The sequence below is a fragment of the Ranitomeya variabilis genome, chromosome 6, assembly GCF_051348905.1.
Source record: "Ranitomeya variabilis isolate aRanVar5 chromosome 6, aRanVar5.hap1, whole genome shotgun sequence".
Lineage (NCBI taxonomy): Eukaryota > Metazoa > Chordata > Amphibia > Anura > Dendrobatidae > Ranitomeya > Ranitomeya variabilis.
In genome coordinates, this window is record NC_135237.1 from 41,205,505 (window position 1) to 41,699,973 (window position 494,469).

General features: G+C 44.2%; 3 protein-coding genes across 14 annotated transcripts; 2 read left to right on the forward strand and 1 right to left on the reverse strand.

Moving 5' to 3' along the window:
- Window positions 1-5,786: 5,786 nt before the first annotated feature.
- CACNB2 (calcium voltage-gated channel auxiliary subunit beta 2) lies at window positions 5,787-340,062 on the forward strand. Of its 8 annotated transcripts, none has more exons than XM_077268315.1 (14): window positions 5,787-6,095; window positions 26,561-26,653; window positions 224,490-224,609; window positions 284,588-284,710; window positions 286,070-286,206; window positions 288,363-288,439; window positions 291,598-291,617; window positions 300,692-300,772; window positions 302,135-302,193; window positions 324,847-324,956; window positions 328,815-328,966; window positions 329,141-329,236; window positions 333,591-333,776; window positions 338,911-340,049. In XM_077268315.1, exons 1-14 carry the CDS (start codon window positions 6,015-6,017, stop codon window positions 339,403-339,405), a joined length of 1,830 nt encoding a protein of 609 aa, XP_077124430.1. In that variant the 5' UTR covers window positions 5,787-6,014; the 3' UTR covers window positions 339,406-340,049. The 8 variants fall into 8 exon arrangements, with proteins under 8 accessions (XP_077124430.1, XP_077124426.1, XP_077124433.1 ...); XM_077268311.1 differs by lacking the exon at window positions 291,598-291,617 and adding an exon at window positions 291,319-291,452 and having other exon boundaries at window positions 5,803-6,095; window positions 338,911-340,048; XM_077268318.1 differs by lacking the exons at window positions 5,787-6,095; window positions 26,561-26,653 and adding an exon at window positions 97,722-97,909 and having other exon boundaries at window positions 338,911-340,062.
- A 10,069-nt stretch (window positions 340,063-350,131) lies between these two features.
- NSUN6 (NOP2/Sun RNA methyltransferase 6) lies at window positions 350,132-382,256 on the reverse strand. Of its 5 annotated transcripts, XM_077268320.1 has the most exons (13): window positions 382,053-382,162; window positions 381,794-381,967; window positions 379,841-379,951; window positions 378,610-378,765; window positions 378,002-378,081; window positions 374,702-374,811; window positions 374,065-374,218; window positions 361,614-361,695; window positions 359,952-360,071; window positions 353,521-353,665; window positions 352,322-352,473; window positions 350,954-351,079; window positions 350,132-350,673 (listed from the first exon to the last, which is right to left on the reverse strand). In XM_077268320.1, exons 3-13 carry the CDS (start codon window positions 379,913-379,915, stop codon window positions 350,476-350,478), a joined length of 1,398 nt encoding a protein of 465 aa, XP_077124435.1. In that variant the 5' UTR covers window positions 379,916-379,951; window positions 381,794-381,967; window positions 382,053-382,162; the 3' UTR covers window positions 350,132-350,475. The 5 variants fall into 5 exon arrangements, with proteins under 5 accessions (XP_077124435.1, XP_077124434.1, XP_077124436.1 ...); XM_077268319.1 differs by having other exon boundaries at window positions 379,841-379,940; window positions 381,794-382,256; XM_077268321.1 differs by having other exon boundaries at window positions 379,841-380,910; window positions 381,303-382,152.
- Window positions 382,257-382,332: 76 nt separating this feature from the next.
- Window positions 382,333-399,691, forward strand: ARL5B (ARF like GTPase 5B). Its single transcript, XM_077268325.1, has 6 exons — window positions 382,333-382,624; window positions 387,853-387,913; window positions 389,142-389,289; window positions 391,766-391,849; window positions 394,332-394,483; window positions 395,694-399,691. Exons 1-6 carry the CDS (start codon window positions 382,579-382,581, stop codon window positions 395,740-395,742), a joined length of 540 nt encoding a protein of 179 aa, XP_077124440.1. The 5' UTR covers window positions 382,333-382,578; the 3' UTR covers window positions 395,743-399,691.
- The last annotated feature ends 94,778 nt before the right edge of the window (window positions 399,692-494,469 follow it).

Below are 494,469 nucleotides of genomic sequence, written 5' to 3' on the forward strand. Positions count from 1 at the left end.
ATATCCAGTATGAGCCCTCACATAGCCTCCCTATATCCAGTATGAGCCCTCACATAGCCTCCCTATATCCAGTATGAGCCCTCACATAGCCTCCTCATATCCAGTATGAGCCCTCACATAGCCTCCCTATATCCAGTATGAGCCCTCACATAGCCTCCCTATATCCAGTATGTCCTCCATAGCCTCCCTATATCCAGTATGAGTCCTCCATAGCCTCCCTATATCCAGTATGAGCCCTCACATAGCCTCCCTATATCCAGTATGAGCCCTCACATAGCCTCCTCATATCCAGTATGAGCCCTCACATAGCCTCCTCATATCCAGTATGAGCCCTCACATAGCCTCCCTATATCCAGTATGAGCCCTCACATAGCCTCCCTATATCCAGTATGTCCTCCATAGCCTCCCTATATCCAGTATGAGTCCTCCATAGCCTCCCTATATCCAGTATGAGCCCTCACATAGCCTCCCTATATCCAGTATGAGCCCTCACATAGCCTTCCTATATCCAGTATGAACCCTCACATAGCTCCCTATATCCAGTATGAGCCCCCACATAGCTTCCTATATCCAGTATGAGCCCTCACATAGCTCCCTATATCCAGTATGAGCCCCCACATAGCTCCCTATATCCAGTATGAGCCCCCACATAGCTTCCTATATCCAGTATGAGCCCTCACATAGCTCCCTATATCCAGTATGAGCCCCCACATAGCTCCCTATATCCAGTATGAGCCCCCACATAGCTCCCTATATCCAGTATGAGCCCCCACATAGCTTCCTATATCCAGTATGAGCCCTCACATAGCCTCCCTATATCCAGTATGAGCCCTCACATAGCCTTCCTATATCCAGTATGAACCCTCACATAGCTCCCTATATCCAGTATGAGCCCCCACATAGCTTCCTATATCCAGTATGAGCCCTCACATAGCTCCCTATATCCAGTATGAGCCCCCACATAGCTCCCTATATCCAGTATGAGCCCCCACATAGCTTCCTATATCCAGTATGAGCCCTCACATAGCTCCCTATATCCAGTATGAGCCCCCACATAGCTCCCTATATCCAGTATGAGCCCCCACATAGCTCCCTATATCCAGTATGAGCCCCCACATAGCTCCCTATATCCAGTATGAGCCCCCACATAGCTCCCTATATCCAGTATGAGCCCCCACATAGCTTCCTATATCCAGTATGAGCCCTCACATAGCTCCCTATATCCAGTATGAGCCCCCACATAGCTCCCTATATCCAGTATGAGCCCCCCCATAGCCTCCCTATATCCAGTATGAGCCCCCACCTGTATTCAGGCACACATCCCAGTCACATATTGAATAAAAATACCTCCTTACCTCATGTATATTCCCCCCGGAGCTCTGCTCCAGTCTTTGCTGTTTGCACCGAGGCTTCGCACAGCAGATATCATGTAGTGACATCATCACATCTACTGTCTCAGTTGCACAAGCTGTTAGGTGGAAGAAAGAGCCGGCGGACCCCTCCTCTACCATTTTATTCCCCCGCTGTCTACATCCTGAGGATGCTGATAGAGGTGAAATTGGGACGCAAAGGGGAGCGACTAAATGGTGCAGTCAGTGGGCGATTGTTTTCAGCCTTTGAGACCCCCACTGGAACAGTCCGAGCACCATATGTGGTCCACAGGTCGCACTTTGCCCAGGTTTGGAATATCGGCTTGTTCACATGTCTGTGGCATTTTTTAGGCCGAGTGGTCTGCACCAAAACATGGAGACATGTCTGATTCTGATCATGGATCAAAACTCGCCAACACAGTGTATTGTTCAGTGAAAAAAAATTGGACAGCATCCGTGTGCTGTCCAAATGTCTCTCAGTGCATGATAGGAAAAGCCTCAGAGACCTTCCTAAGTGAGAAGAGCTGATGAAACTCCGGTAAGGCTGTGTTCACACGGCCGTATCTTTGGTCTGAGTGCTGTGTGGGGAAAAAACTGACATCACACAGACAGCACTAGGACCAACGTTAGTGAAAGCTATCCTATGGCGTTGGTGTCAGGTGCCTGCGATGGTCACCCCAGAAACTTTACTGTAAACTATCCATCACTCTGGGGCTACTATGGCACACAAACATATATTTGTAGAGGTCAGACTATCATACTAAGCATACATTTAGCATGTGTATCTTTCAAGTAGCATAGTCTACTAAGTTGTTCCATCATTTCTTTTATGATAATGTGGAGGCCAAAAGAATACCTTTATATTTTTTCTTTACGAATTCTGGACAGCTCCTTTAAGGTCGTCCTTGCAGCAAAGAAATGCCACCACTAAATATTTTTTGCCATTGCCCATGAGTTAAATAAATTAACTTATTGATTAATTACTGATCTATTTTTTATGCTATATTTGTAAAATGTAAAAAAATAAATACATTTATTATCAAGGTAATATTATTAACCCGGGCGATTTTTAGTATGTAATTTATAAATCACAGGAAACACTGAAAAAATGAAATCTCTTGGAATGAGGCAGAAAAAAAAATGTGTTAATTAATTAATTATTCCTGCTGGTACAAGTTATCATCTATGCACAAGATAGGTTAAACGACTAGATCGATAGGGGGCCGACTGCTGAGAGTCCCAAACATTGCTGGGACACAAGTTCCCTGGTTGAAGGGAACATCGATCTTGACCTCTCTTCCAAGCAAGTGTCCCCCCGTTCTGGTGGTCATGGGGGTCTCAGCAGTTGCACACTCACAGTAGTAGTTATCACCAATTGTGGGTTGGTGATCACCTTAAGTAACTCAAATATCCCTTTTCGAGAAGACAGATCACCGGCTGAAGTGTCCAGTTTTTGCTCTAAGTTTATTCCTGCTGCTTTCCTGATTAATCTCCTTTTTTGCTTCTTTTCTCTGAAATCCAACATGGCCCTTTTCCAAGGGGGTGTGTTCACTGGATCCTCTGGGGCGTGTCTTTAGGCTACTTTGCAGAATTCCAACTTGTAAAGACCATAAAAGAAAGCACAAAAAAGCCCATATCTGTGGACCTGTATGGCACATTAAAAAAACTAGAATAATCAGGGGAACAGCATGTATAAAATAAAAGCACATAATGGGCACTTTTGACCTGGTGATTGGTCCTCTTTAAAGCTGGAGTTATTTAGGCAGCGCATTCATCCACTACCAGATCCTTTTCTATTTTATGGTACTGAAACTAATGCTAAAGTGGATTAGGATATGTGATATAAAGTTTTTTGAGGAGTATTTTAGAGCAGATCTGTATCACAAAATGCCTGAAAAATTGAAAGACTTTTCCTATTCATTTCCATTATAAAACTTGTTTCATGTTCATACGTTGAGTCTTGTGTTTTTTTTCCCATTTCAGGCTTTCAAAACCGCTTGGTGGGAGAAAAGAAAGTGAATGTCATTTCTTTAAAGCAACTCTTGATGGAAAATGCTCCAAATTAGGCACTGTCCAATGAAAAGGTTGCAAAAATAAAATGCTGCAGGAAAAACACTCTTCCAAAATGCTTCAAACCATTTTCAAAACTATTTCAGAAAATGAAAAATTCATCCAAAAACTCCCTGAAGGAAGCGTCTCCTGAAGCTTTCACTAGAAAACTCGTGGTTTTTGACCACTTTAAAAAATCTCTTTGTGCACATAACCTTAGTTAGCTCAATTATCATTAAAGGGAATCTATCGGTAGTATTAACCCTCCTAAGCTGTCTATATGGGACTGTAGGTCATAGAAAGCTGAATAAAATGATATCTTGATATCTGCGATCTGATGTCTTATTCCTGAGAAACACACATTTTTCTTAATATGTAAATGAGCTGTTCAGTTCAGATCTATGGGGCGGACATAGATCTCCCTGAGAATCTGCCTCCAGAGCTTATTGTAAATTAAAGGGGGCATTACCAGTGTGAGACATGTAATGACTGACAGTCTGCTCTCCTGTTCTACATGTGTCACACTGATAACACTCCATTCATTTAAAACAAACTCTGGAGGCAGATTCTAGGGGAGATCTATGTCCGGCCATGAGATCTTAACAGCTCGTTTACATATTAAAGGGGTCATTTGGGATTTTAACATTGATGGCCTATCCTATCCAATGGATAAATGTAGAATTCCTGGAATAAGACATTGGATCGCAGATACCAATGTGTCACTTTATTCAGCTTCCTATGACCTGTATGCCCATACAGAAGACTTAGGAGGGCTGATCCTACTGACAGAAGCCCTTTAAAGGGACTCTGTCAGCTAACTAAGTACAGTCACTCAGTGCGGGGTCAATCATTTATATACACCTTCCCACCTGCTTGTTTTCCCTCCATCTCCGTCTCCCCCCTTATTTGATTGACAGCTCTGGCTGGCCCCGCCTTGATGCACTTGGTGTGAACAGTCATTCTGTGCTGACAGTGTCCCTTTAAGGTCGATGACCGCTGGTGGAAATTACTCATTTGCAGAATACAAAAAAAAAAAGTAGTTTTTTTCCTGCAACTGTAAATCTACAGCAGTAAAAACTTTATGTAAATCATGGTGTATGAGACGAGGTACCACACATGCAGAACTGGCTCCTGGGCGCACTTTGCAGAGCTCGTGGTGCAGCCGCCTGACACCTCTGACAGCTCAGCCCTCTGGAGATCACTTCTGAGAACTTAGAACACAGTCAGTTCTAAAAAGTTCTTTGTTTATTTAACAAAAACACAAAACTTGCAACATCTCCCAGCATTCCACTTCTCCGCATGATTTAATCTCTGACCTCCAGCACTTTAAACACATAAATCTATGGCTGCTGGTGTCTAATGTGAAAACCTCCTGCGGTTTAATGACACCCTGATGGGTTTTGGCCTCCTCTGTGATGGATCACTCCATGCAGTCATGGTCATTGTCTTGGATAATGCTTCTCTTCTCACTGATGAAGTACAGTGGCTGCTGAAATCTTATTTTATTACATTGTATTTCTGCTATGTATCAGGGCACATCATGCGTCATGGATACATTGTTGCAGAGTGGGGGCGAGGATACATTATTGCAGTGTGGATCATGGATACATTGTCGTAGTGTGGGTCATGGATACATTGTTGCAGAGTTGGTCATGGGTACATTGTTGCAGTGTGGGCCATGGATACATTGTTGCAGGGGGTCATGGATACATTTGTTGCAGTGTGGGCCATGGATACATTGTTGCAGTGTGGGTCGTGGATACATTGTTGCAGAGGGTCATGGATACATTGTTGCAGTGTGGGTTGCGGATACATTGTTGCAGAGTGGGTCGTGGATACATTGTTGCAGTGTGGGCCGTGGATACATTGTTGCAGAGTGGGTCATGGATACATTGATGTGAGTGGGTCATGGACACATTGTTGCAGTGTGGGTCATGGATACATTGTTGCAGAGTGGGCCATGGATACGTTGTTGCAGCGTAGGTCATGGATACGTTGTTGCAGTGTGGGTCCTGTATACATTGTTGCAGTGTGAGTCATGGATACATTGTTGCAGAGTGGGTCATGGATACATTGTTGCAGTGTGGGCCATGGATACATTGTTGCAGCGTGGGTCATGCATACCTTGTTGCAGAATGGGTCGTGGATACATTGTTGCAGAGTGGTGAGCCAGGATAGTGGTGGCAGAATGCAGGGCTATAGGATAGGGATAGAGTTTGGATGAGGGCATGGGGGGTCCCCATCTTGGAGCATGTCTCAGCTCATTGCTGTGTATAAGGCTCAGGCAGGGTAAGCACTCCTCCTCCTCCTCCTCCTCTTCTATGTCTCCAGCCTGCCTGGGAGGTGGCTCAGCTCTGAGATTTTCTTGCTACACATACAAGTCACAGAGAGTGAAGTGCATCTGGAGAGAAAAGCAAGCAGCAGCCATCCTGGGACTGATCCTGCCTCTACCATGATACCATATCAGGCAATAGAACAAGACCAGGCTGCTTGGATGTAGAAGAAGCTTGTGTCTGCTGCAGAATTCAACCTCTATTTTTTTTTCTTTTTTTTTTTTGTTTACTGTTTACTTTATTTTTCTTCCTTTTTTTCCCAATGGTCCAAAACAACATGTCCAAGACCCCCTCAGCCTCACAGGAGATCCACTTGGATGTACTGGAGAACCCCACCATACAGGTATGAATGCCCTTTATTTCTTTATTTACGTATTGTGGTAATGTTTAGTAAATATGACGTTCTTATGTTTTGTCCTTTTTTTTCATGTGATGTTTGAATCGTTTTTGCTTTATTTGATTCATCGCGATCAACCATAAATCTCAGACAAGGTCGTCCAGGGACTTGTAATCTGGCAACTATTGGAAAGTTTCAAAAGTTTTAGATTTGGCTTTAGTGTATTGCTGATTTTTTTTTCTATTGTTTGCAACATTTTTATATAAAGTTGGAACTTGCAGTCTGATCGCCACCTGTTGTCCAAGCCTGTGTACAGAGAGGGGTGCATTGGTCATACGTTTCCTAAAGTGGCCAGATCCATTACATTGGAATATCAGAGGCTTTTTCTTTAGTGGTTACATTGCGGAGGCCGGTGATTGTTCTAGATACATTTATCATATATGGCTCTATTCAGAGACTAAACAACTCCACGATCAGGTTTGTCTAAATATAGTTTTAGCCAAGCAGGAAAAATATCAGTTATAGTCGTAAAAAATGGAAAAGGAAAAATAACTTACCGTAATATGTTTTCTAGGCACATATACAACTGTAGCTTTATCCATCATAGAACTTTCTATTATTTTCTTTTGTTTATTGTATTGTTATTTCTCTAGAATGGGAAAATTGTTACGTATTAATTAACTGATATCAATTAATGGATCCTATTCTTCATCCTTGGACTCAAATGTATCAGTCTTCATCAGTTATTTCATAATCCATTTAGTTCTTTTGGATTCGGCATCAACAGGTGACATTTTATGTAAAGCTGTATTCACATCTATGTTGGATTCCCATTGCAGATTTAGAGACAGTTGATGGAAAAAAAAATTAGCACAGTAGGCAAAACTATTTTTTTGGACAAACCCCCGTTGTAGGTCAGTAGGATCAGTTGAGTGCTGCCGGTGTCCGTCATGTGACGGTCCATTCTCGGCTTTAATTTTGTTTTTCTGATCCAAAGGAATCGTTCAGACGAGCATATTTTATGTTCATGTGCTTCAAGTGGATCAATGCAAGTCAAGGGGATAGTTCACGTGAACGGATCGATGGTCCAAGTGTAAAAAATAAACAGGATGCTCTGACCTCATCTGATTTTTGTATCAGACTCTACCATGAATGCATAAAAAAATGGGTGCCATATGGACACCATCCAGTTTTTATATATCCATTGCAAATATTAGCATCGAAAACCGTATTTGGCCTTTTATTACTTTTTAAATTGTTGGTGTATAAAGCGGATGTCATACAGCTATAAGAAACATATACACGGATGACATATCGAGGACCTTACAGATGGAAAAGTCTCTTTTTTCTTAATGAAATGTACGCTCATCTGAACCCGACCTTACACGAAGGAGGAGAACAAAGTTTATAAGTCATATTTAACTCCGGACCAAAATTATCCATAAAAGGATCCATTGAAATAACAGACAGCACACGGATGGTGTCAGCGTACAATCCGTGTGCAGTCCGTTGTTAACATTGCAATGGATACGAGAAGCTTTGTCATTTATTTGTTTTTTTCATACGTGAAAATCATTGATGAAACACTGATGGTAAAAACTGATGAATATTTTAAATCGTTTTTTTGCCAACGTGAAAAAATTACGGGCGTCTGAATGAAGCCTTAATTATAGTCAGATTGTATAATGCTATAAAGCAGAATTTAGGAATTGGATCTGAGACCTGAAGGCACCTGCTCCCTTTGCAAGAGAATACACACTCAAAGTCCTCTCTGCTGTCTGAAGGCTGAGATTCAGTCGAATCTATACCGTACTGGAAATTTTTTGTGGCGCTAGTCTATTTCATAAATTTTAGACCAGTTGGGTTCCAAACTGGATTGCTCCTTATGTGCCACCGTGCCTCCCATGCATGGTTTCTTAGAGATACCATTATGTTTTTTTGATTATTGAGCCAATGGAACACTCAGTAGACCACTGTGGCTCCTATTAATCCAACGTTTCTGTAACTTCCTGTTGACTTCTCCTAATATGGTGGAAAGAATCCTTGAAGAGGTCTGTCTTGGAAATGTGGTTCTTGAGGGTTTATCTCAGTGATTGCTGCTGCGATTTGGGATAAATTACAGTCATTCTTAACATGGTAGTGTCCATAGACAGTGTACAAAGACCTATTGAATACATAGAGAACATTTAACAACTCTATCTTGTTCAGTGCTTTGGTATTGATCTTTAATATTTCTGGGGAATCTTCCTAGAGGGAAATTGTCACCAGATTTCCCAATATAATGTTTGGTGAGCACCTTTAAGTCCTTACAGCATTCTGGTATGCTGTATGTCCCCAAACCATATGCAAGGCATAGACCCCTTATTATACTCACAGACGGCGTAGTCCGGTCTGATTGGTGTCTCCGGTCTTGATCTGGTACGTTCTCTCTTCCTACGATCACTATCCTCCTTCCCTGCTTCATGCAGATAATGGGTCCTATGTCATCCACCCAATGTTCCTCATTTGTGCCCATGCTCAGGTGCACTTCTCTCATGGCAAAGCAAAGTTCTGTAATGTTCGTACGCCAAGAAAAGGCCAAAAAGCATTGACTACCCTACGGTAAAGGCGCAATACAGCACTTTGCTCTGCCCTCGGCAAGGCAGAGAGAAATACACCTGTTCCCGAGAGCAATTGGGGAACACTGCGTGAAGCATGGAAGGAGGACAGTGATCAAAGGAAGACATGGTCCATCCCTTTCTTCCCCAACATCATCTATCAGTCTAGAGTTGGGAAGCCCCATACCTAGTAAATGCTCAATCTCTCCTGCCAAAAGCTCTTAGATTTCTGAGACTCTATGAACATGCTATTCCACATCTTTTCCGGTTCCTTCATATGAATTTCCTTACTGACATTAAGGATCATTTTAATCCCGTATTTTTAGAATTAGGATTATTGTGTATCAGTTGGATTTTAGGCCCATGAAATTCAGGAAGAAAGTTTTTGGTACTTTTTTATTTGTCAATCATAGATAACAAATAACAATTTTCTGTCTCCAAGAAGCTATTTTCTATAGGATTTGCGAACCTTTAAATACATGACTACAACATGTTATAGCTATTATTGAGATGGGGGGAGTCTGTGATGAAATTGGAAGAAATTGGTTGCATTCTTTCCAATTCAGTGAAATCTGCCCGAGGGAAACCAAAATGGGAAATCCAATCTACAGTCAATCTAGGACTATTAGCTTTGCTTAGCAATAAGCTAAATCATTTTTAATGTGATCGGGGCTCAGATGTGACTGCAACCTCTCCACCCCCTATGGATACAGCCTTGACCTTGATGAACACTGCGACCTGTTCCACACCATAAGATACATTTAGGTAAGTAGAAATGACTTTGCTAGAACAGATCTACCAGCAGATAGAGTGGAAGATATTTGCTCATAAGTTGGCACAGCCGGAGTGAATCGTTCTAAGATGTAGGCAGCCAAAGTACTCGGAAACAGGCTGGTGACACTTAACTTTTTAGAACATTTTCCTTCAACATTTGAGACATCTGTGATATCAGGATACATATATCATCGTCAATCATCTGACAGTTCAAAACATAACATTGGTTGGTGTCCATGGGCTGAGATCACTAAAATATGTGCAAGATTTACCTCACTTATCTCCGTCATCCATGCCTCCATTGGAAGAGATTGAATGCCGACCACATGGAGATGTGTATGTAGACAACCCTTAGTAAGCCATCCCTACACATAAGACTAATGTCCCCTGAATTATTGGGCTTGTCCAACAGTCAAATTTGTATGCGGTCCATGCACAGATGATGTCAGGGGAGATAAGTATCCGGCATGTCCAATTTCGAACTGACGATCCTTTTTTTTTTTTATCTCGAAGAGCTAATCCACAGAGATGTCTGACAGTGGCTCTCTCGTAGTACCAATCCCTGCTGCTAACCCTTAAATATAATGACATTTAAGGTGTGTGATTGCAATGTTGCTCTGTTTCTCCATTTGGTCACAGCACCGCTGCACCATGTGATTGGCTGCAGCGGTATTCTGCTAGTAGAGTGCATCATCGGAGAAACATCCGAGCTTCCGGCACTAAGTTCATGGGAATGGTGGAAGATGAGTATACCAACGTTAATTATTTTTAATCAATCCACCCAAAATTTTCAACGCACACTCTTGATCTCGGGGTAGTCATCAACATATTTTAAGGCTGTATTCACACTTCAGTAAGGGACTGGGTTTGGGTTCTCCGTCAGCAATCCTGCAAGACTTCATGGAAAAAACAGTGTTGCCAAAACGTATAAGCCACAGGGGTTGCCAAAAATTATAGACGGTCCTGAAAAATATGGCATGTTAGTTCTAGAGTCCTTTAAAGGGTTGACCAGTTTTGGGATTCAAGTCTGCCGTCAGTCTGTGTGCTGGAGTCGGGAGCGGCGTATGATCGCAAGTTTGTCATTTGTATACACGCAGTCACCTGCTAACTAGACTGTATGGCCTCATTCAATACAAGTGAATTGAGCAAGGCCGAACACGTCTAGTGAGAATGTGACCGGAAATTTACAAATCATATAACCGCTCGCAGGAGAACCCTGACAGTGCACAACCTTTAATATATGTGCGGCACAAAACAGGACAAGATAAATACAGAACTCACTTTTCTCTAACATTTGTAATACCCGGCGCTAACGTGTGTGACCTAGTAAATATTGTTGCCCTTTTTTGCTGTGTGAATTAGAGAACTGAGCTACTTTGTACCCATCAGACAAGGATCAGATACCATCCATGCCTGATAATGAGATCATCTCGGTGACATCTCCTTGCATGGAGTTAGAGGCATTTTGGAGACACGGATAAAGAAAACTAATATATCCAGGGAGCAGTGAATTGTTCAGACGCTCTACTGATGCGTGCACGCAAGTTACAGTATGTTCTATGAGAATTCTATGAAATTATTTGTCTTCAGTGCCAGCACAAATTGAATTGTCGGCATGGCAACTATCACATGATATTTTATCTGTAGGCTGCGGAACAGGTTAAGTAAACACCATGATGTATGGAGTAATGTATGTGCAGAAAAGGACCGGCCTACACTTGTCTACGCGATATCGGATATATAAAATATATATTATTATCTGTCTATGCATTCTTTTTGATAATTTTCCCTTTATCTCATTTACCATATATTGTGGATTGTAAGATATACCAGATTATAAGATGCACCCCAAATTTTGAGGAAAAAAATAGCACTGAGATCTCATCTCCCAAGATCTTGATGTCGAGATCTCCGTGTGCACATGCGCCGCCCCTGGCAGCCATTTTCCCGAAGTCCACCGCATAGTAAACCATGTAAGTGCGGAGACTCTGGGCTTTCAGAAAAGCAGGAGAAGGCTATAAGAAGATAGCAAAGTGTTTTCAAGTTACACTTTCCTCAGTTCGAACTGGAATTTAAAAAAATGGCAGTTAACTGGAAGAGTGGAGGTTAATATAAGGTCTGGAAGACAAAGCACAATTTCAGCAAGAGCTGTTCGTAGGATTGCTAGAGAGGCAAATCAGAACCCCAAAAGACCTTCAAAAAGATGTAGCAAACTCTGGAGTTGTGGCATATTATTCTACTGTTCAGAGACACCTGCACTAATATTGCCTTCCTGGAAGAGTCATCAGAAGAAAACCTCTACTGTGTCCTCACCATAAAATTCAGCGTCAAATTTTACAAAAAGACATCTAAACAAGCCTGAAGCTTTTTGGAAACAAGTCCTGTGGACAAATGATATTAAATTAAAACTCCTTGGCCACAATGATCAAATGTATGTGTGGAGAAAAAAAGGCATGGAAGTTGAGGAAAAGAGCATTTCTCCAATGATTAAGCATGAGGGTGGGTTAATCATGCTTAGGGGTTGTGCAGCTGAAGTTGGAAAGAGGATGGCTTCTACAAATGGATAATGATCCTAAACACACATCCAAATTCACAATAGACAACCTCAAAAGGTGAAATCTGAAGGTTTTACAATGGCCCTCACAGTCCCCTGATCTGAACATCATTGAAAATCTGTGGCTAGACCTCAAAATGGCAGTGCATGCAAAACGACCTAGGAATCTCACAAAACTGGGAGAAATTTCCAAGGAAGAATAGATGAAAATCCCCCAAACAATAATTGAAAGACTCTTGGCTGGCTACAAAAAGCATTTACAAGCTGTGATACTTTCAAAAAGGGTGTTACTAGGTACTAACTACATCTATCTATATAATTGTCTAAGGTCCACATCCGTCTGTTTGTCTGTTTTCCACTTCCGTCTGTTTGTCTGTAACGGAAATCCTGCGTCGCTGATTGGTCGCTGCCGGCTGGGCGCGACCAATCAGCGACAGGCACAGTCCACCCGCGAATTGGCCCCTCCCAGTCAGTGCCCCCTCCATACTCCCGTCCAGTCAGTGCCCTGTCCATACTCCCCTCCAGTCAGCGCCCACATAGCGTTTCAGAAGTCCGTTAAATGGACTGCGTTACACCGCGGCATAACATGGTGTAACGCAATACGGTTAACGGTGCCATTAACCCTGTGTGACCAACGTTTTACTATTGATGCTGCCTATGCAGCATCAAAAGTAAAAACATATAATGTTAAAAATAATAAAAAAAACTAAAAATCATTATATTCTCACCTTCCGTCGTCCGCGCCAGCCTTTCCCGCTCCCCGCGACGCTCCGGTCCCGAGAATGCATTGCGGCAACGACCCGTGATGACGTAGCGGTCTCGCGAGACCGCTATATCATCACGTGTTATTGCCGCAAGGCATTACTGGGAACAGAGCGCCGCGACAAGCATCACTGAAGGCCTGGGCTGGATCCGGGGGCCGCTGGAAGGTGAGTATATACCTAATTTTTAATTTAATTATTTTTTTAACAGGGATATGGTGCCCACATTGCTATATACTACGTGGCCTGTGTTATATACTACGTGGGCTGTGTTATATACTGCATGGGCTGTGTTACATACTGCATGGGCTGTGTTATATACTGGGTGGGCTGTGTTATATACTACCTCGCTGTGCTATATACTACGTGGGCTGTGCTATATCCTACGTGGCTGTGCAGTATACTACGTGACTATGTTATATACTACGTGGCTGTGTTATACACTACGTGGGCTGTGGTATACACTACGTGGGCTGTGTTATATACTGCGTGGGCTGTGTTATATACTGCGTGGGCTGTGCTATATACTACGTGGGCTGTGTTATATACTACGTGGGCTGTGTTATATACTGCATGGCCTGTGTTATATACTGCGTGGCCTGTGCTATATACTACATGGCTCTGCAATATACTACATAGCTGTGCAATATACTATGTGGGCTGTGCTATATACTACGTGACTGTGCTATATACAACGTGGCCTGTGTTATATACTGCGTGGTCTGTGCTATATACTACGTGGGCTGTGCTCTATACTACGTGGGCTGTGTAATATACTGCGTGGGCTGTGTAATATACTGCATGGGCTGTGCTATATACTATGTGGGCTGTGCTATATACTACGTGGCTGTGCTATATACTATGTAGCTGTGCTATATACTACGTGGCCGGCCGCGAACAATCAGCGAATCTTCATAAATAAACTACATATATATTCTAGAATACTCGCGTTAGAATCGGGCCACCATCTAGTATATATATATATATATATATATATATATATATATATATATATTATTTTTTTATTTTTTATTTTTTATTTTTTTTTCCTAAATGACAAAAGACATGTGTCATCTTTTAGGGATCATTTCATAAACAACTTGCTTGACTGTTTACAATAACAGTAACTTTTTCATGCCACTGTATCTATCTATGTATGTATCTCATATCTATCTTCACAGTGCTGTGGTTTACAGAGATTGCCGGGATGGGTGATTTCTCCCATTCATGGGGCCAAATGGTTACAACAGAGGACAGCAGCACTATACAGTATGTTGGCAATGCAGAGACATATCCGGATAAATGCATAGTAATGCAGTCGCGCTACTCTCATCTATCTCACTATAAATACTTTCGGACCTGTCACATAGAAACCTAGGGAATTCATATGCAGCGCGTAACAAGTGAGCTACAATTAATGATAGTTTGTGCTGTAATATCTTGAATCTAAGAAACGTAATTGAGAAAAAGGTGATAATGCATTTAATAGGGTCACATCCATCAGATATTTCAGACGAATTAGTCCTGTAGAAGCCTGAGGCTATGTGCCCACGTTCAGGATTGTTTGTAGAATTTTCATCAGGGCAGACAATGTACGCCTGCGTCGGAGCAGCGGCAGGAAGACAAGAAGAGGACGTCATTGTATGAAGATAGGAGGAGCCGCACCCGGACTGCGACATCCATCGGACCCGAAACGAACCCGGACCACCCCTGGGTGAGTATAATATAACCTGTTTTTCTTACCTTTCAGGTTACATCGGGGGCTTATCTACAGTATTACAGAATGCTGTAGATAAGCCCCTGATGCCGGTGGCCTTAGCTCCTATACGATTTTTGGGGTGACAGATTCCCTTTAATGTACACTCTGCACCCCATCTTGACTGAAAAAAACAGAAATGTAGAAATTTGTGCAAATTTCATAAAAAAGAAAAACTGAAATATCACATGGTCATAAGTATTCAGACCCTTTGCTCAGTATTGAGTAGAAGCCCCTCTTGAGCTAGTACAGCCATGAGTCTTCTTGGAAATGATGCAACAAGTTTTTCACACCTGGATTTGGGGATCCTCTGCCATTCTTCCTTGCAGATCCTCTCCAGTTCTGTCAGGTTGGATGGTGAACGTTGGTGGACGCCATTTTCAGGTCTCTCCAGAGATGCTCTATTGGGTTTAGGTCAGTGCTCTGGCTGGGCCAGTCAAGAATGGTCACAGAGTTGTTCTGGAGCCACTCCTTTGTTATTTTAGCTGTGTGCTTAGGGTCATTGTCTTGTTGGAAGGTGAAACTTCAGCCAAGTCTGAGGTCCAGAGCACTCTGGAAGAGGTTTTCATCCAGGATATCTCTGTACTTTGCCACTTTCATGTTTTCTTCAATGACAACCAGTCCTCCTGTCCCTGCAGCTGAAAAACACCCCCATAGCATGATGCTGCCACCACCATGTTTCACTGTTGGGATTGTATTGGGCACGTGATGAGAAGTGCCTAGTTTTCTGCACACATACCACTTAGAATTATCACCAAAAAGGTCTATCTTTGTCTCATCAGACCAGAGAATCTTATTTCTCATAGTCTGGGAGTCCTTCATGTGTTTTTTAGCAAACTCTATGCTGGCTTTCATATGTCTTGCACTGAGGAGAGGCTTCCGTCTGGCCACTCTGCCATAAAGGCCCGACTGGTGGAGGGCTGCAGTGATAGTTTACTTTGTGGAACTTTCTCCCATCTCCCTACTGCATCTCTGGAGCTTAGCCACAGTGATCTTGGGGTTCTTCTTTACCTCTCTCACCAAGGCTCTTCTCCCACGATTCCTCAGTTTGGCTTGATGGCCAGGTCTAGGAAGACTTCTGTTGGTTCCAAACTTCTTCCATTTAAGGATTATGGAGGCTGCTGTGCTCTTAGGAACCTTGAGTACTGCAGAAATTCTGTTGTAACCATGGCCAGATCTGTGCCTTGCCACAATTCTGTCTCTGAGCTCCTTGGCCAGTTCTTTTGACCTCATGATCGTCATCTGGTCTGACATGCACTGTGAGCTGTGAGGTCTTATATAGACAGGTGTGCGCCTTTCCAAATCAAGTCCTATCAGTTTAATTAAACACAGCTGGACTCCAGTGAAGGAGTAGAACCATCTCAAGGAGGATCACAAGTAAAATATAGAGAAAAAACCTGACCAGCACCTCCTAGGTTGTGTTTTCTTTTTCTATATTATGCAGCTATCGCAGCTGGCACCTATTCACACCTAGGAGGTGCTGGTCAGGCTTTTTCTCTATATTTTTCTATTGGAGATGTGACTGCCTCCAGTCTGACTCTGCACTCCTCCCATTGACCAGGAGGTGATGTTCATCAGTTCTACATACCCATTAGAATTGTAGGCTCATGGCCCGGGAGAGCATTTCACATCATTTTACAGCATTACTTTGTGATATGTCATAAATGTAGAATATGGTATGCCCACTTAGCCTGCCACCAACTAATGACTGAGAGGCCGTCACAACTCATTTTATGACCTCTACCTTCCCCAGCAGTCAGAAGTACATGGTTTTGAGTAAATATTCCTAGTAGTAACCATTGGGCACGTTTTTTAATTGTTTATCTTTCCATAACATCCCCTTTTTCTTTGATTTATAAAGAGTAGCTCTCCCTTTTAGTAGATCTTGCACCTTCCTCTACTTACATGGTCATCACTTCACGTGAATGGCCAGCATGTAATACTACATTTGTCCTGTCGTGGCCGCTGTAGGAGACATGTATGACATCTGAAATTCTGGTCGATTGTCAAGACGATCACCAGATCGGCTTCAGTATATCTTGATGAGACATCCTGTTTATTAATAAGTTTGGTCTACGTAGTTTAGTTTTTTTTCTCGTTAGTGGTTTTTGCACCTGATAATTCTTCACGGTTCAGCAGATTCCTAGGCGATCACATCTGTCGTCAGTAAACTGGAAGTGACGGGTTATGTTTTGAGGCATCTGAGCGATCTGCAGTGTGTTACAGTCTCTCTGATCGCTGCCGAGCAAAGTTCCTGCGTAACAAATGCACCAGTTGCCAAAGCAAACAAGGAATTTTGAAGGCTCTGAACTATTTCACCTCCTCTACATTTTCTGTGATCCAGTAGCTGAAGCAGACCAAACCCAAGCTCAAGGAAACGTTCCACAAATTAATATTTTAGATAGAGAGCAAAAAACATGCGTAATATATATTACGAGTCGCTGATGTCCTATCATATTGATGCTGTTAATGTTAATCCTTCATGTAGCTGAGTGATCTGCAAAAAGATGACTCATCTGTCAGAGGTCCTGATCTTGGTGCTGATGGCTATCTTCTCTCCCTCTCCCTTCTCTTAGTGTTAGAAATAGCAGCAGGGAGAAGGAACGGGTTGTACCCAGATATCCACATCATGGAAATGGGGAAAAAGCATTGTAAGGGCAGATAAAACCATCTACAGAAAAGTAGGAAAGCACATGAATAGGAAAATAAGTTCAGGATAGAAGCTGTACTGACATATTATTACCTTTTGAAAACATCAGCACCCTTGATACACACAAAACTCACGTTCAGCCTATATTACTGGGAGAGAAACTCCCACTAGAGAACAATGTGACTCTTGGATCAGGAGCGAACTGTATATCAGGAAGTGGGAAAGGGGGTTCTGAAAATGAGAGAAGTAATGAAAATTAAAAACCTTTTTTCCATATGAAAGATGTCCATACCCTTTAATACCAGCAGATCTGTTGTTTGAAAGTAATTATGCAATAAAACCATCAATACTGGTTAATTAGTATGTTAAATTGATTACAATTAGTATCCCTTGATATCTATGGTAGCAAAGGCATTATTACTTCTATCCTTAGTGATCCAAGAAATCAGCGCAGTGATATTCTTATCATATCATGTTATGGGATTATGTCTAGAACATGCGATAAAATTCTGATTGCTGTGAAATGCACCTCTCCTTGATCAGGAGAACAAGGAACAGTCAGGAGGTCGCAAGAAATACCGTCCTGTATGGTTCTGTATTATTGCATACTGCAGTGTAGGTTTCTAAATGCAAGGTGTTCCAAATGCTAAGTGTCCCTCCTACTGACAACATTTTATTGTTTGTCACCACCCACCTCCTAATGGTCACTGATGGCTGCCATGCAACTTGTAAAAGGCAGGTGCTGACAACTGTATGTTCTCCATCCAAGAAAATTGGTCAGATTGTGCTAATCAATCTCTGATTAGACTCTGATCACAGTTTGATCAGAGTGTGATCAGAGTGTGATCCGAGTTTCTTGGAGTTGGCCAGAAAAAAAAATGTTTCTCCATCTTCTCCACTCAGTCTGTTCATGAAAATTGGACCACAATCAGATGTCAGAGTGCTGGCCAATGTTATCTATGAACACATGGTCATGAATTGGCAAGTATCAACCGATTATTGGAGGCAAATCATGCATGCTGCAATTTTTTTCCTTGGACCATTACGTTTGAGAAAACAAATCGGACAATGATCCGTCATTGGTCCAAGTGACAGATCGTACTTGAACAGAAACTATGGTCATCATCTGCACTTGCCCTAAGAGTCAACGATGGCTGCCACTCATCTCCTAAGGGCTCATTTCCACATGCGAGGCACACGTCCGTATCTCGCATGTGGAAACCAAGCTCTGGCGCCGGCACTTTGGAGCGGAGCTGTGCAGCTCCATGTGTTCCTATGCGGCCGCACGCTCCTCTCTGGAGTGCCGGCTCCACAGCTTGGTTTCCACATGCGAGATACGGACGTGTGCCTCACATGTGGAAATGAGCCTTTAGAGTTACTAATGGCTACCAACCACCTCCTAAAAGTCACTGATGGCTGCCACTCCCTTCTAAGAGTAACTGATGGCAACCACCTAGCTCTTTAAGAGTCAATAATGGTTGCCTCCCACCTCCTAAAAGTCACTGATGGCTCACATCCAACTCCTAAAAGTCACCAATAGATGCCACCTACCAAATATGAGTCAATGATGGCTGCTACCCACCTTTTAATAGACAAGCAATAATTTACAAGTATTAAGATTATTTTATCCTCCAACAACCTCCCTCACATGCCCATCAAATGTAAATTGTTGGGTGCAAGAAGGAGCACGGCAAATGTGGACAAAGGTCCAGGAAGCCTTGGGAATTTGACCTTATGGGGCTCCGATATTTTTAATGGTGGTCTTCTTTACAGGTCTGGTGGATATGTCATTGAATAACTGGGAATCTTTGCCATCAGCAGAGTTTAGTGAGTTTCGGTGGCAACTCCAGTACAAGTTGTAATGGTGGCCATATTGGTTTTCACCAAACAGGTATCAGTTGTTGGGCACTTTGTATGTTACAGCACCGTATCGTATTGATATTCTTCCCTAGAACCAGAGTTAAGAAATTTTCCTTTTATGTGATTTTCAGTTTAGATTGTTATTGTATCGGTAATAGATCCATACCTGTCCCTGTCTTTACTAAGCCTTAGTATTTTATTTGCTGTGCCAACATTAAAGCATTACTAATAAATAATCTGTGTTTCCCTGTGTTATGTCCCAGATCTTTCATCCGTTTCGTTAATCTGCTGGCCCATCTGTGAACTGTTTTCAGAATGTTCTCTTGGCGTACATGGCAGTGCCCAAAACATATTTCCATGTTCAAGGTTACACTTTACCAATGTCGCTTTCTTGACCATTTTTTTCACCTCCGGAATGTGCACCTGGACGTCTTGACTATGATCTCTGATGATTTTGTGACCGTGAAAAAGAAACCTCTTTCTGGGATGTCTACAGAGGCTTCTTCATAGGCCTCTTCTACTTCAATCCAAATTTGTCAACTCTTTTGGGGGTGCAGGAGGTCTTCACTTTGCCAGAAGACTCTGAGAGAGTTGGCAAATATGAGATTAGGGTAGACTTTTTTAAAGATGGGGGCAGTCTATCCTTTAACTCAATCTCTGCAAAAAATGACTGTTCAAACCAAGTTGCTTGATGCAGCCAAACAGTTCAGTGCACCTACCTCTTTACTTGTTTTCTATTTGCGCCCCTATAGGAAGCCGGGGCCAGGGCTGCAGTCATGGCTGACAACAACCCCTGTATTGCTCCCTGGCCCTCTCTCAGCACAAGATCATGTTTTCTTCTCTGAGCACCTTGGTGCTGCTTCTCTGCGTCATCTGGGATCTTCCGGTACGAGAGTATATTTTCTACAGACGGCCCCGCAATTAAAGCGTCACAGTCCGGCTTCATTTTAACTTCAACTTCTTTACTTAACACAGAATTATCCAGGGCATAATCAATCACAGCAATTGGCAACGCTTTCCCTTGCCTCTTCTCTCTGCCACTAAGCCTGTCCCTGGGACGGTTCGTTTCCTCTGGTCCCATAGTGTCCTCAATGGCCAGAATTCCTGCTTCTCGTGGGGGTATTCTCTTCCGTTTCGCACCGGTCCTTAGAATAATGGCCCACGCAAAAATCTGCCACATGTTGGATACCTTGCTCCCATTCTTCTTAGCATTCTTCTTCTAGCAACTGCAGTCCCACTTATACTGCACCGCTATCACTGATGTCGCTGTGATTCGTTCTGTACTCTGGCCCCCTGGATACTAACTGCTGGGCCCAATCTTCTGACAAACGTTGTGGGGCACGGTGCTGCCCTGGGCTAGCCAGCCCTAGTGACCTACATGGGCGCCTGGCCCCAACTGACTACACCAGGAAGCCCTCTTTATCTTAATCCCACTGTGCCCCTCCTATATTAACTATTTACACCCTGTTCCCTTATGACTAAGTGTGGGACTCTAATCCCCGTGCCCCCATCTACTGGCCAATTTCAGGTAATAAATTGTCCATATATAACACATACAAATACAATAAATGGTAATACATATAAAATATAGCAATACCAATAAAGAGTGTGATAATACACCAAATCAGTGTAGCAATATCACGTTACATATGCAAATATTTATACAAAAGGCAGAAAGGAATAAAGCAATGTATCATGCCCACTACACCCCTCCGTTTCTTGATTGGCTGCTTTGGCTTTACACAAGCTGAAGAAGGCAGTGAGAGACCGACACAAGAAGGCAGAAAGCTGCGCTGGACTGTTTGGTCACACCAAGGGTGCACCAAGCACCTGTCATTGATTTGAACAGTCAGTTTGTGCTTCAGGCTCCTTTAAATTTAGTAGACAGGGGATATACAAATCAGTGACTGAATGTTTTTTATCTGACATCTACATTTACATGCATTCACCTCAGCATCTTTTTGGAATGTTCATAGTTGTATGTTTTCTGGCATAATGCTGGTGACTGCATCGAGAGCGTGACAGAACTATTGCTAATTGCCCACCAAAATAGACAAGTTTATCTTAAAGGGAACCCGTCAGTCGTTTTATAATGCCTAAACCACAGCAGACAGGATTCTTCAATACTTTGCAACATGTCAGAGAAAGTATAGCTTTATAATCGAACCTGGCAGGCCAGAAAGAGGCCGACCATCTGATGTGTATTGGAGCCTCCCAGCTTGACCGTGGAGGAGGAGAGAAGTATCAGAGAGTATGAGAGAGATGAAACTTCAATGGATGATCATTTTTTTTCTTTTCAGGGACAATAAGCCTCTGCCAGAGAAGTCTGTCAGCATTTGTCTTCTCAATTCCTATTGAAAACACATGAACGCTTGGCTGAGACGAGCGCTCAAATTTATGGGGGAAGTCGGGAGAGTTAATTGTCTGCCAAACTAATGAACTTTCTGCCGACAGTAATTTCATGTGTACGGCTAGCTTTAGATAGAGCCACAGAGGAGGATGCTAAAAGCTTCAGCATAAGCTTGGGTGGAGGAAATCAGCCCACCTGAGCTTTCATAAGAAAAGGAATGTCTGCCACAAAGGAGAACATAAAGGCTAATTTCTGACTGTGAAGAGTGAATCTGATATCAAGTATGAAAAGATTGCCACCTATGGTGAGTGTGGAGTCGCCACACTGGAGGAATCAGGATGCTTATGCTTGTGTGTGAAGAGGAGTATCAAGCCAGAAAAGACTAGAAAACTGACTGTGAGAATGAAAAGAGTAGGCTGCAAGTGAGTGCAAAGTACTGCCAATAAAAGGTGACAATGACAGGGGGGGTGTTGTGATCAGTACTGAGATGCTATGTGCTGCTGAGTATAGTTACCGTATATAGACATTGGTGCTGAGTGACAAAGGTGCTGCTGAATAGAAGTGCCAGCAGACAGTCACAACCTAGACCACAGTAAAGTGATGGAGGTGCTGCTGAGAAAAGTGCCAGCAGATTGTAATAACAGAGACCTCTGTAGAATATAGTGATGGAGGTGCTGCTGAGGAAAGTGCCAGCAGATTGTAATAACAGAGACCTCTGTAGAATATAGTGATGAAGGTGCTGCTGAGGAAAGTGCCAGCAGATTGTAATAACAGAGACCACTGTAGAATACAGTGATGGAGGTGCTGCTGAGGAAAGTGCCAGCAGATTGTAATAACAGAGACCTCTGTAGAATACAGTGATGAAGGTGCTGCTGAGAAAAGTGCCAGCAGACTGTTATGAAACCTCAAACTGTCACATGTACAAGTATTGAAAATGTCAAATATAGACCTCTATTCATATAAATCAGTTACCTTGTATTAGGCTGTTAAAACCATCAACCTAGTTGTCTTCTTGTATGTATAGTTCTTCTATGTCCTAGGTGCACTTGAGTCGCATGCCAGGGCTGTGGGGTACTCGGTACTGGGTTCGGTACTCACAGGGGGATGTCATGGTGGCGGCGACCTGGTCCATGGCCCTGGGTGCCCATGTTAAAGGGAAAGTCTTTAAAGGGGTTTTGAATAAAGTTTGTTCATTATGCCACCTGTGGTATTCGGTCAGTAAAGACCGACGCTGCTTAAGGGGGTCCTCTGGGGTGATGGTATGGCAGCTAGATGGTTTAACTTCCCAGAGGTGAAGTAGGTCCCCAGGGCTCCCGTGTGTAGATGGAGATGGTGAATGGTGCAGTAAAAAACGAGGACACAGTTTTGCAGTCTCTTTACCTGGTTTACTGTAGGCTTCAGGCAACCGCAGTCCAGGGCACCAGATCACAGGTACAGGCAGGGTCCTGCCGGCTTGCAAGCGAATCCAGAGTCCCCTTTACCAGGTGGAGATGAAAGCCTTCCTCAAAGCGCGGTGGTGTTGTAGTCCCTTACTGCCTATGGCTTCTGATAAGGTCCTCACAGTTTCTCTCTGTCCTCCATATAGGTTAGGACACAAACCCGTATGACAGGTGACTCGAGTCTTTTTATAGGGTCTCTATCACGACCTGGGCTCTATGTGCCACTGTGCCTCCTGGGTAATAGTGGACAGGTGATTTATAATCCAGCTGTCCTGCCAGTTTCTGCTGTGCCTCCTAGAGTCCGACACAACCTCGGTCTTCCGGGTACCGATATCTGTGCTCTCCAGGGAGGTAGCCAAATCACTGATCTGCTCCCCAGGTGTCACTCTCCTGTGCCTTTTTTCTCCTGCACAATTTCCACAAGCTGTCCTTTCCTTCTTAATTCTCTTTCTCTGGGAGCTGTAGCAACTCTGGCTACAGGGCCCCTTCAGTCCTTCCAACACTCAATGTTTGACTGCTCTCTTCTCTGTCCTCTGACAGACTGACTCAAAAAACTCTCTTTCCTTCAGACCAGAATGCATTTATAGGGGAGTTAACCCTTAATCCGGGTTCAGAGCTCCCCCAACCAGGACCCTGGGGCGTCACACACTCCATGCTCAATATGTTTCCATTAAGGGGTTAATCTGACATGAACACTAAAACAAAGAGATGTACACACTGGTCACATGGTTACATGTAGTGCATCATGCCAACCATGTTACCTTACAGTCTGCAAGAAAAAAACCCAGAAAATAGCTTATGCAATAGAATTAAAAAACTGCAATCTGAAATTAAAAACAGATTTGAAATGTAAAAAAATGTTTCAATATCTGGTTGGCAGTAATTAAAAATGACTCAGTTATAAAACTTTAAGCCTGAAATAACTAAACAGGTTGATTTGTCATTCAGGAGCTGAAATCATGACCCCTTGTAACCCCTTGTGTGTGCTGTAATAGCAGCCATATTTATTGGTTGTCTCGGAAACTGAATTGAATTTTCACTTGACTGGTGAGAATACAGCGCATCAGTGCTTTAGTATTGATTGCTGATTTTTTTTTTTACATTTTCTAGGCGATTTCAGGGAAATGCTTTTCATTTTTGCTGCTTTTTGGAAGGATAATGTATTTTACTTTTATAATGTACGTACTTAACGGTATATATAGTTCATCATCCAGTGCAATAGATTTTGATAGATTGGAGTCCAATAGTCCTTAGAGCCTAAGTCTGTTATATTATATGAAAACTGAGCATGAATCCCCCTGGTGCCAGGATTTGACACAAATGACTAGACATTTCTGGACTAATAAGGGTACATACACTTGGGGCATATCTTCCTGGACCTCCGACGATGAAATCCAGAGCAGAGTTAATTCAGAAAACAGCAGGATTAACAGGAGAATATTAAGGTCGGAGACTCAGGACTCTCTACCTTCAAGAGTACCCCTGGGACAGGGATACTTAGGGTCCCAGTTCCAGGAACAGTTTGAGGCCCCTCTTCCTTATGGAAGACTGTCACAGTGTGACACATGGGTCATGTCTTTATGGACTTCCCACTATGAAATCCAGTGTGGAGTTCATTGAGAAAACAGCAGGGTTAACAGGAGCATAGTAAGGTCGGAGACTCAGGCCTCTCTACCTTCAAGAGTACCCCCAGTACAGGGATACTTAGGGTCCCAGTTCCAGGGACAGTTTGAGGCCTCTCTTCCTTATGGAAGACTGTCACAGTGTGGCACATGGATCATGTTTTTGTGGCCCTCCCACTATGAAATCCAGAGTGGAGCTCATTGAGAATGCGGCAGGGTTAAAGGGTGAACGCTACGATGACATCGGCAACATAAATTTACATGCAAAAAATTTCAAATTGTCAGCCGCAGTCAGTGAAGTCTACAGATATTCTTTGCAGTGTATACATGAGATTTGTAAAAATCTTATGCACAGCGCTGCTACTGAACTATACTGAAGAAATGCGCTGAAAGTACCCATAGTGTATGTTCACATACTGTATATTTGCAGAAAATATTCCATAAGCAAAACTGAAAAGAAATTAACTGGAGTATAAGTTGGCATATGTACAATATGTAGGAGCATGTTCACACTGGCTATTAAATGGACAAAACCTAAGAAAGAAGCAAAGTCAATATACACTCACTGGCCACTTTATTAGGTACACCATGCTAGTAACGGGTTGGACCCCTTTTGCCTTCAGAACTGCCTCAATTCTTCGTGGCATAGATTCAACAAGGTGCTGGAAGCATTCCTCAGAGATTTTGGTCCATATTGACATGATGGCATCACACAGTTGCCGCAGATTTGTCGGCTGCACATCCCTGATGCGAATCTCCCGTTCCACCACATCCCAAAGATTTCATGTTGTTTACGCCAAATTCTGACCCTACCATCCGAATGTCGCAGCAGAAATCGAGACTCATCAGACCAAGCAACGTTTTTCCAATCTTCTACTGTCCAATTTCGATGAGCTTGTGCAAATTGTAGCCTCAGTTTCCTGTTCTTAGCTGAAAGGAGTGGTACCCGGTGTGGTCTTCTGCTGCTGTAGCCCATCTGCCTCAAAGTTCGACGCACTGTGCGTTCAGAGATGCTCTTAGGCCTACCTTGGTTGTAACGGGTGGCGATTTGAGTCACTGTTGCCTTTCTATCAGCTCAAACCAGTCTGCCCATTCTCCTCTGACCTCTGGCATCAACAAGGCATTTCCGCCCACAGAACTGCCGCTCACTGGATTTTTTTTCTTTTTCGGACCATTCTCTGTAAACCCTAGAGATGGTTGTGCGTGAAAATCCCAGTAGATCAGCAGTTTCTGAAATACTCAGACCAGCCCTTCTGGCACCAACAACCATGCCACGTTCAAAGGCACTCAAATCACCTTTCTTCCCCATACTGATGCTCGGTTTGAACTGCAGGAGATTGTCTTGACCATGTGATTGGCTGATTAGAAATTAAGTGTTAACAAGAAGTTGGACAGGTGTACCTAATAAAGTGGCCATTGAGTGTATACCCTGCTGTAAGTAAGCAAAAAGCAATAGTGTATATAAATAACATAGGGTAGATAGTAGACACTGATTTTGATAAAAAAAAAGTGTAAAAGCCATCTCACCGTGAGAAAGTGTACCCAATTGGGATGATACGAACCTCTAGTATTATAACCTTACCATGTGTCAAAAATTACCTCAATGTGAATAACGGCCAAGCAGGAACGGGGCCCAACTATAAACACCCAGCAATATGTTCATATCTGTTCTATCTTAGGTTTTATCTGTTTACTGGCCAGTGTGAACATGCTCTTATACGCTGCATGTACAGTAGTTTATAGTCCAGTTTATTTATTTTGGTTTTGCTTTAGGTTTTTGCACTCAGTGCACATAAGGGAATGGCCTCCTTTTCTTTAAACTAGCCAGCAATGGGAACGCAGGGAAGGTGAGTACTCTCCGAGTTTGTTATTTTACATGGGTGCTTTCCCTTGGGTGCCATTTTTTAAAAAAGTATCTCTGTAATGTTTTCTGCCATTATAGATATTTTTAGATACTGGATTATAATAACAAAGCTGCTTTTCTTTTACCTAATATTTATACCACATTTTCCAATAAATTATTCCATTATACTATATTTTTTTCATTAAAATTGCAATATATAAAAGGAAATGTATATAGAACTAATCAACGTATGTGTATTTTTCAGACTTATGGGAAAGGAGCACGACGGAAAAATCGGTTCAAAGGCTCGGATGGCAGCACGTCTTCTGATACTACTTCAAATAGCTTCGTCCGACAGGTACTATGATATTACTGTAATCAGACATGTATCAATGGGGTTTCCCCCAAAGGATTTTAACAAACCAGTTTTATAGTTTAAGATGTTTCTTATTGGAAGGGGTCTCCTATTATAAGATGATCTGTGGAGTAAATCATCAAATACCGTAGGTTACATTTTTCATCAATTCCACCAATGGAGAAAAGAAGCATTACGTGTTACACGAGACAGAGATGCTGTTTGCAGTTGCTTTTAGCTAAATTAACTTTATTTAATTAATTTTTCCCTTTACATAAACATTTTTTTTTTTGGGGGGGGGGGGTTTGAAAGTTTTGTTTTCCACCTTTGTTAAAAAGTAAAGTTCAACATTTGTTTCATACCGGATCTGCACGAATATTTGCAACTACGGTAATTTATTTTTTATTATGTGACTTTCTTCTTACTTTTTATATATCTATCTGTCGATCTATGTATCCATCTATTATTATGTGTCTCATATCTATGTATATATGATCTATCTATCTATTAACAATCTACTATCGATCTCATATCTATCTATTACCTAATATTATCTATCTATCTATCTATCTATCTATCTATCTATCTATCTATCTATCTATCTTACTGTTTTTGCTTCCAGTGTAACTTTTAGACAGTTTTGTCTTTGCCGGGTCCCTTTAGTGTAGTTGTATGATAAAGCATAGAGATCTACTACATAATTTGTCATTCCCATCTTGTGCAGTTTGTCGTAATGTAACTAAATTGAGAACCGGGGGAACGTCGGACAGGCAGGAATGCTATTTTGGGAGTTAGTTATTTAATGTATTTTTTTTCTTAATTAAAAATCCTTCTATTTCCCATGTACCCTGTGGTTATTGTAGGCCTGTAAAACAGCTCCAGGGCAGATCACAATTGACGTAGATTGATAATCACAACGGAGGATGAAAAAAGCAAAAAAAAAAATAAAAAAAATCAAGTTTGCTAAATACTGTAAATGTAGTGTTTAGTTCAGGGATATATCCACAGTATCTGTCAGTTAAAGGGAACCTGTTGTGTGCACGAAATGCAATTTGCCTGCAGATATAGGGTCAATCTGTTGTCTGTACAAGTCCCCTCTATAATTTGTAAAGCGCTGCGGAATATGTTGGCGCTATATAAATAAAAAATATTGTTATTATTATTATTATTATTATTATTAATCTGTAGGTAAATAGCGTTGAAATGCAACCTGCCAGGAGAAAATTAACGTACTATATATCCTCTGTGTAGCCGCTCAGTTTCCATCATCGGGGCAGAACATGAAGCGGGTATAGTCAGCACTCGCTATATCGTGGGCGGGAGCTGTAATCACTTCCTGGGACTTTGATTGACAGTTCGTTCTTCACACGCGCTGCACAAACACGATTGCAGAGCAAACCATCAAACAAAGCTTTAGACCCCCACCAATGTAATATTGTCAGTCATCAGGGAACTTTTCCGCACTTTCTATTTAGAAGCAGTTGTCTAGCTGTCTAAGCGCTTTTCCCCCAATAAGAATTATACTTTTTTTGTAGAGATCTGATGCGCCAGTCATGAGAAATGTAGCATAGAAGGCATTTGCAGCAAGGCTGGAAGTGCACAGTGAGGATGTCAGTGCACTGGGACTGCTTCTCCTAAGTGCACTGACAACCCCAAAGCACTTCCATCCTGATCTAGTACCCTTATGCTAACATTTTTATGACTATAAGAAAAGGTATTATTTATACTGGGGGACAAGCGCCTATACAGTGATACTCCCCTCCCATATGTAAACTGTGACAACAGGTTCTATTAAAATCCCCTGCTTTTCTAGAATTTTAGCATACTTGCCCATTTATGCCAAATGTGTAAAAAATCATGGTATCCATAACGAGCTAAAACTTCTTTGGTGCTCTTTAACTTGGCATTCACTCTTTTTTAATGGGTGTTCAACTTTATCATCCTTCTGCTAGCACTATAGGTGCTGAAGCTTTCTTTCCCTTACCAGTAAATATTGTTTGTGCCATTGTTCAGTAGTTTACATGTCCTGAACTACTAGTCCGTCTATCTGTTATGCTTCAATTCATTACAGCAGACAGGAGAGCAGGAGTAGCTAGACTAAGACTCGCTCCCACTTCCTGCAGAAAAGCTAAGACTCGCCCCCACTTCTTGTAGAGAGGCTAAGACTCGCCCCCACTTCCTGAAGAGAGGCTAAGACTCGCCCCCACTTCCTGAAGAGAGGCTAAGACTCGCCCCCACTTCCTGAAGAGAGGCTAAGACTCGCCCCAACTTCCTGTAGAAAGACAAACAACCACCTCCAATTTCTGTGATCTGTTTTTTAGGCTCTGCTGCTATGGATGGATTACACTTGACAACAGGCGGTAAACAGGAGATAAGACAGTGACTGGCACGTTAGAGTGATATATATTGGGGTGATTTACTGATTGTCTGTTTATCACATATTGAGCCTGAAAGTACAAGGACTATTTAAGAGTCCAGTGAGCAGTCTCTATCAATAATTGCAGTTTATTTTACTTTGTACAAACCGGGGTTGTGGCTCCCCCTCTTTTGAGTTAGGCATTTCATTATATATAGCTTCCCATGGACAGGTGTCTGAACAATTGGGCCCTGGTCCTGCTGATGGTGAGGTTTTAATATTAGAGGATAGGTCTGTCCCGATTTGGGTACACCCTGTCGCGATGGGATGGCTTTTATGCTCAAAAACAGTGTTTGCTAAGTACCCTATGTTACTTACGTGTACTACTACTATTTATTTACTTACTTTCAGCAGAGTATATGCTCATTATATTTCTATCTTAGGTTTTGTCTGCTAAATCGCTACAGTATGAACATGTTTCTATATGCTGCATATATGCCAACTTATACGCCAGCTCATATTTTTTGGGTTTCCTCTCAATAATTGACAGCATTTTCTTGTATGAGTGCGTATACAAACAAGGCTGTCAATCACGGATTAGGTGTACACAACACATGTGTCGGACTGCTCTAGGGGACGAGATGCATCTTTGGACTATGAAGCATAATTTACATATGCCAAGCACGGCAATAAAAATTGATTTTTGAGGTGACACAAACTGTTGTCTGGTCTCACTGGGCCATTATTGTGATATAGGATTAAAAATCTTAATGATATTGATGGTGATTTGTGAGGATTGGTGGAGACTTAAAAAGTTCCTTTTGAAGGGAATCCGTGAGCAGTTTTTTTGTTATGTAATCTAACAGCAGCAAGATGTAGGGACAGAGACTTTGATTCCAGCGATGTATCACTTAGTTACTGGGTGCAGTAGTTGGGAAAGAATCATTGTTTTCTCTGCCTCAGATCTAGCGGAGCTCGAAATGCTGATTCCTGTAAAGCCCCGCCCACACCACTGATTGGCTGCTTTCTGTGTACACTCTGAATTGATAAAAAGCTACTAAATAATCAGTGGTTGGGGCGTGGTTGGTCTAGGAGGCATGAGATACCTAGTCTTGTAGTGATAATCTCCTGCTGATAAAACACTGATTTTATTGAAACTAAAACACAGCCTAGTAAGTGACACATCGCTGGAATCAGGGTAGCTGTCTCTAAATCATGGTGCGCTTAGATTACATAGCAAAAACGGCTGACAGATTCCCTTTAACTTGGAGGAGTAAAAAAGTAAATAAACGTGTGAGGGGTTGATTTCTGATACAGATGGACTGACAGGAGCAGTAGGCAGAAAATGCAAAATGTTTCCAATCCTTGTGATTATTGCTACGAGAAGAACAAGGGAACAGACAATATCCTACATTCACATAAGTGTCTAATGTCTCTTATTTCCTGAAATTTACCCAAAACAGAGGAGTGTAATGTTTAGTGCCGGCCGCATAATATCCAAGAGATGGAGATTTGCCGGCAATTACATTCCATTACCAATCATAGATCCCATTTAATGGGCATCTGGCCGCGATGTGAGTAATCGCTCTGGGCTCACAATGTGTCTAGGGAAATGTTAAGTCGCCATTTTCTGTTTTAAAGCAAAATGTGCTCGTTAAAAACATTAAAGTGACCTGTGATTTACCGATGTCACTTGGAGTGATTTCATTGTCATGAATAAATTATTTGGCTTCCACCACTTGGTCGCACTAGGAGGACTCCATTTATATAGCCGCTAAGGAGGAAAAGTGTCATCATTGTGCTATTGTTTTTGTTTTAAAAGAGACCTGTTACTTGTCATAAATATATATACTTTTTGGCTTGTGTTATTGCGCCTCTTCTTTCAAGTCTGGCATTATTTTCCTTTTGTTCCTGTGTATCTCCATTCCTGAGATTGGACCCCCTATTCCCTATTTATAATCTGGTGGTCATTTTATCCCATTGGCTTTGATCCTCAAGACGACATCGATAGCAAAGCATTGAGGACCGCGCCCACTCGACTACACAGATGACTAGATTTACAGTGTTTTAATTTTTTTTTTACTATCAGGATGCTCATATTTCCAGGATCGATCAAAAGTGGTCAGTTTTTGCTCCTATTTTATTCTCGTTGCTCATCTGTTTTTTTTTTTTTTTAATTAAAAGCCGCCATACAGTTCTAGAGACATGGGCTTTTTTATTTAGTATTACTTGTTATAGTCTTCACTAAGGGGGTGTGTCTGAAAGGATCCTCGGGGGCGTGTCTTTAGGCTGCTCTGCAGTATTACCCTTTGAGCATTTTCCCTTAGGTAAATTCCAAGTAAAAAGACCCATATCTTTGGAACTATGTGGCAAATTGTAAAGAATGGAAAACTCAGAGGAGTAGTGGGAATTAAATTATAGCAAAAAAAACTGCCTAGTTCTGACCTGGTGACAGGTCCTTTATCAAAGATTATTGCCAGCAATTAAAATTATCATCAAACCTAAAGATAGGTGAGAACTTGCGAAATTGGAGAGGGTCCCACTGCTGGGGGGGCCTCGTCGATGCCAAAAATAAGGCTCTGATATGCCCTATCAGAATGGAGCAGCTGCTATGCATGAACGCCTCCACGCCATTCATTCTGTATGGGACTGATGAATATACTTAAGCTTTGTACTGGGCCACCTTGGGATCAATGTGGGTCAATGGCAGTCAGACCTCCCTTGATCTGCAAGTTTTCTCCTATCCTTTGGATGGCTAATATCTTTTAATGTTGGGAATAACCCAATAATCAGTGATACTAGAAATTTGCCACACTTGTAAATCTGGTTACAATAATATTCATCAACTGGCAAGAAAACTGGCGGATTGGTTAAATCATGGATAAAGTGATTATAAAGGAGTCCAGGACTAATTATATTTTATACTATGCGCCTAAAAACTAACTACCTGCCTGTTGTGCCCAGCACCGATCTCTGTCGTCACAGACCACTCATGCTGGATATTTAGCGACTTCCGCTGGCATCACATCTACAGAGCAGCAGCATTTCTTCCACTCTTCTCTGTTGATGGGGCGTGACTGCTGACGTCATGCTGATTGCCATAACTGCCTAACTATGAGGAGACTGCTGTCAATCAGCATGACATCAGTAGTCACACCTAGAGCCTCCTGGAAGAAGAGCTGCTCTGTTGACATGGAGCAGATGAATTGCCATCAGGAGCGGTACCAGCAGGTAGAACGGATTTCATTTTTTGGGAGCCTTTATTTGTTGCTGTGCAGATCGTTACTTGCATTGTGCAGATGTGACTTGAATGCAGAAGTTCCTATTTCTTGGAGTCGTTCACATTTTGTCTGTATTACAGATGTCGGCTAGACATCGATGAGCTGCTGCGAGTTTTTCCGCTGTGTATGCGCTTCCACTAATGTTCTCTGCATTGGCAAATCTAAAAAGTTTCCTCTCTTATGTCATTGTTTTTTTAGTCGTCCTGTTCTAATCTGTATAGGCTGCCATAACAAGCCATTAAAATGATAACTATCTTTATTGAGTGGTTCGGATATGTTCTACCTTGACAAGTTAAATGGACTCTGAATTTTAGTGAAATCAGAGTGTGTAATATGTTCTAAGCAAAATGTTTCTGCCTTTTTAGGACGGGTGCGAAGCGCCCACAAGGTATTGCGAAACTAGTTGGAGACAGCGAGCAATGGTGGATGACTTGCCTGATAGTTTGATGTTACTTTTTACATTGGTCAGTGAGAAAATACACATGACAAAAAATATTCTCAAACCAATGCTTCCTCTAACACAACATTGACTAACATATAGTACACCTGTAAGGAACAGTGACCCTAAGTGGTCTTAAAGTGTTATTCCCTTCTTGCATCTTCTGGTATGCACCAATCCCCTGCCTCCCGACTTCCTGTCTGCTGGTGGTGGCGGTGCGCTCTTTATGATTGGCAATTTGGACCACGACATGGCTGTGCTGCTTGTCCTAACTGTGCTCTCATAAATGCTGCTTGCAGAGGTAACGTTCCCTCTGTAGCATTGGAGGAGGGCAGAGGCACTGACACTGAACAGATCCAGCAATCTGCATAGATCTCTTATATTTCAAAGAAAATGTTGATGAAGATGTTCAAAAATGTTGAATGTGTGACTAATCCTTTGTCCTCCTCGGAGATGAACTGCCTCTAGAGGTGTCTGGCAGTGACTTATTCTCCTCTCCCCATTAGGACCACATCTGCACTCATCCAAGATCAGCTGAAGTTGGGAAGAAAAGGTTTTGTACGATAGATATAGTTATAATGTACATCTCAGCCTTGAAGGCCTCATAAGTTACCTACCTCTGTTCTGTGGGTAATAATGGGGTTCCTGATCAGGGGAGCTCCCGCAAGGTTACAATTTTTATTGTCAGTGGGCATCCTTAGCCTCTTGGCTCCTCAGTAGCTCCAGTTGATGCTTTGGCTATAATGGTGCCCATTCCAGCTCAGAGCTTTGCCAGATCGTGGTTCCTTAGCCCATCAGATCAGATGATTCTGATGCCAATTCCTCCATCTGAACAAACCATGTGTATATTAAAAGGGTTGTCTCAAGTTCGTATGTGGTTAAAATTTTAAAGTGCTTCTCCATTTTTCAGAGTGAGCTCTGATAGCAAAACCTCAGGAGAGCACAGTTTGGATCCAGCAACATTACCATGCCGCTGGTCCGACATGTCAATCTTCAGAAGCACAACGCCCCCTGCAAAGCAGGAAGTCGGGGCCAGGAGCGGTGTACTCCTGACAAAGAAGTTCTTACAACCCCTTTAACTTTTTTAAATTATAAACTTTTTTTTTACACAACATAGGACATTTAACTAATAAGACCTAACAGCATAAAGCTAATAATATTTTGGATATGGAGTTTTTTCTAGAAACGCTTAAATTGCTGCAGAACATTATGATATGAGTAAGCTGGCCAAAAATATGTATATATTTGTAATGAAATGCATGTGATTCTAGGTGGATTGATATAATTAGAGCTTTCGCACTTTTCAGTAATGATGATTCATTCTAGTTATCGGGAATGTGCAGAGAACCTCGGACGCCACGTCCATTGGCTGGAGTGCTAATATAAAAGCCGCACATCTATTATATCCAGCCGAGCTTAGCTTGACATTGACTTCAGTCTACTGGAGAATTGGGGCTGTAGTATTCATTGTAAAGACTTGGTTTAAAGAGAAACCGTCATTTTAATTTTTGTTTCAGCGATTAATAGTACACATGAAAATAAGCAACTTTGTAATGTATCTCATCAGAGATATTTCTTTCGGTCTCCTCCTGGACTGAGCATTCACTCTCAATTCACGAGTAAAATCTGTATTCAGTGAAGACAGATTTTGCCATTACTGAGATGACCGTTCGAATTTTATAAGCACTGACTGCCATCTCTTATCTCAGCAATGGGAAAATCTGTATTCACAGAAGAATTTAGAATCTTAAGAATGAAAGATCAGTCCAGGAGCAGAAGCAGATTTCTCTAATAAGATATACAGTGGGGAAAATCAGTATTTCATGCACTGCTGATTTTACAAGTTTTGCCATCTACAAAGAATAGAGAGGTCTGTAAATTGTATCGCAGGTACACTTCAACTGTGAGAGACAGAATCTTAAAGAAAAATCCAGAAAATCTCATTGTATGATTTTTACATAATAGAAAAACAGAACTTAATATTTGGTACAGAAACCTTTGTTTGCAAGTACAGAGGTCAGACGTTTCCTGTAGTCCTTGACCAGGTTTGCCCACACTGCAGCAGGGATTTTGGCCCACTCCTCTATACAGATCTTCCCCAGATCTTTCAGGTTTTGGGGCTGTCACTGGGCAACATTGAGTTTCAGCTCCCTCCAAAGATTTTCTATTGGGTCCAGGTCTGGACACTGTCTCGGTGACTCCAGGACCTTGAAATGCTTGTTACGGAGCCAATCCTTAGTTGCACTGGCTGTGTGTTTTGGGTCATTGTCAGACTGGAAGACCCAGCCACGGCCCATCTTCAATGCTCTTATTTCGGTAAGAAGTTTGTTGGCCAAAATCTCGCAATAAATTACCCCATCCATCCTCCCTTCAATGCGGTGCTCTCATCCTGTCCCCTATGCAGAAAAGTACCCCTAAAGTATGATATTTCACCACCATGCATCATGGTTGGGATGGTGTTCTGGGATTGTACTCATCCTTCTTCTTCCTCCAGTGGAGTTGATACCAAAAAGTTATATTTTGTCTCCACGTTTGTAGAGATTTCCTCCGGGTTCTCTTGTTTCCTCCCATGCTCCAAAGACATAGTGATAGGGAATCTAGATTGTGGGCCTCAATGGGGACAGTGATGACAATATCTGTAAAAGGCTGTGGAAAATAATAAAGTAAAGTAAATAAAGTAGTGTCCGGGAAAACCTTTAGTCCCTACCTATGGCTTGGCAGAGGCCTGAAGTTTAACCCATTTAGCAGATTTTTCAGAGTGGCCTGTTGGTTACGTTTTTCTTTGATCCATTTATGAGATAAGCCACTCCCTTCCGTGTATATAAATTTTGCTTTGTTAGCCAAGTGGGTGTCGACCTCTATTATCAGTGGGCATCTTCTCATAACCACGTTCCCTGGGATAACAAGACAAGATTTATATACAAGAATAAAAGCACAATATCTCAGAACAGTGAGTCGGAGGATAAAAAAATACAATAAAAAAAATTAATTTACGGCACTAGACCGCTCCACAGCCCACTTTAAGACTAAGTGAAACCAGCCCACAGACTGACATCTCTGTAATCTAACTATAAAGAACCTTCATTTTAAGACATTTATCAAATGCATCTACACACTATGAACAAGACTATGCACAATGCGGTTATTGGCCATGTTCGACTGCCCCCATTGGATCAGCTGCCAGGAGCCTGATCAGTGACCCCCACTCATTCTTAAAAGGAGGTGAAGTGGGGGGTAAATTACGCACCATCTTAAGCCCAGACAAATTATATTTTGGGTCACTAGTTGAAAGTAGAACAGAATAGTAGTTGGGACATATTCTTTAGACTTACGTTTAGGACATACTCTTTCTTCTCGGAGAAACCACCATGCTGGTGTAGAGAGACCAACCTACTGGTTAGCCAGTGCACCCCGGGAAAAAGGTATGTACAATTAGCTCCCTTCAAAGAAGAAGAAAGTTAGGCCAGTAGTACATATTATTGGAGGTAGCCACCCTATAAAGCTAGCCATACCCTTGTGTATACTAAACATTCTTACAGCAGATAACTATTACTCCTGACTCCCACATACACATGAGTGTTTGGCGCGGCCAAGCTTCCATGTATTTTCAGTGGATACAGAGGAGAAAGCTGCTGTCAGATTACTCTGGCAGTGGCTTATCTTCCTCGAAAAAAATAATGACCTATTTTTTCTCTCCTCTGTCATCTGTCAGGGATAAGTTAGGAGACCCCCATGCACAACAGATGGTCATCCAAAGTTGTCGGGATCTGAAGACTTTTATCTAATGTACACAGCAATTTTAAGCCAGTGCCAAAGGGCATCAAGTTTGAAACATAAGTTTGCACATCTAAGCTGTCATGCAGCACCTGGGGACGTAGGGGAGTTTGGCATTTTATATATGCTGACTTGGGAAACCACAGTAATGTAATATCAACCTGATCTATGCATACATACCTATGTCATAGTTGTGTTTGGCGTATTTATAATGGTGAAAGTTTGTTGGGAAATACATCATATTATTCAGCTATGAGATTCCTGAAGGAAAATATGATGCAATGAATGAGGAACATGGTGGTTCAAAATCCGTGCTGCCCAAGGTTCCAAAAATAACAAATGGAGGTGAAAACATGAATGCGGTATCTTGGTCAACGCGTTTCAAACTTCCCAAACTGTACCCATTTTTACCCTTTTTTCATATATAAAAACTAAGATTTAATAAGTTTGTTCCTTGCTGCTTTAAATGTACCCACTACCTCGAAGATGGAAAATATTTCCTAGTTGTTATAGCTGTGTATGTCAGAGTGCAAGAAGTGTGCCTGTCACTTGCTTGGGAAAGAGAAGTGTGCATGTATAGTAGTGATGTTACCCAAGGCAGGTGTCTTGCTGGCCTAACAAAATGGCGAGTATTGACAGCAAGAAGTGTAATGTGGATGTGTGACCCGGCTGGGAAGTGCACTTAGCTTAGTGTCAGCCTATTGCTATAGGTGAATGGACGAGTGAGGGCGAGAAGCGGAGACCTCCTTCGTGGGCGTTCTTCGCGAGATATAGTGACAGCACTTTGGAGACCAAACTGCACCCAGCTCTTATTATTTATACCAATCTACATACCCAAGTGCTTTCAGGAATTGCAAAGAGGTAAGTGGGTCATGTGCCAGTGTAAATAACAAGAGACAGCTCACACTTAGAACAGAAGCCCAGCGCTCCGGACAGGATTCCAGTGCCGAGAATACATGTAAATGTAAACACGTTAGAGCTTCATGCTGGAGCGGATGTGCTAACTGCTTGGAGACAGGTCAAGACTTTAAGCAATTGTTTCTTTTCAGCTCCAAAGTAAATGACATTGTATAAGACACCGATGAATGTTGGACGTTCTCCGCAGCGGCTCCGAGACCCGCGAGTTTATTTCGGGTGTAAATTGTTTACTTTTGCGGTTGAATAGAATTGGAGAAAGCTGCAACTGGGAAAAGAGAAGGATGCAAGCAGAAAGTTACTGTTACATTGCTGCCATCTTCCATGCAGACTCAGTGGCTTCTTCATACCTTCATTGAGAGAAGAGCAGCGTAATTGGGGACCATTGAGTCTTGCAAAAAAAAAAAAGTCGCCCCTGTATAAATATTAGGCTGGTGGCTAAGCACAACTCAAATAAACCTTAAAATAACATTTTGTAGCAATGTTATAACGGTGCTCTTTTATAGAAACATACAGTGAGGGTCCGAGCCGCCTTCTGCTTGCAGTCCGTAGGAGTGTGGAAGGTTACTAGAGTAGTCAATTTAAAGGGGTTTTCTAGGATTAAATGAGAGCCACTCATTCTGCATCACTTTAATACTATTACATGGACCGGAGTGACAAATGAAAATGGGTTGTCCAGGATTTTAACATTGATCGTCTATCCTTGGGATAGGTCATCAATGTCTGATGGGTGGGGGTGATTTGAATAGGGTGGTGGATGTGCAGTCCACTATACAGTCAACGGAGTTGTGCTAGTCAGCTCCAAAGCTGAGTAGTTACGGCTGCTAATGACATCGGACACAACTGATCAGCTTCCTGCCTGAGCTACCGATTGATTGACAGTCTGGAGCAGCAGTATTGCCCGAACTGTGCACTCTTCCTTGTTGCAAGCAGAGGCAGCTTTGCATTGGCACTGAAGCTGGTTGAATCCAGTGATCTGGAAAGCTTAAGACTAGAGTTTACTAAATTTTTCAAAATTTGGTTCCACTTACCATCGTTGGTGATTAGAGTTTTTGTAATATTCGCCGAACGTAGCCCAACATAATTGGAGTCAATGGGAGTATAAATGAAGGAATATGTTCAGGAATCGATCGTCAAACATAAAGTCGGCACGAATAGGGTACCAATATTGCACAAATATGGCAAATTCAGATTCGGCAACCGATTCCTAACTCTACTCTACTTAAGACCAGCATCAGTTCATTTGAGAGAGTTTGTAAGCATTGCGCTCCTTGCCTAGGAAAACAGAGACTTTTTCTGTCTGTCAGTGATGGCAATAACATTAAAAAAAATCCCCTCGTTCTTCAGAATGGAGATGATTTTTCATAAAAAGTTAAATTGCAAAATTGCTTCTTTTTACAAACACTTTGCAATTTTAGCTACTAAAGAACTAGAACAAAACGCTTTAAAACAGAAGTTGAAACAAAACATTTTGGCTGCAAATGTATTTTTCATCACTGAGAAAATCAATTTTGCGGCCTCTTGGGAATAAGGCTGCAAGTGCAATGAGGGTTGGATAATTCCCAGCTAGTGCATCAGTCTTCTCCATTATTCCCCAAATACCTACACCCCAATGGATCATGAGAGAGATACCAGTGAAATGAGAATATCCAACTATTTAGAATCACTTATGCACAAATTATATAAAAAGGAGAACCAAGAGTTTACTAAATATACCATTTATTACATCCAAAAGATTTATACATAGTAAAAATGGATATTGTATATCGAGTACATATTAAGTGAACTACCCAGGTGAGTAAAATTGACCAAAGGTCCACAGAGGATAACCAAATATAATAAAACAGGCTATTGCAATGCACAAATGAAGGGTAGCGACTAGCGACTCAATGTGATATCTATCATAGAAGACTATCATGTTACAGCTCAGTGCTCGTTCAGTGGGCCGCCCACCATACTACTCTGCTTATATTAAATACACCAGCCTGTTTTCATGTCAAAAATTAGTGGTAATAGTTACCCATTATTGGTTTCCAACTCCTGTAAGGACCCCGATCACCCCAACGCGCGTTTCGCGTGCTTATGACAGCCTCGCTTCCTCAGGGGGCGTGCTACACCCCAATGGGTTGGCGCCAATTAAGCACATAGTGGTAGCACAAGGCAGGCAATAATGCAGGGGACTGATGCACTAGCTTAGTGCTGATCCATTATCTCTGCAATTGCAGCATCAATTAAATAAGGATTCAAAGTTAATTTTCTCACAGTTAAAATGTTAATTTCATGGCAGGAAGGTCTCTTTAAACTTATTTTATTTTTCTACCTATCCAGCAATGAGTTTGGAGAGTCTGAGAGTATGGTAAAATGATGCGATCGTGCTGAGTTTTTCATCATTATTGTACAAAATCACCATAAAAACTTTTTGTTTTTGGTACAGAAAAGATATATATCTTTGTACCGTGTTAGCCAGTTGATAAAAAAATATTTAGAATTGAGAGTCCTCACTGAGGACTCTCAATTCTAAATATTTGTTTTTGGTAACATTTAAAAATAAATTGCAGTAAAAACAAACCACAACACGTTCGCATCTAAAGATCCTGACGGGAAGCCTTTAAAAAGGTTTTTCATAAAGCCAATCCATATATGTACATATGGAACGCCCGCCAGGGCCGTGGGGTACTCGATCCGCTCAAAGGGGGATGTCACGTGGCAGCAACCCAGTCCGTGGCCCTGGGCGCCCATGTTAATGGGACGGTCTTTAAAGAGGTTTGTAATAAAGTTTGTGTTCGTGACGCCACCTGTGGTATTTGGTCAGTAGGGACCGACGCTGCTTAAAGGGGTCCTCTGGGGTGACGTTATGGCAGCTAGATGGTATAACTTCCACCAGGTGAAGTAGGTCCCCAGGGTTCCCGGTGTGTAGGTGAAGATGGTGAGTGGTGCAGTAAGAAACTGAGGACACAGGTTTGCAGTCTCTTTACCTTGTTTACTGAAGGTCTCAGGCAGCCACAGTCCAGGGCACCAGATCACAGGTACAGGCAGGGTCCAGCTGGCTTGGAAGCAAGTTGGGAGTCCCCTTTACCAGGTGGAGTTAGAAGCCTTCCTATTAGCATGGTGGTGTTGTAGTCCCTTACTGCCTATGGCTTCTGGCAAGATCCTCGCAGTTTCTCTCTGTCCTCCATGAAGGTTAGGACACAAATCCGCATGACAGGTGGCTCGAGCCTTTTTATAGGGTCTCTATCACGACCCGGGCTCTATGTGCCACTGTGCCTCCTGGGTATTAAGGCGGACAGGTGATTTGTAATCCAACTGTCCTGTCGGTTTCTACTATGCATTAGAGTCCGACACAGCCTTGGTCTTCCGGCCACCGGAATCTGCACTCGGCCAGGGAGGTAGCCAAATCGCTGCTATGCTCCCCTGGTATCACTCTCCTGCGCTTCCTTCTATTTCACGCTCACTAAACAATATTCTTACTTTTGTATCCTCTCTCTTTCTCCAGGAGCTGCAGCAACTCTGGCTGCACGGCCCCTTCAGTCCTTCCGACACTCAATGTCTGACTGCTCTCTTCTCTGTCCTCTGACAGACTGACTTCCTTTCCCTCCAGACCAGAAAATAGGGAAGTTCCCCTTAATCCGGGTTCAGAGCTCCCCCTTATGGCCTGGAGTGTGAACATGTTGTGTGCATTGTGTTTACCTGGTGAAAAAGATCTTTCGCTTCCAAGCGTGACATCACTCTCCCTGTGAGGAAAGCAATGCCACTGTAACAACCAGGACCCTGATGTATTACACATATACCCCAATAGGGCCTATAGTCATCATAGATGCTCCAGACACCCTTTTAATAGCCAATATTGAAAGTTACTCTGCACAAAATTGCACCTGGTTCAGTTGACTTCAACCATCCATGCATTACCAGAAAAAACATGGGTTGTCTGGCCTTAGGCTACAAGTCTGCGATCACTGCAGATGTGAATCGTTACTACGCATGCACTGTGCGCATTGTCACAGCGGGTGGGTGACCGCAAGTATGCAATTTCCATCCCTGGCCCTGCTCGTCCTCACTGACATTGCAGGAGCCTATGAGACGCTCTCTCATCCCTCTCTCCTCCCTCTCTCCTGTCTGCAGCGCCCACTTGCTGCACACATGATCATACAGAAGCTGCTATTCCTTTTAAGATAGCAAAATCAGATGCTTGCCAGTGAGTGCAAGCATAACAATCCGGGAAAGAAAACCTGTCAACATGTTTTTTGCATGTGGAAATAATGGCATGGCTGCATGGGCGCTTAACCCTTTTCTCGAGACATTATAGATCCAATTTGCCAGTCATGAGAAATCTAGCATAAAAAAACACATGCAAACCTAGCTGAAAGTGCACTGTGGGCGGGTCGGTGCACTTAGAAAAAGCAGGGCAAGTGCATTACTATCCACCTGTGCACTTTCTGCCTTTGTGGTAGCCCCGTGGATCCAACTATGGCACCCACTTTGCTTTCAGACTCAGGGACAATAGACACAGATGGAAGAGGAACTGTGATCAGTCCTTTGCTGTCACTCAGTATCGGTATATGCAGGCGACATGCAGTCCTCGTTATTCCTGCACTGGTAGGACAAAACATCGCTCTGCTCCAGAGTTTCTCACATCTACAAAGGCTTTTGTTAGTTTTGAGACCTGCAAACAGATTTTCAGCCTAAATTTGCACGGCAGCGATAAGCTGCACCCAGCATGAATTAAAGACTGTTAATCAGAATAAAAAGCAATTATTTCCCTTTCATCCTGAAATGGTTTTGGTCCTTCCTGTGTTTTTGTCGTTATTACCAGCCTGCCTTCATTAGGACAGAGATTATAGAAAACCGCTTGGGAGATTTTGTTTTTCTCTTCTTCGTTCTTATGCCATTTATGTACATGATGCGGGGAGTCCGTCAGTCTTCCCAGAAGTGTGTCCTTATCTTATGGGGAAATGTTTCTGTGACCAAGTGAATTATGATTTGTGAAAAATGGCCTCAAAGTTCCACTTAGGAGCCACATTAAAGGGGTGGTTACAGATGGGAAAATGATGGCTTCTTTCTTCCAGGAATAGCGCCACACCTGTCCATGGGTTCTGGCTAATATTGTATCTCAGCACCAAAGCAGTAAATGAGACTGAGCTGTAATACTACACACATCCTGTAGACAGGAGGGGCGCTGTGTTTGGAAGAAAGCATCAATGATTTTCGAATCCTGGACACCAATTTAAAATATCCTTTATTGAAATGATTAGCTTTTTACAAGTCAGAGTGATTTAAGGAGTGAAGAGCACCGGCCCACCAGACACCGGAGATTCCTCAGTGGGGCCATGTGTAGTAATAACTTCCAAAGATCCAGCAGAAGACAACCTAATTTGGTCCACTAGAGTTAATTTCTCATGTGTTGGACTGAAGAAGTAGGCACTCAAGTCAATGAGATGGTATTCATTAGCAGTCTATAAACTTCTGACAACATGTCTCCGAAGTGCCCAGCAATACATTTTGTATTTTTTTTCCAAAAAGGAGAAATGGTCAAAATAAAAAAAATAAAAAAACACCCAGTGCTTTCAGAACTCAAATAATGCAAAAAATACAAGTTCATAATCATTTAGAAACAACAATACTAATGTTTTATCTCAGGAAGAGTTCAGAAATCAATATTTTGTGGAATAACCATGATTGTTAATCACAGCTTTCATGCATCTTGGCATGCTTTCCACCAGTCTTTCACACTGCTTCTGGCACAAAAATGTAAGCAGTTCTTCTTTGTTTGATGGCTTGTGACTATCCATCATCCTCTTGATTACATTCCAGAGGTTTTAAATGGGGTTCAGATCTGGAGATTGGGCTGCCCATGACAGGGTTTTGATGTGGTGGTCTCTTAATGTTTGCCAGAGCTGTATATACTGTATATTATACACATGCATGCTGGATTGCAATTTTAAGCACCACCTCAATTTAACTACAAGGTGCCTAGTTCTTCAGATCTACTATAAGGAGTAAGTATGGCCATCAAGGGTGGCAGCACAGTGGCTCAGTGGGTATCTCTGTTGCCTTGATGCACTTGGGGCTCATTGCCTAAGAGTAAGGGCTCATTTCCAAGGAAAACGGATGAGTGCAATCCGATAAAAAATCGGATTGCACTCGGACCAATGTTATTCAATAGGTGTCTTTTCATTTGCGATTTTTTTTCTCAGCCAAAATCGGACTGAGAAAAAAATCGCAGCATGCTGCGTAATGCTGCGATTCTCGGACGAGACTCGCCAATGCAAGTCAATGGGTGCGAGAAAAAAAACACATGGAATACGGACCATCCATATTCCATCCGTTTTTTACGGATACCTTACCATTCTGTGGCAAATAGTTGCAGAGAAAAAAAACAGATTGCATACGGATGTAAAACGGTGCGATTAAAAAATCGCATTGCACTCGCATAACACTCGCATGACAATCGTATATGTTACATCCGTTTTTTCGGTCCAGATTACAGACCGTTTTTTCTCTCGCAAGTGGAAATGAGTCCTAAAGAGAAAACTAGAGTAAGAGCTGGTGCTTAAGGGAGTGAGCAGAGGACTGGTGGATCTGCAGTGGCACGGACAGGTGAAGACCAAGGTAAGTACGTTTTTCAAGTAGTATATTCACAACAAGTGGCTCCTGGGAGGATATCATTTCTTTTTCTCCCAGTAGCTGCGCTTGCGGTAAGGCAGCTGGGTTGTATTTTAATGCTAATTACCTACAGATTAGCCTTATATCTGCAGGTCATTTTTTTTTTCTTTGCAGATGACAGGTTCCCTATAAGGAAAGAACATCTTCATTGACTCTGCATTCCTTCACAGGCAGACACAGGCACAGCTAAAGTAGCTCAACAAACAGCGGCCCATATCTCTGCTTCCTGGACTCCTGTAGAGGGACACGTAGAAGTGGGATATTGCCTTTGGTGTTTTAGGCTATGTGCACATGTTGCGGATTTTGCTGCGGATCCGTGCGTTTACAGTACAATGTAAACCTATGGAAAGCGCAATCCGCAGTGCCCATGATGTGGAAAAAAAGTGCGGAAACGCTGCGGGTTACATTCCGCAGCATGTCAATTCTTTGTGCGGATTCCGCAGCAGTTTTACACCTGCTCCATAATAGGAGTCCGCAGGTGTAAAACCGCAGGTGGAATCCGCACTAAATCCGCGGTAATTCCGCAGGTAAAACGCAGTGCCTTTTACCTGCAGATTTCTAAAGCAGAGCTCCAAAATACGTGTGCACATACCCTTATACCGAGCAGACCTGTTGAGCGGCAGCACGCCCGCTTTTCTTACCACCCTCACATTTCTATACAGCCTTTATACACTTTGTCATATGATATTGTTTAACTGCATTTTTTTCCCAAGATCATAGTTATTACCATTGTTTTTTTTCTCCATTTCCGCCCGCTAGTCACTTATTACCTTTCAGCGAGCAAAACTCCATAACTGTGTCTGACAATGCACCGTGCTTTGCAGCTTTGAATGCCTAAAAGCACTTTTCTGTGGGCATAAAACTGAAATTTTTGCTAAGACGCCTCCACTAGACTACCAGATTAATGAGGAAAAGGAGCCGTTCAGCAATGAGTCAAGAGTTATACGGCTGACAGCATTTCTAGAGCTTCCAAGGATCGTCCACTTATTTAAGGGATCTATGAGAGGATGAAGCTTTTCTTCCAAAACCACACCTTTTCTTACTCTGATCTCTCGAAATCAACTTTGCAAGGTGCCCTGTAAACTTCAGATCCTGACAGTCCCAGGCAATGATAAGTATTGCTATATGGTACTGCCTGCGCAGTTCTCAGAATGACGCCCCATGCTCTGACATCACTTCCTGCTCTGCAGCCATTGGCTGAGGCTGCTCCTCACTGACTTCCTGTTCTGGTTCTGTTATGCTGATACTAATGTATTTTAGCACAATAATTTGGACAGTAACACAATCATATGGTAATATTTTGTTTTGGACATCAAAACATTTTTTCTTCTTTTTATTGCTATCTTTTATATCCAGTGAAGTTTATACTCTTTCCCTTCAAATCGTCACTTTAAGACCACTTGATCTCATTTCACAAGATAGATAATATAATAAATGGACAATCTGCAATTCTTTTAATGATGTTGTCCTCCCGAAAAAAAATAAATCCAAAGTGACAACCACTCTATTTCTTAGTTTGACTGCAATTTTTTTCCACTGCCTGTTGTTAAGTGTAATCCATCTGTAGCAGCAGAGATGCTGAGATGGATTATGGGGAGCAGGGACAGAACTTGGTCTCTTTGTAGGAAATGGGGGGGGGGGGGGGTTTTGTTTCGCTATAAGAAGTGGAAAAAAGTATTTATTTCTCTACATCAAGTCAAGGTGCCATTACTGGTGAATGGGGCCCGGTGAGCAGAAACAAAGAGGGGGGGCCCGGACTGGGTGAGATATGCTGCACAGCCTGCGCTGAGGCAGCACAGTGGTTCCACTGTATAAACGGCCTTGCAGACTGAGGGGCACACTGGGGTCCGAGCTAATTTCTTTACTTTGCTATATTAAGCCCCGGAACCCAGTCACTCACAAATGCAGCTACTAACATTGTATGGCCGCAGCAGAGGGGGCCGGCTGCGTCTGACATCAGTAATGTCAGATGCTGTCCACCCACCCTCTGTTACTAAACTGGCAGCAGGCCCTAGATCCTTACAGCACATTATATGTAGAAGTTTAGGGTCTGATCGTAATGAAGTGTGTGCACCCGCCCAACCACTCGCCCATCCAAAGTCCCATTTTAACTCCCATTCGCCCACCCGCTAGCCAAATAAATGAGAAAAATCTTGAAGGTAAATGTGAAATGGTAAATCAAAATAAGGATAAAAATAAAATGTATTTAAAAAAGCAAGGCGTTTCAGTTGGAAACAGCCTTCCTCAGGTTTCTCCCGGTAACACCTGAGGAAGGCTGTTTGCAGCCGAAACACGTTGTGAACTTGTGATTATAAATAAATGTTATTTTGTGTTTTATATCCATATTTTGATTTTTCTCATTTATTTGGGAATGCCTAGCACCTCTATCTCTTAGCCCAGTGTTCCCCAAGTTCGGTCCTCAAGTGCCACCAACGGGTCATGTTTTCAGGATTTCCTTAGTAATGCCCAGGTGAGAACTCCATAATCTAGACAGCAATTCCATCACCTGGGCCATACTAAGGAAATCCTAAAAACACGACCTGTTGGTGGCTCTTGAGGACTGGAGTTGGGGAACACTGTCTTAGCCCTTAAAAGCATGAGAAACAGGATAGTTCCTGGACATATTAGGCTGGTATGTGCACCAAAAGGAGTTTTAACTTGTCGTGATTGATGTCTTCAACAAAACCATGCTTTTGTACATAATTTGTAAAAAAAAAAAAAAGTGCTTAAAGGATTTGTTCATCTAGGATGACTATTGATTACGCATCCTCTTTATGAAATGGAAAAGCTGCAGAGTAAGGCTATGTGCACACGTTGCAGATCATTTGCATTTTTTTAGTGTTTTTGCGCTATAAAAACGCTATAAAACCGCAAATAATCTGCATACATTAAGCATCCTATCATTTTTAATGAAATCCGCAATTTCTGTGCACATGATGTGCGTTTTTCCGCATGAAAAACGCATTGCGGAAAAATAATGAACATGCTCATTAATTTTGTGTTTTTTTCGCGGTTTTCCCACTGTCTAATGCATTGGGAAATGTCCGGGAAAAACCGCGTCAAAACCGTGCAAAAAACGCACAAAAAACGCGCTAAAAAACGCATGCGGATTTCATGCGGAAATCCGGCAGAAATGTCCAGATTTTCACAGGAATTTTCTGCATGAATTCCTGAACGTGTGCACATAGCCTAAATGTTGCATCTATTGGAATCACTGGGAAGGAGTGAGGGCTCATTTCCACATGCGAGGCACACGTCCGTATCTCGCATGTGGAAACCAAGCTGTGGAGCCGGCACTGAGGAGCGGAGCGTGCGGCCGCATAGGAACACATGGAGCTGCACAGCTCCGCTCCAAAGTGCCGGCACCAGGGCTTGGTTCCCACATGCGAGACACGGACGTGTGACTCGCATGTGGAAACAAGCCCTAAGGGGCTATCTCCCTGTAAAATGGCTTCTACACAAGTGTTGTCATGAGTTAACACCCCCTTTAGGGTATGTGGACACGTCCGGAATGCATGCAGAGTTTTCCTGAGATAAACCTGAGGTATTCTGCAGGAATTCTGCATGCGTTTTTTTTTTCCGCGTTTTTAGTGCGGATTATGCTCGGTTTTTTTGCGGATTTTATGCGGATTTTTTGCATTTTTTTCCAGACACTTCAAAACAATGGGAAATCTGCAAAAAATCAGCAAAAATAATGAACATGATGCTTCTTTTCCCGCAATGCATTTTTTTTTGCGGAAAAAAACGCATCATGTGCCCACAAAATATGAAATGCATTCTAAATGATAGGATGCATATCTATGTGTTTTTTATGTGTTTTTATAGCGTTTTTATCACGAAAAAACACTCAAAAAACGCGAAAATTCCTGAACATGTGCACATACCCTTAATCTCCAGTTGGATGTGCTATTACCTATGTCACCAAGTCAAAACTAATCTTCTTGTCCTGAAAGTCCCCCTCCGATTGGCAGTTACAAAGTTGAGCGTTCGCTCACGTCATTTCTTGAAAGTCCAGAGATGACTCACGACATTTCATGTTTTCAAATCCTTTTACTTTTCCGTAATGGGATGTTATTTAACTTGTAGGAGAAATGTCATAGGTCAGGCAAGGTTTACCAGTGCCTTCTAGATTTAAGCCTAACGCGGCCAAGTTCTCATGGGTATTATGTCAGCTGGTAGAATAACATTTCTGAGGGTTTTTTATTTTTCTATTTTTTTTTTTTAGTTTTCATTCTGATGAGAGTTATAATTATCTCAGAAATAAACACCTTACCGCAACATTTGCAGATGTCGGCGTCGGATTTATATGGCGGTTAAAGAGAATCATCATGTTTATCATAGCATCATCATAAATATTATTATGTAGGCTTTAACCCCTTCATGACCAGGGTTAGTTTAGTTTTTTACGTTTTCGTTTTTTGCTCCCCTTTTTCCCAGAGCCATAATTTTTTTTTTTTCCCTGCCAAAATGGCCATGTGAGGTCTTGTTTTTTTTGCAGGACGAGTTGTACCTTTGAACCACACCATCGGTTTTAACATATCGTGTACTGGAAAACGGGAAGAAAAATTCCAAGTGCAGTGAAATTGCAATAAAAGGGCAATTCCACAGTTCTTTTTTTTTTTTTTTTTTTACTATGTTCATTAAATGCTAAAACTGACCTGCCATTATGATTCTCCGGGTCATTTCGAGTTCATAGACGCTAAACATGTCTAGGTTCTTTTTTATTTAAGTGGTGAAAAAAAATTCCAAATTTTGGTAAAAAAAAAAAAATGGCGCCATTTTCCGAAACCCGTAGCATCTCCATTTTTCGTGATCAGGGGCTGGGTGAAGGCTGACCTTTTGTGTGCCGAGCTGAGATTTTAATTGATACCATTTTGCTGTAGATACGATCTTTTGATCGTCCATTATTGCATTTTATTGCGATATAGCAGCGACCGAAAAAACGTAATTCTGTCGTTTGAAATTTTTTTCTCTTATGCCATTTACCGATCAGGTTAATTCCTTTTTTATATTGATAGATCAGGCGATTCTGAACGCGGCGATACCAAATATGTACTTTTACATGTTTGATTTTTTTTTTTTTTATTTTTTTATTTTCAATGGAACCCCAGAGTCCAGTGTAAAAATTTTCTAACTTTTTAATACAGATAGCAGTCATATGAAAAATAAATTACCAAAATTTTGAAAAAAATAAATCAAATATATTTAACATAAAAAGCCAGATGTAAACTCTACAATCATTTTCTGGTGACCTGTTCCCTTTAATGAATTTATACCATGTTTTTGTAAAAACAAAAAAAAAAAAAAACATTTTTAGCTTCTTCAGTGATTTTTTTGTTTTATATTTTGTATATTTTGTTGTAGGAAACAGAACCTGCAAGCAGCTGATTGTTGAGAATGTTGTTTGTTCCCCACTGATCTGATATTGATCACCTATCTTTAGAATCAGCCATCATTATCTACGTCCTAGAACACCTTTTTTCATGTTATGTAGACTTTTACAACCATTTTATTTTTCCTGTTTAACAAAAATGAAAAAAATCCAACCAGCTTCTTCCAGACGCCCCCAGAAGAAGCTGTATGAAACGTACGTCGGGGTGAGGAGGGATACAGGTCTTCCTACGGCTGTGCTCTATTTAACTACTCTGGTAATATGTTTCATTTACAATCTCTCATCCTACTGTAGCCATTGTCTTGCTGAGCAGTCTATACATACTGTGCACTGTTTTTTTTTAGGAGGTCACTGACCTGGATATTAGCAATTATGTTATCCTACTACTTTAGTGCAACTTTTTCTTTAAGGCCGGAGACACACTGGTGCGAGAGACGGCCGAGTCTCGCTGGTTAAAAGCAAGCTGTGGCACCTGCATTCCGGAGCTGAGCGTGCAGCTCCATGTATTGCTATGGAGCCGCACGCTCCGCTCCGGAATGCAGGTGCCACAGCTTGCTTTTAACCAGCGAGACTCGGCCGTCTCTCGCACCAGTGTGTCTCCGGCCTTAATATTATTTATAGCACAGTGTCCCCCCCTTGTTAGGACGCTCTGTTTTTGTTATACTATTATCTCGTATTCCTTTATGTTTTACTATGGATTAATAAAAAATAATTACGGTATTTTTAGCCTATTATTCTGCTTCTCTTCATTCAGCTTCCTACTATGTCAATCTGTATCTGTGTTTATCTATTTTGAAGTGCCAAACACCTTTGGATATATCAATTTTAAGCAGGGTTTAGGCTACTTACAAAAAGCTTAGTTTTTGCTCAATTTTCTGCTGCATTTTTGCTTCGTTTTTTACTGCGTTTTTGGTAGGGTAAATTTGTCTCTTGTGCATGCTGATGAAGTTTAGTGCTTAAAAAAATATCTGATTCAACTTCATCGGGTTTTGGCACCAAAAATGCAGCAAAATCTGATACCTGCGTTTTTTGCACTACACACTGCTTTCAATAGGTGAAAAATACTTGGAAAAAGCTGAATTACCCTGAAAGAAGTGACATGCTTCATTTTGTAAAAATGCAGCTCTTTGACAAAACAGGGAAAAAAACAAGGTGTGTGCTTGAGATTTCAGAAATTTCATAGACCTTGCGGCTACTGTGAAATGCAGCTGAAAATTTGCATAAAAAAAGGTATCAAGAAAACGCTGTAAAAATGCAAAGTGTGAACATAGCCTAATAGTGCAAACCAACCAAGCCAAACTCTACTACTTCTTTATCAGATACTTGCTTTTTACTTCCCGCAGTTTGACAATTAGTTTCATGGACACTAAATAAACAATGTGATTCTTTGCACTAATGCAGCACGATATCTCCGAATGTAAAGTGTCAGAGTGGTAAATTAATCAAGCCAAATTTGCAATCTACCCCCTTTAATATATACGCCATCTGCTGTGCCTCCCAGTAAATAATTCATGTCACTCTCTTAACGCATGTGATACCACTATCTGTGCCGATGTAGATAGGGAGAACACGATAAGAAAACTTGTCAAGTCAGGCAGAGATAACTTATTCTAGAATTTTAACTTACATAAGCAAAAGTATGGAAATACAGGAGCATGAGAAACTGACCAAGAGGTTGTGTGAGAATATAAATAGGGGCAGATTTCCTAAGAGCGACTGTAACGACTTGGCTGTTGGGTGACCTGGGACCACGGGCTCCTTCCCTGTCCCTAACACTAGGGGGCATCCTAGCTCGCCCTATTCCTCAGGATACATCTGAAGGTGAAGATGCCGGGGCCTCTGCCTTTGCCTAATCTCCTGAGTTAGCCCTCCGTCTGTTCTCTTCCCCCACCCAGGGAAGAGGGGTGCTACTGTGCACTACAGTACAACATCCCGAAGAACAAGGCAATACAAACAAGGGTAAACTGAAAACACAAAATATTCACTCACATATACCAAGGGAATGTATCGTGGACTGGAGGATGGGGAAAGAACTAAAGTAGAGGAGGGAAGGAAATTACCACACTTACAAACCATGCAACAGTCACAGATAACTCCTCCAAAGCTCCTTCTCATATGAACACCTCTCCTCCTAAGCCATGCAGCAAATGCTAGATCTGACAGGAGTTTGACTCAGGACCCAAATTATGAAGAGGATGGGAGTGGCTAACTGAGCTCAGCTGAGAGCTCAGAGTTTACAACATGGCTGATTAACCCCTGTTCTGCCAAAAGAAATAAACACCATTAAAAAAAGAGAAGTACTTCTTCTCTGCGCAGGAGTAGGAGTAGTCAGACGCTGCGGTCTTCTGGCTCCTCTCTGTTGCGGTAAACCTGTGACAGTGTGACTCTTACCCTTGGCCGAGTATGGTAGTGCAGATTGAACCTGGTTACTTGTGTACACTAAATGCATGGTTCCTGGGGACCAGAATCCAAAATTATTATAACCCCACTTTAACCCCTCTGTGACCTTAGACGTACTATCCCGTCGAGGTGACCTGGGCCTATCTGACCCTCGACGGGATAGTACGTCATAGCCGATCGGCCGCGCTCACGGGGGGAGCGCGGCCGATCGCGGCCGGGTGTCAGCTGCATATCGCAGCTGACATCCGGCACTATGTGCCAGGAGCGGTCACGGACCGCCCCCGGCACATTAACCCCCGGCACACCGCGATCAAACATGATCGCAGTGTACCGGCGGTATAGGGAAGCATCGCGCAGGGAGGGGGCTCCCTGCGGGCTTCCCTGAGACCCCCGGAGCAACGCGATGTGATCGCGTTGCTCTGAGGGTCTCCTACCTCCCTCCTCGCCGCAGGTCCTGGATCCAAGATGGCCGCGGCATCCGGGTCCTGCAGGGAGGGAGGTGGCTTACCGAGTGCCTGCTCAGAGCAGGCGCTGGTAAGCCTGCAGCCCTGCACAGCAGATCGCAGATCTGGCAGAGTGCTGTGCACACTGCCAGATCAATGATCTGTAATGTCCCCCCCTGGGACAAAGTAAAAAAGTAAAAAAAAAATTCCCCACATGTGTGTAAAAAAAAAAAAAAAAAAAAATATCCTAAATAAAGAAAAAAAAAAAAAATTATTCCCATAAATACATTTCTTTAAAACAATAAAAGTACACATATTTAGTATCGCCGCTTCCGTAACGACCCAACCTATAAAACTGCCCCACTAGTTAACCCCTTCAGTAAACACCGTAAGAAAAAAAAAAAAACGAGGCAAAAAACAACGCTTTATTATCATACCGCCGAACAAAAAGTGGAATAACACGCGATCATAAAGACTGATATAAATAACCATGGTACCGCTGAAAATGTCATCTTGTCCCGCAAAAAATGAGCCACCATACAGCATCATCAGCAAAAAAATAAAAAAGTTATAGTCCTGAGAATAAAGCGATACCAAAATAATTATTTTTTCTATAAAATAGTTTTTATCGTATAAAAGCGCCAAAACATAAAAAAATGACATAAATGAGATATCGCTGTAATCGTACTGACCCGACGAATAAAACTGCTTTATCAATTTTACCAAACGCGGAACGGTATAAACGCCTCCCCCAAAAGAAATTCATGAATAGCTGGTTTTTGATCACTCTGCCTCACAAAAATCGGAATAAAAAGCGATCAAAAAATGTCACGTGTCCGAAAATGTTACCAATAAATACATCAACGCGTCCCGCAAAAAACAAGATCTCACATAACTCTGTGGACTCAAATATGGAAAAATTACAGCTCTCAAAATGTGGTAACGCAAAAAATATTTTTTGCAATGAAAAGCGTTTTTCAGTGTGTGACGGCTGCCAATCATAAAAATCCGCTAAATAACCCGCTATAACAGTAAATCAAACCCCCCTTCATCACCCCCTTAGTTAGGGAAAAATAAAAAAATTAAAAAATGTATTTATTTCCATTTTCCCATTAGGGTTAGGGTTAGGGCTAGAGTTAGGACTAGAGTTAGGGCTAGGGTTAGGGTTAGGGCAAGGGTTAGGGCTAGGGTTAGGGTTAGGGTTAGGGCAAGGGTTAGGACTAGGGTTAGGGCTAGGGTTGGGGCTAGGGTTAGGGCTAGGGTTAGGGCTAGGGTTGGGGATAGGGTTAGGGCTAGGGTTAGGGCTAGGGCTAGTGTTACGGCTAGTGTTAGGGCTAGTGATAGGGCTAGGGTTATTGCTAGGGTTAGGGCTAGGGTTAGGGTTGGGGCTAGGGTTGGAGCTACAGTTAGGGTTGGGGCTAAAGATAGGGTTAGGGTTTGGATTACATTTACGGTTGGGAATAGGGTTGGGTGTGTCTGGGTTAGAGGAGTGGTTAGGGTTACCGTTGGGATTAGGGTTAGGGATGTGTTTGGATTAGGGTTTCAGTTATAATTGGGGGGTTTCCACTGTTTAGGCACATCAGGGGCTCTCCAAACGGGACATGGCATCCGATCTGAATTCCAGCCAATTCTGCGTTGAAAAAGGAAAACAGTGCTCCTTCCCTTCAGAGCTCTCCCGTGTGCCCAAACAGGGGTTTACCCCAACATATGGGGTATCAGCGTACTCAGGACAAATTGGACATCATCTTTTGGGGTCCAATTTCTCCTGCTACCCTTGGGAAAATACAAAACTGGGGGCCAAAAAATAAGTTTTGTGGGAAAAAAAAGATTTTTTATTTTCACGGCTCTGCGTTGTAAACTGTAGTGAAACACTTGGGGGTTCAAAGTTCTCACAACACATCTAGATAAGTTCCTTGGGGGGTCTAGTTTCTGATATGGGGTCACTTGTGGGGGGTTTGTACTGTTTGGGTACATCAGGGGCTCTGCAAATGCAACGTGACGCCTGCAGACCAATCCATTTAAGTCTGCATTCCAAATGGCGCTCCTTCCCTTCCGAGCTCTGTCATGCGCCCAAACAGTGGTTCCCCCCCACATATGGGGTATCAGCGTACTCAGGACAAATTGATCAACAACTTTTGGGGTCCAATTTATCCTGATACCCTTGTGAAAATACAAAACTGGGGGCTAAAAAATCATTTTTGTGAAAAAAAAAAAAGAATTTTTATTTTCACGGCTCTGCGTTATAAACTGTAGTGAAACACTTGGGGGTTCAAAGTTCTCACAACACATCTAGATAAGTTCCTTGGGGGGTCTAGTTTCCAATATGGGGTCACTTGTGGGGGGTTTGTACTGTTTGGGTACATCAGGGGCTCTGCAAATGCAACGTGACGCCTGCAGACCAATCCATTTAAGTCTGCATTCCAAATGACGCTCCTTCCCTTCCGAGCTCTGTCATGCACCCAAACAGTGGTTCCCCCCCACATATGGGGTATCAACGTACTCAGGACAAATTGGAAAACAACTTTTGGAGCCCAATTTATCCTGATACCCTTGTGAAAATACAAAACTGGGGGCTAAAAAATCATTTTTGTGAAAAAAAAAGGAATTTTTATTTTCACGGCTCTGCGTTATAAACTGTAGTGAAACACTTGGGGGTTCAAAGTTCTCACAACACATCTAGATAAGTTCCTTAAGGGGTCTACTTTCCAAAATGGTGTCACTTGTGGGGGGTTTCAATGTTTAGGCACATCAGGGGCTCTCCAAACGCAACATGGCGTCCCATCTCAATTCCAGTCAATTTTGCATTGAAAAGTCAAATGGCGCTCCTTCCCTTCCGAGCTCTGCCCTGCGCCCAAACAATGGTTTACACCCACATATGGGGTATCAGCGTACTCAGGACAAATTGCACAACAATTTTTGGGGTCCAATTTCTTCTCTTACACTTGGGAAAATAAAAAATTGGGGGCGAAAAGATCATTTTTGTGAAAAAATATGATTTTTTATTTTTACGGCTCTGCATTATAAACTTCTGTGAAGCACTTGTTGGGTCAAAGTGCTCACCACACATCTAGATAAGTTCCTTAGGGGGTCTACTTTCCAAAATGGTGTCACTTGTGGGGGTTTTTAATGTTTAGGCACATCAGGGGCTCTCCAAACGCAACATGGCATCCCATCTTAATTCCAGTCAATTTTGCATTGAAAAGTAAAATAGCGCTCCTTCCCTTCCGAGCTCTGCTATGCGCCCAAACAGTGGTTTATCCCCACATATGGGGTATCGTCGTACTCAGGACAAATTGCACAACAACTTTTGTGGTCTAATTTCTTCTCTTACCCTTGGGGAAATAAAAAAAATGGGGGCGAAAAGATCATTTTTGTGAAAAAATATGATTTTTATTTTTACGGCTCTGCATTATAAACTTCTGTGAAGCACTTGTTGGGTCAAAGTGCTCAACACACATCTAGATAAGATCCTTAGGGGGTCTACTTTCCAAAATGGTGTCACTTGTGGGGGGTTTCAATGTTTACGCACATCAGGGGCTCTCCAAATGCAACATGGCGTCCCATCTCAATTCCAGTCAATTTTGCATTGAAAAGTCAAATGGCGCTCCTTTCCTTCCGAGCTCTGCCCTGCGCCCAAACAATGGTTTACACCCACATATGGGGTATCAGCGTACTCAGGACGAATTGTACAACAAATTTTGGGGTCTATTTTCTCCTGTTACCCTTGGTAAAATAAAACAAATTGGAGCTGAAACAAATTTTGAGTGAAAAAAAGTTAAATGTTTATTTTTATTTAAACATTCCAAAAATTCCTGTGAAACACCTGAAGGGTTAATAAACTTCTTGAAAGTGGTTTTGAGTACCTTGAGGGGTGCAGTTTTTAGAATGGTGTCACACTTGGGTATTTTCTATCATATAGACCCCTCAAAATGACTTCAAATGAGATGTGGTCCCTAAAAAAAGATGGTGTTGTAAAAATGAGAAATTGCTGGTCAACTTTTAACCCTTATAACTCCGTCACCCAAAAAAATTTTGGTTCCAAAATTGTGCTGATGTAAAGTAGACATGTGGGAAATGTTACTTATTAAGTATTTTGCGTGACATATGTCTGTGATTTAAGGGCATAAAAATTCAAAGTTGGAAAATTGCAAAATTTTCAAAATTTTCGCCAAATATTCGTTTTTTTCACAAATAAACGCAAGTTATATCGAAGAAATTTTACCACTGTCATGAAGTACAATATGTCACGAGAAAATAATGTCAGAATCGCCAAGATCCGTTGAAGCGTTCCAGAGTTATAACCTCATAAAGGGACAGTGGTCAGAATTGTAAAAATTGGCCCGGTCATTAACCTGCAAACCACCCTTGGGGGTGAAGGGGTTAAGCCATTTCCTATAAATAAGTATTTGTTGAATATCTTGGTTTCTTGGTGACAGTCAGTATTAGATCTCCTTTAAAGACAACTTGTCACTTGATCAAAAAAATTGGGTTAAACCCCTTGTACAAATCCCTGAATTCCCCAGTCTCTAAAACTCCTTTCCTTTCTGCGCTGTGTCACTCCTTTGCAAAGATATTGTTTCTTCTGGAGCGCAGTATATGAAATCTCTGCTCGTTTTTCAACTGGACGTTTCTTCACAGGCTTCTCGGGGGATGTGCACTTTCACCCATCCCTCCCAGATGCTGGTAATCACAGCTCAGTAGCTAAGTGAGACTGCTAGATTAGCTGCTGATCTGTAGTTGGCAGCATCTGGGAAATAGGGGTGAAAAAATGCACAGTTGAACAACAAGCCAAGATTTCACATACTGCCCTCCAGAAATACAAATGTGAATATCTCTGCAATGGAGCGATGCAGCGCCAAATGGAAAATAATGTTAGAGTTGTGGAGCTCAGAGATTTTTGCAAGGTATTTAACCCCTTCCCGACCTCCGCCGTACTATTACAGCCGAGGTTGGGTCCCCTGCTTTGATGTGGGCTCCGGCGCTGACATGTCAGCTGTTTTGAACCCTCCTACAACAAGTCCCTTCCCAGTTGCTCGCCCTAAAACACCATCATAAGGCAGACCCGCCATTTGTCATAATATGCATTATTTTTAGCTGATGTAATTGCCACTGTTCTTCTGAATCCGGCGTTGTTTTTCTTTTGTTTCTGTGCCTCTCTGGTCTTAAGATCTGACCCCTTCTTCCCTGTATAAAAATATTTTCATTTTACCAAGAAGGCGTGAAAATCCTCTTGATGACCACGCCCAGTTGGCTAACGACTAGATTTCTATATAGGTAAAAGAGGGCGATATCTCAGGAACAGAGAAGTGCAGAAAAAAATGTAAAAGCACTCCGGATTCGGGAGAAGAGTGCCAATTACATCAGCTGAAAAAAAGCACAATATAATTATAGAATTATAATTAAAGACGTCTTTCCAGGTTTGGAATAGCACAATATTAATATTAGTGTTTGAGCCCTGTAAATTGCCCTTCTACATCACCTGGCTAACAGAGGGCCATAGGTAGATTATTATGACCTATGCCTAAGTGGTTTCTCACTGTTACATCTCGTGGGGGTGAAGCCGACACTGTGCATAGCAATGAGGGTTTCACCTTATCATGCTGGGGCAGATCACTTACATCAGACTCCTATTCCTCTACGAGGCATTTATATGATCGCACTCCATCCGAGCAGCGTCATATGTGGCACTAAAGTGCAGATATCGAACTATGACACAAAAAGCAAAGGTATGTACTGTATCCACATTTCTATCATTTCATTTACTAGAGTGTATGGTGGGTAAGCTGGGGCATTTTAGCAGTTGGGGAACTATAATACCCAGCAGTTATGTACTGTCGTTAATGAACTGCTATATGTAAGTCAAGGATAGGTTAGTCGCCAAACTGGCTAGACTGTGTGTATCTTTATTTTTACATCATGGGACCCTTCCTCGAATAATATCCTTCATCATGGGATCCTTCCTGTAATAATGTCCTCCATCCTGTGTCCCTTCCTGTAATAATGTCCCCCTTCCTGGGACCCTTCCTGTAATAATATCCCTTATCATGAAACCCTTCCTGTAATAATATCCCTCATGATGAGACCCTTCCTGTAATAATATTCCTCATCATGGGACCCTTTCTGTAATAATGTCCTCCATCCTGTGCTCCTTCCTGTAATTGTGTCCCCCAGCCTGTGCCCCTTCCTGTAATCATGTCCCCCTTCCTGGGACCCTTCCTGTAATAATATCCCTCATTATAAGATCCTTCCTGTAATCATGCCCCCCTTCCTGGGACCCTTCCTGTAATAATATCCCTCATCATGGGACCCTTCCTGTAATAATATCCCTCATCATGGGACCCTTCCTGTAATAATATCCCTCATCATGGGACCCTTCCTGTAATAATATGCCACATCATGGGACCCTTCCTGTAATCATGTCCCCCTTCCTGGACTACTTCCTGTAATAATGTCCCCATCTTGAGGTCCCTTCCAGTAATAGTGGACTTTCTTTTTTGCAGTTGGGTCACATTGAAAAATGTGCCCATTTTTGCTTCTCTATTCCTCTTCACGTTCAACTCTGATGTTGTCTGTAGTCGTAAATTTGCTGAGAGAAGTTCAGAAAAAGACATAAAAGAGGTACAAACTCTCAGATCGTCATAGCGAGCTCACTGATGGGCACTCAGTTAACTCAGGCAACACACAGTGCAGCACAAGGGTTATAGAAGGAAAACGGTGCAACATTTTTAATGAAATCTAATTGCAAAAAATATTTTTAACTCTCAAATGCATGCATTAGATTAAGAAAAAATATTGCCACCTTTGTCAATCACTTTAATTCTATGTTTTCACAATGAGTATTTGGTGCATTTTTTTTTCTGCTGTGTTTTTTTCATGTACAAAAAATGTATTTGTGAAATTTTGAAGGTTTTTAGTATTTTTTTTTTTTTTTTGCTTTTATTACATGCATACTTTACATTTTTTTGACACGCATTTTGTTGTGGCTTTTATGGATGTGTTCGGTTGCGCATTTATTGGTGGGATTTTCTGAATTTCCAATAAAAGTGCAACGATTTTACTATGAGTTGAGAAAATGACGACAAAGGAACTCAGCAATATTGCTTCGCGTGAACATTCCCTATTTCTACACATATTTCACACATCCTTTTCTTTTTACGGCTGACATGGAAAAATACCTCAAAAACTAAGACAAACAAGGAATGTGTTTTGAAGAAAAAAAAAAGTTTAAATATTGATGTGGTTTGTTGTGCAATTCATGATTCCTTGCAGGTAACATGCGGCCGTGCAAAAAAATGCAAGAAAAAAGTGCAAAAATAAGTGTCATTTTTCATAAAGAAACCCTAATAAGCCAATAATAATAATAACAATGTTAATAATAATAATAACTTAATAAATAATAATAATAATAATAATAATAATAGTAAATAATAATAAAGTAATAATAGTAGTAATAAGTCAAAAAATAAACTGCCACAAAGTTTGCAACAAAACCTCAATATGAGCAAACACAATAATCAAAAGACACGTTCTTATATCAACGGCTGAGAGCATAATTCAATAATTTAGCTCCCCCATTAAATCAATAATGTACTTTGATAGGTGCACTACTCCAACCAGAGCATATTGAAAACCAACAAAAAGGAGCAATAATTACACCAAGAGGTAGATAAAACATAAACTTTATTAAATCATTACAAAAACAATCAAAATCACATGTAATACAAATAAAAAATTCAAAATAGAAAAGAAAAAGAGGAGACAAAAACTGGTACACTAGGACACAAGTCCACTGTATGACCAGGGTGAGCAGATTAGAGTGCTTAGATGTAAATAATCATGCCCAGGTGCTAAACGTCTTTTGCACAGTATCACCCTATGGTATCACCTAATATAAAGCACCTAGTAGCCAATGCAACACATGTTGATAAGGCAAAGTAAATGCTTATCCATAGTTAGTCCGGACTGAAGAGTGACCTTCCCACGGACCCTGGCGCGCGTTTCGCGTGATCGCTTATCTTTGAGTCCTAAGAGGGGCTATCTGGGGCTGTTGAGAGAAGGAAATTTTTTGCTTGTCCTCACTGAGTCCTGTGCAAGGTTGTAACCCCTAAGATGCTGCTGTCAATTGTTAAAACGGCATTCAATCAGTTGGAAATGAGATACTAATGGCGTTTTTTACAGCAGCCCCCCATGTCTGCCAGTATTGCAGCGCATCGGAAAAGCAATCACAGGTTCAGGTCTCCTAGGAGCAGGAATAAATAAAATGTAAAAAACAATGAAACACAATTTTTTTTGGCCATTACTGTACTTCTTTAGTTTGTTGATATCAATTCTGTCAATTTGTAGATTCTTTTTTTATTTTGACTTGTTCTGGGAAAAGTAGGGTTATTTCAATATATACATATTATGTACGAATAGAGCGGTCCATTAGGTCGGAACTTCAGCACCAGATAAAGAGAAAATCAAGATATAACTTTTACTGTGAATTATAAAATCATGATGGAAAAGTACAAATAAAAGGTAAGCAGGACACACTTTCGCGATTCGGCTTAATCAATGGCAGCTATGATTAGCCCTGCTGTTCTGCTCGGATTGGCTATACACTTCGGGTCAATACGACCTGTTAACGTCTATTAATTTTGACATTTAGCTACTCTAAGCGTATTATTTGAATAACACTTGCATTATTTAACTGTGAAAAACAAATGAATAATAAGTTCAGGGATAGTTGTGATTGTAGGGTGAGAGTGTTTGTGGAGGGCTATGTATGCAGTTTTACTAATCAGAGCCCTGAAGCTGAGCCATCATACTAACAGGCCTTCTAAGGGCTAATATTTTGGTTTGCTGTTTGTACCTGGTATGTCCTGCATGTACTGTAGCCTTGGGACAGTTGTATGGAGAGTGATAGAATAAAGGCTCTAGGTAGGGCTGAGGGCTTCACAGTCAGTTGCTAAAGATATATAGCCGCTACACTTGCCACATTCATTTTTTTTTTTTTTTTTTTTGGGGGGGGGGGGGGGGGGGTGAAAAAATTGACCAAATTGTCATCCATATAGTTTAAGGTACCTTTTGTTACATTGTGATGGTTTATAAAACTCAAAAAAAGGTACAAATTTTTTTCTGGATTAAATTAGTCATCCATAGAGTTTAACACGGCTACTGTTACACTACGGTGGTATACCAAAATAAAAAAAAGTTCCAACATTTTTGCAGGATTCAATTAGTCATCCATACAGTTTATCCTGGTTATTGTTACATTACGATGGTATATAAAACTAAAAAAATTTTTCACAATTTCTTTCTCTATTCAATTAGTCATCCATAGAGTTTAGCGTGCTCTATGTAAAATTACTGTGGTTTAACATCTTTAAAAACCACTTGGCCTGCTACAATTTACCAAATATTTTTGTTCATTAAACTTTTTTTGATTCAATTTATAAAGGAAACTTGGTTTCCAGAGACCTAGCAATTAGATAATGAGTAAGGCGTGTGGTAAGGGATGGGGAAGTGGAAGCGCAGATGCCGAGGACATGCTGCTGGAGCACAATAAACACGCCCATCCACAACACATAACTTCTTGTCCCACGTTGCAGGGAGGCACTTGACACCACTTCTAAAGCCACACTAGTGCGATCAGGTGGTCATTGGATAGCAGATGCTTCCAGCAGGCTTGCCAGCACCAGGTAGTCTTTCACACAGTCCAGTCTAACTAGCCAACAGTCAGGATCACTTAATCCTCATCTTGATGCTCCTTCCTCCTACCATGTTAAGTCCCAGGAGACCTGTGATCCCACATTAGGACACTTCGAAAAGCTCTTTATTGGGAGGGTGTTATGAAATTGGCCCAGGCCTTTGACAGCGTACCCCTGCCTCTGCTGTACCTTGTGTGTGTCTCTCTCGCCTCTCCTCCTTGGTTGGGCAACAACATTCAACTATTGGGTTTCAAATCTTGACACTTGGCATGAGCTGTCCCTCTATGCCTTTAAGGTGTTGTGCTGCCCTGCCTCTAGCATCTTGTCTGAATGGATTTTTATTGCCGTCAGGGTGGTCATGAAAGACAGGCGCTTTAGGCTGCCAACAGAAAATGCTGACAAGCTCACTCTGATAAATTTGAACAAAGCCTGGACTATCCCAGACTTTTCCACACCTCCAGATGACAGCAGCACATACAGTGTTTTTAATCTTCAATATTTGAATAAGGCCCTTCAGTTGTTGCATTCAAGGGCCTATGGATGACTGGAAGACCCTACTTATATTTTTTTCCTGGCTTTGCTGTGTGTGCAAAGCCTTTTTGAGTGTAGAAGTGCCACAACTACACTATGTTAATTTTTTCATGGGACCCGCCAGTTATTGCCTTCAAGTGTCTATGGCTGACTGGATGACCCTCCTTATAATTTTTTTCCTGACTTTTCACTGTGTGCAAAGCCTTTGTGAGCATGGGAGTACCACAACTACACTTTGTTCACAATATTTAAATGAGATACTAAAGTCGCTGCCTTAAAGGGTGTATAGATGACCCTGCTTGTAATTTTTTGCAGGTTTTGAACTTAGTGCAGACCTTTTTTGAGTGTAGGAGTACAACAACTACACTTTGTTCACAATATTTGAATGAGCTACTACAGTTGGTGCTTTAAAGGGTATATGGATGACCCTGCTTGTTGTTTTAATGAATTTAGGAGTACCACTACAAGACAGTTTGAACAGCATGTTTATGATGCCTTCTTTTATGTCCAATACAGGGTGTATCTGAGTCCCTTATCCAGGGCCAGACTGGGACTAAAATTCAGCCCTGGCATTTGAAGTTACACAGGCCCACTTGTCACATGGTGACTGTATAATACCTTTGTACACTTGTAGGCAGGGCCGGTTTTAGGCAAAGTGGGGCCCTAGGCAAAGTTTAAAATGGGTCCCCAAATGCTAACATATTGCACATCACACAGAAGCCTTTCTGTTGTATTTACGTGCGCTGAGTTCAGGCTGCTAAACAAGTTTGATCGACAATACTGAAGTTGTTCAACGCTTGTTTCCCGGCCTCTTTCCACCAGCTGAGGAATAATGATGAGACAGAACGATCACTAATAGATCACTAACAGATCACCATACAGTATCATGTTTTCAGCAGCACATCTACAGTTTACACTGGCAATGTGCTGCTGACAACAAGGCTTTTAGTTCCAGCAAAAACAATCCGAATATGCAGCATTTTACTTGTTTAGTAAAATACACCCCATAGTCCTCCATATATTATAATGTGCTCCATAGTCCTCCATATAGTATAATACACTCCCTATAGTCCTCCATATATTAAAATACACTGCTCAGTCCTCCACATAGTATAATACACTCCTCATAGTCCTCCATATAGCATAATACAATCCTCATAGTCCTCCATATAGCATAATACAATCCTCATAGTGCTCCATATAGTATAATGCACCGCCACAGTCATCCATGTAGTACAATTCACTTCCCATAGTATAATGCACCCCATAGTTCTTCATATAGTATAACGTATTCCCCATAGTCCTCGATACAGTATAATGGAGCCCACATATAGTATAATGCAGCCACCCCAGAGTATAATGCAGCCACCCCAGAGTATAATGCAGCCACCCCAGAGTATAATGCAGCCACCCCACAGAGTATAATGCAGCCACCCCAGAGTATGTAACCCCCATAGAATATAATACAGCCCACCTCCCCATAATATATAATGTAGCCCCCCATAGAATATAATGCAGCCCCCCATAGTATATAACGCAGCCTCCCCCATAGAATATAATATACCCCCACAATAGTATATAACACAGCCACATAGTACATAACATGGCCTCCCCCATAGAATATAATATACTCCCCATAGTATATAGCAAAGCCCGCATATTATATAGCACAAACCGCATAGTATACAGCACAGCCTGCATACTATAGCACAGCTCGCGTAGTAGATCACACAGCAGTATTCAGCACAGACCACACAGTAGTATACAGCACAGACCACACAGTAGTATACAGCACAGCCCACGTAGAAGTATACAGCACAGTCCACACAGTAGTATACAGCACAGCCCACAGAGTAATATATACAGCACAGCCCACAAAGTAATATATACAGCACAGCCCACAAAGTAATATATACAGCACAGCCCACAGAGAACTATATACAGCACAGCCCACAGAGAACTATATACAGCACAGCCCACAGAGAACTATATAAAGCACAGCCCAGAGTACTATATACAGCACAGCCCAGAGTACTATATAAAGCACAGCCCAGAGAGTACTATATACAGCACAGCCCAGAGAGTACTATATACAGCACAGCCCAGAGAGTACTATATACAGCACAGCCCAGAGTACTATACACAGCACAGCCCACAGAGTACTATATACAGCACAGCCCACAGAGTACTATATACAGCACAGCCCACAGAGTACTATATACAGCACAGCCCACAGAGTACTATATACAGCACAGCCCACAGAGTACTATATACAGCACAGCCCACAGAGTACTATATACAGCACAGCCCACAGAGTACTATATACAGCACAGCCCACAGAGTACTATATACAGCACAGCCCACAGAGAACTATATACAGTACACAGTAGTATACAGCACAGAGCACAGCCCACAGAGAACTATATACAGCCCACAGTAGTATACAGCACAGAGCACAGCCCACAGAGAACTATATACAGCCCACAGTAGTATACAGCACAGAGCACAGCCCACAGAGAACTATATACAGCACAGAGCACAGCCCACAGAGAACTATATACAGCCCACAGTAGCATACAGCACAGAGCACAGCCCACAGATAACTATATACAGCCCACAGTAGTATACAGCACAGAGCACAGCCCACAGAGTACTATATACAGCCCACAGTAGTATACAGCACAGAGCACAGCCCATAGAGTACTATATACAGCCCACAGTAGTATACAGCAAAGAGCACAGCCCAGAGAACTATATATAGCACACAGTAGTATACAGCACAGAGCACAGCCCACAGAGTACTATATATAGCACAGAGCACACAGTAGTATACAGCACAGAGCACAGCCCACAGAGAGCTATATACAGCCCACAGTAGTATACAGCACAGAGCACAGCCCACAGAGAGCTATATACAGCCCACAGCAGTATACAGCACAGAGCACAGCGCACAGAGTACTATATACAGCCCACAGTAGTATACAGCACAGAGCACAGCCCACAGAGTACTATATACAGCCCACAGTAGTATACAGCACAGAGCACAGCCCACAGAGTACTATATACAGCCCACAGTAGTATACAGCACAGAGCACAGCCCAGAGAACTATATATAGCACACAGTAGTATACAGCACAGAGCACAGCCCACAGAATACTATATATAGCACAGAGCACACAGCAGTATACAGCACAGAGCACAGCCCACAGAGAGCTATATACAGCCCACAGTAGTATACAGCACAGAGCACAGCCCACAGAGAGCTATATACAGCCCACAGTAGTATACAGCACAGAGCACAGCCCAGAGAACTATATATAGCACACAGTAGTATACAGCACAGAGCACAGCCCACAGAGTACTATATACAGCCCACAGCAGTATACAGCACAGAGCACAGCCCACAGAGTACTATATACAGCCCACAGCAGTATACAGCACAGAGCACAGCCCACAGAGTACTATATACAGCCCACAGCAGTATACAGCACAGAGCACAGCCCACAGAGTACTATATACAGCCCACAGTAGTATACAGCACAGAGCACAGCCCAGAGAACTATATATAGCACACAGTAGTATACAGCACAGAGCACAGCCCACAGAGAACTATATACAGCCCACAGTAGTATACAGCACAGAGCACAGCCCACAGAGAGCTATATACAGCCCACAGCAGTATACAGCACAGAGCACAGCCCACAGAGAACTATATACAGCCCACAGCAGTATACAGCACAGAGCACAGCCCACAGAGTACTATATACAGCCCACAGCAGTATACAGCACAGAGCACAGCCCACAGAGAACTATATACAGCCCACAGCAGTATACAGCACAGAGCACAGCCCACAGATAACTATATACAGCCCACAGCAGTATACAGCACAGAGCACAGCCCACAGAGTACTATATACAGCCCACAGTAGTATACAGCACAGAGCACAGCCCACAGAGAACTATATACAGCCCACAGTGGTATACAGCACAGAGCACAGCCCAGAGAACTATATACAGCCCACAGTAGTATACAGCACAGAGCACAGCCCACAGAGAACTATATACAGCCCACAGTAGTATACAGCACAGAGCACAGCCCACAGAGAACTATATACAGCCCACATCTCTTCTCTTCCTCCCCTCCCTCCTCCGAGAATGGCCCCACAGTCCAGAAAAAAAAAAAACTCTCCTCACCTCTCCTCGTGCCCAGCGTTGCTTCCTGGTTCCTGCTCCTGTCTCAGCAGCTGCAGTCTGCCCGGGACACAGCAGGTGCGCGATGATATGACGTCATCGCGCACCCGCAGTGTCAGAGGCAGAGCGGGGAATGATGGGAGAGGAGCGTCTGTAGACGCTCTCTCCTCCATCATTGCATTCAACTGTACCGGCGTCTATACGCCGGTATAGTTCAATGCGATGGCGGGGGGCGGCGGATTGAGCGGCCCACCACTGGCACCGGCCCTTCTGGCATTTGCCAGAAGTGCCCTATGGCCAGTCCGGCCCTGCCCTTATCCATCAAATTTTTGGCAGTTCTTGCTTCCTTCATAAATTACACTGATATTTTACATTTTTTAATAAAGATGTCAATTTTGGTTTACTTAAATTATTTATTTTGTTAATACTTTTTAAATTTCATTAAACAGGAAAAAATGTTTCTTAACATTTTTTTTCCTGTAAACTACAATTTGTCAGTCCTTAAAGTGGAGTAAAAGTGTGAAGCCATTGTTCTCAGTAGCGATCTGGGAGTCAGATGCTTCCAGGGGTCTTCCCATGCTGTTCTTCTTCCATTCAGCACTTTTTCCATCCATTTAAACATTTTCATTGCCCTCAAGGCCTCCTTCTAGGGTCTGCCGGAAAAATGCTTGGATTTCCCATTGACCCGAATTATACTCGTTACTCCAAACAAGCTTTCAAGTATTAGGAATTGCTCAGTTCGAGCAACGAGCACCCAAGCATTTTAGTGCTCGCACATCCCTACTTTTTAGTCTTTTTCTGGTGCTGTTGGAGACTGTGTGTTCGTGTTGTTGAGCATGATTCTTGATAAAGTTTACTATGGCTGCAGCTCCTTCACTTCAGGGTTGGAAAAGTATTTTCCTCCTAAAATAGATGGCATAACAAGTGACTTGAATTCTTCAGACAGTCTTCATTTATGCAGTTTACTGAGGTTTATTTCACACCAAAAAACAAATGCATTGTTAGCAAATACATCAACAATGTTATAAAATAAAGCCATTGGCCACCGATTGGTTTTGTGTCTGCTTGTCTACGTAGCTTTAAGTTGATCTATTAAATCAACTGCCCATTTGGTGGAATTATAATCTAATATCATCTTCAGCTTTTTGTCATTTTGACTACTTTCTGCATTGTCTTGGTGCATCGTGCTCATTGGAATGCTTTTCTGGGAATGTAGTAAACCATTGTCATATCTCCAGTAAAGTAAAACATTGAACTATGAACACGTATTTTACCAAGGATACATTGCGGCAGTTTTGGCACCTTGGTAGCCACTTTGGCCACTCGGTAGCCACTTTGGCACATTCGGCACCTTTGTAGCCACTTTGTCCACTAGGTAGCCATTTTGGCCACTTGGTAGCCACTTTGGCACATTTGGCACCTCGGTAGCCACTTTGGCCACTTGGTAGCCACTTTGGCACATTCGGCACCTCGGTAGCCACTTTGGCACCTCGGTAGCCACTTTGGCCACTTGGTAGCCACTTTGGCACATTCGGCACCTCGGTAGCCACTTTGGCCACTTGGTAGCCACTTTGGTATTACATGCAGACCAGAGATTGTCTTTTTCTGGGGCTTGTTATGTGGAATGGATCTCCTTTTGTAACGAATACTATCGGAGGGTATACACTGTACAGATACACATTATATAATGTATATGTGTATAGATACACTCACCGGCCACTTTATTAGGTACACCATGCTAGTAACGGGTTGGACCCCCTTTTGCCTTCAGAACTGCCTCAATTCTTCGTGGCATAGATTCAACAAGGTGCTGGAAGCATTCCTCAGAGATTTTGGTCCATATTGACATGATGGCATCACACAGTTGCCGCAGATTTGTCGGCTGCACATCCCAAAGATGCTCCATACAAGGCAGGATGGATCCATGCTTTCATGTTGTTTATGCCAAATTCTGACCCTACCATCCGAATGTCGCAGCAGAAATCGAGACTCATCAGACCAAGCAACGTTTTTCCAATCTTCTACTGTCCAATTTCGATGAGCTTGTACAAATTGTAGCCTCGGTTTCCAGTTCTTAGCTGAAAGGAGTGGTACCCGGTGTGGTCTTCTGCTGCTGTAGCCCATCTGCCTCAAAGTTCGACGCACTGTGCGTTCAGAGATGCTCTTAGGCCTACCTTGGTTGTAACGGGTGGCGATTTGAGTCACTGTTGCCTTTCTATCAGCTCGAACCAGTCTGCCCATTCTCCTCTGACCTCTGGCATCAACAAGGCATTTCCGCCCACAGAACTGCCGCTCACTGGATTTTTTTTCTTTTTCGGACCATTCTCTGTAAACCCTAGAGATGGTTGTGCGTGAAAATCCCAGTAGATCAGCAGTTTCTGAAATACTCAGACCAGCCCTTCTGGCACCAACAACCATGCCACGTTCAAAGGCACTCAAATCACCTTTCTTCCCCATACTGATGCTCGGTTTGAACTGCAGGAGATTGTCTTGACCATGTCTACATGCCTAAATGCACTGAGTTGCCGCCATGTGATTGGCTGATTAGAAATTAAGTGTTAACAAGAAGTTGGACAGGTGTACCTAATAAAGTGGCCGGTGAGTGTATATACATATATATATTGTGGTAGATTGGCTCACTCGGCTACTCATAGAGGTAGATGCAGTAACGCTGTCTCTTTAAATTTTTCACTAGTTTATTTGGGTACAGCATAAACCAGGGCATGGTTTGCAAGGTAAAACAAAGCAAAAACAAATGGCACAGTCCGTGTTGCTGCAGGGATCTGCTCGCATAGGAAGAAAAAAAAAGTCCAAATTTCCTTTATCTTCATACACAGCTCTGGAGTTCACATCTCCAGGCACACACAACAATGAATGACTCAGAAGGCTGACTCTAGTAAATAGCTATTTACCTCCTAAACCACACCCTGGGGTGGAGATATGGTGAACAGCCTCCCACCCACTCTACAGCTGTTCACTAAATCTAGCCCTTAACACGGCCCATTAAGCCCTATCAGCACTTGTGCTGGAGCATTTTTCTAGGTTCATATCACTGAAGAGAATAACCTCAGTGATAGATATTTCCCTTCCAGTACTTTACCAGTGACTCTGTCAAAATATATACACACACTGTGTATATTGTGTATATATAAATTATGTATTTTTCTCAGAAAATTATTTCAATTACATGTTTTGTTATATTCATGTTTATTTCCTTTGTTGCAAAAAGGCAAATTGGACATTGTTTCACACAAAACCCCCAAAAATGGGCTGGAAAAAATCATTGGCAACTTTCCAGAATCGTGGGTAAACAAGCATGTGATGCTTGTTCAAACTCACCTGTGGCAAGTAACAAGTGCGGGCAGTATGAAAATCACACCTGAAACCACATAAAAATGAGAGAAGTTGACTTAATCTTTGCATTTTGTGTTTGTGTGTGCCACACTAAGCTTGGGGAACAGAAAGAGGAGAAGAGAACTTTCTGGGGACTTGAGAACCAAAATTGTTGAAAAATAACAATAATCTCAACAATTTCAATGGCCATGACTGTATATGTACAGTGCCTACAAGTAGTATTCAACCCCCTGCAGATTTAGCAGGTTTAATAAGATGCAAATAAGTTAGAGCCTTCAAACTTCAAACAAGAGCAGGATTTATTAACAGATGCATAAATCTTACAAACCAAAAAGTTTTGTTGCTCAGTTAAATTTTTATAAATTTTAAACATAAAAGTGTGGGTCAATTATTCTTCAACCCCTAGGTTTAATATTTTGTGGAATAACCTTTGTTTGCAATTACAGCTAATAATCGTCTTTTATAAGACCTGATCAGGCCGGCACAGGTCTCTGGAGTTATCTTGGCCCACTCCTCCATGCAGATCTTCTCCAAGTTATCTAGGTTCTTTGGGTGTCTCATGTGGACTTTAATCTTGAGCTCCTTCCACAAGTTTTCAATTGGGTTAAGGTCAGGAGACTGACTAGGCCACTGCAACACCTTGATTTTTTGCCTCTTGAACCAGGCCTTAGTTTTCTTGGCTGTGTGCTTTGGGTTGTTGTCTTGTTGTAAGATGAAATGACGACCCATCTTAAGATCCTGGATGGAGGAGCGGAGGTTCTTGGCCAAAATCTCCAGGTAGGCCGTGCTATCCATCTTCCCATGGATGCGGACGAGATGGCCAGGCCCCTTGGCTGAGAAACAGCCCCACAGCATGATGCTGCCACCACCATGCTTGACTGTAGGGATGGTATTCTTGGGGTTGTATGCAGTGCCATCCAGTCTCCAAACGTCACGTGTGTGGTTGGCACCAAAGATCTCGATCTTGGTCTCATCAGACCAGAGAACCTTGAACCAGTCAGTCTCAGAGTCCTCCAAGTGATCATGAGCAAACTGTAGACGAGCCTTGACATGACGCTTTGAAAGTAAAGGTACCTTACGGGCTCGTCTGGAACGGAGACCATTGCGGTGGAGTATGTTACTTATGGTATTGACTGAAACCAATGTCCCCACTGCCATGAGATCTTCCCGGAGCTCCTTCCTTGTTGTCCTTGGGTTAGCCTTGACTCTTCGGACAAGCCTGGCCTCGGCACGGGAGGAAACTTTCAAAGGCTGTCCAGGCCATGGAAGGCTAACAGTAGTTCCATAAGCCTTCCACTTCCGGATGATGCTCCCAACAGTGGAGACAGGTAGGCCCAACTCCTTGGAAAGGGTTTTGTACCCCTTGCCAGCCTTGTGACCCTCCACGATCTTGTCTCTGATGGCCTTGGAATGCTCCTTTGTCTTTCCCATGTTGACCATGTATGAGTGCTGTTCACAAGTTTGGGGAGGGTCTTAAATAGTCAGAAAAGGCTGGAAAAAGAGATAATTAATCCAAACATGTGAAGCTCGTTGTTCTTTGTGCCTGAACTACTTCTTAATACTTTAGGGGAACCAAACAGAATTCTGGTGGGTTGAGGGGTTGAATAATAAATGACCCTCTGAAAAGACTTTTCACAATTTAAAAAAAAAAATAAACAAAGAAATAACATTCTTTTTTGCTGCAGTGCATTTCACACTTCCAGGCTGATCTACAGTCCAAATGTCACAATGCCAAGTTAATTCCAAATGTGTAAACCTTCTAAATCTGCAGGGGGTTGAATACTACTTGTAGGCACTGTATGTGTGTATGTATATATACACACACACAATATACACAATAAACATATGTACAGCATATACAGTATGTTCAAATTACCCTGCTTTTCCCTGAGCACAACCTAAGAAGATGAAAAAAATTACAAAATTGGTATCAACAAACTAAGAAAATACATTCAACACCAAAAAAAAACCAAAATGGCGGAGTTAATGTTTTACGGTTGCTTCACCTCCCAAAAACATAGAATAAAAAGAGACCAGAAAATAGTATGGCCCCCATTATGGTACCACAGAGCTAAAAAAAAAAAGAGGAAAAGTCAAAAGTAAAGAGACTCAAGGGCCTGCATATACCTAGAGCCGACCCTGCCCTAGTCGCCTTAAATTGTATCACTTCCATAGTAATAATTGTGATTATAGAACCATGTTAGACCTTCTTCTGTTGGATTCTATAAAATTAGCGGCATAGGACAACACAGAAGTATTGTTCTTCGATGCATATATCTGCACTAGATGGTGGCCCGATTCTAACGCATCGGGTATTCTAGAATATGCATGTCCACATAGTATACTGCCCAGCCCACATAGTATATTGCCCAGCCACATAGTATATTGCCCAGCCACGTAGTATATTGCCCAGTCACGTAGTATATTGCCCAGTTACGTAGTATATTGCCCAGTGATGTAGTATATTGCCCAGCCACGTAGTATATTGCCCAGCCACGTAGTATATTGCCCAGTTACGTAGTATATTACCCAGTTATGTAGTATATTGCCCAGCCACGTAGTATATTGCCCAGTGACGTAGTATACTGCCCAGCCCACGTAGTATATTGCCCAGCCACATAGTATATTGCCCAGTCACGTAGTATATTGCCCAGCCACATAGTATATTGCCCAGCCACGTAGTATATTGCCCAGTCACGTAGTATATTGCCCAGTGACGTAATATATTGCCCAGTGACGTAGTATATTACCCAGCCACGTAGTATATTGCCCAGTGACGTAGTATATTGCCCAGCCACGTAGTATATTGCCCAGTTACGTAGTATATTGCCCAGTTATGTAGTATATTGCCCAGTTACGTAGTATACAGCACAGAGCCACGTAGTATATTGCCCAGTGACGTAGTATATTGCCCAGCCACGTAGTATATTGCCCAGTGATGTAGTGTATTGCCCAGTGACGTAGTATATTGCCCAGTGACGTAGTATACAGCACAGAGCCACGTAGTATATTGCCCAGCCATATAGTATATTGGCCAGTCTTGTAGTATATTGCCCAGCTACGTAGTATATTGCCCAGCCACGTATGTCACAGTTTAAAAAATAAAAAATAAACATATACTCACCTTCCAAGGGCGCCTTGTAGTAGTTCTGTCGCCTGTGTGCGGTGCAGGCGGCAGCTTCCGGTCCCAGGGTGTGATGACGTCGCGGTCACATGACCGTTACGTCATGGCAGGTCCTTCTCGCGCAGGCACGCAGGACTTGAGATGACGTCGAGGTCACATGACCGTGACGTCATGGCAGGTCCTTCTCGCATACCATCCTTGCCAGCGTAATCTACCGCTTGCATGGAGCGGTCACCGGAGCATCGCGAGGAGCGGGAAAGGCGGCGGATGGTGAATATATAATGATTTTTTATTTTTTTAATTATTTTTAACATTAGATGTTTTTACTATTGACACTGCATAGGCAGCATCAATAGTAAAAACGTGGTCCCACAAGGTTAATAGCGGCGGTAACGGAGTGAGTTACCCGCGGCATTACGCGGTCCGTTACATCTGGCATTAACCCTGTGTGAGCGGAGAACGGAGGGGAGTATGGAGCGGGCGCCGGGGACTGACTGCAGGGGAGTAGGGAGGGACAAATCGGACTGTGGCCGTCGCTGATTGGTCGCGGCAGCCATGACAGGCAGCTGGCGAGACCAATCAGTGACTTGGATTCCATGACAGACAGAGGCCGCGACCAATGAATATCTGTGACAGACAGACAGACAGACAGAAGGACAGACAGAAAGACGGAAGTACCCCTTAGACAATTATATAGTAGATTATGACGGTATACAGTACGGGGCACCATATGGCGGCACATGAGGTGCCTTTGAATCCATGACACGAGCCGTATAGACATATTCTGAGCTAAAGATTGAGAAGGGGTTAACGAGCATCTTGCGCTAGTAGTAAAAATAGTTTATTCTAATGATAAAGATTTATCTCTGGCGGAGAGGGCAGAGCCGGCCCGTCCTCTGATTCCTCTCGTCTTTGTAATCTCGGTGCTTCCAGTGTATTTAGTTTGGGCCAAAGAAGTGCACGATTGGTTCTGCGCCAAGTCAAACGAAATATACAATTTTCAGAGTCTGCGTCGTTCGTCAATTTACACAAACGCCATCAGGGAATTCCGCCTGAGATTTTATTTTTTCTCTTTTCCGGACCTCAGTGTTTCAATGAGAAAATATGTTTCTGGCAGAAACTCGCAACGTCCCAATGAAAAGAAACCGTCATTAATTATAAGGACTATTTGGCATTTCTAATTGGGGAGGTCACCGGGTCATGTCTGATATGTTGTCTGTTTGCTGCCTGCAGGAAATAAGGAGCAATGTGTTCTTATGCTGATGGATTTATTATGTTCCCTACTGTTTTATGGACGCCTTAAATGATCCCGATGTTCACATACAACTTAGAGATGAGCAAATCTCCCGAAATTTATTTTAGGAAAATTCACTAAAATCAGATGGTAGATTCGATTCAGCCTGAATTGAAAGTGCCCAGATTGGAGAAAAGTGGTTAAAAAATAATACCCAACAATATACTGTACTCACTATGTGTGGGGACATGGGGGTCAGTTAGAGTTCTCATGTCCTCTGGCCTGGCTGTCTTTAGAAAGTGGGGCTCATCCCACTGAACCACACTCCGGTAAGACTTTATTGGGTCAGCAGGTCAGCATATAGTAGATTCCCAACAAGGACACAAGATGATGCAAGTGACAGAGTTTCACCCTTGTGCAGGCTCACCAGGAATTAGAACCTCCGCGAACATCCAGGGCCAACTACCCCAACCAGCAGCACCCATCTTTTGGTGGGCATCCAATGAAGGGAGGTAACTGATTAAAAACAGCAAGGTAAGTGGACAGGTGTTCTGTTGTCCCAACCTGGGTTATTCAAACAAATTTGTGGGCTCAGTGTTGGGCAGTGGAGCAGTTCTGTAATCCATCAGCTGGAACCATGGTCCCTAGGCTGAAGTCCCTTAGAATCACACTGTTGACAGGAACAGGCCCTTTTTTATATCCCTCAGCTCCCATTTCAGGGCATTATCCCACAAGATTGGGGTTGAGATAATCATGGTTGTTCCCTCACTTTTTGCTAGATCAAATAAACTGCATAATTGTTCTCCAAGTGATGCAGACTAGTATGCCACAAGGGACTGATGCAATCCATAATCATCAGGCATTGCACAAATTAGCACACAAGGAGCACAGGATAGTCTCACATGAAACAATGGCTCATGTCCCTTGACTTACTGAACAAGGGGACAGATTTTCCTCATTGATGCTGAGTCATCACACCTTGTCCTAGACCCTTACCTGACCCCTAACTTGCAGCTCTTCAGTCCTCTACATAGGTGTTCCATCACTGAATGCCAAGAGGTCACATGTGGGGCAACACACGACATTGATGTCAATGATTAGCATCACACCTCCATGCGATCACGCAAGGATTGAAGATGCATGCAGCGGACCAGGGAGATGCTACAATGGTGGAGGTCTAGGACAAGTGAGTAAAATATTTGTTTTGTTTTTTTATTTTTTATTTACGGTACTTTTTTCCACCTCGTAAAAGTTCTGAATCAAATCCTGAAAATCCCAAATTTTCAAGAAATTTATAACAAATTCGCTACAGATCAATTTCCTCACATCTTCTTGTGACTTTTTGCAAATTAAACATTTTTTTGTACTATCTCAGTGTGGAAAGGCTTAGTGTAAAACTCCACCATTGGCTATCTAGTCCGTAAATGTGAAATCTAACATTTGTGTAATACCCGGTATGCTCCTTAAAGGGAATCTGTCTGCAGGATTTTGCTATGTAACCTGACGGCATCATACTGTAGGGACTGAGACCCTGATTCCAGCGATGTGTCACTTAGTTTACTGGGTGAAGTTGTGATAGAATCATGCGATGCCCCCTAGGGCCGTGAAGTACTCGAAACCGGGTTGGGCAGTTCTTCAGGGAGTTGTCACGGCAGCAATGACCCAGTCCGTGGCCCTGGGCGCACAATAAAAATGATGAAGGACGGTTTGTAGGGGATTTAACGTGATGTCACCTGTGGTGTTCAGCAATGAGTGGCTGATGCTGCGTAAGGAGACCGCTGGGGCCTGCTCAGATGGTTCTGCTCCCCACAGGTGGAGTGGGACACCAGGGCTACCGGTATAGTTTTGTCAGGGATCGTGGACGTTGGGGTGCGGTTCCTCTCCTGTGTATTGCTCCTAACCTGTATGGCAGACAGCGTTGTCACGCACCCCACACGGTACTTACAGACTAGCCCGGTGCGAGTGCCCTGAATAGGAGTGCCAGAGTCCGGAGATAATTTAGGATCCCAGAGATGTGGAGCGGCAGGCATGCAGGACCTGAAGCACGTGACCACTGGGGGGAGTGGCCGGGGGCAGAGACCACAACCGGAGCCCCGGAGAGCTAATGCTCCGTTGGGGAAAGAGAGAGAGCTGTCAAACAGGCGAAGGTCACAACCAGAGAACTGCGCAGGTACCAGAGGGGACAGACTAAGCAAATAGTCAGAAAGCCAGGCAGGAGTCAAATACCAAACAAGCAAGCAAACAGTACCAAGACAGAATACAAAATCACAATCTAGGGACAAACCGGGTCAAAACCAAAAGATCAAGCATAAGAGCAGGCACAAGGCACAAGGCACACAAGGGTCAACAAACTAAGCCGAGGGCATAAGTATAACTGACAAGGAGCCTAAGCCTGGTGTGGATATATATATCCCTCCCAGTTCCAAAAGGAGGCCAAAGACAATTAACCACGTGAGGACCAGGAGAGAACCCAGACCACAACCATGGCAAGCGTGAGCCTATCAAGAGCACTGCCTTTTCACTCTCAGCCCCGGGCTTCTGGTCTGCTGCGGTGCCTCTGGGTGTTTGGTGTGGCCAGGGAGCTTGCAGTTCCCTGCCCTCCAGATTTTGCTGTGGGGGCATACAGCACCCACACAGCCAAGGACTCTGGCATCCTTTCTGTCAGTGCTCCATTCTGGGATGAGCCTGGCTACAGCTCCACTTCCCAGATTCTCCTCGACTGCTCTCCTCTCTCTCAGACTAGACTACTAAACCAGCCTCCAGGCCAGAACTTGTAGGGAAGCTCCCCTGAAAACGGGTGTTAGAGCTCCCCCTTCTGGTCTGAGAGTCAGGAAAGGCGTTGGATGCTTGTGTTACCTGCTAAGGGGATCCCTTCTTGCTTCCAGGCATTACCCCCTGTGAGGGAGGCAATGCCACTGTGGCAACTGGGGTGCCACAATCACAGTTCACTCTCCTGCAGATGTAGCAGGGTTCAGTTGTTGAGCTGTGTATAACTTCACCCACACCATAACTTTCTGTGTATATTATCCAGTGACAGAAAGCTGCTAATCAGTGGTGAGGGAGGGGTTGGACTAGTAGGCATGAGGTACCTAGTCCTGTAGTGGTAATCTTCTGATAATAAAACATTGATTTCACGGCGCTGTAATTGCTGTTGCTGCGGCACGTGCACAGATTTGCTTTTCCGGAAGGTCTTCAATATTATGGGACTGGGGATGACTGAGATTTCAGCTCAGTGACCGCTCTAAAAGACATCATCGAGTCGAAACCTGAATCTGCGCGTGTGTAAACCCCCAACGCCATTTTCTTGAAAACAAGCCAGGAAATCAATCTGCGCATGCGCAGCCGACGACAATGACGGCGCATGCAATTATATGGGTATGAAAAAATTGGACAGTTCTCGATTGCCATCTATGCATGGTCCATTTTTCATGGACTGTTTATTATGAGAAGCTCTAGAAACCTTCATCAGGTTTTTTTTACCTATGAGAAAAACTGATGATCCTCTGACCAAGCTCTTATGGTAAAAACTGACACTGACCAAACTGATAAAAAACGCTGATGAAACACACACAGTATTTTTGAGACAGATAAATCCCATAGAATGTAAGTCCGCAAGGACAGGGTCCTCTCCCCTCTGTACCAGTCTATCACTGTAAACCTGTTTACTGTAAACGATATCTATAACCCGGTATGTAACCCCTTTCTCATGTACAGCACCATGGAATTAATGGTGCTATATAAATAATAATAATAATAATAATAATAATAATAATAATAATAACTAAATTTGTTTTCAAGAGGAATCCAGTTCTGGAGTTGATAGATTTTTTAAGCAGTTTTTTTTTTTTTACTTTTGGAGCAGATTTTACAAGGTTTTCACCTCAATGACAGGTGAGTTCCTTTGTTAGCCATAAAGTTTTAAAAAACTTCATGGTAAAAAAAAAATGTCAAAAAATCATCACATTAACATAAAAGTCGATTTTTCTATTGAAAATAATATTACAGAGAATTGAAAGCGTATTTGAAGTATTTTTTTTTAATGTGGATTTTGAGCAGATCTGGAAAAATCTCTCCTCAAAAAACTCAGTGTGAACATATCCTTGGGTTGAGGTAGTGAATATGGTGCTGGTTTTCTTCCATGGGGAAAAAGAAGCAACATGAACTTGTAACATTTATGCCGGTTTCTGCTTCGACCACTAGGCGGCGCTGCGCCTTTGTTTCTGGTGATGATTGACAACATCAGTCCTGTTTTAGTTCTGGGACTTTGTCCGAAGCAGCCTTTTTTTCAACCTGTTGCTTTCTGCCTGGAAAAACTGCTTCAAATTTAACCCTTGAATCAAAAGAAGCTGTGAAAAAAGCCCCCTCCCTCCCCAAAAAATAAAAAAAAAATGCTCGGGGAAAGGGTGGGTGACAATAGATGGCATTGGCCTTCTGTGATCTGCTCTTGGACATTAAATTTCGAATGCAGCAAATGGGAGACCGAGTGCTCAAAGATGAAGAATCCCTTTAAAATGACATTAGGAAAAATATATTGACTGATGCTGCCATCTAGTGGCACTATTAAAGAACACACACATTGCATCTTTTGTGAATCTGCCTCTGTGTATAAAGCGCACAATTTACGGTATAAATGGTTAATATTTTATCAAAACCGTATACACAAAAAAAACAGAATGAGCATAAAACCTGTAGAAAGTCAGTAGTAGCACTTTTAAGACAGGGTGTTTTTTTTCTTGGGTTTTGCGTTCTTATAATGCAGTCGAACAGATGAATAGAAAGATGGCCTGTATTGTAGGAGTGGTACCTTTTTATTGTTATTAATCAGAAAAATTATATTTGCAAACTTCAAGGAACACATGTGGCATCACCGCGCGTACAAAAGCCGGTAGTGCTTGGACGGAGCTGCATCCAAAGCGCTGCCAATCCGGACCGTGGAAACATAGCCTTCTAATTGTAGGTAAAATGTTACAGATATTATGTTGACCACTAGATGGCAGCACAGCCAGATAACATTGCCTGGATTTACTTTTGTACTTTACTCAGACAATGAATTCATCCTATTTATTCCGATAATTAATAATTAATAATAAATAATTATCTGATGTGAAGATAAAGTAACCACACAATAAGAAAGCTACACAATAGATTTTTTTTTTTTAAATCAGGTTTTTATGTTTAATACATTTTTATTTTTTATCCTTTTTTTTATTTTTTCATATCGCTATATTAAAAAAAAAATCTGTATTAACAAATGGCCATCTTCACACTGGACACTATGTTTAGTTTAAAGGGGTTGTTCAGGTTTTTCACATCGGTCTGCAGTCACTCTATGTGAATTGCGCGAGGCCGCACAAGTCTAGTCGGAATGTGGCTGAGAGTAGGCAGATCGCATACTTGAGGTCATGTGACCGCTTGGTCTCGCCGCTGGCACCAGAGAATCCTGACAGCGCAGTCCGGATTCACAAGTCTGCAGTCACATAGAGTAACTGCAGACTTTTGTGATAAATGTGGACAACCCCTTTAAGGCTACGATTCCTTGTACACATGGACTCAAATCTGAGCATGCTTCAATCGGGACAATGGTCCTTACCGCATGGGTTGACCCTCTAATGACATGATATGGTGGCCATGCTTATCGTCAACTTTCCCTGAGAGTCCTATAAGGCCCCAACAACAAAAAAAGAAAAAATACGACAATCCTTACACAATACATCTACTAGGGAATGAAATATTGTCATATTTTCCAATCATTCTGACTGTATAGCGTCTCATACAGCTGTTCTGGATTGTAACTATATCCTTAGTTTGCTATAAAAAAAAAAACAAAGGTAAGAACTGGGATATAAACTGGTGTACATGCAGCGTGTAAGCGCACGTTCACATCTGGCCACTAAACAGAAAAAAACAAAGACAGAAACATAATGATTGAATACCCTGCAGTACATAAATAAATAGCATAGCGCATGACAATAATATAGTGTACTTAGTGGGCCCAGGGCCGGACTGGCCATAGGGCACTTCTGGCAAATGCCAGAAGGGCCGGTGCCAGTGGTGGGCCGCTCAATCCGCCGCCCCCGCCGTCGCATTCAACTATACCGGCGTATAGACGCCGGTACAGTTGAATGCAATGATGGAGGAGAGCGTCTACAGACGCTCCTCTCCCATCATTCCCCGCTCTGCCTCTGACACTGCGGGTGCGCGATGACGTCATATCATCGCGCACCTGCTGTGTCCCGGGCAGACTGCAGCTGCTGAGACAGGAGCAGGAACCAGGAAGCAACGCTGGGCACGAGGAGAGGTGAGGAGAGTTTTTTTTTTTTTCTGGACTGTGGGGCCATTCTCGGAGGAGGTGAGGGGAGGAAGAGAAGAGATGTGGGCTGTATATAGTTCTCTGTGGGCTGTGCTCTGTGCTGTATACTGCTGTGGGCTGTATATAGTTCTCTGTGGGCTGTGCTCTGTGCTGTATACTGCTGTGGGCTGTATATAGTTCTCTGTGGGCTGTGCTCTGTGCTGTATACTGCTGTGGGCTGTATATAGTACTCTGTGGGCTGTGCTCTGTGCTGTATACTGCTGTGGGCTGTATATAGTTCTCTGTGGGCTGTGCTCTGTGCTGTATACTACTGTGGGCTGTATATAGCTCTCTGTGGGCTGTGCTCTGTGCTGTATACTGCTGTGGGCTGTATATAGCTCTCTGTGGGCTGTGCTCTGTGCTGTATACTGCTGTGGGCTGTATATAGTTCTCTGTGGGCTGTGCTCTGTGCTGTATACTACTGTGGGCTGTATATAGTTATCTGTGGGCTGTGCTCTGTGCTGTATACTGCTGTGTGCTCTGTGCTATATATAGTTATCTGTGGGCTGTGCTCTGTGCTGTATACTACTGTGGGCTGTATATAGTTATCTGTGGGCTGTGCTCTGTGCTGTATGCTACTGTGGGCTGTATATAGTTCTCTGTGGGCTGTGCTCTGTGCTGTATATAGTTCTCTGTGGGCTGTATATAGTTCTCTGTGGGCTGTGCTCTGTGCTGTATACTGCTGTGGGCTGTATATAGTTCTCTGTGGGCTGTGCTCTGTGCTGTATACTGCTGTGGGCTGTATATAGTTCTCTGTGGGCTGTGCTCTGTGCTGTATACTACTGTGGGCTGTATATAGTTCTCTGTGGGCTGTGCTCTGTGCTGTATACTACTGTGTGCTGTATATAGTTCTCTGTGGGCTGTGCTGTATATAGTACTCTGTGGGCTGTGCTGTATATAGTACTCTCTGGGCTGTGCTGTATATAGTACTCTGTGGGCTGTGCTGTATATAGTACTCTGTGGGCTGTGCTCTGTGCTGTATACTGCTGTGGGCTGTATATAGTTCTCTGTGGGCTGTGCTCTGTGCTGTATACTGCTGTGTGCTCTGTGCTATATATAGTTATCTGTGGGCTGTGCTCTGTGCTGTATACTACTGTGGGCTGTATATAGTTCTCTGTGGGCTGTGCTCTGTGCTGTATACTGCTGTGGGCTGTATATAGTTCTCTGTGGGCTGTGCTCTGTGCTGTATACTGCTGTGGGCTGTATATAGTTCTCTGTGGGCTGTGCTCTGTGCTGTATACTGCTGTGGGCTGTATATAGTGCTCTGTGGGCTGTGCTCTGTGCTGTATACTACTGTGGGCTGTATATAGTTATCTGTGGGCTGTGCTCTGTGCTGTATGCTACTGTGGGCTGTATATAGTTCTCTGTGGGCTGTGCTCTGTGCTGTATATAGTTCTCTGTGGGCTGTATATAGTTCTCTGTGGGCTGTGCTCTGTGCTGTATACTGCTGTGGGCTGTATATAGTTCTCTGTGGGCTGTGCTCTGTGCTGTATACTGCTGTGGGCTGTATATAGTTCTCTGTGGGCTGTGCTCTGTGCTGTATACTACTGTGGGCTGTATATAGTTCTCTGTGGGCTGTGCTCTGTGCTGTATACTACTGTGTGCTGTATATAGTTCTCTGTGGGCTGTGCTGTATATAGTACTCTGTGGGCTGTGCTGTATATAGTACTCTCTGGGCTGTGCTGTATATAGTACTCTGTGGGCTGTGCTGTATATAGTACTCTGTGGGCTGTGCTGTATATAGTACTCTGTGGGCTGTGCTGTATATAGTACTCTGTGGGCTGTGCTGTATATAGTACTCTGGGCTGTGCTATATATATTACTCTGTGGGCTGTGCTGTATATAGTGCTCTGTGGGCTGTGCTGTATATAGTACTCTGGGCTGTGCTGTATATATTACTCTGGGCTGTGCTGTGTATAGTACTCTGTGGGCTGTGCTGTATATAGTACTCTGTGGGCTGTGCTGTATATAGTACTCTCTGGGCTGTGCTGTATATAGTACTCTCTGGGCTGTGCTGTATATAGTACTCTCTGGGCTGTGCTTTATATAGTACTCTGGGCTGTGCTGTATATAGTACTCTGGGCTGTGCTTTATATAGTTCTCTGTGGGCTGTGCTGTATATATTACTTTGTGGGCTGTGCTGTATATATTACTTTGTGGGCTGTGCTGTATATATTACTCTGTGGGCTGTGCTGTATACTACTGTGTGGACTGTGCTGTATACTTCTACGTGGGCTGTGCTGTATACTACTGTGTGGTCAGTGCTGAATACTGCTGTGTGGGCTGTGTTATCTACTACGCGAGCTGTGCTATAGTATGCAGGCTGTGCTGTATACTATGCGGTTTGTGCTATATAATATGCAGGCTTTGCTATATACTATGGGGAGTATATTATATTCTATGGGGGAGGCCATGTTATGTACTATGTGGCTGTGTTATATACTATTGTGGGGGTATATTATATTCTATGGGGGAGGCTGCGTTATATACTATGGGGGGCTGCATTATATTCTATGGGGGGCTACATTATATATTATGGGGAGGTGGGCTGTATTATATTCTATGGGGGTTACATACTCTGGGGTGGCTGCATTATACTCTGTGGGGTGGCTGCATTATACTCTGGGGTGGCTGCATTATACTCTGGGGTGGCTGCATTATACTCTGGGGTGGCTGCATTATACTATATGTGGGCTGCATTATACTGTATCGAGGACTATGGGGAATACGTTATACTATATGAAGAACTATGGGGTGCATTATACTATGGGAAGTGAATTGTACTACATGGATGACTGTGGCGGTGCATTATACTATATGGAGCACTATGAGGATTGTATTATGCTATATGGAGGACTATGAGGATTGTATTATGCTATATGGAGGACTATGAGGAGTGTATTATACTATGTGGAGGACTGAGCAGTGTATTTTAATATATGGAGGACTATAGGGAGTGTATTATACTATATGGAGGACTATGGAGCACATTATAATATATGGAGGACTATGGGGTGTATTTTACTAAACAAGTAAAATGCTGCATATTCGGATTGTTTTTGCTGGAACAAAAAGCCTTGTTGTCAGCAGCACATTGCCAGTGTAAACTGTAGATGTGCTGCTGAAAACATGATACTGTATGGTGATCTGTTAGTGATCTATTAGTGATCGTTCTGTCTCATCATTATTCCTCAGCTGGTGGAAAGAGGCCGGGAAACAAGCGTTGAACAACTTCAGTATTGTCGATCAAACTCGTTTAGCGGCCTGAACTCAGCGCACGTAAATACAACAGAAAGGCTTCTGTGTGATGTGCAATATGTTAGCATTTGGGGACCCATTTTAAACTTTGCCTAGGGCCCCACTTTGCCTAAAACCGGCCCTGCCTACAAGTGTACAAAGATATTATACAGTCACCATGTGACAAGTGGGCCTGTGTAACTTCAAATGCCAGGGCTGAATTTTAGTCCCAGTCCGGCCCTGAGTGGGCCCCATCCTGGTATATGAGTCTCTTAGAGAAAAATAAACCATTATACTCACCTTCCCTCCACTCCCCCGCCGTCCTCTTCTGAAGCCAGCAGCTGACTTTAGTGTGCAAGCGAAGGGAGCGCATGATGTCATTGCCATGTGCCCCCAGTCACGTGCACGATGGCGTGAGCTGCTAGCCTCTGATTGACCAGCAGCACGTACCACGCACAGACCTAACGGGTCCCTGCGCCGCAATACACTTCAACTGGATGTGCATTCAAGGATGCACATTCAGTTGAAGTTTGCACTGGCGTCGGTGACCTCTGCGACCTCTGTGACAGCGGTCGTTATGCTCCTGACTATAGTTCTATGTGGTAAAGACAACTATACCGCTGGGTGGCATATCGCTCTTTTTCTTGCCAACTTGCACCAATTGGTGACAGATTAGTATCGACTGTACATTTTGGGGAGATTTTTTTAATACAGGTATAATAAAGGTTAGGTTAAAAAATAGTTTTTCTACAGTTTTTTTTAAGTCGTTTTGCTCTCCCGGACCTTTTTCTTTATCGTTTAGAGAAGCATTTTCTGTTGTCAGAAGACTGTAAGCCCAACATGTAATGTCCTGGGGAGACTTTTGTGTACTTGATCTGTATTGCAGGCTGTTATGGCTGGACCTGGTGGTTAGGTGCACCGGGAATGACCTGATAGTCAAAACTGCAAAATAGAGCGAGCTCTGGGAAGTGGGAGCTCTGCTGACCGCAGCCCTAATCTATTATCACACACACTAGAATTAGCCGTGGATCGTACTTGACTCTGCCTAGACGACTCTTCACAGCCTGAGAGGTAACTACTTCTAAAGAGAAATATAGCCTCACCTTGCCTCAGAGAAATTCCCCAAAGGAAAAGAGCAGCCCCCCACATATATTGACTGTGAGTTAAGAGGAAGGCACAAACACAGGAATGAGACAGGTTTCAGCAAAGGAGGCCCGACTTACTAAATAGACAGAAGATAGATAAAGGGATCTTTGCGGTCAGCACAAAAAACTACAAAAAGCCACGCAGAGTGAGCAAGAAACCCCCCGCGCCGACTCACGGCGCGGTAGGTGCCACTCTGCAACCCAGAGCTTCCAGCTAGCGAGACAATATCATGATAGCCAGCTGGACAAAACTTAGCAGGTACTCAGAAATATATTCAGCACACAAATGAACAACAAATGAGCTTAACAGGGACTTAGCTTCTGCTGAAGTAGACAGGTCATCAGGAGATCCAAGTGAGATCTGAACAAGTACAGATACATTGACAACTGGCATCAGGTAGCGATCTGAGCAGAGTTAAATAGAAGAACCAGCCCAGTCTTAAACGATGCAGCTGAGGAAGCCACCTCCAGACCAGCAGCTCCACTTTCAGCCACCAGAGGGAACCCACGGACAGAACTCACAGAAATACCATTCTTGACCACAGGAGGGAACTCGAGAACAGAGTTCACAACAGTACCCCCCCCCCTTGAGGAGGGGTCAACGAACCCTCACCAGAACCCCCCGGCCGATTAGGACGAGCCAAATGAAAGGCACGAACCAAATCGGCAGCATGGACATCGGAGGCAAGAACCCAGGAATTATCTTCCTGACCATAGCCCTTCCATTTGACCAGATACTGAAGTTTCCGTCTCGAGATACGAGAATCTAAAATCTTCTCCACCACATACTCCAATTCTCCCTCGACCAACACCGGAGCAGGAGGGTCAACGGAAGGAACCATAGGCGCCACATATCTCTGCAACAACGACCTATGGAACACATTATGGATGGCAAAAGAAGCTGGAAGGTCCAAACGAAATGACACAGGATTGAGGATTTCAGAAATCTTATAAGGCCCAATAAAACTTAGGAGAAGAAACCTTCATAGGAACATAACGAGATGACAGCCAAACCAGATCCCCAACACGAAGTCGAGGACCAACACGGCGACGGCGGTTAGCGAAACGTTGAGCCTTCTCCTGTGACAATGTCAAATTGTCCACTACATGAGTCCCAATTTGCTGCAACCTGTCCACCACAGAATCCACACCAGAACAGTCCGAAGGCTCAACCTGCCCTGAAGAGAAACGAGGATGGAAACCAGAATTACAATAAAAAGGTGAAACCAAAGTAGCCGAACTGGCCCGATTATTAAGGGCGAACTCAGCCAATGGCAAGAAGGTCACCCAATCATCCTGATCAGCAGAAACAAAGCATCTCAGATAGGTCTCCAAAGTCTGATTGGTTCGCTCAGTTTGGCCATTTGTCTGAGGATGGAAAGCAGAAGAAAAAGACAAATCAATGCCCATCTTAGCACAAAAGGACCGCCAAAACCTCGAAACAAACTGGGAACCTCTGTCCGACACAATGTTCTCCGGAATGCCATGCAAACGAACCACATGCTGGAAAAACAACGGAACCAAATCAGAGGATGAAGGCAACTTAGGCAAGGGTACCAAATGGACCATCTTAGAGAAGCGATCACAAACCACCCAGATGACCGACATCCTTTGAGAGACAGGGAGATCTGAAATAAAATCCATGGAAACATGCGTCCAGGGCCTTTTCGGGACCGGCAAGGGTAAAAGTAACCCACTGGCACGAGAACAGCAGGGCTTCGCCCGAGCACAAGTCCCACAGGACTGCACAAAAGCACGCACATCCCGGGACAAGGAAGGCCACCAAAAGGACCTAGCCACCAAATTTCTGGTACCAAAAATTCCAGGATGACCAGCCAACACCGAACAATGAACCTCCGAGATAACCCTACTAGTCCATCTATCAGGGACAAACAGTCTCTCTGCAGGACAGCGGTCAGGTCTATCCGCCTGAAACTCCTGCAGAACCCGCCGCAAATCAGGGGAGATGGCAGACAAAATCACCCCCTCTTTGAGAATACCAGCCGGCTCAGAAACTCCCAGAGAATCAGGCACAAAACTCCTTGAAAGGGCATCAGCCTTCACATTCTTAGAACCCGGAAGGTATGAAACCACGAAATCGAAACGGGAGAAAAACAGCGACCATCGAGCCTGTCTAGGGTTCAACCGCTTGGCAGACTCGAGATAAGTCAAATTCTTGTGATCCGTCAAGACCACCACGCGATGCTTGGCGCCCTCAAGCCAATGTCGCCACTCCTCGAATGCCCACTTCATGGACAACAACTCCCGATTGCCAACATCATAATTACGCTCAGCAGGCGAAAACTTTCTAGAAAAGAAAGCACATGGCTTCATCACAGAGCCATCAGAACTTCTCTGAGACAAAACAGCCCCTGCTCCAATCTCAGAAGCATCAACCTCGACCTGAAAAGGGAGCGAAACATCTGGCTGACACAACACAGGAGCCGAAGAAAAACGACGTTTCAGCTCCTGAAACGCCTCAACGGCCGCAGAGGACCAATTCACCACATCCGCACCTTTCTTGGTCAAATCAGTCAGTGGTTTGACAACACTAGAAAAATTAGCGATAAAGCGACGGTAAAAATTCGCAAAGCCCAGGAATTTCTGAAGGCTCTTTACAGATGTAGGCTGAGTCCAATCATAAATGGCCTGGACTTTAACTGGATCCATCTCGATAGTAGAAGGGGAAAAAATGAAGCCCAAAAAGGAAACCTTCTGAACTCCGAAGAGACACTTAGACCCCTTCACAAACAAGGAATTAGCACGAAGGACTTGGAACACCATTCTGACCTGCTTCACATGAGACTCCCAATCATCCGAAAAGACCAAAATATCATCCAAATATACTATCCTGAATCTATCCAGATACTTTCGGAAGATGTCATGCATAAAGGACTGGAATACAGATGGCGCATTAGAAAGCCCGAATGGCATCACCAGATACTCAAAATGGCCCTCGGGCGTATTAAATGTGGTTTTCCATTCATCGCCCCGCTTAATACGCACAAGATTATACGCTCCTCGAAGATCTATCTTGGTAAACCAACTAGCCCCCTTAATCCGAGCAAACAAATCAGACAATAGAGGCAAAGGGTACTGAAATTTGACCGTGATTTTATTAAGAAGGTGGTAATCTATACAAGGTCTCAGAGAACCATCCTTCTTGGCCACAAAAAAGAACCCTGCTCCCAACGGTGACGACGACGGGCGAATATGCCCTTTCTCCAAGGACTCCTTTATATAGCTCCGCATAGCGGCGTGTTCTGGCACAGATAAATTGAAAAGTCGGCCTTTAGGAAACTTACTACCAGGAATCAAATTAATAGCACAATCACAATCCCTATGAGGAGGCAGGGCACTGGACTTGGGCTCATCAAATACATCCTGGTAATCTGACAAAAACTCAGGTACTTCAGAAGGAGTGGAAGAAGAAATTGACAACGCTGGAACATCACCATGGGCCCCTTGACAACCCCAACTGGACACAGACATAGATTTCCAGTCCAATACTGGATTATGGACCTGTAGCCATGGCAAACCCAACACGACCGCATCATGCAAATTACGCAACACCAAAAAGCGAATATCTTCCCGATGTGCAGGAGCCATGCGCATGGTGAACTGGGTCCAGTACTGAGGCTTATTCTTGGCCAAAGGTGTAGCATCAATTCCCCTTAATGGAATAGGATGCTGCAAGGGCTCCAAGAAAAAACCACAGCGCCTGGCATACTCTAAGTCCATCAAATTCAGGGCTGCGCCTGAATCCACAAATGCCATAACAGAGTAGGATGACAAAGAGCAAATCAAAGTAACGGACAAAAGAAATTTAGGCTGTATAGTACCAATGGTGACAGACCTAGTGGACCGCTTAGTGCGCTTAGGACAATCAGAGATAGCATGAGTGGAGTCACCACAGTAAAAACACAGCCCATTCAGACGTCTGTGCTCTTGCCGTTCAGTTCTGGTCAAAGTCCTATCACATTGCATAGGCTCAGGCCTCTGCTCAGAGGACACCGCCATATGGTGCACAACTTTCCGCTCCCACAAACGCCGATCGATCTGAATAGCCAAGGACATTGATTCATTCAGACCAGCAGGCGTGGGGAACCCCACCATAACATCCTTAAGGCCCTCAGAAAGACCCTTTCTGAAAATCACTGCCAGAGCACACTCAATCCATTGAGTAAGCACAGAGCACTTTCTAAACTTCTGACAATACATTTCAGCATCATCCTGACCCTGACATAGAGCCAGCAAGAGTTTCTCTGCCTGATCCACAGAATTTGGTTCGTCATAGAGCAATCCAAGCGCCAGAAAAAACGCATCTACGTTAAGCAATGCAGGATCTCCTGGCGCAAGGGAGAATGCCCAGCCTTGAGGGTCACCACGCAACAAGGAAATAATGATTTTTACTTGCTGACTAGGGTCACCAGAGGAGCGAGGTTTCAGGGCAAGAAATAGTTTACAATTATTCTTGAAATTCAGAAACTTTGATCTATCCCCAGAAAACAAATCAGGAATTGGGATTCTAGGCTCTAACATAGGATTCTGAACTATATAATCCTGAATGCCTTGTACCCTTGCAGTGAGATTATCCACACAAGAGGACAGACCTTGAATGTCCATATCTACACCTGAGTCCTGAACCACCCAGAGGTTTAGGGGAAAAAAAAGACTAAACACACTGCAGAGAAAAAAAAATGGTCTCAGAACTTCTCTTATCCCTCTATTGAGATGCATTAACACTTTTGGCCCGTTGTACTGTTATGGCTGGACCTGGTGGTTAGGTGCACCGGGAATGACCTGATAGTCAAAACTGAAAAATAGAGTGAGCTCTGGGAAGTGGGAGCTCTGCTGACCGCAGCCCTAATCCTATTATCACACACACTAGAATTAGCCGTGGATCGTACCTGACTCTTCACAGCCTGAGAGGTAACTACTCCTAAAGAGAAATATAGCCTCACCTTGCCTCAGAGAAATTCCCCAAAGGAAAAGAGCAGCCCCCCACATATATTGACTGTGAGTTAAGAGGAAGACACAAATACAGGAATGAGACAGGTTTCAGCAAAGGAGGCCCGACTTATTAAATAGACAGAAGATAGATAAAGGGATCTTTGCGGTCAGCACAAAAACTACAAAAAGCCACGCAGAGTGAGCAAGAAACCCCCCGCGCCGACTCACGGCACGGTAGGTGCCACTCTGCAACCCAGAGCTTCCAGCTAGCGAGACAATATCATGATAGCCAGCTGGACAAAACTTAGCAGGTACCCAGAAATATATTCAGCACACAAATGAACAACAAATGAGCTTAACAGGGACTTAGCTTCTGCTGAAGTAGACAGGTCATCAGGAGATCCAAGTGAGATCTGAACCAGTACAGATACATTGACAACTGGCATCAGGTAACAATCTGAGCAGAGTTAAATAGAAGAACCAGCCCAGTCTTAAACGATGCAGCTGAGGAAGCCACCTCCAGACCAGCAGCTCCACTTTCAGCCACCAGAGGGAACCCACGGACAGAACTCACAGAAATACCATTCCTGACCACACGAGGGAGCTCGAGAACAGAGTTCACAACAGCAGGCTCTGACTACAGGCAGATTATACACTATGTTCCAAATTATTATGCAAATGACATTTTTATCAGATTTTCCTAAATGGTCGGTGCAAATGACAGTCAGTCTAATAAAAGTCATCACCTGTTAGATTATACATCGAATTATATTGAAGAAACTTCCCAATAATAACAGTATAATCTCCAAAATGAATAAAAACCCAAAATGCACTGTTCCAAATTATTATGCACAGTAGAATTTGTATACATTTGATATGTTTTAAAGAACTGAAAATGCTCATTTGTGGAATTTGCAGCATTAGGAGGTCACATTCACTGAACAAAAGTGAATTTGATGTCACCTTCACAATTCTTGCATCCATTGAACTTGTGAGTTTTCGGAGAGTTTCTGCTTGTATTTCTTTGCATGAAGTTGGAATAGCCTCCCAGAGCTGCTGTTTTGATGTGAACTGCCTCCCATCCTCATAGATCTTTTGCTTGATGATCCTCTAAAGGTTCTCTATAGGGTTGAGGTCGGGGAAGATGGTGGCCACACCATGAGTTTATCTCCTTTTATGCCCATAGCAGCCAATGACTCAGAGGTTTTCTTTGCAGCATGAGATGGGGCATTGTCACCATGAAGATGATTTTGCTCCTGAAGGCACGTTTCTGCTTTTTAGACCATAGAAGAAAGTTGTCAGTCAGAAACTCTATATACTTTGCAGAGGTCATTTTCACACCTTCAGGAACCTTAAAGGGCCCTACCAGCTGTTTCCCCATGATTCCGGCCCAAAACATGACTCCTCCACCTCGTTGCTGACGTCGCAGCCTTGTTGGAACATGGTGGCCATCCACCAACCATCCACTACTCCATCCATCTGGACCATCCAGGGTTGCTCAACACTTATCAGTAAACAAGACTGTTTGGAAATTAGTCTTCATGTATGTGTGGGCCCAATACAACCATTTCTGCTTGTGAACACTGCTTAGGAGTGGCCGAATAGTAGGTTTATGCACCACCGCAAGCCTTTGAAGGAGCCTACACCTTGAGGTTCGAGGGACTCCAGAGGCACCAGCAGCTTCAAATATCTGTTTGCTGCTTTGTAATGGCTTTTTAGCAGCTGCTCTCTTAATCCGATGAACTTGCCTGGCAGAAATCTTCCTCATTATGCCTTTATCAGCACAAACACATTTGTGCTCAGATACAGCCACAAATCTCTTAACAGTACGATGATCACGCTTATGTTTTTGGAAAATTTCTAATGTTTTCATCCCTTCACCAAGGCATTGCACTATTTGATGCTTTTCAGCAGCAGAGAGATCCTTTTTCTTTCCCATGTTACTTGAAAACTGTGACCTGCTTAATAATGTGGAACATCATTTTTAAGTAGTTTTCCTTTAATTAGAATCACCTGGAAAACCAATTATCACATGTGTTTAAGATTGATTTCAGTGATCCATTGAGCCCTGAGACACAATACCATCCACGAGTTTATTTGAAAAACAAAACAATTAAATCTTTATGACACTTAAATCCAATTTGCATAATAATTTGGAACACAGTGTACTGATAGCAGGGTATTTCTATGTACAATGTATGTATTTGTATTCTAGAGGGAAAATAAGAGTTTTTTTATTTCTATAAAATTGCTAAAAAATATTAATGAAAAATACTTGATAATGAAAAAAAGTTTTTTTTGTTTTTTTTTAAATAATAATTGTCGTAAATCAGCAAATAACACAGTTATATTTGATGTCCTTGTAATCGTAACAATCCGCACAACACAGCGTTTGGAGTATTTATGGGGATAGGCAAATGGCGTAAAAATGGCATTAATATTTTTTCTCTATCAAACCTATAAAAAATGTAATCAAACTGTAATGCTGAGGCCGTGTTCACACGTAGAGTAAATGCTGCGTTCTTTCTGCTGCTTTTTTTCTGCAGGTGTCCACACCAGATGCAATAACAATCTTCTCTGATTATTATGCGTTTGCTGCGTTTCTTTTATGCATTTTGCTGCTTATTTAATGCGATTTTGGCGCAGCTATGAAGCAGTGTTTTTAACGCTTTTTTTTAATAATACAAAAAAAGCTTTGTTTCTGCTCTTAAAAATATAAAAGCATTTTTTTTTTCAGAAGAAAACTGTAGAGAAAAAAAGCACCAAAACCGTAGAGTTCAGCAAAGTTTTCAGATCACAGAGAGCGGAGATTTCATGGAATCACGTCCTCTTTGCTTGGACCTTTAGGATATGTGCCCACGTTGCGTATTCGTGAGCGTTTTACCTGCGGATTAACCGCTGATTTCCTGCATTTTTTGTGCGGATTCCACCTGCGGTTTTACACCTGCGGATTCCTATTGAGGAGCAGGTGTAAACCGCTGCGGAATCCACACAAAGAATTGACATGCTGCGGAAAATAAACCGCAGCATTTCCACTTGGTATTTTCCGCAGCATGGGCACTGCGGATTTGGTTTTCCATAGGTTTACATGGTACTGTACACTGCATGGAAAACTGCTGCGAATCTGCAGCAGCCAATCCGCAATGCGTGCACATATAGGTGGCGCAGTGGTTAGCACAGCAGCCTTGCAGCGCTGGAGTCCTGGGTTCAAGCCCCACTAAGGACAACATCTGCAAAGAGTTTGTATGTTCTCTCTATGTTTGCGTGGGTTTCCTCCAGGCACTCCGGTTTCCTCCCACATTCCAAAGACATACTGATAGGGAATTTAGATTGTGAGCCCCAACGGGGACAGCGACGATAATGTGTGCAACCTGTAAAGCGCTGTGGAATATGTTAGCGCTATATAAAAATAAAGATTATTATTATATACCCTTAGACCGTGTTCACACGTAGCGTAAATGCTGCGTATTTTCTGCTGCTTTTCTTTTTTTTGCACATAAATTCTGCTGCGTTTACCTGTCCAAGCAAAGTGGATGTGATTTAATGAAAATTGCGCCCGCTATGGTCTAAGACGTTGCTGAGCTGTGTGCTTATAATGCTTTTTTTCTCATGTCTTCTTTTTAAAGATGAGCAGGATGCACAGATGACATCCCAAAGCCGCGCCGGAGACGCCATAAGGTTAAAGATTCGCGGTCTTCTGTCCAGCTGCCAGGTAGCACTGGTCTGGACACCAGAACAGAGACCCCGTCCGCTCATCTCTAGTCCCAGATACAGCGGACAGTCCTGGATTTGGGTCTACACTAGTGATGAGCGAGTGTACTCGTTGCTCGGGTGGTCTCTGAGTATTTGTTAGTGCTCGGAGATTTAGTTTTCATCACCTCAGCTGAATGATTTACAGCTACTAGACAGCTTGAATACATGTGCGGATTCTCTAGCAACCAGGCAACCCCCACATGTACTCAGGCTGGCTAGTAGCTGTAAACCATTCAGCTGAGGTGATGAAAACTAAATCTCCGAGCACTTACAAATACTTGGAGACCACCCGAGCGTGCTGGGGAAAACCCGGGGAATGAGTACACTCGCTTATCAGTAGTCTACACCCTTCAGTCTCAGACGTCTGCTGAATGTCCCTCACTATCACCGCCCTTCTGACTTCTCCTCCTGCCGGGGGAGAAGGAAATGGTAAATGGGCGTGGCCATCATCTGTCCCTCTTTCTGATCTTCAAAAGTTGTGAGGTATGGCAGTGCCTTCCCTTCCTTGCCCCATAAGTTATGACAATGTCTGTCCTTTTTTGCCTTGTGGAGTCGGAGCAGTTCCTTCGGTGGTTACCCCCTACCCGTTCTATCACTGCTGAGTGACACAGTTCTGGTGTGGCAGTAGATCTGTTGCAGTGTGCAAAATTCCTTTTGGCCCTGTGAGTTACAGATGTATAATAATACATGGTATGTGCGTACACCCATGACTCATAAATGTGCTCTGTGCTTTGCTGCCATCTAGTATTCTGTCTTCTTACCACAAGCTGCCATAGAAATGGCTGGGAGAAGCCTCTGTGTGCAGGTACAAACCTGCCTAGTACTGAGAGAGGAAGGAAGCACTACTACTCCCAGGATCCGTCCACGCTGAGGGGACGTCTTTCCTTATATTGTCACCTCCACAAGAAGTGAAGCTTCGTACAGTCAGGAGGGATTAAGCTGGACAACTGCTCTCCCGCACACTGGTATTTCTATGCGCTTCTAGCCGGAATCGGTGCAACATGACTTCCACACCACAATTTTTTCCTCCTCCCTGTAATAGGGATCAGTAGGGACAAAACCGTGAGTAACTCCATACTACTAGTGTGTCACCGTGGGGAGCCGATCTCCGTCAGTACAGCATTACCAGGACTGTGGTTTCCTGTAACATTTCCCCCAATGTTAAGTGAGGTGAACCCTGCTCTAGTCGCCCTGATGAGCCTGAAACCTGCTGCCTCACCAGGAGGCCAAACCGCCTCTCATACGCCATATACTGAGTGTATCCCAAGCTGTAAAGTACAGACACTGCGCCTTTAAGAGAGACTGCAACCTGTTATTTCCTTTGGTCAAGAGGTGCTATGTTTGCAAGGTCACAGGTGTGTCTGGCTGCTTCTGACTGCACTAACATCATGAGTGCTCCAACACCTGCAGCGCCCGCCAGGGCCTAGGGGTTACTCGGTACCGGGTCCGGTCTTCATTAAGGGGGAGGTCACGGTGGCAGCAACCCGGTCTGTGGCCCTGGGCGTCCAATTTAAAGGAAAGGTCTTCAAAAAGGTTTTTAGAAATAAGAATGTTCGTGACGCCAACCGTGGTATTCGGTCAGAGGTTACCGACGCTGCTAAAAGGGGTCCTGTGGAGAGTGATGGCACTGCAGCAATGATGGTATTTCTTCCCACAGGTGAAGCTGGGGTCCCCAGGGCTCCAGGTGTATTTGTCAAAGATATTGTGGTGCCAGAAATAATCAGATGACACAAGGTTGCAGTCTCTTTACCTGATTATTGGTGATTCATGGCCACAGTCCAGGGTACCGGTAACAGGTGTTGATGAGGTCCGGTCGGCCTGGAAGCGATTATGGATCCCCTTTTCCAGGTGAGGTTATAAGCCTTCCTTCTAGCACTGTAAGGCGAGTCCCTTGCTGCCTATGGCTTCTTACAAGGTTCTCTCTTTCCCTGTCCTAAGACAGTACCCACATGGTAGGGAACGCAAGCCTTTTTACAGGTGTCTCTCAGATGACTGCGGGCTCTGTATGTTGCTGTACCTTCGGGTGTGGGTGCGGATAGACGACCTAGAATCTTCTGCCTTCTGGTTCTGCTATGGCACAATACAGTTCCACACTGCCTCGGGCTCCCGGTGCCCGGTTCCTGCGCTTTAGCATAGAAGGAGCTCAGACACAGCTCCCTTCCAGCTCCTTGATTCTCCTTATTCCCTCTGGTACGTTACAAGTGCAACTCTTCTTCTTCTATCTGTCTTGGAGCTGCAGCAACACGTGGCTGCACGGCCCCAGCTCCTCTCTCTTCCACCGTCTGCTTCAGACTCCTTCCTCAGACCCAACTCACTGTCTGTCTGACACCAACTCCAGATTCAACTAACTAACTCCTCCTCCAAGCCAGAATATATATATATATATATCCAGGGAAGCTCCCCCTTCTGGCCTGGAGTCAGAACATGTTGCATGTATGTGTACCACCTGTTAAAGGGATCTTCCTCGCTTCCAGGCATGAAAGGAAAGCGACACCACTGTAACAGCCGGTTTCCTGGGGTGTTACACACCTCTATAGGAGTGCCCCCAGGAGGGTCCTATACTATCTCCATAAGTGCCACCTCCCCCTATTGACAATTGTTGTGGACTCGAGGGATGTGTTTAGGGGTCCAACAGCCAACATCAGGTATTGTGACTTTTCCATCTGCTGTCTACATATCCCAACTGGCGCCTCTGCAACACCTCGTGACTTCCCTCACAACAGTTCCTTGTGCCAGAAGGTCTAGCGACACCTTCTTCCCAGTAGTCACAGTAGGACATTCCCTTCCTTTTGCTCCAAAAAATCATGGACTGTGAAATATGCCGTCTGAACTTGACCTAAGACTGAATACAGTGGCTCAGTGGTTAGCATTGTATAGTGGCTTAGTGGCTAGCACTGTAAGGTGGCTCAGTGATTAGCACTGGATGGTGGCTCAGTGGTTAGCACTGTTGCTTTGCAGTGTTGCGCTCCTTTCTTCAAATCCCACCAAGGATAACATCTGCAAGGATTTGTATGTTCTCCCCGTGTTTGTGTGGGTTTCCTCTGGGTTCTCCGGCTTCCTCCCACACTCGAAAGACATACTGATAGGGAATCTAGATTGTGAGCCCCAATGGGGACAGCGACGATAATGTCTGTAAAGCGCTGCGGAATATGATAGCGCTATATAAGCGAGCATTGTAAAGGAGGAGTTGCAGCATATGATCAACTGTAGGGTTCGGGAACTTCTCCTGCAGGTGCCTACAGGGCAGATGCCATCACATCCTTCATACTCTGACAACCTCCATGCAATCATCTGATCACTGCAGGTCATGTATAGAGCAGGCCACGTATCTCCCTCTCGGCCATTAGAGGGTTAATGCTGGCACGCAGTCGCTAAGCTGACAACGTATAGCTGCAACAGCAGCAGAGTTAGAGTAATAACCAGGCCGCCAAGCAATGCTGCCTGCAGTCTCATGTGAGGCACGTAGCCGGTATGGAGGGTGCTCGTATAGTCCAATGGATGCAGCGAGCGTAAGGCTGTATGCCGAGCCTCAGAAGAAATGGTCAGTGATTGGGCTCCGTCTGTGCCCAGGGATGGGGGTGACAGCCTGTGTGTGCTTGTGAATCTATACATGCAGCCTCAGCAGCAGACTGTGATCTCCCACGTCCACAATCCCGGGGACAATATTGGTGACATTGCTGATAATAAAGATTGGGAGTAATGCACTGCAGCGATCAGCCGGCACGGTGACAATACACTGCACCGATGATCAGGACACCATGCTCCTCGTAAACACGTCTGTGGCATCCGACGATCCGTCCTATGTGGGAGACACATTCGGGCTACATTGCAGACGCAGCCTCTTGGCTTTTTAATATATGGCTCAGTGGAGAGTTTGGTGACTTGCTGTCGGGTGAAGCCGTGCATCCGAGTCATGGAGGAGCGTGTCTCCGGGGGGAAAGTGATCCAGACAGGAGTCCGGTGCTGATGGCATCCCTCTGTCCTCCTCTTCATGCAGTGCTGTGGATTGGGACATCGCCGGAGAGTACAGGTTTCCTATGTAAGTTTAATGGTTACCCCTATGGGTGGTCATCCCAGAACCGTTCCTTTGTCATTAGTGATGGAGGGGGTGGAATTTTTGTTGACGGCCAATTCAATGCAAACATTTCCTATACAGGTATTCATAGAGATGGCGTTCTGAAGAGACATATTACATCTATCTATCCCATATCCATCCATCCATCATGGTTCATTTCAAATTGTTCATGATACTCATGAAAACTTACACCAGGTGTCATCAGACTCCATGGCATTAATAGAACACTACGAAACAAATGGTTGTCTATCTAATTATCTATCCATCAATCATCTATCTGGTTAATGATCCATCTAATTTGTATCAATATTAGATCTATCCATCTAATTATCCACCTAATATCTATCAATCAATATCAATCTCTTATTTATCCATCTAAAATAATATCAATCTATTTATTATCTATTGATCGATCATCTCTCTATTCATCAAGCATTTATCTCATATTTATCTGTTTCATCTATCTAATTTCTACCAATATATCCCATATCTATCTATCTATCTATCTATCTATCTATCTATCTATTATACAGGTCCTTCTCAAAAAATTAGCATATAGTGTTAAATTTCATTATTTACCATAATGTAATGATTACAATTAAACTTTCATATATTATAGATTCATTATCCACCAACTGAAATTTGTCAGGTCTTTTATTGTTTTAATACTGATGATTTTGGCCTACAACTCCTGATAACCCAAAAAACCTGTCTCAATAAATTAGCATATCAAGAAAAGGTTCTCTAAACGACCTATTACACTAATCTTCTGAATCAACTAATTAACTCTAAACACATGCAAAAGATACCTGAGGCTTTTAAAAACTCCCTGCCTGGTTCATTACTCAAAACCCCCATCATGGGTAAGACTAGCGACCTGACAGATGTCAAGAAGGCCATCATTGACACCCTCAAGCAAGAGGGTAAGATCCAGAAAGAAATTTCTCAACAAATAGGCTGTTCCCAGAGTGCTGTATCAAGGCACCTCAATGGTAAGTCTGTTGGAAGGAAACAATGTGGCAGAAAACGCTGTACAACGAGAAGAGGTGACCGGACCCTGAGGAAGATTGTGGAGAAGGACCGATTCCAGACCTTGGGGAACCTGAGGAAGCAGTGGACTGAGTCTGGTGTGGAAACATCCAGAGCCACCGTGCACAGGCGTGTGCAGGAAATGGGCTACAGGTGCCGCATTCCCCAGGTAAAGCCACTTTTGAACCATAAACAGCGGCAGAAGCGCCTGACCTGGGCTACAGAGAAGCAGCACTGGACTGTTGCTAAGTGGTCCCAAGTACTTTTTTCTGATGAAAGCAAATTTTGCATGTCATTCGGAAATCAAGGTGCCAGAGTCTGGAGGAAGACTGGGGAGAAGGAAATGCCAAAATGCCTGAAGTCCAGTGTCAAGTACCCACAGTCAGTGGTGTGGGGTGCCATGTCAGCTGCTGGTGTTGGTCCACTGTGTTTCATCAAGGGCAGGGTCAATGCAGCTAGCTATCAGGAGATTTTGGAGCACTTCATGCTTCCTGGCACCTGCTCACAGTGCCAAAACCACTGCTAAATGGTTTACTGACCATGGTATTACTGTGCTCAATTGGCCTGCCAACTCTCCTGACCTGAACCCCATAGAGAATCTGTGGGATATTGTGAAGAGAAAGTTGAGAGACGCAAGACCCAACACTCTGGATGAGCTTAAGGCCGCTATTGAAGCATCCTGGGCCTCCATAACATCTCAGCAGTGTCACAGGCTGATTGCCTCCATGCCACGCCGCATTGAAGCATTCATTTCTGCCAAAGGATTCCCGACCAAGTATTGAGTGCATAACTGAACATTATTATTTGATGGTTTTTTTGTTTGTTATTAAAAAACACTTTTATTTGATTGGACGGTTGAAATATGCTAATTTATTGAGACAGGTTTTTTTGGTTTTCAGGAGTTGTATGCCAAAATCATCAGTATTAAAACAATAAAAGACCTGACAAATTTCAGTTGGTGGATAATGAATCTATAATATATGAAAGTTTAATTGTAATCATTACATTATGGTAAATAATGAAATTTAACACTATATGCTAATTTTTTGAGAAGGACCTGTATATCTATCTATCTATCTATCTATCATATATCTATTATTTATCTATCTATTATCTATCTATTATCTATCTATTATTTATCTATTATCTATCTATATAGCTATCTATCTATTATCTATCTATTATTTATCTATTATCTATCTATTATCTATCTATCTATTATCTATCTATTATGTATCTATCTATCTCATATCTTACCTACATCTCTCTATGTATCTATAGATAAAGACAGATTGATCTTGGATACCCCCCTATATCCCTACCTGACATTTCCAGCTCTGGGAAGCATTTCTATGACATTTCTATGACACGTATGCTCCATTATGATGCTGTGTATTAGCTCACTGCATGAAACGTACGATTTCTTGGATGTATCCTGCATATAATATGTATCCAGTGGGGTGTGATATCTTACTAACCTGTGGATTTCATAGATAGAAACAAGAAGGAAGGAATGTCAAGTTCTCATTACTGCGTGGTGCATCCTCGCCGGACTCTGCAGATGCTGATGCCTCATAGCAACAGCGCTGTCACGTTGTTTTTTTTCGCCATCTATGATATTGTCACACATGTGTCTGCCCTGCTCGGAGGCTGAGAAATAAATGTGCACGCTCCAGACTGGCTCCCCGCAGAGTCTGTGTGCACGTATGTCATAGATAATGTTTAATACTATATGGCAATGTGGTTGTATCGGTGGAGCGTCTGATAGGAATACATCAGTGCATCAGCTTATTGTATAGGATTAGTTGTGCAGAGGTCAGATCGTGTTGGGAGGTATAATGTTCTATGTCTGTGTGATACATGATAGGATTGTATTATTGTCATACCGCCATTTGGCCAGCAGGAGTCGCCCTAGAAGAGCTGGCGCTCTGAAAATTAAGGAAGGTTTCCCCTCCAATGCGGCTGGGGAGTGAGGCTCAAAAAAAACTTCAGGTTAATATATGAGCAAAATGTTTGATTAATTTTCAGTAATATTATACCATTGCTCTGGATCATGATATTTTTGTAATCTGTGTTCCTTTGTAACAATCTTTATAAATGCAAAGTTAGTAGATAATGCGAATTGGCGGACACAGAGAGAAGAGGCCCCAATGCAAGAACAGTATATGGGTCCTTTGCCGTCCAATAGTTCATCATAACGCGCAATTCTAATTTTGGAGGTAGAAATGGGCCCCTTTTCCTCTAGGACACCTTGGTGGCTGCACCAATGTGATGTCCACCTGTGATATTTCATGAAAATCTTACAAATTGTGGTTTAAACAAAGCTTTAGTCATTGGAAGAACGTTTGACATGTGTTTCTGGCCATCTTGTATCTTGTATTTTCCCCTCCTATAGACTATCATTTTTATCTGTCTCTGAGCTAGTGGGGAGAGACCAGCTGCTATGATCACTCTTATATCTGTAAGAGTGTGCCAGAGTCGGGTCAAATGTATTATTTTATGATTATTAACTAGCATGTCTGTTTTATAACGCTGTACAGCAGAGGTGTCAAACTGCATTCCTCGAGGGCCGCCAACAGGTCATGTTTTCAGGATTTCCTTAGCATTCCACAAGGTGCTGGAATCATTCTGTGCAGGTGATTAAATTATCACCTGTGCAATACAAGGAAATCCTGAAAACATGACCTGTTGGCGGCCCTCGAGGAATGCAGTTTGACACCTCTGCAGTGTACAGTGTTGAAAGGGACAGCGTAGGGTTAGAAATAGTAGTTAGGAATGGGAAGCACAGTTTAGTAGAAGTAATGGAGGTGGCACTATAGTGCAGTATTATTAGAAGTTATGCTCACATCACAGGGGACTTTCCAGGTTGGTTGGAGCTACAATGGGGCTTCCTGTACTTGAGTATACGAACTTCCTGATAAAGATCAGTGTGATGGTAAGAGGAGACAGATAAGCCAAGGGGCTGGAGAGGATTAAGTACATAAGGGACCTCAAGAAGAACTAGCGTGCGGGCGGTCATTTTACAGTTTAGTGGTCATTCTGGGATTATCCGGGGCCTACGGCCGGGACAAGGCAGAATTATGGATGCCTTTTGCTTCTTCCAAGGGAAGCCGGATAGAAGATCAACCGAAGCTAGGGGACCTAAGGGCACGGGATCTGCAGGGGTGAAAGGAATGTCTTCAGGACTAGGACTATCAGAAAGTACAGGGAAAAGTCAGAAACGGCAAAAGAAAATGGACTGTACCGTATTTGTACCGGAACTCCTGTGTGTGAGTAAAGTTGATTTGTTGGAAATGAATCCTAAGTCTGGAATCGTTTTTGTGGACTCTGGAACGGGAACCAGGGTAACAGGACCGGAGGAGATCCCAGAGATTAAAGTGAGGGTTCTGTCCCTCATGCAACACTCACCACAGACAGAACATTACAATTTGTTTGCGGGGTGCCAGGGTGCAGGAACACAACAGCCCCTCTCCATGACTACCACCCTGGCCACCTCACATATTCAGCACACATAGACATGAGAGATTCCTGCTCTCCTATCTCTTAAGTAGCACATGTTCGAGAGCAGTAACCAACATGGAGAGCTGTAATAGTGGCTCTGTCTGTGGTCACCAGCTCTGTCTGCTTGTACCAGCTACTCTAACTATCAGGCCACAGGGAAGCCCTGGCCATCATCCTTTAACCCCTGTAGAGGGGTGTTTACTTTGATAAGGGTCTTGGGTTGAGTCCTCAGAGTAGTCGCTGGCTAGTGGAGCTGCCTGGCACAAATTATAAGGCCGGCAGGTCATAACCAGTAGGGCAGTCATGGGAAAAATCGTGAGTCAGAAGAATCATCAGTAAACGGACCAAGATCAAAACGAGGATTAAACAGGCAAAGCAGGAACAGAACCGTAAGAGTAAACCAGACTTAGACTGAACTATAACTGGCAACTCGCGGCAGTAAGCTAAGAGATTATTAGAGTGCAATACTGTCTGTCCAGATGGCCAAAGCAGGGAGCTGTTTACCCCAGCTGGACACCACACACACCCATGATGCCAGCCTGAAAGGCACTACAGGTCACCACCACCCTAGTCTCTGTGGCTGGACAGAGCCTGCACCACTCAGAGCTTCTGATTCTGATCTCTGCTCTATAATTAGTGTCACTTACGGCATAAATACGGCGCCAAAACTATGACGTTACAGGAGCAGTTCCAAAACGAGATGTGACAAGGAGATTATACAGCAGTACTGAGCAGTGTGCCTGTGAATCCAGCTCTGGGGTGAGATGAACACAGCGTACATTTATTGGAAGAATGTAACAAACTAAAGGGAAACAATGTAACCGTTATCCTACTGTACTTGATATTTTAAAGAGAACCTGTCACCATTTTTAATCGTCAAGAAAATTCTCCCACTGTGATATAGGAAAGAGCAAAATCGGGGGATCAGAGGGGTGCCTTATTGGCCATATTACACATGTGCACAACATGCATTTGCTACACAGTCATGGACAGAGTAAAAGGCGAATGTGATTGCAGACGTTTCCTGCAGCATACCCAACGGTTTCTCATTACTCACTTTATAGAACATGTGCCGATCGTGGAGATGATGGCTTTGAAGTTAATTACAGGAAGAAATCTTTCACTTCCCTCATTAGTTTTACGTTCTGCATGAAATGATTATGCTCATGAGTCAGGTGGTTACTGCAAAAAACAAAGCAGTCATTTGTCTTAGGCATGTGATCCAAGTATTATCTTAAAGAGAACCTGTCATTTCAGAATATTCTGTCACATGTGAGTACATGAGGAATAATATGACAAGTGCCGTATTCTGCATTTATCAGAAGTTTTCACTGCACAAACTTTTTATATTTCTCTGAACTCAGCTGCAGAGTCTAAGGCTCTATGGATGGGCACAAGGACTAGGGGCGTTGGTGCAGGATGGCAGGTGGGAAGCAAGGACTTGGCATACTCCGGAATCTCAGGAGCAACATGACAAATGAAGTGGAACCCAGGAAGGATGGAAGAAAGTTGAAGCATAGTATGCACAGAAAGTGAAGCAAACCAAACAGAAGCCTCACTCCTAAGACACAGGTGTGTGTCCTAATGGGTCTTAAATAGGATTAGGATGATGACGTTACTGAGCTGAAACGGTGCTCGGGGCGATAACCGTAGGTAAGAGTCATGAGTCTGACACCCCAGCACGTTCTTACTAAAAAGACGGGAGTTCTGGGTCTGTGTGTATGTTGGCATTGTTGGTATTGGTGCCTTCACCTTCATGTCGGTCCCATTGCACTCCTCATCAGGTCCATTGGACTTCAAGACAAGGACACTGGGCGCGTTCATAAAAACAAGGCACTCTTTACTTGGCAACACTCTGAAGCACACAAGGCAGCAGGCAGTACACTCTACAACTTCTTCTGTCTTATACAGAGGAACGTTCTTATCGGTCTCTGGCAACGGCACTTTACATGAGGACAATAAACAAGCAGTGCAAATGAGAAAAACCTCCATCTTCCCGATGCAGGGACATACGGGTCAATATATGATTATGTGAACCCTGCACCCAAACAGCAGCCTGTGATCCCTTACAAGAGCCGCTCTTAGAGCCGTTTTCCTCTTCTGTGTTCTCAGCTGGCAGCACCCTTCCTTCACAGGGCCCCCCATATGTGGTCAACACTGGACTCACTTCTTCCTTTACTTCTCCCACTAATGAGTTTCACCCACTTGCCTGCTGAACTGGATCTCAGTTGCTTACAAAGTTCTGTAGTGGTTTTGTTGTCTTGTGCCTCTCATCTCCACACTAGCTCTGTTCCTCTCTAGACTCTCTTCTTAACATTAACTGACTAACTCAACTTCCTGAAAAGTTTCTAACTACTCAGAGATCCCCAATGCTCCCACCCACTGTGGGTTGTCCTAAAGTTGACCCTGACATAACTGTCTCTGTTCCACTGTTGCTGGGCAAAACCCAGTCTACCCAGTTCTGCACAAGAATCAAAAAGGAAGACAGTGACATTTTGTGGTCGTTGGTTAGTACTGCAGCCCACAGGGAAATTAACACTTGTTAGCACGAGAAAACATATTTCACAAAACAATAACCATTAGCATCTTGCCTCAATGTCTTCGGTGGGGGGGACAGAACTCATTGTTCACCCTCTGACAGAGACACACTGAGTAATCTGCAAAACCCGATGTGGAGCACAACAGAGAACGGCGGACTGAGGTGAAGGAAGCCGAGTCTGGAATGCCCGGACAGGTGTGTGAAACAGTGGGTAGAGACTAGTGTGGGTCATTGGGTGCTCTAGTCCGATGGCCCGGATGCCTTTAGAAGGACCTGGACTCATCCCACCGAATGCCCGTACCCTTTTCCCATAGGCATGATACTATTCAATCAACACAGCTCCAGCTGGGGCCATGGTCCACTAAGCTGGCATCCTGTAGAGTGTCTCAAATCTGTATTCCTCTGGTTGCAGCCATGATGCGTTGGCTACTCTCATGTAGAGTCTCTCTGGGAACTGACAGATCTCCCCTTTTATAGTTCACAACTGTCCTTCAGGCCATCATCCACAGGTCAGTGGGAAGGTGGGAAGAGGTAATTTCTCATTGTTCGAGTATTCAATCAATTTGCATAGTTTATCCTTCAATGTTTGCAGATCAACAAGCTGTATATACTGATACAATGAATAATCAACATATTAGAAAAACATCGATTGTTCAATGAACCCGCATCCCTGTTTTCCAAGGATGGCACCCAATAATCAATTCAAGAGTCAACGTTCAGGCACATATGAACAATGGCATATGTCTCTTGACCCTTCAAAGAAAAACACGTCTGACCTAATTAAAAATAAATGCTGTGTCCTCACAACTACATTCTATTATGTCTCTGATATAAAACACACAAAGACAAGAGGAGATCTTGCTTCCCTGCAAGAATCTCACATACACAGATGCAATAGCATCAGAATTACCATGCAGTGTAGTTGTGAATCCAGCACTGGGTTGAGACAGTAAAACACTTATTAGAATCAGCAGCAGGTCTGTGTGACTGGCTCTTTCTCCCCAGCTTCGCATTACTCCATCTTACCCTCTCCATCACCTCTTATAAGGGAAGAAACTGTACCTGATCTCTCAGTGAAACTGAAAATATGAATCTGTCAGGACATTTTTATACATGGAAATAGTGGTGTAGCTCAGGGGCGAACATATCATTGATGTAACCTGTGCCGCCGCACAGGGGCCCAAGAGGTTAGGGGGCCCATTTCTACTTCCAAAGCAGGTGCAATTTTGCATTTTTAGGAGCTCTGGAGCTGCAAAGGGCCCATATATTGTTTTTGCACAAGGGTCCTTTTCTGTCTGTGTCCGCCAGTGGTATGCCTGAATTAGTACTGATTCTCCAGTAAAAATAATACCTTTTCTGTCAAGATCTAACGTGTCAGTCATGAAAAATCTAGTGTAGAAGCCATATGTAAATCAGGCAGGAAGTGTCCTGGGGGCGTGTCAGAGCACTTGGCCTATTTCTTTCAGCTATACCACTATTTCTCTATAAGGCTGCATTCCAACAATGACATTTTGGTGCGTTTTCCCCTCCGATTTTTGCTGCTTCAAAAACGCAGCTTCTTACAGCTCCAAAAAAGAGGATGGGATTTATAGACATTTGCTGCCCACTGTGCTTTTTTTTTTACTCACCGGAAACTGACCTATGGTGCGTATTTCATATCTGTTAACATGTCAATTTCTCTTGCTGGCACGCTGAGTTTTCTGTGCGTATTTTTGCCGTAGACTTGCATTAGATGCGGAAAATCCATAGGTAATAAACACACACGCGTTTCTAGTTCGTTTCTTTGACGGAGAAACATTAAAAAAAGCAGGAAAGCAGCACCTAAGTTGTCAATAAAGTTTTGTCAAAGCAAAAAAACGGGACATATTAAAAGCAAAGCAGCTTTATTTAAAGCATGACACACTAACAAGAAACAAAACACGCAGTGTCAAAAATGCCATAAATGTGTGTGTTAAAAAAAATGCAGGTATCCTAATTTAAATAGTAGGTGCAGAAATTCTGCAGCGTCAAAATCTCACCAAAAGTTCATCATGGGAACGTAGCCTAAATATGGCGCACCAAGGCCACTGTTTGGATGCAGCAGTCACTGCCAGGAGCTTGTAAGCAAAGACTGAGAAGATCACAGGATCATCAGCACTGGATCGCTCTGGGGAACAAAAGTTAAATTTTTTTTTGTTTTTTTTAAATTCCATATGCTGCTATTTTTTTTTTTTATCTCCAGAAATTAGACAACACATTCTATAAAATCCCCCAAGCTGAGAAGTCATTCAGATAAGACACCTGTAGTTCGCCCTCTAGTGGCCAAATCTGGATATATAAAATGCAAGCAGAGAAAAAAAGGGGGACAGAGCTGCAAAAAAAAAACCCCAAACAGATGAGTGTACATAGGAAAAATACAGTACGGTATGTACAGAAGTCTCTGCAGCGCTACGCTAAAGCGTAAATGACTACAGTGGATGGCAGGCCGCATTGCCAGCTGACCGGTCGGCCACAACAGCTGTCCTAGATTAACTCTGCGACTCATCTAGGGTTGAGCTTTGACTAAAATAATCCCTAATGTAGAAGGGCCTGTGCAAATCAAGAGAGAAATGAGGTGATGAAAAACCCAACAATCATGGGCAGTAAAAAAAAAAAAAATAAATAAATAAATATAAATATATATATATATATACGTGTATATATATATATATATATATATATATATATATATATATATATATGACACAACTCACGGGCAAAAATAAAATACATATATATATATATACATCTTTTATATACTACCTTTTTGCCCATGAGTTATAAGATATATATATATATATATATATATATATATATATATATATATAAATAAACACCTAGAAGGAAAAGTCATGGAATTATGGAAATCACATGATGGAAACGAATTTTCAAAATATCTTGATTTATTCTGTATGGAGTGTGAGCGCCACATGCAGGTATCCCGGCACTTGTAGCCTCGGCTGCTATCAGTGAAGTTATTAATGGTCGTCTGAGGAAGGTTCTGCCACTGAATGCACTTGAGCACAATAATATCCCATCCACCGGCATAACCACTGCAACCAATTACTGTCCTCGGTGGTCTATGGCAGAGGTGTCAAACTGCATTCCTCGAGGGCCGCCAACAGGTCATGTTTTCAGGATTTCCTTGTATTGCACAGGTGATAACTTAATCACCTGCACAGAATGATTCCAGCACCTTGTGGAATGCTAAGGAAATCCTGAAAACATGACCTGTTGGCGGCCCTCGAGGAATGCAGTTTGACACCTCTGGTCTATGGCACAAGAATAGCGATTAGCTGCAGCGGTCACATGTGTAGACTGATATAATCACTGTAACCAGGTAGACGGTGGGGAGCAATGGAGCTTTGTGGTATTTAAAATGGCTTATTCTGTTATGATCCCAATGGTAGAGGATCTCAGGGTTTTCAGCAAAGTCTGCAAACATAAAAAACCAGCTCATAGGGAGGTGGTAACTGAGCTGACCGCATACCTGATCCTAGCCCACAACTAATAGCAGCCGGGGAACGTACCTACGTTGGTTCTAGACGTCTCGCGCCAGCCGGAGAACTAACTAACCCTTTCAGAGAAAATCAGACCTCACTTGCCTCAAGAGAAAGGTACCCCAAAGTAGATACAGGCCCCCAACAAATAATAACGGTGAGGTAAGAAGAAAGGACAAACGTAAGTATGAACTAGATTCAGCAAAGAGAGGCCCACTATATAATAGCAGAAATATAGAAAGCGGACTTATGCGGTCAGCGAAAAACCCTACAAAAATATCCACGCTGAATATCCAAGAACCCCCGCACCGACTAACGGTGTGGGGGGAGAATATCAGCCCCCTAAGAGCTTCCAGCAAAAACAGGAATCACATTATGAACAAGCTGGACAAAAAACTGAACAATACAAATGAACAAAAATAAGAAAGCAGGACTTAGCTTATCTTGCAAAAATCAGGACCAGTAGACAGGAGCAACCAGACAAGGACTGATTACATTGATGCCAGGCACTGGACTAAGAATCCAGGAAGTTTAAATAGGAACACCCAGGGTCTAACGAACCAGGTGACTACAAACCTGGGGAAAGAATATCCAAGTGCCATACCGCTAGTGACCACAAGAGGGAGCCAAAAAGTATAGTTCACAACATTATTCCCTTTTAGAAAATCTTCATACTTGGGAGAAAATGTTTTCTTTCCTCACATCCCCATGTCCCTGGGTCGGGGATTGAGCCTCTGGCGCTACGGCCGGTATTTGGCATTGGCTGCTTTGCTAACTTCCCATCGCGGCAGCCAATCAGTGAGCTCAGCGGCTCTGCCCGTGTTGATAGAATGACGCCTTCTGAGCTCACTGATTGGCTCCCGCACAGTTGACACGCCCTCAGTGCCTCAGCCAATCCCGGACACGGAGACCTAGCGCAGAAGAGTAAGTGAAGAGCAGTTTGGGGTTTATTTTATAGCAAACTGCAGCCGGGGAAAACGATTTTCTGAAAGGTGAGTTATTAATGCTCCTTTTATTTTGTTTCATTTATGCCCTTTTTTCTTGATCGGGGATGATTGTCACCATTGAATTGCATTTATGTTTGCAGCCCTGTTTATTCAAAATGTCAATATTTGTTTTTTTTAGTTACTTTTTTTTTCTCGTTTGTAAACTTCTCTGCATTCCTAATCGGCACACAGGCCTCGGCGAGTGAGATGTATGATCCGATTTCAATCAACGCACACTAATCACTTCTGATAGTTGCAAAATTTAGCCTGGATCTTCTGCGCTAATCTAGATTGGCAGCCAGCGCAGCAAAAGTAAAGGGTGGACGGTGGAGAGGTGGGGGGATAAACAGGCGCACACAAGGCAGATCAGTGATTCCAGCTTTCCCTTTATGCCGGGCTACAACTTGTTTTTCTTCCCCAACCTTATTGGTTGTCAGGTTACTGGAATCCCATTGTGGCGTTACATCACCAACAGGTGCTCGCCGAGCCTCCGGTAGTGACATTCTGCAAGGGTGCCTGCCTGGTAATCTCTACCTGGTTGCATCTATTATTTATTTCAGGCTGAACGACGTATTCTTTTTTTTTTTTTTTTTTCCTACTATATCTAGTCCTGGGGAGGGGGTTACACAAAAAAAAAGAAAAAAAAATGAGAAAAACCTCCAAAGGCAAGCACAGATGCCTGCGGGATGATACGATCACCATGCAACTTTCAAGGTCTCCTGAATGGTAGCAGCATCTAGTATTTATGTCTTAATTCTCTCACATAAGCTTCAGCCTCAGAAGCCTTTATTAAAGCTTTGTGAGTAATCAGCACGGCTGTTGCACAGCAGACGGGCGGCTGCATTTGTCATATTAGACTTTTTTTTTTATTAGTGAAATTCCCGTTTTATATCTTTTTTTTATTTTATTTTGATGGAATTTTATTTTTTAAACACAAAAAATGAACGTCTCAGGGGCTGAGTTTACGTGAATCGAAAAGAAGCAACGAATCTCGACTTTTTCATGCGCGGATTATCGAGAAGATCGATGGCTTTGCTTTATCTTTGTTGTGATTACCGTTTAATATGCCGGTATTGACGAGACGGGAAGAGTTTATATTTCTGGACTACAGAGGAATTTGGATTTCCCATGCTGGTGGGTCTGTTAGTAATCTTTTTATCACTGCATGCTGCCATGCTAAAGGCTCCCAAGGGTAAAAATGTGTCCTGGGTAAGTAATATTCAAATCACTTTAACTTAGCTTAATAATAGTAATCTTAATAGTTGGATTATTATTATAAATTCAGAATCGCATTAATTTTACCTGTATATTTATTTTTATTTTTAATTGTATTTTTGCTCAACTTCCCTTTTTTCATAGACCTTTATACATGATATGAGTAAGATAAGTTAAAAAAAAGTTTTAAATCTATTTTTTATTTTTTTATTTTTTTAAATATTCCCAGAATTATTTCAAAAACATTTTAGGTTATATCACGCTGCTAGCTAAGGAATGCTTTATTCTGTGTATATACAGGACCAGTATAGGCGTCTTGTTTAGATTGTTTATTGCCATTCGGTTTAATTCCAAGGTTCAGTTTCCTTACTTTAGCCCTGTGGTCAAATCATTATTATGTGTGGTTTAAAACCTCATCTATATTTAGAAAGCCTAAAGCTTAAAATCTCAACACTTAACCCAATTGCATTTCAGCAAGCCACCCAGGTCAGTGATAGCTAGCAGAGAAAGGAGGGAGCGTGAGAGATGCATTGTGCTTCAAACGACTAAATATGTATCTATTATCTATCTACTGTATTAGCTATCCATGAAATCACCTGCTGTATTTAATAATCTGTTCGTCCATTTATCATCTATGCATCAAAATGTTTTCCCTTTGTAGACAGCACTTTACCTAATAAGGGAGGGCACTATGTCATAATGGATGAGGCTGTACATCTGTACATAAGGCCGGGGTCACACTAGACCGTAATACGGACGAGTGCTATGCGATAAAAAATCGCATAGCACTCGGCCCAATGTTAACCTATGGTGCAGCTCCCATCATCCGATATTTTCTCCACCGTATTCAGGATCCGAGTGAAATCACAGCATGCTGCGATTGTCAGCGTATCTCGGCCGAGACTCGCCAATGAAAGTCTATGGGGGCGAGAATAAATCGGATTCCACACGGACCAGCAGTGTGCATTGCGAGAAATACGCAGCGGTGTTCTATTGTGGTCACAGGTGGTATTGTGTGACTTTTGTTTTGGGCTCCCCCTGGTGGCTTTGTTTGTTATCCTGCGGGTCTGTGGCTGGATCAGCTGCCTCGTTATTCACTTGGGAGTTTCCTATTTAGCTCAGTTTCACTTCTACTTGTTGCCGGCTGTCAATGTATTCAGTGCTATTCTGATTACTTCTGATTATCTTCGGTTTCAGTCTCTTCAGGAGAAGCTAAGTTCTGTTTAATTATTTTTTGCTCATCAGTCTGCAATATGATTTCTGTGTATGATGAGTTTAGTCCAGCTTGCTAATATGTGATTTCTTGCTGCTGGTAAGCTCTGGGGTACAGAGTTGCTTCCCCCGCACCGTTAGTTGGTGCGGGGGCTCGAGCAATCTCTGCGTGGATATTTTGAATAGGGTTTTTAATTGACCGCACAGTTCCCTTTCTATTTTCTGCTATCTAGTGTTAGCGGGCCTCATTTGCTAAATCTAATTTCATCTCTGTGTTTGTGCTTTCCCCTTAACTCACCGTTAATATTTGTGGGGGGCTATTCTATATCTTTGGGGTCATTTCAGTGAGGCAAGGGAGGACTTTCGTTCCCTCTAGGAATAGTCAGTTTCTCAGGCCGTGAAGAGACGTCTAGGATTTTCAGGTAACGTTCCACGGCTACCTATAGTTGTGTGCGGATAGGATCAGGTTGTGGTCAATTCAGTTACCACTTCCCCAGAGTTTGTAGTCTGTTTAGTTACTTAGCTAGTCCTACTTGCGATCCTTGCCACTAGGATCATAACAGAGAAGACTGTAATAATGGATAGCGCTATACATAATTAGCGAGCATACTGTAGGAATGGATGACGCTATACGTAATAAGGGATAACACTGTAGTAATGGAGGATGTTATACATAATAAGGGAGAATACTGTGTAATATTGGAGGATGCTATACATAATAAGGGAGAACACTGTGTAGTCATGGAGGATGCTATACATAATATGGGATAATACTGTGTAGTAATGGAAGATGCTATACATAATATGGGATAATACTGTGTAGTAATGGAAGATGCTATACATAACAAGGGAGAACACTGTGTAGTAATGGAAGATGCTATACATAATAAGGGAGAACACTGTGTAGTAATGGAGGATGCTATACATAATAAGGGAGAACACTGTGTAGTAATGGAAGATGCTATACATAATAAGGGATAACGCTGTGTAATAATGGAGGATGCAGTACATAAGGGAGAACACTGTAGTAATGAAGGATGCTATACATAATAAGGGATAATACTGTGAAATAATGGAGGATGCTATACATAATAAGGCAGAACACTAGCAATGAAGAATGCTATATACAGTGGGGCAAAAAAGTATTTAGTCAGTCAGCAATAGTGCAAGTTCCACCACTTAAAAAGATGAGAGGCGTCTGTAATTTACATCATAGGTAGACCTCAACTATGGGAGACAAACTGAGAAAAAAAAATCCAGAAAATCACATTGTCTGTTTTTTTATCATTTTATTTGCATTTTATGGTGGAAAATAAGTATTTGGTCAGAAACAAACAATCAAGATTTCTGGCTCTCACAGACCTGTAACTTCTTCTTTAAGAGTCTCCTCTTTCCTCCACTCATTACCTGTAGTAATGGCACCTGTTTAAGCTTGTTATCAGTATAAAAAGACACCTGTGCACACCCTCAAACAGTCTGACTCCAAACTCCACTTTTTGGAAGTGCATCTGAACAGCAAGGTGGATTGCTGTTGAGGGGAGATAGAGAGAAAAAAAAAATCTATAAATCTTCAGCACAGCGAGTGCGAACGAGCTGAGTGTGACCTGAGCGTAAGTGTGAACGGCAGTAAGTGTGTGACTTGTGATTCAGTGACTTTGGAATCAGGGAGTTTCCAAGGGAGGAATTGCTTCTGTTTTTTTTTTTTTGGTTTAATTAATACTTTGTATTTATTTTTAATTAACGTTTCTGTGTGGTGCAATCCCCATTAGGAAATGTGCTCCACAATTGTTAATGCCATCCAGTGCACATCTTGCCACATGTATGCAGTCCTTGACCAGCCGGTCGAGGGTGCATACTGCTGTGCGAGATGTGAGCACATTGTGCATTTGGAAACCCAGATACTGGATCTAAATGTGCAGCTGGCAACACTGAGATCCATAGACAATATGGAGAGGAGTCTTCTGCTCACAGAGCAGACGCTCAATGGGATAGATGAGGAGGGGGATGGTAGGATGGAGCTGCAGGACAGTGAGGCAGTTAGCTGGGTGACAGATAGAAGGCGGGGTAGAGGGAAGAGTGCCAGGGAGGCTAATCCTGATCTGGCACACCCCAATAAGTTTGCTAAGTTGGCAGATGAGGGGTGTGCCAGTACAGGGGTAGCACTGCTGCAGCCAGGCATGATCTCTGAAAGCCGGAGGAGTGACTGCTCCAGTAAGGAGGGAAATAGGAGAGCAGGGCAGGCCAGACAGGTGTTGGTAGTGGGGGACTCAATTATTAGGGGAACAGATAGGGCAATCTGTCACAAAGACAGGGATCGTCGAACGGTGTGCTGCCTACCTGGCGCTCGAGTCCGACACATCGCTGATCGGGTGGACAGATTACTGGGAGGGGCTGGTGAGGACCCAGCGGTCATGGTGCACATTGGCACAAATGACAAAGTTAGAGGTAGGTGGAAGGTCCGTAAAGATGATTTCAGGGAATTAGGCTGCAAGCTGAAAGCAAGAACCTCCAACGTGGTATTTTCCGAAATACTGCCTGTACCACGTGCCACGCCAGAGAGGCAACGGGAGATTAGGGAGGTTAATAAGTGGCTCAAGAATTGGTGTAGGAAGGAGGGGTTTGGGTTCCTGCAGAACTGGGCCGACTTCTCAGTGGGCTACAGGCTCTACGCTAGGGACGGGCTGCACCTCAATGGGGAAGGTGCAGCTGTGCTGGGGAAAAAATGGCTAGAAGGTTGGAGGAGTGTTTAAACTAGGGATTGGGGGGGAGGGTATTCATTTTATAGGAGGGGAAGATAGTGCAGATAGAGACCTGGGCACAAATAAGGAAGTTGGGGGTGGCGGTGGCATGGGGGGTGAAGTTAGAACAGTTAATAATTTAAGAAAGAATAGAGGTACAGAGAGTAACATCAAGTGCATGTATACTAATGCCAGAAGCCTGGCCAACAAAATGGACGAATTAGAACTAATGTTGTTGGAACATAATTATGACATGGTGGGGATATCTGAGACGTGGCTGGATGAGAGCCATGACTGGGCTGTTAACTTGCAGGGCTATAGCCTGTTCAGAAATGACCGTACAGATAAGCGAGGGGGAGAGGTGTGTCTATATGTAAAATCTTCCTTAAAACCCATCCTGCGTGATAATATAGGTGAATTTAATGAAAATGTAGAGTCCCTGTGGGTGGAGATAAGGGGAGGGGGAAAAAATAATAAATTACTGATAGGGGTTTGTTATAAATCTCCAAAACTAATGGAAGCAATGAAGAATATCCTCGTAAAGCAAATAGATGAAGCTGCGACTCAAGGGAAGTCATTATTATGGGGGACTTCAACTACCCTGAAATAGATTGGGGAACAGAAACCTGCAGTTCCAGCAAAGGTAATCGGTTTTTGACAACTATGAGAGACAATTACCTTTCACAACTGGTTCAGGACCCAACAAGGAGGGGGGCACTGCTAGACCTAATATTAACCAACAGGCCAGACCGCATATCAAATATAAGGGTTGGGGGTCACTTGGGGAATAGTGATCACAAAATAATAAGTTTTCATGTAACCTTTAATAAGATGGGTAGTAGGGGGGTGACAAGGACACTAAACTTCAGGAGGGCAAATTTCCAAAGGATGAGAGAGGATCTTGGTGCAATTAACTGGGACGATATCCTGAGAAATAAAAATACACAAAGAAAATGGGAGACGTTCATTAGCATCCTGGATAGGACCTGTGCACAGTATATACCGTATGGGAATAAACATACTAGAAATAGGAGGAAACCAATATGGCTAAATAGAGCTGTAAGGGGCGCAATAAGGGACAAAAAGAAAGCATTTAGAGAATTAAAGGAAGTAGGTAGTGAGGAGGCATTAAATAAATACAGAAAATTAAATAAATTCTGTAAAAAGCAAATCAAGGCAGCAAAGATTGAGACAGAGAGACTCATTGCCAGAGAGAGTAAAAATAATCCCAAAATATTCTTTAACTATATAAATAGTAAGAAACTAAAAAATGACAGTGTTGGCCCCCTTAAAAATAGTCTGGGTGAAATGGTGGATGAGGATGAGGAAAAAGCCAATATGCTAAATGACTTTTTTTCATCAGTATTTACAAAAGAAAATCCCATGGCAGACAAAATGACTAGTGATAAAAATTCCCCATTAAATGTCACCTGCTTAACCCAGCAGGAAGTACAGCGGCGTCTAAAAATCACTAAAATTGACAAATCTCCGGGCCCGGATGAGATACACCCCCGAGTACTGCAGGAACTAAGTACAGTCATTGATAGACCATTATTTTTAATCTTTAAAGACTCCATAATAACAGGGTCTGTACCACAGGACTGGCGTATAGCAAATGTGGTGCCAATATTCAAAAAAGGGGCAAAACTGAACTCGGTAATTATAGGCCAGTAAGCTTAACCTCTACTGTGGGTAAAATCCTGGAGGGTTTTCTAAGGGATGCTATGCTGGAGTATCTGAAGAGGAATAACCTCATGACCCAGTATCAGCACGGGTTTACTAGGGACCGTTCATGTCAGACTAATTTATTAGCTTCTATGAAGAGGTAAGTTCCGGACTGGACCAAGGGAATCCAGTGGATGTAGTGTATATGGACTTTTCAAAAGCTTTTGATACGGTGCCACACAAAAGGTTGTTACATAAAATGAGAATAATGGGGATAGGGGAAAATATGTGTAAGTGGATTGAGAGCTGGCTCAGGGATAGGAAACAAAGGGTGGTTATTAATGGAGCACACTCGGACTGGGTCACGGTTAGCAGTGGGGTACCACAGGGGTCAGTATTGGGCCCTCTTCTTTTTAACCCCTTAATCCCATATGACGTACTATACCGTCGAGGTGGGGTGGGCCTTAATTCCCGGTGACGGTATAGTACGTCATACGCGATCGGCCGCGCTCACGGGGGGAGCGCGGCCGATCGCGGCCGGGTGTCGGCTGCATATCGCAGCTGACATCCGGCACTATGTGCCAGGAGCGGTCACGGACCGCCCCCGGCACATTAACCCCCGGCACACCGCGATCAAACATGATCGCGGTGTACCGGCGGTACAGGGAAGCATCGCGCAGGGAGGGGGCTCCCTGCGTGCTTCCCTGAGACGATCGGTACAAGGTGATGTACTCACCTCGTACCGAACGTCTTCTCCCTGCAGGCCCCGGATCCAAAATGGCCGAGGGGCTGTATCCGGGTCCTGCAGGGAGCACTTCCGGGTCGGAGCAGGCTGCAGATGAAAGCTGCAGCCTGCTCCGATGAAAGTATGATCACGGATCTGATAGAGTGCTGTGCACACTATCAGATCTGCGATCTGTGATGTCCCCCCCTGGGACAAAGTAAAAAAGTAAAAAAAAAAATTTCCACATGTGTAAAAAAAAAAAATAATAATTCCTAAATAAATAATAATAAAAAAAAAAATATTATTCCCATAAATACATTTCTTTATCTAAAAAAAACAAACAAAAACAATAAAAGTACACATATTTAGTATCGCCGCGTCCGTAACGACCCAACCTATAAAACTGGCCCACTAGTTAACCCCTTCAGTAAACACCGTAAGAAAAAAAAAAAAAAAACGAGGCAAAAAACAACGCTTTATTACCATACCGCCGAACAAAAAGTGGAATAACACGCGATCAAAAAGACGGATATAAATAACCATGATACCGCTGAAAACATCATCTTGTCCCGCAAAAAACGAGCCGCCATGCAGCATCATCAGCAAAAAAATAAAAAAGTTATAGTCCTCAGAATAAAGCGATGCCAAAATAATTATTTTTTCTATAAAATAGTTTTTATCGTATAAAAGCGTCAAAACATAAAAAAATGATATAAATGAGGTATCGCTGTAATCGTACTGACCCGACGAATAAAACTGCTTTATCAATTTTACCAAACGCAGAACGGTATAAACGCCTCTCCCAAAAGAAATTCATGAATAGCTGGTTTTTGGTTATTCTGCCTCACAAAAATCGGAATAAAAAGTGATAAAAAATGGTCACGTGTCCGAAAATGTTACCAATAAAAACGTCAACTCGTCCCGCAAAAAACAAGACCTCACATGACTCTGTGGACCAAAATGTGGAAAAATTATAGGTCTCAAAATGTGGAGACGCAAAAACTTTTTTGCTATAAAAAGCGTCTTTTAGTCTGGTTTCACACTTGCGTTTTTATCTGCATGCGTTTTTTAAAAAAACCGCATGTGTGAAAAAATGCATGTAAACGCGGTAAAATGCATGCGTTTTTATAGAAAAACACAAGAAAACAAGGAAAAAACAAAAAACCCTAACCCTACCCCTAACCCTACCCCTAACCTGAAATACGTGGCACTGAAATACCTGGCACTGAAATATACGTTTATATACGTATATACGTATATAAGTGCCACGATATTTCAGTGGCCACGTATATAAGTGCCACGTATTTAAGTGCCACGTATTTAAGTGCCACGTATTTAAGTGCCACGTATTTAAGTGCCACGTATTTCAGTGCCACGTATTTACGTGCCACGTATTTTTCAGTGCCTGAAATACGTGGCACTGAAATACGTGGCACTGAAATATCGTGGCACTGAAATATCGTGGCACTGAAATATCGTGGCACTGAAGTATTTACGTGCCACGTATTTTTCAGTGCCTGAAATACGTGGCACTGAAATACGTGGCACTGAAATACGTGGCACTGAAATACGTGGCACTGAAATACGTGGCACTGAAATATACGTTTATATACGTATATAAGTGCCACGATATTTCAGTGGCCACGTATTTAAGTGCCACGTATTTAAGTGCCACGTATTTAAGTGCCACGTATTTAAGTGCCATGTATTTACGTGCCACGTATTTATGTGCCACGTATTTTTCAGTGCCTGAAATACGTGGCACTGAAATACGTGGCACTGAAATATCGTGGCACTGAAATATCGTGGCACTGAAATATTTACGTGCCACGTATTTTTCAGTGCCTGAAATACGTGGCACTGAAATACGTGGCACTGAAATACGTGGCACTGAAATATTGTGGCACTGAAATATCGTGGCATTTAAATACGTGGCACTTAAATACGTGGCACTTAAATACTTGGCACTTATATACGTGGCACTTATATACGTGGCACTTATATACGTGGCACTTATATACGTGGCACTTATGACTGTCAGAAAATGTTCAGTAAACGGTTAGGGGTAGGGTTTCAGGTAGAATTGGGGAGTTTCCACTGTTCAGGCACATCAGGGGCTCTCCAAACGCGACATGGCGTCCAATCTCAATTCCAGCCAATTCTGCGTTGAAAAAGTAAAACAGTGCTCCTTCCCTTCCGAGCTCTCCCGTGCGTCCAAAAAGGGGTTTACCCCAACATATGGGGTATCAGCGTACTAGGGACAAATTGAACAACAACTTCTGGGATCCAAGTTCTCTTGTTATCCTTGGGAAAATAAAAATTTGGGGGGCTAAAAATCATTTTTGTGGGAAAAAAAATGTTTTATTTTCACGGCTCTGCGTTGTAAACTGTAGTGAAACACTTGGGGGTTCAAAGTTCTCACAACACATCTAGATAAGTTCCTTGGGAGGTCTAGTTTCCAATATGGGGTCACTTGTGGGGGGTTTGTACTGTTTGGGTACATCAGGGGCTCTGCAAATGCAACGTGACGCCTGCAGACCAATCCATTTAAGTCTGCATTCCAAATGGCGCTCCTTCCCTTCCGAGCTCTGTCATGCGCCCAAACAGTGGTTCCCCCCACATAGGGGGTATCAGCGTACTCAGGACAAATTGGACAACAACTTTTAGGGTCCAATTTATCCTGATACCCTTGTGAAAATACAAAACTGGGGGCTAAAAAATCATTTTTGTGAAAAAGAAAAATAATTTTTATTTTCACGGCTCTGCGTTATAAACTGTAGTGAAACACTTGGGGGTTCAAAGTTCTCACAACACATCTAGATAAGTTCCTTGGGGGGTCTAGTTTCCAATATGGGGTCACTTGTGGGGGGTTTGTACTGTTTGGGTACATCAGGGGCTCTGCAAATGCAACGTGACACCTGCAGACCAATCCATTTAAGTCTGAATTCCAAATGGCGCTCCTTCCCTTCCGAGCTCTGTCATGCGCCCAAACAGTGGTTCCCCCCCACATAGGGGGTATCAGCGTACTCAGGACAAATTGGACAACAACTTTTAGGGTCCAATTTATCCTGATACCCTTGTGAAAATACAAAACTGGGGGCTAAATTTCATTTTTGTGAAAAAAAAAAAAAATTATTTTCACGGCTCTGCGTTATAAACTGTAGTGAAACACTTGGGGGTTCAAAGTTCTCACAACACATCTAGATAAGTTCCTTGGGGGGTCTAGTTTCCAATATGGGGTCACTTGTGGGGGGTTTGTACTGTTTGGGTACATCAGGGGCTCTGCAAATGCAACGTGACGCCTGCAGACCAATCCATTTAAGTCTGCATTCCAAATGGCGCTCCTTCCCTTCCGAGCTCTGTCTTGCGCCCAAACAGTGGTCCCTCCCCACAAATGGGGTATCAGCATACTCCAGACAAATTGGACAACAACTTTTGGGGTCTAATTTATCCTGATACCCTTGTGAAAATACAAAACTGGGGGCTAAAAAATCATTTTTGTGAAAAAAAAAAATAATTTTTATTTTCACGGCTCTGCGTTATAAACTGTAGTGAAACACTTGGGGGTTCAAAGCTCTCAAAACACACCTAGATAAGTTCCTTAGGGGGTCTACTTTCCAAAATGGTGTCACTTGTGGGGAGGTTTAATGTTTAGGCACATCAGGGGCTCTCCAAACGCAACATGGCATCCCATCTTAATTCCAGTCAATTTTGCATTGAAAAGTAAAATAGCGCTTCTTCCCTTCTGAGCTCTGCTATGCGCCCAAACAATGGTTTACACCCACATATGGGGTATCGTCGTACTCAGGACAAATTGCACAACAACTTTTGTGGTCTAATTTCTTCTCTTACCCTTGGGGAAATAAAAAAATGGGGGTGAAAAGATCATTTTTGTGAAAAAATATGATTTTTTATTTTTACGGCTCTGCATTATAAACTTCTGTGAAGCACTTGTTGGGTCAAAGTGCTCAACACACATCTAGATAAGTTCCTTAAGGGGTCTACTTTCCAAAATGGTGTCACTCGTGGGGGGTTTCAATGTTTAGGCACATTAGGGGCTCTCCAAACGCAACATGGCGTCCCATCTCAATTCCAGTCAATTTTGCATTGAAAAGTCAAATGGCGCTCCTTCCCTTCTGAGCTCTGCCCTGCGCCCAAACAATGGTTTACACCCACATATGGGGTATCAGTGTACTCAGGACAAATTGCACAACAATTTTTGGGGTCCAATTTCTTCTCTTACCCTTGGGAAAATAAAAAATTGGGGGTGAAAAGATCATTTTTGTGAAAAAATATGATTTTTTATTTTTACGGCTCTGCATTATAAACTTCTGTAAAGCACTTGTTGGGTCAAAGTGCTCACCACACATCTAGATAAGTTCCTTAGGGGGTCTACTTTCCAAAATGGTGTCACTTGTTAGGGGTTTCAATGTTTAGGCACATCAAGGGCTCTCTAAATGCAACATGGCGTCCCATCTCAATTCCAGTCAATTTTGCATTGAAAAGTCAAATGGCGCTCCTTCCCTTCCGAGCTCTGCCCTGGGCCCAAACAATGGTTTACACCCACATATGGGGTATCAGCGTACTCAGGACAAATTGCACAACAATTTTTGGGGTCCAATTTCTTCTCTCACCCTTGGGAAAATAAAAAATTGGGGGTGAAAAGATAATTTTTGTGAAAAAATATGATTTTTTATTTTTACGGCTCTGCATTATAAACTTCTGTAAAGCACTTGTTGGGTCAAAGTGCTCACCACACATCTAGATAAGTTCCTTAGGGGGTCTACTTTCCAAAATGGTGTCACTTGTGGGGGGTTTCAATGTTTAGGCACATCAGGGGCTCTCCAAATGCAACATGGCGTCCCATCTCAATTCCAGTCAATTTTGCATTGAAAAGTCAAATGGCGCTCCTTTGCTTCCAAGCTCTGCCATGCGCCCAAACTGTGGTTTACCCCCACATATGGGGTATCAGCGTACTCAGGACAAATTGTACAACAACTTTTGGGGTCTATTTTCTCCTGTTACCCTTGGTAAAATAAAACAAATTGGAGCTGAAATAAATTTTGTGTGAAAAAAAGTTAAATGTTCATTTTTATTTAAACATTCCAAAAATTCCTGTGAAACACCTGAAGGGTTAATAAACTTCTTGAAAGTGGTTTTGAGTACCTTGAGGGGTGCAGTTTTTAGAATGGTGTCACACTTGGGTATTTTCTATCATATAGACCCGTCAAAATGACTTCAAATGAGATGTGGTCCCTAAAAAAAAATGGTGTTGTAAAAATGAGAAATTGCTGGTCAACTTTTAACCCTTATAACTCCGTCACAAAAAAAAATTTTGGTTCCAAAATTGTGCTGATGTAAAGTAGACATGTGGGAAATGTTATTTATTAAGTATTTTGTGTGACATATGTCTGTGATTTAAGGGCATAAAAATTCAAAGTTGGAAAATTGCGAAATTTTCAAAATTTTCGCCAAATATTCGTTTTTTTCACAAATAAACGCAAGTTATATCGAAGAAATTTTACCACTAACATGAAGTACAATATGTCACGAGAAAACAATGTCAGAATCGCCAAGATCCGTTGAAGCGTTCCAGAGTTATAACCTCATAAAGGGACAGTGGTCAGAATTGTAAAAATTGGCCCGGTCATTAACGTGCAAACCACCCTCGGGGCTTAAGGGGTTAACATATTTATTAATGACCTTGTAGGGGGCATTCAGAGTAGAATTTCAATATTTGCAGATGACACTAAACTCTGCAGGGTAATCAATACAGGGGAGGACAATTTTATATTACAGGATGATTTATGTAAACTAGAAGCTTGGGCTGAAATGGCAAATGAGCTTTAATGGGGATAAATGTAAGGTCATGCACTTGGGTAGAAGTAATAAGATGTATAACTATGTGCTTAATTCTAAAACTCTGGGCAAAACCGTCAATGAAAAAGACCTGGGTGTATGGGTGGATGACAAACTCATATTCAGTGGCCAGTGTCAGGCAGCTGCTACAAAGGCAAATAAAATAATGGGATGTATTAAAAGAGGCATAGATGCTCATGAGGAGAACATAATTTTACCTCTATACAAGTCACTAGTTCGACCACACTTAGAATACTGTGCACAGTTCTGGTCTCCGGTGTATAAGAAAGACATAGCTGAACTGGAGCGGGTGCAGAGAAGAGCGACCAAGGTTATTAGAGGACTGGGGGGTCTGCAATTCCAAGATAGGTTATTACACTTGGGGCTATTTAGTTTGGAAAAACGAAGACTAAGGGGTGATCTTATTTTAATGTATAAATATATGAGGGGACAGTACAAAGACCTTTCTAATGATCTTTTTAATCATAGACCTGAGACAGGGACAAGGGGGCATCCTCTACGTCTGGAGGAAAGAAGGTTTAAGCATAATAACAGACGCGGATTCTTTACTGTAAGAGCAGTGAGACTATGGAACTCTCTGCCGTATGATGTTGTAATGAGTGATTCATTAATTAAATTTAAGAGGGTACTGGATACCTTTCTGGAAAAGTATAATGTTACAGGGTATATACACTAGATTCCTTGATAAGGCGTTGATCCAGGGAACTAGTCTGATTGCCGTATGTGGAGTCGGGAAGGAATTTTTTTCCCCATGGTGGAGTTACTCTTTGCCACATGGGTTTTTTTTGCCTTCCTCTGGATCAACATGTTAGGTTAGGCTATGGGTTGAACTAGATGGACTTACAGTCTTCCTTCAACCTTAATAACTATGTAACTTGTTATGACCCCAATGGCGAGGGTCTCAGAGGAACGTGGAAGTCTGCAGAATACAAAAATCCAGCTCATAGGGCAGTGGTAGCTGGGTTGACCATATATCTACTCCTAACGCCAACACTAGAAGTAGCCGGGGATCATTCCTACGTTGATTCTAGATGACACGCTCCAGCCGGAGAATCTAGCTACCCCTAGTAGAGGAAAACAAAAGACCTTTCTTGCCTCCAGAGAAGGGGACCCCAAAGCTGGATAGAAGCCCCCCACAAATAATAACGGTGAGGTAAGAGGAAATGACAAACACAGAAATGAACCAGGTTTAGCACAGAGAGGCCCGCTTACTGATAGCAGAATAAAGAAAGGTAACTTATATGGTCAACAAAAACCCTATCAAAATCCACACTGGAAATTCAAGAACCCCCGAACCGTCTAACGGTCCGGGGGGAGAACACCAGCCCCCTAGAGCTTCCAGCAAAGGTCAGGATATATATTTGGAACAAGCTGGACAAAAATACAAAACCAAAACAAAATAGCAAAAAGCAAAAAGCGGACTTAGCTGATATAACTGGAACCAGGATCAGTAGACAAGAGCACAGCAGACTAGCTCTGATAACTACGTAGCCAGGCATTGAACTGAAGGTCCAGGGAGCTTAAATAGCAACACCCTTAACTAACGACCCAGGTGCGGATAAAAGGAATGACAGAAAAACCAGAGTCAAAAAACTAGTAACCACTAGAGGGAGCAAAAAGTAAATTCACAACAGTACCCCCCCCTTAGTGAGGGGTCACCGAACCCTCACCACGACCACCAGGGCGATCAGGATGAGCGGCATGAAAGGCACGAACTAAATCGGCCGCATGAACATCAGAGGCGACCACCCAGGAATTATCCTCCTGACCATAGCCCTTCCACTTGACCAGGTACTGAAGCCTCCGCCTGGAGAGGCGAGAATCCAAGATCTTCTCCACCACGTACTCCAACTCGCCCTCAACCAACACCGGAGCAGGAGGCTCAGCAGAAGGAACTATAGGCACAATGTACCGCCGCAACAAGGACCTATGAAATACATTGTGAATAGCAAACGACACAGGAAGATCCAGACGAAAAGATACAGGATTAAGGATTTCCAATATCTTGTAAGGCCCAATAAAACGAGGTTTAAATTTGGGAGAGGAGACCTTCATAGGAACAAAGCGGGAAGAAAGCCATACCAAATCCCCAACGCGTAGTCGGGGACCCACACCGCGGCGGCGGTTGGCAAAGCGCTGAGCCCTCTCCTGTGACAACTTCAAGTTGTCCACCACATGATTCCAGATCCGCTGCAACCTATCCACCACAGAATCCACCCCAGGACAGTCAGAAGGCTCCACATGACCCGAAGAAAAGCGAGGATGGAAACCAGAGTTGCAGAAAAAAGGCGAAACCAAGGTGGCGGAACTAGCCCGATTATTAAGGGCAAACTCAGCCAACGGCAAGAATGTCACCCAATCGTCCTGATCAGCAGAGACAAAACACCTCAAATAAGCCTCCAAAGTCTGATTGGTTCGCTCCGTCTGTCCATTAGTCTGAGGATGGAAAGCAGACGAAAACGACAAATCAATGCCCATCCTACTACAAAAGGATCGCCAGAATCTGGAAACGAACTGGGATCCTCTGTCTGACACAATATTCTCAGGGATGCCGTGCAAACGAACCACGTTCTGGAAAAACACAGGAACCAGATCGGAAGAGGAAGGCAGCTTAGGCAAAGGAACCAAATTGACCATCTTTGAGAAGCGATCACATATCACCCAGATAACGGACATGCCCTGGGATAGCGGAAGATCAGAAATGAAATCCATGGAGATATGTGTCCAAGGTCTCTTCGGGACAGGCAAGGGCAAGAGCAAACCGCTGGCACGAGAACAGCAAGGCTTAGCTCGAGCACAAGTCCCACAGGACTGCACAAATGACCGCACATCCCTTGACAAGGAAGGCCACCAAAAGGACCTGGCCACCAGATCTCTGGTGCCAAAAATTCCCGGGTGACCTGCCAACACCGAGGAATGAACCTCGGAAATGACTCTGCTGGTCCACTTATCCGGGACAAACAGTCTGTCAGGTGGACAAGACTCAGGCCTATCAGCCTGAAATCTCTGCAACACACGTCGCAGATCCGGAGAAATAGCTGACAAGATAACTCCATCTTTAAGAATACCAACAGGATCGGCGACTCCAGGAGCATCAGGCACAAAGCTCCTAGAAAGAGCATCGGCCTTCACATTCTTTGAACCTGGTAAATACGAGACAACAAAATCAAAGCGGGAGAAAAACAATGACCAGCGGGCCTGTCTCGGATTAAGGCGTTTAGCAGACTCGAGATACATCAGATTTTTGTGATCAGTCAAGACCACCACACGATGCTTAGCACCCTCGAGCCAATGACGCCACTCCTCAAATGCCCATTTCATGGCCAACAACTCCCGATTGCCCATATCATAATTTCGCTCGGCAGGCGAAAACTTCCTAGAGAAAAAGGCACAAGGTTTCATAACAGAGCAACCAGGGCCTCTCTGCGACAAAACGGCCCCTGCTCCAATCTCTGAAGCATCCACCTCAACCTGAAAGGGAAGTGAGACATCGGGCTGGCACAAAACAGGCGCCGAAGTAAACCGGCGTTTCAACTCCTGGAAAGCCTCCACGGCAGCAGGAGCCCAGTTAGCTACATCGGAGCCCTTCTTGGTCATATCCGTCAAAGGTTTCACAATGCTAGAAAAATTAGCGATAAAACGACGGTAGAAGTTAGCGAAACCCAAGAACTTCTGTAGACTCTTAACTGACGAGGGCTGAGTCCAATCAAGAATAGCTCGGACCTTGACTGGGTCCATCTCCACAGCAGAAGGGGAAAAAATGAACCCCAAAAAGGGAACCTTCTGTACACCAAAGAGACACTTTGAGCCCTTGACAAACAAAGAATTTTCACGCAAAATTTTAAAGACCAACCTGACCTGCTCCACATGCGAATCCCAATTATCAGAAAAAACCAAAATATCATCCAGATAAACAATCAAAAATTTATCCAGATACTTCCGGAAAATGTCATGCATAAAGGACTGAAAAACTGAAGGCGCATTGGAGAGCCCAAAAGGCATCACCAAGTACTCAAAATGACCTTCGGGCGTATTGAATGCGGTTTTCCATTCATCCCCTTGCTTAATGCGCACAAGGTTGTACGCACCACGAAGGTCTATCTTGGTGAACCACTTGGCACCTTTAATCCGGGCAAACAAGTCAGACAACAGCGGTAAAGGATACTGAAATTTGACAGTGATCTTATTTAAAAGCCGATAATCAATACAAGGTCTCAAAGATCCGTCCTTTTTTGCCACAAAAAAGAATCCCGCACCAAGAGGGGAAGAAGACGGACGAATATGTCCTTTCTCCAGAGACTCCTTGATATATGAACGCATAGCGGTATGTTCAGGTACCGACAGATTAAACAGTCTTCCCTTAGGAAACTTACTGCCTGGGATCAAATCTATAGCACAGTCACATTCCCTATGAGGAGGCAGTGCACTGGACTCAGACTCACTGAAGACATCCTGATAATCAGACAAATACTCCGGAACTTCCGAAGGCGTAGAAGAAGCAATAGACACAGGCAGGGAATCCCCATGAATACCACGACAGCCCCAACTTGAGACTGACATAGCCTTCCAGTCCAGGACTGGATTATGGGTCTGTAACCATGGCAGCCCTAAAACAACCAAATCATGCATTTTATGTAAAACCAGGAAACGTATCACCTCGCGGTGTTCAGGAGTCATGCACATGGTAACCATGGTAATCCAATACTGCGGTTTATTTGCTGCCAATGGCGTAGCATCAATACCCCTAAGAGGAATAGGATTTTCTAATGGTTCAAGAGTAAAACCACAGTGCTTAGCAAATGACAGATCCATAAGACTCAGGGCAGCACCTGAATCTACAAACGCCATGACAGGAAAAGACGACAGTGAGCAAATCAAAGTTACAGACAGAATAAATTTAGGTTGCAAATTACCAACGGTGACAGGACTAACAACCTTAGCTATACGTTTAGAGCATGCTGAGATAATATGTGTAGAATCACCACAGTAGTAGCACAAGCCATTCCGGCGTCTATGAATTTTCCGCTCATTTCTAGTCAGGATTCTATCACATTGCATTAAATCAGGTGTCTGTTCAGACAACACCATGAGGGAATTTGCGATTTTTCTATCACATTGCACCGAATTAGGTGTCTGTTCAGACAACACCATGAGGGAATTTGCGGTTTTGCGCTCCCGCAACCGCCGGTCAATTTGAATAGCCAGTGCCATAGTATCATTCAGACCTGTGGGAATGGGAAAACCCACCATAACATTCTTAATGGCTTCAGAAAGGCCATTTCTAAAATTAGCGGCCAGTGCACACTCGTTCCAATGTGTCAGCACGGACCATTTCCGAAATTTTTGGCAATACACTTCAGCCTCGTCCTGCCCCTGAGACATAGCCAGCAAGGCCTTTTCTGCCTGAATCTCAAGATTGGGTTCCTCATAAAGTAAACCGAGCGCCAGAAAAAACGCATTAATATCAGCCAATGCCGGATCTCCTGGCGCCAGCGAAAAAGCCCAATCCTGAGGGTCGCCCCGTAAGAACGAAATAACAATTTTTACTTGCTGAGCAGAGTCTCCAGATGAACAGGGTCTCAGGGACAAAAACAATTTACAATTATTCACAAAATTCCTAAACTTAAACCTGTCTCCGGAAAACAGTTCAGGAATCGGTATTTTAGGTTCTGACCTAGGATTACTGATAACATAGTCTTGTATGCCCTGCACACGAGTAGCCAGCTGGTCCACACTTGTAATCAAGGTCTGGACATTCATGTCTGCAGCAAGCATAGCCACTCTGAGGTAAAGGGGAAGAAGAAAAAAAAAAAAAAAAACTCAGAATCTTCTTTCTTATAATCCCTCTTCTGCAATGCATTAAACATTTAATACTGGCCTGGCAAACTGTTATGACCCCAATGGCGAGGGTCTCAGAGGAACGTGGAAGTCTGCAGAATACAAAAATCCAGCTCATAGGGCAGTGGTAGCTGGGTTGACCATATATCTACTCCTAACGCCAACACTAGAAGTAGCCGGGGATCATTCCTACGTTGATTCTAGATGACACGCTCCAGCCGGAGAATCTAGCTACCCCTAGTAGAGGAAAACAAAAGACCTTTCTTGCCTCCAGAGAAGGGGACCCCAAAGCTGGATAGAAGCCCCCCACAAATAATAACGGTGAGGTAAGAGGAAATGACAAACACAGAAATGAACCAGGTTTAGCACAGAGAGGCCCGCTTACTGATAGCAGAATAAAGAAAGGTAACTTATATGGTCAACAAAAACCCTATCAAAATCCACACTGGAAATTCAAGAACCCCCGAACCGTCTAACGGTCCGGGGGGAGAACACCAGCCCCCTAGAGCTTCCAGCAAAGGTCAGGATATATATTTGGAACAAGCTGGACAAAAATACAAAACCAAAACAAAATAGCAAAAAGCAAAAAGCGGACTTAGCTGATATAACTGGAACCAGGATCAGTAGACAAGAGCACAGCAGACTAGCTCTGATAACTACGTAGCCAGGCATTGAACTGAAGGTCCAGGGAGCTTAAATAGCAACACCCTTAACTAACGACCCAGGTGCGGATAAAAGGAATGACAGAAAAACCAGAGTCAAAAAACTAGTAACCACTAGAGGGAGCAAAAAGTAAATTCACAACAGTAACTATGGTGAAGACCAAAGAGCTGTCAAAGGACACCAGAAACAAAATTGTAGCCCTGCACCAGGCTGGGAAGACTGAATCTGCAATAGCCAACCAGCTTGGAGTGAAGAAATCAACAGTGGGAGCAATAATTAGAAAATGGAAGACATACAAGACCACTGATAATCTCCCTCGATCTGGGGCTCCACGCAAAATCCCACCCCGTGGGGTCAGAATGATCACAAGAACGGTGAGCAAAAATCCCAGAACCACGCGGGGGGACCTAGTGAATGAACTGCAGAGAGCTGGGACCAATGTAACAAGGCCTACCATAAGTAACACACTACGCCACCATGGACTCAGATCCTGCAGTGCCAGACGTGTCCCACTGCTTAAGTCAGTACATGTCCGGGCCCGTCTGAAGTTTGCTAGAGAGCATTTGGATGATCCAGAGGAGTTTTGGGAGAATGTCCTATGGTCTGATGAAACCAAACTGGAACTGTTTGGTAGAAACACAACTTGTCGTGTTTGGAGGAAAAAGAATACTGTGTTGCATCCATCAAACACCATACCTACTGTAAAGCATGGTGGTGGAAACATCATGCTTTGGGGCTGTTTCTCTGCAAAGGGGCCAGGACGACTGATCCGGGTACATGAAAGAATGAATGGGGCCATGTATCGTGAGATTTTGAGTGCAAACCTCCTTCCATCAGCAAGGGCATTGAAGTTGAAACGTGGCTGGGTCTTTCAACATGACAATGATCCAAAGCACACCGCCAGGGCAACGAAGGAGTGGCTTCGTAAGAAGCATTTCAAGGTCCTGGAGTGGCCTAGCCATTCTCCAGATCTCAACCCTATAGAAAACCTTTGGAGGGAGTTGAAAGTCAGTGTTGCCAAGCGAAAAGCCAAAAACATCACTGCTCTAGAGGAGATCTGCATGGAGGAATGGGCCAAAATACCAACAACAGTGTGTGGCAACCTTGTGAAGACTTACAGAAAACGTTTGACCTCTGTCATTGCCAACAAAGGATATATTACAAAGTATTGAGATGAAATTTTGTTTCTGACCAAATACTTATTTTCCACCCTAAAATGCAAATAAAATGATAAAAAAAACAGACAATGTGATTTTCTGGATTTTTTTTTCTCAGTTTGTCTCCCATAGTTGAGGTCTACCTATGATGTAAATTACAGACGCCTCTCATCTTTTTAAGTGGTGGAACTTGCACTATTGCTGACTGACTAAATACTTTTTTGCCCCACTGTATAATAAAGGAGAACACTGTGTAGTAATGGAGGATGCAACACATAATAAGGGATAATGCTGTGTAAGAATGGAGGATGCAATACATAATAAGGGAGAACACTGTGTAATAATGGAGGATGCAATACATAATAAGGGAGAACACTGTGTAGTAATGGAGGATGCAACACATAATAACGGATAATGCTGTGTAATAATGGAGGATGCAATACATAATAAGGGAGAACACTGTAATAATGGAGGATGCAATACATAATAAGGGAGAACACTGTGTAGTAATGGAGGATGCAATACATAATAAGGGATAATGCTGTGTAATAATGGAGGATGCTATACATAATAAGGGATAATGCTGTGTAATAATGGAGGATGCAATACATAATAAGGGATAATGCTGTGTAATAATGGAGGATGCAATACATAATAAGGGAGAACACTGTGTAGTAATGGAGGATGCTATACTTAATAAGGGACAATGCTGTGTAATAATGGAGGATGCAATATATAATAAGGGAGAACACTGTGTAGTAATGGAGGATGCAATACATAATAAGGGATAATGCTGTGTAATAATGGAGGATGCAATACATAATAAGGGAGAACACTGTGTAGTAATGGAGGATGCTATCTACTATATAATTGTCTAAGGGGTACTTCCGTCTTTCTGTCTGTCTGTCCTTCTGTCTGTCACGGATATTCATTGGTCGCGGCCTCTGTCTGTCATGGAATCCAAGTCACTGCCTGTCATGGCTGCCGCGACCAATCAGCGATGGCCACAGTCCGATTAGTCCCTCCCTACTCCCCTGCAGTCAGTGCCCGGCGCCCGCTCCATACTCCCCGCAGTCACCGCTCACACAGGGTTAATGCCAGCGGTAACGGACCGCGTTATGCCGTGGGTAACTCACTCCGTTACCGCCACAATTAACCCTGTGTGACCAAGTTTTTACTATTGATGCTGCCTATGCAGCGTCAATAGTAAAAACATCTAATGTTAAAAATAATTAAAAAATAAAAAATCATTACATACTCACCTACGCCGCCTTTCCCGCTACTCGCGACGCTCCCGTGACCGCTCCATGCAAGCGGCAGGTTTCGGTGGCAAGGATCTTCCATGACGAGAAGGACCTTCCATGACGTCACGTTCATGTGACCGCGACATCATCACAGGTCCTGCGCGCCTGCGCGAGAAGGACCTGCCATGACGTCACGGTCATGTGACCGCGACATCATCACACCCTGGGACCGGAAGCTGCCGCCTGCACCGCACACAGGCGACAGAACTACAAGGGTACCCTCGGAAGGTGAGTATATGTTTATTTTTTATTTTTTAACCTGTGACATATGTGGCAGGGCAATATACTACGTAGCTGGGCAATATACTACGTGACTGGCCAATATAGTACGTGGCTGGGCAATATACTATGTGGCTCTGTGCTGTATACTACGTCGCTGTGCAATATACTACGTGGCTCTGTGCTGTTTACTACGTCACTGGTTAATACACTACGTAACTGGGCAATATACTACGTCACTGGGCAATATACTACGTGCGTGACTGGGCAATATACTACGTCACTGGGCAATATACTACGTAACTGGGCAATATACTACGTGTTTGGGTAATATACTACGTGGCAGGGCAATATACTACGTGGCTGGGCAATATACTACGTCACTGGGCAATAAACTACGTGCGTGACTGGGCAATATACTACGTCACTGGGCAATATACTACGTAACTGGGCAATATACTACGTGTTTGGGTAATATACTACGTGGCAGGGCAATATACTACGTGGCTGGGCAATATACTACGTCACTGGGCAATATACTACATGGCTGGGCAATATACTACGTCACTGGGCAATATACTACGTTGCTGGGCAATATACTATGTGGCAGGGCAATATACTACGTGGCTGGGCAATATACTACGTCACTGGGCAATATACTACGTAACTGGGCAATATACTACGTCACTGGGCAATATACTACATGGCTGGGCAATATACTACGTCACTGGGCAATATACTACGTGGCTCAGCAATATACTACGTCACTAGGCAATATACTACGTAACTGGGCAATATACTACATAACTGGGCAATATACTACGTGGTTGGGCAATATACTACGTGGGCTGTGCAGTGTACTACGTGGACATGCATATTCTAGAATACCCGATGCGTTAGAATCAGGCCACCATCTAGTAAATAATAAGCGAGGACTCCTCTCCTGTGTTCTCCCCTCATTGTGCTCCACTCCCCTACTTCTCCAGCTACCCACCTGGTCCTCTTTTCACTTTTGAACTTTTATGATGTCCAATAGAACATAGTCATGAGTTCCTTTGAAGATGGCAGAGGAAAAACGTGTGACAATAGGATTAGAAACATGACTGTCGCCTTTTCAGAGATTATCAGGTTGGTGATCCACAAAACAGTCACCCAGAATAAAGGAAATATTTTTCCTGCCTCCACATAAGTTTTATTTACTGATCACATCTATACTTGGAGTAATGTGAGAGCTAATCTTCTCAGTTTTGGATAGAAAGTGTAAATCAAAGCTATAGATGCAGCTAAATATTATTTTGCAGAGCACTTGAGGACTTCTATCTACTGTGCGGTGGGAATGGACTTAAAGGAAATTTATTCTTTTTTTTTTCTTATATATTTTTGTCATTTTTGGAGCCATTTATTATTTGCACTTTCACGCTGTTTCGTCTTTCGTTGCATCCCTTGTCTCATCACTAATTAACTAATTAAGTGATAATGTTGTCTAGAACGTTCACTAATTAACTGACATCCTACTGCCTGTAGCCTAGTATGAGCCCAGAGTCATGAGAAAATGGAGTGACAAGTTATGCCACAAACGCCTTGCCAATTTGATGACACATTTTAAAGATAATCCTTGTAATTATACAGTGCGGAAAATAAGTATTTGATACACTGCCAATTTTGCAAGTTTTCCCACCTACAAAGAATGGCGAGGTCTGTAATTTTTATCGTAGGTATGCTATTATGAGAGACAGAATCTTAAAAATAAAAAAACAGAAAATCACATTGTTTTAAATAATTAAGTTGCATTTTATTGCATGAAATAAGTATTTGATCACCTACCAATCAGCAAGAATTCTGGCTCTCACAGACTTGTTAGTTTTTCTCTAAGAAGCCTCCTACTCTGCACTCATTACCTGTATTAATTGTACTTGTTTGAACTCGTTACCTGTATAAAAGACACCTGTCCACACACTCCATCAATCACACTCCAATCTGTCCACCATGGCCAAGACTAAAGAGCAGTATAAGGACACCAGGGACAAAATTGTAGACCTGCACAAGGCTGGGATTGGCTACAGGACAATAGGCAAGGAGTTTGATGAGAAGGCAACAACTGTTGGCACAATTATTAGAAAATTGAAGAAACACAAGATGACTGTCAATCTTCCTCGATCTGAGGCTCCATGCAAGATCGCACCTTGTGGGGTAAGGATGATTGTGAGAAAGGTTTCAAACACTAACGTTAGTTACACACTCCGCCGTCATGGATTAAAATCCTGTAGGGCACACAAGGTCCCCCTGTTCATGCCATCACATGGCCATTCTCCTTTGAAGTTTGTCAAAGACCATCTGGATGATCCAGAGGAGGCATAAGAGAAGGTTATGTGGTCAGATGAAACTAAAATAGAACTTTCTGGTATCAACTCCACTCACCGTGTTTGGAGGAAGAAGGATGAGTACAACCCCAAGAACACTGACCCAACTGTGAAGCATGGTGGGGGAAACATCATACTTTGTGGATGCTTTTCTGCAAAGGGGTCAGGATGACTATACCGTATTGAAGGAAGGAAGGATGGGGCCAACAACCTCCTTCCCTCAGTAAGAGGATTGAAGATGGGTTTTGGTTGGGTCTTCCAGCATGACAATGATCCGAAACACACAGCCAGGGCAACTAAGGAGTGGCTCTGTAAGTAGCATTTCAAGGTCCTAGCCTGTCTCCAGACCTGAACCCAATTGAAAATCTTTGGAGAGAGCTGAAACTCAATGTTACTCAGCGACAGCCCCGAAACCTGAAAGATCTGGAGAAGAACTGTAGGGAGGAGCGGGCCAAAATCCCTGCTGCAGTGTCTGCAAACCTGGTCTAGAACTACAGGAAACGCCTGACCTCTGTAATTGCAAACAAAGGTTTCTGTACCAAATATTAAGTTCTGTTTTTCTGTTGTATCAAATACTTATTTCATGCAATAAAATGCAAATTAATGATTTAAAAATCATACAATGTGATTTTCTGTTTTTTTATTTTTAAGATTCTGTCTCTCAGAGTTGAAGTGTACCTGCAATAAAAATTACAGACTTTTCCATTCTTTGTAGGTGGGAAAACTTTCAAAATCGGCAATGTGTTACCGTAAATACTTTGTTTCTCTACTCTTCGTATAGCTAATAAAAATTAAAATAATTAATTTTCCTTCGGAACGTGGAGAAGATGAGAAGGTGGCCTTAGATGACATTTGGCCAAATCACCAGGAATATCTTAGCTATGCAATAAAATAAAATTATACGGTAATTCAAATTTATAATTTTTCCCAAAAGTCACTTGCTGAAACACTGAATTTTTCATGTTAATTATTTAATTCCCTTTACTAGGTTAAAGGAATTAATCTATTGAGAACTGGAAATGTTGAGTTCCTTTCTGATATTGAAAATGAAGATCATCTAAGGCAATCCCCAGTATGATGGAAAATGTTATCGTTATCCAGACTTATCCCTTTTCTTTTAGAAAAGGAAGGCATGGATGGATCCCAATCTATAACACCTGAGTCGAAGGGCTGCCATGCCCATTAGAAAGCTGTCGACTGACAGCTCCTCCATGCACAGAGAGTTGGTGCCAGATTCCTATGAGAGGGCCGGTGCTAGACTTCCATGAAAAAGCCAGTGCCAGATTCCTCTGGCAGTGGCTTATCTCCCAGTGAACAAAAGGATCACAAGTTGTAATCTGTCAGGGTAGAGTCGGGAGACTCTCATACACAGACTGTCGGCCAATATCGTCAGATTCAGATGACTGTAGTCTAATGCGTATGGAGGCCTTGAGGACATTATAAAGAGGGATTTAATAGTGACTCAAAATGCATTACAATAAATAATTCTGTCTTAAATGCCCAATCACGCTACAATTTGTTTACCCACAATTCAACAGCAGCATACATAAAAGTAAGAGGGCGACAAACCAAAGATCAAAACAGGCTCCCTCTTATGGAGCAGGTTTTTTTCCACCAAGGATCTAGGAATCCAGGGCTTTTTGATGATCCTCATGCCAATTGAATGAGTTTTCCAGTTTTTCCATTTTTTTTAGTCATAGGTTGTCATATAAAAAACAAATGTAAATTCTTTTATGCCCAACGATAACAAAAGCATTCTCGGAGTGATACCTCTATTGGCTAACCAGAAAACAATATATGTTTGCAGCTTTCAGAGCACAGCGGCTCCTTCTTCAGGCAGACTTTTGTCTTATTCATTTGTAATCCTGCCTGAAGAAAGCACCTCCGTGCTCTGAAAGCTAGGAAACATATATTTTTTTCTGGTTAGCCAATAAAGGTATCAGTCCGAGAATACTTTTGTTATCGTTGGGCATACAAGTATTTACATCGATTTTTCTGGCTCACACAGTACCACAGTATAATTTGTTATTGTATATCATATAAAATAAACAAAAACGGAAGCATACTCCATTCTTGATATGACCGCTCATATCACCGCTGCAGCCAATCACTGAATTCAGCAGCTCTGCCAATGTAGGTAGCACTAGCTGCTGATCTCAGTGATTGGCTGCAGTGGTGACGTGCTCTGTTAACGTGACAACACCTCCTCAGCCAAAACACCGAGAAAGAAACAACGTCGGAAATCCGGTGCTGAACCAGGGGGAGGATGAGGACTATTCAAATTTGTTATCATATCATTTGGGAACCATTTTGTTTTAAAGTAGAAAATCCCTTTAATTTGAGAGAGAAATCATATACAGTCCTACATTCCTAATCGCAAGGATGTCTCCATGAATAGGAAGAGGAGTAGAACTCTAGTGCCACCTATTGGAAGTAGCAATCTTAAAAGTCAATATCGACCTTCTAATGACTTAGGGTAAAAGCCAAGACCAAAATCTCAATTTGCAAACACGGTTTCAGGGTGTTGCCCCTCATCAGTGCAATGTGTGTAGGTGGCACTAGAGTTCTAGTCCTCTTCTGCTATGAAGAGACTATTTGCATATATTTGAGAGCATTGCAAGGCTTCAAAGTCTCCTCACCTTGGCATGTCAAGCATGACATGTCAGTCATCCTTCGATATAGATTAGAAGACACGTAGAACCTTGGAGATTTGTAAAGTGTACATTTAGGTCATGTGGTAGTGCGACACATCCAGTATAAGGGGGTAAAGCATCTTCGGCTCAGAAATCGTTCTGTGTTTCATCCAAACATTATTGCTTCAGGGAGTGAGCCGATCGCCTTCTCTTCAATTTGCAGTTCTGGCAAGAAATGTCAAGAGATATTTGCTGGTAGAAAGTATTCCGTTCTTGGCTTCCTCTCACCTCGTTATCACACCTATCACCGATCCCCGGCACTAACACAAATAATCAATATCCCATTTGGAGAATTTTCGTCTCAAATCGCTCCATCAACGCGCGGCTTTATTTTACTGTAAATGGAGTTTCCACAGGAAAGTTCTTCTGTGTCTCAATGATCATTAGTGGATGCCACCAGAACTCATCAGCTGGTGTTTTTCACTTCCTATTATCTCAGTTTTGTGATATGTCTTTTTTTTATGCCATTAGGACTTCCCATAATTTCAGCCAAAAAAAGTACACTACTAGTATATGCCTAATTGTATTGCATGGGCTGCGTTTAAAACATTTGCACATCGTTTTTAAAAAATGAAAAACTCCTTTTAATATGAGAGAAATTAACATAGCTAATAAAGGACAGGGGGAAACTTCAGGGAGGTTTTTTTTTTTTTTTACTTAAGCGTATGCATTTGTGGCTAAAAATAATTTTTGCCGTTGGGGTTCATTAAAAAAAAATTTGCACCGTTTGCCTTCAAGAGCCTCTGAGATGCACTGTCTTTTGCTGGCTGCAGAATGAGTTAATTATTGAGGATCAGTTATGGAGCTCTTACTGATGGGAGAGTTTATAACTGCTTAGTTCTTCTGAGTTTCTCAGCACGAGTATGTGGTCATAAATCAGTTGAGAGGACATCAGAAGGAAGATGGATGTTACAGGCTGCATTGGCATGTTGCATCCGTCAAAAGTTTTTCTGGCTCGATCATAGCAAGACCACATAATTTTTGCCACAATTTTCATAGATTGCATTGAAACAGTGCGTTTTACCACATTTGCTAAAAACAACCCACATACATGGTGAATGCAACATGTGAACACAGACCTAAACTTTCTTCTCACAACGAGCTTATTTGTGGATACTCAGTTAACTCATGTGAGCAGCCTGCATGGCTTAAACATGCTACCATGGCTTGCAGCGCCTCTGTCCTTGTCTCCCAACTGGGATCTCTCAATTGCTCAGGGAGCTGCCAGCAGCGGATCTTGATGATTTGCGTGGGCCCTAAGCACATTAATAGCCTCACTGATAGCAGGCAAGGCAGTAAGTGCGGGGATTTCTGCACGTCGCTGTTTCTCGACACTGAAGAAATCGAGATGATTTTACTTTTTTTTTTCTTTTGCTCACCATTTGCAGATCAGTAACAAGTCTATCCATCCTGTCATTGCTGTAACTCCACAGCTTTTCCATCTTGGTGCTGTAATTTCAATGTTGGTATGTTTATGTATGGTGTACTACCTAATTTCTCCTGTGGTGGAGCTGCTTAGGAATTGAACACTTGTTCAATCTAACCTATCTAATCAATGTGATAATAATGTATGATTGCATGTAAAAAAAAAAATGAAGGTTACCAGTCATATATTTGATACTTTACTTATTGCAGCCAACAGTCCCATGTCGGATTTATAATGTTGAGGATTAAATTAATTGGGCTTTTTATTTTCAATTGCATTGCATCCCCTGGTGCATAACTAAAGCATGTAGGTCTATAAGGGCCTGGAAGGAAGGTGCCAGAAAAGTCACTTTGCTTTAGCCAAAATATTTAGATTCAAGGCTAGGGCTACTGCCCTGAGATCCACCTACCCAAAAAATGGACCCACATCTCCTTTCCCTCTTGTGCCCGGAGGACTAAGTTCAAGTTCACACTTTTTCTATGTATGTTTTTTGTTTTGCAACTTATCCAGGTGACAAATCTCATGAATATTACTGTGTCTTTAAACCTTTAAGGATGCAGCCAATCTTCATTTTTCAATTTTTCTTTCAAGAACCATAACATTGTACCTTTTCTGTTGAAATATCCTTCCGTTGCATTGGCAACCTATCATCACTCTATTATGTAGCGGATAGAGGAGGGTGATGGGTATCTGAAGATGATGATGTGACAGTGATTGACAGCTGCATTTAAGTGTTTGCACAGCAGCGATCGGAGCTACCTCTAGTCGCTGCTGTTAGAGGCGGGATCCGTCTGTACAACACCACTAGCTCCTGCCCTATGTGAAGCAGGCTCAGCTCCTATACTCCCACATCTGCTTCCTGAGGACTATATAGATCACAGATGACCTAGTTTGCATCTGGCAATTGTATAAATGGGGTGGAAGCAGAGGGTGTTATGGAATATACGATGGATCACTTGGTCACAGCTGGGTGATGTTACCTCTGACAGCGACACTGTCAGTTTAAGGGTGCAGACAGACGGCTGTATAATATGTACGACAATTACATTGCAATGCTCAGACATGACAGGTCACTGATCCAGGGAACTAGTCTGATTGCCATATGTGGAATCGGGAAGGAATTTTTTCCCCCAATGTGGAGCTTACTGTTTGCCTTCCTCTGGATCAACATGTTAGGGCATGTTAGGTTAGGCTATGGGTTGAACTAGATGGACTTAGAGTCTTCCTTCAACCTTTAATACTATGTAACTATGTCGGCGACTCTCCTGACCCCAGCTTGACAGCTGCATAGAAATACATGCTGTCACGCTTGGGTCAGGAGAGCATCAATCAGTCCGAGCATTGCGATGAGATCTCGTCTGTATTATACGACCGTCTGAATGCGCCCTATGGCAGTGTTCTGCACAGGATGGTGTGCCTGATCGCAAATAGCTAAGGGGGATAATTTTTGGACTTTAAAAAAAAAAAAGACATGAGAAGTATGTCAGTTCATTGTTATTAAATGGGTTTTTGGTGACTATCAGGTTATCACCCATTTTTATAATGAGGTCAGTTTTACATTACTAAGGCTGTGTTTGTGTTAAAGACCTTGAAAAGGGTTGGCTACAATACTAAGAGACCTCAGGGTATGTGCACATGTCAGGATTTCTTGCAGAAATTTTCCTGACAAAATCCGGAAATTTCTGCCAGAAATCTGCATGCTTTTTTTTTTGCATTTTTTGCACGTTTTTTATGCGTTTTTTTTTTTTTTGCGGGATTTTTGCGGATTTTTTTGCGGAATTTTTGCGTTTTTCTCCTGACACTCCAAAATCATGGGAAATCCGCAAAAAAATCCACAAAAATAATGAACATGTTGCTTCTTTTTCCGGATTGCATTTTTTTGGCTGAAAAAAACGCTACATTTGCACAAAAAATGCGGAATGCATTCTAAATGATAGGATGCATAATGAATGTATGCATTTTTTGTGCAGAATTATAGCGTTTTTATCGGGGAAATCCGCAAAAAAAAGCTAAAATTCCTGAAGAAATCCTGACGTGTGCACATACCCTCAGAGTGTTACACACATCATTTCAGGGCAGTTGGAGGCTTTTCATTATTGCGATTCTCGGCGAATTTATATTAGTTGCAAATTGAATTCTTAGGAAAAATTTTTGGAGGCAGGTGAATTCAAATTTTAAAAGATTCGATCCTAAGATTCTATCAGTAACGCACCTACATCCATTATATCCTGGCTTTCGCTTCCCTGCTTGTGTCTCGGCACACTATCACCCATCTGAAAGCAGCCGGTGAAACCTAATCTGTTCACTTGGTGTTATTTACAAAGAAGAGGAAGAAAAAAAAAAAGAGGGAAAAAAAAGTGCATTGAAAGCCGATCCCGGAAATTCAGGATGTTTATTTATTTTTTTGTTAATTGATGACTAGTAGACTATATTGCCGCGGGTGTCACGTTACACGTCCGTCCGGTGCATGCACACAACCTCTTTGTCTTGTTTTCTTTTGTTTTTTTTTCCTGTCCGTGCGTTCGGGAGGTTATACTGTTACTGTTACCAGGCAACGCTCGGCGGCTGTGTGTGTAAGTTATAAAGCCGGGAGGATAGGCAAACAAAAGCCATTGATATTTTACATCAAGGTCAGTGTCGATTTCAGGTTACCGCCAGCAAATATTGCTTCTAAGTATATTAGTGGCTGGAAAACAAACTAGTTATTAGCATAAAGAACACTTATGAGCCGAGTTTTTGATATCGGTGTGTATATAGCCAGCAAGGCGGTTTTACAGAGCGAAGGTCTGTGAAGTATGATGATATATTGAAGAGTGAGGATTTGTTGTAGAATTGTAAGCCGAGAGGACAATCAAACTGAAAAATGAAGAAAAAAGACAAACATAGAAACCAGAGACACCGGCAGAAAACAAAAAACACAGTATTTATGTAATGTGTGAACAGTGCCTTACGGACTCAATAAAAAATATATAGTGAAGCTATATAAAAATGAGAACGTTCTGGTCGCTACAACTGTGAATGAATCCACTCATGTCTAGCCCCAACTGTCCTGGATACAGCGGACAGTCCCGGATTTAGGTCTACCCCTGCAGTCCTGGGCGTTTGCTGATTGTCCTTTACTGCCACTAACATCTCTACTACATGACTTTCCCGCTTTCTGTTTTTCTGGGAGATATGATCTCATGATGATCTCCCTTATCTACAGTATATATGTCCTATAGAAGTAGCTTTCCCCTCTGAGTCAGAATGAAGAATCAGTCTATAAGAGTGCCCCACCGTTCTTCTAGACCCAAACCATTATAGAATGTCTGTTATACCGGTACACCGCCATGCGTCCTTTTATGCAGGAACTTGAGTGCTTCTGGAGGGTCTTTTGACCGATTACTTAGGTTTCGGAATCCCAATCCCCATAATCTACAGCACAACAAAAAATAAAAATCAGCATCTTTTCAAGGTTTGCCGTGCATGAACTGCGCATGTTGGGTATGGGTGTATGGAGCGGGCTCAGGAGATGAGCCTGCTTCATACACAGTGGATGTTCCACATGTGCCTCTAGCAAGAGCGATCAGAGTTATCTCTGATTGCTGCTGTTTAAATACCGCTGTCAGTCTCTGGCACCAGCATTTCAGTGGTGTGATCAGGGTGACACAATGATTCTGGGTCCCAGTGTTTTGAAGAGAAGGAATATAAACCAGCTAAAGCGTGATGCATAAGCTGAATTTCGGGAGCACGGACCCGCTGTGCCCAGGCGTGTAGAATCCAAAAGAAGAAAATGTCCAGCTTCACCGAATCCGTGAAAAAAAGTTTTCTTTATTCCCAAACTTAAACATGGAGGATACAAACTTCAGCACGAACCATATGGGTACGAATCTCAACGTGTTTCTGGAGACTAAGCTCCCTTAATTCATGATTAAGTCAGGGCACTACTGAACGCCTCCGTCTACCACGTAATTGTACTTTGTAGGAGATCATACATTTCTTTACATACTGGAATATTGAGGTATTTCACTAAATTGACTTAGCAATAAAACAATCACAGATTAAAGTTTTCTAGGGGGACAAAATAAGGTTTAAAAAATATTAAGAAATAAAAAAAAAGCCCATGTTTACAGATTGCTTAGCAATGCTTATTTTTGCTACATTTTCTGAAAATGCGTTTTTCGGAAAATCACAGCATTAAAAGCTTCAGGAATGGAACATGTGAATATGGCCTAAGGGTTTTCGCAATACAAAAATAAAGAAAATAAACGCATTGAGTATTGCCACATCAGCAAAAGTACAACTTGTAAAATGATAAAATTATTTAATCCATATAAATAACATAAAGAAATTAAAAAAAAAAGAAGAAAGAAATGTACAGAATTTCTGTTTGTTTTTTTTTTCATCTCTGCATTGCCTTAAAAAATGGAATGAAAAACCATCAATACATTATTCGTAGCCCAAAATGATCCCAACGAAAATGACAGTGCGGCACTGTAAAATAGCCTTCCACTACTTCATTGCCGGAAAAACTAAAAAGTTATAGGTGTTAAAGAAAAGACAACACAAGCCAATTTCTCTTTTTTGACACAGTTCCAAATATTTTTTTTTTTAATAAAATCTTTAAAAAAAACAAAACAAAAAAAAAAACTACAATTTTGCGTTCGCCGTAATTATAGTGACCTGGAGAATCATATTGTCAGGAAACTTTTACAGAAACGTAAAACCAAAATGAAAAACCAATGGTGGATTTGATTCCCTCATTTTTTTTTTCTCCCCACTTTTATCAATTCATCACATGGTAAAATGAATGGTGTTATTCGAAATTAAAAGTCGTCTCCACAAAAAAAAAAAATAGCCCTCGTGCGACTATGTCGATGGAGGAATACAAAAACTATTGCTCTTGAAAAAAGGAGAGAGAAAAATGATGCACTTGTTTCTTTTTTATGTTCTCCATTGTGGGCCTGGTTTGGAGTTCCCAGATGTTTTTTTTACTTTTTATTGTCTCAAAATCTTTGTGCAAATTTTTCCTCCAGTCCCCGCTGGCGTGATTATAATGTACGCCTGAAATTTTTGCACAAATGTTGCCACACTTTTACAGGAACATGCAACTTTTTTTGCTCCAAAAAAAACGTAAAAGACAAATATATAAATTCCAAAAATGATACTCGACTCATCATTTGCGTTTTCTTAAGTGTTTGTTCGATCCTGGGATATTGATGTTTTCTGTGCCAAATTCATACTTGATTCATGAATTTTGCCCAAACTCATAAATGCTCCTTTTTTTTTTACTTTTTAGGGGGTTTTTTTGCAAAAAAAACCATAAACCATATGTTTGATAAAACGTTGCAGTGTGTGGTACATATTTAGGTGTACATAAAATCACACTACAAAGGGGAACTGGAGAACATTTGCTGAACTTTTTAAAAAGTTCTAATTTATGGATCAGCTCTAAAACATCCCTAAAACCCCCAAATCCAGCCCCACAGTGACAAATGTAAAAAAAAAAAAAAAAAAAAAAAAAAGTGAACAGGTATGAAATAGACTTTTTAAAAAGTGGGGGGAAAAAACAAAAACTATACAAAAAGACTTTTTAAAAAGTGGGGAAAAAACACCAAAAACTATACAAAAAGACTTTTTAAAAAGTGGGAAAAAAACACCAAAAACTGTACAATAATGGTACAAATACAATAATGAATGGAGCCCTTAGTTCATGTAAATGACTAGGAAAGTGCGAGGAGACATTAAGATATAAAGATGCAGTGCGGAGAATGTGTCTGCGGGAAGAGATTGATGTCTTTGTCTTTTTCCATTTCACTTGCTGCCTGGTCTCATCATTTCAGACATAAATGACCTTGATGTTGCATAAGAGAAATAAAAAGCCGTAATGATTTCTGACGGTGTTTATGGCTGATTTCACTGAAGTGCTGTCAGAACGCGATGGAAATGTATGCAAGAAACGCTGCAAAACACCAACTAGGTGTAGCGTAATGGACCGTGGGGCTTTTACTACAGCAGCACCAGCAGTGCAGCAGTTTTACGCATATTTCACCGATTTCTAACATTTTATCCATCCAGCAACAGAAAACCCATCTGTCTCCCTAATGTCGATATGCCCTCACTATACAAGCTATGTTCATGATTAAATTATATCACAGACCTGATGAGGCTGGTGTACTTACTGTGAAAATCCGTATCCAGTCTTTATTAACATTTTCCCCACCTAATACGAAGATGAGCACTTTATTAAGATGAGCCAGGGCTGGATTCACGTAAGGAGTATGCAATCATTCAGACATGAGTTTTTAAAGTTAGTACCCAAGTCTCATCAGGTCCGAGAGATCTCTTTATTAATGTGTTCAGCTTGTTCTGTAAAATTTGGTGGCAAAGGGGTTTGGGTTTTTTTGAGGGGGGACTTTAATATTTATCACTAATCCTAAGGATAGGTCAATCAATTTTTAGTTAGTGGCCAAGCCCATCAAAGTCTTAGAAAACCCCTCATGGTGTGAATTTTTTTTTCTAATTTTATTTAATTGGAGGATTGTTTTTGTGCCTGGGAGGTTTGCCACTCTTAATTTCTGCTATAGACCATGATTAAGACATAAGTTGCCGAAATGCGTCGGTCCGTCTTGGGCTAGTTGGTGGTATGCCGGTGTATATCTTTTTATGACTATTTAAAATAAAACTCAAGTTTTACTCAAGATTTCCATGCTGGCCATTCTAACACCTGGAGACGTTTATTTGTGAACCATTCCATTGTAAATTTTGCTTTATGTTTGGGATCATTGTCTTGTTGGAAGACTAATCTCCATCCCAGTCTCAGGTCTTTTGCAGACTCCAACAGGTTTTCTTCAAGAATGGTCCTGTATTTGGCTCCATCCATCTTCCCATCAATTTTAACCATCTTCCCAGTCCCTGCTGAAGAAAAGCAGGCCCAAACCATGATGCTGCCACCACCATGTTTGACAGTGGGGATGGTGTGTTCAGGGTGATGAGCTGTGTTGCCTTTACGCCAAACATATCATTTGGCATTGTTGCCAAAAAGTTAGATTTTGGTTTCATCTGACCAGAGCACCATCTTCCACATGTTTGGTGTCTCCCAGGTGGCTTGTTGCAAACTTTAAACAACACTTTTTATGGATATCTCTGAGAAATGGCTTTCTTCTTGCCACTCTTCCATAAAGGCCAGATTTGTGCAGTGTACGACTGATTGTTGTCCTATGGACAGACTGTCCCACCTCAGCTGTAGATCTCTGCAGTTCATCCAGAGTGATCATGGGCCTCTCGGCTGCATCTCTGATCAGTCTTTTCCTTGTTTGAGATGAAAGTTTAGAGGGACTGCTGGGTCTTGGTAGATTTGCAGTGGTATGATACTCCTTCCATTTCAATATGATCACTTGCACAGTGCTCCTTGGGATGTTTAAAGTTTTGGAAATCATTTTGTATCCAAATCCGGCTTTAAACGTCTCCACAACAGTATCACGGACCTGCCTGTTGTGTTCCTTGGTCTTCATGATGGTCTCTGTGCTTCAAACAGAACCCTGAGACTATCACAGAGCAGGAGCAGTTATACGGAGACTTGATTACACACAGGTGGATTATATTTACCATCATTAGGCATTTAGGACAACATTGGATCATTCAGAGATCCACAATGAACTTCTGGAGTGAGTTTGCTGCACTGAAAGTAAAGGGGCCGAATAATATTGCACGCCCACTTTTCAGTTTTTGAATTTCCACAAAAATGTAAAATAACCAATAAATTTCATTCAACTTCACAATTGTGTTCCACTTGTTGATTCTTCACCAAAAAATTACATTTGTTATCTTTATGTTTGAAGCATGATATGTGGGAAAAGGTTGAAAAGTTCTAGGGGGCTGAATACTTTCGCAAGGCACTGTAGATTAGTATGCATATAATCTGACCGTGGTTCCTCTCCTTCAGCTTTTATTGCATATCTGCTGCTCACATCGTGATTTGTTTATTTATATTTTTATACACTGATGTGACCATATCTCACTTGTAATTAGAAAAAAAAATATGAACATGATCTGATGATCTCTGTAGTTTTTTGTTTACCACAGTGTCACCAGGTTTTTGACACCTAATCTAAGAGCAGCGTAATATAGGGGCAGAAACCCTTATTCTAGTGATATATCACTTACTAAGCTAGTTGCATTAGTTATGATAAAATCACTGTTTTATCCAAAAGAGATTATCACTAGAGAACTAGTAAACCTGCTGGCAGGTAGTCCTCCATATTCATGGGCTATGCACAACCCCGCCACCACAAATGATTGGTGCCTTTCTGCCTATGCATAGTATTCACAGAGAGCTGTCCAATCAGTGGTGTGGGTGGGGTTATACAGGCTAACATTTGTAGATCTGCAGCAGATAAAACGGTGACTTTATCGAAAGTGCAGAAAGCCGCCCAGTAAGAGATACATTGCTGGAATCAAGGTCTCTGCCCCTACATCATGCTGCTGTCAGATGGAGCAGCAAAAACCTGGTGATATCTGTACAGAAACATAGTGGTTTACGCAACAGCATTAAAACCTGATAATATTTCAGGTCTGAAATTCCCAGACTTCTGAGTCTGGTGACTGAGGACAAGGAACTAGCAGCTGTTTTTCAATATTAAGATGGAATGGTATTTGTGTCTCTTGTTAAATCCATGATTGACGTAATCTGCCTAAATCTCCTTACAACAAAACAATCATTTTGAAGCGCAGAGAGCAGCGGCTAGGAGTCGTCACAGTGCGACAGTAATGCAATGGACATAGGCTGGAGGACTACATGATATAATACAGCCATCAGCCAGAACATTAAAACCACCGACAGGGAATCACATCGGTTATCTCATTACAGTGTGGGATGAGTGAGGCAACAGGTGAAAAATGAGCAAGGGATCTGAGCGGCTGTGACAAAGACCAAATGATGATGTTTACACTCTAGATGACTGGGTGAGAACATCTCCAAAATGGCAGGGCTTGTGGGGTGTACATAAGGGGCAATCATAAATCATGCTGAGATCGGATTGCAGTGTGTGGACTGGCCGGCGGCTCTCCCCACCCGAGCGTGGAGGCTTCATGTATTTCTATGCAGCTGTCACGCTCCGGTAGGGAGAGCTGCCGGCCAGTCCGTCCATCTTGGTCTGATTTCTATGGCCGTCTGACTCGTGCCATATTGTGTAATGGTTATCACCTATTCAAAGTAGTCCAAGGAAGGACGACCAGTGATATGAAGGCTGAGCGATGACTAATCCATATATACCCAATATATATATATATATACAATAACTTTGACATCATAAGACGTCTGTGCAAGAACACCTCAAGAGTAGAGGAAACCTAGATTTTCCCATATTTTCTAGGTTAATCCCGATCTGAATTTCTTCCTTGATGACATGTGATATTTGTGATCGCGTCCCTGGTGTTGTATGTAACGTACAGACATTCTATCTGAGATCCATGAAACTTGTGGCTCTACGGTCACAGAATGACGTTTATTTACAGATCCCGCTCCTTGAGAAACTTTCTCTCGGACTCGGTTGCCGTAATAGTCGCAGATTCATTTGGGTTCTAAGATTATTAGAGCACATTCCGGAGCGAGCCGGGAGCGCTGCCAACATTCCTCTGTGTGCCGCACGCGCAACATTACATTATACCTTGCTCTTGTATAATATACGCCTAATTAGGTTTCTTTCTCTTCCACTCGCACAGAACATTCTTAGCATTCATATTCCCGACCTTATGTTCCAAATCTTGGTCTCTGACCCTCTGTAATTGGAAGAGGTTAGATCGGAGAACATTAAATAAAAGGTCCGCTCCGATTACATAGCGTAGAGTATTATAGTATTCTTGGTTATTGCGCTGGAGAAAACGCCCAGTGTGGACACATCGGGGCCATTAACTAAAAATGTGGAAAAATTAGACATCAACTCTCATTTTTCTCAGTCAATGACAATCTGGACAACTCCTTCGCTTTTCCTTCCACCGGTTTCGATAATTCTGCTTTTTTCCTATCATTCATCAGATTCTTTTACACGAAGAGATGTCCAAATTTGAGATTCTTCCCCCAACCTCACCTCCGCACTGGGGAACGGTGGTCTTCTTCTCCAGGACGATCTTTTAGCATGCGAGCAATATTTTCTTTCAGCTCTTGAAGTGAAGACACCATATCAAGTGATGATCTGTGGTGTTCATGGATTTCCGATAAGTTGCCCAGAAAAAAAGAAATGATCAGGTTATCTCACCTGGTCTGGGTGGAGAAACAAGAGTCTACCTGTTAGCAGGTGCTGTGTTTGGTATTTCGGCTCAAGTCTATTTTTTTTTTTACATTGGAGATAATCTGCAATACCAGATATAAACTAGAGGCGAGAGAGGCGCTGTTTCTGTAAAATCTCATGCACATGACAGCGTGGCAAACACTGGATGTTCGGGCCCCCCATTCAACTGTTCGGCCGGACCTGAAAATCTAGGTGTCCACCCATCTCTATTCATCTTTAACTTTAGGCCTTTTAGAGATCATTTAATCTTCATCTTGCTTAACTGTTCACAATAACAGTAATTTTGCCCAAACTTTTACATGTCACTTTATGTATCATGAAAAAAGAGCTACATAAATGTTTAAAAAAAAAAAGCGAATTATGCGATTGCAGACTTGTGAATCCTCACTGCGCAAACACTGCTTGCTGTCAGGATTCTTTAGCGATGGGAGCAGCCGGTCATATGACCACAAGTATGTGATTTGCATACTTCCAGCCACATTCCGACTAGATGTGTCTGACCTCGCTCAATTCACTTGTATTGGGCGAAGCCGCACACGTCTAGTTGGCACGTGACCACATTTATACAAATCACATGGTAACGCGCCTACCTGCTCCTGGGGTCGGCATTGGAGAATCCTTACAGCGTGCACTGTGCACACTGTGAAGATTTGCAAGTCTGCAGTCACATTGAGTGCCTGCAGACTTGAGCACCAAGCCAGAAGAACCACTTGACTGCCGTGAACCACAACCTTTTACTCCCATCAAGTGACGCTACAACACATTCGTGAAAACATAACTGTTTTATTGAGGAAAGATTTTAACAAGAATTTTCATCTTTTTACTTGGCTTAAAATTATGGTCGCAGCTTAACACAGGCAATATTTGCCAACAAATCAGGTGTAGAGAGATTATCTGCCTTCCGGTCTCCCGGTGCAGGTTTCTTCACCACCAAAATCTCCACCCATTCCGCCACGGAGAAGCGCGGGCAACAAGCTACGCCCCCCCCAAAGAATGGAGCGCCTGAACCACCCTTTCTCTAAGACCATTCAGAAAAATATCCAAACCAGCATCATTGAGATGGACCCCATCTGGAAGAAGAAAACCCGCATTGTCCCCCTCGAGACGATGATGCCTTACCACTACACCATTTTTTAATCTGATAAAACGAGATATTCGCTGATTCAACGTGCACCTAGATCTTTCCATGGTGTTTAGCTCTCTGGCGCCCCGCCATACCAACCTTGGAATTACTTCTGACCAAACTATCCGCATTACAGAAAAGAAACTCGGAAATTTATCCATGTCCGATCTCATGAGAGTCAATAGCTCGGCAGGAGGAGATGAAGCCAAGTCGTTTCCTCCAGCATGTATGACCACCACTGTAGGGGATAACTCCACTCGCGCGATGCGAACTACCTCTGGAAGCAGCTGTGACCAGGTAAAACCCCCTCGTGCTGCGCCAATTAACATCCAAATCCGTGAACCCCAATGACCATCCTCCTGGACACAGTTCAGCTCGCCGAGCTGCCCAGTATATGTAAGAATGTCCCACGAACCGCACGCTGGGTCGCATACCATCTGAAACAAATCAAAATCGTTACTTAACCAACTTGGAGTATAAGGTGAAAAAACCAATAACACAAACTCGTATAAAGACATAATCCAGGATGGCCCTGTAACTTGATCGGTATAAAACACCCTTTCCCCCTCTTTTTTTTTTATATAGAGTACCTACAAAACTAATTCAGGCCTAATATACCTGGTGAAACAACGAGATTTCCATCTGCCAACTCTTTGAATATCTGACTCAAATAAACCCGCCCTGGAGGCTTTTGTTGCAGCCCCTATTCTAAAGGAATGAGTGCCAAATTCAGTTGCAGGTAGGCCTAAAAAAGACAAAATATGCCTTAGAACTGCCAGGAACTGCCTAGATACTAGAGAGGAACCATTCTCATGAATAAAAAATTGAACCCCGGTACTCCTGACATACATATAATTGCTAACCAGTGCCAGTGGGCAAATCTCCCCTTTGATGGCAAATAATGGAAACCACGTACCCCTGCCTTCCTGATCCGTCTTGGATCTACGCCCTCTGATCTTCAAACCATCGTCGCAAATTAATACGTCTTCATGCTGCAAGCCACCTGCTTTGTTAGGAGCAGGCGGGAGGATCTCACTCTTATCGCCCCGAAAAAAGCCATGCCAAAAGCCGCTGATATTAACGTGGCCTCATAATCTGAGTCGCAAAGGGATCTTGTGGCCTTAATTAGACTAACTAAAAGCTGAAAAGAAATGGGCCGCCTATTGTCGCTACGGATATCTTCCCGTCGCCATCCCTTCAATAATTGACCGATCAAAAAATGTTTTGTGTAATCCGCCCAGCCCCGCAATTTGAAATGAAATGCCAAACCCGATATGCGGTTTCGAGCCACCGCCCCCGACACCCCGTTGGCGTGCATCTGGGCTAGGAAAGCCATGGTAACCTGTACTCTCGAGGAATCCGAAGAACCTACCGGTTTACCTGCTGCTAAACAACACCACTCATCCCACGCCTTACCATAGGCACTCCAAGTGGACGGAGCTATTGACGAACGTATCAGGGGAATTAATTCTCCAGGACATGCCAAATTGAAGGCGGACATTCCAGAATTTCCAGTTGCTCCTGTAACTCCAAACCAGGCTGCTCCTGTGAATCAGACCAATGTATGACATCTATTAAATTGTCGTTGTTCCTCATAACAACACTTGCTTTAACCCACACATTAAGCTCCAGACTTTTTAAAACAATGAATCTGATCAGTTTTATAACCAACGGAGAGGAAGATGATAGGTAATTTACGGCGTGTGCAGCGCTGTCAGCTTTCAGCTTTGACACCAAATTTCCATGGCCACCGCTATGGGAAATAACTCAAGGAGAGTTAAATCCCCGACCCATGCCCTGCTGAACAAAGATTCAGGCCATTTTTCGGCACATCTTTGATTACCAAAACGAACGCTAAAACCAGCAGGGCCCGCCACTTCAAACATCAGATTCATACTACCACTCTCACACTCCTCTTCTTGAAAACAGGTTCTCCCGTTGTAATTTCTTAAGAAGCGCTTCCATATTGTCAAACCACTTCGCATCTGGGCAGTGATCCTGATCCTGTGGTGAGGTTGCTTTACGCCTCTTGTAGCGAGTGTTAACCTACGAGAAAAAATCCTACCCATTGGCATAATCCTACATGCAAAATTTAAGGAGCCAAGTAATGATTGCATTTGGACTAAGGACACCTTCCCGACCGACAGGCAGCCATCGATTTGCTCTATCAACGTAGCAATCTTCTCTCGCGGCAACCTGAATTCCATGGCTACTGAATCAATTTCAATACCGAGGAAAGTAATTACCAGGATAGGACCAACCGTCTTCTCAGGAGACAATGGAACTCCGAAATGCGCCATGATCGCTTTGAACTGTTCAAGAGCCCGGAAACATAATTCCGAATTTCCTGGTCCTACCAACAAGAAGTCATCAAGGTAATGTGTGATGGATGATAACTGCGAGATCTTACACACGACCCATTCTAAAAATGTGCTAAAATTTCGAAATAGAAACATGAAATTGAGCATCCCATCGGGAGGCAAGTGTCATAGTAATACCAACAATCAAACATGGCACCTAGTAAATGGTAACAATCCAGGTGCACCGGTAATAGACGAAAGGCGGACTCTATGTCCGACTTGGCCATAAGGGCCCCGGGTCTGGCTTTTCTGACCATCTCGACGGCCTTGTCGAAGGATATATACGTTACCGCAGTATCATCACTCAGAATGCCATCATTCACTGATTGACCTCAAGGACAAATGGTGGATCAGTCGGTATTTCCCTTGCTCTCTTTTGGGAACTATACCCAAAGGAGAAACCCGTAGGTTAAAAAACGGACGGACATTGAAGGGACCTTGGAAACGCCCCAATTTAATTTCCTTGTGTATTTTTTCGTATAGAATGTCAGGAAAATCTTTTGCTGATTTTAAATTGGGGGCTGACTGTGGTTCGTGTGAGAAAACGAAAGGGATGAAAAACTCAAAAGAAAAACCGAAACGAAGTTGAGCCGCGGCAGATTTATTGGGGTATTTGTCCAGCCACGGCCCAATTTTTTCCACATTCACCGGCGTCAGGTGGCTCACTCGTGACGGTTGTCTTAGTGCTATTTGTTTTCTGGGAGGTTCGTGTGCATCTAGCTGCGGGGTGAGACCCTCTGCAAATAGAGCACTCGTGTTTGTACTTACACAGGCCATAAAATTTGCAATGACCTTCGTTGAAAAGCCAACATGAGCCTGGTCTGGCCTGGTCTCTGAACGACCGCCGAACCTGCGTTGTTAACAGATCCAGCGGCTGTGCCGAAAAAGGACTGTGTATTTTTCTGTGCCATCATCAGACGTAACCACGAGTCAGTGGAATTCACCCCCCATCCCAACTGCGGGTTAACGGCCAGTCGTATTTCTACCATGCCGATCCCCCATTGGCCTTGTATGAGCTGTAGATACTATCTACGTAAATGAATAACTCAGAACAGATTTCTGGGTGTTTTTCGCCCATGACACAACCTAAAACTGCGAAAGCTTGTAGCCAATTGTTGATAGTCTTGGTGACTTTGGGCTTTCTCTCATAAGCTTTGTCACCAACTCGCCATTCTCTGTCCACTGAATGCTGCTCAGTAGAAACCAGGGACCATATATCGATAAACTCATTGGACCAAATTTGCTCCTTGATATTGGTATCTAAATGTGACCCTAAAGGGGGGACCCCGCAAAAAAGGCCATCTTTGTATATGTCCGGGCGAGGGGGGGAGGGGGCCTGGATGAACCTGAAGGTTGTAGCAATTTCGGATTCACAAAAATCTTATTACTGCCCATATTCAAACTGTTCACTGTATCAGGCAAGTTAGCAGCAATCCTGTTGCCGCCCCAAGCCCCAACATAGGGGTACTCACCGGTTTGCGTATTCGGCTCCGTACGACTCTGCTCTTGTAGCGCATGGTTCGTTGTACTTTGTTGTTCCTCGCGGCGCGCAGACCTGTGATGCGAAGATTCCTGCCTACGTGACTTGCCGGATGAACTATCCGATGAGGATGGAGAGCGCCATCGTGACGCCCTAGACTGCCAACTATGACATGTGGATCTGTGAGAACGTCGCTTACTATTGTAACACTCTCATCGCCTAATCCGATGTCTACGGTAACCTTCTGAAGATGATGAGGAAAAACTGCGCGCGGAGCGGTTACCCGCACTCTGTCTGCTGGCAAGAGTCGGGGTCCCAGCACCCTGTGGGTGGGGACCAACACTGGTTGCCAACAACGATAACACCGCTGGGGCGTTCTGATGATCTTCTGTTATTATTTCCGATGAAGCTGCCTGACCCCCAGGTATTTGTGTATGAGGTGTATTAAATATAATCGGATATAAGGGAAAAGGTGATTCCCCCCTAACTCCTAACTGGCTAGTGACATTCTGTTGCCCAGGTCCTGTAGACCGTTTAGCTGATAGTAGAAGCTGTTGACCCGTTGCTAACACCTCCCCCCTTCTTTCTGTATTATTGTTGACATCACCAGCTTGTTGTGGGATTGAGGGGTTCACACCTTGTGAAGCCACTAATACTATATCTGACGCCCCTGCCTCCTGAGAAGAGGAAGATGAGCCTTGAGCCCCCCATACTAGCAGCCAATAACTGCTCTGACCTTGCTATATGCTGGGTTATGTGCTGCTGTCTACTCCCTCCGCTGGGGGGCAACTTCACCCGTGCATCTGCCCGTCCCCCGTGGCCAAACTAATATGGTTGGCGCCTGCATGTGAGGAAGCGCGCGCACTTGAACTGCGCACGCTCCTCTTTAAAAGTATTGGCGGGCTCAGCCGCACCGGCGGCCGGGTTGCTCTGCAAGGTTGCCGGCCGTCCAGCAGCATTGCCTGTGCCATGGCAGGGAAGGAGTCGCTCCCGGCTAACAAAGCCAATAGCCAAGCGCTGCCTTCCCTGCTAATCCTATCCCACACCGCATCCTGAAGCGGGTCCATGTTGACAGGTCCGGGTACTGAGGAGACAGGATGTTACACCGTCACCTAAAGATCCACCTTCTGGGAAAGAAACGCCCCCTCAGGGGCGTGGCCAACCAATTCCTAGCAGCGTCACTGCAATGGGAGACGGATGCCAGCCCAGGGAGAGGGCCCAGCAGTCAGGGGACAGCTGCATGACCGCCGTCTCCCTCAAAACATTAGAAAATACCCTCATCTTGAACTAAAGTTGCCATATTTCCTGTACTCCTTTAATTTTTTTTATCCAGTCCTTCAGTAACTAAGGAAGTTTTTGTTATAATTTCCTAGAACAAATTCATTGTATATTAAACATTCTATTACATGTAAGGATTCGGTAGTAGATCTTTGTATGAAACCAGCAGGTATTAATGCGTCTGATCAAAAATCCATTATGAGGTTCAGTATAAGCTCGGCTGGTTTCATTTTACTATTCTCTGAAAAGTGAAAAGGTCTTTATGTCTTATAGGAGACCTCAGAGGCCATTCTTTATGGACCTCATGTGTTCATTTACTTTATGCTTTGAAGCTCTGAGAATGTCTCAAAAAAAAAAAAGAGCTCCCCAGACACCCAGTAGAGCTTACAACTTTCCTGGTCACTGCAAAAGCCTCCTAGAACCTCCCAGGGCATCTCTCCCTGCCTTAAAGTGAATCTTTCATCAGGATTTTGCTATGAATTTGAGAGCAGCGTGATGTAGGGGCAGAGACCCTTATTCCAGCGATGTATCACTTACTGGGCTGCTTCTAGGATAGAATCCCTGCTTTGTCTGCTGTAGATGTATCAGTGCTCATAATGCTAAGCTGTGTATAACCCCGCCCAGACCCCTGATTGGCTGCTTCCTGTATACACTGTACATTATGTGGTGTGGGTGGAGTTATAAAGATTAGCTGGACTTTATTAATCTCCTGCTCATAAAACACTGATTTTATTGAAACCTCAGCAAGCTGCTGATCAAGTGACACGTCCCTGGAATCAGGTTCTCTGCCCCTATATCATGCTGCTCTCAGAATGCATAGCAAAAACCTGTTGACCAGATTCCCTTAAACCCTTTGCGATAATGGGTGTAAATTTATGCCGACGTCGGACTCCCTTCCTTTGATGTGGGCTACGGTGGTGAGCCCACATCTTTCCTGGCACATGTCAGCTGTTTTGAACAGTAGACATGTGCCTGGAACTGCTGCGGGTGGAATTGTGATCCACCCGCGGCTATTAACCGGTTAAGTCCCGCTGTCAAACTGACAGCAGCAATTAACATGCACTTCTGGCAATCGTGCCAGAAATCCGCCCATCGGTGACCCCCGTCACGTGATAGCAGGTCCCTGATGGGTCAACATGACAACCAGAGATCTCCTGGAGACCTCTATGGTTGTCACTGCCAGATGAGCTATGAGCGCCGCCTAGTGGTCAGCACTTATAGCAAGTGAGTAATTCTGCTACATACAGGTGATCTGAGCATCGCCATCATGTAGCAGAGCCGATCGGGTTATGGCAGCTTCTAGTCTCCCATGAAGGTTATTGAAGCATGGCAAAAAGTAAAAAAAAAAAAAAGTTTTGAAAAATATAAAAAAATATAAAAGTTCAAATCACCCCCCTTTCGCCCCATTCAAAATTAAACAATAAAAAAAAAAATCAAACATACACCTATTCAGAATCACCCAATCTATCAATAAAAAAAGGATTAACCTGATCGCTAAAGGGCGTAGCGAGAAAAAAAAGTCAAAACCCCAGAATTATGGTTTTTTTTGCTCTCCACGACATTGCATTAAAATGCAATAATGGGCGATCAAAAGAACGTATCTGCACCAAAATGGTATAATTAAAAACGTAACCTCAGCGCGCAAAAAATAAGCCCTCCCCAACCCGAATTCAAGAAAAATGGAGACACTATGGGTATCAGAAAACTGTGTAATATATATATGTATATGTATATATATATATATATATATATATATATATATATATATATATATATATATATATATATATATATATATATATTTATTTTTTTTAACAAAGATTGGCATTTTTTTTAACCACTTAGATGAAAAATAGCCTGTACATGTTTGGTGTCTATGAACTCGTAATGACCTGGGGAATCATGATGGCAGGTCAGTTTTAGCATTTAGTGAGCCTAGTAAAAAAACAAAACCAAAAACAAGTGTGAGATTGCATTTTGTTTTGCAATTTCACCACACTTGGAATTTTTTCCCGTTTTCCAGTACATGATATGTAAAAACCAATGATGACGTTCAAAAGTACAACTCGTCCTGCAAAAAAACAAGCCCTCACATGGCCATATTGACGAAAAAGTAAAAAAGTTATGGCTCTGGGAAGAAGGGGAGCAAAAATGAAAATGCAAAACCAAAAATACCTCTGGTTGTTAAGGGGCTATTCTCAACATTTAAAGTTATGACTTAGCCATATGGCAACTGCTCTATGATTAAAAATGTTCAAATAAAAATTATCTATTTATTAAAAAAAGCAAAAATTACCGCAACAACCTGTGACATACTGTACATTTCCATCACAGTTCATCTGCAGGGTATATAGAGCAGGTTCAGGAGAGGAGCCCTGTCGATACCAGGGTGTTTCGCAGCCCACTCCTGTCTATAATAGCAGCAACCAGAGCTAGATCCAGTAGCTGCTGATTAACTATTTAATTGCGCCTGTCAGTCACTGTGCACTGGCTCCCATCGCCCCCCTGCAATACAATCATGGAGAGCCGACGAGTTATAAAGGCAGCTGAGAGCCTGCTGATGGCCCCCGTGCCTGTCATCTTAGTGCAACAGCTCATTATTATTTCTCTAGTTATAATATAGATATTTTGCAATTTATTGCGACTCGTCTTCCAAATTTATTTTCTGAGATACACTTGGAATGCTTCATCAAGATGTCAGTTTTACCAAAAGTAAATCTCGCAGTAAATAGTGCAAATTTGCATCCTTTCACAAGCGCTTTGTAATTTTACCCATTTATGACGAAGAGACTACCCCTGTAAACGACAAAAAAAAAAAAAAAATGTTCTCGCCATTTGACGAGTAGATGCTGGATGTTAAGTCTTGGAACGATTACATATAAGTTCATTGTCTGAACCCTTTAGTCTGTAACTGGATCAAAGACAATAAAAATAGTATAGTATACAATTTTTTTTTTGCTTTGTTTTCTACTCCTTTAAATTCTATTATTCTGGGTGTGACACACATGCCAGAATGTAGGAATTTGGGCTTTGCATTGACTTGTGTGTTTGTGCATTCTTGTAATATTCATTTTCTCAGACAAATGTGCCGTGGCCTCCTGGTCCACCGTACGTCACAGCAGGTCACGTGTCTCTGCTCAGTAATTGATGCTGATGGAGCTCTCTGCTGATCTTAAAGTTGGAGCTTGAGCAGCTCAAAAGCTAAACTACATCAACAAACAGCTTAAATGGTGAATTGCTGGTACCAGAAACCTACATACATCTGGAGAAAGGAGGAAACTACAGGAACAAGAACCAGTGGAACAGCTCATTAATGTGTTTCTATTCCCAAGATGGCTGATTCCCAATTTATTACTTTGAATCCAAAATGTGTTTCTGCAGATGTCATTTCTTCTAAAATTAAATCACTTATTACTATGGTCAGCCTCATCTCGTTATCTGTCTGTCTATATGTCTCTTGTGTCACTTTCTTTCTTGCATGAAAAGTCAGAAAACCTGGGGCACTCAGCACGGTCCATTATTGTATTGCTGGACAGAAGATGGCGAAAGAGAAAGTGTCTGCCATTTCACGATCTTCCGCATCAGACAGCCTTCCTTCCCTCCTTCCCTTCCTTCCCTCCTTCCCCTTCCATCCACATCTCTTCCCTTTCCCTTTCTCCTTCCCTCCTTCCCTGTCCCTTCTTCCCCTTCCTTCCCCTTCCTTCCCCCTTCTCTTCCCTTTCCCTCTCTCCTTCCCTCCTTCACCTTCCCTCCATCCCCTTCCCTCCTTCTCTTTCCCTCCTTCTCTTTCCCTCCTTCCACTTCCCTCCTTCCCCATCCTTCCTTCACCTTCCTTCCATCCCCTTCCCTCTTTCTCTTTCCCTCCTTCTCTCTCCCTCCTTCCACTTCCCTCCTTTCCCTTCCCTTTCTTGCGCTTCTCTTCCTTCCCCTTCTCCTTCCCTTTCCTTCCCTTCCAAGGTTATAACTGTATGTAAAGACCCCACCGCCACCACGTACATTACCAATATTATAAACGGCACATAGCCCTTTTATAGCTTTTGCATCGGGTCCCAATAATTTTAAATTACATCTTGGATTTTGCACAGGCCATTGGTTAGCCAAATGAACATTCATAAAACATGCCCAGGACAAGTTGACAAATAAGCCAATGCTCATCTGTTGACCTATGGCACCTCGCAGTCCTATCAATCATTTTTGGTTGCCAGCACATTCCTGGTGTATACAGACTATGTGCTGCTGACATAAGCAGGGTATTGTATACTCCTTCCTTTTCCGATACCATTAACCCTTGAAGTACAATAACAACACAGCAGCCATTTATTAACAGGCAAAAGTCTCCATATCAAGACCTTAGGTTTACATGGTTGTTATAATTTTCTAAGTAGCATCAGCCCAGCTTATGGAGTAGTCTTAGGAGCCCTCAAAATCTGGCACTATTCTGCCCCACACTTGTCTCCTTTAATCTCTATCTGCTCAAAGGCAAAACAAAACACCACAGGCCCAAGTCCAAAATTAACCCACAGACAAGTGTAACGCCCGCCAGGGCTGTAGGGTACTCGGTACCGGGTCCCGTACTTAAAGGGATGTGTGTTGTGAACTCTGTTTCCGGGCTCCCTCCTGTGGTCATGAGTGGTACTGTGTGAGTTCTCTCTTTGGGCTCCTCCTGGTGGCTCTTTTTGTTATTTTGCAGGTTTCTGGCAGGATCAGCTGTCTCGTCATCTGCTAGTTAGGTTTCCTATTTAATCCACCTGGTCCTTCATTCCTTGCCTGTTGCCGTTGTATTCAGTGCTATTCTGATTGCTCCTGTCTACATCCGTTATCAGTCTCTCCAAGAGAAGCTAAGTTCTGTTTGCTTATTTTTGCTCATCTGTGTTCAAGATGTTTCCTAGTATATGATGAGTTTTTGTCCAGCTTGCTAATATGTGATTTCCCTGCTTGCTGGTGCTCTGGGGTGCTGAGTTGCTCCCCCCACATCGTTAGTTGGTGTGGGGGTTCTTGCATTCTCTGTGTGGATATTTTTGCATAGGGTTTTTTACTGACCGCACAGATCCCTTGCTATTTTCTGCTATCTAGCGTTAGCGGGCCTCATTTGCTTAACCTGTTTCATCTCTGCGTTTGTCTTTTCCTCTTAACTCACCGTTATTATTTGTGGGGGGCTTCTATATCTCTGGGGGATTTCTCTGAGGCAAGTGAGGTCTTTACTTTCTCTTTAGGGGTAGTCAGTTTCTCAGGCCGTGAAGAGACGTCTAGGATTTCAGGAAACGTTCCACGGCTGCCTATAGTGTGTGCGGTTAGGATCAGGTTTGCGGTTAGTCCAGTTACCACATCCCCAGAGCTCGTCCTATTATTTTCTACTTAGCTGGTTAGATTTGTGATCCTAAGCCACTAGGATCATAACAGTGCAACAGGCCAAAAGTGTTAAATGCATCGCAAAAGTGGGATAAGAGAAATCCTGAGTTAAATTTTTTTTTTCTGCTCTCCAGTCTGTCCTGCTTCTCTCCTCCCCTTAATCTCTGGGTTGCTTTGAGTTCTGCTGCAGACATGGATATTCAGAGTCTGACTTCTAGTGTGGATCATCTTGCTGCAAGGGTGCAAAGCATTCAGGATTTTGTTGTTCACAGTCCTATGTCTGAGCCAAAAGTACCTATTCCTGAGTTTTTTTCTGGAGATCTAGGTTTCTGAATTTTAAGAATAATTGTAAATTATTTCTTTCTTTGAGACCTCGTTCCTCTGGTGATTCCGCTCAGCAAGTTAGAATTGTTATCTCTCTGTTACGCGGCGACCCTCAAGATTGGGCCTTCTCCCTGGCGCCAGGAGATCCTGCATTGCTGAATATGGATGCATTTTTTTCTGGCGCTTGGATTGCTTTATGAGGAACCTAATCTGGAGAACCAGGCAGAAAAGGCCTTGCTGGCTCTCTCTCAGGGTCAGGATGAAGCTGAGGTGTATTGTCAAAAATTTCGGAAATGGTCGGTGCTTACTCAATGGAATGAGTGTGCCCTGGCTGCAAATTTCAGAGAAGGTCTTTCTGAAGCCATTAAGAATGTTATGGTGGGGTTCCCCACGCCTGCGAGTCTGAATGAGTCAATGGCTTTGGCCATTCAGATTGATCGGCGTTTGCGGGAGCGCAAACCTGCGCACCATCTGGCGGTGTTTTCTGAACAGAAACCTGAGTCTATGCAATGTGATAGGATTCTGACCAGAATTGAATGGCAAAATCATAGACGTCAGAATGGGTTGTGCTTTTACTGTGGTGATTCAGCTCATGTTATCTCAGCATGCTCTAAGCGCACAAAAAACTTTGCTAGATCTGTCACCATTGGTACTGTACAGCCTAAATTCATTTTGTCTGTTACTTTGATTTGCTCTCTGTCATCCTACTCAGTTATGGCTTTTGTAGATTCAGGTGCCGCCCTGAATCTGATGGATTTGTCATTTGCCAAGCGCTGTGGTTTTATCCTTGAGCCATTACAGTTCCCTATTCCATTGAAGGGAATTGATGCTACACCATTGGCCAAGAATAAACCTCAATACTGGACTCAAGTGACCATGTGTATGACTCCTGCACATCAGGAGGTGATTCGCTTTCTTGTGTTATATAATTTGCATGACGTTGTCGTGTTGGGTCTGCCATGGTTGCAGGCTCATAATCCAGTCCTGGATTGGAAAGCTATGTCTGTGTTGAGTTGGGGTTGCCAGGGAATTCATGGCGATGCTCCCTTGGTATCAATTGCTTCCTCTACTCCTTCTGAAGTCCCTGAGTTTTTGTCGGACTAGCAGGATGTATTTGATGAGCCCAAATCCAGTGCCCTACCTCCTCATAGGGATTGTGATTGAGCTATAAATTTGATTCCTGGTAGTAAGTTCCCTAAGGGACGACTGTTTAATTTGTCTGTACCAGAGCATGCCGCTATGCGGAGATATGTAAAGGAGTCTTTGGAGAAGGGACATATTCGCCCCTCCTCGTCCCCTCTTGGTGCGGGATTCTTTTTTGTGGCCAAGAAGGATGGTTCGTTGAGACCCTGTATAGATTATCGCCTTCTAAATAAAATCACGGTCAAATTCCAGTATCCCTTGCCATTGTTGTCTGATCTGTTTGCTCGGATTAGGGGGTCTAGTTGGTTCACCAAGATAGATCTTCGCGGTGCGTATAATCTTTTGCGTATAAAACAGGGCGATGAATGGAAAACAGCATTTAATACGCCCGAAGGCCATTATGAGTACTTGGTGATGCCTTTTGGACTTTCTAATGCCCCTTCTGTGTTTCAGTCCTTCATGCACGATATCTTCCGAGAATATCTGGATAAATTTATGATTGTGTATCTGGATGATATTTTGGTATTTTCAGATGATTGGGAATCCCATGTGAAGCAGGTCAGGATGGTATTTCAGGTCCTGCGTGCCAATGCCTTGTTTGTGAAGGGTTCCAAATGTCTCTTCGGAGTCCAGAAGGTTTCCTTTTTGGGCTTTATTTTTTCTCCTTCTTCTATTGAGATGGACCCAGTCAAGGTCCAGGCTATTCATGATTGGACTCAACCTACATCGGTTAAGAGTCTTCAGAAGTTCTTGGGTTTTGCTAATTTTTACCGTCGCTTCATTGCTAATTTGTCTGGTGTGGTTAAACCTTTGACGGATTTGACCAAGAAGGGTTCTGATGTGACTAACTGGTCTCCTGCGGCCGTTGAGGCCTTTCAGGAGCTGAAGCCCGGTTTTCTTTGGCTCCAGTTTTATGTCAGCCAGATGTCTCTCTTCCCTTCCAGGTCGAGGTTGATGCTTCTGAAATTGGAGCAGGGGCTGTTTTGTCACAGAGAAGCTCTGATTGCTCTGTGATGAAGCCATGTGCCTTCTTTTCAAGAAAATTTTCGTCGGCTGAACGAAATTATGATGTTGGTAATCGGGAGTTGTTGGCAATGAAGTGGGCATTTGAGGAGTGGCGACACTGGCTAGAGGGAGCTAAGCATCGTGTGGTGGTCTTGACTGATCATAAAAATTTGATTTATCTTGAGTCGGCCAAGCGGTTGAATCCTAGACAGGCTCGTTGGTCGTTGTTTTTCTCACGTTTCGATTTCGTGGTCTCGTACCTTCCTGGTTCGAAGAACGTGAAGGCTGATGCTCTTTCTAGGAGTTTTGTGCCTGACTCCCCTGGAGTTTCTGAGCCGGTTGGTATCCTCAAAGAGGGGGTAATTTTGTCTGCCATTTCCCCAGATTTGCGACGGGTGTTACAGGAATTTCAGGCGGATAGACCTGACCGTTGTCCATCAGAGAGACTGTTTGTCCCAGATAGATGGACCAGCAGAGTTATTTCCGAGGTCCATTCTTCAGTGTTGGCGGGTCATCCTGGGATTTTTGGTACCAGAGATTTGGTGGCTAGATCCTTCTGGTGGCCTTCCTTGTCGCGGGATGTGCGTTCCTTTGTGCAGTCCTGTGGGATTTGTGCTCGGGCTAAGCCTTGCTGTTCTCGTGCCAGTGGTTTGCTTTTGCCTTTGCCGGTTCCTAAGAGGCCTTGGACGCATATTTCCATGGATTTTATTTCGGATCTTCCGGTCTCTCAGAGAATGACTGTCATCTGGGTGGTTTGTGATCGTTTTTCTAAAATGGTCCATTTGGTGCCCTTGCCTAAGTTGCCTTCTTCCTCCGATTTGGTTCCATTATTTTTTCAGAATGTGGTTCGTCTGCACGGCATCCCTGAAAACATTGTGTCTGACAGAGGATCCCAGTTTGTGTCCAGATTTTGGCGGTCCTTTTGTGCTAAGATGGGCATTGATTTGTCTTTTTCGTCGGCCTTCCATCCTCAGACGAATGGCCAAACCGAGCGAACTAACCAGACCTTGGAAACTTATTTGAGATGTTTTGTTTCTGCTGACCAGGATGATTGGGTGACTTTTTTGCCATTGGCCGAGTTTGCCCTTAATAATCGGGCTAGTTCGGCTACTTTGGTTTCGCCTTTTTTTTGTAATTCTGGTTTTCATCCTCGTTTTTCCTCGGGTCAGGTTGAGACTTCTGACTGTCCTGGGGTGGATTCTGTGGTGGATAGGTTGCAGCAGATTTGGAACCATGTGGTGGACAATTTGATGTTGTCACAAGAGAAGGCTCAGCGCTTTGCTAACCGTCGTCGCTGTGTGGGTCCCCGACTTCGTGTGGGGGATTTGGTGTGGTTGTCTTCTCGTTATGTTCCTATGAAGGTTTCTTCTCCTAAGTTTAAACCTCGTTTTATCGGTCCTTATAAAATTTTGTAAATCCTCAACCCTGTGTCATTTCGCTTGGACCTCCCGGCATCGTTTACCATCCATAATGTGTTCCATAGGTCTTTGTTGCGGAGGTATGTGGTGCCTGTGGTTCCTTCTGTTGAGCTTCCTGCTCCGGTGCTGGTTGAGGGAGAATTGGAATACGTGGTGGAGAAGATCTTGGATTCTCGTATTTCAAGACGGAGGCTTCAGTATTTGGTTAAGTGGAAGGGCTATGGTCAGGAGGATAATTCCTGGGTTGTCGCCTCTGATGTTCATGCGGCCGATTTGGTTCGTGCCTTCCATGTGGCTCACCCTGATCGCCCTGGGGGTTCTGCTGAGGGTTCGGTGACCCCTCCTCAAGGGGGGGGTACTGTTGTGAACTCTGTTTCCGGGCTCCCTCCTGTGGTCATGAGTGGTACTGTGTGAGTTCTCTCTTTGGGCTCCTCCTGGTGGCTCTTTTTGTTATTTTGCAGGTTTCTGGCAGGATCAGCTGTCTCGTCATCTGCTAGTTAGGTTTCCTATTTAATCCACCTGGTCCTTCATTCCTTGCCTGTTGCCGTTGTATTCAGTGCTATTCTGATTGCTCCTGTCTACATCCGTTATCAGTCTCTCCAAGAGAAGCTAAGTTCTGTTTGCTTATTTTTGCTCATCTGTGTTCAAGATGTTTCCTAGTATATGATGAGTTTTTGTCCAGCTTGCTAATATGTGATTTCCCTGCTTGCTGGTGCTCTGGGGTGCTGAGTTGCTCCCCCCACATCGTTAGTTGGTGTGGGGGTTCTCGCATTCTCTGCGTGGATATTTTTGCATAGGGTTTTTTACTGACCGCACAGATCCCTTGCTATTTTCTGCTATCTAGCGTTAGCGGGCCTCATTTGCTTAACCTGTTTCATCTCTGCGTTTGTCTTTTCCTCTTAACTCACCGTTATTATTTGTGGGGGGCTTCTATATCTCTGGGGGATTTCTCTGAGGCAAGTGAGGTCTTTACTTTCTCTTTAGGGGTAGTCAGTTTCTCAGGCCGTGAAGAGACGTCTAGGATTTCAGGAAACGTTCCACGGCTGCCTATAGTGTGTGCGGTTAGGATCAGGTTTGCGGTTAGTCCAGTTACCACATCCCCAGAGCTCGTCCTATTATTTTCTACTTAGCTGGTTAGATTTGTGATCCTAAGCCACTAGGATCATAACAGATGTGTCACGGCGACGGCAACCCGGTCCGTGGCCCTGGGCGCCCATGTAAAAGAGGATTAGAAATGGGAAATAAAGTTTGTTCCCGAAGAAACCTGTGTTATTCGGTCAGGGATGACCGACGCTGCTTAATGGGGTCCTCTAGGGTGATGTTGTGGCAGCAGGATTGGTATAGCTTCCCACAGGTGAAGCTGGGTCCCCAGGGCTCTCGGTGTGGTGGATAGGGATGGTGCAGAAAGAAACGGAACACAGGGTTGCAGTCCATTTACCTTTTTACTGTAGTGTTCAGGCAGCCGCTGTCCAGGGTACCAGATCACGGGTGCAGATGTGCCGGCTTAGAAGCGTGTTGGGAATCCCCCTTACCAGGTGGGTTTGGAAGCCTTCCTTCTAGTGCGGTGTTGTAGTCATTTGCTGCCTTAGGCCTCTAACAAGGTCCTCACGTTATCTCTCTGTCCCCCTTTGGTAGGACACTAACCCATATGACAGGTTTCTCGAGCCTTTTTAAAGGATCTTTATCACGACCCGGGCTCTCTGTGCCACTGTGTCTTCAGGTGTCTATGATAGACAGGTGACTTGCAATCGGCTGTCCCACCGGTTTCTATCGTAGGGCATAGAGTTACCCCACAACCTCGGTCTTCCGGCTACCGGTTTCTGCGCTTCAGCGTGGAGGTAGCCCAGTCTCAGCTAACCCCCAGCTCCTCACTCTCCTTTGCTCCTTTTCCTCCTTCATGCTCTCTACAATCTGTTCTGCTTTCCTTTCTCTCTCTTTTCCAGGAGCTGCTGCACTTCACGTGGCTGCACGGCCCCTCACTTTCCTCACAGGAGCTGCAGAGCTTCTCATCTGCAAGGCCCCTTTCCTCTGTCTCTCTCACAGACTTACTGACTCACTTTCCCTCCAGCCAGAATATATATAGGGGAGCCACCCACAAGCTGGATCAGAGCTTCCACTTCTGGCCTAGAGTAAGAACATGTTGTATGCTTGTGATTAACTGTTAAAAGAGATCCTTCCTCGCTTCCAAGCGTGACATCACTCTCCCCGTAAGGTAAGCAGTGCCATTGCAACAACAAGGAACGTGGGGTGTTACACAAGTACCACTCCACACGACCTGGGAAGTCCAGAGCCTTCCTGGCCTCCTGACCACCTCCCACAAAATGCCCAGAACCATCCTTATACCAACTCACACACACACACGCTGCCTGTCCACATTTTCTTTTTGCTCTTACACCACCTTCTGTTCTGCCTATCTACCCTAACATCCCCACCAGACTAAAATAAAAACCCTCCTTTCCATGACACAAACATCAGGGGCATATATAGAAAAAAAGATCTCACCTATAACCAAATTGGATGGCTGGGGCTTCTTCTTCAACAGCTAAAGAAAAGGGCTGCTTGCGTGCCCCTTTCTCACCTTTTAGTGCTCTCACACTCCGAGCCTGAGACTTTCCTAAATATCCCATCATAGAAGACAAGCAGCTATCAGCACTCTCCTTCGGAAGGACGGAAAGTCCAGAAGACCAAGGAAGACACTTTGGAAATGATACAGGTATAAGTACAGCAGTCAACGTCCAAAAAATTGGTAATAGCTGATCAAGGCATAAAATATTCTGCCATGCACAGAAGATAAAGTTTTGCCCTTTGAGAGATCTTTCTCCTTGTACTTGATAAAGACCTAAGAAAGGTCGCAACGTTGTCTTCTGTGCATGGCAGAATAATGTATGCCTTGATCAGCTATTACCAATTTTTTTTACGCTGACTGCTGTACGTGTACCTGTGTCATTTCCAAGTGTGCTCCTTGGTCTTCTGGACTTTGCGTCCTTGAGGGGTCTTTCTCCTTGTACTTGATAAAGACCTAAAAAAGGTCGAAACATTGTCTTCTGTCTGTGTATGATGGACTAACTTATACCTTGATCAGCTATCACCCGTTTTTTTGCACGTGGTTTGCTTTCCTAAATCTCTCATCATGTCCAATTACCAAACACCACCTATCATTTCTTTGTTCCGCCCTACTAGCACCAAACTCCAGTCATGCCACCTTCCCCTCAGACTTTTCTTGCCTCCAGCCTGGACTTTACTGTAATAAAAGTGGGAGACACAAATGATTGAATGAACGACCCAACAAGATAATTGTTCAATAAAATTCAAAGAAAGTGAGGTCAGATCAACCAGCTACTATAGAGCCTCAATTAGCACTTTTTATAGCAAGCAAATCTGCCCAAGTGCAAGTATGCTCTTTGAGCTATCACACTTCACAAATGAATGCTATGACACATAGACGTCTTTTACATCTGTGTATATGTGATTTTTAATTCTTAAAGGGGGTGTCAAACAGTAAAATAATTATTCAGCTCCAGAAGAAGTGCCTGCCCGGTTAGAAAGTCACAGCACCGCTGCAGCTTGTAATTGGCTGCAGTGGTCAATTGACCAGAAGAGCGAGTCATCAGATGTTTCTCAGCTGTAACTGGCTGTAGTGGTGCAATGATGGTTTTGATATTGAATAGAAGGGTGTTTGCAGAATCAGGACTTATCACCTATCCACAAGAAAAGTGATTAATTTCAGTGTGGGACCCCTCCATGGTTATGCAAATGGAGATCTCTTGCCCCTCTTTTGTCTGTGGTCGTGCATGCACGGCTCTGCTCCGTGTATTCTATTATCTAGTGGAAAGTTATACAGGTTGTCGATCCTGCAGAGACTGGCAGGTTTGGTTGACTTTTATTCAATGTGAATGGGGGCCTTAATCTAAGTGTTGACTTACGGACTCCAATGACTCATAGTTTGGACCGTCAGGTTTCCATTTGTGTTACTGTCCTTTCGATGGCAAAACCAGTCCATCCATAGGCCAGTGTAGAAATGTGTGATCACTGGATGGAAGACCTGCGAATCGCTTCTTACCTCCTGGCATTCCGTGGATCTCCTTTTGATTAGTCGGGTTGGTGTGATGTCATGTGTACTTCACGCCACGATGATGTCATCACATCAGTCCAGCTAATCAAAAGAAGAGGTGGGAACGTAGAAGGTAAGGAAATTTGTTGGCCTCCCATCTAGCGGCCACAGATTAGTGACCTAGCCAATGGCCTGGACTCCGGCAAATAAATTCTTCCTTCTCTACTTACTATGTTAACAATTTACAGATTACCTTTACATATTTACCTTATTTTAGAGTCAGTGCTCCAGTGAATGGTATATCAAACAACTAAACAGAAGCCTACCTTGCGCTGATGAAGTAAAAAAGACAGAAACACAGTTGCCACCAGATTGGTATCTATTATTCTCTATTAAAGATGAGTGAATCGATAAGAAAATCGAGTATGAGTAAAATTTAAAAAATACATATTCTAATTCACCACAATCCGATTTTTATTTATTTTTATTTTTTTTTGTGATTCGCCTCTTTTGATTCCAAACCAGAAGCCATTTTGCTGAATTCATTTAGGGTCGTCAAGGGTTAAAAAGTAAAATAAATATAATACTCCTCTCTCTCCAGCTGTTGCTTGTCCCGTCGATCCAGCTTCAGTTACTTTTCAGTGCTGTTTGGCTCTGACTCGTTTTGGCACCAAAGAGCCCTGAAGAGTTACCGAGCTGGAGGGAGCTGTGCGGCGGGGATAGGTGAAGGCTGAGGAGAGGTGATTATTACTAGATTTCATTTTTTTAACCGTATATTTATTATGCTCTAGAATCCAGAAAAATTTCCTGGACAATTAAGAGTGAATCTGCTAAATTCGAATTTTGGTAGATTCGCTCATCTATAGTATGATTTACAGACATTGTCTTGCAGGGAAGTTATGTAAATTGCATTTTCCATGAATTGTCTAATTTAGTTTTGCAACAGCTATATGTGGATGTGGTTAGACCTTTTCTCTGGGTATTTATTTACTGTTATCTTCTAGCTTCTGTCTTTTTAGGGAAACGGGTGTTTTCATTTACTCATTTGTCTGCCCTATCACCTTTTGGATGCAGCTTTATGTAAATTCCCCCTGCTGGTATTTACTGCTGTTGATAGTCTATTTTGTATGTCCAGTCATACTGCTGTAGTTTGAGCCAGTCAGTGAAAGACCAGCTAGGGTTTATCTCTCTGCTGTTTATGTCCTTTATCCTGCACCTATGTTCGGTTTCTTTTAGGAAGTAGATGGAATGTTCTCTAACAGTACATACTTAATCCTTTATTTTGTATTTTGTGGTTTGTTTACTCACTTTGGGAACTTTTCCTAATTCAGCACACTTTCCCTTCTGTGGGTAATTTACACTCTGCTCTGCTCTCCGGTTCTTTAGGAGAAACGTGAAGCACTTGATGGCCTTTCAGGTAGCATAGGTCTGAGTTGTCATCGTCTAATCTGTGGTCAGGGCCATCTCTGCTCCTGCAGGAACCACTAGGGACTGCGGGGCCAGGATCTCTAGCCTGTACAGGAATCGGTGGGGTCAGTTGCAGTTTTTAGTCTTTTACTCATTTTCCCGCGTGAGTTGCTACATGCTCATAACAGTAAGATGTGACAGTGACCGTCTTCTGTAGATTATTGCTTGCAGTGTAGATAAGTATGTAAAACCTATTTTGAGAACTCTTTACTCTGGCATGGATCGTGTCTGCTAGGAATTATATACATGTTATAATATGGCAAGCAATGTAACACAGACTGAACAAAATGCTTTGTTTAGAAATTCAGAAGAGGACAGAGGTGGCTTCTGCTTCATCTCTTGTTTCTAAAAACTTCAAGGACCTGAGCAGTCTCTGCAATGTATAGAGGCGTTGCTTAAAAATTCTGGACTTGGGGCAAAATATTAAAACGGGGCCCCACTTAAAGAGGAGTTATCAGATCAACTGAGAGGTCTGATTAAATAACTACTTGTAATCTGTTACAGGGGTTTTCTCAGGGGCAGATAAGGGTAAAATTGGAAAGTGCATCGTAATTTCTCAAGAACAGAGATTTTGAATTGTATAGTTTACTCATCGTTGCCTAGGTTACCGGCCACTGCTGCAGTGTATCAGAAGTAATTGGTTTCCTAGGCACGGAACATGCACTTGCAAGCTTTTTGCTATAGATTTTGCCGGATTGCTGGTACCGGTCAACGTCAGCTCCTCCAATGATGCAGAGGCAAAGCTGCCTCTACTACCAGCACTGGAGAGCACATAGTTTGGACAGCAGCATGACCACACCACTGGTCCGAACTGAAAATATTCGGGAGCACACAGTTTTCCTGCCTCCTGGCTTCCTGCTTGTGAGGGGCAACATGCTCCAGAAGATTTAGTTTGGACCATTGGCATGTCCTGGAGATCGGAAAGGAAAATAACCATGTAAATAACTTCTTAAAAGTATTTTTCCATTGATTTGGTCCTCAGTTATTCATACTGGTAATCTATAAATGAATTAACTACTGGGTGTTGTCTAGAGTATTTTTGCCAACAGTCCCTAATTTTACCGAGGTGGTCCTAAGAAACGGATGTCAAAAGGAGTGGGGTTTGTACTTTGTAGGGCACTTACTTTGCTATTATCTGCATATGGGGCCCACGTGTGCCACTAGTACTTACTTTACAAGAAAGTTTGTCAAGTTTTCCCAAAAAAGGGGAGACCTTCTGTTGCCAAATTTTGGATTTGTAGGCAGGTAATAAGGCATGAGAAGGAAGATATTGGATATCGGTAAATATTTCCTGCATAAAACATGACGGCAGCATATGCCTCCCATAGAGCCAGCTGTCAAAGTTGGCAAGCATGCACCAATAATTGGGTTACTCTGATGACAGCCTTTGATGAAGACTCTGTGGACATGTGCCATGTGGGCAGGGTTTTCATAAAGAAAAAAAAATGGGTCACATATCAGATCTCCCTGAAAATAATTCTGAAAAGGAAGAAAATAATGGTTCAACATTTTCCAGTGTCATCGAGTTTGAAGTTAAAGTCTCAATCCATCATTGCTCTGGGATTTAAAGGCCATGGGCACCTTTTCACATGGAAAGAATGATTTTCACTGATGTTTGTGGTTACCTTAAGTGAATAAAATTGCACTAAATTGCAGTCTGCTATCTTCTTTTCTTTATTCATGATTTGCAGTTTGACGTCTTCTTCAGGTTTCAGATTTTTCTTTTTTTGGAGTGTCTCTCCCTGTAATGTAGGCTGGATGTGAGCTCTGTGTTATCCAGGATGTTTTTATTAGCTCACATACTGGATCAGCTCAACTTCTATCCTGCATTTGTTTCCTCTTCATGTGCCTTGTATAAAATATTTTATCTGCCCTTCCTGAGACTGTAGATACTTTCTACTCACTCTAGCACCGAGGGAAGGGAAGGGATGGAGGAATTGGAGCATAAGCAGGAGCAGGATCATTTCTGCAAACTACTTCACTAGATAAAAGACTAACAGACACTCTGCTTCGGCAAAATGGGAGAAAATTGCTTAATGAAGTCTATTTAGAAAGTTACTTAATTTTGCACGTAAGAACAAAAAGAAAAAAAATAGGAAAAAAATTCTGTCTAAAGGTGTAACTAACCAATAAGATGTCAATTGTTTATTCACTAAAAATGTCTGTGTTTCATTTCAATGGGAGCATAGGTGTTAGTATCTGGCTGTGATGCAAGGTGTGATGTAAGGGTCACTGCTACTTGTTTGCTTCTTTGGAGTAATCATCCATATAAAATATCAAACTGTATTAAATAAACAAAACCACATTGGCAAATATATTTATGATACATAATTCAACATGGTCAGTAGCTCAGATCAGGTGTTAAAAGGTATGATGTCCATTATTTATTTTTTACGGGATGGGAAGCATTAATGTCAGTTTGTATAACACTCATGGTGCTAGTGCCCAAAGTATTTACTCATAGTGACTGCTGTGTCCACAACCCATAAATTCCATATAATCAAGCAGTGTCACCACCCATTAACTCAGAATAGATATCTTGGGCTATACCAGTCACCTGAACAAAACACAGGCTCTTTCCCATGAATCACCCATGTGGGATGTCACCGCAACAGCCCCAACGCGCGTTTCACATTGGCTTCCTCGAGGGGCTGTGTGTCAAGCTTGGTATAAGTAGGACACACCCAGGTGTACTTCATTATCATGGCACTGTTATCCAGACCGTGCGTGGTGTTACCTACCCCGAAAATGGGGTTGATTCCGACATGATGTGGCGGGTAGAGGAAACCCCCTGTGACGTCAACTAGACCCGCCAAGTCATATGATCCGCGCCGTCGGCAATGCCTCTAATAAAGCTGCACACCAGGCATGCTCACTCACCAGGAACCATATCTATTATGGGCAAGTATATGAACCCAATGTGTTGAGGACTGGAGCAAAGGACAAAAAGTCACCAACAGTCTGCAGACTCACAACTGCAGGGTCCAGACCTCCTCTGGTATTAACATGAGCACAAAACTATGCCCCTCTGGGAGCTTCATAGACGAGCAGCTGCATGCAGCCGTACATCACCAAGCACAATACCAAGCATCGGATAGAGTGGTGTAAAGCTGTCACCACTGGACTCTGGAGCAGTGAAAATGTGTTCTGTTCAGTGGCGGATCAAGCTTTTCAATCTGCTGTCTAATGAACAACTCTGGCTTTGGTGAATGTCAGGAGGACGTTACCTGCCTGACTGTATTGTGCCAGTTAAAAACTTTGGTGAAGAGATATAAAACTAATGGCTTGTTTTTCAGGGATTTTGCCAAGCCCCTTAGTTTTAGTGAAGGGAAATCTTATTGTTTCGACATTTTAGGCAATTGTAGCTTTCAACTTTATTGGAACCATTTGAGCAAAGCCTTTTTTTGTTCCCAAAATTGTGTACCAGTGCACAAGGTCCATAGAGAAATGGATGGGGGAGTTTGGAGTTGAAGAACATGATCAGCCACACAGAGCCCGGACCTCAACCCCACAGTCACACTCCAAAATCTTTTAGAAAGCTTTCCCAGAAGAGTAGATAGTGTTATAGCTGTAAGGGGGATGGATTTAGAATAAGATATCATTATATTGCATATACAACAATTAAGCTCTAGGTTCTGGCACCATATAGGATCTTGGTGGGAGATGTTTTCTGAACTTCTTATTAATTATTTGCCTTTTTGGACTTCCATAAGTACAAGAATAACTAGAGAGTTTCATGAAGGATGAATATTCAGTACTTGCGCAATTTGGCAGAAGATAGAAAATCAGCTTAGAAAAAGTCAGTCCTCCGACCACTGTGTTTACCATAAATTCTGTAAAGGAAAAGAGGTAATTGAGTAACCATTAGCTACTTAGCTTGTTTTAGTGTAATTAACTTTCTACATCCAAACACAAGGACAAGGAAGATCAGCATTAAAGGTCAAAGGTGAGAAACTTTAACAGCTTGGGGATACAGAATGGTATAAAGGCATTGGGTAGTGTCACCAGAGATTTTTGTCCATTGTAAAAAGAATAGCAGGGGTCCTGAAGCCGGCAGACAGGTAGAAGGGCTTCTGGAGACCGCAAACAGATAGCAGAGATCCTGAAGACCACAGACAGGTAGCAGGGGTCCTGGAGATTGCAAATTGGTAGGAGTCCAGGAACAGGTACTGAGCATGCAGTGATGTACAGTCAAATTAAGAGTTTTAATACCAAGACACGTGTGTATCTTGGTAGGCCTTATATAGGCCTAGGTAGATGATCATATGGGAACATGCCTGGCTACTTGCAAAGCCCGACGTGGAGAGCAGAGCTCTGGGACAGGTGTGTAACACATTGTGACGACATAGCATTTCTGTCACAATCCATTTTTGGATGCGTGGCAGCTCTGGTTCCACTATGATTTAAATTTAGCTTTTTTTCTTTTCAGGCCAACAGGGGTTAATGACAATTTCCCTTGCTGGCAGTGAACTGCAATTGCAGAGTTGCTAGGTCAGCTGATGTGGGTAGTGACCACTCCCACCATCCTTTAAATAGTCACCCGATGCATCAGCTGACTGTCGGTGATAGGACAGTCTATGTTGACCATGCCTGGAGTAAGGAGCTCTCTGAATGCAGTGTTGAATCTGCTGGTTTCGTGGAGTTCGTGGTCTGGGTGCCTTTCTTCTGCTGTTTGGTGCTTTGCAGCAGAGAAGGCTATTAAGCTAAGTTTGGTGTTCTTACCTTGTCTGTCTTGTGTTTGTCACTGTCCCCTGTGTTGTATCATCTGCAGTGGTGAGGCCAGCACCCTTGCCAGCCAGTGCACTAGCCAGGGCAGTGCTAGATGACAGCGAGGGACGAGGTACCTGACGGCGGTGGGGGGGAAAGACCCACTTAGGGCATTAGGGGAGTGCAGGGACAGTTTCAGGTTGGAGCTCAGGAGGTGTCCATCCCTCATTCCCTATTGGTAGGGCCTTCCTCTCCCCAATTCCATCCCATTGTGTGTGTGTGTGTGTGTGTCGAGCCGTCCGCTGACAGACCCCCTGTTGGGTCACTACATTTCGTGACAATTTCATCTTAAATAACCAGACATCTATTTTAATTAAGCCAGGAGTCATTCACTGTTACCTATATGTTGACTTTTCAATTTATGTGTTTCTTTCTTGTTAGTCAAAAGTCTGAAATGTTAACTCTTCTTGTACGTTATAATGATGTTTCTAAATGGATGAATGGCTAATGTTTTGCATCTTATATCAGCTCCTACAACTTTTTGATACAGGGTCATTGAACAATGATGTTTTTTGATATGCTGAGTACACATTGTCCAGGCCAGCTAGTTTGTTGACTTGCAAAACAGTGGAAAAACTATGCCAATATGATTACATAGTCAAACATTGTTAGTTGGTTTCATCACCATTCTTCCCCTTTACCTGTGAATACTGGCTTGAAGGACATTTGTTAATTATAAAAAGCATAGATGCCTTCATAGACAGAGATTCAGCCAAGACATTCAAAGAACCAGAAACTCTACAGAACAGCAGCCAAGACCTCATGGCTTTACCACGAGGGACACAGATTTGTCATTCTACAGGACGTCAGCTTAGGAATCCACAGCCCCTCCTGGAAGAATACAGATCTGCTCCATTGACCATCGTTGAACCATGGATACATTTGGGGTAGTTGGGATTTGGACCCACCGGTCACCTGAGACCCATGGATGTGTTTGCGAAAGCCAGGAATGGAACCAATCGATCACCTGGCTCCATGGAGATGTTTGGAGAAGCCAGGTTGTGATCCTCCGGTCAACTAGCCTTGCTCCTCAATGGACTGTTATCTTTCTAAGCTTGCCGTTACCTTCTCTCTGTGCATGCCAGAGGCAGGGTAGTCGGCCATGGAAACTGAAGCCAGACTGTGACCCTCCAGTCAACTGGCCTTGTACCTAAATGGTCTTTCATCTTCATAAGTTTGTCATTATCTCCTCTCTGTGCATGCCACAGGAGGGGTATTCGGCCCTGGAAGCTCTGAAGTCACAGCCACTCTTATCTTGGTGAGTCAGCTGAAGGGTGAGACTCTATAATTGTGCACCATCTTGGGTATTTTGCTGGGACTGTTCTATATGTTATCTGCCTGTTTTGTGGTTCAATAAAGTATTGCCACACTATTTACCCTCCCCTTGTGTTGTTTTAGTAGTGTTACGCCCATGGAGAAAGGAGAAGATCCCTCGTCCATGCGGTTTCATCTAGCGGACTAAGGCGTCCGCTGACCCCTGTGTCTCCACACACATACACTTAGAATATAGGCTGTGTGTTTTCTCAAAAATATCACAGTTATACATAGTATAGTACTGTAAAGGGAAGTCGGCTTTTCTAGCTTGAAACAATTGTTGGCATTCACATGTCTGAGAGATCAGTGGCAGCAGAAATGTCCATCAGCAGCTCATCACTTATATCAATATTATATTAAAAATGTAAACTTGTGTGATCTGAGCTTGTTGGTTTATGGTGGAAGTCAGAGGTGCATGCTGGCATAAGACAAAGACTTAATCCCTACATTAAAACCTCTTATAGAGCTGCCACTCAGAATTCCACACATTAACAGCAGATTGCTTCCTCATGAGGGCTTTTTTCATCTCTAGAATCTATAAATTCCATACATTTTCTTACATAAGGATGAAAGTATAGAACATGTGTAATGCAATGTATGAAATGTAGTTAGCTGGCCCTAAATTCAGCTGCACTCAGCAGTCGCTAGTTTTATTGATGATAAGTAGGACAGTTGTGTGGATGTGTGACATCCCCTATATTCAAAAGACAGCATTTTGGACCTCCTTTATGGAGGTTCCATCACTGGAGCTTCCAGAGATTACAGATTTATCATATATTCTGCGTTCCACTATGGTTTATATGGAAGTCCTTGACTCTCACTGGATAATCTATAATCCAGCTTTTATGTATTTCTCATTATACCTCCCATGGGGCCTCTTGGGCCAAGTGGAAAATTGAACTGAATGATATGCTTAAAAATTTAATTTTGTAATGTTCTTCTGTACAGTTGTGAAAAGCAAAATGGTCAAGTTCTGGTTTTCTCGATGTATAGAAATTCCGGTGGAAAATTATGTGCTGTTTCATAAAATCTTAACCAACCCCCATAACATAAAGCAGTATGGAAGAGAACGGGGTTGTCTAGTGCCACATATTGGAGGTAGCAATCCTAGAAGTCAATATTGACTCTTTTATTACCTTCCAAAAATGTCACGTCCATGTACATTACACGTCAAGTGTGGGTGTATGGAGGATGCTCAGGGGCTGAGCCCACTTCACACAGGGCAGATGCCAGCTGTATTATACAGATAACAATGCATTAACAGCTGAGACTGGAGCCAGTTCTGACCCTGATATGTAACCATTTTAACTTCAATATCAATCTTTGACAGCGTCATTTAAATGCCACATTTCCATAGTGCAATCTTTCCAGCGTCTTCATGGCGACCATCTTGGTGTTCCCATGAAGTCAAACCTGTGGTTAAACTTCATAAAGGATCTTTTATTTCCCTATATGCAGAGGCAAATCTAGGTTTTCCTGCACTTAGGACAAAAATTAAGTTTGGTGCCCCTCCTATACCTAGCTTAAGTGGTTTGAGTAGTAGTCATGTGACCTCTCTTATGCGATTTACATACTTACAGTCACCTGCTGATGAGCTGCTCTTCCTAATTCTCTCAATGCTTAGTGAAACTCACTGAGATAAGTAAGTTGGCAAATGAACATAAGTTTGAATATTATATATGAGTGGTTATGTGATGACTCCTGGAACTGGCAAGCAGAGCTGAATCCTGACAGTATATTACACGCTGTTAAGATTTAGAATGTTACAGTGCATTATTTTATTAACATAGCCATGTATCACATTATCTAACAAGTTAAGGATTGCTACATGTGTACAGGATCAAGACCATAGCAGTCCATGAATACATCACTGGAACCTCCAACAGTACATGACTACATGTCCAGAACCACCATCAGTACAAAGTACATCTCCAAAATCGCCAACAGTGTAGCATCACAACCACCTTCAGTACAGGAACACATCCCCAGACTCTCCATCAATACATCACCAAAACCACCATCAGTACATGAATATGTCACCATAATACAATCCGTACATGAATACATGACCTGAACATTCATTAGTACAGGAATGCATCACTGAAGCTATCATTTGTACATGAATAAAACACCAAGATTAGTACAGTGCTCAGTTGTAATGTCAGGTCAGCCCCATATGCAATTGTATCTCATGAACCTACAACTCCCAGTATGTCTTCTCACACTTTTTAACCCCATACTGTCCCCCGTACTGGCTTATTATATAGAGCCAAGCCAAAACCTTGGCTTCATACACCAAGTCATGTGGAAGGCTCTAGTCTTTACCTCATCAGAATTGACTTCTAGAATTGCTATCTCCAATCAATGTCACTAGCTGCTCCGTTCTTAGCATACAGTGGATTGTTACATAAGTACCTTTTTTTCCAGAGAGGATTTCATGACCCATATAAGGCTATAAGTAGGGAGGAGTTCAATCATGATGATTTTTCAATTAAAGACCAATTGAAAAATCATCATGATTGAACTCCTCCCTAGGAGGATATATGCACACAGTGTCTTTTTCAGGTGGATTTTGCCTTGAACCTGCCTGAAAAATGGTGGTGAAACAACTGCAAAACATGAACATAACGACATTGCTGTGCACATGTTCAGTCTTCTGTCACTTCTTTTAATAATTGGTTCATGCTTTTTCATGAAGCAGCTTTGCATAGGAAGACCTCAGCATGTCCCCCGGAGGCTTAAACGGCCATGTGCTCATACCCTAATGATAATACTGAGTTTATCCAGGAGTTTTTGGAATAGAAACTGAGCTAAAAGTCTCTAAATCCCTAACCAAATTTCAAAACACCTTAAGGCTATGTTCACACTTTGCGGTTTTTGCTGCGGATCCGCAGCGGATTTGCAGCTGCGGATCCGCAGCAGTTTTCCATGCAGGGTACAGTACAATGTTACCCTATGGAAAACAAAAACCGCTGTGCCCACTTTGCGTTTTTCCGCTGGAAAATCCGCGCGGATTTTCTGCGGAAAAAAAGAAGTAGCATGTCAATTCTTTCTGCGGATTCCGCAGCGGTTTTCCACCTGCACCAATAGGAAAGTGCAGTTGGAAAACCGTAGTGGAATCCGCAGTAGAAACCGCACAAAAAACCACAGTGAAAACCACCGCGGTTTTGCACTGCGGTTTTTCCAAATCCGCTGCGGAAAAATCCGCAGCAAAATCTGCAAAGTGTGAACAAGCCCTAAAACTTAGGATTTTCGATCAGTCAGAACTAATCAAAAAGCATCTGTATGCACATAGCCTTATTGGAGACATTTTTAGTTTTTTGAAGTTTTCTTTGAGAGTTTTTTTTCCAGAAGTGTTTTTAGCCGTCTTCTGATGGGACACCTCATAATTTGGATGGATTACATCAATATTCATGGCAAATAAATGATATGCATTTCCTTTTTTCCAGGCATTTTAATAGCCTGAAGAGAAAAAAAACGCTCAAAAACTCCTTATATGAGCAACAGAGAATTAACATTGAAATAGATAGCTAGAGTCTACGAAGTGTTTCTTTATCAGCAATTTTTGTGTCATTTTTTGGAGAGAAGCCGTTAAAAAAACAAACAAAACAAAATAACCTTCTTATAAAACTCCGTTTACGAATAGTCTAAAGGATCACCTTTGGGGACAACGGAACGCTATGTCCCCCCCCCCCAATACTCACCTCTCCCCATTCCCAGCAGCTCCAGTGTCTTCAGCGCCTTCTGACCCTCTGTGGCGTCTCACGGCAGAGGGCGCGATGACGTCACTACAGCTAGCCCTCTGTGCTCTGTGGTATTTGATTATTATTTTTTTTTAAATGTGTGCAGTACTATATGGGGCCATTATACTTTATGGAACATTATATGGGCCATTATACTGTATAGAGGACTATATGGGGCCACTATACTGTATGGAGCAATATTTTGGGCCATTGTGCTGTATGTAGCAATATATGGGGCCCATCATACTGCATGGATTGATATGGGGCCATTATATACTGTATTGAGCAATATTTGGAGCCATTATACTGCATCGAGAAATATATGGGGCTCATTATACTGTATTGAGCAATATATGGGGCCATTATACTGTATGGAGCAATATATGGGGCCCATTATACTGCATGGAGCAATATATGGGGCCATTATAAACTGTATTGAGCAATACTTGGAGCCATTACAAACTGTATGAAGCAATGTATTAGCCAAAGCAGAGCACCCCTTTAAACCATAGCTTCAGTTTAGAGAAAGAAAGTTCTAAGAAGAGCAATTTGCTCAAAAAGGGGAAGTTTTATGCCGTTTTGTGTGTTCCTTTAAGGAACGTGTCTGACTTAAAATATCCTGTGATTGGGATTTAAAAGGGTATCCTGATGCTGCTCACTTCCGCCATGGATGTGTATGAGTTATTCATGATGTTACGACTAGTGATGAGCGAACGTGCTCGGATGAGGTGTTATCTGAGTATGCTCGGGTGCTGAGTGTCTTTGGCATGCTCAAAAAATATGTTTGAGTCCCTTGCGGGATATGCAGCCGTGGGGACAAGAACATATTATTCGAGCAGCTTGCGAAGATACTCGGTTAGTACACAAGCATGGTTGGCTTGTAAGGGCATGGGCACCGCTTACCTCCAATAGCACCGGAATACCCCTATGGTTGTTGTAGGAATCTGAACATACTTATTAGTATAATAGGGATGTAGTATATTAGGCAACCAGTATACAGCCATGCCTCTGCTACAAGCTAAGTGTCAGCGCCTCCCTGGCAGCCTGTGGATGGCGTACTGGGATACTTATTTTCTTCGCAGTTTCCTAATATTGTCTGGTAAACCCCAGATGCTTCATGTGAATGCGTCTTTACTGTGTCCGTATAGTTCTCAGTGAGTAGCTGGAGTCTATCATCACCCTGGAAAAAAAAAAAGGAAAAGTTCTAAGACGTCTGTGAAAGTTCCAAGAGTCCACAGGCAGCCAATGAACTCATCCCCCCTGCGCCATGTGACCGCCTTCATTTACCAGATCCCTACATTATTTTCCTAAGTAAATCCTCCCATCCCTCAGTAACGGATATGGTCTTCCCAGGCAATGCTGCCCTGAGCCCCCCACAGCCTGCTGCACTTTGCTGACTGCAGCCTGACATTGCCATACATACATACATACATACATACATACATACATATATATATATAGTATTTATTTGGAGAGCGGTCTGAGCGTGGGAACGAGACGTCTCCAGCTGTGCCACAACAAGAACTCTTTGTGCGTCTCCTGATGGAAGTGCAGGCTTCCTAGTTTCTTCGCTGGGGGACTACAGCAATGTACCTCTATGGCAGCGAGGAATCTGATGAGGTAAGACCACTTAGTGAGCGCCGCGTAGAAATTGTTTTTCTCTATTTTATTTCTTAATTTGCATGCAGGATTTGGCTTGCTGATGATGATTTTCTTTAAAAAATTTTCTTTAAGTTTTTCTTTCGCTATTTTTTTGTTTGTTTGCTTTCTTCACATTACTTTTGTGATTATGGGGATTGACGAATATAATTCAAGTATAGTAGTAAAGACCGACACAGGCAGAAAGACAAGAGGGATGTAAATATGTAATAATAATATATACATACATACATACGTGGTATTATATGTCATTCAAACTGGGTGACTAGGAATAACCCAAATTCATTGCAACTTATTAATACGATCCTGCTGCTAAAATAAATCAGGTTACATTATATTCAGAGTTATTTAATTATTTTATTTATTTTCTTTTAGAAAAACACTGCTGTTGCAAAAGGTGAAAACGTTACAAAATTGCTCCTCCTGGTCGCCCACTGATTATACCTGTCAGCCGACCAAAATAGGAAGTTCAGACTCTAACGGTGGATTCATACATGTGTTTTTATGGCAAAAACACATGTGCGAACAAACCCGTCATGTGAAACATATCTTATCTCCTTAAGGACGCAGACCATTTTTCTTTTTGACATTTCGTTTTTTTCTTCCCCGTCTTCCAACATCTATTTTTTTAGTAGATATCGCCATATGAGGGCTTGGTTTTGGGTTTTTTTTGTCACTGGACTATTTGTAGTTTTGTCTGACACCATTCATTTTACTGTGTAATGTACTGAAAAAAAAAGGAAAAAAAAATTCCAAGCGCCGTGAAATGTTGAAAAAAAATTGCAAATTCGCACATTGTTTTTCTGGTTTTCGTTTTTACGCCATTGACCTTTAGCAATTACTTGGAATGCAGGATTCTCCAGATCGGTATAATTACGGCGATGTTACACTTGTTTAATCTTTTTATTCTTTTGAGTGACTTCTTGGTGCTCTCATGACATCTTGGTGCTGTCATGGGTTCCGTAAAAACACATTACCGGTAAGTAATATATGTGTTTTCCTATCACCCATGACAGCACCACAGATATAAGGGTGCTGTCATGGGTTCCGTAAAAACACATTACCGGTAAGGCTACTTTCACACTAGCGTCGGACAACGCACAACGAATTGCGTCGTTGCGACGTACCGACGCTAGCAGTGAATGCGCCGCACAACGGGGGCAGCGGATGCTGTTTTTCAACGCATCCGCTGCCCCATTGTGAGGTGCGGGGAGGTGGGGGCGGAGTTCCGGCCGCGCATGCACGGTCGGAAAAGACGGGAACGACGCACCAAAAAACGTTACAAGCAACGTTTTTTGGTGGCGACGGTCCGACGCAACATGACGCAACCATCGCACGACGGTTGCGACGTGTGGCAATGCGTCGCACTGCGTCGCTAATGCAAGTCAATGGAGAAAAAACACATCCTGCAAAAGTGCAGTGCACGACACTAGTGTGAAAGTAGCCTAAGTAATGTACGTGTTTTCCTATCACCCATGACAGCACCACCGATATAAGGATGCTGTCATGGGTTCCGTAAAAACACATTACCGGTAAGTAATATACGTGTTTCCTTTTAGTTTACAGCGTTTAGCTTATTTACATTTTCATCTGACTTTTATGGATGTGACTATGCCGAATATGTTTTTGCATGTTTTTTTTTTATTTTTTTTTTAATTTCTGTATTTTTTACAGAAGTAAAGAGATTTTTCAAATTCTTATTTTTTAGTTTTAAAATATTTTAAACTTTTTTTTCCACTTTACACTGTACTGTTTTTGTCCCCACATGGGATTTAAACCTTCGCTTATTTGATCATTTGTAATATATACAAGAGATGAACTAATAAGTTCTCAGGACTTCTCCATCGACCTGGTCAGTATCCTGAGAGCCCTGAGAAGTACCTCCTACTTGACGACATATTCGGCTCCTCTTTTGATTTTCCGGTCTGACACTGCTTTATATGTGTGTCATGCGGCAACTGTAATTTTGCGCCAGGCCGGTGGAGCGCCCCCACACCGCCGCAGGGCCGAGGGGTACCCGGAGCCGGGCCTCTAGGTCTCAGTCCTGGGGTTGTCACGGTGGCTAGACCCGGTCCGTGGCCCTGTCTGTCAATGGGGGACGTCCGGTGCAATAAGTGGCGTGGTAACGGTGCAGGTCGCGGTAAATAACGAGGACACCAGTTTGCAGTCTCTTTACCTCTTTACTGAAGATGTTGGAGACCTCAGTCCAGAGCGCTGTTAACTGGGTTTTCAGAGACCGGCCGGTCCAACGACACATCGGGAGTTCTCCTCACAGGTGGGAATCAGTATCTACCTTCTAGCGCTGTGTGTTGTAGTTCTTCCCTGCTGAGCTCCCGGGATAGTCCTCACAACTGTTTCTTTCTGTCTCTACTGTTCGTTCTCCGTCCTCCAGGTGATATGGTAGGACGCACCCGTATGACGGGGTAGGCCTGGAGTTCTTCCGGGACTCTAGAGTCGCCCCTCTCCCACAGCTGCCTCCGTTGTCTGCTTAGGTGTTAAGTGAGACAGCCAACCTGTAATTAGCTGTCCTGCCGTGGTTTGCAATGTACTTAAAGTCTCTTACTTGCTCGGCGTTCCGGCCACCGATTGTTTGCGCCTCAGCAAGGTGCTGCCTCTTTCAACAAAACCCCTGCTGGTATTCTCCTTTTCTGTATTCCCGTTGTTTGCTGGTTAGTTCTGCTCTGAGGAGTCTGCCAGGATCCCATCCCTGACAGGTCCTCTCACTAGCTCTTCCCAGCTACTTCTCCCTGTCTTCCTGTCCAACCCCCAGTTTTACCAGAGTTGTGAGGAGTGGCCTACTAGATAGGACCACCCCCCCTGGTGGCCGGAGTGTGAAGTGTGGTGAGAATGTACCTGGTCAGAGAAACTCCTTAGTGCAATCAGACGTACCATAGCTCCCCATAGTGGCGGAGCCACAGTACTGCAACAACCAGGACTCTGGGGTGCTGCACTCCCCCCCGGTTAAATCCAGTACTCCGGGACTGGGAAAACAAGAACAATAATACATGTTAACAGGAAACACACAAAATTTTGAAATAGCATAACAATTGAACATAACAATGCTTCCCTTTACGGGAGGTGAGGATTCTTGAACGTTGCAAAAGTTAGGTCATGCACAGTTTATGACTCTCAGTTCAGTGGTTGAAACAGCGGGGACCCCGGGTAAACAAAGGGGTCCCCCTTATGAAAGTTTTTGAGCAATTCACTGTCCATTACTCTATTGTCCATTTTAACAACCTGTAACAAAAAGATATGCATACAAACATTTTTAATGAAATAGCAGCCCTTATCAATACCTCCACATTTTGTAGCGGAGGGGAGTTTGGTTCTGTGTGCTGCGTGTGGACCTTCGCAGCGCAGGGGTTGCTATCGGCCTAACAGGGCCCGCTATGCTTGCTACCGCTGGTGTAGTGCGCTGTCTTCTAACTACACTTCTAGTGAGTCTGGGTAGCACTGGCAGGTTGGGGCTCTCAGAGCTGCTGCTATCAACAGTGGGTACGGCAGGCTCACTGATAGCAGAGGGAGGATTTGCCGGTTCAACGGTTGGCATGGCTTCTTCAGGCAAGGCTTGTTGAGGTTGCGGGGCCGGATGATCTGGTTCCACCATTGTTTCTGGCGGGTCCGGCTGTTCAAACATTACAACAGGTACCGCAACGGCTTGGTTTATCAGAGTCCAGGACTGGGGAAAGTCACCAAGGACCGTATGGAACATTTTCTCCTTTTCCACCGGCGGGGAGATTTCTGGGGCCGTGCCCCTCTCTTTCAATTTATCGGGGCAGACCTTAAGGTGATCCCTGGATACCGCTGTCGAGGTCTCCCCTTTGTCCTTGCTGATGAGACAGACCTTAGTGTTGTCGAAGTCGGATGGCAAGATGGTATACGGTTCCGCTTCCCATTGGTCATCGAGCTTGTGTAACCTCCTCTTTCGTTTAAGCACTTGCTCACCAGGTGACAGGGGAATCGCAGGAGCGTGTTGGTTGTAGTCCCTTTCTTGCCTCTGCCTAGCCTGGGCGAGACTTCTCTCCACACACTCTTGCACTTCGCGGTACCTTCGCTGCCTTTCTGCATCCCAATCCGCATCCGGCGAGGTATCTTCGGGTACTAGGACCCCCATGTCCAGATCAACGGGTAACCGACTAGACCTTCCTCGCATCAGGTACGCTGGAGTACAGTTGGTGGAACTTACTGGGATGTGGTTGTACATATCCACCAAGTCAGGCAACTTTGTCGGCCACAGATTCCGTTCCTCCACAGGCAAGGTCTTCAATAAATCGATTACTACCTGGTTCATCTTCTCGCACATCCCGTTGGTTTGAGGGTGGTACGGTGTAGTTCTGATCTTCTTACACCCGTACAACTGGCAGAATTCTTGGAATACTTCTGCTTCAAAGGCAGGTCCCTGGTCGGTCAGTACCTTCTCTGGGTAGCCATGGGGCCTACAAAAGTGCTGCTGGAAGGCCCTGGCGGCAGTCCTGGCCGTTAGATCTTTAACAGGCACAACCACCAGAAACCTGGAGTAGTGGTCCACGATGGTAAGGGCGTAGATATAGCCCGACCGGCTAGGTGTCAGCTTCACATGATCCAGCGCGACCAGTTCAAGCGGCCGTTTGGTGATGATAGGCCGCAGGGGGGCCCGTTGGCTGTCACGGTCCTTTCTGCGCAGACTACATGGACCACACTCCCGACACCACTTCTCAATGGTTCTCTTCATGCCAATCCAATAGAACCTCCCTCGGAGTAGCTTCTCCAGCTTCTTCCATCCGAAGTGTCCGGCTCCATCATGGTAGGCTCCCAGAACCATGGGCGCATCTCGCCTTGGCACCACTATCTGCCACACCAATTCATGAGTACGTGGGTCGATGCTCCTCCTGCACAGCTTGCCATCATGGATAAACAGCTTGCTCCTTCCCTTCCACAGCTGTTGGGTTTCTTGTGGATCATCTGGGCCAGGGTGCAACCCAGCCTGCGTCAAGAGCTCCTTCACCTGACGGACCGCGGGGTCACTATCCTGGGTTTCTGCCCATCCGTGGTGGGGCAGGGGATTCAGCGTGGCATCCGGTTGGTTCTTGTGCCTGTTCTTCACATGGTGAGAGCTCTGAGTGGCTTTGGGGCGATGGAAGGCAGGCAGCTCCACCTCTTCAAGTGCCTCCGGATCTTCTCCCACTTCTGGTAAATTGGGCATTCGGGACAAAGCATCGGCATTGGCATTCTGGTGCCCTGCCCGATATTTGATGGTGAAATCATAGTTGGACAGCCGGGCCATCCACCGCTGTTCCAAGGCCCCGAGTTTGGCGGTATCCAGATGCGTTAGCGGATTGTTGTCCGTGAAGACGGTGAATTTCGCGGAAGCCAGGTAGTGCTTAAACCTCTCCGTCACTGCCCAGACAAGGGCAAGGAATTCCAGTTTGAAGGAACTGTAGTTGTCAGGGTTCCTTTCCATGGGACGGAGTTTCCTGCTGGCGTAAGCGATCACTCTTTCCCTGCCGTTCTGGACCTGAGACAGCACGGCTCCTAGTCCCACATTACTGGCATCTGTGTACAGCACAAACGGTTGGTCGTATTCGGGGTAAGCCAGTACCTCTTCCCCCGTCAGCGCCGACTTCAAGCAGGTGAAGGATTCCTCCAGCTCTTCGTTCCAATCAAAGGGGGTTTTCCTCCCCTTGGTCTTCTTTGGTTGGCCCACCAGCAGATTTTGCAAGGGTGCGGCCTTCTTGGTGAAATCCTTAATGAATCTCCGGTAGTAACCTACCAACCCGAGGAACTGCCGGACTTCGTGGAGGTCACTAGGCTTTGGCCAGTCCTGGATCACTGTGACCTTGTCGGGGTCTGGGGCCACTCCTTCAGCGCTCACCACATGGCCCAGGTACTGCACTTTAGGTTTCAGCAGATGACACTTGGACGGTTTCACTTTTAGGCCGAATTTGGACAAGGCTTCAAACACCTCGGCCAGGTGCTTCAGATGGTCTTCGTAGGTTTTAGAGAAGACTATGACGTCATCCAGATATAGCAGCACGGTTTCAAAGTTCAGGTGTCCCAGGCAGCTCTCCATCATCCTCTGGAACGTTCCGGGAGCATTGCACAATCCGAAGGGCATGTAGTTGAACTCACAGAGGCCCATTGGCGTCGTGAAGGCCGTCTTTTCCTTGTCCGCCTCCGCCACAGGAACCTGCCAGTACCCACTGGTGAGATCTAAGGTAGAGAAATAGTTAGCAGATTTTAAAGCAGCCAGAGACTCCTCTATCCTGGGCAGTGGGTATGCGTCCTTATGTGTAATGCGATTCAACTGTCTGTAATCAACACACATCCTCATTGTACCATCTTTCTTTTTAACAAGGACTAACGGAGCCGCCCAGGGGCTACAGCTGTCTCTCACCACCCCAGCCTCCTTCATTTCCCGCAACATGTCCTTGGCACACTGGTAATGAGCTGGGGGTACAGGGCGATATCTCTCTTTTATGGGTCGATGATCTCCCGTGGGGATGTGATGTTGGATCCCTTTCACCTGCCCAAAATCTGAGGGGTGTTTGCTGAATACCTGTTCGTACTCGTGTACCACCCTGTAAGCCCCCTGTATTTGATGAGATGGGGTAGAGTCAGTGCCCACATGCAATTCCCGACACCAATCTTTCGAGTGCTCTGCAGAACCTTTGTTCTCCGCCACGTTTGACGGGCCCAAGGGTTCAGGTGTCTGTATTACACTATTATTGACAGTGAACAGTTTGGCGAGCGTAGTATACTTGGTTAGGTGGACCTCTTCCTCCCCACAATTGAGGACACGTACAGGCACTCTCCCCTGTCGGACGTCTACCACCCCCCGGGCTGTCAGAACAGTAGGCCTATTGTCTGAATATACAGGTTCTACCAAGGCCTGGTAGTCCTTACCCCTGAGGCCTATGGCTGCTCGACACCATATTAACATTTCACTCTTGGGAGGTATCGCGATGGGGTTTGAATCACTTACAGTGACACGACCAATCTCACCACCAGTCAGCTCTACCTGCTGTCTCTGCATCAGAGCTCTGATTTCCTTCTGCAGGGCACGTTGCTCACTGTGGCCAGCGTTTTCTGCCACCTGTTGCAACAAAACAATCACTTCTGCAAGACAATTTTCTATAACATTAGTACCAAGAGTCATCATGGGATTACATTCTCGACGATCAATATCTACAATCACAATCCCTTGGGCTTTCAATTCCACCCGCCCCACTTTGATGGTGACCTCCTTATACCCCACTTGTGGCAATGGCTGACCATTACTGGCGATTATGGTGAAATCATCATCAGGGCCACGAGTAATATCAGCGTCCTCCCAATACCGTTTGTAGAGCACGTAAGGTATAGTCGTCACCTGAGAACCGGTGTCCAGCAAAGCATTCAAGGGGATTCCATCAATCACTACAGGGAGAACTGGTCGTCCTCCAATATACTTGGTTCTCCAATGCTGCGGGCCTGACCGTCCTACTCCTGGGGGTTGGCCCTTTGCCCCAGGGGTTGCTCGTTTAAAGGACAGTACCTTGCAAGATGGCCCACCTGGTGACAGCGGCGGCAGATGGGTCGTCCATCCTGGTGGAAGCGATCGTCGGGCCGGCTCCTGGTCGGCGGAGTCCTCCTCTGTCGCATCCAAGGGACATCCTCCGGGCTGGAAGCCAACTGGATCTTCTCTTTGGGGGCCTCCTGTAGGGACTGCACCGTCCGGGCCAGGGCAGCAACGCTCTTGGTTAGCTCTTGCATCTGGAGACGAAGTCCTGCAGGGGAGTCGTCCTCGAAGCTCTGGGCGTCGGCCTCCGCGGCAACTGGGGTATCCGATGCCACCTCCTGGTGGTATGTGAGAGCGGGGCGCCTGGGTGGTACTGCGCGGCTGGGCTGTCGCTCCTGCAATGCCTGGATAGCTTTATCTTTAAACTGCGCAAAAGTCAAGTCTGGATTTTGCATGGCCAGAAAGTGCAATTGGCCCCGCTGGTGACTGCACAGGAGCCCCTCAATGAACCGCTCCTTCAGGATTTTATCTTCATCCTGCATGCTGCCGGGGTCACTCTGCTTAATGGCCCGCATCGCTTCCTGGAGATTAAGGGCATAGTCCCGCAAGCTATCCTGTGACTTTTGTTTGCATCCATAAAAAGTCAGTTTAATCTCTGTAGCAGTGCGAGTGTCAAAGGTGGCTTTAAGCTTGGCAAAAATCTGTTGTGCAGTTCCTTTATCCTCAGCGGGCCAGGATTTCAATTCCCTCAGAGCCGCCCCAAAGAGCTGGCCGGTTATCATATGGACCTTCTGGGGCTCGGTTAGGGGATAGAACTCGAGCAGGCTGCAGAGCCCTTCTTTAAAGTCAGTGAACGTATGCGCCTCCCCAGAGTATCGTGGGAGCCAGGCCGCTCCGGGCAGGTAGGGCATGGAGAAGGGCATTATGGCTTTTGCATTAGCGGCAGTGTCCGACTGGCTGATGGGGGCAGCGGGTTCTGCGGCAGTCAGTGGTGGTATTAGGGCCGCGGCTTCGCCCGCTGTGGGGACCGGAGCTGCCCCTGCGTCCGCGGCTGCGACCGCCACCTCCTCTCCTCCCGACTCGGACATGGCCGTCCCTTCCTCCCACTAACCTGCTGGAGGTTGGAGTTCCTCTTCCGGGATTGGCGCCTCACCGCGCTTTCCGTTCCGCGCTTCTTTTGGCTGATCCCGCCCACGTAGCTAAGGCTCCTCCCTCCGCGCGCGGCAATGGCGAATTTTGGCGGCAAATGGCACAGCACAGTCTTTTCAATAAAGTACAGTCCAAGCACAATAACTCACAGTTCCAAGGCACACATGACCTGATTCTTCAGGCTTAAGTAAATCCTGTTCGTGACGCCAAGTTGGAGCGCCCCCACACCGCCGCAGGGCCGAGGGGTACCCGGAGCCGGGCCTCTAGGTCTCAGTCCTGGGGTTGTCACGGTGGCTAGACCCGGTCCGTGGCCCTGTCTGTCAATGGGGGACGTCCGGTGCAATAAGTGGCGTGGTAACGGTGCAGGTCGCGGTAAATAACGAGGACACCAGTTTGCAGTCTCTTTACCTCTTTACTGAAGATGTTGGAGACCTCAGTCCAGAGCGCTGTTAACTGGGTTTTCAGAGACCGGCCGGTCCAACGACACATCGGGAGTTCTCCTCACAGGTGGGAATCAGTATCTACCTTCTAGCGCTGTGTGTTGTAGTTCTTCCCTGCTGAGCTCCCGGGATAGTCCTCACAACTGTTTCTTTCTGTCTCTACTGTTCGTTCTCCGTCCTCCAGGTGATATGGTAGGACGCACCCGTATGACGGGGTAGGCCTGGAGTTCTTCCGGGACTCTAGAGTCGCCCCTCTCCCACAGCTGCCTCCGTTGTCTGCTTAGGTGTTAAGTGAGACAGCCAACCTGTAATTAGCTGTCCTGCCGTGGTTTGCAATGTACTTAAAGTCTCTTACTTGCTCGGCGTTCCGGCCACCGATTGTTTGCGCCTCAGCAAGGTGCTGCCTCTTTCAACAAAACCCCTGCTGGTATTCTCCTTTTCTGTATTCCCGTTGTTTGCTGGTTAGTTCTGCTCTGAGGAGTCTGCCAGGATCCCATCCCTGACAGGTCCTCTCACTAGCTCTTCCCAGCTACTTCTCCCTGTCTTCCTGTCCAACCCCCAGTTTTACCAGAGTTGTGAGGAGTGGCCTACTAGATAGGACCACCCCCCCTGGTGGCCGGAGTGTGAAGTGTGGTGAGAATGTACCTGGTCAGAGAAACTCCTTAGTGCAATCAGACGTACCATAGCTCCCCATAGTGGCGGAGCCACAGTACTGCAACAACCAGGACTCTGGGGTGCTGCACCGGCTAATCAAAAGAGGAGGTGTGGATGTCATCAGGTAGAAAGAAGTTGGTTTGCAGGCCACCGTCCACGAGCCACGGAATACTGACCTGGCTGCTGGAGGTAATGGATTTGGTCATCTCTACGATATGCAGCAATATCTTTAATCAAGCCCATTCGGAGGCTGGGATTGCCAGCAGTACCAAGATGGTGGTGCCAAGCCTTCAGCCGGCCTCTGGCTGTCTTGGCAAATCATCGGCACCCCACGATCACAATGCAAGGACCTGAGCATGCTTAGGAGCCAACCGAGTGTCTTCGACGTGCTCGAATATTATGTTCGAGTCCCCACGGCTGCATGTCTCACGACTGTTCGACAGCCAGAACACATGCAGGGATCCCGTTTGTTAGGCAGTCCCTGCATGTGTTGCGGCTGGTGAGATATTCAGCCGCGGGGACTCAAACATATTATTCGAGCACACCGAAGACACTCAGTTAGCTCCTGAGCATGCTCAGATAACACCTAATCCCAGCACGTTCACTCATCACTAACGGGTACCCAAATAGATGCAGCACCAGGATCGTATGTCTGACTTTGGTGGATGCTGGCTGTATGACACAGCCGGACCTGTCCTGTGTGACGCAGGCTCGGCTCCTGAGCCTGCTTCATCCATTCACACCCACTCCAGACATAACAATTCTTCATGGTATGGCAAGAGGTTAATATATGAAGATATTTTCAGGAAATTCCTTTTAAAATATGCTGGCTATAAAAACTGGGACTCCGTCTGTATTTCTCATTATTCTCAAGTATTAAGAAATAGTTCCCCACGCCTGATTCACAGTGCCCCATGTTTTGTCTCTGCCTTCAAAGGTGACCACGCGGTGTTAGTACCATGCCGTATGTGGTCAGCGTCCATGTTGCGGAATGTGAACCTTCTCATTACTTCCAGAATATCGAATCATTCATTTTAATACCTGCCAAGATTACTACAACTCATCTGGCCGCAGACATGTTTTTTTTATGTTCCTCGATGCTACTGACACTACTAATATCTATTTATGGGTTCCTATCTCAAAATTACAGACACTAGGTCATTTCCTACTAATATTTTTTAGACTATTTTTCTTGAATTATCACATGAATTTCAGAATTTCGCTGCATCTAGAGGGCCAGGAAGTTATAAATGAGATGCGTCATGCTGACATATCAAACAATATAGGAAAAATCGTAAACCAGCCTTCGTAATTTTTTGTCGGTATTTCAACAGGATCCATTTACGATTAAAGGGGTATTCCCATCATCAAGATCCTAGCCCCAATATGTAGTAGGTGTAATCCGAATAATATTAGCAAATACCTCCAATTAGAAATGCAGTATAGTTCTTCTGATAAGCTATGTCATGTGCAGGAGTAAGCAAGACTACTAATCAGAAGAAATATGCTACGGTTCTAATTGGAGGTATTTGCTAATATTATTATTTTTATACCTACTACATATTGGGATAGGACCTTGGAGATGGGAATACCCCCTTTAAGGGTTTTTAAAGGGAACAGAAGTGAACAAGGATTGGATTTCAGCTTCATATTATTTTCCTCATAAGCAGCGCCTGAATGTTTAGCAACTGCTGATCTCCATTCATTTATAGAAATAGATGGGAAAGATTTTTGAAATCTACATGAAAAGCTGTCTTTATTGCTTATAGCAACCAATCGGTTTTATTTTTCAAGCGCAGAGTATGAAATGGAAGCAGCCGTATTTGGTTGCTAGGGGCAAAAGAGAGTTGATTTTCTCTTAGCTCATAGCAACCAATCACAGCACAGCTTTCATTCTTCAAAAGCAGAAAATGTAATGAAAGCTGCTGTGTGATTGGTTGATATAAGCAACAGAGACAGTTTGCCTTTTAGACCATGTTTGTTGCCATGTTAACGAGGAAGCCGGCCAAATTACAGCTATCCTTATATTTATGGCCAGTTTATGGGCTAATACATGTGACCAAATTATGGCTTTGTACAAGTTGCCAATACAGTTCTTTTGAGAATATTCACCTTGTCATAAAGGCATAACTTGATGTTGGCAATTTTGTGATATTTGCTTTCAGTTCCGTTGCAGACCACCCCGATCCTATCACGCACCCCCCATTTATGGGTGATTTAGGTTACGGTAAATCCCACCCTCTGTCCAGAGTTTGTCAGGAGTCGGACTGTTTCCAGGAAAATTGCTATAGTACAGGCAAATCCAGGCCTGCATGCAAGCAGATTTTACATCGAGACCCACAGTAGGACCCCTAAAGGGTTGTTCTGCCCCTTTTTTAACTTTACATATGGTTTCAGTATAGTATTAATATATAGCATATAGTCGCTTTCCATTTCACACCGACACTCAGTCCCACTAGTTGCGTCCTCCGAGTTGGCCTCATGCCGCTCATGTCCCAAGGGACCCAAAGGTGATTATATGCTACTTCTTTTTTTATTATTCCCACGCTGAGGTGATATGTAAATTTAAATAAAGGGTTGGAAATTCCCATTTAAGGGTCCAAAATCTGCATAATTGCCAAGAGTCTTGGATTTATCAGGACCGAGACGATCACACGTTTTCCAAAACAGTCCTGGCAAACTGGGGGATGCCCCAGCCAAAAAGGGCAGGGTTTACACAAAACCAACCCATAAATGGGAGGTCCTTGGTGAAATTGGCACAATCTCTGAATGGATGGGGGATATGGCCAAAACCTTAAAAAATTGACAAAATGAATACAGAGCCAAGATAGGGTGCCGTATGGAGGCAACATAGAGTGCCATACGGAGGTAACATACGGTCCATACGGAGGCAACATAGGGTGCCATACGGAGGTAACATACGGAGCCATACGAAGTCAACATAGGGTGCCAATGTGGAGGTAACATAGGTTGCCATATGAAGGCAGCATAGGGTGCCATACGGAGGTAACATACGGTGCCATACGGAGGCAACATAGGGTGCCAATGTGGAGGTTACATAGGGTGCCAATGTGGAGGTAACATAGGGTGCCAATGTGGAGGTAACATAGGTTGCCATATGGAGGCAGCATAGGGTGTCATACGGAGGTAACATACGGTGCCATACGGAGGCAACATAGGGTGCCATGTGGAGGTAACATAGGGTGCCAATGTGGAGGTAACAAAGGGTGCCAATGTGGAGATAACATAGGGTGCCAATGTGGAGGTAACATAGGGTGCCAAATGGAGACAGCATAGGGTGCCATACGGAGGTAACATACGGTGCCATACGGAGGCAACATACGGTGCCATACGGAGGCAACATAGGGTGCCAGCAACATAGGGTGCCATGTGGAGGTAACATAGGGTGCCAATGTGGAGGTAACATAGGGTGCCAATGTGGAGGTAACATAGGGTGCCAAATGGAGGCAGCATAGGGTGCCAATGTGGAGGTAACATAGGGTGCCAATGTGGAGGTAACATAGGGTGCCAATGTGGAAGTAACATAGGCTGCCAAATGAAGACAGCATAGGGTGCCAATGTTGAGGTAACATAGGGTGTCAATGTGGAGGTAACATAGGGTGCCAATGTGGAGGTAACATAGGTACATAGGTTGCCATATGGAGGCAGCATAGGGGGCCAATGTGGAGGTAACATAGGGTGCCAATGTGGAAGTAACATAGGGTGCCAATGTGGAGGTAACATAGGGTGCCAATGTGGAGGTAACATAGGTTGCCATATGGAGGCAACATAGGGTGCCATATGGAGGCAACATAGGGTGCCAATGTGGAGGTAACAAAGGGTGCCAATGTGGAGGTAACATAGGGTGCCAATGTGGAGGTAACATAGGTTGCCATATGGAGGCAGCATAGGGGGCCAATGTGGAGGTAACATAGGGTGCCAATGTGGAAGTAACATAGGGTGCCAATGTGGAGGTAACATAGGGTGCCAATGTGGAGGTAACATAGGTTGCCATATGGAGGCAGCATAGGGTGCCATACGGAGGTAACATACGGTGCCATTTGGAGGCAACATAGGGTGCCAATGTGGAGGTAACAAAGGGTGCCAATGTGGAGGTAACATAGGGTGCCAATGTGGAGGTAACATAGGGTGCCAAATGGAGACAGCATAGGGTGCCATACGGAGGTAACATACGGTGCCATACGGAAGCAACATAGGGTGCCATGTGGAGGTAACATAGGGTGCCAATGTGGAGGTAACAAAGGGTGCCAATGTGGAGGTAACTTAGGGTGCCAATGTGAAAGTAACATAGGGTGCCAATGTGGAGGTAACATAGGGTGCCAATGTGGAGGTAACATAGGGTGCCAATGTGGAGGTAACATAGGTTGCCATATGGAGGCAGCATAGGGGGCCAATGTGGAGGTAACATAGGGTGCCAATGTGGAGGTAACATAGAGTACCAATGTGGAGGTAACATACAGTGCCAATGTGGAGGTAACATACAGTGCCAATGTGGAGGTAACATAGGGTGCCAATGTGGAGGTAATATACGGTGACATACGGAGGCAAGATAGGGTGCCATGTAAATCAAACTGAAGGGTGCTATGCAAAATGTCTTGGGCTCTGCAGAGACTCCATGAACACGGCTCTCTTGTGTGTATGAGGCCCAAAGCTGGGTTGACAACCTTCATGTGACAGATAGGAAGCTGATTTAAGAAATTAATAGCATTTTTACCAACTTGACACAAGACGACAACAAAAGGAAACGTTGTCTTAAGATATTCTAAAACCTTCTCTTGTTCCAGATAATTTAGGAGAGTGTTGATGTCGACCCCCATGTTGTCAGTCAGGCAGTGATTACAGTGCTGATAAGTTTTGTTACTAGGGAGGAAGGAGATCAATAAGATTTGTTTTCCTGTAAGTGATCTTGAAGACGTCCTTGTTTAACCAGACATACATTAGACCTCAAACCCATATCCTGTACCACTGTCTAGTTCAATAAAAACGAAGACAATAATGTGTGAGAATTAACACTATTAACACTAGTCATCATTTGTGGCGTTTTTTAAGTAATTTTTTTTGTCCCGTTTTATTTTCACGCTGGTAGATTTTATATCAAATACATAAAAATGTTTCACACAATGTTTAATGAAGTAGCAGAACTGTAAATACTCTTTTTTTGTTGCTCCTTTTTAGAAGAAAAAGTCGCATTAGAATCTCATACATTTGTCTTCTACTGTGTAAAGGAAACATTAGACATACTGTATATTTGGGTTGCACTAGGATAGTGGAGTACAGGGGAGGCTGCCAGTACAGCTAAGTACTGCTGCTTATCCGTTCACCAGTGTGCTCAAGTCTGCAAGATTCTCTATGTCTTGTTAAAATCAATAACCCTGACTTGATTGTCACAAGAGGTTTGGTCTTGGTGTCTATATCTATATTATTCTATACAGTTTCTAGGGCCTCATAGGGTATCAAGAACAGCCGCCGAGGAGCAGAGGCACCATTATCGACCTTATCTAGAGTGCCAACCTACGCAGCTAGGCAGTATCAGATTTTAGGACATTAGTGTTACGGTTAATCAGTGCCCCCTTTTTGTTACTTGGCTTTTTTCTTAGGGCAATATCAGTTCAGCACCCAATTTCCACGCACCCTTAATTCTGGGTTTTGCTTTTATATGTGTGCTACATTCATGTGTGTTAAGGTACCTTCACACTAAGCAACTTTACAACGATAACGATAGCGATCCGTGACGTTGCAGCGTCCTGGCTAGCGATATCGTTGTGTTTGACACGCAGCAGCGATCAGGATCCTGCTGTGATATCGCTGGTCGTTGCTGAAAGTTCAGAACTTTATTTGGTCGTCAGATCGGCGTGTATCGTTGTGTTTGACAGCAAAAGCAACGATGCCAGCGATGTTTTACAATGGTAACCAGGGTAAATATCGGGTTACTAAGCGCAGGGCCGCGCTTAGTAACCCGATATTTACCCTGGTTACCATTGTAAAAGTAAATGTCACGTCCCCTGGCATCCGCGCTGCTGCTCAGAGCTTCCTGCACTGACTGTGTCAGTGCCGGCCGGAAAGCAAAGCACAGCGGTGACGTCACCGCTCTGCTGTTAGGGCCGGCGCTCACACAGTGCAGGGAAGCGGACGCCGGGGGATGCGAATGTAAGTATGTAGTGTTTGTTTTTTTACATTTACACTGGTAACCAGGGTAAACATCGGGTTACTAAGCGTGGCCCTGCGCTTAGCAACCCGATGTTTACCCTGGTTACCCGGGGAGTTTGGCATCGTTGGTCGCTGGAGAGCGGTCTGTGTGACAGCTCTCCAGCGACCAAACAGCGACGCTGCAGCGATCGGCATCGTTGTCGATATCGCTGCAGCACGCTTAGTGTGAAGGTACCTTTAGTCTAGTGTAGACTATCTCAAATACAGAGAGGGACAAAATAAAAAACATGAACAGTCGTGGGTATTAACAGCCCTCCACACAGTATAATGGGTCCAACATAGTCTTTATTCTTTCTTTATTTTTTTTTATATAGCGCTAACATATTACGCAGCGCTTTACAGTTTGCACACATTATCATCGCTGTCCCCGATGGGGCTCACAATCTAAATTCCCTATCAGTATGTCTTTGGAATGTGGGAGGAAACCGGAGTGCCCGGAGGAAACCCACGCAAACACGGAGAGAACATACAAACTCTTTGCAGATGTTGTCCAAGGTGGGATTAGAACCCAGGACTCCAGCGCTGCAAGGCTGCTGTGCTAACCACTGCGCCACCGTGCTGCCCATAGTCCTCCATACAGAATAACAGGCCCCACATAGTCCTCCATACAGTACAATGGGCCCCACATAGTCCTCCACACAGTATAATGGGCCCCAAATAGTCTTCCATACAGTGCAATGGGCCAAACATTTTCCTCCAAATAGTACAATGGGCCCCACATAGTCCACCATACAGAATAACAGGCCCCACATGGTCTTCCATACAGTACAATAGGGCCCATATTGTCCTCCACACAGTATAATGGGTCCAACATAGTCCTCCATAAAGAATAAAATGCCCCACATAGTCTTTTGTACAGTGCAACGGGCCCCACATTGTCCTCCATACAGAATAACAGGCCCCTCATAGTCTTCCATACTGTGCAATGGGCCCCACATAGTCCTCCATACAGTACAATGGGCCCCACATAGTCTTCCAACAGTATAATGGCCCCACATAGTCCTCCTTACAGTATAATGGGCCCCACATAGTCCTCCATATAGTATAATGGGGGGACGGTGTCAGTGTCACGGGCCAAATATAATCACCCATCGGTCCAGATTTGGTCAGCCGGCCAGAGTTTAACATGTGTGGTCTAGGACTTTTAATAGATATCTAATAAACTTGTTTTTAAGAGTTTTTTTTATGTTGTTACTGGAATACAGGTGTGCAAAAATGATGAATGAGGCTAAAATATTGGTATATCCAAATCCATATCTGGTAGTTTTTATTCCTGTCTTGATACAGGGTGCAGTGGAGTAAAATGTGCCAAATCGAATCATTCAGCTGCCGTGGACCAGAAAAGATTTCGATTTTACGCAACTTTTACCTTGTAAATTATGATGCATTTGTTGGCCTGTGCTTGGCCATGTTCACTCCCAATGAACTGTGTCTGCTTAAAAAAAAAATTGTCATAGTTGCAGTAAAAATGTCAAAAATGGCAAACATTGTACCAATAAGAATAAAAAAAATTGCAAAGAATAATAGTTCCCTATCGGTGTCAAACGTTTGGATTAGGTTCCATTTATTTACTTTGTATATTTCTGCTATAAGCAGGGGTTCAATGCGTGTATTAAATCTGGACTTCTACAGGATAAATACTGTCCTCGCATCATATCTGCTTGTTAACGTGATGCTCCACTTTGTATATACATTGACTCAGTCGTTTTGGTATTTGCAATATAAAGTTCTGCATGGAAACTGTCAGCAAGTTGTTGTTGTGTATCTGCATTCTTATCACTAAAATAAGGATAAATATGGACCAGACTAGAGCATGCTGCAATACTTTCACACAGTCCTTGTGAAAAAATAAGTACATAGGGTAATATTGGGTTCTCCACACGGACCAAAAATACGTTCATCGGATTTTTTACAGCTGCGATAAAATCTATAAAATATGTCACGTGTGAATCTACCTTACAGGTGTACACTCACTGGCCACTTTATTAGGTACACCTGTCCAACTTCTTGTTAACACTTAATTTCTAATCAGCCAATCACATGGCGGCAACTCAGTGCATTTAGGCATGTAGACATGGTCAAGACAATCTCCTGCAGTTCAAACCGAGCATCAGTATGGGGAAGAAAGGTGATTTGAGTGCCTTTGAACGTGGCATGGTTGTTGGTGCCAGAAGGGCTGGTCTGAGTATTTCAGAAACTGCTGATCTACTGGGATTTTCACGCACAACCATCTCTAGGTTTTACAGAGAATGGTCCGAAAAAGAAAAAAAATCCAGTGAGCGGCAGTTCTGTGGGCGGAAATGCCTTGTTGATGCCAGAGGTCAGAGGAGAATGGGCAGACTGGTTCGAGCTGATAGAAAGGCAACAGTGACTCAAATCGCCACCCGTTACAACCAAGGTAGGCCTAAGAGCATCTCTGAACGCACAGTGCGTCGAACTTTGAGGCAGATGGGCTACAGCAGCAGAAGACCACACCGGGTACCACTCCTTTCAGCTAAGAACAGGAAACTGAGGCTACAATTTGTACAAGCTCATCGAAATTGGACAGTAGAAGATTGGAAAAACGTTGCTTGGTCTGATGAGTCTCGATTTCTGCTGCGACATTCGGATGGTAGGGTCAGAATTTGGCGTAAACAACATGAAAGCATGGATCCATCCTGCCTTGTATGGAGCATCTTTGGGATGTGCAGCCGACAAATGTGCGGCAACTGTGTGATGCCATCATGTCAATATGGACCAAAATCTCTGAGGAATGCTTCCAGCACCTTGTTGAATCTATGCCACGAAGAATTGAGGCAGTTCTGAAGGCAAAAGGGGTCCAACCCGTTACTAGCATGGTGTACCTAATAAAGTGGCCGGTGAGTGCATGTGTTAATGAGCAGAGCCGCAGAGTATAATACGGAACACAAGTCATAAATATATGTAACAATAGAGTTCCATAAGTGATACAAATAAGCTCCATTCCCTGACAGCAAGCGGCTTGGATGGTAAACATATCATTCATTCCCTGAACTGAACTATCCTGCATGTCTATTGCTCCATTCCCTGACAGCAAGCGGCTTGGATGGTATCTGATTCATTCTATCTTCGGCATTGAATCCTGCATATAGCTATATATGTTAGTCATCTTATTGTGCATTTGTTTGTGTTTATAGATATTTAACTCACTTTTGCTTGTCCCTATGTAGAGAGATCACATAACTTTTTCAAAGGGGTTTATGATCCATGCAGACCTGGACATTTGTTTATCTGATCACTACATTTATTGTGTCCTGCTGTCGCAACTGAGTTAGATTGATTGGTAACAAGAGGGGGAGAAACACCCTTTTCCAAAAAAAAAAAAAAAGTGAGATCTAAGAGCTAGCCTTCTATAAATGTAGACATAGCTTGGGAAGCATTCATGCAGGGGTGTATTTTTTTCTAAGTATGACGCAGTTATAACATGGCAGATAGAAAGGGCAGGAGACAGGTAAGACAATCTAAACCTACTCCCTATTCACTTGAAACAGAACAAATACTCACCATATGTATCTGTATAATCTATATCCTGGCTGCTGCATTCACTCACCGCCCATGCATAAACTCTTTAAACTCCATCCATATCGGGCCCTCTGTCCTCTCCTCTCCTATGTATAGCACTCATGTTCTGTTCACATTGCTTAACAGCGCAGATCCATTCAGTCCCACCATCCAACACAAAAGACGCTCTCACAAATCACTTAACCATCTGCTCACTCTTTCTATCCTCCTTCTCCTAGTCGCTGGAGACATCTCTCCAAACCCCGGCCCCCCATGTTATAGCCAGTCAAACCTCCCAACTGCTACACCCAGAAACCCCTCTAACCTTATAAATATTCCATGCATGCCTTCTGTCTCTTTCCATTGTGCTCTTTGGAATTCTTGCTCTGTGTGTAATAAACTCTCCTTCACCCATGATTACTTCCTTTCTAAGGCTCTTAATCTCCTGGCTCTTACTGAAACCTGGATCCAGCAGTCAGACACAACCGCTGCTGCTGCTCTCTCCTATGGTGGACTACACTTTTCTCATACCCCAAGATCAGACAACAGAGCAGGTGGAGGCGTTGGGCTGCTCCTTTCACCCAAATGTACCTTCCAAGTTATCCCCCAAGTACCCTCACTTGTATTCCCTTCCTTTGAGGTCCATGCTGTCAGACTCTACGTCCCCTTCTCCATGCGAGTGGCAGTGGTGTATCGTCCTCCTGGCCCCTCTCATCAGTTCCTGGATCACTTTGTCACCTGGCTTCCACACTTTCTCTCCTGTGACACCCCCACCCTTATCATGGGTGATTTCAACATCCCCATTGCTTCTCCCCTTTCCCCGTCTGCTTCTCACCTTTTATCTCTAACCTCCTCTTTCGGCCTCTCGCAGCATACTAACTCTCCAATGCATGAAGATGGAAACTCCCTTGACTTGGTCTTCTCCCGACTTTGCTCAGTGGATGATTTCACAAACACCCCTCTCCCGCTCTCTGACCACAACCTTCTTTCATTCTCTATCAAGAACTGCCATCCCGCTCAGGTCACCCCCACTTTCCACACTTATAGAAACATACAGGCCATTAACACCCAGAAACTTATGAAGAACTTGCAGTCCTCATTGGCCCCAATCTCCTCCATCTCATGTCCTGATTCTGCTCTGAACCATTACAATGAAACCCTGCAAAGTGCCCTGGATGAAGCTGCACCTCCTATACATTGAACAACTCGGCACAGACGGCGACAACCGTGGCACACGCTGCAAACACGTTTCCTGCAGCGATGCTCCAGGTGCGGCGAACGTCTGTGGAGAAAATCTAATCTACCCGAAGATTTCATCCATTATAAGTTCATGCTAAAAACATACAACTCTGCCCTTCACCTCTCAAAACAAACCTATTTCAACACCCTCATCACCTCACTGTCCAATGACCCTAAACGTCTCTTCGACACTTTCCAGTCCCTACTCAACCCAAGACAGCAGGCCCCAACCACAGATCTCCGCGCTGACGATCTGGCCAATTACTTCAAAGAAAAAATTGACCACATTCGACAGGAAATCATCTCCCAATCTCTTCATACCAGGCACTGTCCTCCCTCCCCCACTGCATCTAGTTCACTCTCTGACTTTGAACCAGTTACTGAAGAAGAAGTAAGCAGGCTCCTTGCATCTTCTCGCCCGACCACTTGCACCAGTGACCCCATTCCGTCACATCTCCTCCAGTCCCTTTCCCCGGCTGTCACCTCTCACATAACAAAAATATTAAACCTTTCCCTCACTTCCGGTATTTTTCCCTCCTCATTTAAGCATGCCATCATACATCCATTACTTAAAAAACCCTCCCTCGACCAAAACTGTGCCGCTAATTATAGACCTGTCTCTAATCTTCCCTTCATCTCTAAACTCCTCGAACGCCTGGTCCACTCCCGTCTTACCCGCTATCTCTCAGATAACTCTCTTCTCGACCCTCTTCAATCTGGCTTCTGCTCTTTACACTCTACTGAAACTGCCCTCACTAAAGTCTCTAATGACCTACTAACAGCTTAATCTAATGGTCACTACTCCATGCTAATTCTATTGGATCTTTCCGCAGCATTCGATACTGTGGATCATCAGCTCCTCCTCACTATGCTCCGCTCCATCGGCATCAAGGACACCGTTCTCTCTTGGTTCTCCTCCTATCTCTCTTCCTTCACTGTATGTTTTGCTGGTTCCTCCTCCTCTCACCTTCCCCTTACTGTTGGGGTTCCTCAAGGATCAGTCCTAGGCCCCCTCCTCTTCTCTTTGTATACTGCCCCTATTGGACAAACAATCAGTAGATTTGGGTTCCAGTACCATCTCTATGCTGATGACACCCAATTATACACCTCTTCTCCTGCTTTCACTCCGACCTTCTTAGAAAACACCAGTGATTGTCTTACCGCTGTCTCTAACATCATGTCCTCCCTCTATCTGAAACTGAACCTGTCAAAAACTGAACTCCTCGTGTTCTCTCCCTCTACTAACCTACCTTTGCCTGACATTGCCATCTCTGTGTGCGGTTCAATCATTACTCCAAAGCAACATGCCCGCTGCCTTGGGGTCATCCTTGATTCTGAGCTTTCATTCACCCCCCACATCCGATCACTGTGGCTCGCTCTTGTTATCTGCATCTCAAAAACATTTCTAGAATTCGCCCTTTTCTTACTTTCGACTCTGCAAAAACTCTTACTGTTTCTCTTATTCATTCCCGTCTGGACTATTGTAACTCTCTACTAATCGGCCTCCCTCTTACCAAACTCTCCCCGCTCCAATCTGTCCTGAATGCTGCTGCCAGGATCATATTCCTCACCAACCGTTACACCGATGCCTCTACCTTGTGCCAGTCATTACACTGGCTACCCATCCACTCCAGATTCCAGTACAAAACTACTACCCTCATCCACAAAGCACTCCATGGCTCAGCACCACCCTACATCTCCTCTCTGGTCTCAGTCTACCACCCTACCCGTGCCCTCCGCTCCGCTAATGACCTCAGGTTAGCATCCTCAATAATCAGAACCTCCCACTCCCGTCTCCAAGACTTTACACGTGCTGCGCCGATTCTTTGGAATGCACTACCTAGGTTAATACGATTAATCCTCAATCCCCACAGTTTTAAGCATGCCCTAAAAACGCATTTGTTCAGACTGGCCTACCGCCTAACCTAACTATCCCTGTGTGGCCTATTAAAAATAGAAAAAAAAAAAAACCACATAATCAGGTTCCTTGCATCGTGTTCTCATACACTTTATGCAGTTAATAGCACTCTGTGTCTGTACTGCTGCATACTTAGGCTGTTAACTGGTTCATGCAGCTTTACATGAACACCCGAGCCTTACACTATGGCTGGTCCAAATAACTAAAGCAATTGTTACCATCCACCTCTCGTGTCTCCCCTTTTCCTCATAGTTTGTAAGCTTGCGAGCAGGGCCCTCATTCCTCCTGGTATCTGTTTTGAACTGTGATTTCTGTTATGCTGTAATGTCTATTGTCTGTACAAGTCCCCTCTATAAAGGCCCCGTCTCACATAGCGAGATCGCTAGCGAGATCGCTGCTGAGTCACAAGTTTTGTGACGCAACAGCGACCTCCATAGCGATCTCGCTATGTGTGACACGTACCAGCGATCAGGCCCCTGCTGCGAGATCGCTGGTCGTGTCGGAATGGCCTGGACCTTTTTTTGGTCGTTGAGGCCCCGCTGACATTGCTGAATCGGTGTGTGTGACACCGATCCAGCGATGTCTTCACTGGTAACCAGGGTAAACATCGGGTTACTAAGCGCAGGGCCGCGCTTAGTAACCCGATGTTTACCCTGGTTACCAGCGTAAATGTAAAAAAAAAAAAACAGTACATACTCGCCTTCTGATGTCCGTCAGGTCCCTTGCCGTCTGCTTCCTGCTCTCACTGACTGCCGGCCGTACAGTGAGAAGTGAGAGCACAGCAGTGACGTCACCGCTGCGCTCTGCTCTCACTGTACGGCCGGATCTCAGTCAGAGCAGGAAGCAGACGGCAAGGGACCTGGACACCGAAAGGCGAGTATGTACTGTTTGTTTTTTTTGGTAACCAGGGTAAACATCGGGTTACTAAGCGCGGCCCTGCACTTAGTAACCCGATGTTTACCCTGGTTACCCGGGTGCTGCAGGGGGACTTCGGCATCGTTGAAGACAGTTTCAACGATGCCGAACTCGTTCCCCTGATCGTTGGTCGCTGGGGAGAGCGGTCTGTGTGACAGCTCCCCAGCGACCACACAGCGACTTACCAACGATCACGGCCAGGTCATATCGCTGGTCGTGATCGTTGGTAAATCGCTAAGTGAGACGGGGCCTTAAGTTGTAAAGCGCTGCGGAATATGTTGGCGCTATATAAATAAAAATTATTATTATTATTATTATTATAAGGATAAACAATAGGAACAAAAGAGTAAACAATAGAAGAGAAACATGATCACTAGAGTTGGGTACAAAGATTCTCAGGCAGGGGCATAACTCCAATAAGTGCAGAGATTGTCTATTAAAGACTTGCAATAATTGGGGGCCCCATTGGAGTTTTTGCGTTGGGGCCCATGAGCTTCACGTTACACCCCTATAAGCCTTCTCATAGCTTCTGGCATCTCTAGGAACTAGAAGAGGTGGTGAGGATTCCATGCAAGTCATGGGAGGTTAACAAGGCTCTGATGAGCGTCTATGGAATACCGGCATGGCTGCTGGACTGGGATCCTGGGAAACTTCTTTATCATATCATCCCTAATTACATCAGCAGCATCTTGTTGATGGTTTCTGGGAAGCAAGAGAATTTTGTTTGTATGTTGCCCAGGGAAAAAAACACTAAAAATTAATAGGGTTATCCAGGCTTGGATTGTAAAGTCTGCAGTCACTATAAGTGATGGCAAACTTCTGAATCCTAGTGCAGCGCCCCAGAGTTCTGGTCGTTGCAGTACTGTGGCTCTGCCACTAAGGGGAGCCATGGTACGTTCGATGGCACTGAAGGAGTTCCTCCAATCAGGTATCACAGACACCAATATGTTTCACAGCAGGGCCTCCGGGGGGAGCTAAGGGTGCTATTCATTAGGCCACTCCCCACCATAGTGGGTAAACTGGGGGTCAGGCAGGAAGTTAGAAGAGAACGCTGACGGGATTGAACGGAGCAACACCCTGTGGCAGGGGGTGTTGTGAAGGGAGAGACTGTAGGGTCTCTGCCAGGGGTGGGATCCTGGCAGAGGCTTGGCATTGAAAGAACGTAACGGGTCCGCGCAGGCTCCTGGAAGCGGCGGGACTCAAGAAAGGACTAGAAGCGAGATAGATTGTGCTGAGTGAGAAACGAGATCAAGCAGAAGGAGAATACCAGCAGGGGTTTTGTTGAAAGAGGCAGCACCCTGCTGAGGCGCAATACCGGTGGCCGGAACGCCGAGGGAGTGGATTAGAATACAGCTTCAAGCCATACTCCAAACAGCGGCAGGACAGTCGGTCTCAGGCGGGCTGTCTACCACATATCACCTATGAAGTCTTGGGGGGCAATTGCGGGAGAGGGGCGACTCTAGGGTCCCGGAAGAACTCCAGGCCTACCTGACAAACGGGTGCCATTCCAACCTGAATACAGGGAAGGGGTGGATTACAGAGGAACATCAAATCGAGTTGTGAGGGAACTTAAGAAACAGACACAACCGTTGTGGGGTTACTTTCCGTGAGCACAGCAGGGAAGGACTACAACACATAGCGCTAGAAGGAAGGCACAGATTTCCACCTGAGAGGAGAACTCTGGAGGTGCCATTGGACCGGCCGAACTTGCGTAGCCTGGTGAACCGTGTTCTGGACTGAGGACTCAGAGATCTCCAGTAAAGAGGTAAAGAGACTGCAACCTGGTGTCCACGTTATTTACCGCGACCTGCACCCCACAACTGCACCGCTCCATCGCTACCATTACTACCACCTATTACACCGGACGTCCCCCACTGACGGACAGGGCCACGGACCGGGTCTAGCCACCGTGACAACCCCGAGACTGAGAACTAGAGGCCCGGCTCCGGGTACCCCTCGGCCCTGCGGCGGTGCGGGGGCGCCGCAGACTTGGCGTCACGAACAGGATCTACTTAAGCCTGAAGAATCAGGTCATGTGTGCCTAGAGACTGTGATTTGTTGTGCTTGGACTGTACTTTATTACAAAGACTGTGCTGCGCCAGTTGCCGCCAAAATCCGCCGCCATTGCAGCGCTGAGGAAAGCGCAGGAAGAGAAGAGGGGCGTGGAGTGGGCGTAGACGAGCTGGAGAGCGCGAAGAATAATGGCCGCCCAGTCTAAATATTTCTGTGCAGTGAGGACGTGTCCGTCAGCAGCAGAGATCCGCCTCCTAATCCTTAATGGGGGGCGGAGGCAGAGAAAACGAAACTGCTCACGCAGGAGAGAGCGGGAAAAAGACCAGGAAGCGACCCACGTGGAGGACGCTATGGCCAGCAGCTCCGAACCCGACAGCGGGGTTGAAGTGGAAGTCTCCCCTGACTACCCGGATGAGCCCAGCAGCCTGTCCTCCGTGGATAACACCAAATTCCTGAGAGCCGAGATGGAGGATTTATATAACCAGCTCCTCCAACTGCATGTAAGAGTCCAGGCCCCGCATCAGGTGGGACCGGCAGTGGACTCCCGGACATCGGAAGAACCAGCGGGACCTGTTGCGGAAAGTGGAATCGTACCAGTGGGTGAGTCCGCCGATCCTGCCCCACCAGCAGAGGGTGTGTTAGTGGGTCCCGTAGCAGCACCACCTCTCCCGGGGACCCATAGACTTCAGCGCCTGTTACCATGGGAGGAAGCCACGGGCATGGAACACCGTATGCGAGCCCCAATCACCCCTACTCCCTTGCCGTGTGAGGTCAGCGCGGAGCGCACGGTGTGCCGCTGGGTGAACCCTGGATCCAATCTCATGGGGTTCCCCGGGGTGGAGACCCAGAAGGGAGAAATGGTACAGGCCCTAAGCTGGGAAGAATACCAGATCCAGCTAGAACAGCGGTGGCGAGAGGAAGAGGAAACACATCAGGCTAAACGGGAGGCCTACCATCAAAAAGATTTGGCGGTCAAGGACCGGGCCCGTAAGGACCCCACCACTCACCAGGCCCCGCGCAGGCAGGGCATCATCACCGTCTTTAAACTCCAAAGAGGCTGGGGCTTCATTAAAGAACCGGGGCTATACGCGGAGGTCTTTGTTAACCGACGGGATGTCGAGTCACACCTTAGAGAGGGTCACCCCGATCGAGACCTCTATCCGGGAGACAGTGTTACCTACACCCGGCATCTTGGGGAAAAGGGGTGGTTCGCTCTGAACGTCTACAAGAAAGAGAAACCAGCCCCTGTGGCCAAGGTGCCGCCGTGTGACCGATCTGTAACCACCCTGGTCGGCCCCACCTGCCTGACCACAGAACTTGCGATCTGCCACCCGATCGCCGCCACCACCGTCGTGCCTAAGGAGGTGCCCCTTCGAGTGACCGATGTTCCGGATGTACCAGCACAGAGAGAAGTGGGGACACAGACCTTGATCGCTGCGCACGACCTGGTCGTGCAACAGACCCGAACCCATGGGGTGTATCTGGCAGCGGGAGTGGACCTGAAACCTGAATTGCAGGGGTCCGCCCGCCAGGTGGCGCCTCATGGAAACTTCTGAAAGAAGAGTAAGATTTCGCTTTGTGAAAATGTAAATAGTTACTGTTTGTTCTTTTGAGTTGCTGCTAAACCTGTCCAGGGTTAAAGGTGACCCCTTTTGTTGACCCGGGGTCACTGTTGTTTTCCTGAAGTTTATACAAGTTTTTAAAGTTACACAAACTGCAGAAATCATGGACTGTGCATGATTCGAACTTTCTTTTGTAAATAGTTTGCACCTTCTTAAAGGTGCTCCCTACTGGTTTTAGCCAAAGACACTTTGCGAAGATATTTGCCCTATTGGTTTGAGCCAAAAACACTTTGTGAAGATACCTTTCCTACCGGTTCTAGTTAAAGACACTTTGCGAAGATACCATACCGGGACCTTTGCGTGGGCTGGTAGGCTGAGAAAACGAGCTACCTCGGAAAGACTTGGTCCCCTCTTAAAGGGGATGCGAAGAATTGAACTTGAGAAAGATACTGTTGCAGAACAGTAATGCCATGATGATGCTTTGAAAAGAAATGTAACTGTTTTACATGAAAAGTTATATGTGTTTAAATTGTTTGAATTGTGAAATCTGAAAATAATGTTTTGCAGAAAGAAAAGATGCAGAGAGCCCGTAGGGGTAGAGATAGAGATCTGCATAGCTGAAAGTAAGGAAGTGATGATGAAGGTGAGGATAGAAGGTCAACCCTGCGTCCCCATAGAAAGTTACTTTGTTACTAAGGACAGAAGGCGAACCCGTAGGGGTTAGAGAGTGAGTCCTTAAAGGAGCCGAGTAGAGCTGGCTCAGAGTTCTTTAAACGAAAGGAATGTTATGTCTATACTATGTATAGTAGCGAAAGGCAGTAGGCCCTGGCTGAACGGGGCGGTCCTGTAAAAGAAAGGAGAGGCAGTAGGTCTGGTGCCATAGGGACAGGCGGTCCTGCAGGTTCAAAGTAGGAGAATGTGAAGTTACCTTACCCTGTAATGTGATTATAGGAAGGCCTTTGGTAAACTAAGAGTGTATGTTTCTTAAAGGCAATGTTAATTTATTGTTCCAGAATTTGCACTAAGTAGAATACCCGGTTGGGTAACAGGAGTTATGCATAGCCTGTAATTTATAATGTTGACCATGTTTGTAACGTTAAAAGTGTCCTCACCTCCCATAAAGGGAAGCTTGTTCAAGTATACTTATTGTTTTGCACTCAACAAAATTGTATGTCTGTTTACTAATCTGTATTGTTGTTTTTCTTCCCAGTCCCGGAGTACTGTGTTTAACCAGGGGGGAGTGCAGCGCCCCAGAGTTCTGGTCGTTGCAGTACTGTGGCTCTGCCACTAAGGGGAGCCATGGTACGTTCGATGGCACTGAAGGAGTTCCTCCAATCAGGTATCACAGACACCAATATGTTTCACAGCAGGGCCTCCGGGGGGAGCTAAGGGTGCTATTCATTAGGCCACTCCCCACCATAGTGGGTAAACTGGGGGTCAGGCAGAAAGTTAGAAGAGAACGCTGACGGGATTGAACGGAGCAACACCCTGTGGCAGGGGGTGTTGTGAAGGGAGAAACTGTAGGGTCTCTGCCAGGGGTGGGATCCTGGCAGAGGCTTGGCATTGAAAGAACGTAACGGGTCCGCGCAGGCTCCTGGAAGCGGCGGGACTCAAGAAAGGACTAGAAGCGAGATAGATTGTGCTGAGTGAGAAACGAGATCAAGCAGAAGGAGAATACCAGCAGGGGTTTTGTTGAAAGAGGCAGCACCCTGCTGAGGCGCAATACCGGTGGCCGGAACGCCGAGGGAGTGGATTAGAATACAGCTTCAAGCCATACTCCAAACAGCGGCAGGACAGTCGGTCTCAGGCGGGCTGTCTACCACATATCACCTATGAAGTCTTGGGGGGCAATTGCGGGAGAGGGGCGACTCTAGGGTCCCGGAAGAACTCCAGGCCTACCTGACAAACGGGTGCCATTCCAACCTGAATACAGGGAAGGGGTGGATTACAGAGGAACATCAAATCGAGTTGTGAGGGAACTTAAGAAACAGACACAACCGTTGTGGGGTTACTTTCCGTGAGCACAGCAGGGAAGGACTACAACACATAGCGCTAGAAGGAAGGCACAGATTTCCACCTGAGAGGAGAACTCTGGAGGTGCCATTGGACCGGCCGGACTTGCGTAGCCTGGTGAACCGTGTTCTGGACTGAGGACTCAGAGATCTCCAGTAAAGAGGTAAAGAGACTGCAACCTGGTGTCCTCGTTATTTACCGCGACCTGCACCCCACAACTGCACCGCTCCATCGCTACCATTACTACCACCTATTACACCGGACGTCCCCCACTTACGGACAGGGCCACGGACCGGGTCTAGCCACCGTGACAACCCCGAGACTGAGAACTAGAGGCCCGGCTCCGGGTACCCCTCGGCCCTGCGGCGGTGCGGGGGCGCCGCACTGACAGCATCAGAATCAGGGGCGGACATATCATTGGTGGGACCTGTGCAGCTTCACAGGGGCCCAAGAGGTAAGGGACCCCATTTCCACCTAAAAAAAATAGGTGAAATTATTCATTATGATGAGCTCTTGGACTGTAAAGGGCCCATATACTGTTTTTGCATATTTGCCCTTTTTGGTCTGTGTCCACTAGTGGTCAGGATTAGTGATGAGCGAGTGTGCTCGGATTTTCCGATCATGCTCTGGAGTTCTCCGCGTATTTTGGGCGTGCTCAGAGATTATGTTTGAGTTGCCGCAGCTGCATGATTTGCAGCTGCTAGACAGCCTGAATAACTGTCTGGATTCCCTAACAAACAGGCAACGCCCACATGTATTTAGGCTGTCTAGCAGCTGCAAATCATGCAGCTGCGGCGATTCAAACATAATCTCTGAACATGCCCAAAATACTCGGAGACCACCCGAGTATGCTCGGAAAACCCTAGTACCGAGTACACTCACTCATCATTAGTCAGGATCCTTTGTTACTGTGAACGGTCATATGTATTCAATTTGCATACTTCCTATTACATTTCGAATAGACTTGCACATCTTCTGCACCCCTATGGAGGATAGACATGTCTAGTCGACATGTGACCTCAAAGTTTGCCTACTTCCTCTTACATCCCGACTAGACTTGCACATCTCATCTTCTGCAACCCTATGGAGAATAAACACGTCTAGTCGACATGTGACCTCAAAGTTTGCCTACTTCCTCTTACATCCCGACTAGACTTGCACATCTTCTGAACTCCTATGGAGGATAAACACGTTGAGTCGACATGTGCCTCAAACTTTGCATACTTCCTCTTACATCCCGACTAGACTTGCACATCTTCTGCACCCCTATGGAGGATAAACATGTCTAGTCGACATGTGACCTCAAAGTTTGCCTACTTCCTCTTACATCCTGACTAGACTTGCACATCTTCTGCACCCCTATGGAGGATTGACACGTCTAGTCGACATGTGACCTCAAGTATGTGAAATGCTTGCACACTGTCCGGATTTAGAGGTCTGCAAGCCTGGAAAACCCCTTTATGTAAAAGTTGAAAGCTGATGCAATACCTGATGCAAGATTTTACGTTTGTTGGCTCTTTAGCTAATCACAGATAAAGGTGAAGTTTCACTTTAAATACTTTCCCAGTTAAACCAGCACTAGTTCTGCACTTGTTTTATTCCTTTCTGCTCTCAATGCTCGGAGTAAATCCCTGACATCTGAGCACTTACAGGCCCATTGGTAAAGGAATTTAAGCTGGAGTCCAGATAACTTAGGCTACGTTCACATTTGCGTTGTGCGCCGCAGCGTCGGCGCCGCAGCGCACAACGCAAACGAAAACGCGGCAAAACGCACGCTAAAACGCTGCGTTTTGCGCCGCATGCGTCGTTTTTGGCCGCAAGTTGGACGCAAAAAAAATGCAACTTGATGCGTTTCTTGCGTCCAACGCTTGCGGCCATGCGGCGCTAAACGCAGCACAACGCATGTCCATGCGCCCCCATGTTAAATATAGGGGCGCATGACGCATGCGGCGCCGCTGCGGCGCCCGACGCTGCGGCGCTGACCGCAAATGTGAACGTAGCCTTACTGGGATTCTATATGTTGACGTCTGAGTAGGAAGCGTCAGACATTAAAATAAAAAATCAGTGCACATTAAACCAAAACCGGAGCAGCGCTCTCGTGTCGTCAGGCCGTGTTTCATTAGTTGAATATATCCAAAAATATTCTGCCGGGTAGACATATGTTTTCAATTGAAGACTAGGACTCGTGCTAGCAGTCCACATAAACAGTTCTGTATGATTCATGACTTGGGAAGCTACGAGGGATCCTCAGAAAGGGCAGGACTGTAAAATGTTGTAGTTTGTTTTAGCTGAAGAGTCTCGTTAATTTCTGGATGTCTAAAAAAATAATAAATAAGAGTTGATGTGTTTCAGAAGTTCACAAACTTTTTTATATATATAGAACTCAAGTGTTACTAATGACCGTGTTACATGTATACCGTAACATTATTACATATACCGCGTAAAATTATTCCAAATGCGTCTGATGTTCATTTTTAGAATTTTTTACATTTTCTTTATTCATATACAGTATATGTTTTCTTCTATGAGGAATAGTTTATGGACAAGTCGGGTGGGAGAAGCAAGGCTCCCGGATGCAAATTATCACCCATTTGCAGAATTAATGATATACAGTGGTGTAACTTGAAGCTCATGGGCCCCAAAGCAAAAGCTCCAATGGGCCCCCCAATTATTGCAAGTCTTTAATAGTATTGGTCTTTTCATATAGGCCATAGGTACTTTTGGGGCCCCTTAGGCTCTAGGACCCAGGTGCGATGTCAACCTCTCCACCTATTGTAGTTACGCCCCTGGTGACATCTTGCTGTTCACTTGGAGACTCCCTTTTGGCTCCCCCATTGTTGGTGAGACCAAGGCTTTCTTTGAAAGGGGTGTTGGTCTCTTATGAGCACCACTGATCTATTCATACCCTGGCAAGACACCTCGCGATACCTACTGGAGTCTGGGAGGTTAGTTAACCACCAGATAGTAACTCGTATTTTACCCTAGCCCACCAGGGAACAAGCTATGAAAACCCTCCAGACCACCAGGAACACACCTCAGGAACTGACCTCCCATTTCATTTTAGAACACAAGGGAAAAATATATAAACGCCCTCCTAAATAGTAAAACTAGATAACCAGGTATCAACCTTCAATTTTATAGGCAATAAAATGACTCAAGACCACCAGGGAACAAGATATGAACACCCTGTAATACAGTACTGGACAAAAATGTATCCTAGACTAGCAGGAAATAAAATAAGAACCCTCTGTTTTACTCCAGACCACCATGGAACAAGATATGTACACCGTCTTATACAGTATACTACTAGACCACCAGGTATTAAAGATGTCCTGTCACTTGCTCAAAAAAATTATGGAAAATACCTTGCAAAAATCCCTTTGCTCCACTGATTCTGCCACTTTGTGCTGTTTTGCGCTGCGTTGCGTCACTTTATTGCAGAGATATTCACATTTATCGCTATTGGCGTGCAATATGTGAAATCTCTGCTTGTAGTACAACTGGACATTTCTGGGATTTTCTCTGGTGCAGGGCACTTTCACCCCTCCCAAGCACCAGCAATCATAGCTCGGTAGTTGATTTATCAGTCTTGCAGTCTCAGACACTGCCGAGTTGTGATTATCAGCGTCTTGGAGGGAGGGGTGAAAGCACACTCTCCTAGAGAAAACTATGAGATTGGTTTAAAGAGGTTGTCCTGCCTTGGGGTACAAGTCTGCAATTACTCTATATGACTGCAGATTTGTAAATACTCACAGCGCTCAGTGTGTGCGATGTCAGGATTCTCCGGGGCCATAGCTGCTGGGTGTGTGACATGTCACATGCCGACTAGACGTCCGCAGCTTCACTCAGTAGAAGTGAATTGAGAGAGGCCACATATGTCTAGTCGGAATGTGGCCAGAAGTACTGTATGTAAATCGCTGGAGAATCCTGACAGCTCACACTATGCGCACTGTGAGGATTTACAAGTCTGCAGTCATGTAGAGTATTTAAAGGGATTGTCCAGCCTGGGGGGGGGGGATACAAGAGTGGCTGCAGAGTAGATCTGGACAACCCCTTTAACTCAATTTGTTTGAGCAAGTAACAGATCTTCTTTACCCGCCAAGACTTTCAGAAAATAAAGCATGAACCCACTATTTCACCCTAGCCCACCAGGGAAGAAGATATAAAGGAAAGAATACCCTCACTTACATTAGACCACCATAACATAGCAGAGATGTACAGCGGATTTTACCCAATAATAAATGTATATTTCTATCCAATAAAATCATGGTATGAATGCCTTCCATAGTATAGGATTTACGAATGAATTTGCGCAGCGTCAGTTTTGATTTCACAGCCGCTCTGGCACTAATTAAACCCGAGGTTGCTGTGACGATAGGTGGACATGTATTGTGTATCCCGTCAAGCTGTATCCTACAATATCTTCCACAGTGCATCCATATACAGGCTCGGCGCCTGTGCTGTAAACCTTTAGAAATATAAAATAATACAATTATACTTTTTATAATGCTTTTCATTAAAATTCTATTAATTCAGCCTCAATAAGACTAGAGAGGTGCCAGATTATCAGACCATTCTGAATTATTGGGCGTTCATAGAAAAGTATAAGATATTTGTAAAAAGACAGAACCACATACTCAAGATCGTACTGCCGACCAGTGGCGTAACTTGCAGCCCATGGGCCCCAATGCAAAATGCCCAACAGGACCCAGAATTATTGCAGTTCATTAATATTAATAGTTTTTTCATATGGAACAAAGGGATGTTTTGGGCCCCCTAGATTCCGGGGCTGCAATATAATTGCATCTCCTGCACATATTATAGTTACACTCCTGCTGCCAACAATAGATGATGAAGACATCTTTGTTGCTCCTCCTCCCTCTCTCTGCTGCTCCTCCTTCCTCTCTATGCTGCTCCGCCTCCCTCTCTCTGTTGCTCCTCCTGCCTCTCTGCTGCTCCTCCTCCCTTTCTCTGCTGCTCCTCCTCCCTTTCTCTGCTGATCCTCCTCCCTTTCTATGCTGCTCCGCCTCTCTCTCACTGCTGTTCTTCCTCCCTCTCTGCTGCTCCTTCTCCCTCTCTGCTGCTCCTTCTCCCTCTCTGCTGCTCCTCCATCTCTCTGCTGCTGCTTCTCCCTTTCTTTGCTGCTCCTCCTCCCTCTCTGTTGTTCCTTCTGCCTCTCTGCTCCTCATCCTCCCTTTCTCTGCTGCTCCTCCTTCCTCTCTGTGCTGCTTTTCCTCACTCTCTGCTGCTCCTCCCTTTCTCTGCTGTTCCTTCTCTCTCTGCTGCTCCTCCTCCCTCTATTGCTCCTCCTCCCTTTCTCTGCTCCTTCTCCCTCTCTCTGCTGCTCCTTCTTTCACTCTCTGCTGCTCTTTCTCCTACTCTCTGTGCTGCTCCTCCCCCTCTCTGCTGCTCTTCCTCCCTCTCTGCTACTCCTTCTCCCTCTCTACTGCTCCTCCCTCTCTCTGCTGCTCCTCCTCCTTCTCTGCAGCTCCTCCTCTCTCTGCAGCTCCTCCTCTCTCTGCTGCTCCTCTCTGCTGCTCCTCCCTCTCTCTGCTGCTCCTCCTCTCTCTGCTGCTTCATCTCCCACTCTCTGCTGCTCCTCCTCCCTCTCTGCTGCTCTTCCACTCTCTCTGCTGCTTCATCTCCCTCTCTCTGCTGCTCCATGTCCCTCTCTTTCCTGCTCCTCCTCCCTATCTGTTGCTCCTCCTCTTTCCTCTCTGCTGCTCCTCCTCCTTCCTCTGCTGATCCTCCTCCCTTTATCTGTTGTTGCCGAGCATACTCACCATGTGTCCCCATAGAAATCAATAGGTCACTTTTCCCAAGTTTTTCCATACCAGGTGCCTGCTGTAAGGCAATATGTATTTTTTATTATTTAAAAAACAGAAAGGTGCTCTATGGCGTTCACACTATTGATGTTGTATCTTTTTATTACCCATTGCATCGGTATCAAACACCAGTGGGTATGATAACATCGTTATTTGTTAGTTTACTTTGGGGAACTCCTAGTATTTTATTTATCCAACGTGAACCGAATGTGTCATGTCTGAATACGTCTCCAAGGTAATAAATATGTCTCCAGTTATTTCATCATCGCAAACACTAAAGGGTTTTAAGGGTATTAAAGTCATGTCCAGAATAATGAAAATATTGCACAAATTAAACTATTGTGCATTTAGGAGTCCAGATCTGTCAACAACGGACAGAAAAATGTACCGAGGCCGAAGAAATTAGGAAAAGAAAAATAATTGGCAGAAGTAACGCCTGAAGTTGCCAAGAGTTATATTTAATCGAGATTTTGGTGCAGCTGGAGATGACAGAAAATGTGGACCTGTTTTTTTTCTGGAGGGATAATTTAAGGGGCGAAATTCACCCCCAAAATGCTAACTAGGCCTCCTTGACACGTCCGTGTTGCATGTACTTGTGTTATCAATCTTTTTAGCAAATACAACACGAGCACATTATAATCTATGATGCTATTCACATGTCCATGTTTTTCTGTGCAAAACTCATGCAGACATGTCTAATATTCACTGGTATCAACGATGAAACTGGCCAATACAGGTCCATGGGTCCGTGAAAAACACGTACAGCACACGGATGGCATCAGTGTACAATCAGGGCGTTGTCCAAGGTCAATATTTAAAAGTATAAAATAAGCTTTGTAATTCATTTATTTATCCATACGTGAAAAATACTGATGGTAAAAATGGACACGTGGACAAAAAACTGACGGTAAAAACGGACACATGGACCATACACTGATCCAAAACACTGATGACGCTGTTATAGGGGATGTAGCCCCTGTAGAAATCATACCAGGTATATACAGATTAACTCAACGTTTGCTGAAAAACCTGCTTGTATGTAATATTCAGATGAGGGTGCAGCGGTGCACCGTGACGTGGCCTATGTCTCGGTGCACCATTACGCCCTCCTAGTTGCATAGTAAAGCTTTGTTGCATGTATGGATGCGACATGGGTGCATCACTCCCATAGATTGCAGTTTTATTTCTTAATATTTGATTTTTTTGCAGCGAGAACATATTAGCCATCATCTATGCAGCAGAGACCAGTGAGTGCTGAGCATTTAATGTCAAGGGAGTTCACAGGGTTTTTAGAGGTCATTTTATTGATTTCACATCTATGGCCATATTCCAGAATGAGGTGACTAGAAATAAAGTAAAATGGACGATAAATGCACGGCCTTGTCTGGAGACAATATTGTGTTGTGTTATTAAAGGAGGTGCCGATAGATAATATTATGGGGGCTTCCTCCATCTGACAGGCGCAGCGGATATATTCACCGCAGGTTTAAAAGAGTAGATGCTTGGTTTTCTCGGCTGAGATGCACTTATTATTGGTACTCATCAAATGCATGGGAATTCTGTATTATTTATGTCTGTGATGGAGGGACACATTTTATGCATTTTATCTGTAACCCTGGCCAAAGATAGATAGATATAAGATAGATATTAGATAAATAGATACAGTGGCATGCAAATGTTTGGGCACCCTGCATGGTTAGTACCTAGTAGCACCTCCTTTTCCAAGTATCAGCTTGTAAATGCTATTTGTAGCGAGCCAAGAGTCTTTCAATTCTTGTTTGAGGGATTTTCATCCATTCTTCCTTGGAGAATTCTTCTAGTTCTGTGAGATTCCTGGGTCATCTTGTATCCTCTGCTATTTTGAGGTCTAGGCACAGATTTTCAATTATGTTCAGATCAGGGGACTGTGAGGGCCATTGTAAAACCTTCAGTTGCTCCTTTTGAGGAAGTCTATTGTGGTTTATGACTTGTATTAGCATCATTATTCATTTGTAGAAGCCATCCTCTTTTCAACTTCAGCTTTTTTACAGATGGTGTTTTGTTTGTGTCAAGAATTTGTTGACATTGCAGTGAATCCATTCTTCCCTCTACCCGTGAAATGTTCCCCGTGCCATTGGCTGCAACACAACCCCAAACCATGATTGCTCCACCCCCATGCTTAATGGTTGGTGAGATGTTCTTTTCCTGAAATTCAGTGCCATTTTTCTCCATACATATCTTTGATCATTGTGGCCAAAGACTTCTATTTTAACCTCATCGGTCCACAGAATTTGTTTCCAAAATGCATCAGGCTTGTTGAGATGTTCTTTTGCATACTTCTGACTAAATTTTATGGTGAAGATGCAGGGGAGATTTTCTTCTGATGACCCTTCCAGGAAGGTCATATTTGCGCAGGTGTCTCTGAACAGTAAAACAATGTACCACAAATCTATAATCTGCTTAATCTTTCTGAAGATCTTTTGCAGTCAAAGAGAGGTTCTGATTTGCCTCTCTAGCAATCCTACATCAGCTCTCACTGAAATTTTGCTTGGTCTTCCAGAACTTATCTTCACCTCCACTGTCCCTGGTAACTGGTATTTCTTAAAGGGAATCTGTCACCCCCCACCTGGCGTTCTTAACTAAAAGAGTCACCTTGTGCAGCACTAATGCTGCATTCTGTGAAGGTGGCTCTTCTTTTTGTGGTCCCTTCCAATGCTGCAATAATACTTTTTAGAATTTGCGCGCCATACCTTTAGTCTGTCCAGGGGGGCACTTCTTTTTCCCCGGCCATAACCGTCTCCCAGCCATCACTCAGCCCCTCCGTGCGCAGCTTCCTCTGCCTTCAGTAACGTACCCGGCGCCTGCGCTGTGCTTTCCTTTTTCGGGCATGCGACGTTTGCCCGAAAAAGGAAAGCACAGCGCAGGCGCCAGGTACGTTACTGAAGGCAGAGGAGGCGGCGCATGGATGGGCTGAGTGATGGCTGTGAGGCGATGGTGTCTGGGGGGAAAAGATGTGCCCCCTGGACAGACTAAAGGTATGGCGCCAAATTATAAAAAGTATTATTGCAGCGTTGGAAGGGACCACAAAAAGAAGAGCCACCTTCACAGAATGCAGCATTAGTGCTGCATAAGGTGGCTCTTTTAGTTAAAAACGGCAGGGGGGGTGACAGGTTCCCTTTAATTATATTCCGAACTGAGGAAAGGGCAACTTGAAAACACTTTGCTATCTTATTTTAGCCTTCGCCTGCTATGTGGGCCTCCACCATTTTCAATTTCAGAGTCCTAGGCAGCTTCTTAGAAGAATCAATGGCTGCTGTTTTTTGGCACAAGGTTAGAGGAGGCGGGTTTTTTATAAAGCTGGGAAATTTGTATCACCTGGCTTTTCCTAACGATGATGGTGAACAAACCATAACCCTAAACAAGGCTAATTAAGGTCTGAAATCTTGGTCACAGTTATCTGAGCACACAAATGGGCACCCTTATCATTTTCTTGTTTTAAATACTCCTACCTACTTTTTACTGACTTACTAAAGCACTTTTTTTGGTTTTGTAACCTCATTGAGCTTTGAACTTCATAGCCAGGTGTATGCAATCATGAGAAAAGCTACTTAAAGTGGCCACTTGCAAGTTGTTCTCCTGTTTGAATCTCCTCTGAAGAGTGGCATCATGGGCTCCTCAAAACAACTGTCAAATTATCTGAAAACAAAGATTATTCAACATAGTTGTTCAGGGGAAGGATACAAAAAGCTGTCTCAGAGATTTAACCTGTCTATTTCCACTGTGAGGAACTTAGTAAGGAAATGGAAGAACACAGGTACAGTTCTTGTTAAGGCCAGAAGTGGCAGGCCAAGAAAAACATCAGAAAGGCAGAGAAGAATGGTGAGATCAGTCAAGGACAATCCTCAGACCACCTCCAGAGAGCTGCAGCATCAACTTGCTGCAGATGGGGTCACTGTACATCGGTCAACTATACAACGCACTTTGCACAAGGAGAAGCTGTATGGGAGAGTGATGCGAAAGAAGCCGTTTCTGCAAGCACGCCACAAACAGAGTCGGCTGAGGTATGCAAAAGCACATTTGGAGAAGCCAATTTCTTTTTGGAAGAAGGTCCTGTGGACTGATGAAACCAAGATTGAGTTGTTTGGTCATACAAAAAAGCGTTATGCATGGCGGCAAAAAAACACAGCATTCCAAGAAAAACACTTGCTACCCACAGTAAAATTTGGTGGAGGTTCCATCATGCTTTGGGGCTGTGTGGCCAATGCAGGCACCGGGAATCTTGTTAAAGTTGAGGGACGCATGGATTCCTCTCAGTATCAGCAGATTCTTGACAATAATGTTCATGAATCAGTGGCAAAGTTGAAGTTATGCAGGGCATGGATCTTTCAGCAAGACAATTATTCAAAACACCGCTCCAAATCTACTCAGGCATTCATGCAGAGGAACAATTACACTGTTCTGGAATGGCCATCCCAGTCCCCAGACCTGAATATCATTGAACATCTGTGGGATCATTTGAAGAGGGCTGTCCATGCTCGGCGACCATCAAACTTAACTCAACTGGAATTGTTTTGTAAAGAGGAATGGTCAAAAATACCTTCATCCAGGATCCAGGAACTCATTAAAAGCTACAGGAAGCGACTAGAGGCTGTTATTTTTGCAAAAGGAGGATCTACTAAATATTAATGTCACTTTTCTGGTGAGGTGCCCATACTTATGCACCTGTCAAATTTTGTTTGAATGCAGATTGCACATTTTCTGTTAGTACAATAAACCTCATTTCAAGGCAGAAACATTACTGTGTCCAACAGTTATTAGATATATGAAACCGAAATAGCTGTTGCAAAAAAAATCTTTTTATAAAACATTAAGCTTAAGATTAATAGGGGTGCCCAAACTTTTTCATATAACTGTAGATAAATGCTAGATACCAATTTTTATAGATAGGATAAAAGAAAATTAAATTAACACATTTATACATTTTCTAATAATAAATATTCTACAGTCAATTCTCTGCATTTTCAGTCTTAGATATCTATCTATCTATTTGACTATCTATCTATCTATCTATCTATCTATCTATCTATCTATCTATCTATCTATCTATCATCTATCTCCTATAAATCCAGGTCTGTTACATGTGATGCAGGTTGTGCTCCATCCCGCCTGCATCTTGCTATTTTCGAGCTGTGTACCCTTGAGATGCAGGAAAGCAATCTGACAAAGGCAGCAGCACTGTGTGATGTGAGCAACTGCGTAAGGACAGATACAGAGCATGCTCAGTGATGCCAGCCTCCGTCCCCCAACCAGATCCCTAAAGAGATTGATTGAACTTTGCACTTGCAAATGTCACTGAATGCATTTTGCCTGTGATTTTCTTTCTACGAGGCTTCCATCCTCCAGGAGCCATGTAGACTCCCTTCTCTGTGCAAAGCAGTCACCGTGCACCAGCTGCAGAGATGCCTTGTGCTCAGCATCTCCTCGACCATGATGAGGACAAGGAGACATATTTGCACTTCTTCTTCATCATCTTCTTCTTCTAAATGACGTTTATGTTCCTTCATAAATGGACACTTGTGATTGGAATTAGACGGAAACACAACCTCTCGCCCTTTACTTCTGTTGAAGTTGCCCTGTGTGGTCAGTCCTGGAGCTTACGAGAAAAGATGGATAGGGAAGGCGATGCTGTTCTTCAGGATAATCTGTGCACTTGTTTGGGAAGGATCCGCACAGGGGGCCTCCGCCAGGCACAATAATTAACCCGTCTGGCTAATGAAGGCCTCTTGGATTAGACTCTTAAAAAGAACCAAAGGAGGACGACTGAAGACTTCTGATGTTTGTGTAAGCTCCGTCTATTTATCTACCTGGAGGAGAAGTGGTGATAGGGCTATTACGAGACTCTTCTATATATAGTACCGTAATGTATGAGAGAGCCACCGATGTCTTGTGTTCAGTAATATTGTATGTAAACATCTGCAGGTTGTTCTTGATAAGGATTTTAGGAAATTGACGTACACGACACCAGGGACTTCTGAAGTCAGATGCTGATTACTGGCAGTATACCAAATAATTAATAATCTATAGGAAGAGATCAAACTTTAGACATCTTTTTTGGTTCTTGAAGGGGTCTACCTATGAGTGTACGCTCCTGTGCATGCAGTTTAACACTTCTATTTTCTTGATATTATGTTTCTATGTGACTATAACATTTGCAAGATTGTAAGCTCTTCTGTCCAGGATATGTCTTCTACAGTATCTGACAATACTACTTGTATTTATGTCTTTGGCATATCATGCTGCTACATATATTAATGGAAAATGAGTATGTATTAATGAGGCTATGCAAATACTTTTTATTTAAAGGGGCTGTATAATTTTGTAGTGCTTTTGTTCATTTACGTATCCAAGGGATATGACATAGGGTGCCACCTTTTGGACCTTCAGCTTTCTCAAGAATGGTTCCATGTTTCGAGGCCATTTCTCCATTCCATTCATGTGGTAGGAGAAGGGTCTCTGTTTCAAAATAGATGCATGTTCCGTGGATACCAGAGGCCACTTGTCTTTTCTCTGTGCTGTGAGAAGGCTAGTCCTTCTCATGACAGATGTGTCCTGTGGAAACCCGAGACCACCTTTCCATTCCCTGTGAAGGGTGCTGTTCTTGAGATAGATCTGTCCTTTGGGTACCCGAGGCCACCTCTCCATTCCTTGTGGTGGAAGATTGTTCCCCATTCTCAAGATAGATCTGACATGAGGCCACCTCTCCATTCCTTGTGTTGAGAAATGTGTCTCCATTATCAAGATAGATGGGTCTTGTTGATACCTGAGGCCTCCTCTTCATTTCCTATGGTCAGAGATGGGTCCCTGTTCTCAAGATAGATGCAGGTCTTGCGTATTTCTGAGGCCACCTATCCATGTTCTGAGTTGAGAGATGGATCTCCGCTCTCAAGATAGATGGGTCCTCTGGGTACCTGAGCATACTTCTCCATTCCTTGTGGTGGGAGATGGGTCCCGAAGCTCAACATAGATGGGGCCATAATTGTCCAAGATAAAAAAGCATTTTTACAGGGGGTGTCTATTATCTAAAATAATTGCTCTGCTCTGGTCCGCAGTCAAGTCCAATACTTTGTGGCAACCAGAATAGGTCAGTTTTTAATTCTGCACCCAGTATCCATGGCACTATTGGCATTTACTAGGCCTTGCGACGTCCTGATGCACCTCATAACGTCTCATCAGACTTTGTGAAAAGGCCTGACTCTACACCATGATATTGTAGGGCAAAATAGACGCCAGCGAATCCTAGGATCTTGGGCAAAGCATGCTGGTCATAAAATTGAAGACTGGTCTGGTCACGGAGGACGAGATTCGATGCCAGACCTGAGCTTCACAGATCTAACTTCATTTTTATTTTCTCTAATTTTGCATAATGATTTGGGGAGAGAGTATTGGTTCTCATTGAGAAGGCCCAGCTGGGGTAGAAAGACTTATTTACAGGAAATGCTTCTTGAGAAATAGTATAGAAATTAGCTTGTTTCTAGAGTAAAGAATACTATATTATATCAGTAAAACACCTCCAAATGATCGAATACAAAAGGTCCTGTGCCAAGAACCCCCTTTATTAGCTTTTAACAAGAGTCATGTTAGTACTGAACTGAAGCACCAATATAAAGTCAATGAATGACCATTGATCATAGTGGGTGCCCAATGGTATTTGTTTTCACAGAGAAATTAGATTCTTAAGTTTCAAAATCCCTAGGAGTCACATTCAAGAAGGAAATCTCCGAAATAGAAAACCACTTTAAGTATAGTAAATATTCTTAATAGAGTGCTGAAATGAGCGGAGGGGCAGAGAATCTGATCTGAAGCCTCGGGTGGCAATGACAGGGAACGGTACTGTGATTGGCATAGACGAGCCGCTCAGCCAACACAGCACATTTGTTTTATGTTTGCCTTTAACTGTTTGTTTAATAGCATGTGTTACATGGTCTGTTTTGATCCGGAATCAGATTAGAGATGCACAAATGAGCACGAAGACAGGGAGAATAGAGATCTCTCTTCAGCGAGATTTCACGCCTCGTGATTATTAGTCAAAACAGCTCGTATAATGTAAGAAGTCGCCGAGCTGCTCCAGTCCATGTATATTCTGTATTGTTACACTGCATGCACAGCCATTATAATATTCTGCTCTTCCTCTCCCCAGGGTTCGGCGGACTCCTATACCAGCCGTCCATCTGATTCTGATGTCTCTTTGGAGGAAGACAGGGAGGCCGTGCGGAGAGAGGCAGAGCGTCAGGCCCAGGCACAGCTGGAGAAAGCCAAGGTACAGCATCTGACATATTGTTATCAGCATGTCTGCCGGTGCCTTACACAACGGCAATGGAACATAATAGCTGGAGAGCAGGATGTCGGAAAATGGTGCAGGAAGCGAAAGGCAGGATGTCGGAAAATGGTGCAGGAAGCGAAGGGGTATCTTTGTAACTTTTACCTGTTGGAAATCATAGTTCATGGGGTGTTCTGATAAGACTCGGAGTGGCTTCTTGTGATAAAATTTAACAATGTTTTAAAAACTTGTACTTTCTTTTTTGGGTCTTTGTTCACTTGACGTTGCCATGTTTCTGTGATGCTTCTGATGGTTGCAGGCGACTACCATACATATGGGAAAGAGGCAGAAAAGCCTACACCCAATGCTTGTTGACAGCTATTCCTTCCGACCCCCTAATGTTCTGGTAGGAGGCTTACCTCCCGTTATAACAAAGGAATAGGCATGCTGACATTTTGAACCTTTTTTTTTCCCATAATTTGCCTTTATTGGGAATGCAAGAGGCCCCAATACTTATTGGATGGTTGACAGGTCCCTTTTGAAGGTTCATCCAACTTTCCCCTAATGTGCGTTAGCATCTCAAAGGGGGTTGTTCACTGCTTTTATATTGATGATTTATCCATTGGATAGGTTATAAACATCAGATCTGCGTAGGTTTGATACCCAGCAGTCCCACTTATCGGCTTTAGCCGGATGTAAACCGTGCACTGAGCCGGAATACTGTTTGGTGGTCACTAAAGATGAGCGACTGTACTCGTTGATCGGGTGATCTCCGAGTATTTGATAGTGTTCAGAGATTAAGTTTTCATGGCCGCAGCTGAATGATTTACAGCTATTAGCCAGGCTGAGTACATGTGGGGGTTGCCTGGTTGCTAGGGAATCCCTACATGTAATCAAGCAGGCTAATAGCTGTAAACTTAATCTCCGAACACTAACAAATACTTGGAGGTCACCTGAACGTGCTAGGGAAAACCCGAGCAACGAGTATATTCATTCATCACTAGTGGTCACTGCTAGGCCTGCAGATCAATGCCTACTAAGAAAAATAGCAGCTGATCTGCAGTGCCCAGCAGCGACCACCACATACTGTAGGCAATTGCAGTGTTTCTTGTCCTATACTGTAAACATTTGTCCCTCACCGAAAGGGATAATATATAATCAGTGAGAGTGCCAGGTGTCTGACCCCCACCGATCTAATATTGATGACTTATCCTAATTACGGGTGATCAGTATATAATTAGACGACTACCCCTTTATAGCAATTGTCCCTCTGCATACCTTTGACATATCCACAGAATACGCTAAATATGTCTGATAGATCCAGGTTCCTCCACTGGGAGCGACATCTATCTCAAGAACAGAGACCTGTCATTGACACCAGTAATGGAGAGGTGGCCGTGCATGTGAACCTTTTGGATGTACGAGATGGGACAACTCCTTTGTTGGTGAAATGTTTTTCCTATACGTGATGTATATTATTGTGATTATGTGGATGTAATGCCCACCTATAGATTGAAGCATTGGCAAGATCTGTTGTGCAGCAGATCTGTGTGGAGTACAATTTACCATTTCGTTATAGGCAATATATTCTTTACGGGTGACACCCCCATAAAGTCTTAAGAAGTCCTAGTAGTGTAAATATAATTGGTGCAGGGACTGCAGTAGCAACCAGTCCCAAGAGACTTCCGGGATTAAAAAGGTTCCTTTGTCCTAGGCCAATACTGCTAAAAACCTGTGATAGTTGGTGCCAAAGGGCGCTCCGGAAGAAGGTAAGGGCGAAACGTACGTCGGGTTAGGGGGAACGCCCATTCCATCCATATACTCTTTGGCACCACGTCTTCAATAAGGTATGCTAATTTTGGATTTATTCCTTTATTCTTTGCACTTATGCATGACACTGACGGATTTACCCAATATTAGTTGGCTGGGCATTACCCTCAATATTGAGGTATGATATCTTACCTGTGCCCTCTTTATTTAGTTTGCAGCCTCTGGGCTGTAAATCCTGGAACATTTTAGTGTAGATCAGTGTACTTGATTATCACAACAGACTAATTTGCAACCTATGGTCATCTTTTAAGCAGCATTTCAAAATATTTAATTTATTTTTTTAATTGGATTGCGGTTCCCCTACTGGGCACCATGTATTTAATTATATATATATAATATATATATATATATATATATATATATATATATATATATATATGTATATGTATATATATATATATATATATATATGCAGCGCCCCAGAGTCCTGGTCGTTGCAGTGATGTCGCTCTTCCACCAGGGGGAGTGATATTACGTCTGATGGTACTAAAGGAGTTCACCTTACCAGGTATCACAAGTCACACACTACACTTCACACTCCAGTCCACCAGGGGGAGGCTTGCTTCTATCTATTAGGGCACACCTCACACTCGGTAAAACTGGGGGATGGATAGGAAGTTAGGGAGAAGCTGCCTGGGTTTGACCCAGAGAGGACCTGTCAGGCAGACAGGGGGAAAGGAGGAACATCTGAGCTGCAGACAGAGGTCCCTGTCAGGGGTGGGATCCTGACAGAGGCCAAGCACGAAATAGAAAGTTACGGAGCTGCGCCTGCACCCATTGCGGCAGCATCCTAAGAAAGGACACGAAGCGAAGTGTATTGTGGAGAGTGAGAAAAGAAGTCACAGCACAAGGAGATAATACCGGGAGGAGTTCTGCCCTAAGATCGGCAGCCTCCTTCTGAGGCGCGTAGCCGGTGGCCGGAACACCGAGGGAGTAATTGACTCTACGTATTACTTCAGAGACCGGCAGGACAGTCAATTCCAAGTTGGCTGCCCGACCTTAATACCTAAGAAGACACGGAGGCAAATTGTGGGAGAGGGGCGTCTCTAGGGTCCCTATAAAATAGCTCCAGGCCTACCCCGTCATACGGGTTGTCCTATCCATACCATCTGGGGGACAGAGAGAGAGAAGATCAGAAACATCCACGAAAGTTGTGAGGACTATCCCGTGGTGCTCAGCAGGGAAGTACTACAACACACAGGCGCTAGTAGGAAGGTTACTGATTTCCAGCTGATTAAGGGAACTCTGGATGTGCCTTCGGACCGGCCGGATTCTGCCTGCCCTGTGATCGGTACTCTGGACTGTGGACGCCGAAGTCTTCAGTAAAAGGTAAAGAGACTGCAACCTTGTGTCCTCGTTATTCACTGCGCCTTACATCATCAACCATCACCATCTACACTTCTGGGAAGCCCTGGGGACATACTTCACCTGTGGGAAGGTATACCATCTAGCTGCAATGTATATGCAAAGAGAAAAAAATTGCGGCAGCACTCACCAGGTGGCGTGGTTCATTCCTTTATTGAAGATACGAATTCCATTAGAGTAAATGCACGGCTCGGGGGAGTGCGGACATGGTGGAAGTGAGCAGGGAAGGACTTGGTCCCTTTTTTTCCTTATGCGAGCACCTCCAGTTACTGAGTTTCAGGCACCCACAATTGACTGCATACTAGCAGTGCTCGTTGCAGAGGCTGTGCAGCGCCATGTTTTTTTCTTATGCTCAGATACCATCTAGCTGCCATTCCATCACCCCAGCGGACCCCTAAGCAGCGTCGGTCACCCTGACCGAGTACCACAGGTGGTCGTCACTAACACCAAACAAACTACACCTTTAATTGGGCGCCCCTCAAAGGGCCACGGACTGGGTCGGGCCACCGTGACATCCCCAGAATCGAGAGAGAGATTGACCCGGTACCGAGTACCCCATTGCCCTTAACGTGGGGGCGCTACACATATATATATATATATATATATATATCTGTGTGTGTGTGTGTGTGTGATATTTAACTTACAGTATCTTAAATAAAATAAAACATTTTAACTATGTGTGGATCTCCTATATTTACCTATTTTGCCGATAGAAGTCTGAATTGGGTTATAAATGTAAGAACTTGGTAAACATCTCCCTAAATTAAATGTCAGCTTCCTGGACCCATGTGAGTGGAAGAAACAGGTTGCTGGAGGTTTGAATAAAGTTTGTTTTAAGGCAACTCCTTAAAAAACTGACATTAATGGTACAACGCTGAGATTTTGATATGTTGTTCCAATCATATGGGCTTTGAATAAACCCAATCGTGGTCAAAAGGAGGACAAACTGGAAAACCAGCGACTTTGTCTCAAGTTAGACTTTTGTGCTTTAGGACATTTTCTGTGAGAACAATTTTGTGCAAAAGGTTGGTATTTCAAAATGCCATTAAGTCACCAAATTCAAGACCACAGTGTTTTTGAGCTACCTTTTATATTTCACTTGGATGGAGCCTTTTGAGGGACACCTTAGGACGGGTCATCTTCATTAATGTGGTGGAAGGGAAGTCACAACCATTTTACAAAGTGGAACTGTGACCTCTCCTCACTGTTTGGTGCTTTTGGCCTTTACTCAGAAGAAAATGTAAGTTTGTTATTATTATGCATGCAGTAGGAGAGCTATAAAAGTAGAGACAGGTAGGAAAGACAGTTTTTTCCATCGATTTTCACAGTCATTTTTTGTTAGAAGAGTTCCACAAAAATAAGCTAATTTCACTGCCTTGATCCACAGGGACCTTATATAATCTGCAGACGAACATGGCAAACAGTTGTCAATTTCCAAAATGAACTCAAGGAGGTCACTGTGGGTCATTAGGGTGTGTGGGGAGATATTTGGGGTATTAAACTGTGTGGAGAGACATTGTGAAGGCCATAAAAGGGGTATTAAACTGTGAGGGCATAATAAGTGATGTCCATGGGAACATTGTTTCTGTGTGGGCAAATAAAAAGAACGCGGCAGAGTTAGGGGTGTGATTACGGTACAAAAGAAATGTAACGCTGTGCACGCAAGTGACGCAACCATATGTGTAATTCTTTCTTGTCCCTCAGAGTTGGGAGTTATGGGTTTGGATGCTCATTTCAGACAAATGACATGTTGAGGTCGACCACGTCCCTTTTGGCAAGTTTGCCTAGGATAGTTTTGTTGGCAGGCTAACGATTGTTTCAGAGATGTCACTGGGAGTCTGCGCAGGACGCGGCCTAGATCAGTTGTCACCCTATTCCGTAGTGATGGCTAGTTAAAGATGGGCCAATCCGTGGTTCCTGGATGTATGAGGATCTGGAAATAAGAAGACATGGCAGTCACACAGTATATTTATTCCTATACAAGTAAATCTAGTGCAGGGTTGCTATGGGAATGGAGCTCCGAGATGCGGCGGTACTGGGACAGACTCCATACAATATTTATTACCTCTGGTGTATCTGTCACAGCAGAAGCTGAAGAAATCACATCAAAGCCATGGCCTTTTTTTATTTTTCATGTCTGCGCCTGAAATGTTTTCACTTTAGGTAGCAGAGGCGTTCTGTAAAGCTAACACGGATGCTGACTGGGAGACAACTGGTGCACAGCGGGGCCGAGAGCCTCCAGTCATGAGGTGGCATGTACCGCCATCCGTACCTGTACATCGTCTGTTGCCATAGCGATCATTAATATAACCCCATAACATTAGTTATTCCATATTGTGACTATACAGAAAGATGGTTGATTTAAAAAGATTGTCTAAATGTCCCCATACATATTAGATAGCAGTCAGCTGAATGATAGTTTGGCCAACAGATATATCTCCCGACTCCCTCACATACAGGTACTCCCTCACATACAGGCTTGGCTGAGTGTTCATGTGTGCCCTATAAGAGAGATGCTGCAAGACTTCTCGGTGTCCTCCAAACTCCTCGGTGTCCACCAGACTCCTTGGTGTCCTCTAGACTCCTCGGTGTCTTCCAGACTCCTCTGCCCTCCTCTTTTGACATTGGGTTATCAGAAATCCAACAGGCCAGATCCTTCTCTCCGTCAGCATTATCTGAGTCAGGAGACTTCTGTGAGAATAAGGGTGGCATTCACCATCCCATTTAAAAGTACCTTTTATTAATTCAATTTAAAATGTGGGAGCTGGAAGATCTCCTGTGGAACATGTCGGTCAACGGCCGTTTCGTGCTAAGTGTGCTTCAACAGGTCATAGGTCATGCATATTAGACTGATGGCTGATCCCACCAATATTGACTGGTTTAGCCAACTTTAGTCTAATGCTTGTAGGTGATCTAAAATTTGGACGAACAACACCCCCCGAAAATCATAACTAAAATTGAGCCTCTCAAGCCTGACGTTCTGTTTAGGGATCTTGCTTATCTCTTAAGATGCCTGCACATTACATTCAGGCACTCGTTCAGTGGCTCACATCTTGTCCGAATCCCATTGTGCAAGGGTTCAGATGCATGCGCCTGTGGGGCCATAGACTATAATTGTGCTGGCAGCGCAAACGTGCGCTCTGCCATGCATGATTTTTGGCGTGTGCGACTACTGGAGGCAAACACTGATGCAGTAGACTGTGTCTGAGTGTCCACCACCAGTAGGCGTACATGCCCAAAAATGATGCACGGTAGAGCACACGTTCACTTTGCTGGCACCATTATAGTCTATGGCCTTGTCGGCGCATATGACCAAACCACCGACGGGGCCACTGAACGGGTGCCTAAATGCAACGTGAAAGTACCTTTGGGCTATGTACACATCACATTTTAGACGCACACTTCAAGAGCAACTGTTGTTTTGTGGCACCCCAGGAATCCGGATGCCACAGCGGTATTGCCTGCCTCCCGGGGAGGGTGATGCCATGCCCGGAAGCGAGAAGGAATCCCCTTAGCAGGTAACACTTACATACAACACTTTCCTGACTCCAGGCCAGAAGGGGGAGCTCTAGACCAGGTTTCAGGGTAGCTTCCCTATAAGTTCTGGTCTGGAGGAGGAGTTAGAGAGCGGTCTGTGTGAGACAGTGAAGGGAGAGGAAGCACAGGAGGAGAGAGAAACTGGAGTGGAGCTGTGATTGGGCTCACTCCAGGTTTGAGCGCAAGAAGCTGGACATCGGGGTCCGAGTTTGTGTGGGAACTGTATGCCCGACTGCAGAAACCGGAGGGCAGGAGATTGCAGGTCTCCTAGCCACCACTGACACCCAAAGGCACAGCAGTAGATTAGAGCCCGGAGTCACCACGAGAGAGGGACACCTGTAAAAAGGTTCGAGCTGCCTGCAATGAGAATAGTGTCCACCTAAAAGGACAGATTGAGAGAGGGACTTGAGGAAAGCTAATGCATCAAGAACCCATAATTCAGTGCAGAAAGGAAGGCTTCCAACCCCTCCTGTCTAGGGGAATTCCGAACCGCTTCCAGGCTGCCCAGATTTCAAAGATCACCTGTAACCTGTGCCCTGGACTGCAATATCACCATTAAAAGGTAAAGGGACTGCAAATCCTGTCTCCTCCAATTATTTCCTGCACTCCACTATCTATCATCCCTTACCAAGTGCACCAGGAGCCTTGGGGACTAAGCTCTACCTGTGGGGAGCTATACCAACTCTGTTGCAATACCATCAGCCCCAGTGGACCCCTTTAATCAGCGTCGGCCATCCCTGGCCGAATACCACAGGTGGTGTCACGGACACTTATCCCATAAACTCTATTCCCCTTTTTCATATCTTGTTGGACCCCCAGGGCCACGGAGCAGGTCACCGCTGCCGTGACTTCCCCTTTAAGAACCGTGCGTACCCGGTACCGAGTATCCCACGGTCCTAGCGGGCGCTTCAGTTTCAATGTTGATTTCGCAAATCATTATTCCAAATGAAATGAGAAACTGTGTAATACATCTTATCAGAAAAATCTCACTCTTTCTCCTCCTGGACTGATCATTCATTCTCCAAATTCTCAATTCTTGGATAAAATCTGTTTTCAGTGAAGACAGATTTTTACATAACTAAGGCCGGTTTCACACGTCAGTGGCTCCGGTACGTGAGGTGACAGTTTCCTCCCGTACCGGAGACACTGACACACGTAGACCCATAAAAATCAATGCATCTGTTCAGATGTCATTGATTTTTTGCGGACCGTGTCTCCGTGTGCCAAACACGGAGACATGTCAGTGTTCGTGGGAGCGCACGTTTTACACGGACCCAATAGAGTCAATGGGTCCGCGTAAAACACGGACCTCACACGGACATTCTCCGTCTGGGGTCCGTGTGCGTGCAGGAGACAGCGCTACAGTAAGCGCTGTCCCCCCCACATGGTGCTGAAGCCGGTATTCATATCTTCCCTGTAGCAGCGTTTGCTATAGAGAAAATATGAAGAATAGTGTTAAAAATAAAGATCCATGTGTCCGCCGCCCCCCCACCCCCTGTGCGCCCCCCCGCTGGTCAGAAAATACTTACCCGCTCCCTCGCTCCTTCCTGGTCTGGCCGCGCCTCCTACTGTATGCGGTCACGTGGGGCCGATCATTTACAATCTTGAATAGTCGGCTCCGCCCCTATGGGAGGTGGAGCCACATATTCATGACTGTAAATGATCGGGCCCACGTGACCGCATGCAGGAGAAGCCGCGGCCAGACCAGGAAGGAGCGACAGCCAACGGGGGACCCGGGTAAGTATTTTCTGACCAGCGGGGGGGCGCACAGGGGGTGGGAGGGCGGCGGACACCTAAATCTTTATTTTTAACACTATTCTTCATATTTTCTCTGCAGCAAACGCTACTGCAGAGAGGATATGAATCGCAGCTTCAGCACCATGCAGAGTGGGTACCACACGCTCCGTGTGGTACCCACTCGCCATACGGGCGGCACACGTGTGCCTCACGTATGGCCTCCGTGAGTTCCCAGGCACACGGACACGGATAACTCCGGTACCGATTTATTCCGGTACCAGAATTATCTGGACGTGTGGGACAGCCCTAAGACAGTAGATTGCAGTTACTGCTGGTAAGATTCTATGGAGAGTCGAGGAGGAGGGATGAGCCAGAGGCTGAGCTTCTGAGTTTTCAGAGCAGATACTAGATATGTCTTACTGCTGAGTTTTCAGAGCAGAAACTGAGCAGAACCTCCAAGCTGAAGAGTTGTGTGCTTTTGTGGACAAATTGTAGAGCTTCCACTCTGTTTCTGCTCCAAAAACTCCATGAAAATCTTGGTGTGCACATAGTCTTAAGACATGTTTCCATATTTTTAGTGCAGATTCTGCTTCAAAATTCACATAAAAATACTCCAAATTTGCTTTCAACAGGTCTCCTGTTCATTTGGATGGGAAACTGTACCTATAATGCACAGGTTGCAGTTTTTTTCGCCATGTATTATTATTTATCATTATTTATTTTTTATTATGCTTACTTATATACGTGTTTTACAAGTGATAGAAAAAGTGTCATGTTAATTCTGCGATACATTTTCCACACATCTCTAAGGTTTTTTTTACAGAGTTGTTTTGTTAAAGATTTTTGCTTTGTAAATTTAAAAAAAAAAAACATTCCCTATTGCTGCACCTCATACCATAATTAAAGTCAATCTGACAGCTGATACACTGGTAGCATGTATTAGGCACTGTCTGTATGTTTTCACCCAGCTGCGTTTGACTCTGAAATGCTGCGACATTTCAGAGAAAAACTTTAAAGCGAATCTGTCATCAGGTTTGACCGATACTTTCAGGCCTGGTATACAGTATTCTATAATGCTGTATATCTGCCTCCAACCTGACGTCCAAGAGAAGAAAAAGATCTTTAATTATATTTTCCTGTGGGGCGGTCCGGTCCGAGGGGTGTTGATGGTCTTGGTCTGGCGCCTCCCTTCTTCTTGTGATGCCGTCCTCTTTCTTGGTTCGTGTGGATGATGCGTCCTTGCATCATCCACAGAAGTCTCACCGCCAACATGCTCGTGCACAGGTGTACTTCTCTGTCCTGTTGAGGGCAGAGCAAAGTACTGCAGTGCGCAGGCACTGGGGCTCTTTGACCTTTCCCGGCACATGTGCACTACAGTACCTTGCTCTACCCTAATCAGTTCAGAGAAGAACGCATGCGCAGGAGTGCGATACCGTATAGACTATGTGGATGATGTAGGGACGCGTCATCCAAACGAAGCAAGAAGGATGTTACCGCAAGAAGAAGGGAGGCACAAGACCAGGGACATCCCTCGGACCGGACCGTCCCACAGGTGACTATAATAAAAGGTCGTTTTCTTGTGTGGCAGGTCGGGTTGGGGGCAGATATACAGCATTATGTAATACTGTATACCAGGCCTGAAAGGTGATGGTTGTATCTCATATCAGTCAAACCTGGTGACAAGTTTTCTTTAAAATAAGTTTTCCTCTGAAACGCTGCAGCGTCAGTGTCCCTAACAAGAGTGGAGACCAAGTCAGAAGATAGCGTGATCTGAGTAGCGAGAGAGAGAGATAGATGTGACTGAAGGACAGAGTGATCAACTGGAGACAGGTCCTGGGACAGGACGGCGCCCAGTTTATAACTCGGAGAGGTAACGGGCCAGGAAGGAACAGAGAGTACCGGACATATTGGCAAACTAGTTCCCTTGAGAGGGAAGAGGATGCAGCACCGTGGGTTGAGAATTGGACTTTTACTAACTGGGCTGTAGTACTGAGCTGTTTTGTGATGAAGGCAGGTGAACTATTGGAGACAGAGACCAAGCAAGTTAAGGGAAAGGCACTAAGACTGTGTGTGAAAATGCTCCGTACTGTGAAGGAAATGTTCATCTAGCTGTGTACCTGCTATCTTTTGTACAGAATCCCAACCAAGTTGTCGTTCAGTGAAAAGTTGTTTTCTTTTAATGGTGGGCTCCTTCATTCAAGTTTTCAGCATTTGTTCCTGGCCAACCAAAGTCATTGGTAACCTTTGCCTGCAAGGCCGTAGCGACCCCATAGATGAAGTCCACACTCCACCAGAACCCCCCTTTCACGTAACGTGCCATGGTGTAAGACGAGTACCTCACCCACAACTGCCGCCCCAAACCACATTACACAGTCGTGTCAGCTCTTCAACTTCCGGGGCTCACATGACATTGTTTTGCACATGAGCTCTGCAGCCAACCACCGGCTACTAAAGGGTTGCAGGTCTCAAACTTCTCCTGGATGTACGAGTTTCGTTCGAGGACAAAGTGAGCTAAGCTGCCTATTAGTGGCCAATGATTGGCTGCAGCGCTTACATGGCATAACAATGTCATGCGTAGATCCTGGTGCATGTGTATTACCCTTGGGAACCCTGTATTTAAGAAGAGGCTGTCCAAGTAGAGGACTACCCTTTTAATTGTAATATGGGGTGTGTATTTGTTGTAAAAGGAAAAGTGTCAAAAATGCATAAAAAAACTACAAAAGTGCACAGTTTGTCACGATTAATACCCCAAAGAATTTCCATGACACATTTTGTAACGTGCGTGATGACTACACACATCGTGCCATTTAAGGTGCTAGAAAGGTTGGGTGACATCTCCTTCTGGAAGCCGAATGGGCGATCATCTGCTCTTACGTAAAATAATGGAATTTGTTATCACGTTCTTCTTGGTCTGATGTGACTAAGAGTCATTACTCAGTGTCACGCCGTATACTGTATCCGCAGGTATAATATGGACGGCGAGCTGCAAACAGCCCGATGTAACACGTTGCGTGGTTAAGATTGGCTTCTTTGTGTTAAGCAGCGACGCGCTCCTTGTTTCTATGGGAATTTGGCACCGCATTTAGATTTTAGTTGCACGGATATATTGCAAAAGCCGAATCTGCGACTGGTGGTTTGTTCTATTTATGGAAGAAATATGACAATTTCTAGAAAGCCGCATTTACTAACTACTCAGTAATTTCAGGCGAAGGTGGTGATTGTCACAGAACGTTTCCGTTCCCCGTCGGGCAGCTGCGAGAGCTTGGCACAGAGATGTCTCACTCCATCTCTGCGGATGGCAGAGGATGGAAGGAGAGGGCACTTTCCCGGGAATCTGCTGCTGCTCCTAGATTGCAGATGTAGTACTCGCCATGTTAATAGTCAGTGGAAAAGAAGTTATTTTTGCAAACCACTTATTTCTATCAGGATTACTGTATTTTACTGTCAGAGGGGAAAGGATGGTAATTTCTCAAACACTATACTATTAATATCCCCAGAGAAATCATTAATATCCTCTACTAGAAATCAGACTGTAAGTGCAGATGTAAGATTTCAGAGGAATGTTCTTCTGTGTTGTACGGTTAAACGTTTTTGAAAGATTTGGAAATTTAGATAATATATATTAGTTTTTAAAACTTTTTTTTTTAATTTTCCATATGGTCACTGGGCTAATATTAGGGTCATGCTTCCAGTTCTTTTCAGATGACTTGTCAGTAGTCCCATTAACATCACAGACAGGATTATATGGACAGATATCATGTGTACACAGTAACTAACACAAGATCGGTCATTCATAATAGGCAACGTCACAGCTCACCTCCTCCTCCAGTACAATGACTGATAACAACTCTATATACAGTAGATAACACAGGATCCACCATTCACAATAGGAGATGTCACAGCTCACCTCCTCCTCCTGTACAATGACTGATAACACCTCTATATACAGTAGATAACACAGGATCCACCATTCACAATAGGAGATGTCACAGCTCACCTCCTCCTCCTGTACAATGACTGATAACACCTCTATATACAGTAGATAACACAGGATCCACCATTCACAATAGGTGATGTCACAGCTCACCACCTCCTCCTGTACAATGACTGATAACACCTCTATATACAGTAGATAACACAGGATCCACCATTCACAATAGGTGATGTCACAGCTCACCACCTCCTCCTGTACAATGACTGATGACACCTCTATATACAGTAGATAACACAGGATCCACCATTCACAATAGGTGATGTCACAGCTCACCTCCTCCTCCTGTACAATGACTGATAACACCTCTGTATACATACAACAGCAGCATGGGCACAACAATGCGGAATTCCATTAAAAATAATGTGATGTGTTTTGTAAGCATTTTTTAAGCGTTTCTGCAGCAGAAAAACGCCAAAAAATGCTTAAAAACCGCAGTGTGGGCACATAGATAAAAGTTTACATACACCAGCAGAATTGGCCTTTTTTCAGAGAATATGAATGATAACACCAAAACTTTTTCTCCACTCATGGTTAGTGGTTGGGTGAAGCCATTTATTGTCAAACTACTGTGTTTTCTCTTTTTAAATTATAATGACAACCCAAAACATCAAAATGACTCTGATCAAAAGTTTACATGGAGCGCCCCCACACCGCCGCAGGGCCGAGGGGTACCCGGAGCCGGGCCTCTGGGATCTCAGTCCTGGGGTTGTCACGGTGGCTAGACCCGGTCCGTGGCCCTGTCTGTCAGTGGGGGACGTCCGTAGCCAAATAGGTGCTGTTAACGGTGGTGTAGCGGTGCAGTTGTGGGGTGCAGGTCGCGGTAAATAACGAGGACACCAGGTTGCAGTCTCTTTACCTCTTTACTGGAGATCTCTCGGTCCTCAGTCCAGAATCCGGTCCACCAGGCTGCGCAAGTCCGGCCGGTCCAATGGCACTTCCAGAGTTCTCCTCACAGGTGGAAATCAGTGCCTTCCTTCTTAGCGCTTTGTGTTGTAGTCCTTCCCTGCTGTGCTTACGGAAAGTACCCCACAACTGTTGTGTCTGTTTCTTAAGTTCCCTCACAACTCGATTAACTGATCTTCTGCTAATCTTCCGTCCCTTCCTGATGTTACAGTAAGAACGGCACCCGTTTGTCAGGTAGGCCTGGAGTTCTTCCGGGACCCTAGAGACGCCCCTCTCCCGCAATTGCCCCCCAAGACTTCATAGGTGATATGTGGTAGACAGCCCGCCTGAGACTGACTGTCCTGCCGCTGTTTGGAGTATGGCTTAAAGCTGTATATTATTCCACTCCCTCGGCGTTCCGGCCACCGGTAATGCGCCTCAGCAAGGTGCTGCCTCTTTCAACAAAACCCCTGCTGGTATTCTCCTTCTGCTTGATTTCGTTTCTCACTCAGCACAATCTATCTCGCTTCTAATCCTTTCTTAGGGCACCGCCGCTATTCTGAGCAGGCACGGTCCCGTTACGTTCTTTCAATGCCAAGCCTCTGCCAGGATCCCACCCCTGGCAGAGACCCTACTGTCTCTTCCTCCACAACACCCTCTCTCACTAGGTGTTGCTTCGTTCGATCCAGTCAGCTTTCTCCACTAACTTCCTGCCTGACCCCCAGTTTACCCACTATGGTGGGGAGTGGCCTAATGAATAGCACCCTTAGCTCCCCCCGGAGGCCCAGCTGTGAAACATATTGGTGTCTGTGATACCTGATTGGAGGAACTCCTTCAGTGCCATCGAACGCACCATGGCTCCCCTTAGTGGCGGAGCCACAGTACTGCAACGACCAGGACTCTGGGGCGCTGCACTCCCCCCTGGTTAAACACAGTACTCCGGGACTGGGAAGAAAACAACAATACAGGTTAGCAAAAAGACATACAAATTTGTTGAGTGCAAAACAATAAGCATACTTGAACAGGCTTCCCTTTATGGGAGGTGAGGACACTTTAACGTTACAAAACATAATCAAATATCATAGCAACAGGCTACAATTAACTCTCATTACCCAACCGGGTATTCTACTAAGTGCAAATGCTGGAACAATAAATTAACATTGCCTTTAAGAAACATACACTCTTAGTTTATCAAAGGCCTTCCTATAATCACATTACAGGGCAAGGTAACTTCACATTCTCCTACTTTGAACCTGCAGGACCGCCTGTCCCTATGGCACCAGACCTACTGCCTCTCCTTTCTTTTACAGGACCGCCCCGTTCAGCCAGGGCCTACTGCCTTTCTCTACTATACATAGTATAGACATAACATTCCTTTCAATTTGAGAGCATGGAGCACACTCTGCTTGGCTCCTATAAGGACTCACTCACTAACCCCTACGGGTCTACTTTCTGTCCTTAGTAACGAACTAACTTTCTATGGGGACGCAGGGTTTACCTTCTATCCTCACCTTCGTTATTACTTCTTTACTTTCAGTTAAACGGAACTCTACATCTACCCCTACGGGCTTTCTGCATCTTTCTCTTCAAAGAACATTATCTAGGTTTCACATTTTAAACAAATTAAACACACATAACTTTTCCATGAAAAACAGTTACATTTCCTTCAAAGCATTATCTCGACATTACTGTTCTAAAACAGTATCACTTTCAAGTTCAATTCTAACCTCCCCTTTAAGAGGAGATCAAGTCTTTCTGAGGTAGCTCTTCTTCTCAGCCTACCAGTCCATGCAAAGGCTCCGGAATGGTATCTTCGCAAAATGTCTTTAAACAAAACCAGTAGGAAGCACCTTTAAGAAGGTGCAAACTATTTACAAGAAAGTTCAAATCATGCACAGTCCATGATTTCGCAGTTTGTGTAACTTTGTGCAAAACTTCAAGAAAACAACAATAGTGACCCCGGGTCAACAAAGGGGTCACCTTTTTAAAGTTTACCCTGGACGGGTTTAGCAGCAACTTAAAGAACAAACAATAACTATTTACATTTTCAGGTTTCCGAGGTTTACTCTTGCTCAGGTGGCTTGGGCTCCTGCCCCCCGGCCACTGTGGTGCCAGTGTCCGCGGTTCGAACGTGCAGATGAACTCGACTGGCCAACTCGGTGGCCGCTACCAGGCGCACTGTCGCGATGGTGACAAGGTCGGGTGCTCCTGGGACCAGGTCCGAGGTGGTAAGGGTCGCGGCTCCAAACATACACCGCCGAACATTCCGTGCATACCACCCGAGCGGGTTCTGGTGGCGGCTGTAGGTCACCTGATCCCCCTTTTGCAATGGTTCTCCACTTCGGCCACAGCAGGGAGCCCTCACGTTACAGTGCGCAACAAAAACGTCAGTATCCAATCCCGGCTCGTGTATGAGGCCCCACCCCCTTCTTGCATGGTAGGCCAACACAGTGCCCCGCCTTATCACGTCTCTGTCATCCCATGCCGGAGGGGATTGTTGTATTTTCGATGGACCCATCGGCTCGGCCTCTTTCCGGCCTTTCCACTGTAGAATCAAGCACTGTCTATATTGTTCCCACGTAAGCACCGCAAGAGTGGACCCGTTCTCCTGGGATCCATCTGTCCCAACCCAGGGGCTGTCCCACCGAAGAACTACTCCATCTAGACTCACATCCACGGGCTCTCCCACTCTAGTCGACAGCGGTGGCACCATCCTCCCCAGGTCACCAGGGGATAACACCATTAACCCTGCCGAGAAGGGTCGACCTTTACTGAGATGGAGGTGGGTCGTGGAAGCGGACTCGTGAGGGGGAGCAGGGGCGTCTTCCGTACCTACGCCTGATGTGGTTCCACCGATGTCGATCCGGTCCGCTGACAAGAACGCTGGAGTCGGCTGCTGCTCGGACCGCGGCTCTTCCGATGCGGCCCCCGAACGCTGCTCCGCTCGCTGTGGTTCCTCCTCCACGGACTCCAAGGTCAGGGTTGGTGGACTCAGCTCTGCTATCTGTTCCAGGAGTTTCAGGTCCTCCGGCTGCAGGGGACATAAGTCCGTCTCCGGTGAAGAGGGGCAAGCCGGAGTCGCATCTTCCTCGCTCAGGCACTTGCTGTTCATCATCGCTGCCTGATAGTCGGTGGCAGTGCATGCACCTGACTTCGCCATTTCTCCGAGGTCGGGCTTCTCCATCTCCTGCTTCCCGCCGTTGCAAATCAGGAGGTTGTCTTCTGCTTTGGGGCAGGTCATCTCCTTGCAGCCCGAAGCGCAGAGGGCGGTATCCATTTCTCGCGCCATTCTGGTAGTCTCCTCCCATAGCACGCCCTCCTTCTTCTCCAAAGTAGCAATGGCGGCGGCTTTTGGCGGGAACTTCTATTGGTCAGTGGTAGCACACAGTCTCTCAATAAAGCTACAGTTCATGCACAACAAATCACAGTCTCTAGGCACACATGACCTGATTCTTCAGGCTTAAGTAGATCCTGTTCGTGACGCCAAGATTTGGAGCGCCCCCACACCGCCGCAGGGCCGAGGGGTACCCGGAGCCGGGCCTCTGGGATCTCAGTCCTGGGGTTGTCACGGTGGCTAGACCCGGTCCGTGGCCCTGTCTGTCAGTGGGGGACGTCCGTAGCCAAATAGGTGCTGTTAACGGTGGTGTAGCGGTGCAGTTGTGGGGTGCAGGTCGCGGTAAATAACGAGGACACCAGGTTGCAGTCTCTTTACCTCTTTACTGGAGATCTCTCGGTCCTCAGTCCAGAATCCGGTCCACCAGGCTGCGCAAGTCCGGCCGGTCCAATGGCACTTCCAGAGTTCTCCTCACAGGTGGAAATCAGTGCCTTCCTTCTTAGCGCTTTGTGTTGTAGTCCTTCCCTGCTGTGCTTACGGAAAGTACCCCACAACTGTTGTGTCTGTTTCTTAAGTTCCCTCACAACTCGATTAACTGATCTTCTGCTAATCTTCCGTCCCTTCCTGATGTTACAGTAAGAACGGCACCCGTTTGTCAGGTAGGCCTGGAGTTCTTCCGGGACCCTAGAGACGCCCCTCTCCCGCAATTGCCCCCCAAGACTTCATAGGTGATATGTGGTAGACAGCCCGCCTGAGACTGACTGTCCTGCCGCTGTTTGGAGTATGGCTTAAAGCTGTATATTATTCCACTCCCTCGGCGTTCCGGCCACCGGTAATGCGCCTCAGCAAGGTGCTGCCTCTTTCAACAAAACCCCTGCTGGTATTCTCCTTCTGCTTGATTTCGTTTCTCACTCAGCACAATCTATCTCGCTTCTAATCCTTTCTTAGGGCACCGCCGCTATTCTGAGCAGGCACGGTCCCGTTACGTTCTTTCAATGCCAAGCCTCTGCCAGGATCCCACCCCTGGCAGAGACCCTACTGTCTCTTCCTCCACAACACCCTCTCTCACTAGGTGTTGCTTCGTTCGATCCAGTCAGCTTTCTCCACTAACTTCCTGCCTGACCCCCAGTTTACCCACTATGGTGGGGAGTGGCCTAATGAATAGCACCCTTAGCTCCCCCCGGAGGCCCAGCTGTGAAACATATTGGTGTCTGTGATACCTGATTGGAGGAACTCCTTCAGTGCCATCGAACGCACCATGGCTCCCCTTAGTGGCGGAGCCACAGTACTGCAACGACCAGGACTCTGGGGCGCTGCATACATACCCTGGTGATTTTGGCCTGATAACATGCAAAGAAGTTGACACAAATGGGTATGAATGGCTACTAAAGGTAACATCCTCACCTGTGACCTGTTTGTTGTAATCAGTGTGTATGCATTAGTGAGTTTCTGGAATCCAGACAGACTCTTGCATCTTTCATCCAGCCACTGATGTTTCTGGATTGTGAGTCATGGAGAAAGCAAAAGAATTGTCATCGGATCTACGGGAAAAGGTAGTTGAACTGTAGAAAACAGGAAAGGGATACAAAAAGATATCCAAGGAATCGATAATGCCAGTCAGCAGCATTCAAACTGTGACTAACAGATGGAAAATCAGAAGCTCTGTAAAAACAAAACCACAGTCAGGTAGACCAACAAAAAATTTGTCCACAACTACCAGGAAAATTGTTTGGAATGCAAAGAAAAACCCACAAATAACATCAGCTGAAATACAGGACTCTCTGAAAACTAGTGGTGTGGCTGTTTCAAGATGCACAATAAGGAGGCAATTGAAGAAAAATAGGCTGCATGGTCAAGTCGCCAGAAGAAAGCCATTACTGTGAAAATGCCACAAAGTATCTCACCTACAATACGAAAAACAGCCCAGAGACAAGCCTCAAAACTTCTGGAACAAGATTGAAGGAAAGATGAATGCAGCATGTTTTCAGCAAATACTGGAGGCAAGTTTATACTGATCAGCCCAGAAGGTCTCCTGACCTCAATATCATTGAGCCACTCAAGCGCGCAGTTCATGCTGGACAGCCCGGGAATTTACAGGAACTGGAGGCTTTTTGCCAAGAAGAGTGGGCATCTTTACCATCTGAGAAAATAAAGAACCTCATCCACAACTACCACAAAAGGCTTCAAGCTGTCATTGATGTTAGAGGGGGCAGTACAGGGTATTAAGAAATGGAGTATGTGAACTTTTGATCAGGGTCATTTGGATGTTTTGGGTTGTCACTATGATTTAAAAATAGAAAACACAGTAGTTTGACAATAAATGGCTTCACCCAACCACTAACCATGAGTGGAGAAAAAGTTTTGGTGTTATCATTCATATTCTCTGAAAAAAGGCCAAGAAAGCAAAAATTCTGCCGGGGTATGTAAACTTTTGAGCACAACTGTATACTGTCGGCCTAGGGGAGTGAGGAGAAGCTTCTGACGGACTGGCATTGTCCTCAGAACCAACCCAGATGCATTTTCTGTTTTCATAAGGTATTTTGCCTCTGAAACTCCTCTGTCCTTCTGTACTCTACAGTAAAACATGCAATAACACAGCCATTGTCCAATTCATGCTGCCGAGGTTCAATCTCGTCACCTTCCCTTTAAATGGATGTCTGAACATTAGCAATAGTAACCCATGGTCTCCTGAGTTACTAAAAAAATATATATAATATTTTATTACTTTATGCCTCTTTACGGAATTAAAGGGCTTTTCGGCAATGTACTGTATATTTTGACGTAGGTAGCAAATATAACCCGTCACTATTCCTATTAACTATTAAAGTTATGCACCCACTGGAAATAACGTCCTCCGGGTATTTTAGTAACTGGTTCCTGTATATACAGCGTTATGTTGTGTTCTTGTGTTAGCATTCATTATTCTTTCGGAATATGACATTTTGGCAGTTGTAGACAATAACACTCCACGCAGATCGCAATGTACTAGAGAAACGTGAAGGTAGACGGCAAAGAACAGAGGCTCCTGATCTCCAGTAATTGGGTCATATATCATTACTGAGTCAATGCCTCACTGTGCACCTCATGCTTAAACTGAGAAGCCCTGAACTTCTGAACTTTGGGAGGGCATGTCTCCATAAGAAAGGTGTGGTTAGATCAGTATAAGTCAAGCTGAACAATGTCATGGTTTAGGGCAAAACTTAGGAGAGGCCTATACATTCAGGCCCTTGACTTATAGAGAGGTTGAGTCACCCTACTGCCTCATCAGCAATAGTAGGAATGAATTTTCATTGGGGTGTTCTGGTGCAGGTCTCACACCAATGACCATGAGGAAGACGTTACGCTTTTTGGGTTTGACGCTTCCTTATTTTACCTATTTCGGCCTGTACTACTGGGTAGACTGTTCCCAAATATTGAAAACATGAGACATGACAATTTGTTAATTTTAGCAATGGGTGGATGGATTGGCCGGACTCCGATTCATTGGCCAGGTCAGTAGTCTCGAGTGTCTGGACTGGAGGCTCATGAATCACTTCTTTTCCGGAATCCTCGACATGGCTGTTGACCAGGTCGGCTTGCGCAATGTCATCTGTGCACCAAACTGGAATGATGATGTTGCACCATCCAAGTAAATTCAAAACCGCTCCAAGGTTCCCAAAAGGTATGAGATCCTGGAGCCTTTGGTACAGCGACCATAGACTATTGACCTGGCCGATGGAGCGGACTCCTGCCAATTGAACCATTCATCTCCAGTTAATATCAGGCTATGTTTCCATCAAGATTTTGGAGGCATTCAAAAACCACAAGTTTTTTCAAGTGGAAACTTCTTCAGGAGACTCTTCTTTTTTTGAGTTTTTCTTTTCCTGAAGCTGTGTTTGAAGAGCTTGGGAACAGTTTTTTTTTCTTCTGAAGGACTCATTGCAGCCACTTTATTGGACAGCACCTATTTTGGAGATGTTTCCTCCAAAGATGTGCACTTTCTTTTTTTACACAAGACGTTTTTCAAAGCTACTTCAGGACCCCCCCCCCCCCCCCCCCTTCATATGAACAGCAAAATGGATTTCGTAAAAAGAATAAGAGTTTTTCTAACCAATATTGTTCAGGATTTTGGATTAAATCTGCTCTAAAAAGAGTCCTCAAAAACTCTGTGTCATTACACTTAGCATTCATCATAGAACCGGATAATATTCATTTCTTGCTTTGGTGGCCTAGATTGGATTTGCTTTTCGTACCTATCTCTCCAGATATTTAATGTGATGAAGGGGTTAATACTGATATGCACTATTTGTTGTGGTCTTAGTTAGCTTCACTTTTTTGCCCTCTAACAATTGCCGATTGCCCATCCTTATACTGCATCATGTTCTCGGCAGCACGTATCCTGTCTACATAGAATGATGTGCTGCCGATGATGATTGTTATGCCATTATTAATACGTTAATCACCCGAAAAACCAGGAATTTGCTTGCTTATCAGGTGATCACCGGCAAGTTTCCATAGGTAAACTAATGGATTGGATATTCTTGGCAGTCTTAGGTGATTTAGTGGTTAATTTAGGCCTCATTCGATATCAGTGATTTTTCTGGAACACAAAAAAAAAGATCCGCGTTCCATCAGTGTTTGATCAGTGTGTCTTTTTTTACTATCAGTGTTTAATCAGAAATTTTCTTCGTTGAAAACATAAAAAAAATTACAAAGCTTTTAATATTCACTGCAATATTAATCATAGACAGCACACATACAGCACACTGCCACCACCCTTGTGCTGTCTTGGGATTTTCATGGACCCATTGACTTGTATGGGCAATCTGAGGATGCATCGTTTTTTTAAAATTTTTAGTTTATATCCACATTCAAAAATCCATAATTCCTATATTATTTAGCATCGTAGTTGTATGATTGTTTATTTGTGCGATAAGGTGTTTCACCATTGATTTTTGGAATTTATTTTTAGAGTTTACTATGCAGCAAATATAACGTGTTACATGTATTCTATTGGTCGTTACCACATTTATATGGTGTTTGTGATGTGTTACTGCTAGTGATGAGCGAACGTGGTGGGATAAGGTGTTATCTGAGCATGCTCTGGTACTGACCGAGTGTCTTCGACGTGCTCGAAAAAATTGTTGGAGTCCCCGCAGTGCAAGTCTCATGGCAAGTCATTCAGCCGCAGGGACTCGAATGTATTTTTCGAGCTCGCCGAAGACACTCGGTTAGCACACGAGCATGCTCAGATAACACCTTATCCCAGCACATTCGCTCATCACTAGTTACTACGTAGGAACACGACATGACAAATTTCTTCCAGATGTAATTGGAGACATACGCAGGTGCAGTAGGGGCCTGATGTAGAAACTACAGTTTTAGGCCATGTTCACACTTTCAGTATTTGGTCAGTATTTTACATCAGTATTTGTAAGCCAAAACCAGGAGTGGGTGATAAATACAGAAGTGATTACTCCTGATTTTGGTTTACAAATACTGATGTAGAATACAGACCAAATACTGAAGGTGTGAACATAGCCATTGGCTAGAAAGACAGTTGCGGTTTTTTTATATGATTTTTTTTTGTAGACAGATCGAGTAATGAATTCAAAAGGAATTGGAAATATACAGAAAGGACGTATAATTCTCTTTTCTGCTGAATCCACTTCTAGGTTTAGCTGAAAAAAAAAAACTGAATAAAAAAAACTGCATATATGTTTCCAAGTCGCTGTGAGCAATGTGCTTGTTCACAGAAACTAGTGTTCTTTATGAATCTTTCATTGGCCTGGTGCAGTGTTACTTACAGGGGATCTCAAACACTTTTTTTTCCCAGTTAGACTGGTGAAATGGCTAAGGCTATTATTAATTAATGGGGTTGTAAATAGAGATGAGCAAATTTCTAAAAAATTACTTTCTGGCAAATTCTCCTAAATTTTTTTCTGCAGATCTGAATTTGAGTCTAAATTGAAAATGCCCCGATTGCCTTAAAAGGATGTTTATTATGCTCCGAGGTCTCTCTAGACACCAATACATAATAAACCAAGGACAGGAAAGGGGCAAAAAACCAAAAAATACATTATGTTCTCCCATCCTAGACCGTCTCCTTTTCTTATGCTGCCACCACTGCAGCTCCTCGGGGCCTACGTCCCGGAATCTAGGTTATTCTGAGGCTCTCTTTCAGAAGCTCAGTTTTGTGGGGGATGCAACACACATGGATGGCTCTCTACTGTAATGCTAGATTCTTGCACAATCCCAGAAACTAAAAATTTTGGAAAGTTCATAAAACAATTTGATGCGTTACAGATCGATTCACTCTTGCCTAATTGTAAAGGAAGTGATGAAATGCAGTCCTGTGATACACTGGGGTCTTATTAACCAACAAGGGAAAAATGAACTTTATTGTGTAACCTACGCCACTTGAAATTTCTACATTCTCCTGTCAATCATCACTAGATTGTGGTCCAGGGGGACAAGCTGCCAAAAGTCACGTTGAAAAATGAGTGCTCAAATTGGTTGTAACAGTGAGGTGTTACCGACAAACTCCATGCTGTGTGGGTAGTCATGGTTTTTGGAGATGCGTGGCAGTACACCGTGGTGCTATGCCTTACAGCCATGTTCACACATTCATGATTCCATTTTTTGCACAGATTTTAAACCAAAATCCTGACAGTGTCGACTGATCTTCTGCTCACAATTCATGTGGATGGGGCATTTTATTTTATATTCTAAAGCATTATTATTATTGCTATTGTAAGATAGCACTTACTGCATGTGTTGGGGGACACTCGCTTAGCAACGGGACTCAGTCACACAGGCACTTTTTTTATCACAAAAACAGTCCAATCTATTATGGCATCATAAACCGGGTCATGCACAGTCCATTACACTTCATGGAACACAATAGGCATCAACAGATGACATTAAGTTTCAGCTTTCACTTAGATATTTCATATACGGCTTTTAACTCACAGTTCAGCCCTCCTTGACTAGTTCCCGGGGGTGTCCGTATGCCATATCAATGTCTCTAGTCATAAAGCACACACAACATTGGTTCGCCGTCTCTAAACACACTGGACCTCACTTTGTCCAGTTACCGTGGGAGACCACACAGTTCATTACTGACCCCCCTGTCAGTGCACACAGTTCCCCATACTCTGGGTTACCTTCCAGGAGCTCCTGCTCCACACGCTGACTCATGTCAGTCCTCTCTCTCAGGAAAGCTGCCGACCTGGGATCACCATCCCCGACAATGCCTTGCTCACTAGGCCACCTGACAGTCCAGATCCTCAGACAGGCTATAGCTCCCCCAGTGCAGTGCCGTTGCAGACTCTGCATCCACTCCTTCCCATGTGCTCTTCAGGAGTCCTACTCTCAGGACTTCCAACACAGGTTGTGCTATTCAGGAAGGTCCTACTCCCAGGACTTCCAACACAGGCCACTGTGTGTGCTGTTCAGGATGTCCGTCCCCACCTGGGACCGTTCAACACATAAGTTTCTCAGTGCGCTTAACAGGGATCCGATCCTACTCCCAGGATCTCCCAACACACAGGTCTTCAGATCCATTACAGAGACCACTACCGACCACCATGTGACCACACCATGGTCACATTATGTAACTGTAACCACTCCCATAGATGGGAGGTGTGTGTGGCTAGTTTGACACACCCAGCTCTTGAACTAGCCCAGGTAGCCTCCCTTCATAACTATACAAACACTTGTGGGACTACAGGTCCCAGAACAACAACATTACTTCAGACTTACAGCGCAGACTCCCTCTGCGACACATATTGGCCATTTACAATCTTGCCGGTCAGTGTTTCACCATCATAACCACAGATACGCCTCCATGCGCATCCCAAGGAGCACACACAGTGCCCCCTAGCGGCAGCAGGGGTCAGTGCATCACACTATACTTTTCACATGGCAAAGTTGGTAGTAATTAATACCATTAATAACTTTTTTTCACCTTTTACGATATTGATTACCTATACTAAAACAATTAGTAATGAGTGAGTATACTCGTTGCTCAGGTTGACTGGTTGCTAGGGAATCCCCACATGTATTCAGGCTGTCTAGTAGCTGTAAATCATTCAGCTGCCGTGATGAAAACTAAATCTCCGAGCAGTCATAAATACTCGGAGGTCACTCGAGCGTGCTCGGGAAAACCCGAGCAACGAGTATACTCGCTCATCACTAAAAACAATTGATTGGTGGGAGTGCCTGGTGTCGGACCCCCTTCTGTTTAATATTGATGACCTATTCAATATGATATTCATAAGGCCAAACAATCCCTTTAAATTACAATGGGATTAATCCCCATGCAGATTCACTAATCAATTTTTGCCATAAATTTTCTGCCGCACATTTTTTTAAAACAATCCATGGCAGTGGAATACTTGTAGATTTTTATGGGATTCTCCTGTAAAAACAGTTTATCTCCTATTTGCGGTGTAGGCAATAACTTACTCATTTCGGTGGGTCTAGAACTGACCATTGTTATCTGCACCGATCAGCAGAACGGGGCACTTCTATCCGCCTCTCTATTCTTTCTCTACGGGACTGCCAGAAAAAGCTGAATGCAGAGCTCAGCAGTCCCATAGAGAACAAATGTCGAAACCGTTAAGCATGTGCACTTCTGCTCCATTGTAACCGGGATAAATATTCCCTGTTTTGCTGATCGGTGCTAGTCCCTGTGTTTGGCCCACCACCGATCAATAAGTTATCGCCTATCCATGGGAAAGGAGATGAGTTGTTTCCCTAGAGAGCCCATTTAAGGATAGACAGGACTTTGTTCACACATTATTGGTGGGAGAAGCAGGATTTGCTGTGATTATCTGCTGAGGTAGAGTCAGAGAGAGCTGCTTTCTTCAGCATTTGGAAACCACTTGATCATTACCTGCTGCAGACTTCTTACAGTCTCAGACATTGGTTACTAAAAAAATCAAAACCTGATGATTGTTCGGAGAGCTGTTCCCATACCCGTTATATGTTCATATTTTTTGGAAAGTATCTCATCTATTTCATTCGAAAGGTGTTGGATGGGGTTCTGGTCTGGGCTCTTGTCATGTTCTTCCCCACCAAACTCCCTCAGCTGTGCCTTTATGGACATTACAATAATGCTGTTACAGAAAATAGACTTCCCCAAGCTGTTCCAACAAAGTTAGAAGTAAACAAAATGCCTTAATTCCAGTAAAGGTGAATCTTAATGCTTTAGTATACTAATTGGCAGAGGCCAACCCCTGAAAAACATCCCCATGTCGTTATTCCTCCTCCACCAAACTTTACAGTTGGCAAAATGCAGTCAGGTGGGTAACATTCTCCTGGCATTCACCAAACCCAGACTCATCCACCAGATGCTAGATAGAGAAGTGTAACCCATCACTGCACAGAACACGTTTCCACTGCTCCAGAGTCTAGTGTTTTCGACTTTACACCACTTCATCTGACACTGTGCTTGGTGACGTAAGGCTGCATGTGAGTCGCCCGCCAGGGCCGTGGGGTACTCGGTAGCGGGTACGGTACTCACAGGGGGATGTCACAGTGGTGGCGACCCGGTCCGTGGCCCTGGGCGCCCACATTAAAGGGACGGTCTTTAAAGGGGTTTTGAGTATAAAGTTTGTTCATGACGCCACCTGTGGTATTCGGTCAGTAGAGACCGACACTGCTTAAAGGGGTCCGCTGGGGTGATGTTATGACAGCTAGATGGTGTTACTTCCCACAGGTGAAGTAGGTCCCCAGGGCTCCCGGTGTGTAGATGGAAGATGGTGAATGATGCAGTAAAGAACGAGGACACAGGTTTGCAGTCTCTTTACCTGGTTTACTGTAGGCTTCAGACAACCGCAGTCCAGGTGTCATGTCGGACGCTGTTCAGACCAGGTCGTTCGACAGACAGCGGTAATTCCGCTTTTGACCACTATTTGCTCATTGGCGTCGGCTAGATTTTATCTAGCTGTTCCGGGGTTAATTTACTTGATCCTCGGATTGGAAGCTGGGCCATGCCCATTGCCTTTAAATAGTTCTCCTGATCATTGGGCATCGCCGATTATAGCTTCTGTCTTGTGCGTTGTTATCTCGGTCTGGAGTGGAGAGCTGGTTGTTGGAGATTTGTTGCTGGTGGTGTATTTTCCTTAGTCTTATTTACTCCTTCCTATATTTGTATTTAATTTGCCGTGCACATTTATAGTGTATTCCTGAGTGACTGCGGCGTGGTGTATATTTTCCTTTATCCTTGTCTGTGCTAACTGTGGGTATTGGTGTATTACCTCTTCACTGGGTGGTGGGCGGAGGTTACAGCCTAGGGTTGAAACAGGAGACAGGGTGAGGTTCGAGGCCTGGACATGCACACCATCAGTGTAAACTCCAGGTAGAGGGTCAGTCAGGATTTCCCTAGTCTGAGGGAATTGCAGGGGCCCGGGTTATTAGCTCTCGCTCACCTAGTCTCCCCGTGAGGTTATAATCGGCCCAACAACAAAAAAGAAAAAAAAAAAAAAAAGGGGTTTCTTTTTTTCTTTTGTCATGGATCCCATGACTTCCATAACCCGCCAGTTGGAGGCGCTGTCCCTACAGGTCACTGAGTTGAGGGAGCAGTTCAGCAACAGGGACTAGCAGTATCTAATGTGCAAGCTGGAGCGACAGGAAGAGTTGCTGAGCCTAAATTCCCTTTGCCTGAAAAATTTGCTAGGGAACGCAGTAAATTTGTTTCTTTTCATGAAGCTTGCAAACTATATTTCCGTATGCGCCCGATCTCCTCGGGTAATGAGGCTCAGCGTGTGGGCCTGGTGTTTTCAATGTCACGGGGAGACTAGGTGAGCGAGAGCTAATAACCCAGGCCCCTGCAATTTCCCTCAGACTAGGGAAATCCTGACTGACCCTCTACCTGGAGTTTACACTGATGGTGTGCATGTCCAGGCCTCGAACCTCACCCTGTCTCCTGTTTCAACCCTAGGCTGAAACCTCCGCACACCACCCAGTGAAGAGGTAATACACCAATACCCACAGTTAGCACAGACAAGGATAAAGGAAAATATACACCACGCCGCAGTCACTCAGGAATACACTATAAATGTGCACGGCAAAATAAATACAAATATAGGAAGGAGTAAATAAGACTAAGGAAAATACACCACCAGCAACGATTCTTCACCAACCAGCTCTCCACTCCAGACCGAGATAACAACGCACAAGACAGAAGCTATAATCGGCGACGCCCAATGATCAGGAGAACTATTTAAAGGCAATGGGCATGGCCCAGCTTCCAATCCGAGGATCAGGTAAATTAACCCCGGAACAGCTAGATAAAATCTAGCCGACGCCAATGAGCAAATAGTGGTCAAAAGCGGAATTACCGCTGTCTGTCGAACGACCTGGTCTGAACAGCGTCCGACATGACACCAGGGCACCAGATGACAGGTACAGGCAGGGTCCGGCCGGCTTGGAAGCGAATCCAGAGTCCCCTTTATCAGGTGGAGGTGAAAGCCTTCCTCAAAGCGTGGTGGTGTTGTAGTTCCTTACTGACTATGGCTTCTGATAAGGTCCCCACAGTTCTCCTCTGTCCCCCATATAGGTTAGGACACAAACCCGTATGACAGGTGGCTCGAGCCTTTTTATAGGGTCTCTATCACGACCCGGGCTCTATGTGCCACTGTGCCTCCTGGGTATTAAGGCGGACAGGTGATTTATAATCCAGCTGTACTGCCGGTTTCTGCTGTGCCTCCTAAAGTTCGACACAACCTCGGTCTTCCCGCCACCGGTATCTGCGCTCTCCAGGGAGGTAGCCCAGTCTCTCTCCTGTGCTTTGCTCTCCTGTACACTTTCTACAAACTATCCTTTCCTTCTTAGTTCTCTTCCTCCAGGAGCTGCAGCAGCTCTGGCTACATGGCCCCTTCAGTCTTTCTGACACTCAAGGTCTGACTGCTCTCTTCTCTGTCCTCTGACAGACTGACCCACTTCCTTTCCCTCCAGACCAGAATATAGGGAAGTTCACCATAATCCGGGTTCAGAGCTCCCCCTTCTGGCCTGGAGTATGAACATGTTGTGTGTATGTGATTACCTGATAAAAGGAATCCTTCATCGCTTCCAAGCGTGACATCACTCTCCCCGTGAGGAAAGCAATGCCACTGTGACAACCAGGACCCTGGGGCGTCACACATACAGCTGCTCGGCCTGCAGGGGCACAGTGTTTGTACTCATTTTGATACCAGAGGACATTTGGACCCTGCAGTTATGGAGTCAGAAGAGCGTTGGTGACTTTTCTGCCCCCACCGGATGTAATACACTGGGGGCGAGGGGCCGGTTGTTATACACCGGGGGCAATAGGGCCAGATGAAAACCTGGAATTCAACAGTTGTACATTTATTAAATGTAAACTCTATAAGTAGTAGAACTATCGTACATGTGGCAACATAAATAAAAGAGGCTGTAACATCCGTTTCGGTGAGAGTTCTGATCAGTGAAGACTCGGACGAGGTGCATGCACCTTTTCTGTCTTCCTATAGGACTGTTCCTCAAGTTTACGATGTTTTCCATGTGTTTTTAATGTGACACGTTTTATTCTGTTTCGTTGCTTTCAAGTAAAAAGAAGCTGATGAATATTAACGTATAATAGCAGACCCGGATAAAAGGAAAGGCCTGTTTTTAAGTCAACGCTGCTTGTGCGTCACCGTGGCTATTTCTGGCTCTGCCGTCTACCGTCTCTTGATCTGAATCTGGACTGACATTGGCAGCTCAGTGTTGAGATGCTTCTATGAATAAGTAAATGTGCACTTGTGATTGGTGCCGTTCCCAAACCAGTCATGTCAAGGTGTTATTTCACTCTTGACTACAACTTCTAGAATATTAAAAAAAAAAAAAAAAAAAAGGACTTACGTGAATAATTCAGGTTCATTTAACCCACGGGCCGGAAACCACAAAGCATATCTGCAAAGAGCAGAGTGAAGTAATTGTGTTCTGTAACTTTATTATTATTATTTAGAGGAAGTTAAATGGAAAAATTAAATTAAATAACTGGGAGTAAAAAAAATGTAGTGATAATATAGTCATATGCTGTGCAGCTCTTTCTTTAGCTGCAGCAATATTTGAGCAATGCAATTGATTCCAGTTGAACCTATTTGACATGTTACACTGGATCAAGAGTATAAAAAAGTATATACTGTATATAAATTTGTTTTTGCTCACACTTTGACCACTATAGCATCATCAGTCAATGGCTAAAGAGCTTCAAGTGCAAAAATCTTTAGAAGTTCTGGCTTGTAGGGTTTGCAGTATTTGGTCAGTATTTTACATCAGTATTTGTAAGTCAAAACCAGGAGTGGGTGATAAATACAGAAGTGGTGCATATGTTTCTATTATACTTTTCCTCTAATTGTTCCACTCCTGGTTTTGGCTTACAAATACTGTTGTAAAATACTGACCAAATACTGCTAGTGTGAAGGCAGCCTTAGGGTATGTGGCCACGTTCAGGATTGCATCAGGATTTGGTTAGGATTTTACATCAGTATTTGTAAGTCAAAACCAGGAGTGGGTGATAAATACAGAAGTGGTGCATATGTTTCTATTATACTTTTCCTCTGATTGTTCCACTCCTGGTTTTGGCTTACAAATACTGATGTAAAATACTGACCAAATACTGCTAGTGTGACGGCAGCCTCATTCTTACTGCTCTTTCAGGAAATTCATTTGGACATTTGCAGAAATAAAGTGAGTCAAACCCTATATGCTGTGTCAAAGCATCCAATGGGCGTGTTCAAAGTTCATTGGGAAGGTAGGGAGAAGAGGTGAGCTGTGACATCACCTACCGTTATTGGTGGATCCTGTGTTATCTACGGCATATAGAGATGTTATTTGTCACTGTTGAAAAGTTTCTTTCTGCATAAAAAAAAATGTACAGTGCTCAGAAAATAAAGGAAACATTAAAATACCACATCATAGATATCACTTAATGAAATATTCCATTTGCAAATCTTTATTCATTATACAGTGGAATCCATTGAGGAGAATAAAACCTAAACATTATCAATGTAAATCAAAATAATGTCCCATGGAGGTCTGGATTTGGAATAGTGCTCAAAATCAAAGTGGAAAATTAGATTACAGGCTGATCCAACTTCAGTGGAAATGCAAAACGATGCTCAGTTGTGTGTGTGGCCTCCATGTGCCTATATGACCTCCCTATAATGCCTGGGCATGCTCCTGATGAGGCGGCGGATGTTATCCTGAGTGATCTCCTCCCAGACCTGGAATAAAGCATCAATCAACTCCAGGACAGTATGTGGTGCAATGTAGCATTGGTGGATGGAATGAGAAATGATGTCCCAGATGTGGTCGATTGGATCAGGTCTGGGTAACAGGCGGGCCAGTCCATAGCATCAATGTCTTCATCATGTAGGAACTGCTAACGCACTTCAGCCACATGAGGCCTAGCATTGTCATGAACCAGATGGAACCCAGAGCCAACCGCACCAGCATATGGTCTCACAAGGGGTCTGAGGATTCCATCTCAGTACCTAATGGCAGTCAAGGCACCTCTGGCGAGCACATGGAGTACTGTGTGGCACCCCAAAGACATGCCACCCCACACCATTACTAATCCACTGCCAAACCGGTCATGCTGGAAGATGTTGCAGGCAGCAGAATGTTCTCCACAACGTCTCCTGACTCTGTCACGTCTGTTACAAGTGCTCACTGTGAGCCCGCCCTCATCCGTTAAGAGCACAGGAAGCCAATGTCGAATCTGCCAATCTTGGTGTTCTCTGCAAATGCCACTCAGCCTACATGGTGTGGGGCTGTAAGCACAGTACTCACTTGTGGACGTTGGGCCCTCATACCACCCTCATTGAGTCTGTTTCTGACAGTTTGAGCAGACACATGGATGTTACTGGCTTGCTGGAGGTCATTTTTCAGGGCTTTGGCACTGCTCCTCCTGTTCCTTCTTGCATAAAGGAGTTTGCATAAACAGACACAGCTACCTGTCTTGCCACTGTTCGCATAGATGTGCCATCTTGGATGAGCTGCACTACCTGAGCAATTACTGTGGGTAGTAGACACTGCCTCTTGCTACTGTACAGTATCTCTGGGGGTGAGAGCAATGACAAAATGCAAAAGTGACCAAAGCAGTGAAAAAGGTTGAGAACAGAGAAATGGTCTGTGATCACCCCCTGCAGAACCACTTCTATATAGGGGTTCTCTTGCTAATTGCTCCTCACTTATGCTCAGTTTGTCCACCACTAAGGATCTTTTCCACTCTAATACTACAGACCACACCTGACCCAATCCAGCTACCTTATATCGGACCTGCAAGCTGAAATGAAATGTATGGGAGCGACCTTTCCCACTCAGCTATTTCGGTTGCTCCTAAATCTTGGACCCCAAATCTATTCCACTAAAATTCTTCCCAGTAACTTATCACCGAGGCCTGCCACCTCAGTGACACATACCTTCCATCTGGGACCTTACCTCCTGCATGTCTACAAGTTATATAGATAAATAGATTTTTTTTTTGTAATTTTTTTTAATACATAACACAAAAATTGATTGAAACAAAAAGTTATTTTATGATGACACATTCCCTTTAAAACTGGTCTTCATTCATTGCGTCTACACATAGGTTCTGATACTATATTATCTACAATGTTTTTTCTGGAGTTTCCATGTCTCAAGAAATGAAATAAAAAACTTGATGGATCCTGTTGCAAATAACATTCTTCGTAGTTTCTTTGTCTGCTGCTTCGGGCTGCAGTTAGGGGAGTGATGTTGGTAAGTGCCATCATCATCAGAATCCAAAGTGAATAAGCAAGGAACATATACGGTAAATAAAAGGAATGTGATGAATATTTTACGGTATTATCCCTTGGCAGCGTTGGCGTGTTTTTGTACAATTGTTGTAGTGAATAAGTATAACATAATGTATATCACAAGGTCACAGACTGTTGTTTACTATATAATAACGTCAGTGCGCAATAGTAAATCTGCCCTGCTATACATTACTGAACCACTGCTGATGTCATCGTCACTTACATGTCTGCGGAGGAATATTAGTCTAGTCGGTAACAGGGATACATAGGACATCTGTTCCATGGCTTCAAAATAAATACAGAACTTGATGACTTCATATAGTTACACTTACGTGAGCGTAAAATATTTGTGTAGATAGATTGATCTGTCTTTGCTTTCAGGTCTCAGTTAGAACTAGGTGAGAATAAACAAGATTCTTGTACCCTCATATAGTGATAACCCTAAACATTATGTAGTGAAATGTTTCATCTTTTATTATTCTTACAGTTTCTAGGAATGAATTTATCGATTTCAGTAAGGTATAACCAAACTGTTTTATACCTTCATATTATTTCTGCAAAAGGTCAATATACTCCCCGTAATATTTGAGTCTCAATTTGAGCCCTAACTCTATTCTACCCAGAACAGCCCCAAGTAAATAACTACCGTATATTTATGCAACATACCAATAGCAAACAATTCAATGTTTGCCCCATCCCCCAGTGTCATGCAATTCCCAAATTATGACCCTCCTTTGTATGTATGCACAAATATATAAAATGCACACATACACTTGCACATACAGTACAGAGCAAATGTTTGGACACACCTTCTCATTTAAAGATTTTTCTGTATTTTCATGACTATGAAAATTGTAATTTCACACTGAAGGCATCAAAACTATGAATTAACACATGGAATTATATACTTAACAAAAAAGTGTGAAACAACTAAAATTATGTCTTATATTCTAGGTTCTTCAAAGTAGCCACCTTTTGCTTTGATGACTGTGTAGCGCCCCCACTGCCGCAGGGCCGAGGGGTACCCGGTACCGGGCCTCTGAGTCTCTGTTCTGGGGTTGTCATGGTGGCTAGGCCCGGTCCGTGACCCTGCTGAGGGGCGCCCAATAATAGGTGTGGATGGTGGTGGTAGTGCGGTGAAGTGCTGGTCGCGGTAAATAACAAGGACACCAGGTTGCAGTCTCTTTACCTCTTTACTGAAGGCTTCAGGATCCTCAGTCCGGAATACGATTAACCGGGCTGCACAAGTCCGGCCGGTCCGATGGCACTACAGAGTTCCCTTTGCAGGTGGAAATCTGTGCCTACCTTCTAGCGCTTGTGTGTTGTGGTCCTCCCCTGCTGTGCTTACGGGATAGTACCCCACAACTGTTGTCTGTTTCTCGTGTTCCCTCACAACTGTATTCTGATGTTCTTCTTCGTCCCCCAGATGCTATGGTTAGGACGCACCTGTATGACGGGGAGGCTCAGAGCTCTCCTGGGACTCTAGCGTCGCCCCTCTCCTGTTGTTGCCCTCCCTGTGTCTTCCTAGGTGATTTGAGTGAGACAGCCCGCCTATAACTGACTGTCCTGCCGTAGGTTTGAAGTTTGGCCTGGAGCTCTATACTTCCTCGGCGTTCCGGCCACCGGTTGCGCGCCTCAGTGGGATGTTGCCTCGTCTTACGGCACGACTCCTACTGGTATTCTCCTTGTTGCGTTGATCTCGTTTCTCACTCAGCACAATAAACCTCGCGTCTTGTCCTTTCTTAGGGTACCGCCGCGATCAGGTGCAGGCGCGGTCCCATAACGTTCTCTCTGTTCGCTAGGCCTCTGTCAGGATCCCACCCCTGACAGGGGCCCCCCTGAGTCTCTCCCTGCAACACCCTCTGCCACTGGATGTTGCCTGTTTGATTCCCAGTCAGCTTTCTCTCTAACTTCCTATCCAACCCCCAGTTTTACCAGACTGTGAGGAGTGGACTAGTACATAGTGCCCTTAGCTCCCCCTGGAGGCCAGACTGTGAAGTGTATTGGTGTCTGTGATACCTGGTCAGGTGAACTCCTTCAGTGCCATCAGACGTACCATAGCCCCCCTTAGCGGCGGAGCATCAGTACTGCAACGACCAGGACTCTGGGGCGCTGCACTCCCCCCCGGTTAAATCCAGTACTCCTGGACTGGGAAGAAAACAACAATTCATGTCAGCAAAAAGACATACAATTTTGAAATGCAATAAACAAGTAAACTTTTAACAGAGCTTCCCTTTATGGGAGGTGAGGACACTTGAACGTTACAAACATGGTTAACATACTGTAAATAACTTTTCTTACCCAACCGGGTATTCTACTTAGTGCAAATTTCTGAACAATAATTTAACATTGCCTTTAAGGACATACACGCTGAATCCACTAAAGACCTTCTTATAAAACATTATAAGGCTAATCAACTTTTCTTCATTTTCCATCTTTACATCTGCAGGACCGCCCGTCTACTCGCCCAGGCCTACTGCCTCTCGTTCTGTTACAGGACCGCCCCTTTCTGCCCAGGCCTACTGCCTTTCTGCTGCTATACACAGTATAGAACTTATCATCCATCTCACAATTTAGAACCGTGGAGCCATCTCTGTATGGCTCCTAGGAGGACTATTATCTTATGCAGGACCGCCTGTCTGTCTGCCCAGGCCTATTGCCTTTCTTCTCATGCGAAAGTAATTCTTCTCTCATTTTCTAACACATTATTGAACATTTCAATTAACTTGCTTTCTACATATAACTTTACATGTAAGCATTATCACTATTCCTCTTAAGGCATCATTATACTTTAAGTGCTATGGGTGAACGTTCCCTTTAAGAGGGACCAAGTCTCTATGAGGTAGTGCAACTTCTCAAGCTGCAAGTCCGTACGCAGCAAGGACTCCAGTACTGCTTCCAGGAACAGTTTCTTCGCAAAGAGTCCTTTCTTTTATAAACCAGTAGAGGGCACCTTTAAGAAGGTGCAAACTATTTACAAGGAGTTTGTAATCATGCAGTGTTCATGATCCAGCAGTTCTTTCAACAATGATAAAACAGGAAACAAAAACAAAAAGCAGAAGAAGGGATCCCGGGTAAACAAAGGGATCCCTTTAAGAGTTAACCCTAATCGGGTTATAGCAGCAGAAAAAACACAAAAAGGACAGTTAACTATTTACATATCCATGGCATCGAGGTTTACTCTCGTTCTGGCGGCCGTAGCTCCGCATAGACCTCGCTCGGCAAGGTGATCGGCGAGATCGGGGCCTTCAAGAAGTGCTCCATACCCGTGGCCCGATCCCAGGGTGTAAGGCGCTGGAGTTTATAGGTCCCAGGGAGAGGGGTTGCCGCGACGGGGCCTATCAGCAGGTCCTCTGCTGGCGGGGCAGGGTCGTTCTTCATACCTGCTTCAGATGCGGTCCCTCCGGTGCCGATTTGCTCCGTCTCCGCTGGGATCTGGAACGCTGGTTGCAGGGCCTTGTGCTGCGGCGTTGTCATCTCCATTTGCAGCATCTCGCTTTCCGGCAGGGCCTTGCCTTCTGGATTCGGAGCGCTGGAACTTCTCTCTTGCTCCGGACCAGACGAGGTTGCCGACAGACGTCTGGTGAGGCTCCCGATGAAGGTCTTCTTCCACCCGGCCTCACTGCTCAGCTGCGTCCGCCGGAGTTGGTCGCCGAGCTCATCCACTCCGGCCTGCAGGAAGTCAATATCAGCGGTGGAGGCCTGTTTGCGGTGCCCCTCCGGGTAGCTGGGGGAGTCCTCTGCTCCTACCCCACGCTCCGGCTCCGGGTGGCTCGCCATGGCGTCCTCCATGTCGCTCACTTCTTCTTCCTGGTCCTTTTCCCGCTCTCTCCTTCGGGGGCGGTTTCGCTTTCTTTGCCTCCGCCCTCCATTAAGGATTAGGAGGCGGATCTCGGCTGCTGACGGACACATCCTCAAGGGACAGAAATACTTAGACTGGGCGGCCATTGTCTTTCGCGCTCTTCAGCTTGTTTACGCCCACTTCACGCCCTTCTTCTTCTCCTGCGCTCTCCTTAGCGCTGTAATGGCGGCGGTTTTGGCGGGAACTTTTGGCGGCAAGTGGCAGTCCACAGTCTTTGCAATAAATCACAGTCCAAGCACAATAAATCACAGTTCCAAGGCACACATGACCTGATTCTTCAGGCTTAAGTAGATCCTGTTCGTGACGCCAAGTTTGTAGCGCCCCCACTGCCGCAGGGCCGAGGGGTACCCGGTACCGGGCCTCTGAGTCTCTGTTCTGGGGTTGTCACGGTGGCTAGACCCGGTCCATGACCCTGCTGAGGGGCGCCCAATAATAGGTGTGGATGGTGGTGGTAGTGCGGTGAAGTGCTGGTCGCAGTAAATAACGAGGACACCAGGTTGCAGTCTCTTTACCTCTTTACTGAAGGCTTCAGGATCCTCAGTCCGGAATACGGTTAACCGGGCTGCACAAGTCCGGCCGGTCCGATGGCACCTCCAGAGTTCCCTTTGCAGGTGGAAATCTGTGCCTACCTTCTAGCGCTTGTGTGTTGTGGTCCTCCCCTGCTGTGCTTACGGGATAGTACCCCACAACTGTTGTGTCTGTTTCTCGTGTTCCCTCACAACTGTATTCTGATGTTCTTCTTCGTCCCCCAGATGCTATGGTTAGGACGCACCCGTATGACGGGGAGGCTCGGAGCGCTCCTGGGACTCTAGCGTCGCCCCTCTCCTGTTGTTGCCCTCCCTGTGTCTTCCTAGGTGATTTGAGTGAGACAGCCCGCCTATAACTGACTGTCCTGCCGTAGGTTTGAAGTTTGGCCTGGAGCTCTATACTTCCTCGGCGTTCCGGCCACCGGTTGCGCGCCTCAGTGGGATGTTGCCTCGTCTTACGGCACGACTCCTACTGGTATTCTCCTTGTTGCGTTGATCTCGTTTCTCACTCAGCACAATAAACCTCGCTTCTTGTTCTTTCTTAGGGTACCGCCGTGATCAGGTGCAGGCACGGTCCCGTAACGTTCTCTCTGTTCGCTAGGCCTCTGTCAGGATCCCATCCCTGACAGGGGCCCCCCTGAGTCTCTCCCTGCAACACCCTCTGCCACTGGATGTTGCCTGTTCGATTCCCAGTCAGCTTTCTCTCTAACTTCCTATCCAACCCCCAGTTTTACCAGACTGTGAGGAGTGGCCTAGTACATAGTGCCCTTAGCTCCCCCTGGAGGCCAGACTGTGAAGTGTATTGGTGTCTGTGATACCTGGTCAGGTGAACTCCTTCAGTGGCATCAGACGTACCATAGCCCCCCTTAGCGGCGGACCATCAGTACTGCAACGACCAGGACTCTGGGGCGCTGCAACTGTTTTGCACACTCTTGGCATTCTCTTGATGAGCTTCAAGTGGTAGTCACCGGGAATGGTTTTCACTTCACAGGTGTGCCCTGTCAGGTTTAATAAGTGGGATGTCTTGCCGTATAAATGGGGTTGGGACCATCAGTTGTGTTGTGCATTAGTCTGGTGGATACACAGCTGATAGTCCTACTGAATAGACTGTTAGAATTTGTATTATGGCAAGAAAAAAGCAGCTACGTAAAGAAAAACGAGTAGCCATCATTACTTTAAGAAATGAAGGTCAGTCAGCCCGAAAAATTGGGAAAACTTTGAAAGTGTCCTCAAGTGCAGTGGCAAATACCATCAAGCGCCACAAAGAAACTGGCTCACATGAGGACCGCCCCAGAAAAGGAAGACCAAGAGTCACCTCTGCTTCTGAGGATAAGTTTATCCAAGTCACCAGCCTCAAAAATCACAGGTTAACAGCAGCTCAGATTAGAGACCAGGTCAATGCCACACAGAGTTCTAGCAGCAGACACATCTCTACAACAACTGTTAAGAGGAGACTTTGTGCAGTGTTGTGAATTCTGTTCTCGGACTCCCTCCTGTGGTCATGAATGGTACTTTGGTTAATTCTGCTCTTGGACTCCCTCTGGTGGCTTTGAGCGGAACTGCTGGTCACTAAGGTTGAATTTATCAGCTGACCTCGTTTATTGCTATGCTGGCTTCCTATTTAACTCCACTCAGATCGTTACTTCATGCCAGCTGTCAATGTCTTAGTATTGGTTCAGATCTCTCTTGGACTTCTCTGAGGACCTGTCTATTCCAGCAGAAGCTAAGTCCTTGCTAGTTCATTTTGTTGTTACTGCTTCCTGAATATATTTCTTAGTACTGCTAATTTCTAGTCCAGCTTGCTATCATGATATTCCCTTGCTAGCTGGTAGCTCTGGGGGTGCAGAGTTGCACCTCCACACCGTGAGTCGGTGTGGGGGCCTTTTTGCATACTCTGCGTGGTTTTTGTAGTTTTTTGTGCTGACCGCATAGCTCCCTGTTCTATCCTCTGACTATTTAGTGAAGTCTGGCCTCCTTTGCTGAAACCTGTTTCATTCCTGTGTCTGTGACTTTCCTCTTAATTCACAGTCAATATATGTGGGGGGCTGCCTTTACCTTTGGGGAATTTCTCTGAGGCAAGGTAAGGCTGCTATTTCTATCTTTAGGGGTAGTTAGCTCTTAGGCTGTGAAGAGGCGTCTAGGGAGAGTTAGGTACGCTCCATGGCTATTTCTAGTGTGTGTGATAGGATTAGGGTTTGCGGTCAGCAGAGTTCCCACTCCCCAGAGCTTGTCCCGATTACTAGTTTGCTCATCAGGTCATTCCGGGTGCTCCTAACCACCAGGTCCATAACAGTACAGCTGGCCCACAAAGTGTTAATGCCTCTCAAAAGAGGGATAAGAGAAGTTCTGAACCCATTTTTTTTTTCTTTGCAGTGTGTTTTGTCTCTCTTTTCCCCTTAACCTCTGGGTGGTTCAGGACTCAGGTGTAGATATGGATATTCAAGGTCTGTCCTCTTGTGTGGATCAGCTCGCTACAAGGGTTCAGAGCATTCAAGATTATGTAGTTCAGAATCCGATGTTAGAGCCTAGAATTCCAATTCCTGATTTGTTTTCTGGGGATTGATCTAAGTTTCTGAATTTCAAAAATAATGTAGATGCGTTTTTTCTGGCGCTTGGATTGCTTTATGACGAACCGAATTCAGTGGATTAGGCAGAGAAAATCTTGCTGGCTTTGTGTCAGGGTCAGGATGAAGCGGAGGTATATTGTCAGAAGTTCAGAAAATGGTCTGTGCTTACTCAATGGAATGAGTGTGCCCTGGCAGCAATGTTTAGAAAGGGTCTTTCTGAAGCCGTTAAGGATGTTATGGTGGGGTTCCCCACGCCTGCTGGTCTGAATTAATCAATGTCCTTGGCTATTCAAATTGATCGGCGTTTGCGCGAGCGCAAGGTTGTGCACCATTTGGCGGTGCCCTCTGAGCAGAGGCCTGAGCTTATGCAATGTGATAGAACTTTGACCAGAACTGAACGGCAAGTACACAGACCTCAGAATGGGCTGTGTTTTTACTGTGGTGACTCTACTCATGCTATCTCTGAGTGTCCTAAGCGCACTAAGCGGTTCGCTAGGTCTGTCACCATTGGTACTGTACAGCCTAAATTTCTTCTGTCTGTTACTCTGATTTGCTCTTTGTCGTCCTACCCGGTTATGGCATTTGTGGATTCAGGCGCTGCCCTGAATTTGATGGACTTGGAGTTTGCCAGGCGCTGTGGTTTTTTCTTGGAGCCTTTGCAGTATCCTATTCCATTAAGGGGAATTGATGCCACGCCGTTGGCCAAGAATAAACCTCAGTACTGGACTCAGTTGACCATGTGCATGGCTCCTGCACATCAGGAAGATATTCGCTTTTTGGTGTTGCATAATTTGCATGATGTGGTCGTGTTGGGTTTGCCATGGCTACAGGTTCATAATCCAGTATTGGATTGGAAAACAATGTCTGTGTCTAGTTGGGGTTGACAAGGGGTACATGGCGATGTTCCGTTGGTGTCAATTTCTTCTTCCACTCCTTCTGAAGTCCCTGAGTTTCTGTCTGATTACCAGGATGTATTTGATGAGCCCAAATCCAGTGTCCTACCCCCTCATAGGGATTGTGATTGTGCTATAAATTTGATTCCTGGTAGTAAGTTTCCTAAGGGCCGACTTTTCAATTTATCTGTGCCAGAGCACGCCGCTATGCGGAGTTATATAAAGGAGTCCTTGGAGAAAGGGCATATTCGCCCGTCTTCATCACCGTTGGGAGCAGGGTTCTTTTTTGTGGCCAAGAAGGATGGTTCTCTGAGACCCTGTATAGATTACCGCCTTCTCAATAAAATCACGGTCAAATTTCAGTACCCTCTGCCTCTGCTGTCTGATCTGTTTGCTCGGATTAAGGGGGCTAGTTGGTTCACCAAGATAGATCTTCGAGGGGCGTATAACCTGGTGCGTATTAAACAGGGCGATGAATGGAAAACAGCATTTAATATGCCCGAGGGCCATTTTGAGTACCTGGTAATGCAATTCGGACTTTCTAATGTTCCATCTGTTTTTCAGTCCTTTATGCATGACATCTTCCGAAAGTATCTGGATAAATTCATGATTGTATATTTGGATGATATTTTGGTCTTTTCTGATGATTGGGAGTCTCATGTAAAGCAGGTCAGAATGGTATTCCAGGTCCTTCGTGCTAATTCCTTGTTTGTGAAGGGGTCTAAATGTCTCTTCGGAGTTCAGAAGGTTTCCTTTTTGGGCTTCATTTTTTCCCCTTCTACTATCAAGATGGATCCTGTTAAAGTTCAGGCCATTTATGATTGGACTCAACCTACATCTGTGAAGAGCCTTCAGAAATTCCTGGGCTTTGCTAATTTTTACCGTCGCTTCATCGCTAATTTTTCTAGTGTGGTTAAACCTTTGACTGATTTGACAAAGAAAGGTGCTGATGTGGTGAATTGGTCCTCTGCGGCCGTTGAGGCTTTTCAGGAGCTGAAACGTCGTTTTTCTTCGGCCCCTGTGTTTCGTCAGCCAGATGTTTCGCTCCCTTTTCAGGTCGAGGTTGATGCTTCTGAGATTGGAGCAGGGGCTGTTTTGTCTCAAAGAAGTTCTGACGGCTCTGTGATGAAGCCATGTGCCTTCTTTTCTAGAAAGTTTTCGCCTGCTGAGCGTAATTATGATGTCGGCAATCGGGAGCTGCTAGCTATGAAGTGGGCATTCGAGGAGTGGCGACATTGGCTTGAGGGAGCCAAGCACTGCGTAGTGGTCTTGACAGATCATAAAAATCTGACTTATCTCGAGTTTGCCAAGCGGTTGAATCCTAGAAAGGCTCGATGGTCGCTGTTTTTCTCCCGTTTCGATTTTGTGGTCTGCATTACTGCACTAAAAATATGAAAAATGAGAGCATTTAGCGCATAAAAAGGCCAATTTTATGTGTACCTGGTAGCCACTTTACGGCATCTCTCTTATACCAGGTCCTGCGCTATCCTTCCTCTCTGAGAATAAACGTCTCCATGTGAATGGGCACCTATGAAAACCTCTCATGAGACTAACATTCTCCTTCTCTGTGGAGGGGTACTGGACCTACTGCAATTAAGACACTTGTGACTAGGAGGCGGAGTGCTCGGTCAGAAGGCTAGACAATACATTTGAAAAAACTGACCGTCATATCCAAACATAGATCAAGTGTGAACAGGTGCTGAACCTTAGAGTCACCAACTCCTATACAGTCAAGCAAAAAAGGCAGCACACTGCAGCGCTAACACATGAAAAAATGAAACACAGAATTTGAACTGCATTACTGCACTAAAAATATGAAAAATGAGAGCGTTTAGCGCATAAAAAAGGCCAATTGTATGTGTACCTGGTAGCCACTTTACGGCATCTCTCTTATACCAGGTCCTGCGCTATCCTTCCTCGCTGAGAATAAACGTCTCCATGTGAATGGGCACCTATGAAAACCTCTCATGAGACTAACATTCTCCTTCTCTGTGGAGGGGTTGCTTTTGCCCTTGCCAGTCCCGAAAAGGCCTTGGACGCATGTTTCCATGGATTTTATTTCAGATCTTCCTGTCTCTCCGAGGATGTCTGTCATCTGGGTGGTTTGTGATCGCTTTTCTAAGATGGTCCATTTGGTACCTTTGCCTAAATTACCTTCCTCCTCTGATTTGGTGCCATTATTTTTTCAACATGTGGTTCGTTTGCATGGCATTCCGGAGAACATTGTGTCGGACAGAGGTTCCCAGTTTGTCTCTAGGTTTTGGCGGTCCTTTTGTGCTAAGATGGGCATTGAATTGTCTTTTTCTTCGGCTTTCCATCCTCAGACAAATGGCCAAACCGAACGAACCAACCAGACTTTGGAAACCTATCTGAGATGCTTTGTTTCTGCTGATCAGGATGATTGGGTGACCTTCTTGCCATTGGCTGAGTTCGCCCTTAATAATCGGGCTAGTTCGGCTACTTTGGTTTCGCCTTTTTTTTGCAATTCTGGTTTTCATCCTCGTTTTTCTTCGGGGCAGGTTGAACCTTCTGACTGTCCTGGTGTGGATTCTGTGGTGGACAGGTTGCAGCAAATTTGGACTCACGTAGTGGACAATCTGACGTTGGCCCAGGAGAAGGCTCAATGTTTTGCTAATCGCTGTCGTTGTGTTGGTCCCCGACTTCGTGTTGGGGATTTGGTTTGGTTGTCTCCTCGTTATGTTCCTATGAAGGTTTCTTCTCCTAAGTTTAAGCCTCGTTTCATTGGTCCTTATAAGATTTCTGAAATTCTCAACCCTGTGTCATTTCGTTTGGTCCTTCCAGCTTCTTTTGCCATCCATGTGTTCTATAGGTCGTTGTTGCGGAGGTACGTGGCGCCTATGGTTCCCTCCGTTGATCCTCCTGCTCCGGTGTTGGTTGAGGGGGAGTTGGAGTATGTGGTGGAAAAAATTTTGGATTCTCGTATTTCAAGACGGAAGCTTCAGTACCTGGTTAATTGGAAGGGCTATGGTCAGGAGGATAATTCCTGGGTTGTTGCCTCCGATGTCCATGCTGCCGATTTAGTTCATGCCTTTCATTCGGCTCATCCTGATTGGCCTGGGGGCCCTGGTGAGGGTTCGGTGACCCCTCCTCAAGGGGGGGTACTGTTGTGAATTTTGTTCTCGGACTCCCTCCTGTGGTCATGAATGGTACTTTGGTTAATTCTGCTCTTGGACTCCCTCTGGTGGCTTCGAGCGGAACTGCTGGTCACTAAGGTTGGATTTATCAGCTGACCTCATTTATTGCTATGCTGGCTTCCTATTTAACTCCACTCAGATCGTTACTTCATGCCAGCTGTCAATGTCTTAGTATTGGTTCAGATCTCTCTTGGACTTCTCTGAGGACCTGTCTACTCCAGCAGAAGCTAAGTCCTTGCTAGTTCATTTTGTTGTTACTGCTTCCTGAATATATTTCTTAGTACTGCTAATTTCTAGTCCAGCTTGCTATCATGATATTCCCTTGCTAGCTGGTAGCTCTGGGGGTGCAGAGTTGCACCTCCACACCGTGAGTCGGTGTGGGGGCCTTTTTGCATACTCTGCGTGGTTTTTGTAGTTTTTTGTGCTGACCGCATAGCTCCCTGTTCTATCCTCTTACTATTTAGTGAAGTCTGGCCTCCTTTGCTGAAACCTGTTTCATTCCTGTGTTTGTGACTTTCCTCTAAATTCACAGTCAATATATGTGGGGGGCTGCCTTTACCTTTGGGGAATTTCTCTGAGGCAAGGTAAGGCTGCTATTTCTATCTTTAGGGGTAGTTAGCTCTTAGGCTGTGAAGAGGCGTCTAGGGAGAGTTAGGTACGCTCCATGGCTATTTCTAGTGTGTGTGATAGGATTAGGGTTTGCGGTCAGCAGAGTTCCCACTCCCCAGAGCTTGTCCCGATTACTAGTTTGCTCATCAGGTCATTCCGGGTGCTCCTAACCACCAGGTCCATAACAGTGCAGCAGGCCTTCATGGTAAAATAGCTGCTAGGAAACCACTGCTAAGGACAGGCAACAAGCAGAAGAGACTTGTTTGGGCTAAAGAACACAAGGAATGGACATTAGACCAGTGGAAATCTATGCTTTGGTCTGATGAGTCCAAATTTGAGATCTTTGGTTCCAACCACCGTGTGCGACGCAGAAAAGGTGAACGGATGGACTCTACATGCCTGGCTCCCACCGTGAAGCATGGAGGAGAAGGTGTGATGGTGTGGGGGTGCTTTGCTGGTGACACTGTTGGGGATTTATTCAAAATTGAAGGCATACTGAACCAGCATGGCTACCACAGCATCTTGCAGCGGCATGCTATTCCATCCTGTTTGCGTTTAGTTGGACCATCATTTATTTTTCAACAGGACAATGACCCCAAACACACCTCCAGGCTGTGTAAGGGCTATTTGACCAAGAAGGAGAGTGATGGGGTGCTACACCAGATGACCTGGCCTCCACAGTCACCAGACCTGAACCCAATCGAGATGGTTTGGGGTGAGCTGGACCGCAGAGTGAAGGCAAAAGGGCCAACAAGTGCTAAACATCTCTGGGAACTCCTTCAAGATTGTTGGAGGACAATTCCCGGTGACTACCTCATGAAGCTCATCAAGAGAATGCCAAGAGTGTGCAAAGCAGTCATCAAAGCAAATGGTGGCTACTTTGAAGAACCTAGAATATAAGACATAATTTCAGTTGTTTCACACTTTTTTGTTAAGTATATAATTCCACATGTGTTAATTCATAGTTTTGATGCCTTTAGTGTGAATGTACAATTTTCATAGTCATGAAAATATAGAAAAATCTTTAAATGAGAAGGTGTGCCCAAACTTTTGGTCTGTACTGTATATGTATGTATTATGAGGATTCGCATTCCTTGGCATTCGGTAGCATTCACACAGACTCAACTCAATGTATCTTTGTCCAAACAAGCAGGTTTATTAAAGTTTGTATAAGTCTTCACCATAACTAATGTACAGCCTTCCAGCATAAAGCTGAGATAGAACAAAAATAGTCATAACGGCAATAAGGCTCAGCCATTCAGATATCACAGGGCTTAATCTGACTCTGATCAGGACCGACCAACAAAGCAAGTCTTTCCACCTATCCACATAGGCCCTGAATGATTCATCTGCACTATCTTTTATAGCCTGTTCCAAGGAACTAGAGGGGTAAGGGAACAGTCAGCCCACCCAGCTCTTTGGCCGTTCCTAAAGCCTGGACCCAAAATCTAGGCACATTAGAAAAACACCATTCAGCACTAATCATGATGGAGGCTGCTTCACTGGTCCAACATCACCGAGGCTTGCCACCGCGGTGACACATATCTCCTGTCCAAGAACTGTCCAGCTGTGTACTGTAAACCCCATTGGAATGTAAGTGAAGGGTTGTTGATTGACCGCAGGGATTGTTATGTCGCGCACCCCAAAGAGTATTGGACAACTCCTATACTCCTTTTCCAGAAGAAAATTTTGATGATGCACTTATTCAGATGACCAGAATTGTTTTTTCTTTTTTTGCTTTTACATTTCCAGATTCATAGCAACAAGAGCCATAATGCGTTTTTTTTTTATTATTTTATGTCGCTGGCTCAATATATAAGGTGTTATTTTTTGGTGAGACGTGCTGTTTTTTTAAGATGTCGTTATATTAGACATTTTTATAAATTTTTATTATTAGTTAAATGCAGGAAAAAAATTGACATATTTTTTCCTGTTATTTACTAATCACCATAAATGACGTGTTCCTTATATGGTACTGGTTGTATTAACTACATTAATTACCAAATGAAAAGTAAGTGAAGAGCGACTCCACCAAACTGAGTGCACAAAACAAAAAAGTAGAGCGTTGTCAAAACTATTTCAATAAAAATACTTTTATTTTAATGTAATTGAAAATATACTCAAATATGTATCAGCAGAAAAAAAAACGGAGGGCAAATATTTAAGGTACGAAAAAGGAAAAGGTAGCTAGAAGAAATTGTGGGAAGTTTACATATGGCAAGGCTACAAAAAGGAAATGCATACGATATAAGCATCGTATATCATATCATAATGTATGGAATAGCCTTACGAATATGTGTTTGCTTGACTCCCGCCTACTGCTGACTGCAATGTGCATTTCTCGTATTGTTATTGTAGCTTCATTATTACGCCCCCTGAAGAAGCTATAATGACAATAGGCGAAACATTTTGATGATTCTTTATTTTTTATTTTCTGTATTTATGGTACATCCCCAGGTATAACCCACGTATCTGAAATGAAGTTAATTCTTATATTTTATAGTAATATCTACTGCACAACTCCTATGTAGGTATAGAGACAAATGATGGAAGGGTGCTGCTTCGTTCGCAGAATTCACACCCTGCGTGTGAAGGAGAGAATCAAGATGCCGGAGGAAAATTGTGGTGGCAGTGGTGTCCAAGCACTGCCAGGAATGAGTGGTGGAACAAGTGTAGAGGATAGGATTTATTTTAAAAAGCTTTAAAACAACGATTTAATACAACGATGTAATACAACCTTATTATCACCTGACGAAGGAGTTCGTCCAACTCCGAAACGTGTTGTGCTTTTTAAAATAAATCTGATCCTCTACACTTGGTCCACCGCTCCACCTCTCAGTGCCCGGACACCATCACCGCAATTTTCCTCCTGCATTTTAACAGATATCCATGGTATACCCCGTGAGTATACATTAAAGAGCGCAGATGCGAATAACCCTTTAAAGGGAATCTGTCACTAGGTTTTTGCAACCTATTTTTAAAGCAGCATAACATAAGGGCAGAATCCCTGATTCCAGCATTGTGTCACTTAGTTCTCTGCTCAATGTAGTTTTCATAAAATCACTGGTTTCTCAGCATGAGATTACTACTGGATGACTAGTAAACCTGCTACCATGAGCTTTGCATAATCCCGCCCCCATCACTCATTGGCAGCTTTCTGCCTATGCACAGTGTACACAGAAAGCTTCCAATCAGTGGCGTGGGCGGAGTTATACAGAGGTCAGCATTCAGGGAACTGTTAGATCTGCAGCAGAGAAAACTGTGATTTTTTTCCAAACTGCAGCAAGTATACCAGTAAGTGATGCATCACTGGAATCAGGGATTTTGCCCCTACGTCATGCTGCTTTCAGATTAAATAGCAAAAACCCGGTGACCAATTCCTTTTAAGTTATTGTTTCCATTCTTCGTATTGTAAGCTATTTCTATGTGTATAGTGTCAATGAGATGCATCAATGGTGCAGTACCAGACACAACCAACTCATAGGAGTGGCACTCTTTCAGGAAAAATGCAGGCTTATTTTTGCTTTATCTGATACAACCCCTTTTATCAAAAGATGAAAATTTAAGACTGGTGTTACGGTTTTGCTGCAGAATTCTCTTTATCGTACAGCCGTTCCCTCTATCAGTTTATGAAATGTCATTTTTGCCTAAATTCTTTCATGACCTTCTTGATACCGTATTACCAGGAAACTTACTTTTATTTACAGTATAACATTATGAGCCGCCTGGAAACGACTTTGTAGGTGTCAGTTTAGTAGCACAGAAATAATAACCCATTTTTCTATATACGAGCGATGCATCATCAATGCCCCAGAGAGATTTTTTGCTAGGTCTGTTTTCGCTTTGGAGGAGTTTTTTTTTTTATGACTTGTATTACGGAGAAGTTTTTGAACTGTTGGTTTAATAAGAGCCAGAAAAAAAAAGAAGCAGCAAGCTGTGAGCGCTCTCACAAGTCTGAGTCCAAAGGTTTCTTCCTTTGAAATATGGGAGATGAATAATCTTTCCACGGTCGATGACGTAGATGCTATTTTCAGAGCTGGAGCTTACTATATACCTTGAAAACAAAGGATTAAGATCTCGCCAAAAAGGGCAACTTATTCAGACTTTTTTGACTTCATATTACAATGGCTGCGTTCTTACATAATGTTTAATGCAATTTTCAGCAGTTAATTAGAAAGCAATCCTCTGAAAGCTCACTTTATGTTTATATTCTACATCTGTCAGTAGGATCAAACCTCCTAAGCCGTCTATATGAGCACGCAGGTCTTAGAAAGTGGAATAAAATGATACCTTGATATCTGCGATCCGATGTCTTATTCCTGAGAAATCCAGATTTTTGTTAATATGTAAACTTGCTGTTAAGATCTATGGGCTGGACATAGATCTCCCCGAGAATCTGCCTCCAGAGCTTATTTTAAATGAAAGGGGACATTACCAGTGTGTGACATGTAATGACTGACAGTCTGTTCTCCTGATTTACATGTCTCACACTGGTAATGTCGCTTTGTATTTCTAATAAGCTCTGGAGGCAGATTCTCAGGAAGATCTATGTTCTTCCCATAGATCTTAACAGCAAGTTTACATATTAAGAAAAATGTGAATTGCTCTGGAATAAAACATTGGATCACAAATATCAAGGTATCATTATATTCAGCTTTGTATGACCTACATGCCCATATAGACGGCTTAGAAGGTTTGATCCTACCCACAGATTCCCTTTAAATAAGTTCTCCAAAAATAAAATAAACTTTCCTTCCTTCTCCCCCACTAATCATGACAATGCATATCATGACCCATTGCTTTGGATACAGATCCCTCCAAAACAACTGATTTTTACCTAGATAACTTTCCGCCAGCTACACACTTTCCCTATAGTGCCCACTAAAGGGGAAATGTAGTACTACATGTGGCAATCAATTGTATGGCAGTCCATACCATACTTGGGGAAGAATAGAGCGCTACACTCCATATTAGGTGCCCCAGTAGGATCCTATCCCTTTAAATATGTAAACTTGGCACTCGGATGTGAAAACGGTAGATATTTAGTTGTGCAGGCAATTATTATTATTATTATTCATTTTTATAGCGCAATTTATTCCATGGCGTTTTACATGTCAAATACGGGGCAAATATAGACAAATACATTAAACATGAGCAGAAACAAGGCACACGGGTACATAAGGAGGGAGGACCCTGCCCGCGAGGGCTCACAGTCTACAAGGGATGGGTGAGGATACAGTAGGAGAGGGTAGAGCTGGTTGTGCGGCGGTTCAGTAGGTTCAGGATCACTGCAGGCTGTAGGCTTGTCGGAAGAGGTGGGTCTTCAGGTTCTTTTTGAAAGTTTCTATGGTAGGCGAGAGTCTGATGTGCTGGGGTAGAGAGTTCCAGAGTAGGGGGGATGCACGGGAGAAATCTTGGATGCGGTTGTGGGAAGAGGAGATAAGAGGGGAGTAGAGAAGGAGATCTTGTGAGGATCGGAGGTTGCGAAACATCAGACGTTCAGTTCCTAACAATTGACTTTCTTCAGTAACACTGATTGCACAGGTAAAAGGAAATAACAGCATATTAGGCAGCAGCAGCTGTAGTTGTGGCGCCGTTACTAATATAACCAATGCAAATCAACACAACTAATCTAACAAGTAACTTCTCCAAATTCAGCACAAAATGTACCTTTATATCGTTTACTGCAGTCTCAGAATTATTCACTCCTTCATAACAAGCGTCATTAGTACTTAACAGAGCTCCTCTGGCTGTTATAACCTGCTACAAATATGATGCTTAGCCAGACAGCAGGTTCTAGCAGCATTACTAAGGAATCTTGGACTATATCTCATGGCCAATGGTTTCCAGATCAGTTGTGTGTGTGCTGCAATGGCATTTTTCAAAACCCACCAAATATTTTTTTAAAGGGTTCAAGTCAAGGAACTATGATAGCCATGTAAGAATCTTCCAGAATTCCTTCTCAAACCTTTCCTTGGTGGCCTGTGAGGTATGCTTGGGATCATTGTTCTGGTGGAAAATCCAATGATGCTCAAGCTTCAGCTTCCCCAATGATGCTCAAGCTTCAGCTTCCTTGTAGAAACCATGACATTTTTTGATGGCTGCTAGGTACGTGGATGAAGTTCTCAGGACGTTACCTGGCCAGATATGATCAGAGTGTATACCGTAGGTATTTCCCGGATGACACATGCATTGATGCCATTGACTAGACTTTATGTTCCCCAGACCCAAATCCTATTGAGAACCTCTTGGTCATTATGTATCAGTGCAGCCAAGTAGCACCACAGGCTGTCCGGCACTTGATCTGGAACATCACATACAGCACAAACCAGTATAAATCTCAGTATTTTACCACTGGTTTAGTATCGGAGCTCATTTTTATTCATAACAATGGAATATGAAATCACTGCCAGGAACGTCTGAATCTACGACCCGGTATGACGCGCGCTGTCTGCCGGCCATAATGAGCGTCCAATGATAATAAGTAATAAGTGTTACTGGAGGGAAGAGCAGTCGGGACTGTTGAGAACTCGGCCAGACAATGAATCAATGAGTATTTGATTTGCTGAGTGTATTAGATGATTGTTTTCTCTTGTGTTGTTCTTTGGTATTTGTGGTATTTGTAAATTATTCTGAATGGTCGGAACTAAATTGTCCTTTAGTAGCTCCAGACAGAATTATAGAACAATGTTGCATTACATATAGATAGGTAGAACGGGCAAGATGACCCAGGTTTCCAACCTTCAAAAATTCCTGGACAGTCTGTAAAAACAGGACACTTTTTTACCCTATCTGTAAAAAAAAAATGAAGTGTCCATGATTTTTTTTTTAAGCTGTAGAAAATTGTGTACAGTAACCTACAGACAGTGTCAGGTTGGCACTGTTATACTGATCCCAATGATAACTGGTGATGGAATCCGTCTTGTGGTTGTTGTTTAATCTTTATTTTCAGTTTTGAGTTAATGATATGCTCGTGCCCCGGGGCGGCCTGTGGGGGGTCTTCATGTGGTGCTCTGATTAACTATTCATAATGCAGACTGCTGACCAATTACTGATCCCTCACTGACCCTCCCCCTAGTCTGTAGGTTACTGAGCACAATCCTGCTGACAGGTTCCCTTTAAAGTACTTCATTTAAAGGGAAGCTCCATTGAAAACAATAGTTTGCCTTCAATATGTCATTGAATTAAATATGATTGATCAAATAGAAAGGTAGAGTGCAACGATATTCCTAACTTTCAGGGTATTTGCTACCTTTTTTTATCTCTTTTCTGCCTTTCTTCTAGGTAACCTTTTATATATAGTAACATAGTAACATAGTAACATAGTTAGTAAGGCCGAAAAAAGACATTTGTCCATCCAGTTCAGCCTATATTCCTATATTCCATCATAATAAATCCCCAGATCTACGTCCTTCTACAGAACCTAATAATTGTATGATACAATATTGTTCTGCTCCAGGAAGACATCCAGGCCTCTCTTGAACCCCTCGACTGAGTTCGCCATCACCACCTCCTCAGGCAAGCAATTCCACATTCTCACTGCCCTAACAGTAAAGAATCCTCTTCTATTTTGGTGGAAAAACCTTCTCTCCTCCAGACGCAAAGAATGCCCCCTTGTGACCGTCACCTTCCTTGGTATAAACAGATCCTCAGCAAGATATTTATATTGTCCCCTTATATACTTATACATGGTTATTAGATCGCCCCTCAGTCGTCTTTTTTCTAGACTAAATAATCCTAATTTCGCTAATCTATCTGGGTATTGTAGTTCTCCCATCCCCTTTATTAACTTTGTTGCCCTCCTTTGTACTCTCTCTAGTTCCATTATATCCTTCCTGAGCACCGGTGCCCAAAACTGGACACAGTACTCCATGTGCGGTCTAACTAGGGATTTGTACAGAGGCAGTATAATGCTCTCATCATGTGTATCCAGACCTCTTTTAATGCACCCCATGATCCTGTTTGCCTTGGCAGCTGCTGCTATATATATGGATTTCCATGTGTCTTTACATTTGTTTAGTGTTATTTTTTCTGTATGTTGCATAAAAAAAATAATAAAAAAAATCTGCCATCTTGGCCCGGTGGGTTGGAATTTGGATACTGCCATTGGCATGCAAGCTGCTGCATACAGCTCAGTCTGCAGCCTCTCCGGGGCCTTTAACAATCACCTGCATCCTGCACACAATTTTGAACCATCACAGTTGAAGGACACTGTTACGTATTTGCCAACGACCTGCCCTTGCCATAGAACATACAATCCACCCCTTTACAGCCCCAAATTTTGTCTGGACTGTACTGTATGTGAAAATTCATGAGAGTCCAAGCAAATTTGGGGCTGTTGACAAATGTGCAGTTATAATCTGTGTTTTTTAGATGTAATACCAGACTACGAAGGATCTGTAGTCTGTACCCATAGAAACCTAAAGGACTGCATAGGAGTTGTATACATAAAACGGTAGAAGATTTATAATTCTATACAGCATTCTATAATGCTGTATATAAGCCCCAGATCTGACCTGCAAAAGAAGAAAAATAACTTTTATTATACTCACCTGGGGGTGGACCGGTCTGACGGGTGTCACAGGTCCTGGTCCGGCGCCTCCTATCTTCTTGCGATGCCGCCCTCCTGCTTGCTTCACAGGCTCCCTGGCATCGTGCTCCTGCGCAGGCATACTTATATGCCCTGTTGACGGCAGAGCAAATTCCTGCAGTGCGCAGGCGCTGGGTCTCTCTGACCTTTCCAAGCACCTGCGCACTGCAGTACTTTCAGGGCAGATAAGTACGCCTGTGCAGGACCGCAATGCCAGGGAACCTGTGTGGATGACACAGGGACGCATCATCCACATGACGCAAGAAGAAGGACGGGGATCGTAAGAAGATGGGAGGTGCCGGACCAGGACCTGCGACACCCATCGGACCACACCGCCCCCAGGTGAGTATAATAAAAATTATTTTTCTTCTTTTGCAGGTCGAATCGGGGGCAGATATACAGCATTATAGAATGTGGTAGATAAGTGTTATGACCCCAATGGCAGAGGGTCTCAGGAATAATGCTAAGTCAGTAAATACAGAAAACCAGCTCATAGGGCAGTGGTAACTGGGCTGACCATATAACTAATCCTAGCACCACAAATACCAGCAGCCGGGGAACGTTCCTACGTTGATCCTAGACGAAAAAGCATCAGCTTTCACATTCTTTGAACCTGGTAAATACGAGACCACAAAGTCAAAACGGGAGAAAAACAATGACCAGCGGGCCTGTCTAGGATTCAAGCGTTTAGCAGACTCGAGATACATCAAATTTTTGTGATCAGTCAAGACCACCGCACGATGCTTAGCACCCTCGAGCCAATGACGCCACTCCTCAAATGCCCACTTCATGGCTAGTAATTCCCGATTGCCCACATCATAATTCTGCTCAGCAGGCGAAAACTTCCTAGAGAAGAAAGCACATGGTCTCATTACCGAGCAACCAGGGCCTCTCTGTGACAAAACGGCCCCTGCCCCAATCTCAGAAGCATCCACCTCGACCTGAAAGGGAAGTGAGACATCAGGCTGGCACAAAACAGGCGCCGAAGTAAACCGGCGCTTCAACTCCTGGAACGCCTCCACGGCTGCAGGAGCCCAGTTAGCAACATCAGAACCTTTCTTGGTCATATCCGTCAAAGGTTTAACAACGCTAGAAAAATTAGCGATAAAACGACGGTAGAAGTTAGCAAAACCCAAGAACTTCTGAAGACTCTTAACTGACGTGGGTTGAGTCCACTCATGAATAGCTCGGACCTTGACTGGGTCCATCTCCACAGCAGAAGGGGAAAAAATAAACCCCAAAAAGGGAACTTTCTGTACTCCAAAGAGACACTTTGAGCCTTTAACAAACAAGGCATTCTCACGCAAAACCTGAAACACCATCCTGACCTGCTCCACATGTGAGTCCCAATCTTCAGAGAAAACCAGAATATCGTCCAGATAAACAATCATAAATTTATCCAGATACTTCCGGAAAATATCATGCATAAAGGACTGAAACACTGAGGGAGCATTAGAGAGCCCAAAAGGCATCACCAAGTACTCAAAATGACCTTCGGGCGTATTAAATGCAGTCTTCCATTCATCACCTTGCTTAATGCGCACAAGGTTGTATGCACCACGAAGATCTATCTTGGTGAACCACTTGGCACCCTTAATCCGGGCAAACAAGTCCGACAAGAGAGGCAAAGGATACTGAAATTTTACAGTGATTTTATTCAGTAGCCAATAGTCAATACAAGGTCTCAAAGATCCGTCCTTCTTAGCCACAAAAAAGAATCCCGCACCAAGAGGGGAAGAGGATGGACGGATATGCCCCTTCTCCAGAGACTCCTTGATATATGAACGCATTGCGGCATGCTCAGGTACTGACAGATTAAATAATCTTCCCTTAGGAAATTTACTACCTGGAATCAAATCTATGGTGCAGTCACAGTCCCTATGAGGAGGAAGAGCACTGGATCTGGACTCACTGAATACATCCTGATAATCAGACAAATACTCAGGAACTTCCGAAGGAGTAGAGGAAGCAATAGACACCGGCGGGGAATCAGCATGAATTCCCTGACAGCCCCAACTTGACACAGACATTGCCTTCCAATCCAGGACTGGATTGTGGGTCTGTAACCATGGCAGACCCAAAACGACCAAATCATGCATTTTATGCAGAACAAGAAAACGAATCACCTCCCGATGTTCAGGAGTCATGCACATGGTCACCTGCGTCCAAAACTGCGGTTTATTTTCCGCCAATGGCGTAGCATCAATACCTCTAAGATGAATAGGATATACTAACGGTTCAAGAACAAAACCACAGCGCTTGGCAAATGACAGATCCATAAGACTCAGGGCAGCACCTGAATCCACAAACGCCATAACAGGGTAAGAAGACAAAGAGCAAATTAAAGTCACAGACAAAATAAATTTAGGTTGCAAATTACCAATGGCGACAGGACTAACAACCCTTGTTAGGCGTTTAGAGCATGCTGATATAACATGTGTAGAATCACCACAGTAAAAACATAACCCATTCTGACGTCTATGATTTTTCCGTTCATTTCTAGTCTGAATTCTATCACATTGCATTAAATCAGGTGTTTGTTCAGACAACACCACCAGAGGATTAGCGGTTTTGCGCTCCCGCAAACGCCGGTCAATTTGAATAGCAAGCGCCATAGAATCATTCAGACTTGTAGGAATGGGGAAACCCACCATCACATTCTTAATGGCTTCAGAAAGGCCATTTCTGAAATTTGAGGCCTGAGCACACTCATTCCACTGAGTAAGCACGGACCATTTCTGAAATTTTTGGCAATACACTTCAGCTTCATCCTGACCCTGAGAAATAGCCAGCAAGGCTTTTTCTGCCTGAATTTCAAGATTGGGTTCCTCGTATAGCAATCCGAGCGCCAGAAAAAACGCATCAATATTCGCCAATGCCGGATCTCCTGGCGCTAGCGAGAAAGCCCAATCCTGAGGGTCGCCCTGCAAAAAAGAAATAACAATTTTAACTTGCTGAGCAGAATCTCCAGATGAACGGGGTCTCAGAGAAAGAAACAATTTACAATTATTCTTGAAATTCCTAAACCTAAATCGATCTCCAGAAAACAATTCCGGAATAGGTATTTTAGGTTCAGACATGGAACTACTGGTAACAAAATCTTGTATACCCTGCACACGAGCTGCCAGCTGGTTTACACTTGTAATCAAGGTCTGCACATTCATGTCTGCAGCAAGCACACGCCACTCAAAGGTAAAGGGGAGGAAGAGAAGGAAGGAAAAAAAAAAACCTCAGAATTTCCTTTCTTATTATCCCACTTCTGCAATGCTTTAAACATTCAATATTGGCCTGGCATACTGTTATGACCCCAATGGCAGAGGGTCTCAGGAATAATGCTAAGTCAGTAAATACAGAAAACCAGCTCATAGGGCAGTGGTAACTGGGCTGACCATATAACTAATCCTAGCACCACAAATACCAGCAGCCGGGGAACGTTCCTACGTTGATCCTAGACGTCTCGCGCCAGCCGGAGAGCTAACTACCCCTAGAAGGGAAAAGAAAGACCTTTCTTGCCTCCAGAGGAAATACCCCAAAAAGTTGGATAGAAGCCCCCCACAAATAATAACGGTGAGGTAAGAGGAAAAGACAAACATAAGAATGAGCTAGGAATTTAGCAAAGAGAGGCCCACTAGCTAATAGCAGAATATAGAAAGATAACTTATATGGTCAGCAAAAAATCCTATCAAAAATATCCACACTGGAAATTCAAGAACCCCCGAACCGTCTAACGGCCCGGGGGGAGAACACCAGCCCCCTAGAGCTTCCAGCAAGGTCAGGAATCACATTTAGTACAAGCTGGACAAAAATGATAGCAAACAAATAACCCAAAAAACAAAGAAGCAAGACTTAGCTTAATTTAGCACGAACCAGGACCAGCAAACAGGAGCAAACAGAATGTGTCTGATAACACCGATGCCAGGCACTGGACTAAGGTTCCAGGAGGTTAATATAGCAACACCCCTGAAGTAACGACCCAGCTGGGTGCAAACAGAGGGAAGGAAATCCCAGAGTCATATCACTAGTAACCACTAGAGGGAGCCAAAAAAGTCTAATTCACAACAGATAAGCCCTGAAAGGTGGTGGCCGTAACTCGTATCGGCCAAACTTGGTGAGAGGTTCCCTTTAAAATAAACTCTGGAGGCAGATTCTCTGGAATATCTAGGTCCTTCCCATTGATCTTAACAGCTCATTTACATATTAAGAAAAATGTGGATTTCTCTGGAATAAAACATCGGATCGCAGATATCAAGGTATCATTTTATTCAGCTTCCTAGGACCTTCATTGCGATAGAGACGGCTTAGGTGGGTTGATCCTATTGACGGATTCCCTTTAAAAATGGTGCATAGCTCTTTTGCAAACAGAAAACTTCTACTTGTATTTCTATGGCATCTACGGTAAGCATGTCTATCGAGCCTAGGAAGGTATATATTCTGTATACGAGATATGTGTATGCAGCATAGTCATGAAAAATAAGTTTTCCTAGTCTCATTGGCATTAGTAATCTCTCTGGTCTGTGCATGTTTCTGTTCCGTTTTATTGTATCCCCCTGCTGCTTGCGTGTCATGTACTTTTCTATTGCAGATTCCTCTCTTCTCGCCACTAGCTGAGAGTTAGCATTTCCTAATTTGGTAGGGCTGATCGTGTATTTAAGCCGCATGTAAGGAACAGTCTTCTATTCAGATGCATCTCGTCTGTGCACCTTTTCTCTTTTCAGTTCTGTGACATATCCACGAGAATCGGAAATCCTAAAGGAAATGTTTATATTACATTTATAATTATTGGATACGTTATTGACGAACAGATTCCAATTTTTGCTTTTTAGAATGCAAATGTGCTTTGCAAATCTTTAGTTCCCTGTCTTCTCTCATAAACCTCCACTCTAAATTTAGAAAAGTTTTGTTTCTATTTTTGCCATTTTGTTTGCCAGAAAGTTTTACGCAAACATAGAACGGCTGGACTTTCACAGACTGAAGACTTTTATGTCTTTTCGGGGAAGTGTTTATTGAAAAACCTTCCCTGATACTTAAAAAAAGTTAAAGGAAATAAATTATATGGATATGTAATGAATTACGATGATGTGTCATGGACTGGATGTAGATGCGAAGATCAGTTAAGATGATTTAGGATCTGATTGTAAAAACTTCACGTTAGATCGGTTTATGTTCCTTTTTTACAATCACCAGTCTATGCACTGATATAATCTATATACAAGTTGAGTAACTTTATAAACCTGCACCATGAGGACAAAACATTACACCTAAAGGAGCTTTTATGACACCCACTCTAAATCCATAGACTTTAATATGGAGTCGGCCCCTTTACAGCTGTAACAGCGTCCGTTCTTCTAGGAAGAATTTCTACAAGATTTTGGAGGGGTCTTTGAGAATTTTTGCCCCTTGATCCAGAGGAGCAATTGTGAGGGCAAGCACTGATGTTGGGGTTAGGCCGGACTCACAATCTCCGATCTAATACATCCCAAAGGTGTTGAATCAGGCTGAGGTCCGAGATCTGTGCAGCCGGTCATATTCTTCCACCCAAAACTTGTCCCCTCCATGGCTTTATGGACCTCGCTTTGTGCATTGGGCACAGTGATGGGGAACAGAAAAGGGAGAGTCATGTGGTGGCTGCCTTACACTACTCCATCCCACGCTCAGCATTGTGCTTGGTAATGTACCAGCCATAAAGCTCACGGTTGGGGTGCAGTGTTTGTGCTGATGTTAATGACAGAGGAGGTGTAGCAGTTATGGAGTAAGCAGAGCATTGGTGACTTGTCTGCCTCTTTTAGCTTACCCTGTCAGATGGATGGTGTAAAGCGACAGCTCTGTGCAGACATTAAAGGGGTTGTCTGGTCTAAAGTCTGCAGTTAGTCTTTGTGACTGCAGGTGTTTTAGTCCACTGTGAGCTGCGAGGATTCGCCGGTTTCTGACCGGCAAACGTTGGTGATGTGATGTATGCGATATGCAGAAACCATTTAGCGGGCGTGGCGTCCGGTGGCGTGAATTGATTCGAACATCTCCGTCCATCGGCCACGACAGTGGTCTGTGGCCGCTGAGCGGAATCAGGCGAACCGCCTAATACCTGACGGCATATTGTGCTCGTCTTATGATTAATGGCCTGGAACGACGTGCAGTGGACCAGGAACAGTTTTGGTATTAGAGACTTAAAAGATTGTCAACAGTTGGATTCCATAAATGTCTCCACTATAAACATTACATAATATTTTATGGCATTTACGAGCAAATTACTAACATTTCAAACTCTGGTATATTTCAGTATCTTCCATTTTTTCCATAATGTGTAAGGAAAGCGCATGAGTTTATCAATTGCGTTGCGTCTACTCTACTTTCTAGGCTTCTTCTCTACTGTCCTCATTGCCAATACAGGCAGGTAAATAATGAAGCGTAGATGAAACCTGTTATTATTTCAAAACTCCAGTTATGGTCTAAGACATGGACTTATTAAACATTATACAAGATTTTCAGTGTAAAATTTCACAAGAAAAATAATTACTTTAAGGGATTAAACCTATTTTACAAATCATTGCAAATGGCCCAGTGTAGGGTAATAATTAGTGATGAGCGAATATACTCGTTGCTCGGGTTTTCCGCTCAGGTGATCTCCGAGTATTTGTTAGTGTTCGGAGATTTCGTTTTCATCACCACAGTTGAATGATTTACAGCTATTAGCCAGCCTGAGTACATGTAGGGGTTGCCTGGTTGCTAGGAAATCCCCACATGTAATCAAGCTGTCTAATAGCTGTAAATCATTTAGCTGCGGCGATGAAAACTAAATCTCCGAGCACTAACAAATACTCGGAGACCACCCGAGCAACGAGTACACTCGCTCATCACTAGTAATAATAATAAGAAATAATCTATACTGACTTGGCACCACTCCGCTGCACTTGCTTCCATGCTTTCCGCAGGTCTCAGAGCATCAATATCCAGCAGGAGGCGACACATGGCAGCTGCAGGTTGAACATTCAGTCCAATTGGAAAAACCCGCACATTAGCGGGCACTTATTGGCTGCAGCGGGCACATGACGTGCTTCTCAGGATGTTGATGCCCCAAGACGGGCATGGGATACAGAAGAGAGTGCAAAGGAATGGTGCCGGTCCCGCCAATGAGTATAGAATTTTTTTTATTAATCCAACCTTGGCCCATCGACTCTGGATTTTACTGTAATGGAACATCCCTTAAGGTGTGTAAAATACAGCACAAGACGTTTCTTACGTTCCTTAGTTCGGTCTTGATATGACTAATGCGTTGTACAGGAGGCATTAATTGTATTAAATGTCTCTGCATCTTTTTTTTCTTTTTTCTAGACCAAGCCGGTTGCATTTGCCGTACGGACGAATGTTGGGTACAGCGCAGCTCATGATGACGAGGTTCCAGTTCCAGGAATGGCTGTTTCATTTGAGGCTAAAGATTTTTTGCACGTCAAGGAGGTGAGATCATTATGGAATACTAATATCTGCTGATGTCTGAAGTTATGGAATATTCTCTTACGTGGAGGAAATATCAAATCATTTATTTTTATTTACTCTTTATCTATAACGATAACCTATTTTCCATGAGCCGGATTGGACCCGCTGTATTATGTATTTAGTTTCATCAGCTAAAATTCATGGAATTTTAATGCCTGGAATCAGATGTTCAAATTAAAAGGTTATCCCATCAAGAACATTTACAAAATATATGATCACATGGGAGTCTGACTGCTGGAACCTGTTCAATGACAAAAAAGGATGAAGCGGTAGAATGGATAAGTAACTACCGGTCCATTGACTGCCATGGTCATGCATGCACACTACTGTTGCTAGTCCCCTGTTGGCGTGATAGTTGATTCTCCCCGGGGTCAGATCATCAGCAATCCTCTGGATAGATACATTTTTTGGGGAGTAACCCCTTTTTAAGCTCCTGGGTTCCAATTCGATATGTGTAGCAGCGCCACCACCTGCCACATATAATACAGGCATCGTGTGTGGTAGAGGGGCCTAGAAGCACAGCGGGTACCAGACACAGTAGCTGCCTCCTCATCCCCTATAGCTAAGCTAATTTCTGGAATTTATGAGTGTAGCAAGTCACTTGGGAAAATAGGTAGCACACTAAAAACTGCAACTGACCCTGTCGGTTCCTGTACAGACTAGAAATCCTGACCCCGCAGTCCCTAGTGGTTCCTTCATGAGTTGAGATATCCCCAACCACAGACTAAATAATGGCAACTTGGACCTATCCTGCCTGAAAGGCCGTAAAGCACTTAATGTTCCTCCTAAAGAATCAGAGGGCAGAGCAGAGTGTAAATTACCTACAGAAGGGAAAGTGTGCTGAAAAAGAAAGAGATCCCAGAGTGAGTAAAACAAACCATGAAATACAAAATAAAGGATTAAGTAAGTACTGTTAGAGAATATGTTGCCTAGTTCCTAAAAAGAAACAGTAGATAGGTGTAGGCTAAAGAACATTAAACAGCAGAGAGATAAACCCTAGCTGGTCTTTCACTGACTGACTTAAACTACAGCAGTATAGCTGAACATCCAAATGAGACTATCAGCAGCAGGAAATACCAGCAGGGGGAAAGTATATAAAGCCGCACCCGAAAGGTGATAGGGAAGACAAATGAGTAAATGAAAACACCTGTTACCCTAACCAAAACTAAACACCCGGAGTAAAGGTGTATATGCTGTGGCTCAGTGTACAGAGAAGCCGACCACGAAGCACAGGCCCATTGGATACAGGTGAATATGCGCTTCTCATGCAAAGTAGTTCATGTCTTATAGTTTTGAAACATTTTTTTTTTTTTTTTTCAGAAATTTAACAATGACTGGTGGATAGGTCGGCTGGTAAAAGAAGGCTGTGAAATAGGATTTATCCCTAGTCCAGTAAAGCTGGAAAACATGAGGCTTCAGCATGAACAAAAGGCAAAACAGGGAAAATTCTACACAAGGTATCAAAATGGTCTCTATGGACAGTTTATATCCTTTATAGCTAGTGGAACTACTCCCCTAACCCTTCCACCATGGAGGACCACAAGCATACACTGATGTGTACGGTATCATGTCATTCTTCAAATGATAGCTACTGATTGGACTCAGATGATAGCTGCTTAGAATCACATGATAGCTGCTGATTGGAATCAGATGATAGCTGCTGATTTGACTCAGATGATAGCTGCTGATTGGAAATGGATGATAGCTGCTGATTGGACTCAGATGATAGCTGCTGATTGGACTCAGATGATAGCTGCTGATTAAAAATGGATGATAGCTGCTGATTGGACTCAGATGATAGCTGCTGATTGGACTCAGATGATAGCTGCTGATTGGACTCATATGATAGCTGCTGATTGGACTCAGATGATAGCTGCTTAGAATCAGATGATGGCTGCTGATTGGAATCAGATGATAGCTGCTGATTGGACTCAGATGATTTCTTCTGATGGGAATCAGATGATAGCTGCTGATTGGACTCAGATGATAGCTGCTTAGAATCAGATGATGGCTGCTGATTGGAATCAGATGATAGCTGCTGATTGGACTCAGATGATAGCTCCTGATTGGAATTGGATGATAGCTGCTGATTGGAATTGGATGATAGCTGCTGATTGGAATAGGATGATAGCTGCTGATTGGAATTGGATGATAGCTGCTGATTGGACTCAGATGATAGCTGCTGCTTAGAATCAGATGATGGCTGCTGATTGGAATCAGATGATAGCTGCTGATTGGACTCAGATGATTTCTTCTGATGGGAATCAGATGATAGCTGCTGATTGGACTCAGATGATAGCTGCTGCTTAGAATCAGATGATGGCTGCTGATTGGAATCAGATGATAGCTGCTGATTGGACTCAGATGATTTCTTCTGATGGGAATCAGATGATAGCTGCTGATTGGACTCAGATGATAGCTGCTGATTGGAATTGGATGATAGCTGCTGATTGGAATAGGATGATAGCTGCTGATTGGAATTGGATGATAGCTGCTGATTGGACTCAGATGATAGCTGCTGCTTAGAATCAGATGATGGCTGCTGATTGGAATCAGATGATAGCTGCTGATTGGACTCAGATGATTTCTTCTGATGGGAATCAGATGATAGCTGCTGATTGGACTCAGATGATAGCTGCTGATTGGAATTGGATGATAGCTGCTGATTGGAATTGGATGATAGCTGCTGATTGGAATTGGGTGATAGCTGCTGATTGGACTCATGATAGCTATTGATTGGACTCTGATGATAGCTGCTGATTGGAATTGGATGATAGCTACTGATTGGAATCGGATGATAGCTGCTGATTGGAATCAGATGATAGATGCTGATTGCAAGATTCCCAGCAATGGCGCAGGCTCTTATAGTTGTACAGCCTTGAATTTCCTTGGCCCTCCACCCAAAGACTAATGACCTTATGGCTACTGTATTAAATGATTTTATGTGACCATGGTGGGCACGGTGTGGTTTTCAGGGATGGAAGATTCACAAGGTTATCTTTCCTTTAGAAACATAAATGTGTTATATCATGCTGGTTGATTGTTAGATCATCAGCACAACCTGTTACCTTTAGTTGTATACCTTTTGGGGACTTTTTTTCGATTAGACACTATACATAGCTGCCATGTCATATAGCCATGTATTATATTTGTTATAGTTGCTTTTCTTGGGCCTATGTATATTTTTCTTGGCGTAGCGGACATTTCTTACTCTTATAGGCAGCCTGTACATTTTGATTTGCTAAGTAAATAATATTTTTTTATGAAATTATTTTTTTTTTCCCATAAATAAATGTCTTCATGTTGTAGGAAAGTTCAGAGACCCCTGTTAGGATCAGATTATTTTTGGATGCTTTGATATTTGGGCTTTGGCAGGGGCAGATAGTTTCATTCATATACGAGAGACCACAAAGCTTTATGTGATCTTGCAGGAACTAATCTCTGCTCTGTGGGGGCACAATATAAAAACTCCAAGAATGTTGTGTACTTCATGTGTTATAAGGGGGGGGGTGACAAATATTTAATTTTACCATTTCATTAGTGCCTAGATTATATATGTACAAATGTAGATTACGAGAAATGACCTAATTCTATCTGTGTTTCTGTGTAATAGTAAAACCGGGGCAAATTCTTCTTCCAGTTTGGGTGATGTGGTACCTAGCTCTAGAAGATCGACTCCACCATCATCTGGTAAGCTGGTCTCATTAACGATGCCCCAATTTGTCTAACCTGGATTTTTTTTTTTTTTTTAAAGTTCCTAATTCCTAATTTAGTTGGTTGTCCTGGGGATATAAAATATTTCTAAGTGTTGTCAGAGAAGAATAAAAAAGAAGTAATACTCACCCTCACTGATACCCAGCAGCTCTCGGTCCCTGGGGGTCCTTGGTCTCATCTTGACACACTAGAAGTGGATAGAAGTGCCCACTCTGCCAATCACTGCCCACGAAACTGCCAAAAAATACAATTTGCCAAATTTTCTCAAGTTTGGCTAGAAAATTTGACTTGTATCCAGTTTATTCAATGCCTCATTTGCAGTATAAAAAAGGTGCATTGAGGGAATCATCGACGAAGAGGAGACCGGAGCGGTTTCCTTAGGAAGCCAGAGGAGGACTGGTGGGGAGATTGGGCGACAGGAAGAGGTGCGGGAAGAGATCCCATAAAAATCCATTTAGCTGGATTCGAATAAATCGAACACCCAAAAATTGAGATTTTCTAGAATCTTTAAATTTTGGAAAATTCTAAATTAATTTGATTAGTTTAGAATTGATTCGTTCATCCCCTAACAACCAGGAATTGGCTGTCAAGTGTTTTTGGTGGGTTGACCAGAATCGAGAAGCAGATCAGGGACTGGGAGCTTCTGGTTATTGGTAAAGGGCTGTACTATTTTTTTTTTTCCTCAATCTGAGCTTCTTCTTTTTTAAGTAATTTTTATCCCCCGGACAACCTTTTTAATGACAATACCCTAAATTTTTGGTCCTTGCTTAATGCTATTTATTTGGGTATTTGATTTTTGGCATTTTTGAACTTTTTGTTGGTTAATTTTTGGTATTTACTTCTGCTTTTCTAGGATTTATTATATTGACCTTTTAATGACACTTTTTTATTTTGTTTAATTGTGAAGCCCGATGTATTTGTATGTAGATTTTTGACCATTAATTATTTATGGGCATCTAAACCCGGGAAATTTCTTTGGGCATTGTAATATGCATTACGTATTTGATTACATTAATAGTAATAATATTAGTAGCACCTGGCAGACACAGAAAAGAACAATATATGGGCCCTAAGCAGCCCAAAAGCTGCTAAAAATGCTAAATTGCATTAGTGATATATAGTAATAACCCAAAAATAATAATGTTGAACTTTATCAAAATCTCACAGTCTACAATTGTAATACCTAAAGTTGATGTATTTTACCCCATACACTATGCATGGCTCCAGACATGCACTCTCCTGTTTTTTCCTTTTGAACCCTCTACTACTCTATACAGAGGGAAGACAAGAGCCTGGGGCCACAAAATGGGCACCCGAGAGTCTGACATTTTCTAAAATCCATCTATTTTTAATCAAGTAGTGTTATTTTCTCCCTATAAGCTTGGCATTGATCTCAGTGTTAGCTGAGTTAAAGCCCACACCCTCCTCAGACCACGCCCCCGCACACCACACCCCCATAGACCACACCCCTGAGGACCATTTCTTCTCAGCCATAGTCTGTAGATTGTAAAACTGAGTTTTCATTCGTTTAGTTTGAGATTTACATTCATTACCAGCAATTAGCACAGTGAAATACGGTAGTTTTTCAACTTGAAGATGTAAACGACTGAAAAAAAAGTAGTTTGACTTGATAGATTCATGTCCTATTATTATTTTATCGATCTAATTTAATTAATATTCCAGTTTTGGCATATAGTTTAAACAAAACATTCATTAGATGTTTCTAGACTCTGTAAATATAAATATGTATGTTCTGGTCGTTGACATTGCCCATAAAGTCTGGCATAAAGGTGCATATGTGCATGAAAATCACTGTACAGATTGTGTCTATATGGAAGCTTATACATGTAAATGAAAAGTGTCAACAAGAAAAATCCTTTAATTGGGATTTGCAGGAGTCAGACATTGATTATCTCTCCTTAAAGGGAAATTCTCAGCAGGTTTTTGCTATGTAATCTGGGAGCAGGATAATGTAGGGGCAGAGAGCCGGATTCCAGCAATGTGTCACTTACTGGACTGCTTGGTACAGTTTATCCTTTTTATCTGCAGTGCTTAGAATGCTGAGCTGTGTATAGCCCCGCCCACACCACTGATTGGCTGCTTACTGTGAACACTGTCAGCAAACTGCCAATCATTGGTTGGGGCGGGGTTACAGTAAAGCTGGACTGCCTGGCACGTGACATCTAGTCCTGCGGTGGTAATCTGCTGATAAAATACTGATTGAATTGTAACTACAGCAAGCTACTGAACAAGTGGCACATCCCTAGAATCAGCATCTCTGTCCCTGCAAAAATCTGCTTACAGATTTGATTTAAATCTTTATTGACCACACTGAGAGTTATGAGCTATACATAAGATAGATTATAACTCGCTGATTAGTTGGGGGTCCGCTGTCTGGTACCCCACTCATACCAAGACTTAGAATGGAGTGCACATTTCCGCTTTGTTTATTTTCTATGAATCTGTGGAGGAGGCCACTTTATGGCATTTCAGAATCATATCCTCATGGGAACATGGGGTGCCAACACCCGGACCTCGACGATCGGTAGAATGACCACAAGAACAGCGCCATACATAAGAGTGTGGCCGTCCTGGGTACTACAGTCCAAAAAACATATGTGTCTGTGCTGTAGTCCCCCAACCCCACCTTTCTGCTGTTCAGTGTTGGTCCTAAGGATTGGACTACCCCCGATTCGGTTAAGAAAATCAAAGTTTGGCTCCAACAAATCCCCCGTAGTAACCTTATTGTCTTTTGCTCGTGTGCCTTGATTTGAGCCTTCCTTCCCAGATGATATTATGTGTGACTGCATTTTTCTTCTCCATCTGATAACCATACGTAATTTGTCTGTATGTAGCTATAGACTTAGATGCCAGTGGCTTAGAGGCAGAAGAGATTGAAATTCCAGCAAATCATCGCTCCCCTAAACCCAGTGTAAACAGTTTAACATCACCCCACATGAAAGAGAAAAGAATGCCTTTTTTTAAGAAGGTAACCGCCAGCTCGGGCCGGACGCGCACCATCTGTACGGCTGCCACGCGCCACATTTCAAGTCTTGTTTAACGTCTTTGTCTCTCGAGATGTCAGTAACACGCATGCCTTGTTGTTCTCTGTTTCCTTTTCATGCTGCTTGTAGCTAAACAGAAGCAAAAATCGGTAAGTTTACATAGACATAGAGTTTACGAAGCAGAAGGATCCATACCTGCACCCCGACAGTGCCAAAAGATCGAAAGAGTAGCCGTTAGTCTAGGGTGGATTGGGTTAGTATCAAATATTCTTGATGGTCTAGGTTGGCCACTTTTGGGGACAATTTTATTTAATGTATTTTTTTTTTAACTTTAATTCATGTATTTGGGGCTAAAAATCATTTTTGCAATTAGGTTTCATTAGAAAATGTGCTTTTATTTTAGCTTTTATATGAACTTTGATGTGACCGGAGCTCAAAAAAAGACAAAACCTCTACAATCTCTCCTATAAAATTGTCAGAATGAGCTCACTGATGGATCCTTAGTTAACTCATTCTGCAGCCACAAAGGTTATAGAAGACGAACATTGCACATTTGTTTATGAAATACGATTCTAAAACACAAATGTGCACTGTGTTTGCCTTCTAGAACCTTTGTGTTGATCTGGCTGCAGAATGAGATAACTAAGGATCCGTCAGTGAACTCGTTCTGACAGTGGAGGTTTTTGTCTTTTTTTTCAGCTCTGGTCACGTCAAAATTCAATGTGCAGGGCAAACAAAGAGCCTGTAAAATTAAAAAAACAAAAACACATTTTTTCAAATAAAATATACAGTAATTGAAAAAATGACTTTTAGCTTCAAATATATATTTTAAATAAAATGAAAAGCCCTCAAAGGTGGACAAATCTGATATAATAGTCTTGTTGGATTAGGGTGGTGAAGGGGTTAATGACGGTGGTCTGGTTTATAAAAACATACCTAAAATTTAATTTCATTATTAATTAGTTAGGTCCAGAATTCTTAATTTGATTTGTACTAAGATTGTGAGTTATCATTTATCGGTAACTTTTTTGACGGCTTGGACCCCCAAATAATGGGATATGTGATTGCTGGGCCTCTGACGGCTTGGACCTTTACTTATTGCGAGCACAGGGCCCAAAAGTCTTCTGTGTTAATGGATCGGTAGTGAGCATGTGCGACCGCGGCTCCATTAACTGGCTAAAGGAGTGATGGTCGCCCATGCTCACTGCTGCTACATTCACATAGGTGAGTTTAGGCCTCCTTTCCCTGTTCTTGGGTTCAGTGGGGTCTCGACAGCATGATCCCCCCCCAGCCTTCATATATTTATCATTTATCTTGTGGTGGAAACCAGTATGGAGCAACAGTTGATAGAGTTCTGCCCACCGCTGTTAAGACTAGAGGGGACTATCCTAAACATATTAATGACCTAGCTATAGGATAGATCGCTGAGGGTCCAAAATACAGCAACCCAACAATCAGCTCTTTGCTGTTTCCGAGGCTGGATTCACACTACTCAATAACACCTGAGTTTTAGTACTCAAGAATGGAGCTGTGCTCTTCTTATTGATAAGGCATTAATAAGTCCAGGACAACCCCTTTAAAATGCTGAATCAGTAGACAGTCAGCTCCTCCTAATAGTAGAAAAATTATATATACGTTGTTAATATCAAATTATTAAATAGATTAATTAGTTTGACGGCATGAAAATAAACAAGTTTGCAATTGACTTGCCTTTTCTATTTGCTGTCATTCTCCTGAAATGAGAGCTTTTATCTTTCATAGTTTACAGCTTGTTTCCATGGAGCTTGATGGCCGCTAGTAACAGCCCATACCCTGGCTCAGAGTAGGCAGTAGTTACATGCCAGGAGAGGGGTTAACTCCTAACATACCAGTCAGCTCTCTCCAGCCCATTGATTTCTATACATAATTTAGATACTCACCTCCCTCTAAGCTCCTGACAAGCTGCTGTTATAAATCTTGCAAAATCATCAGTCCCCACCGTTGTCTGTTTTCAGATCAGGTCTTCTAATCATGGCTCTCACTTTCCTGAGCCGTGTGTTTGTTCAAATCCCCTATTATCTCTCTATGTAAATTAGTTATAAAAGTGTAGAATACTGACCACTGATAACTGAATGTATTGCAGCAGAACTTTATAGTGCTGAGCTTTATAGTACTACTGTTCATCAGGGTGGTCTCTCAAGGAGGAGAAACCGTCCTACCAGAAGCCGGGAAGTGAGAAGACTGTAAGGGGACGGCCCAGCTCTGAGCTGCTTAAAAGACACCTTGAGAGTATAAAACCTCTCCAAATACATCTGCATATACAGTAGTAGATTAATCATCCATTCTATATACACATACAACCCCCCCCCCCCCAATAATTAAAACAATAGAAAGTGAGGTGAGGTCTTTTAGAATGATTTTCAGTCTTTACAGTTGGCTTTTGTTGCTTTATGTGCTTTCTATACATTTTCTGCTGATGTCTCCTGTCTGTCTCACGTTCATTGTTGTATAATGTAACAATACTAAAAGTGTGAAAAATATCAATGAAAATGTGAAAAATGACTTGTGCAAAGTTTCTAACACTTTTCAATCATTCTAACACTGCGTTTTCTGTATTAACTATCGGATTGTAATATCTTGTGGATGCTTTATTGAAGTAGAATACACGCAGTGTACTGTTATAAATGATTTCTACTGGATATGTCTATAAATAATGCACATAAAAAGTTGTCCGACTTTGTAAATACATCACATTACTTGTCTAGCACTACTCTGTATTATACTCCGGAGCTGGATTCAAAATTCTACAGGTTATCACAGAAATAGTCAAAAACGATTGCCCAACAGTAGATGTTGTAGGAAAGCAATGGCAGTCTTGCTGGAATTTAAAATGTCTGATCCCTTGTTTCTCACAGAAATAAGTCTCCACTAGAGTGTCTGAACGTGGTTTACCCCCCTCTCCCCATATATTATCCATTAAAGCCATATAGAGGTGTTATTATGACTGATAACACCTCTATACACAGCTGTTAACACAGGATTCACTAATCACAATAGGTGATGTCACAGCTCACCTCCTCCTCCTGTACAATGACTGATAACACCTCTATATACAGTAGATAACACAGGATCCATCATTCACAATAGGTGATGTCACAGCTCACCTCCTCTTCCTCCTGTACAATGACTGATAACCCCTCTATATACAGTAGATAACACAGGATCCACCATTCACAATAGGTGATGTCACAGCTCACCTCCTCCTCCTGTACAATGACTGATAACACCTCTATATACAGTAGATGACACAGGATCCACCATTCACAATAGGTGATATCACAGCTCACCTCCTCCTCCTGTACAATGACTGATAACACCTCTATATACAGTAGATAACACAGTATCCGCCATTCACAATAGGTGATGTCACAGCTCACCTCCTCCTCCTGTACAATGACTGATAACACCTCTATATACAGTAGATAACACAGGATCCACCATTCACAATAGGTAATATCACAGCTCACCTCCTCCTCCTGTACAATGACTGATAACACCTCTATATACAGTAGATGACACAGGATCCACCATTCACAATAGGTGATATCACAGCTCACCTCCTCCTCCTGTACAATGACTGATAACACCTCTATATACAGTAGATAACACAGTATCCGCCATTCACAATAGGTGATGTCACAGCTCACCTCCTCCTCCTCCTGTACAATGACTGATAACACCTCTATATACAGTAGATAACACAGGATCCACCATTCACAATAGGTGATATCACAGCTCACCTCCTCCTCCTGTACAATGACTGATAACACCTCTATATACAGTAGATAACACAGGATCCACCATTCACAATAGGTGATATCACAGCTCACCTCCTCCTCCTGTACAATGACTGATAACACCTCTATATACAGTAGATAACACAGGATCCGCCATTCACAATAGGTGATGTCACAGCTCACCTCCTCCTCCTGTACAATGATTGATGACACCTCTATATACAGTAGATAACACAGGATCCACCATTCACAATAGGTGATGTCACAGCTCACCTCCTCCTGTACAATGACTGATAACACCTCTATATACAGCTGTTAACACAGGATTCACTAATCACAATAGGCGATGTCACAGCTCACCTTCTCCCTCTCCCTTCATAATCACCCTTGCACACGCTCATTAGATGTTTCAATACAAACGATAGAGTTAGAGTCTGTTCCTTGTGGCTAATGCATACGTATTGTTTCCTGAACTAACAGAAAGTTAGAGTCTAAAAAAAGACCCAGAATAAAAATGTCTTTTTATATTAATACAGATTGTTATATGGAAAAAAAATTGGAATAATAATAAATGTAACATAAGAACCTGAATTAAACAATAGCTCCCTTTAAATCCCTTTACATCAACATCTTTTCTAAAATCTTAATCAACAGTTTATAATTACTGTAGATATTAGTTCATTCATTAATCAAAGTGTTTGTACCAAAGTATTAACTGATCCCTTATCGATATAATAAGCGATAATTCATTCATCGCTGGACGTCCGACACTGGGTCTCTCACAGATCCCGAAAACCAAGGCTCTGAAGAACCTCATCTGAAAGGAGTGGAAATCCACTAGGCACAACTCCACATCATTCATTCTCTATTGGACTGGTAGAGATAGTAGCTAGAGATAGATGAATGAGTGTGCTCAGATAAGGTGTTTTCTGAGCATGCTCGGATGATAAGCGATTGTCTTCAGTATGCGCAAAAAATTTCTTTAAGTCCTGCATGTCTTGTGGCTGTTTGACAGCTGCAACACTTGCAGGGATTGACTGTTTATTCAGTAATCCCTGCATTTGTTGCGACTGTCTAACAGCCACGAAACCTGCAGCCGCAGAGATTCGAACATATTTTTCAAGCACGCCAAAGATACTCAGTTAGCACGTGAGCATGCTCCAATAACACCTTATCCCAGCACGTTCGCTCATCGCTAATTGCTAAGTACTATATTTGCCATTTCCAGAAGTCCAATAGAGAATGAATGGAGCGTAGATATGCTTAATCGATTCACCATTTCATTCACAGGTGACTCCATAAAGCGCCATTCTCAGGATCAGCAGGGTTACCAGTGGTCGGACCACCATTTGGTCCATAAGTTATTCATTTAGGACAAAGCTTGAAATTAATTGATTTATAGCGCGTTCTTAGAGGGGTTGTTCAGATTCTTTAAAGAAAGGCAGGGTTTGAAACGGATTTTAGTCTGGACATTTCCCATATCTCTTTCTGCACCATGTGCATGACTCCAGTTAGATGAATGGGACAGATGCATGCAGACATTTCTGCAACAAAATCTTACACTCTTAGGCCGGAGTCACACCTAACGTATAAAAATACGGTCCGTTTTTTTAAGGCAGAGATACGCAGAAAAGTTCATGAACAGTGATCCGTATGTCATCCGTATTTTCTCCAAAAAATATCCGTGTAACATCCGAGATTTCCTCGCCGGCACAGAGCCAGTACAGACCAAAAGTTTGGACACACCTTCTTATTAAAAGATTTTTCTGTATTCTCTTGACTGAAAATTGTACATTCACACTGAAGGCATCAAAACTATGAATTAACACATGTGGAATTATATACTTAACAAAAAAGTGTGAAACAACTGAAATGATGTCTTATATTCTAGGTTCTTCAAAGTAGCCACCTTTTGCTTTGATGACTGCTTTGCACACTCTTGGCATTCTCTTGATGAGCTTCAAGAGGTAGTCACCGGGAATGGTCTTCCAACAATCTTGAAGGAATTCCCAGAGATGCTTAGCACTTGTTGGCCCTTTTGCCTTCACTCTGCGGTCCAGCTCACCCCAACCATCTCGATTGGGTTCAGGTCTGGTGACTGTGGAGGCCAGGTCATCTGGCGTAGCACCCCACCACTCTCCTTCTTGGTCAAATAGCCCTTACACAGCCTGGAGGTGTGTTTGGGGTCATTGTCCTGTTAAAAAATAAATGATGGTCCAACTAAACGCAAACCGGATGGAATAGCATGCCGCTGCAAGATGCTGTGGTAGCCATGCTGGTTCAGTATGCCTTCAATTTTGAATTAATCCCCAACAGTGTCACCAGCAAAGCACTCCCACACCATCACACCTCCTCCTCCATGCTTCACGATGGGAACCAGGCATGTAGAGTCCATCCGTTCACCTTTTCTGCGTCGCACAAAGACACAGTGGTTGTAACCAAAGATCTCAAATTTGGACTCGTCAGACCAAAGCACAGATTTCCACTGGTCTAATGTCCATTCCTTGTGTTCTTTAGCCCAAACAAGTCTCTTCTGCTTGTTGCCTGTCCTTAGCAGTGGTTTCCTAGCAGCTATTTTACCATGAAGGCCTGCTGCACAAAGTCTCCTCTTAACAGTTGTAGAGATGTGTCTGCTGCTATAACTCTGTGTGGCATTGACCTGGTCTCTAATCTGAGCTGCTGTTAACCTGCGATTTCTGAGGCTGGTGACTAGGATAAGCTTATCCTCAGAAGCAGAGGTGACTCTTGATCTTCCTTTCCTGGGGCGGTCCTCATGTGAGCCAGTTTCTTTGTATCGCTTGATGGTTTTTGCCACTGCACTTGGGGACACTTTCAAAGTTTTCCCAATTTTTCAGACTGACTGACCTTCATTTCTTAAAGTAATGATGGCCACTCGTTTTTCTTTACTTACGGTAACGGCTTTTTTCTTGCCATAATACAAATTCTAACAGTCTATTCAGTAGGACTATCAGCTGTGTATCCACCAGACTTCTGCACAACACAACTGATGGTCCCAACCCCATTTATAAGGCAAGAAATCACACTTATTAAACCTGACAGGGCACACCTGTGAAGTGAAAACCATTCTCGGGGATTACCTCTTGAACCTCATCAAGAGAATGTCAAGAGTGTGCAAAGCAGTCATCAAAGCAAAAGGTGGCTACTTTGAAGAACCTAGAATATAAGACATAATTTCAGTTGTTTCACACTTTTTTGTTAAGTATATAATTCCACATGTGTTAATTCATAGTTTTGATGCCTTTGGTGTGAATTTACAATTTTCATAGTCATGAAAATACAGAAAAATCTTTAAATGAGAAGGTGTGTCCAAACTTTTGGTCTGTACTGTATATATATCTGTCAGTGAGACACATATATATTTATATATTTATATTTAATACAGAGCTAGATAGCAGAAAAGCCGGTAATTCAATTCTTGGATTTTGTTAAATCACTACCGAACCCGACAGGATATGAGACATGGTTTACACACAGGAAACCATTTCATATCCCTTATATTTTTATATGTCCTTCACTAATAATGTTAGTAGAGTGTGTGTGTAAAATTTGGGAGCTGTAGGTGGTATAATAAAGGGTTAATTCACGGACAAAACTGGCAGGGGTTTCCGTGCAATTTTCTCCGCCAGAGTGGGAAAGCCAGTGACTGTGGGCAGATATTAATAGCCTAGAGAGGGACAATGGTTATTGGCCATGCCGGCTAAAAACATCTGCCCCCAGCCACCCCAGAAAAGGCACATCTGTAAGATGCGCCAATTCTGGCACTTAGCCTCTCTCTTCCCACTGCCCTGTGGCATTGGCGTATGGGGTAATGAAGGGTTAATGTGACCTTGCTATTGTAAGGTGACATTAAGCCTGGTTAATAATGGAGAGGTGTCAATAAGACACCTATCCATTATTAATCCAATAGTCTGAAAGAGTTAAATAAACACACATTAAGAAGAAGAACGAGGGCTTCACTTTGGATTGAGCATATAATAAAGATATTAAAACCCTGCGTGTTTCTTTCTTTCATTAAAATACTTTATTCTTAATGTGTGTGTGTTTATTTAACCCTTTCAGACTATTGGATTAATAATGGATAAGTGTCTTATTGACACCTCTCCATTATTAACCAGGCTTAATGTCACCTTACAATAGCAAGGTGACATTAACGCCTTATTACCCCATATGAGAAATGCCACAGGGCAGTGGGAAGAGAGAGGCTAAGGGCCAGAATAGGTGCATCTTACAGATATGCCTTTTCTGGGGTGGCTGGGGGCAGATGTTTTTAGCCAGGGGGGGCCAATAACCATGGTCCCTGTCTAGGCTATTAATATCTGCCCTCAGTCACCAGCTTTCCCTCTCTGGCGGAGAAAATTGCGCGGGAGCCCACGCCATTTTTTTCCGTAAATTAACCCTTTATTATAACAGCTAGAGCCCCCAAATTTTGCACACACACTCTACTAACATTATTAGTGAAGGACATATAAAAATCTAACGGATATGAAATGGTTTCCTGTGTGTAAACCATGTCTCATATCCTGTCGGGTTCGGTAGTGAGTTAGCAAAAGCCGGCAATTGAATTACCGGCTTTTCTGCTATCTATCGCTGTATGAAATATAAACATATATATATGTGTCTCACTGACATATATATATATATATACCTATACTATGTGTAGACATTTATTTGATCTATTCTATTCTAACCTGTCAGTGTGAATTGCCGGCTTTTCTATAGGACACCGCTGCGTATTTCTCGCAAGTCACATGTGTGGTCTGTGTGTAATCTGTATTTTTCTCGCCCCCTTAAACTTGCATTGGTGGATTTTTCTCAGAATACGCTGACAATCACAGCATGCTGCGATTTTCTCAGCCCGTAAAATACGGCTGAGAAATATACGGCTGATGGGAGCTGCCCCATAGAGAAACATTGGTCCGAGTGTAATGCGTTGTTTTTGCGCCTCTCACTCTTCCATATTTCTCTCTAGTGTGACGCCGGCCAAAGACTACATTCCCGATGAGTTTTTTCGATGAGTTTTGGATATTGCACCATTTCTGCGTCCGTTAAGAATAATCGGTTACTTGCATTTTTTCGATCATAATCAGCATCAAAAACTCATCGTGAGAACTTAACCCTACGGTCAGGAATGAAGAAAACAAATTGGATTTTCTACCTTTTATTTCAAGCCTTCAGGATTATCAGATGATGGTAGAAAATTATATACATGTAGGTGGAACTAAGATAAATCAACATAAAATAAGATAAGACATAACATAAACATCAGAGGAGTCTGGTAATTGGTTATATCATCTCATTGTTTTTTATTTTGCTTATCTGGATGCTTGGAAACATTTGAACAGATTAGACGCCAGATTACTGGAATTAATATTCTCCTCTTATTTTAAACTTGTGTTCTTGTTGCCCTTATTTCCGTTTTTGCACAGACAGAGCACATTCCTCCTTATGATGTAGTGCCTTCTATGAGACCCGTAGTCCTAGTGGGGCCTTCTTTAAAAGGATACGAGGTAAGAAAGGAAAAATAGATCAAAGTAGAAAATAGCATGATGTGAGATACTACTTTTTAAAAATGTGTCGGTACCCCTGAAACTCTTCCAGAAAATGGAGTATTTCTCCCAGAAAATTATCACAATTACACGTTTATTTCCTTTGTGTGTATTGGAACAACAGAAAAAAAGAGAAAAAAGGCAAATTGGACATAATTTCTCACAAAACCCCAAAAATGGGTCGGACAAAATTGTTGGCACCCTCAACTTAATATTTGGTTGCACACCCTTTGGAATAAATAACTGCAATCAATCGACTCTTATAACCATCAACAAGCTTCTTACACCTCTCAACTGGAATTTTGGACCAATCTTCTTTTGCAAACTGCTCCAGGTCTCTCATATTTGAAGGCGCCTTCTCCCAAGAACAATTTTAGGCTCTTTCCACTTTTCATCAATGGTATTTAGATCTTCTGCTCATTGCTGCCACTTCAAAACTCTCCAGCGCTTTGTTTCCATCCATTTTTGGGTGCTCGTTAAAGTATGTTTAGGGTCATTGTCCTGATGGAAGACTCATGACCTAGGATGCCAACCCAGCTTTCTGACGCGGGGCACTACATTGCGATCCTGATGCATCAAAACAACCCCAAAACCTCTTTGAACCTCCACCATATTTGACTGTAGGTACTGTGTTCTCTTCTTTGTATGCCTCATTCTGTTTTCAGTAAACAGTAGAATGATGTGCTTTACCAAAAAGCTCTATCTTGTTGTCATCTGTTCAAACAACGCTTCTTTGGCTTACTCATGTACATTTTGACAAACTGCAGCTAAGCTTTTTTTGTCTCCTGCCAGAGTTTCATTTCATTCATATATTGACGGATAGTTCACACTGACACTGATGCACCCTGAGCCTGCAGGACAGCTTGAATTTCTTTGGAACTTGATTGGGGCTGCTTATCCACCACCTGGACTATCCTACGTTGCAACCTTTCATCAGTTTTTCTTTGCCGTCCACATTCAGGGAGATTATCTACAGTGCCATGGGTTGTAAACCTCTTGATTATTTTGCGCTCCATGGTCAAAGGAACATAAAGATCTCTTTTTGGTGTTGTTCTACACACAAAGGAAATAAACATGTGTATAACAAAACGTGTAATTGCAATAATTTTCTGGAAGAAGTACGGTACTTCATTTTCTGGAACAATTTCAAGGGGGCCATCACTTTCAGCCATGACTGTATGTACCAACAGTGAATAAACAAAATGCAGAAATGTATACCAGTGATTGGGCCCATTCATTTTGTAAAATGGTTGGCCTCTATTCTAGCTGTACTACCCTGACTGTGTCCCTGGGTGTACTAACATATATTTTTTTAACTTCTAGGTGACAGATATGATGCAGAAAGCATTATTTGACTTTCTAAAACACAGATTTGAAGGAAGGTAAGTTGTAGAATGCCGGGTGGTACTGCAGATTAGATCTATTCAAGTGAATAAAGCTGAGCTGCAGTACCAGACAGAGACTATAAACAATGGTGGCGCTGTTCCTGGATAAAAGACATATGTTACTATGTTAATGCTTTATATATACTCTGTGGAAACTATGCAAAAGGAATGATGTATAAACCTTATATGTCACCCCCTCCAACAGCAAATAAGAGGTCTATGTCATGTATTGCTTCACTTAAGAGTTTCATAAGTCCATTATGAGATCTGGGTTCATCTGTCCACACAGAAAAATATAGGTTGGTCACAATAACTGTTATAATTTGTCAGATTTTTTCCGCTGGATAATTACATTCCCCTAGGATTTGGAATAGCAGCCATGCTTTCAGCCACTGCTGTATGGATCTGGACAATATCAAGTAGAAAATACTTGTCGGGCAGCCAGAAAGGAAAGCCTTCATCCGTAAAATGTATATTCATCTTTAAAAGGGTTCTCCGGACACCTAATTTAAAAAAAAAAAAAATCACTCGGAATTATGTAAAATACTAAAAGAAATAATTATCTTCTTTCACTTGCTGCAGCAGTGACCAAAAGATCACAGCTACAGATTATTATTATTATTATTATTATTATTTATTGTTATAGCGCCATTTATTCCATGGCGCTTTACATGTGAGGGGGGGTATACATAATAAAAACAAGTACAATAATCTTGAACAATACAAGTCATAAATGGTACAGTAGGAGAGAGGACCCTGCCCGCGAAGGCTCACAATCTACAAGGGATGGGTGAGAATACAGTAGGTGAGGATAGAGCTGGTCATGCAGCGGTTTGGTTGATCGGTGGATACTGCAGGTTGTAGGCTTGTCGGAAGAGGTGGGTCTTCAGATTCTTTTTGAAGGTTTCGATGGTGGGCGAGAGTCTGATGTGTTGTGGTAGAGGGTTCCAGAGTAGGGGTGATACGCGAGAGAAATCTTGTATACGATTGTGGGAAGAGGAGATAAGAGGGGAGTAGAGAAGGAGATCTTGTGAGGATCGGAGGTTGCGTGTAGGAAAGTACCGGGAGATGAGGTCACAGATGTAAGGAGGAGACAGGTTGTGGATGGCTTTGTACGTCATGGTTAGGGTTTTGTACTGGAGTCTCTGGGTAATGGGGAGCCAGTGAAGGGATTGACAGAGGGGAGAGGCCGGAGAATAGCGCGGGGACAGGTGGATTAGTCGGGCAGCAGAGTTTAGAATAGATTGGAGGGGTGCGAGAGTGTTTGAGGGGAGGCCACAGAGCAGGAGGTTGCAGTAGTCAAGGCGAGAGATGATGAGGGCATGGACTAGGGTTTTTGCAGATTCTTGGTTGAGGAATGAACGGATTCGTGCAATATTTTTGAGTTGAAGTCGGCAGGAAGTGGAAAGGGCTTGGATATGTGGTTTGAAGGAGAGATCAGCGTCAAGGATAACCCCGAGGCAGCGAGCTTGTGGGACTGGGGAGATTGGGCAGCCATTTACTGTAATGGATAGGTTCGTTGGGGGGGTCACGTGAGATGGGGGAAAGATGATGAATTCTGTTTTGTCCATGTTAAGTTTCAGAAATCTAGCGGAGAAGAAGGATGAAATAGTGGACAGACATTGAGGGATTCTGGTTAGTAGGGAGGTGATATCTGGTCCAGAGATGTAGATCTGTGTGTCATCAGCATAGAGGTGATACTGAAAGCCATGAGATTCTATGAGCTGTCCCAGGCCAAAGGTGTAAATGGAGAAGAGCAGGGGCCCAAGGACTGAACCTTGTGGGACTCCGACAGATAGGGGGCGAGGTGAGGAGGTGGTGTGTGAGTGGGAGACGCTGAATGTCCGGTCTGTTAGGTATGATGAGATCCAGGATAGGGCCAAGTCTGTGATGCCAAGGGATGAGAGGGTCTGTAATAATAGGGAATGGTCCACTGTGTCAAAGGCAGCCGACAGGTCGAGGAGGAGGAGAACAGAGTAGTGTCGCTTGCTCTTGGCGGTTAAGAGGTCATTGGTGACCTTAGTTAGGGCAGTTTCAGTGGAATGGTGTGACCGGAAGCCAGATTGTAAGCGGTCAAAGAGGGAGCAAGAAGAGAGATGGGAGGACAGTTCAAGGTAGACGTGTTGTTCCAGTAGTTTGGAGGCATAGGGGAGAAGTGATATAGGGCGATAGCTAGATACAGAGGATGGGTCAAGAGAGGGCTTTTTGAGGATAGGTGTGATGGAGGCATGTTTAAAGCTTGAGGGGAAAACACCAGTTGTTAGTGATAAGTTGAAGAGATGGGTTAGGGTTGGGATGAAGATTGTGGTGAGGTTTGGGATGAGGTGGGATGGGAGCGGGTCAAGTGCACAGGTGGTGAGATGCGATCTTGAGAGTAGAGTGGCGAGTTGATCTTTTGTAATGGTGGAGTAGTTGGTTTTGGAGGTGGAGGGTAGGGAAGTTGGGAGGAAGGGCTCTGGGGCTTGTTGACCAAAACTGTCTCTGATGTTATCAATCTTCTGCTTGAAGAATGAGGCAAAGTCTTCAGCAGAGATAAGTGGGGAGGGAGGAGGTGCTGGGGGACGGAGGAGAGAATTGAAGGTGTTGAATAACTGTTTAGGGTTGTGAGACAGGGAGGATATGAGAGATGAGAAGTAGGTTTGTTTTGCTATGGCGAGTGCAGTCTTGAAAGTAGTGAGGGACTGTTTGAATGCGATTAAGTGGTCGTTGGAGTGGGATCTTTTCCATCTGCGCTCAGCAGCCCTGGAAGCTCGCCTCAGTTCTTTGGTCAGGCTGGTGTGCCAGGGCTGTCTGTTGATTTTGCGAGCTTTGGTATGTGTAAGTGGGGCAGCAGATTCCAAAGCTACAGCTATTGTGGTGTTATATAGAGCAGCAGCATCATCCGCATTGTGTAGGGAACTTATGTCTGTGAGAGGGAGGAGGGATTCAGAGAATGAATGTAGGTCAAGGTGTTTAAGATTTCTGCGAGGGTGTGAAAGTTTATGGGGTGGGGACTCTAGACATGGAGTGGAGAGAGATGAGAATGTGAGAAGGTTGTGGTCAGAGAGAGGAAGAGGTGAGTTATAGAGGTTAGATAGGGAGCAGAGGCGGGTGAAGATGAGGTCCAGTGTGTGACCATCTTTGTGAGTGGCTGCAGAAGACCATTGAGTGAGGCCGAAGGAGGAAGAGAGAGATAGAAGTTTAGTGGCAGCTGAGAGGGAAGTGTCAATGGGGATGTTGAAATCGCCCATGATGATAGTGGGGATGTCTGCAGAAAGGAAATGAAGTAGCCAGGTGGTGAAGTGGTCAAAGAAGATGGAGGCTGGCCCTGGGGGGCGGTAAATGACAGCCAGTTGGAGGTTGGAGGGGGAGTAGATGCGCACAGAGTGCACCTCAAAGGAAGGGAGGGTAACAGAGGGTGGCAGTGGGATTGGGGTGAAGGAGCAGTTATCTGACAGGAGAAAACCAACTCCTCCACCATGCTTGCTGCTGGGGCGGGGTGTGTGAGAAAGGTGGAAGCCACCGTAAGAGAGTGCAGCAGGAGAGGTTGTGTCAGAAGGGGTGAGCCAGGTTTCGGTGATGGCGAGGAAGGAAAGTTTGGTAGTAACAAAAAGATCATGGATGTAGGAAAGCTTGTTACAGACAGAGCGAGCATTCCACAGAGCTCCTGTTAGTGGGACTGGGGAAGCGGGGGCTGGGCGAATGGGTATAAGGTTAGAGAGGTTACGGAAGTTTGTGATGGAGCGTGGATGGGAGATAGAAATGACTGTGGGAATGTGGTGAGGAGGACCAGGATTTGGAGAGATATCACCAGCAGTGAGAAGGAGCAGAGATAGTGTTAGCAGGTGGGAGCAGGAGAGGGCATGAGGGGGCTGCCTGTGTTTTGAGACAGAGGATTGTATGTTAAGGAACAGTTCTGAGGAGGAGGTGAGATGGATGGGGAGGATTGAAGAGGAGATGAACAGTTCCTTACTTGGTGTGGGGATTGGGGGAGGTAGCAGAAAGTGAAAGATTATAGGGGTGAAAGTGAAAACAAACAGAAACATTGTTTATAGTCACTGGCCAGTTACCTTTAGTTCCCTTCAGGTTCAATTCAGGTTTTAATTCTAATGTAATCCACACTTTTAGAACACACTTCTAGAAAGCACACTGCAGACTGAAGTCTAGCAGACTTGTGCTATGCAATATATGGAAAACTAAGTGCGTTCAGTAGGGTTGAGCGAAACGGGTCGATCATTTTCAAAAGTCGCCGACTTTTGGCTAAGTCGGCGTCTCATGAAACCCGATCCGACCCCTGTGCTTGTCGGCCATGCGGTACGCGACTTTCGCGCCAAAGTCGCGTTTCAATGACGCGAAAAGCGCCATTTCTCAGCCAATGAAGGTGAACGCAGAGTGTGGGCAGCGTGATGACATAGATCCTGGTCCCCACCATCTTAGAGAAGGGCATTGCAGTGATTGGCTTGCTGTCTGCGGCGTCACAGGGGCTATAAAGGGGCGTTCCCGCCGACCGCCATCTTACTGCTGCTGATCTGAGCTTAGGGAGAGGTTGCTGCCGCTTCGTCAGAAGCAGGGAGAGCGTTAGGCAGGGTCCACTAACCACCAAACCGCTTGTGCTGTAGCGATTTCCACTGTCCAACACCACCTTCGGTGTGCAGGGACAGTGGAAGCTATTTTTTTTTTTTTTTCCTCAGCGCTGTAGCTCATTGGGCTGCCCTAGAAGGCTCCGTGATAGCTGTATTGCTGTGTGTACGCCACTGTGGAAACCAACTGCTTTTTTCAAAGCACATATCCTCTTGTTCCTTTCTGCACAGCTATCTTTTTTGTTTGTCCACACTTTTTATTTAATTTGTGCATCAGTCCACTCCTATTGCTGCCTGCCATACCTGGCTTAGATTACTGCAGGGAGATAGTAATTGTAGGACAGTCCCTGTTTTTTTTTTTTTTTTTTTTGTGGGAGATTAAGATTGGCATTTCTGCTACAGTGCCATCCCTGTGTGTGCCATCTCTCACTGAGTGGGCCATAGAAAGCCTATTTATTTTTTCCGTGATTTGTGTTCTAAATTCTACCTCAACACAAAAACACTACATCAATCAGTGGTAGAAAAATATTGGCCTCAGTCAGGGCTTGTGTGCCACTGCTGTGTGTGCTATCTCTCATTCAGTGGGCTATAGAAAGCCTATTTATTTATTTTTTTTTTTTTCTTATTATTTGGTTTCTAAAGTCTCCCTGAAAAAAAAAATAAAAATAAAAAAACAGTGGGAGAGTAATATTGCCCTTTCAGCTTGTGTGCCAGTCTTGACTCCTGGGTGTGCCACCTCTCTCTCATTCAGTGGGCCATAGAAAGGCTATTTATTTTTTTGGTTTTTTTAATATTATTTGGTTTCTAAAGTCTCCCTGAAAATAAAAGAAAAAAAACTTAAAAAAACAGTGGGAGAGTAATATTGCCCTTTCAGCTTGTGCGCCAGTCTTGACTCCTGGGTGTGCCACCTCTCTCTCTCTAATTGTGGGCCATAGAAAGCCTTTTTTTTTTTGTTTTTTTTTAATATTATTTGGTTTCTAAATTCTCCCTGAAAAAAAAAAAACATAAAAAAACAGTGGGAGAGTAATATTGCCCTTTCAGCTTGTGTGCCAGTCTTGACTCCTGGGTGTGCCACCTCTCTCTCTCATTCAGTGGGCCATAGAAAGCCTATTTTTTTGGGGGGGTTTTTTAATATTATTTGGTTTCTAAAGTCTCCCTGAAAAAAAAAAAAACATAAAAAAACAGTGGGAGAGTAATATTGCCCTTTCAGCTTGTGCGCCAGTCTTGACTCCTGGGTGTGCCACCTCTCTCTCTCTAATTGTGGGCCATAGAAAGCCTTTTTTTTTTTGGTTTTTTTAATATTATTTGGTTTCTAAAGTCTCCCTGAAAAAAAAAAAAACATAAAAAAACAGTGGGAGAGTAATATTGCCCTTTCAGCTTGTGTGCCAGTCTTGACTCCTGGGTGTGCCACCTCTCTCTCTCATTCAGTGGGCCATAGAAAGCCTATTTATTTTTTTGGGTTTTTTAATATTATTTGGTTTCTAAAGTCTCCCTGAAAAAAAAAAAACATAAAAAAACAGTGGGAGAGTAATATTGCCCTTTCAGCTTGTGTGCCAGTCTTGACTCCTGGGTGTGCCACCTCTCTCATTCAGTGGGCCATAGAAAGCCTATTTATTTTTTTTTTTAAATATTATTTGGTTTCTAAAGTCTCCCTGAAAAAAAAAAAAACATAAAAAAACAGTGGGAGAGTAATATTGCCCTTTCAGCTTGTGTGCCAGTCTTGACTCCTGGGTGTGCCACCTCTCTCTCTCATTCAGTGGGCCATAGAAAGCCTATTTTTTTTTTTTTTTTAAATATTATTTGGTTTCTAAAGTCTCCCTGAAAAAAAAAAAAAATAAATTAGGTGGGAGATTAATATTGACATTAGTGCTTGAGTGACAGTCCTGCGTGTGTGTCATCTCTGTGATTTTGTGCCACAGAAAACAGAGTGTGTAACATTGTGCCTGATTTTCCTTGTGGTCTCACCAACCTGTTAAGGGATATTGAAATCATACTGAAGTTATAGCTCACCGTGTAAGTTGTTTGACAGCAACAAATAAAGTTACTTTGGTTAAGATTTTAAAACAATGAGGAAGTCTGGTGCAAGAGGTCGTCGTGGGCGTTCATTGTCAGCTGGTAATGATGGTAGTGGTAGTGGAGCATCAGGTGGTCGTGGGGATAAAAATATTCCACCTAAGTCTGGAGCTGTGGAGCCAGTTTCGTCGTCAGGCTACACAAGGCCTCGAACGCTCTCTTTTCTGGGAGTAGGAAAACCGCTTTTAAAGGCGGAGCAGCAACAGCAAGTTTTGGCTTACATTGCAGACTCAGCCTCTAGCTCTTTTGCCTCCTCTTCCGAAACTGGTAAATGTAAAAGCAGCGCGTCGCTTGTGGATGTTCACGGTCAGGGACAAGTCGCTTCCTTGTCCTCCTCAGCAAAAACTACAACAAGAGAGAAGGATGCAGCAGGCGACACAACGGGTCACTCCATGGAGCTCTTTACACATACCGTCCCTGGCTTAGAAAGTGAAACATTTAACAGGCCATGCCCATTACAAGTAGATTCTGACATGGAGTGCACTGATGCACAGCCACAGCCAGAGTACTATGCTGCTCCTTTGACTCAGACCACCACATTGCCCTCTCAGGGTACAGATCCACAATCAGACCCTGATGAGACTATGTTGCCCCGCCACGAACGCTATACCACCGACCGACACAGTGACACAGACGAAGTTGCACACGAGCTCGAAGAGGAGGTAATAGATGACCCAGTTATTGACCCCGATTGGCAGCCATTGGGGGAACAGGGTGCAGGCGGCAGTAGTTCAGAAGCGGAGGTGGAGGAGGGGGCCGCAGCAGGCATCAACATCGCAACAGGTTCCATCTGCCGGGCCCGTATCTGGCCCAAAACGCGTGTCAAAGCCAAAACCTGTTGGAGGACAGCGTGGCCATCCGGTTAAAGCTCAGTCTGCAATCCCTGAAAAGGGATCCGAGTCTAGGAAGAGTGCAGTCTGGCATTTTTTTAAACAACATCCAACTGATCAGCGCAAAGTCATCTGTCAAAAATGTTCAACTAGCTTAAGCAGAGGTCAGAATCTGAAAAGTCTAAATACTAGTTGCATGCATAGACACTTAACCACCATGCATTTTCAAGCCTGGACTAACTACCAAACGTCCCTTAAGGTTGTAGCACCCTCGGCCAATGAAGCTAGTCAGCAACGCAACATCCCTTCCGTCACTGTAAGGCCACCATTTTCCGCACCACCGGCAGTATCTGTGCAGGTTTCTTTGCCAGCCAAAAGCAGTCAGGGTCAGGGAACCACCAGTTTTGTAGGAGGAAATATTGCATCTAGGGCACCGGCGGAAACAATACCGTCTCCAACCGTCTCTCAGTCTGCCATGTACACCGGCACACCCGAAAGTTCCACGATCTCCAGCTCTCCAGTCCAGCTCACCCTACATGAGACTATGGTTAGAAAAAGGAAGTACTTATCCTCGCATCCGCGTACACAGGGTTTTAACGCCCACATAGCTAGACTAATCTCGTTAGAGATGATGCCCTACCGGTTAGTTGAAAGCGAAGCTTTCAAAGCCCTGATGGAGTACGCTGAACCACGATACGAGCTACCCAGTCGACACTTTTTTTCCAGAAAAGCCATCCCAGCCCTGCACCAGCATGTTAAACAGCGCATCGTCCATGCACTCAGGCAATCTGTGAGTACAAAGGTGCACCTGACTACAGATGCATGGACCAGTAGGCATGGCCAGGGACGTTATGTGTCCATCACGGCACACTGGGTGAATGTGGTGGATGCAGGTTCCACAGGCGACATCAATTTAGGGACAGTTGTGCCTAGCCCACGGTCTAGGAAACAGTTGGCTGTAGGCGTTCGCACCCCCTCCTCCTCCTCCTCCTCGTCCTCCTGCAGAAGCTACAGCTCTTCCACAGAACGCAGTCTGCCAACCACTCCATCGGCAGATGACACTGTTGCACACCAGTTGTCCCATTATGGGCCAGCTACTGCCAAGCGTCAGCAGGCTGTATTGGCTATGAAGTGTTTGGGCGACAACAGACACACCGCGGAAGTTCTGTCCGAGTTCTTGCAACAAGAAACGCAGTCGTGGCTGGGCACAGTAGATCTTGAGGCAGGCAAGGTAGTGAGTGATAACGGAAGGAATTTCATGGCTGCCATCTCCCTTTCCCAACTGAAACACATTCCTTGCCTGGCTCACACCTTAAACCTGGTGGTGCAGTGCTTATTGAAAACTTATCCTGGGTTCTCCGACCTGCTCCTCAAAGTGCGTGCACTTTGCTCACATATCCGACGTTCGCCTGTACACGCCAGCCGTATGCAGACCTATCAGCGGTCTTTGAACCTTCCCCAGCATCGCCTAATCATAGACGTTGCAACAAGGTGGAACTCAACACTGCACATGCTTCAGAGACTGTGTGAACAGAGGCGTGCTGTTATTTATTTGTGGGAGGATACACGGGCAGGCAGTAGGATGGCAGACATGGAGTTGTCAGGTGTGCAGTGGTCTAAGATACAAGACATGTGTCAAGTCCTTCAGTGTTTTGAGGAATGCACACGGCTGGTTAGTGCAGACAACGCCGTAATAAGCATGAGCATCCCCCTAATGCGTCTGCTGATGCAAAGTTTGACGCACATAAAGGAGCAGGCGTCTGCACCAGAGGAAGAGGAAAGCCTTGATGACAGTCAGCCATTGTCTGGTCAGGGCAGTGTACAGGACGAGGTAGCGGGCGAAGAGGAGGTGGAGGACGAGGAGGATGATGGGGATGAGTATATTTTTAATGCCGAACCTTTCCCGGGGGCACAGGAAATTGGTTGCGTGTCACGGCCGGGTTCTGGTTTTTTGAGGGACACAAGTGACGTAGATTTGCCTGCAACTGCCCCTCAACCAATCACAACCGGAGATTTGACAACTGGAACTTTGGCCCACATGGCGGATTATGCCTTACGTATCCTAAAAAGGGACACACGCATTACGAAAATGATGAACGATGACGATTACTGGTTGGCCTGCCTCCTTGATCCACGCTATAAAGGCAAATTGCAAAATATTATGCCACATGAGAACTTGGAACTAATATTAGCAACCAAACAATCAACTCTTGTTGACCGTTTGCTTCAGGCATTCCCAGCACACAGCGCACGTGATCGTTCTCACACGAGCTCCAGGGGGCAGCAGTCTAGGAGTGTTAGGGGTGCACACATCAGAAGTGGCGTTGGACAGAGGGGTTTTCTGACCAGGTTGTGGAGTGATTTTGCTATGACCGCAGACAGGACAGGTACTGCTGCATCAATTGAAAGTGACAGGAGACAACATTTGTCCAGTATGGTTACTAACTATTTTTCATCCCTTATCGATGTTCTCCCTCAACCGTCATTCCCATTTGATTACTGGGCCTCCAAATTAGACACCTGGACAGAATTGGCAGAATATGCATTGCAGGAGCTTGCTTGCCCGGCAGCAAGTGTCCTATCAGAAAGAGTATTCAGTGCTGCAGGTTCAATATTAACCGAAAAAAGGACTCGTCTGGCTACCCAAAATGTTGACGATCTAACATTCATTAAAATGAACCACAACTGGATTTCGAAATCTTTTGCCCCACCTTGCCCGGCCGACACCTAGCTTTCCTATGAAAAGCTCTTGCCTGTGAATTACTTTTCTAATGTCTAATTTGCTGCAGCTGATTGTACAGCATACGACATGTTTACACCTCCCTAAATGGCAAAACTCCTCACACGGGTCCGTGGTATCGCGACTTGGCGCAAGCACCCGTGAGACTGCTGTTTGTCTGAAGAGGTGGGTGTGCTCGCTTTTGGTTGACAGCATTGCTACTGGGTCCCTCATAGTACAATGTAGTGTCTCTGGCGGTGGTGGTGCGCACCCAACGTCAGACACACCGTTGTAACATGAGGGGCCCTGGGGCGGTCCCGCCGGCCTCAAGAGAGTTCCCCCCTACCCCAGCTCAAAATGTGCTCTACCACGTGCAAAATTATGTCGCACAGCTCCACCAATCTTTAGTCTATTCGCTGACATCATTCAATGTCTGGCACTGACAATACAAATTTGTAGACATCTATGATGCAACTTAAAGTAGTCTGTGTCTGTGTCCTATATTGGCACCATTAAATAGTTACTGCCAAATTACTATGTCAGAAACTCAGTAGATGAGCCCACCCCTGTACCTAAGTATGCCACCTTTTTTTTTGTTTTGGTTGTTTTGCGAGACATTAACATCTATTTATATTTTGGGAGTACTGGGACAGACACTCCTTGCACTACTCCTCCACTCACCACCAAGCTGCCTGTGTATCCATGTAACCGCTGTAAAGCTGCCATGAGCCTATTGTTTGTTATTTTAGGCCTTTGATAGCCTGTCTGCGGTCCCTACTTTAAATACTCCTCCACTCACCACCAAGCTGCCCGTGTATCCATGTAACCGCTGTAAAGCTGCCATGAGCCTATTGTTTGTTATTTTAGGCCCTTGATAGCCTGTCTGCGGTCCCTACTTTAAATACTCCTCCACTGACCACCAAGCTGCCTGCCCGTGTATCCATGTAACCGATGTAAAACAGCCATGAGCCTATTGTTTGTTATTTTAGGCCTTTGATAGCCTGTCTGCGGTCCCTACTTTAAATACTCCTCCACTGACCACCAAGCTGCCTGTGTATCCATGTAACCGATGTAAAACTGCCATGAGCCTATTGTTTGTTATTTTAGGCCCTTGATAGCCTGTCTGCGGTCCCTACTTTAAATACTCCTCCACTCACCACCAAGCTGCCTGCCCGTGTATCCATGTAACCGATGTAAAACTGCCATGAGCCTATTGTTTGTTATTTTAGGCCTTTGATAGCCTGTCTGCGGTCCCTACTTTAAATACTCCTCCACTGACCACCAAGCTGCCTGTGTATCCATGTAACCGATGTAAAACTGCCATGAGCCTATTGTTTGTTATTTTAGGCCCTTGATAGCCTGTCTGCGGTCCCTACTTTAAATACTCCTCCACTGACCACCAAGCTGCCTGTGTATCCATGTAACCGATGTAAAACTGCCATGAGCCTATTGTTTGTTATTTTAGGCCCTTGATAGCCTGTCTGCGGTCCCTACTTTAAATACTCCTCCACTCACCACCAAGCTGCCTGCCCGTGTATCCATGTAACCGATGTAAAACAGCCATGAGCCTATTGTTTGTTATTTTAGGCCTTTGATAGCCTGTCTGCGGTCCCTACTTTAAATACTCCTCCACTCACCACCAAGCTGCCTGCCCGTGTATCCATGTAACCGATGTAAAACTGCCATGAGCCTATTGTTTGTTATTTTAGGCCCTTGATAGCCTGTCTGCGGTCCCTACTTTAAATACTCCTCCACTGACCACCAAGCTGCCTGCCCGTGTATCCATGTAACCGATGTAAAACTGCAGTATTTTGCTTATAAAAAAGAAAATACTGGAGAGATATCAAATGCAGACATTTTAACATTAAAAACAAAAACACATACAACAAAAAACTGGTACAGTACAAAAATTGGCCACCAGCTACAAAAACTTTCTCCTGCAAGTAGTTAACTGAAAGCTTTTTTTCCATTGAAAACACAGATATGGCATCCACCGAGTGTTGTCCTGTCGCGTCTTCTTTATATTATTGCCAAGAAGCTGCAACTGAATAAAGCTGAGCTTCTACCTTCTGCCTCTTATTAACTGCTTTTTTTAAAAAAAATTGTCCACCAGGTACAAAATCTTTCTCCTGCAAGTAGTTAACTGAAAGGTTTTTTTCCATTGAAAACACAGATATGGCATCCACCGAGTGTTGTCCTGTCGCGTCTTCTTTATATTATTGCCAAGAAGCTGCAACTGAATAAAGCTGTGCTTCAACCTTCTGTTCCAAATTACCATTTTTAAAAATGCCATTGGCTGTTCCGGCCTACTAAAGGTGTCTGTCTGCCCCTGCCAGGTGTTGTCCTCAACTGAATAAAGCTGAGCTTCTACCTTCTGTTCCAAATTACCATTTTTAAAAATGCCATTGGCTGTTCCGGCCTACTAAAGGTGTCTGTCTGCCCCTGCCTGGTGTTGTCCTCAACTGAATAAAGCTGAGCTTCAACCTTCAGTTCCAAATTACCATTTTTAAAAATGCAATTGGCTGTTCCGGCCTACTAAAGGTGTCTGTCTGCCCCTGCCTGGTGTTGTCCTCAACTGAATAAAGCTGAGCTTCTACCTTCTGCCTCTTACTAACTGCTGTTTTTTAAAAAAATTGGCTGTTCCGGCCTACTAAAGGTGTCTGTCTGCCCCTGCCTGGTGTTGTCCTCAACTGAGTAAAGCTGAGCTTCTACCTTCTGTTCCAAATTACCATTTTTAAAAATGCAATTGGCTGTTCCGGCCTACTAAAGGTGTCTGTCTGCCCCTGCCTGGTGTTGTCCTCAACTGAGTAAAGCTGAGCTTCTACCTTCTGTTCCAAATTACCATTTTTAAAAATGCAATTGGCTGTTCCGGCCTACTAAAGGTGTCTGTCTGCCCCTGCCTGGTGTTGTCCTCAACTGAATAAAGCTGAGCTTCAACCTTCAGTTCCAAATTACCATTTTTAAAAATGCAATTGGCTGTTCCGGCCTACTAAAGGTGTCTGTCTGCCCCTGCCAGGTGTTGTCCTCAACTGAATAAAGCTGAGCTTCTACCTTCTGTTCCAAATTACCATTTTTAAAAATGCCATTGGCTGTTCCGGCCTACTAAAGGTGTCTGTCTGCCCCTGCCTGGTGTTGTCCTCAACTGAATAAAGCTGAGCTTCTACCTTCTGTTCCAAATTACCATTTTTAAAAATGCAATTGGCTGTTCCGGCCTACTAAAGGGGTCTGCCCCTGCCTGGTGTTGTCCTCAACTGAATAAAGCTGAGCTTCTACCTTCTGCCTCTTACTAACTGCTGTTTTTTAAAAAAATTGGCTGTTCCGGCCTACTAAAGGTGTCTGTCTGCCCCTGCCTGGTGTTGTCCTCAACTGAGTAAAGCTGAGCTTCTACCTTCTGTTCCAAATTACCATTTTTAAAAATGCCATTGGCTGTTCCGGCCTACTAAAGGTGTCTGTCTGCCCCTGCCAGGTGTTGTCCTCAACTGAATAAAGCTGAGCTTCTACCTTCTGTTCCAAATTACCATTTTTAAAAATGCCATTGGCTGTTCCGGCCTACTAAAGGTGTCTGTCTGCCCCTGCCAGGTGTTGTCCTCAACTGAATAAAGCTGAGCTTCTACCTTCTGTTCCAAATTACCATTTTTAAAAATGCCATTGGCTGTTCCGGCCTACTAAAGGTGTCTGTCTGCCCCTGCCAGGTGTTGTCCTCAACTGAATAAAGCTGAGCTTCTACCTTCTGTTCCAAATTACCATTTTTAAAAATGCCATTGGCTGTTCCGGCCTACTAAAGGTGTCTGTCTGCCCCTGCCTGGTGTTGTCCTCAACTGAATAAAGCTGAGCTTCAACCTTCAGTTCCAAATTACCATTTTTAAAAATGCAATTGGCTGTTCCGGCCTACTAAAGGTGTCTGTCTGCCCCTGCCTGGTGTTGTCCTCAACTGAATAAAGCTGAGCTTCTACCTTCTGCCTCTTACTAACTGCTGTTTTTTAAAAAAATTGGCTGTTCCGGCCTACTAAAGGTGTCTGTCTGCCCCTGCCTGGTGTTGTCCTCAACTGAGTAAAGCTGAGCTTCTACCTTCTGTTCCAAATTACCATTTTTAAAAATGCAATTGGCTGTTCCGGCCTACTAAAGGTGTCTGTCTGCCCCTGCCTGGTGTTGTCCTCAACTGAGTAAAGCTGAGCTTCTACCTTCTGTTCCAAATTACCATTTTTAAAAATGCAATTGGCTGTTCCGGCCTACTAAAGGTGTCTGTCTGCCCCTGCCTGGTGTTGTCCTCAACTGAATAAAGCTGAGCTTCAACCTTCAGTTCCAAATTACCATTTTTAAAAATGCAATTGGCTGTTCCGGCCTACTAAAGGTGTCTGTCTGCCCCTGCCAGGTGTTGTCCTCAACTGAATAAAGCTGAGCTTCTACCTTCTGTTCCAAATTACCATTTTTAAAAATGCCATTGTCTGTTCCGGCCTACTAAAGGTGTCTGTCTGCCCCTGCCTGGTGTTGTCCTCAACTGAGTAAAGCTGAGCTTCTACCTTCTGTTCCAAATTACCATTTTTAAAAATGCAATTGGCTGTTCCGGCCTACTAAAGGTGTCTGTCTGCCCCTGCCTGGTGTTGTCCTCAACTGAATAAAGCTGAGCTTCTACCTTCTGTTCCAAATTACCATTTTTAAAAATGCAATTGGCTGTTCCGGCCTACTAAAGGGGTCTCCCCCTGCCTGGTGTTGTCCTCAACTGAATAAAGCTGAGCTTCTACCTTCTGCCTCTTACTAACTGCTGTTTTTTAAAAAAATTGGCTGTTCCGGCCTACTAAAGGTGTCTGTCTGCCCCTGCCTGGTGTTGTCCTCAACTGAGTAAAGCTGAGCTTCTACCTTCTGTTCCAAATTACCATTTTTAAAAATGCCATTGGCTGTTCCGGCCTACTAAAGGTGTCTGTCTGCCCCTGCCAGGTGTTGTCCTCAACTGAATAAAGCTGAGCTTCTACCTTCTGTTCCAAATTACCATTTTTAAAAATGCCATTGGCTGTTCCGGCCTACTAAAGGTGTCTGTCTGCCCCTGCCAGGTGTTGTCCTCAACTGAATAAAGCTGAGCTTCTACCTTCTGTTCCAAATTACCATTTTTAAAAATGCCATTGGCTGTTCCGGCCTACTAAAGGTGTCTGTCTGCCCCTGCCAGGTGTTGTCCTCAACTAAATAAAGCTGAGCTTCTACCTTCTGTTCCAAATTACCATTTTTAAAAATGCCATTGGCTGTTCCAGCCTACTAAAGGTGTCTGTCTGCCCCTGCCTGGTGTTGTCCTCAACTGAGTAAAGCTGAGCTTCTACCTTCTGTTCCAAATTACCATTTTTAAAAATGCAATTGGCTGTTCCGGCCTACTAAAGGTGTCTGTCTGCCCCTGCCTGGTGTTGTCCTCAACTGAATAAAGCTGAGCTTCTACCTTCTGTTCCAAATTACCATTTTTAAAAATGCAATTGGCTGTTCCGGCCTACTAAAGGGGTCTGCCCCTGCCTGGTGTTGTCCTCAACTGAATAAAGCTGAGCTTCTACCTTCTGCCTCTTACTAACTGCTGTTTTTTTAAAAAATTGGCTGTTCCGGCCTACTAAAGGTGTCTGTCTGCCCCTGCCTGGTGTTGTCCTCAACTGAGTAAAGCTGAGCTTCTACCTTCTGTTCCAAATTACCATTTTTAAAAATGCCATTGGCTGTTCCGGCCTACTAAAGGTGTCTGTCTGCCCCTGCCTGGTGTTGTCCTCAACTGAATAAAGCTGAGCTTCAACCTTCAGTTCCAAATTACCATTTTTAAAAATGCAATTGGCTGTTCCGGCCTACTAAAGGTGTCTGTCTGCCCCTGCCTGGTGTTGTCCTCAACTGAATAAAGCTGAGCTTCTACCTTCTGCCTCTTACTAACTGCTGTTTTTTAAAAAAATTGGCTGTTCCGGCCTACTAAAGGTGTCTGTCTGCCCCTGCCTGGTGTTGTCCTCAACTGAGTAAAGCTGAGCTTCTACCTTCTGTTCCAAATTACCATTTTTAAAAATGCAATTGGCTGTTCCGGCCTACTAAAGGTGTCTGTCTGCCCCTGCCTGGTGTTGTCCTCAACTGAGTAAAGCTGAGCTTCTACCTTCTGTTCCAAATTACCATTTTTAAAAATGCAATTGGCTGTTCCGGCCTACTAAAGGTGTCTGTCTGCCCCTGCCTGGTGTTGTCCTCAACTGAGTAAAGCTGAGCTTCTACCTTCTGTTCCAAATTACCATTTTTAAAAATGCAATTGGCTGTTCCGGCCTACTAAAGGTGTCTGTCTGCCCCTGCCTGGTGTTGTCCTCAACTGAATAAAGCTGAGCTTCAACCTTCAGTTCCAAATTACCATTTTTAAAAAGGCAATTGGCTGTTCCGGCCTACTAAAGGTGTCTGTCTGCCCCTGCCAAGTGTTGTCCTCAACTGAATAAAGCTGAGCTTCTACCTTCAGTTCCAAATTACCATTTTTAAAAATGCCATTGGCTGTTCCGGCCTACTAAAGGTGTCTGTCTGCCCCTGCCAGGTGTTGTCCTCAACTGAATAAAGCTGAGCTTCAACCTTCAGTTCCAAATTACCATTTTTAAAAATGCAATTGGCTGTTCCGGCCTACTAAAGGTGTCTGTCTGCCCCTGCCAGGTGTTGTCCTCAACTGAATAAAGCTGAGCTTCAACCTTCAGTTCCAAATTACCATTTTTAAAAATGCAATTGGCTGTTCCGGCCTACTAAAGGTGTCTGTCTGCCCCTGCCAGGTGTTGTCCTCAACTGAATAAAGCTGAGCTTCTACCTTCTGTTCCAAATTACCATTTTTAAAAATGCCATTGGCTGTTCCGGCCTACTAAAGGTGTCTGTCTGCCCCTGCCTGGTGTTGTCCTCAACTGAATAAAGCTGAGCTTCAACCTTCAGTTCCAAATTACCATTTTTAAAAATGCAATTGGCTGTTCCGGCCTACTAAAGGTGTCTGTCTGCCCCTGCCTGGTGTTGTCCTCAACTGAATAAAGCTGAGCTTCTACCTTCTGCCTCTTACTAACTGCTGTTTTTTAAAAAAATTGGCTGTTCCGGCCTACTAAAGGTGTCTGTCTGCCCCTGCCTGGTGTTGTCCTCAACTGAACAAAGCTGAGCTTCTACCTTCTGCCTCTTACTAACTGCTGTTTTTTAAAAAAATTGGCTGTTCCGGCCTACTAAAGGTGAATGTCTGCCCCTGCCTGGTGTTGTCCTCAACTGAATAAAGCTGAGCTTCTACCTTCTGTTCCAAATTACCATTTTTAAAAATGCAATTGGCTGTTCCGGCCTACTAAAGGTGTGTGTCTGCCCCTGCCTGGTGTTGTCCTCAACTGAATAAAGCTGAGCTTCTACCTTCTGCCTCTTACTAACTGCTGTTTTTTTAAAAAATTGGCTGTTCCGGCCTACTAAAGGTGTCTGTCTGCCCCTGCCTGGTGTTGTCCTCAACTGAGTAAAGCTGAGCTTCTACCTTCTGTTCCAAATTACCATTTTTAAAAATGCAATTGGCTGTTCCGGCCTACTAAAGGTGTCTGTCTGCCCCTGCCTGGTGTTGTCCTCAACTGAATAAAGCTGAGCTTCTACCTTCTGTTCCAAATTACCATTTTTAAAAATGCAATTGGCTGTTCCGGCCTACTAAAGGGGTCTGCCCCTGCCTGGTGTTGTCCTCAACTGAATAAAGCTGAGCTTCTACCTTCTGCCTCTTACTAACTGCTGTTTTTTTAAAAAATTGGCTGTTCCGGCCTACTAAAGGTGAATGTCTGCCCCTGCCTGGTGTTGTCCTCAACTGAATAAAGCTGAGCTTCTACCTTCTGTTCCAAATTACCATTTTTAAAAATGCAATTGGCTGTTCCGGCCTACTAAAGGGGTCTGCCCCTGCCTGGTGTTGTCCTCAACTGAATAAAGCTGAGCTTCTACCTTCTGCCTCTTACTAACTGCTGTTTTTTAAAAAAATTGGCTGTTCCGGCCTACTAAAGGTGTCTGTCTGCCCCTGCCTGGTGTTGTCCTCAACTGAACAAAGCTGAGCTTCCACATTCTGGCTTTCGCCCTATACTATCAGATATTAAACTGCATTTGGCCTACTAGTGTGGTTAGGCCCTTGAAACAGTGTCTGCTGCTCTTGGGTTTGCTATTCCACTGAACAAAGCAATGCCGCCTGTTTAGTCCTGTTACCAATTTTGAACTGCATTTAGCCTACTTTATTCTTTGGCCCTATATTTGTTTCCTCCTCATCCTGCCCATTGCCCAGCCACTGCTAGATGAGTCTGCTGGTACATTGACCTAGACCACTACATTCCCCTTATACTCTACACAGGCAGAATCTGACCCTGCTGAAAGTAAGGTTCCCCTTCCCGCATGTTATACCACCTTACACAGGGACAGAGAGGAAGGTGCAGATGAAAGTGCAGGTTCCTTCAACAGGTGGGGGGGCATACTCGTTGGCGACGTCACTGGCACAGGGCCCCTCAGAGTACGCAAAAGTGTCGCTGCTGGTGGGAGGCGCCCCCGCCATGCAAACACACCGCTGTACTTTGAGGGGCCCTGTGCCAGTGCCAATGCGAACGAGTGGGCCCCCCCTGCTTGCTCAGGATCACAGCACTTGCAACGTTGAAATACTTACCTTTCCCTGCAACACCGCCGTGATGTAGTCCGCATTTCCTGGGCCCACGAAAAACTTGAGCCAGCCCTACTCCCCCCACAACTTTTGCCAAATGACCCCCAATTCCCTATGCCCAACTATTATTATAAAGTTAATTAAGATTGACAAGCTTCAGAAACAAGAATGGATGTTTTTGGCATTAAAATGGGCACTGTAGGTGTTTTCCTGGCCTCCACTCACTGCCGACTATGCTTCCCCATTGACTTGCATTGGGTTTCGTGTTTCGGTCGATCCCCGACTTTTAGCGATAATCGGCCGACTGCACTCGACTCGACTCTGGACAAAATCGGGTTTCACAAAACCCGAATCGATCTTTAAAAAATGAAAGTCGCTCAACTCTAGCGTTCAGGTGTGGAGCAGAGAGGAGTGGTCTCTGCTCATCTTGGTCAGAGAATTAAGGGTGGACCAGATGCACAGATAGTGATTGGCAGCAGTGGTCACATACCCATGTAGACAAAGCAGGAAGCACAGAAGGTGGCTTTGTAGTTCTTGTCCCGCCTCAGTGGACATGTGACTGCTGCAGCCAATATTCTTGGCCTATTGTTCGACTGCAGTGGTCACATATCCATCAAGAGACAAAGCAGGAAGCACAGAGACTGGCTCTGTAGTTCTTGAGGACTTGCTTTTTATGGTTGATATACTGATATGAAGACTATTACAATCAATGGGATAACAGAGGGAGCCCCCTGGTTCTGTCAAACTACTTAGTTGCTATTGACTGTGCAGCTGATGGGTTAAAGAGTAACTGTAATTTTTTTTCTAATTATCCTCCAGGCATTGCAAAATTATGAATTTTCTAATAAACTTCATCCCCCATGTCTCCCAAACACTACACTGCAGTACTGTGTCAGTGTCCAGTTTATGCTTCTTTATAAGCTGCTTTCAACTGCTACTCGGCAACATCTGTACATTATATTCATACAGTCTGTGTATGGAACTTTTCCTGTTTGAGGTTTTGTGCTCCCCATCCCCATTCTTGGATAGGAAAAGTCCTGTACACAGACTGTTTGAATGCATTGTACAGATGTTGGATGAGCAGCAGTTAAAAGGAACTTCTAAAGGAGCACAACCAGAGCGTATTTGGAAGAGAAAGAAGGAAAATAAAGTAATAAAGTATATTACAAAAATGAATAACTTTCTAATGACTAAAGGATAATTAAATAAAAAAATGTGCTTCTTCAAAACGTACAACTAAGGGCAGAATGTCCTCAAAGGTTTGTCCATGATTAGAAAAACATAGCAGCTTTAGCGAGACTGACTGACTGGACTAGTGATAAAGTGAAAATAGTAATGAGAATGTAAGAAAAAAAATCTACTATACATACAGTATGTGTAAAGCATGGGTGACTGCGAAAGTACTTCCTGCACCCAATTACCAGAGGACACACGAGATCAGGAGGGCAGTATGATGGCATAGGGAGAAACAAGAAGTGCACAGCGATAAAACAAGGGCCGCTCCGAGTTCTGTTTTAATAAAATGTTATTATCGAAATCACTTCCATTATCAGCGGGGGGGGGGGGGGGGGTCTGAAAATAGGAGGCGGCAGTCTGTGTATTCCACAGTTGTCGGCAGTCTGCAGCCTGTATACGACCATCTATAGCTAAGGGAAACTGTGGTGGATATATAAGCACCTCTCTCCATTTTTGGATTTTTCCTGCTGATCTGAAGAACAATTCTGATAATTACAATATATTGAGATATTGTGATTTATGCAATTTCCAAAATATTTCTTCTAACTTCAAAAATAGGATGTCATTATAGATCTTGCTTTGGTTTGTGGGCATAGTTAGACTTTTTTCATGTTAGAGGAATTGTCCCAAAAATAACATAGATCACCTAACCAGGGCGGGCAATATACTGGTTAGGTGACAATATTTATTTTTAGTAATATATATATATACACAGTATATATACACTACCAATCCAAAGTTTAGGGTCACTTAGAAATGTCCTTATTTTTGAAAGAAAAGCACAGTTTTTCCAATGAAGCTAACATTAAATGATTCAGAAATACACTCTATACATTGTTAATGTGGTAAATGACTATTCTAGCTGCAAATGTCTGGTTTGTAATGCAATATCGTCATAGGTGTATAGAGGCCCGTTTCCAGTGTTCTTATGGTACTTTGTGTTTGCTAACTGTGTAAGAAGGCTAATGGATGGTTAGAATACCCTTGAAACCCCTTGTGCAAGTATGTTAGCACAGCTGAGAACAGTTTGGCTGATTAGAGAACCTATAAACCTGACCTTCCTTTGAGCTAGATGAGAATCTGGAGCATTACATTTGTTGGTTCCATTAAACTCTCAAAATGTCCAGAAAAAAAGAACTTTCATGTGAAACTCGACAGTGTATTGTTGTTCTTAGAAATGAAGGCTATTACATGCGAGAAATTGCCAAGAAACTGAAGATTCCCTACAACGGTGTGTACTACTCCCTTCAGAGGAGAGCACAAACAGGCTCTAACCAGAGTAGAAAGAGAAGTGGGAGGCCCGCTGCACAACTGAGCAACAAGACAAGTACATTCGAGTCTGTAGTTTAAGAAATCGATGCCTCACATGTCCTCAACTGGCAGCTTCATTAAATAGTACACGCAAAACCCCAGTGTCAACGTCTACAGTGAAGAGGCGACTCCGGGATGCTGGCCTTCAGGGCAGAGTGGCAAAGATAAAGCCATATCTGAGACTGGCTAATAAAAGGAGAAGATTAATATGGGCAAAAGAACACAGACATTGGACAGAGGAAGATTGAAAAAATTGTTATAGACTGACGAATCCAAGTTTGAGGTGTTTGGATCACACAGAAGACCATTTATAAGATGCAGAACAACTGAAAAGATGCTGGAAGAGTGTGACGCCATCTGTCAAGCATGGTGGAGGTAATGTGATGGTCTGGGGTTGCTTTGGTGCTTGTAAAGTGGGAGATTTGTACAAGGTAAAAGGGATTTTGAATAAGGAAGGCTATCACTCCATTTTGCAGCACCATGCCATACCCTGTGGACAGCGCTTGACTGGAGCCAATTTCATCCTACAACAGGACAATGACCCAAAGCACACCTCCAAATTATGCAAGAACTATTTATGGAAGAAGCAGGCAGCTGGTATCTATCTGTAATGGAGTGGCCAGCACAGTCACCAGATCTCAACCCCATTGAGCTGTTGTGGGAGCAGCTTGACCGTATGGTGCAAAAAGTGCCCATCAAGCCAAACCAACTTGTGGAGGGGCTTCTGGAAGCATGGGGTGAAATTTCTCCAGATGACCTCCGCTAATTAACTGCTAGAATGCCAATGGTCTGCAATGCTGGAATTGCTGGAAAGGAAGCATTCTGTGACGAAAGCAAAGTTTGAAGGAGAAAATTATTTTTTCACATAAAAATCTTTTTTTCGAACCTTGTCAATGTCTGGACTAGATTTTACATTCATTTGGCAACTCATTTGATTAATAAAAGTATGAGTTTTCATGGAAAACACCAAATTGTCTGGGTGACCCTAAACTTTGGAACCGTATTGTATATAATATATATTATATTATATTACTGTATGCTGATTGACTTTATAACATATCTTTACAGTGCCTGGGTCTCCTTCATTCTTCATATAATACTTTGCTACTTGTACCATTAAAATACACACTTCCGTCTACCTGTCGCCACCACTAGGGGGAGCTTAGGAGCTTTCTGCATACATTATACAATAGGCCCCTATGCTCCCCCTTGTGGTGGTTGCAGGCATTTTCAATTTTGTATTTTGTATTTTTTTTTTGTGTAACCAATAATAATCATACTGTAGTCACTGATTTGTGTTACCTTATTTTTTTCCAGAATATCCATTACTCGGGTCACTGCTGACATCTCACTTGCCAAACGTTCAGTATTAAATAATCCAAGTAAACATGCAATTATAGAAAGGTCCAATACACGGTCAAGTTTAGGTAAGTTCTGTTCAGTTTCTTCTCGTTTATTTTTTTTTCAATAATACTTAATTATTGTATTATTTTTCACAGGATAGTCTGCTTTATTTCTATAGGTATTACAAGGGTGAAACCAAGTAGCCCCTAAAGGGAATCTGTCAATAGGTTTTTGCTATGTAATCTGAGTGCAGCATGAGTTGGAGGCAGAGACCCTGATTCCAGTAATGTGTCACTTATTGGGCTGTTTGCTGCTGTTTTGATTAAAATCACTGTTTTCTCTGCTGCAGATCTATCATCTCTCTGAATGCTGAGCCCTGTATAACCACGCCCCTACCACTGATTGGCTAGTTTCCGTGAACATTATGCAAAGGCCGAAAGTTGCCAATCATTGGTGGGGGCGTGGGTTATACAGAGCTCATGAATATGGAGGACTACATGGAGGTTTACTAGTCCTCTAGTGATAATCACCTGCAGTGATTTTATCAAAACTACAGTAAGCAGACCAGTAACTGACACATCGCTGGAATCAGGGTCTCTGTCTCTACATTATACTGTTCTTACATTTTAATGATACAATTCTGATTAGCTATGGGGATCCATCGGCATATAAATGTATACAGCTTCCATGTAACTCATTGGGTGCTGTATAAATCTGTATGCACTGAGCTCCCCCTAGTGGCAGCTGCTGGTAGCGAGAAATGTATAATTTTCCTGGTCACGCTAAGATGAACACCGGCAGCAGCTAAGTGTTTCTTGGGTATTCCATGTTTTGGCAACTGTACTCCTAACAGTGTCGGTAATGTGAGATGTTTGCAGTCATGTGTCTATTTAGTTGCCCCCCTATTTTCATGTTGGCACCCCATTTCATACACACACCAGTGATATCTCCCCCAATCTGCATGTGTTCCTCATAATGGTTTTAGTTTATGTCATTGTTCTCTCCATTAATGCCCTCCCACCTCAGATGGTTTTGGTATGTACTTGATACACTGTATTGTGCTTGCAGTGTATTGATTTCTGTGTGTGGAGTGATACCTATATAGACCCATTGTCCTCCCTCCGAACGCTGCAGGCATGAGTATAATGTAGAGCATAGTGCCGGCCGAACGGCGATTGTAGAAGACTGTCTACATTATAACTGTGGCGCATTTCCTTTCAATAGGACTTGTCAGCAGGTCAAAATTGTCCAGTTTTTGCTCATATTTTATTCCAGCCTCTCTCTTGAGTATTCCGCCGTTTTCTTTTTTCAAATCCGCCATACAGTCCCAAAGATATAGAACGTTTTATTTTGTGCTACTTTTTATGAGCATTCCTAAGGGGCGTGGCTAACAGTGTCAATATGCAGAGTAGCCTAAAGACACGCCCCAGAGGATCCTGTGAGCCACACTCCTGAAATAACACGAACCATATCTTTGAAACCGTAAGGCAGATTTAAAAAAAAAAAAAGAAAAGACTATTAAGAAGAGCAATGGGAATAAAGTAGGAGTGAGAACTGGTAACTTTAGATCTTATGACAGGTCCTGTTTAGGTGTTACATTGTGCGTGTGTCATGTGTTTACTATGAGAACCCTTACAGTATAGGTATATCAGATTGCTCAAGACTTCAGACCGTTGGTTTCAGCTACCATTGAATTATTCTAGCTGTGCAACTACAATCCTCAGCATGTTTTTGTCTAAGAACAGTTGAAGTAAATCGAGCAAAAGTAATAAAAAATACACATGGTAATATAATAAAAGAAACAGCAGGTCACTGAAAAGCTCAATACTATACAAAACAGATAAAAACCGCTTTCTCGGCTGAGGAGAAGATAAAAAAAGCTCTCTATCTTCTCTATTGTGTCAGTCTGTGAAAATCGGACTGCACTCAGATGTCATCAGAGTGCAGTCCGATGTTTTGCATAGACTCATTGACTTGCACAGCTGGGTGCGATCCGTATATCGGACCAAATCCGTGCATGCTGTGATTTTTTTTTTTTCATCAGACCGGCTCTGCCCGAGGAAACAATCAGACATGTGCACAGCCTCTTAGACTAACATTGGTCCAAGTGCGATCTGATATTTTGTCGGATAGCACTCATACCAAAAATATGGTCATGTGCAGTTCATTTCACTGGGACATAATGGTGGGAATGGAAATGGATTTTGACATGATGTCTGCTCCGAAAACATTTTGACAAATGTATTAATTTTGCCTGTCCATCAAAACATTGAGTGGGAGTAATAAACGGCATTGGCACGTTTTGTGGATTTCATTACGGTATTATGTGGCACTATATGACAGTATCATTTAAAAACTGTAAGGGGGAGGAATAGGTGGCATCAAAATTTGTTTTACATGTAGAGCCACATACTTTACTACAGTCCTACCTGCCGGCAATGGGTTTGTGCACACATTTTTTTGCAGAGAAATTCCACCTGGAACCCACCTGAAAAAGCACTACAAAAGCATGAAAGAGAATAAACATATACGCAGGAATTGCAAAACTACTTGCTGTGCAGAGGTTCCATCTTTTGTCACTTCTTTTAACCGCATCAGGCTTCGAAAGCCATTAAGTGGCCAAAAGCAGTGACCGGACCATTATTACGGCAAGGCTCTGCTTGGAAGCTGACACTATTTTATATATAGCATGTAAAAAAAAGATGCTGGCAGCAAAAGACAGGGCCGTTGTTTGCCTAGAGTGTCTTTTGCTTAAAAAAAATGCAGGCATGCCGGGTCTTAAAAAACATTGTGTGCACATACCTTAAGGAAAAGTTTACTCAAGTTCTGAACTTTGTGGACTAGTCCTGTTTGAAAATTGTGTCCATATGCAGTCTGTGACAGAGAAGGGCAGTGCACCGACCAAAAATATGCAAGTTTGAACTTAGCCTTATAGCAATAACATGGTTGGTGTCATTGATGGCTTTTGCTCCTCATTTATGGGAAACCAGTTAGCATTTTTTTAACTTATAGAAGTAATAATATATCTGTCTGTATTGAAACTTGCTCCCCGATAAATATGATACCTTTTTTGTAGAGATCTGATGTACCAGTCATGAGAAATCTCCTGTAGAAGCCTGGAAGTGCACTGGGGGCGTGTCAATTCATGTAGGCTGCATCTTCACAGGGCAGTGACACGCCCCCATGTGCTAACGGTCTAATTTGCATATGACTTCTACACTAGATTTCTCATGACTGGCACATCAGATCTCTAGGAAAAAGGTATCGCTGTTATTGGGGGACAAGCCCTTAACCAGCTATACCACTACTTTCATATGTAAAAATGTGCTGACAGGTTCCCTTTAAGGATATCGTTAGGAATACCTTATAACTTTTTATAGGACGCTCTTAAAATTTGCTGTTTAAACTTCTACAGTGTTATTGTTGCATGTGTTTGAGGGCCTGTGGTGGTCGTGTTACAAATGACTTTATTATATACATGGAGAATAGATAATTGGTTGAAGGCCGGACTCCTCTTGTGTCTGATTATCTCGCCAAGAACAAAAGGATCCAAAATCGACACTGTCGGCTGAGCCTGCCAATATTGTCAGCTACCAGAGAGGGAAGAAGATCTATTCTGTCCAATGAGTGCCCCAGCGGCATGGATCAGTAACAGCAGTAGGATGCATAAGAAAAAGCAGAAAGTTATTAAAAAGTATTTTTATTTGTTAAAAAAAGGTCTAAATTATTTTAAAACCGCTTTTAACAGCCTTACAGGAAGTTTGATATGAAAATGATTGGATCTTTTGAACGTGCCGTAGACATTAGATATCGATCCGCAGCAAAAACAATCGGAAAACACAAGTGGATAAACGCGTCACCGAACTGTACTCAGATGTAACCGGTTGTGTTGATTGCACACAAGTAATTTTGGTTTTCTTTCATTCTTTTTTTATTGGCAGCGGAAGTTCAGAGTGAAATTGAGCGAATCTTTGAACTAGCCAGGACGTTGCAGCTCGTAGTCCTAGATGCCGACACCATAAACCATCCAACGCAACTTAGCAAAACCTCCCTAGCCCCCATTATAGTTTATGTCAAGATTTCTTCTCCGAAGGTAAGCCCCATGGCTTTATTACAAAGATCATAAACTGGAACGCAGAAATCATAGGGCCAGACCGCAAAACTCGGCATTCCCCTACACCATCAATGAAGACTACAAACTTTGTATTAACCTAGTTTTATATCTTATCTATTTAGTTGATGTTTTTTTTTCTTTCTTATTTTCCAGGTTTTACAAAGGTTGATAAAATCCAGAGGAAAATCTCAGGCTAAACATCTAAATGTCCAAATGGTGGCGGCTGACAAACTAGCGCAGTGTCCTCCGGTAAGTTTTCCATATTATGTCATCTGCCCCTTCCTTTCCTTCACTTTTGCATTTTTTTAGATCGTCGGAGATGTGAACGAAAATAGGGAGAAAATCAGGAGATGAAGAACTAGAATTTTACCGCAAGATTTTCACTAAACTATTAGTGTCAGAAGTTCTTTTTAGAAAAATATTTAGAATTGAGAGTCCTCAGTGGTTGATACCTTTTAATGGCTAACTGAAGTTCTTTTTGTGTTTTTATTTCTATCATGTTCTAGGTTTCTTTTATTCTATTGCTTCACACGACTTAGATTGAACCGTCGTACGGTCACTTTATAACAGGGCACCTTATGGGGTTGTTTGATAATTGCAGTGCAGGAGCACGCCGCTCCCCTGCCTCCCGCCTTCCTGCTTCTTGGGAGCTGTGTGCTCCTGATTGATTGACAGTTTGGCCCAGCAGCGTCAGAGCACCGCCGGCCTGAACTTTGTGCTACTTGGCCTCTGTAGGAGCCCGCTTATATTTGGTAACACCCAGCTGTCAATTTATTTTTACATTTCTAGGAGGAATAACAGAGGAACGGCACATTGGATAGTTATAGAATTGCTATTTTTACATGTTGAGATTTTTTTTTAATATGAACACTCTAGACCTGAAAATTTTTTTTAACTAAATTGCAGAAAATCTCATCAAAAGAAAAACCACAACATGTGAACACAGCCTAAAAGCTGTAGGGTCTTTACTGATCAAAACAACCTATTTGAGTGTCTTCAAGTTCTGGCACGTGGGGGTTATTTTTTAGTCAGTAATGGACAGGAATGGATCCACCCTTTTAGGCTCTACTGGAAAAAAAAAAGTTCTGAACATAGTCTTCGCGATCTTCCAGGACTTTACATTGATGGCATACCCTCAGTGGTCATCAGAATGAAGGACGCCCATGGCCTGCAACTTCCATATCTAAGTGGCAGAGCCTGGTACGGCAGACCAGCAGCCCAGTAGACCTCGGGGGCCGGTCGTACGGTCGGTGTCTGTAAGGCATCAGTCCATGTGTGGACAGCTTTAATAACACGTAAATGTTTTTTCCATGGCAAACAAAATAAATTACGATTGAAAATGAATGGGGTGAAGGGGTTAACTAGCATTGGGTATCCAACCACCATGCAAATGGGGTCTTCGAGTTCCCTGCTCTGAGATCCGTCAACAAAAAGCAATTTAAAGAGCAGATTAATTTAGCAATGGGGATTTTACCTTGTAATTGTCCTTATGTCTGGGCCTCGTCTCCTGTGGGTTGAGGTCTGGGTTCAGTCTCATGAATATCTGAGCTGGTAACAAGTTGTGTGTAGGCGGCAGCTTCTCTATGAGCCGCCAGTATGATACAGGATTATATAGTAAACCAATATGAATCATTTACACCGGAGGTCAACTGGTACAAAGGCAATTTGTACCAGTACAGTCATGGCCAAAAGTATTGGCACTCGACATTTTTCCAGAAAATGAAGTATTATTCCTGGAAAATGATTGCAATTACTCAATTCCTGCATGTGTTGTGACTGTCGAACAGCCGTGAGACAGGCAGGCGCGGGGACTCGAACATATTATTCAAGCACGCCGAAGTCACTCGGTTAGCACCTGAGCATGATCGGATAACACCTTATCCCAGCACTTTTGCTCATGATTAATGTTTTGCTATACACATGTTTATTTCCTTTGTGTGTTTTGGAACAATGCAAAAAAAAAAAAAAACAGAGAAAAAGTCAAATTGGATATCATTTCACAGAATCCCCTGAAAATGTGCCGGACAAAATTGTTGGCAACTCTTCAAAAATGTGGGTAAGCAACTTTGTTACAAGCATTTGATGCTCATTCAAACTCACCTGTGGCAAGTAACAGGTGTGGGCAATGTGAAAATCACATCTGAAGTCAGATAAAAAAAATGGAGAACTTGACTCAGTCTTAGCATTGTGTGTCTGTGTGTGCACCACACTAAACATGGAGAACAGAAAGAGGGGTAGAGAACAGTCTGAAGACTTGAGAACCAAAATTGTTGAAAAATATCAACAATCTCAAAGTTACATGTCTATCTCCGGAGATTTTGAAGTTCCTTTGTCCATTGTGCACAACAAAACCAAGAACTTTACAACCTTTGGCGCTGTAGCTAATCTCCCTAGGCATGGACAGCAAAGAAAATTTTTTTGAAAGGTTGCAATGCAGTATCAATAGTCCGGATGGATAAGCAACCTCAATCAAGTTCCAAAGAAATTCAAGCTGTTCTGCAGGTTCAGGGTGCATCAGCGTCAGCGCAAATTATCTGTCAACATTTGAATGAATTTGAATAAAATAAAATGCTATGGCAGGAGACCCAGGAGGACCACACTGCTGACACAGAAACATAAAAAAGCCAGACGGCAGTTTGCCACAATGTACGTAAGACAAAATGCTTCTGGGAAAGTCTTATGGACAGATGAGACCAAGATAGAGCTTTCTAGTAAAGCACATCATTCTATTGTTTACCAAAAATGGAATGAGGCATACAAAGAAAAAAACACAGTACCTATAGTCAAATATGGTGGAGGTTCACAAGGTGTTTTGATGCCTTTTGCACTGGGTGACTTGACTGTGTGCAAGGTATCATGAAAACTGAAAAATACCTATGGATTGTGGCCCAGTGTCAGAAAGCTGGGTTTGCATCCTAGGTCAGGGGTCTTCCAGCAGGACAATTACCCCAAACATACTTCAAGAAGCACCCAGAAATTAGTGGAAACAAAGTCTTGGAGAGTTCTGAAGTGGCAGCAATGAGTCTGGATCTAAATCCCATTGAACACCTGTAGAGAGATCTTAAAATTGCTGTAGGGAGAAGACGCCTTAACATAGGAGAGACCTGGAGCAGTGTGCAGAAGAAGAGTGGTCAAAAATACCAGCTGAGAGGTGTAAGAAGCTTGTTGATGGTTATAGGAAGCGATTGATTTCAGTTATTTATTCCAAAGGGTGTGCAACCAAATATTAAGTTGAGGTTGCCAACAATTTTGCTCGGCCCATTTTGGGAATTTTGTGTGAAATTGTCCAATTTGCCCTTTTTCTGCTTTTTTTTTTTTTTTTGTGTAGTTCCAATACACACAAAGGAAATAAACATGTAAATAACAAAAGATGTGTAATTGTAGTAATTTTCTGGGAGAAATACTTCATTTTCTGGAAAAATGTCAAGGGTGCCAACATTTTTGACTGTGACTGTGTATATGTATATATGTGTGTTATATATATATAATTGGTCAATGGAGGGGAAGCACTAAGTTTTTGTGCCTTTATTTTTCATATTTTTTGCCTGTTTTTGATTTTCGCCAAACTTTTCTTTAAATTTGCCCTTTTAAAAATACTGTTTCTTTTTTTTTTTTTATGATCTCTATTGTCATTGTCTTTTTCTTTTTCCAGATGTTTGCAGAAGCTTTATCAATGGCGATTTTTTATTTTTTTTTTTTTAAAGTTGCAAAATTTGTGCACAAACATACTCCAACCTCTGGAGTGTTTTTCTGAGCAAGTTTTGCAAACTTTTATCTGAACTTTCGACATGTTAGAAAAAGGCTCAAACCAGGTTAGAGACAAAAAATGAAGAGCATGTTAGATTTCGTGCAAAATGTATGAGCCTTGGGAGCCATTTTGAAGAATTTGGCACAAAAATAAACATTTATGATTACCACAAGAGAAAAAAAATAAGTGATATAAAAGGGATACAGAATAAAATTAGAATAACTTTATTACAGCCCCCTTTGACGGAGCAGGCATTGGGCCATACCACAACAAGACGATGGTCATGTTAAATGGGTCTATCTACCTTTGGTACGAATCAATGAAATGAATAACTAAAAGGGGTTGTACGGTTATAACTTACTGATCAGTGGGGGTCTGACCGCCAGGAACCGCATTGAATGACGAAGCCGGAAATTCTTATTTGCGATGGAGCACTTTTATCCCCACTGCAAAATGGATCAGAGGGTCGGATGCCCAAGCGTCGCTCCATTCATTCTGCATGAGGTTGCCTGAAAAAACTGTGTGCTCAGCAGACCCATAGCGAATGAATGGTTCCTCATTCTGCCGATCAGTGCTGGTCCTAGTGGCCGGACACCCTCCAATCGATAAGGTAGCACCTATCCTCCGGACAACTTGTATACACCAGACAACCCCTTTCATGATGCTCAGTAGGACCTAATTTGGGATGTAATTAGGAATGGACATGCACACGTTCTGTGTGGCCTAACCATAGACCCTTGGAGTAATTTCCTCTGGTGGGCACATACATGCCAGTGCAACATATGACCGCGGTGGAGTTCAGATTCTAAATGTAATTTATACTGTTTCCTAATGTCGCCTCTGTTTATTCTTTAGGAAATGTTTGATGTCATTTTGGATGAAAACCAACTTGAAGATGCTTGTGAACATCTAGCAGACTATCTAGAGGCTTACTGGAAAGCTACCCACCCCCCTAGCAGCAATCCACCAAATGCTCTCATATCTCGGACATTAACTACAGCAACGCTTCCTGCAACACCCTCCTCGGCCACAAAGGCACAGGTAATCTGAGAAAGGTGTGACGTGAATGGGTGCAGCCTAAGACTTCATCTAACGTGTATGGTCATCATATTCTAAAGGTTGGCCAAAGCCTTCAAGTTGGGCAGAACTAACCATTTAAGGTGTGTGTGGGTGCCATGCCATCAAGTCATGGCATATGTCAGGGAAAAGAAGGATACGGAATATTGAGTTTCTACACTCCTGATCCTTTTAGTTATCAGGGTTGCTACTTAAGGGGGGAGGGGACACTTGCTCTCATTGAAGATACAAAACTTAACATGGAGACGTTTTTCAAGGCAGTGCTCCACAAATTAAAATATGAAAAATAGCTCATGAAAGCCAAACCAGAGAGCCATCTGTAGACAGCAGTGTTTCTGGATTTTTGCCCTTCATCAGTCATAGCAGGATAATGTGTGGAGCAGTGTTTCTGGATTTTTGCCCTTCAATAGGATAATGTGCGGCTGAATCGGATGTATTAGAAGGAATTATGAGGGATATTTGCTTTCGTTGAAGAGAGCAAATTCAGAATGGAAACTTCTGGCGGCCTCTCCTGTATGCTTCATCGATGTAAACATACATGTATTTCAAGGACTTTGGGAGCCAGAGCTATCAGTCAACAGCTCATGTTAAGGCCGGTTTCATACTTCCATTTTTCACGGTCCGAGTATGCACTCAGAATGCTGAGCTGTGTATAACCCCGCCCACACCACTGATTGGAAGCTTTCTGCTTATGAACAGTGTACACAAAAAGCAGCCAATCAGTGGTGAGGGCGGAGTTACACAGAACAGCAGGACAAGAAGGCACAAGACACCTAGTCCTGTAGTGATAATCTCCTGCTAATAAAACAATCATTTTATTGAAACCGTAAAACACAGCCTAGTAAGTGAGACATCGCTTGAATCAGAGTCTCTTCACCTATATCATGCTGCTCAGAATACATAGCAAAAACATGGTGAGATTCCCTTTAAGAAGGATTGCATTAAAAAAAAATTCCGTCTTTCATTTTTTTATGCTGTTTACTGTACAGTAGAAATAACATCCTAACTTCATTCTACAAGTTGATATGAATGCTGCGATATCGAATATGTACAGATTTTTTATGTTTTATTATTATTATTATTATTTATTGTTATAGCGCCATTTATTCCTTGGCGCTTTACATGTGAGGAGGGGTATACATAATAAAAACAAGTACAATAATCTTAAACAATACAAGTCATAACTGGTACAGGAGTGAGGACCCTGCCCGCGAGGGCTCACAATCTACAAGGGATGGGTGAGAATACAGTAGGTGAGGATAGAGCTGGTCATGCAGCAGTTTGGTTGATCGGTGGTTAATGCAGGTTGTAGGCTTGTCGGAAGAGGTGGGTCTTCAGGTTCTTTTTGAAGATTTCGATGGTAGGCGAGAGTCTGATGTGTTGTGGTAGAGGGTTCCAGAGTAGGGGTGATACGCGAGAGAAATCTTGTATGCGATTGTGGGAAGAGGAGATAAGAGGGGAGAAGAGAAGGAGATCTTGTGAGGATCGGAGGTTGCGTGTAGGTAAGTACCGGGAGACGAGGTCACAGATGTATTGAGGACACAGGATGTGGATGGCTTTGTACGTCATGGTTAGGGTTTTGTACTGGAGTCTCTGGGTAATGGGGAGCCAGTGAAGGGATTGACAAAGGGGAGAGGCCCGGGAATAGCGGGGGGACAGGTGGATTAGTCGGGCAGCAGAGTTTAGAATAGATTGGAGGGGTGCGAGAGTGTACGAGGGGAGGCCACAGAGCAGGAGGTTGCAGTAGTCAAGGCGAGAGATGATGAGGGCATGGACTAGGGTTTTTGCAGATTCTTGGTTGAGGAATGAACGCATTCGTGAAATATTTTTGAGTTGAAGTCAGCAGGAAGTGGAAAGGGCTTGGATATGTGGTTTGAAGGAGACATCAGCGTCAAGGATTACCCCGAGGCAGCGAGCTTGTGGGACTGGGGAGAGTGGGCAGCCATTTACTGTAATGGTTAGGTTCGTTGGGGGGGTCGCGTGAGATGTGGGAAAGATGATGAATTCTGTTTTGTCTATGTTAAGTTTCAGAAATCTAGCGGAGAAGAAGGATGAAATAGTGGACAGACATTGAGGGATTCTGGTTAGTAGGGAGGTGATATCTGGTCCAGAGATGTAGATCTGTGTGTCATCAGCATAGAGGTGATACTGAAAGCCATGAGATTCTATGAGCTGTCCCAGGCCAAAGGTGTAAATGGAGAAGAGCAGGGGCCCAAGGACTGAACCTTGTGGGACTCCGACAGATAGGGGCGTTGAGGAGGAGAACAGAGTAGTGTCGCTTGCTCTTGGCAGTTAAGAGGTCGTTGGTGACCTTAGTTAGGGCAGTTTCAGTGGAATGGTGTGACCGGAAGCCAGATTGTAAGCGGTCAAAGAGGGAGCAAGAAGAGAGATGGGAGGACAGTTCAAGGTAGACGTGTTGTTCCAGTAGTTTGGAGGCATAAGGGAGAAGTGATATAGGGCAATAACTAGATACAGAGGATGGGTCAAGAGAGGGCTTTTTGAGGATAGGTGTGATGGAGGCATGTTTAAAGCTTGAGGGGAAAACACCAGTTGTTAGTGATAGGTTGAAGAGATGGGTTAGGGTTGGGATGAAGACTGTGGTGAGGTTTGGGATGAGATGGGATGGGAGCGGGTCAAGTGCACAGGTGGTGAGATGCGATCTTGAGAGTAGAGTGGAGAGTTGATCTTCTGTAATGGTGGAGAAGTTGGTTTTGGAGGTGGAGGGCAGGGAAGTCGGGAGGAAGGGCTCTGGGGCTTGTTGACCAAAACTGTCTCTGATGCTATCAATCTTCTGCTTGAAGAATGAGGCAATGTCTTCAGCAGAGATAAGTGGGGAGGGAGGAGGTGCTGGGGGACAGAGGAGAGAATTGAAGGTGTTGAATAACTGTTTAGGGTTGTGAGACAGGGAGGATATGAGAGATGAGAAGTAGGTTTGTTTAGCTGTGGCGAGTGTGGTCTTGAAAGTAGTGAGGGACTGTTTGAATGCGATGAAGTGGTCGTTGGAGTGGGATCTTTTCCATCTGCGCTCTGCAGCCCTGGAAGCTCGCCTCAGTTCTTTGGTCAGGCTGTCTGTTGATTTTGCGAGCTTCGGTATGTGTAAGTGGGGCAGCAGATTCCAAAGCTACAGCTATTGTGGTGTTATATAGAGCGGCACCGTCATCCGCATTGTGTATGGAACTTATGTCTGTGAGAGGGAGGAGGGATTCAGAGAATGAATGTAGGTCAAGATGTTTAAGATTTCTGCAAGGGTGTGAAAGTTTGCGGGGTGGGGATTGTAGACATGGAGTGGAGAGAGATGAGAATGTGAGAAGGTTGTGGTCAGAGAGAGGAAGAGGTGAGTTAGAGAGGTTAGATAGGGAGCAGAGGCGAGTGAAGATGAGGTCCAGTGTGTGACCATCTTTGTGAGTGGCTGCAGAAGACCATTGAGTGAGGCCAAAGGAGGAAGTGAGAGATAGAAGTTTAGTGGCAGCTGAGAGGGAAGTGTCAATGGGGATGTTGAAATTGCCCATGATGATAGTGGGGATGTCCGCAGAAAGGAAATGAAGTAGCCAGGTGGTGAAGTGGTCAAAGAAGGTGGTGGCTGGCCCTGGGGGGCGGTAAATGGCAGCCAGTTGGAGGTTGGAGGGGGAGTAGATGCGCACAGAGTGCACCTCAAAGGAAGGGAGGGTAACCGAGGGTGGCAGTGGGATTGGGGTGAAGGAGCAGTTATCTGACAGGAGAAAACCAACTCCTCCGCCATGCTTGCTGCTGGGGTGTAATGTGTGAGAAAGGTGGAAGCCACCGTAAGAGAGTGCAGCAGGGGAGGCTGTGTCAGAAGGGGTGAGCCAGGTTTCGGTGATGGCGAGGAAGGAAAGTTTGGTAGTAACAAAAAGATCATGGATGTAGGGAAGCTTGTTACAGACAGAGCGAGCATTCCACAGAGCTCCTGTTAGTGGGACTGAGGAAGCGGGGGCTGGGCGAATGGGTATAAGGTTAGAGAGGTTACGGAAGTTTGTGATGGAGCGTGGATGGGAGGTAGAAATGACTGTGGGAATGTGGTGAGGAGGACCAGGATTTGGAGAGATATCACCAGCAGTGAGAAGGAGCAGAGATAGTGTTAGCAGGTGGGAGCAGGAGAGGGCATGAGGGGGCTGCCTGTGCTTTGAGACAGAGGATTGTATGTTAAGGAACAGTTCTGAAGAGGAGGTGAGATGGATGGGGAGGATTGAAGAGGAGATGAACAGTTCCTTACTTGGTGTGGGGATTGGGGGAGGTAGCAGAAAGTGAAAGATTATAGGGGTAAAAGTGAAAACAAACTGAAACATTGTTTGCAGTGACTGGCCAGTTCCCTTCAGGTTCAATTCAGGTTTTAATTCTAATGTAATCCACACTTTTAGAACACACTTCTAGGGATCACACTACAGACTAAATTCATGCAGACTTGTGCTATGCAATATATATATATTTATTAGTACTTTTTAACTAATTTTTAATGTACTCTTACAGCATTTTTTATCACTATTGTTTTTTTTTACAGAGATGAGTTATAGTTTTATATGTACCATTTTGTGGTACATATAATTTACTGGCTAAATTTAAAAAAATAATAATTCTGCAACCTATTAACTATGTCTCTAAATTGGCTGACCTGGTCAAACTTGTTAGGTAACTTTGGCAGCTGTAGGCCCATCGGCACATTTCATAGGTGGTTGATATTCTTCTGACAGGTGGAGCTTTCTCCATCTGTCAAACTGCTTTAGATGCATAAGTCTCAATTGACTATAGCATCTAAGGGGTTAAACTGACAGTATGGGAGTTATCACATCCCAGTTATTGTGGCTGGAGCCTGACATTAAAGGGATAATATAAAAGGGATAATACTTTTTGTAATAGAGTTAATAAATATGGATATATAAAGAGGCATGTTATGGACCAATGGAATTCTGTAGGTTCCACATTAGGAAATTTGTACAACGCGGAGCCATGATATAGCCATATGTTAGGGCTTATGTATCTAGGTCTCTTGTATCCTAGTTAAAGGTTTAGAGATATGGACTGGAAATACTTCCAATATTCAGGATGTTTCTAAGGTACATTGTATTTTTGATTCTTTTTTTAGGGCTCTCAGGCAGAACAGAAGAATGATCCTCCAGCGCCTGAAAGAACCGGATCCGTGGAAGAGGAAGCTCCTCCCGAAGAGAAAGTGACGAGAAAGTCTCAGCATCGATCTTCCTCCTCGGCGCAGCACCACAATCATCGAAGTGGAGTAAGCAGAGGCCTATCCAGACAGGACACGTTCGACAACGAGACACAGGACACCAGAGACTCCGTTTACTTAGAGCCAAAGGATGATTTCTCTTCCGAGCATGCCGATCCTCAGGAATCCCACCGGGATCACAATCACAGAGACGAATCTCACGGAGGCGGTAGCGAACATAGACACAAAGAGTCTCGACATCGGACAAACGAGCAGGACAGGGAGCAGGACCACAACGAATGCAACAAACCCCGCAGTCGCCACAAATCGAGAGAACGGCACGGCGAAAGGGGCGGAGAGGTTTCCAGGAAACGCAACGACAACGAGTGGAACCGGGAGGTTTACATCCGTCAGTAACTTTCGACTCCTTTCTAATGTGTTGACTGTTTTTTTTTTTTTCTTCTTTCCAATCTTGTACAAATTGTTTTGAACCCAATGTTGTAAAACATCTAGCGCCCCTTCTGTGTTTTCTATATTTTTCTTCTTTTTTTCTACTCTTTTTGTCTTTTTTCTTTTTGGCTTTAGCCTAGGATAATTCTTTTCACTTTGACTTGCCATGGTTCCTCGACAACTTTGTTACCAAACCATGTGTTTAGCCGTTTTCTGTGACAACCACTTGAATGCTGTACGTTGCCATCAAGATATTGTTGCTGTTCTAAAGCAAGTGATGATGTTTTGTAACCTCCTATTTTTAGAAGAAACCTATAAAAAAAAATGGTGATTTCACGTTATTTTTTTTTTTTCCTCCTTCCATACGTGTTCCACTTTTGCACTGTTAGATCTCTATATTAATAATCTGTCGTGGCTGCAGAAGTGATATCAGACTTGTGAAGAGACTACTAAAACTTTGCATTTATTTTTGTATTTTTGGAATGCACCCACCTACTTTGAATGTTGATTTCCAAGCCACTATTTATTTTATTTTGTATGTAATTTTATTTTTTTTTTCGGCCTCCCGTCGTCTTTGTTTCAGAGCAGAGTTAAATATTGCCTTATACTCACGATGTTTCAGATGAATTTTCTATGTAATGTTTCTCTATGTTGGGTATGTTTTTTGTTGCTTTCTTAGCCCTGCATGGTTAATCGTTCGACTGTACGGCGTTGTACGTTTTTACATCATGCTTTAATAGTCAGTGACTGGAATTAGCATGGAGAAATAATGGTTAGGACTCTTTCAATTGATCGATAGGTAGAAAAAAAACAAACTATATGACTCGGCTACTTTACTGGAGATCAACGGAAACAGAAAAGTGGTTGATTCATCTATAGTTAGGTCATCATTTTATTATTATCTGTATTAATTTATTTTCTTGCAGAACCACTGATATAAAGAGGAAATTCTAAAGGGAATCTGTCAGTAAGATCAACTCTTCCAAATCACACATATGGGCCTCGGGTATTTAAGATGTAAATCCTTTGACACCTTTTACATTGTCTAACTGTTGCTGCATTCTTAAGAAATTTTATTTTAATTCATATAAATCAGGCATTAAGTGCTCTGGGCGTGACAAGAGCACTTCCCAAGCCTCGAGGATGTTTTCCCACCCAGCACCAGCCTCTTTAGTGTGATTGACAGTCTGATTTCACTGCCTGGCACCTAACGTCACACATCACGATAAAGAGGATGGTGCTGGCTGGGTAAACATTCTCTGGAGGAAGAAACTCTGGAAGTGCTATGTCACGCCCAGAGCACCTAGCATTTTAATTCATATACATTGATATAGCACTACCCAAGACTATGTCACTTGAATTTATTCCTACACACAGTCCCTTTATTTTGATTGAAACTCATTTTAGGTGCCAGGTAAGGAAACAACCTTGGTAAGCAAAGGCTCAGGAAGTGCTTTGTCACTCCCAGAGCACTTAACATTTCATTTATATGAACTCAAACGATAATTACTCATGAATGCAGCAATGTATATAAAAAAAAAATGCCTATATATGAGGCTTGAGGGGCAAGATTGATCTTACTGACAGGTTCCCTATAATGCAGGCATAAAAATGGTCTGATCCCGGAGACTTTTCCATATTCTTCTCTCTATGTGACTAAATACAAAATGCTTAAGGGGTAGTCCAGATAAAAAAATATAAGTCTAAGTTTTAATCTAGAAACAGCGCCACTTTTTCCATAGGCCGTGTCTGGTATTACAGACAAATAAATAAATAAGACCTGAAAAAACAAACACTGCCCATAAAAAAAAGTGCCGATTTGGGCCAAAAAGCCAGACCTTCTTTTTATTTATTTATTTTACTCACTTATATGGCGCCATTAATTCCACAGCGTTTTACAGACTTTATTTTTATTTTTTTATTATTATTTAGGACGCCTATTCTAATATTTTTGCAGGTGTAACTGAAATACATAATTTTTGCTGCCTGTAAAGTCCAATTCACACTTGACGTAAAATTCCCCGATGACTAGTCTGTAAATAACGCACACAGATCACCAGATTATTGGGGTCAAACTTGAATTTCCTCACCTTTTTGTAAGTGATGGGAAATGTGGAGTATGAAAAATATCTATGAGGTGAATATCCACTTTAATAAGATGTGGAAAAAGCGAGGTAGAAATGTTTTTTGTGAGCAACTGGTTGTTCTTTTCTTATCAAAAGTAGCTCCTGGCATACAATGGAGGCAGTCAGGTTGTCAGCAGCGGGGGTGTAACCATTTGAGGTTCAGAAGTAGCAGTTACATCCAGGGCCCAACAGCAACTTGGCCACATCAGTGAAAACCAGTGCTACAAGCGATATGGGATAATTTTTGGACCCTGGAATAGTTTTCATGAAGGGCTGGAGAGAACAAGGATGCCAACAGGCTAGATCAAAGTTACGCCCCTGAGCCACAAGGATAATCATCAGGACTGCAATCCTCTGCCATAAAAGTAGCTAAAATAATAGGGGACTGCATTATAAGAAGTTATGTAATGTGGTAAAGCAGTTTCCTGAGCTCCAACAAGCTCCAACATACTCCCAATAGCTACCACCATCAGGATATGACTTGTAGTAGGTTTTTCGCCATTGCCTAATTTGCTTTCTATTGGTGCCCATTTGTGATGAGCGAACGTGCTCAGATAAGGTGTTATCTGAGCACGCTCGGGTGCTAACCAGGTGTCTTCAGCGTGCTTGAATAATATGTTCGAGTCCCCACGGCTGCATGTCTCGCAGCTGTTAGACAGCCACAACTCATACAGGGATTGCCTAACACACAGACAATCCCTGCATGTGTTGTGGTTGTGTAACAGCCACGAGACGACCTGCCGCGGGGACTTGGACATATTATTCGAGCACGCCAAATAATTTGGTGTCATATTAAAGAGAAATCCACATTTTTCTTAATATGTAAATGACTTGTTAAGATCCATGGGCGGGACATAGATCTCCCTGAGGATCTGCCTCCAGAGCTTACTTTAAGGGTGTGTTACCAGTTCAAGACATGTAGATAAGGAGAGCAGATTGTCAGTCATAACATGTCTCGCACTGGTAATGCCTCCTTTCATTTAAAATAAGCTCTGGAGGCAGATTTTCCAGGAGATCTATGTCCGGCCCATAGATCTTAACAGCTCATTTACATATTAATTACAATAATTTATTTCTCTGGAATAAGACATCGGATTGCAGATATCAAGGCATCATTTTATTCAGCTTCCTGTGACCTTCAAACTCATACAGACGACTTAGAAGGGTTGATCCTACTGAGAGATGCCCTTTAAGAATTTCTTACAATTTGGACATGGCCACCTTGACTGTTCCACTGCGCCGCTTCTTTGACACCAGTAAGGCAAGTTTGACAATAATATGGCACTGTGCCCATCTGTCTAGAGGTGACTGTGCATAATAAGAACAGAGCATTGAATTCAGGGGGCACCATGTAATGCTTCATATCCCCTGCGGGGGCACTGTAGGAAATTCAAATACATTTGCTGTTAGGTTGTCTTACAGATTACAGTGCTTTGCTCAAACCGCTCAGTAGCAGATCACATTGTGATTAGCAAATTTGCAAGTTAACCCCTATAATAATATAATAATAATTCAAGACATATATACAAATGGGAAGTCATAGGGAATGCAATACGCTCATTACTTCCATGTAAACCATCTGTATCTAATTTGCAGATTATAGCTGGGTACTGCTAATAGTGGGTCGTTATATGCAACCAAAGATGCTTCACATGCTGAAACCTTAACTCTCTGGACGTCTTGTGGCAGGCATGCAGGGAGTTGTAGTTTAACCCCAGCTGTAGATCTATAGATTACCTTGGTTAGCGTATTTGAAATTAGAGCTAAAAAAACAACTTAAAGGGATTTTATCAGGTTTTTGCTATGTAATCTGAGAGCAGCATGATGTAGGGGCCGATACTCCGATTCCAACGATGTGTCACTTTCTGGGCTGTGTGTTGCAGTTTCAATAAAATCAGCGTTTTATCAACAAGAGATTATCACTGCAAGACTAGTGGTTTCATGCCATGTAGTCCTCATGCTCTGTATAACCCCGCCCCCACCAATGAATGACAGCTCTCTACCAATCAGTGTTGTGGGCGGGATTATACAAAGCTCAGCATTTAGAGAACTGCTACATCTGCAGCAGAGAAAATAGTGATTTTTTTTCACAACTACAGCAAGCGGCCCAATAAGTGATACATCGCTGGAATCAAGGTCCCATGCCCTAAATAATGCTGCTCTTAGATTACATAGCAAAAACCTGGTGATGGATTCCCTTTAAATATATATTTATCACGGACATTCCTAGCAAGAGGCTGAATTTCGGTGCCACAATATATAAAAAAATGCTTCTAAATCAGTTCCCCCAACACTTTAGTTAAAATATCTGGGAATTGGATCCACATCTCCCAGATCTCTTTATTGATTTGATGCCCAAACTTGGAATCCCCCCCAACAAATAAAACTAACACTACAACATGGCTTTCTCCATTGTGTATCAGCAGTAAAGTTCCCCCGTAAACCCCCAAATCTTTAATAAACTGATCAGACGTCATCCACGTACCTGTACATATATACAGAAAATATCTATATTTATATTTGTGATATTTAAGAGAAAATAATAGACTGAAATATACACTTGCACCGGTGAGTATTATCATTGCCAAGCAACATTTTCATTGTAACCACTAAATTATAAAGTTCTGAAATTCCATTTTTGGGTTGACGATATCACACTTGTAAAATGTTTTGTGTTTTTTTTTTTTTCAATGAAAAAAAAAAAAGATTGAAATATAAGCTTTGTTGAATACTGTATATGCATAATTGTGGGAAGTATCTTTATTTTCAAGAATCCTATTTGTAAGCATTTGTATATACTTCAAAAAAACGGCCTTTGTAGATATTGGACTGTAGGTTTCCGTAGACATGTCGGACTGTTAATTGGATTTATTTATTATGCTATATTACAAATGGTGGCTGTGAAGAAAAAACCCAAAACATGTTATTATTAACATGTACAAATCTACAACAAACAAGAGAATGATGTTACAATAAATCGAGTGTTTTTATTCTATTCTTCACGTCAAAAGCACATGTCAAATCAAATTCTTTTAATTTGGCATCTGACTAATTTGTTTTTTATAGCACAGAACTGTAACAATGTGGACTATCACTGAACTTTCTATGGCTGGATGAAGAATGAGTTAACTGAGAAACCGCCAGTAAGCTCATCGTGATATTCTTCCTAGGAGAATAAATCTAAGCAGGGAGAATTTACTCTTAATTTATAATGGCAGATTTTGCTTTAATATTTTATACATTTTTACATATTTTTCTTATAATAATCTAAAAATTTGAATACGGTACCAATGATGCCAGATTAAAGAATACTTACTGAATATAAATGTTTATACAAACAGTATATAGATACAGTTGTGCTCAAAAGTTTACATACCCCGGCAGAATTTTTGCTTTCTTGGCCTTTTTTCAGAGAATATGAATAACAACACCAAAACTTTTTCTCCACTCATGGTTAGTGGTTGGGTGAAGCCATTTATTGTCAAATTACTGTGTTTTTTCTTTTTAAATCAGAATGACAACACAAAACATCCAGATGACCCTGATCAAAAGTTCACATACTCCATTTCTCAATACTGTGTATTGCCCCCTCTAACATCAGTGATAGCTTGAAGTCTTTTGTGGTAGTTGTGGATGAGGTTCTTTATTTTCTCAGATGGTAAAGCTGCCCACTCTTCTTGGCAAAAAGCCTCCAGTTCCTGTAAATTCCTGGGCTGTCTAGCATGAACTGCGTGCTTGAGATCTCCCCAGAGTGGCTCAATGATATTGAGGTCAGGAGACTGAGATGGCCACTCCAGAACCTTCACTTTGTTCTGCTGTAGCCAATGACAGGTCGACTTGGCCTTGTGTTTTGGATCATTGTCATGTTGGAACGACCAAGTACATCCCATGCGCAGCTTATGGGCTTATGAGTGCAAATTTACCTCCAGTATTTGCTGATAACATGCTGCATTCATCTTTCCTTCAACTTTGACCAAGTTTCCTGTACCTTTGTAGCTCATACATCCCCAAAACACCAGTGATCCACCTCCATGCTTTACAGTAGGAATAGTGTTCCTTTCATCATAGGCCTTGCTGAGCTCTCTACAAATGTAACATTTATGGTTGTGGCCAAAAACTTCAATTTTGGTCTCATCACTCCAAATTACCTTGTTCCATAAGTGTTGAGGCTTGTCTCTGTGCTGTTTTGCGTATTGTAGGAGAGATACTTTGTGGCATTTGCCCAGTAATGGCTTTCTTCTGGCGACTCGACCATGCAGCCCATTTTTCTTCAAGTGCCTCCTTATTGTGCATCTTGAAACAGCCACACCGCTAGTTTACAGAGAGTTCTGTACTTCAGCTGATGTTATTTGGGGTTTTTTCTTTGCATCCTGAACACTTTTCCTGGCAGTTGTGGACGACATTTTTGTTGGTCTACCTGACCGTGGTTTTGTTTTCACAGAGCCCCTGATTTTCCATTTGTTAATCACAGTTTGAACGCTGCTGATTGGCATTATCAGTTCCTTGGTTATCTTTTTGTATCCCTTTCCTGTTTTGTACAGTTCAACTACCTTTTCCTGTAGATGCGTAGACAATTGACTCAGAATCCAGAAACATCAGTGGCTGGATGAAAGATGCAAGAGTCTGTCTGGATCCCAGAAACTCACTCATCTTTTAAGCACACACACTGATTACAAGCAAACAGGTCACAGGTGAGGATGTTACCTTTAGTAGCCATTCAAACCCGTTTGTGTCAACTTCTGTGCATGTTATCAGGCCAAAATCACCAGGGTACGTGAACTTTTGGTCATTTGGATGTTTTGGGTTGTGATTATGATTTAAAAAGAGAAAACACAGTAGTTTGACAATAAATGGCTTCACCCAAACACTAACCATGAGTGGAGAAAAAAATTTTGGTGTTATCATTCATATTCTATGAAAAAAGGCCAAGAAAGCAAAAATTCTGCCAGGGTATGTAAACTTTTGAGCACAACTGTATGTACCTGCAGAACAAGACCTTCCCACTTTAGTGTAATCGATGCACCCCCCCTATAACAGTAGTCTGGAGCCCCCTATAACAGCAGTTTGGCTGTGTAGTTTTGAGCATACACTCATTTGGTCAATCGGAGGACGACGATGGTGTTGGTGCCAGTTATAAGGTTACCCGCCCCGGTGAGACTTTTTCCTCTTGTGGTTTCCACATGGTGATTTCACTTTTTTTTTTCATCACCAATTGGATTTTACCAGAAAATCATACACAATTTTCTGGTAGATCCGTCTCCGTAAAAGGAGAATAAAAAATTATGTCCCCGATTGCTGTTTTTCGTCTTGTTTTCTTAGTTTTTTTCTTTGTTTGCACCCAGTTTATTATTTGTGACTAGTTTATATGTGATTGCCTGTTTGTTTATTTTTAGTGATTCGAAAGGTTTTCGCCCGATTCATTTATTGCGTCTTTTTAAAGGGAATTTTCACCAGGTTTTTGATACCTCATTTGAGAGTCCTTTACCGCGACCGATTCCCTTTAAAACACCGCATAACTTGACCCAATTCTACTCCAGACGTGCCCTATGTCGTTTAATGTGGTTTTTTTAAAAGTTGCAAAAAATGGTTAAAGACAAACAAAAACAGACTATTTTTGTTTCTGTGCCAAATTCACAAGCCGCATGTGACATTGATTAATTTGGAGCAATAAGTGTCAGCAAATACCTGAAAACAAGAAAGAAATAAGTTTCTCCATCTTCTCCATTCTAAGGCTACGTTCACACGATCCTTTTTTCCGTCCTTTTTTTTCAGGTCCTGTTTTGAAAAACCGCAGCTAAAATCCGCACTGATTTTTCGCTGCGGTTTTTGATCCTTTTTCTTCTGCGGATTCCACTGCGGGTTTCCAACTGCAGTTTCCTATTGGGGCTGCTGGAAACCCGCAGCAGAATCCGCAGAAAGAATTGACAGGTACTTCTTTTTTCTGCAGGCAAAACCGCTGCGGATTTGCCTGGGGAAAAAAGGATCGTCGGCACAGCGGGTTTTGTTTTCCATTGGGTTACATTGTACTGTAACCTACATGGAAAAAAGCTGCGGATCCGCAGTGCCAAATCCGCTGCGGATCCGCAGCAAAAACCGCAGCGTGTGAACATACCCTAAGAGTAAGTTCACACTGGGCATTTTTGTAGTTTTTTTAATGCTAATTTTTAGCTGCTTTTTACAGTACCAGCATAGACTACAAGATTTCACAAATCTCATGCACACACATTGTTTTTTTGTCCTCAGGATTTTGTGCCTTGCATGGTTTTTGGACATAGGGCGCGTCACTTCTTTTTAGAGTTTTTTCAGCATTTTTTCATCCATTGAAATGAAACGCAGGTATCAGGTTTTGCTGCGTTTTTTTGTGCCAAAACCTGATGCTATAGAATAGGACTTTTTTTTCCAACATTAAACTTTATCAGCATACACAAGAGACAAATCTAGCATGCCAAAACCGCAGCAAAAAACTCACCAAAAAAACGCAAGAAAAACCTGTTTTTTTCCCTGCATCTTCTTTCCTGCCAAAAGATCAGGTTTTGCTGCGGAAAAAAAAAAAATTAAAAAAATGCCTAGTGTGAACGTAACCTTACAGTCCTTGAAAATCCGATGCCATCCAAGCGTTTAAATGTTTTTTTTTTTCACGGATTTTTCCACGGACCCATAGACTTGCATTGCCGATTTTGATCCGACACTCGACTCAAAATCAGACATGACTCCCGAGATTTTCTGTAGATCAATCGATCCGGGAAAAAATAAATCAGACTTGTGCACAACCCCATAGGATATCATAGGTACAAGTGCTATCTGTGAAAACCACTCGTACGAGAAAATCAGACCTTGAAAAGATGCCCCACAAGTGTTATTTCAAGGGGAAGACGAATACTTCCATCATAGACATAAGAGGAGGGCGGCCACGTCTTACAAGGGTGGCAGGACGATGTCCCGTTGTGCTGATGATATATGTTCCATCATTACAATATGACACAATACACATATAAATAATATAACGCAGGAGATCTCCGTTAGCCAAAAGGCTCAATAAACAGACGCCAGCCCTCCCTTGTCAAGTGCCCTGGAGCACGCCGTAATCTTATTCCACTAATGCAATGTCTGTCATTTGTTTTATCCTTCATATCTAGAATCAATTAACTTCCCAAGGACTTCATCACCTTGTGTAGTTTCTCTGATGGCGATTCTGCCCTTCATACACTAATTTCCATCTACGAAGAAAAATATAAAATTATGTCATCGGTAGATTTCCTGTGCGGCAGTATTCCCCACATTCATCTGGATGTAACATACTAATTAATAGGACAAGATGAGCGGTATTTATTGGCAGACATTGCGACAAAAAGTCCTCGCTATTCTGCGCCAATTTATTTTACTGTAAGGAGGTTTTTTCTGTTAGATTCCATAAAAAAATATATATATTTTTTGCTTCATTGCACAGTGGACGTCCCAAGGTGCTAAAAAGTATTGCCCCTTATGGAGGTGTCTCCATGCATGGAGATCTAGGTGCATGGAGATGGAGGTGTCTCCATGCATGGAGATCGAGGTGCATGGAGATGGAGGTGTCTCCATGCATGGAGATCATCTCCACAAGGGGTAATACTTTTAGAACAGAGTGCCATGGGATGTCCACTGAGCAATCCAAAACTAAGAAGTTATCCAAGCTCTGGCCATGAATCCTTCCTTTGTTCCGTCCCTCTTGTTATTTGACCTGGACATGTATGAATACCGTTATATATATGGCCAAATTAGTAGCTTCCTGTTAATGGGACTGGGTGTTTGACTCCTGGAAATGGCTATGTGTTCAGGCTAGTGATTATTCCCCCCGCCCCCCGATCATAAAGCGAGGATGAACCTTCGCGTTTCAACATCGTTTCCTTTTTAGATCCGAATTCTACGATTACATATAAAGGTCATTAGTTTCTTCCGGTTTGTAAACACCTGAGGAAGCAGCTGGTTCGGCTCTGTAATGCGTAGTCCCATTAAAGATTTTTTTAATTTCATCTATTAGGAATTTCCCTGTGGCTTCACAGGCGCACCACGATGGCAGTGACCGGGGTATTCAGCAGGCCGCCCACCAGCCGTGGCAGACCATCGGGACCCCATGATAACAGGGAGCTAGGTAAAGCCGATGGGTGCCCTAATGGATGCTAGACCAGGATTGCCCTGGTAGTCTTTACCTAGCTCTCCGTGATCATGGGGTCCCGATGGGCTGCCACGGCTGGTGGGAGGCCTGCTGAATACCCCGGTCACTGCCATCGTGGTGCGCCTGTGAAGCCCAGCCGCAGCTGTGGCATTCAGGTGGTTAACCAGCAGTGACTGGAGCTGGGTCTGGTCACTGCTGGTCACATATCACTCCGGTCTCCTACTCTGTGAGGTGCGGGCTCAGCTCCTGAGGCGCGGGCTCAGCTCCTGAGCTGCCGGTAAATACCTGAGGGAAGGGGGTTAGAATCAGCACAAAATGTGGTCCCTAGTAACATTATGTGAAACCAGAAAACTCCTTGTAAGAGTGCGGAGGGTCCGGGGGGCAACCATCACAGCTGTAAAGTATGAGACAACTGTATAGAAAAAGCCGTTTATTGCTTTTGCAGGCGGCACAAGGTACGAGAACAGGATTTTGGCTGGCAATGTACACAGTGTGTATATAACACATGAATTAAGCTTTGCCCTTGATAAATCCCCCGGACGCCCTTTATTAATGTACAGCGGCCCCATAAAGCCCTCAGTAATTCCTTCAACCTGCGGACGCTGTAGTGGCGGATTGCAAAATGAACAGCTGGCAGACTGTCTGCTTCTATGGCAACAGGGATATTCATTTGTTGTCGTGGTAACGCTGATCCACCGCCTGAAGAGCGCGCCTGCATCCTCCACGCTGAACGGGCGCAGCACAAAAAAAAACAAATAATCAGCTGTTTTTGACAAATTTTGCAATAAAGAAACCGATTGTGTCCGTGTTCACTAGAAGAGTCCAATCTTTATCTTCACAGGTCCCATCGCGGAGGTCCGACAGGACGGCGAGGGATGGATCGAACCTCTGCAGGAGCTTCAGCTGATCGGGGGGCAATCCGGCGCCCGCCATACCCGCTCCTCCGATATGTGGGTCCTGTGGGAAGATCATAGAGCCCGTGACTAGACCAACCTGCCTTGTGATAAGCAGCGCCAGATCTACCTGGCAGCCGCTCATCTCCACAGGCTCTCAATGCTAAATTTGCTTTTTTTTTTTTCTGTTAGGTTCAAACAAAATGGAGAAATAAGGACATTAAATATAAAGGTGGAAAAAGAGCTGACCGACGAGGTTACAAGTCTGGAGCTTTTCCTGCATTTCCTGTAAACATTTTGGAATAAATCGGGTTTTCTTCTCCATGCAATGAAGGTTCTGTTACCTGCGCCTGAAGCTGGAGGCAGGGAAAGGTCTTTAGAGCCCAGGCCACCTGTTCCTCATTTTCGGATAACGTTATGGTACATGTGCTGTACACCAGTGTGCCCCCCGGCTTTAATAATGACACCGCCTGGAAAACAGCCAATGAACTAAAGTGAAGCCGTGAAATTAATCACCAAGATATAATAATTTCCTCAAATTATATTATTGTACATTAAAAATTCTTTGATGGTCCATTGGGACGCCCCCTATATGAGCCGATGGGAAGTGCTGCTCACAAGCATCAGGATCTGACCAGAATAGAACACTACATTTCAGTCCAGCTGCATCATTCACTTCGAGGGGGGTGGGCGGCATTTTCCCTCTGGTGCCATCTTCCCTCCGGCGCCAGGGGGTGGGAGGCATCTTCCCTCCGGTGCCAGGGGGTGGGCGGCGTCTTCCGTCCGGTGCCAGGGGGTGGGCGGCATCTTCCCTCCGGCGCCAGGGGGTGGGCGGCATCTTCCCTCCGGCGCCAGGGGGTGGGCGGCATCTTCCCTCCGGCGCCAGGGGGTGGGCGGCATCTTCCCTCCGGCGCCAGGGGGTGGGCGGCATCTTCCCTCCGCCGCCAGGGGGTGGGCAGCATCTTCCCTCCGGCGCCAGGGGGTGGGCGGCATCTTCCCTCCGGCGCCAGGGGGTGGGCGGCATCTTCCCTCCGGCGCCAGGGGGTGGGCGGCATCTTCCCTCCGGCGCCAGGGGGTGGGCGGCATCTTCCCTCCGGCGCCAGGGGGTGGGCGGCATCTTCCCTCCGGCGCCAGGGGGTGGGCGGCATCTTTCCTCCGGCGCCAGGGGGTGGGCGGCATCTTCCCTCCGGCGCCAGGGGGTGGGCGGCATCTTCCCTCCGGCGCCAGTGGGTGGGCGGCATCTTCCCTCCGGCGCCAGGGGGTGGGCGGCATCTTCCCTCCGGCGCCAGGGGGTGGGCGGCATCTTCCCTCCGGCGCCAGGGGGTGGGCGGCATCTTCCCTCCGGCGCCAGGGGGTGGGCGGCATCTTCCCTCCGGCGCCAGGGGGTGACTAGTCATAGGTCATATAGTCATAGGTCAAGGGGGAAAAAAAAAAAAAAATCAGCAAATTTTAGATCAACATTCTCAAGGCCCCCGACTGATGATTTTGGGGAAAGAAGAATTAGAAAAGCCCGATCCTTTGGATGCTCCAGGAGATCCTAAAAGCTCTTCATAGAAAACATGGGCATGTAATATGTATGTATGGGGGAGACGGGAGAGATAGTGGTCATCTGAGGCATATGGGCACCACAGATGATCGGTACATGAGACCGGCCACTGGAGACGTGCGCAGCAGACACCATTGTCATAGAGAGGATATTTATGGGGACTCACCGCACTGAACAGTTTACGTTGTAGAGGCTGGTAAGACGTCAATTCCTTCAGTGATAAAGTACCGGCCATATTAGGTCTTTGTCCCATTCCACTACATGGGGCGTCTAAGAGTACACGATCAAAGGACTCGGGAGGAAATGGAGGACCTGCACCTGGAAGAACACAAATACAACAGGAGTAATGGATTGGGGTGGATTTTTTAACACTCGTTTAGGATCTCTGGGGGTCTTAAGCTATTGGCCCATGTACGACCCCAGGACTAAGCTTGGGGTACTGAATTCTGCTTCCATGTCTGACGATGCGTTAGCAGAGCTGTGCTTCAAACACGTAACTTCAAAGTGCTCTAGGTCAGGAAACCCACTTTCATCCATCCTACTAGAGGATTCTGAGGAGGGAGTCCCATGTTCGGGACCCTAGACTATTAGTCAGTACAAAGAATGGCTACCAAGAGCGTCTTTCCATCTGGAGACCCCGGTACGTCTGTGCATTACATGGACCGTCAAATGACTTCAATAGAAACGGTGCAATGCACAATTTACCCTTGGAGGAGCACTGGGGAAATTAAAGAGGTTGTCCACAACTGGAGGAGATCTCCAGCTTAGTCACTTCATGACCTCTTCTAAAATAGACACCTTGGATACTCGCCTCCCGCAGCGGCGCCGATCAAACGATGTTGGTGCCGGTGTTCCTGGAGAGTGACTTTGTGTCACGCTCCGGTTGCAGCCAACAAACGGCCGCTGATTGGCTGCAGCTCAACAATATTCCACCAGGAGAGACGTCCGCTCTGACAAAATAGTAAAGTCCGTGCCTAAGTAGTGCTCATCGGCAGCAGGCGACCCAAGAAGTCATGTCAGCCCTCGGAAACAGCGCCACCGATATTGCTGAAACGGCACAAGGCGAGTAGACGCTGGTTTAGTCCTGAATTGATTATTCTGGGGATGTCCAGTAGAGGATAACCTGCTGAACAACTTACTAACAGTTTCCCTCACATATTACTGCTCATTCCTAGGTTTCCCAACAGAACAAGACCACGCTGTCAGCTTATCACTAAGGACCTGACGAAAACAGACAACCAGAGAAGATGAAGGACCTACATGATGAGGAGAACGCGAGCACACAAACCTAAAATCACAGCTAGGAGGTGAAGAAGGCGGCCATATTGGCAAGAAGACCTAATATTTACACCAATCGCGGCTTACCTTCAGCATGGTCACTTGTGCCCTGTGTCACGGCCTTGGTGCTATTGAAACAATATGTCCGGATGCTGTGGAGCTTTAGGACAGATGCATTTTGCTTTATTTTCTCCACTTTCTTGGCTATTTTCTCTATTGCAATAACTTCTCCCTAACAAATAAACAGTCATCTTTACATTTCCTTAAAGCTTTGGATTTTTTTTTTATGCTTTTTTTTTTTATGTTCGGCTTCGGAAAAACACAGGTAGAATTTTTATGTCCAGTATATACTCGAGTATAAGCCGAGATTGTCAGCCCATTTTTTTAGGCTGAAAGTGCCCCTCTCGGCTTATACTCGAGTCATTGTCCCAGGGGGAAGTCGGCGGCTGTCACATCATACTCACCCCCTCCTGGCGCGGTCTCTGCACGTCCCTGCTTCTCAGATGGTCTCCGGCGCCGGCAGCTCTTCCTGTGTTCAGCGGTCACGTGGTACCGCTCATTAAAGTAATGAATATGCACGCGACTCTACTCCCATAGGCGTGAAGCGCATATTAATTACTTTAACCCCTTAGAGACCCTGCCTTTTCGTTTTTTGCTTCCCCTTCTTCCCAGAGCCATAACTTTTTTTATTTTTCCATCACTATGGTCATGTGAGGGCTTATTTTTTTGCGGGAGGAGTTGTACTTTTGAACAACACCATTGGTTTTACCATGTCGTGTACTAGAAAATGGGTAAAAAATTCCAAATGTGTTGGAATTGCAAAAAAAGTGCAATCCTACAACTGTATTTTGTTTGCCTTTTTTGCTAGGTTCACTAAATGCTAAAACTGACCTGACATTATGATTCTCCAGGTCATTACGAGTTCATAGACACCAAACATGTCTAGGTTATTTTTTATCTAAGCGGTGAAAAAAAATTCCAAACTTTGCTAAAAAAAAAAAAAAAAAAAAAAAAAATTGCGCAATTTTCCGATACCCGTAGCGTCTCCATTTTTCGTGATCTCGGGTCGGGTGAGGGCTTATTTTTTGTGTGCTGAGCTGACGTTTTTAATGATACCATTTTGGTGCAGATATGATCTTTTGATCACCCGTTATTACACTTTAATGCAATGTCGTGGCGACCAAAAAAACGTAATTCTGGAGTTTTTAATTTTTTTCTCGCTACGCTGTTTAGTGATCAGGTTAATCCTTTTTTTTTTTTATTGATAGATCGGGCGATTATGAACCCGGTGATACCAGATAGGTGTAGGCTTAATTTTTTATTGTTTTATTTCGAATGAGGTGAAAGGAGGGTGATTTAAACCTTATTTATTTATTTATTTTTTTTAACATTTTTTTTTTTTTTTTACTTTTGCCATGCTGCAATGACCTCCATGGGAGGCTAGAAGCTGGCATAGCTTGATCGGCTCTGCTACATAGGAGCGATGCTTAGATCGCCCCTATGTAGTAGAATTGCAGCATTGCTTTGAGCACCGACCACAGGGTGGCGCTCACAGCAATCCGGCATCAACAAACATAGAGGTCTTTAGGAGACCTCTGGTTGTTATGCCAATGCACCGATGACCCCCCGATCACGTGACGGGGGGCAGCGGTGCGCGTACCTCTGGCCGCACGGCCGGAAGTGCTTGTTAAATGCCGCTGTCAGCGTTTGACAGCGGCATTTAACTAGTTTATAGCAGCGGGTGGATCGCGATTCCACCCGCCGCTATTGTAGGCACATGTCAGCTGTACAAAACAGCTGACATGTCCAGGCTTGGATGTGGGCTCACCGCCGGAGCCCTGCATCAAAGGAAGAGATGCGTCCTCCGCTGTACTAATACGGTGGAGGTCACGAAGGGGCTAACGAGCGGTACCATGTGACCGCTCAGCACCGGAAGGAGCTGCTGCCCCGAGACAACGGAGAAGGAAATGCAGAGACCACGCCAGGAGGGAGAGTATGACGGGGGAGGGTGAGCCATGCGATATTCACCTGTCCCAGCTCCACCGCCGGGCTGTGCCTTCCGCGTCCTCTGGCTGTGATGTTCAGGTAAGAAGGCGCGATGACGTGTTTAGTGCACGCCCTCTGCCTCAACAGTCACTGCAGAGAGACGAAAGACGCAGCCGCGTGGCACAGACGTATATCGCAAGTGCCGGGGGTCTGAGCCAGTGGCGACACCGGCACCTGGCCCCCATAGCGCGCCGGTGTCCCCGCCTGCTTAGGACACCAGCACCTGGCCCCCAGCAACGAAAGGTGAGTATGTCATCATATGGGGCATATTATTCTATTGTGCCTCTTATGGGGCCATCATTAACCTTTGTGCAGCATTATATGGGGCATATTATTTTGTATGGAGCATCATGAACTGTATGGAGCATTATATGGGGCTCCTGATTCAATATGGATATTCAAAAACACTTAACCTACTGATGTCTCAATCAATTTTACTTTTATTGGTATCTATTTTTATTTTTGAAATTTCCCAGTAGCTGCTGCATTTCCCACCCTAGGCTTATACTCGAGTCATTAAGTTTTCCCAGTATTTTGGGGCAAAATTAGGGGGGGGGGGGGGGGGGTCGGCTTATACTTGGGTTGGCTTATACTCGAGTACTCGAGCTTTTTTTCATGCCTTTTTTTTTTTTTTTTTTTTTTAATAATTTCGCTGCCCTTGGTATATTTTGGCCCCCACACTTTTCAGTCCATTATATGGTAAAATAAATGGTGTCTTTCAAAACTACAACTCGCTCTGGAAAAAAATAAAAAATTATTTTCTTGGAAAAAGGGAGGGAAAAAAAAACCAAACAAAAAAACCCCTGCAAAAGTGAAAACTGTAAGCGTACTTACGGGGCTAAGTTTCAAAGCGAGTCTTAGGCTATGTTCACACGTTGCGTTTTTACAGCAGCAACACTCACACACAAACACACAAACACAAAATCACCAGGCTATTTAATGCCAAGAATGCAGGTTTTTCCCGCCAAGAAAAAAAAAACCAAAAAAAACCAAACACACAACATAGCCTTAGAGGTTAGAAAAAAGTGAACCCATAAACCAGTTCCTGACTGCAAATGGTTAACTGTCTCACCCCAGACGGCGAATACCGTACATTTACCTCATTACCGGCCCAGCCGAGGAGACGCGCCGTGGATGAAATGAATACGGCAGAACAATGCCGCCACGCTGTGCTATCCAGGAAAATGTTAATTGCTGTTTTTCATAAGGATTTAATCATCACAAATAAACTCCGCTAATTAGTTAGTGAGCAGCTTTTCCAAACCGCAGGGATCGCGGGGAGAAACGGAGGTATATTTAGACAAATTACTCCATTAGTCTGGGAACATTCTCCTGGATTTATTCTGTGAGTGTAAAACCGAGAATACATTATATATCCCGTACTATATGGGCCAGTAAAAGCCAGCAGAATATTGGGTTCTGATAGGGGAGCCGAGGAGGGGGGGGGGGAAAAAAAAAAAAAAGTGAAATGGCGGCATATCTGCGCTGTGAGGACACGGCTCTACTGGTGGCACTGGGAGAGCAGGTGACATTATAGGAGTCACTCCCAGAGGACCAATAGGGTTACAGTATATTAGGGAATGGCCGGAGGCAACCAGTGACACCTCCTGTTTATTTGCCCTATCTGAAAAGCAAACATCCTGCAGGGAACAAAGGGGTTAACCTCAGACTGATCAGTTCAATTTTTGTATGAGAAACTGTTGGAGGTGGGGCTTAGCCAAGGGGAGGGGCCTAATGGAGAAGAAAGGGGAGAGGATCCTTCTGCAGCCAGATGTCTTACAAACACATGCAGGACAGCGAGAACGAGGGTGGATGGATTTCCTGGGATACATAAGATTTTTTTTAAAAAATTTATTTCACCAGTAATTGAAATGAAAGATGGGCTTTAAGGAAAGCATGGAACTAAAGGGAGGAAGAGCCGGGGTGTTTTTAGATTTTATTTTTTTTGGTGTATTTCCTTTATTTATTATAGTTTTAACCTATTCCCAACACAAGATAAATTGACATTTCCAGTGTATTGCGTCGGCTCAGGCGCTGAGCCCGTTCCTTACATGGTGGGTCCCAGCTGTGCTGTACAGTAAGCACCTGCGTCTAAGCAGCAGATGGGCTGGGGATAATCACCGCTGTTTAACTACTTAAATGCTGACATTATCGATTGACAACAGAATTTAGGAGGCACAAAATGATCAAAAGATTGCATGGTCAAGTCATATAAAAGGACAAAAGAAAGGAAAAAAGTTTAAAAGAAAAATTTGAGTAAAAATTTGCCCTTCTTTCCATTGATAAAAAAAAATGAAATATTAAAACGCTTAAAAATAAGCATATTTGGTATCCCGGAGTCTGTAAGATTCTGCTCTATGAAAATATACAATTAATTCAATGTTCAAAACAGGGAAAAAAAAAAAAAAAAAAAAAAGGCAAAGCACCAGAATTGCCGTATTTTGGGGTTTTTTCACCTTTCTCCAAACAAACGCAATAAAAAATAAAAACAAACAAAATGCAAAAATGTAACCCCCCTCCAACCATGTTTGTCATAGAATGCCATAAAAATGAAATCCAAACACCAATTGCAGAATTGTGGTTTTTTTCACTGCGTCACTAGATTTGGAGTGGTTTCCCCTGTTTTCAGTACATGATATAATGCAAAACGGCAACTTGTCCAAAAAAACAAAAAACAAAAAACAAACAATCAATCATACGACAATACTGACAAAAATAATAAATATTTATAAAAAGAAGTCTGGGCTCTTGGAAAAAAGGTTGGAAGTACAAAAGTTAAAAAAAAAAATCAAAAAAGAAAATTTTCCCAACGAGAAGGGATTAAAGAGCATCTGTCTGGTATACTGATGTTTGTTTTAGTAATAACTTGTGTTCCTTATAAAAAAGAAAATTCTGGATAATCTTTTTATGAGTTGTGTCATTTCAGTTGCTCCTCTTGGGTGTTACCTGCTGGTGGGTGTGTCCCTACACAGTGTGACACTGTCCAATCAGTGTGGCCAATAACAGCCTATGTGGGGACACGCCCCTTTAGTATAGAGTCAGGTAACAGTCCGCTGTTAATTTTCATAAACAGGTCTATAAGGAATAAATAAGGATCTGCAGAATGCGGAGTTCTGGGAAGAGATGATCCACAATGACTATATTAGGGGGAATAGAAGTATTTGCTATAGCAGACATGTCAGGAGCCACGGCGAGTCCTGCAGGGATTAACCCCTTTCTGCCAGCTGACGGAATAGTACGTCAGCTGGCAGATCCCCTGCTTTGAGGTGGGCTCCGGCGGTGAGCCCACCTCAAAGCTGCGACATGTCAGCTGTTTTGTACAGCTGACATGTGCGCGCAATGAGCGCGAGCGGAATCGCGATCCGCCAGCGCCCATTAACTAGTTAAATGCCGCCGTCAAAGGCTGACAGCGGCCGGAAGTGCTTGCACCGCTGACCCCTGTCACATGATCGGGGGTCATCGGTGCATTGCCATAACAACCAGAGGTCTCCTTGAGACCTCTATGTTGTTGATGGCCGATTGCTTTGAGCGCCACCCTGTGGTCGGCGTTCAAAGTACACCTGCATTTCTGCTACATAGAGGTGATCTGTACTTCACCTCTATGTAGCAGAGGCGATCGAGTTGTGCATGCTTCTAGCCTCCTATGGAGGCTATTGAAGCATGCCAAAATTAAAAAAAAAAGTATTTAAAAATATTTAAAAAAAAATTAAAAAAATATATAAAAGTTCAAATCACCCCCCTTTCGCCCCAATCAAAATAAAACAATAATAAAAAAAAAAAAAATCAAACATACACATATTTGGTATCGCCGAGTTCAGAATCGCCCGATCTATCAATAAAAATAAAGGATTAACCTGACCGCTAAATGGCGTAGCGACATTGCATTAAAATGCAATAACGGGCGATCAAAAGAACGTAACTACACCAAAATGGTATCATTAAAAACGCCAGCTTGGCATGCAAAAAATAAGCCCTCGCCTGACCCAAGATCACGAAAATTGGAGACGCTACGGGTATCGGAAAATCGCACATTTTTTTTTAGCAAACTTTGGAATTTTTTTTCACCACTTAGATAAAAAATAACCTAGACATGTTAGGTGTCTATGAACTCGTAATGACCTGGAGAATCATAATGGCAGGTCAGTTTTAGCATTTGGTGAACCTAGCAAAAAAGCCAAACAAAAAACAAGTGTGAGATTGCACTTTTTTTGCAATTTCATCACACTTGGAATTTTTTTCCCATTTTCTGTTACAGGACATGGTAAAACCAATGGTATCGTTCAAAAGTACATCTCGTCCCGCAAAAAATAAGCCCTCACATGGCCATATTGACGGAAAAATAAAAAAGTTATGGCTCTGGGAGGGGAGCAAAAAACGAAAACTAAAAAACGGAAAAAGCTCCGGGGGTGAAGGGGTTAATATCCTCCCCTTACATAGGTTACAATAATAACCCTATCATACGTCCGGATTACCTGGTCATTCATGAGGGTGGCGATGTGAGTGGTCTTTCCTCCAGGAGCGGCGCACATATCCAACACCCGTTCGCCAGGTTGGGGATCTAAAACATGGCTGACCACAGCAGACGGTAAATTCTATGAAAACAAATAAATATTAATAAAATTACCCAAATTAGTCGCTGTTCTTTACTTCATTACCCATTAGTACATGTGATTATATACCCTTACTAATTAGATAAGCAAACATTCCCCGCCGACACTCGGCACTCTCCGCCCACAGGCTTCTGGTAAATGCAGAGTATCCTCTCTAGCTATCTAAAAGTAATCTAGTATATGGTAGAGGGGGAGGAGGGAGATGCTGCTGCAATTTCACTCTCTTGCAATGGGAGGGGCCACAGAAGTAGGGAAACGTCTGATTGGCTGGACTGTATAACACAGCACTAGGATGATCCATGAGGGTCCTTACATGGAGGGGAGATTCTGGTGCAGGCTGCATACACGAATGGAGAGTTATTTTCGGTACACGTCCTTGCATTGCTCATGTTGGGTCCCCTGACCTACCACCTTAAAGGGGCAGCATGAATCACAGAGACCAGTTCCTTTATTGTAACCATTTATGGTGTACGTACATGGCTATATCATGCATTTAAAAGCCATCCATGGATGATGGCATACAGATGACTAGTCCAAGAGGCAGGTCCGTGGTGGCTGGTTCCCTCCCCCACTTCCCGAGATGGACAGGTCTCTCCCAATACACACAGAGATAGGAAGAGACCTGCCAGTCTAAGTGAGCACGGCAGGTAAAAAGCTGCAGTCAATCTGTGTCTTGGATTGGTCATCCAAGACATTTCCTGGCCAGTTTTTAAAGGATTCTTTTTTTCTTTTTTAATTATAAGATGTTGCAGAATATCTGGCTGCAATAAGGGAGCCGGTCCCAAATTCCTGCTGCCCTTGGTTTGGGAATCATGAGTTAGAATGTAGCTAAAAATTTGCCTTAAAATGGTATTTCACATCTGGTGCGTTTTTTTTTTTTTTTTTTTTTTTTAAATCTTTACATAAATGAATATGTTTGAGGCTAAAAGATTATTTTTTTTTTTAAGTAAAAATGTTGCATATCTTGGGTTTTACAGGCTTTTTGTTTTCCTGCACAATCAACGTTCATTTGTTCTGTGGTCATAAGTCGGCTAAGAGAAGCTCAGAAATAGATGAACAAGAGATACAAACGTTCTTATTCGTTCATTGAAACAAGCTCACTGACAGATTCTCAGTTCTCTCATTCTGTAGCCGAGTATACATAGTGCAACACGGAGACTGCAGGAGGCAAACGGTGCAATATTTTTAATAAAACTCAATTACAAAAATATGATATCTTTTTTTAAAGCTAAAACTACATGCATTTAATTAATGAAAAAAAAAGACCCCAACAAGTGGACAACCCCCTCAAACAGTTAGTTATATAACTTGCCCAGATCCGTCGGTAGCTCTCCATCCCGGGCCCTGGCTACTTCACTGGCTACTTAGCATCCCATCCTGTGCTCAGTATTTCTGACCCATAAAAACCCCTCATCCACATTCTCCCCATAACTGGTTTTGGGGCCCAGTGTTTGTACCCCACCCTAATAAACACCCATGGAGTATGCACATATCTAAGGTCTCGTAAAAGCACGGGAGCCTTACCTGCAAGAAAATGTATCCGGGTAGAACATTATCAAAAGACGGACTTAGGTACACCGGGTCAGTCATTCTGATGCCTTTTCCCCTATAAAGAGAAAACCACAGTGTCCACAGGCGACCTACATTTTTTTTAAAAAGCAATTTAATTGCAAACTCATTTACATTTATGCAAATTTATTGTTTAATTGCAGGTTAAAGATGTTGTTACAGCATAAAACTCAACATTCAGCACAGAGCCTGGAGAATTGGTCCCAGTACAATGTTCTTGGGGACCTTGGCCTCTAACCATTCATTTCTATGGGAGCTCACTTGGTAAATTTTCAGAGTTCCCATAGAAATTGATAGAAGTTGCTGTTGAAGCGCAGCCATCTTTCTATTCCTGAAAACGCGCACCGGGGCTTGATACGGTGCAAGTCGTGGGACCCCCATCTATAAACCATAAAAATGCCAGATGGGACAGAGGCATTTCGGTGGCACAATTCCGGTGGAGCGTCCGTTTTGGCGCTCATTGACCACCTGTGATGCGGTTGCAGGGTGTTGATGAATTGCCAGGGTAGCCTGGTACCTTCTGAAGGCGCCCCATTGCCCCCACAGGCAGGGCTTCATAGGCGATCATTAATTGTTATATCATATCCTGCAATACTGAAGTAACTGCAGGTTCAAGTCCCATATGTGGTTAAAATATATATATATATATATATATATATATATATATATATATATATATATATATATATATATATACACATACACATTATATATATATATATATATATATATATATATATATATATATATATATATATATATATATTTTTTTTTAAGAGTAAATATTAAAAAAATATATATATTTTTAATATTGCTGCAGGTTTTTTCCCATATGAAAAAAAAGCATATTTGCTATCTCAGAGCCGTAAAAGTCTAATGTATCAAAATCTAACATTTACTAACCCGTAAAAGTAAAGAAAACAACAATCACATCAGCCAGAATTGTTGTTTTTCTGTCACTAAATGTCCTCCCAAAAATATAACACAGAGCGATGACCATTAAAAACAACAGCCCGGCGCTCAAAGAGACAACCCCTGGCATATCTCCATCAACTGAAAAATTAAATAAAAAGTAACAAGCCTCCGAAAAGAGTCACAATTGTGGTTTTTTTTTTTAAAGTTTCCACTAAAATATTAATACAAAAAAAAACAAAACAAAACAGAATAATTTCTCTTGGTAGAAGAAAACAAAAAATAGAATTATTCTTACCATTAATTCGGTTTCTAGGAACCTTCCACGACGGCATATGGAGGTTGTCTCTTTGCCCTAATGGGGAACAGGAAACACAAGAGAGGTTAAAAGCACCTCCCACCTCCCATTCACCAGTGACTTATAACTGAAACCATAGCACCGGTTACCTTCTGAGTCCCAGAATTAATCCAGGAAATATAGAGGGTGGGAAATTAGTGCCGTCGTGGAAGGTTCCTAGAAACCGAATTAACGGTAAGAATAATTCTATTTTCTCTAGTCACCTTCCACGACGGCATATGGAGGAATACCAACTAATCGGCACTAGGGAGGGACAACGGCCTGAAGAACCTTGCGGCCGAAGACTAAATCTCTGTTGGATAATACATCCAACCTATAATGCTTGGAGAAGGTATGGAGTGACGACCACGTAGCTGCCCTGCAGATCTGCTCTGGAGTTGCGCCTGCTCTCTCTGCCCAGGAGACCGACGTAGATCTAGTTGAATGGGCCTTGATTCCTACTGGAGGTAGTTTATTTTGAGCAAGGTAAGCTTCTGTTATGGCTTTTTTAATCCAAGTAGCGATGGTACTCTTGGCTACCTTCTTCCCCTTATTTTGTCCTGAAGAGTGGACAAAAAGGTTGTGATCAACTCTAAGAGCACTGGTTTGATCCAAATAATGTAGCAGGATACGTCTAACATCAAGAGTATTAAATTTTCTTTCCTCAGAGTTTGCAGGATTACTGCAAAAAGTTGGTAACACTATCTCTTGAGAACAATGAAATTCAGAGACCACTTTTGGGAGGAAAGAAGGATCAAGACGGAGTACTATTGAATCCTCTCTAACCAGAAGATAAGGTTCTCTTATTGATAAGGCCTGTAATTCACCCACTCTTCTAGCTGAAGTTATAGCTACCAAGAAAATAGTCTTGTAGGCGAGATTCTGTGGGGAACAGGTAGACAAAGGTTCGAACGGTGGACCTGTAAGGCCTTGAAGCACAATATTAAGATCCCATGGAGGAACTATAACTTGCTTCCTAGGGTTCATTCTGTTTGCTGAGGTCATGAACCTTTTAATCCAGCGATGTCCTGCTAGATCTTGATCAAAGATGGAGCTAAGCGCAGAGACCTGGACCTTCAGAGTACTGGGTTTCAGACCAATTTCTAGGCCTCTTTGTAAAAAGTCCAATATCTTAGATATATCTGGCCTAAGAGGGTCTGGAGGGTTAGGCAGACAAAAAGATGAAATTTTTTTCCAGATTTTATTATAAATAGCATTTGTTACCGGTTTTCTGGATTTTTGTAGAGTAGCTATAACAGGGTTTGATAGCCCTTTCGCTCTTAGTACATTGGCTTCAGAAACCACGCCGCTAAATTCCACCTCTGAGGATCCGAGTGAAGAACTGGGCCCTGGGAAAGGAGATTGGTCTTCATCGGTAACATTATCGGTCCGTCCACCTGAAGTTGAATAATCAGGTTGAACCAACTTCTCTTGGGCCAAAATGGAGCAACCAAAATAGTTGGAGTCTTTTCTATCCGAATCTTCCGTAGCACTTTTGCAAGAATCGGAATGGGCGGAAAAGCATATGCCAGATGAAATTGCCCATCTTGAACCAAGGCGTCTATTGCTCTGGGATTTCCTCTTGTATCCAGGGAAAAAAATATTTCTACTTTCGCGTTCTGGTGGGAAGCAAAGAGGTCGACCTCCGGGAGACCCCATCTGTTTACCAGTAAGTTGAAAGTTTGCCGATCCAGACTCCATTCGCCTGGGTGAATATCCTGTCGGCTCAAATAATCTGCCTGAAAATTGGCAGTACCTTTTAGGTGAGTTGCCGTTAGGGACAGTAGGTGTTTCTCGGCCCAGGCAAAGATTCGGGCAGAGATATTTTTTAGACTGGTGAATCTTGTACTGCCCTGATGTCTGATGTGAGCCACCGTGGTCATATTGTCCGAGTATATCTGGACATGTTGTCCAGAGAGTTGATGATTTGTTGCAAGGAGAGCTTCTTCCACAGCCTTGAGTTCTCGGAAGTTTGACGATCTCTCTCTGATTGACGGGTCCCAAAGACCCTGATAAGGCACATGATTTATCATGGCTCCCCAGCCTCTCTTGCTGGCATCTGTTTTGATCGTGGTTAACGGGAATTGAATCCAACTCACACCCCTGCGAAGGTTTTCGGACTTCATCCACCACGTTAGGGATGCTTTCACTCGACCTGGAGTGTGAATCCTCTTGTTTAAAGAGCCAGGATGACCATCCCAATTGCTTAGCAAATGAGTCTGGAGAATTCTTGAGTGGGCTTGAGCCCAAGCCACCGACTGAATACAGGCCGTCATCGAGCCTAACAGTGACATTCCTTCCCGGAGTGTGGGAGATCTCATCTCCCTGTATTTCTTGACCTTTACTACTACTAATGGTAGTCTGTGATCTTCTGGAAGGAAGGACATCTGCTTTTCCGAGTCCAGAATTACTCCCAAAAACCTTCTGGTTCTTGAGGGTTGAAGCTGGGATTTCTTTATGTTCGGTATCCAACCCAGAGATTTCAATATCTCTAATGTGGTTGATACATGAGATACCAGGGTCATTTTGGTGGGAGCCACTATCAGCAGATCGTCCAGATAAGGCACTATACAAACCCCTTGTCTCCGAATGAATGACACGACTTCCGCCATCACTTTGGAGAACACTCTCGGAGCTGATGAGATGCCGAAGGGAAGGACTCCGAACTGATAGTGCTCCACCTGATGATTCCCCTGAATCGCAAATCTGAGATATTTTGTATGTCTCGGGTGAATAGGGATATGAAAATACGCATCTTTCAGGTCGATTGTCGCCATAAAGGCGTGCTGATGTATTAAAGGAATGGCTGATTTTACAGACTCCATCTTGAATCTTCGATATTTTACATGTTGATTCAGACCTTTTAGATTTATGATGATACGTACTTCCCCTGATGGCTTTGGTACCATGAATAAGCGGGAGTAGTGTCCCTGACCCCATTCTGATTGTGGAACTGGAGAGATCACATTTGATCTTAAAAGGTCTCTGAGACCCAATGTTAGCAGTTTGTGATCCCTCATTGAGGGGGTGGTAATCTTTAGACCCTGAGGGGGGGGAGAAGATAACTCTATCAATAGGCCCTCCTTGATAACATTGAGGACCCAGTGGGAGCTGGTGATGTTTTCCCACTGATCCACATAATTTGAGAGTCTTCCCCCCACTGGGTCGGAGTCATTGTTTATCTTGCTGAAATGACTGTTGTTGCTGCTGCTGTTGTTGCGGGACGAAGATATTTTTCCCTCTGCCTTTAGCATAGCTCCACCTGCCGGTCTTGCCTTTACCCCTCGGCTGAGAAGGTTGAGACAGTGGGGTACGAAAAAAACGTTTTCTTGGTTGTTTTTGCTCCGGGAGCGCCTTTTTCTTGTCGGTCGCTTTATCCAGAATGTCGTCTAAAGCTGGACCAAACACATAGTCTCCTTTAAAAGGGATGGCACATAACTTGGCCTTAGATGTGACGTCACCACTCCATAATTTAAGCCAGAGGGCTCTTCTGGCAGAGTTAGAGAGCACTAAAGATCTGGCAGCAATTCTAACGGATTCCAGAGAAGCATCCGCCAGAAACCCAGTAGCCTTATGTAAGATAGGGAGGGAATCCAACATCTCACTTCTGGAGGTACCCTGAGAAATGTGTGATTCTAATTTCTCCAGCCAGCAGGAAAGGGTCCTCGCAACACATGTAGAGGCAATATTAGCCTTGAGAACAGAAGAAGACGACTCCCAGGATTTCTTTAGGAGACTCTCAATCTTCCTGTCCATAGGGTCTTTTAACTGCGACGCATCCTCAAAGGGGAGTGCTGTTCTTTTGGCGACTCTGGCCACCTGCACATCCACCTTGGGAATGTCAAGTTTAACAAGGTCGCCTTCTAGAGGAAATCTATGTTTCATCTCGGAAGACATATTAAGGCGCTTCTCAGGGAGATCCCACTCTTGCTCAATCATATTAAGCACATTTGCATGAACAGGGAACCCTGCCTTTTTCTCCGATTTAAGCCCACCAAACATATGATCCTGTATGGACTGTGGTACAGGTTCCTCTTCAAGCCCCATGGTGTTACGAACAGCAGACACCAGGTCCTCAATATAATCCGAAGAGAAGAGGTATTTCCTGACCTCAGCCCTAGGGGATGCTGGATCTTCCCAGCCAGCAGATGAAGAAAAAGAGTGGTCAGAATCCGAATCCGATTCTATGACCTGAATCCTCCTCTTTTTAGCTGGGGAATGTGGCGGCGGAGGTGGAGGTGGAGGAGTGAAGGCTGCTAAGGAAGATTGTACCTCCTGTTTAACAAGAGAGCGTATCTCATCTAGAAGAGATGGTTGCTCTGCTTTAACTATCCTGTCAGTGCATGGCTGGCAGAGTTTTTTATCCCAGGTATGAGGGAGTTTTGCAGAACAGACCGGACACTTCTTCCTAATATTAGCTCTAGGGGCAGATTTTTCTCCCTGAAACAGAGAGGGAGAGAAGAATGAGGAGCTACCCCTAAGATAAAAACTACCTCCCGGATCCAGACCCTGCATACTCACAGTAGCAGGGGCAGTGCTGGGCTCTGCAGTTGCAGGGCATAAAGAACCGTCCATACTGAAGAGATTATAGTCTTACCTCAGTGGTGGTTCAGCAGGCTTTTATGGAGTAACTCTCCTAGCACCTGTCCCAGCGGTAGAATTTCCCCTCCTCCTCCTCCAGGATCCACGTGTGGGACGCCATTGCACCGACACCGCCGCCGGCGGAACCCGGAAGAACCAGCTTCAGGGTGATATGAAAACCGGAAGTGACGCGCGCGCGCCGCCGACGTCACTTCCGGAACGCCGACCAGGCAGCATGGAGGGAGGAAGCCGGGAAGCTACGGAGAGGATCCCGGCTGGGGATCCCGGCCTGCTTTACCCTCACGGGGGCGCAGGAAGGCCGGGAAGGGTCCCGAGGTACCTGGCAAGCAGGACGACGGCAGCAGCCCACGGAGAGGCACAAGGCGACCCCAGCTGCCCGGCTGAAATACAGGTAAGACCTGAAAAATGACTGTAGCCACCGGCCACTACAGCATATGGAACCTCTCCCTGTCCCATGGGGAACAGGAAAGACACTGGTGAATGGGAGGTGGGAGGTGCTTTTAACCTCTCTTGTGTTTCCTGTTCCCCATTAGGGCAAAGAGACAACCTCCATATGCCGTCGTGGAAGGTGACTAGAGAAAACAACAGCGCAAAAATGAAAATTAGAAAGGACAGGAGCTTCATCAGGATGAATAACATCCACCTGGAGTCCAGAGGAGCAGCCCCTTCTGGCACAGGTAGAGGGCAGTATGGGACATGTAGTACCGCACAGTGGCACTAGTAGACAGCCAATCACAGGCACCGCATGGCTTTCATAGAGAATAGTGAATGTTTATTTCCGGGATCTTCCAGTCATCACAGATCTGCATTCTCTGCTCTGCTGTAAACGAGGACGACCCAAAACGAATGTGTGTTGAGATATTTGTAACTTGAAAGATCGCCGATTGTGTTAGGGCTAGAATAAAAATCAAAGAAGGACGCCACCAACACCAGCCCGGACTTGTTTGCTTCCACAATCCGGAGCATCTTTTCTTAGACCTCTATGTGGCGCCGCTCCCTTGTTATTCCTCCAAAAATGTATAAATATAAGACTTGGCGTGACCAGTTAGGGTGGGCGTGTCCCTACACTGTGGACCTTGTCCAATCAGGATGGCTGGTATCAGGTTCTGCGGATACACGCCCCTTAAATAGAATGTTGCAGATCCATTCCAAAACGTTCTAGGAACAATAAAGGCACGACACAAAACACAGAACTCCAGGAGGAAGAGGCCTCACACTTCTTAATCCATGGGGAAGATAGGCAGTTAGTAAAATGAACACATCAGGAGCGGGCGACATCTTCTTTTAGAACAATATGTAATTTGTACAATATCTGGAAAGCAGATCTACTGAGCTGAACACCAACACGCACACAGAGGCGACGTCGCCTTCAGTAAATATACGAGGGCTCACAGGGCATGACCGTGCAAAACTAGGGCAATATTTACATATATGTGGACGTGTCCGGTACTGATACAGGGGGACGTAAATCATGGAAAATGGAAAAGTAAAGCAGGACATAGATGAAACAAATAAGGACAAAAATAGAATAAAAGGAAAGTTCCGCAGTTTGCTAACAGATTAGCAGTTTATCTTGTTTTCTCGTCTTCTTTGATCCGATCTATTTTTATTCCATTCTTGTCCAATGCTAAATTCAGATTTCTGCGAGGTTTCTGTTCCAGCACATCAGGGGAAGTGAGAAGAAACAGAACTCGCCCCAATTATCGCTGATCCACTGATTCTAGAACAGTTTTCCTTTTTCTTCTGCTCCAATGTTATGCCCTCCGGTAAGAATGGTGGAAATTTTCCAGGCAACTAACTGGACGTCTACCGCTGATCTTCTCTGTGGGCGTTTGCCTTTTCTTCCCTAATGCTGGCCAATCAAAACATGGCCACACCCACAAGTTCTAAGGTACACGCCCAGTTGCTTGAAGGGGAAATTTGCACTATTATCACTGGGGGGGGGCATAAGTTTGGAACGGAGAGGCACAGAGAAAAAAGAAAAACTGTTCCAGAATCAGTGGAGCTGGGGCAATTGGAGGAAGTACTCTGTATAAATTTAAAAAGCCAGTGAAAGTTCCACTTTAAGCAGCTGGAGTTTAATGTTCCAAACATTACCATGCTGGAACCTGGCATTGGGAGGAACAGTTTGTTATTTGTTCTGTCCCCTATTTCCTGCACCCAGTGCCCCAGGAGTACTTATTTATTTTACTCCCTAATGATTAGGCAACCAATTTTAACATGGGCATGTTTATAACACTAAACCGCCTCTGAATAACGATATGACGGTGGCTTAACTTCCCGAAAACTGGTGACAGGTTCCCTTTAAGGCCTCATATATTAATGCTCTGGCTCCTTGAGGTTTAAAGGGCCACTGTCACCCCCCCCCAGGCGTTATAAACTAAAAGAGCCACCTTGTGCAGCAGTAATGCTGCAGTCTAACAAGGTGGCTCTTTTAGTTTTTGATTAAGTTATTACCGCAATAAAACGTTTTAAAAATTGGCCAAACGTACCAGCGATTGTACCGGGAGGCGGTCCGAAGCGTCCTCTATGAATCTTCAAACTGCCGTCACTCTTCTCTTCAGGGCCGATGGTACCCGCCCCCTTCGCGTTGTTGCTTCAAATCCGGCGCCTGCGCTGTGCGTGCCTGCCTGGGGCCTGCGCAGTCTTCTTTGGCCGTCATCACTCACACGCAGGGTGCCTGACTGCGTCTGTGCGGGCAGTGCGGCCGCCCTGTTACTGAATCCCCGCCCCGCACTGTGTTATTCATTATGCACACTGCGGGGCTGGCATTCCTGGGCATGCGCACTGCACTGCGCTGTTCAGGCCCTCCCCCAGCTCGGACGTTCTCCCTTGTCTGACGTTGCCCCTGCTCCCCCGCCTTCCGGCATTATTTTCGGCTGCCAGATTCCAAAATCTGGTGAGGATTAGTGTATATGGCGGCAAGCTGCTGTGTGCTTTGTCTCTCTCTATGTGTTTGTATGTTTTAATGCAAATGCATATTTACACCAGCAGCAATGTAAATTAGGTACTTGTGTGGGTGGCCATAAATTACAAAGCACTGATGATCAATACTGTTTTTTTGGGGAGCATTATAGGTTTACATTGCGTTCGGGCAATACGTTTTGCGAATATAGCTAGCGTATTGCACCAGCGCAATGTCTTTAGCGGGATTGCTTTTGCCGATCCCGCTATCGCAGATCCACAATCTGCGCTAGCGAGGAACGGAGCTGGGACGCTGAAAGCAGCATCTGAGGTCCGACTGAAAATAACGGCACATCGCAAGGGCGTGCCTAAAAAATGGCATGCGCTAGCGATGCGATCCAGATCCTAAACACATTGCCGCCAATGGGTGCGCTAACGGACCCGTTGCATGGCGTAACTTGCGACAATCACGCCATGCAGCGTACTCCTTTAGCGTTAACCCATTAACGCTTAGTGAACCTATTCGTAACGCATTGAACATCAGTAAAGGAGGAGGGGTCTGCATTATACCACATCAAAGAACAATAAACGTTGAGGGGTGACCATTATTACACCGTACTGCAGATCAATGCACGGTCAGGGGTCTGCATTATTATACCGCACTGATCATCAATAAACGGTGAGGGGGATCATTATTCCGCACTATAGATCTATAAACGGTCATGGTGGAGCATTGAGTGGAGCACTTAAATACGTGGCACTGAAATACGTGGCACTGAAATACGTGACACGTGGCACTGAAATACGTGGCACGTGGCACTGAAATACGTGGCACGTGGCATTGAAATACGTGGCACTGAAATACGTGGCACTGAAATACGTGGCACGTGGCACTGAAATACGTGGCACTGAAATACGTGGCACTGAAATACGTGACACGTGGCACTGAAATACGTGGCACGTGGCACTGAAATACGTGGCACTGAAATACGTGGCACGTGGCACTGAAATACGTGGCACGTGGCACAGAAATACGTGGCACGTGGCACTGAAATACGTGACACATGGCACTGAAATACGTGGCACTGAAATACGTGACACGTGGCACTGAAATACGTGGCACGTGGCACTGAAATACGTGGCACGTGGCACTGAAATACGTGGCACTGAAATACGTGACACGTGGCACTGAAATACGTGGCACGTGGCACTGAAATACGTGGCACGTGGCACTGAAATACGTGGCACGTGGCACTGAAATACGTGGCACTGAAATACGTGGCACGTGGCACTGAAATACGTGGCACGTGGCACTGAAATACGTGGCACGTGGCATTGAAATACGTGGCACTGAAATACGTGGCACTGAAATACGTGGCACGTGGCACTGAAATACGTGGCACGTGGCACTGAAATACGTGACACATGGCACTGAAATACGTGGCACTGAAATACGTGACACGTGGCACTGAAATACGTGGCACGTGGCACTGAAATACGTGGCACTGAAATACGTGGCACTGAAATACGTGACACGTGGCACTGAAATACGTGGCACGTGGCACTGAAATACGTGGCACGTGGCACTGAAATACGTGGCACTGAAATACGTGCCACGTGGCACTGAAATACGTGGCACTGAGTGCCACGTGCCACGTCAGTGCCACGTGCCACGTATTTCAGTGCCACGTGCCACGTATTTCAGTGCCACGTATTTCAGTGCCACGTGCCACGTATTTCAGTGCCACGTGTCACGTATTTCAGTGCCACGTATTTCAGTGCCACGTATTTCAGTGCCACGTGCCACGTATTTCAGTGCCACGTATTTCAGTGCCACGTATTTCAATGCCACGTGCCACGTATTTCAGTGCCACGTGCCACGTATTTCAGTGCCACGTGTCACGTATTTCAGTGCCACGTATTTCAGTGCCACGTATTTAAGTGCTCCACTCAATGCTCCACCATGACCGTTTATAGATCTATAGTGCGGAATAATGATCCCCCTCACCGTTTATTGATGATCAGTGCGGTATAATAATGCAGACCCCTGACCGTGCATTGATCTGCAGTACGGTGTAATAATGGTCACCCCTCAACGTTTATTGTTCTTTGACGTGGTATAATGCAGACCCCTCCTCCTTTACTGATGTTCAATGCGTTACGAATAGGTTCACTAAGCGTTAATGGGTTAACGCTAAAGGAGTACGCTGCATGGCGTGATTGTCGCAAGTTACGCCATGCAACGGGTCCGTTAGCGCACCCATTGGCGGCAATGTGTTTAGGATCTGGATCGCATCGCTAGCGCATGCCATTTTTTAGGCACGCCCTTGCGATGTGCCGTTATTTTCAGTCGGACCTCAGATGCTGCTTTCAGCGTCCCAGCTCCGTTCCTCGCTAGCGCAGATTGTGGATCTGCGATAGCGGGATCGGCAAAAGCAATCCCGCTAAAGACATTGCGCTGGTGCAATACGCTAGCTATATTCGCAAAACGTATTGCCCGAACGCAATGTAAACCTATAATGCTCCCCAAAAAAACAGTATTGATCATCAGTGCTTTGTAATTTATGGCCACCCACACAAGTACCTAATTTACATTGCTGCTGGTGTAAATATGCATTTGCATTAAAACATACAAACACATAGAGAGAGACAAAGCACACAGCAGCTTGCCGCCATATACACTAATCCTCACCAGATTTTGGAATCTGGCAGCCGAAAATAATGCCGGAAGGCGGGGGAGCAGGGGCAACGTCAGACAAGGGAGAACGTCCGAGCTGGGGGAGGGCCTGAACAGCGCAGTGCAGTGCGCATGCCCAGGAATGCCAGCCCCGCAGTGTGCATAATGAATAACACAGTGCGGGGCGGGGATTCAGTAACAGGGCGGCCGCACTGCCCGCACAGACGCAGTCAGGCACCCTGCGTGTGAGTGATGACGGCCAAAGAAGACTGCGCAGGCCCCAGGCAGGCACGCACAGCGCAGGCGCCGGATTTGAAGCAACAACGCGAAGGGGGCGGGTACCATCGGCCCTGAAGAGAAGAGTGACGGCAGTTTGAAGATTCATAGAGGACGCTTCGGACCGCCTCCCGGTACAATCGCTGGTACGTTTGGCCAATTTTTAAAACGTTTTATTGCGGTAATAACTTAATCAAAAACTAAAAGAGCCACCTTGTTAGACTGCAGCATTACTGCTGCACAAGGTGGCTCTTTTAGTTTATAACGCCTGGGGGGGGGGTGACAGTGGCCCTTTAAAGGGGTAGTCCCAAATTAGCAAATTACAGGATAGGTGAAAACTTTCTGATGCCTGGGACGCTCACAGATCCACAGAACAAGACTCAGACGTACACCATGGGAATGAAGCGATGGGAACGCGCCATTCAATGTCTATGGGGCTGCCAGAAATCACCGAGTCCAGCATGCGGCTTTCTCTATCAGCCCCATAAAAAGTAAATAAAGAGGTCTAGCATCATCCTACACAAATATGGCACTTCAGGGTCCCGTTCTCAGGATCGGTGAAGGATCACTTCCTCAGTCAGCCATTAAAAAGGGAATACCGTAACTACTGACCACTCCATTTTTATTTCCAACCATCCACTGGCTGACACTTTGCAGAACAGATTGCTTTTTCCTGTAATATTCCTACAATCACTTACTTTATGGGGCTTTGTGAACAGAAGATTTCAGAACGACTCAGCTCCGAGATTCCGTTCCCGATGAAAACTTTGGTTCCGTCAAACTCGGTGGCACCGCGCTTACACTTTCCCTCAATGTCAGAGTAAACAGAGACCTCGTCACCCTCCTTCATCCCTGCGACCAACAAAAGAAAAATAAAATGATTTAGCGGGAGCGTGTCATCAGAATATTACCTGGGGTTTAGATCAGGTTTTCATGTTAAATGTGTTTGTTTTTTTTAAGTGAAAATATTTTTTTAATAATATATATATATATATATATATATATATATATATATATATATATATATATATATATATATATATATATATATATATATATACACAGAGTGTATATATATATATATAATTATAGCTATCTGGTATGATGTCTCCTTGCCTGAACTGGTGATAATCCTATATAAGATAATAATAATAATATAATATATATTTTAAAAAAAGTCTTTCAACTCCATCAGTGGGCAGGATTATCACCAGTTCAGGCAAGGAGACATCATACCAGATAGCTATAATGGGGTCTGGAAACATTTGGGGGTCCTGTAGAGACTGGAGATTTTATTATTTTTTTTTACCTGCTACCATTGGGCATTACTCTTACACTTAGAGGCAGACAGAATCCCAGCAGAGTAGACATGGGCTCCTCTGAGGACAGCATTTCCGCACTGCGCACCGACAATTACTTGTACCGGATGTTGCTTCAATGTTCTCCTGCAGAAAACAGAAGTAGTCCTGGTAAAACAGGTTATATACATATCACAAAAACTGAACATAAAGAGGTTGAGTACAATTTTAAAAAGTATAATAAAATAATGGCTACTTTCTCAAAAACAAAAAAAAAAAAAAAAAAAAGTGCCACATCTGTCCACAGGTTGCATTTGGTATTGCAGCTCAACTCCGTTCACTTCAATGGAACCAAGCTGCAATACCAGACACAACCTATGGACAGGTGTGGCGCTGTTTTCTGGAGGACAGCAGGTGAATTTTTCAAATTCTGTACAACCCAATATATCTGAAGAGTAGAGATTAGATAGAACAGGTGAACTATACCGCTATAAATGTGTTACAAGAAAAGTCCAACATTTTCAGCAGGTGAAGGATAGGAGTCCTAATTCCCAAAGGCATCTCCCCCTTCGGGCCGAGAAGTACAGTATGATCGCCCTCAGATTACAATCAGACGTGTAATTTCAACTGTTCATCAGCACGACTGTTTAGTAAAGACCTGTGATCACAGCAGCATCAGAAGAGATTCAGGACCAGCAGATTGTGAGCGGGTAGGAGAGAAATGGCGCCCGGAATGTACGACAGCGGGTTGTAGCCGCGGCAGCAGTTTGTCCATCATGGTAGATTACAGGATTTTCTTTTTTACTTTATTGGGGGAAAGTCGCTCTCTGCAGCATAAACGGCCGAGCTTTGTATGGAGAGACTTTGTAGCATCGAGCAAATTCAGATCTAGGAGCAGTGCGGGGTATAGAAAGATTAGATCTTTAACCCCTTCCCAGCACGTGACGTACATGTACGTCACATGTCCTGCAGTGGTGTAAGAGGTGGGCTCAGGGGCTAAGCCCCCCCTACAAATCATGGATAATGGCTTTGTCATATGGATTAAATTCTACAGCAACTGCAGTATCTAGACGGTCAGACATATAATCCCCCTATGCAGCATAGGTAAATGTGCCCCCCACCTCCAAAAAAATATATCAATTTGATTCACAATACAGCATCCAGGTCATTTGTACTGAAAGCAAACGGCGTAAAAACTCATAATAATGGTCCTGGGATCAAATCCCACCAAGGACGACATCTGAAAAGAGTTTGTATGTTCTCCCCGTGTTCCCGAGGGTTTCCTCCTGGTTCTCCGGTTTCCTCCCACACTCCAAAGACATACTGATAGGGAATCTAGATTGTGAGCCCCAATGGGGACAGTGAAGATGTGTGTGTAAAGCACTGTGGTATTAATGGCGCTACACTCCCTGGCAGAAGTTATGTAGCTTATCCATGTTATGTAAATAAAAGCTTATAACCTGATGTTAAATTCATCCATTGGTTGTATAAATTATTCATTTGAAAACTGAAACCCTCCGAAATGTGGTTTAGGTTAAGAAAATAAATTGGCATCAATGCAGAAATATTGATCAGTTAATGGACACAGAATGGTCAGATTTTGCCAAGACAAAAGTTTTGTCACCTGGTCATATAATGCACCCAATCCCAGTTTAGATCCTCACCTGTGCTCAGTAAATGATCGGTTAATTAGTGTGTGTGTATAAAAAGAAACCCAGCACCCCAGACCTTCACTTGAACTCCAACTTGAGCTCTGACAACATGCCAAAAATCCACCCTGCGACCAAAGCCTGGATTATCAAGAGGCTGAAGACCAGATCCACTGCAGAGGTGGCTGGCACCTTTAATGTGTCTCAGCGTCAAGTACAAAGAATTAAAAAAAGATTTGAAGAGACTGGAGATGTGTTTGACAAGCCCAGGTCCGGCAGACCCCACAAGACAAGTGCTCAGGAGGAAGGTTTGTTGGTTAGAAAATCCATAGCAAGCCCCTCTTCCACTGCAGCAGAGCTCCAACAGGCCTGGTCACCTCAAGTCCCTGTGTCAACTAGAACAGTTTGTAGGATTCTGTCTCGAAATGGCCTCCATGGTGGAATCAGTGCCCAGAAGCCAGAACTAAACAAAGGCAAATAAAAAACTTCGTTTCATTTGCAAAGTCCCACAGCCTGCTAAACACATAGACGCTGGAAAAGTGGCAGAAGGTGGATTTCTCTTATGAATCTTCAGTAGAATTACACCAAAGCTGCCGCAAATACTGCAGGAGACCTACTGGAGCCCGTATGGATCCAAAATACACACAGAAAACAGTTAAATTTGGTGGTGAAAAGATCATGGTCTGGGGTAACATTCAGTATGGGGGTGTGCAAAACATTTATCAATAGCCTAAAATATCAAGAAGTATTAGCTACCTCTTATATTCCAAATCCTAAAAGGGGTCAAATTCTGCAGCAGGATGGTGCTCCATCTCATACATCCATCTCTACAACAAAGTTCCTCCAGGCAAAAAAGATCAAGGTGCTCAAGGACTGGCCAGCCCAGTCACCAGACATGACCATCATTGAGCATGTTTGGGGTAGGATGAAAGAGGAAGCTTGGAAGACAAAGCCAAAGAATCTAGATGAACTCTGGGAGGCATGTAAGACTGCAATCTTTGCTATTCCTGATGACTTCATTAATAAATTGTATGAATCATTGTTGAACCGCATGGATGCAGTCCTTCAAGCTCATGGAAGTCACACAAAATATTAAATATGACTCTAATAGCATCACAACTTTATTCACCAATGTTATGCAACATATATTTGTATTTTAATGTAATTATTTGTTTGAATATCACATTACGTTCTGTGGGCGACAAAACTTTTGTCTTGCCAAAATCTGACCATTCTGTGTCCATTAACTGATCAATATTTCTGCAATGATGCCAATTTATTGTCTTAACCTAAACCACATTTCGGAGGGTTTCAGCTTTCAAAAGAATAATTTATACAACCAATGGATGAATTTAACATCAGGTTATAAGCTTATATTTACATAACATGGATAAGCGACATAACTTCTGTCAGGGAGTGTATATAAGCAAATCAGAATGAATGAATGAATGATTGATGCACTTTTTTTTCTCCATTCCAGCCACTTGAATTCTATTGCACATTTTCAATTACATTACATTGTAAAGTGAACAGTGCCACTGACATGTATTACCGGTACTTTTCCTGTGGCTCTTGGAAGAAGGGTGGATGAAAAAGCGGGGGAAAAAAATAGCATTGGTAGGAAGGGGTTAACAAAGTGACACAAGCAGTTAGGAAAATCAATAATGTGAACAGAACTTCTCACTGACCTGGGTCCGATGGCGGGAATTAATAACAGGTCATCAAGTTGGGGATGTCGATGAATCGGGAAGATGACGCTGGGGAACTGCTGTAAGGAAAGGTCACAAATGTCAGGGAACGGATGGATGATAATAGATACGGTAGATATGATAAATAATAGATAGATGATAATAGATAGATAGATAGATAGATGATTATACTGTAGATAGATAGATGATAATAGATAGATAATGATAGATAGATAAATAGAGAGATAGATAGAGAGATACATAGATAGCCATATTTTTCAAAATGTCAAAAGAGTTTTCAACTTTGACAACTTTTTAAGAAGTGTGATGGGTCCTGGTGGATAAGTTCATCACAATTGATGCCAGATATATACTGTAGGACGCACGGCGGGTGAAACGTGTAGGCGATTGCCACCGATTTACGGAGCGATAGTCTGATACCGTCCAATCGGTGTATACGGCAGGAAGAACGGTAACGTACAGCAGTCAATTGATTCCTACATTTCCAGGAGAAATAACTGAGGAGCGACAGAATGTAGAGATCTAAGGGAAGATGAACCCGGGATCTGGTCCAGCAGCGGATGATGGCGGCAATGTGACAACGTCACCTTGCGGATTTCTTCCCCCAGAAGCTGCTTTGCGTTTTCTCCTGAGATCAGTCTGGCGTTTACACGGATGGTGGTAAAGGACGGAGGATGCGACAGGCGACGCTGCAGACACACAAACCTCCTCTCCGCTTCATCTGCTCCCAACGCGGCCACGAGCTGCAGCACAACCATCGTTACAAAGAAAGACATAAGGATATAAATATATAAACTGCAAGATTATTGATTAAATAGTCTTGGAAAAAAAATGTATTAACAAAGTTGTTGTTTACAGGGAATCTGTCAGCAGGTTTTTTTTTTGCTATGGAATCTGAGAGCAGCATGATGTAGGGACAGAGACCCTGATTCCAGCGATGTGTCACTTAGATTACAGAGTGCAGCAGTTGTGATGCAAATCAGTTTTTAGATTTAGCAATGGAAAAGAGCTGAGAAAGTTAACCCCGCCCACACCACAGTTAACCCCACCCACATCAGGCTCTCGGTGTACACAGCAATAGACAGTGAGCTGCTTATCAAAGAAGGAGGCGCCCCTTCAGTGATACATGCTCTGTAACATGCTATCCACTGTTTTTAAGTGGGCAGGTTTGTTTGGTTTTTTTTTAATCAGTATTCTGCCAGCACTATATGTACTGGATCATCCTTTTCTACCCAGTGGGTTCTGATCCTGTCATTGTTCAATGGTATTCCTGCCCCGAACTGTAAGCCTGCCTCTGTTACGTTTGTATGTAGTTAGATGGACAGAAGAGCACGAGCAAAGAGAAAAATGTGCCACTACCTCTTGTAATCCGGCTCGGTGCCTCTGCTGGTGGAGCCAGATTACTTTTGACAACACTTAAAAGAAGTAATTGACACCTGGTGCTCATCACTTTGGAAGTACAGGGAACTTTTAAAGAGAATCCGTCAGAATGACTAGAATACATCACCCTCCCCGGGTCCAGCGCTGAGTCTCCACACAATCAGTGAGCTCGGCAGATCATGCCATTAGCTCTGACAGACACTGGGCTGAGCAGCAGAGACCCAGCGCTGGACCAGGGAAGGGTGAGTAAAGCGTTGGTCAATTTTTTTTTCTTTCAACTGGAAGCTGGGGTTTTTCCAAAACCGGAAATGTCCTTTAATCCCATGGAGGGGTAGTGATCCATGATTGATGCACCAGCCTGGGGGCGCTTGGAGCCTCAAACACATGCGAGCTTGTATCACACCCAGCAGTGCATTTAGTGTGCACGCTGTCACTCACCTCGTTGTTGCAGTACACACTATGCAGATAATCCTCCACTTCTGCTGTCAGACGAATCTTCGGGAAGAATGACATTTCACGCTGGAGATGCAATTAACTCCTGAAAGACAACTGCAATAACAAGGAGGCAATCATCAGCCACGTGGAATTTCCTAATAGGACAGAACGCTCTCGCACGGCCTACACCCGCAGGCAAGTACTGAAAAATATATGCAAATAGGGCTGAAGAGCTATGGTAGATCTGAAGCCGCCGTCACTCCAGCTCTATTCCCCGCCCAACGCTGCTGCCTCCTCCTGCTGGACTGACTGCTCCTCTGCCTGAACTCACCCAGCACTGAGGCCGTCAGGGCGCCACGCAGAGACCCGCTCATTTGCATATGGAATATAGAGTTTTCTAACTAATTATAACAATGAGATGTATTCTGCTAATGTGATTTCTATAGGGGCAAAGTCCCCGAAATAACGGTTTAATTAGTTGAGTTTGCATTTTCGGGGGTGACCGACTCGCTTTAAAGGGTTAAAGTCGCCTCCATTTTACTCGGCAGTCCCATGTAACAGTATATAGTCCACACTTATCAGCTGTCATTTCGGGTCAGGAGACCCCTTCCTAGACACTGATGTGAACCCTGCCTTACACAGCCGCCCCTCACCTCCAGAGCCGGCACCACACACCCGAACCCACCGAGGTCCCAATCTGCAGAGGAAATTTCATTTGTGGCACATTTGCGTCTGCAGCACATTATGCCGTGGATTTTACTCCATTTAATGTACAAATCGGCAGCGAAAAGTTTTGCAAAGAGGAAAAGCGAGCAGGGGAAGGTGCACTAAACTGTTCGGCCGCACCGAGCGCCTGTGCTTGGTGTGAACGGTCATTCTGTGCGGACCGTCCCTTTAAATCTATCAATCTTCACTTTCCTCCCTCTCCCCGGGACCAAGGCTGAGTCTGAGCCATTGCTTCCATTATGTTACTGTCTGCTATGTGACGTCAGCGCTGCAGACAATCACAAAGGAGACAGCATTTGCCGTTTAGCTCACTGATTGGCTGCAGCGCTGTCAATGTGACGTCAATGCTGCAGACAATCACTGAGTAGAGAATTTGCCGTTGAGCTCACTGATTGAGTGCAGTGCTGTCAATAGGATGACAGCGCTGCAGACAATCACTGAGTAGACAGCATTTGCCATTGAGCTCACTGATTGGCTGCAGCGCTGTCAATGTGATGTCAATGCTGCAGACAATCACTGAGTAGACAGCATTTGCCGTTGAGCTCACTGATTGTCTGCAGTGCTGTCAATGTGACGTCAGCGCTGCAATCACTGAGTAGAGAGAATTTGCCATTGAGCTCACTGATTGGGTGCAGCGCTGTCAATAGGACGACAGCGCTGCAGTGCAGACAATCACAGAGACAGCATTTGCCATTGAGCTCACTGATTGGCTGCAGTGCTGTCAATAGGATGTCAGCGCTGCAGACAATAACAGACATTGGGAAGAACAGCAGAGACTCAGAGTCGGACCCAGGGAGGGTGAGTAAAGCGCTAGGTTTTTTAGAGTAAATTTCAGGCGGAGAATGAAAATTAGAACAACATGGCCACTTAATTATCAGCACAACCACCGACCTTGGATCGTAACCGATATTACATCCCAATCCCATTGACATGAATGGAGTGGAGGTGCAATACCGCGAACAACCCATAGACAGGGAGGGGCGCTGTTTCTGAAAAAAAAAACACAGCCATGTTTTCTAATCCTGGACTCCCCACAAGGAGAGTTCTTACTATTTATGATTATGACACAAGTGAAGCACAAAGCTGCCATTTAGCAGTAAATGTTGGGGCAATTGTCCACGGTGTGAGCAGACGGCACATAAACACCCGACACTGGGACACATACAGTCCTGACTGCGGCCGGTACCGACCCTGCACAGAACCTGCAGCTGCCACAGACACACCCAGTACCTGTGTACGGACACCAGTGGGGGTCAAACATCCGCAAAGGCGAATCTTCCCACTCCACCACCAGCTGAACCTGTGCACGGGCGTCTTCTTAGCCGACATTAGAAATGATAAAAGCGAAGAATTCTCATTGGAACACACAGTAATCCTGAGGCGGCCTTGACTCTGAAGACCAATCTAGGGAGGGAAGACATAGAGGTGTGAAGAAGCAGAGAAGACAGCACGGTATTAGAGAAGTAAGCGTATCTACCACGCCCCTCACAGATCACAGTTCTCGCCCTAGTGTTCACATTCTCTTTGCGAGGCTTTAGCGGCCATCTTTGGTGTGGGCTGTTCCATACACATTATATACAAGCTTCTGCAGCGAGGCATGTTGGGAGATGTAGTGTTGGTAGGATATATTTACAGTTTGTGAACGACAATTTAGAACAACCAATCATCGAGCAGCTTGAATCAGCACGTTCCTACTTTGCCAATGTAGGATTGGATGAAAATATTCATGGGCGTGTTAGATTTAGCCAATGTAGTTTGATCCTGAAGAAAGGCGTGGTTTACTGCCAGAACGGCCTTGGAACGTCAGGCGTCTGGTGACGTGAGCGGGCCGTGCGTGAGGTGCGCGCGCAGCTGTGTGTACAGCCAGCTGTTGAGCGGTGTATGTGGGAGAGTGTTTGGTTGTTCCCTCGGGTGAGGGCGGATGGAGCCTGCGGCCTGACACACGGGCACTGCTCGGACCGGACAACACGCGCCTCCTATGTGACCGGTGCGGCCGGGCTGTGGCCTCTGTCATCATGGGCCTCATCTTCGCGAAGCTGTGGAACTTCTTCTGCAACCAAGGCAAGTGCCTGCCGGCTGCACACAAAGAGTCGTCCCCGTGCATCATCCCTCCCCGCCGGCGTCCCCGTGCATCATCCCTCCCCGCCGGCGTCCCCGTGCATCATCCCTCCCCGCCGGCGTCCCCGTGCATCATCCCTCCCCGCCGGCGTCCCCCGTGCATCATCCCTCCCCGCCGGCGTCCCCCGTGCATCATCCCTCCCCGCCGGCGTCCCCCGTGCATCATCCCTCCCCGCCGGCGTCCCCCGTGCATCATCCCTCCCCGCCGGCGTCCCCCGTGCATCATCCCTCCCCGCCGGCGTCCCCCGTGCATCATCCCTCCCCGCCGGCGTCCCCCGTGCATCATCCCTCCCCGCCGGCGTCCCCCGTGCATCATCCCTCCCCGCCGGCGTCCCCCGTGCATCATCCCTCCCCGCCGGCGTCCCCCGTGCATCATCCCTCCCCGCCGGCGTCCCCCGTGCATCATCCCTCCTTGCTGGCGTCCCCGTGCGCGATCCCTCCTTCGTTATCTCCCCCCCTCTCCTGCGTTATCTCCCCTGGGCTGCTCCCCCTCTTTTGTCATCTCTCCCCTGGCTGCTCCCCCCCCCCCCCTTTCGTCCCTGGCTGCTCCTTACCGGCTCCCCACCACTTGCATCATCCTCTCCTCCGCTTTCCCCCCCCTCTGTCTGCTCTCTATGGATTCCCTCAAAGTGATTGAAAGTATGTTAGGCTATAGTTCTACAAGTCTGGTAACGTTGCCGCACCGATAGTGAGGGGCCCCTGAGCTGCTTCAGGCTGTGTGCAGAATATGCAGCGGATTTTCCATCCAGATTTCTGTGCTTACTGCAGTCGTTATGTGTGCTGCCTGGCGCTGCTGTTGTCTTGTTCATTTTCATCATACATTTCCCCTGAGTAGCTCACACATTGGATGCCACCTGTGTGCACGTGCCCTTAAACACTAACTGCCCACTTTATTCAACAGGTCTTAGACGAAGGTGTGCTTGCCTTATAAATTCCTATTACTATGACTTATGAGCCTTAAAGGGGTCCTGTGCGGATGGACACGCATTGTTCATGTTATCCTAATAGTTATGTAGCTATGAGCATTAGGATAATGGTTTCATCTCCCCGGTGTAACCCTTTAATATCATCCGGCTCCAGCATGGCTCATAAAATACTCATTTTAATTTCAGGAGTGCACAGCCTTTTGCAGATGGAATTTCAAAGTAACTACCTCAGTCTCATCAGGTCTAAGAGCCGTATAATGTATGCAGGTGGCATCAAGTATGGTGACAGGACCCTTTTATGAATCTGTTCCAAAAGAGGAATTCCACCACCCACTGTCAAAATTCAGCTTTTTTTTTCTTGTATGGCGGGGGTTGGGATGGGTCACTCCACTGCTTGCTGGAATGAGGGCTGATCTACAGATATGTCACGTCTGACGTCAGGCAGCACACGGGCCGTTTGTGCCGCCTACGGCGGAGGCCTCTCGTGTTACTGTGTCTATATATCTCCGTAATTTATTTTACACCAGTCTTTACGCCCCTTGTTCTGCCCTTGCGGTCCCACTGTATTGTCTGTGTCTATAGAATTACCTTTAAAGGCTTTGGTCCCTGTGTCACATTTAAACATTATTATTATTTTTTTTTACTAAATTTGTTTACAATCTTAATTCCTGCATTTCTTTTCTGCCCTCCGTCCATCTGCTATGCTGTTGCAGCCTGTGTTTGTTTTGTTTTTTTGTGAGCGTCCCAACCAGTAATATAGGCTGGATCCACACCGCAGTCATCCTACAGCCAGGCGGAGACACACAGGGGTCACCTCATACACCCAATACTGTTATATCTTTGCCTTGGTGTGGGAGGTGACCGCTGTGTGTCTTCACCTCGGTGATCGGTGTTCTTGATGGAGACTTGAGAAGTTGGCCGTTCACTTTGCAAAACTATTCAAAAGCAAAACGGACTGATCATATTTTCTCCACCATGCGACCAGCATTAATGCAATGCGGATGGTTGGTTTTCTGAGGCACGAGTACAATGCTTCATTTGCCTTGATTTTAATTCTTTAGGTCATTCTTTGTCTGGAGGTCCATAGGGGCATGTCTCCAGCTTAGGACCACCGTGTGGTGACTCTGTGTAAAGGGCTATGTCCGCCACTCCCCTTTTTTGCAGGGCGCTGTGAGAAGGGCACTCTTACTACAGACCCATAGAGACTGAATGGGGTGACGATCGAGCATGCGTGCTACCAGTGGGAGAAAAGTGGACAAGAAGTCATTAGCACTCTGCGAGATAGCTGGCAACTAGACTACCTCCTTTTCAATAGCATATCTTCTGAAAATGGAGTGAGAAAGTATCTACAATCTGAGAGGGCAGAGAAAATGGATTGTAGAAAAGGAATGAGCACATGCGAAGTGATTGCAGGATAGAATCTGTGCTGCTACATAAAAGCAAGTGACGATGGCAGCACCCTGGTTACACACAGACCTCACTCCATCCTGTATTACTGGTAGAGACACTCCCACAAGAGAAACATCTAAAACTTAGATAAGGCTGTAATTTTCATATCTGGGGTGTGAAAACAAATGATTGCAGACTGAAAGTTAATGGTTACATTTACTTAATGGCAACATATGTCAAAGGTGCGTGTGGTCTTTTAAGTGCTGCTCTTTCTTCACCTTCTGCTTGTATACTGCAGCGTAGAGATGGGCGGTTAATATTTCTCCTCCGCATAGACGTCGGTGAGTCTCATCCCTCGAGCTGTTTACACGGGCGAGGCCAGATCCTCCGCACCTGTGATGTGGCGGCTCATGGTAGATGCAGCCTTTCTGATGGTGAGAGTCTGGAGCCCAAGGACAGATGGTATCGCCTCTTCTGCAGCAGCGGTGCCCAGTGATTCAGCAGCGCCATCAGTCAGTCGTCTGCTGTTCGACTCGTATTTCATTATTAAAAGGGATCATTACTCTCGGCAGCCCCCTTTGTGATCAGGTTCCCTGTGCGCGGAAATTTGTCAGCAGATCCTAATAAAATCAATGAACCGTCAGTGTCCCCATGTAGACATCGGTGAGCAAATGTACTGACTCCAACTCCGTCTTCACAATGAAGATGAAAATATTGTATCCATATCCTATAAGTGATTATTTACCTGTAATAACTACTTGTAGCAAATTGCTGATTCAGAAATTACGAGATGGGTCTTCATTCTTTTTTTTCTTTTTTTTTTGTTTCCTGCTTGTTGATGATTTCCAGTCAACAGTAAATATATATTTAATAGTGCACAGAATAAAGTATCCATAAACCTAAAGGTGAAGGCTCTTGGTACTTCTTCTTTTTTTTTAATGTTGAGATCTATCTTTTAGTCTCTGGTGACTTTTCAGAATAAGCTGTACTCTGTATGTGTATGAGGAATAACAGTATTTTGGACCATTACATGACTTGTATTCATTTCTCAACACTTTTCTTCTCTGCAAACTCTTAATTTTCAGTTGTCTCTGAGCTATTGGGTGAATACTAGTAACCGCAGAAATGAGGGATTCTTGCTTTCCCCTCTCTACGTAGTACATGTTCAGAATCAGCAGCACTGTAGAGGGAAATGTTTATCGGCGCCGAGCAGCGTAGCTGTGACTGTGGTGCCGAGCAGCGTAGCTGTGACTGTGGTGCCGAGCAGCGTAGCTGTGACTGTGGCGCCGAGCAGCGTAGCTGTGACTGTGGTGCCGAGCAGCGTAGCTGTGACTGTGGTGCCGAGCAGCGTAGCTGTGACTGTGGCGCCGAGCAGCGTAGCTGTGACTGTGGCGCCGAGCAGCGTAGCGGCGACTGTGGCGCCGAGCAGCGTAGCGGCGACTGTGGCGCTGAGCAGCGTAGCGGTGACTGTGGCGCCGAGCAGCGTAGCGGAAGTGATCTGCAAACGGCCACTAATTTCCTGATTCATGGTGGACACCGTGATATTGATAATTTAATTATTTGTACCTTAAAGGTACAAATTGGAAGAGGAACAATTGGCAAGTTGTCACTTACGGTATCTTTTTGGTAGGTGATGACTTTTTTATTTTTTTTTTTTTACAATTGTCAGTGACCTGTTAATGAAACCATCTCACGAAAACCCCATACATCACAGTAAGGCCTCTTTCACACTAGCATCGTGCACTGCACGTCGCTATGCGTCGTTTTGTAGAAAAAACGCATCCTGCAAAAGTGCTTGCACGATGCGTTTTTTTCTCCATTGACTTGCATTAGCGACGCAGTGCCACACGTCGCAACCGTCGTGCGACGGTTGCGTCGGACCGTCGCCACCAAAAAACGTTGCTTGTAACGTTTTTTGGTGCGTCGTTCCCATCTTTTCCGACTGCGCATGCGCGGCAGGAACTCCGCCCCCGCCTCCCCGCACCTCACAATGGGGAAGCGGATGCGTTGAAAAACAGCATCCGCTGCCCCCGTTGTGCGGCGCATTCACTGCTAGCGTCGGTACATCGCAATGACGCAACTCGGCGTGCGTCGTCCGACGCTAGTGTGAAAGTAGCCTAATTAGATCAACTAATCTAATATTATAGTGCTGTGATCATATAATGGTGGACATTATACAGGAAAAATCGCACTAGTCATAATAACCAAACAATAAAAACCCGCAACAAAAAATTCCAAACATATTTAGCGTAATCAAAAAATAATTTATTAGATAGCCAGGTACAAACTGAGAACAGGAGGGGGTTACACCCACTCGCACATACAAAAGGGATACTCAGAGCACATTATATGGATTGTCAACAAAGGCTAAACAGGTCATATCCAATGCTACGACATGTGATCACAGATATTGCACGTCTCCCATAAAGCCTAATGAGTCAACATCTAACTCCCAGAATATAAAGAGATCAATTGGTATCATTACCCATAGTCGGTCAGGAGTGAGTCCAAGAGTGTCCTCCTTGACGCTCTTTTCGGCAAAAATAGCCTTTCTCAAGGCGAAACGCGCGTCGTGTTCACCGTTTGTATAATTTTTTGATTACTCAAATATGTTTGGAGTTTTGTCGCGTTTTTTTTTCGTTTGGTTATAATGACCTGTTAATGCACAGTTGTCGGTGCAGAATTTTGTATGTAGTTCTGGATCTTAAGGGTGAATTTGATAACGTCGTCTTTATAACAATGATGCGCTCTGTAGCCTTTGTCAGTAATATCACGACTCCGTGTAAGGGATCAAGTTACTTGTACGCATTTTTTTGTTTATCCTCCCTCCTAACCTGTTAAATGTTCTCATTGCAGAACACAAAGTGATCATTGTGGGACTCGATAATGCTGGAAAAACCACGATTCTCTATCAGTTGTAAGTATTAGTCCTTAGACGTTACATAGTGACCGCTGACTATCTGCACGCCCGTGTTATGTAATACTATCTAGGCAGCGCTGGGAAGAGCCGGATCTATAAGGAATGTTTTCTATGAAACGCCGGAGCTTCCCGTAAGAATTTGCCTATTACTGAAGATGATGATTTTGTTTCTTGCAGCCCCTTGTGCCACAAACCTGCCAGACTGACAGCAGTACCCACTGTATGAATCTGCCGCCCTCGCCCCATGGGGCTCACAATTTAATCTTCCTAACCTTGACACGCTGGGGTATATTTTGTAGGAAGCGAATAACCCAGCAGTTTGGTTTCTCCAGTTTCCCCCCACACTCCTAAAACCAAGGGGAACCTAGAAATGTCTCGCTCTATATGGTCCCTGTTCAGCACTGCGAAGAATTGAGAGATCAGTTCTCGGCAGTCTCCTCACAGACAGGATTACAATGATCGATAATTTGGGATCCACTATTCACATAATATGGTGCACACAGCTCCCCTCCCCCTCTCTGCAGAACAAGCCCACCACACCCCCCATAGAAGTCATGATTCATCTCCAGACACTAATATCTTGTGGTCCATGTTGGCTGCAAATACATGAATGCAGTTAACCTGAAAGATGCTTCACGCTCCCAAAATAATGTACAGAAAATAGAACAAAAAAAATCTATAGGAACAATAAGAAAATAAACATTAGAATAAATTGTTCCAGTTCCTGGTTTAATAAAATAAGCTGGAATTGCATAAAAAAACTGTTTGTATAATTCCAGTCTTAAAGTGGTCTCCCCATTACAGCGAAGATTGGGTTTGGGGAGCGAGCCGGACCGGTGACACATCCACTGATACCCATTGAGGTCATTAGAATAGGACAGGTGTACGATCCCTGCCGATCTCGCACATGGCCCAGCAGGTATCGGGCAGGACGTCAACGAGTCTCCTCGCCCCTTAGGCCGAAGTAAGCTGGGCCGGGATTCCCTCTTCCTTTATCACTCTATGGCCTCATTCCCACAGCTGATATTCGCATACATTTTATCATTATGGCCACACCACCCGGTTTGCTGTCTAGTCAACCGGTCCAAATTACCTGCAGCGTGAATCCATGTGATACTTTTAGTGCAGGTCATAAAACCCGTGGTCGGCCAGAACTTGGCCTATTAAGGGTAGAATCTGTAGAATGAAGGCATCTTTAGCTTTCACTTTTTTTTTTTTTTTCCAGTTTAATGAATGAAGTGGTTCATACGTCCCCGACCATCGGAAGCAACGTGGAGGAGATCGTGGTGAAGAATACCCACTTTTTGATGTGGGACATCGGAGGTCAAGAATCGCTGCGCTCATCGTGGAACACCTACTATTCCAACACCGAGGTAACCGGCGGCCACACGTTCCTGTCCGCTGTCCGGCTTTGTCCCCTTAGCATTTCCATGACTTTTTAGCTTGTTTTTGCACACACTTAAGAATCTCCGTTTACAATTTCCTTTAGTGGAAAATTCAGCATTTGTGGTAAAGGTGTGCAAGGGCAGGTGCGCAAAAAGGGCAAGGGCAGGTGCGCAAAAACTGTTCTCACGGGATGTACTCAGAGCGTGTCCATTGCAAAATCAAAATATACAAGACTGCCGCTTAGTCACCTGGTCAGGAGTAGTTGGGTTATTACTGAGATCGTCTGCAGCTTTGACTCCTGAATGGCAATTGTATAATAGCACAACAAGAGAGAATTGCTATTCAGGAACCTAGGAAAGCTTGGTGACCAGGTCTGGTGGAGCCGCAAGAGAAATTGTCCATTTACAGAACATTTTTGCACACCTTGGCGTATTCCCGAACATAAACCTCTGACGAGTCCACAGGACTCGTCTCCAGTGTCTGTTTCATCTGCATCTGTATTCTTTTTATCTTCCGCTGGGAGACCAGATTTTGGGATTTAAAAACTTTAAAGTGGCCCAATTTTATTTATTTTTTGTCTCCTTCAGCGTCCTTTGTCAAGGGAGAGACCCCCATAAACATTACATAATTGCTGACTTTAATCCCATCAGTTTGGTAAGGGAGTATAGGGAGCTAAGTTTCAGGATTGTGATGGTTTTTAGTATTGTCATATATATTAAAAGTGATCAAATAATCGCAGGAACAAGTCCCCTAGGGGGGCATCTTTTTAAAAATTGTTCGCTTTTTTTTTTTTAACCAAAGTATTTTAAAAAGCCAATTTTTTAAACTCCCCCTTAATATAATCAATATTAGAATAGTCTTTTAGTTGAAAAAAGGCATATTTTCTATTGCCACATGAACAGTAATATTCCAGTCTTATAAAAATATTCAATTGAGTCATATGGTAAACACCACAAAGAACAAAAATTATGGAAATACTACCAGTGTTGTTTCTTTGTATGTACACTTTTTTTTTTTTTGTTTGGTGGAAAAATGATCTGAGAAGATGAATTCAGATCAGTACGATTACAGGGAGATCAAATAGGTATAGAATTTCCTTTCTTAGTGGTGTGTATTTAAAAAAAAAAAAATAAAAAAATAAAAAATGTACATTTAGAATTTTTTTTCCCTGTTAATATCAGGAAATTATTAATGTCATTCAAAACTGCAACCTAACCCACGCAAAAAAAAAAAAAAAATTTGATGGAAATATAAGTTATGACTTTTGGAAGGAGCAGAGGAAAAATACAAATCTTAAGAAATGACTAGCTGCGCAGGACAGGGTTATTTAATGTGTACTGGACGGTTTGACAAGTGGGTCGTCTCCTCCTCGTCTATCCAATAATCCGGAATAGTTGATTATCCACATCGATGGGACCCAGTTGCGTGAATATTACTTTGTTCTCTCATTATTTTTGCGCTGTCAGAAATCTTTGCCACGAGGCGCCCGCAGTTTCCGACATCTGACCTGTAAACCTTGTCATGGATGATTGTGTTCACGTGTGCTGCGGCTAATCCTCCTGGAGGCCCATCAGCTGATTGATGTGACAGCGCGGGGAAAGTGCTGCACCTCCGTGATCTATAGTCTATGAATAGAGGCGCATTGTGTGCACACTGGATGAGTGCCGCCTTTTGTGTTGCTTCTCTAATTGTTTAGCCTCCGGGCAGCACAACTAATGACAGTGCTCAGTGGTTAGCACTGCAGCCTTGGAGCGCTGGGGTCCTGGGTTCAAATGCCTCTCTTGGTAGGGGGAAAATGGAAAGTAGCTAAAACTGGGGATCAACACGGATTCAGGCTGTGCGAACCTCACAGGTCACTTCCTAGAGAGAGAGAGAGATCAGAACTTCAGGAAACATGGCCTCCACTCATTGCTCTTTTAGCTAAAACTTGCATTACCAGTTGTCGGTTGCCGCTCACCATTCCTTATGCTACATGCTGACGATGGCTGGTGCGGGCAGTGTCACTGGCATGTAGATAGTGTAGCCAAATGTCTGATAGGTGGGGACAATGGGTCTACATCTATCGAGACCGTGGTTCGGGGGGAAAGTGCACAGCTGGGGAGTGCTGGCCCCTTCATTATTTCCCTGATCAATCAGACAATCTGTGTCTGATTGACAGATTGTCTGATTGATCAGGGAAATAAAGAAGGGGCCAGCACTCCCCAGCTGTGCACTTTCCCCCCCGAACGATCAGGACACATGTCATTCACCTACTGTGCAGGTTGTGCGCCCGTTGACCAGGGTACGTTTTACAACAGTTTGTCAATTTGTTCATAAACTTCCAGGAGGAACAATATTGGACGGGACAATGAAGTGTAACGATGCTACATCATTGGCGTTTACACGTGTCGGGGAGCGATCAGATCCTCTTATCTAGGAACAGTTATTGATGATCTAGAAACTCATCTTCTTGTTTCTCCTTAGTTCATTATCCTGGTTGTCGACAGCACGGACCGAGAGCGACTTTCCATCACAAAGGAGGAACTCTACCGAATGCTCGCTCACGAGGTGGGTCAGACGCACATCCTGCAATGTCGGCTTTACAGCTCTAGTTCTTCACTTTTGCATGTTCTAGCTGAAGTGGCTCCTCATCTAGTGACCATGATTTCTCCTCCAGCAGCCGGCGCAGTGTCTGACAGCCGAATATCGGTCAGAGTATGCAGACAGCCGCTCACAATCTGTATCTTTTTCGGCTATTTTGTCCGGTCAGACGTCCGGCAGTATCGGATCATTGCCAAAGGGTTACTGGCTGTTAGAGTGCAAGCCCCGATCCAAAATCTCTCATTCTTCACTCACTACAAATGCCAGACTTTAACACTAGGACTGCCAGACTGGTCACCCCCCCCCCCCCCCACCCCAAACTACCGAATGGAGCTATATTGACTCCTGGCTCGTTTTTGTTTTTTAGAGTTTCTTGCTTCTGGTATTCCTGTAACTTTAATGTATAGAATGCAAAATAGCAAGAATATCGTCAGGCTTTAGCATAGTTCTCCTAGCCATATGAGCAATTAGAAAAACTGCAGGCCGTATTCTACAGAAATGATGTAGCCAACTTGAGCGTTCACTGACGGATGTCCTGTATATGTCGAGCATATTTGCAAAAATGCTTATTATTCTAAGTCAAAGCCAACATTTAAAATGAAAACTAAAATAATAACTTTCAGAGACAAAGACTTGCATAATATAGTAGGGAGTCAAAATGACTCCTTTTGGTAAGTAAAGGTAAACTTTGAAAAAAAGGTACTTTTTTTTTTTCCAAACTTATTTGTCAAAATCTTTTTTCACATCCTAAATGAGTAAAAGTCACCGAGTCTCCAGCTGGAATTGGGAAAAATGTAGTCACAGAAGAGAAATAAAAATCACGAGGAGTCAAAATGACTCCATCGGTAGTTTTACTGTTCAGAAGGAATTGCTTTAAGGGAATGTTCCCACTTTCAGGATTTGCTGCGGTTTTGACTTGCTTTTTATTTGCGCAGCATCAAAACTGCAGCGCTCAGATGTTCCAGCATAGTGGATGGGATTTCTAGAAATCTGCGGACACTGACATGCGTCGCATCTTTCAGATCCGCAGCGTGTCAACTTCTCTTGCGGATGTGAATCTTCCTTTTAGATTTGTAATAATGAGGAAAATCCACATATGTAAAAAACATAAATGCGTGTCCATTAGTCTGCGTAATAGGCGCGGTGCAGCGTCATAACTGCAGCAGATCCTTAATGTGGGAGCGTACCCTAACCCACGTGCATTGTCTGAGCATGACCGATGAATCTATGGGTGCAAAGATGGCAGCAAAGTACTGACGTCCGCGCTGACTTCAGCCCCATCATCTGTGTCAGAGTTTTGGAAAAGTTGTAGTTTATTTGTGCCTGTGAGGCCGGAGTCTTATAATGAATATATGTCGGCCCAGGTAACAATGCTCACCCTTTACTACCCCCACGAATCAAGACAGCAGAAAATCTGTCACTAACTTTTTCGTGCAAAAATGACTTTTGTTTTTTTTTCAAAATTTGCAACTTTGACATCAGAATAGTGTCTGTGACTCCAATGTTGTTGGGTTTGTTTGGTAATGTTGGAGTTTTGGGGGCTTGATGCATTTTTTGCAAATACAGCGTGACCTTGGTGCGGATTTTTTAGTGCTCATGTTTGCATTGTAGGGTGAGAATAGCAGCAATGTGACCGATTAATCCAGAATCTCCTCTGACCGGTTAAACTTCGCTGTGGAAATTGACCTGCCATGTTGAGTTTCACTGTGGATGACCCCATTAGTAAAAGCCCCCCGCAGCAAATCTGCACCACAATCGTCATGTATTCACACGCAGGGTTTGTTGCATTCCCACAAAAGAATCTACGTCAGACTTTTCTGGTCCAGTGAACGGACATATAGGTTCCTCTGTCATATTTGTAAAATTGGAGGGAAAAAAAGTACCATGTGAAGTAACCTTGTGGGTTTAGGAAGAGGGCGCGCTTTTGCCCAGAAATGGCTCCGCACCTGGGCATGGGCCGTGTCTCCTGGTTTTGCAGTTTAGTCTCTTGATGTTGCCGGCACAGCACAAGGACAAGAGTAGCGCTGATATTTCGGCGAAAAAAATAAATAATCTGACTCTTTTGTTTCATAGAAGCCATAGACTCTCTGACTCTCCTCCAGTGTGGCCTTGAGCCGTCCCATAATCTGTCCTTTCCGTAGAGGTTATTATAGCAGCAATATGATCCCGACTCTCGCGGTCCAGGGCCAGATTACGTCACTTACCCCAGAGCTCGATGAATTGTGTGATTACTGCAGGAAACGTTACACCGCGGAATATCATGACCTAATCCCCCGGAGGCCGGCAGGGAAAGAAATCCGATTCCCGGGCAACTAAAGGGCAGAAAAGCCAGGACAAAGAAAGTCGCCCTGAACGTTTCCCCTGTCCATATATTTGTATATTTGCTACTTGTGGAAAATGTGCGCGGCTGCTTGGTAAATATATATCGATGGTGTATGTTTGCTTTTAGGATTTACGGAAGGCGGCAGTTCTTATCTTCGCAAACAAGCAGGATATGAAAGGATGCATGACTGCGGCCGACATCTCCAAATACCTCACCCTTAGCTCTATTAAGGATCATCCGTGGCACATCCAGTCCTGCTGTGCTCTCTCAGGAGAGGGGTACGTAAGGTGCATTCATCGGTCGCCCCCAACTAGCTGAAAATAAACCTTCCCGGGCCACCATAGTGCATATTCCAATTGTCTACATGAGCCATGCTGCAAAGTGTGTGTGCCTTCTGGCAGCTGAAATGAATGGTTTCTAGATAAATGTCTTGTATTTGTCTCTTGCCAGTGAGACCAGCAAGTGACTGGAACACATACAGAGCCTTATCTAGCCTCTATCTAGGCCTCCAGTCTGCTAATAATGAGATGACTCTGCGTTTAATGTCCTGGTATATACAGTAAAGACCATTTGAAACAAACATATGGAAAACCCTCAGTGTTTCATCTAGAAACATCAGACTAATTTCATTCGTGTTCCATTTTTTTTTTTTCATTCATATGTCATGCTTTGAGGGTTTGTGTCAAAATCGATCATGCTGTCTGAACCATGGGAGCATGCAAAAGGCTCTGGCTGTATAATTTCATCCAGGTATTTTGGGGGTTTTTATTATTAATTTTTTTTACGTGGAATTGCTGCAAGGTTTCAGAGAAAATCACTCATTTTTAAAAGCCTTCCAGAGGCCAAGCAGAAAAAGTGACTAGTACAAGTGGTGTGCCCGGCCGTCTGCTCCGCGCCCCGGCCGTCTGCTCCGCGCCCCGGCCGTCTGCTCCGCGCCCCGGCCGTCTGCTCCGCGCCCCGGCCGTCTGCTCCGCGCCCCGGCCGTCTGCTCCGCGCCCCGGCCGTCTGCTCCGCGCCCCGGCCGTCTGCTCCGCGCCCCGGCCGTCTGCTCCGCGCCCCGGCCGTCTACTCCGCGCCCCGCCACTTGATGACAGGCATCCCCATACATGTGCGTATAGCGTAGAATCTGCCTTTCAAGGGGAGTGGGCCAGGGAGAAGTCCATTTTGGATTAGTCACCAGAGTGGCCTGGTTCCTGTCTGGCTTTCAAGTGTGTGGGTTTTTTTTTTTGGTTTTTTTTCTCTCTAAAATTGAACAGAATTTCTGAAAATAAGTATACGTTCACATATTGCATATTTACAAGATTTTTTTTTTTCCTGCATATCTTCATCAAAAAACCATGAAAAATGCTGCATAAAATACATGTCATAATGTGCGTTTCACCCGTTCCTTTGGGTGAAAAACCTCTTGTCTTATATTCCGTAATATACATTTTATTTTCTTTCCTAACTATTTTTCCCCCTCTCTTTTTTTTTTTCCCTCCTGTGCAGGTTGTGTCAAGGTCTTGAATGGATGACTTGCCGAACCGGAGTGAGATAACTTGTTCTCGCCCTGAGACACCGGTTGCTGTTTGGACGGTTTTCTGTACGTTTTTACACTACAACATCTCCATAATTTTATAAGCGGATCGGATCTATCTCGGAGCCACACTTGAATCAAGTTGCGCTGCGTCAGGGACGGTCTGACAACCGCACTACACACAATCTCCGACAACCTATTTTCCGAACAATCATTGTACATCCGGAGCATTAATGCACAAAGCTGCTGTTTTTTTTTTTTTTTGTTTTTTGTTTTTTTTTGTATGAAATGGAGAGCGGAGTATAGCGGTTTTTGCTTTTAATACTTCTCTTACATCATTGTGATCGGCAGCTCTGCCACTTCTGCAGCTGTGGAGTTGGCGTCCTGAAAGGCGTCGTTCCTCAGACATTGGTCACCGTTGGAGAATTCAGGACTTCGAAGGGTCAATAACTGTATATCTGTTACAGCACAAATGTTACTAACTTTTTTTTTTTTTTTTTTTTTTGCAACCAGCAAATACTTGCACAAAATCAAGGGCCGTATGAGGTTTATCTATAACTTGTAAACCTGCTTCTAAGTTTTTGAGTTTTTGCTTGACACTTTTACAAAGGATCAGTGCCGGGATCCCAAGCAATTGCCAGAACTGCGACCAAAAGAAGTTGAATACTCTTGGCTGGTTGCGCATGTGCAATGTCCCTCTGACCAAGATGACTGAGCGCTGCTCTTGAGCCTCTTTGTATCGTCAGTGCCATGCATCCATTAAAAGGGACTACAAAAGCGCAATCACAACCAGTCGCTCCATTCAGCGCCTGGCTGCAGTCTTGTGACCAGGGGATCCCTCTATTCAGTGGTGGTGATGTGTTCAGGGCAGGAGGATGTTTTTATTGCAGATATTCAAGTTCTAGTAACGGAATTCCTCATTAGAGCCCTATCCTAAAACGTGTAATTACTGGAACGTTTTTTTTAATTTTTGTATTTCAGATGAATTTCACTGCCGACGTCTTCATTTACTGCAAGTAAAATCCCTTCAAGGGTTTGTTCCCTCTTTGCATTTTGTTTTAAAAATAAAAATAAACTGTGCTGTACTCTCCTTCCCTGGGTCTACCGGTGAGTTTCTGCCGTTGCGTTCATTGGCGGAGAACAGACATGTCATCGGCAGCCAATGCCAGACACCGTGACTTGCCACTGGACCCAGGGAAGGTGAGTACAGCGCAGGTTTTTAAAAAAAAAAACACAAAATACAGCGAGGGACGAATTATATTTGAAAGGATCAACCCCTTTGTTTACTGTGGATATTATGACTTTTTATTACTGTATACATTTTTTGATATTTTATATCTCCAAGATCATATCCCGATATGTAGCAGATGTAGTCATAATATTATTAGCAATTACCTCCAATTAGAAATGTAGTATAGTTCTTCCAATTCGCGATGTCACTTGCCTCATGTGCAGGGTATTGCAGTAGCTTAGGTATCCATGGTTACGACCACTAACAACTAACTGTCACTATGAGTGGTCGTAATCATGGATACCTAAACTACTGCACATTGGAAAAGAGACATAGCTAATCAGAAGAACTATACTACATTTCTAATTGGAGGTATTTCCTAATATTATTACACCTACTGTCTATTTGGCATAGGATCTTGGAGATGGGAATACCCCTTTAATACAGGTGATGTGTTTCATGATGGGAGGAGAGGTCAGGTAATATCGGGGCTGGTCTGCTGCGGTCTCGTCAGCATCTTTTATTGGGAATAAAGAGGCATTTAGCGCTTGATTTGACACCATTGTATCTTTGCTCTCTTTGAAGGAGAGGACGAGGTATAATGGGTCAGGTCAGACTAGATCCAGGATATTACGTCTGCCGCGCTCCAGCCATGGTACGGAAATAAGACGCAACGTTCTCCGTGGTTGTAATGATATTGCGTTATTCACGGGATTATTTTTAAGTTTTGTTTTTTTTTCTGTTTGTAAATATATATGATAAAGATAAGGACACAGGTGAAATATAAAATTAGGTTGCAGAATGAAAAGGTCAATATTGAGGGCTGTATGTAGAAACCAGGTCCTCCTCTAGAGACTTACTGACCCAACTTATTTAGGTGTTGCGCAGTTTTAGAATTTGGGGAAGCAGGTGTTACATGTACTTTTTCTTTCACCCTTATGCATTTACGATTTTACATGTGTCCTGCTTCATTTTTGGATAATCTGACCCTCTCGTCTCGCCCGCAGTAACGCCTGGTGCCTCACACAGTGGATTGATGTCGGCAGTATCGGGAATATGTGAACGGGGGGCAAACCTACAGTTTGTGGAGGAGATCGCGGGGGGACGGGAACGAGGCGCTTTCTGGTCATTTTTCCTTTTGTAAGAAATGAGGCCACGTTCACACTATCCGTATTTGGTCAGTATTTTACATCAGTATTTGTTCCTCTCCTGGTTTTGACCTACAAGCAGGGGAAAAGTATAATAGAAACTCGTCACCACTTCTGTATTTATCACCCACTCCTGGTTTTGGCTACAAATACTGATGTAAAATACTGACCAAATACTGAACGCGTCCTACTTGGTCAAGCTGTCACTAGATTGCTGGCAAATCCTAGCCAGTTGGTCAAGTACCAATCAATACCTCATTTGTATAGCGACCTTCTGAAATACAGGGATGTACCATACACTAATTACAACTCTCCAGATACTTTTTCTTTTTTTTCTTTTTTGTTAGCCATCAGATGTGACCTTTTGCATTAGAAGTTTCCAAATAGAAATTTGTAAGGAAACTGCTTGATTTTGCCATGATTTCCAAGAATTCTCTTGTTTTGTCCAAATGTTCTGCTGTAGGGTAATCTGACCCTCTGACTTCTGGAGGTGAGCAGGGTCGGTGACTTCACTTCCACGATTTCTGCAGCTCGCGGACAATATCGGAGGGTGTTGTACATCTGTCCTAGTCATCAGATGGGACCGGTACATGATACTTGCCCCTCTCGCACATCTCCGGTACATGATACTTGCCCCTCTCGCACATCTCCGGTACATGATACTTGCCCCTCTCGCACGTCTCCGGTACATGATACTTGCCCCTCTCGCACGTCTCCGGTACATGATACTTGCCCCTCTCGCACGTCTCCGGTACATGATACTTGCCCCTCTCGCACGTCTCCGGTACATGATACTTGCCCCTCTCGCACGTCTCCGGTACATGATACTTGCCCCTCTCGCACGTCTGCTGGCAGATATCAAGTATGACGTCTCGGGGCCTGCTTGACCCCTGATGCACAAGGGAGGGGGTCGGATTACTTTTGGAATGTCTTAAAATATTGGCCAACTCTCCAAAAGTTACCTGTAAAGTACATGAGGGGGCTGACTGCTCATTTCAGTCACTAAGCAAATCCCCCTTTTTTTGTCATGGTGAATACATGAAGAAGGAGACCGGCTTGGGTAATGACATGAGTAGACGGTCAGCTCCCATTTTACACACCGGTCTTCTAATAAGTTGACACATTAGGAAAAAGTAGGGCTGACGAATCAGAACGCATACTTACCATCGTTAATCTATAATAATAAACTAACTTAAACTTTTTTTAAAACTAATTTTTGCCAAATTAATGTGGCAAAATACGTTATCGCTTTCTTCATAGTGGTAAATCTTTGATTGGACACTTGTGTCTCATGGGACAGGAAATCCTCATGAGAAGCGGTCATGTTGCCACCATAGACCCAGCATTTATCTCCGCCGTATCTCCTTCACCCATTGCGCTGTTTGGTCTAAAGCGCGGCTTATGTCGAGAGTAGGCGTATGGGATATACCAAAGGGACTGGTCCAAACCTTAATGTGTTCTTACCAGGTACAAAAAAATCAGTGCCTTTTTAATATATGCACCAATGATGAGTGTGCAATTAATCTGAAGGGGGGTTGTCTTTTAGGAAATCCCTGTTTCTGGATGCAGTTAAAAAAAATATATATATATATATATATATATATATATATATATATATATATATATATATATATATATATATATATATATATATATATATATATATATATATATTTATAATTTTATAAATAAATATATATATATATATATATATATATATATATATATATATATATATATATATATATATTTTTTTTTTTATATATTAAAAATCTGCCCCCAGTATCCGATATTGGTGGCGGCGCTGATGGGGGGTCTACAGTGTATTCGGGCAGAGCCGATAAGCTCGCTGATTGGCTGCTGCTCTCTAACATGTTTGTTAAATAAGAATAAAAAAAAAAACTGCACCTTCCCCCCCCGGACCTGATAAATTTTCTAAAAGTGGACAACCCCCTTTAATGCTGGAATCCTATAAGTAGCCAGGAGTGGATCTAAAGGGGAAAAGTAAAATCTAAAGGAAAAATGTGTGATCACTTCTGAATAAAAATGGCACCAAAAATTGGCCATGTGATTCTACAGTAGCTTTAGCCTAATTCAACATTTTACAATGCTCTATATCGAGCGCTGTGCCAGGGTTTCCTTCTTAACGCCCCCCCAATCCTAAAAAAATCTAAAAAATGGGACTCTGGTAAAGCCGTTCATTATATAGGAGCAATTGGAATCGCCCTCATCTGTTTAGGAGATGCAAGTCTAGTCTTGTTGTGTCCACCCAAAAACACTAACAGAACGGAGGTCAATGTGACTGTTACTTGTGTTTCAGTAGCTTTAAATTAACAAAAGGTCAATTCTGCCGCATTAGTGTTTTATTTTGTTGCGTATCACATGAGGTGCTTTATGTTGCCGCTTTCTTTTCACATGAAATGGGCAAACACATACTAGTTTTCTATTCATTTTAAAAATGAGGATGTGACCATAAAGTATTGCATCTTTTGTCAGGTTACGACGATGCTGAATCTTTATATGTCGTTCTGAAAACAACAATTTTTATTAAGTTTTATTTTCGTTTTTAATTTCCAAATAAATATTTAATGCATTTCAGCAAAATTGTATTTATTATTCTTTTATTTCTTCAAATGTTGTTTTTTTTTTATTTAATGTTTTTTTACCATGACTTTCCTAAAACTGATTTCTGCTGTTCTCACTGATCCTCCCTTGGGCTATGTTTTTTTTTTTTTGTTTGTTTTTTTTTGTTCCTGCAGAAAAGATGCTGCTATTTACAGTACCAGCAAACGCTATGAGATTTCTGATATTTCATGCACATGCTGCTTTTTTGCTTGTAGATTTGAAACCATTTCAGATCTGAAGCATGTTAATGTTTTCAGTGTCTTTGCAGCGTTTTTCACCTGTTCAAACGAATGGGAAGAGGGAAAAAAAAGCATAAAAAATGCACATTTTACGCAGCATTTTTCCTGCTGATTCTCCTGTACTTACCAGCTGAACAATCTGCGAAAAACTGAACGTCTGCACGTACCTTTAAGGCTCCTATACACATTAATAGCTGTTGGTCAAACGATAGTTCCACCAAGACATCTACCGATTTCTCCATAAACCGGAATCCTCTGCTCAGGCGACCACTCCTGTGTTGTCTGAGAGCCGATTCCTCTAGCAATGACCTATCTCCCCCCTACCCAATAAATGGACTGATGAAATTAAACAGGCCCCGTTCTGTTTCTTCCCCAACATCATCTGTCAGGAGGCCACCATACATTAGACTCTCGGCCGATAGGACATTTCCTGGAGCTGATATAACCCCAACATCTCCCAACACGAGATGGAGAAGAAGAGATTTACTAACGGTAGAACAAAACCCTTTGTAAAACTAAAACGATTATAAAGTCCTATCTTGAGGTCCCTCTTCTCATCTACACATATAGGAAAGCCACCTGAATATCCTCTGGCCGATGATGTTGAGGGAGAGAGCGATCCAGACTTTCAGAAGTCACCACCAAAAGGAGTGAGTATTAGAACATTGGGGCCAGATCAGGGTGAGATACCAGCTCCCTGGAGACATGAGGCTGAAATACTTGAATATGGTAGTCATTATTGAACTGTATTTGCTCATTAAGCCATGTGCACACGTTCAGTATTTTTCGCGGTTTTTTTTGCTATAAAAACGTGAAAAAAACGCTTACATATGCCTCCCATTATTTTCAGTGTATTCCGCATTTCTTGTGCAAATGTTGCATTTTTTCCCGCGAAAAAATCGCATCGCGGAAAAAAAAGCAACATGTTCTTTAAATTTGCGGAATTGCGGGGATTCCGCACACCTAGGAATGCATTGATCTGCTTACTTCCCGCACGGGGCTGTGCACACCATGCGGGAAGTAAGCAGATTATGTGCGGTTGGTACCCAGGGTGGAGGAGAGGAGACTCTCCTCCACGCACTGGGCACCATATAATTGGTAAAAAAAAAAAAAAGAATTAAAATAAAAAATAGTGATATACTCACCTTCGATGGCCCCGGAGTCTTCCCGCCTCTCAGCGGTGCACGCTGTCGCTTCCGTTCCTATAGATGGTGTGTGTGAAGGACCTGCGATGATGTCGCGGTCTTGTGATTGGTCGCGAGACCGCTCATGTGACCGCTCACGTGACCGCGACGTCATTGAAGGTCCTACACACACACACACACAATCTATAGGAACGGACGCCGCTGAGGAGATTGGCTGTCTGCAGGTGAGTATAACCATTTTTTTTATTATTTTTAAACATTCTATCTTTTACTATAGATGCTGCATAGGCAGCATCTATAGTAAAAAGTTGGTCACACTTGTCAAACGCTATGTTTGACAAGTGTGACTAACCTGTCAATCAGTTTTCCAAGCGATGCTACAGATCGCTTGGAAAACTTTCGCATTCTGCAAGCTAATTACGCTTGCAAAATGCTAAAAAAAAAACGGGGAAAAAACACACACAAAAAAATGCGGATTTCTTGCAGAAAATTTCCGGTTTTCTTCAGGAAATTTCTGCAAGAAATCCTGACGTGTGCACATGCCCTAAGGTCATTTTTACAGGCCGGGGGCTTCTCCAAGTCTTCTCATTCTAGAGATAATGGAGTCTCGGAGCCCAGAGACGGATGACCTTCAGGTTTCTTTTCACAGTGGTTCTATAGATCAAATACTTCCTCAGTGATCTGACTCTCAGTGACACAGTGAGCCAACTCTCCTAAAACATCTGAAAGGCTCCAGAAAAAGTTGGCCAATCGAGAAGGTGAACGTGGAAACCTGCAGCAAGTCAGCACATCAGTAAGGTTAATCATGTTTAATTCTGAGATGCTTCATCATTCGAGAAAGTCGCGGTGTCCAAATGGATCTAGCCCACCGGAAACCGGTTGTGGAAGAGCTTTGAGACCCATGGATTGTAAAGGCGAGGTTAGAGGAAAAAATCTGAACCAATGGCTCTAAAAGTCCAAAAGGATGTATTCAGGGCATTACGGCTGTCACTACTGTGGTTGGTGCTGGGACTTCCATTACTCCTTGAGAAGAAGACCCAATTTTTAGGCTGTGTTCACATGGCTTGCTTTGATAGAACCGCACCACAACAAACCTGTACATACATGTAGGTTAGCTGCAATTTTGGTAATCCTGATTTAGTAAATATACAAAGATTTTTGTTTTTTGTAAGGCATTCCAACACAAAACTGCAATATTTCAGTTCTACGCCTGGACCTTCATCAGAGATGAGTTACCGTTGGGTCAAATTAGATCTAACCAGAGGAGAAGCTCTCTAGAAAGGCGAGCTTAGTCACAGCGGGTGAGGCTGAAGGTCGCTGTTCTAGAGCGCTCCTCCTCTGGTTACATCACTTTTAACCAATGACCATTCCAGCCTGATGAAGGTCCAAGTATAGAACTGAAACGTTGCAGGGTTATTTTTTGTTGCATTGCCTTACAAAAAATAATCTGAGAAAAATATTTTAATTTTGTAGTGAGAAGTACTTTTATATTTTTCAACCATCACTGGTTATAGGTGCGGTGGTTTCATTCGGAACTGATGATTCTCCGCAGTCGCGATGTGAACGCCATCTACAAATAACACATTCGTTTCCATTTGTACAGCCATCACAAACAGGTCGGTTTTCTCCTATGTATCATCTGGTTTTAACCCCTTCATGACAGAGCAATTTTCTGTTGTGCTTTCTCAGTTTTTTCCCCTCCCCCATCTTTCAAGAACCATAACGGTTTTACTTTTCCATCAATGTGGCCCCATCAGGGTTTGTTTTGTGACGACTTGTACTTTTAAATGACCTCATTCATTTTATCATTTGATGTGCTAGAAAATAGGGAAAAAAGTTCCAAGTGCGTTGAAATTGCAAAAAAGTGCAATTCCACAATTGTACGGAATATGTAGTGAAAGGGTTAAAAATGGAGTTGCCTGCCTGATTTTTATTTTTTTTTTTAATCCGTTCACTCCCTCCAGTGGATCAGTTAAGAATGGATTAAGCCGGAATGCAAATCTATCTATCTATCTATCTATCTATCTATCTATCTATCTATCTGTATATATATATATATATATTTATTTTCATCTAAGGGGCACTTCCGTCTGTCAAGGTAATCCCGCGTCGCTGATTGGTCAAGGCCTGCTGACCGCAACCAATCAGCGACGGGCACAGTCCGGCCGTGAATTTGCCCCTTCCTACTCTCAGTGCCCCCTCCATACTCCCCTTTAGTCAGCACTCACACAGGGTTAATGGCTGCGTTATGCCGCGGTGTAGCGCAGTCCGTTAACGCTGCTATTAACCCTGTGTGACCAACTTTTTACTATTGATGCTGCCTATGCAGCATCAATAGTAAAAAAGATCTAATGTTAAAAAAAAATAAATCATTATATACTCACCTTGGGGCAGAGGTGAGACCCCTTGCCCCCATACACATTTGACTGTCGGTCCATCCTGCCGATATCAGCGGGTTAGGCTGACTTATGTCTAATATGTATGGGAGCCTTTATACTAGGGAATATAATCTAGTCATTAAAGGGGCTTTTCCTGTAAACCTACATTGACTTGATATTTTTACATATGTCATACTTCACTCCATTGACCATTAACCTCTTAATGGTCAATGCGATGATAACGTGTGCAAAACTGTAAAGTGCTGCGGAATGTTAGCATATTATTATTAATGTCCCAGCCATGATGCAAATGTATTTTATGGATCCCATCGAGATTCCAGTTTTCAAAGTCAAACTGTGGCCGTTCACAATGTTCTCCCTCCTGCAGGCGCACAAATATAGAGCTGGCCACTACGCCTCTTCCATCCGCAGCACGAGCGTTTCTCCTCTAGGTGGTGATAGAGTATTTATATATACATGGATGGATTTTTTTTATTTAAAATAAAATTAGAAAAAAAAAGTCTAAAAATAAAGCTCTTCTTGCATACACTTATACCACTCGTTGGTTTGTTTCTGACCTGGATCCATAGAATTAATCTTCCTGTTTGACAGTTCTTTGCAGCTAGATATGTAAATTCTGCGCTCTCTTGACACTGTCTATAAACATTAAAAATATCAAGATGTAAGATTCCTTCTTCTTGCCACATTTTGAGCCGATATTTTGATATACACATGACTTTGGACTCTTAATATTTAGCTATGCATTAACCCCTTCACCCCCGAGCCAAGTTTTCACCTTTCAAATTCTACAATTCTGACCACTGTCTCTTTGTGGTATTAATCTGGAACGCTTCAACGGATCCCGTTGATTCTGAGGTTTTTTCGTGACATATTGTACTTCGTGATAGTCATAAAATTCCTTCACTATAACTTGTGTTTTATTTGTTGAAAAAAATCGGATTTGGCAAAAATTTAGCAGTTTTCAAACTTTTAATTTTTTATGCCCTTAAATTAATCGTCACACAAAATGGTTAATAAATAGCGTTTCCCACATGTCTACTTTATATCAAAACAATTTTTGAAACGTAATTTTTTATTAGGATGTCAGAAGGGGTAAAAGTTGACCAGCGATTTCTCATTTTTTCATCAAAATTTACAAAACCATTTTTTTAAGGGACCCCATCACATTTCAAGTGACTTTGAGGGTTCTATATGACAGAAAATACCCAAAAGTGACACCGTTCTAAAAACTGCCCCCCTCAAGGTGCTCAAAACCACATTCAAGAAGTTTAACCCTTCAGGTGCTTCACAGGAACAGAAGCAATGTGGAAGGAAAAAATAAACCTTAACTTTTTAGTGAAAAAAAAAAAAAAAAAGGTAATTTTAGACTTAATGTTTTTTATTTTCACAAGGGTAACAGGAGAAAATGCACCAGTCAATTTGCTGTGCAATTTCTCCTGAGTACACTGATACAAAATAAGTGGAGTAAAACTACTGTTTTTGTGCACGGCAGGGCTCGGAAGGGAAGAAGCGCCATTTGACTTTTTGGATGCAAAACTTGCTGGAATCATTAGCAGACACCATGACCAAAAATGCCAGAGCAGATGGTTAATCTTTTTTTTTTGTTTGTTTTTTTAATCTGTGCTTGAAGGTTATCACAATTTGTGTTCTTTCATTATCTGCCTGCTTTCTGAGGCTCTTGTTCCCCTGTGGCTCAGGGGAACAAAACATTGAAATTTTGGATCCATGGCCAAGAAACTTCCCATATCTCAATCCCATCCTCAAAAAGTAAGTGGACAAACAAAAACACAGACATTGTGATAACCTCCAAGCACTTTAGGGTACCGTCTCACAGTGGCACTTTTGTCGCTACGATGGTACGATCTGTGACGTTCCAGCGATATCCATACGATATCGCTGTGTCTGACACGCAGCAGCGATCAGGGACCCTGCTGAGAATCGTACGTCGTAGCAGATCATTTGGAACTTTATTTCGTCGCTGGATCTCCCGCTGTCATCGCTGGATCGGTGTGTGTGACACCGATCCAACGATGCGTTCGCTTGTAACCAGGGTAAACATCGGGTTACTAAGCGCAGGGCCGCGCTTAGTAACCCGATGTTTACCCTGGTTACCATCGTAAATGTAAAAAAAAACCAAACAGTACATACTCACATTCCGGTGTCACGTCCCTCGCCTTCAGCTTCCCGCACTGACTGTGAGTGCCGGCCGTAAAGCACAGCACAGCGGTGACGTCACCGCTGCGCTTTGCTTTTACTTTACGGCCGGCACTTACACAGTGCGGGAAGCGAACGGCGAGGGACGTGACACCGGAATGTGAGTATGTACTGTTTTTTTTTTTTTTTTAAATTACGATGGTAACCAGGGTAAACATCGGGTTACTAAGCGTGGCCCTGCGCTTAGTAACCCGATGTTTACCCGGGGACTTCGGCATCATTGGTCGCTGGAGAGCGGTCTGTGTGACAGCTCTCCAGCAACCACACAACGACTTACCAACGATCACGGCCAGGTCGTATCGCTGGTCGTGATCGTTGGTAAATCGTTTAGTGTAACGGTACCCTTAAACAAGAATGGGCGGTCATCAGTCAAGATTTGACCCAGTAGCTGATAACCGGCTGCCAAGATGAAGGATAGAAGTCTTGAGCAATGAGGGACAACACTGTAAACGTTGAGTCTTTGCTTAAACTTGATGGTTTTTGTCAATAAATGATTAAAAATGTATAAAATGTTCATAATTGTACATCAGTAACCAGACCCACAACAAAAAGATCTTAAAGCAATGAGGCACAGGCAACTGTGTGAAAACTAAAATTTTGTGTTTTTTTACCACGACTGTAGAGCGTTTTTAGCTGTGGAGGACTTGTCCTCCTGATGTGCATTACAAAGTCAAGTGATTGGAATAGGCTCTGTGAAATTCTTGTGGTGCTGTACAGATATTGAAAACTTACTTCCAGATAACTGCTTATTGCTGGGATTCCCTCAGAGGAACAAGAAGTTTGGATTGGACGGAGTCTATGAGCTGCGACACGCAATAATCGCTAAAATGAAGGGAAAGATGAACTCACGTGAATGCTTCTCTCCTCCGTTAATACAAAGCTTAAAAGGGTTGGCCTTAGTGTACAAGTCTGCAGTTACTTTATTCTCCAGTGTGATTTGCATACATGTGGTCACATACCAACTAGATGTGCATAGACACGTCTAGTCTGAATGTGGCCAGTAGTGTGCAAATTGCATTTCTCCTGCTGCTCCCAATCCCGGAGAATAGAGTGACTGTAGACTTGTGCCCTAAGGCTGGAAACCCCTTTAATATAAAGCCTATGATCATTGTATACAGTAGTCAGTAGTTCTGTCAATTATTACAAATCTCATCAATTCGATGCAGCACATTTATGCAAATAATTTGAACTACGGTGCAAATTTTATAGTTCGAAAGTTTCTTTTTTCCTGTGCTGACTTTTACCACAGATGTCACCATTTTGCAATATAGTATGGATGAAGTCTGCACCAAAATTTCTAGAAAAATCCACATTATACATCCAGATTTTGCTGCAGATTTTTGAAAAAATCCAAAGGTGGAAACCGTGGTGTGTATATTCCCGGCCTAAGATACATTGGACAAGAGGATGAAACCAGAGATAGGCAACAGAAAATTAGAAAAAAAATCATACTAATTAAAACTACTTTTTGGATCGATAGCGATACAACTTAACTTGTGGCCAATGCAAAAATCTCCAACAGAACTTCTAACTATCACAAGTTTTTAATAGTAAATGGTATTTTCTTATTGGCCAAAAATAACTTTTGTGCCCCTTAAGCTCTTGGGCCCGGAAGCTACTTTAAGCCCAGTACCCACTATAGTCACACCCCTGCTGGTGGACTAAGGTAGTGTAGGAGTTATCACTAATTCTGTTAGTCTAAAATGCGTGGTCTAGGGTAAATTTGCAGGTTAATATCTATTGGTCTAGGATATTTGAGGGGTGGTTATAGAGTATTTTGTGCTGGTCTAGGGTAAGCGAGGAGATTAAAAATAACAACTGATCTAGGGTAAATATGGGGCTTAAAGCAGATCCGTCACCAGACTTCATAATGCAAATTGCATATGTGAGGGAGCGCCAGGGCCGTAGCCGTGGCTGAGACTAATGGCTCTTGCGCACCCTGGTCTCCCGTCACATACAAACAATGTCCTTTTGTCAATGTACTTGCCTCTCTGCTCTCTGCACCTTCAGGGTCTCCTCTGAGTTGCTGAAGACCTCCTCCGTACGATTGCGCACAGAGACACAGTCCAACTTCAGCTGTAAATTAATAACTTTACTCCTTTCCTTTTGCAGCACGTCCATATCAGATACAGCCTGGGTCATACCGTTCTATCCGGTACCGCAGCGTCCTCCCTGTTCACCTTTACTACATTCAGATGTTCCCTCATCCGCTTCGCGCCAGACAAGAGGGCATCTGCCCATGAAGTAAGCTGCCACATGATGAGCAACTTGTGTCCCTGTACTGCTGTGGCTTTGGCTACAGCTTCTGTTCCCACTGCTGCTGTCACTGCTGCCCTTCTGGGCCACTGGCCCTGGATGGCTGGGCTTCTTGCTTCGAACGTTACAGAGGCAACCGCACTGTATGAGCTCTAAGGCCCTACTGCTATAATCTGGTTAAACCCTTTATCTTATCCACGGTTGACTCCTCCTAAATAACTATATTCACTAATGTACCCCATCTAGTGTAATGACTGAGGTACTGCACTTTCCCTATTAATCATGTACAAATAGCTAGAAACAGCAATAAATATACAATAATACTTACAAGACAACATATGAAGAAAGGGAGTGAAACATCACACGGACCCGGTACTCCCCTTACACATACATTAGTAACCCCTTAGTGACCAAGCCAATTTTGACCTTAATGACCAGGCCAAATTTTTGAATTCTGAACAGTGTCACTTTATGCGGTATTAACTCTGGAACACTTCAACAGATACCACTGATTCTGAGACTGTTTTCTAATGACATATTATACTTCATAACAGTGGTAACATTTGTTCGATATGACTTGCGTTTATTTGTGAAAATATCGGACATTTGGCAAATTAAAAAAAAATTGCCATTTTCAAACTCTTAATTCTTATGCTCATAAATCAGAACATTGTTACACAAAATAGTTGTTAGATAACATTTCCCTCATATCGACTTTACATCTGCAACATTTTTAAACTTTTTTTTTTGCTAGGAAGTTAGAAGGGTTAAAAGTTGATCAGCAATTTCTCATTTTTCCAAAAAAAAAGTTCCAAAACCATTTTTTTTAAGGACCACATCACATTTAAAGTTAGGGAGACCTATATGACAGAAAATACCCAAAAGTGACACCATTCTAAAAGCTGCACCCCTCAAGGTGCTCAAAACCACATTCAGGAAGATTATTAATCCTTCAGGTGCTTCACAGGAATTAAAGCAATGTGGAAGGAAAAAAAACGAACATTTAAATTTTTTTCACAAAAATGTAACTTCAGCTCCAAATTTGTTATTTTCACAACGGTAGCAAAAGAAAATAGACCCTAAAATTTGTTGTGCAATTTCTCCTGATCATGCCGATATCCCATATGTGGGGGAATTCAAATGTTTGGGTGCACGGCAGTTCTCGGAAGGGAAGTAGCACTGTTTGACTTCTTGAACATAAAAATGGCCGGAATTGAGAGCGGACGCCATGTCGTGTTTGGAGACCCCCTGATGTACCTAAACAGTGGAAACCCACCACAAGTGACCCCATTTTGGAACTATACCCCTCAGGGAATGTATCTGGACATGTGGTGAGCACTTGGAACCCCCAGGTGCTTCACAGAAGTTGATAACGTAGAGCTGTGAAAATAAATCATCACATTTTACCCACAAAAAATCATCTTTTAGCCCCAATTATTTTTATTTTCACAATGGTAACAAGAGAAAATGGACCCAAAATTTGTTGTGCAATTTCTCCTGAATAGAGATGAGCGAACTTGTTCGGAAAACATTCGCCAATCTCAAATTCTGCACAAACATTGCACATTCGGATTCCTGTTCGGATTCCAGAGCTTTTTTTCCTAAAAATCTGCAAAAGTCACCTAAAGCTCAGTAAATGACCGAATTCACTAAGGGTTTTTTAAGACGTCAGTATTTACGGGAGCAGCACGGGCCACACACGTGTACACTGATGACACACAGACGAAACCCCTGTGTCATCAGTGTGACACGTACTGGAGCCTGGGAATCGGCTGTACTGTTTGCGCTGTTTCCCAGCACCGGGTGCTGAAGTGAAGACCGCTCATATCACTGTCCTGTCCTCGTGCTGCGATCCGCACTAGCAGGGGACAATGTTGAGAGTTTTCAACTGTTAATAGTGAGAGCAGACAGCGGCTGATGGGAGTATTCATTAGCTGCCGCCTGCACTATAAATAAATGTAAAAAAAAAAGACTTTTGGTTCCCCTGTATTTTTGATAACCAGTCAGGCAAAACTGACAGGTGTGGGCTGCCAACCTCAGCTGTCAGCTTCAGCTAAGCTGTTTATCATGAATAGAGGGGTTCCCATGACGTATTTTTCAATTAAATAAATAATAATTTAAAAAAAACAGCTTGGGGTTCCACCTCATTTTTCATAGCGCCTATATTAGCTGAAAATGCATATGAGGATACATGTTCAGCTAAAATGTATTGCTTTACAGAGACCCGCTGGCGGTCTGCGCTGCAGTACAAGTGGCCGGCGGTTGACATTAGCCTAAGCGCCAGCTATAGAAAAGGATGCTGCATGTTGTGGGAGCGGGGGAAGGCATGAAGAATAGTTTTTTCTTAAATGTGTTGGAAAAGAGCGGCACAACGGACGACATTATTTCTGGAAGTAGCACAGGATAGGAGAAATTATTTCAGAAAAGGGCCCATGATGGGGGACACAATTCCAGAAAGGGGCATAGGATGGGAAACATTATTACAGAAAAGGGCCCATGATGGTGGACATTATTACAAGAAGGGTCCAGGATGGGGGACAGAAAAGGGCCCATGATAGCGGATATTATTACAAGAAGGGTCCAGGATGAGGGACATTATTTCAGAAAGGGCATAGGATGGGGGACATTATTGCAGAAAAGGTCCCAGGATGGGGGACATTATTACAATTAGGTGCCAATATTAGGGACATTCTTGCAGGAAGAGGCCAGGATGGGAACATTATTACAGGAAGGGGTCCAGAATGAAGGACATCATTACATGGGGTGGTGAACATATGTCTTTATAGGATCTAGAATACTACAAAGGACCATACATCTGACCAACATGTAGGTGGGGTCTATCTAGTTACGCGTCTGTCTAGCTAATGAATGCATTCCTAATAAATGCACTACGTCTGTACTCAACCCAATCGCTGTCCACAAAGTGGTGGATGGCGTCTGCAGTTTAGTCGCATCACGATAAACATTTTTCTTCTCTTTATCCACATTCTCAGCTAGTGCCTGTCAGGGGCTGGTATTTTAGTGAGCAAGCAATGAAAAAAATTGCAGCCTGCAGGTATTTCATTTTAGACTTTTCATATCCCAAGTGACAGGAGAGTCCATTGAGAAAGTATTTATGGATCATGGAGCTGCAGGCTATCAAGAGCGGGAAAAAAAAAAAGGTATAATGTCGAAAAGCCGAGAATTCGCTGAGGTCTGAGACTACCGAGAACTGTATAAATTTCTGTTGTGAGCAATAGATTCATGTCATCTCCGGCTGTACGTTTGCTTTATTGTAGTGTAAAGGAATGCAGATTCCATCATTGTACGAATATTTAGCTGTAAAGAGAACATTTAGCAGACTTTGAGCTTTGTAGTGAAAAGTCGTTTTCCTACCGGACAGAGTAGAAGTCACGGTAATCCTAAAACACAATGTAGATTTAGGTTCAGAACTCTGTGAACCGCACAAATGTAAGTACGAATTTCACTTTGGCCTAAAAAGTCAGTACAAAAAAAAATCCTAATGATGTATAACAGACTTATCCAAAAGTGTAGATATTAAGCTGAAAACATCATATTATTCTTTTTAGCTACCAAAATGAATTATGTCATCAGAAAATGACCTATTGTTTAAGTCAGGTTTTTATGTAAAATGGTCACTGTCTATTCAACAAAGTTTTGCATACTAAATTGCCAATGTAGACATTATCAAAAGTGTATACTTTCAATACTGGGAATGTTTTTTTTATTTAAAATTTGTTCCAAAGTTATAGCCACAAAGTATCTAATTTCTGAGCAATTTGCTCCCTGCCTGTTGTAAAGACTGATCTGTCTATAGAAGCAGACAAGCAGGACCAATTATACCAAGTGTGGATGTGTCCGGATAAGCCTGATGCTGCTCCAAAGTCCACACTTGTGTTTTATGTAAGGTTTGCTGTTAAATAATCACTGTATCTTTGCCTTGCCAGGTGGATGCATCATCCACATCGATCAAAGCTGACGGATGGCTTTGGGGCAAGGAGACCGCACAGACAGCTAGGAAATGATGCCCGTCGGACTGGACCAAAAGAATTTACATATAGCACGGGGAAAATAAAAAGGTATTTCTGTGGTATGTAGTATACACTGCTCAAAAAAAATAAAGGGAACACTTAACATACCACATCCTAGATATCACTGAATGAAATATTCCAGTTGCAGATTTTTATTCATTGCATAGTGGAATGTGTTCAGAACAATAATACATAAAAATTATCACTGTAAATCAAAATGAATATCCCATGGAGGTCTGGATTTGGAATGATACTCAAAATCAAAGTGGAAAATCAAATTACAGGCTGATCCAACGTCAGTGGAAATACCTTGTGACAAGGAAAAGATGCTCAGTATTGTGTGTGGCCTCCACGTGCCTGTATGACCACCCTACTGAACAATGGCTGGGCATGCTCCTGATGAGGTGGCGGATGGTCTCCTCCTGAGGGATCTCCTCCCAGACCTGGACTAAAGCATCCGCCAACTCCTGGACAGTTTGTGGTACAAGGTGACGTTGGTGGATGGAGAGAGACATGAAGTCCCAGATCTGTTCAATCGGATTCAGGTCTGGGGATCGGGTGGGCCAGTCCATAGCTTCAATGCCTTCATCTTGCAGGAACTGCTGACACACTCCAGCCACATGAGGTCTGGCATTGTCCTGCATTAGGAGGAACCCAGGGCCAACCACACCAGCAAATGGTCATATCCCATCTAAATGCACATATTTTAGAGGTGGAAATGGGTCCCCTTACCTCTTGAACCCCTGTGTGGCTGCACAAGTTGCACCCATAATATGTTCTCCCCTACAAAGAGCATTTGAACACACTGAAACTAAGAACTGATATATGGAATGTATTTATATTCTGTTATTTACTACTGTGTAAGACGTGCCTAAATTTAGGTCTAGATTTCAAGAAGGGTATAAAATAAATGAACACTCCGGCAAGCCTTGGAGAATATTGGAAATCCCATTTCTGTGTATTTCTTTTATTCTAACCAAACATTGACTGAATCCCAGGAACTTGTAAGTTGGATATAGGTCTGCTCTAACAAGGGGTGTAGAGGTTGCACCCCCATTGATCAGACTTTTATGATGTTTACTGAATTCTTCATTGAATGAAAATGGTCAGGCAAAAAATCCACAGCAGACACTGTTTCTATGATGTGTCCAATAACTCAGGTCTTACACTTTACTATTTTTTTTCTTATTGGCTTTGGCCTTTAAACCATATTGATGTACTTCACCATAGTGTAGCAATTAAATAATTTTTTCCTATGAAATCAGCTCGTAAACCATATAACTGCATATAAAAACATGCAACAATACGTGACACAAAGCAGATTTTCATTTTTGGCTGGCTTGTTTCTCCCTGTAATAATAGGTGCAGCATTTACATAAGGGAACGCCAGTAATATACCACCGTCATAATCCTCAATTTTAAAACTGCACAATGTGTCTTTTGGCATAAAATATGAGATGTAGGGAAAAATAAACTTCCTTTTTATTACTGCTTACTTTCGCCTTTCTTATTCCACAGCCATAAATCTTGCAGCATTGCTTCAGCTTTATCTTTTAAATTTCTATTTCCTTTCTACAAGTGTGTTTTATGGAAGTGAATTTCAGTCTCGGTATGCATAAAATGACAAAAGAATTAGAGTTTTAGTGGCCACGTTGGGCTGAGATAAAACTATTCCGTGTTGGTTATGACAGATTCCTACAGACAAGAACACATTTATTTATCATGTTCCTGAGCCACCTGGGTGCATACTACGGAGCTCTCCCGCCGTCTGTACTGAATGTCTAATGTCTGCTGCCAACACAAAGTTTACAGAAAAAGAAAGTGCGAAAATGAATTAGCTTAATTTTTTGTCATCCAGATTTTTCGAAAATTTAAGGAAAGGTAAATAGGGTCTCTGCTAGAGATCAGCAAATCTTTTGAAATTAAAGTTCACCAACTTTTCCCCCCAAAATTGGGCAAATCTCAATACTGGATAGTTTTCGAAGTTCTGGGCATACAAGTGCGCCATTGCTCCATTAACTGTCTACATGACTGCCAGAGGTAGCCAAGTAAAACACTTCGATATCTTCAACAGTACCATGGATGATCAACAGAGCACTGGTGCATGTGTTCAGACAATGCTCTGATCCATCTGCAGTTCGGAGCCCGATTCTCAAGTGGGAGAACGTGGTTCAGGTTCAGCAGACTTTTCTTTGGTGTAAATGGAGGCCTTAAGCAGGAATGGAAGCAGACAGAAGAGGTCCTCTGCACAAGAACAATATATGGGCTCTTTGCGGTACAATAGCTCATTGTCATAGAGAAAATTTCAAAATCCATAAAGTTTTCTCCGGAGAGGGAACATACCACCCTCATATTGAACATATGGGATTAGTTCTAACTGGGGTAAGTGAGAAAGGGCTGACAATCTCCATTGAAGTAGGAAGCCCTGCGGTGAACAGGTAATGACAGCAGAGATCTACTCTAAGAACCAGCCACGAAGACTAGGGTTCATATACTCAGAGACGGAGAAGTACACTTCAGAGGAAAGAGCTTCCTCTGCTCAAAGGAGATGTCTCAGACACGCTGGAACCAGTGGTCAGTGATGAATATTGGGGTTTGCATCTATCTGATAGTTATGGAAGATATAATTTTGGCGTCATAGTGATGGGACGAACATAATGCATTCATTCATATCCACATAAGGCTGGCTGAACACCTCCAACCTAATTTCACCCAGATGGATGATGCTATCCATGGCATGCTTTGTCTCTATAGAAAGGTAAAATTGTGATAGAAAACATGACAATGTTATCTCCCACCTGGGATCTCCAGGGGCGAAGATATCCTGAAAGTTGGGTCATAAACTTCTAAATATCCTATCACACCCCCTTTTCAGCCCCCACATGAGCTCACCAAGGTACAGTTTGCCCTAATATGGAAAAATAAGCTGACTGCTAAAGTGTACCGAAAAAAACTTTCCAATCTGGACCTCACGATGGCTACAGTGATGTGATGGACGGACTCAGAACCACCTTCAAGTAGTGGGTCCAGGGACTATCAGTTACCACCTTCGAGTGATTGAAGGACCTGATGGTGAAGGACCATTATCTTCATATTTGCTTGTAGAGATGCAACAGTTTGTGAGGTTCGGGAGCCAAAGGAATTTACCAAGGCCACACAGATTGCAGATACCTGTGGCCAATTGTACACCTGATGTGTGGTAGTCAGCCACCTGGAAAGGGGTAAGCTGACAACCAATGCCCCAGCCAGCCAGTCCTCGGTGGGGGGGGTCCCACGTCCCATGTTGCAGCCTCGGCCTGCATCTGACTCCCACCAGTGCTTTCCCTGTGACTGACCTGGACATATTAACATCACCTGCCTGGAGAGGCAGAAGAGCAACCCCACATCCGAGGCACAGGGCCTAAGGCGACAGCCATTTTTGTGTGTGGTGCAGTTGAGAGGTCCAGTGAAAACTTGTAACATTTTTGTATATTTTTTTTAATGAACAATGCCTACGTTTCCGGATTACATATATAAATGTAATACCTCTGTTCATCTTGCTTTGTAAGCCACCCACCTGAAGCCATATGCTACCTGTAAATGGAATCCAATCAGCCTGAATACTGAATAAACGATTGATGGTGACAGCTAATAGTTTCTTTTGTGGCTATCTCACATCTGTGAAATCAACCTGTCCAGTTATGAAGCAACACCAGTTGCGAATCAATTTCTCCTGCTGTTGTGCAAATGGCACAGACAACAGGTAGAAATGATAGGCAATTACCAAAACAAGCCCTATAAAGGAGTGGTTCTGCAGGGGGGTGACCACAGTCCATTTCTCTGTTCTCATCCTTTTAGGCTATTGTTTTGGTCAGTTTTGGATTTTGTCATTGCTCTCACTCCTAGAGATACTGTACAGTAGTGTAAGGTGGTGTCTACAACCTAGAGAAGTGTCTCAGATAGTGCAGCTCAACCAGAATGGCACATCAATGCAAGCTGTGGCAAGAAGGGTAGCTGTGCCTGTCAGCACAGTGTTCACAGCATAGAGCAGATACCAGGAGACGTGGAGGAGACCGTAGGAGGGAAATAACCCATCAGCAGGACCGTTACCTCCTTCTTTGTGCAAGGAGCAACAGGAGGAGCACTGCCAGAGCCCTGCAAAATTACCTCCAGCAGGCCACTAACATCCATTTGTCTGCTCAAACTGTCAGAAACAGATTCCATTAGGATGGTCTGAGGGCCTGAAGTTCACAAGTGGGTATGTTGGACTTACAGACCAACACCATGCAGGGCGATTGGCATTTGCCAGAGAACACCAAGATTGGCACATTTGATGTGTTCTTCACTGGTGAGGGCAGGTTCACACTGAGCACGTGTCAGATGTGACAGAATCTTAAGACGCTGTGGAAAATGTTCTTCTGCCTGCAACATCCTCCTGCATGACCGGTTTCACAGTGGGTCAGTAATGGTGTGGGGACGTATTTCTTTGGAGGGCCGCACAGCCCTCCATGTGCTCGCCAGAAGTACCCTGACTGCCATTAGGTACAGGGATGAGATCCTCAGACCCATTGTGGGACCATATACAAGTACTTTGTCTGATGCATGACAATGCCATGCCTCATGTGGCTGACGTGTGTCAGCAGTTCCTGCATGATGAAGGCATTGATGCTGTGGACTGGTTTGCCTTGTTCCCCAGACCTGAATCCAATCGAGCACATCTGGGACAACATGTCTCTTTCCAGCCACCAACGTCACGTTGCACCACAGATTGTCCAGGAGGTGACTGATGCTTTAATCCAGGTCTGGGAGGAGATCACTCAGGAGAACATCTGCCGCCTCATCAGGAGCATTCCCAGGCGTGGTAGGGAGTTCACACAGGCACGTTTAGTCCACACACACTGCTGAGCATCATTTCCTTCTCTTGAGGAATTTCCACTGAAGTTGGATCAGCCAATGTCTATTCCATCACTCATCAGTCAATTGCGTAATTGTACTGACGATTGTAGGCAGTGGAGTTGTGTCACCTGACAAACTGTTGGCAGTGGTGGGAATCTGCGTGATCTCTCCTGTGTTCTCTTTGACGCTCATCATAATGCACAATTCCACCTGTTTTAGACGTGGAAGTGGCCCTCTTACTACTTGGGGCCCACTTACCTCTTTGCACCAATAGTACGTCATTGTCCACCCCTGGCCTTTAGGCATCATACTTGTGGGTATGACACTGTACAATCTGTTAATTCTATGAGTCTCCTAATTCTATGAATGTTCACCCGTGTTTTCCCGTGGGTTTCGCACGGATTCCCCAGTTTCTGCCCACACTCCGTTACCAATAAATAACGTAGATTGTGAGCCCCAATGGGAGCAGTGACGATGAATCAGGCTCATCACTTCCACTCGAGAACTTAACCGTTAGTCATGCTCCAATTCAAAATGGCTGATAACACTGAACAATAACCTGCATCATATCATATCTACCAATGGCTCATCCATCTTGTTCCTGAACTATTAATTAAAGTAGAGGAAAGAAAACTTCTGGTGCCCGCCTGCTGCTGAATAACACTTTTGACTGCAGACACTGTTTTGACAAATACATGTGATTGTGCTTCTGTCACATTTCTACCTTTGTTTCCCAACTTTCTCATTCATTTGGAAAATTAATACAACTCCGACATCTAAAAAAGCGAGTTGCAGATCATCAATAATAAGCAAGACTCGGGGGATCTTTCAGAGTTATCAAATGTGTGGAGAAATGGAGAATGTGTTTAAATTGCATTAGTGATTCTGCTGATGTAAGATGCTGGCGTTAAATTTATTTTCATGCCAAGGATAATAGATGTTTGGCTCTTTTCGAATTGGCCTGTATAAATAAAAGCTGTTGTGATTCAGCTCAATAATTGTCAATAAGTTACTACTCCCTGCATTAACTTTTAATTGTTAAATTAAGTTAGCAGCATTGATTTATTTATTTTATATGACCACAAAATTACTCCTCTGTTAAATGGGCATGTACTAAATTTAGATATCAGGTTGACACTTGAAAAGCTATTAAAAAAAATTGTGCATATTATTGCATTGTATCAACACGGCAATTATCTGTCTGTGGCTGACAACATAGAGCAATAGTTTGCAATAAAAACAAATTTTTACCATTAATATGTAATTTACTGGTAACAAATGATTGGTTGCTTCCATAGCTCCCCATAGACTTTAATGAAAATGACAAATCACAGTAGCAAGTTAAAAGCTAGCCATGGCAATTCTGCATCAAAGAGAATAATATGCATTCCAGTGCCCACTCCGGGCCACAAGCCCCACTGGGGTTTCGGAAGACTCATACTGCCTGAATGATATGTACCATAGTGCCCACTGCAGCTAGCACACAAACTTCCCACTTGAACCTCCCACTGTCTAAACCAGGAAATGCTCTCTTTTCAAATAACCCAACCCCCTCCCATGCTGGGCTGGTCCCAAACACATTAACTGTATTATTATTATTATTTATTATTATAGCGCCATTTATTCCATGGCGCTTTACATGTGAGGAGGGGTATACATAATAAAAATAAGTACAATAATCTTGAACAATACAAGTCACAACTGGGTACAGGAGGAGAGAGGGCCCTGCCCGCGAGGGCGCTCCTAACCTACTCTGCCCCAGCAGCCTGTTGCTGGGAAAACGTAACCTTTCACCTACTTAACTAATATGTTCACCACTACATATTTCCGTTTCTTAATCGAACCTCTAAGCCCTATACTATACCTTATGCCCTAAGCCTACATCTATGCTTTCCCTATTCACTACACATTACACAAATTGTATAATCATTAAATTACATCACAGCAATCAAATCACTTAGTTCTTATAATGTTCTTTGCATTTTCACATATTACGGCTTAAGATTAAGATCACATTTCAAAACGATTTTACAAATATTGTCTTTCAGGAGGAAAAGCACATGACAGTCTCTATCATCCCTTTACACTTGCAGAACAGTGAGCTGTTATCACGTGACAATGTCACAAATGAAAAATACAACCATGTAGTACAATGCATCCTGAGTCTGTCACAGATGAAAAAGACTACCGTGCAGTACAATTCCTCCTGAGTGTGTCACAGATGAAAAACACAACCGTGTAGTACAATGCATCCTGAGTGTGTCACAGATGAAAAACACAACCGTGTAGTACAATGCATCCTGAGTGTGTCACAGATGAAAAACACATCCGTGTAGTACAATTCCTCCTGAGTGTGTCACAGATGAAAAAGACAACCGTGTAGTACAATGCATCCTGAGTGTGTCACAGATGAAAAAGACAACCGTGTAGTACAATGCATCCTGAGTGTGTCATAGATGAAAAAGACAACCGTGTAGTACAATGCATCCTGAGTCTGTCACAGATGAAAAACACATCCGTGTAGTACAATGCATCCTGAGTGTGTCACAGATGAAAAAGACAACCGTGTAGTACAATGCATCCTGAGTCTGTCACAGATGAAAAACACATCCGTGTAGTACAATTCCTCCTGAGTGTGTCACAGATGAAAAAGACAACCGTGTAGTACAATGCATCCTGAGTGTGTCACAGATGAAAAACACAACCGTGTAGTACAATGCATCCTGAGTATGTCACAGATGAAAAAGACAACCGTGTAGTACAATGCATCCTGAGTGTGTCACAGATGAAAAAGACAACCGTGTAGTACAATGCATCCTGAGTCTGTCACAGATGAAAAACACATCCGTGTAGTACAATTCCTCCTGAGTGTGTCACAGATGAAAAAGGCAACCGTGTAGTACAATGCATCCTGAGTGTGTCACAGATGAAAAACACAACCGTGTAGTACAATGCATCCTGAGTCTGTCACAGATGAAAAAGACAACCGTGTAGTACAATGCATCCTGAGTGTGTCATAGATGAAAAAGACAACCGTTTAGTACAATGCATCCTGAGTGTGTCACAGATGAAAAACACAACCATGTAGTACAATGCATCCTGAGTGTGTCACAGATGAAAAACACAACCATGTAGTACAATGCATCCGGAGTGTGTCACAGATGAAAAAGACAACCGTGTAGTACAATGCATCCTGAGTCTGTCACAGATGAAAAAGACAACCGTGTAGTACAATGCATCCTGAGTGTGTCACAGATGAAAAACACAACCGTGTAGTACAATGCATCCGGAGTGTGTCACAGATGAAAAAGACAACCGTGTAGTACAATGCATCCTGAGTCTGTCACAGATGAAAAACACAACCGTGTAGTACAATGCATCCTGAGTCTGTCACAGATGAAAAACATAACCGTGTTGTATATTGCACGCTGAGTGTGAGACAGATGAAAAACACATTCATGTAGTGCATCCTGAGTCTGTCACAGATGAAAAATATTTGTGAAGTACAATGCACTGAGTCTGTACCAGATGAAAAACATTCACATAGTATAAGGCACCCTGAATCTGTCACAGATGAAAACCACATTCATGTAGTACAATGCGCCATGTGTATGTCACAGATGAAAAACACACATGAAGTACACATCACCCTAAATCTGTTACAGAAGAAAAACATATTAATGTAAACAGTCATTTAATATAATGCAAGTCATATCATAGATGAAAAACAAAGTCATGCAATAAAATCCAAGACATGTCACAGATGAAAACATAATCATTAGGTAGGAGGCGCCCTGAGTCATGTAATTAGGTAATCAGGGTGGAATATACGGTAATGACAACAATCTGGGCTACTACCCGGGGACTGAGGCTCTGCAGGACTAATGGCCAGATTACTCTCATTGTAGTGTTTCTTTCGCCACTGTAGATGGCGTATATTGCCGGGCAGGAAGAAATCTTATAGCTCCGCTGCCAGAAACAGCGAATGGTGGCATAGCTGTAGGAAGCCATTCTTGGCTTCCTGCCTGGCACATTCTCTATGGCTAAAATGGTGCTATAACTTCATTTAGCAATATTGGCCACATAAAAATGGAAGCAGGGCTGCGGGGGATCATCTGGAGTGGTGTTTTTTTTTTTTTACAAATTGAATGAATTGAAAGTGAAGGTGGACATGAAGTTATAATGAATTAGGGGTGGAGAGTGGTGATGAGAACATGAAATTATAATGAATTGAGGATGGGGGAAGACATGTAATTATAATGCATAGCGCCATCTCTTATCACACAGCAACCTCTCTTGTTATGTATAACACCATCCCTTATTACATAGTGTCCTTTGTTGTTATGTATAGCCTGTACATAAAATTTTGCAAGGTCCTCTAAGCACACTGCTCTTTACATCTACAGATGTGCACCAAAGTACCTGTGTGTTGGTCATGTGACCTATCACATGACTTCCCAAAGTATCATGTAACACGTCACATTATACATTGAATGCTTGGGGGGCGCACACACTCTAAACTGGCCGTGGCCCTTGCAACCCATAATCTGCCCTTGCATGTAATATAGCACCCTGAGTCTGTGACAGATGAAGTACAATGCAATCTGTGTCACAAAAGAAAAAAATAATCATGTACAATGCAATCTGGCTGTATTATAGATGGAATACACTTTTTCCTTCCACTCTACTGTCCATTAATATGCTTGGATACAGCACTCTGTGAACAGCTGGCTTTTTTAGCAATGACCTTATGTGGCTTCCACTCCTTGTGGAGTGTGTCAGTGACGCCTTCTGGACATCTGTCAGGTCAGCAGTCTTCCCCATGATTGTGAAGGTACTGAAACAGACTAAGGGACCTTTTAAAACACTTAGAAAGCCTTTGCAGGTGTTTTTTGTTAATTATTCTAATTTACTGAGATAATGACATTTGGGTTATCATTAGTGTTGAGCATTCCGATACCGCAAGTATCGGGTATCGGCCGATACTTGCGGTATCGGAATTCCGATACCGGGATTCCGATACTTGCCGCGTATCGGATACCGGAATCGGAAGTTCTAAGATTCAAAAAGCAGAAATTCAGCCAATGAGAATGATTCCAAGTGTGGGCACATCCTGTTTAGCATGGAGGGCATGAAACTACTGGCAAGGCTGTGATTGGCTGGTGTAATGATGTCATGATGCAGTTTAAAAGTCGCTGGCGCCATTTTGCGATCACTCTGCTGTGAATTCAGTTAGTGACAGGACGCTGTTTGCTGACTGAGGGACAGTTTAGAGATAGCGATTTGCTTCTTTGTGCTTTCCAAAGGCTAATTTAGCAACCGCTGTGTTCACCTACTATTCACCTTGCTTTTGCCTTGTAGCGCTGTTTTCACAGCGATCTGCAGGGTCTGTGTGTGTGTGTGTGTGAGTGCAGCCCAGTCTCCAGTCTGAGTGCAGCCACATAGGCCATCCATAGCTGGTTGTATTCAGTTCAGGGAGGGTGGTTCATTGCCTCATACTGTTCCTTTTTTTTTTTTTTTCCCAAGTAGTGTAGTCTGCTGCTAATTTATTCAAAAAAATCCTATTAGTGTCTTTCCACCCGTCTCCAGCTAATTTGTGGAAAAACACTACATAGGATAAAGTAGAGGAGGGTTTTTGGGCCTTGCAGCGCCGTTTACGGCTGTCTGCACGGTCTCCGTGTGACTGCAGCTCGCCCTGTAGTCTGTGAGCAGCCGTAGCCTGGTTGTCTCCAGCTCAGGGTTTTTCACTGCGTCATACCGCCAAATCAATTTTCTTTTTTTTCCAAATAGTGTAGTCTGCTGCTAATTAATTTTAAAAAATCCTATTAGTGTCTTTCCACCCGTCTACAGCTAATTTGTGGAAAAACACTACATAGGATAAAGTAGAGGAGGGTTTTTGGGCCTTGCAGCGCCGTTTACGGCTGTCTGCACGGTCTCCGTGTGACTGCAGCTCGCCCTGTAATCTGTGAGCAGCTATAGCCTGGTTGTCTCCAGCTCAGGGTTTTTCACTGCGTCATACTGCCAAATCAATTTTCTTTTTTTTCAAAGTAGTGTAGTCTGCTGCTAATTAATTTAAAAAAATCCTATTAGTGTCTTTCCACCCGTCTCCAGCTAATTTGTGGAAAAACACTACATAGGATAAAGTAGAGGAGGGTTTTTGGGCCTTGCAGCGCCGTTTACGGCTGTCTGCACGGTCTCCGTGTGACTGCAGCTCGCCCTGTAATCTGTGAGCAGCTATAGCCTGGTTGTCTCCAGCTCAGGGTTTTTCACTGCGTCATACCGCCAAATCAATTTTCTTTTTTTTCCAAATAGTGTAGTCTGCTGCTAATTTATTCAAAAAAATCCTATTAGTGTCTTTCCACCCGTCTCCAGCTAATTTGTGGAAAAACACTACATAGGATAAAGTAGAGGAGGGTTTTTGGGCCTTGTAGCGCCGTTTACGTCTGTCTGCACGGTCTCCGTGTGATTGCAGCTCTATCTGTTGTCAGTTCAGCCCCCAAAAAATAAATAAATAATAAAGTTCACCAAACACACCAGTTACACCACTTTACATTTCTGTAGGCCACATTAGCTCATATTAAAGTCTAGTCCACACTTTAGATAATTAGTGCTTCTTATACCTGTTAGGAGGAGTTGCTCAGGAATAAGCACACAAATCCGTTAGTACTTTTCTGCTTATCTTTATCAGTCAACCAAGATGAAGAAGGCAGTGAGTAAGGCACGTGGGCGTGGGCGTGGGCGCGGAGCAGGGAGGGGACGTGGGGATTCTGTGCCTGCTGCGGGCACCGGTGACTCATCAGCACCCACTTTCACCAGGCAACAGTCGTTCATGCGAAGCTTTGTGTCCGAGCGCCGTACACCGCTGCTGCGTGAAGAACAAATTGAAGCTGTTGTCGGATGGATGGCAGCTAATGCATCAACTTCCATTAGTGCCACATCCTCTCAGACACAGAGCACTGGAGAGCAGCCATCTGTCTCTTCACCACCTGCCAAATTGCCCAGGCAGACAGAGAGCCCAGGACAGGAGCCGTCTCTACTTCTGTTCTCTGAATCTCTTGGCTTGGAAACAGGGGGCCAGCCAAGCAGCATTGGAGAAATGGAAGAAGAGGCAGGGTGCAGTGATGCCCAACAGCTTTTTCTGTCTTCCTCTGAAGAGGCGGGTGGGCCAGTGGCTCCGGTCACCACATCGCAGGCCGCATCAGCTGATGATGACACTCAGGTGCCACTTACTGGTGCGTGCTCTGCTGCTGAGACTACCCAGGAGGAGCAGTTGGGGGCAGAGGGTAGTGTAGATGATGAGGTCCTCGACCCATCTTGGCGTGAGGGACAGGAAGGTGGTGGGAGCAGCTCTGAGGAAGAGATTCCCCGTACGGCCCAAAGAGGGAGAGGGAGGGGGAAGACTGCGGATCCTGCAGCCTCCGCTTTGGCACCCGTTAGGAGCATGTCTCTTCCAAAAGCCAAAAAGGGCGCTCCCAAGACTTGCAGTGCCTGGTCCTTTTTTGACACAGTTGCAGATGACATTTGCTATGTCAGATGCAACGTGTGTCATCAAAAAGTCAAAAGAGGGAAAAATGTCAGCAACCTCAATACCTCCAACATGTGGAAACATGTGCGCAACAGGCACCCGGCGGAGTTAGAAAAACACACTGAAGAGGTAGGCCAACCAACAGCGGCAGCTACCACCTCTTCAGCTCGTGTTGCCTCTTCCTCTACCTCACACGCAGCTGGTTCGGCGTCCTCCCAGGATCGCCGTGGAAGAACCTCTGCCCCTGTTGTCCAGAGACCCGCTGTAATTCCACCCGCAGCGCCACTTTCCCAGTCATCCACACACTCCCAGCCCAGTCTACAGCCATCGGTAGTACAGGCATGGGAGAAAAGGCGGCCTTTCTCGTCAAACCACCCACGAGCACAGGCTCTGACTGCAGGCATTGCCAAACTTCTGTCACTGGAAATGCTGTCATTCAGGCTGGTGGAGACTGACAGCTTCCGTGACTTGATGTCATTGGCAGTCCCACAGTACAATGTGCCCAGCCGCTTTTACTTCAGCAGGCAAGCCGTCCCTGCCCTGCAGAAGCATGTGGAGGGACACATAAAACACGCGCTACTGAACGCCGTCAGTAGCAAGGTCCACCTCACCACCGATGCGTGGACCAGTCAACATGGACAGGGGCGATACCTTTCCCTCACTGCCCATTGGGTTAATGTCGTTGAGCCGGGTACAGACCGTGCGAGTGGCGCAGGACGTGTCCTGCCCACTCCAAGGATTGCAGGAATCCATTCTGTACGCATTGACTCCTCCTCTTACACCAGTTCCTCAGAATCATCGCTGCAGGAGCCGTCACAGTCCACCTCCACATGGACCCGTGATGAACGTGTACCTGTTACGACCGACATGAGCACAGCCGTGGCCAAACGTCAACAGGCCGTCTTGAAATTAATTTTCTTGGGGAATCGTAGCCACACAGCGCAGGAGCTCTGGAATGCCATCAAGCAGGAGAGCGATGTGTGGTTTGTGCCAGCGAATCTCCAGCCAGGCATGGTAGTGTGTGATAATGGCCGAAATCTGGTGGCAGCTCTGGGCCTCGGCAACCTCACTCACATCCCATGTCTGGCACATGTGCTCAATTTGGTCGTGCAGAGCTTTTTGAGGGACTATCCGGATCTTGATGCACTGCTGCACAAGGTCCGCCTAGAGTGTGCTCACTTGCGGCGTTCCAGCACGGCAAAAGCGCGCATTGCGGCTCTGCAGCGCCGACACCGCCTGCCGGAACATCGCATCATATGTGACCTACCTACCAGGTGGAATTCCACGTTACATATGTTGGAGCGGTTGTGTGAGCAGCAGCAAGCTGTAATGGAGTACCAGCTGCTTCAGGCGCAAAAAAGTCGCAGTCAGCGCCGTACAGACTTCACAACCACAGAGTGGGCCACTATGAATGACGTCTGCCAGGTTTTGCGTCCCTTTGATTATTCCACGCGGATGGCGAGTGCAGATGATGCACTAGTCAGCATGACTGTCCCCCTTATCTGCCTGCTTGAAAAATCACTGCAAGCGCTAAGGGATGATGTTGTGGAAGAGGTGGAGGATGAGGATTCACCATTTCCATCATCTTCTGGACAGTCAGCGCCACGTGGTTCCTCACAAACGCGTAGGCAGGGGACCGTTTGTGAGGAGGATGAGGAGGAGTCAATGGAGGAGGAAGACATCCGTCCAGAGGAGGGAGTTACACAATTGTCCAGTACTCAGTGTGTACAGCGAGGGTGGGGTGATGACGAGCGGGCAGAGATCACGCCTCCAGCAGGGGACAGCGTTTCTTGGGCAGTTGGCAGTCTGCAGCACATGGTGGATTACATGCTGCAGTGCCTGAGAAACGACCGCCGCATCGCCCACATTCTCAACATGTCTGATTATTGGGTGTTCACCCTCCTCGATCCTCGCTACCGGGACAACGTAGAAAGCCTCATCACACCGTTGAACCGGGAGCGAAAAATGCGGGAGTACCAAGACACACTGGTCAATTCCATCATCTTCTCCATTCCAACTGAGAGAAGTGCTGCTAGTGCATTCCAAAGCAGCTCAGTGCGTCCAGGCCGTGGTGGAGGCTCTGCACAAAGAGGGAGCAGAAGCAGTGCCTCTGCCCAAGGCAAGACCAGTATGGCCGAACTGTGGCACAGTTTTCTGTGCCCGCCACAAAAGTCTACACCATCACAGACGGCTCCAGTCAGCAGGAGGCAACGGTTCCGTCAGATGGTGACAGACTACATGTCTTGCCCTCTTGCTGTACTCCCAGACGGCTCTTCCCCTTTCAAGTTTTGGGTCTCAAAGCTGGATACATGGCCAGAGCTAAGCCAGTATGCATTGGAGGTGCTGTCTTGCCCTGCGGCCAGTGTATTATCGGAACGTGTCTTTAGTGCTGCAGGTGGTGTACTAACTGACCGTCGCATGCGACTATCCTCCGATAACGTTGACCGGCTTACTTTCCTGAAAATGAACAAGGCCTGGATCTCGCCGGAATTTGCCACTCCTCCTCCTGATTGAATAATTAGGTCACTGTATACGTTATCCAGGTCTCCTGTTGTGTTCATCTTTCTACCACCTGAACTTAAATTCCTGGGCTCCAACACCGCCAGTTGAGGCTCAGACGTGCCGTCTGCACAGTCAAAACATACGACCCAGTGTTATTGGGTTTCAGTAACGTCAGCTGATCCCCAGCTGTGTAGCCGGCAATGTGTCATGCGACCGCCACGCTGACACAACAACTGAAATGTAAGGGAATCTGTCCCCCCCCCCCCAAGGCGTTTGTTACTGAAAGAGCCACCTTGTGCAGCAGTAATGCTGCCCAAGGAAAAGGTAGCTATTTTTGTTTAGCTCCTTGCACACGCAGAACTTAACACTTATAAAATGTGTCCACTGATACCGTAAAACCGTCCCGGAGGTGGGACTTTCCTTCGTAATGTGACGCAGCCCAGCCGTCATTCCTACCCCCCCGGCGCCGCGCACCGGCTCCTCAGCGTTGTTTTATTCCGTCCAGGAGCCTGCGCTGTTATGTTATCCCGTGGCCAGGCACACTTAGCGCTGCCCGTCTTCTGGCATCATTTGGTGTCTGGATGGCTGTGCCTGTGCGGCCGCGCTGGCAGAGAGCCCGCCTCGCAGTGTCTTCTGATTTAATCCCACTGGGGGCCTGGGATCCATGGACATGCGCAGTGCATATCTGAACCTCCACCTCTCACTCATTTCCCTATGGCTTCTTCAGACTGTTCGGTGTCAGCTGGTCCCTAACAGCATGCCACGGCCGTGACACCGCACAGTCTGAAGAAGCCATAGGGAGATGAGTGAGAGGTGGAGGTTCAGATATGCACTGCTCATGTCCATGGATCCCAGGCCCCCAGTGGGATTAAATCAGAAGACACTGCGAGGCGGGCTCTCTGCCAGCGCGGCCGCACAGGCGCAGCCATCCAGACACCAAATGATGCCAGAAGACGGGCAGCGCTAAGTGTGCCTGGCCACGGGATAACATAACAGCGCAGGCTCCTGGACGGAATAAAACAACGCTGAGGAGTCGGTGCGCGGCGCCGGGGGGGTAGGAATGACGGCTGGGCTGCGTCACATTACGAAGGAAAGTCCCACCTCCGGGACGGTTTAACGGTTGCAGGGGACACATTTTATAAGTGTTTAGTTCTGTGTTTGCAAGGAGCATGATGAAAAGAGCCACCTTTTCCTTTTGCATCTTTTGTGCTGCACAAGCTGGCTCTTTCAGCTACAAACGCCTTGGGGGGGGGTTAAAGGTTCCCTTTCGACTTTCTCAGGCTTCGGCCTACATTGTGTTCCTCTGCTTTTCCACCTGTCCCTGGGCTCCAACACCGCTAGTTGTTGCCTGGTAGTGCTGTACGCACAGTCCCAACAGTCGCTCCTCTGTTATTGGGGTTCAGTAACGTCAGCTGTTCCCCTGCTGTGTGTGTGGCAATCCCTCCTACCTCCTCCTACCTCCTCCAACCTCCTCCTCCTCCACCTGTCCCTGGGCTCCAACACCGCCAGTTGCCGTCCAGAAGTGCTGTACGCACAGTCAACAGTCCCTCCTCTGTTATTGGGGTTCAGTAACGTCAGCTGTTCCCCTGCTGTGTGTGTGGCAATCCCTCCTACCTCCTCCTACCTCCTCCAACCTCCTCCTCCTCCACCTGTCCCTGGGCTCCAACACCGCCAGTTGCTGTCCAGAAGTGCTGTACGCACAGTCAACAGTCCCTCCTCTGTTATTGGGGTTCAGTAACGTCAGCTGTTCCCCTGCTGTGTGTGTGGCAATCCCTCCTACCTCCTCCTACCTCCTCCAACCTCCTCCTCCTCCACCTGTCCCTGGGCTCCAACACCGCCAGTTGCCGTCCAGAAGTGCTGTACGCACAGTCAACAGTCCCTCCTCTGTTATTGGGGTTCAGTAACGTCAGCTGTTCCCCTGCTGTGTGTGTGGCAATCCCTCCTACCTCCTCCTACCTCCTCCAACCTCCTCCTCCTCCACCTGTCCCTGGGCTCCAACACCGCCAGTTGCCGTCCAGAAGTGCTGTACGCACAGTCAACAGTCCCTCCTCTGTTATTGGGGTTCAGTAACGTCAGCTGTTCCCCTGCTGTGTGTGTGGCAATCCCTCCTACCTCCTCCTACCTCCTCCAACCTCCTCCTCCTCCACCTGTCCCTGGGCTCCAACACCGCCAGTTGCCGTCCAGAAGTGCTGTACGCACAGTCAACAGTCCCTCCTCTGTTATTGGGGTTCAGTAACGTCAGCTGTTCCCCTGCTGTGTGTGTGGCAATCCCTCCTACCTCCTCCAACCTCCTCCTCCTCCACCTGTCCCTGGGCTCCAACACCGCCAGTTGCCGTCCAGAAGTGCTGTACGCACAGTCAACAGTCCCTCCTCTGTTATTGGGGTTCAGTAACGTCAGCTGTTCCCCTGCTGTGTGTGTGGCAATCCCTCCTACCTCCTCCAACCTCCTCCTCCTCCACCTGTCCCTGGGCTCCAACACCGCCAGTTGCCGTCCAGAAGTGCTGTACGCACAGTCAACAGTCCCTCCTCTGTTATTGGGGTTCAGTAACGTCAGCTGTTCCCCTGCTGTGTGTGTGGCAATCCCTCCTACCTCCTCCTACCTCCTCCTCCTCCACCTGTCCCTGGGCTCCAACACCGCCAGTTGCCGTCCAGAAGTGCTGTACGCACAGTCAACAGTCCCTCCTCTGTTATTGGGGTTCAGTAACGTCAGCTGTTCCCCTGCTGTGTGTGTGGCAATCCCTCCTACCTCCTCCTACCTCCTCCAACCTCCTCCTCCTCCACCTGTCCCTGGGCTCCAACACCGCCAGTTGCCGTCCAGAAGTGCTGTACGCACAGTCAACAGTCGCTCCTCTGTTATTGGGGTTCAGTAACGTCAGCTGTTCCCCTGCTGTGTGTGTGGCAATCCCTCCTACCTCCTCCAACCTCCTCCTCCTCCACCTGTCCCTGGGCTCCAACACCGCCAGTTGCCGTCCAGAAGTGCTGTACGCACAGTCAACAGTCCCTCCTCTGTTATTGGGGTTCAGTAACGTCAGCTGTTCCCCTGCTGTGTGTGTGGCAATCCCTCCTACCTCCTCCTACCTCCTCCAACCTCCTCCTCCTCCACCTGTCCCTGGGCTCCAACACCGCCAGTTGCCGTCCAGAAGTGCTGTACGCACAGTCAACAGTCGCTCCTCTGTTATTGGGGTTCAGTAACGTCAGCTGTTCCCCTGCTGTGTGTGTGGCAATCCCTCCTACCTCCTCCAACCTCCTCCTCCTCCACCTGTCCCTGGGCTCCAACACCGCCAGTTGCCGTCCAGAAGTGCTGTACGCACAGTCAACAGTCCCTCCTCTGTTATTGGGGTTCAGTAACGTCAGCTGTTCCCCTGCTGTGTGTGTGGCAATCCCTCCTACCTCCTCCTACCTCCTCCTCCTCCACCTGTCCCTGGGCTCCAACACCGCCAGTTGCCGTCCAGAAGTGCTGTACGCACAGTCAACAGTCCCTCCTCTGTTATTGGGGTTCAGTAACGTCAGCTGTTCCCCTGCTGTGTGTGTGGCAATCCCTCCTACCTCCTCCTACCTCCTCCAACCTCCTCCTCCTCCACCTGTCCCTGGGCTCCAACACCGCCAGTTGCCGTCCAGAAGTGCTGTACGCACAGTCAACAGTCGCTCCTCTGTTATTGGGGTTCAGTAACGTCAGCTGTTCCCCTGCTGTGTGTGTGGCAATCCCTCCTACCTCCTCCAACCTCCTCCTCCTCCACCTGTCCCTGGGCTCCAACACCGCCAGTTGCCGTCCAGAAGTGCTGTACGCACAGTCAACAGTCCCTCCTCTGTTATTGGGGTTCAGTAACGTCAGCTGTTCCCCTGCTGTGTGTGTGGCAATCCCTCCTACCTCCTCCTACCTCCTCCAACCTCCTCCTCCTCCACGTGTCCCTGGGCTCCAACACCGCTAGTTGCCGTCCAGAAGTGCTGTACGCACAGAGCCAAACACCTCGCCAATGTGTTAGTGGGGTTCAGCACCGCCAGCTGTTCCCCTGCTGTGTATACGGCAACGTGTACTGCGACCGCCACGCAGACACAACAAGTTAAATGTAAGGGAACCTGACCCCCCCCCCCCCCCAGGCGTTTGTTACTGAAGGAGCCACCTTGTGCAGCAGTAATGATGATGCAAAGGGAAAAAGTGCCTCTTTTCGTGATGCTCCTTGCACATGCTGAACCAAACACTTATGAAATGTGTCCCCACACAGCGTTACACCGTCCGGTAGGTGGAACTTTCCTTTGTCGTGTGACGCAGCACAGCCATCATTTTTACCCCCTTGGCGCCGTGCGCCCCCTCCTCAGCGTTGTTTGAATCTGTCCCGGAGCCTGCGCTGTTAGGTTAGCCCTTGGCCATGCACACATGTTGCGCTGCCCGTCTTCTGACCTCATTTGGTGTCAGGCTGGCTGCGCCTGTGCGGGTGCGCTGGCCGAGATCCCGCCTCGCAGTGTCGTCTAATGTAATCCCACCGCGGGCCTGTGATCCGTGCCCGTGCGCAGTGCATATCCTCTCCTCTCACTCCCCTCCCTACGGCTTCTTCAGACTGTGCGATGTCAGCTGGTCCCTAATAGCATGCCACGGCCGTGACACCGCACAGTCTGAAAAAGCCGTAGGGAGGGGAGTGAGAGGAGAGGATATGCACTGCGCACGGGCACGGATCACAGGCCCGCGGTGGGATTACATGAGACGACACTGCGAGGCGGGATCTCGGCCAACGCACCCGCACAGGCGCAGCCAGCCTGACACCAAATGAGGTCAGAAGACGGGCAGCGCAACATGTGTGCATAGCCATGGGCTAACCTAACAGCGCAGGCTCCGGGACAGATTCAAACAACGCTGAGGAGGGGGCGAACGGCGACAAGGGGGTAAAAATGATGGCTGTGCTGCGTCACACGACAAAGGAAAGTTCCACCTACCGGACGGTTTAACGCTGTGTGGGGACACATTTCATAAATGTTAGGTTCCGCATGTACAAGGACCATAATTAAAAGAGCTAAGTTTACCTTTTCCAGCATTAGTGCTGTACACAATGGCTCTTTCAGCTACAAACGCCTGGGGGGGGGGGGGGGTTAAAGGTTTCCTTTCAACTTGCTCGAGTGCAGGCTTCGGCCTACACTCCGCTCCCCCTGCTCCTCCTGCTGACCCTGGGCTCTAACACCGCCAGTTTTTGCCCAGATGTGCTAGCTGCACAGAGAAAAACACCAGCCAATGTGTCAGTGGGGTCCAGCACCGCCAGCTGTTCCCCTGCTGTGTAGCCGGCAACGTGTCCTGCGACCGCCACGCAGACACAAGAACTGAAATTGAAGGGAACCTGTCCCCCCTCCCCCAGGTGTTTCTATGTTTTACAGCTACCTTGAACAGCAGTAATGCTGCATGTGTGCAAGGTGGCTCAGAAACTTATTCTCCTTGCCCATGTTGAAGTGAACACGTCTAAAATGTGTCCTCTGTGACCATTAAAACGTCCCTCAGGTGTGATTTGACTTTGTATTGACACACGCAACAAGCTCCTTGGTAACGCTGCCCGTCTTCTGGCATCATTGTTTGGCTGGCTGCGCTTCTGCGGCCGCCCTGACCCACACAACGCCCCTCGGTGTCTTATTTATTGGGACTGCGAGGGTGTGATTGATGGGCAGGATCAGTGCATCAGTTCGCCTGTCCCTCCTCTCCTTCCGCCTTCTTCGGACTGTGCGGCTTCATGGCCGTGGCATGCGATAAGGGATCAGATGACGCCGCACAGTCTGAAGCGGGTGTAAGGACCCGAGTGTGAGAGGCGAACATATGTGCTGCGCCAGGCCCTGAATCCCAGCCCCGCAGTGTTTTAACAATGTTAAGACACTGCGGGGCTGGGATTCATGGTCATCGCGAACCGCACCGGCCGACATTACATGATGCCAGAAGATGGGCAGCGCTAACGGCGCTAGGCCAGGGGATAACACGACAGCGCAGACTCCTGTACAGCAAATAACAACGCTCGGGAGGCTGCACCCAGCACCAAGGTGGGATTCTTGACACCTGTGCTGCGTCTCATTACAAAGGGAACTCTCGCCTCCATTACACAGTTTGACTGTATAAAGGGCTAAATGTTATACGTGTTTCATTCAGCGTGTGCAAGGAGCGAAATTAAAAGAGCAACCTTTGACTTGTGCAGCACTACTGCTGCATAAGCTGTGGCTCTTCTACTTTCTAACCCCTGAGGGGGGGTTAAAGGTTACCTTTGAAATTGGTTCAAGTAGGCTTCGGCCTACACTCTGCTCCCCCTGCAGAGCCCGGGCTACAACACCGCTCGTTGCTGTCCGGAAGTGCTGGCTGCACAGAGCCAAACACCTCGCCAATGTGTCAGTGGGGTCCAGCACCGCCAGCTGTTCCCCTGCTGTGCAGCCGGCAACGTGTCCTGCAAAAGCCACGCAGACACAACACACCCAAAGCTGCCGCCAGTGCAGGCTTCGGCCTACACTCCCCTCCCCCTGCTCCTCCTCCTCCTGCTCCTCCTCCTGCTGTCCCTGGGCTCTAACACACCGCCAGTTGGGGCCCAGATGTGCTAGCTGCACAGAGAAAAACACCAGCCAATGTGTCAGTGGGGTCCAGCACCGCCAGCTGTTCCCCTGCTGTGCAGCCGGCAACGTGTCCTGCAAAAGCCACGCAGACACAAGAACTGAAATTGAAGGGAACCTGTCCCCCCTCCCCCAGGCGTTTTTACGTTATCCAGCCACCTTGTACAGCGGTAATGCTGCATGTGTGCAAGGTGGCTCAGAAACGTATTCTCCTCGCACATGTGGAACTGAAAACACGTCTAAAATGTGTCCTCTGTGTGACCATTTAACCGTCCCGGTGGTGTGACTTTCCTTTGTAATGACACGCTGCAACCCCCTTGGTAGCGCTGCCCGTCTTCTGGCATCATTGTTTGGCTGGCTGCGCCTCTGCGGCCGCCCTGACCCACACAACGCCCCTCGGTGTCTTAATTATTGGGACTGCGAGGGTGTGATTGATGGGCAGGATCAGTGCATCAGTTCGCCTGTCCCTCCTCTCCTTCCGCCTTCTTCGGACTGTGCGGCTTCATGGCCGTGGCATGCGATAAGGGATCAGATGACGCCGCACAGTCTGAAGCGGGTGTAAGGACCCGAGTGTGAGAGGCGAACATATGTGCTGCGCCAGGCCCTGAATCCCAGCCCCGCAGTGTTTTAACAATGTTAAGACACTGCGGGGCTGGGATTCATGGTCATCGCGAACCGCACCGGCCGACATTACATGATGCCAGAAGATGGGCAGCGCTAACGGCGCTAGGCCAGGGGATAACAGGACAGCGCAGACTCCTGTACAGCAAATAACAACGCTCGGGAGGCTGCACCCAGCACCAAGGTGGGATTCTTGACACCTGTGCTGCGTCTCATTACAAAGGGAACTCTCGCCTCCATTACACAGTTTGACTGTATAAAGGGCTAAATGTTATACGTGTTCCATTCAGCGTGTGCAAGGAGAAAAATTACAAGAGCAACCTTTGACTTGCGCAGCACTGCTGCTGCATAAGCTGTGGCTCTTCTACTTTGTAACCCCTGAGGGGGGGTTAAAGGTGACTTTTGAAATCGGTTCAATTAGGCTTCGGCCTACACTCTGCTCCACCTGCAGAGCCCGGGCTCCAACAACGCTAGTTGCTGTCCGGAAGTGCTGGCTGCACAGAGCCAAACACCTCGCCAATGTGTCAGTGGGGTCCAGCACCGCCAGCTGTTCCCCTGCTGTGTAGCCGGCAACGTGTCCTGCAAAAGCCACGCAGACACAACACACCCAAAGCTGCCGCCTGTGCAGGCTTCGGCCTACACTCCCCTCCCCCTGCTCCTCCTCCTCCTGCTCCTCCTCCTGCTGTCCCTGGGCTCTAACACACCGCCAGTTTTTGCCCAGATGTGCTAGCTGCACAGAGAAAAACACCAGCCAATGTGTCAGTGGGGTCCAGCACCGCCAGCTGTTCCCCTGCTGTGCAGCCGGCAACGTGTCCTGCAAAAGCCACGCAGACACAAGAACTGAAATTGAAGGGAACCTGTCCCCCCTCCCCCAGGCGTTTTTACGTTATCCAGCCACCTTGTACAGCGGTAATGCTGCATGTGTGCAAGGTGGCTCAGAAACGTATTCTCCTCGCACATGTGGAACTGAAAACACGTCTAAAATGTGTCCTCTGTGTGACCATTTAACCGTCCCGGTGGTGTGACTTTCCTTTGTAATGACACGCTGCAACCCCCTTGGTAGCGCTGCCCGTCTTCTGGCATCATTGTTTGGCTGGCTGCGCCTCTGCGGCCGCCCTGACCCACACAACGCCCCTCGGTGTCTTAATTATTGGGACTGCGAGGGTGTGATTGATGGGCAGGATCAGTGCATCAGTTCGCCTGTCCCTCCTCTCCTTCCGCCTTCTTCGGACTGTGCGGCTTCATGGCCGTGGCATGCGATAAGGGATCAGATGACGCCGCACAGTCTGAAGCGGGTGTAAGGACCCGAGTGTGAGAGGCGAACATATGTGCTGCGCCAGGCCCTGAATCCCAGCCCCGCAGTGTTTTAACAATGTTAAGACACTGCGGGGCTGGGATTCATGGTCATCGCGAACCGCACCGGCCGACATTACATGATGCCAGAAGATGGGCAGCGCTAACGGCGCTAGGCCAGGGGATAACAGGACAGCGCAGACTCCTGTACAGCAAATAACAACGCTCGGGAGGCTGCACCCAGCACCAAGGTGGGATTCTTGACACCTGTGCTGCGTCTCATTACAAAGGGAACTCTCGCCTCCATTACACAGTTTGACTGTATAAAGGGCTAAATGTTATACGTGTTCCATTCAGCGTGTGCAAGGAGAAAAATTACAAGAGCAACCTTTGACTTGCGCAGCACTGCTGCTGCATAAGCTGTGGCTCTTCTACTTTGTAACCCCTGAGGGGGGGTTAAAGGTGACTTTTGAAATCGGTTCAATTAGGCTTCGGCCTACACTCTGCTCCACCTGCAGAGCCCGGGCTCCAACAACGCTAGTTGCTGTCCGGAAGTGCTGGCTGCACAGAGCCAAACACCTCGCCAATGTGTCAGTGGGGTCCAGCACCGCCAGCTGTTCCCCTGCTGTGTAGCCGGCAACGTGTCCTGCAAAAGCCACGCAGACACAACACACCCAAAGCTGCCGCCTGTGCAGGCTTCGGCCTACACTCCCCTCCCCCTGCTCCTCCTCCTCCTGCTCCTCCTCCTGCTGTCCCTGGGCTCTAACACACCGCCAGTTTTTGCCCAGATGTGCTAGCTGCACAGAGAAAAACACCAGCCAATGTGTCAGTGGGGTCCAGCACCGCCAGCTGTTCCCCTGCTGTGCAGCCGGCAACGTGTCCTGCAAAAGCCACGCAGACACAAGAACTGAAATTGAAGGGAACCTGTCCCCCCTCCCCCAGGCGTTTTTACGTTATCCAGCCACCTTGTACAGCGGTAATGCTGCATGTGTGCAAGGTGGCTCAGAAACGTATTCTCCTCGCACATGTGGAACTGAAAACACGTCTGCAATGTGTCCTCTGTGTGACCATTTAACCGTCCCGGTGGTGTGACTTTCCTTTGTAATGACACGCTGCAACCCCCTTGGTAGCGCTGCCCGTCTTCTGGCATCATTGTTTGGCTGGCTGCGCCTCTGCGGCCGCCCTGACCCACACAACGCCCCTCGGTGTCTTAATTATTGGGACTGCGAGGGTGTGATTGATGGGCAGGATCAGTGCATCAGTTCGCCTGTCCCTCCTCTCCGCCTTCTTCGGACTGTGCGGCTTCATGGCCGTGGCATGCGATAAGGGATCAGATGACGCCGCACAGTCTGAAGCGGGTGTAAGGACCCGAGTGTGAGAGGCGAACATATGTGCTGCGCCAGGCCCTGAATCCCAGCCCCGCAGTGTTTTAACAATGTTAAGACACTGCGGGGCTGGGATTCATGGTCATCGCGAACCGCACCGGCCGACATTACATGATGCCAGAAGATGGGCAGCGCTAACGGCGCTAGGCCAGGGGATAACACGACAGCGCAGACTCCTGTACAGCAAATAACAACGCTCGGGAGGCTGCACCCAGCACCAAGGTGGGATTCTTGACACCTGTGCTGCGTCTCATTACAAAGGGAACTCTCGCCTCCATTACACAGTTTGACTGTATAAAGGGCTAAATGTTATACGTGTTTCATTCAGCGTGTGCAAGGAGCGAAATTAAAAGAGCAACCTTTGACTTGTGCAGCACTACTGCTGCATAAGCTGTGGCTCTTCTACTTTCTAACCCCTGAGGGGGGGTTAAAGGTTACCTTTGAAATTGGTTCAAGTAGGCTTCGGCCTACACTCTGCTCCCCCTGCAGAGCCCGGGCTACAACACCGCTCGTTGCTGTCCGGAAGTGCTGGCTGCACAGAGCCAAACACCTCGCCAATGTGTCAGTGGGGTCCAGCACCGCCAGCTGTTCCCCTGCTGTGCAGCCGGCAACGTGTCCTGCAAAAGCCACGCAGACACTTGCTCTTGTACCTTCTGCTCCCCATCCTGGTTCCAGTACCGTCAGCTGGTTCCGGGCAGAGCCTTTGGCTTAGGTGCCTCCCTCTGGGTATCCGAGTTCCACCAACGTCAGGTGGTCCTTGGTAGTGCTTTCAGGCACGGGTACCTCCTGCTTAGTAACCGGGTTCCAGTAACGTCAGCTGGTCCTCGGTAGTTCCATTGGCTCTTGGACCTTCGGCTACCCATCCGGGTTCCAGCACCGTCAGCTGGTTCTCGGCAGTGTCTTTTGCTCTTGTACCTTCTGCTCCCCATCCTGGTTCCAGTACCGTCAGCTGGTTCCGGGCAGAGCCTTTGGCTTAGGTGCCTCCCTCTGGGTATCCGAGTTCCACCAACGTCAGGTGGTCCTTGGTAGTGCTTTCAGGCACGGGTACCTCCTGCTTAGTAACCGGGTTCCAGTAACGTCAGCTGGTCCTCGGTAGTTCCATTGGCTCTTGGACCTTCGGGTAGCCATCCGAGTTCCAGTTCCATCAGCTGGTTCTCGGCATTTTCTCAGCCTTCTTGTACCTTCTGCTACATTTCCAAGTTCAAGAGACTAAACACGATGACCCGGAAGAACACCCCTAAGATGACGACGACACCAGAGACGACAACCACCGTGATGACGACGACCCTGGAGACGATGACCCTGAAGACCACCCCGATGACGACGACCCCGGAGACCACCCCGATGACGACGACCCCGGAGACGACGACCCTGGAGACGACGACGACCTGGAAGACCGAGAAGCAGAAGAACAAGAGGCTGCAGAACAAAGAGCAGAAGGACATTAAGCATAACACAAAATATCAGAGCAAAAAAATATTATGTAAATTATAAGCAGAAGAAGACTAAGCAGTGTATGGGGGTGAGTCCGTTCCTCCTCGTGGTGCCCCTGGATAAAGCCTGATGCTGCAGGCCAAACTGAACGCGGACAAATGTAACTGGTTTGTGACAGGCAGAACGGAAGGTGTAATCTTCAAACTTTTATAGATAACAACTACGGGAATGCCTGTCACAAATAAGAATATGATGAAGAAGTTGAATATGATGAAGATAATAGTAAAATAAAAAGAATATGAACAATGTAACCCAAAAAATAATAGGTAGAAGATGAAGAAGAAGATGAATAAGGTGAAGAAGTTGATGTCAAAGAAGCTGATGATGAGGATAATTAAGAAGAAAGCGTGGGAGAAGTAAAAAAGAAGGTGAAGGGCGTGGAAGTAGTGAAACATCAATATCTGACATAAAAAAAAAAAAAAAAAACATAGTCAAATTCTTTCTAACGCCGAACTTCATAAAAAAAAATTAAAAATCCTGCTATTCTATTACATTGGGCTAAACCTCTGTCCCTTTAATATCTCCGCCACGTCCCCCAATACATCCTACATTATTCTTAGTTGTTTTCCTTCATGTAGAATGAACCTACAAGTTTATAAAGGGTTTATTTTAATTCCGATATTTTCGTCCCATTGACTTGCATTGGGATCGGGTATCGGTATCGGATTGGATCCGATATTTTGACGGTATCGGCCGATACTTTCCGATACCGATACTTTCCGATATCGGAAAGTATCGCTCAACACTAGTTATCATTGGCTGTAAGCCATGTGTTACGGCTAGCGGAACGCACTGACTCACGAATCCCGACATAGCTTACTGTCACCAGTAGGGTTGAACGAAACGGGTCATTCATTTTCATAAGTCGCCGACTTTTAGCAAAGTTGGCGTCTCATGAAACCCGACCCGATCCCTGTGTGGGGTCGGCCATGCGGTACGCGATCTTGGCGCCAAAGTCGCGTTTCGTATGACGCGATTAGCGCCATTTTTTAAGCCAATGAATGAGCGTGGGCAGAGTGATGACATAGGTGTTAGGGGAGTGGACGTCTATCGTCATGTTATCGCTTGTGCGCAGTAGGGATTTGGAATGTGCAATACGAAATTTTCTGTGCTGGGACGGAGGGGAGAGAGAGAGAGAGAGAGAGAGAGAGAGAGAGAGAGAGAGAGAGAAAAAAAAATCTTCACTGGGTTTCGTGTTTCGCCCGAAACCCGACTTTTCACTGTGGTCGGCCGATTTCACTCGACTCGACTTTTAAGACAGTCGGGTTTCACAAAACCCAACTCGACCCTAAAAAACTAAAGGTCGCTCAACCCTAGTCACCAGCAAACTTGTCTGGAAGCGGGAGACGGGATAAAGTCGGAGCAGGGGTGGCCGAGGACAAACTGGCTGCAGCTACACTTGCAGCCTGAACAGCGACTGCGGTAACATCCACAGCTGAGGTTGTGCGCTCAAGAGCCGCCAACCTACCCTCCAGCTACTGGATGTACCGCTGTAAACGCTGATTGTCCGCCATTAACTAGCCAGAACCTGGCGCTAGTATTCTGTTACGGCTAGCGGAACGCACAGAGTAAATATAGCTGATTATTATAAATGGTGCGTTCGCAGCCCGGGTCCACCGTGCAGGAGGAACCTGCTGCTAGTGAATGGTGGCACTGTTTAGCGGTATAGACTAGCTCTGTTACTTCACAGAGTAGCCGTGAGAGGAGAGCACTGCACCCTGTTAGCCTCACAGGAGCACAAGCTAACTGCCGAACTGATAGCAGTCAGTGGTTATGCACACACGCAATCTCCTCACCAGAGGTGCTGGTATTCTAGGGGCTTATTTCAGCCGGGTCCCTGAATACATTCATACATAACCACACTGGCACAAATCACATATTTGGATTGATACTAGCTCATGGCCATGCGGCCATGCGAGCCTTTTATAGCTGCAGCAAGTACAAGACCTTCCTAGAAGGACCAATGAGAGGCTGCCACAGAGCCTGAGCACCTTCAGGACCTTCCTGGAGAACCAATGGGCTTTGCTGCAGTATCCAAGCATGTGACCCTCGATCTCCAATGAGAGATCTTACTCTGGGCATGCTCAGAAGGAGAAAAGCAGGACTTAATCCCAAAAGCGTCTGCTCGCTGCTACCCAGCACTGGCTTCAATGGCAGAAGCTGGAAAAGCAGCAGTAACCCGTTGCACAGAGTCAGACTGAGTGAGACGCTGGGACCGACGTCTCCGCTGAGCAGACTCCACTGCGGCAGGAGAAGAATGAGAGACCACAGTGGAGATGACCCGAGATTCCCCCTGTGCAGAGGCGGGAACTCGACCCCTAACACCATGATCATTAACAGAAATAAACACGTGAAATAGATCACTCTGTTTATAATGACTCTATATAATATATGAGTTTCACTTTTTGTATTGAAGAACTGAAATAAATTAACTTTTTGATGATATTCTAATTTTTTGAGAAGCACCTGTAGTCATGTAGTACAATGAACAGTGACTGTATCACAGCTTAAAAATGTTATGTATTGCAATTAATGATGAGCGGCCGTGCTTGGTTAAGGTGTTATCTGAACAAGCTTGGGTGTCTTCGGTGTGCTTGAAAAATATGTTCGAGTCCCCGCGGCCGCATGTCTTTCGAAACATGTTGTATTGGATTACTACCCATCTGTCAGCCCCACTTTATTTATGCATGAGTGACGTCACTAACATGGTCCGACAGCGATACACTACCGCTTGGGTCAACCAGCAGTGATCACTTAGCGTTTGCCGCCGGCCGGGGCTACACTAGCTCTTTGGATCACTGCACTGCAATTTCCATGAACTTAAACCTTGGATATTCACCACCTATATCCACACCCTGCGACCCAGCGGATCTCCCCACCTAGGACTAACATCGTACGGCATCTCCACTTATTTCTCCGGCAGACCAGAGAGAGATTACGGACTACATATACCCTCTGTGTGCAGCTCTACAGCAGGCATAGACCTCGTCCTCATACCTACAGCCGGGACCCGACGGCAGTTGGTGCAGCGGTGCGCAGACTCTGTTTTATCCTCACTACATGGATCAAAAGGATCTCCATCGGCCCTGCGGCATCACTAAACAGGAATAGTATCATACGTATCATGTCTTCTCATCTCTTCTGAAGCCCATGTCATAGGACTTTGCATACCACACTTCTCCTCTAACGGCAACAACCGCAGGTAATACCCTATCTTGATCCTGTAAATACCCTTGTGCTACTTTTGTTTATTTTCATGGACTGCATTTTATTCTTCCTCTCTACTAGGTGACCATCTTTCATACAGGCCACTAACCACCTTATTTTCGTGTGGTATACACTGGTGTATATATTTTTAGTAATACTGTAATTTTATCACCAGATTATTCTTCATGCAGGTTACAGCAGATACACACTCCTGTGGGTCCTAAGCACCATTTGGACATATTTTATAACCATACTCACAACTTTTGAAAACAGGTGGTAGTTGTCCACCAAAGTAGGCAGCCAGGCTCAGGTTTTACGGTGTCTAGCTCTAGTGGTTCTGAATTATAAAAATTAACATGTGCATATGTATTCACCCCTTTTGCTATGAAGCTGTTAAAAATTTCTGGTACAAGCAATTACTTTCATAAGTCACATGCTTATTGACAGGAAGTCCACCTGTGTGCAATCTAAGTGTCACATGTCTTTCAGTTTCTGAAAGGCCACAGAGGCTGCAACACCATTAAGCAAAGCAAGAGGCACCATTAACCAAACACCACGAAGACCAAGGAGATCTCCAAACACCACCATAAACACCAAGGAGATCTCCAAAAAACACCATGAAGACCAAGGAGATCTCCAAACAACACTATGAACCCCAAGGAGATCTCCAACGTCAGGGACAAAGTTGCTGAGTAGCACAAGTCAGGATTGGGTTATAAAAGATATCCCAATTACTAATGATCCCTGGAGCGCCATCAAATCCATTATGATCAAAGGGAAAGAACATGGTACCACCACAAACCTGCCAAGAGAGGGCACCATCAAAACACTCAGCCCAAGCAAGGAGGGCCTTAATAAGACAGGCAGCACAGAGAACAAAGGTAACCCTGAAGGAGCTGCAGAGTTCCCAAGCAGAGACTGAAGTATCTGTCCATACAACCTCAATAAGCCGTACACTCCATAAAGATGGCCTTTATAGATGAGTGGCCAGATAAAAATACACGCACAGAAAAATTGTAAGGTTCGTTTTGAGTTTGCCAAAATTCATTTGAGAAACTCCCCAAATGTATGGAGGAAGGTGCTGTGGTCAGATGAAACCAAAATTGAACTTTTTGGCTACCAAGGTTAATGCTATGTCTGGCGTCAAACCAACACAGCTCATCACCCCAAGAACACCATCCCCACAGTGAAACATGGAGGCGGCAGCATCATGCTGTGGGGATATTTTTTGTCAGCAAGAACAGGAAAAATTGTTTGAGTTGAGTGTAAGATGGATGGTGCGAAATACAGGGATATTCTTGAGCAAAACCTGTTTCAGTCTGTTAATGATTTGAGACTGGGACAGAGGTTCACCTTTCAACAAGACAAAACATACTGCTAAAGCAACACTTGAGTGGTTTAAGGGCGAAACGTGTAAATGTTTTGGAGTGGCCTAGTCAAAGCCCAGACCTTAATCCAATTGAGAATCTGTGTTCAGACTTGAAGATTTCTGTTCAACAGAAGAAACCATCTAACTTGAAGGAGCTGGATCACTTTTCCTTGAGGAATGGGCAAAAATCCCAATGGCCAAATGTGTAAAGCTCATGGAGACTTGTCCAAAGTGACTTGCACATTTGCAACTGTAATTACTGCAAAAGGAGGCTCTACAAAGTACTGACTTTAGGAGGGTGAATAGTTATGCACACTGAAGTTTTCAGTTATTTTGCCCTACTTGTTGTTTGCTTCACAATAAAAAGAAAACCAAATGTTCGCACGTTCTTTACATGAACTGATGCAAACCCTAAAAAAAAAACAGTGAAATTCCATGTTGTGCCATAGCAAAAGACAAAAAATGCAGAGGGAGAGAACTTTGGCAAGCCACTGTAAAGGGTAACGTCTCTCTTATGTAGAGTGGCATGCCTGATATGTTGGTGTGAGGAGACTTATAGGCCCATGCAATGCTACTCTCGGAAATTTAATATGCAAATTGCCTCTTCAGAGAGAAAAAGGGCCTTAACTCTAGTATCACTTACTGGTAATAGCAATCCTTAAAATCAAGATTGTCCATTTAACAAGCCTCATGACTTAGGACAGAACTGCACTATATATGTATGCAAACACACGTGTAGGTGCACACAATTAGAGAACGAAACATTCCTGCACAGGGGCATATATGCGCACACTCCTGCATGCCATATTCATCAAATCCCATTAACATGATTATTTTTTCCTTCCTGCTCCTACGCGGCTTTATAGCAGCTGATTTACCCGTCGTATCAGCTCTTCTCTCTGTTAATCACAATTGTGATTTCCTCTCTTGCAAATCATATAGATCAGCAGAGATAGATCTAATTGCAGTTTGTGCACTTGTTTTAGGAAGGGATTATAGCAAAAGTTTATCCTGGTCTTTAGTCTGCAAAATGTTTGCCCAAGTTAATTAAAGATGAAAATCTCTTTGGGATAAAACGGAGATATTTATTACTAGACTAACACAGCACGGCCGCTTACAGAAGGGACTGAGTTTACATAGGTAGAATAATTTAGATTTTTTTTTTCTTGTTTAAAGGCAATTTATGATGAAAACTTACAGAATTGGGTACAGAAAATGCACAGCTTACTAGCGTACCAGCCATCTACTGAAATTAAAGCACCACTCCAGCGGTTTTTCTTTTTATTTCAGTGCTGAATGGTGCTACTAATGGAAGCTCCCTAACCTTGATACGTGAGACATGTACTGACTGACAGTCTGCCCTCCTGATCTACATGTCTTACACTGCTAATTACTCCTTTCATTAAAAATAAGCTCTGGAGGCAGATTCTCAAGGAGATCTATGCCCCGCCCATAGATCTGAACAGCTCATTTACATATTAAGAAAACCGTGGATTTCTCTGGAATAAGATATCAGATTGCAGATATCAAGGTGTCATTTTATTCAGCTTCTATATAAGCCCGTATACACGGCATAGGGGGGCTGAGCCTACTGACACATTCCCTTTAAAGTCCCAATGGGATAATGTACTGTATGAGTAATAACACTATTTCTGGCCATTATATCTTGTATCCTGGATTTTTCACCAGTTTTCCCTTTCCGCGAACTCTATCTTTAGCTTTCAGTTGTCTCTCAGCTAGTAGGTGGAGGCTAGCTGCTCTGATGTCTCCAATACACAGCACACGCAGACATGCATGATTCCTGCTCCCTGTCTCTATGCAGCACGTGTTCAGAAGCCGCTGTGACCGGTTTGTGTGTGTCTGTGCATCTCCTTTCCTCACTCTGCTTCTCCCCTCCATCCCTTCTCTATAGGCTTCAGAAGACAGATTTTGGCTTGTTTTAGAGTTAATAATGAGTTCAGGAGGCAGGAGAAGTGGCTCTTAAGAGAAGAAAGAAACATGTTTGTCTGATAACGTATATTGCAAGGTTTCTTGTACTTGCTTACATTATTGATTAGCGCAAAATTTGTTTAGACCCATTTAAAGGAGTTTTCTAGTTTCAAAAAATAAACTGTGCTCTACTCACCCTCTCTGGGTCCCGCGCTGAGTCTCGGCTGCTGCTCCCAGTGTTTGCTGTTATGATCAGCGCAGACATCTTGTCGATTATGCTGCATCTAAGTAGTGAGTCCAAGTAGACAAGCCGCTGAGCTCAGATCGGCTGCAGTGTTTTAACGTGATATCAGCACTGCAGACAATTATAGATATTGGGAACAGTGGCGGAGACTCAACGCAGGACCTGGGGAGAAGATACTGGGAACAGTGGCGGAGACTCGGCGCAGGACCTGGGGAGAAAATACTAGGAGCAGTGGCGGAGACTCAGCGCAGGACCTGGGGAGAAGATACTAGGAGCAGTGGCGGAGACTCAGCGTAGGACCTGGGGAGAAGATACTGGGAGCAGTGGTGGAGACTCAGCGCAGGACCTGGGGAGAAGATACTGGGAACAGTGGTGGAGACTCAGCGCAGGACCTGGGGAGAAGATACTGGGAGCAGTGGCGGAGACTCAGTGTAGGACCTGGGGAGAAGATACTGGGAACAGTGGCGGAGACTCAGCGCAGGACCTGGGGAGAAGATACTGGGAACAGTGGCGGAGACTCAGCGCAGGACCTGGGGAGAAGATACTGGGAGCAGTGGCGGAGACTCAGCGCAGGACCTGGGGAGAAGATACTGGGAGCAGTGGCGACACTCAGCACAGGACCTGGGTAGAGTGAGTAAAGGGCAGTAGTTTTTTTTTTTTTCTTAAACTCCATTTGTCAAACTGTGATTTTTTTAAACTGGAAACCCCTTTTAATTGAAATTCGCTGTTTAACGGTTTTAGTCTTCCAGTTTGTGCAATTATTGTATTCAGCCACCAGATGGCAATGTGATATCTATTAAAATCTGACAAATCCAGGAATTAGAACTTGATTAAAACAGATTTTGAAAGTTTTGGAATATTGAAACATCTTCCCATTATGAGGATAAATGCTCCTCGCCCTTCAGTTACAGCATGGCAGCTTGAGGGCATGAGCTCAAAACATTAGATGTAAAGGTACGATACACATAGAGTAACTATCTCACTACTGGTGACCAGGAAAGGAGTCGTGACAATGCAGATCTAATGATCTAGCAGTATGGGATTATGATTGTTTGGTAATTCCAGTATATGTTATTTGTGTGCATAGAATTCTAGGAGTATGTAATATACTGTATCTACGAAGCCATTATTTATGTACTGGTATAATGGCAGGAACAGCCTCATCAGTGTAATGTCTTTAATTAAAGTTCAGAGAGATGAGTTTCTCCTTGAATTTTGACACTTGATGGAATGAGATTGCTGGGAGCATGATTCAGCAGATACATGGCGTGTCACACCAGCCATCGATCTGCATCTACCGAGGCTGCACCTACCTGTATAATGGTAATGAGGGTCATCACTCTGGGATGTCCTCGCTGCAATGTGCGGGGATCTGATCTTGGTTCTTCAGAAGACGTCTTATTCCGCTAAAGGAACCAGAGACTTGGGCACCATGATGGTACAATCTAAGTAGTGTAGCAAAAAGTTCAGCTCACAATGACCCCGGATTGGGACCCCAACCCATGTTTTCACCTTAAGTCCAAGTCTGCTAGACTTTTTTCTACTTGTGTACCACGGATTGAGGAACATGATAGTCACACAGTAACATCACTGGATAATAGAATACGTGGCGGCTGCCGCAATCCGGTTCTGCATGCTTGCCAAATGCTCGATGACACTCTTATGTGGAGTGGGCTCCTGTTCACACGTCTCCTTGGCTATGTCCAGCAGTCTCCTCGGGTGCCTGCCATACAATAGCTCAAATGAGGAGAAGCCCGTGGACGCCTGCGGTACCTCGCGGATAGCAAACTTTAGATATGGCAGTAACATGTCCCAATCCCTCCTGTCCTTGGCGACCACCTTTTTTAGCATGGACTTAAATATCTCCACCAACCCATTGGTTTGTGGGTGGTACACCGACGTACGCAGTTGTTTGATCTGGAGGAGCCTACATAGCTCCCGGGTCACCTTGGACATAAAAGGAGTCCCCTGATCTGTAAGGATCTCCTTTGCTAGCCCAAGGCGACAAAACATGGCGAATACCTCGTGGGCTATTAACTTGGCCGATGTGTGGCGGAGAGGTATAACCTCTGGGTACCGGATGGCATAGTCCACTATGACCAAAATATGTTAATGGCCACAGGCGCATTTCACTATGGGGCCTATCATATCCATTCCAATCCGCTCTTTAAGGTACCTCTATGATGGGCAGAGGTATCAATGGACTCCGGTAGTTCGCGGTTGATGAGGATAGTTGGCACTCTGGACACGTGTCACAGTACCTCTGGACCTCTGTGTATACCCCAGGGAAAAACAAATGCTGCAGAATGCACTCCTGTGTCTTTTTTGCCCTCCTAGCATGTGGGTGTGAGCCATGTTGAGCACCGTCTGATGGTACGATTGAAGCACCACCAGCTGTTCCACCAACTCATCACGGACTTTATCTACCCGGTACAACTCCTGGTGGATAGCCATGTAAGGAAAAATTATCTCGGCACCTGGTTGCGGAGCTATTCCATTAATTTCAACCACCCTTTCTCGTGCCCGAGCCAGAGGACACCTCCAGCAAAGGGATCAATGAGATCTCCTCGACCTCTCCTGCAAATACCTCTAGGGGAAGCCTATCGGGGTTACACTCTGTCCCTATGTTGGCAACCCCTACTGCAGGTATCCCTGATCTTTGGGTTCCACACCCGGAAAAACATTTACCTTGGAAGGGTTAACCCTGGTCTCCCACAGGGATCAGAATAGGGGCAAGTCTATTCCCAACACAGTCCCATATGGAAAGGTCTTCACCTCTCCCACCACATGTTTGATTTCTCCACCCGGTATAGAAAAAGTAACCTCTGCAGGCAGGTACTCTCGGAGTTCCCCATGGAACTTTACGTCCATTGGGGTTGTCCTCGGCAACAAGTGACCCATGAACCACAGTTGCTAAGCTCCACGAGTCCAAGAGAGCCTCCGTCTGGTACCTGTTGACGAATACCTGGCACAGTTGGGGTTCGCTGCCGGCAGTGCCTGTAGTGGCGGTACAGACTGGGCATACATAGACACGCGGTGAGTATACCAGTAGTTCATGGGCTCAGTTGTTAGCAGGCAGTTGGCAGCCACATGTACGGGTCCCTGGCACAGCCAACACTTAGTAGCTGCAACACACGGAGACCTTGGGGCTGATTTAGGGGACACGGGTCTGTTGTCACTCTCCTTTTGGGTTGCCCCCTCAGTACGGGCTCAGTCCAGATTGGCCCCAGAGGAGGGTCGTGGACTTTTCCGAGGCTCCTGAGCTGGCGGGGCCTTACATGACAGCCGAAGTGTAGCAGTGTCCTGTATAAATTCCTGAGTGGCTGTATACCGCTCAATCAGTCCTACTACCTGGTCCAGCATGCCCGGGTCCCCTTGCCCCACCCAATGCTATATGGCTGCTGGCAGAGCCCTCACCAGCTGGTCAACCACCACCCTCTCTACCATCGGGAAAGGATTTAAGGTCTCAGGCTGGAGCCATTTTTTAACCAGCTGCAGCAAGTCATATACCTGAGACCTGGTGGGATGAGACTCCAAAAAAGACCACTGGAATACGCATTGAGCCCCCACTTATGTATTAACCCCAGCCGGGCAAAGATCTCACCTTTCAGCTTCTCATAGTCCAGGGCTTTGTCCCGACTGAGATCCAGGTAGGCCTTCTGGGCATCTCCTCTCAAAAAGGGGGCCACCACTTTAGCCCACTGGGTCATCGGCAAACTCCCTTGCTCTGCTGTGCGTTCAGACACAGTGAGATAGGCAACCATATCATCCTCAGGACTCATCTTCCTTAAGGCTGACCGAACTTCATACCGAGTCTCCTAACAGATTGAGGTTGCTGATGGGGCCGCCTCTCGCATAACCGCGATCTGCTGCATCAACAGGTTATTTGTCTGCTGCTATTGCTGATTACATATCTCCTGCTGTCTTTGCTGCTGCTCCTGCTGCTGACACTGCAGCTGCTGCTGGCGCTGCTCATGTTGCCGCTGCTGAGTGAAGACAACTGCTTCAAAAGCTCCTCCATCTTGTCAGCAGGCTTGAGTTGTAGCGTTGCCAGCTTAGTTACTGACATGCAGCATGCTTTGGGGTATGCCTCAGTTCACACTGCTTGCATTCTCCAACCATATGTAATGCTGCGGGGTTGGTGCAATGTGACAAACAGGCAGTAACCACAGGAAAGTTCACAGCAAAACGTGTTTAAAGTCCAAACTCACCGGATCGCAGCCGGGAAAACAAAGACAGTCTGTGACCTAGTTGCCATGGGCGACTGCACCGCAATGTACGCTGAGGGTGCCAGGTCTTTTGGCTCCACATGGCCCTGTGTTGCCTCACACAGGTTGAGCTCTGCAAAGCCTTCTGCTCTGCCTGCTTGCAAGACCAAAACTGACACACCCAACCCTCTGCTGCACGGGTTTTTACAAAACAACCTGTGGCCGTAGGCCACATGGATAACCTGGGGCCGGAGGATGAAATGGACCGCCCCACTACCATCCTGTAGTCCATTTAAAAAATAAAAGCCCATGGCAGGTTTTCTTAAATCTGCCTTGGACAAATAGCTGGCCCAAGATCAACACTTACTTCTATTCTGCCTTGCAATCACAGCTATGCCTGTGACTGCAATGCACTCCCCCTGCCTCCATATGCTTCTTTGCACATCCTGAGGGACACATAGCGACTCTCGCATATAACACCGGTCGCTGCCTCACACCACATTCACACATTCAGTATTTGGTCAGTGTTTTACATCAGTATTTGTAAGCCAAAAGCAGGAGTTGAACAATCAGAGGAAAAGTATAATAAAAACAAGTCACCAGTCCACTTCTGTATTTATCACCCACTCCTGGTTTTGGCTTACAAATACTGATGTAAAATACTGAACAAATACTGAACGTATGAACGTGGCCTAACAGACACACTGTAGCATGGTTGAAACTGGTACATTTTGTGTTAGGTGCCAGTAAATGGAGCAGGCTCAGGAGCTTAGGTCACACCACACCCAGCAGATACCAGCTATGTCACTCAGCTGGCATCTGCCTGTAACAGCAGCCATAGGGACAAAGTTCTGATCATTGTTACTAACCCCTTATTTTATGGCTGTTAACCTCTGACTGAGGCATTTAAGACACAAGGCCCAGTGTATCCGAAAGGGGAAGGACTGAGGAAGAACTAGACGAAACGCGTCAGAGGGTTCAAATTGGTAAATATGAAGCATTTATTTGTCCTTTGAAGTGTATTCATGCTTAATCATTTTCTTTATATATTTTGATGTTCATGTGTCCAGATTGTGCCTGATTCTTTAAATATAAGACCAAATAAAAGCCCTTGCACTCTCTATATCTTATCACACTTTAGAATCAGGCACCTCTTGACCCATGGATATCTGGTCACCTATGCATATCTAAAGGTACCTTTACACTAAACTACTTACCAACGATCACGACCAGCGATACGACCTGGCCGTGATCGTTGGTAAGTCGTTGTGTGGTCGCTGGGGAGCTGTCACACAGACAGCTCTCTCCAGCGACCAACGATCAGGGGAACGACTTCGGCATCGTTGAAACTGTCTTCAACGATGCCGAAGTCCCTTGGTAACCAGGGTAAACATCGGGTTACTAAGTGCAGGGCCGCGCTTAGTAACCCGATATTTACCCTGGTTACCATTGTAAAAGTAAAAAAAAAAAAACGGTACATACTCACATTCTGATGTCTGTCACGTCCCCCGCCGTCAGCTTCCCGCACTGACTGTGTCAGCGCCGGCCGTAAAGAAGAGCACAGCGGTGACGTCACCGCTGTGCTTTGCTTTACGGCCGGCGCTGACAGTCAGTGCGGGAAGCTGACGGCGGGGGACGTGACAGACATCAGAATGTGAGTATGTACCGTTTTTTTTTTTTACTTTTACAATGGTAACCAGGGTAAATATCGGGTTACTAAGCGCGGCCCTGCGCTTAGTAACCCGATATTTACCCTGGTTACAAGTGAACACATCGCTGGATCGGCGTCACACACGCCGATCCAGCGATGACAGCGGGTGATCAGCGACCAAAAAAGGTCCTGATCATTCCCTACGACCAGCGATCTCCCAGCAGGGGCCTGATCGTTGGTCGCTGTCACACATAACGAGATCGTTAAGTGGGATCGTTGCTACGTCACCAAAAGCGTGACGTTGCAACGATATCGTTAACCAAATCGTTATGTGTGAAGGTACCATTAGAGTCTCATTCAGATAATTTATTTAACCTTGACCTACGTTTTTGGACATGCCTTTGATCCATCAAATATACAATCTGTGGTCTATGAGCACTTTATTAGTGCATTATTATTGATAATATATATATATATGTGTATATATATATATGTGTATATATATATATATATATATATATATATATATATATATATATATATATATATATATATATATATATATATATAATATATATATATATTAGCTTTTGCAGCCTCATATTGATGGATCCATATTTGAATATTATCTTAGAAATAACTATACTGTGTATGTTGAAATTTTGTATGCAACTTTATTCTTCATGGGTAACTTTAAGTAGAAATTTGTCTAATGAGTTTCATGAGTTTTATTTTATACTTACCTGATATCTCTGCAGTTCAACTTCTTTTAGTTGTTTTTACTTGTCTTTGTTTATCTATATGGAATTTCAATAAAGATTCATTTTATTTTATTTTAACATGGAAACACATTTGTGGCTTTATGTGCAGCAATAGAATGGTATCCCAGTGTATAGAACAAGCAATCACAGGTTCAGGTTATGTAAGGGGATAAAAAAAAATAAAGCAAAAAAAGAGGTTTTAAATTAATAAGCTACAAAATTAAAAAATTCCTACCACTCCCTTTTTTCTACTTACAAATTTAGAAATAAAAAGTAAACATGGTATTGCCGCATCTGTAAAACTTTGATATCACAATATATAAAATTAATTAACCTGTACAGTAAAAGATGTAAAGAAAATCAAAATTTAAATGGCGGAATTTTTTTTTTGTCACTGAAACTTAAAAAAAAATGTAGTAAAAGGTCATCAAAAGATTATATATACCTCAAAATAGTACCAATAAAAAGGTTAGCTCATCGTAAGAAAAAACTAGCTCTCACACAGCTCCACTAACAGACAAAAATGACAACATTACGGGTTTCACAGACAAACTGTTTAATTTCTGATATTTATTTTCATGAGGTTTTTGCAGAATGAATGCCATAAAAACAAACACCAAAAAACAATTTTTCATTATTTCCCCTCATACAGGGACCAGTGACATAACTTGTGGGGGCGATGCTGGTCTCTGCATGCTGGGTATTCTGAAAATGCGCACTGACAGTGCACTCTTCTGAAAGCTCATTACTGCTGATCTGAGCAAGCGAGAGAGCGCACTGTCATTGTGCATATCGTACAGTGCACATCGCACAGTGACCAGCCTAGCCCCGGAAATGAGCATCGCTGATGACGATATGTTTTAGGGAAGGGGTAGAGGCTGCAGCACTGGGATTCTCAACCAATACGTTATAAAAAGGAAATAAAAAAAAAAGAAAAGCAGTTGTAGTTAGGGAAGGATAAGGATTTTTTTCATTAAAGTATTTTTGAAAATAGATGAGATTACTGTATGGCACTAAATAGATAGGAATTTAGGATGAGGTTGAATTTAGATTTATACGTCTGTATATACGCTAATAACATATATACAGTAGGAATAAATATACTGTAACAGAGTTGTAGAAACAATGACCCTTTTTTGCTATGAGCAGTTTTGCTTGTGTATCAGCACTTTCTAACAATTACAGCAGAAAAAACGAACTTCATTGTCCACTTGGGCATCCCGACTTGGATTCCTGCCTGAACAAAAGCATTTGATGTACAAGTATAGCCTCCAAGCTGCCAACATTTTGGTCCATCTGCTCCTATGGATCTGTGCCTCTTTGCAAGTTTTTTGGTCCATTAAACTTTGAACATATGCCAGTAATTGATCAATTTACAGTAACAGGATTTTACTTACGGTATGTATTATTATTTTTATACAATATATTGCATTTTGATTAACTAATAATTTGCTGTTTTTGTTTTTTTATTTTTCTTTGCACCTAGAAACAAACATGCAAACTCGAAAGCATTATTGGTAAAAAGCTGAGCAGATTCATTATAAAGATTGCAGATATTGAGACTATAATGATGAAGGATATGGGTTCGTAAGAAACAAAGATTAGTGTCTTTTATTGTAAATGGTTTTTCTTCTAGCTACATTGCATTGATACTGGTTTTACAGGAATAGTAAAAATGCTAACCCTATACACAGCTTTCTGTCCCGAATCCCCCATACACAAGGGCACTCAACTAAATGTTCAGATGATTTCAATGGGTAGAGATGAGAAAGTCACTGCCAGATTTCCTCCCGAAAACAAAAGGATAGGCTGTTGAAAATTTAGCTGCCCTATCAATCTTTTTCCTGAAAAATACCACTGCAGCTACAACTCTCTGCTGCGGAGCTGTGTATGATTACAACTAATATTTCTTCAGCTTCCATTTCACAGGAAGTCAGTGTGCGGGGAAGAGCAGTACAGCAGAGCTGACTCTACTATGAGATGAAGACGGTAGCTGCAGATGTGTTTGTAATGAGACAAAGTTCAGCTCTGCTGTACTGTGTTAGATATAATCACACACAGCTCTGCAGTGAGTTCAGAGGAGCAGACTGTCAGTCATTACATTCCTCACAATGGTAATGCCTCCTTTCATTTAAAATAATCTCTGGGACAGATTGTCAGGGACTTCTATGCTTGGCCCATAGATCTTAACAGCTCATTTAATAAGATATCAGATCTCAGATATCAAGGTATCACTTTATTCAGCTTTCTATGACCTGCATGCCAATATTGACGACTTAGAGGGTTGATCCTACTGACAGATTTTTTTTTAAGATAAAGAAGATAAAAGTAGCATGGGCAAAATCTTTCAAGGGCTAAAAAGACCAAAATTCACTAGTTTTATACAATCCATTTTTTTTACTGGAAGTATCAGCTTGAGGACAAAGATTTCCTGTGCTGCTTATTGTGAATTAAAACTTTTTCTTTTTTGCCTTCATATAAATTAATAATAAAATACTATTAAAAAGTAGAACTTTTTATTTTACAAAGCTGCTTCTCAAAAGTTGACGCTACATTGTAGGACTTCGGTGCAATCGGGGGGCAGAGACCACAAACTAATTTAGATTCCTTGAGTCTTGGGGTGCTAGACCTGAAATGATTTATGTAAAAATAAATCTCATTTGTCTTTACCCTTAAACACCCAGCATTAATTAGCTCTCAACTTCAATTAGCCAGCATCTCCCATTCCTTCACCCCACATCCCCCCGCAGATAAAAGTGCTTGACTGCTCTGCCATGATTGAGTTGCTTTTTTATCTCGCGCATTACAGACTGAAGATATCTCATTAGAATTCACCGCCATGAATCTCCTGTCTACTTGCCTTACGGAGAACAGCAATGCTGCTTTTATCCCCAGTATACCATTCACGGGCTGGTCCTCTTGACCCGGGCTGTCTTGTCAAATCATCCTTATTATTTGGTTATCTGCCATCTATCAGGCTGGAATTTCATTACTTTATCAACTTTTTTTCTTCATTTGAAGGAAGAGTTTCAGTTCGAAGGAAGATCCAACTATGGAGACGTTTTAAAGATCGTATTAGGGAATTGCTTCAATATAATATTATTTTTGGATATGAGTTTGTAATCCATTCGCTCTCTCCAAAATTATTCAGGGCATTGGAAATTTAAGAAATGTTAGAGAAGAACCAAGAAATTGAAGACATGGGTTTTGTGGGAAATGAACTTTGACTAGTCATGAGAACACTAGTTTTATCAGAGGGACTCATGGCTTCAGAGCTGCATGCTATAACACTTCACTGACCAATTTTCTGTGCTTGGTGTTCTTCCCCCATGCCTGTCCATGTGTCAAGACTGTTAGACACCATGGGTTCAAAAAGGCTTCTTCGGATAGATTGCTGGTAGTTAAAAGTCATACTAAGAACAGGAGTATTGAGAACAACCAACAGGAGAGCAGCAGTAGACACCCGGGCAGCAATGCTATTGACTGACAGTGGAGTCAGAGCTTCAGGGGTTTAAATAACTGACTGCCCCTCCCAGGGCTTTCAGGATGAAGTGATCAGAATCAGACCAAAATTCACTCCAAAGCTCCCTAGTAAAACAGCACCTAAAATCCAAAAGAAAAAATAGGAGTGGCATTGTAATGCGTCACAAGCAATAAAAGCACGCCGCTGTCCCGTGACCAAAGTGGAAACAGAGGAAGCACGAATCGGCACAGGTGTTGCTCCATGTCTCTGCTTCTCTCCTTGGCCTTCTCTGCTGAATTCACATGCACATACCTCTTTTAAGTCTATTAGCACCAATTCACTGTGCCATTCCCAAGTCATCTTCTGCTCTGGGTATCATAAACAATTTTTCCCTATTGCTCTGGTCCTGTATACCAATAAGGTGCAAAAGTCCCATGAACGAGAAGGAAACCTGTGCAAACTTGGCTCCACCTTCCACCCAGCCAAAGAAACAAACAATGTTCAGGAGTCCAAGATACCAGGGATGGATTAAAACTTCATATTTTATTTATTTTATCATATTAAAAAAGAAAAATAGTAACAAAACAAAGTAACAATATTGCGACCAAATGTCTTTTATCAAGCAACCCAATAATCTATTGCCTTTTAGTCTTGTCTCGCTTGATGAAGCCATCGGGCCGAAACATCACTATATTGGTTTGATACTATTTTTTGGGCTTCATGAATGACTTTTCCCAATAGTTCTGCTACTAGATAAAAGTAAGGTGTAAAGTTGTTTTCCTGAGTACTATTATGTACTTATGCTTTGATCCGCCTGCTCTTTTACCCTTGTCTACCTCTCTGCTGCCACTTCGTACCTTCTGTCTCTGGTTTGCCGAATGAGTAGCAACCCAGTGGGTCTACATCACCAAAGTTAAGCCTCATTTTTATTAACTTTTGAAGTATAAATAATTCCAAACTTTTATCATTTTTGACCAGACTTGTCTTGGGTCACATTGTAAATACCAGTAGCCACATGGTGTGTGGCATTTTTCTATGAGCGCTGGTGTATTCAATTCCTTCCGTGTAGTGATGAGCGAGTGTGCTCGTTATTCGGGTTTTCCGAGCATGCTCGGGTGGTCTCCGATTATCTTAGGCGTGCTTGTAGATTATGTTTGTGTCCCCGCAGCTGCATGATTTGAGGCTCCTAGACAGCCTGAATACATGTGGGATTGCCTGTTTGTTAGGGAACCCCCACATGTATTCAAGCTGTCTAGCAGCCGCAAATCATGCAGCTGCGGGGACACAAACATAATCTACGAGCACGCCCAAGATACTCGGAGAACACCCGAGCATGCTCGGAAATCTCGAGTAACGAGCACATTCGCTCATCACTATTTCCGTGTCCTTCAAGCAAAAATACATTTCAATAAATCCACAGCACAGGAAGAAGTCATGAGAAGCTTTTAGCCTAGCGCCCTCGCTTCTTTTAGTTGGTGCTGGCGGCTCAATGATGTCATTGCTGCACCAGGATTATTCAGCAGGACTACAGGCAGGATTCCGGGCTGATCGGAAAAAATGATGGGAGATGAGTGTTTTTTTTAATTTATTTTTTTAATTTCAGGGGGCAGAATATATTGATATATTCAGGAGGCACGGTGTATATTTATGAGTATACATATATTCAAAGGACACTGTGGATATTTATTAATATATTTAGGGGGCACAGTGTATATTCTTTTTCTTTTTTTCGTAGGAATGCCCCAAGGTAAATTATTATTATTTTTTACCAAGGGTGCTCCAAAACGTTGAGAAACACTACAATATGGAGAAACCTGTCAATCCAGCTGTGCAATCAAGGAGAAGTCCGCAGGGACATACTGTAGCATTTCAGAGTAAAACATATGTTTGTAAATTAATGGTAGAGCAGGTTCTTGGTTTGATCAGCATGAGGCATGTGACAGGTTCCCTTTAAGGTAGCAGTAATGTTGGACCTCAAAGGGGTTGTCCACTATTCGGACAACCCTTTCTCAATCCCTATGTTTGCCACCAGTAAAATAATAACACTTACGGTATACTTATCTCGGTGCCTGCGCTGTTAAATCTATGATGCAAGCTCCTTGAAAAGGATGTTTCATTGACCTTGATGCGTACGTTGCCCTGTTACATAGTTAATGTCATTTCAATTATCAATATCTTTGTAATTAGAGCTTGTAACGGAGCACAATTTTTTTTTTATTACTGTAAACTCAATGCAGGAAGACCACGTCTCCATTGTGAGCGTGACATAATGATTAACCTCCGTCATTAGCGTTGTTTAGTACGTTTTTGTCAAAGAATGAATGTAATATAGACATGAAAAGTCTTGGTGAGTTCAGATATTGTGCATTTTAAAGATTCAATGATCCAAGCTGCAAAGGGACTCATTGAGATGTCTTTTTTTTCTTTGCATATGAGCGGTATATGTGATTTTCACTGATGACACTCGCACCTGTGATATAGTCTATGGAGCCATTCAAATGTCCTAGGGTTGGATCAAAACTGACAATGCAAGTCAATGGGTCCATGAAAAAAAATTGGACTGCACTATAATCCGAATGCGGTCCAATTTTCATGGACTCTTAGAATTGAGAAGGTGGAGAGTTTTTTTCTTTTAAATGTCTCCACGTACGAGAAAATCGGATGACACTCGTACCAAACTCTGATCAGAATAATCGATCCGTTTTTATTGTATGTAAAAAAAATCAGACGTCTGAATGAGGCCTTTCTGCAGAGAAACGTTATGACTGCAGACTTGCAAGTTAAAAAAGTTAGAAACTTTTTGCTACATTCCCCTCCAAGTATGATTCTTGGGTAAACGAGAATATTAGCAAAGTTATTTAAAAGGTTATTCCCAAAATATCAAGCTTTGCCAGATCCATTGCATGGTGGAGACACCTAGTTTTCAATGGACCCTATAGGTTCTTTTATTTTGGCTGAAAAGATTGTATTACATGCAACGCTATTTTTTAAGTTAATTATGACAGAATTGGGTTTTAACATTTCGACTAGAGCCTCAGTATTTCATGTTAATATATGAACAATTCTAATGTATCTTTGGGAAAAGTGGATAGGTGCCATCTTCTACACCTTTTGGTGGCCTAGAATGTACCTTGTTTTGCTTAGAAATTCACTGTAAAGGCGAGATAGTGTAGCAGTTGGCCTACAGCTTTATCTCCCAACCCTCACCCGATACACATACTGGACCCAAATTATCTGACTGGAGAGAACTAACTAACTACATATGCCTACCATCTCTCCATAACTCTCTAATCTCTGGATATGTAGAGGTTTTGGGCCATAAGCTTCATAGAAAAAGCTGGACCATAAAGGTTAATATCTTTATCCCTTTTTTTGTTTGACTAGTACATGTCTTTGACTAAAGATTCTCCTTCCTAGAAGGAGGTTTAGGTAGTATCTTATTTATTCATGCAAGAAATGGCCTTTAGCAGTTGAAAAGTTAGGCACGCTCTTGTTAGTGATGTCATAACTAGGAAAGGGTTAACACATTTTGAGTTTATAGCGCGGTCCCAGGACATGACGTTTGCGGTCCACCGCTGCGCTTCAATTACCTGGACTCCGGAAGTCATTAAATGACATAGACGCCCCGACCGAAATGATGTTTGAGGTTTAGTTTGCGCTGTCATGGAAAAGACTGGGCGCTCGTCACCGGAAGTGACGTGTTCGGTTCAGCTGTGCGCTTCATAATGGGGCGCACAGGAAGTGACGTTAGATTATGGGACACAGGAACGATTCGGCGGCTTATTTAACACCAGCCGGCGAGAGATACGGAAAACTGTGGCACTACCCCCGTGTTTGTAGCAGTCTCCCACATGGATGGAGAGACATGAGAATCTTCCCTTGATGAGTATTGAAAGACGAAACGCGTAGGGAAGTAGTTATATCTGATATTTGGGGTTATTATTGGAACTGGTAGCTTACAATGGTGGGGTATTTGTGTGGATGAAATTAGGCCTCCTCCCCCGGACATAGCACCAGTATTTAACGGTCCAGTCTCACCTATGGAAGAAAGGATAAGGTGAGATCGTTCCTTTTTCTACACTTTTGGAAATCATTTAGAAATGTTCCTGCATTCTACCCAGTAGTAGGTATTCAGTATATGGGGAAAGTGGTTTTTGGTTTATCAAAAAAGCTTTTGGTGTGGAATGTGATTATTCCCTTCCTCTTGTGAAGAGAATTTATTTTCTAAGGGACCCTAAGATAAAAAAGTCCTTTTTGGGATCTCTGGGATTTTGTGGTCATTGCAGCATTCCTTTGAATGTGATTTTATGTGAGTCCTATGTGTATTTGTGGTTATATTTGTTTTGAGTACCATTTTATAAGAATACATTAAAAGTTAATTTTTTATCAATTAATCGCACCATGCTTTTTATAATAGTGTTAGAGATAGCAGCAGGAATAGGGAGGTGGGTGTAGATGGATCCACATAGTGTGGAAAGAGGAGAAAGTATCTACAGTCTCAGGGAGGATGGAGAAAACAGGCTCTGGAAAAAGGGAAAAGCACAGGAGGAGGAAATAAGAAGCTGTTCCGATGCATGAGTTAATGAAAACAGCAGTACTCTGGATACACACAGACCTCGTATCCAGCCTATATTTCTGCAAGAGATGCTCCCACTAGAGAAAAAATTGATACTTGAATCAGACCGTAAATTATATACCAGAGGGTCTGAAAATGAATGCAGCAATAAAGAATACTTAAATTTAATTAATCCATGCTAAACTTTATCAAATGTAACCAAAGGTAAACTAATTTGGGCTTTTAATTTTTATGGGGGCTCAAAGTTTCAACATACTTTTTCACAGAATTTGACAGGGAGGAGGGACATGCGGCTGCAGACTGTAAGCGCGGAGATGGGGAATCGAGTGACAGTCTGAATGTAGTCGCTGCGTGAGTGGGATGGTGGAGAATAATGGGGAGAGGTGATTGGCTCAAAGGAAACAGCACAGTTCTGATAATGGAATAACATTTTTTTGGAAAAGTAATAGACTGAAGGTAAAGGACCCTAAAATGACAAGATACACACAACTCTTCCAGAAGTGATTGGAAAATTTTGATAATAATAGGTACCATAGAGTTTTTTTAAATTTTGTCACAAATTGAAATATGAAACACAGAGTTCATTCACTCTCAAAAATGTCCCATATTGGCCAAAGATTTCAGACTTTAACAACTTCTACTAATGACTATTTTGCCTTCTCTTTCTCACTTACGCATGGAATGAGCCGCATCTGTTGTATAAAATGATCTCATGGTTCACAGGTTCATACCTTCCCTCAACTCTCAACTATGTCGATATAATTTAACAGCATGTTTTCTTAGTTAAGTGGAAATTATATCTTAATGTCTTGTTTGTACTAAACTGCTACATGAAGTATTTCAGATACATACAGATGGTGCGCTCCGGAACACATCTAAATGAAGACAAAGCTCCCGAGACAGCCAAAGCTCGTTTAAGTAATGCATAATTGGCTGTAGCGTGGCTAGAGACACTTTCCATCAGTACATGGAAAATATCGCAAACATTCACTCAAGTACTTGAGAAATGTTAAACTATTATACATAATTCATCTTGTAAGACATAAAGATGAGCAAATTGTTTTGATCAAAATTTAGTTTTCAAATCTGAAAGTGGAATGGCACCAGGACACAATCTTTTATTACCAGCCCTCTTCCATATGTGATCCTATTGTTCCTTTCACAAGCAGTTACTTAAAGCAACTGGGTTGTGGTGCTCAGCTCAAAAGTCATAACAATTCCATTTTCCATATAAAAAAGATGAAGAAACAGCGGCACTCACCAGTTTGCTGAATGAATGTCTTTAATGTGTTTTCAATCCACGATGCAGATTATGTCAGACACATTTCAGGTAATAGCGAGGGTGCAGTGAGTGAAGTAGGACGACGGCCGTTGCAACGGCCGTCGTCCTCCTTCACTCCCCGCACCCTCGCTATTACCTGAAATGTGTCTAACATAATCTGGATCGTGGATTGAAAACACATTAAAGACATTCATTCAGCAAACTGGTGAGTGCCGCTGTTTCTTCACCTTTTTTATATGGAAAATTTAGTTTTCCTCATTATTTAAAACTGTGCCGCTAATTATAGACCTGTCTCTAATCTTCCCTTCATCTCTAAACTCCTGGAATGCCTGGTCCACTCCCGTCTTACCCGCTATCGCTCAGATAACTCCCTTCTCGACCCTCTTCAATCTGGTTTCCGCTCTTTACACTCTACTGAAACTGCCCTCACTAAAGTCTCTAATGATCTACTAACAGCTAAATCTAATGGTCACTACTCCATGCTAATTCTCTTGGATCTCTCCGCAGCATTCAACACTGGATCATCAGCTCCTCCTCACTATGCTCCGCTCCATCGGCCTCAAGGACACCGTTCTCTCCTGGTTCTCCTCCTATCTCTCTGACCGCTCCTTCACTGTATCTTTTGCTGGTTCCTCCTCCTCTCACCTTCCCCTTACTGTAGGGGTTCCTCAAGGATCAGTCCTAGGCCCCCTCCTCTTCTCTTTGTATACCGCCCCTATTGGACAAACAATCAGTAGATTTGGTTTCCAGTACCATCTCTATGCTGATGACACCCAATTATACACCTCTTCTCCTGATATCACACCGACCTTTTTAGAAAACACCAGTGATTGTCTTACCGCTGTCTCTAACATCATGTCCTCCCTCTATCTGAAACTGAACCTGTCAAAAACTGAACTCCTCGTGTTCTCTCCCTCTACTAACCTACCTTTGCCCGACATTGCCATCTCCGTGTGCAGTTCCACCATTACTCCAAAGCAAAATGCCCGCTGCCTTGGGGTCATACTTGATTCCGAACTTTCATTCACCCCCACATCCGATCACTGGCTCGCTCTTCTTATCTGCATCTCAAAAACATTTCTAGAATTCGCCCTTTTCTTACTTTCGACTCTGCAAAACCTCTTACTGTTTCACTTATTCATTCGCCTGGACTATTGTAACTCTCTACTAATCAGCCTCCCTCTTACCAAACTCTCCCCTCTCCAATCTGTTCTGAATGCTGCAGCCAGGATCATATTCCTCACCAACCTTTACACCGATGCCTCTACCTTGTGCCAGTCATTACACTGGCTACCCATCCACTCCAGAATCCAGTACAGAACTACTACTCTCATCCACAAAGCACTCCATGGCTCAGCACCACCCTACATCTCCTCTCTGGTCTCAGTCTACCACCCTACCCATGCCCTCCGCTCCGCTAATGACCTCAGGTTAGCATCCTCAATAATCAGAACCTCCCACTCCCGTCTCCAAGACTTTACACGTGCTGCACCGATTCTTTGGAATGTACTACCCAGGTTAATACGATTAATCCCCACAGTTTTAAGCATGCCCTAAAAACTCATTTGTTCAGATTGGCCTACCGCCTCAGCGCATTAACCTAACTATCCCTGTGTGGCCCATTAAAAAAAACAAAACTTAAACCATAATCAGGTTCCTCGCATCATGTTCTCATACACTTTATGCAGTTAATAGCCCTCTGTGTCTGTACTGCTACATACTTAGGCAGTTAACTGGTTCATGCAGCTTTACATGAACACCCGAGCCTTACACCATGGCTGGTCCGAATAACTAAAGCAATTGTTACCATCCACCTCTCGGGTCTCCCCTTTTCCTCATAGTTTGTAAGCTTGCGAGCAGGGCCCTCATTCCTCCTGGTATCTATTTTGAACTGTGATTTCTGTTATGCTGTAATGTCTATTGTCTGTACAAGTCCCCTCTATAATTTGTAAAGCGCTGCAGAATATGTTGGCGCTATATAAATAAAATTATTATTATTTGTTAGTTCACAAAAAAATTTGAATCAAAATTTTTTTCAGTTTGATTCCGGATATTGTGATTCTCCTGGTGAAGAAATTGGTTCAACTTCGAAATGCATTGAGAATAGATCGCATTATCTAATCCATCACTATGTCCTCCAGATTTCTACTCCTATCCTCCTACGAATTGTTCTACATGGCGGGATCTCATGATCTGAGGGTACCACAGAAGCTGTTGCAGCGCCCCCACTGCCGCAGGGCCGAGGGGTACCCGGTACCGGGCCTCTGAGTCTCTGCTCCAGGGTTGTCACGGTGGCTAGGCCCGGTCCGTGACCCTGCTCAGGGGCGTGCAGTAAATTATGGTTGTGGATGGTGGTGGTGGTGCGGTGCGGTAAATAACGAGGACACCAGGTTGCAGTCTCTTTACCTCTTTACTGAAGGTCTCTGGGTCCTCAGTCCGGAATACGGTTCACCAGGCTGCGCAAGTCCGGCCGGTCCAATGGCACCTCCAGAGTTCTCTTTGCAGGTGGAAATCTGTGCCTACCTGCTAGCGCTATGTGTTGTGGTCCTTCCCTGCTGTGCTTACGGAAAGTCCCCACAACTGTTGTGTCTGTTTCTTAAGTTCCCGCACAACTCGATTAGATGATGTTCTGCTAATCTTCCGTCCCTCCCTGATGTTACGGTTAGGACGGCACCCGTATGACGGGTAGGCTCGGAGCTCTTCCGGGACCCTAGAGTCGCCCCTCTCCACAAGTTGCCCCCCAAGACTGCATAGGTGATTTAGGTGAGACAGCCCGCCTATGACTGACTGTCCTGCCGTTGGTTTGAAGTATTGCCTGAAGCTGAATATAGTAATACTTCCTCGGCGTTCCGGCCGCCGGTTGTGCGCCTCAGTAGGATATTGCCTCGGTCTTACAGCACGACTCCTACTGGTATTCAACTTCTTGCTTTGATCTCGTTTCTCACTCAGCACAATATATCTCGCTTCTGTTCCTTTCTTAGGGCACCGCCGCTATGCTGAGCAGGCACGGTCCCGTGACGTTCCTTCTTATAGCCAGGCCTCTGTCAGGGTCCCAAACCTGACAGGGACCCTACCGAATCTTCCCCCACAACACCCTCTGCCACCAGGTGTTGTCTGGTCCAACCCAGTCAGCTTTCTCAACTAACTTCCTGCCTGACCCCCAGTTTACCCACAGTGGTGAGGAGTGGCCTAATAAATAGCACCCTTAGCTCCCCCTGGAGGCCCGACTGTGAAATGTATTGGTGTATGTGATACCTGGTCAGATGAACTCCTTCAGTGCCATCAGGCGTACCATAGCCCCCCTTAGCGGCGGAGCCACAGTACTGCAACGACCAGGACTCTGGGGCGCTGCACTCCCCCCCGGTTAAATCCAGTACTCCGGGACTGGGAAGAAAACAACAATACATGTCAGCAAAAAGACATACAATTTTTGTGAGTGCAATAACAATAAGCATACTTGAACAGAGCTTCCCTTTATGGGAGGTGAGGACACTTGAACGTTACAAACATGGTTAAATACTTTTAAATAACTTTTCTATAAATAACTCTTCTTACCCAACTGGGTATTCTACTAAGTGCAAAATTTTTAAACATTAATTCAACATTGCCTTTAAGGATGTACACTCTAAATCCACTAAAGACCTTCTTATAACACATTATAAGGCTGGAGCAACTGTGCTACATTCTCCTACTTCACATCTGCAGGACCGCCTGTCCTAACGGTTCCAGACCTACTGCCTCTCCTTTCTATCACAGGACCGCTCCTTTCTGCCCGAGCCTTCTGTCCTTCCACTACTATACACAGTATAGAACATGTTTTTCTTTCAGTTTGAGATCACTGAGCCATCTCTATATGGCTCCTAAGAGGACTCACCACTAACCCCTACGGGTTCACTTCCTGTCCTCATCCTTCCATTAACATTATTGAACATTTCTTACAATCAACTAGTTGGTTACATTTTAACTTTTACACGTGAGCATCATCATCATTTTCTTTTTGTCAAGACATTATTGCCATCTATCTGTCTTAAAGCAATACCATTCTTTAAGTGCAACAAGTGAACATCTCCTTTAAGAGGGGATCCAGTCTGTATGAGGTAGCACATCTTCTCAAGCTACCAGTCCGTACTCAGCAAAGGCTCCGGTGTGGTATCTTCACAAAGAGTCCTTCTTTAAGTAAAACCAGTAGGGAGCACCTTTAAGAAGGTGCAAACTATTTACAAGCAGTTTGTATCATGCATGGTTCATGATTGCGGCAGTTCTTGGTAACGGAACAAAAGGTAGAAAAACAAACCAAACAGCAGAAACAATAGGGATCCCGGGTCAACAAAGGGATCCCTTTAAGACTTAACCCTGGACGGGTTTAGCAGCAAAACGGTGAAAACAGTTAACTTATTTACAGTCATTAAAACTTATTTACTACTCAATTTCTGGCAGCCCCCACCGAGGCTTTACCTGGCAGGTGGCTTTCTGCGGCCCGGACAGGCTGAACTCCAAGTCCACTCCTGCGGCCAGGTGTACCCCGTGGGTTCGGGTCTTCTGCACGACCAGGTCGTGCGCTGCTATGAGGGTCTGTGTGGGTCGATGGATGATGCTGGCAGCGGCGGCGGCGGCAGCAGCGGCGAGCTCCTCCCCCTTGGTTCAGGATACCGCCAGAACGGCGGTGCAGCACTGCATATCCCGGGCCCACCAGCTGCTCCCCTTTAGGTGCCGGCGATATGTGACCACATCCCCCGGCTTCATGAAGGACTTGGCGCCGTCTCCGCACAGGCAGGGCTCCACTTCATCCCGGGTGATGCGGACTCTCAGGGCTGTCCCAATCTCCTGCACGAAGCCCTTTCCTGTCTGGGGCAGGTAAACAATCACGACGCCCCACTTCGGCAGGGAGCCCTCCAGCAGCTCACCACGCGCCTCCCGTTCCACTTCTCGCTGGAACTCCGCAATTAGGTGATTCCTGTACTCTCCCCAAGGGAAGGGCCCCATGTCTGCCCCCCCCGATTCTTTGGGAGCAGGCGGCAGGAATGCTGGAGCGCCAGTGGCCGCAGCGGCGGCCGGGTCTGGTGCAGAGGTGAGGCGATCTCCCTGGGGGTCGCGGCACTCAGTACCCCTACCTGGGATGACTCCTCCAGCGTCACTCCTTTCCCCTGAGGGGGGCACATGAGCTGGGGACTGTGCAGGCAAAGGGTGCCCCATCGACAGCTCCCACGGATCCAGATCCTCCAGCGGGGGCATATCCGAATAATCCTCCGGTGACGGGGGTCGATGCAGGGCCATCCTTTTCTGCAGGCCTTCTCCAGTCTCCAGTCCCACCTCATCTGAGTCATAGTTTCGTTTCTTCGGTCTCCGCCTGCCATAGAAGATCAGGAGGCGGATCTCCCCTGTTGACGGGCCCGCCCTTAGGATGCAACAATATTTAGACTGGGCGGCCATGGTCCTTCACGCTCTTCAGCTTGTCTACGCCTACTCCACGCCCCTCTTCTTCTCCTGCGCTCTCCTCAGCGCTGTAATGGCGGCGGATTTTGGCGGTAAAGGGCAACACACAGTCTTTGCAATAAAGTACAGTCCAAGCACAATAAATCACAGTTCCAAGGCACACATGACCTGATTCTTCAGGCTTAAGTAGATCCTGTTCGTGACACCAAGTTTGCAGCGCCCCCACTGCCGCAGGGCCTAGGGGTACCCGGTACCGGGCCTCTGAGTCTCTGCTCCGGGGTTGTCACGGTGGCTAGGCCCGGTCCGTGACCCTGCTCAGGGGCGTGCAGTAAATGATGGTTGTGGATGGTGGTGGTGGTGCGGTGCGGTAAATAACGAGGACACCAGGTTGCAGTCTCTTTACCTCTTTACTGAAGGTCTCTGGGTCCTCAGTCCGGAATACGGTTCACCAGGCTGCGCAAGTCCGGCCGGTCCAATGGCACCTCCAGAGTTCTCTTTGCAGGTGGAAATCTGTGCCTACCTGCTAGCGCTATGTGTTGTGGTCCTTCCCTGCTGTGCTTACGGAAAGTCCCCACAACTGTTGTGTCTGTTTCTTAAGTTCCCTCACAACTCGATTAGATGATGTTCTGCTAATCTTCCGTCCCTCCCTGATGTTACGGTTAGGACGGCACCCGTATGACGGGTAGGCTCGGAGCTCTTCCGGGACCCTAGAGTCGCCCCTCTCTACAAGTTGCCCCCCAAGACTGCATAGGTGATTTAGGTGAGACAGCCCGCCTATGACTGACTGTCCTGCCGTTGGTTTGAAGTATTGCCTGAAGCTGAATATAGTAATACTTCCTCGGCGTTCCGGCCGCCGGTTGTGCGCCTTAGTAGGATGTTGCCTCGGTCTTACAGCATGACTCCTACTGGTATTCTCCTTCTTGCTTTGATCTCGTTTCTCACTCAGCACAATATATCTCGCTTCTGTTCCTTTCTTAGGGCACCGCCGCTATGCTGAGCAGGCACGGTCCCGTGACGTTCCTTCTTATAGCCAGGCCTCTGTCAGGGTCCCAAACCTGACAGGGACCCTACCGAATCTTCCCCCACAACACCCTCTGCCACCAGGTGTTGTCTGGTCCAACCCAGTCAGCTTTCTCAACTAACTTCCTGCCTGACCCCCAGTTTACCCACAGTGGTGAGGAGTGGCCTAATAAATAGCACCCTTAGCTCCCCCTGGAGGCCGACTGTGAAATGTATTGGTGTATGTGATACCTGGTCAGATGAACTCCTTCAGTGCCATCAGACGTACCATAGCCCCCCTTAGCGGCGGAGCCACAGTACTGCAACGACCAGGACTCTGGGGCGCTGCACTGTCATACCTTGATTCCTTTGTTGTGGGTTAAACAATCGCAAGAGGTGAGCAATTCCTACACTTCTTACCTAGGCCAATTTCTCCACCGGATAAGACCCTATTGTGCTAGTCCCAGACCGAAAAATCCATAGAAAATTCTAATAATAAAAATTATTTTTCAAGAAAATATCATGTGGGACCATTGTTCATTTGTGACCTTTATTTTGTAATCTCACTCAAGAAATATTAGCCTTTGTACATCTTTTGTCATTATGAAAGCGTGGCTTATGACCCAGCTCGTTGCGATGTGTGCCATTGAACATCGAAAAGGTTTAAGATTCCATAAATGTGAGTTTCGAGCAGTTATGAAGTTTAATTTGCACTTTAAAGAGCCTGCACCTAACACAGCATTTCTCTGCATTATCTTCAGTGATTTCCAATTCGCTCAGTGAAAGGCTTTCTCGGTAGTGAGCAATGTCATTTTATCATCATTGCTTGTATGAATAAGATTAGACAGTCCAAGAGTGCTGTCAAGAGATAGGAGACTTGGGGAAGATACAGGCAGCACCTACCTCATCAGTTCAAGGCATTATAAGATTATGTTTTTTTATCACCGCTCAGATTTTCCTTTTAATAAGAAAAACACGTTTACTATATACTAATACTTCTGTATTATGTAAGGTTGGAATTATGGTGACACCTTATGTCCCATGGACATATTATATAGATTATGTATCTTTATAATACAACATAAAATTTGGAAAAATGGGCTAGTGGACTCTGCCAACACTCATCTGGTTTCTGAAATGTTGGCTACCCTACAGTTGTGTTCAATGTCAGCCAAACCTGCCAAATTCATAGGTTTTGGTGAACTACCCAAAGAGTATGTTGTGCCTCCCAACTTTCCCCTGAATAATGTTGTTAAGTGGAAGTATGGATTTGATGGTTTAAGCTTTGGCAGCTTATTCTGCATTCCCCATGGCAAACACATTAACACACAACCAAGAGGACGTATAAAGGGCAGACAGGAGAGCAACATGTTGGATAAATAAGTTGTTAGTGCTCAGCTGATGAGGTGGATTCGCAAAGCCTCAGGTCAGGGTGAACACAAGAACCTAGGGTGTTGGCATTGCAAAATAAAAAGTATGTGGAACAGTAAGGACCCAGGCAACAGGCTTTATTGCAGTTCAGAAAAAGAAGCAAGGCAGGACACACCAAAATCCACCAAACCAAAAAGGACAGATGAAGAGGAAAATATCAGGCCTGAAGCGGTGCTCAGAGGTAGATATCAGAATTGTAGTGTAATGTGAACTGTCTTGAATAACAGTTTGTGATGATTACAGCAAATGATGGGTTAGGCCGGTTTCACACTTGCATTTTTCTCATGAAGCTGTGGTTCTTATTCTCGGTTTCACACTTGCGTACTGGGGCTTTGCGGATGGCTGAGTACTTCCTCCCTGAAGCTCCGCCCACTTCAACCGTTTAGGTCCGCCTACTGCTGCATGCGTCTTGTGTACCTATCTTTAACATTGGGTACGCAGAACATGCGAATGTATGCAAATGCTTTGTTTTGACGTGCCCGCCAACCGCACGGGAATGCATCCCTGTGCGGTTGGTGGGTATGTAAAAATGACACATCCGCAAGTCCTGCGTACCCAATGTTAAAGATAGGTACGCAGGACACATGCAGAAGTAGGTGGACCTAAAAGAAAAAAGTGCGGATTGGACAGAGCTTCAGGGAGGAAGTATGCAGCCGATCGCAAAGCCCCCATACACAAGTGTGAACTTAGCCTTAACCAGCAGATCACAGAAGCATCAGATGCATGTTATAGAATCTACAGCAGAATGCAATATAATGTAAACAGACTCTAAGAACAGTCTGTGATGCATACAGAAAACAATGGGTTAACCAGAAAAAAACAAATACAAATCTAAAAATCCACAACAGATTGCAATGTAATGTGAACATACTCTACTAACAGTTTATAATGCTTACAGCAAACAAGATGTGAACCATCAAGTTATAGAAGCAGCAGATGCAAATAAGGGAAATCACTGGAGTCTGAGGAGATGATGACAACAGAAGAAAATGGATGGTGGCAGTTTTCAAAAAAATGTTAACTGAATACATTAGAGTGACAATACTCAAACCCAGCGATATGTCCAAGTGGGCTTTTAAAGACTTTGAAAGATGATATCACTGAGAAACGGCAGGTCACTTGTAAGACCATATGTGGAGCTGAACAAATGACAGCGGCAGTCGCATACGGCCAATGGCGGCAGGTAATGCAGCTGTTACAGAGCCCATGAGCAGTTGAAAGCAATGATGAAAAAGGGAGCATCAGCTGACACTTTCTCCTCAATCATTCTTCCTCGGCTTATGACACCTCAGCACAGTGAAGGAGGAGCTGTGAGCATTGTATTTTTAATCAGCGAGTACATTGTGGTGGCTATAATACTGTATAGAGGACTATGGGGAGTGCATTATACTATATGGACTATTTAGGACTATGGGTAGTGCATTATACTATATGTACTATGAGAGTGCATTATACTGTATGTGCTATGGGGAGCACATTATAATGTATGGACTATAGGGAGTGCAATATACTGTATAGACTATGGGGAGTGCATTATACTATATGTACTATGGGGAGTGCATTATACTGTATGTACTATGAGGAGTGCATTATACTGTATGGACTATGGGGCATGCATTATACTGTATGAACTACGGGGAGTACATTGAACCCTATATGGAGAACTATGGAGGTATTACACTGTATGGAGGACTATGGGGAGTGTAGTATACTATATGGAGGACTATGAAGTGCATTATAGTGTATGAAGGAATATGGGGAGGGCATTGTACTGTATGGAGGACTATGGGGATTGCAGTATACTATTTGGAGGACTATAGAGTGCATTATATTGTATGGAGGGCTATGAGTAGTGCATTATACTGTATGGATGACTATTTGTTGCATTGTACCATAATGGATGACTATGGGGAGTGCATTATACTATGTGGAGATGCATTATACTCTATGGAGGACTATGAGGAGGACTATGGAGTGCATTATACTGTATGGAGGACTATGGGTAGTGCATTATGCTCTATGGAGGACTATGAGGAGTGCCTTATACTATATGGAGGACAATGGGGAGTGCGTTATGCTATATAGAAAACTATTGGATTGTAGTATACTATATGGAGGACTATTGGTTGCATTGTACTACATGGATAACTATGGGGAGTACATTGCACTATTTGGAGGACTATGGAGTGCATTATATTGTATGGAGGGCTATGAGTAGTGCATTATACTGTATGGATGACTATGGAGAGTGCAGTATACTGTATGGAGGACTATGAAGTGCATTATACTGTATGGGGGACTATGGGGAGTGCATTATATGCATTATACTATATGGAGGACTATGGGGAGTGCATTAAACTATATGGAGAACTATTGGGAATGCATTATACTATTTGGAGGATGATGTTGAGTACATTATACTACATGGAGGATTATAAGGAGTGCATTACACTATAAGGAGGACTATGGGGAGTGCACTATATTATATGGAGGCCTATGGGGAGCACATTATACTGTATAGAGGACTATGAGGACTGCATTATACTATATGAAGGACTATAGGGAGTGTGTTATACTATATGAAGGACTATGGGAAGCGTATTATACTGTATGGATGACTTTTGGGAGTGCATTATAATATATGGAGGAGTATAGGGATTGCATTATACTATATGAAGGACTATGGGGAGTACATTATACTATATGAAGGACTAAAGGGAGTGTGTTATACTATATGAAGGATGATGGGGAGAGCATTATACTGTATGGAGGATTATGGGGAGCACATTATACTATATAAAGGACTACAGGGAGTGCATTATACCATATGGAGGACTATAGGGAGCACATTATACTGTATAGAGGACTATGAGGAGTGCATTATACTATATGGAGGACTATGGTGACTGCATTGTACTATATGGAGTGCTATGAGGTGCAATATACTAGATTGAGGACTATAGGGAGTGCATTGTACTGTATGGAGCACTATGGAAAGTGCATCATATTATAAGGAGGACTATTGGGAGTGCATTATACTATATGGAGGACTATGGATTGCAATATACTATATGGAAAACTATGAGCCCCATTATACTAAAAGGAGGGCTATGTGGGGGGCTATTATAATATATGGAGGTCTATGTGTGGGCTAATATAATATTGGGAGCATTATGTGGGGGCCATTATAGTATTTGAAGTGCTATGTGGGAGCCTTTATACTTTATAGAGTGCTATGTGGGGCTATTATACTTTATTCAAGCAATTATACAGTGTGAAGGTTTGTGTGGGGTTCTTCATACTGCGAGTAGAGCTTTATGGGGGGCATGATACTGTGTTGAGGGCTAGTGGGGGCCGTTATACAGTATGGTGTGGTGTAGTGCCATTATACTATACGTATGCCCATTTTACTGCATGGAGGGCCGTGTGGGGGTCACAGTTTGAGGATCATACTGTGTTTGGGTCACCATACTTCACTGCTGGAGTTGAGGTTGGGTACAGTAAGGTCATCATACTGTTTGCATCATACTTTTGTTTGCATCATACTTTGTGGGTGCAAAGTTGTGAGATATGCTCTTCTGTGACCCTACCGAATATCAATTATTTGTTTTATTTTTGGGGGAGGGTAATTAGAATTTCTGCTTAGGGGCCCCATGATTTATGTGTACGTCCCTGGGCAGCAGCCATTGGGGAATGGAGTTCAGGCCTGAAAATGAGGCAGGTGCCTAACACAAATTAACACTTATCTCAGGTTAATGAATATAAACGATTTAAAGATTTAAACTTTTTATGTAGATAGTAATAAAGAAAATTTTTTTAAACTCATACAACATAAAAGCCTGATTTAAACAATAAGTCATTTTTGTGCCACATTCAAATTAATAGAATACCCATAGAGGTGCGTGACGTCTTATGGTACCTCCAAATGCCTTCAATTTTATACAGAGTAATTAGGAAATGACATGATCCATCAAATAAGGCAGAATAATTCCCACGTATGACACGTATGACATGGACCATAGTGGCTCCTTAGGGTGTTGTCACTTCCTTCACATTTCTCCACTTTACATTATTGGGGGCATGGAGCTTCTTCATCATGGACCTCTAATAAAAATTAGCAGTTTTTAGCTAAAGTTTATAACCCATTTACTGTATTCTCCAACTTAGCAATCTATTGTGGATTCTTTGATTTGTATTTGCTGTTTCTGTGACCTTAATTGTTAACCCATCATTTGCTGTAAGCATCACAAACTGTTATAAGAATCTGTTAAGAATATAATAATATTGTGTTAATATGTTATGTAAGAATATACTTTTGATATACAATATAATTGTGCTGATCATGCAGAAGGGGTATCCTAGAATCCATTGCTATATGTCCTCCTCCCCTCAATAAGGAGAATGCTCGACTATGTGGACTGTGTTAGGACAATTTAATCCGCACTTCGGTTGTTATTTGCATATTTAAATAAATTCTTTAAGGATGAGAATAAATAACTCATTTGTCATAAGCCTGTCAGTCCACAAAAGTTTTAAGTTAAATATAATGAGCGCCTTCCTTGATTAAAAACGAGGCAAAGCAACTACAGTGATTTAATTGTACATTAATCATGCCTGTCGCATTGACAGATTTATACTGCAAAAACAGCAGGGTATTATTGACAACAAATATAGAAGATTTATTTTAATCCATTAATTCCCAAAAGTTAAGTTTATAAATTAGGCTCATTATTAATGTAGTATTATAAAGCCTAACACAGTAACAACAGCAATAGATTCAATTACATTTATTGCTATTGTCATATTTTTTGTTCTTGGACTCGTCAAGGATTATGATACATCACTGTTGCTATCTGCAAAATTGACTTACTTTCTATGTAACATTTTGCTAGTTTAAAAGGGGATTTATTACCAGATTTCAATATAAAAACTGCAGACAAAATTAAATAGAACTCTTAGACCCGATGGGGATGCTGCACTTACTTTGAAAATCCATGCCAGAATGTTTGTATTATTCTATTGGGTCCTGACTAGGGTTGAGCGACCTTTACTTTTATAGGATCAGGTCGGGTTTCACGAAACCCGACTTTTTCAAAAGTCGGGTCGAGTTAAATCGGCCGATCCTATAAAAAAGTCGGGGTCGGGGTCGGCCGAAACTCGAAACCCAATGCAGTGCATTGGGTTTCCAATGGTTCCCAGGGTCTGAAGGAGCGGAAACTCTCCTTCAGGCCCTGGTATCCATATTTAAGTGTAAAATAAAGAATTAAAATAAAAAATATCGCTATACTTATCCTCTGACGGGCCCTGGTACTAACCGGGAACCTTCCTTCCTTAGAATCAGCCTTCCAGGACCTTGCGGTGACGTCGCGGTGACGTCGCGGCTTGTGATTGGTGCGCGGCCGCCCATGTGACCGCTCGCGCGACCAATCACAAGCCGCGACGTCACCGTGACGTCACCGAAGGTCCTGGAAGGGCTGATTCTTAGGAAGGAAGGCTGCAGGAAAGAAGCAGGGCGCGTCCGAGGGTGAGTATATACCTAATAGGAATATACTCACCCTCGGCTTCGTTCCGGCAGCTTTCCTTCCTAAGAATCAGCCCTTCCAGGACCTTCAGTGACGTCACGGTGACGTCACGGCTTGTGATTGGTCGCGTGAGCGGTCACATGGGCGGCCGCGACGTCCCCGCGACGTCACCGCAAGGTCCTGGAAGGCTGATTCTAAGGAAGGAAGGTTCCCGGTTAGTACCAGGGCCCGTCAGAGGATAAGTATAGCGATATTTTTTATTTTAATTCTTTATTTTACACTTAAATCTGAATTCCGATACCAATTCCCGATATCTTAAACATATCGGGAATCAGTATCGGAATTCCGATTCCAGATTCAGAAAATCGCCGACTTCATGGCTGACCCCACACAGGGGTCGGGTCGGGTTTCATGAAACCCGACTTTGCCAAAAGTCGGCGACTTCTGAAAATTGCCGACCCGTTTCGCTCAACCCTAGTCCTGACAATAAGATAGCTATTTTATGAGTCCAGCTTAAGGCCATGTTCACACAGTGCGTTTTTTACCGCGGAACCGCGGCGGTTTTGCCGCTGCGGTTCCGTAGCTGTTTTCCATGCAGGGTACAGTACACTGTACCCTATGGAAAACAGGACACACTGTGCACATGGTCCGGAAATTTAAAAAAAAAGCCGTGCTGAATAGCTCCCGGAAAAAAGAAGGAGCATGTCAATTCTTCTTCCTGAACCGCAGCGGTTCTGCACCCATAGACCTCCATTGTGAGGTCAAAATCGCAGTAAAACACGCAGATCAAAAATATATCTGCGTGTTTTACTGCGGTTTGATGTGCAGAACCGCTGCAGCAGGAAGTGCGGGGAAGCCGGCGGAAGTGCGGGGCCGGAAGTGCGTGGGCGGAGAGACATGGAGGCATAGCGTCGCATGGGGATCGTGTCGGCCGTTTGATTGATTTGGTGTGTGTGTGTGTGTGTGTGTGTGTGTGTGTGTGTGTGTGTGTGTGTGTGCGTGTGCGCGCGCGCGCGCGCGTGTGTGTGTGTCCCCATGCGACGCTAGTGCCACCATTGTGCTAAGTCGCCGTATGGGACTACTACTCCCATCCGGTATTAGGATGGGAGAGTTGTCCCTGTGTCCGGCGACTTAGCACAATAGTAAAGTTTACACCAAACACCTACACACAATACACATACATGACACACAGTACAGTACATACAACACATAACACAGAGTATATACTCACCAACAGCACACTTGTAGGCGAAGCCCTCGATCCTCCAGGAAAAAATCACAAAATAATAAACCAAATTCATACTCCCTGTCCGCAGAATCCATAAAACGAGTGTCCCACGCCGATCCCCTGCTCTCCGGCGATACACTGCCAGGAGCGAAGCTCCTAGCAGTGTATCGCGTACTGTTCCGGAGTTCAATGGCTCCGGCGTCTCGGTTAACAGCAGTACAGCTGCGTTGAACTTTCCCACGCAGCACTGCCGTTAAGCGAGAGTGCCGGGGTCAATGACCGCCGGTAAACTCGCTCGCGCATGCGCAGTGACACACCGACAGGAACTATGGCTCCTGTCAGTGTGTTGCTGCATCCGTGGAGAGCAGACATATCTCTGGATGTGTCTGTTCTCCATGGAAAATCTTCGTGGGATACGTGGATACTTAAATACGTGACACGTGTCACTTAAATACGTGATACGTGGCACTTAAATACGTGGCACGTGGCACTTAAATACGTGGCACGTGGCACTTAAATACGTGATACGTGGCACTGAAATACGTGGCACGTGGCACTTAAATACGTGGCACGTGGCACTTAAATACGTGGCACGTGGCACTTAAATACGTGGCACGTGGCACTTAAATACGTGGCACTTAAATACGTGGCACGTGGCACTGAAATACGTGGCACGTGGCACTTAAATACGTGGCACGTGGCACTTAAATACGTGGCACTTAAATACGTGGCACGTGGCACTGAAATACGTGGCACGTGGCACTTAAATACGTGATACGTGGCACTGAAATACGTGGCACGTGGCACTTAAATACGTGATACGTGGCACTGAAATACGTGGCACTTAAATACGTGGCACGTGGCACTTAAATACGTGATACGTGGCACTGAAATACGTGGCACGTGGCACTTAAATACGTGGCACGTGGCACTTAAATACGTGGCACGTGGCACTGAAATACGTGGCACGTGGCACTGAAATACGTGGCACGTGGCACTTAAATACGTGGCACTTAAATACGTGGCACGTGGCACTGAAATACGTGGCACGTGGCACTGAAATACGTGGCACGTGGCACTTAAATACGTGGCACGTGGCACTTAAATACGTGATACGTGGCACTGAAATACGTGGCACGTGGCACTTAAATACGTGGCACGTGGCACTTAAATACGTGGCACTTAAATACGTGGCACGTGGCACTGAAATACGTGGCACTGAAATACGTGGCACGTGGCACTTAAATACGTGGCACGTGGCACTTAAATACGTGATACGTGGCACTGAAATACGTGGCACGTGGCACTTAAATACGTGGCACGTGGCACTTAAATACGTGGCACTTAAATACGTGGCACGTGGCACTTAAATACGTGGCACGTGGCACTTAAATACGTGATACGTGGCACTGAAATACGTGGCACGTGGCACTTAAATACGTGGCACGTGGCACTGAAATACGTGGCACTTAGGCTATGTTCACATTTGCGTTGTGCGCCGCAGCGTCGGCGCCGCAACACACAACGCAAAGTAAAACGCAGCAAAACGCATGCACAACGCTGCGTTTTGCGCCGCATGCGTCCTTTTTTTGATTGATTTTGGACGCAGCAAAAATGCAACTTGCTGCGTCCTCTGCGCCCGGATGCGTGCGCTGCAGTGACGCATGCGGCGCAAAACGCGGAGCGCTGTCATTCAAAACACGTCCACTCATTTTGGTGTTTAGTCCCAAAATGGAGGATGGAAGAAGAAAAGGGTTGGACAAGGAAATGACATCATTTTTTTTTTTTTTTTTCCCCCACTGCAGTAAACTTTATTTCTGTCAAACACAGAATCTGCAGACAAAACTGCATCAAAAAACGCACTAAAAAACGCACCCAAAAACGCACCAAAAAACGCACCTGCGTTTTCTGCAGAGACCTGCAGTTTCAGTCAGGAAAAAAAAAGGATGGAAATCCTGAACGTGTGAACATAGCCTAAGCTGTATTAATAAAATTGATATCTTAATAACAGGATCATACAGCCATCCTGACTTGGATTTTCATAGTAAGTACATTAGCCTCATTAGGTTTATGAGATCTATTTATTTATGGATACAGTTTGAATTGAAAATCTGGCTGCAGATTCACTTTAAGACAACAGATGATAAAAATGGACCTGGAAGGAAATATATTTTTTGTTGGCATAAAAGACAAACATTAATCCTCAAAACTTTTGAGGATTACGTGGGCAGTCCTTTTTCCTGAATTGCAGTTGTAGAGATTTGGTTTACAGCCAATTGGGCTTGTTCACACAGGACATATTTTTCTGATATTTTCAGATCGCATATCTACTTTGTATTACTGTACTAGCTTAAATAAAGATTATTATAAAGATTATTATAATGGATGACATTTTTGGATCACTCATCCACAAGCTATGATGAAAAGCTCCAGAGTAGAGTGAAAAACTTCGGAAATTCATCAATTTTTGCTGCGGATATTCAAAAAATGAAAAATTGAAGTTGCCAGTAAATCTAGAGCGGCATCCACAGCAAAATCTGCAGAATTCAAATGAAAAATTAAGTAGCCAATTTATGCCACCTGAATATACCCACAGACTTAGAGTACAAGGCCTCATTCAGACGTCCGTGTTGCACATACATGTTTTATTTACAGTGGGGAAAAATAAGTATTTGATTCACTGCCGATTTTGCAAATTTTCCCACCTGCAAAGAATGGCGAGGTCTGTAATTTTTATCATACGTACGCTAACTGTGAGAGACAGAATCTAAAAATAAAAATCCAGAAAATCACATTGTATGACTTTTACATAATTAATCTGCATTTATTAAATGAAATAAGTATTTGATACAATAGAAAAACATAACTTAATATTTGGAACAGAAACCTTTGTTTGCAATTACAGAGGTCAGACGTTTCCTGTAGTTCCAGATCAATTTTGCACATAATGCAGCAGGGATTTTGGCCCACTCCTCCGTACAGATGTTCTCCAGATATTTCAGGTTTCGGGTCTGTCGCTGGACAACATTGAGCTTCAGCTCCCTCCAAAGATTTTCTATTGGGTTCAGGTCTGGAGACTGGTTAGTCCACTCCAGGACCTTGAAATGCTTCTTACAGAGCCACTCCTTTGTTGTCCTGGCTGTGTGTTTCAGGTCATTGTCATGCTGGAAGACCCAGCCATGACCCATCTTCAATGCTCTTACTGAGGGAAGGAGGTTGTTGGTCAAAATCTCGCGATACATGACCCCATCCATCCACCCTTCAATACGGTGCAGTCGTCCTGATGGGCCGACGATATTGAAGTTGAAGCTTCTTCACCTTTTTTCGGGCCACCATTCCAGACTTGTGTAACGTGCGTCGCACCGTGCTTGCATGAATGTCTGTGATCTCACTATTACAAAGCATGCGAGTCACCTCCACTGATAGATCTTGTAATGAGCCGACTTGTTGACTCTGATATTTTGCCTGGACGTCCACCTCTGGGTTTTCAAATGGATGGACAGACTTCATTTCATATTCTTCCAACTCTCTAGGCGATCACATGATGCAGTTTGACAATTTTGTTGGCTATTGATGAGCTGGATGATGCTGTTTCTCTTTTCTTGGGAAATTGTCTTCATGGCTGCTCCTCAATTCAAACCAGGGACCTTTCGCTTGGGAATCAACCTAATAACACACAGCTATTAGGGAATGTGAGAACAAGTTGCAAGTTGTGGTATACAGAAAGAAAAGGATTTTTCCACCACCAGGTGCAAAACAGTAACAATTCATTGATCTCACAAGAATCTGCATATCTAATCATATGCTAAATAGTTGCAAGTCAGATTTATGTATGACATAGCCAAGATGATTCTCTATAAAATCATGGTAGTCTCACATTCAAAGCAGTGGGGGATGATGAGATATGGAGCCTGAAAGTCAGAAGTTCAAAACATTGTTACCCTTTTGTTCATCAGTTTATGCCACCCAGAATATGGTGCACAAAACAAGTTTGTTTTTTATTATTTAATTACACCTTTGAATAAAATGTAATTAATGAATATTACATATTTTAAAATGATGCAATAAAAACTACAACATGTCCTGTGAAAAAAAAATCCCTCCCAAAAACTATGTTGATATAAAAATAAAAAATTTTAACTTTTGGATTATGCTGAAAATAAAAAAAATGAAGACCCCCCAAAAAATGCAGATTCCTAAAGGTGTAGTAAATATTGTTAGATTAGGCAAAATGAAATCTACTAGTTGGAATCTTTTAAACACAATGTTCTTGTGTCTAGATATTGCCATTACATTGCTGTTACTTGTTATGGCGCCCCCTGCTGTTCTATTGATTCCCTCTCAGAGTGTCTATCTAATGAATCCAGTACTGGTGGTCGCACGTGCTCAGACGCTCAGTCTCATAGCCCTAATTCTCATGTACAGGGGGACGTTCTGAAATGTTCTGGACATTAAAATATACATTTAAAAGTTTCTAAAACTTTTTTTGTGTGACACAAAACTACAGTGGGTAATGCATTTCTGTAGAGGCGACAAGACAATAAATAAAGGAAATATGTTACAGTACAAAATAATGTGGACAGAATGTAAAACGTTCCCTACTTGAATTATAGAAATGAATCTGCAGAGTGCCCTGGGCCAGCCTCCGAGATGATTATTTGCCTCCAGGTCTTTAGTTCTAGATCTGCGGCGAGTGTATATTTCATATTACTTTGGATCTTATTAGTTTTCGTATAATTAGCAATTGCCTTTTATATTCTAATTAAGTAATGAAGAAATTCTCAGCAGCACCATTTCCTGATGGGAAAACCCAGTTGAACGATCTTCTGATATATTATAGATATTACATATATTATAGATAGATATTAGAGATCACATGGATGAAAACTGTCTAAGGGAAGTTTACTGGTTTTCTTTCTGCAGGATATCGCATCTAGAGATGAGCGAATATGTTCGGGTTCCCTCTTATTATAATAATAATAAGCTGCAGCGGGAATCCGGCTTCCTGGATCACGCCGGCCAATAAGATGATGGGCGCCGCAGCTGCATGGGTCGTGGCGGTGTCACAGCCGCGACCCATGCAGCTGCGGTGCCGATCAGCTTATCGGCCGGCACAGTCCAGGAAGCCGGATTCCCGCTGCAGTTTATTCGGATAAGAGGGAACCCAAACATATTTGCTCATCTCTAATCGCATCATAAATGACTGATAGATAGACACCCGCATCTACCGTTAGAAGAGTAGCTTCAGTGACCATGGCATCTAAACATGCTTGGACTGGCCCACAGGGTAACAGGGGAATCCCCCGGTGGGCCCCTGTGGAGATCTGGGCTCCCAACCCCACTTTACGGGCAGTACTTGGCATAATTCACTTGATTCACTGTGTACAGAAAAAAGCAGCATCTCATCATTCATTAACCAATCTACCCAGTTTATAATTATATTGAGATATACTGTAAGTAAACTTGTGAATGAGGGTAGTGTAATATTGTATTCAGGTGACAAGTGGGCCCCCCTAAAGTCAATGTTACAGGTGGGCCCTTGGCATCCCAGTCAGACACTAAATCTTAAGGGTAAATGACCATAGTTAAAATACTATAAACTGGGCAGCAGCATCCTGGATAAAAGCGAGCCTAGCAGAATAGTAAGTGAGACACTGAATACAGCCTCAGTTGCGTACCGCCCATAGTGGCAAGCCATGCAGCCATTACGTCTACTGGGCGTCCTATGTCAATGGTATCTGAAGGCAGGTTCAGTTGAATATAATGATAGAACAGAGAGTTATCAGCTTCCTGTTCCATCAATCAGCCTGTGTATCTGAGCCCCAAGTCTCAGCGCAGCAGAAGCGATGATATTACTACATCATGTTTAGCATGCAGAGCCCCAGTCTCCATATAGCACAGACAGGAGCAGCTAGGGAATGGGGTTAGGTGAGTACATTTTTTTTTTGGCAATCAATATGAGAATACTGTGAGGGCCATCATGTTGCATAAGGGGCTAAGGGGGCAATCATATTGTATAAGGGGCAGGGGGGCATCATAATATATACACTGTGTTCCAAATGATTATGCACAAAGAGTTTAGGAGTGATAAGGTTAGAATTTTTTTGTTTGTCATTTAAACTCATTGATGGTGATGTGTGTCAGGGCTCTTTATATCACTGAAAGCAATTGCAGATACCTGTGCACATTAGTTTGGCAGGTGTGTCCAAATAAAGGCAAGACTACTTAACAAGGCTGTTCCACATTATTAAGCAGCCTACATTTTGGCCAAAATGGCAAAGAAAAAGGATGTGTCGGCTGCTGAGAAGCAACAAATTGTGGAGTATTTAGGTCAAGGCATGACTACAATCAACATTGCCAAGACACTTCATCATGATCATTGCACAATCAAGAAGTATGTAGCTGATTCCCAGCACACACGTGTGCGTGCTGATAAGGAAAAATTGAGGACTCTTTCCAACAGGCAATTGCGTAACGTTAAAAGAGCAGCTGCAAAAATGCCTTGTCATAGCAGCAGATGAGTTTTTGAAGCTGCTGGTGCCTCCAACGTCCCCAGAACAACAAGATGCAGGGTCCTTCAGAGGTTTGCAGCTGTGCGTAAGCCATCCTGTCGACCACCTCTATCCACTGCACACAAGTAGAAACGGCTCCAGTGGGCCAAACGATACATGAAGACTGACTTCCAAACTGTTTTGTTCACCGATGAGTGCCGTGCAACGCTCGATGGTCCAGACGGATGGAGTGGACGATGGCTGGTTGATGGACACCCCATGAAAACACGGCTAAGGCGCCAACAAGGAGGAGGTGGAGTAATGTTTTGGGCTGGAATCATGGGGAGAGATTGTCGGCCCCTTTATGATCCCTGAAGGGGTAAAGATGAACTCCATAATCTATGTGGAGTTTCTAAAAACACTTCCTGCCATGGTTCAAGAGGAAGAACCGTGCTTTCCGCAGAAAGATCATTTTCATGCATAATAATGCACCATCTCATGCTGCAAAACACACATCTACATCTCTGGCTGCTATGGGCATAAAAGAGGACAAACTTATGGTGTGGCCACCACCTTCCCCTGACCTCAACCCCATTGAGAACCTCTGGAACATCATCAAAAGGAGTGTCTATGATGGCGGGAGGCAGTTCACATCTAAGCAACAGCTCTGGGAGGGTATTCTGTCCACATGCAAACAATTGAAACAGAAACCATCAAAAAACTGACAAATTCAATGGACGAGAGAGTTCAGAAGCTTCTTTCGAACAAGGGGTCCTATGTGCAAATGTAACATCACCTAGAATAAAGTTTTCACTTGAAAACTGTTTGATTTCATTTTGTAATAAGCTGATAATGCTTATAACTTCACAATTGACCATTTTTTTGTTCAAAATAAAATAAAAAAGGTTGAAAACTCTGCTGTGCATAATAATTTGGAACATGCATTTTGAGTGTTTTTTTTTTTTTTAAAAAGATTCTGTTTTCATAGGCAGTTTGTTCCAAAACATTGCAATTATACTAGAATAGTAGATGACTGGAAAATAACAATGACTGCAATTCAGATAGGTAATTTAGAGGAAATATGAGGAAATATTATTTGCATAATAATTTTGAACACAGTGTATAGGGGAACTATATGGGAGATGTGGGGACAATTATACTGTATAAAGAGCTGTGGTGACCATCATACAGTATCTACTATATAATTGTCTAAGGGGTACTTCCGTCTGTCTGTCTCGGATATTCATTGGTCGCGGCCTCTGTCTGTCATGGAAATCCAAGTCGCTGACTGGTCGTGGCAAAACGCCCACGACCAATCAGCGACGGGCACAGTCCGATTAGTCCCTCCCTACTCCCCGCAGTCAGTGCCCGGCGCTTGCATACTCCCCTCCACTCACCGCTCACACAGGGTTAATGCCAGCGGTAACGTACCGCGCTATGCCGCGGGTAACGTTACCGCTGCTATTAACCCTGTGTGTCCCCAACTTTTTACTATTGATGCTGCCTATGCGGCGTCAATAGTGAAAAGATCTAATGTTAAAAATAATAAAAAAACAAAAAACCTGCTATACTTACCCTCCGTAGTATGACGATGCACTCGCGGCTGCCGACCAGAGATGCTTTGCGAAATTACCCAGAAGACTTAGAGGTCTCGCGAGACCGCTAAGTCATCTGGGTAATTTTGCAATGCATCCTGGGAACGGAAGATGGCGGCAGCCGCGCGCATAGGGACAGCTTCGCTGGATCCCAGGGGGTGAGTATATAACTATTTTTTGTTTTAATTATCTCTTTTTAACACCGATATGTGCCCACACTGCTATATACTATGTCGGCAGTGTTATATAGCGCGTGGGCCGCGTTATATACAGCGTAGCTGCTATATACTACGTGCCCAGTGTTATATACTACATGGGCTGTGTTATATACCGCGTGGGCAGTGTTATATACCGCGTGCGCTGCATTATATACCGCGTGGGCTGCTATATACTACGTGGCCAGTGTTATATACTACGTGGGCAGTATTATATACCGCGTGGGCAGTGTTATATACCGCATGGGCTGCGTTATATACCGCGTGGGCTGCTATATACTACGTGGCCAGTGTTATATACTACGTGGGCAGTATTATATACCGCGTGGGCAGTGTTATATACCGCATGGGCTGCGTTATATACCGCGTGGCTGCTATATACTACGTGGCCAGTGTTGTATACTACGTGGGCAGTATTATATACCGCGTGGGCAGTGTTATATACCGCATGGGCTGCGTTATATACCGCGTGGCTGCTATATACTACGTGGCCAGTGTTAGATACTGTGTGGACTGTGTTATGTACTGCGTGGCCTGAGCTATATATTACATAGCCACTGTTATATACTGCATGGCCTGTGTTATATACTACTTTGCCTGTGTTATATACTGCTGCTATGTACTGCGTGGGCTGTGTTATATACTATTTGGGCTGTGTTATATACTGCGTGGCCACTGTTATATACTGTGTGGCCTGTATTAACGCATTGGGTATTCTACAATATGTATGTATGAATGTATATAGCAGCCACATAGTATATAGCACAGGCCACGTAGTATTTGTCTGCTATATACTACATGGCTCCTATATACTACATGGCCTGTGCTATATACTATGTGGCTGCTATATACATACATACATACATGCATATTCTAGAATACCGGATGCATTAGAATCGGGCCACCATCTAGTGATTTATATTTAGGATTCTGGACATGTCAAAACTTAGATGCAGCATAGACTAAATCTCCAGGACTTTAGACTGATACAATTTATAAAAGTAGAAACTTGTAGAGTTGATATATTTAGCTCACAGAGCATTGTCCAGATCAGACCTGGGCAAACAGTGGCCCACGGGCTGCACAGTGCCCTCCCCCACCATTCTCCAGCTGTCACCTCTGCCAGCATCCTTGGGATGCAGACAGCAGTGAATGCATTGTGAAACAGATGATGAGATTACATAATTTCATTGCATCTGCTGTGCACTGTGGAGAGTCAGTGCACAGGAGACAGGAGCCGAGTGCTGGGGGAGTGGGAGAGAGATGAGAATGTGGTGTTCTTTTTTGAAGTGCATGGGGTGTGTGGCTGGACATAGGGAGGCTATGTGGGGCTCATGCTGTATATAAGAGAGGCTACTGTATGTGCGCTCATGCCATATATAGGGAGCCTATGTGGGGCTCATGCTGTATATGAGGAGGCTAAGTGGGGCTCATGCTATATATAGGCAGGCTAAGTGGGGCTCATCCTGTATATAGGGAGGCTAAGTGGGGCTCATCCTATATATAGGCAGGCTATGTGGGGCTCATGCTGTATATAGGGAGGCTAAGTGGGGCTCATGCTGTATATAGGGAGGCTATGTGGGGCTCATGATGTATATAGGGAGGCTATGTGGGGCTCATGCTGTATATAAGAGAGGCTACTGTATGTGCGCTCATGCCATATATAGAAAGCCTATGTGGGGCTCATGCTGTATATGAGGAGGCTAAGTGGGGCTCATCCTGTATATAGGCAGGCTATGTGGGGCTCATGCTGTATATAGGGAGACTATGTGGGGCTCATGCTGTATATAGTTAGGCTAAGTGGGGCTCATGCTGTATATAGGGAGACTATGTGGGGCTCATGCTGTATATAGGGAGGATAAGTGGGGCTCATGCTGTATTTAGGGAGGCTATGTGGGGCTCATGCTGTATATAGGGAGACTATTTGGGGCTCATGCTGTATATAGGGAGGCTAAGTAGGGCTCATGCTGTATGTAGGCAGGCTATGAGGGGCTCATCCTGTATATAGGGAGGCTAAGTGGGGCTCATGCTGTATATAGGGAGGCTATGTGGGGCTCATGCTGTATATAGGGAGGCTATGGGGAGCTCATGCTGTATATAGAAAGGCTAAGTAGGGATCATCCTGTATATAGGGAGGCTAAGTGGGGCTCATGCTGTATATAGGGAGGCTAAGTGGGGCTCGTGCTGTATATAGGGAGGCTACTGTATGTGGGCTCATGCCATATATAGGGAGCCTATGTGGGGCTCATGCCGTATATGAGGATGCTATGTGGGGCTCATCCTGTATATAGGGAGGCTAAGTGGGGCTCATGCTGTATATAGGGAGGCTAAGTGGGGCTTATGCTGCATATGGGGAGGCTAAGTGGGGCTCATCCTGTATATAGGGAGGCTAAGTGGGGCTCATACTGTATATAGGGAGGCTATGTGGGGCTCATGCTGTATATAGGGAGGCTATGTGGAGCTCATGCTGTATATAGAGAGGCTAAGTGGGGCTCATGCTGTATATAGGCAGGCTAACTAGGGCTCATCCTGTATATAGGGAGGCTAAGTGAGGCTCATGCTGTATATAGGGAGGCTAAGTGGGGCTCATGCTGTATATAGGGAGGCTAAGTAGGGCTCATCCTGTATATAGGGAGGCTAAGTGAGGCTCATGCTGTATATTGGGAGGCTAAGTGGGGCTCATGCTGTGTATAGGCAGGCTAAGTAGGGCTCATCTTGTATATAGGAAGGCTAAGTGGGGCTCATGCTGTATATAGGGAGGCTAAGTGGGGCTCATGCTGTATATAGGTAGGCTAAGTAGGGCTCATCCTGTATATAGGGAGGCTAAGTGAGGCTCATGCTGTATATTGGGAGGCTAAGTGGGGCTCATGCTGTGTGTAGGCAGGCTAAGTAGGGCTCATCTTGTATATAGGAAGGCTAAGTGGGGCTCATGCTGTATATTGGGAGGCTAAGTGGGGCTCATGCTGTATATAGGGAGGCTAAGTAGGGCTCATCCTGTATATAGGGAGGCTAAGTGGGGCTCATGCTGTATATAGGGAGGCAAAATGGGGCTCATGCTGTATATAGGGAGGCTAAGTGGGGCTTATGCTGCATATGGGGAGGCTAAGTGGGGCTCATCCTGTATATAGGGAGGCTAAGTGGGGCTCATACTGTATATAGGGAGGCTATGTGGGGCTCATGCTGTATATAGGGAGGCTATGTGGAGCTCATGCTGTATATAGAGAGGCTAAGTGGGGCTCATGCTGTATATAGGCAGGCTAACTAGGGCTCATCCTGTATATAGGAAGGCTAAGTGGGGCTCATGCTGTATATAGGGAGGCTAAGTGGGGCTCATGCTGTATATAGGGAGGCTAAGTAGGGCTCATCCTGTATATAGGGAGGCTAAGTGAGGCTCATGCTGTATATTGGGAGGCTAAGTGGGGCTCATGCTGTGTATAGGCAGGCTAAGTAGGGCTCATCTTGTATATAGGAAGGCTAAGTGGGGCTCATGCTGTATATAGGGAGGCTAAGTGGGGCTCATGCTGTATATAGGGAGGCTAAGTAGGGCTCATCCTGTATATAGGGAGGCTAAGTGGGGCTCATGCTGTATATAGGGAGGCAAAATGGGGCTCATGCTGTATATAGGGAGGCTAAGTGGGGCTCATGCTGTATATAGGGAGGCTAAGTGGGGCTCATGCTGTATATAGGGAGGCTATATGGGGCTCTTAAGGTATATAAGGGGCGGTGTGTGGGTTTATGTGCTATATAGAAGGGGCTGTGTCCTGGCTCAAACAATATATAGGGGTATGTCAGGTTACTTAATTCTGCTGAATATTAAGTGATACATTTAATATTAATCTACTACATGATTGACTAAGCGTCACTTCCGTCTTTCTGTCTGTTCCTCTGTCTGTCTGTCTGTCTTTCTTTCTGTCACGGAAATCCCAAGTCGCTGATTGGTCGCGGCAAAACGGCCATGACCAATCAGTGACGGGCACAGTCCGGCAGCAAAATGGCCGCTTCTTACTCCCTGCAGTCAGTGCCCGGCGCCCGCAGTCCATACTCCCCCCAGTCAGCGCTCACACAGGGTTAATGGCAGCGTTAATGGACCGCGTTATGCCGTGGGTAAAGCACTCCGTTAACGCTGCTATTAACCCTGTGTGACCAACTTTTTACTATTGATGCTGCCTATGCGGCATCAATAGTAAAACGATCTAATGTTAAAAACTCACCTTCCGTGGGCCCCTGGATCCAGCCGAGTCCTTTCCCACTGCTCGCGACGCTCCGGTGACCGGTCCATGCATTGCGGCCTCGCGAGATGATGACGTAGCGGTCTCGCGAGACCGCTACATCATCTCGCGAGACCGCAATGCACTCTTGAGACCGGAGCGTCGCGAGGAGCATAGGTTGGAATCTGGGGGGCTGACTGAGGGTGAGTATATAGCTATTTTTTATTTTAATTCTTTTTTCTAACAGGGATATGGTGCCCTCATTGCTATATACTACGTGGGCTGTGTTAGATACTGTGTGAGCTGTGTTATATACTACATCTCTGTGCTATTTACTATATGGGCTGTGCTATATACTACGTGGCTGTGGTATATATTACGTGGCTGGGCAATATACTACATCGCTGTGCTGTATGCTACGTGGCCTGTGTTATATACTGCATGGGCAGTGTTATATACTACGTCTCTGTGCTATATACTACATGGCTGTGCTACATACTACGTGGCTGTGCAATACCTTACGTGGCTGGGCAATATACTATGTGTCTGTGCTATATACTATGTGTCTGTGCTATATACTACGTGTCTGTGCTATATACTACATGGCTGGGCAATATACTATGTGTCTGTGCTATATACTACGTGTGTGCTATATACTACGTGTGTGCTATATACTACGTGTGTGCTATATACTACGTGGCTGGGCAATATACTATGTGGCTGGGCAATATACTACGTGGCTGTTCAATATACTACGTGGGCTATGCTATATACTACGTGGCTGGGCAATATACTACGTGGCTGTGCTATATACTACGTGGCTGTGTTATATACTACGTAGCTGTGCTATGTACTATGTGGCAGTGTTATATACTACGTGGCTGTGCTATATACTACGTGGCTGTGTTATATACTATGTGGGCTGTGTTATATACTACGTAGGCTGTGTTATACGCTACTTGGCTGTACTATATTTCTCTGCTGTATCTGTGCATCATGAATGGTGGCATGTGTTAAAGAGGGGGGCCCACTGAGACTTTTTTCGCCCAGGGCCCTCAAAAGGGCTGAAGCCTGAAGCCGGCCCTGGCCTCACTGATTGGTCATGCCCGGCCATGAACAATCAGCGACAGGCGCAGTCCGCCCGCGAATTGGTGTGGAATTTGAACCACGCTTCGCTAATTGGTCGCGGCCGGCCGAATCCTGTGTATAAATTGCATTATTCTGAAAACTTCATAAATAAACTACATACAGTACATATTCTAGAATACCCGATGCATTAGAATCGGGCCACTATCTAGTCTATCTATATAATCGTCTAAGGGGTTCTTCCGTCTGTTTGCCTGTCTGTCTTTCTGTCTGTAACGGAAATCCCGCGTCGCTGATTGGTCGCGTCCGGCAGGCCGCAACCAATCAGTGACAAGCTTAGTTCGGCCGCGAATTGGCCCCTCCCTACTCTCCTCCAGTCAGTGCCCCCTCCCTACTCCCCTCCAGTCAGCGCCAGTGTGTCGCCCCATCCCGGACCAACTTTTTACTATTGATGCGGCCTATGCAGCATCAATAGTAAAAAGATATAATGTTAAAAATAATTAAAAAAAAGTGCTATTCTCACCTTCCGACGTCCACCGATGTGCGCGATGTGGCCCCCAGCTTCCGTTCCCAGAGATGCATTGCGAAATTACCCAGATGACTTAGTGGTCGGGACAGCTTCGGTGGACGATGGAGGGTGAGTATATAACAATTTTTTTATTTTAATTCTTTTTTTTTAACAGGGATATGGTGCCCACATTGCTATATACTACGTGGGCTGTGTTATATGCTACGTGGGCTGTGTTATATACTGCGTGGGCTGTGCTATATATTATGTGGGCTGTGTTATATACTGCCTGGCTGCCATATACTACGTGGTCAGTGTTATATACTGCGTGGGCTGTGCTACATACTATGTGGGCTGTGCTATATACCACAAGGGCTGTGCTATATATTACGTGGGCTGCGCTGTATACTATGTGGCTCCTATATACTATGTGGCTGCTATATACTACATGGCTGTGCTATATACTACGTGGCTGTCTGTGTTACGTGGGCTGTGCTTTATACTATGTGGCTGCTATATACTATGTGGCTGCTATATACTACGTGGCTGTGCTATATACTACATGGCTGTGCTATATACTAAATGGCTGTGCTATATACTACTTGGCTGTGCTAAGCGCGACGTACATACATACATATTCTAGAATACCCGATGCGTGTTATATACTATGTGGGCTGAGCTATATATTACGTGGGCTGTGTTATATACTGCCTGGCTGCTATATACTATGTGGGCAGTGTTATATACTGCGTGGGCTGTGCTATATACTACGTGGCTGTGCTATATACTTCGTGGGCTGTGTTATATACTGCGTGGCTGTGTTATATACTGCGTGGGCTGTGCTATATATTTCGTGGGCTGTGCTATATACTACATGGCTGCAATATACTATGTGGCTGCTATATACTACGTGGCTGTGCTATATGCTACGTGGCTGTCTGTGTTACGTGGGTTGTGCTATATAGTATGTGGCTGCTATATACTATGTGGCTGCTATATACTGTGTGGCTGCTATATACTATGTGGCTGTGCTATATACTATGTTGCTGTGCTATATACTATGTGGCTATGCTATATACTACGTGGCTGTCTGTGTTATATACTACGTGGCTGTGTTATATACTACGTGGCTGTGCTATATACTACGTGGCTGTGCTAAGAGCGACGTACATATTTACATACATATTCTAGAATACCCGATGCGTTAGAATCGGGCCACCATCTAGTATAAAATAATTATAATTAATATGTTAATATTAATATTGAACAGAATTAATTTCAGCCTATTGGTTCGGCCCTCCAAAACAGTCACGGTCTCTCATGTGGCCCCTCGGGAAAATGAATTGCCCACCCCTGGTCTAGATTGAATTGATTTGCTTCCACTTCCCAGCTGAGAGCAGGACTAGGTATATGACACAGATCTAGCACTCCAAGGGTATAACCAATGCGTTATATAGACATTCTTTTGGGACTAATACTTGCTTTTCCTGTGAAGAATCTGCTTAATAAGTGACATACATTTTGTCCGTAGTGAATTTTAATAATTTCAGTGATATATTTTTTTTGCATTGGTACCATAAATCAATGCAGAAATTTTTGATTGCATGTACCCATTTGCATGCATAGTATGTCTATTGTCTTTGGCTGTAATGCTCTGAAATTTTTGTCAAATGTAACACATGTGAATATACACTTAGGCCAATCAAGACATTAAATTTTCACTTACAGTAGGTTTTCTATCTGTGGTTTTCACCCCATTGCAGTCTATTGTGCGTTCACATGTTAATGTTTTTTTGTGAACAGTGTCCATGTACCTACAAGATAAAAATGGATGGCACATACTCCTGATAAATATGGATACTCCGGTGTACGGTTGAAACTTCACATACACTATATAAAAAGACACATATGCATGGGCATGTTTTTCTCAATATATGACATGAAAACAGAATAAACCTTTCCGGTTTTAGGACAATTAGGATTACCATAATTATTAATATTTGCCAAATGCCAGAATAATGAGAAGGAGAGAATGTTATAAGGCATTTTTATTACTTACTGCAAAGTCAAAAGTTTACATAAATGTCATTAGTATTTGGTACCATTGCCCTTAAACTGAATGACTTGGGTCAACATTTGGGATATCCTTCCACAAGCTTCTCTCAATAGTTTGTCAGAATTTGGGCCCGTTCCTCCTCCTGACAAAACTGGTGTAACTGATCCCTATTTGTAGGTCGCCTTGCTCGCACCGGCCTTTTCAGCTTTATATAAATTTTCAATAGGATTGAGAGCACGGCTTTGAGATGGCCACTCCAAAACATTGACTTTGTTATCCTTAAGCCACGTTGTTACCATTTTGGCATAATGCTTCAGGTCATTGTCCATTTGGAAGACCCATTTCCACCCAAGCTTTAACTTCCTGGCTGATGTCTTGAGATGTTGCTTCAGTATTGCCACATAATCTTCTTTTCTCATTAATCCATCTATTTTGTGAAGTGCACCAGTCCCTCCTGCAGCAGAACAACCCCACAACATGATGCTGCCCCCAGTGTTTCACTGTTAGGATGGTGTTCTTAGGTTTCCAAGCTTCTCCCTTTTTTCTCCAAATGTAACAATGGTCGTTATGCCCAAAAAGTTAAATTTTAGTTTCATCAGACCACAGGACATGTCTCCAAAATTTAAAGTCTTTGTTCCTGTGTGCATTTGCAAACATTAATTTGGTTTTTATATTTCTTTTGGAGTAATGGCTTCTTCCTGGCAGAGTGGCCTTTCAGCCCATGTTGATACAGTACTCGTTTCACTGTGGATATTGACACAATCTTACCAGCTTCCATCATCATGTTCACAAGGTCTCTTGCTTTTGTCCTTGGGTTCATATGCACATGTCAGACCAAAGTACGTTCATCTCTGGGACACCAAACCTATCTCCTTCCTGAGCAGTATGATGGCTGTACATTCCCATCTTGTTTGTACTTTCTCATAATTGTTTGTGCAGATGAATGAGGCACCTTCAGATATCTTGAAATTGTACCCAAGGATGAGCCAGACTTGTGCAAGTCCACAATTCTCTTCCTGATATCTTAGCTAATTTTTCTAGACTTTCCCATGATAATACAAAAAGATGCAGTGTGTTCCAGGTGTGCATTAACCCCTTTCTGACATTAGACGTACTATCCCGTCGAGGTGGGGTGGGCCCGTATGACCCCTGACCGGATAGTACGTTATATGCGATTGGCCACGCTCACGGGGGGAGCGCGGCTGATCGCGGCCGGGTGCCAGCTGATTATCGCAGCTGACATCTGGCACTATGTGCCAGGAGCGGTCACAGACCGCCCCCGGCACATTAATCCCCGACACACTGCGATCAAACATGATCGCAGTGTTCCGGCGGTATAGGGAAGCATCGCGCAGGGAGGGAGCTCCCTGCAGGCTTTCCTGAGACCTCCGGAGCAACGCGATGTGATCGCGTTGCTCCGAGGGTCTCTTACCTCCTCCTCCTCCCTGCAGCAGGCCCAGATCCAAAATGGCCGCTGCATCCGGGTCCTGCAGGGAGGTGGTCTCACAGCGCCTGCACAGAGCAGGCGCTGGTAAGCCTGGAGCTGTGCACGTCAGATCGCTGATCTGACACCGTGCACAGCAAAGTGTCAGATCAGCGATCTTACACTATAACATGATGTCCCCCCCTGGGGCAATGTTATAGTGTAAAAAAAAAAAATTCACATGTGTAAAAAATAAAATAAAATAAATACAGTATATATATATATTGTTCCTATAAATACATTTCTTTATCTAAAT

What these genes read in the sequence shown, in the direction of transcription:
- CACNB2 (XM_077268311.1), top strand. Translation starts at nt 6,015, where the DNA reads ATGGTCCAAAACAACATGTCCAAGACCCCCTCAGCCTCACAGGAGATC. An exon ending in CAAATAGCTTCGTCCGACAG is followed by an intron (nt 26,654 to 224,489) that starts GTACTATGATAT and finishes TCCTCTCCCCAG; the next exon opens with GGTTCGGCGGACTCCTATAC. An exon ending in AACTAGCGCAGTGTCCTCCG is followed by an intron (nt 329,237 to 333,590) that starts GTAAGTTTTCCA and finishes TTTATTCTTTAG; the next exon opens with GAAATGTTTGATGTCATTTT.
- NSUN6 (XM_077268319.1), bottom strand. Translation starts at nt 379,915, where the DNA reads ATGTCATTCTTCCCGAAGATTCGTCTGACAGCAGAAGTGGAGGATTAT. An exon ending in GATTCTGTCTGCCTCTAAGT is followed by an intron (nt 374,219 to 374,701) that starts GTAAGAGTAATG and finishes TGTTGGTCGCAG; the next exon opens with GGATGAAGGAGGGTGACGAG. An exon ending in TGTTCACAAAGCCCCATAAA is followed by an intron (nt 361,696 to 374,064) that starts GTAAGTGATTGT and finishes TTCTCTTTATAG; the next exon opens with GGGAAAAGGCATCAGAATGA.
- ARL5B (XM_077268325.1), top strand. Translation starts at nt 382,579, where the DNA reads ATGGGCCTCATCTTCGCGAAGCTGTGGAACTTCTTCTGCAACCAAG. An exon ending in ACCACGATTCTCTATCAGTT is followed by an intron (nt 387,914 to 389,141) that starts GTAAGTATTAGT and finishes TTTTTTTTCCAG; the next exon opens with TTTAATGAATGAAGTGGTTC. An exon ending in TGTGCTCTCTCAGGAGAGGG is followed by an intron (nt 394,484 to 395,693) that starts GTACGTAAGGTG and finishes CCTCCTGTGCAG; the next exon opens with GTTGTGTCAAGGTCTTGAAT.